The 466,281-nt window shown below is 42.8% G+C and overlaps 9 protein-coding genes across 35 annotated transcripts; 8 read left to right on the forward strand and 1 right to left on the reverse strand.

Moving 5' to 3' along the window:
• Positions 1 to 296: 296 nt before the first annotated feature.
• On the reverse strand, positions 297 to 17,578 carry LOC117251488 (bone morphogenetic protein receptor type-2-like). The gene is made up of 19 exons (XM_033617810.2): positions 17,271 to 17,578; positions 15,795 to 15,967; positions 10,162 to 10,350; positions 9,867 to 10,076; positions 9,522 to 9,629; positions 9,291 to 9,382; positions 8,496 to 8,729; positions 7,247 to 7,361; positions 5,615 to 5,775; positions 5,380 to 5,527; positions 4,995 to 5,131; positions 4,415 to 4,551; positions 4,093 to 4,285; positions 3,904 to 4,003; positions 3,477 to 3,556; positions 3,251 to 3,373; positions 2,455 to 2,652; positions 1,013 to 2,168; positions 297 to 764 (listed from the first exon to the last, which is right to left on the reverse strand). Exons 2-19 carry the CDS (start codon positions 15,847 to 15,849, stop codon positions 442 to 444), a joined length of 3,759 nt encoding a protein of 1,252 aa, XP_033473701.2. The 5' UTR covers positions 15,850 to 15,967; positions 17,271 to 17,578; the 3' UTR covers positions 297 to 441.
• A 4,810-nt stretch (positions 17,579 to 22,388) lies between these two features.
• Positions 22,389 to 100,530, forward strand: mylka (myosin, light chain kinase a). Of its 2 annotated transcripts, XM_033617349.2 has the most exons (36): positions 22,389 to 22,520; positions 32,359 to 32,518; positions 33,284 to 33,491; positions 34,365 to 34,410; positions 35,012 to 35,177; positions 35,266 to 35,431; positions 35,526 to 35,547; positions 38,017 to 38,227; positions 38,346 to 38,422; positions 39,654 to 39,754; positions 40,003 to 40,206; positions 47,572 to 47,691; positions 50,773 to 50,904; positions 52,723 to 52,920; positions 54,896 to 55,103; positions 55,213 to 55,257; positions 57,224 to 57,325; positions 59,628 to 60,535; positions 65,547 to 65,663; positions 68,687 to 68,746; positions 82,265 to 82,312; positions 82,404 to 82,531; positions 83,053 to 83,209; positions 85,849 to 86,039; positions 86,500 to 86,611; positions 89,874 to 89,906; positions 90,000 to 90,090; positions 90,213 to 90,416; positions 92,761 to 92,978; positions 93,623 to 93,746; positions 94,787 to 94,939; positions 95,029 to 95,152; positions 95,287 to 95,377; positions 95,488 to 95,616; positions 95,730 to 95,842; positions 96,377 to 100,530. In XM_033617349.2, the coding sequence occupies exons 2-36, from the start codon at positions 32,360 to 32,362 to the stop codon at positions 96,524 to 96,526; spliced, it is 5,316 nt and encodes a 1,771-aa protein (XP_033473240.2). In that variant the 5' UTR covers positions 22,389 to 22,520; position 32,359; the 3' UTR covers positions 96,527 to 100,530. The 2 variants fall into 2 exon arrangements, with proteins under 2 accessions (XP_033473240.2, XP_033473241.2); XM_033617350.2 differs by lacking the exon at positions 89,874 to 89,906.
• Positions 100,531 to 101,783: 1,253 nt separating this feature from the next.
• Positions 101,784 to 112,326, forward strand: ube2g2 (ubiquitin-conjugating enzyme E2G 2 (UBC7 homolog, yeast)). Its single transcript, XM_033613797.2, has 6 exons — positions 101,784 to 101,928; positions 102,833 to 102,868; positions 103,930 to 103,975; positions 108,787 to 108,905; positions 110,908 to 111,048; positions 111,184 to 112,326. Exons 1-6 carry the CDS (start codon positions 101,886 to 101,888, stop codon positions 111,294 to 111,296), a joined length of 498 nt encoding a protein of 165 aa, XP_033469688.1. The 5' UTR covers positions 101,784 to 101,885; the 3' UTR covers positions 111,297 to 112,326.
• A 7,291-nt stretch (positions 112,327 to 119,617) lies between these two features.
• Positions 119,618 to 141,924, forward strand: LOC117251589 (thrombospondin-type laminin G domain and EAR repeat-containing protein-like). Its single transcript, XM_033618050.2, has 16 exons — positions 119,618 to 120,463; positions 122,943 to 123,169; positions 126,007 to 126,071; positions 126,152 to 126,313; positions 126,401 to 126,633; positions 126,944 to 127,034; positions 127,141 to 127,294; positions 131,039 to 131,170; positions 132,493 to 132,610; positions 132,711 to 132,825; positions 134,640 to 134,820; positions 135,988 to 136,046; positions 136,582 to 136,758; positions 139,139 to 139,317; positions 139,433 to 139,534; positions 139,609 to 141,924. The coding sequence occupies exons 2-16, from the start codon at positions 123,088 to 123,090 to the stop codon at positions 139,760 to 139,762; spliced, it is 2,004 nt and encodes a 667-aa protein (XP_033473941.2). The 5' UTR covers positions 119,618 to 120,463; positions 122,943 to 123,087; the 3' UTR covers positions 139,763 to 141,924.
• A 2,904-nt stretch (positions 141,925 to 144,828) lies between these two features.
• Positions 144,829 to 160,462, forward strand: LOC117250124 (uncharacterized). The gene is made up of 28 exons (XM_078174674.1): positions 144,829 to 144,988; positions 146,252 to 146,422; positions 146,502 to 146,639; positions 146,835 to 146,912; positions 146,997 to 147,067; positions 147,207 to 147,372; positions 147,459 to 147,565; positions 148,702 to 149,082; positions 149,194 to 149,320; positions 149,431 to 149,574; positions 149,667 to 149,815; positions 150,104 to 150,253; positions 150,445 to 150,523; positions 150,861 to 150,938; positions 151,175 to 151,321; positions 151,414 to 151,523; positions 152,324 to 152,465; positions 152,539 to 152,732; positions 153,070 to 153,197; positions 153,446 to 156,687; positions 156,774 to 156,905; positions 156,978 to 157,466; positions 157,561 to 157,644; positions 158,355 to 158,507; positions 159,349 to 159,498; positions 159,579 to 159,635; positions 159,713 to 159,772; positions 159,858 to 160,462. The coding sequence occupies exons 2-28, from the start codon at positions 146,282 to 146,284 to the stop codon at positions 160,086 to 160,088; spliced, it is 7,128 nt and encodes a 2,375-aa protein (XP_078030800.1). The 5' UTR covers positions 144,829 to 144,988; positions 146,252 to 146,281; the 3' UTR covers positions 160,089 to 160,462.
• A 7,654-nt stretch (positions 160,463 to 168,116) lies between these two features.
• On the forward strand, positions 168,117 to 201,638 carry ccdc141 (coiled-coil domain containing 141). The gene is made up of 26 exons (XM_078174701.1): positions 168,117 to 168,405; positions 170,420 to 170,542; positions 171,305 to 171,535; positions 173,577 to 173,673; positions 174,558 to 174,694; positions 174,898 to 175,056; positions 177,279 to 178,540; positions 178,639 to 178,768; positions 178,891 to 179,010; positions 179,770 to 180,102; positions 180,747 to 180,938; positions 181,041 to 181,208; positions 182,172 to 182,294; positions 182,655 to 182,867; positions 182,981 to 183,118; positions 183,284 to 183,433; positions 191,269 to 191,409; positions 192,808 to 192,996; positions 193,081 to 193,264; positions 193,599 to 193,711; positions 194,735 to 194,947; positions 195,056 to 195,195; positions 195,969 to 196,188; positions 196,833 to 197,143; positions 197,361 to 199,325; positions 201,232 to 201,638. The coding sequence occupies exons 1-26, from the start codon at positions 168,250 to 168,252 to the stop codon at positions 201,485 to 201,487; spliced, it is 7,464 nt and encodes a 2,487-aa protein (XP_078030827.1). The 5' UTR covers positions 168,117 to 168,249; the 3' UTR covers positions 201,488 to 201,638.
• Positions 201,639 to 207,674: 6,036 nt separating this feature from the next.
• On the forward strand, positions 207,675 to 456,374 carry ttn.2 (titin, tandem duplicate 2). Of its 26 annotated transcripts, none has more exons than XM_078174675.1 (246): positions 207,675 to 207,908; positions 215,808 to 215,911; positions 216,535 to 216,738; positions 218,984 to 219,271; positions 220,240 to 220,328; positions 221,210 to 221,424; positions 221,582 to 221,660; positions 221,765 to 221,920; positions 227,314 to 227,373; positions 227,490 to 227,748; positions 229,165 to 229,231; positions 229,314 to 229,511; positions 229,831 to 229,973; positions 230,083 to 230,237; positions 230,335 to 230,562; positions 230,944 to 231,185; positions 231,269 to 231,501; positions 231,589 to 231,753; positions 231,890 to 232,058; positions 232,169 to 233,865; positions 233,960 to 234,241; positions 234,331 to 234,597; positions 234,948 to 235,220; positions 235,318 to 235,581; positions 235,661 to 235,921; positions 237,148 to 237,408; positions 237,506 to 237,769; positions 237,923 to 238,183; positions 238,790 to 239,050; positions 244,283 to 244,543; positions 244,669 to 244,813; positions 244,930 to 245,098; positions 245,319 to 245,550; positions 246,358 to 246,642; positions 246,735 to 246,860; positions 247,130 to 247,318; positions 250,951 to 251,007; positions 266,545 to 270,369; positions 271,090 to 271,368; positions 271,685 to 272,248; positions 272,497 to 272,778; positions 272,872 to 273,150; positions 273,243 to 273,524; positions 273,626 to 273,904; positions 274,190 to 274,477; positions 274,583 to 274,861; positions 274,974 to 275,255; positions 275,607 to 275,885; positions 276,562 to 276,840; positions 278,405 to 278,683; positions 278,778 to 279,065; positions 279,192 to 279,470; positions 281,574 to 281,855; positions 283,218 to 283,496; positions 283,590 to 283,868; positions 283,966 to 284,244; positions 284,333 to 284,620; positions 284,710 to 284,988; positions 285,319 to 285,600; positions 287,003 to 287,281; positions 287,392 to 287,673; positions 287,789 to 288,067; positions 290,871 to 291,158; positions 292,324 to 292,602; positions 293,200 to 293,481; positions 294,324 to 294,602; positions 295,019 to 295,306; positions 295,589 to 295,876; positions 295,968 to 296,258; positions 297,810 to 298,097; positions 298,452 to 298,562; positions 298,777 to 299,062; positions 300,017 to 300,200; positions 300,289 to 300,372; positions 300,847 to 301,114; positions 302,183 to 302,443; positions 302,861 to 303,070; positions 303,187 to 303,264; positions 303,360 to 303,386; positions 305,062 to 305,118; positions 305,373 to 305,417; positions 305,670 to 305,729; positions 307,255 to 307,317; positions 307,864 to 307,935; positions 308,226 to 308,294; positions 308,469 to 308,549; positions 308,715 to 308,786; positions 309,095 to 309,475; positions 309,672 to 310,502; positions 329,559 to 329,630; positions 329,910 to 330,023; positions 330,134 to 330,232; positions 330,778 to 330,822; positions 331,383 to 333,026; positions 333,565 to 333,615; positions 333,745 to 334,140; positions 334,256 to 334,534; positions 335,216 to 335,485; positions 335,589 to 335,728; positions 335,846 to 335,972; positions 337,150 to 337,416; positions 337,545 to 337,811; positions 338,091 to 338,354; positions 339,064 to 339,203; positions 339,465 to 339,591; positions 339,947 to 340,213; positions 340,386 to 340,652; positions 340,796 to 341,062; positions 342,702 to 342,841; positions 343,096 to 343,222; positions 347,514 to 347,656; positions 350,672 to 350,795; positions 350,987 to 351,253; positions 353,398 to 353,495; positions 353,588 to 353,756; positions 354,784 to 355,053; positions 355,316 to 355,582; positions 356,904 to 357,182; positions 357,334 to 357,742; positions 357,865 to 357,989; positions 358,092 to 358,358; positions 358,517 to 358,786; positions 358,902 to 359,201; positions 359,562 to 359,864; positions 360,022 to 360,209; positions 361,090 to 361,204; positions 361,334 to 361,621; positions 361,709 to 361,860; positions 361,948 to 362,095; positions 362,275 to 362,574; positions 363,385 to 363,672; positions 363,759 to 364,055; positions 364,250 to 364,436; positions 364,527 to 364,642; positions 364,729 to 365,028; positions 365,179 to 365,478; positions 365,564 to 365,669; positions 366,620 to 366,816; positions 366,896 to 367,201; positions 367,287 to 367,440; positions 367,904 to 368,028; positions 368,114 to 368,232; positions 368,336 to 368,516; positions 368,631 to 368,933; positions 369,194 to 369,667; positions 370,506 to 370,808; positions 372,323 to 372,479; positions 373,617 to 373,759; positions 374,011 to 374,129; positions 374,293 to 374,470; positions 374,615 to 374,899; positions 375,007 to 375,300; positions 375,661 to 375,960; positions 376,532 to 376,834; positions 376,921 to 377,129; positions 377,226 to 377,540; positions 378,643 to 378,757; positions 378,957 to 379,265; positions 379,372 to 379,553; positions 379,978 to 380,107; positions 380,193 to 380,344; positions 380,696 to 380,843; positions 380,944 to 381,164; positions 382,567 to 382,663; positions 382,840 to 383,136; positions 383,293 to 383,592; positions 383,695 to 384,009; positions 384,124 to 384,347; positions 385,869 to 386,019; positions 386,122 to 386,403; positions 386,599 to 386,901; positions 387,052 to 387,357; positions 387,448 to 387,729; positions 388,594 to 388,781; positions 388,925 to 389,036; positions 389,187 to 389,325; positions 390,153 to 390,316; positions 390,402 to 390,553; positions 390,666 to 390,822; positions 390,945 to 391,226; positions 392,152 to 392,451; positions 392,758 to 393,054; positions 393,311 to 395,315; positions 395,449 to 396,136; positions 396,259 to 396,523; positions 396,654 to 396,980; positions 397,085 to 397,369; positions 397,488 to 397,787; positions 397,892 to 398,194; positions 398,322 to 398,597; positions 398,715 to 399,014; positions 399,099 to 399,401; positions 399,629 to 399,928; positions 400,016 to 400,303; positions 400,390 to 400,692; positions 400,826 to 401,128; positions 402,592 to 402,897; positions 403,379 to 403,666; positions 404,162 to 404,452; positions 405,742 to 406,029; positions 407,265 to 407,852; positions 408,051 to 408,155; positions 408,247 to 408,444; positions 408,610 to 408,906; positions 409,077 to 409,664; positions 409,802 to 410,104; positions 410,251 to 427,344; positions 427,442 to 427,738; positions 427,925 to 428,512; positions 428,625 to 428,927; positions 429,029 to 429,325; positions 429,572 to 429,859; positions 429,974 to 430,273; positions 430,476 to 430,627; positions 430,731 to 430,881; positions 430,972 to 431,271; positions 431,538 to 433,304; positions 433,549 to 433,842; positions 433,951 to 434,238; positions 434,337 to 434,636; positions 434,804 to 435,138; positions 435,494 to 437,225; positions 437,365 to 437,667; positions 437,893 to 438,204; positions 438,413 to 438,703; positions 438,842 to 439,141; positions 439,630 to 439,771; positions 439,876 to 440,039; positions 440,220 to 440,522; positions 440,711 to 440,992; positions 441,129 to 441,722; positions 441,841 to 442,131; positions 442,246 to 442,545; positions 442,704 to 443,006; positions 443,094 to 443,396; positions 443,502 to 443,770; positions 443,877 to 444,192; positions 444,387 to 444,692; positions 444,883 to 445,182; positions 445,395 to 445,970; positions 446,137 to 446,442; positions 446,538 to 446,920; positions 447,141 to 447,351; positions 447,499 to 453,375; positions 453,487 to 453,786; positions 455,058 to 456,374. In XM_078174675.1, the coding sequence occupies exons 2-246, from the start codon at positions 215,821 to 215,823 to the stop codon at positions 455,348 to 455,350; spliced, it is 93,495 nt and encodes a 31,164-aa protein (XP_078030801.1). In that variant the 5' UTR covers positions 207,675 to 207,908; positions 215,808 to 215,820; the 3' UTR covers positions 455,351 to 456,374. The 26 variants fall into 26 exon arrangements, with proteins under 26 accessions (XP_078030801.1, XP_078030804.1, XP_078030810.1 ...); XM_078174678.1 differs by having other exon boundaries at positions 302,183 to 302,218; XM_078174684.1 differs by lacking the exon at positions 331,383 to 333,026.
• On the forward strand, positions 222,765 to 227,101 carry LOC117251148 (uncharacterized; the record flags this gene model as incomplete). Its single annotated transcript, XM_078174819.1, has 4 exons — positions 222,765 to 222,884; positions 224,301 to 224,543; positions 224,629 to 224,742; positions 226,782 to 227,101. Coding segments are annotated over 4 exons (771 nt in total), but the record flags the coding sequence as incomplete, so codon positions are not given.
• On the forward strand, positions 310,909 to 323,186 carry LOC144466895 (uncharacterized). Its single transcript, XM_078174820.1, has 5 exons — positions 310,909 to 311,023; positions 311,389 to 311,847; positions 313,280 to 314,653; positions 315,263 to 321,104; positions 323,174 to 323,186. The coding sequence occupies exons 1-5, from the start codon at positions 310,909 to 310,911 to the stop codon at positions 323,184 to 323,186; spliced, it is 7,803 nt and encodes a 2,600-aa protein (XP_078030946.1).
• Positions 456,375 to 466,281: the final 9,907 nt, after the last annotated feature.

Consider the following 466,281-nt stretch of genomic DNA (forward strand, 5'->3'; position numbering starts at 1 on the left):
TAACAACATATATAATTTGGACATCATGGGCATTTGCGCTACACAGGCAGGGTCAAAGTCTGAAGACAGATGGTCACAGGACTGAGCCTCTCAGTCAGCAATTCTTCAAAAAGTGTCCAGCTGAGTCAAGACAATGTAGATGCAACAAGAAATCCAAACACCGATTCGCTGTTAAGAAATTTCATGAACAGTTCTTATATTGTTTTGATGCCACATCCCAGGACTTCTGTCAAAAACCTTAAACAAATCAATGCATCAACCTGGGAGCTTTTTATCATAGTTCATTTCCTGTGCCTCAGACTTTGCATTAGTTTCAGTTCAGTGCTGGGGAGGCTGAACGATGCGGCATACAGTGATCTCCATTTTCCACAACAAAAGAGAAGGAAGACAAAGAAGTGAAAAAAAGAATCCACTCTCCTTTAGGAATACAAAAACAAAACTTTAGAAGCAGGTCATTCCATCAGGCTCGGAGGTTGTGGTCGCTGTGGCTCCGCCTCCGACCCAAAACACAGCCATGCTGGATTTTGACTGATTGATTTTGGGGATGCCAATGCTTCCTGCTCTATGAAGACCAGAAGTGAAATGGGTCTGGTTGCTGCTACTGCCACTGGTGTTGAACTGGAAGTCCGGGTCCAGAGCTGTATCCGTGGAAACAACCCATGAAGCTGGACGCCACTTTTTCAGGGTGTACGGAGTCTTGACACGACGTTTTATTTTCTCACCTGAACTGCTCAGACTGCCGTTTTCTGTCAGAGAAGCATCATCTGAGGAGAAGGACAAAGGGAAAACATTAGAAAACAGACTAGTACATTCATACCTTTTAGAGATTTACAATAACAGGTACACAACACTGTATGAGTGGTATCATGTTGTTTTAGGAGCTTGTGCTGTTTCTGCAGACCTCTACACCGCTGAATCTGAGCTTATTTACTTCTTCTTCTTTTAAACCCTTTGCAGTCAGGCCAGTCAAATGACAATCAGTTCTTACACATTTAGACTAATCTTGACTCACCTGTGGAGATGCAGGATGAGGACAAATCCAGGGAACAAGGACGCTCACGCCTCTTGGCTTTGGCCGGTCCCAGATCTAAGGCTGAACTTTGAAGAGCTGTAGATTGTGGAGTTGGAGCTTCTGCAGGACCTTTGGTTTCTGAATTTTGATTTTCTGGAGCAGGACGCTTTAGGACTGGAGCCTCTGGATCTGAGGCTGGAGCTTTTGGGGCTTGACCTCCTGTGGTAAGAGATAGGGCATTTAAAATTAGGGCTTTTGAAGGTGTGGTTGAGATGACCGGGTCTTGTGCTTGTGAAACTGAGGATCCTGGGACCTCTGAGACTAGCACTGGAGCTTTTGCTGAGCCAAAATCTGTATTTCTGCATCCCGGTACCAGGGCAGTGGCAGCAGAGTGGACCAGATGATCCTCTGGGCTTCTGGTAGAGTCAGAGGTCTGTACTTTCTGAACACATGGGCCTGTATCTGATCCAGTGGGAGGGGCCTGTGGTGTTAGGTCATGGTCAGACAGATCTTGTCTCGCTTGACCAGAAAGTAGAATTTTATTTTTGAGACTTGAAACAGGAGTGGTGGATCCACTCAACTGCTGACTTGCTGGATGTGGCTCAGGTTTAGGAGTGCTGATGCCCCGTCCCTGACTGACCTCTAAACCAATCATCCTTCCAGGTTCATCCTCTAAACCCTGGATCTTAACATCTGATCCCGGCGGTATCCTGTTGTTGTTGTTGTTGGAGTTTGAGCCTCGTCCTGAAATTATGTTTCCGGCTCGGGACTGATGATGAAGATGATGCAGATGTGGAGGCGGTTCACTCTCAGCAGGCGGCTGTTCTCTTCTCAGCAGTGGTTCATGTTCATCAGGACTGGAGTTGAGCAGGTTCATACGGTTGTCTTCTCCTCCCATTATCCCTCCCTCCATCTTCTCCTCCTCTTCCAGCTGGGGCCCTGCTGGATTTGTTCGACCTCCACCTATCATGCCATTCATCACCAGGGTGGGGACACCCGCACTGTAGCCATCAGCAACCACCACTGTCGACTGGACTCGGCCTCCAGCTGCAACGCTGCCTCTTGTGCTGGTGTTGTTAGTCACCGTGGTTACTGCATGGGGCTCTGCAGCTGTGGCGACTGTTACTGTGTTCATCTTAGCGACCCCAGTTTCCACCTGAAACACAAAACACCACTTCCATTACCAACATGCACGCTGATAGTTTTGATGAAGTTGGCCATAAAAGGGTCTGTCTACTCCAGGTGATGTCTGGGATCAAAATATACCCTGAACACCTTTCTTAGAAGACAGGTGCACCTGCATGGCTGAAATACATCCAACATCCCTCAGAACATTTGGTACCACAACCAACCCCTGCAATTGTCTCAGTGATGGTGACGAGGTCAACATAAAGTGACTGTCTGATAATCAGGTGTTGGATGGAGGATCAGTCCAACTGTACCTGTCTGTGGTTTGACTTGAACTTTCCCAGTTTGAGTCGAGAAGAGGCCGAGGAGGTTTTGGGGAGGAGGTGGAGGCTGGTGGGCCTCTGGGGTAGGTTTTGCTGTTTGGGGAGTGCATGGGTTGAGGAGGAGGGAGGGGTATCAACCCCACCAACACCCCCTAGTTCACCCTGAAGAGTCAGCACAGGGTTGTTCACCTGGAGGAAGCACAGCAACAGATCTCTGGTTACGATTCAAGAGCAGCCAGAGAAGCAGTTTAGTGAAGTAACAGTAGTGCTGTAGTCAGGCGGAGTCAGTACTATCTTTAAGGCAAGGTACGCATGTCTTATTTTGTATGTAAATGTGTGTGAAGTTTTCTTTTTAATACGACGCACCATCTGAGGATGACACATCTGCAATTTCCTTATGATTGCATAACGACAATAAAGTTCTTGAATCTTGACCAAAATAACCCAGTACCAAGTAGTACTAAAAGTTTGCCAGTCAAATGACACCCGCATTTAATCTTTTCATAACCAGATCTAGAAAAAAATGACTATTTGTATGATGTTGCTTGCAGCCAATCACTGCAAACATTTTTCGATGTGCTGCAACATTTCATCAGCCCATGACTGCAAAAGCTACAAACCACACAGTGTGTGGTTTGGTGAAGTCAAACTCTGTGTACCTGACAGAGCCGGCAGTTCAGTGTTTTGAGATGGTGTCATTACAGGGTACTGGTACTGTAATTTTTTTAAACTGTACCCAGCCCTAGTTGTAGCATACTCCATCAATGTGTAGTAACAGTAGTAGTACCTCAGCAGTTTGTAGTATCTGATGGTACAGCAGGTTGGAAGTTTGTGGTTCTGTTGAACCGAACTGTTTCTGTGAATGTTCCATCAAGTTTTCATCTGAACTTTCCCTCAAGTTCTTATCAACCTGCAGAGACAAAAGAGACAGACGTTGACACATGTTGATTAATGTTGACAGACTGAACTTGGCTCAGAGAGGGAAAACTACATAAATAAGACAAAGTTCAGACCTCTTTGGGATCCAGTTTGGTGGCCTCCAGGTCTTCTTCAGTGAGCTGTAGGCACACTGGGACACTGGGCACAGCGCCACCTGGAGGACAGCAGGGACATTTACAGCAATCACTGAAGATATAGCCACAATATGACTGACCAACAGCTAACAGCAGTTGGCACAACACATCTGCTGGAAATCAGTGCTAACATTTGCAAGCTAGGCAAACTAGCTCTTACAGAGTGAAAGCTAGTTAGCTTAGCTTGTTAGCTTACGTGTAGTGAGGGCAATAAAAACTCAACCTGCTGACAGTAAACACATGAAGGCTCATTCAAACACTAGATCTTCTTGTCTCAACTGCGATAAGTTCCAGTCAGTTATCAAAAGTTGACAGCTCATCTCCGGGCAATGCTGACTTTGTTGTCAGTCATGTGTGAGATACACACCTGTGTGTGTGGACTCAGAGATGGTGCAGAGGGTGGAGGCAGGTGTCGGGGCGGTGGTAGTCGACACATTGCTGTCAGAGCTGGACAAGCGGGCCTGACTCTGACGGACAGACAAACGGAGAATGACAGAGATAAATAACAGTGACAGAGGCTTCCTGGTTTACAGTGTCTCTCTGGTTGGACTGGTACCTGCGCCTGCTGCCGCTCGTAGTTGATGGAGTTTCTGTTCTTCTCAGCACCGTCTGCTCCACTCATGGTTGTCCTGACAACTGATGATGGGTAGCCGTCTCCCTGGAGATTCTTGACCACGCCCACCTGAAGATCCTCAATGTAGGCAGAGGCGGAGCCAACCTGAGGAGGCCAGCCCCCCTGAGACAGGTTCCTGACAGAGAGAGAGAAAACTGATGTACTCCTTTATTTACTGTGTGTACCTGAGGTTGTGTACTCCAGTGTGTACTTGTGGTTGTGTACCTGAGGTTTTGTACTCCAGTGTGTACTTGTGGTTGTGTACCTGTGGTTGTGTACTCCAGTGTGTGTACCCAGCAGTGTGAGTTCACATAGTCTCTCCTCTGCACACTGAGCGGTGAGTCGAGCTTCAGCGTCCTGATCCCAGCAGTCCTCCATCGTCTCCTTCAGGGAACGCAGCGCCTGAAGTACACAGATAGGAAAAGTATTACTGTCATTACATGTTCAGTACTTTCACACAGTAATTAGGAAGTTTATTTGTTGTGATCAAGGATTTACTGTAAATGAATTATTAAATGTGGAGAACGACCACTTCAAACATCATCAGTACGCTGCTGATTAAGACACTCCTCAGCAGTCAAACCAGATGAGAACCTGAAGTGAAACTTTACTGAAAGGTGAGAATAAGTTGGGACAGGTGAGAACAGGTAAAAGCCGATGAGGACAGACGACACAGTTGAAACAGGTAAGAACAGGTGAGGACAGGTGAAACAGGTAAAAGCAGGTAAGGACGGGTAAAAAATGGTGAGGATGGGCGAAACAGGTATAAACAGGTGAGAACAGGTGATAACAGGTGAGAACAAGTAAGAACAGGTGAAAACAGGTAAAAACAGGTGAGCACTCACCAGACTGTTCTCTTTCCAGGCTTCAGGGAATCTGGGTCTGAATTTCTCTCTGACGACGAGGATCTGCATCTCCTCGAAGGTCGGGTGATTCCCGAGCTCGGTCTGGAACGCCAGCTGGTACTCTGGTACTGCTTCACCTGAACACACACAGCAGGTACATTATACCGTCGTACTTCACTCATCTCAGTGAACAACTCATCAAAGTATTTATAAACCAACTATGTTTTTATAACAGAGATCAAACTGTCTCCACCCGGAGGAGCCACATCAGTAACATGCTGTTCTAACACTGATGATCCACTATTAACCATCCAATAATATCACAGATCAGAGATCGGTCACAGGAGGCATTTTGTGTGTTGTGTTAGTTGTGTTGCAGTGTTACCTGGGAACAGGTGAGAACACCTCCTGAAGGTCTCCCAGTACAGCAGCCCCAGAGCATAAACATCCACCTGCTTCAGCGCAGACTCACAGTCCCGCAGGTTCAGAGCTCCGCCCAGAACCTCTGGAGCCATGTACCGCACCGTCCCCACCTGCTAGCACACACACAGGTAAACACCTCCGCCTAATATCACACCTGTCTTATCATCATCATCATCATCATCATCACATGACCTGACCTCAGATATGGCCATGGTGTCATCGTCTCCGGGGCGACACGGCCGGCTTCCCGTCAGCCTCATGGACAGACCGAAGTCAGCGAGGACGCAGGACAGATCGGCTCGGACCAAAACGTTCCTGCTGGTCACATCTCTGTGGGCCACGGCTGGTTTATACTGGTCTGAGTAGAGACAGAGGACACACCAGTTTGGACCTGTCACATTCACCTGTTCAGAAGTGTGTTAGGATTCTGGAACATGATGAACCTGGTTCCATACAGGACCCAGTGTCCTGGTTTTTATCAGAGGCCTGCAGCTAACATATCCAGACCTCTAACACCAGGATGTGATGTTACATGTGCAACACATCATCAGGAGACTAATGAACATGTTCAATAAAAACAGTTTACATCTATGTCTGAAAACAAATATATATATATATATATATATATGTGTGTGTTTTATTAATTTCAGTTTCAGGATGTTTTTTTGTCAAACAGGAGGAAATAGTTTTTATTGTCAGGGACTATTTTCAGCCGCGGATTAATCCATATTTGTAGTGAGGTGTTAGTGTCAGCAGGACGGTGTGTGTGTAACTACAGAGTGTGTGTTTATGGTGAAACTACTTTTGTTTTATAATGGAAATCTGATTTTAGTCATGCTTTTCAGTGACTTCAGTTCTGTGAGTGTCCAGCTGGAGGAGCAGTGACGTCTGACTGACTGCTGTGATATAATGAACACCAGCAGCTCTGAGAGACGCGCACTAAATTGTCTTTACAAGTGCAGTCAGTCAACCAGTCAACCAGTCAACCTATTAGTCAACCAGTCAGTCAACCAGTGGGTCAACCAGTCAACCAGTGCGTCAACCAGTCAACCTGTCAGTCAACTAGTGGGTCAACCAGTCAACGAGTCAGTCAACGAGTCAGTCAACCAGTGGGTCAACCAGCCAACCAGCCAGTCAACTAGTCAGTCAACCAGTCAGCCAGCCAGTATGTCAGTCAACCAGTCAACTAATCAGGAGGCCAGTCAGTCACCGAAAATGTTTAACATTCAGCAGCATCACTTTCTGCTAATAAGAAGACATGAAAGAGAATAAACACTCCTGACAGTAAAAAGAGGCTGACTACAAAGACACAAACAGATAAACAGTATTTCTCCCGGAAAAAGCAGAATAATAATTATAAAACATTAATATGCTGGGTCCGTACCAAACAAACATGTTCTCATGTCTGGAAGATGATTCATAGGATGGAGCATCTCTGTAGCTCCACAGTGTTTCACTTATAGTGACACATCTTACCTTCATCACATCACAGCTCCTGTGAAATTACGATGTGTCTGTGATGCTGATAATATCTGGATTACAGTGAATGTGTCCACTAACAGCTACTGTGACACATCTGCTTTCACTGCCCGGGGGGGGGGGGGCACTGGGTCCCCCCCCCACACACACACACACACCATCCTGCCACATATGGCTCATGGATTAATCTGCCACTAAAAATAGTCCCCAACAATCAAAACTATTTCCTCTTGTTTGTTTTAAAAAAACTATACTGAAATTAATTAAACATATGGATTTGTTAATTTAAAACTAAACACACAAAGATGCAACAACAACAATATTAACAATAATAATAATAATAATCAAACCTCCTCTGTAGAGTTCAGTGTGCAGGAAGGCGAGTCCTCTGGTCACGCCGTGAGTCATCCTGCAGCAGGTGGACCAGTCCACTGTGTGGACAGACAGGTAGCGAGACAGACAGCCCTGAGACACACAGACAGAGATACAAAGAATTGTTTAAAGCAGTTTTTAAAAAAAATGTTCACTAACACTGAAAGATGCGGGTGTGACACTTTGAACATGTCTGCCTGCCAAATACATGTACGTGTGTGTGTGTGTGGGTGTGTGTGTGTGACAGTTAGCCGCTAATTACTGTCTGGCTGCTTCACAGGAATGCAGCAAACCAACAGACCAGACATCACATTGTTTGTGTCCATACATACTTGTACTACATAGTGAGGACCAAAACAAGTTTTTTAACCAACAGAGTGAGGACATTTTGGCTGTTTTGGGGTTAAGACTTGGTGTGAATGTTCAGGTTTAGGTTAAGGTAAGGTTTGGGGAAAGGCTTTTAGTTGTGATTGTAGGATCAGCGCCGAGGGAATGTAGTCTGTCAATCAGGGTCCTCACTAAGACAGAAGTACAAGAATATATGTGTGTGTAAACAAACAGTGTGTGGTTATAAACAAGAGGCTGTAACTGTTTATGTGTCAGTTTGTGAATGTGAGATAAAGGATAATTTCATTCCGTGTGTGTGTGTGCATGTGTGAGTGTTAGTGGCTCCACACAGAAAGTAAGACTGAAGGCGCCGTCTTCAAGCACAATAACATAATTGTGTTAGACAGTGTGTAACCACACTGACTGTCTGCTATCAGCGCCCCCTACAGGGTGCAGACTCAACTACAGCCACAACATGAACACACAGCGTCCTGATCGCTTATCTCAACATGTACAGGCCGAACTGGATGGGCATTTTTAAAGCCTGAAGCTACTAAAGCATGTTCCCAAAATGTTTCTGCAACTGCAGGGTTATGATTCTTTAAATCCATGATTCAATTAGAATTTTGATTTTAAGGTCAGGATTCGATTGGATTTTTGAATTAAGCTATTTTTTCAGTAATAACGACTGTGGCGTTTTTGGATCATCGAGTGCTGATTGGTAAAGATCGGCAGGTCATTGGTTTTCTTCCCTGACAACAGGAAGCAGCTCACATGGACTCCATATTAGACTCAATAAAGACATAAATCAGAGTACGATGAATTAGTACGATAACTCAAACCGATGCAGTAAAGAAGGAGAACATCAGCCAGCCCTGGTTGGTTGGTGTGCTCACTTACATGGGGGTAGTACTCCATGACGATCAGGAACTCTGGTCGTCCGTCAGTTGTCGTCCTCTCGTCGGCGGTCAGGTAACGGGCGATGTTGTCGTGTTGCTGCAGCAGCGGCAGGCAGTAGATGGAGCGCTCGTTGGTGTAGTTCTGCCTGTTGGCTGAGCTGAACAGTTTGACGGCCACACAGCGCTCATTCAGACAGCCACGAAACACTGTGCCATAATGACCCCGACCAATCAGCTGCCAGGAGGGAAAGACAAGGGTCATTAGAGAGACAGAAAGACAGTGTGGTGTTCCTCAGGGCTCATATTTAGATCCTCTAACATATAAGTTTCATATGTTTAGACTTCAACAGATAAAACTGTCAGTCATCTATATACAGTAGGCTGAGTTTAACCGACGTACGGTGCAGCAACAATATACAAGACAAGGTATAAACATGTAGTGAAATAATATAAAGATGTAAATACAAGTACTGCATACGTAAATATATGTAGTGTAAATACAAATACAGGTAGTGTAAGTATAAATATGGGCTGTGTTGTGTTTATATACATTTAGTTTATACACTCAAACTGATCAAACAATAATTTCAAATATTCATATTAACTGTAATTAACTGTAGTCACTACATATGCTGTCTGTGTGGTTTCATTTCAACTGTCCTGCCTCTTTTTAAAGGGACAGTCCATGTATTTACTACTACATTACTACAGACATATGTCAGTCGATTTACTATTGGATCCTTTTAAAAGTATATTGAACGTGTGTGTGTGTGTATGTGTGTGTGTGTGTGTGTACCTCCAGTATTTTGAGATGATCCAGGTCGACAGAAGCGTCTGTGTTTGCAGCCTCCATCACATCCAGAGCTGACAGACTGTGTTTCTGCTTCCCTGTGAACACAAACAAACAAACACCCACACACACACACACTTAATATTCATTATTACCAATCACATACTGTGTGTCCTCACTGTGTGTGTGTGTGTGTGTGTGTGTGTGTGTGTGTAATCAGAGTGTGTGTGTGAGCACCTTTCATCATACGGTATCCCAGGAACAATGCCACGATGACGATTGCTGCTATGGCGACAGTTACCAGAGCAATGAGCGCTGTCTTCTCCCGCCTCAGGGGCTGGTGATCTGTGGGGTGATGATGTCAGCGTTAACATCACCGTTACATCATGACTCAGAGACAGGAAGGCAGTTCAGTTTGAAAACATGTGATGACATCACAGAAAATGAATAATAATTAGTTTGGTGAATGCAGCACTTTTACTGTAGGACATGAATACTTCTTCCACCCCTGGAATTTTCTGCCCAGCAACAACCCATACAAGGCTCGTGATTGGTCATTGTTCAGTGTGACCACCGGCTCACCTGTCTGTCTGTCATCCCGCCCGTCATTCTTCATCAGCCTCAGGGCGGGGGTGTCGGCAGTGGGCGGGGCTTCTGTGAAGTTGGTGTTGCAGAGGTCTCGGCTGCAGCAGCAGAATCTGTAAGTGCCGTTCTGGATCTGAGACGGTGGCGCTGTCACCATGCAACGGTCGCCACGACACTCCTGCTCGTGGCCAATGTGAGTCCAACAACCTGGAAGACAGGAAGCAGTTTGCATTTGGTTCAAAGTAAGATAACTCTGTGTGTGTGTGTGTGTGTGTGTGTGTGTGTGTGTCACCTTGCTTGACCAGCTGTATTTCCCCGTCGGGTCTTTTTTCCCACAGTCCAAAGCAGCGGGAGCCGTGGACGCAGCGAACCGTGCCATTCTCTCGCACCACTCTTCGCAGCTCATTGGTCGGTCCGTTGTGAAGCTCCTCCCCCGGTACCTGGTCAGTGAAGGCACACTCTCTGTCCTCGGACTGCAGACCTGAACACACACACACACATCTCTTCAGTTTTGGTGTAAATGACCACCAGAACACATCCTGATCACTCAGATCACTCAGACCACTCGACGAGTTGGTCTGAGTGATCTGACCACAAATCTCTGTAGTACACTAACGTGTCCTGATGCGCCCCTGACAGAGACTACTTCAACAGTGCTGGCCATGGTGATCGTTTTGGTGAAGTGATTTAGACCTGAACGATGTCCTGGCATTGTTCCTGAGCAGGAAGTCCATAAACACACACCCAGAGAGAAAGTAGTGTCTCTTCCAGTGGACACACTGATGATAACAGATGATGATGTATTTTGTCATTGTGTGGAGTTGGAGACGAGAGAGGACAACACTAAATCTCTGCCTCAGGCTGCTGTTGTTCTCCTATAAGAGGTCTATTAAACCAATGTCCCATCATCTCGTCTCTATAACCTCTCATGTCTCTCAGGACACTACAGTTTGATTTAAACAACAAAATGTCTGACCACATTGCGGCACTTGACTTTTTTAAAGGTATTAAAATTTGTATTTTTAGAATAGCACCACCTTGAGGTGAAATGCCATGCAATTAGATTCTGTCTCTTAAACAGAAAGTGTCATACAGTAAAGTTACTTGTGTGTTTACATAAATATTTTACTTCCAGAGACTTACAGGGCTAGCCGGTAAGCTAATTGCTAACATGCTAGCACTAGTCAGTCTTTGGCTGGAATGCAGCATGCTAGGCCGGCTAAATAAACACAAAAGTCTGTTTGTGAGTGAGTGATGACGCCAGTGTTGGTGTTTGGCCATTGTTCTTTTGAAATGAACAGAGTGCTCCAGGAGTGAGTCCTACAACCCAGAAATAAGTTGGCATGTTAGCACTTCTTGTTCCCTCGTCTTGATGTCTGAAATAATGTCTGTGGTTAACACAAGCTAAAGAGACTTATACCTTTTGTTCTACAACATTAAATACCCCACTGTGAATTTTGAAGCTGTGTCTTATAAAAGCCGGTTGCAAACAAGTTGCTAAATGAGACTACAGAACGCCATCACGCCAAACACGACTTTACAACCTCTTTGTGTTGGCAACATAAATCATGTGACTGTTGTGTAGTTAATTTATAGCCCAATGTCTGGTGATTGAATTTAGGTTTCAATAATCATAAAAGTGATGTTCATTAGTGAAGATTAACTTGCCGAACAAAATGTTAAGTATCATAAATGTTTGTTTGTCACAGAGCGTATTGTCTGCAATACTCCAAAATCAACCAGGGAACCAGAGCAATGCTGACGTCAGTGTCAGAATACAGAAAAACGTCATACTTGGAACAGTGCGGTGACAGGCTAACAGAGCTGCCCTGTATTTTCTGTAGCCAGTGTAGCATGATAGCATGGCAGCAATAGCAAGCTAGCTAGCTAACTAGCCAGCTACTACAAGAATAAAATTTAACAATTTAATTCTTCATCCACACTCGTTACAGAATGGGAGAGCACACTGCTGTCATCAGATGAGTGACAACCATGTTTGGCTCATTTTCTGTAACCACTGGAAAGTTAGCATGATAGAATGGCGGAATTAGCAAGCTAGCTAACTAGCCAGGGGCTCGGAGAAAAGAGAGGACCATCTCATTAGTTTGTCTGAGCTACAGCTGTGTCTGTACGACACAAGCCGTACATTTATTTTACCATTATTGACTATTTTGTTTAAAATGTTGGAAAAGGTGATGCCACTGACGACAAGATTCTTCTTTTGGTGACTGTTGCTAATACGCTGTTTTACAACTATCGTTATCAGTGGAACTTGTCTCAATTGGTTTTGACTAGGTCTTGTCTCCCTGTAGTGAACAGTTCACTCCTCCTCACATTTAGTTCTCAGGATTTTTATTCATTCAACAAAGAGTTCAGTTAGGGTTAGGGTTAGGTTAGAAAGCATGTTAGCTCAGTTGCTAACTGGGCTATAAATGTCCACAGTGTTCTACCAGCTGTTTCGTGAATGTACTTGTAAATCAAATCTGACGCTCTACACTAAAATGAGAGAGCTGTTGTTCGAAGAAACAGAGCGCTGTATTTCTGCATGAATTAAAGAACTACATGAACTACGATTCATCACACTCCACTTAACACTCTGCTGCTCTGAGAGAGTGGTGTTCGGAATAACCAAAGGGTACATTCAAACAACGCTCTGAATTTACTAACGTCACTCAGAGTGAGTGTTTCTGAACGCACCCTGTGAAGTCCTGTCTGCTCAGTGTATGTAAACCAGTTAATACCAGGTTAATACTGGTTAACAGTATAACGAGCTCTGACACCATGTTGGATGCTGCCACCATCAAACCAGTCAGAACCAGCTCAGCAACACTTTCTGCTCTTTAACCCTTTAAATGTCGAGTTTCTTTTATTTAAATGTCCCCCGGATGTTTTGATGTCTCACGTTACCATGGCAACCACAGCGCCCGCTCAGCCCACAGTTTTTGATGAACTACAACAAAGCAGCTTCACACACACACACACACACACACACACACACACACACATACACACAGACTAATACAGTGTAGTACAACTGCGGTCACGACAGACAAACACTCCGACAGAGATCAGCTGTATCTGCACCTGCTGTTTCTTTCTCTGTTTATCACAGTTAATGTGATTATTAACCCTTTACATTTTAATAACCCTGACACAAAATTTGCTCCAACAATAGGGGTTTATTCCTCCCCAGTGTCCGTAAACACAACACATTAAAACTGTGCTGCATTTGGGGTTTAATGAATATTAATTTAAGGTTGTCTGGTGTATCCATTCTCCATCTTCACTGCTGCTCCACCAATCTACTGTTCTCTGAGCCACGCCCCCTTAGTTACTGTTGCTAACGTGTCCATCTGAACATTCGAAAATGTTCCATAAAGAGTTTAGTTATAAAGGCGGCAGATTCACAGTAATTTATGGAGCATTTCACAGAGAAGTATGCCAAAAAATATTAAAAAGGTCAAAGTATAGTATGGCAAAAATTTTAATGAAAAATGTCACTTAATAATATGTCAAGGAAATGTCATTCAAAATGTGACAGTATAGTGAGCCAAAACATTTCATCAAATACGCAGAAAATTTTCAATGAATCACGTCGTCTCATAGTATGCCCCCTTAAATATTTTATAGTAAAGTATGCCAAAAATGTCATCAAATATTTCATAGCAAAGTATGACAAAACTTTTCATCAATATATTTTGCTCTACTATACCATGACTTTTTTGATGAAAGTTTTTGCCATACTTGATGGAAATGGAAACGTGATGCCAGAGTTCTAACTGATAACAATTGATTTTACAAAATAACAGATTCTATCTGCTGTAGCCAGCTAGCTACGGCCCCGATCATACAGAAAGCATTTTATTTTTCTATTTCATTTTGTCCTGCCAAAGTTAATGCATCGTGCTGTCATTTCAAACTCAACACTGTATCTGTTTAAAAATAAAAGCTCATTATCATTTCAGTTTCAGTTCATTTTCTAAAAAGGCGCTTTAAATATAGCTCTGCCCCCTGTGGTGACACTTTACTACAACAACATTTCAGCTGGCACATGAACAGACACAGTGACTGAAATAATAGTAATAACAATAAAAATAGGACAAGAATAATCCGATGACATCACACACGTCGTGAAAGACGATTGGTGTGGACGATCGTATAGTCTGTCATGTCTGTTGGCCAAGTCACGGCACATTTTTATGACTCCACAATCACCTAATGTGACATAGTGACTGTTGGAACAGACAAAAATGGCGTGTAGTGTGAGCCTGGTATAAGAAATACAAAAAACTGACGTTCAGATAATCAAAAAACTTCCTGCTCTCCAGAAGATGAACCGATGATTGTATATAAAGATGGACGACACATCTAACACTAATCCCCACTGTCGAAAAATGAAGCCAAAATATCTCAGATGTGGACGCCGCCATCTTAACATGGTGAGGTCATTTGGAGCCAGAGTCTGAGCAGTATTGGGTTCGCGCTGTCTGACCAGTCGTGAGCAGTGCCGTTGATCCCGAGTACACCGTCAAGCATGACATCACACCCCTTAAAACCAAACTGATGAGAAAACGAACACACAAACATCAGCGTGATAAGAACTACCTAAAAAAAATTATTCGATGTGTACTTTGAGTTTTAGTTTGGTCCCATCAGCTAACATGGAGGGGGCGGGGCTTAAGACCTTTACTGCAGCCAGGTGGCGCTCCAGATGTTTTGGCTTCACTTTGCAGGAGATTTCAAGTCGTCCATCTTTATACACAGTCTACAGGATGTAAAGAGATGATGATCCGTCAGGACAGACTTGTGTAGTGTCAGCAGGTCTCAGGTCTGTATAAAGTGTCTTTGTCCTGTAAATCCTTCACTGAGGGGTGGGGGGGGGTCGACGTCAGCTCTCAGGAATCTGACTGACCCTCCCCAAACTGAACTGGAGACAAACTCACTGTTTAGTCTGCTGTACACACACACACACACACACACACACACACAATGACAGGAAGGTGGAATGTGTGTGCGTGTGTCTTATCACACGGATCACAACAAAAACACAAGAACTGGCTCAGACTGGCTGACGACTGTGTGTGTGTGTGTGTGTGTGTGTGTGTGTGTGTGTGTTTATATAACACAGTCAGGATGTACGAGAGTGTGCGTGTGTGTGTGTGTACGCAATGAGTTAATTGCAGGAACAAATAATTAAGTGAACCAGCAGGAATGCATGTGTGTTCCCATAACACACTCCACCCTGCTCTCTTAAATGTTCCAGTGAAATGACAGCAGTGCATGATGGGAGCTGGAGTTCTTCAGCTCTGCTTTTATGCTGCGTTCCATTTACCTGGGAATGACGCCACACCTGAGTTTACCACGTTCTAGTACAAGTCAGAAAACCAAGATGCTGCAATAACAGCTCCAGCCAGGTTAGCCACCGTTAGCATACCAGCTGATTAGAACACATTAAGCAGGATTTATATATACTTAATTATTTACTTTAATTTCACAGATAAGAAACAATAAACTGTGCAGACAATAAAGCCTCCACAAAAATAGCATTTTACGTCTTGTGTGTGATTTATCCTGGCTTCATATGAGCAGAGGAAATCTCCGCTAGTCGCTAGGCTAATTTATACAATGTAAAATGCCATAGGCTTGTGCTAATAACGTTAGCATGTTGTATTTATTGGATAAACATGTTTAGTATAAGACAGTTGTTTTGTCAGTGAACCTTGTGAGTTGTAAAGGAGGGTAATTTTGGTTACCTTAGTTAAATGTTGCTGTTGTCCCTGGCTTCACATGAGTAGAGGAAAAGTCTAGGCAAGCTAGGCTAACAGTTTCCCTCCGCTTCCAGTCATTGTGCTAAGCTAGGCTAACTGAGCATGGGCTGTCTTAATGAATGATGTGAAGACGAGACACAGAGAAGTCTGAACTGACCAGAGACGGCAGGCAGCAGCAGGACGCACAGCAGACACACTGTTAATGAAGCCATGTTGGATCCAGCTCACAGGTTCAAGTCCCTGCACACGTCACAGAAACATTGAAACAGCATCACTGATCCTGGGTCAGATTAACCTGAGGGAAACACACCCACAGCATCGCCTCCTCCTCTGAAAGAAAAAATACAGATGGAAAATACATTTTTAATTTTACTTTTTATCTTTAATTTACATGTTACAATCAGAATCATACATGGAATTTTCTTTGGAGTGTTGCTGCACAACATAAATATTTATCTATTAAGAAAAAATTAAATTAACAACAAAAGCAAATTTTTGAAAAAATCCAAGGGACGAGTAGCCTGGAAATCCTGACTAGAAAGAAATCTAGAAAGATGTAGGGTCTGGCTATGAGTAATGCAAATGGCCCAACTCGAGGGGCGGCACCAAGCATGCATTTGTAAATATCACTGCACGCAACTGGATAACACTACGACCAATCAGAGCAATACATGGGGTGACGTATACGCTTAGCTACCAGAGGATCTAACTGGTAGATTAGACTTTTGCCGTATCCTGTCGGCAAAACAGCAAAAACGTCCTTCTTGCAAAGGAAAGACTCGAGCGCTGTCTTCTGTTCCTCTTTTAGAGAAAAAGCCAAGTCTAACTCGTTCACTGTAGCGGCCAACTGGTGTTCATCCGTAGCCATCTTGCAATGTTTACTGACTGATTCCCGGACTTCGTCGTCGCAGCGCTGTTGTCATCTGTTTAGCTCGCCTCTGGCCCGCCTATATCAGATACACCGATGTGATTGGTGCAGCTCGGTTTCATGGGCATAGGTAATGAGCATCATTACTGATTACCAGAGTGACTCGCTGAGCAAATTCAAATTGGGTTAGACCCCAGCCACCCCCCTCCTCTGATAAATAAAGAACAGTCCCTAACTGATCACGTCAGTACCAGTGTTATTATAACAGACTTTATGTGATATTTAAAATAAAACTGTTATGATCTACTAATTCTCCAAAAACACCAACAGTCAGTCAGATGACTCAATATCGACCTTAATGTGTTTTATTACCTTTAATTTTCTCAGAATATCTCAACAGTTAAACAACGTCATTTATTAAACCAATGATCAGTCTGATGACCTCATCAGCTGTGATGTTAATATTTCATCTCTGTGACCTTCATGATTCGTTTTTATAACACACCTGTGATACACCTGCACACACACACACACATATTTACATGATACGTGTGTGTGTGTGTGTGTGTGTGTGTGTGTGTGTGTGACCGATCAGATCACAGATATCATTATCGATCACCTGTGATGTTGGTCTGCAGGTAAATTTAACGGCGCGTTATTAAAGCTGAGAACGGAAGGGAGTGGCTCACACACGCACACACATATACACACGCACGCACACACGTTAACGGTGTGTGTGTGAGAGAGATAAAAAACGGTTCATACCGGGAGGATGACTCCGGCCGGCTCTGCAGGAGGAGATGAAGCAGCCTGTGTGTCTGTCTGTCTGTCTGTCTGTCTGTCCGTCTCCCTCTGTCTGTCTGTATTTCAGGCCTGTTCTGGCCCGGTTCAGTTCGGCTCAGCTCAGCTCGGCGCGGCTCGGCTCGGTTCGGTCTGGACTGTCCTCTTCAGGATGGATCCGGATCCAGCTGCAGGTTCCTCCTCAGCAGGATGAGAAAATCCGCAGAAACGTAGGTGCGCTCGGTTTGTCTGCACCACAGTGTCCGTCAGAGGCACGAGACCACCGCACACTGAACTTCCGGAGGATACTGTCAGAATAAGAGCCCCGGAATCTAGCTATTTTTAACAAAAGATAATTCCGATAGAGTATACAGGGGGTGGTGTACAAAGTCAGTTTGTAAGTGACAATAGATAATGTTATCATAAAACATACAGATATTAAAGAAGGATTTCACTGCTGGTCATTACAAGAGGTCCAAAACCTACAACTACCAGAATGCACTGCGCCACACTGGACCAATAAACACACCTGCTAGTTGGTGATGTAATGCAAGCATGTCTGTTTTGACAGTGGGTGTATAGACCATAGACGGGAGGAGTAGGTTTGAAGCTCAAAGTAGGCGGCTCTGGCCTTCGCCATCTTGGCAGTGCCTGACTCCGCCCAACTCCCGGCCAATCAAAAATGGGCAAAGAGGTGGGCCAAATGAAGCAAGATAAGATAAGGCTAACAAGCTACACTACTTTGGCTAGCCCTGTGGTGTTGACTGCTACCGCTTGGTGCCAGCTCCCTCACGAAACAAATATCCAAAAGGCACAAACACAGCTGAGAGGTCAGGTTCAATGATTTGTGAATTAGCTGAGATGACGCCTAGCAGACAGCCAGCGCCAATAAGCCACCCATGATGGCACCACCTGTTACCCAAAGTGACCATGCCCTTAGCTATGCGCAACTTAAGCCTTAATAAAATTTAAACGGATGAGTTATAAAAAAAAAAAAATCACCCCCCGTACAGTTGTCATGAAAGGGAAAATTAGCTATAGAGACCAAAACCGTTTTTTTGTACCAGGCTGTAAACATGTTTATTTCTGCTGTAAAGTTGAGCATTTTAACATTTAACTGGGCTTTTGGAGCCTGCCTCAAGTTTTTGGCACTTCCGCATTGGCTTCACTCGTCATCCCAGGAGGTTGCTGCTTGGTATAGACCCTTTTACTGTTGGTAAACAGTATGATGTTTTTTGGTGGGCGGGGCTTAGCTGGATGCAAAAAAAATCTCCACAGACATTTGCTAGCGCTAGCTAACAAGTTCTGTTTGCGTGTTCTAGACAATGTTCTGGACAATGGAGGAAGATATGATGAGAGTAGTGCGTTCAGAAATACTCATTCTGAGTGTCGGAGCGCACTCTGACACAAACTGGACTGTTTGTAAATTCAACAGGAAATACTTTTTTAGAATTTTTAAGCACTCTTTCCAGGTCATTTCCTTGTTTGTTTGTTTGTTTGTTTTTTAACTTTATTTCTTGTCTTAAATTTTCTCTTTTTACTAATTTCTTGCTAATTTTTTTGGGTCATTACCTCTTTCATTGTTGATTGCTATTCTTCCAAACATGTATTTAAAAGAAATCCAGCCAATTTGCTCAGATTTAAAGGGTTAATGTTGTAAACGATCTCTGTGTTTGTTAGAAGCTCTGTTTTAAACCCAGTGGAAACAGAGCCCTGGAACAAGGAAATGATTTTACTGACCTATAACAATATACAGGCTCCTCTTTTTTACCTGAGACTCCAGATTTTTGTCCACGGATACTTTTTTCTTCAGTGATCTGATTGGTCAGAGGTCGGGGTGTTGACAGGCTGGGATCTGATACTCTGATCAGTTAAGCTGCTCCAGAGCTGGTTAACTGATCAGCATCAGTTACCACGGTGATTTATCCTGGTAAAAAGAGAACCAGCTTCATAGTACTGAAAACCCAGAGTTAACCCTTAAGTTACCTCACTAACCCCAAATTCTGCTTCATAGTACAGGCCTCAGGATACAGTGTTGGGCCCACTGATGCGGGGCTTCTGCTTCATTGAGTCCATAGAGCAGGCACCCTAGAGACTTCTGCCAGCCGAGCTGCTAACTTCCTGTTAGCGCTCCACTAACTTGAATGGGGATAAAATGATTTAATCTTGTGGCTCTTCCAGACTTTCCAAATGTTATCGGACTAAATGGATCAAATCCTGATAGTGAAACGAGTCATTTTGTGGGGTTTGTAACGCTCAGGCGTTTCTTTCCCGACATAAGTCAATGAGAGAAAGTCTTTGTGGGCCCCATGGCATCACGTGACGGTGTAATTCCACTGTTTGGCCACTATAAAAACAGGCATCAGAGCCTGACACACTTCCTGGGGGCCTGATTTTGACCACTGACTGTATAAAATAAAGGACGTGGTTACCGTGACGTCACCCATCAATTTGTTCCTCACATTCTTAAGCTACAAGCTCGACATTTCAGTCACCATCTTGTTTTTTGGAGTCAATATTAGACTGAATATTATTATCAATAATAATAATAGTTTTATTTTATTTTTACATTGAGTTGTTTGGTCCTTGAATCTGTCCAGGAACTTCCAGGAGTCCTGGTTTGTTTAATTAGTTTTATTAAACGTGTTAATGATACATGATAGTCTCATTAAGGAGGGGGTCTGATCACAGACAGTTAACGATATGATCTCTAATGAAATCAAACTCTGCTCTTTTATTTTGAAGGCACCTGTGCTCCACTTCCTCTCCCCTGTCTAGGAGCCTTGATGACAGCCTTCCTCTCCACCCAGACTGACAGAGACAGTAGCTGAGTACTTTTACTCAAGTATTATACCATTGTACAATTTTAGGGTACTTAAATATTTTTATTTTTTCTTCTCCACTAAATCTCAGAGGTTGCTGCACTTTATTTATCTGACAGCTTTAACTTTACAAATCCAGATTATTGATACAAAATATAATCAATAATAAAAGATGATGTGTTACTATAGATTATAAAGTAATTAAAATGAGCTGCAACATTAAACTGATCAACACATTAATGCATCAATAATATCCTAAAGATTACTCTACTGAATGAGTACTTTTACCTTTGGTACTTCCAGTATATTTTAATGATCAGTAAGATTTTAACTGCAGGACATTAGAGTACTCCTACACTGTAGTATTACTACTTTCACTCTGGTAAAAACTATGTGTTATTGATCCATCAGACATGTTTCACTGAGTCGTCTATCATCTCCATGGAGACAGGGTGCAGACCCAGGATCAAACCAGAGGTTTGACCCGCTGCTGTCCTCCATCCTTCTGTCTGTGTGCACCATCTGCTGGAGACACTGAGCTCATACACCCATCTGTATTTACTCCACCCCTCTGTATTTACGCCTTCCATCTGTCTGCCTGAATCATAACCCAGCAACAAACACATTTGAATTTTTAAACATGTCATTTTCAATATGATCCAAAAGTATTTTTAAATGACCTCCATCAGTAAACAAACTGTAGTATTCCAACTGTCTTCAAAAAGAAGGTTGTTACTTTCAATAAGTGCTCTGATGATGTAAACGCGTTCAGTAAAACCCCAAAAAAAGAGAGATGTTTGCTAACAAGTGGCTAAATGAGACTACAGAACGTCATCACACCAAACACAGCTATACAGCCTCATGGTGGCGAGGATGAAGTCATGTGGCCGTGTAGTTTGTTTATAGCCTCACCTTAGCATTTTAATTCTGGTGATTGAATTTACCCTCCTTCAGAGATCAAAAAGTGGTGTTCATTAGTGAAGATTATCTTGCTGTAAAAATGCTGTCAGTAAATGCACCAAAGAGATGCTAACATCAGGGTCGGACTACAGAAAAACGTCATCCCTGCATTAATAGTCTCTACCTGACACATTAGCTTGCTGGCTAACAAGCAACTATGAGGTACTACAGTTAAGAAATATACCAACTTTTTGTGGTTATTAATGGTCAGATGAGATGGATAGTTTCTGAGCCTGTAAGTAACCACTTCAAGTCACAACTCATGACTTCATAGCATTCCAGGCAAGTTACGCCAAAGCAATAAAACATTACTGACAAAGATAAAACTCTTTGATATATTAAACCCATTATGTCAGCTGTGTGCAGCTAACGGTTGATGCGTAGCTACAAACAGCTAGTGTTATGGTAGCTGATTTTATTTTCTGTAACAAATGTAGCATGATAGAATGGCAGAATTAGAAAGCTAGCTAGCTGCTACATGAATAAAATTTAACAACTTAATTCTTCATCCACACTCTTTTGTGACAGAGTAGGACAGCACATTGCTATCATCTGCTGAGTGATGATGTTGTTTGACTCATTTTCTGTAACTACTGTAAAGTTAGCATTAAAACATGGTGGAATTAGCAAGCTAGCTAGCTAACTAGACAGGGGCGAGGAGGACAGAGAGGACCACCTTATTGGTTTGTCTGAGCTACAGCTGTGTCTGTATGAAAGTTGCATGAAAACATGGTGGAATTAGCTAGAGATGCACAATATTAGATTTTTTGTGGATAATTGATATGCCGATATTTATATCAACTTATTTGGCCAAGAACCCATACCAAATATCTGATGATCCAATATAACTGATAGCATGGTTGGATTAGCAAGCTAGCTAACTAGCTCTGTATTAGCTAGCTAACTAGCTACCTGCCACATTAATAAAATTTAACAACTTAGTTCTTAATTCAAGTGTGATGTCATTACAAGCTAAACACAATGCAACTTAAACCTGGACGCTACAAACTTTTTGGGGTGTGTTGGGCTTCACAGTTCTACTGGACTGAACCGGCACCATCTTGGTGTCAGTATCCTGTTGCTATTATACATCTGTGCTTCAGATGCTAAAATCTGCTCTGCTGGTTACTACCAGGATCAGGGGGTGGTGGGGGGCCTCAGGGGGCCTCAGGGGCCCAGGATTAGTTGGTTCGCCCCTGTCCTCCTCCTGCACCAGCTCGGTGTTTTCACACTGTTTCCACCGAAGCAGCACAAACACACTGAGGAGGAGGAGGAGGAGGAGGAGGAGGAGAGGTTAAACTAGTAACCAGCAGGAGGAAGAGGAGGAGGAGCGTCCCGGTGATGAATGCAGTGATTATTCAGGTGAAGAAAACTCCGCTGTTGGACACAGAACCTCCTCAGTGAGTCCGTGAGGAAGGAGACCCACAGGAGACCCACAGGAGACCCAGAGGAGGTGAGTCTGTCTCCTCAGCTTCATGTTTAAATCTGTTTTATATTCTCGTTTTTAGAAACGCTCCCTTTTCTCGTCTTTTAAAAACAAACGCACCCGAACTCTCAGGTGGGCGGAGTCAGCGCTTTAACGGTGCTGCACGCGGCTCGCGCCGGTTCACCCGCCTCACCGACACAAACAAAACAAACCAACGGCTGATCAGGCTGATCGATCGGTTTGATATCGATCCGTCAATACACGTCATTTATGTTTGATTAAAAAATATTATTCTGATCTTATTAAACCTCAAATATTATTTATTTTAATGTTTGTTTTTTAAAACAATCAGTTAAATCATATTAAATATCAACATGAATTCATCTGATAACTGATCAATACTGATCAATAACTGTGCTCAGACCATCACCTGTGTACCAGACCCTGTGTACCAGGGTCAGTTTACCCAGACTGTGTACTGGGTTAATGCTGGTTGAACTGGGACTGTACTGGATGAACTGAACTGGGACTGTGCTGGTTTAATGAACTGGGGCTGGACTGGGTGAACACTGGTTAAACTGGGACAGTACTGGGGTAATGAATTGGGACTGTACTGGGTTAATTGAACTGGGACTGCACTGGGTGAATGGTGGTTGAACAGGAACTGTACTGGGTTAATGAACTGGGACTGTACTGGGCTAATGGACTGGGACTGTACTGGATTAACTGAACTGGGACTGTACTGGGTTAATGAAAGGACTGTACTGGGTTAATGAAAGGACTGGACTGGGTAAATGAACTGGGACTGGACTGGGTAAATGAACTGGGACTGGACTGGGTGAACATTGATTAAACTGGGACTGTACTGGATGAATTAGGGTCAACTTGGACTGTACTGGATATATGCTGGTTGAACTGGGACTGTACCTGGTGAATGCTGGTTGAACTGGGACTGTACTTGGTGAATGAACTGGGACTGTACCTGGTGAATGCTGGTTGAACTGGGACTGTACTTGGTGAATGAACTGGGACTGTACTGGGTGAGCCGGGACAGTACTGGATATATGTTAGTTGAACTGGGACTGTACTGGGTTAATTAAACTGGGACTGTACTGGGTGAATGCTGGTTGAACTGGGACTGTACTGGATATATGTGGGAAACAGTGAGCAGGGTTTAAAGGATGTTTGTGAAACGGTCGACTGACGAGAAGGAATCTTCTCCTCTGATAAATAGACCTGTACATGAACTCTGGTGCATGCTGGGAACTTAAACACCTTAAATACACCATTTAAAGTTTTACTAATTCAAACTTTCAGCCTCTTGATGTTGGACTTGATCTCCTCTGATCTTTAAAAGTTGCTTCAGTTTATGTTTCAAAACCTTGTTGATCTAATTTCCTTTCCTGTGGGCAGAAAAGTAAAGATTTGAATAAGATATGAAGCCTGTGGGGAGACGTGATGATGGTTTCTGTCTCAGCTTGATGTTCTGTGTTAATACGTTGCAGGACTTTCTTTTCTGGTGAAGAACATGTGCTTAACTGTGATGTTTCTGATCAGTTTTGTATTTGTGATTTAAATTGTAATTATTTTACATTAACTAGAGGCCTTTATTTGTGTTCTTCGTCAAATAAAACGTGAAACTTAATGACAAACTAATCTTGTTTCCACATTCAATTCATTTAAACAGACAGCTCAGTTTCTGAATATATGACATTAGTGGTGTACTCATTATATTCAAATTAGATAATGTCATAAACTGGCAAACAATGTTTTGTTGGATTGAGCTCCTTTAATAATCCTCTGTGTCAGCTCTGCACTGTAGCTGTCAAGCTAACGTAACGTTAGCTTACCCGGAGACTAACAGGAGGAGCTGCTTCACATCAACATCTGTTTGTTGGTATCAGTCAGGATGATGTTGAGACTGTGAATGTGTTTGTGGGATGGGTTTTTCCTTAACTTGAAAGATTGAAACATCAGCTGTACATGATGTTTCAACCAGCTAACGTTAGCTTAAGTAGCTACAGCAGATAAAAACTTTTATTTCAGTGATATCAACAGTAATCGGCTCAAAATGAAAAGCTCCTTTTCTGTACGTTTGCCTGAAACAAACAACTGTTTCATAAATGACTGATTTCTGACTTTAAATCTGCTGCTGTAATCAGTGTATGAGAACAGACTGACAGGTAAGTAACAGAAAATTAAAAAATTCAAATCAAAAATCAACCCAAAAGAGAATGAGGAGTTCAGATTTCCAAGTCAAACTTTTATCATCATTGTCATTGTTTCTAGCTCCGTTGGACATGTCCACACTGGAGTTATAACAGCATGACATTGTTACAGCCTCAGAAAATGTCAGGGTACACAATATAACACGAGTTTAATGTTATTATCAGTTACAGTGACCCTTAACAGAATGAACACAGAAGGGTTTTTTTATGCTTCCGCGCCGGTGATAGCTGTGGCCGGAGGCAATGGGCTTTAGTTTCGCAGACCGGGCGCAGCGGAGGCACAGCGCACCTGCGCTTCGCCAACTGGGTGTGGCCAGGCGGATTTTGTAAGTTTGGCACATTGTGCGTCCTGGTGCAGCTACTCCTCTGTCCCACCTCCGTCCCTCCTACCAGCGCAAGTCGAAAAGAGGGAGGAGAGAAGGCGGGAAGTGGGTTTTACACACATCACATCAATCAAATGAGCCCCTCTCCTCGCTCTTAAATGCGCCGCGCGAAGGCGTAATGAGAGTTTACTCAATTCGCCATGGCAGAAGAGAGCAGCAGCGTCAGACAGCCAAACTCCTCCTCCCAGGAGGAAACTGATGTTTTGGTCTGGGAGGTCCAAGCTCGCAGTGTCCGAATATATGGAACTGCCAGCAGACCTCCACGGGCTGATGATGCAAAGGTAGCCTGGGAGGAGGTCACCACAATTGTAAATCAATGTTGCGTTTCTCTCGTGCGCGTGCGCTCTCTCTTTCTCTCTCGCAGTCTCACTCTGTTTCTTTTCTTTTGGCTTTTCTAAGATGACAGATGCTGAATATATACTCCCTATCTGATGCTGTGGCTGTTTGTGGTTGGCTGAGAGGGATGTGAACTCAGTTTTGTTAATCAAATCAGGTTGGGTTTCCATTACACGTGCCAAACGTGAACGGTGCCAATCCCCTTTGATCTGACATCAGATGTGACGGGACAGTTGATATAGAGATACATTTATGTGCTGATTGCAGATAGTTGCATTGAGTAGTGTTTTTTGTGAGGTATTTATTGCATTGTTAATGTACCTGATATTCTGGAAACCTGCCTGTGAGGTTTTGGTAACGTGTGCGCACTGTCCACTGGTCAGCCAAACTTCGGCTTACACCGGCTGCGCTCCCCCTGCGCTGAAAATAGACCTGGTTTCAGCTGGCGAGCTTTTAGCGCACCTTCGGCGAAGCCTTTTGGCATGAAACTGTCACTGTGCCAAGCTGGATCTGTCGACACCTCCCCCTGCTGCGCCGCCACACCCATCTCGGCGCACCTCGTCTGCCAAACTACCAAACTGAGCGCGCCTTGGGTTGCGCTGCTCGAAACTAGCTCTGCGCGGGTTTCGCCACCCTGCACCACCCTGCGCTGCACCGGGAAACTAGAGCCCATTATGTTTTTGGGTTGTCCATCCATCTGTCCGTCCCATGCTTGTGAACACGATACCTTAAAAACACCTCAAGGGAATTTCTTTAAGTTTGGCACAAATGTCCACTTGGACTCAACAATGAACTGATTGAATTTCAGTGGTCAAAGGTCACTGTGACCTTGCATTAGCATCATTCTTGTGAATGTAACATCTCAAGAACAACTCAAGGGAATTTCTTCAAGTTTGGCACATATGTCCACTTGGACATGGAATGATGAACTGATTACATTATGGTGGTCATAGGTCAAAGGTAAAGGTCACTCTGACCTTGTCTGTCCCATTTTTGTGAATGCGATATCTCAAGAACGCCTTGAGGGAATTTCTTCAAATTTCCACTTGGACATAAAAATGAACTTATTGGACTTCAGTGGTCAAAGGTCAAAGTCAGTGTGACCTTGCGTCTTTCTCATTTTCATGAACATGATATCTCAAGAAGGCCTTAAGGGAATTTCTTTAAATTTGACACAAACATCCACTTGGAATGAAGAATAAACTGATCAGAAGTTTCTGGTCAAAGGTCACTGTGACTTCACAAAACATATTTTTGGCCATAACTCAAGAATTCATACGCTAAGTATGACAAAACTTCACATAAATGTTTAACAGCATATAATGATGAAGTGATGACATTTTATATCCAGAAAGTCAAACATCATCAAACAAAAATACTTTTCTGGGCATTACTCAGTGTCATATCTCAGGAACGGAAGGGGAGACATTTGGTCGGATACTGAATTGGTGACATAATCTTAACACTGTGCTGACTGGATGATGTTGGGTCACATTCAGCATTGACTGGATAACATTGGGTCACAGTCAGCATTGACTGGATTATCTTGGGTCACATTCAGCATTGACTGGATGATGTTGGGTCACATTCAGCATTGACTGGATAACATTGGGTCACAGTCAGCATTGACTGGATAATGTTGGGTCACATTCAGCATTGACTGGATGATGTTGGGTCACATTCAGCATTGACTGGATGATGTTGGGTCACATGCAGCATTGACTGGATAATGTTGGGTCACATTCAGCATTGATTTGATGACGTTGAGTCACAGTTAGCATTGACTGGATAACGTTGGGTCACATTCAGGATTGACTGGATAACGTTGGGTCACATTCAGCATTGACTGGATTATTTTGGGTCACATTCAGCATTGACTGGATAATGCTGGGTCACATTCAGCATTGACTGGATGATGTTGGGTCACATGCAGCATTGACTGGATTATTTTGGGTCACAGTCAGCATTGACTGGATAATGTTGGGTCACATTCAGCATTGACTGGATGATGTTGGGTCACATGCAGCATTGACTGGATAATGTTGGGTCACATTCAGCATTGATTTGATGACGTTGAGTCACAATTAGCATTGACTGGATAACGTTGGGTCACATTCAGGATTGACTGGATAACGTTGGGTCACATTCAGCATTGACTGGATTATTTTGGGTCACATTCAGCATTGACTGGATAATGCTGGGTCACATCCAGCATTGGCTGGATGATGTTGGGTCACTTTCACCATTGACTGGATAACATTGGGTCACAGTCAGCATTGACTGGATAACATTGGGTCACAGTTAGCAATGACTGGATTATGTTGGGTCACATTCAGCATTGACTGGATGATGTTAGGTCACATGCAGTATTGACTGGATGATGTTGGGTCACATGCAGCATTGACTGGATGATGTTAGGTCACATTCAGCATTGACTGGATAACGTTGGGTCACCTTCAGGATTGAATGGATAATGCTGGGTCACATTCAGCATTGACTGGATGATGTTGGGTCACATTTAGCATTGATTGGATAACATTAGGTCACATTCAGCATTGAATGGATGACGTTGGGCCACATTCAGCATTGACTGGATAACATTGGGCCACATTTAACATTGACTGGATAACATTGGGTCACGTTCAGCATTGACTGGATAAAGTTGGGTCACATTTAGCATTAACTGGATAAAGTTGGGTCACATTCAGCATTAACTGGATTATGCTGGGTCAGATTTAGCATTGACTGGATGATGTTGGGTTACATTTAGCATTAATTGGATGATGTTGGGTCACTTTCAGCATTGACTAGATGACGTTTGGTCACATTTAGCATTGACTGGGTAACACTGAATCACATTCAGCAGCAGGAAACAGAAGTTTTCCCTTCTGATAATGAAGTGTGTTAATGAGAAGCACAGATGGGAGACAGAGATTCACTGACCTCTCTCTGAGTCTCTCCTGCTGAGTCCAAATGTGTTTCAGTGGAACAACTGAACTGCTGACTGCAAACATTCACATCTGACTGTGTCACTGCTTTGGGATCTGTTGTTGTTACAAGGTCGCTTGTTATCTGTGTACAAACTGATCTTCTATCAGCTGCTCTGTTTACTTTTTATTCATCAATACAGAACACAGGTTATAGGAGAATTCTGTTTCCTGTTTCCTCGTTCACACACGCAGCTCAAGAGCAAGTATGTTGATCTGTACTGCAGTAAATGTACCACTGTATAGAAATACAGAATATGTTATCTAATCTTTACTGCAGTAAAATCATCATCAAAGTGTACTTCAAATATCAAAAGTAAAGTAATAATGTATATTAATAATCTGAATCTGTGAAGTATCTTAAGTTATCAGACAGTACAGTAAAAAGTACAGTATTTATCTCTGAGATGTTTAAACTGCTCTGGCCTGCCAACTGTTGCTGCTTCCTCTGCAAGCTGCTTTGCAACCTGCCTCCACCCCAGCTCCTCCTTTTCATGCTGTGTCTGACTTATCAATGTCATTTCTGTTTGTCAGTGATGCTGCTCTGTTCTGTTCCTGGGGGGTCTTTGCTGCAGCTCTCCCTGCCTACTGTACACATGACGCATTTTTTTCACACTCAAATTTATTGTTTTCAATGAGGACATGCGGCAGGCGCGCACAAATGCCAGAGCAACACTGTTGCGACATGCACACATTCCCAAGCCCCTATTTTTCAGGGCATGATGGCTGTGTCCTGAGATACACTGCATGTCATGTGACGAGGAACAACCAATCACAGCCAACAGATATCTTTCCCTTCTTCTGTCAATATTCAGTCTGATACGTATGGAAAAGTTGATCATGTTAGTGCAGGGCTACACACCTACCACCTACCAACCTGCTGCTGCGCTCTTGAAAGCTGTCACAAAAAGGCACAAAAGTAGTGCCCAGCACCCGACCTTGTGTTTTCCAGGCGGTTAAAGACATGGCATGTGTACGGCCCCTTAGGCTTTCCATTTAGGCACATGGAAAGGCAGAGAAGTTTGCTCTCTCTACCTTAAGGTCTTCCATATAAGTGTCCAGAAGAGGCTTTCTGCATAGGCTTAGGAAAGGCAGAGAAGCCATCCACCTCCCTTCCCACCCAATACGGACTTTCTCATTCTCTTAATGGAATTGCCGGCGGCTGTCACTACAAAGACAGAAGAGCTCATGTTTGGGAGCAGATCGATCAGCGATCGCTGTATGTTGCTGAGTAGAGTTGTGCTTTAATCACTGCTCCCCTTTGTAAGCTTTTGTAAGATATTGTTGTCATAGAAACAAACCCACGCAGCGCACGTCTGGGATGAAACGCTTCCCAGTGCCTTTCTGCTTAAGAAAAACGCTCTGTGGACGTGCTAATAGGTAAATGTTAGCATGTTAACATGAGATAGTGAACATGATATGTTGCTGTCACATGCTGCCGCTAATAAACCTAATAAAGTTTTAAAAATGACTGGTCAAACCTCCCAGTACAAACTGGTAACAGCATTACCATTATGAGAGGACCACAGCAGGTTTTTGGAGGCGTCTCTGAAACACTTCATGTATTAAATGTTCAGAAAGCTGCGACACGTCAGTTGTTAAATAAAGACAGAAATGTGTCTGGAAATAATCAAACGATCACAGATTACTGACAGAAACACGTCCTGCTGTGGACCTGCGGCTCTGACGAGGACTTAATAGGAAGCATAGGTCGACCTCCAGATAAAAATGTCATTTAGTGTGTTTGGCTGTAGAGCCATGTAAGGCAGCTGTGTGTTAGCAGCATATTTTAACTGTGACAGCAGGAAACCAACATGCTGGTTCTGTTTGGTCTGAAAACAGTCTGATAACACCATCAGGTCCTCCAACCAATGCAGCGTCAACTCACACAGTCTGAGAGGCTGAAATACCTGACGCACTGAGCAACAGAGCTGGGGGGGGGGCATGGATCAGGAGGTCTGTGGGTCCTCAGAAAATTTAGAGCATCAAACACTTAGTTTCCTGAAGTCTGGTGAATGTTTGTGAACCAGTTTGTGAATTTTCTGCATCATTTTATGGTTTCAATGTCTTTAGTTTGGTGAAAACAAAAGTCCTGAGTTACCTTCATGTTTTCACTGGAGGGACAGATGTTCTTAATATTGAGGGGGACGTGTCCCTTGTGTCCCTCCTGAAATCTACATCTATGGCACTGTGCATGCTCAGTGGCCAGGAGCTGTGGGTGGGTCAATTGAAAACTTTTCAATTAATCGCACAAGTGAACAGATGCCAGTCTTGATTTTTGTTTCTAGTTCATACAGCAGATCCAAATTTGACAGGCTGTGGTTCAGAGGCAGAGTGGGTGATAAATACCACTTCTATGTGGCATTTACTGTTGACCTGCTGTCTCCCCCCAAAGATCCAGACCAAAAATGGGTCTACAGTATGTGGGTCTCAGAGGGTTAATTACGTGCTGCTATTTCGTCTCTTCGACAGCACTGTCGCTGATCTTAAAGAAATAAATCTAAAAATCAAGATGATAAAGTAAATTTCTTTGCCTTCATTTGAGTTCTAATCAAAACACTGGTAAGAATTATGTAACCTCGTTAATATGAACTTCAAAGCTGCTGTGAAAGTGCAGTTAATCGTGATTAAAAAAATGAATCCTTTGACAGCCCTACTTGTTATTATCATTATTATTATTAACACTCAACATCACTTCCACTTGTAGGATTGTCATACAAGTTTTGGAACTACAGGTTCCATGATGCTTTAGGAACGCTATCAAGACGTATGATGTTTCCATGGTGTCAGTGAATTAGCTATAAGCTGTAAATTAGATAGAACTTTTTTTATGCCTCCACAGAGGTGTCAGCCGTTAGGCTTTCCATGTAGGCGCATGGAAGGGCAGGGAGGTTTGCTGTCTGTGCCTCAGACTCTCCTCGTATGTTAATATAATAAAATGCTTTTGATACGTAATAACAGTAAATATGAGATACTTTAAGACTGTTGCTCATGTAATATTTTAATAGGTGACTGTAATTTCTACCAGAGTCATTTTCTGGTAAGAAATCTGTATTTTTACACAAGTGTGGTGTTCAGGTACTTCATCCAGCACCACTTGAAACTGTGCTGATTGTATTGATGTTCTGTGTGTGAAGCGTTATGTTTTCACAGACATGGCTGGAACTTGACTGGTGTGCGGAGACAAACAACCGTGAGGCGGTGATTCTAGTTATAGTCCATATTAGTTTCCCCGGATGTATCACTGGTTACTGTGATACCGAAGAAAACAAGATGATTCTTTGATTCATGGACGTTTATTCTGGATAATCAGAGATGATGAGAAGTCACAATGAATGATTTCAACATGTGTTTCATGTCTGTGTGTTCGCAATTCACTGAGTGATGAAGAGGAGGAGGAAGGGTTTAAAGTATCTTAATGAGCTCCACCTGCTGACAAACTTCCTGTTGTTGTTAGAACACCTGCACACACCTGTCACTGTCACCATAGTGTCAGACTTTTAAAGCACCTGGTTCAAGCTGACAAAGAAGTGAAGAAAAAGAAGAAGTGAAGAAGAAGAGGAGCTCAGATGGATGAAAGTCTGATGAGAAGGGAAAGAGTCATCGCAGACAAACTCTCAAACTGAGACAAAAATCTGGAGGATGAAGAACGAAGCTGATCAACAACAGAAACTGAGAACAGACGACAGTAAATCTATTTGTCATGAAGAAGAAGTAAAGTCGGTCTGACAGGAAGTTTCTCCTTATAAGGTCAGACATGTGGAGTGAGTCACATGTTCACTGCTGATCACACACACATGATGTTTTTATCTTCATGTGTTTGATCTGTTCATCCCTCAACACACACACACACACACACACACACACACACCACACACAGTGTGATGTCTTATCCCTCAGATGATTTTGTATTTTCTGTCTCTGACTTCAGGATGAGTGACGTCCGCTTGGGTTCAGTTTCCTCCGCCGTCTCCAAGGTAACAGGCCCGCCACCAGGATGCAGTTCCTGCAGCATCGAGCCTCCGGCCTTCGTCCTTCCTCCTCGCAACGCCCGGGTGGTCCTGGGAGGAGACGCCCGACTGGAGGGGAAGGTGGGACGATGTTTGTTTGTCTCAGGAAACAGGAAGTTTAATAAACGAGTGGGAAGACAGGGTCAGTGACATCACAACAGATTCATCCAATCACTTGAAAGAATAAAGGATGATGTCATTATCAGTTATAGAAAAAAACTACATCAAATGTCTTTATAGAGAAAGACTGAGGTTTTCAAACTGTGAGGGAGAGAGGGGAGGAAACAGGAGAGGGAACAAGAGAGGAAATGAGGGGGAAGAGGAGGGAACAAGAGGAGAGGGGGAATACAACAGAGGAAACAAGGGAGAGAATGAGAGAAGAGGAGGAAACGGAAGGAAACAAGGGGGGGAAGGGAACAAGAGGAAGGGGAATACAACAAAAAAAACAGAAGAATTGAGAGGAAACAAGGAAGGAAACAATAAAGGAAACGATAAAGGAAACAAATTAGAGAACAAGAGGAAATGAGAGGAAATAAGGAAACAAGGAAGGAAAGAAGTGAGGCAGATGTGAGATCAGAGGGATTAACGTCTTCAGTCTTGTGATCGACTTCATCCTGATGTGAAGCAGTCAACCACACACACACACACACACACACACCTGCTGTGTGTGTGTTATACAGGACGTCAGCTGACTTTCAGAGGAGATAAATCATTAGTTTATTATCAGTGTGTGTGTGTGTGTGTGTGTGTAATGATCTCTGCAGCCTGTTGGGGACGTTTGATTTGTTTACAGTCAGGTTGTTTGTGTTGTCGTCAGTTCTGTGTGTGTGTGTGTGTGTGTTTCAGGTGCGAGGTCATCCTGAGCCTCAGGTCACATGGCACAGAGAGGGGAGCCCTGTGATTGGTGGAGAGCGCTGCGTTGTGCAGCAAGGTGGGCGGGGCACCTTCAGCCTGGTCGTGGGCGGAGTCAGAAAGGAAGATGTGGGCCGTTACACCTGCCAGGCAACCAATCAGGCGGGGAGCCGTCAGGTGACTGTGGAGATCCTCCTGGAAGGTTCGAACACCTGCAACACAACTTCTACTGATACTGCTGCACCACACATTCACACCCTGTCAGTGTTTTATAAGCAGCTGCTAACATGTCAGTACAGAGTGCGACCAGCAGAGGGCGCTGACATGTTTAATTTTACAGTAAAATGTCTCTGACGTCCATCTTTAAGATTCAAAACGATATTTAACTCTCAGATATTCATGAAGACTTCAGTCAGCTGTTCTCAGTTCACTTTGATTCAAACAGGAGATCATCAAAGTTTCCAAACATGACCTCACCCATATAAAACCTACTGTGTGTGTGTGTGTGTGTGTGAGAGAGAGGTTTAATTGCGTCGTAAACAGCTCGCCGGCAGCTTCCTGTTTTTTAAACACAACCAGACTCACACTCAGTAAAACTGAACTCAGCTTCAGTAGAGACGCGTTTACTGATCTGGATCACACCATGTGACCGGCGGGGGTTAATTTAGGGTTAACTTCCTGTGTTCAAACATCATCATCATCATCATCCTGAATGTTTTAGGCACCAACCAGAGCTCTAATTAATTCATAACTTAATGACTCATCTACAAAAAGAGACAAGACGTCAAATAATTTAGATGTTAGTTTCATTTTTAAATTAATTTTTGTGTTAAAATCATAAAACTCAGACACCATTAACTTTTTTAGTCTCCTGTTTAATTTTAGCTCATTGTGTTTCTCCTTCATCTCGTCTTTCCTGTTTGGTGTCACTTTGATTTGTGACAGGTGCAGATAAAGTCACCTCCTGTTGAAATAGTTGCAGCTCTGATCTTGTTTTAATGAAGATGGACTAAAATAAAACTCCTTTAAGAAACCAAACTGTTTCTCTCATGTGTTCATGTTTTTCCACCTGCAGAGAATTCTGGGAAGAAATACGGCCTCCCGTCCGCCATGAAAACAGGGTGAGCTCTTCTTCTGTGTCTCTGGATCAGTGTTAGTGTCGTAACTCTTCCTCAGCATGTTGGAGGACGTCCTGGTTCAGAATATGGAAGAGAAATCAGCCGTTTAAAGGACCGATCAGTAAATCTAATGTGCTTTTTTTATGTTGCAGTTTTTACTGACGGCCATAAAACTATTCATGCTGTCATTTTTACATGTTTGTGTTTATACAATAAATCAGAATCAACTGGCAGAGACTCGATGCATCATTATGAAACACACACTGGTTTTAATGGAGTTAAAGTGGTGCAGTCATCTGTGGCTCGTGCCTGGTGGTGCGTTCACCGCACTCCTGTAAACAGAGTCTTCATTGTAAGTTTCCCCTTCTGAAATAAAGGTTTCAATCAATCAGTTTGTCAATCAGAGTGTTACATTCATGAGCTCTAATAATTATCAGACATGTTTATGAAACATATTTGGCTGATGTCTCATTGGATGATCACAACAGGAAGCCCCGCCTACTAATGAATCAACAGACAGTCATCACTGAAGAAGAAACCCTCCACAGTGACACGTAAAGAAGTACTTGATGCTGACAGAACTCCATTTCCCATGATTCCCCAGGTGTCGCTCTGCCGTCCCGTCGGTGGGGAACAGGCCCAGTATCTGGGGGGAGAGTCCGCCCAAGTTTGTCACTAAACCGAGCCGAGTATTCGCCAAGCCAGGACAGACCGGGAAGTTCAGCGCCAAAACAACAGGACGCCCACAACCCCAGGTCACATGGCACAAGGTGGGTGGAGCTTAACTCAGGCCTCAGGTAAAAAGTGCTAACAGTTTAGCTGCCATCTTGTTATTGGCCACTGTCTCCACCTGTTCAGGGGGAGGTGGAGCTTCAGTCTTCTGTGCGGATCAGTATGTACGAGCGCTCTGGGCTGCACTTCCTGGAGATAAAGGAAGTGTGTGTGGAGGATGCAGGAAGTTACACGTGTTTGGTGATCAACAGCGCCGGGACAGCAACGGCCTCCACTACGCTCCACGTCCAGGGTGAGCTGACCACTCAGAGTCCAAGATGTTTGTTTCTGACATCACGTCCTCTGAAAGCTGAAAACAACATGATTGTTTCTGTTTCTCCTCTCAGGTGTTCCTCAAGACTCGTCCAGGTGAGTCCGCACACTCACCTACATCACAGCTTTCTTTTAAGATGTCCTCATCACCTGAGTCTCGTTCTCATCATCGACGTCCCTTCGTCATCAACTAGATCCTGTCGTCATTACCTACATCCTGTCGTCATCACCTACATCCCGTAATCATCTCCTACATCCCATAGTCATTACCTACATTCCATCATCGTACCTATATCCCACTGTTTTTACCTACATCCTGTCATTATTGCCTGCACCCATTGTCAAACCCTACATCCCATCTTCCTCTCCTACGTCCTGTCATCATTACCTACATCCCATTGTCTTTACCTCCATCCAGATGTAATTGCCTACATCCCATCATCGCCTGCATCCTGGCATAATTACCTACATCCTGTTGTTATAATCTACATCCCATCGTCATTACCTACATCCTGTCGTCATTACCTATATTTCATCATCATCTTCTACATCTTGTCATCATTACCTCCATCCCATTGCCTTTACCTACATCCAGATGTAATTGCTTACATCCCATGATCATCACCTGCATCCTAGCATAATTACCTACATCCTGTTGTCATTAGCTGCATCCCGTCATCATCTCCTACATCCCATAGTCATTACCTACATTCTGTCATCTTACCTATATCTCACTGTTTTTACCTACATCCTGTCTTCACTACCTACATCCCATCGTCTTTACCTGGATCCCGTCATCATTACCTACATCCCATCGTCTTTACCTGGATCCCGTCATCATTACCTACATCCCATCGTCTTTACCTGGATCCCGTCATCATTACCTACATCCCATCGTCATTACCTGGATCCCGTCATCATTACCTACATCCCATCGTCATTACCTGGATCCCGTCATCATTACCTACATCCCATCGTCATTACCTGGATCCCGTCATCATTACCTACATCCCATCGTCATTACCTGGATCCCGTCATCATTACCTACATCCCATCGTCATTACCTGGATCCCGTCATCATTACCTACATCCCATCGTCTTTACCTACATCCCGTCATCATTACCTACATCCCATTGTAATTACCTACATCCCATCTTCATTACCTGCATCCTGTCATTATTGCCTGCACCCATTGTCAAACCCTACATCCCATCTTCCTCTCCTTCATCCTGTCTTTACCTCCATCCAGATGTAATTGCCTACATCCCATCATCATCACCTGCATCCTGGCATAATTACCTACAACCTGTTGTAAATACCTACATCCTATTGTCTTAGCTTACATCCCATCATCACCTCCATCCAGATGTAATTACCTACATCCCGTTGTTATAACCTACATTCCATCTTCATCTCCTACTTCCCATCGTCATTACCTACATCCTGTCGTCATTACCTACATCCTGTTATCATTACCTACATCCCGTCATCATCTTCTACATCCTGTCGTCATTACCTATATTTCATCATCATCTTCTACATCTTGTCATCATTACCTTCATCCCATTGCCTTTACCTACATCCAGATGTAATTGCTTACATCCCATCATCATCACCTACATCCTAGCCTAATTACCTACATCCTGTTGTCATTAGCTGCATCCCGTCATCATCGCCTTAATCCTGATGTCATTACCTACATCCTGGCATCATCACCTACATCCCGTCATAATTACCTACATATAGTCGTCATTATTAACATCCCATCGTCATTACCTACATCCCAGCATAAGTACTTAATTCCCTTCCTTACATACAGTCGTCATTGCCTACATCTCTTTGTAATCACCTCTACCCTGTCATCATTAACCACATCCTGTGATCGCCAGCCCCACACAGAATCTGCATCCACTGAATTCTGACGACACGACAACAAATTGCCAGAACTTCCTGTCACTGGTCGTAAAGTTCAAACTATCCGACAAAATGTTTTTACACTAGAACCGAAGAGAACCGTGATTCAGTTTGAGCTGGACCGACACCACCTCTTTACTCGGTATAAGGTGAGGTTTCACACCTGTTCTGTTGGTTCAGATCAGACTGAGAAGTCTGAACGTCTGGACCAAACCAGGACGGTGTGAAGAGCCCTGAATTCATCTTACGTAAAGCACAAAACTCTCTCCAGACATTCAGACTGAACCGCGTGTTATGTTTTATAATATTTTATTGAAGGAGTCTTTAAATCTGTATAAGCTGTGTTTTCAGTGGAAACAAGTAGTGAACACATGATGGTATATTGAGGTCATAAATCACCAGCTCACTGTGAGTGTTGATCTTTTACTTACTAAGAAATACTTCAACAAACCTGGAGCTGTCAAACAAAGTGACACAGATCCAGTCACTGCTTCATCCAACAGAAATGTGGATTCAAAAACACACTTAAACTTACTGGAAATAATCACACAGCAACAGTTCAGAAACTCTCCTGCAACATGTAAATACAACGTTTATTATCTACATTAAAGTGAGCAGGAGTTTGTTGACACTGAAGTCTCCTCCTGCAGCATCGTCACCTCAGCTGAGTCCACACACACCAGCAGCAGTAACCTGACAGCTGCTCCCAGTGGTCCCAGTGCTCCCAGCACCCAGGCAGAGCAGCCCAGGCCCAGGGAGAGGGAGCAGCAGAGCCCCCTGTCTCAAACAGCCTCCTCCTGGAGGAGCAAACCTCCTGTACAGCTCACTCTTGTGGCTGAGAGGAGAACTGCAGCTGCCCAGGTCACAGTCACAATATTACAACTATTATTATTATTTTAATAATAGCAATGACATAAGTGAAGATAGAGATGCTCTGAATTCTGTTTCATCATGTTCATCTGTCTGTCTGTGTCTGCAGGTCCAGTCAGTCTTTAGTCCTGATCCAGGTCAGACCAGTTCAGTCCAGCAGGCAGAGAGCAGCTCAGTCAGCAGCAGGTACAGTTGAACCTGTTACAACACAAAGCTAACATTAGCTAATGCAACAGCTACTGGTACGTTAGCTAACATTACATTAACTTATGTTATATGTTAGCCAACATGTAACTAATATTACTTTGGCTGATGTTACATGTTCGCTTATGTGTAACATTAGCTAACGTTAGCTACCATGTCACATTAGCCAATAATACTTGATGTTAGATGTTAGCTAACGTGTAACGTCAATGTAACATTAGCTAACATGTCATCAGCTAATGCTATATTAGCTAATGTTACATTAACTATTGTACCACTTTAGCTAACATGTAACATTATTTAATGTTACATTAGCTAATATTACTTTGGCTAATGTTACTTGTTAGCTAATGTGTAACATTAACGTAACATTAGCTAACATGCCATCAGCTAATGCTATAATAGCTAATGTTACATTAATGTAACATTTTTTTAAAAATTTTATTTAACCTTTATTTTACCAGGCAGATTGCTTGAGATCAAGTGATCTCTTTTATGAGCAAGGCCTGGCCAAAATGGCAGCAGTTTACAAAAAATAATAAGACACGCAAAGGAAAAGCACAGACATGAGAAAAAGAGAGAAAAGTCCAGAGTCCTATAGAGGGATTATGCCCTACTTAAGCTAACATGTAACATTAACATTATCTAATGTTACATTAGCTAATATTACTTTGGCTAATGTTACATGTTAGCTAATGTGTAACGTTAATGTAACATTAGCTGGCGCTATATTAGAAGAAGTTACGTTACCTAGCGTTACATTGACTAATGATACACGTTAGCTAACATGTAACATTAGCTAATATTAGCTAATATTAGTTTGGCTGAGTGTAAGCTAATGTGTAATATTAATGTACCATTTGCTAGCTAATGGTACACTAGCTAATGTTAATTAATGTTACGTTAACACTATCTTATGTTGCTACCTAACAGATGTTAATTAGCAGTGATGGTCTGATTCTAAACAGCTCTTGATTGATCAAAATAGTTTGTATACGATGAAGCTAAAAGTAGTAGCCTTCCAGCCAATGTTAGTACGACAGTCCCTATTTTTTGTGATATTGGAGCAGCTATCATCCCTGGCAGCCTGCCATTTTGTTTATACAATTTTCATTCTCCTTAACTTCAAAAGTAAAATTGTGTATATTTATTAATATAATTATGTATGAGCCTAAGCTTGAATTAACTGTTGAGTGTTATCTGTGTGTGTCAGGGCTGTGAGGAGGTCGGTGACGGGGTCCAACCTGCGGTTCGAGGCCGTTCCTCTGGACCAGGAGGCCACAGAAGGAGCACAGGTCACATTCACCTGCCAAGGTCATTAAAACCTCTGAGTCTAATTAAAAATGATCATCATAATGTGTAGAGATGAAGTGTAAAGTTGACAGTTATATGGCAGATAGTTATATGAGTGAGTCTGACCGGAGGGTGATGTCATCACCATGAGGAGGTGCAGTGACCTAAGGGTGATGTCATCAACATGAGGAGGTGTAGTGACAGTTTCCAGCCTCCAGGTGTTGCCTGTAGACTAAACTGTGTTGTCCTCACCTCTCACCTTCTCTCAGTCTCCTCTGTGGCCTTTGCCGTGGTGACATGGCTGAAGGACGGGGGTCCAGTGAGGACGGGTCTGCGGCAGAGACAGGATGGGACACGTCTCAGTCTCACCATGGACAGAGTGAGACAGGAGGATGAGGGGACGTACAGGTGTCAGCTGATCACTGCTGGAGGACTCACTGTCCACTCTGCAGAATGGACACTCCGTGTCCTCAGTAAGACCTGTCTCTGTCTGTCTGTCTGTCTGTCCCCTCTCAGATCTGTCTCCTCACTGATACAACTGACATTAGTTTATTATTGACATAAAAACATGAGAATGTATGTAATGTATTTAGGTGATCATGTGATGAGACTCAGTGTGTTGTAGTTAAACGTCCAGCAGGAGGCAGCACACTGTCTCATTACTGTGAGACACTGAGGACACAGAGTCAGAGTTTGACATGTGATCAGACTTACTGATCTGCAGACAGGACGTTAATATGTTCAGCTGTGGAAACATGGTCAAATACCCGAGAAATAAAAAGTCAGAAGATTCATTCATATTTTATGCTTTTTGCAGTCAAAATCTAAAGTCAAGTAAAGTCACAAGCCACGGCTCAGTTCTCCTGGTAACACCTGATGGTTTACCACCTCATAACCATAATGGCAACAACATTTGTCGTGTTTGCAGCAGAAAGCAAAGTCTCATGATGATGTCACTGTGGTATATTACACGTGGTGTGAAATGTGGTGCCAGAGACATCAGTGATTAATCTATCAAAATACCTTTCCATTCTACTGATAAAGTGAGCATATCTCAAAAACTAAATAATTGATGCAATTCAAATAACTTATGGAGTGTCAGGAAATATTGTGTTGGTGTTTCATATCTTAAAAATCTTTTGAATCAAAACGTTTTGTGATTTTATTTTATAAAAGGTGACAAATTTTGTTTTTTGATGACACAATTTCAGTGCGTTTGTCAATTATTAGGATGCATTTACAGAACCTTGTAGCTCAGGTTGTGCACATGTGAAGATACTCCAGGAAATTACATCACAATAAAAAAAAATATCAATGTAGGCACTAGTGGACGAGTTCAAAGGGTTAAAAGAAGTAAAAGAAGCTGACACGACGAGAACATGCAAACTCCACACAGCGTTTCAAACATGTAACAGGGCTCAACAATAAGGATTGCCCGATTGCCCGGGGCAAGTAAAACTCAAGGTCGGGCATGTAAACTAACAACTCACTTGCCCGATCGGGCAAGTTGCTAAAAATAGTAAAAGTTAATAACTAATTGATAAAATAAATGTATTTTAAAACGTGCTCTGATGCAGCGGTCTCTCTGCCTGAAGTCACAGGCACACGTAACAATGTCCTGCCCACAGCCCCCATTGATATTATTTTGCGCGACGGACACTTCATATAATAACATAACAATATACTATTTATGGTGTTATGCCATCGTGTCATTTCTGTCTCTACATGGTCACGCATTAACAATTCTCCTCTGCTCTCTGTATCACGCACGGCGGAGTTCCGCCACACACACAGGTGAGCACGCTAGAGAGGCTCGGGCCGCATTTTCCTGACCAAACCTGACCCCAAGCCTGGTGCAGTTTGTCAGCTGACAAAGTTATTGAAATGGACAGTGTGTAGCCTAAATAACCATCCACGGACTGCTGTTACGCACTGACAAACACGCTGCTCGCACAGCAGCTCAGCGCAGCACTCATGCTGAGCTTGTGTTGCGTTCAGGCGTTGTCACGTAAATAACAACTTCCAGCACTTAAATAGGTCATAGCAAAAAGTTTCACGCATGTGAAAATTATTTTTCATGCGTGTGCTTCACCTCCGCTGCTACAACTCCATCCTAGGGGAAACACTGCTGTGTGCATTTTGTGCAACAGGTGGATGTGGTAGTCTACTGGTAAAGTAGAGAGAGAGCTAAGTAGCGTTGAAGTAGAGTAGACCAGGACAGAGAGATGGAAGCAAAATATATTAAACCCGGTGTTAATACAGTAGAACTGGAGAGAGGGGTGAAAAATAAATAGAGGTGGGCATGGCTCAAGTAGGGTGCAAAATTATAGACGGAGAACGATTGACAAATTTTTCACTTTAAGCCATGACACTGTCATTTTTGTGTAAGAATTAAGCTACAATACATGACATATGTTGTTTTAATTAATAAATACAGTGTAAATAAAGATTACATAACATAAAAATAACTGCAGTCTTTGTTATTTGATAGCCGCTTAAATTAAACAATTTTTATAGGGCAAGTAAAAACTGACTCCGGGCAAGTAGATCTCTGACCAACTTGCCCGACCGGGCAAGTGAAAAAAAACCTTATCGTTGAGCCCTGTGTAAAAAAGAAAAGACATGCACATACACACAAGAAGACAGATGGAAAGAAAGTAATATCCACAAATAATGAAAAGCAGTTGTCAGAGTATAATTAGTTTGATTTACACATTCAAAAAGGAGTGGGAGGAAGTATAAACTTATTAAACCCCACCCCTCCTCCATCGAGTGAAATTAAACAGACAGCTTCCTTATATAGATAAACCTTTATCATAACTTTTTAACTTTGCCTCACAAAAATAACTCATGTATATGTAAATGATGGGAAGTACCAAATGTCTGTCTTACAAAAACCTATGATGGTATATGATATAAATGACCAAATATTATGACTTACAAGTATAAACCAGTCCAAATGTATGATATATATACTACCAACTGCCTTTACCTTACAAAAAAAATAAATATTAATGTAGATTTTACATAAATATCATCATCAACTTGTCCTGCTATCTTTTTATATTTAAATAAGTGAACATATGACTTATACAAAGTATGAATATACATTATTCTATCAATTTATACACCCACATACCCACATATTAATAAATACTTATTTACATATTAATACATTGTTAATTACAGAAAAATAGTTCACTTTAATACCTTCATGTCGCCTGTCTGTGAGCTGCCGGTCGTTACAAACACACACTGAGTGTAAAGGTTGTGAACGACACACAGTTTGAGATCTGAAGTTGCTCCGTCTGAACATTAAGTGTAATATTTACAGATGTGTCATTTGTTTGATTCATTTCTGTTTTTAACTGTACAAAGATCAGATCCACCCTGAGGGGACACAGTGTTAATAAAGTTAGACGTACAAAAAGAGTTAACTTTGCAGAAGAAGAACGAGCTGATCTGAAAAGAGCAGTGAGAGAAAGAGGCCGGCTCTCTCTGGTGTCGCACGAACGTTAAACAAATATGAGAGCTGAAACCATATAAAGACAAAACATGCTGCTGCACTGGACACACACATACACACACACACACACACGCAGCTGAAGCCGACCCAAGAAGGGCATCGACCGGGGAATCCACTGTGTGTGTGTTGGTCACATTGTGGGGACTCCTCTCTTCTGTCTGATCTCAGGACGTTTTACAGGAAATCACTGTGAACAGTCACAACATGAATGCAGGCGTCTGAACTGGAGAAATGAGCCAATATTTATTTTTAGTTTTCACATTAAAATAAAGAAAAACTGAGTAAAATCATGTGAAATAAAATAAAGTATCAAATCTAAAAGTGTTTCCTGCCTGAGGGTCAGAAAAGTTTAATTCTGTGAATAAATAACGAGACTTCCTGTCAGAGGAGACACGTTCATTTGTCAGACTGGAGTTCAGTTTCAACCAAACTTTACAGAAAATCATCAATAATAAAATCAGTCAGTATTTTATAGTATAAACATCAAAGGACTGAGTTTATAAAGTGGTAAAGAACAACAGAGACATTTTGATAAATAACAGTAATTACTGTCACTATCTTTACATGACATTGGAGAACATTGATTTATTGTGTTAGTTCGACTGAAATCAGACTAAACTGAATTTCTCAAAGTCGGACGAACACACCCAGATATGTGATTGGGAGTTGAATTCCTCTTGCATGTATACAGTCAATCAGACCCAAGATAGATCGGTGGTTTGGCATGACGTCTGCAGTGATGCAGGCGCTGTGCCAGACCATTGTGGTGAAGAGGGAGCCGTGCCGGAAGGTGAAGCTTTTGATGTACTGGTCCATCTACATCCCAACCCTCACCTATAGTCATGAGCTCTGGGTAGTGACCAAGAAGGAGATTGTGGATACAAGTGGCCGAAATGAGTTTCCTCTGTGGGTGGCAGGGCTCATCCTTAGAGATGGGGGATGGAGTTTGGACATCCAGAGGGAGCTCGGAGTAGAGCCGCTGCTCCTTCATGTTGAAAGGAGTCAGTTGAGGTGGTTCAGGTATCTGATCTGGATCCTCCTTAGCGCCTCCTGTTAGAGGTGTCCCACTGGTAGGAGGCCCTGGGGCAGACCCAGAACACACTGGAGGGATTACATATCTCACCTGGCCTGGGAACACCTTGGGGTCCCTCAGGAGGAGCTGGAAAGTGTTGCTGGGGAGAGGGACGTCTGGAGTACTTTGCTCAGCCTACTGCCCCTGCGACCGGGCTTGGGATAACCGGTTGAAAATTGATGGATGGATGACATGTTGGCATCATGTTTAACAGCAGCCGAAGGCTCTGCCTCTCTTTAAAGGGCCAGTGTGTAATATTTGGCATGGTTTATTGTCAAATCTGAATCTGAATCTGAATATTCTACCCATTAATATGTTTATATAAGTGTATAATCGCTATAAAATAAAATTCGTTTGGTTTTTGTAGCCTTATAATTATGCTTTTATATATATATAGCAAGGGCCTTGCTTTAGAGAGGTCGCCATCTTGCGCCGCCATGTATGTACGGCAGCCCGAGCGGACAATCCAGCCAGCTAGAGAATGCGTTTCGCGTGTATAAATGAACCAACGAAGACAGCAGAAGGAAGGAAGAAGGAGAAGGAAACAGCAGAGAGTGTTAGTAGTTCGTCGACAGAGAGTAGTGAAAAGTTTTTTTAGTTATAAAGTTTGCGAATGGACCACACTTACCACGCAACAGGAGAGAATGAACCTGAACTGTCATCTGCGAGGAAAAGAAGACGCAACTTCACTCCTTGTGATGCACTCTTTGTGGCGCTTTCCCTCCTGATGATACAGTACAGTAAGTTTGGACACACCTTCTCATTCAATGCGTTTTCTTTATTTTCATGACTATTTACATTGTAGATTCTCACTGAAGGCATCAAAACTATGAATGAACACATGTGGAGTTATGTACTTAACAAAAAAAGGTGAAATAACTGAAAACATGTTTTATATTCTAGTTTCTTCAAAATAGCCACCCTTTGCTCTGATTACTGCTTTGCACACTCTTGGCATTCTCTCCATGAGCTTCAAGAGGTAGTCACCTGAAATGGTTTTCCAACAGTCTTGAAGGAGTTCCCAGAGGTGTTTAGCACTTGTTGGCCCCTTTGCCTTCACTCTGCGGTCCAGCTCACCCCAAACCATCTCGATTGGGTTCAGGTCCGGTGACTGTGGAGGCCAGGTCATCTGCCGCAGCACTCCATCACTCTCCTTCTTGGTCAAATAGCCCTTACACAGCCTGGAGGTGTGTTTGGGGTCATTGTCCTGTTGAAAAATAAATGATCGTCCAACTAAACGCAAACCGGATGGGATGGCATGTCGCTGCAGGATGCTGTGGTAGCCATGCTGGTTCAGTGTGCCTTCAATTTTGAATAAATCCCCAACAGTGTCACCAGCAAAACACCCCCACACCATCACACCTCCTCCTCCATGCTTCACAGTGGGAACCAGGCATGTGGAATCCATCCGTTCACCTTTTCTGCGTCTCACAAAGACACGGCGGTTGGAACCAAAGATCTCAAATTTGGACTCATCAGACCAAAGCACAGATTTCCACTGGTCTAATGTCCATTCCTTGTGTTTCTTGGCCCAAACAAATCTCTTCTGCTTGTTGCCTCTCCTTAGCAGTGGTTTCCTAGCAGCTATTTGACCATAAAGGCCTGATTCGCGCAGTCTCCTCTTAACAGTTGTTCTAGAGATGGGTCTGCTGCTAGAACTCTGTGTGGCATTCATCTGGTCTCTGATCTGAGCTGCTGTTAACTTGCGATTTCTGAGGCTGGTGACTCGGATGAACTTATCCTCAGAAGCAGAGGTGACTCTTGGTCTTCCTTTCCTGGGTCGGTCCTCATGTGTGCCAGTTTCGTTGTAGCGCTTTATGGTTTTTGCGACTCCACTTGGGGACACATTTAAAGTTTTTGCAATTTTCCGGACTGACTGACCTTCATTTCTTAAAGTAATGATGGCCACTCGTTTTTCTTTAGTTAGCTGATTGGTTCTTGCCATAATATGAATTTTAACAGTTGTCCAATAGGGCTGTCGGCTGTGTATTAACCTGACTTCTGCACAACACAACTGATGGTCCCAACCCCATTGATAAAGCAAGATATTCCACTAATTAACCCTGATAAGGCACACCTGTGAAGTGGAAACCATTTCAGGTGACTACCTCTTGAAGCTCATGGAGAGAATGCCAAGAGTGTGCAAAGCAGTAATCAGAGCAAAGGGTGGCTATTTTGAAGAAACTAGAATATAAAACATGTTTTCAGTTATTTCCCCTTTTTTTGTTAAGTACATAACTCCACATGTGTTCATTCATAGTTTTGATGCCTTCAGTGAGAATCTACAATGTAAATAGTCATGAAAATAAAGAAAACGCATTGAATGAGAAGGTGTGTCCAAACTTTTGGCCTGTACTGTATATCTCCCCAGCGATGGCAGCACCAAATCCCATTCTGTGCAGCAAAATGGGAGCGGAGGATTCAGCCTCTGTTCTCGCCCGCTCAGCATCCTCATTCCTCATCTGTATGCCCCGGCTCAAACAGGTATGGCTCTGGGTCTGTGTCCGCTACAAGAAACTCTTCAAAATCACGTTCAAAGTCGTCCATTGCAGCTACTATAGTCCGGAGATATTGCTAGGCTAAATAAACAGCTGAGCTCTGTTTACAGGCTACGCTGTCAGTCAGTGTGCGGGCTGGAGATTGGTGGAGCAGAGAGGGGAGGGGGTACCCGCTTGGTATTGTAAACGAGAATGTGTGTATGGAGTGTGTGTGTTACGCTAGAAGAGTCAGAGTTTGGGACGGAGTCTTTTACCCCCTGGAGTGTTACCGGAGTTTTTGGAGTGCTCAAATAAACTGGCCTTTTTCCCGAACGCTCCTCTGGTCTCCTGCTCGTGAGTGATTCATTACAATATTGTAACATGGTTTAGATTTCTAAATAAACATTCACCTCGTCGCTAGATAGACCTACTCCTGAAAAACTCGTGTCTGCGCAAGGCTTTTTGTCCCTACGAGGCCACCGTCATTTACCTGATGGGAGGGGTGAACGAGTGAGCCCTGCAATATAGAATTTGACCACTGATGTCACTGTTTTCAACGGTTTTCAACCCATTTTACACAGTGGCCCTTTAAAAGAACGTTGGGGTTCCTCAGGGTTCCACACTAGGTCCTTTACTGTTCAGTTTAATATTGCAGTTCTGATACAAATGTATGTGGATGATGCAAATTTATTTGTTTTTAACAACAATAACATGAAGATGAAGATGATGATGATGATGATGAAGTCTCTCCGTTGTCCTTCAGAGAGTCCTGTTCCAGCTGGTACTCATTCCTCATACGTCGAGGGCGTGGCCTCACTGACCATCCACAGCACATCACGGCGTGATGACAGAGCAGAGAGCAGCGCCAGAGTCCAGTTCAAAGGTCAGACTCACATTAATGCACTGTTTACTCTTCTTCCTTAAGTGCACTTACACCTTGCCTTAATACTGAGTGATGATGAAGAGGAGGAAGAGTTCTGATTCAAACTGAAGCCCCTTCATTTGATAACTGACTTGTTGTTTGAACACCTGCACACACCTGTGTCCGCCTCTCCGGGTGCTCAGTTCATCAGCGAGTCATGATTATGGTGATGATGATGGTTTCTGCTCTTTATCACTGTCACCATGCTGCTGATGAAGAGCAGAGACCATCATCATCATCATCAGAACTTTATAAGGAAAATCATTCAGAGGGAAGAAAGTCCTTCTGCAGCAGGAAATCCCCAATTGAACACACACACACACACACACACACACACACACAGAGTATTTCCCACAGTCTGACCCTCTTGACCGTCAGACCAAATGTCCATGTGTGGACAGTAAAGTTTTGTGAGAAGAGTTTGTTTACGTCAGTCTCATTAACGTTCATGTCCATCAGTTTAGATTAACACGACATCACATGAAAGTGTCTCTGCGAGAATATCGAAGTTTGTTTTTAGTTATGTGTGGTTTAACCCGTCACTTGTTTGTCACAACACACGTCTGTATTATTAATATTATTTATTGTTATTATTACTGTATTGATTTCCTCTGTGGAGACAATGCAGGAGCTGGATTTTCAACAGACTATTATTATTATTATTATTATTATTATTATTATTATTATTGTTGTTATTATTATTTTCTGTTTCACTTATATTTCTCCAGGGTTAGTTCACAGTGTGAGCAGGGCAAAAAGAAATGTTTCTCTGGCAGTGATGAAGCTACAGCTATAAAACAACAAACAAACAAACAAATAAAATAAAATATATTAAAATATTAATAATTGTTTTTTTGTCTTGTTGTGATGTTAATGATGTTCAGTGAGGTTTGTTTTGAATGAGGGTTGTTTAGCATACAAGTCCTCCCATTGGCTGGATTGTTGCCTGATGACATCACACACCTCACCTGTGATTGGTTGTGACAGTCGGCAGGAAACGTCCCCACAGAGCGTCAGTAAACTGAGACAGTGGATCCATGAGAGCAAGAAGACAAAAAATGACTGAAAAAAAGAACAGTGAAGGACGTGGACGGAGTGTCCACATACTTCTGTCCACATAGAGGACGGAGGGGTGTGTGTGTGTGTGTGTGTGTGTGTGTGTGTGTGAGATCCTGTCCTCTTCCTCTTTCTCCATATATGGAGTCTGGATTTCCTTTTCTCTCTCCCAACATCTGTGTGTGTGTGTGTGTGTGTGTGTGTGTGTCTGTGTTTGTTAACATGTGTGTGCATGTATATGTGTGTGCACGTGTGAGTGTGAATATACAGTGTGTGTGTGTGTGTGTGTGTGTGTGTGTGTTAACATGTGTGTGCACATATGTGTGCACGTGTGAGTGTGAATATGCAGTGTGTGTGTGTGTGTGTGTGTGTGTGTGTGTGTGTGTGTGTGTGCACGTGTGTAAACAGGCTTTGTTCTGTGTACATATCAGAGATACCAGAGAGGAGACACATAATTAATAATGTACACACTCTGTATTCACATAGAGAGGAAGGAAGAAAGGAAGGAAGGAATAAGGAAGGAAGGAAGGAAGGAAGGAGGGAAGAAAGGAAAGAAGAAGGAACGAAGGAAGGAAGGAAGAAAGATAGGAGGTCAGAGAAGAAAGGAAGAAGAAAAAGGAAAGAATAAAACAAAAAGAAGATGACGGAAGAAAGAAGGAAGAAAGGGGGAGGAAAGGAAGGAAGGCGGGAAGGAAAAAGAAATGTAAAGGAGGAGAATAAGGAAGAACAGGAAGGGAAGAAGGAAGGAAGGAAGAAAGAAGGACAGAGGGAGGGAAGAAGGAGGGGTGAAAGAAAAGAAGAAAGAAAATGGAAAGGGGGAAGAGAGAAAGAAGGCAGAAGAAAAGGAAGAAAGAAAAAGCAAAGAAAGAAAGAAAGAAGGAAGGAAGGAAGAAATGGAAAGGAGGAGAGTACTGAATAAAAGGGAAGAAGGGAGGGAAGGAAGGAAGGGGGGGAGAGAGGACAAGGAAATGAAGAAAGTAAATGGAAAGGAAGGAAGAAAGAAAATGGAAAGGGGGAAGAGAGAAAGAAGGCAGAAGAGAAGGAAGGAAGGAAGGAAGGAAGGAAGGAAGGAAGTGGGAGAAAGACAGGAAGGAAGAAAAGAAAGAAAGAAAATGGAATGGAACGAAGGAAGACAGAAGGGGGAAGAAAGGGAGGGAAGTAAGGAAGGGGGGGAAGAAAGACAGGAAGGGAGCGAGGACAGAAGGAAAGGAAGAAAGTACACAGGAAGGAAGGAAGAAAGAAGAAAGGAATGAAGGAGGGGAAGAAAGGGAGGAAGAACAAAGGAAGGGGGGAAAGACTGGATGGAAGAGAGAAAGGAAAGAAAGGAAGAAAGAAAATGGAAAAGAAGGAAAAGAGAAAGAAGGAAGGGAATGAGGAATGATAGGAAGGAAGTAAAAGCCTAAAAGTGGTAAAAAAAAAAAAAAAAATTGGAGGTGCTTATGGGAAATGGTGTTTGTTAAAGGAGGCTGAAAAACACAACAACATGAGACAGTTTAACTGTGAACATGTGAAATGAGTCACATGACTTCCCGTACAGGAAGTCTCTGTTCAGACGCAGGATGTTTAGTGTCGTTATTAACGTCACTGTGAGTTTAAATAAAGTTTGATTTAAAGAAACACTATGGTCACAAACATGATCCACACGTGTTTGAGAACGCGGATGAAGACGGTGACACAGAGGCACGACCAGGTGAACGAACTCAACCAGCGCTCCTACACACAAATGTTAGTCCTCCAGGGGGTGATGCAGAGCGAATCAGAATGTTTCCATGACGACAGGATGTTTTTATGTCTGTGCGCCAGCCGCAGCCAGAGGCACGATGTTTTCAGTTTGTCTGTCCGTTCAGACATACGGTGAAAACGGTATCTCAAGAACACTTTGGACTCAACGATGAACTGATTAGATTGTGTTGGTCAAAGGTCATGTGACATGTGACATGTGACGTGCCACTGAACAGGTGTGTGTTTCTTCTTCATGTGTTGCAGACAGACGGCAGGGCTGCAGGTCAAAGGTCACAGAGGTCAGAGGAGTGTGTGAGGCTCCTCGATTCATACGCTGCCTCGCCGACCTGAAGGTGATGGACGGCAGCAAAGTTACCATGACGGTGGAGCTGGCTGGTACGACCACGCTGTGTGTGTGTGTGTGTGTGTGTGTGTGTGTGTGTGTGTTTGTTAGCTGTGGTATTTCCTGTCAGATCTCCAGGGAGATGTTAGAGATGAGATGAGGACAGATTTACTCTGGATGAGTCCGGCCTCTTCATTTCCTCTGTGTTAGTGTGTGTATGTTCAGTGTGTGTGTGTATGTTCAGTGTGTGTGTGTTTGTGTTCAGTGTGTGTGTGTGTGTGTGTGTGTGTGTGTGTGTTTATGTTCTGGTTCTTGTTCCACTGATCTGACAGCAGTGTGAGTTATGGGATGATTATCATGTACTATAGAATTGAACAATAGCTAAAGGCTCCATATTATGAACTCAGCCGTGTGTGTGTGTGTGTGTGTGTGTGTGTGTGTGTGTGTTACATAATGATTTTCCACCGAGGCTTTTCTCCATATAAGCTGTGTGAGGATCAGGTCTGCTGCTACCTGAGAGCTGCTGTCAGTCATCACACTGTTTCCTCTCATTTTAAATTTATTACAAAAACAAACTTATTTACGTGTTTATTGTTTTTTTTGTTGTCGATGGCCGAACAGGTTGTTACGTGTCATAAAAACTGAGACGCAACCGACTGCCTCAGTTGTCTCCAACAGCCTGTGGACTGATTTCTATGTGAAGGACTCGGGACAAATTTTTTTGCTGAAAGATGTGACTTCATGAATGTCCATAGTTTCCTGCCTTTCCTCAGCTCTGCGCTAACAGTGTCCAACAAACAAACGTTAGCTAAAATATGGAGTCGGCTAACGTCAACGAACAGCCAGCGCCCACAGAGTCCACACACGCTGTGTTTCTGTCATAGACCCTTTTTAGGGCTGACATCACAATGACGTCATGTTATCACCTGGAGGTGCAGCTGCCTCTCCGCCACAGGGCTGTAGGCTACACAGGAGTCTTAAAATGTGTTTGTCTTGTTGTGTTATTGGGAGCCAGAATAGAAGGAGTCATGGCTCAAAACCAGCCGCCACTGCCCGTCAACAAAAACAAAGACAACTATGGTTAAATGTGATAAGACCAAAGGACTGGACGGAGGCCATCATCAAAAATGCTCACTGTATTAAGGGTTATCATGTCCACCTCATCAGAAACTGGGGAGGGATTAAGAGGAATATTGGATTTCTCTGGAACGCTAACTTTTTAGCACATTAGCTAACGTTAGCTTCCATAGCAAAACAAACAAATGTGGTCCTCCTTTGTAAGATTGGCTTCCTGTGACATCATCCATCCACTGAGTGAGAGCATACGGGTCGGCCAGTCTGGTCCCGTTGGTCAGTGTTTACTTATTCAAGTAACACTGGCGGTCCCGGAGAGTGAGTGACCTGACATGGTGCGTTGGTAAATTCAGTCTGACGCTCTACACTAAAATGAGAGCCCTGTTGGTGGAAGAAATGGAGCGTTATATTTCTACATGAATTAACCAATGGTTAAGTTAATCACACATTCACTGCGCTCTGCGCTCTGCTGCTCTGAGAGTGCAGCGCTCTGGATAACTGAACAGTACATTCATACAGTGCTCAGAATTTATGAACAGTCCAGTTTGCCCCAGAGTGCGCTTTTGCACTTTCTCCATTGTCTAAAACAAACCAGCAGAACTTGTTAGCTAGCGCTAGCTAATGTCTGTAGAGAATTGTTTTGCCTCCAGCTAAGCCCCACCCACCAAAAAACATCATACTGTTTACTAACAGTAAAAGGGTCTATACACGTCTTGCGGCGGCCGCCAGGTAGTGCTGCTGGATGATGGTTTAGTCCAATTATTGATGATTATTGATGAAGTGGTTGTGCTCTTCAGGTAACCCCCCTCCAGAGGTGGTGTGGCTCCATGACGGGCAGGAGGTGACAGAGTCTGAAGACTTCCACCTCCTCAGGGAGGAGAACCGTTGCACTCTGCTGATCCAGGAGGTTTTCCCTGAGGACAATGGGACATACAGCTGCCAGGCCTGGAACCAGTACGGAGAGGACCACACCCAGTGTCAGCTCACTGTGGAGGGTGAGTTCTCAGGAACTGGTTTCAACCTGGTGATTTACCATCAAAATGTCAGAAATGTATCAGCAAGTGAAGACTTAATTTAATGTGTAAATCTGTTGCTAGGAAACATCTGTCACACCGTCCAATCAGGAGCAATTAACTCTGTAAACTATGTTTACATACACACCAATATTCAACTGTTATACTAGATATGACAGTATTCTGGAACTGATTGTTGGACACGTAAAAAGCATATTCTATTAGGATATTCTGAATTAGCGGCACGGTGGTGCAGTGGTTAGCATTGTCACCTCACAGCAAGAGGGTTTCTGGCTCAAACCCAGGGTGGAAGAGCCCTTCTGTGTGGAGTTTGCATGTTCTCCCTGTGTCAGCGTGGGTTTCCTCCAGGTGCTCCAGCTTCCTCCCACAGTCCAAACACATGCAGGTTAATTGGTGACCTCTATGTCTCCATGTATCAGCCCTGTGATAGTCTGGTGACCTGTCCAGGGTGAACCCCACCTCTCGCCCAGTGTCAGCTGGGATAGGCTCCAGCCCCCCCACAACCCCCAAAAGGATAAGTGGTTATGGAAAATGAGTAAATTATTAAACAGTTTATCAGGAATATTGTCTTTTTTGAAATAATGGCAAAAAGCAGAATATTTTCTTATGTAAATACCGTCACTTTAGCATCACAATCTAGCTTAACTTTCAAACATACGGTTTTCAAGGCTCAAAGATAAATCTTTGGTAAATGTAGGTATGAGTTTTATTTGTGGAGAAATCTGTGTGTGTTTTAGAGTTAGTACTTTTCATAAAGTTTTTATTAAGAGGGTTATTTCTGATTACGCTAAGCTTACTGATCTTATTTGTTGTGTTAACCCTTTGAAACCTGGAACAACCTCCTTTTTCTTGTGCTGCTTTCAGACGCCTTTTGCAAGTATTCAAACCTTTGAACCCGAGCAAATTGGTGCGATTTCTTTAATATAAATGGGAAAAAGGCAATGAGCAACTTGGTAGGAAATGCCCAGCAAATTGCAATATATAGAAAATTATTTTTTTTTTAATAGAGAAAAAGAAAAAAGTAAGGGAAAAAACTATGTTTATATTACACATTTTGAAATTGTGTTACAGAATTTTTGGAATTTTTAAGCACTCTTTCCAGGTAGTTTCCTTGTTTGCTTGTTTTTAACATTCTTTCTCTATTTTTTGCTAATTTTCTTGTTTTTTTTATTTTCTCTTTTACTAATTTCTTGTTAATTTTTTGGAGTCATTTCATCTTTCGTTGCTCTTCCTTTGTTTTTACAAGAAATCAAGCCAATTTGCTCTAAAGTTTCAAAGGGTTAAATGTTAATAAAATGTCATAATATTTCATAATTTGAGGTTTGTTGTTATTTTAGTGAAATGTGATTCAAAGTTATTATTTAACAGCTTTTATGACGTTTTAGGTCAGACATGTGGACCGTACTCCATATCACCTTTTTTTCTCTTCTGTTAGTAGCACACTAACGTTAGCTTTGTCATTTCGCTCAGTTAGCTACACAACAATTACACCTACTCGTCAAAAAGACTATCGGATTTTTCCATCTGATTTTGGATTATTGCAGAAAATAATAACATTTTTGATAGTTGCACATTTTGTTGAGCAAGAAAACCTTCACAAATTAACACCATTTTCATGATTATTGACTAGGCTACACTACGGTCACATGACTCAGCGTCACCACCATAATGACCTTCTGTAGTCTCAGTTAGCAACTTGTCAACAACCACCTTTTGCAAGACACATTTTGAATTCACAGTGTGGTATTTACTGACGTTTTTATGTCATAGAACGAAACATAAAAGTCTCCTTAGCTTGTGTTAACCACAGACTTTATTTCAAGACAAGGGAACAGGAAGTGCTAATGTGCTAACATGCTAACTCATTTCAGGGTTTTAGGAATCATTCCTGCACTACCCTGTTGTAGTTCTGATGATGGTTGTGTTTTTGTGGCAGAGCCTCAGGACGGCGTTCAGCCCTGGTTCATCACCAAACCCAAACCGGTGAGCGCCGTTGTGGGTCAGCACGTCCTCCTGTCCTGCGCCATTGCTGGAGATCCATTCCCCCAGTATACCTGGACCAGAGCTGACCTGAGCCAACCTCTGACCTCTGGAGGAGACTACGAACTGCTGCAGAAAGAGGACGTCACCTCACTGCTGATCAGGTCAAACACTTACACTTAATATCAAACAGATCTTTAGATGCTAACAACAGGGATCCAACAAGGATCTAATCAATACTTACAAACCCTACCTCCTCTTCTTCTTCATCAGGAGAGTTAAAAAGCATCATGCTGGAGACTACCTGATCACTCTGAGGTGAGCCAAGCCAGTGACAGCAGTCAGCATATATATTGAGACAACTACAAATACTAGCAGCTGTTTTGTTGAGAGCAACATGCTAAAATAATCCTCTATGATCTACAGTACACAAATGAAGTCAGGATTAAACACCACCCCTCCCCCATCCATAAATCCATCCATAATCTATCCATCAACCTCTTCACATACTGTAGACCCCCCCCCCCCCGCATCATCCCCAATTAATCCCAGTGGTTCCACTTTTTATTTAACTATTTTTTATGAGGTATAAAGGTTCAGATATGCCACAGTAGTTCCAACTTTTAATGGAGCGCCTTTAAATCATATGTATGGTACCAGTCTTCTAAAGAAGGCAATGAAAGTAGGACTGGGTAGAATGTTAAGATTCCTAAAATACCCCCAAACAGACATAGTTCTGTTTATAGCACTCTGACAGGCAGTGCATACGGACAAGCATAAAACTTGGACGTACATAACATGGACTACACAAGCCATGAAGATGTGGAAAGATTCACTTCAGCTTTGGGGGTTCAAGATAACATTGTAAAGATACATTTAATTATTCTGCAAATGCTTTTGTCCAAAGCAACGTACAAATGTGGTGGTTCTGAATAAAGCAGTAGGGTACATCACAGGAAGTACCACACTGCCTAGGTGGAATAATAATAGTATTAGAGAGGGTACGAGCATATTCAGGGAAGGGCTGGAAAACATACAAGGGTACAAAGGCACTAGAAAGTGTATATCAAGGAATACTAGTTAGGCTATGGTGGTGGTGAGGAAGACTCTCCAAAGACTACAAGGCAGGGTACCATGATAGTACAAAGGGTGCGTTGCAGGGTACTGGGGAGGTTATAGGGTCATAAGCATATTTAATATCAATTAATTATTTATTTTTCTCAATCAATCAATTAATTTTACTGCTACTAAAGTACTAGCAGAAGGTTGTAGAGGATTACATACTAGGGCACTTGGTTGGTTACTAGAATAGTAGGATATTTAATAAGTAAGATACAAGGTAGTACATAAGTAATAGGAAGGGTAATATAGTATTAGGGAAGATAGCAAGGTAGTGAGGAGATTAATGGGAAGGGTAAGGAAGAGTGCTGAGAGTAAACTAAATGTGTGTAAGTATTCAACAAATTGTATTAGCTTTAGGGTACTGGGTAGGGAACAGGCAGGGATACTGCAGACGGCGCAAAGGAGGGCGCTGCAAAGAATACTAGGTAGGAAACTTGTGTACAAGGGAGGGCATACTAGGTCGGGTACTAAAGGGAGGGCACTGCAATGAATACTAGGTAGCGAACTAGGCCACCAGGCAGGGTACTTCAGAAATACTAGGTAGTTTTACTGGGTCTGAAGGGAGACACTGCAGAAAATACTAGGTATAGTACTATGGTATCAGGGAGGGCACTGTAAAAAATATTTGGTAGGGTACTAGGGCACTAGGGAGGACATTGTAAGGAAGACATGGTAGCATACTAGGGCACTAAAGATTACTAGGTAGGGTACTTGGGTACAAGAGAGAGCACTGGAAAGAATACAAGACAAGATTTTAGGGCACTGTGGAATGCACGGCGGTGAATACTAGGTAGGGTACTTGGATACCAGGGACGGGACTAGAAAGAATATTTGTTAGAGTGCTGTGGCACTAGGGATAGCACTGTAATGACTTCTAGGTAGGATACTTGGATATAAGGGAAGACACATCAATGAATACTAGGTAGGGTACTTGGTTTAAAGGGCACTCACACTAGAAAGAATGCAAGGTAGGGTACTGGGACACTTTGAGGGGCACTGTAATGACTGCTAGGTAAAATACTTGAATACAAGGGGGGCACTGTAATGACTGCTAGGTAGGGTACTTGGGTACAAGGGAGGACCCTAGAATGAATACAAGGTAGGGTTCTAAGGGGTTCTGCTGTTGATTGAGGCACTGAAGCTCTGCCTGTCTGTGTGTCAGGAACAATGTTGGGGAGTGCAGCGCTTTGGCCTGTCTGTCCGTCACTGGTGGAGAAACGGACAGGACGAGAGGACGAGAAGGAGGAGCAGGAGAGGACGACAGGTGAGACTTCATTCACCTGAATGATCCAGTAGCTTTCTTTATTTGTTCTCTTATTGGGTAACAGAACAATAATGATTCATTATCCTGTCTAAATGATCAGTAACACTTACTAAATCCTGTGACACAGTTTGTTGAGTCAGGTTTTGCTTGTTAACACTAAAATCATGTATGCTAACATTACTTTTTTATGCTAACCTTACTGTTGCAATGCTAATGTTATTTTTAATGCTGACTTAACTATGTTATTGCAAATGTTACTTTTTAATGTGAACATTACTTTGTCAGTGCTAACGTTATATTTTTTTTTTTTTAGCTACCCTTACCTTTTAATGGTAAACTTACTTTTTTTAGTGCTTTCATTACTTTAACTTAGCTTACCTTACTATTTCATGCCAACTTTTTTTTTTTTTGTGCATGTTTACCTTATTTTTTCATGTTAAGATAACGTTTTCAGGCTTAACTTACTTTTGCAATGTTAATGTTACTTTTTTATGTTTCCTTTGTTAATGCTAACACTACTTTTTTTTAGCATGCCTTACTTTTTTAACTTGCTTTGTCAGGACTAATGTTACTTTTTAGCTTACCGCCACATTATGTTTTCATGCTTACATTTGCAATGCTAACATTGCTATTTAGTGCTAATGCTCCTTGTATATGTGAATCTTTAGTTTGTTAGTTCTAACTTTATTTTTTTTGAGTGAAACATATTTTTTACACTGAACTAAAACATAACAAATGAAAACAAACTATGCTAACGTTCTTGCACGTTTGTATGTTGCATGTTTATTTTTGCATGCTAATGTTACCTTTTTATGTTAACCTTACATTTTTAATGCTTACATCACTTTTATTTTTTTTAGCTTTCCTTACTTTTTCATGCTAATTTACCTTGTCAGGGCTAATGTTACAATGTAGCTTAAATTTTATGGTAACGTTGTTTGAATGTTCCACTTTTTCCTTACCACCAACCTCACCCTACTTTATTAATGCTGCTGTTACTTTTTTAGCTTACCTCACTCCTTTATCCTATCGTTTTTTGTATGTTTACCTTATTTTATGCTAAACTTTCTCTTTTGATGTTACTATTTTTGTCCCAGACTTACTTTATTAATGCTAGTGTAACTTTTTCTCGATGCAAACTTTGCTTTTAGCTAAGATGCGAACTTACGTTACTGGTGTAAGGGAGCGTTTCTGTGTTTTTAATCTGTACTTTTTGTTGTTTAGAGACACTCAGTCCAATTTTTAATGACTTGTAGAGCTAACCTTGTTTGGTCTGTGTTAGCGTTATCACTGCTGCTTGCTGTTTTCTGTTACTGGAATATGTGTCATGTTAGCCAGCCAGCACAAACAGATGTCTATCAAAGTGTGGTGTGTGGTTTCAAATGTGAGGACAGATGACAGAAACAAATTTGCCTCAAGGGTGCTTTTACTGGTTTCCAGTTAGTGTCTGAATACTGATAATATCTGCGTTAGCTTTCTTGAAAGTTAGTGTTCTACCCTCTGTTGTTCCTGAACAGGAAAAACGTCTCTTGGAAAAGCATCATCAGTACTATTATTGATAAACAGTATTAAATTTAACCATCAGAGCTGCAGAGACAAAAAACAAAGCTGTTTACCATTTCGTCTTCATTCCCTCCATCATCTTTTCATTCAGTCACTTGGTTTGTTTACATCCCTCCATTTCCACTCTTTCTCCTCATCTATCAGTCTCGCTCTCTCTCTCTCTGTCCTATATCCACAGATTCCCATAAAGCTTCTCTAATCCGTCCATATCATCCAAACCAATCAGAGACAGTATTTCCTCTGTCTCTCTCAGCTGGTCACCACTGTTTACAGTGTGTGTGTGTGTGTGTGTGTATTTGTGTGTGTTAAAAGTGATGAAGAGTTTTTGTTTTCAACGGCAGAAAATAAGCTGCAACATGAGTTGAGATCAGAGACTGTGAAGTGACTCCCAGTCCCACAAAGTAACTGGGTGGACTGGGAATGAAGTGAATTGGGAGGACGGAGAAGAGAGTCCTCAGAGTCCAGTTTCACTTGTGTTTACATCTGTGTGTGTGTGTGTGTGTGTGTGTTCAGATCAGAGTGTATGCCCATATAAAGGCAGTCGAGTCACTTGTGATGTAACATGGACATTTTGAGTTGAGGTCCTCTTCCTCCTCCTCCTTGTCCTCCTCCTCCACCTCCTCCTGCCCACCCCCCAGCTGTAGGGGGCGGAGCCTCTTGTTCCAGGGGGGCTTTAACCCAGCTCTGTTTATTCTCTCCCTCTCCCTCCATCCATCTGTCTCTGTGCTTGTTCATCCAGCCCTGCAGCAGGAGGAAGAGGAGGAGGAGGAGCAGCAGCTGGTGGGACCGCTGTGCTGAGAGGAGGTGCCAGAGAAGGAGGCGTGGAGCAGAGAAGCAGCAGCAGCAGCCGTGGTGTCAGTCGGCAGTGGCAGGAGGCCAACCAGGAGCAGAAGGAGAACCAGCAACTCCTGCACCTGCACAAGGAGGAGAAGAAGAAGAAGGAGGGCAACCAGGACTCTGCCACCGCCACCACCGCCTCTGCCGCCCCCCGAGGCCTCCTCAAGCGCTGTGTGGAAACCAGGGAGCGCGGTGAAGAGGAGCTGCGACAGAGGGAGGCGCAGCAGCTCGACTTCCGCTCGCTTCTGGGACGGCGAGCTCTCAACGCCAAAAACAACCAGGAAGAGGAGCTGAGGGAGGCCGGCCTCGCCGCCGCCGCAGAGCACAGCCACCAGATGGATTTTAAGGCCAACCTCAAAGGTGTCAAAGCCAAGGTGGAGGATGACCGTAAGGGGAACTCCCCGCAGCAGGTCGACTTCCGTAGCGTGCTGGGGAAGAAGGGCGCCGCCAGCAACGGCAACAAACCTGCAGAGATGCCTGCAAAGAACTCTGCTGACTTCCGCTCCGTCCTCGCCAACAAGAAGAAGCCAGGTAGCCCCGAGAAGAACGGGGAGACCGGGAAGGCCGCAGTGAACAACTGCGTTGATGGAGGGATTAACGAGAAGAAGAGTGGAGGTGGAGGAGGAGGAGGAGGAGGAGGGAAGGCGCCGGAGATGGTGGAGAAGCTGAGCGACGTGACAGTGCTGGATGGACAGCGGCTCCGGCTGCAGTGCCGCCTCGCCTCCTCGGACCCTGCAGATGCCACCGTCACCTGGACGCTGGACGGGAAGATCATCAAGCCGTCCAAGTTCATCATCCTCGCCAATGAAGGTCAGAGGTCACAAACACACACACACACACACACACACAGAAACACACTCACAAACACACACCTGCAGTAAAATGTGTGAGCGTGAAGTTTGTGACATCTGCGTGAGTTGGAATAAAGTTATGTGAGCTTGACGGAGAGAGCGGCGTGGAGGCGGAGGTGAAGCAACTGTTGATGCAGCTCAGAGGATTCAGACTCTATTAATAGAACGCAGATCTGAAACAACAGACAGGATGTGATGTGTGACACACTATTGTTGGTATCTCCGACGTTAACACACATATCACTTTACATAGGACACACACACACACACGTTCATCTTACTGTACTTGTGAGGACCAACACTGATTCACTCAGTGCGTCCTCAGGTTACTGTTTGGTATTAATGGTTCCTGTCTGTTAAAAGGACGTTCCACCAGGTTCTGGAGCGAGCTAAGGATCATTTTCACTGTCAATGTTGGTTTATAAAGCTCTATAATCAGGTTATAAGCAGATTTAAGGACATTTTAAGTGTTTATTAATGTCAAGTGTTTGTCAACAATTATATAGAATTTCATTTTTATATGTTATATATTTAATATTATATATTTTGTCTGTCCACAGGATGAGTTGTAGATAACAGATGCTTAGATCTGCTCACAGCTACAAACCAGTTATTACATGTTTATGGACGGACTGGTCAGGAGTAAGAGGAGGATTTAAAACAAAGTATTTTAAACTGTTGGACAAAACAAGACATCACCATGGAAATGTTTAAGGATTCTCTGATGTCTTGTAGAGAAAATAATCAGTTTATGTTTCTGGAAACCTAAATCAATCATGATCTTTATAGGGAAGTTTACCCTTTGAAACCTGAGAGCAAATTGGCTTGATTTGTTTTAAAAACATGTGAAGAAGGCAACGAGCAACGAGGGAAGACATGACCCAAAGAAATTTGTAAAAAGAGAAAATTAAAAGATTAGTATATAAAAAAAGTTAAAAACAAAAAAACAAGGAAATGACCTGAAAAATGCTTAAAAAATAAAATGATTCTGTGCCATAATTTAAATATGTAATGATAATAATTATATTTTTTTGTCTTTTTTTATTTATTTTGTTATTTATTTATTTATTTTCTATCTTTTTGTTTTTTTTTAAATAATTTTCTAAATTTGTGGGACATTTACCAAATGGCTCAATCCGTTTTTTCCCATGTTTTTGAAAGAAATTGCGCCAATTACAGTAGCTCAGGATTCAAAGGTTTAAATACTTGCAAACGTCGTCTGAGAGCAGCACAAGAACAGTGATGTCGCACCAGGTTGTAAAGGGTCAAAGCAAAGTGTTAATGAGTTAACCTTTAAAAAAGACAAAGATGTAGCAAAGCCATTTTTCAAAAGCTTAAATTATTCTCAATTTTTTTGCTAAAAAACATGAACATATCATCAAACTGATACATTTTTGATTGTCTCATCAGTCATCCATCGATTCATAGAAGGGTGCATGTGTAGCTCTGCGTTCACACTGCGAGCGAAACAGCAACAGGCTACAACTCATTTTCAATTGAAGCTGCTGACATGAAGCCACAAACTGATGCCAGACACTTGTCACTGCTGATGGGCGCCACTAACTGATTTTCCAGCGCTCCAATGATGCAGTGAAGCATCAACCAATCATATGTTTTTGTTTTTTGCTGTGGCGCTGTGTTATTGATCTCTGTTAGATGAAGCTATGCGAGGTGTCTCTGCACACAGTGATGCAACTGTGATGTTAAAATGGGGCTGATGAAAAGCAGATTCAAACCTTAGATGATGAGCAGTCGAGGTGTTTGTGGCAGCTAACAGACACATACGTCCATCATGATGTAAATATGCATAATGTGCATCAAGGGAAATGTAGGATCCAGAATAACTAATGATGAGAAAAGGAAAAGAAGACAGCAGATGACTTTATCTGTTCTCACGCAGAACAGCTGGAAACAGCAGCTGAGGCTCATGGGGAGTGTCGTCTTGGAGACAGAACAAAACTAATCAATCAGGTCAACACATTCTCACTCCAATCTTGTCACATATCGACGTTTGATCATAGACTTTCCACGTCAAGAAATGATGTCAAAGGTCCCAAGTGTGACGCCGTGTCAACTTCTTGTTACATGCATTGTCTGTTTTCAAAATACACCTCTGTTTTCACAGGAAATGTACAGTTTGCATACGGTCTCTTTCAGAATAAAAGCACTACGTTGGTTCAACATCTTGGATTGATGTTTTTGACTTCAACAATAAACGCATGTGGTTATGTTTAGAAAAAAGAACAGGGTTTGGCTTCACATTCATACGGGAAGTGACCACTGGGCTCTCGGGTAAAAGTCAGTGGTTGTTGGATCCATCCACCACCCATCTCGATCTGATCCTGGTTCTGTTTGAGTTTTACCAATAAAACGATCACGATCATCAGCTGATCAGAAAACACAGGGTTGATTCTTCAGTAGTTTGACCTGTTGGACTCACCGTAGTTGTGTTTGTCTACAGTTCAGTGAGTCAGTAATCAGAGAGACATGTTGGCGTTAAGTTTGGATCAAAATTTAACCATTGTTTATCTTGTTGTTTTTGCGTTGTTGACCTCAGACTGAAACAATCAGAACAATGGACGGTAACAAATACACGTCCCAACATGTCCTCACAAAAATAGAACAAACCCACACACACACACACACACACACACACACACTGTGAAGACCTGCTGTTTAAATCTGTACATACATGCTGCCTGAGGATTCCCTGCGTGTGTGTCACAGTGTGTGTGTGTCAGACAGCAGTAATCCCCGTCCTGTTATTTCAGTCTGCAGGACAGCCCCTGATCCACCACTGTGTGTGTGTAAGTGCGTGTTTATCCCACATAGTGAGGACTGTGATCCCATGTTAAAGGTTAGAGGTCACAGACGTCCTCAGACAGCTGGAGCGACACACAACAACATTTCACTGTGTGTTTTCATGTCGTCAGGGTGGGGCTGCAATGGTATACCGTGATATTGGAATATCATGGTATACACTCATACACCACTGTTATAGACGGGCGCATGCATACTCTCAATTGTATGTTGCATGGGCAGCAGGGGTCGCGTTAACCGGATGTTCTCGGTCATTGACTGTTTTTTTACAACAATGACTGGAAAATCTGAAGGCCGTCGGTCGTTTTGACTGGTTGGAATTACCACTCCTGTCCACTTGGCGGCGGAGTGCACAGTCAGTGGTTTAAGTGGCTGCCGTTTTCACACTGCAGAGAAAAGGTCATTCATCTGTCGCTCTGATGTAGCGTTGTTGACATAGCGCACTGGACACACCGGACGCAGAACCGAAGCGCAGCGCCCAACAGCGGAGGCAGTTTTCAGTCAGCGCCCATGTTAACCTATCTGACTGTCCACACAGGCCGCTGAGCAGAGCCGAGCGCCCGCGGAGGCAGCACTTCAGTTCGGCATCTGGTCTATTTTTCACGCGAGCCACGAGCACTTCTGTCAAGCTGGATCGAGGGGATCGTACCAAACAGGAAGTCGGACACAGAAAAGACGAGAGAATCCGGCCAATTTTCAAAATAAAATAACAACAGCACGCACTGAGGAACGTGAGGAGAAAATACTGTGTTTATAATTAAAAAAAACACAACAGTGCATAACCGAACACATTTTTCAATACCATAATCACTTCATTACAATTTTAATTTTGTGTCACCGAGCCTACAGGCATAACTACATAACGCCCTGGACACACCGGAAGCGTTAATGCCGTGCGGTGTGTCCAGGGCGAAGCCTAATGGTATAGCCTCATCTTTTCGTTCATGTCCTTATTAATGCACACTTTATAACTTGCTTGTTGGATTTATTAAAAACGAAAACGAAAATTTCTTTGAATATCTTTATTATCATTTAAAAACGAAAATTTAAATGACCGGTAAAAATAGATTATGACCAGATTTTTATGACCCTGTCGGTCAAAATGACCGGCGACAAAAAAGTCTAGCGCAACGTCTGACAGAGATTGCAAAATACATATTTTCGATTGTTGTTGTAATAATAACGTTGGCCTTACATTCACATTTGTTTATTTAATGCAGCCATAGAGACTTTTCTACCAGCTAACGCACTAGCTCGCTAGCTAACGTCTCCTTATCAGCTCCTTAATCATGGATCCATAGAGAATATAGCAACTTCCACCAGAGGACCACTCCAAGGAAGTGTGTCCTTTGTTTAGATTTTCAAACAGATGATGGATCATAGATACGTGTTTCCGGCTGCCAGCGTTAGCTAGCTGAAAACTTGTTTATTTCCACTTTAATTAAAAACGTTGCCATCTGTTGATACTTGGACTTGGATTAGTGCTAAAATGGATGATCTGGAGGAACAACTGGTTCCCCGTGGTGAAAAATATGACAAGCGTCCCCGCTGACCCAGGTTATGATCTGCTCCTGTGCTAGAAGAACCAGAGAGACGGCAGCGGAGTCCCTCCGGACTATGTATTCTAGCATTAACCCTCGACTAGACTTTTCAGCTAACTAAGTTAACTAATGCTAGCAGCCAGAAACAAACAACTATGATTCACTGTTCGTTAACTGTGTTGTAATTTAAACAAAGAACATATTTTATCACAGTGGTCCTTCCAAAATGAGCAGTGGTTGAAGTTATGATCGGAGAGTTGATACACAGACACTAGCTAGTGTTAGCATAGGAAGCTAGTGGAAATGTTGACTACTCCCACTACCGTAAAGTGATTGACTGAAATAATTATATTCATTCATTCATTTGGCCAAATACACACTACAAAACAACATCTGGAAGAAGATCTGCTCTGTACGTAGGCTATGATACGGTGCTGGTTGTGTGTTGTCCAGGCGGCTAAAGACTAAGCATGTGTACGGCCCCTTATAACTCCAGATTCATTACGTGACTGCTGACCCCTCTCTACGCTGCAGTATGCTCAGTAAACATACGGCCCTATCACTGTGTGTTATATGATGTTGTAATGTGGTGTTGTGTTTGTGTTGTAGGCGGCCTGTGCTCTCTGACTATAGACAAAGCTCTCCCAGAGGATGAAGGACAGTATAAATGCAGAGCCGAGAATGCAGGAGGAAAAGCTGAATGTTGCTGTATGGTTCTCGTCGATGGTAAGAACTTCATTCTTCATCATGTTCACAGCTTCATATATATGTGTATCTGAAATTAAATAACTCCATCTGTGTCCACTGAACAATTAAGTTTCTATAACTGTCTGAATAAACATTTACACCAGTTTTCTTTTTTACTCTGAAGAAGTTACAAAACTCCCTTCAAAAATCTGAGAATTTAATTTTCCCTCCTTCATACTGACATTACTTTTTAATACTGACGCACTGTCTTAACTTTTTCATAACTGTTATCTTTTTATTTTTAATTCGGCCATAGTTCCCATCTCTGTTTCAGAGTCTTTCAGTTTGTCTTTACACTTTCAGTTAAATCTGATTTCTTTGATTTTCTGTGTAGAAAAGGAAAAAGATATAACAGGTATTTATTGGGTGAGAGGCAGGGTTCACCCTGGACAGGTCACCAGACTATCACAGGGCTGACACATAGAGACAGACAACCATTCACACTCACATTCACACCTACAGACAATTTAGAGTCACCAATTAACCTGCATGTCTTTGGACTGTGGGAGGAAGCTGTAGTACCTGGAGGAAACCCATGCTGACACAGGGAGAACATGCAATCTCCACATTCAAGGGCTCCCCCACCCTGGTTTCGAACAAGGAACCCTTTTGCTTTGAGACAAAAGGTTTTAAACCCCTTCAGTTTCATGAAAGAAAGTGAAATGAGATATAAAAGGTTCCTGATTTGTTCTTGCTTCGGACATTAGATATTAAATATGAAACTCCATCTTGAATTACTTGTAATGTCATCATTGTCTTTGAATTGTCTGTTACATTTTTATTCCAGAAACATCCATCTTCATATCTCGTTATGTAACCTGCAAACCAAATACAGCTTCTTTAATATCCTGCATCTTTAGTGAACTCTGATTTGTACTCCTGTCATATCAGGAGAAACACTCACAAAGTCAGTTTAAAAATGTGGCACTTTAAGATGATCTTGCTGTGAGTTAAATCATCTATTAAATGTAAAACTTAATTGTAATCTAGTTATAATAGTAATTTAATCTGTAATTCCGCTCATAATCAAGAGGTTGTTTCATTTTATAAACTGAGACAAGTCACAGATTGTTTAAGTGAACACGGCAGAGAAGAAGAAAACAACCTCCTCCTCGTTACTTCCCAGAATACTTCAGCAGTCTTTGTCTGCTCGGAGCTTCCTGTAATTAAAATAAATCGACACAAACAGAGTCGGTCTGTTTTTATCAAACTGCTCTGAATCAGATTCCTGGAAACAACGTGCAGCAAAGCATGATGGGAGTTCAGTCAGAGCTGGTTCTTCCACAGCAGCACGCTGACAGGAGCGAGTCATCAGAGATCAGTTTGTTAATTTGGGGTGAAGTATTTATGGAGGAAACTTTCTGTGTATTCAGACAAGCTGCTGTTCCACACGTGAAGAACCCTCAGAGGATCATGTTCTGTTTAATGTTCCCATCAGTTCACTCAACAGTTTACAGAACAGTTAACTGTGTCGGACGTGTTGAAGTACGTGAAGATATTTAGAGTGTCCCTTGACACAAGAACACATATCTGAACATAGCTGTAGATGTTCAGTTACATTTATTAAAATACTTCAGACTTCTCCCCTCTCCATATGTTCCTGTCATCCTGTTCATTAAGGAGAGTTTGCGTGTTCTCCTCATGTCAGTGTAGGTTTTCTCTGGGTGCTCCAGCTTCCTCCCACAGTCCAAAGACATGCAGGTTAATTGGTGACTCGTGAATGGTTGTCTGTGTCTGTAGCCACATTCCCACCAAACACTTTCAGTATGGTACCTTTGGAACCAAAAGTAACCCTTCAAATATGGTACCTAGACCCTTGGTCCATTTAGTGTTTCCACCGCAAACAGTCCTCTTAAATATGGGCAGGGTTGTTGTCACTCACTGCTCCGTCCAGCACTCACTGTATTTCCTCCTTTATCAGTCTGCACCTGGTTTATCGTCCACAGAACGAGGCTGCACGCCGACATTTTCAGAACAAAATAGAACAGGCTGCAGTGAGAGTCTCTCTCCATGGGATATTTAAAAATAGCAGCTTTGTGCATTTAGTCCTTCTCAGGCAAGCTCAGGGGTTTAGTGTTGCTGTAGCCCACAGGAACGACGCTCCATGACGCTTTTATTTTGAGGATTAGAATATATGCAATTTACATAATCCGGTTGAAACACTTGAAGATTAAGTCATTACTAAAAGTGTCATCCAAGAGAGACAATAAAAACTAGTGATGGTCAAAGTTGTCACAGTGAAATTTAAGGTGTGCTGATGGATTCACGTCATCAACTCATGCACTGAGTAACATTACAAGTTAACGTTCCACCTTAAAAGTCGCCGGCAGTCGACCCAGTGAATGAAGTTATTTTTTCTCAGACTCCAGCTGCTGTGAGAGGCAGCAACACATCCTTTCATTTTATAATTACAGTTTACTAATAAAACTCTCCACAGTATGAACAGTGGTTACATGAGCCTCAAAACCAGACACAACTCAGCCCTGAGCAGAGTGACCGTCCTCTACTGACCAATCAGACTGCAGTGTTCACAGCTCCACCTTTTAGTACCAGATCTGTGTGCTAGGTACCCCAACAGAGGGGGGACCAAACATGGGAACAGTAAGGAACGGTTCCATTGGTACCCTCTAGTGGTGTAAATCACCGGTGTCATCATGATATGATATTCTATCAATTCTTTGGACAACAATACGATATTTGCCAATATTAAGAACTCTGTCACAATTCGATGCGATTCAGGGACCTGCGGTTGATTCTGTAACACACTGTGTTACAGAAGCAGCTGCCACTACTTTCTTTCTTTTTCTTACCCCGCCTCTCGCCCAATGTCAGCTGGGATAGGCTCCAGTGACCCCTGTGACCCCCAACAGGACAAGTGGTTACGAAAAATGAATGAACTGGTTTGAAGAAAGATTTTAACAAAGTGAAGCAGTCTATGTATACGTCTAAAACTCTGTCTGTGTGTCTCTATATGTCTCCGTGTGTCTCTGTGTATCCTACAGATCCGACAGAGAACTCTCCAACTGACAAGAAGTCCAAGAAGGCGACTCCGACCTCAGAGAGTGAGTTTCCAAAATATGCAGCAGCAGCTTCTTTCCTTTTGTCCCAATAAGGAGCTGCAGGCTGGGAGCGCTGGTTCCCACACACACACACACACACACACACACACACACACACACAGAGTTGAATTTGTGAGTGTGTGATTATTATTCAGAGCTCTTCTGCACTTAAAGACCACATTTCCCATCAGCCCCTCTACTTTCTGCACCCCCTCCCATACAACTACTGTAAACATTTTCCATCAGCCTCTCAAGGCTCCTTCATCAGTCCTCTGTCCTCTAACATTCGTGGATGTCTTAGAGTGAATGAACAGTTTGGTCTATTTTAATGTCCCCACTTGTTGTTGTTGTTGTTGTTGCTGTTGCTGTTGTTGTTGTTGTGGCTAACAAGCAATTTCTCATCATGTCCCCTGTGGATTGGGGGACATGTCCTCCTCACTTTGATAGTTTCATATTGACTGTCTGTCTGGAGATGATCTGATTGTTCTGTATGGTATTATTCATGTGGGTTGCTCTTGATGATGTCAGAGGTCAGAGGTGGTTTCTGTGGCATTTCCTGCTGTTTCCTGATTGGCTGGTTTGTAAGGGTCATTTTGTCATGTGACGGCATTCAAATTTTGTTGGAATATATCGGACAGTAAACTCACTACCTCCTTGGTAACCTGGCCATCTACCTAGCAGTAAACCCACCTCATCAGCTACCACTACACCACTGTCTGTATTATCAGCTCCACCTCCTGACAGTAGGAGGAAACACTATGGAGAGAGCTGGCTAATATATCTAACCCAAAACACACTGACTTCAAGATGAGGGAACAGGAAGTGCTAACATGCTAACATGCTAACTCGTTTCCGAGTACTAATTCTTGGGGCACAGTTTAGTTACTGATAATCAGATACACTTATAAAACTACCTGCTTTTAGTAAACAGGAGGTTGCTGTCAGTGTGTGCTGACGTGCCACACATAGCATGATGATCGCCATTCTTCTGTTAATGTTTCTCTGGTAATGGTGGACTGAGTGGACCCAGTAAAACCAGTTCTGTTCTCATCCGGTTCAGCTGAAAATTATACAGTGTGAGACATGTAAAGCGTCAAAGAGTCTAATTCAAGTACATATATATACTTACATATATATATATATATATATATATATATATATATATATATATATATAACTCTGCCCCTTTTTGCAGGGAGTAGAACTATAACACCTACATTAGGTGCACTACAAATTTTACATGATGTACATTACTACTTTCGAATTTCCTGTGCAATATTTTCACAGCAGCAGCAGTCGATGGTAGAGGGGTCCGTCTCTGTCTCTGTGTGCAGCAGCAGCAGTTTGTTTGTCTTCAGCTCTCAGTGGAAAATCTGCTCTTATCTTTATGATCCAACTCTTAATCCTTCCTGTGTGTGTGTGTGTGTGTCTGTGTGTGTGCATACCTCAGTGTTGGTTCAGTGCTGTTGATGGGTGTCTGTGAACATGGACTAAACGTACCGTCCAGTTTCTGAAACCTGAAACCTGAAACAGGACTCAGTGAGAGCTCAAAGTTGCATTCACACACAGACACCCAGATGACGTGTCAGACGGTGAACGTGGTGCAGAACAAATCATTCAAATCAGTCGAATTAATCATAAAAACATTGATCAGACTGCCTCCAGAGTTTCAGTATGTGGTTTGTAAAGGTGGAGTTTAAAGGATGGAGGGGTCTGTTGGAACATTAGCTGACTGATGCTGCGTTCAGGTCATATATGGGATGGATGGTGACGATGGAAAGATTCCCATGTTCAGACGGTTGTACGATGTTAAAAATACTCTGCATGGTCAATAAAACACTTTCATTATATTTAGGTTGAATTACTTTAAATACCAGCACTGTGATTTAAGTCAGATTCTTCTGTGCTTACTATTCTGAGCACATTAATGTGTTTATACTGAGAGGTATGGTACCGTGTAGTTTACTGATTAATCAGTTCAGTCAGGAGAGACTCATTCTCAGAGAAATAAATATTTATTTATGCACATAAGGAATGAAAAATGTGAAAACCCATTGGTGATTAGACCCCATGGAGATGGTTTATGTTTAGGAGGGCAATGAATCTGGTTCCCAACTGGTGGGCTGCAGCCCAAAAGGGGTCCATGGGTCCATCCTGCGCACCAATACAGCCGGACTGAGACCTTCTTGAAGAGGTGGTCTCAGTCTGGTTACGAACGAACTCTGGTGCAGTTGGTTTGTGGTGAGAAGGTGTTCCGACCTGGATGTGAAGCAACTGCAGTCACATGACACATTGTTTGGGTTAAACATGAGCATGTTACAGTCCTGGAGGATTATTAATGTGCACCTCCTCCTGTACTGCCTTAATATGCACATTCAGCACATCCAATGCATCAAAACATTGTTTTCTAGTTGGAGCCGCGCCTCGTTTTCAAACTGTATGGTTTGACTAAAATGAACAATGATAGCAATATAGTCCACGATGAGCAGCGCTAAAATCAACCTGCGTAGTTGTCCCTCCATTGTGACATTAGAAAGTGTCACATTTATCTTGCAAGTGTACTCTTCTTCAACGTTTGCTTTACTTCCTGGATTTTTCCCACATGGAAATTCTGACCAATCAAGAGCAGCTTTCTCACACAAGGCATTTGATCTGGTCCTCTTGTAAATGCTGCTGTGAGAACACGAACCAACTCTAGGCAATTATACAACTTTGGAACAACATGAGTCCCTGATTCAGACCAAAGGAGACGACTCTAGGGCTGACAGCAGCCTAAGGAGAAATCTGGAGGTGGTGAGGATGAGATGAGATGAAGAAGTGCTAATGATCTGAATGAGTAGAGAAATGGGTTTTGGAGAGCTCGTCTTGCACTGCGATAGTTCTGCCTAAAACTACAGACAGCAGCAGAGCAGAGAGCAGATTTAAAGTCAGCTGAGCAGAGGAAGCAGTGGGATAGAGAAAATTCTGAATGAATGTTTTCTTGGTTGAACTTGGGCTGAGCTTCATTACCTGGATGGTTCGACCAACTCACCGCGGTGAACACTGAAGCATTGTACAAATGTGTGTATTCTTCACTACTGCTGTACTGCTGTCTGACAGAATGTTGTTTATTGGCTTTATTCTGTAATAATTTTGTACCACAAATGATGCACACAAATGCTAACGTTACCTTGTTAGCAAGCTAACAGCAGCACATTTAATCAAGTGCTGACAATACATGTTATTGCATGAGTTTTAAATATTCACAGAATGCAGCAGCTATCTTTAACTCAGTAGATCAGCTGGTGATAGAACGAGACGTTGACAGCCACAGACATTCAGAGATACAGAAACATACCATGAATACACTTTTATTTTTGATACAACAAATGAATAAATATAGAAGAAGACAAGTCAGCAAACAAGCAAATATTTTGACAATTATTAGTCAGATGTTTGCGATAATGCTCTGCCCAGTTGCATTTCACAGAGCAGAAGAAGAGCTGTCAGTATATGTCATTTGCTGGAATATTCCAGAGTGTTCAGATTGACAGGTTGGCAACAGTAACTAAGGGAGGCGTGGCTTAGCTAACTGTCAGTGACAGCCTCGGTGTTGATGTGTAGACTGGTCAGACTGCTGGTGGGGAACTGGTTATTATGGTCATTCCACATTTCATAGACAAGGCATTAATGATGAACTGTGCAGCTGATCAATGATGTCGCTCATGGATTACCTGATGACCTGATAACTGGTTGTGAAAACCATGTCATGTCATGTTGTCTCACCATGATATCACAGAGGATTTAACAATTATCATAGCTTAATTTTAAGTGGATTCTCATTCATTTTGACGCTAGCATTTCCCTCTGCTTCCAGCTTTTGTGCTTAAAAATAATTTTGGAGGTTGATTTTGGAGTTTCACTTTTTTACTCTTTTAATGGCACTAAGCTAACATGTTCACCCTGCTTCCAGCCTTTATGCTAAGCTAGGCTAAACACGTCCTGCTGTGACTGATTATTTACAAACAACTAGTATAACATTAGATACACTAACATTTTGTAACTACCTAACATTGACTACCCTTAAACATATTGTTAGCTTAGCTAGCTGTTTGTTGCTACTCTGACTAACGGTTTCCCCTTGCTTCCAGTCTTTGTGCTGAGCTAAGCTAACTCTGTCCCTTACATTAGCTAGCATAACTTCCCCCCATTGTTAATAACCGTATCTGACAACTGGAGCTGAAATTTTTACTCTTTTAATGGCACCAAACCTTTTACAGCTACCTAACATTGTTTACCTATAAACCTACTTCTGTCTTTGCTAATGTTAGCTGTTTGCCACACTGGCGAGCAAATTTCAGACCCTCAGTCTTATCTTAGCTAGGCTAACACCTCCTGGACTTACAACTGTCATTAACACAAAAGCTAATGCTACTTCCTAAGTTAGATATGCTAACATTTTGTAGCTACTTAACATTGTTTATTGATAAAACTACTGTTATCTCTGCTAATGTTAGCTGTTTGTCACACTGGCTTGCAAATTTCAGATATTCAGTCTTTTCTAAGCTAGGCTAACACCTGTCATTTACACAAAAGCTAATGTTACCAACTAAGGTTAGATGTGCTAACTTTTTGTAGCTATCAGCATTGTTTATTGTTAAACCTACTGTTGTCTCTGCTAATGTTAGCTGTTTGCTACACTTTCAGACCTTCAGTCATGTCTAAGCTAGGCTAACACCTCCTGGTATAACACCTGTCATTTACAAAAACGCTAATGTTACTAACTAAGGTAAGATATGCTAACTTTTTGTAACTATTATGAAGTTTAGCAGTTTAGAAACGAGAAGATTTTCTTAAAGTAACAACACAATGAACTACAGCCTCAAAAAGGAATGAAAGAAAGAGATATACTGCATGTACTGTGGAGTTAATCAGAAACACTTTAAGTACTTTAACTTTGCTGATGACATACTTTAACCTGAGTAAGGTTTTGAAAACAGGACATGTACTTGTAGTGGGGTATTTCCACAGTGTGGTATCAGTAGTCTGAGTACTTGTTCCAGTTATGTCTCTGTATGTGAGGCTGATTAATGTGCTGAATGTAACAGTGAGTCCTCTGCAGAGTTGAACCAACAGATCGGAGCTGACAGCGGAGAGAGGGATGACCCGGGGGGAGGATGTTCTGCTATAAAACGGTTCAGAGCTCTTCATGGCTCCTCTCCCACACTTCCATTTAAGGCCTGGTTTCCCCGACTCTCGCTGACTCTGCCTACTCTCTCAGACTTTGTTTTACTTCACTGATTCAAAGTCTCCTTTTAAGAAGCTCCTCGTCTTCACGCTGACTGTCCTCAGGCTGCTTCTCACTCAAATAAACTGTTCCTAAATGTTGGATTGGAGACAGAAAGATATGATTTAATGTTTAGAGTAAAGAACTACAAATATGCTGTATTTGTAGTTCTGGCTTCAGATTGTTGTTGTTATTGTTCTGGAGTTGTCGTTACATCTGTCCACATTCTGCTGTTGTATTGTTAGTTACAGCCCGATCACTTCGTCAGGGACAGATACAGATATGGATATTTAAGAGTTAAATAAAAGTCTGTTTATGTCTTTGCATGTGTTACCTCTCTCAGTGACAGCTTGCTGCCTCTGTACCGTAGTTGGGAACATACTGGCTTGTTAACAGGGATGGCGAGGCGTTCAGGTGCCGTTCACCAACAATGGCTTTATTGCAGTCTCCACCACAAGACAATGAACATGGCCTTCTCATGAGCTTGAACAGGAGTCCTGAGCTTATTTAGACACATTATTCTGCTGACTATCGTCACTCTTTGCCATCTGCCATCTTCACCATGAAGCCCCAAGAGAGTTGCTTCCCTCCATACACACCGAAGCACACATCACAGCCTCACAGGTTACCCACAAAGCCACCGCCCTTATAGGGGAAAAAGGGTGAAGCGGTATCACAACATACATCATATTCTCATAGAACAGTTTGTATGATGTCCCTCGAATTTGCACCCCATGAATGACGTTATGTCCTTAACGTACAGCTACATAATTAAGGGAGCGTTACAGAGGTTAGATTTAGGAAAAGAAATACAGTGAGGATGCATGTTAAAATGACTCAGAGCTTACTCAAAGTCCACATGAATCTGAACCTGCAACTCCAGGGGAAAGTCTTGGATGAAAGTCTGTTTTTTTGTAACCCATCCACCAACCTCCCTCCTTACAAGCACTCGTGCAATGCAGTATAAAGTTTTATAAACAGTAACAATGACATAACATGTCAATAACAGTCATCTACTGTCTCTGTTAAATGACGACTGATCTCGTCCTCTGCTTGGAGGGTAATTAGCTCCTGGACCTCATCGTTTTCACTATTTGCAGATTTTTTTTGGCCTTTGTTCTTCTTCTTTGAGTTAGCTGCTAACTGCTAGCAGCTACTTTTATATCTCACTAACACATCCTCAAAACGTCACACTCGTCCCATTCATGCTGGCTGTCCTGCCTATACAGACATCTATTCAGCGCTGTTACTTCCTCCGCTGGCTCTTAAAGGCGAGACAGTTCTATCCCATCATTCTGTGATCGTGTCTTTTATACAGAAGGGTGAGGCATGACATTCCTGTCTTCAACAGGCAGTGTAAAAGAGGCTAAAAACGACACTACCATGCTAATGTTCAGCAGGTATAATGTTCACCATATTCACCATCTTAGTGTAGCACGTTAGCATGCTAACATTAGCTAATAATCAGTAAACACAGAGTCCAGCTGAGGCTGATGAATGTCATCCATTCGGGGTTTGGTCATAAAACAAAGATCAGTTAGGTTTAGCATGTTCATGTGATGTTCTTAAGGTAAAGATGTTTCTCAGCGTTGACTTTTGGTTTCACTTGGGACATGAACAATGATCTCATGAGTGAAAGTCCTGTTGTTGTTTAACTTGTCCATCCACCCTGACCTCCTCCTTACACCAACTCTGTCACTGTGTCACCTGACCTCCTCTTTAGCTCCCGTCATATGTCCTAGGACAGCCCACAGCTCACATAAGATGAGAGTTCTGATTTCTACGTCTCTGTTGCTGTGTTCGTGTCTGTGGTCTGACTCCACCCAACCCACTGTCCCTCAGGAACAAACACAGAAAGAGATGGGTAGACTGTCACAATCAGAGTCTCTCAGTCTTATCTGTCTGCTGATGTTCTGTATCATGTATGATTAGACCAACATGTTGCTGGGTCTTTTTTCCTGCAGGTTGTTGAATCTGCTCTAGTCTTACTTGTTTTGGAATAATGAACATTTTCCATCAGGGCAGAGGAATATGAACAAACATTTAAGATAGTTGTCCACTCTGTTAGCGTGCAGGTCGCAGTAACGTCAGCCATGAATAACAGCTGGAAGAGATAATACTTAACAAGACGGTTGAGCTGTTACTGACAGTTCTCAGTTGATTTGTAGACTTTTAGACTTTTTCAGTTCGTCTTGGTCGATTTTGAAACTATTTCACTTGACATTTTCAAACATCTTGCGATGCAATCTGTATCTGTCAGCTCTCACATGTGGTCAAAGTGTCCCAGTTTTAGTAGAGATGAACTGCTGAGAGAGTCAGAGTCACAAAACTAAGTTTAGTCTGAGAATAACTAAAAATAATTCATGTTTAAGCAAAATGAATAATGTTGGATAACTATGTCTGAATTTATGGGCTATTTGGGATTGTGGGGGTAAGGCACATAAATATATATACAGTTTATATAGCATTGGGATCAGCCCTTTTTTCCATCCATGTCTTCGGAGCTGTTTTCAGTTTCAGCAGTTTGATTAAACACTGCTTTGTTAGACAAAATAGACTCAGGCTGCTGTCAGCCCTAGCATCGTCTCGTTTGGTCTGAATCAGGGACTCATGTTGTTCCAAAGTTGTATAATTGCCTAGAGTTGGTTCATGTTCTCACGGCAGCATTTACAAGAGGACCAGATCAAATGCCTTGTGTGAGAAAGCTGCTCTTGATTGGTCAGAATTTCCATGTGGGAAAAATCCAGGAAGTAAAGCAAACGTTGAAGAAGAGTACACTTGCAAGATAAATGTGACACTTTCTAATGTCACAATGGAGGGACAACTACGCAGGTTGATTTTAGCGCTGCTCATCGTGGACTATATTGCTGTCATTATTCATTTTAGTCAAACCATACAGTTTGAAAACGAGGCGCGGCTCCAACTAGAAAACAATGTTTTGATGCATTGGATGTGCTGAATGTGCATATTAAGGCAGTACAGGAGGAGGTGCACATTAATAATCCTCCAGGACTGTAACATGCTCATGTTTAACCCAAACAATGTGTCATGTGACTGCAGTTGCTTCACATCCAGGTCGGAACACCTTCTCACCACAAACCAACCGCACCAGAGTTCGTTTGTAACTGGACTGAGACCACCTCTTCAAGAAGGTCTCAGTCCGGTTGTTTTGGTGCGCACCTGAGTGTGATTGCTGTGTTCACACCTGCCCAAACGAACCGCACTGAGTGGGCAAACGAACTTGAATTTGATTGAACCGAACCAAACAGGGCAGGTGTGAAACGTCCCTAGTCATTAGTTCAAGGTCCACACAGTTTAATACATTCAGTGTCATTCTGAAGTCATCGAGCTAGTTTGCTGTCCCTGTTAAGTAGCTGTCCGTTAGTCACTCACTCTACAGCAGAAAACTTCAAAATAAAAGCTCTGTGCTGGAAATTCATTGCACTTCAGAATACAGTGTGTTTATACGTGTGGTCGCCTGAACAACCTGAAGATCACTGGAGATATACAGATAAATATTTCTCATAATTTTGTTTTTACAGTTAATTTGAAGTAAAGCAGCTTAAAATCTGAAAACACAAACAGAGTGTGTGTGTGTGTGTGTGTGTGTGTGTGAGAGAGAGAGAGAGAGGGAGCTGGAAAACTGTGACATGAAGTGACCTCTGTATCAGCTGATGTTGTTGAAGCTCATTCATTTTTTTGAACATTTTCCGTGTAGCTGGAGGAAACAGAAACAGCTGATTGGATTCAGTCTGTGATCGATCTGATAGATGTGATCGATCTGATTGATCTATGTCTGCAGTGATCAGTGTTGTTCTGCATCAGAAGCTTCTTCTTTATTGTTTTCAAGAAACACTAAAAACTGTTTCCTGAGGTGAAATTTGTTCCTGCTGAGCTGAAGCACCAAACTTTGTGACTCTGCTGAGAACTGTGTTTATTTATTGGTTTATTTAACAGGGACGATAATAATCATGTAGTTAACCCCTGAGGCTCCGTTCCCATCAGAGAGCTGTTAACACCAGGCACTCCTCAGGAAACGCCCAGCTGGGAGCGTTTGAGAGCACATTGTAAGCACAGCGATTTTTCAGCTGAGACGCTGTGGTTGCGTTTGGTTGCTATGATATGGAATATGTAAGGAAGTAAACATGTCAGCACTTTTTCTGGACGAGGGGAAGGTTGAAGAACGTAGGGAGAGAGGACAGACAGCTGCTCTGAGTGACAAACAATATATAAACATGTTTCTGCTCCTTTGTTGTTGCTGTTGTTGTTCAGCACTTATACATGTGATGTGTTCTGAATTGCATACTTTTTCATTTTACTTTTAGGATGAACTGCAGCTGCACTTAAAAAGCACATACTGTTGCATGAAGTACTTTGACCCTGGTGTTCATATATCAGTTCCCCAATAAGACAAAACACCATTTGACTCTTAAGTTATATAACTGTGCACATTGTAGATATTTGTTTATTTTTCCAAGATTATTTTTTGGCCTTTTGCCTTTATTGGACAGGACAGCGTGAAACGGGGAGAGAGAGTGGGGGGGTGACATGCAGCAAGCAGTGAGGCAGCACCGATATACATGGGGCCCCGGCACTATCCACTAAGCTACCGACGCCCTGTACATTGTAGATTTTAACATGTTATAATCACCACAGTGAAATTACATCTGCATTTCTCTGTCGCTGTTATTTTCATAGATCTGGTCATCAGTCACTTGAATGTGCTGTCGTCCATCATTGCTGCTTCTGACAGCTGTTAATCAGCTGTCAGGCTATTTGCGGTTCGATGTGACAGAGAGGATTGTGGGTCAGGATAGTCAGAAAAGCACACTGGCTTACAAACTGCAAAATGTGACCAGATGTAGAAGAACATCCTGGTATTTTTGATATACTGCTTTTGACACATTATGAATTGGGACATACTAAATCTTTTTCTGGTGCACTGAGTCGTGTGGTAGTTTGGTAGTTTGGGTATCAGACCTGCTGACCGGTGGATCAAACAGACAGTACAAACAGCCAATCAGAGTGCAGCTCTGACAGTCAGCTGACTCTGCAGGACAGAAGCTGGGTGTCACTGAGTCGACCCGCTGAGACACACAAATAAAATGCTCCTTAAACTGTTAGCACAACCTACTGTGTGTGTGTGTGTGTGTGTGTGTGTGTGTGTGTGTGTGTGTGTGCGCGTGCATGTGTGTGTGTGCTATTACTATCAACAAGTACTCAGATCCTTTACTGAAGTCAGAGTACTACAGTAATACCACACTGATATTTTATTATCATTCATCAGCAGACGACATGAGTGTGTCTGTTACAAAGGAGGAGTTAATACTTAGAGCTACATTATAGTCTGATATTAACCAGTCATTACTGATTATAGATCAGTGATCAGGGGATTTTACTGTCCAGTAGGTGTCAGCTGGTTATATGTTGAAAATATTTAGTCATTAAGAAATTAATGTTAATTTTTAAACTTAAGTTTGAAGAGCTCAACGCTCCAACAAAGGCCAACACTGGGCCTTAGATCATGGCTCTGTACGTCAGCTGCATCTCAGCCTCTGCTGGACAGAGACAGAGGAGCTTCATGCGTGTGTGTCAGGATATAAACTCACCTGTGCAGCTGATCCTCAGGTGTGTTTGAATATTGATTAGAGCACTTGTATCGGTCAAACGGAGCTGTAAGAGTTTTGTTTTTGTGCAGACAGAAGTTTCAGACAAACGGACTGAGGGAACAAACTGTTTGATTCGTCCTGTGAAGAAGTGAAAACAGATTCCTCCTGTCTGAACTGCACTCTGGATATTTTATTAGACTCAGACTGTGGTTAAATGTTGCAGTGATCCTCCGTCTGGAGCTTTTATCTCAGTAAAATGTTCAAAACAGCTCATGTTCAGTAATGTTGGATTTATGAAGGAGACTGATCACGTCTCTTCACGTCAACACACATTTTATTAAAAGTACTCAGGTCCTTTTCTGCAGTAAAAGTACTGTTAGAGTAAATGAAAATGTACTGTGTGTAGTGCAGTATAAAGTGTGTACTTCAGTGCAGTACTGTGTGTGGTGCAGTATAAAGTGTGTACTTCAGTGCAGTACTGTGTGTAGTGCAGTATAAAGTGTGTACTTCAGTGCAGTACTGTGTGTGGTGCAGTATAAAGTGTGTACTTCAGTGCAGTACTGTGTGTAGTGTAGTATAAAGTGTGTACTTCAGTGCAGTACTGTGTGTGGTGCAGTATAAAGTGTGTACTTCAGTGCAGTACTGTGTGTAGTGTAGTATAAAATGTGTACTTCGGTGTGTAACAGTATAGATAGTGTAGTTTCTTCCTCTGCAGCCGTCAGAATAAATAAAACCCTGCAGGAACTATTTCCTGCGTCCTGAGGATCTATTTTTAGATTGTCCATATTTGGTCATCAGAGACGCTCTGTCTCACATTCTTCTTCTTCTTCTCTCTTTTTTTGAACCATAAAGAGGTGGACATACATCCTGATGATTCTGTTACAAGGAACAAGAGGAAAATAATCCACACAGCTGAGACAATAAAAGTTAAATCAATGTTACACCAATATCATAAAACTCCTCTTTAAATGTTCACATATGGAAGAGAAAACAACCACAAGTTTATTTCTCTGAGGGTTTAAACTGATGAGTCATAACTCATATTGAATCTGTCTGAGGAGCTACAGAGCATACCAGGGGAGGTTTCTGCAACTCAACAATAACAACAGTGACAAAAGCTCCTTCGTCTCATGACCGTCCTCACACCTTAACTATGTGCCTAAACTTGACAAATCATTGATGACACTGATGGTGAGCCATCAGTGTCATCAACAGGCTTTACATGACTCTGACTGTGTCATGGAGGAGGTATCATCTGTGCAGACTTTGTGTCGTCACAGGAATAAAATCACATTCATGAAAACTTTTCAAATAAAACACTGAGAAACAGTCTTCTACATGTAGGTAAGATATTCTGTTAATAAACATCAGTGTGTTCCATGAGACAGACGGCCCCTAGGGAAAGACACCTCTCCTGTTTATACATCAGGTCATTTTGTGTCTCTTTGCAGTTCCTCTGCATCTGTGGTCATTTTGTGTCTCTTTGAGGTCATTTTTTGTCTCTTTGTTGTCATCTTGTGTCTCATTGAGGTCATTTTGTGTCTCTTTGAGGTCATTTTTTGTCTCTTTGTTGTCATCTTGTGTCTCATTGAGGTCATTTTGTGTCTCTTTGCGGTCATTTCATGTCTCTTTGCAGTTCCTCTACATCTGTGGTCATTTTGTGTCTCTTTGAGGTCATTTTTTGTCTCTTTGTGGTCATTTTGTGTCTCATTGAGGTCATTTCATGTCTCTTTGTTGTCATCTTGTGTCTCATTGAGGTCATCTTGCATCTCTTTGAGGTCATTTTTTGTCTCTTTGTGGTCATCTTGTGTCTCATTGAGGTCAACTTGTGTCTCTTTGAGATCATTTCATGTCTCTTTGCAGTTCCTCTACATCTGAGGTCATCTTGTGTCTCTTTGAGGTCATTTCATGTCTCTTTGCAGTTCCTCTACATCTATGGTCATTTTGTGTCTCTTTGAGGTCATTTTTTGTCTCTTTGTGGTCATCTTGTGTCTCATTGAGGTCATCTTGCATCTCTTTGAGGTCATTTTGTGTCTCTTTGAGGTTATTCCGTGTCTCTTTGCAGTTCTTCTACATCTACATCTCTTTGCAGTTCCTCTATATCTGTGGTCATTTTGTGTCTCTTTGTGGTCATCTTGTGTCTCTTTGAGGTCATTTTGTGTCTCTTTGAGGTAGTTTCGTGTCTCTTTGCAGTTCCTCTACATCTGTGGTCATTTTGTGTCTCTTTGAGGTCATTTCGTGTCTCTTTGCAGTTCCTCTACATCTGTGGTACTCTTGTGTCTCTTTGAAGTCATTTTGTGTCTCTTTGTGTCTCTTTGAAGTCATCTTGAGTCTCTTTGAGGTCATTTTGTGTCTCTTTTAAGTTATTCTGTGTCTTTTTGTGTCTCTTTGAGGTCATTTCATGTCTCTTTGTGATCATTTTGTCTCCCTGTGGTAATTTCGAGTCTTTTCCTGGTGGGTACATGAGTGACATTTTGCAGATGGAGGCCGGGGGGCTCTGACAGTTTGCGCCTCCCTGTTCAGTAATCATGGTACAACAGTCAGACCAAAAGAAAAAAACATTAAACTGACGTCCAACATGGTGGCATGTCCTCTCCCCTGGTAACCATGGTAACAGGTTTGACTCAGGTATGTTTTGTGTTTCAGGTGAAGCCAGAATAAAGAAACCAACCGCCAAGACTCCGCCCAAACAAGGTGACACACACACACTTATACACACTGTAATAATATCCATGTATATATGATTACTGATAATTGATTATTGATCATTGATGTGTGTGTGCAGCTGCTCCTCCTCAGATCCTGCAGTTCCCAGAGGACATGAAGATCCTGGCGGGAGAGAAGGTGGAGATCCTCTGCAAGTTCTCTGGAGCTCCGCCCATCAACTGCACCTGGCTGAAGTTCAGGAAACCAGTGAGAGAGAGACACACACACACATACACACACACACACACACACACACACACACACACACACACTCTGAGGATGCTGTTATTGATCAGCAGGTGGTTTCATGCTGTGACGGACTGAACAGAAGTTTATAAAATGTGATGATGATGTGTTTCTGAAGGAAGTGATGCATGCTGTGGAGCTGCAGTGCATGCTGGGAGCCTGAGCCTTATTGATCAGCTGCTGTATTTTTATAATATGGGATATTTGTTCTGTAAATCTTTCCGGGTTCATTCCGAAATTGCATGAGCAGTTTGTTTGTTGTGCCAGGCTCCGTTATTAAAACAGCTGATTTTAGCTCTGTGAACGTTTGAGTCAGAATCATCTGATGACATCATACAACAGTCACACTTTGCAGGACATTTAAAGTAACACAGTATTTTTTTCACCCTGTGGTATTTGTACTTTTCCTGCAGTGAAGGATCTGAGTGGTGCTGAAGCCTCATTATGTTGTGCCTCATGTGTTTTATGTGCGTGTGTGTCAGATCCAGGAGGGCTCGTCTGATATCTCCATAGAGAGCACAGACAGCAGCAGTAAACTGACCATCAGCAGCGGTCAGCAGGAACACTGTGGGTGTTACACTATCGAGCTGAGGAACAGCTACGGCCTCCGACAGGCTGCCCTCAACCTCACCATCGTCGGTAACAAACAGCTCTTTGATCTAAGATCTTTAAATATTAATATAATAATATAAATATTTTAGATTTGGGACAGGCCTTTAATTCTTTTCACATATAACTGACCTGCAGATCCAAAACACAACACGCAAAGTCGTGCATTAACAGAAAAAATTAATGCAGATGCCACAATTGTGGTGAGCGTCAACAGATGTTGACAAGTGTTAGCTTTTTGCATGTGTTTTTCTTTTTGTATAAGTATGTTAACTATTTGCACTTGTGTAAGCGTTTGTATTTGATTTATAGCTTTTTGCATGTTTGTGTTTTAGCTCTTTACATTTGTGTGTTAGCTTTATGCTTGCATGTTTTAGCTTTTTGCACATGTTAGCTATTTGCACTCAGCGTCTTAGCATTTGCATTTGATGAATAGCTTTTTGCTGTGTTAGCTTTGTTGCATTTGTGTTGTGACTTTGCATTTTTGTTTTCTGTTACTTAAGGAATATGTAAAGTATTTTGTAGGGATGCACCGAATATTCGGTAACTGAATATATTCGGCCAAATATTGCAAAAACACACACATTTGGTATTCGGTGGAATAAGTTAAAAGCAAGGCCGAATAATAGCGGCGTGTTTTGATAACACAATCAAACAGCGTGCCGTGACGGGCGGATTAAAATGTTGGCAGTGTGGCGATCCTTCCGTCACCGCACTCGCATTTGCGACTAAAAATAGTTTTGAGCGAGCAAATTAGGCTTAAATCATTCAGCACTCTGTGCGAGCAGCCTACAGATTTCAACCAGCAGCAGAAACGAAAGGCGAATCCCACCGATTGTGGGTTGAACGGGGGTCACAGACACAGACAGTAATGTATTCCTGTCAAATACGGTGGCCATCAGCTTACCAGCGACGGAGAAGTCGGCTCCAATAATGTCCTCTTCTTGGTGTCATGACTGCCCAAAAGTACCTGAACAGCCGAGCCAGCTGAACACAGGTATGTGACGTGTCAGAGGAGAAACGAGCCGTTCACGGCCCACAAATCTCACCGCACTTTAGGGACTGTTCTTTACTTATGAAGGGACTGTTCTTTACTTGTCAGGGGAGGAGGGTGGCTGGTTGATTTTTATTTTATTTATTTATTTTATTTTGATCCCCCCTATGTTAATCACTAATTGATGCTGTTTTTGAAGTATGAATAAGTCAATAAGTAATTTATTCCATTGAAATATCATTGATGTATTATAGAAAAGTGATTTATCTTTTCATAAATGACAAAAGGCACATCTGCCTCATTTTAGCTGTGGTACCGTGATACTACTCAGAACCATGATATTTTCATTGGTATCGTACAGTGGGTCCCAAGTTTGGTACCGTGACAACACTAATCTGGAGGGGGTTCATCTGCAGAAACGAATGAAAAACTAAACAACGATATTCGGTATTCGACCAAGCGTTTAATATTATTCGGCTTCGGCCACAAATTTTCATTTCGGTGCATCCCGAGTATTTTAGATACACAGTTCTTTCGAACCTTCTCAGCCACCGAAACATCCACATTAACACAGCAGTAGAATTAACACAAAAGCATCAGATAGAGAAGGAAAACACGGAACAGTTTACAGCTGCATACTTGTACTTTAAGTAAGTTTATTTCATTTTACTTTAAATACTTACATTTCTGCCTCAGTGAACTTTTGAATGCAGAAGTTTTAATTGTAGCAGAGTATCTTCACAGTGTGGTGTTAGTACAGTCACTGCAGTAAACCATCTAAATACTGCTTCCACAGCTGTTTATCTGATCCTGAAACATTTAATAAGATTTACAGACAGACCAGTAAACGTTATTAGATTTGTTTGTTTTGACTGCAGAGACTCGAGGACGGCGCGTTAGGGCCATCGTAAGTAAAAAAGTATACAGAGCCGAGGAGAGGGGTAATATTCTAATGAAAAATATGAATTTTCATCTCATACATTCACAACTTTAACCTTGGAAACTAAGAGGTTTTTATCAGAATATTTCTCTCCTCTCTGGCTCTCTATATATAACTTGCCACATATATGCCATAGCAGAGGCTCTGATGAGTTTTCTTAAAAGAGTAAAGTGAGATACAAGCAGACAGGAGAATAAAGTGGATGATATTTCCATGTTTCCTCCGCAGTCTGTGTCTAATAACAGACACACTGAGTTCAGACACACAGCTGCAGTTTGATGCCTTTTATGGCAGTGTGCTGTGTGTGTGCGTGTTCGTTGTTTATAACTACACACACAGACACACACACACACACACACACACACACACACACAGATGTTCTCTGTCTCCTCAGTGTTAATAGTCAGTGTGACCTCAGGTGACCTCTGATCACATGATCACAGCAGTCCCTCTTGTGTTTCCGTCTTTGAGTCGGTAAAACTTTATTCAGTCAGCTGATATGATCTGTGTGTTTGTCTTGTTTCAGCTGCAACAGACAGCTTCGCTCTGTGCCATCAGGTCATACTGTCACATCTTCATCACTTTAAGTCTTCATCTTCATGTTTCATCTCGTGCAGAGGATGAACCCTTTAATGACCATGTTAGTTCAGACTGTGGCTGTACAGACCACTGCAGCCTCTAGAGGTCAGTGTCGTCCTGCATTTACCTGATTGAACCCTCCCTCCTCTTCCTCAGATAAACCCGACCCCCCAGCGAAAGTCCCCGCAGCCTCAGACATCCGGCGGTCCAGTCTGACTCTGTCATGGTACGGGCCGACCTATGACGGAGGCAGCGCCGTGCAGTCCTATAACCTGGAGATCTGGGACTCTGTGGACAAGCAGTGGAAACACCTGGTGTCCTGCAACAGCACCTCCTACAACATACAGGTGTGTTAGTGATGTCATCAAGCAGCACGTCCCCCTGACCACAGGTGGAGACATCTCAGGCCCTCCTTACATTCACACAGAACAGCTTTTATCACCACCTACTGGCCCTGCAAGCCTTAGGAATCATTTTGTGTTTTAATGGGGGTTGAGATATTTTGTAAAACAAAGGTCATCAATCAATCAATCAATCAATCAATTTTATTTATAAAGCCCAATATCACAAATCACAATTTGCCTCACTCGGCTTTACAGCATAAGACATCCCTCTGTCCTTAGGACCCTCACAGCGGATAAGGAAAAACTCCCCCAAAAAACCCTTTAACGGGGGAAAAAAACCAGAACTTTTAAAACTGAGGGAAAATATGTTTTCAAAAGTATCCACACAGACAGGACCTTAGAAAGGGAACAAACATATCTTCAACATGTATCCAGACTAAATCAAGTGTGTTTGTGCCTCTAGAACCTTCTTCCAGAACGTCAGTATAAATTTCGCATCCGTGCGGAGAACGTCTACGGAGTCGGAGAACCAAGTGCCGAATCTGAACCTGTGACTGTTGGACTAGTGGACGATGGTGAGTAAGCTATAAAAACACTAACTTGACTTCCTTTATCCCCGATCCTGGTCTGTCACAGGTCTGTTCCAGGTCATAGTTGGTATTCCAGGTCATAGTAGGTGTTCTTGGTCATAGTTGGTATTCCAGTTCATAGTAGGTGTTCTTGGTCATAGTTGGTGTTCCAGGTCATAGTTGGTATTCCAGGTCATAGTAGGTGTTCTTGGTCATAGTTGGTGTTCCAGGTCAGAGTTGGTATTCCAGGTCATAGTAGGTGTTCTGGGTCATAATTGGTGTTCCAGGACATAGTTGGTGTTCCAGGTCAGAATTGGTGTTCCAGGACATAGTTGGTGTTCCAGGACATAGTTGGTGTTCCAGGTCAGAATTGGTGTTCCAGGACATAGTTGGTGTTCCAGGACATAGTTGGTGTTCCAGGACATAGTTGGTGTTCCAGGTCAGAATTGGTGTTCCAGGACATAGTTGGTGTTCCAGGTCATAGTAGGTGTTCTTGGTCATAGTTGGTGTTCCAGGTCATAGTAGGTGTTCTTGGTCATAGTTGGTGTTCCAGGTCAGAATTGGTGTTCCAGGACATAGTTGGTGTTCCAGGTCAGAATTGGTGTTCCAGGTCATAGTAGGTGTTCTTGGTCATAGTTGGTGTTCCAGGTCATAGTAGGTGTTCTTGGTCATAGTTGGTGTTCCAGGTCAGAATTGGTGTTCCAGGTCATAGTTGGTATTCCAGGTCATAGTAGGTGTTCTTGGTCATAGTTGGTGTTCCAGGTCAGAATTGGTGTTCCAGGTCATAGTTGGTATTCCAGGTCATAGTAGGTGTTCTTGGTCATAGTTGGTGTTCCAGGTCAAAGTTGGTGTTCCAGGTCATAGTTGGTGTTCCAGGACATAGTTGGTGTTCCAGGTCAGAATTGGTGTTCCAGGTCATAGTTGGTGTTCTAGGTCAGAGTCCAGGTCATAGTTGGTGTTCTAGGTCAGAGTCCAGGTCATAGTTGGTGTTCCAGGTCACAGTTGGTGTTCCAGGTCAAAGTTGGTGTTCTAGGTCATAGTTGGTGTTCCAGGTCATAGTTAGTGTTCTAGGTCAGAGTCCAGGTCATAGTTGGCGTTCCAGGTCACAGTTGGTGTTCCAGGTCAAAGTTGGTGTTCTAGGTCATAGTTGGTGTTCCAGGTCATAGTTGGTGTTCTAGGTCAAAGTTAGGGTTCCAGGTCACAGTTGGTGTTCCAGGTCATAGTTGGTGTTTCAGGTCAAAGTTGTTCCAGATCATAGTTGGTGCTCCAGGTCAGAGTTGGTGTTCCAGGTCAAAGTTGGTGTTCCAGGTCATAGTTGGTGCTCCAGGTCAGAGTTGGTGTTCCAGGTCAAAGTTGGTGTTCCAGGTCATAGTTGGTGTTCCAGGTCAGAGTCCAGGTCATAGTTGGTGCTCTAGGTCAGAGTCCAGGTCATAGTTGGTGTTCCAGGTCATAGTTGGTGTTCTAGGTCAGAGTCCAGGTCATAGTTAGTGTTCCAGGTCAGAGTTAGTGTTCCAGGTCATAGTTGGTGTTCCAGGTCAGAATTGGTGTTCCAGGTCATAGTTGGTGTTCTAGGTCAGAGTCCAGGTCATAGTTGGTGTTCCAGGTCAGAGTTGGTGTTCCAGGTCAAAGTTGGTGTTCCAGGTCATAGTTGGTGTTCCAGGTCATAGTTGGTGTTCCAGGTCAAAGTTGGTGTTCCAGGTCATAGTTGGTGTTGTAGGTCAAAGTTAGGGTTCCAGGTCATAGTTGGTGTTCCAGGTCAAAGTTGTTCCAGGTCATAGTTGGTGCTCCAGGTCAGAGTTGGTGTTCCAGGTCATAGTTGGTGTTCCAGGTCAAAGTTGGTGTTCCAGATCATAGTTGGTGCTCCAGGTCAAAGTTGGTGTTCCAGGTCATAGTTGGTGTTCCAGGTCATAGTTGATGCTCCAGGTCAGAGTTGGTGTTCCAGGTCATAGTTAGGGTTCCAGGTCATAGTTGGTGCTCCAGGTCATAGTTGGTGCTCCAGGTCAGAGTTGGTGTTCCAGGTCAAAATTAGGGTTCCAGGTCATAGTTGGTGCTCCAGGTCAGAGTTGTTTTAGGTCATAGTTGGTGTTCCAGGTCATAGTTGTTGTTCCAGGTCAAAGTTGTTTTAGGTCATAGTTGGTGTTCCAGGTCATAGTTAGGGTTCCAGGTCATAGTTAGGGTTCCAGGACATAGTTGGTGTTCCAGGTCAAAGTTGGTGTTCCAGGCCAGAGTCCAGGTCAGAATTGGCATTCCAGGTCATAGTTAGGGTTCCAGGACATAGTTGGTGTTCCAGGTCATAGTTGGTGTTCTAGGTCATATTTGTTGTTCCAGGTCAAAGTTGGTGTTCTAGGTCATATTTGTTGTTCTAGGTCATAGTTGGTGTTCTAGGTCAGAGTTGGTGTTCCAGGTCATAGTTGGTGTTCCAGGTCAAAGTTGGTGTTCCAGGTCATAGTTGGTGTTCCAGGTCAGACTTGGTGTTCCAGGTCAAAGTTGGTGTTCTAGGTCATATTTGTTGTTCTAGGTCATAGTTGGTGTTCTAGGTCAAAGTTGGTGTTCTAGGTCAGAGTTGGTGTTCCAGGTCATAGTTGGTGTTCTAGGTCAGAGTTGGTGTTCCAGGTCATAGTTGGTGTTCCAGGTCATAGTTGGTGTTCTAGGTCAGAGTTGGTGTTCCAGGTCATAGTTGGTGTTCCAGGTCAGAGTTGGTGTTCCAGGTCATAGTTGGTGTTCTAGGTCAGAGTTGGTGTTCCAGGTCATAGTTGGTGTTCCAGGTCATAGTTGGTGTTCTAGGTCAGAGTTGGTGTTCCAGGTCATAGTTGGTGTTCCAGGTCATAGTTGGTGTTCTAGGTCAGAGTTGGTGTTCCAGGTCATAGTTGGTGTTCCAGGTCAGACTTGGTGTTCCAGGTCAAAGTTGGTGTTCTAGGTCATATTTGTTGTTCTAGGTCATAGTTGGTGTTCTAGGTCAAAGTTGGTGTTCTAGGTCATAGTTGGTGTTCCAGGTCAAAGTTGGTGTTCTAGGTCATATTTGTTGTTCTAGGTAAGAGTTACTGTTCTAGGTCATAGTTGGTGTTCTAGGTCAGAGTTGGTGTTCCAGGTCAAAGTTGGTGTTCTAGGTCATATTTGTTGTTCTAGGTAAGAGTTACTGTTCCAGGTCAGAGTTCGTGTTCCAGGACTATGTCAGCTTCACTAAACCATATTAAACCAAACTGAAGTGAATGTGACTGAACTAAACCGACTAACTAAACTAACTGCTGCTGTTTGGTCCGTCCACCAGAGGAAGAGGCCGAGGTAGAGGAGGAGGATGAAGGTACAATGCTCAGACTTTCTCATAACAGCGTAACATAACAGGACGTGATATCATTGGAGCCCCACCTCTGACCTTTGACCTCTATTTTCTTAGACTCAGAGAAGGAGCCGGACTACAGAGACGTGACTATCAGAACAGACACGAAGGTGAAGGAGCTGTATGACGTCGAGGAGCGGCTGGGGACGTAAGGCTCCGCACACTCACACCTCACCCACAATGCACCTCTGCTTCTCTACACCCATGATGGATCAAAAAAAAAAAGGTCTTTAACCGTGGAGTAAAACCAGTGTTGTGTTTGTGTGACAGGGGGAAGTTCGGTCAGGTCTTCAAACTGGTGGAGAAGGCGACGAAGAAGGTCTGGGCGGGGAAGTTCATCAAGGCGTACTCGGCAAAGGAGAAGGAGAACGTCCGGCAGGAGATCGGCATCATGAACAGCCTGCATCACCCCAAACTGGTCCAGTGTGTTGATGCCTTTGAGGGCAAGTCCGACATCGTCATGGTGCTTGAGATGTACGTCACGTTTACTCTGAACAACAACACTGTGTTTATTTCGTCAGCAGGGATTCCTCTTGACAGGCTGTGTACATTTACTCAAGTACTGTAGGTACAAATTCGAGGTACTTTTAGGGCCGACGTCACGTTATTATCTGGAAGTGGACGAAGAAACGGAGCGTTATATTTCTACATGAATTGACCAACTGTTAAGTTAATCACACATTCACTCTGCTCGGCGCTCTGCTGCTCTTAGAGTGCGGTGCTCTGAATAACTGAATGGTACATTCAGACAGCGCTCCGACACTCTGAATGAATATTTCTGAATGCATCACTCGCATCATCTTCCTCCATTGTCTACAACAGGAAAACAGAACTTGCTAGCTAATGTCTGTGGAGAATTGTTTTGCCTCAAGCTAAGCCCCGCCCAACAAAAAACACTGTAATGTTTACTAGCAGTAAAAGGGTCTATACTTGCACTCCACTACTTCTCAGAGGGACAACAAAGTACCAGCTACTCTAACGCTCACTGATCAACATGTATTTTGTTTGTTTAATCCTCAGTAAACTACAATTTTATTTAACTTTTGTTCACGTTAAACGAGATATAACAGTTTAATTAACAAGCTTTATAGGAGTATTTATCAGTGTCAGACAGAACCCTTCAATATAAAACCCGATCTGGAACTCCATGTACGGAATACTGTTGTGTCTTTGATGAAATGTGAACCTGCAGCTGATCTAGGAGCAGTTTGATGTGGAAACACAGACTAGATGTTTTTGTTTCAGAGAACGTTGGAAAATAATTCTGTGGCCAACTATGAGAGGAATGAGAGCGACTATTTCCTGTCTACTAATTATAGAGCCGTGATGGACAGACTGCTCCAAAAATACACACTCAGAACAAATCATCTGCTGACTGTAAAATATTGAACTCTTAATGTCTGGTGTTTCAGCAGACCTCTTCAGTCTCATCTTGTTTCTTCCGTTACTCGGATAAACAGACAGGAACACATTTACACTGTTTGTTACTCAGATAAACAACTGAAGGAAAAACACTGAATATCTGATAAGGTGATAAAAACTGTTTACATTCAGACTCTTATTTTGGTAGGGCTGTTCCTGTCAGGTCTGATAACGGTCGAATCTGAAGCTTCACGGCTGATACAACAGAGACAGTTTCGCATCAAGAAAAACTTTTGGTTTTGGTTATAAACAGCAGCTTGCAGCATGTTTTGTGTGTGTCATGAAAAAAAATCACTGATAAAGCATCAGTCTTGCTGTAAAAGGTTTGAATGTGAAAAATTGTAAATGAATGTTCTGTATTTTTGTTGTGTTTAGCCGTGGCTAGAGACATTATGTTTTCCGGTTATTCGTCCATCCCTCCCTTACCTGTGAATGCGATATCACAAGAACACCTTGAGGGAATTCCTTCAAATTTGGCACCAACGTACACTTGGACTTAATGATGACATGTCTAGATTTTGGTAGTCAAAGGTCAAAGGATACTGTGACCTTCAGTCCCCCTCATTTTCATTAATGTGATATCGCAAAAAAAACCTGAGTGTTTCCTTAAATTTGACACAAACGTCCACTTGGACTTAAATATCACTGATTTCATTCTCATGAATGTGATATCTCAATAAAACCTTTAGAGAGGTTCCTCAAATTTGTTCAGTTGGATTGAAAGATCAACTGATTCCATTTTGGTAGTCAAAGGTCAAGGTCACTGTGACCTTGCCCCTGTCTTATTCTTGTGAATGTGATATCTCAAAAAGACCTTCATGGAGTTTCCTTGAATTTGGCACAAACGTCCACTTGGACTTCAAGATTAACTGATTAGATTTTGGTGGTCAAAGGTGAGGGTCACTGTGGCCTAGCGTCCATCTCATTCTTGTGAACGTGATATCTTAAGAAAACCTTGAAGTAATTCCTTCAAATTTGGCACAAACTTCCACTTGGACTGAAATATCACTGATTTTATTTTGGTAGTCAAAGGTCAAGGTCACTGTGACCTTGCATCTCTCATTCTCGTAAATGTGATATATCAAAACAACTATTTGAGAGGTTTTTTTTCGCAGATTTGGCATAAACTGCCACTTGGACGGAAAGATCAACTGATTAGATTTTGGTGGTCAAAGGTTAAGGTCACTGTGGTCGAGGGTCTGAAGATCTTGAAGGAAATTCCTCAAATTTGGCACGTTCCATTTTACTCAAAATCAACAGATTACGGACATGCAGTAGCTCACTTGGTAGAGCAGGCAACACATGTACAAAGGCTACATTCTTGCTGCAGGGGTCATGGGTTCAATTATGATCAAATAGCAACCGGGTGTTTTTTTTTTTTGTTGTTGTTGTGCAGGATCTCAGGCGGCGAGCTATTTGAGCGCATCATCGACGAGGACTTTGAGCTGACGGAGAGGGAGGTGATCAAATACATGCTGCAGATCATCGACGGAGTCAGCTTCATCCACAAACAGGGCATCGTCCACCTCGACCTCAAACCTGAGAACATCATGTGTGTCAACAAGACCGGCAGCAAGATCAAACTCATCGACTTCGGCCTTGCCCGCCGACTAGGTGACCAATCACTGTGGGGGGAAGTTTAACGTCTGGAGTTTGTTGCAGAATCTTTGATGTCGCAGGATTTGTTGATCCAGATTGAAAAATCTTTTCACACAGTGATGTTTGGTGACAAATATTCTCAAAACGAATAAATAATGTTAGCTTTAGCTCTACTTTATCACTGACATAGCATGCTAATATTAGCCTTCTTGATCACTAAAATACCAGGTGATACCTTGCTACAACACTTACTGTATGTGACAGTTCCAATGCTTGTCAGCATTTTAGCTAAGCTAACATACCACCATGTAGTGCCACAATCAGTATAAAAACTCATTCAACATTTTACTTGATGACAAATATTAAAAAACTAATTCAGAATCCCTGTTAGCTTTAGCTGTACTTAACCTGATAATGATTTTTAATGCTAACATAGCATGCTAACATCAGCCCTCTATCACTCCTGTTACACTTAAATGTCAGGTCATTACCACAATACCTGGATGCATGTAACCCTGCCAACCCTTGATTGCATTTTAATAAGCTAAACAGTTTGTTAATATTATACCATTAGCACTTGGCTAAGCCTTAAATGTCCTAAAATGGCTACCTCAGTACTCATTGATTATTATCGACATTCTCTTTCTGTCCTTTAACAGAAAACGCAGGAACTCTTAAGGTTTTGTTTGGGACTCCAGAGTTCGTGGCTCCAGAAGTGATCAACTATGAAGCCATCAGTTATCCCACTGACATGTGGAGTATAGGAGTCATCTGTTATATACTGTGAGTCTGTCCAACACAACGTAGCTTCTTATTTAGCTTCTTATTGAATGTCTTATTTACTTATTTAGCTTCTTTTCTGATTCTGGTTTAGCTTCTTTTAGCTTATTATCAGGCTTCTCATTTAACGTATTTACCTTCTTGATTTGTTGTTTTTAGCTCATTATATTGTTTTTCTTTAATTTCACTCAGTTTTCTCTTTTTTCATTTCTGTCTGCATTTCTAAGCATGGGGTATTTGTTTAATTTGATTTTGCTCAGTTCACTTCTGTTTCCTTTAGCTCAGCTTCACTCTGTTTTATCTTATAAATTTCCTCTGTTTTTGCATAGCTCAACTTCATTTGTTTTTTATTTTTATTTTCCCTTTAGTTTCTTTTACCTTAGCCTTTCTTAGTTTAGCTTCTTTTTGTTGTTTTTTGTTTTGGGGTTGTTTTCTTTCTCCTTTTGTGTAGCTTCTTTTTACTTAGCTTGATTTAGCCTAGCTTAATTTTGTTTTTATTTCCTGCCCTTTAATTTAGCTTCTTTTAGGCTAGCTTTCCTTAGCTTATCTTAATTTATCAAGTTCTGTAATTTAGTACTTTAGCCGGCTGATATTTAAGGTTAGCTTAATTTCATTTTATTTTAGTTAAGATTTTTTAAGCTTAGCTTAGCCGTTATTTTGTTTTATTTTATTCCTTTAATCTAGTATTTCAGTTTATCTTTCTTTAACTTAGCTTAAATCACCAGGCTTTGTTTATCCTAATCTAACATTTTATTTCTTTGTTGTAACTTTAGCTATAATATTTATACATAGTTTTAAGGTTAAGTTTTTCTTTATTTTATTCTGTTCAGTATTTCATGTAATTTCCTGTTTAACGTTATTTTCCAATTTAAATATCTAACCTTTGAGTTTAAGCAGTGTATCTACAGTTTTTTCTTCTTCTCAGTGGTTTTCTGTTTCGTGGCCTCTGTATTTTAGTTAAATGTTGCTTAGTGAACTTTATTCTGGTTCAGTTTGGTTCACTTTGGCTCAGTTATGTTCCCCTGTGTTTATCGTCCTCTCAGGCTGAGCGGTTTGTCTCCCTTCATGGGCGACAACGATAACGAGACTCTGTCCAACGTCACCTCGGCCACCTGGGACTTTGAGGACGAGGCCTTCGATGAAATCTCAGATAACGCCAAAGACTTCATCACCAACCTGCTGAAGAAAGACATGAAGTAAGAACACAGTGTGTGGCCGCCATCTTTGATTGGATACCACCAACATGTTTAGATATGAAGCCTCACTCTGCGTGTGTGTGTGTCAGGGCTCGGCTCACCTGTGCTCGGTGTTATGAACACACCTGGCTGAAGCAAGACACCAACACCATGAAGGCCAAGAAGCTCTCCAAGGAGAGGATGAAGAAGTACATCCTGAGGAGGAAATGGCAGGTAAACAACAACAACATGAGGACAGAGACATGATACAGTGTATTTACAACTCCTGGTGAGGAGTGATTAAAAATTGTTAAAAACGGGAACTCAAAATAACCAACTGAAATTAACTGTTTCTTCTTCTGTGGCAGAAAACGGGTCACGCTGTCCGAGCCATCGGCAGACTGTCGTCCATGGCCATGATGGCCGGAGTGAGCGCCAAGAAGGGCTCACCCACCGAAGGTACAGACTGATGGGAATGAACATTGTTGTTCCGTGGTGTTGTTTTTTAAAAATACACAGCTGACTCTATGTGTGTGTGTGTGTGTGTGTGTGTGTCCTCGCGCGTTCAGAGGATAACCAGTTCCTGGAGTGTTTGGAGTACGAGCAGAAGACTGAGTGTAAGCCGACATTCAGCTCAGTCATCAAAGACGTGGAGGTGGTGGAGGGCAGCGCCGCTCGCTTCGACTGCAAGATCGAAGGTACAGCACAACAAATACAACAAATACACAACAAACTTCTGTCAGACTTCACCAAACAGATGGAAACACTGAACAGACTCATTAATAATGAAGATGTGTGTGTGTGTGTGCAGGTTACCCCGACCCAGAGGTGGTGTGGTACAAAGACGAACAGCCGATCAAAGAGACCCGACACTTCCAGATCGACTACGACGAAGAGGGAAACTGTAGTCTGGTCATTTCAGAGGTCAGAGGTCAACTCCATTATTATTCAGTGTGTCTGCAGTGTGTCACTGTGACCTTCAACTTACCCCCAAAACTTTTGTGAACACAATTTCTGAAGAACACCTTGAAGGTTTTTTTTTTTTTTTTTTAAATTTTCAAATTTGGCACAAACGTCCACTTGGACTCAATAGTGAAGTGACTGGACATTGGTGTCACAGGTCACTGTGACCTCATAAAACCAGTTTTTATGCCTCTGCATAGGTGATAGCCATGGCCAGAGGCATTATGCTTTTGCGTAATCCGCACATCTGTGAGATCGGAAATTTCTTCAAATATGGCACAAACATCCACTTTGACTCAAATAAACTGATTAGATTTTGGTGGTCAGAGATCAAAGGTCAAAGTCACTGTGACCTCTACCTATTAGCAGATTTTCAGAGACATTAAACACTAAATCCACTTTTTAAAGTTATAATAACATGTACAGTTCTTTTATGACGCTAAAGACACTTAACTTTCCTCATTAATTCTCATATTTGCTGATGTAAATCTGCAGGTGTCAGGCGATGACGACGCCAAGTACACAGTGAAGGCAGTCAACAGTCTTGGGGAGGCAACGTGCACCGCTGAGCTGCTGGTGGAGGTGATGGCTGGAGAGGAGGAGGAGGAGGAGGAAGAGGAAGAGGAAGAGGAAGAGGAGGAATAAATCAGTGTTGGTCTGGACTCCCACAGGAAGCGTAGGAGGAGGTGGTGCTTTTCTTCAGCTTGTCCGACCTGAGCAGAAAACACCCATAAATAACAGATTGTGATTGGAGGAGCAGGTGGGCGAGGTTTGTATTGAGCGTGTAATGACAGTATTTAAAAAAAGTCTCTAACTCACCAGTCAAACCACACACCGAACAGCGCAACTATAATCTCTTTTAGTGATGGTCAAACTCTGCCCACCTGACACCTGGAGAACAGAAGCCCCGTCCCTTTCAGGTTAGCCTCTATTCATTGGTGGGTCTCCTCTTACATTGTATTTCATTGCTCTTTCTTAAAGATGTATAATTAAAACAGGATACCTGGGTTTTCTGTCCATTTTTAATATAATATTTAATATTGATTCTCACAATTTTAAATAATTTTTAGCATGAGTGGCGCCGTGGAGCAATGTCTTGATTAGCGGATCTCCATTTTGAAAAAAAATAAATAATTGGTAATGAGGAATTAGACTGCTAGCTAGTAAACACTGATCTTAAATATTCCAAAAATCTGTTTTTAACCCAGTGTCATGTTTCAGGTCTTCACCAAAGACCGAAAAAACCTTCCTGAGGAAACTCACTGATGAAGAGTTGCTAGCTGAACACATACTAGTCTTTAACTTCAGTTTGATGCTTATGAAATGTGAAAACGTTTATTCATCATTAACACTGAGCTCCAGCTCCCAGGGCCCCATCATCAAAGACTCATGGGAGCTGTAGTTGTTGTCATTGTTTGCAGGGCGTGGGGCTTTAACTGTCTGTTTAACCAACCCATGAAAACTGTACTGTATGTGAACCAGACCTGCTCCCTGTGGGAGTCCAGGTGAGGAAGAAGAGGGTATGATGGAAGAAGTGAAGAGGAAGAATGATGAAGAGCTTTATATTCACAGAGCTGGGCCACGCCAGAATAAAGTGGCTTACTGTGAAAAAGCTCCAGTGGCTCCAAACATCAAGACAGAACTCCAGAAGTATTTAAGTTGTGTTAGCGTCGCAGCTAACGGTGTGGTGAAGACGAGAGGGATGAAAATTACATTTGTCACCTAAAGATGATCCAGATGTTACTGATGATCCCTTCGAGAGAGTCAGACAGCTAACTAGCGTTAGTTAGCAAACATAACCCCTACTATTGGTAGCCCAATAGCTAATAAACATTAGCTAATTAGCAGCAGAGGGTAGGGCTGTGACAGCTTAATTAAAACAGTTTCAACCACAAGAATAAAATTAGTGCAAACAAAACTCAAATCAGTTATTTAAAGATTACTGAATGGTCTAATTATGTACAGAAATAACTGGATGCAACCCTAAAGCTAACAGGTAACAGCTAACAAGCTAACAGCTAACAGTGCAGGGTATACAGAGGTATACCCACCTCTTTTTTCTGGCAGTTTACAGTATACCAACCTATCAGCCAAAAAGCCAGTGGAATATATAGAAGAGTAAACCCACTTCCTTCCCGATAAAATACCCATCTAATTACTAGTACACCCACCTCTTCGACTACACTAAACCACGGCTAATACTGGTTTGCTAACGTCAGCTAACAAACATTAGCAGCAGACATCTGAGCTGTGAGAAGTGAATTAAAACAACTTTGGTCATATAAATACATTTTATACCAAATATATGACTCAGATTATTTGAAAAACTAATAAATCAGTAACTGCAACAACAAAGCTAACTTAAGAGCACTAAGTAGAATTGGTTTGCTGACGTCAGCCTACAAACATTAGCAGCAGACATCTGAGCTGTTCAACCGATGTTAGCTCGCTAGCTAAGAATAATTATTAACTAAGGTTTCTGCTGAGGGGGGTGAAATAAATAATTTACAGGTAAATAACTAAAGGACCCAAACAGTAGAAAATGGAATGAATGTGTAAGTAATAAACTAGAGGTAACTTTAGATGGAGCTCCTTAACATTTAATGTTAGCCTGACTGTTAACTGTTAGCTGACAACTGTGAACCATGCGAACATGGTTTGTAATGAATAAATAAACAAATTATAAAACTAATACATGTATTAATCAGTTATTAAAGTATTAAACTGGATTCAGCCCTAAAGCGAACATCAAATGAAGAAATATTTGTGGCTATGGTCACTGAGGTTAGCTCACCAGCTAATACAAATTAGCTCATTAGCAGCAGAGCTATAGAGTGTAAGAATTAAAACAAGGGATAGAAAAAGAATAATCAAATAATTAAAGGTTTGGACCGTCAGAATACAATTTGAACACAATGACCAAGAAAAACACAGTTAGCTTGGTAGCTAACGTTGGCATAATCCACTTCCACAGTGATGTTAGCGTAGCTGTCAGACCTGTTTTGATTTGAGCGTTCTCCATGTTAGTCTCAGATTTAGTTTTCATGTTCTACAACTGTTACCTAGACTTTGGTTAAAATAGTAGTTTGCTACAGAAGAACACCAGGAAGTGATAACGTTTACTTCAGCACACAGGGTTTATGGGTAATGAAGTCTTCCAAGTTCAAACAGTTTCGTGGTGTTGCCACTCTGAGCTGCTACAAACCGAATGCCTTAACGCTGACGTGACCTCGCTCTGTGAAAATAAGGCTGAGGGTGAGAGGCGGAATGGTGACAGTGATGATGATAACTTATATAACAATAACCCATTTGTAGTCTATAATCTAGCTGCTCCCTCTTTGCATCCGATATGTTCAGCTGCGAAACGTTGAATGTGTCTGTTTGTTTCTTCTCTTCTGTTTGAGCACTTTTCTCGTTACGTTTGTATTTTTGACTTCGACAGCAGTTTTACCAGCTCACATCACCTCCGCCTTACGTTGTTCGCCTTAAAGCAACAAGGTGACGCTTTTAACGATCGTCTGGGTGATTTAAAACTTTTCTACCACACATTTATCACGTCGTGGAACGAAATAAGTCTTTTTATCTTGAAAAGACGTTCGTTAGCATGTATAGATGATCGTCCAGAATACCCAGAATGTTTTATCAGCTCACTGAGTTTTAAAACTTAGCACACGTTGAAGTTTAGGTTGAAAACACCCGGACATTTTGAGATTTTATGAAAATCGTGATAGTACAAGACGTTTTCTCATAATCGTGACTCGTGATCATGTAATTATAAACACATTTTCACAATGTCTTATTACGAGATACGTATTTCATAATTTCATTATTTCTATTCTGAGTTTGTTGTTATGTAATATTAAACATCATGGTGACACAAAGAAGGAAACACTTTAAGAATCACAGTGATGTCATGTTTGACAGACAAAATGATTTTATATTTTTTTACTGAGCGTTCAGGACGATAGAAATATCGAGGGAATTTTATCGATTTGGCTCAAAGCGAAGTTCGACCAGCAGCTCCAGATGACCTTTGACCCCTTGGTGTGTGTCTGGTAGAAACCGGATGTGATTTAAAGGCGTCTCTGGTGAGCTGACGTATTTGCGTTCACGCTGATGTCGAAGTCGTATCTTTAACTTTTTTTTCTTTTCTTTTTTTTTTTTTTTTGCCACATTCCAGCTGTTTGTGCTTTAAAACATTTATTTAAAGGTTTTCAGGGCTGATTCAGTTTTCAACCAAAAACCAAAGAAACTTCTTTACGAATTCACAGGTGTGTGTTTGTGTGTGATCCATCTAATGTTTAACCCTTTCCTGGGCCTGTGTGTGTGTTTGGTGGTTGTTTGTTTTTCAGAATGTTTTTATTTTTAGACTTATTTAATGCACAGATTCATAATTCTAATATTATCATTTGAGCATCCGTCTTCTTGGAGATCTTCTTCGCCACCACTTAATTTGTCACTGTTCTTACAACTAAACCAAGCAGTGGACTCACTCCTAGACTGGTTTGTTTTTGTATTAGATGTATGTAGATTATATTTCTCTAATTTTTATAAATATATATCAGTTTGATGAACTGCAGATGACATGTATGAGAACACTACGACTGTAGTTACTCACAGATACCAAATAAATTTATCACAAAACCAAATGGCTGCTGTGGTGTCTGATGTTCCAGCTGACATTGTGAACCTGATGTGTTGTAGCTACGTGTTTTTCTCTGTGTATTTCTTGGTGTTGTTTGCTGACTCTCTGGTGGTTTCAGAAAATTGGAAATAAATGGTGTAAAAAAGATAGGCTGCATCAAACTGTTGCATATATAAAATAAATAGTGGATTGCACCTGAGGAGCAAAATGATTTAATTTGTATTGATTAATCAGCCTAATGGCATGCAGGTGAAAACATCAGTAACTCAAATAAGCACTGGTTCCAACCAAGGTGTGCAGAAGAGCATCTCTGAAGCAACAACACCTTGTCCAACCTTGAAGCAGATGGGCTACAGCAGCAGAAGACCACACCAGGTGCCACTCCTGTCAGCTAACAACAGGAAACTGAGGCTACAATTCACACGGGTTTTCTCACCAAAACTGGACAATAGAAGATTGGAAAAACCACATTCAGATGGAAGCATGGATCCATCCTGCCTTGTATCAACGCTTCAGGCTGCTGCTGGTGGTGTAATGGTGTGGGGGAGATTTTCTTAGTACCAACTGAGCATGGTTTAAACACCACAGCCTACCTGAGTATTGTTGCTGAGCGTGTCCATCCCTTTATGACCACAGTGTACCCATCTTCTGATGGCTACTTCCAGCAGGATAACACACCATGTCACAAAGCTCACATCATCTCAAACATGACAATGAGTTCACTGTACTCCAATGGCCTCCACAGTCACCAGATCTCAGTCCAATAGAGCACCTTTGGGATGTGCTGGAACGGGAGATTCTCATCATGGATGTGCAGCCGACAAATCTGCAGCACCTGTGTGATGTCATCATGTCAATATGGACCAAAATCTCTGAGGCATGTTTCCAGCACCTTGTTGAGTCTATGACACCAAGAATTTAAAAAGGGGGTCAAATCCGGTACTAGCAAGGTGTACCTAATAAAGTGACCGGTGAGTGTTTTTTGACCACTTGTTAAATTAAAGTACGCGTTATTCGCGAGGCTATTCACTAGATTTACATCAGTAAGTTTAGCTGATAATACTTTTCAGTGGAATGTAACTTTGAAAATGTAAGAGCATTCTACTGATGATGATGAAGATGACAATACTTTACATTTTAATGTATTGCTGTTACTTGTAACTGAGTATTTTTCAGGTGCACTACAGTAACTGACCTGCAGTTCGTCTTGCGGCTGTAGTACCAGTATTGTACCAGCGGGTGTCGCTGTCGGCTCGCGCTCACACAAACAACCGGAAATGCTCGCTGTATCCACTGCAGCAGCGATAGATCCGTAAAAAGTTAAACTCGGAGCTGATTTTTATTTTCCGTTAAACCAGGATGGCGGGCACGGCGCTCAAGAGACTCATGGCCGAGTATAAACGTGAGTGAACGAGCCGCCTTCAGCCAGCGGGAGAACTTTTAATGTTAGCAAACAGGCTAGGCTAGTGAGCTCCTGTAATCCTCCCGCACCAAACTCCATTTAAAAAACTGTAGATTTTAAGTTCAGTGTTAGTCCTGGCATTGTCGTTCATTTATTTTAAGAAAGCTCGAAACTTATGTTTACATGCAACTTAAATCGGCATCACTGACATACACCCAGTAGCATTAACTGTGTTAAAATAACATCACATAAGTTGATTATGTAGCTGGTGAGCGCTCTCCTGAGATTCCCTCGTAGACTCGAATAATGCAACTTTTAAACCTCATGATTAATTTAACACAAATACAGGGTAGTGAAATCATTTGTTTGCATGCCGAAATAGAGATTATAAGTCATAAACCTGTTATTAAACGTTAAAGGTTCATAGCGACGATATGAAATCATTGTAACGACTGATAATTATAATTTTGGTAGTTTTGTAAATGGAGTTTGGTGCACTTGAAGTACTCGGAGCTAGCTCTGCATGCTGTGTTAGCTGAGAGGATTAGCTTCAGTGTTATGTTGATATTTAGTCCTGTTTTATCAGTTGATTGTTAATATAATGTTAATTAAGATGAGGCTATGATGGTACGTGTTTGTTAGCTTGTCAGTGTTAGCAGCTGTTCCGCCCACCTCTGTAGTTTTAACTGTTAGCATGTTAGCTCAGATGTCATGTTTAAACTCATGTTTCCGGTTTATTTGTCTCATGATGTAAAGCAGAGAGACTCAGAATAAGTGTGTTAGCAGAGTTAACTTCAGTCACAAGATAAATGCTGTTTACATTAGAGGTCAGAGGTCACAGCCTGGGTTTACAGCATGCTAACCCGAAGCTAACCTGGAGCTAATGTGTGTGTTTGTGTTTCAGAGCTGACCCTGAACCCACCTGAGGGGATCGTTGCAGGTGAGACTGTTTGACCTGACCAGCTTATGTGTGTTTTATTAAGTATTTACTTTAATTATCAGTTATTTTGATGATCATTTTCTTCATTAACAGACAAACTGAGGTCCCAGTTGATATTTTAAAGTGTCTGTTTTGTCTAAAACCAAAAATATATTCAGTTTACTTTGACAGAAAACATAAAATCTTCATATTAAGAAGCTGGAGCTGATGACTGAAGCATTTGGTCTGAGAAATGACCTTAAGGTTGAGTTTCACTGAGAGGTGTTTGTGCTTTATCATCAGTTGATCATCATGTTTTATTCATCAGTGATCTGACCTGTCTGCAGTAAACCTCCTTTATATCTGCAGAGTGACTTCATTGTTTCACCGACACTCAGCCGGCCAACAGTTCTACACAGACACAACGAAACAAAAGCTTTTAATGATAATAAATGTAACTGATTCCTAAAGTGAATAAACAGCAGCTGTGGTGGAGAGCACTGAATCTCTATCTACACTTTTTCAATGTTTTATGAACCGTGAATATTTTGGCAGTGCTGGAGGTAGATCTTTAACTTCAGTAAATACTAAAGTGTAAAAATACTCTGTTCCAAGAAACAGTCCTGGGACCAGTTGCAAAAATCTATTTAAGATTTTCCTTTAAATCCGATTTAAGGTTTCATTTTAAAAAAGGAACAGTTCTAGTGCTCCTTTAGGTAGTTCTTACAGTCTTTAGTAAAGTTTTATCAGTCCTTTAGGAGGTTCTAGGGGTCCTTTCAGATACTACAAGTCACAGCGGTAGGGAAGGAAGGAGCAAACTTAAGGTGCTTTGTGCAACCGGCCCCTGGATTCAAAATGTATTCAAGTACAAACGTGAAAATCAGCATGAAAATATAAGAGGAGCAGAAAACTGAAAGACTCAACTAAAATTCTTATGAAGTTGTACTTCAGTGCAATAAAGTAAAAGTAAAATGTTGTTTTCTGTCCATTGACATGATTAGATTCAATTTTAGATATCCTTCATAAATACTCCCCGACGACCTCCTGCACAGACCGTAAACAGTGTGTGTTTGTTTCTGCAGGTCCAGCCAATGAGGAGAACTTCTTTGAGTGGGAGGCTCTCATCATGTGAGTACAGATTGGTGTGAATGAAACAATTTTGCCGCCATGGAAACAAGCATGTGATCAGACAGAACAACATGTAAACAGGATGAATCAGTGAGAGAGTCTTTGTACAGAGAAACTGTTCACAGATCAGATCCAGACTTCACTCACCGAAAAACACTGTTTCCACAGCCGTCCACATGCTTATGTCATCAGGCTGGAGTCAGCCCGCAGACCAGAGTGAAATACTGAGGAAATTTTAGGTTAACTTTTTTAATTTAGATTTTTATTTAGAACAAATTTGGTTATCTGTTTTTCCTTCTTTTTTTTTTTTTTTAAATTAAGTAATAAAGTGGTTAAATACAAATAAATCATTTGTTATATCACTATTCATACATTCAGACAGGTATAATTAATAAAAATAAACTTACTTAAATTAAATTTAGGACATTTCGAGCCAGTATTGGTAACAGTATAAGACAGGAAGAAATAAACAAATTGATTTATTTAAAATAAATTAAAATAAACAAAAACAAACAAACTTGCACACACCTATAAAAATAAAGATAAATAAATGGGTAAATAATTAAAAAATAAAAACAAAGCAGTAATAGTAGACACCACTTTTTCAGTCAAATTATTTCCTCTATTTAGATATATATTCAGGTAAACCAGAAGAGCCCCTTGCTGACCAGCTGCATAATGCAAATACAGATAATAAATAAAGAGCAGTTGGGATGGCGTTCTCGCTGCATTCAGGTGCTCGTAGACAAAAATAACTTATATTATTACAAACTAGGTACATTTAACATTTCAGTAGCTCAACATAAACTTAAGGTGAGTGGTGTTTGTTAACTTTTAAAAATAATGATATCAGTCTGTTGAAGAGAAGTTTAAAAATTAGCTGAATAAAAAGACGAACATGAATCAGGTTTTCTACGTCAGATAAAAGTTGAGAGGAGCTGCCGAGCTCAGCCGACCAGAGACAGTTAACGGAGCAGAAAATAAACCATCACATTGATTTGTATCTCGAGGTGTGATTCTGTATGTGACCAGCAGGTGTCGCTGCTCTCACAGTAATCACACTGTGACACACAGTCCCAGTCACAGTTCTCAGGACCCCTAGAACGTCTGCAAGGACCCTTAGAACCTCTGAAAGGGCTGCTAGAACGTCTTAAGCACCCATAGAATGTCTGGAAGAACCCCTGAAACCTCTGGAAAGACTGCTAGAACGTTTGTAAGAACCCCTGGAACGTCGAAAAGGGCTGCTAGGACGTCCCCAGGACCCCCAAAGAGTCTGTAAGGACCCATAGAGCCACTGTAAGGGCTGCTAGAATGTCTTTAGCACCTCTAGAACCTCTGAAATGACTGCTAGAATGTCCTCAGGACCCCTTAAACATCAGCGACGACCCCTGGAACCTCTGAAAGGACTGCTAGAATGTCGGTAAGGACCACTAGAACTTCTAAAAGGGCTGTTAGAATGTCCTCAGGACCTTTAAACATCTGTGAAGACTCATAGAATTTGTGAAAGGGCCGCTAGAATGTCTGTAAAGACCCATATAACCTCTGAAAGGACTGCTAGAACATTCTCAGGACCCCTAGAACATCTGTAAGGACTTGTAGAACCTCTATAAGGACTGTTAGAGCCTCTAACACCTCTTATTGTTATGATCCTAAGAACACTTACAAAGTCAGCTAGAGCTTTCTAAAGGACCTCTAGAACCTGTTTTACTTTGGTTTCCAGTCTGTCAATCAGTGCTGTACTTGGAGAAGCTGCAGTGAACGTGATGCCAGTGAAGGCAGCAGCTGGGTGCCATCATCATTATCTGTTGTTGTTGTTGTTGTTGTTGTTGATGTTGTCATCGTTGATGATGATGATGTCGTTGCCGTGCCAGCAGCTTCATTCTGCCCTTCAATTTAACCTGCAGCTCATTCACAGTCCAACAGTGTGACATCACCGTCACCACATCCCATAATTACCTGAGACAGGCCTCGGGTGTAACTGTCACACTCTCAGGTGTTCCAGGAGTCTGTGTCTGACCCACACAGTGTCAATAAAGTTGGATCAAATCCAGTCTGAACTGATGATGATGATTTGAGCTGCAACAATGTTGATTAACAGGAAATACATTTTTATAACTGATTAATTCTTGAACACATTTTTAATCAGAAATATCCAGAAACACACACGTGATTATTTTATCTACATGTAAACTGAAGTGTCATAATGATCTCTGATCAGTGAACACATCAATCTGACAGTCCCCTGAAGGCAGCGGTCAGTATGTCAGTTGACTCGGTGCAGCTGCAGATATCCGAGCTGAGACTTCCTCTTCTACTTCAGATAATCTCTATAATCACATATCTGCAGATACATTTGAAATACGCTAATTAAAATTAACTTGTGGTCTGATCATAGCCGATGGCCTCTGAGATTGCACTTCAGCCGATTTCACTTCACACGTACTGTTTACTTCCTGCTCAAACGTGATTGGTCATCATTGTTCAGACTACAAACAGAAACCTCGTCCGGTTCACAGATTTATGAAGAGAGATTTAGAGATGAGACTTTATCAAACAGTGAACTCTGTGTTGTTTTCAGTTTGATAAAACACCTGCCTCAGACGTGCTGATTGGCAGAACACATAGCCAATCAGAGAGTGAGGTCAGTCACCTGTTTAACTGACAGAGGAGGAGTAAAAATAACCTGCAGACAGATGAGGAGACCGATAACTGATGTATTCAGATATTCAAACATCATCTGAAGTCTGATAATCAACACAGAGCTGCGTGACCCTGAACACATCACGATAACAATACACAAATACACACACTGATACTGATACTGCATCCTAAAGAGTACCGGCTGATACTGATCATTGATCACTGATCTGTACCTGACTGTTTCATGTGATGCAGCTCAGTGGTTTTGTTCTTCATGTGAAGATAAACAGGCAAGTGATGAATGAAAACAGAGATCAAGATAAAGTGAGTCAGTAAGGGTTCTCCACCAGAACCAAACCTCACAGTCTGTGGAGAACGCTGTCGAACCTATAACTCCAAAATCTTTCAGATTCAACCACCTTAAGGACTCCAACAATCTATCAAACACCCTCTAACGGTCACTAGAACCCTCTGTAACCACAAGAACTCCCTTAAGGGCTGCTAAAATCCCCCAAAGAATGGCTACAATTCCTTAAACAACTTCTAGAACCTCCCGTGACCTAAATCCCCAAATAACTGCTAGAACTCCTTTAACAGCTACTAGAACCTCCTGCAGGAACTGTAGAATCTCCTAAAGGGCGGCTGAAATCTCCTTACGTACAGCAAGGACCTCCCAAAGGAACCCTTGATCATCCTAACCTAAAGGGCGACTAGAACCTATCTTTGACCACTAAGACCATCAAAAGCACTACTAGAACCACCTCAGTGACCACTAGAATCTCAAAGGACCCCCTAGAACCTCTAAAAGAACTGCTAAAACTTTTCAATGAACTGCTAAAACTTGGTAAAGGACTGTAAGAACTATTTAAAGGACCCATAGAATCTTTTAGAGGAATCCTAGCTTCTCTTAGAAGAACCTGAAATCCTCCTGAAAGACCACTAGAATCTCAACGGACCACTAGAACCTCCTAAAGGGCTGCAAGAATGTTTATAAGGATTGATAAAACCTCTGAAAATACTGCCAAAACTCCTAAATGCACTGCTAAAACTTCCTAAAGGATTGTAAGAATTACTTAATGACCATTAGAACCTTTGAAAGAAACCCTCGGTCCTAGACTGCAAACCCTAAATCTGCCTAAAGGACCACTAGAGCCTCCTAGAGTCCTAAATCACCCCAGAGAACCACTACAACCTCAAATGACTGGAAACTCTGCGAAGTAAGCTAGAACTTCCAGAAGGACTGCTAGAACTACCTCTGTGACTTCTGGAATCTGAAAGGACCCCCAGAACCACTTAAAGGGGTGCTTGAATGTCCATAAAGACTTCTAGAACCTCTGAAAGGACTACTAAATCTTTTCATGAATTGCTTAAACTTTCTTGAAGACTGTAAGAACTACATAAAGGACCACTAGAACCTTTAAAAGGAACCCTATATCCTCTTAGAGGGCCCCTACAACCTCAAAGGACCCCTGGAACCTATGAAAAGTAAGCCAGAACTTCCTAAAGGACTGCTAGAACTACTTCCATGACTTCTAGAATCTGAGAGGACCCCTAGAAACTCCTGAAAGGCTGCTTGAATGTCCATAGACATTCTAGCAACCTCTGAAAGGACTGCTAAAACTTTTAGATAAGACTGTAAGAACCACATAAAGGACCACTAGAGCTTTTTAAAATAACCCTAGAACCTCTCAGAGGACCACTACAACCTCAAAGGACCCTTGGAACCTCCCCAAAGTCAGCTTGAACTTCCTAAAGGACTGTTCAAACCTCTTCTTTAAGCACTAAAATCAACTTAGAGACCGCCAGTACTTCCCAATGGAACACTATGACCTCCGAAAGGGCTGCTCAAATTGTTAGGACCGCTAGAACCTCTGAAACGACTGCTGGAACCGCTAGAATTTTCTAAAGGACTGTAAGAACTACATAAAGGACCATAAGAACCTCCAACAAGAACCCTGCATCCTCTTAAAGGAACTCTAATTCCTCCTATATGGCCACAAAAACATCGAGTGAAGAATCTCTCAAGAGACTGCTAGAACAGATTCTGATCACCCTCTTTGTTCCTGTTGTCTGTCTTGTCTTCAGTTTTTCAGATGTTGTTCTGTACCGTGTTCTGTGATGTGTTCCTGTGGAGATGAAACGTTCTAACCCTGTTGTTCTCTGTGTTTCAGGGGTCCTCAGGATACATGTTTTGAAGGTGGAGTGTTTCCAGCTGTCCTCAGTTTCCCCTCTGATTATCCTCTCAGTCCTCCCAAGATGAGGTTCACCTGCGACATGTTCCACCCCAACAGTGAGTCTGTTCATCGTCAAACATTTTTTCTCATGACGATCTGAGCAGACGAAGCTCAGATATTTAGCTTCTGGACAGAACATCTCCGTAGTAACAACAGAAACCTGCAGAGATTCTGTGTTGGTCTTTAAACCTGTCATTTGGCCTGTCAGGACACGTTGCACTGTTAGCATGCTGTTAGCATATTGTTAGCATGCTGTTATTAGCACTGTGATTAGTGGCCTGCAGCCTGAGCCATGATGTCACAGCAGAGAGACAGTCTGAGCACGCTCCGTACTGATTAGAGGACGAGACGCTCGCTGGTGACCCATCATCATCATCATCATCATCATCATCGCACTGACACACACACACACACACACACACACACACACACACACCAGCATGGCCCTGAGCTGAACTTCCTGCTGTAACTGTATCGTCTGATCCTCCATCAACAAACAGCAGCAGATAAAGATAAAACACGTGAAGAAGGAAACACTGAGCAGGGCTTCGCACACTCTACCTGTCTGAAGGAATCTTCATCATCCTCATCATCATCATCACACAGTTACAGCAGGTTTATTCACGTCAGTCGACACATGAATTATTCTGAAGTTTAATTTTATTTAAAGATAAAAACTTGGAGCTGCAGCAGCGACGGCAGGTTGATGGTTTGATTCCTGCAGCTGTTAAAAGCTGCAGCTTTCAGAGAGCATGAAGTACCTCCATGACAGGAAGCCAACAGGAAACACTGATCACAGCCTGATAACACACCGTCAACACACGTTTGATGGTTGAACCATATTCACTGATAATCTCTGATCTCCTGCCTCACCTGACGTAAACACTCACAGACGCTCAGACTTCTGGATATGTGAAGACTCACTGAGCGACAGACCGAACTCAGTGACTTTACTAAATGTCTCAACCTTTTAAAAGTGAATCAGCTTTATAGAGAAGTCACTCCGAGTGTTCAACAAACTGTCTTCACTTTCAAAAAGGTCTACCAAGTCTCAAACGTTAAACAAACTTTAAACTTTCAACGCAGAAAACTAAAGTCTCAACTCTCAATAAAATATGTTTTAACAAAAAAGCTCAGCTTTTACAAAAAATGTATCAACTATCAACAAAAACATCTGGACTTGATAAAAAAAATCCATTTTCAAAATCTCAACTTTTGAAAGAAAGAGGGGATGACATGCAGCAAAGGGCCACAGGCTGGACTCGAACCCGGGCCTCTGCGGCAACAGACTTGTACATGGGGCGCCTGCTCTATCCACTAAGCCACCCACGCCCCAACAAGTATCTTTCAAGTTTCTATGAAAAAGTTTAACTTTGAACAAAGAGCCAAACTTTTGGCAAAAACATGTTGAAAAAGCTCCTTGACTTAAAACAATAAAATCTTGACTTTAAACAAAAGAATTCGAATTCCAACAAAAAAAAATTTCAACTTCAACAAAAATATCTTGATTTTTAACAAAGAAAAACGAGACTTGACGTAAAATTCTTAAACAAGTTTTAACAAAAAAAAAAAAGTTTAACTGTGAATGAAATAGATTGGCTTTCAACAAAAACAAAAAAATTGTGACTTTTAACTTTTTCTTTTGTTTCTATGAGAAGTCGCCCAACTACTGTAAGAGACTGTCATTTTGGGTATAAAAGGGTATAAAAAAACAAATAAATAAGATTTAAAAAATGCCACAATTTGCCACAAAATCTTGACTTTAAACAAAAATATTTCAGCTTTCAACAACAAAAAAATTCAATATAAAAATCTTGACTCAAAGAAAAAAGTTAAACTGTTGAACAAAAAGTTTGGCGTTCAACAATAAAATCTTGTCTTTTAGCAAAAAATGTCTGAACTTTATATAAAAAGTGTCTCAACTTTCAACTATAAAAAAAAAAAAAAGTCTTGACGTTAAAAATCTTGTGATGATGAAACGTTATCCTCTGATGCTAAGGAGTTCCTCCTGCTCTCTCCTCCTCCTCTTCCTGCTCCTCCTCTCTTCTCCTCCTGCAGTCTATCCAGACGGTCGGGTGTGTATCTCCATCCTCCACGCTCCAGGTGACGATCCGATGGGATATGAGAGCAGTGCAGAGAGGTGGAGTCCAGTCCAGAGTGTGGAGAAGATCCTGCTGTCAGTCGTCAGCATGTTGGCAGGTACGACACCTTCATCACGATTCATCGCACGCTTCAGCACATGGTTTATTACCTGGATGTATAGATTGACTCATACAGGATTTTAAAGACTGATCCTTGTTTCCTCCTTTGTTTCCTTGCCTCCTCTCCTCTCAGAGCCGAATGATGAGAGTGGAGCGAACGTCGACGCCTCTAAGATGTGGCGTGAGGACAGAGAGCAGTTCTACAAACTCGCTCAGAAGATCGTACGTAAGTCGCTAGGCCTTTAGAGATGATGTCATCAGCGTGCGACGTGTTTCAGAAACACTCCTCTTTAACAAAACTGCAGCATCGACTTAATGGAGATCTGAGCATCTTCCCCCGTCACCATGGAAACCAGTAACATACACATACACACAGAAACACACAGAGTGCTGCTGAGACGGACAGATCAATGAACTGATGGACGGACGTTTTGATCAATAAACAATCCAACAAGCTACACAACTTTAAATTTACTAAACAGAAGAAGAAGAAAACCAGTCGACAGGAGTCATGTGATGACATCATCATCATCATCATCATCAACTGTGTGGATGCTTCACACCGACAGCAGCTGAAACAACACCTGCATCAACACACAGGTCACAGATGAACACTGACGACAATCAACAACAGCAATCAATAATTAGGGACATAAAATAATCAATATATACTATATGTATAAAAATGACTAAAATTTAGTAAAGTTAAAAATCCAAAGACAAACTCGATTTCCACCCTGAACATCAAACAAAAAATGGGAATAATTTAAGATTTAAAGTGAAATAAAGCTCAGGTGTGACGTCTTCATCACACCAACAGACCTTTAAATAAAAATGTCTTTATTTTGAAAATCCTGCAGCACTCAGTTAAGTATCAGCTTGGCCTTAAACATTTCACAATAAAGGTTGTTTTTTTTTTTAAACCAAACATTAATAATAATTGATAAAGCAGATAATTGATGGTCGTAGCTGCGGTGATGTTTCCTGCTGCTGTCGGTCTGATGTGTGTCGGTCTGAAGCTCCTTTAGCTTCTCTCAGTTGGACTTTATGCACTTTATCTGAAGGACATTTGTCTCCGTCTGTCTTCGGGACGCCTGGACGTATTCAGAGGACGAGCTCCAGCTGCTTTAAGGGTGTTATTATATTTTTAAGAAATGAAGCTGGATGTTCTTTGTTTGGTTTTAAAGTTACAGACGAGACGATGAGAGTTTCTTTTAATTTGTCTCTTAATTTGAAAAAAATAAATAAATAAATAAACTGAGGGAAGAAAAACAGACTCATGTGTGGTGTTTATTTATTTATTTACTTTTTATTAGATTTTCAGGAACATCAATTATATCTGTATCAATAAAGAAGCAAACACAAGAAGTATGAAATAAAATACATTCAAAATTAAATAATCATAGGGGGGAAAAGTGTGGTATGGAGGAGTTTTTTTACACTTTATTAGATTTCAACAAAAACAATCAACTCGACTCGGTTAGGTTAAACTTTGAACAAAAAGTCTGGTTTTCAACAGTAATTAAAAAAAGTCAAGCTTTGAATGAAATCAATTAGCTTTTAACAAAAACAAAAAAAGTTAACTTTTGACCTTCAACCTAATATTTTAACTTGCATTAAAAACATTGACTTTCAATGAAAAAAAGTTAAACTTTGAGCAAAAATTTTGGTTTTCAACAATGAAATCTCATCTTTTGGCAAAAAAAAAATCACAACTCAACAAAAAATCTTGACTTTAAATAAAAAAATCTGAACTTTACATGAAAACGCGTCTTGACTTTTGACTTTCAACAAAAACGATCTTCATTATGTATTAAAAAGTCTCATGATAGAACCTGTATCAATATACAAACATACACAAGATACATAATAAAAGACATAAAAAATAAAGATAGTGTAGAAAGTAAAAAGTAGTGTCGTGGTATTGGTTGTTTTCTTAAACTTAATTAGATTTTCAAGAAACAAACAATAACTCTATCAATATACAAACAAACAAATGAAAAATAAATTATATACTGTAGATAAATAAAAATACATTTTTTGTAAATAAAATGTATTTCCTACAGCTTGTGTTTTGGAGGTTGTCACAAATCTAAATGTATTATTTGGGATTTAAACCGTCAACCCTCCTGCTGCTTCAGTTTCTGCCTCGTCAGCTGGACTCAGACACAGATTACAGACTGTTGGTTAAACGCTCAGGTATTTACCTCTGTCAGAGTGAGCAGAAACACAACAGGAAGATCTGATTATCAGTTATTGATCTGTTGTTATAACCTGTAAAATAATCCTGGTCTCAGATAATTAAAGTATTATAAGGCAGCAGCCGAGGCTGATGGGTAATGTAGTGCTCAGAGACATAAACAGAGGAGCAGCTGAAACATTTCACTGTATAGAAATATGTCAGAATATAAAGAGGTGTTGGATGACAGCGGAGAGCGGAGAGGCGTACCTGAGTCCTGTCTCGACCTGCCTCCAACAATAACACACCATCAAAGAAGAAACCGCACCATCAGTTACTGACAGAGTGTGTTCACACACACATGCTGTCATTACCTGAGTGTGTGTGTGTTTAAAACACATTAGCTGCTGTATTAAAGTCGGGGGGCGTGGCCTCTGTGTCATTTCAGGAACATGTTGTTGATAAAGATTCAGGACAGTTTTACTCCAAACTGAATCTGAAACTTTAAGATTTGTCAGTGCGGGTGTTTTGTTTCCTGCAGCTGGTTCTATTTCTGTGAATGCCAATAAAAAACAAGCCAACCAATAAAATACTAACTTCTGTGTAGCATCATAATTCTGTCAGCACTGCTGATGGCGTTATCATCGTTAGCTACCAGCTTAGCCACCTCCATGAGCCCCATCCATCCATTTTCAACTGCTTTTTTGGGCCCGTGTTGCAGAGGCAGCTGGCTGAGCAATGCTTCCCAGCTCCTCCTGGAGGACCCCATGGTGTTCCCTGGACAGATGAGATATGTAATCCCTCCAGTGTGCTCTGGGTCTGACCGGGGCCTCCTACCAGTGGGACGTACCTGGAACACCTCCAACAGGAGGGGCCCCGGAGGATCCTAGTCAGATGCCCGAACCACCTCAACTGACCCCTTTTGACGCAAAGGAGCAGCGGCTCTACTCTGAGCTCCCTCCGGATGTCCAAGCTCCTCACACTATCTCTAAGGCTGAGCCCAGACACCCCACAGAGGAAACTTATTTCGGCCACTTGTATCAGTGACTTCATTCTTTCAGTCACTACCCAGAGCTCATGACCATAGATGAGGGTTGGGACGTGGGTGGACCAGTAAATTGAAAGCTTCGCCTTCCAGCTCCTTCTTCACCATGATGGTCTGGCACAGGGCCCGCATCACTGCAGACGCTGTGCCAAACCGCAGATCCATCTCACACTTCATTCTACCCTCACTCGTAAACGAGACCCCGAGATACTTGAACTCCTTCGCTTGGGGTAGAAACTCACTCCTAACCCAAGGGGGGTTCTGGCAGAGAAACATGGCCTTAGACTTGGAGGTTCTGACTCTCATCCTGACCCTGCAAACGCCCCAGTGCATGCTGGAGGTCACGGTGTGATGAAGCCAACACTACCACATCACCTGAAAAAAGCAGAGACACAATTCTGAGGTTCCCAAACTGGACCCCTTCCTCCCCTCAGCTGCATCTTGAGATCCTGTTCATGAATATCACAAACAAAATCAGTGACAAGGGGCAACCCTGGCGGAGGCCAACACCCACTAGAAACATGTTTGACTTTATGATGAGTATGTGGGCGCATCTCTCACTTCGGTTATACAAAGGCCAGATGCCTTGTAGCAGTGACTCCAGTAACGCACACATGACTCCCTGAGGGATGCGCTCATAAGCCATTCTCCAAGTCCACAAACACAGGATGACACTGGATGGACAAACTCCCCCGACCCCTCCAGCAGCCCTGTTAGGGTAAAGAGCTGGTCCACTGCTCTACAGTGAGGATGGAATCCACTTTGCTCCTCCTGAATCTGAGGTTAGACAATCTGTCAGAGCCTCCTGTCCAGCACCCTGGACTAAACTTTCCCAGGGAGGCTGAGCAGTGTGATACCCTGATAGTTGTAGCACACTCACCAGTCCCCTTTTTTAAAAAATGGGAACCACCACCATAGTCTGCCACACTGTACCCGACCTCCACGTGACACTGACAAAGGTGTGTCAGCCAAGACAGCCCAACAATGTCCAGAGCCTTCAGCATCTCAGGACAAATCTCATCCACACCTGGAGCCTTGCTACTGAGGAGCTTTTTGTCTACTTCAGCAACCTCTGACAAGGATATGGATGAGAGTTTCATTTCATTAGCCTCCCTGAATTCCCTCCACCTCCATGAGTTGTTTTTACAGAGACGTTGCTCGCTTCCCGATGGTATGTTGTCACAAAAAGCGGTTGTATTTCACAGAGACATTGGTGCATTTGCTGCCATGAAGGTGCCGAAAAAGTAACTTTTAGCCAAAACGTGATCTTTTTCTAACTTAGTGGTCTTTGTACCTAAACCTAACCACACATTAACCTTGGTGTTGTTGAAATGAAAAGGTTGCACATATCTGCTACACAATAACGTACAAATGTAACTGTGGTTTGCAGAAACATACAAAGTCGCCAACATTTATCTGGTGATTGGGTTTTGTTTTTATATATTTTGTACATGAATAGAAAAAGTTTTTTTTTTTTACTTAGCATAATTAAACAGGCTCTTTTTAATTCTGTAAAGTCCCTTAGTTCTCATCATTCTGTGTTGTTGGAGTGATTACCCTTCATCTGTCTCTCAAACTATGCTGCATTGGATCCTTGAATTTGAGGGACCTGGGCCTTGAAAGTCCCTTAAAAGTCCTTGAATTTGATGTTTAACAAGTTTGATGTTTAAAACCATCAATGGAAAACTTTAAATGTAAAAGATAAAACAAAAGTAATGTAAAGACTGAAGGCGTCATCAGTCAGTGTCGGGACTGTTCATCATGTCCTCAGACATGAAACGATGGATCGACTCTGATGTGTCTGAATCCAGCTAAAGCCCAAATAATCCAGGTTTAAATCTGAACCTGGATCAGATCCAGCAGGCAGAGACACGAGTGAAACCACAGACTTAATGATCTGTTACTGAGAAACTCCTCACATATGTTACAGGCACATTTAATCTGTTATTATTTAACGGCTCCCGACATTGAAGATATAATATTTATAATGACTCAGCGCTCTGTGGACATTTTCAGTTTCTGAGAAGGAAAGTTTCACTTTAGTTTTCTGTCAATACACTAACTGATTATTGGACTAATGGTTTCAGCTGGACTTTATAAACTGTTTAGAACTAAACATCAGATTTTAAAAACTCTTCATATGTTTCAATCTGTGCGATAACTAAAAAGTGAAATACAAGTACCTGGAACATGGACTGAGGTACAGCACTGACAGAGTAAATGTACTTCGTTACTTTCCATCGCTGCACTAAAATCACTCAAACAGTTCAGATCATTAAAATGAAAGAATCACAGCAGCACAGGTGCGATGTGTGTGTTTGTGTGTGTATGGGCGGGTCAGACAGGTAGGAGGCGGAGCTTCAGCTCACCTGGGGAATTCCTGTGCAGTGATGGTGAACACACCTGAGGGAGCGAGGCAGAGATGCAGAGATCAGTCACTTCTTCTTCTCTTTATCTCTTCCATCTCTTTTCATCTCATCGTCTTCTTCTTCTGTTTCATCTCGGCTCAGATGTTCTTCTGACGCTTCGTCTGTGTCATCACATAAATCAACAGATTCAACAGACAGAATGAGTTCAGTGTCGATAAAGTTTTTATTAATGTGTCAAAACACTGTCTGCATGGAGATGAACAGAAATCAACATGTGCTAGATATTTTGTGAGAAATTTGACAAATACTAATTTGATAATAAGATAATAATCATAAAATCCTAATCATCACAAAATAGAAATTATATAATATAGAATTTAATGTCAACATTAATAATAATGTCAGAATCGAGGCTTTTAACAACCTTCAGGATATATCTGGGTTTTTGTCTCTTAAATTAGAATAACTTGTTCATCATAAAATCTTTTCCTCTTTTGTATATTTTAATCCGACAGCCTGAACATGTAGAAATACACAAGGTGTGACTGTAATTTACACATACAAAATGTCTTCAGTCTTAAAATCTGATTTTAATAGATTTCACATCAGAAATGATTCATGCAGATATAAAACACATTGACTTCAGAGAGAGACAGGTACGACTGTGCTTCTGAAACATTGAGTATTTCCATTTTCTGTTACTTGTTCTATTTCCTGCACTATATTTATTTAATAACTTTAATTATATAAGACAAGAAATAAATGATTGTTGATTAAACTCCCCAGCAGTATATAGAGTCATTAAAATGAGCTGCAACATTAAACTGATCAACACATGAACTCATCAATAATTATGATCCAGTAATATCATACACATTATTCTGCACAATCAATACTTTACTTTTGGTACTTTAAGTATATTTTGATGCAGATGAATGAGTGAATGGCTTAATTTCAAGCAAAGCCAAAAAATAAAAACAAACAAAACATCAGACATGCTCGAAAAGGAGCAGTAACAAGTGAACACTTGTGTAATCCTGCCCCCTCCTCAGTAGCTCAGTATTCATTTCTCATTGAAAAGGAAATTGTCAACAACTGTCCCAAATTTATTAATTAAACTATTAATATAAACTAAGCACAAAAAGTAGATTTTCTCTTTGTTGTAACAATGCTTCTTGGCAATAAATCTTATACCGTTGGAAAGCCTGTTTATTTTCCTTTTAAATGGAGCCACATTTGTAAGGAACATGCATTTGTGGGATGAGCAGCAGAGCTCTGGCCCAATGACAGCTGGGAATGAATGATTACATATTAAATTATATTCATTTATATATCGAAAGGTGTTTGTAAATTCTGTTCTGTTTGTTGTTTGTTTTTCTATAATGATAATAAACTTTATTTATATAGCCTTTTTCGAAAAAAAAAGTTACAAAGTGCTTCATGAGACAAATTAAAAATGGCAGACGAATGATGATAAAAAAATTAAACGTAAAATTCATAAAACAATGTAGTTAAAATAAGCAATAAAATAAAAGTTAAGAGAATTCCTTTTTATGTAAATGTTTTTAAAGGGAAATTTCGGTTTATTTCAACCTGTCTCCTATCGTCCTAAATTTGTTTCAAGTGACTAGTGACATAAAAATAATAGTTAGCATGTTAGCCATTAGCCTAGATACAGCCGGGGCGCATAGTAGTGTCAGACCTGTTAAAACGTAAGTGAACGGGCAACCTTCAAGTGCAAAGTTAGTCCACTAAACAAGCTTTTTTTCCACAAAGACCACCTCATATCGTTAGGATAAATGTCAGAGATCATATAGAAAACGACATGTAAACGTGTTGTCTTACCTTACCGGTGTGCTGCCATGTTTGTTTACCATTTAGCTCTGCTTTCCAAAGGGCGGCTGAAATATTGCGTGAACAAGCAGTGATCTAATACCGTGCCTGAAATCTCGCGAGAACAAGCAGCAGCAGCTGGAAGGCAGAACCGGACAGTAGCCTGAAAAGTTCATTCATTTATTTTATGAAAGATTTATAGAATAATGGCTGACTTTTTGCCAGACTTCGACTTTGTGGAGGAGGAATTTGATTTTGCAGAGTTTGATGGCCGCCCTTATTTATTTGAGCCAGAATACACTGACGAAGAGCTTCGTGAAACTGAAGAACAGAGGAGGAGAGAGAGAGGCGCAACAGGTAGAGGACGAGAGAGGAGGAATGGCTGCTGCAAGGCTGCGTAGCTCTGGAGATTGGTGGTGTACCTGTGAATGCTGTGCCCCAGTGCCCACAGAAGAGGAATGCCTCTGTTGCAAGGAATGGGACCGGTTGCAGCCTTATTTTCAAGGTCTGGATGTGACCGAGGACGAGACACCTCCACCTGGAGTGGTATCCAGCTGGGCTTTATCTAGAGCTCGCGAGATATATTTCGGCCGCGCTTTCGAAAGCAGAGCTAAATGGTAAACAAACATGGCAGCACACCGGTAAGGTAAGACAACACGTTTACATGTGGTTTTCTATATGTTCTCTGACATTTATCCTAACGATATGAGGCGGTCTTTGTGGAAAAAAAGCTTGTTTAGTGGACTAACTTTGCACTTGAAGGTTGCCCGTTCACTTACGTTTTAACAGGTCTGACGCTACTATGCACCCCGGCTGTATCTAGGCTAACGGCTAACATGCTAACTATTATTTTTATGTCACTAGTCATTTGAAACAAATTTAGGACGATAGGAGACAGGTTGAAATAAATGGAAATTTCCCTTTAAGTGAATAAATGAGTAAATTTAGAAAGCATTTCCTTGAATCATGTTTGACTCTGTTCATCTTCAGAGTTAAAGAGGCTGCCCCCCCTCCCTCTCTCTCTCTTCAGCTCCTCCCAGTCTTTTATATGTAAATGTGGGGCGAGCGAGGCTGCCTCACCTGCAGGTAAACTGTCTCACCTGAACCTGAACATCACTTCAGTCAGTCTGAGTGCTCTGAGCTGAAGGGAACAAACTTCTGAGGCTCCTTCGGCTCTTTGAAGTTTCTCATCTGAAGAGCTTTTACAAACAGAGTCGTGTTCAGAGGTGAAGAACTGAGACGACCTGTGGACTGTGTGTCCTCAGAGACAAAGACACGTCTTCAGGAGGGTTTAATAAGATTTAAAGAAAAGTAGAAGTCTGAAGGAAGGTTTAAAAAGACTTAAAAAGAATGACAGGTGGACGTCTGCATCTTTAGGACATCTGACAGAAAACACTAAAGAAAGATGGACCACTGTGATGAACTTTTTAAGATGCTGTAAGTATTAAAAAAAGGAACAAAGTTAAGGTTTGAAATGTGAAGACAGGTGGACACGTCCTGTTTTTTTTCTGTCTGCATGTTTTTAAAGACCAAAGATTGAATATTTGAAGAAGACGACAATCAAGACAACTTCTCTGTGATCTTTTTATTTTGGTTTTTAAAGAACAGATAGTTAAAAAAAATGTTTTGAGGGAGTTAAGAAATTCGATTTTTTATTTACTGGATCATTTGAAGAGAAGGACACCGGGAAGAAATTTCTGAAGAAGACGGGACATCAAATGTCCTAAAGTTAAGACCTGAGGAGGACAGAAGGACGGACTTCTCAGAGATTATTTTGGGTTTTGTTCCTGCAACAGACGATCTTTAGAACATTTATTTAGGACTGTTTCAGAGACGACAAAGTTTGAGCGAAGGACATCTCCTTCAAGACGTCTCGGAGAGGTTTCAGGACAAGAGGAAATAAAGTGTCTTCATGTCAGTGTTGGACCATGAACTGATCCAGGATCAGGACTCAGCAGGCTGGATTAACCTCTGACCTCTGACTCAGGTTTGATTTTACATGATTTATTTGAAAAACTTTATTAATACATAAACTTCAAATCATGTTAGGTGTTGACAATGAACCGAAGTCGATTAAAACCCTAAAAACAAACAGTAGTCAGTGTGGTGATGACAAACGTGGAGTTCTCCTGGTTTACAGCAGCTGTGTTTTCTTGTAGTTTGGGTCTGTTGAGTGATTTCTGATTTACACCTGTAAATAAAGAACTTAAACTGGTCGAGTCCTGGAGACATTTTACAGATGATGAGAACAGGAGTGAGGCTGGGATAAAAATATATACCTGAAGCACCAAGACATGATTACTTATATAATTATATATTTAATATGTTATTTTAAAGGTTAGGGTGTTTTTAACTGAAGTAGAGAGACAAAGGTCCAGGTTTGGACTTGAACAGAGATGTTGTGGTTCAAGGTCGGCACCTTAAACCTCAAAGTGTTTAAAGGATCCAGATTATATTTAGTTAAACAATTGAAGACGTCACACCTGAACCTGGGTCAGATTTAAGGCTGTAGGGGATCAGGGCTTCGCTGTTAGGACTCTGTATTGACCTGCCTCACCAAATCATTATACAGCATACCCACAGTCATGGAAAACCTGCAAAAGTTGTTTCACAATTTAGTTTTCTGGGCCTGGGAAAGTCATGGAATGAGAAAAACCCTTGAAAGTTTTGGAAAAGTCAAACTGTAACCTCATGTGTAATGCAACATAACAGCAAATTTAGGATGCTTTCACACCTACCTGTTTGGTTTGGTTCAGTCCGACTCAAGTTCGTTTGCCTCCTAAGTGCTGTTCGTTTGGGTAGAGTAGATGTATATGTCTTGCTTCATGTTAACTGAAATTACATTTGAAGAGTTAAAGGCTGATATGTTGAATGTTTAAATATATTGTGGCAGAGTGATTAAACTAATTGAACTAATTTTGACCCACTAAAATTTTTAAATTGTGTGAAAAGTTTGATGTTGTGAATGGAAATGTATTATGGGTCCTTTAAAAGTCCTGGAAAGGTTTTTAAATCTTTACATGAAAATCTATGGGAACCCTCATTATCTTCTTAGTCTATCAGTCATCCTCGTGTTTTTCATTCTTTATATCTTGTAAAGTTTTATCCGCTGCACATTTTAGATTGTATCTGACGTCTGAGTCACTGGTTTCACTGGTTTTATTCCTTGTATCTGATAAACTTTATCATTATAATTAGGAAGATATTAAAGTTGCCTGTAGAAAAATCTCCTCTGTATCTGTAGAGGTGTGATGTCCTCACAAACCTGTGTATGAACAGGGTCCCCTGATCGTCTAGCTGGCAAACATGTTGATACACTCGTCTGAGTTTCCTTCAGTTGTTACTGTCAGATCACAGAGGTCAGGTTTACTGATAACAGTGAAGCAGGATTTATACTTGTACATCAGCTCTATACAGAGCCAAAGCTGTTGTGATTATTCATACTGCTGCAGTGGAGTGTCTGTGTCACTGTGAAGTGCTGTAAAGTTTAGTTGATTCAAAACACACATTAAACATGGCTTAATAGAGACAATTTCAAACACAAGTATCAGCTTCACTATAACTCGCAGCATTCACAGACAAACACTTGTCTTTATCTGGACACATTTTCCCCACAAATCCAACATGTTAACGTTATTAGCACAAGCCTATGGCATTTTACATTGTATAAATTAACCTAGCAGCTAGCAGACTTTTCCTCTACTCATATGAAGCCAGGGACAACAGCAACATTTAATAAAGGTAGTGTTACAAAATTTGGCTCCATTACAACTCACAAGGTTCACTGACAAAACAACTGTCTTATACTAAACACGTTTTCCAAACAAATACAACATGCTAACATTACTAGCACAAGCCTATGGCATTTTACATTGTATAAATTAGCGTAGTGACGAGCAGAGATTTCCTCTGCTCATATGAAGCCAGGATAAATCACACACAAGACTTAAAATGTTATTTTTGTGGAGGATTTATTGTCTTCACAATGTATTGTTTCTTATCTGTGAAATTAAAGTAAATAAAAGCTTTGTTTCCATTGAGGGAAATGGTTTCAGCTTACAGCTCGGGTTACTGTCAAGTTAATACTTAGTCTTCTATCCCTTGATACCACGTCAAACCTCGCCACAACTCTGACGTGATTTTTGTTGCTTTGAATTTTACTTTATTTTTCTTCAGGTGAAGTTAATGTGTCTGACATTCAGTGAGCTGATGAAGGAGGTTTGAAGGTGATATGTCTGGATTGTTTTCATTTCAATATGTAGTGTGGTTTTAATGAAGAAACTGGAGAAGGAAGAAAATCTTCCAATTCATTTCAAGGTTTGATTTTCAAAGTTTTGATGTGTTGATGTTAAAAATTGGTTTTAATTTGAAAGTCAGGAATGACAATGTGCATTAAATCCTAATTCACGTTGCTGTAACAGCTGATTATTTTATTTTGGTGATGTTTTATTCTGTTTTCGACACAGACGTCTGAACGCTGCAGAGAAGAAGAAGAGAATCTGATTGGATGCCTTCCTGGTGCAGGTCGTCTGTCAGCCTGAAAATGACAGTGAGCGACGCAGGTCAAGAAGCAGACCGGTGAGGGGAAATCAAACCCACGTCGTTGGCGTTATGTTGGTGTGTCACTCCCTGCTGCTCACTGTGGTGCTGCTCGCCGCCAGAGTCTGGAGCCAGAGCTGGAGACCCTGCACAGGTATGAGGACACAGGTGTGACTCGTGACGTGTTAAAGGTCCCAACAAGTCTGTTGGATCTGTTGTTAGCATTAAAGGAGCAGTCTATCATCATGTCCCCCTGTTAGCCTAGCTTAGCACACAGAATTAGAAGAAGGGGGAAACTGTTAGCCTAGCTTAACACAAAGACTAGAAGCTGAGGAAAACTGTTAGCCTAGCTTAGCACAAAGACTAGAAGCAGAGGGAAACTGTTAGCCTAGCTTAGCACAAAGACTAGAAGCAGGGGGAAACTGTTAGCCTAGCTTAGCTCAAAGAATGTAAGCAGGGGGAAACTGTTAGCGTAGCTTAGTTCAAAGACCGTAAACAGGAGGGCATTGTTAGCCTAGCTTAGCACAAAGACTGGAAGCAGAGGGAAACTGTTAGCTTAGCTTAATACAAAGACTAGAATCAGAGGAAAACTGTTAGCGTAGCTTAGCACAAAAACTAGAAGCAGAGGGAAACTGTTAGCCTAGCTTAGCACAAAGACTAGAATCAGAGGGAAACTGTTAGCCTAGCTTAGCACAAAGACTAGAAGCAGAGGGAAACTGTTAGCGTAGCTTAGCACAAAGACTAGAAGCAGAGGGAAACAGTTAGCCTAGCTTAGCACAAAGACTAGAAGCAGAGGGAAACAGTTAGCCTAGCTTAGCACAAAGACTAGAAGCAGAGGGAAACTGTTAGCGTAGCTTAGCACAAAGACTAGAAGCAGAGGGAAACAGTTAGCCTAGCTTAGCACAAAGACTAGAAGCAGAGGGAAACAGTTAGCCTAGCTGACCAACAACTGCTAAAAACAGCGAACGAAACCCTAAAATGTCTTTAAAATCCTTAACAGACCAACAACTGTATTAAAGTGACAGACTTTTTCCTCTGGTAATGAATGAATGAAAGAATGAATGTATTGCAGTGATTAGCCAACTTTAGTATCAGGATATTCACTGTATCTGTGGCCTCTTTGACCCGGCTGCTGTGTTTCATGTGTTTCAGATGTTTCTCTGCTGCTTTGTGCTTCGTTATTGTTTCGTGTCTTTGAAATGTGAGATCTATTTCTGTACATGTCGTCCCCTCCCTCCATTCATCCTCCATTCATCCTTCATTCATCCTTCATTGATCCCACTGCAGCAACAAAACACACAGACGGCCTCAGAGGAGCTTAAAGGGGAATTCCAGATAAAAACTAACAGAGACAAAGATTTAAACTCCCTGTGCGTCTCTTCTTTCATCTCATATCTGTCACCTGTCATATCCTTATCTGACTCTGTCCTGGATGCTGAAGGCCGTGTTCAGTCCTGCAACAGGACCGAGCATCCTGCTGCTGCTATATGCAATGGTACAATCTGGTCATCACAGGATTCAACATACATTTAACCAATCCTTAAAAAAATCCCAATTTTTCCCCATTCATTGCAACAATAATTCACATTTACTTGTTTCTCCAACACTTATTATGACTCTGTATTTTTTCATGATTCTGTACATTACTCCATGACTCTGTATGGTCCTCCCTACAATACTCAAACTAACTGATCTGTAACATTATGAACTGTGTGGTGGGCTGAATTCAGGCTGTTTCTATTCTGACTGTTACAGATCAACTTATCAAAAACACACAAAAAAAACTGTTCAATGTAGACCATTTCTCTTGGTGAAAAACAAAACATGGCATCATTATTAGATGAACCCCAGCCTCCAGCAGCAGATATCTCTACCTGGACACACCTTTGGTTCTATTTTTAGATCAGCACTGAAGCCACAGGTGGAGGAATCAAACGCACCCTGAGGTGACGATGTGATGAAAATAAACTCTGCATAGCTGAAGAGTGAATCAGATATCTGATACAGATTAATATCCAGCTGACCACATGACAGACACACTTATCAATCACAGGAAGAGGAAAATGTCCTGTTAGAAAGACATCTGATAGAATAAAAATAGACAGCTGTTGTGTAACATCAGCTGTGACTCTGTCAGACTGAAATTCATTTTTTACTGATTTCACTTCAGCTGTGATGAGTTTGGTGAAGTTCTCAGAAATGATGGAGGCCATGAACGTTAAGATTTTTTAAAATACTTTATAATATTTCTGAGGAAAAATTTTGATATTCTGAAGGACCTCATATTTGTTCACTGACATTATGCCTTTGCATTTCCTGCATTACATGAGCCACTCGCTAGCTTGCTAAATTGTTTAGTTTTTCTGGCTTCTAGGCGCAGGCAGCAGCGTCCGTGTTTTTGTGAACTAGCAGCGTTGCTCTCATGACTTTATCATTTGAACACCAAGCATATCCTGTACACCGCTTCCCGTGCTATAACCGCAAGTTCACGAGTTCCATTGAAAGGCATGACTTACCACAAAGACTTAAAGCAGGAGGAAACTGTTAGCCTAGCTTAGCACAAAGAACATAAGCGGGGGAAACTGTTAGCCCAGCTTAGTTCAAAGACCGTAAACAGGAGGGCATTGTTAGCCTAGCTTAGCACAAAGACTGGAAGCAGGGAGGAAAACTGTTAGCCTAGCTTAGCTCAAAGAACGTAAGCAGGGGGAAACTGTTAGCCTAGCTTAGCTCAAAGAACGTAAGCAGGGGGAAACTGTTAGCCTAGCTTAGCTATAAGAACGTAAGCAGGGGGAAACTGTTAGCCTAGCTTAGTTCAAAGACCGTAAACACGAGGGCATTGTTAGCTTAGCTTAGCACAAAGACTCAACCTTTCTTTGTGAGTCTGATGTATCTGACTCTCATAACAACATAGAAAAAAATAGATTTCTCTCTTTTTAATAAATGTAAAAATGTTGTTTCTGATGCAGTTTGTACTTTCTGTTTCTTCCACAGACCTGCTGCCTCTTGACCTGCTGGCCAGAGTCCTTCCACACCCAGAACAAGCCCCGCCCCCACAGGTAGGACAGGTGAACACATGAAGAGTTAATGACTGCAGACCAGATGGTGTTAACACATGATCAAACAAATGACCAATCAGGTGCAGATGGTTCAGTCCAAAGGATCCAGAGGTCTCCGACTGGCCGGAGCCACGGCGACAGCGCTGAGTTTTCCCGCCTCCCAAATCTTCAGCAACTGTGACTACTTCCCGGCTGAGTTCTCATTGGTTACCACCATCAAGATACCGAGACTAAGACAGAAGGTGAGCCAGTAGAATGGATGATAACCTCACAGAACCTGATCCAGTCTGATCCGGTCTGATCTAACCTGTTCTTCTCTCTTTTTCCAGAGGAACGAATACATCTTCTCTGTGGTGGACGAGAGATCGGATTCCCTGTTGCTAGGGTTACGTGTCTCAGAGAACCGCCTGCACCTCCTGGTTACACCCCCCGGTGTTGGTGGACGAAGCCGGCTGAGCTTTAAGGATATTGGACTGGATGATAACCGCTGGCACACTGTGGTGCTCGCCATCACCGGACCGTACGCCACGCTGAGCGTCGACTGTGGACTTCCTCTGGAGCTGTGAGTAACTGTCAGACCAGTCCAGACTGGTTCAGACCAGTTCAGATTGGTTTCCGATTAGATCAACTAGACAAGTTCAGACTGCTTCAGACCAGTTCAGGCGGGTTCAGACCATTTCATACCAGTTAATTCTAGTTCAGACCAGTTTAGATCTGTTCAGACCAGTTCAGACTGGTTCATACCAGTTTAAACCAGTTCAGACCAGTTTAAACTGGTGTCTGACCAGTTCATCATCAGGTTCAGTCCACAGTGAGGTCAGTTTGAAGCCCAGAGGCCAGATTGTTACATTAACTGGTTTCCTGTTTCCCAGTAAACAGGTCCGGTCATTCCCCAGCACTCTGAGCACCAGAGGCTCCAGGTTCTTCATTGGCAGCAGGAGGAGGATGAGGGGACGCTTCTCTGTGAGTCTGGGATCAGGACTGTGGACAGCCCTCCAGGGTCCTGGTGTCATATCTAAAAACAGAAGCTTTAATGTGAAAAAGCTTAGAACTTCCTGTCTGTGTTCAGGGTTTACTGCGGCAGCTGGTTCTGCTTCCTGGTTCAGACGCCACGCCCAGACTGTGTCCGACCTCTGACCCCAGCCTTGCTGAGCTATCCATCCCCCAGGTCCTAAAGTCCACCCCTCTGCAGCCCGACCAGTATGGACCAGTTTACCCATACGGTGAGGAGAGGAGGGGCTGGGATCAGATCTAAGAGGCCGTACACAGGCTGTGTCTTTAACCCCCAGGAAAACAGAAAATTAATCAGCAGTTATTTTATTAGTCAATTAATGGTTAAAGTCCGTGAGGTTGTGCTCTCCCTCTGACATGACAGTAACTTTAATGTTTTTGGATTAATAAATGTTTGTTGGACAAAACAAGACATTTAATGAAGTCACTTCAGGCTCTGATGTTTTTAGACCAAACCTTTAATTGATAAATAATCTAGAGAGTAATCTGAATTTAATCTTTAACGGCAGCCCTCGTCCACAAACTTTTGGCAACGTAGAGAGACCCTGATATAAACAGGTGTATCAGGTGGACATGAGGGTCAGTGAGGACTCTCAGCTCAGTGTTGGTGCTTCAGCTTGTGATGGTATCAGAGATTCAGTAACCTGAGACACAACATGACTGACAGGGCAGAACTTCCTCTGTGTGTGTGTGTGTGTGTGTGTGTGTGTGTGTGTGGTTTGATTGACTGTCGGGTTTCTGTTCTGTGTGTTTCCATGACAACAGTGACTGACAGGTGATGATGTTCAGTTATAAAAACAACAACATGGTGCAGGTGTGTTCTCTCCCCCATGAAACAGTCAGGGGCTTTCAGTGATATTCAGGAACTGTTAGCCTAGCTTAGTACAAAGACTGGAAGCAGAGGGAAACTGTTAGCCTAGCTTAGCACAAAGACTGGAAGAGAGGGAAACTGTTAGCCTAGCTTAGTACAAAGACTGGAAGCAGAGGGAAACTGTTAGCCTAGCTTAGTACAAAGGCTGGAAGCAGAGGGGAAACTGTTAGCCTAGCTTAGCACAAAGACTGGAAGAGAGGGAAACTGTTAGCCTAGCTTAGTACAAAGACTGGAAGCAGAGGGAAACTGTTAGCCTAGCTTAGTACAAAGGCTGGAAGCAGAGGGGAAACTGTTAGCCTAGCTTAGCACAAAGACTGGAAGAGAGGGAAACTGTTAGCCTAGCTTAGTACAAAGACTGGAAGCAGAGGGAAGCTGTTAGCCTAGCTTAGTACAAAGGCTGGAAGCAGAGGGGAAACTGTTAGCCTATCTTAGTATAAAGACTGGAAGAGAGGGAAACTGTTAGCCTAGTTTAGTACAAAGACTGGAAGCAGAGGAAAACTGTTAGCTTAGCTTAGCACAAAAACTGGAAGCAAGAGGAAACTGTTAGCCTAGCTTAGCACAAAGACTGGAAGTAAGAGGAAACTATTATCTTAGCTTAGCACAAAGACTGGAAGCAAGATGAAACTGTTAGCCTAGCTTAGCACAAAAACTGGAAGCAAGAAGAAACTGTTAGCCTAGCTTAGCACAAAAACTGGAAGCAAGAAGAAACTGTTAGCCTAGCTTAGCACAAAGACTGGAAGTAAGAGGAAACTATTAGCCTAGCCTAGCACAAAGACTAGAAGCAGAGGGAAATTGTTAGCCTAGCTATGTAGTCTCTGACGCTGACCCAGCAGGTCTTACAGTATTATGTGATTGTTGTGGTTATAAATGACTAAACATGCTGTAGGGTTTGTCCTGGACTCAGAGATGAAGCTGATATGAATCTGAAACATCTGAAGCAGACTGAGAGGATTTCCTTGAAGCAGCCTGAGGCTCACAGAGTTAATAAAGTTCAGCAGACTGAACTCTGATGGATATCTGACGCTTTATGACTCACAGTTTATATAAACTTCAATCAGGTGAAACATCTGAGGTGTGTTTGATTTACGTTCCTACACACTGCTCACAACAAAGTCGACTTATCGTCAGACTTGACCTGATGTTTCAGTGTTTGTGTTTGCTGGAACATGAGTCTGGATGATGAGATGTGAGACTCACTTACTGTTATTAATGAAGTTGAAAGACAACCTTGTCAGAGGTGACGTTATCATGACCTGTGACACCTCTTACCTCCTCAGACTTTCATTTGAATATCTAAAGAGGCAAAAACAGCTCCAGTATGACTATAGGGGAAGAACAGTCTTCCTAAACAACCAGGTCTCACTATGAACTTATAAGATCCGGTTATTGGGCGATGTCAGACACTGACGAAAAAAGAAACTGAGATCTGTGTGGGTACATGAGACCCTAAAAAAGAGGGTGGATCACGAGGAGTTCCACCAGTTGGTCCAGAAGCGTCTCCTCCATGGTGCTGTTTCCTGGCATATTTTAGGATGACTCAGGGGCAGTTTGACAACCTCCTGTCTATCGTTGGGCTGTATAGCTCTGGGTATCCAGCAACTGCTACCACGAGCTTCTCTTCCACTGTTTACCAACTGTAAACTTGTAAAAAAAGATGACGAAAAAAGAGATGATGTGGGGTGTTTTTCCGCTCTGAGTTGAAGTTTTTCAGTTCAGAGCACCGGCAGAAACAGCAGGCGCCTAGAGCACAGAAACTGCAGGCGTGTCGCAACGCAAAAACGGCAAGCAAAAAGTTTCACTCTTGTTAAGAGTCATGAAAAGGTGCCTCAAGCCGCTGAAACACTTTTTGTGTGATCAGGCCTAATGTTGGCATGATACATGACTGGTCTTGTCCCACACTGGACTATGTGGCCAGTGATAAGAACAAAAGTTAAGACGCCAAACGTCCAAGTGGGGCAGGTGAGAGGGGTGGTGGATGGGTCCAACAAACACGGACTTTCACTCAGGGGAGCAGTGTTTTCATCACCTAAGATTATAAAGCCAAACCCTGTTCTTTTATCCTAAACCTAACCACGTGTTTTTGTTGCCTAAACTCAACCACGTGTTTTTGTTGCCTAAACTCAACCATGTGTTTTTGTTGCCTAAACTCAGGGTACCCAGGGTACCTTGCACGTCGTATCTGGACGCTGAAAGTCCAAGACCAAACTTCTATATGTGATGAGGTCAAAGTGAAAAAGTGTTGGTGGCTAGGCATTGAAGCTAAAGCTAACAGGCTAATCATATCTGCAGAACCTGCCTGAGAACCTTCATGTTTTTAAGTTTTCCTTAGTCTGACAGTAATCCAGTGATAGGTGTGTGTACATCCACAGTGTAACCAGGAGCTGCTCACAGATCATTCAGCTCCCTGTGAACGCTGCTAACAGGAAATATACAGTGACATCATGTCTGTCAGGTTCAGTGCTGTAAATCAGTGGTGTTTCTTTCCTCAGGTTGAATCTCATTAGCAGCCCGTGTGTCTGTCGTCTCTCTGACTGATGTGTAATGATATGAGAGTCATCTCCCTCTGTCTGCTCATAATGAAGACGTGTGGTTTGAAGGAGTGACGAAAACCTTCATTACCTTCAGCTCATTAACACTGAGCTGTCAGATACAGTTACTGTCTGAGGCCAGACGCTGAAAAGACAAATAATAAATGGTTTCTAGTTCCTGTTGTTCCAAACAGAAGGGGCTTTCCTTCATCACGCTTCACCTCCACACTGTCTGCACTGTGTGCTCTACTATCATAAATCTGTGAGGTACCGTCAAGAAGTAATTTTACTTTTTGGAAGCTAAACTCGTATAAATAACTCAAGGTGTCAGATAAATGAAATGCAGTAAAAAGTACAATATGTCCCTCTGAGATGTAGCCAAGTGAAAATAAAGTAGCATAAAGTGGAAATACTATAATTTATATAGATAGTAAAGTGCCTGTAATTTTACAGTACTTGAGTAAATGTTTACAGCAGTTTTATTTCGTGTTCGACCCTAACCCTCACACTGTGAAACTTCTTGAAGAGGTGTTGTTGGTTTTGTTGTTGTATTTCAGAGGCGGAGGCCAGAGTGACTCTGGGGAATCCTCCGACATGTTCAGGACCGGAGCAGGGCCAGCTGTGGTTCAACATTCAGAGAAAAGGCCTGTTCATCTGTGACGGACTCACCTGGAGGACTCTGCTGCACAGTGAGTCTGAATATGTTCACAGTGCAGTCAGAAAATAATATAAAGAAACAGACGCACGTCACATGTTGTGTTGTCCTGACATATGTTAGTAGGATGTCAAAAAATATGGGCAAAATGTGCAAAACAGAAATTTACAAAAAAAATGAAAAAAGAAGTCAAATGTCAGATGTCAAAAATGTCCCAAAAACTATAAATAAATGTTAAAATGTTAAAAAAACATACAAAAAATTACAAAAATAATCAATATATGTATGAAACTATTAGTAAAATGTATGAAATAATTCTGAAAATTATCAGTAAAATATCAGAAAAATATTGCAAAATGTTTGATTTTTTTAAATGTACTAATAATATATTCAAAATGTAAAAAAAAGAAAATTAAATAAATGAATAATGTGTGAACGTTTTCTGAAAATGATTAGTAAAATGTTTAAGAAATATTAATAAATCCATGTAAAGGATTTCAAAAAATATTAAAAAAAATGTACCAGAAAATTGCCTTCAAAATTAGTGAAATGTAAAAAAAAAAAATACAAAAATTATTCATAAATGTATAAAAATCTCATGAAATTGTAAAATATCGATTTTTTGGGAGGGGTATAAATAAAATTAAAAATATAAAAAACTCTCCCAAATAATTGGTAAAATGTACAAGAAATATTAATAGATATGTGGTGGGGGGGGGGGGGGGGGGGGGGACAAAAAAATACTACTAAAATATACAAAAAAATATTAATGTACAGTTTGCCAACTTTAGAGGAAAGAATCATTGTAAGATAAAGTCCTCATGTTTAAGAACACGTCTGTGAGAAAATTATTTTTCATTATATTACTAGAATTTAATTTATATTTTGGGAAAAAGTGAAAAAGAAAATAGTCATTATGAGACAAAAATGCTGTTTGGGAGAAAGTCAGAATTTAATAATAGTATATGACGTTTCAGTGTAATCATTTTAAAAGTTAAGTGAAGGAGATAAATCAGTAATTTAATAATAAAGTGATGCTGTGTCAAAAATAATCTTAAAGAATAAGATGATACATTCTTCTAACAGTGAAAACATTATTTTTTGTTAAACATAGTCAGAATTATTATATAATTATTAGTATGTATGTCGCATATGAAGATTTTTAATAAAGGTAATTGAAAAGAGAAATTAGGACATTGTTTGTCAACACTGTAATGTTTTGGCTGTGATGACAACTGAGTCCTGTAGAGAGGTAAGGTGACTTTGATTTAAAACATGCCTAAAATATATAACATAAAACTAAGTGGCCCCTGTACTTCATGTGTCTCTTGCACATGTCTCTTGTGTCCTCTGCAGATCCGGAGCGTTTGGACTACGTGGAGGACTACCAGGATCTGTACACCAGCTCAGAAACCTTTGACGTTGAGGTCTTCTCCATCCCGTCTGAGGGCCTGTTCATGGCTGCAGCCAACAGGTACTAAAACACTTAGAACAACACCACCAGCTCTGAGGGACATAAAGGACTAACTGTGTCCTCTGCGTCTCCATGGTAACTCTCATGTCTCATCCTGCAGGGACTCTCGACCCGGTTCAGGTATTTACAGATGGAAGAATGGGTCGTTCCATCTCCACCAGAACATCAGCACTCAGGAGGCTCGAGCCTGGAAACATTTCACCATCGACAGTCAGGTGAGAGCTGCTCCACCTTCAAACCTTCATCACTCCATGTTATTAACGCCCAACTAAACTGTGAGACATAAAACTCACCGGTCATTTTATGAGGTACACCTTGCTTGCAGCGGGTTGGCCCCTTTTTAATTCTTGGTGTCATAGATTCAACAAGGTGCTGGAAACATTCCTCAGAGATGTTGGTCCATATTGACATGATGACATCACACAGTTGCTGCAGATTTGTCGGCTGCACATCCACGATGAGAATCTCCCGTTCCACCACATCCCAGTACAGTGTACAGTGAACTCATTGTCATGTTTGAGATGATGTGAGCTTTGTGACATGGTGCGTTATCCTGCTGGAAGTAGCCATCAGAAGATGGGTACACTGTGGTCATAAAGGGATGGACACGCTCAGCAACAATACTCAGGTAGGCTGTGGTGTTTAAACCATGCTCAGTTGGTACTAAGAAAATCTCCCCCACACCATTACACCACCAGCAGCAGCCTGAAGCGTTGATACAAGGCAGGATGGATCCATGCTTCCATCTGAATGTGGTTTTTCCAATCTTCTATTGTCCAGTTTTGGTGAGAAAACCCGTGTGAATTGTAGCCTCAGTTTCCTGTTGTTAGCTGACAGGAGTGGCACCTGGTGTGGTCTTCTGCTGCTGTAGCCCATCTGCTTCAAGGTTGGACAAGGTGTTGTTGCTTCAGAGATGGTCTTCTGCACACCTTGGTTGGAACCAGTGCTTATTTGACTTCCTGTTGCCTTTCTATCATCTTGAACCAGTCTGGCCATTCTCCTCTGACCTCTGGCATCAACAAGGCATTTTGGCTCACTGGATATTTTCTCTTTTTGGGACCATCCTCTGTAAACCCTAGAGATGGTTGTGCTGAAAATCCCAGTAAATACTCAGACCAGCCTGTCTGGCACCAACAACCATGCCACGTTCAAAGTCACTTAAATCACCTTTCTTCATCATTCTGATGCTCAGTTTGAACTTCAGCAGGTCGTCTTCACCATGTCTACATGACTAAATGCATTGAGCTGCTGTCAAACGTGGACTTTGTTGACTTCAATTCATCAGGAATGTTTTTGGATTCTTCGTTCACTGTGAGAGAAAAGTTTTCTTGAGAAACTCAACCTAACACAGGCTCAGTAACTGATATATAAACGGTCGTTTTGTGGGTGCAGGATTCCTTTAATACAAATTCCCTGGACGATGTCTTCCTTTAAGTGTTCTTGCTGTGTTTGACGACCAGTTGACCTCTGACCATGTGACCTTCAGCCTGCGGTTAACTTTGAACCTTTGAGGCTTTTATGTGCTGAGGATGAAACAGCGTCTGTGAGAGGTCAGAGACAAAGAGACGAGCTGTTTCTGTTTGAACTCTCCTGTTCACTTTGTGATGGCTGTTTGTACAGTGTACATGCACACGCACACACACACACACACACACACTGGCTGTTACAGAGAAATCCTCACATGCATTTAAAACAGTCCGACTGTTCCAGTTCATCCTGAAGGTGCTGGTGGGCCAGAACTCTGGACCAGTCCAGTTCCCCCACACCAAACTGGGAAGTCTGTTTCTTCATGGAGCTGGTTTTGTGTCACGTTGAAAGAGACAAACCTGGAGGAAACTATGATCATGTGATGGAGCATTAAAATCTCTCCTCACTGGAATTAATGAAGACAAAATCATTTGAACACAGACTAAAGACGTGTCCACTTACTTTTGGCCACATACTGGTCTCGTGAAGTCTGACAGAATACTGGATGTTATAAATACCGTGATGTCACAGCAGATGAATTTCGTGTTTTTGTCCTCGTCAGATGTTCCTGGTGGTGGCGAACTCCAAGGAGGCGGAGCCTGAGCTGTCAGTCATTTACAGGTGGAATCAGCGACGGCGGCGTTTCCTCCGTCACCAAACTCTGGAGACTCACGCCGCTCTGGACTGGGAGGCGTTCAGCATCCACAACCAGAGCTTCCTGGTGGTGGCCAATCACAGACGAGGTAAACAAACAGCGACAGAAACATGAGTGACCTGTAGACACACGGAAACATCAAAATCAAATCACACCAAGTCAAACTTTATTTGTAAAGCACATTAAAAAACAACTGCAGCCGACTGAAGTGTGAACAGGATCATCGTCCGTCCGTCCGTCCGTCTGTGTGTTGTGTCCTCCTGTCAGAGTTTTATTGAACCATTAACATCAAACACACCTCCAACTTCTGATTACACATTCATGTGGTGTGTGTGTGTGTGTGTGTGTGTGAAGATAAAACACACTCAGAGATCTGAGCTGAAAAGAAGCAGATTGTTTATGATCCAACCATCTGAAAGAAAAATACTGAAAGAGAGAAAGAAAAAAGTCAGTTGATGATGCAGGTGTACTGTGGTTAGATCACACACACGCACACACACACACACACACACACACATACACATTTAAAGGAACAGTCCAACATGTCGTCTCAGTTCATGTCTCGATCAATAGAGCTTTTGATGTCACCTCAGGCCTTCAAAATAAAAGCAGGAAATAAAAGAGAATTACAAAACTCTGAAAAGTTAATGTTAGTGTGTTACTAATACATGTTAAGTTGTTTACCTGTAAACAAATAAACAACAGACTGTAGAGAAAGCAGATTCTCAAGATGTTCTCAAAAACTACAAAACAAGTTCAGTAACAAAGAAGTAGAGCGGTGAATATGTATCCTACATTATTAATCAGAAATCAGAAATAATTTATTGATCCCCGTGGGAAAATTGTGATTTTATTTTATTATTTTATTTTTTTTGTCTGATGTGTTTCGCATCATTAATCAAAAACCTTTAAATGGCAATTAAAGAAAACAGTTTATTTACTCCACATTTTTGGTCCGATACTGAATAATAATAACAATTATTAATAACATTGATCATAGTTAATATAATATTGAAAAAAAATTATAGTAAGATTGGTGATAATAATAATAATGATACTAATTATTAACATTAATTTACTATAAGAATAGTTAATAACATTGATATATAACATTGATAATTATTAATAGTTAAAAAAAAAACAAATAACATTAAAAACAGTCAATAATAAAGTTTGTAATTATCAATAATCACATTGATTGGCTGCTGACGTGTCTCTCGGGTAGTTTAATTAAGACATGTCTTTGTGTCCTCAGCCAGAGACTCCAACCACAACATCCACAGTTTCATCTACAGGTGGAACCCAAACACACAGGTAACTGTCTTCATAAGACACACTGTCCTCACAAACACTGTCCTCACAAACACTGTCCTCACAAACACTGTTCTCACAAACACTGTTCTCACAAACACGCCGCTGTCCTCATAAGACACACTGTCCTCACAAACACTGTTCTCACAAACACACCGCTGTCTTCATAAACACACTGTCCTCACGAGCTGTCCTTGCAAAGATGCTTTCCTCTTAAACTGTCCACACAAACGGGCTGTCCTCTTGAACAATCTGTCGTTATAAACACGCTGTCCTCTCCTCTTTCATCCTCTCCTGTCTTGTCCTGTAATGGCTGTGGCCAGGAGGTAAAGTGGGTTGCCCACTAATCAGAAGATTGGTGGTTGATCCTCAGCTCCTCCTGTCTGCATGTCGAAGTAGTGTGTGGAAATGTGTGAACATGACTCTGTAGAACAAAAGTGCTTTTAGTGGTCAGAGAGACTAGAAAGGCGCCATTAAGGTGTAGGTCCATTTACCATTCATCTGACCCTCCTCTCTTGTCTTCATTCTCGTCCTTTAGCTGTTTGAGGTGAATCAGACTCTGTCCACATCCGGAGCATATGACTGGGAGTTCTTCTCTGTCGGACCGTACCACTTCCTGGTGGTCGCCAACACCTTCAACGGTCAGACCACCATCATCAGCTCTGTGGTTTACGTCTGGGTTAACGGATGTTTCCAGACCTTCCAGAGCATCCCGGTTAGTGTCTGTTATTGTCTTTGTGTTGTAGATCTGATGGCAGCAGGTTCAGGGTCTGCTTCCAGAACTTTGTCTCTGATATCCAAAAACTTTCCTGCTACTTTTTAATCCAACCACTTGGTTAAAGTCACTTTAGATCAGATTTGATGCCCTCCAGTGGGGGCTTCAGAAAAGACACTGTGATAAAAATAACTTGAGAAGAAGCAGAAGAAGTATATTCACCAAAGATTACAGTTAAGTTAGTCTCTACCTGTAGACGGGAGTCTCTACCTGTAGACGGGAGTCTCTACCTGTACAAGTAAGTTTATCTGTACAGGTGAGTCTCTAACTGTCGAGGAGCCTCTACCTGTAGAGGAGAGTCTCTTCCTACTTGTGCAGGTGAGTCTACCTGTAGAATAAACCTTACCTGTGCAGGTAAATCTCTACCTCTACAGGTGAATCTACCTGTACTTGTTCTGTCGGTTATGTCAGCCAGCACCTTCACCCTCTTCTTCTTTTTCTTCTTGGTTAAATCTACCTGTAAAGGAGAGTCTCTACCTGCACAGGTGAGTTTCTGACTATAGAGGAGTCTCTACAGGTAGAGGAGAGTCTCTTCCTACTTGTACAGGTGAGTCTTCCTGTAGAGGAATCCTTACCTGTGCAGGTAAGTCTCTAGGTCTACAGGTGGGTCTACCTGTAGAGGAATCCTCACCTGTACAGGTAAGTCTCTAGGTCTACAGGTGGGTCTACCTGTAGAGGAATCCTCACCTGTACAGGTAAGTCTCTAGGTCTACAGGTGGGTCTACCTGTAGAGGAATCTTTACCTGTACAGGTGAGTTTTTACCTCTACTGGTGAGTCTATCTGTAGAGGAGAGTCTCTACCTACTCGCACAGGTGAGTCTACCTCTAGAGGAATCCTTACCTGTGCAGGTAGGTCTCTTCCAGTACCAGTTAGTCTCTACTTGTAGAGGTGAGTTTCTACTTGTACAGGTGATCTACCTGCAGAGGAATCCTTACCTGTGCGGGTTAGTCTCTACCTGTAGACGAGAGTCTCTACCTGTACAGGTAAGTCAACCTGCACAGGTGAGTCTCTACCTCTACAGGTGACTCTACCTGTCCAGGTGAGTGTGGTGAGGTGCTCCTAGCTGGCTGACAGCAGAGAGCAGACAGACATGATGAAGAGGATTATCTCAGTGATCACAGTGAATCAGACTCTAACAGCCGCTGACTCACGGCTGAGTTATTTAAGTCTTACTGCTGATTGAAGACGTGTCTCTCTGGATTACAGGGACATTTACAGTCTTTTAGGACCTCATTGTTCTTTCTCTTGGTTGGGAGAGTATATGCTGATGTCACAGGAAGTAAACAAACACCCAGTTTAACTTCACTATCGTGCCCAGTGATTCCAGTCAGACCCTGTAAAATAGAAGTGTCTACAAAAGAGTTCAGTCTCTCCACTGATGACTTTTTCTCTTCATGAGACAAAAGACGAGCTGGAGAAAGTGGAGTACAGGAGATTAGTAGATGACAAAATAATCTTAATATAACATAGCTGTAACTTTGCATTGATGAAATAAGATCATATACACACACAGGTGACCTGCAGCTTATAGGCTGAGTGTTTCCTGCTCCTTCACTCACACCTGTAATAACTCTGCAGGCAGGATGTCCTGCAGTAAAAAGGTCAAACAGTCATAAAGCTGTAGATATGATGAGAGACGCTCACATGAAAGCAACTCTTTAAAATCACTTTCAGATTTATGAAAATGTCTTTTTACTTCTTCAGCTCGGTTAGTTCATGACGCTCTGATTAAAAAGGAAATGAGAGCCTCCAATTAAAACAGGAAACCAGAGCAGTGTAATTAATGTGTGTGTGTGTGTGTGTGTGTGTGTGTGTGTGTGTGCGTGCGCGCGCGTGTGTGAGGGGGTTTCCAGCGGCAGACTGTTTGGACTCGTCCGTCAGGGCGGATCATCTCACTGAGACTTTTATTTGATTTTAAAACCACAAAAAACATGTTAAAGCTTCATGAAACCAGCTGAACCTTTAATTCAACTTCTGACAGAAACTGTCGCAGCCAGAACACATTAAACTCTGCTTACACCTCCTCTAATAGATCTACAAATAGATCTCACTTCACAGGCTGAGATACAGACTCTGCCGGCGTCCTCTACAGGCTGCAGGAGTCATTACACCCACAATTAAAAACACACTGACGACTCCTCAGTTCTGTGTCTGTGTTTGTGCTTATTGTGACCGAAGCTGGCTCGGCACCTTTATCTGGGCAGCTGTACTCCCTCCGCCTAAAGCATAGCTATCATCCCTTTCCTTTACTGACCAAGGCTAAAGGTTGTAACACAACAAAACTCCTTCACAACCATTGGTTTGTTCCTCTCCCTGTAGACGGTGGGAGCGACAGACTGGGAGACGTTTCAGATCGACGGCAGGTTCTTTCTCGCCGTCGCCAACAGTCAGAAGGTTTCAGAACGCGGCCCAAGTCTCTACAGCATCAACTCCACCGTGTACGAGCTCAACATGCTCACACAGACGTTCATCCCTTTCCAGGACATCCTCACGCACAGGTGAATCTCCAGGTGGAGTCTCTGAGAGTAATGTCGTGTTTCAAAGATTGAGAACAGAAGAACATAGAACAGTGGAACTGCCCTTTAAAGAGACTTTATATGTTGCTGTGTTCAGTGCTGTGGACTGGGAGTTCTTCACCATCGGAGATGAGAAGTTCTTGGTGGTGGCCAACTCTCATGACGGCAGCTCGTACTCTCTGAACAGTATCGTCTACAGGTGAGTACTTCCTGTCACATGTCACTGCAGACTGTATCTGTAGGGTACTATCTCTGTGTGTTTTGTGTTTTCAGGTGGCAGGGTTACGAGGGCTTCGTCCCGGTTCACAGTCTGCCGACGTTCGGCTGCAGAGACTGGGAATACTTCAGGACCGACGAGGGCTCCTTCCTCGTCTACTCCAGCGCCACCTCCAGGCTCAGCAAGGTCTTCAAACTCAGGACCTACTGAATGAGACTCCGTCCTGCAGCTGCTCGCACTCTGCTGCAACCTCTGCTTCAGAAACATCAGAAGAAAGTTTGACTTTTAAAAACTGCTGAGACATTGATGGTCATTAACTCAGACCCCCAAAAACTTATAATTTACCATCGTTTTACACCTGTGTGTTTTGAAGTCTTTAGAGTTAAATCCTGAGACACTTCACACCCTCAGCCTGCGGAGGAGGAGTCAGATCCTGCTGATGTAATGTTTAAGCTGCGTCCTCTTCAGGATTTTAGAATAATAATGACTTAAATTTATATATGTAGCACTTTCTTATACAGTTATTTAAAAGAGTTAGGTCATGTTAAGCTCTACTGAGAGAGGGCGGAGTGCTCAGGTGGGCAAAGATAAACTTTCGAATATAAAAAAAGGGCTCATTTACAACAAGGTCCAGGTTTAAAGATCCAGATGATGGTGTACTCGCTCATCCCTAATATTCAGAGGACTCTGAAAACTTAAGTCAAAAATGTTGCTGCTCATCTGATAGCTGTCAACATGCTAACATACACTCACGGGCCACTTTATTAGGTACACCTTGCTCGTACAGGGTTGGACCCCCTTTTTAATTCTTGGTGTCATAGATTCAGTGAGGTGCTGGAAACATTCCTCAGAGGTTTTGGTCCATATTGACATGATGACATCACACAGTTGATCCATGATGAGAATCTCCTGTTCCAGCACATCCCAAAGGTGCTCTATTGGACTCTTCTGCTGCTGTAGCCCATCTGCTTCAAGGTTGGACAAGCTGTTGTTGCTTCAGAGATGGTCTTCTGCAGACCTTGGTTGGAACCAGTGCTTATTTGACTTCCTTTTGCCTGTTCGTGAACATATGACATCAGAGAACATGAAAGCCATCAGGAGAGGAAGACCCTTAAAAGCTCCTCAGATGTCTTGTTGTAATTTCAGCTACTGGTCAGTACTGCTGTTGTCTTTACAGGCGTGTTTCTTTAATCTATATTAGTTTCCATGTAGTCAAAGTCAGCTGAATGGATTTCATTTCACTGAGTGATGATGATGAAGAGGAGGAGGGAGAGTTTTCAGCCAATATCTTTGCCTCCCCTTTAACTCTGTTGCGTGATTTTGTTAAAGCGACGTCATCTTCAGGGCTCCATAACCTCATATGCTAACAATAGTAATCAGGACTTTTCTTACACAGACCCGAAATCTAAGCAGGTGGTGAAGAGACACTGAACACTTGGGGTGGAGCAGGTCTCACTTTCAGCCCTGCAGTGTAACGGTGCAGAGCGAACGACCCACTGCATCAGGAAAAGGTCACTCAGGAGGAAAAACAACACACAGCTACGATAAAAACGCTCAACTGATAAAATACCATAGATTATAAAAATGAGTAAATAATTTAACCTGAAGGAAATCAAGACAAATATACTTTAGTCTGTGTCTGACTCTGCTGTGGCGACAAAATAACCTTAAACATACAAACAGAAGTAAAACTAAAGCAACACAGCAAAGTTCATCGTGACGTTATTTTAAAAGTTGCTCTGCAAAGCAAAAGTGACTAATTTATTTGACACTGTAAACTGGAAGAAATTAAATAAACTTTATAACTTATTATAAATTAATTGGCTGTTCAGCTCTAATGAAAGGCTTCAGATGTTTCTGATATATTAAAGCAGAATATATTGTTCTTGTGTGATGTAGCATTGTTGTGTAAAACCAAAGAAAAGCTTTGTTAAAAATCTTTTGTACTTATTTTCTACAATGTTTCTGTTTAAAACTGAATATTATCCTAATATTACTGTAAGCTGAGATCTGTGCTGTGCACTTGTAATTATGAAATATAGGTTTGTATCTTGATATTTGTTATAAAATACATTTATCACAGTGTGTCTGTTTTGTCACAGTAAATACAGTCACACCACTGCAGACAATAACAGACCCACAGGTGCTTTTTAAATATTATTGTATAGCCAAACAGTAATTTATTATATTTGTGTTGTGTTTGCTTATAAATCCTAAATAACTGTAGTACTAAATATGTGACATGGAGTGATAATATATTATTGTTCATGATAAACAATTCATTATCTGAAGCAGAATTTATAATTCAGAATGTAACAGTTTTATCCATGTTTGAATCTTCATCCTTAATAAATTCTCCTCATTATCTCTGACATTGTGATTTCCTGCTCCAGTTTGGTTTTATTTTTGTGTCCAGTTTCAGTTGTATATGATTTCATTTCTATTTATAAACCATAACATTAATATATACTGTAGATTCTCACATTATATCACATCTATTTTTTTTACTGACGACTAATTCTTGCACACTAAGCATTCTTTTTATTATTAATATTTGAACATCCCCTGGAATGTATTTTTACACATACCTGTCGAGTACTTTAATTTTAAACAGTTGAACTATATATATTTTTAAATTAATTTATTAATTTTGAATTTTTAAGATTCTTGTAATTGCACCAAAATACCAAAGCAAAGTCCATGTATGTGTAAAACTACCTGGCAATAAACCAGAGTCTGATTCTGATAATTGCTGCTGGAGATATTAAAGATTTTACACAATTAAATTAGTTAAAATTGATATAAATACTTTTTCTTCTTGTTTAAACTACTTTTAGTCAATCTAGATATTTTTTTAAATTTAGTTTTGTATTTTATTGATTATTTTTTCTCTTTAAATTATTTTTTAATGTAATTTATTTATTTGTCTTCAACATATACATTTAAACTTGATATAAATACATTTTCTATTTATGTTTTAAATATTTAAGATAACGTCAAAATATACAATTGAAGTCAATCTATTTTTTTTAAAATTTATGTTTATATATATATATACAGTACAGGCCAAAAGTTTGGACACACGTTCTCATTCAATGCGTTTTCTTTATTTTCATGACTATTTACATTGTAGATTCTCACTGAAGGCATCAAAACTATGAATGAACACATGTGGAGTTATGTACTTAACAAAAAAAGGTGAAATAACTGAAAACATGTTTTATATTCTAGTTTCTTCAAAATAGCCACCCTTTGCTCTGATTACTGCTTTGCACACTCTTGGCATTCTCTCCATGAGCTTCAAGAGGTAGTCACCTGAAATGGTTTTCCAACAGTCTTGAAGGAGTTCCCAGAGGTGTTTAGCACTTGTTGGCCCCTTTGCCTTCACTCTGCGGTCCAGCTCACTCCAAACCATCTCGATTGGGTTCAGGTCCAGTGACTGTGGAGGCCAGGTCATCTGCCGCAGCACTCCATCACTCTCCTTCTTGGTCAAATAGCCCTTACACAGCCTGGAGGTGTGTTTGGGGTCATTGTCCTGTTGAAAAATAAATGATCATCCAACTAAACGCAAACCGGATGGGATGGCATGTCGCTGCAGGATGCTGTGGTAGCCATGCTTGTTCAGTGTGCCTTCAATTTTGAATAAATCCCCAACAGTGTCACCAGCAAAACACCCCCACACCATCACACCTCCTCCTCCATGCTTCACAGAGGGAACCAGGCATGTGGAATCCATCCGTTCACCTTTTCTGCGTCTCACAAAGACACAGCGGTTGGAACCAAAGATCTCAAATTTGGACTCATCAGACCAAAGCACAGATTTCCACTGGTCTAATGTCCATTCCTTGTGTTTCTTGGCCCAAACAAATCTCTTCTGCTTGTTGCCTCTCCTTAGCAGTGGTTTCCTAGCAGCTATTTGACCATGAAGGCCTGATTGGCGCAGTCTCCTCTTAACAGTTGTTCTAGAGATGGGTCTGCTGCTAGAACTCTGTGTGGCTTTCATCTGGTCTCTGATCTGAGCTGCTGTTAACTTGCGATTTCTGAGGCTGGTGACTCGGATGAACTTATCCTCAGAAGCAGAGGTGACTCTTGGTCTTCCTTTCCTGGGTCCGTCCTCATGTGTGCCAGTTTCGTTGTAGCGCTTGATGGTTTTTGCGACTCCACTTGGGGACACATTTCCAGACTGACTGACCTTCATTTCTTAAAGTAATGATGGCCACTCGTTTTTCTTTAGTTAGCTGATTGGTTCTTGCCATAATATGAATTTTAACAGTTGTCCAATAGGGCTGTCGGCTGTGTATTAACCTGACTTCTGCACAACACAACTGATGGTCCCAACCCCATTGATAAAGCAAGAAATTCCACTAATTAACCCTGATAAGGCACACCTGTGAAGTGGAAACCATTTCAGGTGACTACCTCTTGAAGCTCATTGAGAGAATGCCAAGAGTGTGCAAAGCAGTAATCAGAGCAAAGGGTGGCTATTTTGAAGAAACTAGAATATAAAACATGTTTTCAGTTATTTCACCTTTTTTTGTTAAGTACATAACTCCACATGTGTTCATTCATAGTTTTGATGCCTTCAGTGAGAATCTACAATGTAAATAGTCATGAAAATAAAGAAAACGCATTGAATGAGAAGGTGTGTCCAAACTTTTGGCCTGTACTGTATATATATATTTTTAATTAATTTTAATGTGAGCTATTTTATTTAGTATTCATAATATACAGCTGAAGTCAATATAAATACTTTACAATATTTTACCTTTTTAATTTCAAAATATACATTTGAAGTTCATCAAAAATATTTTCTAATTGTTTTTGTATTTTTATTTTTTCTAACTATATATATATATATATATATATATATATATTTTTTTTAATTTAATTTGTCTCCAAAATATACAGTTGAAGTCAGTTGAAGTTTCTTATTTGTCTTATTTTGTTTAAAATATCTTTTTTTTTTCAAAATCAAGAGCTGAGGTCAATACTTTTTTGAATATTTTTTTTATATAACTTATTTTGTTTTGTTTTCAGTTGAAGATGATATAAATACTTCTGCTTTTTAATTTAATGTATTTCTATTATTACTTTTCCTTTACAAAATATACATTTTTTTCACTATAAATTAACGTCACACCTAAAACAAATCATCATAAATATCTATTTAGTGTATTTCAGTATTGTATTTATTTTATTCTGACACATAATGGTCGGCTGGTGTCGCTGTTTGTATTCAGCAGCGTTGTCTCCAGTCACGTGACCTCTACGTCACCGGGGTGAAGGGTTATGTTTCCCGGTTTGAATATGCTAACAACAACAGGTAGTGTTAGCCTGTTAGCGGAATGAATGACGCAGATATGTATTTTTATTAAGTGTCCAATTGTTTTTTACAGTTTGTGAGTGAAGCTCGTTCAGCAGCTTCCGGTTCAGCAGGTACGAACTTTAATTCACTTTATTTATTGTTTGTTTTGCTGATGCTAACTGCATGCTAACATGCTAACTGCAGTTAGGAGTTAACGTTAGTTCCTCTAATAACTGTTAATTTCATCTCCAGCCGTTACGTCTCTGTGTCCGGTTTAACAGCCGTTAGTTAAGATGACTAAACCGGTGCTGACCGGAATGTGAAAACGTTTGTTGGTATTTTAACAGGTTTAATATCTATTCTGCTGCCTCTGCTGTTTAACAGATTAACACTCAACACAAGCTGATTATACACTGACACACAGGAACAACCTAACGGTATACTGCCACTACTGCTATTACTACTGCTACTGGTGCAATATACTACAGCTACTACAATATAACATGCTGATTATACACTGACACACAGGAACTACCAGACAACACACTGCTACTGCTACTACTACTTAAATTGTTCAGTGTAAAAGAAGTATTTAGATTCTTTACTCTAACGTTACAGTACCAGTGCTAATACCACCCTGTGAAAATACTCCACTACAAGGTAAAATCCTGCCTTCAAAACCTGACTGATTAAAAGAAAAAGAATTGTCAGCTGAATGTAGTTACAGTAGTTGCACTGAAGTGTTTTCCTGTCTGTTGGTTTTGGATTCATGTAAATTAACATTAATACTTAATGTAAATGATGTATTTATATTTAAGCATTTAGTTGACTGTGTGGTTTTTATGGCAACTGTGTTTCTGTTATTTCGTCCACCTGTCCATCATATACGTAGTCAGCAGAAACCTGGAGAGGCTGTCGTCATAGCAACAAGTCCCTACACGCAACCATACATACAATTCACCCCAAATCAAAAATTCATATTGTTGCTCTGACCTGTGGTATTATTGGTCTACATAGTTTTGGTGTGAGTGTTGGAGATCACGGCTACAGGGATGTCGGCCTTCTCTCCTATATAATGAAACTAGACCCTCTAAAAAATACTTTACTTCAACAGCAGCGTCTCCTTCCACAAAGTATGATCCTCTTACTCAAGATAATACACACACCTTGTATTTTCTTTCTACACCGACAACTGTATCACTACGCAGAAGGAAGAGTGCATCTACTGCTAGCTCACCTAGCACCACTGAGCCAGCTAACGTTACAGCTCAGTAGAGTTTACATCACACGCTGTCATGAGCATGTGTCTCTCGTCCATGAGTAGATGCACTCTTCCTTCTGCACAGTGATAAGGTTGGCAGGTGTATCTCAGACGTGTCTGTGTCTCCGTCCAGGTTCACTGACGGCGAGGTCGACCTGTCAGCATGCAGTCGGAGCTGCTCATTGGTTTGCAGCAGGAGAAGGCGGAGCTCAAACAGGAGGTGTGTCGTCTGCAGGAGGAGCTGGCAGAGAGCCGAGCAGAGAGGGAGGAGCTGGAGTCCAGGAGCAGAGCTCTGAATGAGAGGGTGAGAAGGTGTGAGGAGGAGGAGGAGGTCATGTGATCAGCAGGGTGAATGTTAACATTACACCTGTCTCTCTCCTCAGCTGTGTCAGTCAGTGTCCCCCCCGCTCGCCCTGTCTCTGCGGCTGGAGGCAGAGCAGAGGGACGTAAGGAGGAGGGTGAGGGAGGGGAGGGAGAGGGAGGCCAGACAGGCTCTGCTCATCCACCGACTGCAGAACAAGGTGAGTTAATATTCAGTTATATGAACGATTAATATGGTCTGTTACTGTCTGCAGGAGTACACAGATCAGAGTATCAGCTGTAGTTTCAGCTGTGTGTTGGAGTACTGACAGTATTGTGTGCGTGCAGGTGTTGTTGTACTGACAGTATTGTGTGTGTGCAGGTGTTGTTGTACTGACAGTATTGTGTGTGTGCAGGTGTTGGAGTACAGAGATCGATGTCAGCGTTTGGAGCTTCAGCTGCAGGATGAACACACACAGCTGATCAACACTGAGGTCAGACTAATACTACTGTGTATTGTTGTGTGACGTCAGTGGTCCAGATGTTGTGAACTGTAGTTGTGTGTGTTTGTGTTGTAGCGGAGGATCAGAGATGAACACAGTGACTCTCTGGAGAGCGCCCTCATCAGGCTGGAGGAGGAACAACAGAGGTGTGTATCAGCCCTGTGTGTGTGTCAGCCTCACCTGTGTGTCTCACCTGTGTATATATATATATATTGTTTGTGTGTGTCTCATCTGTGTGTCTCACCTGTATGTTTGTGTGTGTCTCATCTGTGTGTGTTTCCTCAGGTCAGTCGGTTTAGCTGACACCAACGCTCTCCTCCGGGAGCAGCTCAGCCAATCAGAGCAGGCCAACCAGGCCCTGAGGGAGGACCTCCAGAAGCTGACATCTGATTGGAGCAGAGCGGTCGAGGAGGCGGGGCAGAGAGAGGATGATTGGCAGAGAGAGAGGGAGGTGTGTACTTTTGAGAGTCTCTTTGCATTGACTTTGTGTGAAATCTCGTCGCGCCAAATTAGACTGAAGTGTGTGTGTGTGTCCAGTGTCACGCAGGTCATGTGGGTCAGCAGCAGGCTCGACTGCTGTCAGTCTGGAGGTCTGTGGTCGCTCTGAGACGACAGTGTCACAGCGTGAAGACCGCCGCCGACAGGTACGTCTCCATACTTGTGAGACCTATTTAGTTGATCAACCTGATGTAAGTTGACCAACCTGATGTAAGTTGACCGACCTGTTGTAAGTTGACCAACCTGATGTAAGTTGACCGACCTGTTGTCAGTTGACTGACCAGATGTAAGTTGACCGACCTGTTGTAAGTTGACCGACCGGTTGTAAGTTGACCGACCTGTTGTAAGTTGACCAACCTGTTGTAAGTTGACCAACCTGATGTGAGTTGACCAACCTGATGTGAGTTGACCAACCTGATGTGAGTTGACCAACCTGATAGAATTTGACCGACCGGACAGAAGTTGACCGACCTGTTATAAGTTGACCGATATGTTTTAAGTTGACCGATCTGTTTTAAGTTGACCAACCTGATTTAAGTTGACTGACCTGTTGTAAGTTGACCGACCTGATAGAAGTTGACTAATCTAAGTTGACCAACCTGATGGAAGTTGACCGACCTGATGTAAGTTGACCAACCTTTTGTAAGTTGACCAACCTTATCTAAGTTGACCGACTTGATGTAAGTTGACCAACCTGATGTAAGCTGACCGACCTGTTGTAAGTTGACCAACCTGATAGAAGTTGACCGACCAGACAGAAGTTGACCGACCTGTTATAAGTTGACCGATCTGTTTTAAGTTGACCAACCTGATGTAAGCTGACCGACCTGTTGTAAGTTGACCAACCTTATGTAAGTTGACTGACTTGATGTAAGTTGATCAACCTTATCTAAGTTGACCGACTTGATGTAAGTTGACCAACCTGATGTAAGTTGACCAACCTTATCTAAGTTGACCGACTTGATGTAAGTTGACCAACCTGATGTAAGTTGACCAACCTGATGTAAGCTGACCGACCTGTTGTAAGTTCACTAACCTGATAGAAGTTGACCGACCAGACAGAAGTTGACCGACCTGTTATAAGTTGACCGATCTGTTTTAAGTTGACCAACCTGATGTAAGCTGACCGACCTGTTGTAAGTTGACCAACCTGATGTAAGTTGACCAACCTTATGTAAGTTGACTGACTTGATGTAAGTTGATCAATCTGATGTAAGTTGACTGACTTGATGTAAGTTGACCAACCCGATGTAGGTTGACCAACCTGTCTCTCTGTCTTTAGGGATCTGTGGGAGTTGAGGGCCGAGTTTTCTCGTCTCTCCTCCTCTCTCTTGTCCAGCTGTGACTCCGTCTCCTCCTCCCTGAGGCTCAGCGCTCCTCCCATCAAACCCTTCTCTTCTGTGCCTCCCCATCTTGTCCCCTCTGACCTCCCCCCGCCGTCCTCCTCTCCTCCTCTGTCCTCCACCCTGGTCCTCCATCCTGCAGACTCCTCACCATCTCCCCCTCCTCACATCTCCTCCTCCATCCTGGGAACCTTCTCATTAGGAGAACTGGAGCACAAAGAGGAGGAGGAGAAGGAGCAGGACAGATGGGAGGAGAAGGAGCGAGAGATCTCAGAGTTAACGCATCTTCATGAGACAGAAGTCTTGCAGCTGACAGAACGGTGAGTCCATGTCCTGCTGTTCAGTCAGACACTGAGACAACTGGATCCATAAACATCTGTCTTATCTTTAAAATCAATGTATGTCTGTCTGTCTGTCTGTCTGTCTGTCAGGATTGCAGAGCTGTCTCACTCTCTGCAGATTGAGGACAGTCAGAGGGAGGACAGAGACAGAGAGTTAGAGAGACACAGAGACACAGAGAGAAGTCTTCAGTCTGTCAGTCAGGCTGTGGTCAAACTGGTGAGTCTGTTACAACTACACACACATATACACACAGGCTGTGGACCTACAGAGGTCAAAGGTCACAGAGGTCAAAGGTCACAGATGTCAGTGTGTTCTTATGTCTCCAGTCCAGAGTCCTGTCCGCCACCACTAGCAGCAGCAGTTCTATGTGTGTATCCTCAGACAGCGTCCTCAGTCTGGACCTGTCCTCCCTGCTGTCTGTCCTGTCCCACGCTGAGAGCGCCCTGCAGTGGAGACACGAGGAACTGCAGGTCAGTCACACACACAGCGGGAAACACTCTCGGCTGCAGCCCAGAGGTCAGGGAGGGGTTAATGACTCTGATCTGTGTGTGTTGTTTATCAGGGGGCGGAGCTTTCTCTGCGGCGGCTCGGCGAGGAGAAGACATCTGTGCAGCTGCGACTGAAACAGCTGGAGGACGACAACCAGCTGCTGAAAAAACACACTCAGCACACACAGCTGGAGCTCACACACACTCTGGACCTGCTGAACAGGTACACACACACATTCTTGTTCTTGTAACTTTGTGAGGACCCTCACTGACATAATGCATTCCCTCGCCCTTTTACAAACCTCAAAGCTGCTGATTAAAGTTTGGCTAATTCAGCGATAAACATTTCATTTCCTGTAGATGCTTCACAATAAAAGCCCCCGTTTTTGAGTTTATCTTTGAACACATCTGCAGACTTCAGTGTTCACACACACCTGAAACCTCTGCAGATTGATCCAACAGTGACCTCTGTGTGTGTGTGTGTGTGTGTGTGTGTGGGTGTGTGTCACAGTGAGCGTGAGGCGTCGTCGTCGCTGCGTCTGCAGGTGGATGAGGTGCAGAGGAGAGAGGAGGAGGTGAAGACAGAGAGAGACAGACTGAGGAAGGACAGAGACAGACAGGAGGAGAGGAGCAGACAGCTGGAGACTCAAACACTCAGAAGGTAAAGAAATGTTTTAAAGGTGATCACAGGTGAATGATCTTATTTATGATGCTGATATTTCTTTATTCAGTGTCCAGATATCTGCAGCGTCTGTTGTAAAACAAGAACATTTCTTTGTCTTGTTGATGAACAGATGTTTGAGTGGTGTTGCTGTTTATAATGTGTCGGATGTTGCCCTGGTTTTGTTTCAGAGTGGAGACGGAGCTGTTGGAGAACGTCCAGCTGACTGAGAGAGAAATTTTGCACCGCATGGAGATCCACACTCTGAAGGTGATCAGGTTTAGTTTCTAGGGGTGTAACGGTTCACTTAAGTCTGGTTTGGGGGTGGGAGGGACATACAGCATGTGCCGTCCTGTGGGCTGGTACGCTGAGAACATTTTATTAAACACAATTTAAGCTGTAGATTTATTTTCCAAATCAACAGGGTGGGTTAACATATCACTCGGTTCATAATGCGTATCGAAACGAAAGCCTTCTACTGAATGATTAATACAAATACCTGTATTGTTACACCGCTGTTTGATAATTATCATTCAGGGACAGAAAGATAAATCGAGACAGACAGACCCGATAACTTGTTTCCCTCCGTCCTCCTGTTGTCCTGCAGGGGGCGCTGGAGAGACAGCAGCTGGACAGACAGAGAGCAGAAGAAGAAGCTGCTGATGCCAGAGACGCTTTGCAGAAGGTACGTTTATTATTTAATGAAACAACAATGTCCTTTTTTGAGATCAGAAACTGTAGGCCTGCACTTTAATGTTTCTCCCCCTCTGTGTCCCTTCCTCTGTGTCTCCCCCTCTGTGTCCCTTCCTCTGTCTCCCCCTCTGTGTCCCTTCCTCTGTCTCCCCCTCTGTGTCCCTTCCTCTGTGTCCCTTCCTCTGTGTCTCCTCCTCTATGTCTCCTCCTCTGTGTCTCCACCTTCAGTCAAGGGAGACTGTGCTGAGTCTCTCGTCCTCTGAGTGTGTGTTGAAGCGGGAGGTGGAGGAGGCACGCGATGCTCTGGACAAAATGGCCGCCCTGAACTCGTCCCTGGCATCAGATAAGAGAGATCTGAACAAACAGCTGCTGCAGGTACGGCTGCTCTCCTGACCTGTCTTGTCAGTCAGTGATGCTGCCTGCCTCAAAGGATTCTGGGAAGGAAACCGGTGTTTGTGTGTTTGCAGCTGGAGTGTGAGCTGTCAGACAGCCAATCGCAGATGCAGGCAGTGAGGTCAGAGGTCAGCTCTCTACAGAGGGAGGTCAAAACACTTAACATGGACTGCAGCCAGCTCAGGTGAGTCTGGTTTCCACAACAATGTTTGTACCTGAATCCTTAATCAACATTTAATCCAGATTACAAGTATTTATTCCTGAATGTAAACATTTAATCCTGAGCATAAACATATAATCCTGAATATAAACATTTAACCCTGATGACAACCATTCAATCCTGATAGTAAACATTTAATCCTGAATAAAAAATATTTAATCCAGAGTATAAACATTTAATCCCGAATGTAAACATTTAATCCTGATTAAAAACATTAAATCCTGAATGTAAACATGAATTCTGATTGTTAGCATTTAATCCTGAGTGTAAACACTTAATCCTTAATATAAATATTTAATCATGAAAATACACAGTGAATCCTGATTGTTAGCATTTGAGCCAGAGTATTAATATTTAATGCTGAATATAAACATTTAATCCAGAATTCAAATATTTAATCCTTATTGTAAACACTGAATCCTGATTACAAATATTTTATTCCGATTATAAACATTGAATTTTGATTGTCAACATTGAATCCTGATTACAAATATTTTATGCTGACTGTAAACATTGAGTGCTGATTGTAAACATTAAATTCTGATTATAAACATTGAATCCTGATTGAATACATTGAATCCTGATTATAAACATTGAATCCTGATTGAATACATTGAATCCTGATTATAAACATTGAATCCTGATTGAAAACATTGAATCCTGATTATAAACATTGAATCCTGATTGAAAACATTGAATCCTGATCGCTAACATTGAATCCTAATTCTGAACATTGAATGGCAGTAATGTTTTGTGTTGTCCAGAGTGCAGAGGGAGGGGGAGGCCGACATCATCCGTCAGCTGAAAGGCAGAGAGGAGGAGATGGAGATGATGATGGAGGAGAAGGAGAGACAGCTGGTCTCCCTGATGGAGGAGAGAGGGAGGGATGGAGGTCAGCTGGAGGAGGTAAGGAGGAGGAGGTGACAGTCATGTGACAGTGTTACACCTCTGTGATATGTGATGTGTCTATGCTCCTCAGCTGTCCTCCCAGCATGCCTCGGTGTGCGCGGAGCTGAAGGAGGCGCAGGAGCAGCTGCGGCAGGCGGCGGAGGAGGCGAGGAGGAGAGACAGGCAGCTGGAGGAGCAGCAGAGGGAGAGCAGGAGGCTGCAGGAGGAGCAGGACAGACTGCAGAGACACAGGGAGCAGCTGGAGGAGGAGCTGCAGGAGCTGAGGTAGGAACAAATATGTGGACTAGTTCGTCTGCGTCTTCTTGAGACAGGATGGACAGTCTGTCACTCAAAGAGGCCATGCCTTTCATTATGTTAACTTTAAGCCTTAATAAATGTAAACAGGTGATTTATATAAAAATTCAGCTCCTGTACAGTTGTCGTAAATGTTGAATTTAGCTTCAGGCTGTAAACATGTTTATTTCTACATTATAACGTGCGTCTGTGGGGACGGACTCAAGTGGCCATTAGAGGAGCTGCAATTGGTGGCTTCATCTTTCAGACCAGGATGTCATCACTTTCTGAACACTCCCACCCTCTCTCTCTTTCTCCTCGTCTGCAGGTCTCTGTCGGTGTCTGTCCACCAGCAGCTCAGTCAGCAGCAGAAGCAGCTGTCCCAGTCAGAGGTGGACAGATGTCAGCTGATGACACACATTCACACTCTGCAGCAGGCCAAACAGACTCTGCAGGGTCAGTGTGAGACGTCTGAAAACATCTGTCAGCAAAGTATAAAGAACAGGAAGTGACACTGCTCTCAGACTGAGGGGGCGCTGTGTTTACAGAAGCACTGCAAAGAGTATCAGTAGTGTTAACAGCAGCAGAAGAAGTCCTGTTGCAGTAGTGCTATTACTAGTAATATAAATGGCGGAAGTTGTTTTTGTGTTTAATTAATATTATCTTTAATTAATAATATTTTTAACTGTGCTTTTATTGTGAAGGGGAGATCGAGTGTCTGAGAGCAGAGCTGGAGAGAGTGACAGCCGGAAGAGAAGACGAGAGGAAGAGGAGAGAAAAGGATGAAGAGGAGAGGGAGGCGCAGAAGGAGGAGATGGAGAGACTGACGGAGGAGGTGGAGGAGCTGAGAAGGAGGAGGAAGGAAGAGGAAGAGGAGAGGAAGGCCTGGCAGAGTGAGAGGGAGGCGCTGAGCGAGGAGCTGGGGACGAGGGACGGAGAGGTGGAGGCGCTGAGGAGGCGTGTAGAGGGACTGATGGAGGAGGAGGGGGAGAGACAGAAGGAGGTGGAGAAGTTGAGGGAGGAGGTGACAGAGAGGGAGCTGCGTCTCGGCCACATGTTGGAGAGGATACAGCAGGCGGAGGGAGAGAAGGAGAGACTGGAAGAGGAGGTGAAGAGGATGGAGGACAGCTCGAGAGAAGAGGAGGTGAAAAGGGAGGAGGAGGCTCTCTGTGACAGGATTGAGAAATTGGAAAGAGAGAAGGAGGAGAGGGAGGAGGAGATGGGGCAGCTGAGGAGTGAAGCAGAGAAGGCGGAAAGATGGAGGAGGACGTTGGAGGATGAGATTGATAGACTGAGAAAAGAAACCTCTGAGCTACAAGAGGAGAGGAGAGAGAAGGAGAGACTGCGAGTTGAAGAGCAGAGGAAAAGGAGGAGAAAGGAGGAGGAGGAAGTGGAGCGACTCACTGGTGAAGTGAGGAGAGCAGAAGAGGAGGTGGGGAGGTTGATGGAGAAGGTGGGGGAGGTGGAGCTGCTGAGGGTGAGGTTGAACGTGGCAAAGGAGGAGTGCGAAGAGATGAAGGAGGAGGTGGAGCGGAGGGACCGCAGCCTGGAGCGACAGATGAGCGCCGTGAGGGAGAGGGAGGAGGAGGTGGAGATGCTGAAGGAGAGGCTGAGGCTAGCAGTGGAGCAGAGGGAGGAGGGAGAAAGGGAGCGTCAGGAGGCAAACGACAAACTGAAGCAGAAAGAGGTGAAGGAGGAGCAGCTGGAGGCGCTGCTGAAAGAAACCCATGCGCTCCTGGAGAAAGAGAGGAGGGAGGGAGGAGAAAAAGATGTCAGGGTCTCCTCCCAGGCCAAGGAGCTGCAGGAGGCCAGGGCTGAGAGTGAGGGAGCTAGAAGGAGGGCCAGAGAGGGGGAGGAGGCCTGCAATAGGCTGGAGGAGGAGGTGAAGGAGTGGAGGGAGAGAGCTGACCAGAGCACACGGGAGGTGGTGAAGCTCAACCATATGCTGAAGGAGCTAGACGAGGAGGTGCAGCAGCTGAGAGCCACACTGCAGGACAGGGAGGAGAGGGAGGAGGAGGATGGGAGGGTGAGGGAGGCTCTGAGGAGAATGGAGGTGGAAAGGAGAAAGAGGCTGGAAGACAAGCTGACAGAGGTGGAGGAGGAGAAGAGGGGGTTGGAGGAGAAAATGAGAGAAGTGGAGGATGAGTTGGAGGAAGAGAGGGAGGCACTGAGGAGAGCCAGGGAGGAGAGGAGGAGGTTGGAGGACAGATGGGAAGAGATGGAGAAGGAGGTGCAGGAGCTAAGAGAGGAGCTGAGGAGGAAAGAGGACAAGCTGAAGGAGACAGAGGAGAAGAGGAAGGGAGAGGAGGAGGTGCTTGGAAGGGTGAAGGAGGAGAAAAGTAGGCTGGAGGATGAGCTGAGGGAGGTGAATGAGGAACGAGGGAGACTGGTGGAGGCTGAGAGGGGTCAGCACCTCCTGGTGGAGGAGAGAGCCAGGTCCAGAGTCAGAGAGCTGGAGGAGGAGAAGGCAGGACTGTCTGGGGAGCTGAGGCGGAGGGAGAGGGAGGTGACAGCTCTGAGAGAGGAGGTGCAGAGAGAGAGGGATAAGGCACAGGAGGAGCTGAGGAGGAGGAGAGAGGCGGTTTCTGTCCTTAGAGAGGAGGTGAAAAGGGAACAAAGGGAAAAGGAGGAAGTACAGGAGAAACGGAGGAAGACTGAGAAGGAGGGGACAGCTCTCAGAGAGGAGGTGAAAAGGGAACAAAGGGAGAAGAAGGTGGCCCAGGAGGAGATAATAGCCCTTAAGGAGGAGGTGCAAAAGGAGCTAAGGAGGAGGGAGGGACTACAGCAGGAACTAAAGAAGACTGAGAAGGAGGTGACAGCTCTCAGAGAGGAGGTGAAAAAAGAACAAAGGGAGAAAAAGGAGTCTCAGGAGGAGTGGAGGCAGAGAGAGGAGTTACAGGAGGAGCTGAGGAGGAACAAGAATGAGGGGGAGGTGTCTGCACTGAGGGAGGAGCTACAGAGAGAACAAAGGGAGAAGAAAGAGGCACTGGAGGAGCTGATGAATAAAAGAGAAGTTGTGACATCTCTTAGAGAGGAGGTGCAGAGGGAGTGGAGGCAGAGGGAGGAGATACAGGAGGAGCTGAGGAGGACCAAGAGTGAGTTGAGGGTCATCACAGAGGAGGTGCAGAAGGAGCAGAAGGAGAAGAACCAGGTTCAAGAGATGTTAATGAGGACAAAGAAGGGGGTGACAGCTGTTGGGGAGGAGGTGCAGAAGGAGCAGAGGATGAGGGAGGAGGTGCAGGAGGAGCTGAGGAGAACCAAGAATGAGCTGATGCACATCAAGGGGGAGGTGCAGAAGGAGAAGGAGCAGGCACAAGAGAAGATAATGAGGACCGAGAAGGAGGCAACAGCTGTCAGGGACGAGGTGCAGCGGAGGAGGGAGGAGGCCCAAGAGGAGCTCAGGAGGACCAAGAATGAGTTGACAGTCATCACAGAGGAGGTGCAGAGGGAGAAGGAGCAGATACAAGGGAAGTTAATGAGGACAGAGAAGGAGATGATGGCTGTCAGAGAGGAGATGCAGAAGGAGCAGAGGAGGAGGGAGGAGGCCCAAGAGGAGCTGAGGAGAACCAAGAGTGAGTTGACGGTCGTGTCAGAGGAGGTGCAGAGGGAGAAGGAGCAGATACAAGAGAAGTTAATGAGGACAGAGAATGAGTTGATGGCTTTTAGAGAGAAAATGCAGAAGGAGCAGAACAGGAGGAAGGAGGCGCAAGAGGAGCTGAGGAGAACCAAGAATGATTTGAGGGTCATCACAGAGGAGGTGCAAAAGGAGCAGAAGGAGAAGGAGCAGATACAAGAGAAGTTAATGAGGAAGGAGAAGCAGGTGATGGCTGTCAGAGAGGAGGTGCAGATGGAGCAGAGGAGGAGGGAGGAGGCCCAGGAGGAGCTGAGAGGAGTGCAGCAGAGCATGGAGGTGATGATGGTGAACCTCAGCTCCCTGCAGACTCAGGTACAGTCACACTACACTATATTAACATGTTGACATTTAGCATTAGCATCACGTTAGCATGCTAACTCTGTGTGTGTGTACTTCAGGTGTGTGATCTGAGTGGGAGCAGGGAGCGAGCTAAGCAGGAGGTGAAGGAGAAGGAGGAGGAGAAGCAGCAGATGAAGGAGGGCCTGAGACTCGCTCTGGAGGAGATGACCAATCTCCAACTCCTCCTGCAGGTACAGTTACAGCGCCTCCTGCTGGTGTGGTTGAAACTGAAAACACTAAACTGTTAAACACTCCTTGTTTAGGAGAGCCACACAGAGGGGGAGCGCCTGAGGAGCACTCTGAGGGAGAAGAAGGAGGAGACTGAACGGCTCAGAGAGGAGAACATAGAAACGGAGAGAGGAGAGATGGAGGAGCTAAGAGCCAGAGCCAAGGCCCTGGAGAGAAGGAGGAGAGAGATGATGGAGGAGCTGGAGGAGGCTCGACATGCAAAGGAGGAGGCTGAGAAGCAGAGGAGGGAGGCTGAGGAGAGGTGGAGGAGCAGAGTGGAAGAGGTGAAGGAGGAGCAGGAGGTGAAGCTGAAAGCCCTGTTGAGCGAAATCCAGACTCTGAAGGAGAAAGAGGAGGAGTGGAAGTCCATGGTGGAGGAGGCAAGGAGGGAGGCGCAGGAATGTCAAGGCGAACTGAGCCAGGTCAGATCCACAGTGGGGGACATAGAGGAGATGGATGGACAGAGGAGGAGAAGGAGGAGAGACAAGGAGGTGGACAACAAGGAGAAAGGAGGAGGAGGAGAGGTGAGCAGGAGGAGGTGTTTTTTCCTTTACTGTGATGGAAACAGAATGATTCATCACATTAATAAAAGTTTGTTTATCATGTCCTGTGGAGCAGCAGGAGGAGAAGGAGGAGGAGCAGATCTCTGTGCTGCAGGAGAAAGAGGAGCTGAGGAGGCTCCTGATGCAGAGAGAAGCCGAGGTAAACAACTTCATCAGTTTCGTCCGAACTAACTGAAGGTCAGTTTGTTATCTGGAGGTGCAGCTGCCTCTCCCCCACAGGGCTGTAGGCTACACAGGAGTGTTAAAATGTGTTTGTCTTGTTGTGTTATTGGGAGCCAGAATAGAAGGAGTCATGGCTCAAAACCAGCCGCCACTGCCCGTCAACAAAAACAAAGACAACTATGGTTAAATGTGATGCGATGTTATTCAAGTAACACTGGCGGTCCCAGAGAGTGAGTGACCTGACATGGTGCGTTGGTAAATTCACGCTCTACACTAAAATGAGAGCCCTGTTGGTCAAAGAAACAGAGCGTTATATTTCTACATGAATTAACAAATGGTTAGTTAATCACACGTTCACTCCAGTGCGCTCTGCGGTACATTCAGACAGCGCTACGAATTTACAAACGGTCCAGTTTGTGTCAGAGTGTGCTCCGACACTCAGAATGAGTATTTCTGAACGCACCACTCACATCGTCTTCCTCCGTTGTCTAAAACAAGCCAACAGAACTCGCTAGCTAGCGTTAGCTAATGTCTGTGGAGAACTGTTTGCCTCCAGCTAAGCCCCGCCCACCAAAAAACATCATCCTGTTTACTAACAGTAAAAGGGTCTATATGTCACATAGTGTTACTAATCAACCTAATATTTCTGTAGCTGATATTGTTTGTTGTTTGTTTGTTGTTGTGAAGGTGTACACTCTGACTCAAAGGACAGAGGAGCTGGAGAAAGACAGAGATCGTGTCCGATCTGCTCTGGAGCGAACTGAGGCTGCTCTGATTGGCTACAGGGAGAGAGCCCACCAACTGGAGCAGAGCCCGGGGGCGGGGCCTAACACAGATGAGGTCAGTGTGTGTCTCTGATTGGTCAGTTAGTTTCTTAGCATTCTCGAAACCCATCGGCTGTATTCGGCGTCTGACTTCCGGCGATACAGCCTCTGGGGGCAGACCCCTGATTTTTTTGGCATTCCGGTTTGATTTGGGCGGAATTTCCGTTTCCGACTTCCGTTTACATTTAAGTAAATATGCTGAACCATTGCGATGGATTCAGAGTTTGCAGTGACGCCAATTATGTTCCGCCCCATTAGTTTATCGCACGGACCGTTTAACCTGGAAACAACTGCAGCCGGCTCAAACGTGATTGGTCAATATCATGCGGACTACAAACAGCCTACAACCGCTCTTCTTCCAGAGGCAAGATCTCCGTGGGTTTGTCTACAGACTCTACATTCACTGAATGTAGAGTCTGTATGTAGAGACTAGTTTCTTAGTTACTTCTTGTCTGTGTCCAGACCTTTAAATCCACCAACTCCACTGAGAGACTGATTCGTCTGAAACTGTGACATCAAATCTCTAAAATAAAAACCAACCAATCAGCAGGCGGGACTGTCACTAATGGGCGAGTTAATACCAACTATGACAAGCACTGTGGACAAGATAGACAGAGCTACAGAGGCTGTTCTAAATCAACATGTCTCCACAGTAACACTAAACATCATAGTTTGTTTTTACTTCGCCTGGCAAAACACATAAGTTGCCATGGCAACACATCAGCCTACTGGACGCCAAGATGGCACCAGTTTAGTCCAGTGGAGCTGCAGAAAGTCAGACTGAAGATAGAAACAGTCTCTCTCTCTCTCCCTCTCCCTCTCTCTCTCTCTCTCTCTCTCTCTCTGTGTGTGGTCAGGCTGTGGGGGACAGACTGGAGGTCCTGCAGCGTCTCGTGGCTGAACTGGAGCTGGAACAGAAACGACTGAACAAGAAAAACTCTCATCTGGAAAATCAGAAGGACAAACTGAAGAGAGACAGAGACACACTGAGGGACACACTGAGACAGGTACACACACTCTGAGACAGGTACACACACTCTGAGACACACTGAGACAGGTACACACACTGTGTGTTTGTGTGTTTCAGGTGGAGACGGAGCGTTCGAAGTTCAGACAGCAGCTGACTGACAGCAACAGAACTCAGGTGAGACACACTAACACACAGGTACATCAGTGTGTGTGTGTGTGTGTGTGTGTAATGCTGTTGTGTGTGTTCACCAGTCTGCAGACACCACAGAAGAAGAGCGCCTGCTGAGCAGAGTGAGGGAGCTGGAGGAGCAGGTGAGAGCACCACAGAAGAAGAGTCTCAGGTGTTTTGGTCAGGTCAGGTGGATGCTGATGATGTCACTGTGTCTCCTCCCTTCAGGTGAGTCAGCTCCGTCTCTTATTGGCTGTGGACCAGCAGCAGAGGGCGGAGTTTATCCAGCAGTCCTCCAGAAACAGTCAGTGGCTGATCTCTCTGAGACACGACCTCACCGACTCGCTGGACGCCGTCACGCGCCGTCCAATCCCATCCGTCCTGGAGTCTGAGACACAGCGATTGGACCGCAGCCTGAGGGAGGAGGAGCTTAGGCTGTCCCTCAGCCAATCAAAATAAAAACTCTACAAACTGAAGCTTTTGACCAAAGAGGGGATCAGCTGTGTGCTGTCGCCATGGAAACAGCTTGATAGTTAAGTGTATAGTAGTAGAAGATGGTTCAAACACATCACATTGAATACAAAGCAGGCTGCGTTCAGGGACCATCGGGACAGTCTGTATTGAGTTATGAGTCAGTCTGAAGGTAAAACTTCATCAGATGTTTACTGAGTTATTTATTGTTTGTATTTATATTCTGATCTCTGTCAGAGCCCCGAGCCACGACACTACATCTCCCATGATCCTCGAGAGAGCTGTGAGTCTGGCTCATGTGAAGGTCAGAGGTCAGCTGTGTGTTTTGTGTAAAGTTCAATAAAAACCAAAGTTTTGATAATCTGGAGGTCATCGTTTTCACTTCTAACAAACACCATGGTCTCCTCCACACACTCTGCAGCTGCTGTAATGACCTGTGCAGCCTGTAGGAGGCGCCAACTGCTCTTTTACTGTCGGTCTGATGCTGCGTTCACACTGCGAGTGAGACAGCAACAGGCTACGAGTCATTCTCAATGGAAGCTCAGTGACTGGTGCCAGACACTTGTTACCATGAACAACCCAGCTTTTCTTAGCGCTCCAATGACACGGTGAAGCTTCAACCAATCAGATGTTAGCTATTCTAGCTTTACATGTATCGTGGTGCACACAGCAATGCAATGGGGCACTGAAATGTGACGTTAAAATGGCGCTCAGACATTGATCAAATGCACTGATGTTTTGTGACCAAATACAAATGTTGGATGACTGTAGAAGCTTTTTGCTCGCTGTTTTGCCTCGCATTTCTTCGCTCTAGGTGCCTGGCGTTTTTGCAGGTTCACTCTGAACTCCTTGAGCTGAAAAAACTTAGAGCAGAAAGCATCCAACATCATCTCCACATTTTTCCCATTGTCCAATCACATGATTTGAGAGGTGGGCCTTCTGTGGTGGTCACGACAACAAGTTTACAGTTGGTAAACAATGGAGGAGAAACTGGTGGTAGTGGTTGCTGGATAAGTGCAGTACTTGAAACGTCCATGATGGAGGAGAAGCTCCTGGACCAATTGGTGGTACTCCCTATGACCCAACCTCTTTTTTAGGGTCTCATGTACCCACACAGATCTCTGTTTATCTGCTGACAGCCTCTCACCCTCAACCAGAGCTACAGACAAAAACTCGGACAACACCCAAAAACAAGTTGATAGATATTTAAATGTTCACCGTATAACTGCGCCTTTATTCTGACTGACAGGTCACCGTGGTAGCGACATGTACAGTACAGGCCAAAAGTTTGGACACACCTTCTCATTCAATGCGTTTTCTTTATTTTCATGACTATTTACATTGTAGATTCTCACTGAAGGCATCAAAACTATGAATGAACACATGTGGAGTTATGTACTTAACAAAAAAAGGTGAAATAACTGAAAACATGTTTTATATTCTAGTTTCTTCAAAATAGCCACCCTTTGCTCTGATTACTGCTTTGCACGCTCTTGGCATTCTCTCCATGAGCTTCAAGAGGTAGTCACCTGAAATGGTTTTCCAACAGTCTTGAAGGAGTTCCCAGAGGTGTTTAGCACTTGTTGGCCCCTTTGCCTTCACTCTGCGGTCCAGCTCACCCCAAACCATCTCGATTGGGTTCAGGTCCGGTGACTGTGGAGGCCAGGTCATCTGCCGCAGCACTCCATCACTCTCCTTCTTGGTCAAATAGCCCTTACACAGCCTGGAGGTGTGTTTGGGGTCATTGTCCTGTTGAAAAATAAATGATCGTCCAACTAAACGCAAACCGGATGGGATGGCATGTCGCTGCAGGATGCTGTGGTAGCCATGCTGGTTCAGTGTGCCTTCAATTTTGAATAAATCCCCAACAGTGTCACCAGCAAAACACCCCCACACCATCACACCTCCTCCTCCATGCTTCACAGTGGGAACCAGGCATGTGGAATCCATCCGTTCACCTTTTCTGCGTCTCACAAAGACACGGCGGTTGGAACCAAAGATCTGAAATTTGGACTCATCAGACCAAAGCACAGATTTCCACTGGTCTAATGTCCATTCCTTGTGTTTCTTGGCCCAAACAAATCTCTTCTGCTTGTTGCCTCTCCTTAGCAGTGGTTTCCTAGCAGCTATTTGACCATGAAGGCCTGATTGGCACAGTCTCCTCTTAACAGTTGTTCTAGAGATGGGTCTGCTGCTAGAACTCTGTGTGGCATTCATCTGGTCTCTGATCTGAGCTGCTGTTAACTTGCGATTTCTGAGGCTGGTGACTCGGATGAACTTATCCTCAGAAGCAGAGGTGACTCTTGGTCTTCCTTTCCTGGGTCGGTCCTCATGTGTGCCAGTTTCGTTGTAGCGCTTGATGGTTTTTGCGACTCCACTTGGGGACACATTTAAAGTTTTTGCAATTTTCCAGACTGACTGACCTTCATTTCTTAAAGTAATGATGGCCACTGGTTTTTCTTTAGTTAGCTGATTGGTTCTTGCCATAATATGAATTTTAACAGTTGTCCAATAGGGCTGTCGGCTGTGTATTAACCTGACTTCTGCACAACACAACTGATGGTCCCAACCCCATTGATAAAGCAAGAAATTCCACTAATTAACCCTGATAAGGCACACCTGTGAAGTGGAAACCATTTCAGGTGACTACCTCTTGAAGCTCATGGAGAGAATGCCAAGAGTGTGCAAAGCAGTAATCAGAGCAAAGGGTGGCTATTTTGAAGAAACTAGAATATAAAACATGTTTTCAGTTATTTCACCTTTTTTGTTAAGTACATAACTCCACATGTGTTCATTCATAGTTTTGATGCCTTCAGTGAGAATCTACAATGTAAATAGTCATGAAAATAAAGAAAACGCATTGAATGAGAAGGTGTGTCCAAACTTTTGGCCTGTACTGTAAATCACACCATAAGGCATCCCCTGCTTTATGGTCTATGTTACTGGGACTATCATTTACTGAGTTATCTTCTCACTGTATTAAAGACTTGAAATGAGAGACTGAGATCATAAAGTCATCAGGAAAATATTTACTGAGGTTGTAAAGCGCAGAGGTCGATTCAATCGCCCCCTGCTGGGAGAAATTTTCCTTGAGGGTTTTCTACCAGAAAGATTCTCCTGGTTAAGGTTAGAAAAAAAGTTTTGGTTTGGCAGCAGTGTATATTTAAAGTACCTAAAGTAAAAGTACTCACATGCAGAATGACCCAATTTAGAATAATATTTATGATATTATTGGTGTATTAATGTGTTCATTATTTTTAACGTTACAGCTCATTTTAAAGACTTTATAAACTCGTGGGTAGCTCGTGAATTTGTCCTCCAGGGCCAATACATTTGATCTTAATTTATAATATTACAACATAATTTATTTGTTAATTCTATTTTGTATAATTATGAAGTTATTGATTAAATGTAGAAGAGTCTAAAGTGTTGTCCTGAATGTAGTGGAGTGAAAGAGGAAAGCAGCATCAAGCTGAAATACCCGAAGCACAAGTATCTCATTTACTTGAAAAAACATACAATTATAGAATTAACCATAATTACTGTTTGTGATAGTTAATAAATGAGGAGCTGTGTTTTTATTGTGTTATTAAAGTTTATGTTCTGCTGATATATTTACACTGAGTGTGTCACTGAAGCAGAGGGAGAGGAGTGTTTGTTTATGGAGGGCAGATGTCTCTGTGTCATTCAGCACTGTGATAATCTCACTGAAAACCACACAACTATTTTTACCTCCTCACCCCGACAGCTCCCTCCCTCCCTGTGTCCGTCCCCCCGTCCTTCTGTGTCCCTGTGCGTCTCTCCTTCAGCCCTCAGTGTTTCTGAGGCTCCGCAGTGTCCACAGCATGTAAATGCCCTGATCTCCATGAACGCTCCTCAGGTACTGTGTTTAAACTTTATATCTGTTGTTCATCACAAACTTTAAAGAGCAGTGAATCTGTTTAAGGTGCTGAGACATGAAAGAGTCAGTCATTAATCATGGAGGGAATTCAGATGAAAATAATCCATCACTGCTTTGTGTTACTCTGTGAAACCAGGTTTTTTATTTATTATTTATAATGAACTAAATATTTAAAGATTAACTTGGTGAATAAATTTATAATATCAAACCAGGTGAGCTGAAGATTGTAGATGAAGATGTTTAACACTTTCTGCTCATTTATCATTTTATAATGTTGTGTATGAGGATCATAGAAATTATAAATGATCATTAATACAGACGGGCTTTGACTGATTATTACATAAAATATTTTCATTATTAATTGTGAATAATATTGAATATTGAAAAATTCAAATTTTATTATTTATTCATTTATTTATTGTATAAACAAAAGAATATTTGATTAATATTGACAACTATTTTAATAAGTCTTGAAATAGTAAACATAATTTACAACCAAATATAAATAGTTTACTAACACTAGTAAACCATGAGTAATGTTGTGTTCGTATCAAATTTGATGCAAATTTTTGTGTCACGTTACTTGTAAGAGTCTGAATGCTAGAAAATTTTGTGTTGACTCGCTTCATATGCCTGTGAAATCGCTGAATTGATGAATGAACCTCTGCCGGCCAACATCCTTAGCGTCACACTTCCCTGGAAGATCGGTGCCCATCGCGCCGCGTGGCAAGAATTTGCATCTAATCGCATCTTTACATTTACTTTACATATACTTCTTTTCTGCGTCACATTACTCGCACAAGTTTGAATGCTAGAGTATTTTGTGTTGACACGCTTCATACGCACAAATAACTTGCATTATCAGTGCATGAAATCGCTGAATCGATGAATGAATTTCTGCCTGAACGTCCTCAGCATCGTACGTCTCCATGATCAACACTGATTAGGTACTGCCGCGCAAATCGGTCGCTGAACTTCTTTATCTTTTTGCAACTAAGCGTATGACACAAAATCACACTACTCGCTCCATGTGCACCGCTTAATTTGTATATTTTGTGTCATTCGCGTCGTTTCCATCACGATGCCCGGCGGAAACCCGCGTCTAATTGCATCTTTACATTGACTTTACATGTAATTCACTTGTGTGAATTGTTTTATTCACGCCCAAATGTGATGCGAATTTTCATGTCGCATTACTTGTGCAAGTATAAACACTAGAATATTTTGTGTTGACTGGCTTCCCAAGTGCGAATAACTTGCGTCATACACATGTAAAATTGCTGAATCAATGAATGAACTTCCACTGATACGTCCTCGATGTCAAACGTCCCCAGAGGATCTCAATGCAGATTGGCTATCTCGGCGCAAATTGGTCGCTGAAGTTTAAACTTTTCAACTCTCACAAATAAGCTTATAATGGGAAATCGCACTACTCACTTCATTCACGCCACTTAATTCGAATTTTTCGTGTCTTTCGCACCACCCAGCGGGAATTAGCATCTAATCACGTCTTTGGATTGACTTTACATGTAATTCACTTTGAATTGTTTTATTGACACCCGCCCAACATTACGTTGTGTTCACACCAAATCCGATTTGAATTTTTGCATTGAGCTACTTGCGAGTTTGAACGCTAGAATTGGTGTTTACATGCTTTATACGCATGTATAACTTGCATCATACATGCGTAAAATAGCTGAATCGATGAATGAACTTTCGCTGGTGCGTCCTCACCTTCATACGTCCCTGGTTGATCTCAATGCTGATTGGCTATCGTGGTGCGAATCAATCGCTGAAGTTCAGATTTTTTAATGAATAAGCATATGACACAAAATCATGCTACTAGCTTAATTTGCGCCACTTAATTTGCGTCTTTTGCATCATTCGCTCTGCGTCCATTGCATCCATCGCACCACTCGATGGGAATCCGTGTCTAATTGCATCTTTACATCTATTTCACTTGCCTGAAATGTTTTATTTGCGCCCGCTGAATAGAAGGTTTTGGTAAAAAACAGCTCATTTGATAGTTATGGTTGTTGACCCCTGTGCCATTTGACTGGTGGACAGAAAATTTTGCACCCTGAATCTGACCTCAACACAGCATCTTACCCAACATTCTATTAAGAAGAGTAAAAAGCAGAAAGTTCAGCATCACCGCTGACCGGATGACAAGATGTTTGGATTCTCTGGGAGAGGGTCAGTCGTACTTTTCTCTGGACGATAAACAAAACAGACACCGGCTTATTGCCTCATGATAGACGTACTGGTAAAACAAATTCACTCTCAATGACACAAAGAAAATAATTTGGATTTTTTAATTAATGACAAAACATCATGGAAGAAGAAAAAGGTTGTGAAAATAATAAAGGTTTAACCATCACTGACAAATACTGATCAGTATGTTTACTTCAAGTGAACTAGTGTAGAGCTGCAACGATTAATCAATAAATAAATAAATTAGTCAGTCTACAAGAAATTAATTGGCACCTATTCTGATACTATATATTTCTGCTTAGCTAAGGGATTTGCACAGAATCCCTTAAAAGGTTTCCTTCGTTAAGGACATTTTTTTTTTTTAGCTTATTTACTGCATTGAAAGAGATTTTACAGATGTACAGTTTCCATGAAGATTGTTTGTTTGTTTGGACAGAGGAAGAAAAGATTAAACTTCTGGATGAAAACAATCATAGAAAGCACAAACTACAAAGTAAATTTGGTCCCCAAATACCAGAAAACAGGAAATGACTGTAGGAAGAAGCAACAAAAACTAATTCAGTCAAATCTAAAGTGTATCCGTCAGGTTCTCCTGGTCACAGAACAGTCTTCGTGGGGTGTGTTAGTTTTTTCATTTATCACCATAAACTCAGTCATGCTGAAGTTAAGACAGAGTCAGAGGTACCTTTTACCCTGCTTTGGTTGCTAAGGTCTTTTGTGCAAAGGTCAAGGGATTCCTTAAGTATAAGACCAAGACAAGGAGAAACCTTAAATACTTAAGTAACCGTTTTCAGGAAACCTTAAAGAGAGGACCGAAGGGTGTTTGTGCAACTGACTGTATCATGAGGAAACCTTAACTAGGACTTTAAAGAAAATCTTAAGTTAAGGTGTTTTGTGAAACTGGCCCCTGAAGCTTTTCTTTGTCATACCTGATGATGAAGTGAACACCATCTGAAGACGTCACCTCGGACTCTGGGAAGTTACACAGCAGGAAAGGACGGCAGAGGAGACGCCCTCACACCAAAACAGGACAGCCACTAAAAAGGTTCACAGGCTGAGATCAATTTAAAAAACAAACAATTTTTTCAGTATTTCAATTAAAACAAAAATATATTTGTAATAAAAAAATAAAATAAAATTGTATTTTCTCTATTTTATTTGTTATTTTATGTTTAATTTTATTTATTTTTGTATTTATTCTGTGTATAGCTGTGTTTTTTGTACATTTGTATATGTTTTGTACAGTGAACAAGCAGATTCATCTATAATAACACTAAATTGTCGGCTGCAGCCCTGCTGTTGTTACCGTTCATCGATAATGACCTTGATAAAGTTATTTATTGATCGATCCGGTCATTAGCTCTGAATGTGTCTTTATATTTAGTGAGCGCTGCTGTGTGGTTTCCATGTGAGGCCAAATTGCTGTAAAGAGATCAGATATCATCTAAATCTGTTGGAGCTCCCCGTCGGCACTTTAGCTGCTGAGCTAATGTTAGCTAACATTAGCATTTCATACACCGGCTGAGCAAACAGACCTGAGACCAGCGGCAGACGCAGAATCACCACAGAGCAGCTCACACGTGTCATGTAGCGATGAAACAGTCGCCATCACACTCTGACTCAGAGTCTGAGCAGGTACAGTGTTGATCTGAACCTGGTGTCTGAATGGTACTGTTTTTATCTTTGTTACCAGAGAAGAAGAAGAACATCAGTATAACAGCCGATTCTGAACAGTTCTGTTTGTGGAACTATATTCATGTTCTCTATGTTCTGCAGGAGACCCGACTGCCAAAGTCCAGCAGCTGATGATCCAGAGTGACTCCGGCTGGTTCAGTGTCAGTTTGTGGAACGTTACATGTTCACTGTGAAGCTGCAACAGAAGGAGGAGAGGAGATAAAGAAGAAGAACAAAGCCGTCAGAACGATGAGAGAACTCGTTCATGTTCTGTCCAGAGAAAATCACTTTAATTTGAAGTGAGACGACAAACACTGGGATTCTTCAAATCTGACAGGATTCTGGATTTAATCTTTGTTCATGACGACCGGAGAGACTGAGGAGACATGTGGAGGACAGCAGGAGGCAGGAAGAAGAGAAGAAGGAGGGAACATGAAGGTGTCTCGCTCTTTCACTACTCTGAGCACCATCGCCATCCAGGCCGGCCAATCACTGCTGGTCATCTCTGTCCTCAAGGTACGTCTGACAGTAGGTTAACACACAAGGGAACACTTAAAGGTCACAGTCTAACAGGAAGTCAGTCAAACGTCAGCGATATCAATGTGTTCATTTATGAAGCACAAGTGATTGTGAATCAGTTTCAGCTGCTTTGGTGCAAATCAAAGTGACAACAGGTGCAATGGAGAGGCAAAAGCAAGACAACACCCAAAAAGGGAATGGTTTTACATGTGGTGTCCACAGACAGCTGCTCTCTCCTTATCCTTCCTGACTGATTCTTCTCTAGTTTGGTCTTCTGCTAGTGTCCTTGTCACTACTGGTAGCATGAGGTGGTACCTGCAGCCCAGTCAGGTCGCACAGGTAGTCCAGCTCCTCCAGGATGACACATCGATTCGTAAAGGTTTGCTGTGTCTCAAGAGCGTGGTGGAGATACTAGGAGACCAGTCGTTACACCAGGAGAGCTGGACAGGGCCGTAGAAGGGCATCAACCCAGCAGCAGGACCGGTATCTGTTCCTTTGTATGAGGAGGAACAGGAGGAGCACTGCCAGAGCCCTACAAAATGACCTCCAGCAGGCTGCTGGTGTGCATGTTTCTGACCACACTGTCAGAAACAGACTCCACGAGGGAGGCATGAGGGCCCCACGTCCTCTAGTGGGACCTGTGCTCACAGCTCAGCACCATGCAGCTCAACTGGCATCACCAGAAGTGGCAGGTCCACCATTGGCGCCCCGTGCTCTTCTCAGATGAGAGCAGGTTCACACTGAGCACACTGACAGGCGTGTAAGAGTCTGGAGACGCCGTGGTGAATGTTATGCTGTCCGTGACATCATCCAGCATGACCGGTTTGGTGGTGGGTCAGTGATGGTCTGGGGAGGCAGATCCTTCCTTGGAGGGTCACACAAGGATCACCTCCTGGTGCAGCGGGCCCTGGGTTCCTCCTGGTGCAGTGGGTCCTGGGTTCCTCCTGGTGCAGGACCTGGTGTGGTCAGAGTGTGTAGGCAGTTCCTGGATGATGAAGGCACTGATGCCATTGACTGGTCCTCTCTTTCCTCTGATCTAAATCCAACTGAGCACCTATGACGTTATGTATCGGTGCATCTGATGCTGCCAAGTACCACCACAGACTGTCCAGGAGCTCACTGATGCCCTGATCCAGGTCTGGGAGGAGATCCCCCAGGACACCATCTGCCGACAGAGAGCATACTGGCACGTGGGGGCTTATAGACAGCTAGCTTTGACTTAATGTTGATAAAAATCAGAATACTTACCTTAAATTTACTGAGTTTAGAGACACTGACACTCGACTTGAACGAGTTCTGAGACTTTGAAGTTTCTCTGGAGGCTTCGGGAGATACGAGTTTTCCAGTCACATGTGCTGTTTCCTGTTATAGAACAAACTATTTACTGATACTGCTTAAAGGGGACTGAGCTGTGTGTGTGTGTGTGTGTGTGTGTATAACAGCTGATGCCTCTCACTGTTTTGAAGGTGTGTGTGTGTGTTTTTGAAATATGTGTGTATGCCGGAAAGTAGGGCTATTGCCATTGTTTTTGAAGTGTGTGTGTGTGTGTGAGGTTATATGTGTTTGTGTGTGTGATTTAGTGCGTGTGTGTGTTTGTGTGTGTGTGTTTGTGTGGTCATGCGTCACGTTGTGTCTTTTTTGGTCGACATGCCAGAGATACTGTATCATCCTGAGGAATGCAACACACACACAAACACGCACTCAAACACACACGTGCACAGAGACACATGCAGCTCTGTCCGACCTGCTGCAGACAACATGACAAAATATTATGAATAAAACTTTATCAGCAGTTTAATGTAACAACAAACTGGTGAACTGAGTCTAACCAACTTCATCAGTAGTTATCATTACAGCTGGTGGAAAGTAACTAAGTACAACAATACTCAAGTACTGTACTGGAGTACAGTTTAGAGGTACTTTTTCATCACTCAGTGACAGAACAGACTGTTTTTAATACTGACTGTGTGTGTGTGTGTGTGTGTGTGTGTGTGTGTGTGTGTGTGTTCAGAGTGGGTATCTGGTCCACGTCCAGCTGGTCCAGGTCCATCCAGGTCTCTGTGAGATCGGATCAAACCAGGAGGAGAATCAGACCCTGATCCAGGAACAGCAGCACCTGATGGAGAAACTCAAGGTACACACACACCCAGCCCGGTCACCAGAAGAAAACATTTGCATCGTACGTTTATGAAAACCACAAAGACGTCACATTTGTACGTTTCACACTTAAACAGTACCTTTCTAGTCTTCCGACCACTCAAAGTGCTTTTCCACTATGTCACATTCACCCATTCACACACACTGATGGCCGAGGCTACCGTACATGGTGCCACCTGCGGCTCAGTAACCACTTACACACTCTCACACACTGATGGAACAGCCATCGGGAACAATCTGGGGTTCAATATCTTGGCCAAGGATACTTCAACCAGGAGCCAGGGATCGAACAGCGGACCTTCTAGTTCATGGACGACCTGCTCTACCTCTGAGCCACATCGACTAGAGGAATAAACGATGCCAGCGTCACTCGTCGGCAAACTTGTTAAAATGTATCAGGCCTGTTTGGATCGACATGCGAAGCCCAGTTCAGATCAAAGATTCACGATGAGACAAAACCATTTTAGAATGTTGCAGAAGAGCTCATCTCAAGCCGGCTGATGGTGTCACCTGCAACTCAGCTGGTCAAATCGCCGGTGGCTGGTTCTCTCTTAAATACACAGCAAATAATATTAACTTTTTAACAAGTGAGTTATTGTCATGTTTTTGTAGAATAACCTGTAATGTTTGTAATACCAGGTTGGCTATGCTAATGAGTGAACTTGTTCATTTTATTGGTGTCAGGACTGTGAGGAGATTTGTTCTGCATGAACCCTTTTTTTACCATCTGTTGTTTCAGAAACACGAGGCGGAAGTTCTTTCTGTGGTGGAGAGGAACCAACAGAATGAGCAGAGGAAGAGGACGAGGATGAAGAGTGAAGAGACAATGAACACGAACAAGGACAAGGAGGAAGTGCATGAGGCCATGGAGGCGTCTCTGAACGAGGGATGGTCTCTGCTCCTCTGTCTGCTACAGAGACGACAGGAAGTCCTGACGCTGGCTGCAGAGTTTTACCGCCGAGCTCTGGAGGTACCGTTGAAGAATGACCTCCACAAGGATTCAGTACACTGAGCTGGTCACAGGATTAATATAAAATTAATGTATTGAAATGTCAGAAATTAATAAGCCAATAAATAAATAAATACAAACATAAGTAAATTAAAAATGTAGAAATAAAAAAAAATAATAATACAAAAATAAATATGTTTGGGGAAATTAGCAGGGAAAATTCAATGGGCAAATAATAAACCAGTAAATGAATACAGAAATAAATAAATAGATACAAACATGTGTAAACTGAAAATGAATAAATAATTAAAGGGGAAAGTGTAATAAGTTAATAAATATAAATACAAAAAGAAGCACATTTACAGAGAATGTTAATTTATGTCACATTTTATCACTCAATTTATCAATGTATTCATGCCTACATTTATTTGTAATATTTTTGGTACGTTTATTGACATATTAATGTATTAATTGAATCATTTATTTATATATTTTTTTATTTTGGCAGTGTCAGCCCTCCATAGCTGATTTCCTGGTTAGGAAGGGATTTTAAAATCCCATCAAATTAGCATTATTATTTGGACCTTACTCATTTTTAAAAAACATTTTCACAAAGTTGCACACCTAAAAACAAAGCGCTGTGAGGAGGAACAGGAGAACACTGGCTCACACTTCCTGATTTAACTTTAGTCTCTGAGACGACCTGGTTATCTGTGTTTTTGTCCTTTAAATATGAAGGAGAGTATTTACTGTCCTGTGTTGAACCCTGAACATGCACTCTGTGTTGATGTAATACGACTCTCACATGTTCATCTACTGTGAAGCTGTTTGTGACCTTTGACCTCCTCCCTGTCAACAGTAAAAGGACGCGGTCCGTCCTCTGAGGACGTGATTTATCCCTGTCTCGTGTCTCCGTGAAGGACGTTTGTTTCAGCCTCACATTCCTCAGGCTGTGCTGTGGATTTGCCGGATCTGTGGTGTGCCGCTGTGAGCCGTGCTCATTGGACGGCTGCCATTTTATTAGCAGCACCTGCTGTCTGAGGACGCTCACCTGCTGCAGCCTTCGCCCAAACAGTCCAACAATGAGATTCTTTTTTCATCCTCTCTGAACAAACATCAGGTTTAGATGTGCTAGCAGCTCTTTGGATGATAATGCCAAGTGTGTCGGTCACTGATCCACCACTTTGGTCCAGATTATAACAGATGAAAGAGCTTTTGAATGGATTTCCATTAAATTATTGTTTAGACATTCAAATTCCCCAGAGGATGAATCCCTCTGACTTCAGTGATCCTCTGACTTTTGCTCGAGCAACACTAAGAGGTTGAGTTTTGTGATTCTGACCGAAACATTTCAACGTCTTTTGGATGAACTTTGATGAAATGCGGTCCATCGTTCGTGATCCCCACAGGATGAACTGTAATAACTTTAATGATTCTCTGACTTTCTAACGCCATCATCAGGTCAACATTTTAGTGTGTTAAATACTTACTCAATATGTGACGAGGTTGGAGTGAGAATATGTTGTCACTAGCGATCTCCTGGATGTGGTGGTTTCTACATTCTGGTATCACTTGCCGTCGCATCATCTCATCACTTCAGTTCATTGTCTTGAGAAGTTGTCTGGTGTCTCTAGTTCAGATCTTCAGTGGTTAAAATCCCAAACTGCCCACAGAACATCATCAACACTTTGTTTTCTACTTAATTTTAGTAATGATTTTATTTGTGGTGTGCCACAAGGCGCCATGTTAGGTCCATACACATTCTTATTTATACATGCTCCCCTATATCCTGCAAAATCACACCTGTCCAGGTGAGATCTTTCATAACATTACAATGTACAACTACAATAAAAACCTTCATCACCATATGAACCAGTACAACCTGATGATACTGGAAGTTTCAAAATCTGCTTTAACAGCATTAATCTGGGACGTCAGCTTGATGAATGCTTCCAGTCCAAACAGACTGCATCTCAGTTTTACCTTCATGCTCGACTTTAAACACACCTGACACTAACATCTATCTGTCTGTTAACACCTGTATCTGTCTGTCTGTCTGCAGTTTGCCGTCAGTGTGGACAGATTTGAGGATCTACAGATCAGATCGGACAACGTCACACTGACTGAGGTGCAGCTCAGATATGACTCCATGAGGAAAGGTACCAGTGATAATATTAGTTTTAGTATCAGCAGTATTTATAGAATTAAACACAGCTGCAGCACAAATTTAATTTATTGCCTTAAACTGCCTGAAGGCATGAATGACTGGTCTGAACCCTCCTGAATGCAGATACAGATATTTTAAAATAACTCATGCCAGTATAAACTGCATGTGAACTGGTTTGTTGTAGGTTGAGTTACAGGAGGTTAAAAACTATTTAAACAGGTTTTATACTGGTGTAAAACTATAGTGCACTGGTTTAATCCATAGAAAACTGATTTAAACCCATTCAGACTGGTTTACAATTTAGATAAACTGGTTTACACTCGTTAAGACCACATTAAATTAATGTTATAAACTAGTTTGAAAGGGGAAAAAACAGTTTTAAATTATACATAAAGTGATTTGAACTGGTAACAATGGTTTTAAATGATGTATAAAATTGTTTACACCACATTAAATTAATGATATAAACAAGTTTAAATGGGTAAAAATGGTTTTAATTGATATATATACTGGTTTAAACCAGTAAAATGGTTGTCAAGGATGCATAAACTGGGTTAACCTTTGATTTAACTGGTTTAAACCACACTAAATTAATGATATAAACTAATTTAAATGGGTAAAAATTGTTTTAAATTATGTATAAACTGGTTTAACTTTAGAGAATCTGGTTTAAATTACATTAAATGATGTATAAACTTTGAAGAAACTGTTATAAATCCTGGATAAACTGGTTTTCAGTGGAATAAATGATGATTAAACTGGTTTAAACTGGTTTGTTGCAGGTTGCTGGTTGTGCCTGACAGAGTTGTGTTATGAATCACTGCAACATGAAATAAAATCTCTCTGATCGTTGATGTCTTTGTGTTTTGATTTCAGATCTTCTGGGAAAATCTCTGCAGGTTTTAAGCAGCAGCAGCGTCCTGCTGCAGAAACTGAGACAGCTGCAGAGGACCGAGGCCCTCCAGAGGAGAGGAGGAGTACTGCAGGACCAGGAGGAAGAGGAGGAGGAGGAGGTGAAAGTGTTTCAGCTGCACATCTGACAACTGTAGAACAGATTTACTGAAAAAATGTGGTATTTGTATTGACTTTACAGCTTTAGTCTTCATGTATTCACTGCTGTGACATTGCTGTGGGGCGTGGCTACAGGTGCACCAGAGGACTCTTGCACTCTTTGTCGAACATGTAGGTTGATGCTGATGCTGCGTCCTCTCTCCAGAGCTCCCGGTGCAGCAGAGGGGTGGTGCTGAGGGTGGAGGAGCTGGTGGAGACGCTGCAGGATCGGAGGAGGAGGGCTGACCAGGCCTTCAGGCTGCAGCTCCAACAGGTGGAGAACAACATCAAGAAGGAAGAAGAGACCACAGAGGCTGAGTCTGAAGTAAGAGACAAACACAGCAGAGAGCAGACTCACAGCCTCATCATCACACACTGATTTAATTTATACAATTTATTTTGATAAGATATGAGATACACCTTTATTAGTCCCACAGCACCATACATACATCTATATCTATTCATATCTATGTCCATCTATATCTATATCCATCTATAGGTAGATAGACATTGATATAGATGTATATATATATTCCATGTGAAATACAGTGTAGTAATGTATGAGAGAATTACGGATGTGACAGCAGAGTGATTGAAGTGGCAGCAGTGAGAGTCATCAGTCTGATCTGTCGGCGTCCATCTAGAGTTCAGTTATAAATATCAGTCCTGTCTGCAGTCTCAGTCTTCGCTCTCACATGACCTCCCATTTAGAAAATAACCCTCAGATATTACACAGTGTTTCATTCTGACATTAGAACATCACGTTAAACATGCAGACGTTAATTTAAGAGTTGATTTGTCTGATTTCCAAGCAGCGATCCAAAACCTGCAGTTCCTCTGACGTCCACACACAAAACTTAAAATGCTAATGTGTCAAGGCTTCACAGTTTACTGTTTCTTGTCTGTAAAATGAAATAAAATCAAAGCTCTGTTTCTGCTGAGGGAAATGTTTTTGACTTTACTAAAATAAACAGGAGGTTGACTTGACTTTGGACAATGTTAACGTAAGTATTTACAGGCAATTGTACAGGGGCTGAACCTTTTATATAGCTCTGCTGTTTATATTTTATTAAAGCAGCTGTGCGGAACTTTTTACCATTTATAAAACTGCAGCGGGCATTGCTGAACACATAACAGTTTTACCAGATGTGTCTATAAGGACTTGGTTGTACTTTCGATGTCATGGCGGATAAAGAAGGAGCACCATCTAAAAGAAAAAGAACAGAAGAACAGAAGAAGGCTAAACGGGACAGTGATAAACACGTGTAAACCTTGGTCGGGCATTCACCAAGTGGAGAGAGCTGAGAGATTTGAAAGGTTTTAAAACTGATCCCGAGTTGGCCCTTTTCCTAATCGACAGGTATGTAATTTTTGTTTTTATTTAGAGAATAAACCGCAACTTGTTAGACGTTGTTTCACTTCAATATACGACGACATGGAGGTTATAAGCAAGCTAAATGTAACGTTAGCTGATGTGAACCGCTTTTGTCTAGTAACGTTACAACAAACGCCACAAAATGATCTGTGACTGTGACCATGAACACAAATATACAGCAGGCAGTTGTCCTCAGTTTATAAGAAATTCAGAGCTACACCAGAACATTTATGATTTTCCTCTCGCTCTCCAAAACAAATGCATGTGGTAACTGCCGGTTGCAGTCGAGATTTTACGAATGAAGCCGAATGCCGGCTGCAGTCGGAATTTTACGACACCAGGCTGTGGGTGTCATACCGCTTCGACCAAAAGGGGGCGCTATAATCAACGGAAATGGAAAGTTCCGCACAGCTGCTTTAAGGCTTAAAGTTAAGGGCGGGGCCTCTTTGAGTGACAGACTGTCTGCAAGGTCCTGCTACAGTCCATGAGTCAGATCCACCCCTTGCTCCTCTACAGCTCCACCCTCTCACCCAAATATGGTCACTTCTGGCTCCAAAAAAACAACATGGCGACAGTCTAAATGCCGAACTGAAGGCTAAGAAACAGGAGTCCACAAACCAGTGGGTGAAGTCATGATAGCTACGTCAGTTAATTTATACAGTCTATGGTGTAAACCTTGACTTAGACCACGCTCTTTAGCAGAGGTGGAACCTGAATCAAGACACGGCTAAAGGGGGAATCCAAACATTTGGACTTCCGTGGACCTGCAGACTTTACTGTTGTGTACTGGTGACGGTCTGTCAAGACTCTGTTAGATTTTTTCATCAAGTCCACAAAACCACTGCATTCTCCAGAAACTCCACCAGACTTTGTCCAGGTTACCCATAGATAAATTCACCAGGTCATGTTCATGTAGTGATGTCTATCATTGCCCTTTTGCCCAAATATGGTCACTCCTGGCTCATAGAAAACAAGATGGTGACGAAATCGGGGCTTTAAAAACGGGAGTCCACAAATCAGTGGGTGACGTCATGGTAGCTGCGTCAATTATTTCAACAGTCAGTGTTGATCTTTCACTGTACAACAATAGTGTTTAACATTAACAGGAAGTTCATGAAGAAGAGTCAGACGTGCAGTATTTATACTGACACATCCCTCTGTCTCCACTGCAGGACTGGAGTCTCACAATTCATGAGATCCTGGACCAGGACCTGCAGAGCACAGACCTGAGGTCAGATTCAACAACAGCAACAGGAACCACAGACCTGCAACCAGGATCCAAGTCAGACCTCAAGTCAGAATCGAAATCAGATTACACTGCAGACCTTAACCCCGCAGCCAGTTCAGACCAGACACCAGGACTGAACTCATATCTGAAGCCAGAATCCAGATCAGAGGACACCAAAGACCTGCAACCCAGATCAGAGTTGAAGCCTGGATCTAAATCAGACCTGTTTAAAAACCAGTCTGGATTCACATTAAACCTGATGGCTCGTTCTAGATCTGACCCCAAGTCAGATTCTAAACCAGAGGAGAGCCAAATCCTGCAGCCCGGATCTAGTTCAGACCAGACGTCAGGACTGAGATCATATCTGAAGCCAGAATCCAGATCAGAGAAGACCCAAGACCTGCAGCCTAGAACTGGATCAGCCTCACAATCTGGATCCAGATCAGAGGAGTCAGGATTAAAGTCCAACCTGCAGCCAGGATCCAGGTCAGACCTCAAGTCAGAATTTAAATCAGACGAGACTGAAGTCCTTCAGCTCAAATCAAAGTCTGGATCTAAACCAGACCTGATCAAAAACCTGCAGTCTGGATTCACATTAAACCTGATGGCTCATTCTAGATCTGACCTCAAGTCAGATTCTAAACCAGAGGAGACCAAAGACCTGCAGCTCGGATCTAGTTCAGACCAGACGCCAGGACTGAGATCAAATCTGAAGCCTGAATCCAAATCAGAGCTGCAGCTTAAATCCAGATCAGAAGAGACCAAAGACCTACAGCCTGGATCTGGATCAGCTTCACAGTCTGGATCCAAATTAGAAGAGTCAGGATTAAAGTCCAACCTGCAGCCAGGATCCAGGTCAGACCTTGAGTCAGATTCTAAACCAGATGAAACCAGAGACCTTCAACTTGGATCAGAGATGAAGCCTGGATCTAAACCAGACCTGATCAAAAACCTGCAGTCTGGATTCACATTAAACCTGATGGCTCGTGCCAGAACTGACCTCAAGTCAGATTCTAAACCAGAGGAGAGCCAAGACCTGCAGCCCGGATCTAGTTCAGACCAGACGCCAGGATTGAGGTCATATCTGAAGCCAGAATCCAGATCAGAGCTGCACCCTGAATCTAGATCAGAGAAGACCAAAGACCTGCAGCCAAGACCTAGATCAGCCTCAGAGTCTGGATCCAGATCAGAGGAGTCAGGATCCAGGTCAGATGAATCTGTGTGACGGAGCTGTGATCTGTTCAGATTTCTAACATTTGTAAAACATGAAATCTGCAATCTGCATTTCTTCTTCTGTGGTGCAGTGAACAGGTGGCAGGGCTGCAGAGCATGCTGGGAAAAGAGACTCCAAGTGAAGAAAGCCACGCCCACCAAACCCTCCTGACCAATCAGAGGCTCCAGCTGCTGTCGTCATGTGAACGCCTCATCGACAAGGTTTGGTTTTTCCTTCTTTACAGCAGCTTCATGTTGCTGTTTGAGATAGAGGTACTTTAGTGTGTGTGTGTGTGTGTGTGTGTGTGTGTGTGTGCGTGTGCGTGTGTGTGTGTGTGTTGCAGGTGTGTACCTGGGTGCAGCAGGGCAGCAGTGTGTTGTCTAACAGCTGTGAAGCCGGACAGAAGCTCTCTGAGGCCGAAGACACTCTGAACACACACCTACAGCTGCAGACACAAGCTGAGGTATATATACACACACACACAGACACACACACACACACACACACACACACACTTACATACATGCACACACTATTTATTATGCCTCCACACCGACGATGGCCGTGGCCAGAGGCATTTTGTTTTCGGGTTGTCTATCCATATGTACTTCCCTCCCATGCTTGTGAACATGATATCTCAAGAACAGCTTGAGGGAATTTCAAATTCAAATTTGGCACCAACATCCATTTGGACAGAGGAATAAACTGAATAGAATTTTGTGGTTGAAGGTCAAAGGTCAGTGCCACTTCACAAAATATGTTTTTGACCATAACTCAAGGATTCATAAGCTGAAAACACACCAGCGCTGCCGCAGGACAGCGCATCATGTGACATGTGTTAAGTGCCGCCCCAGCACACACTGTACGCATCAGGCTGCAGCTCGTCAACAGATGACCATACAAAGTTATTATTAACAACCACGGGGTGATAATTCTAGTTTTTATTTTAACTTTAATCCCTTATAAAACACTGGAGCTTTGGAAAAAAAAAAAAAAACAGTCCCACCCATTAGCCCCGTTTTGGATCCATTGTCACATTATATAACAGTCATGTCTGTGAAGTGATTTGAAATCTGTCACTTATAAAAACAGTCATCAGATGTTGTTAAAATAAAGTTAATAATCAAAATCAAACCTGAAACTGAACCCACTCTCAGATCCTGGATCAGTTTTGGGTAAATCCATTTTTTCACCTGAACGTTGGTTCTGTGTTTGTCTCCAGTCCACAGGCCTCGACGCAGAGAACATGAAGCAGATCCTGGATCAGATCAGAGCTCAGCACACCAGTAGAACCAGTCCGCAGCCTCCCCCTGATCCCAGTAGACAGCTGTCCCCTCTGAGGGCTCTGACAGAGCAGCTGAAGAGACGCTGTGCAGGAGGACAGACCAGAACCAGCTCTGCTCCTCCTGCTGCAGACCTGACGACCTCACTGAGTCCTGAACTCACTAGTCGAGTGGATCAGGTCCTGAAGGAGCTGCAGAGTCTGAAGATGAAGATCGACTCAAACCTGCAACTGCTGCGACCCTACGTCTCTTTCCTCAGGACAGCCCAGCAGGTCAGATTGTCCTGTGGTGTCCATGAAGACAGTCCACTGGGTCTGTGTCCATCTAAACGACCTGATGTCTCTGTAGCTCTTTTATCCACTTCCTTACACACTAAACATCGCCGGGTCCTTTAATGAATACCTATGGATAATAGGGTTATTTATTGTGTCACTGCTGGGTTATTTAAAAAAAAATTAAACCATTGAATCAGACTGAATATGTCAGCTTGAAAAGCCTTAGTTTATAAAAAGCTAAAGTGAAAACAGTTCACAGTATATTCTACTTTAGTTAACAACCCAATGTTAATGAAATGTATCATGTATCAGATCTACTTGGGTGGGAGCAGCTCCTCTTTCTGATGCATGAAATTAACTGTATAAAAATACTTAAATTGATATTTAGTGATGCAAAGTGTGATGAAGCGTAGATCAGTTCTGAGAGTTCTGCATTAAAATGTTACTAAAAGTACAGAAGGATCAACAGATATGTGTACCACAAGTATCCACAGTAAAAGTACTTCAGAATGTGTGCTGCTGTTTGTTCTGTGTGAGCTGTAATGTAGAGTGCAGCCTCTGGGGGGCGCTGGCAGAGAAATATGGTCAGTCACCAGGTGAAGCTAACTGGGCTGTCAGCTGATGGTGCTCCTTTCTTCCAGGTGGAGGAGGAGCTGGGAGACCTGGGGGAGCTCTACAGAAGGAGACCAGAGGAGGAGAAGGAAGGTGGTGGCTCCAGGTCATCAGTGAAGAAGAAGAAGAAGAAGCAGGTTGACAGCTGCTGGCAGGAAACGCAACAGAGGCTTCTCACCTGTCAGGACCTGGGAAACAACTTCCTCCATACTGTTACCATGGTAACCAGACTGTCGTGAATCCAAACAAAGGGGACGATTCAAATGTGACATCCTGTGAACCACGACGAAGAATTTAGAGTGATATTTTTATGTTTGTGTCAGGTATGTGGATCAACGTTGAACCTGCAGTCTGTGGTGTTGGCGGTGCAGCAGACGCTGAAGCAACTCAGCAGAACCAAACAGGAAGTGAATGAGCTGCGGAGTCAGCGGGAAATGCAGATCCAAGAGCAGCAGGAGAACTACAGGAAGTACTCAGAGAGACTATACAAGGTACTCACTACTGCACCACAGGGTACTCACTACTACACCACAAGGTACTCACTACTACACTACAAGGTACTCACTACTGAACCACAGGGTACGCCCTACTACACCACAATGTACTCACAACTACACCACAAGGTACTCACTACCACACCACACCACAGGGTACTCACTACTACACCCCAGGGTACTCATTACTACACTACAAGGTACTCACTACTGAAACACAAGGCACTCACTACTACACCACAGGGTACTCACTACTACACCACAGGGTACTCATTACTACACTACAAGGCACTCACTACTGAAACACAAGGCACTCACTACTACACCACAGGGTACTCCCTACTACACCACAGGGTACTCACTACTACACCACAGGGTACTCCCTACTACACCACAGGGTACTCCCTACTACACCACAGGGTACTCACTACTACACCACAGGGTACTCACTACTACACCACATGGTACTCACTACTACACCACATGGTACTCCCTACTACACCACAAGGCACTCCCTACTACACCACAGGGTACTCCCTACTACACCACAGGGTACTCACTACTACACCACATGGTACTCACTACTACACCACAAGGCACTCCCTACTACACCACAGGGTACTCCCTACTACACCACAGGGTACTCACTACTACACCACAGGGTACTCACTACTGAAACACAAGGCACTCCCTACTACACCACAGGGTACTCATTACTACTACACCAAAGTGTACTCACTATTACACCACAGGGTACTCATTACTACACCAAAGTGTACTCACTATTACACCACAGGGTACTCATTATTACACCAAAGGGTACTCACTATTACACCACAGGGTACTCATTACTACTACACCAAAGTGTACTCACTATTACACCACAGGGTACTCATTACTACACCAAAGGGTACTCACTATTACACCACAGGGTACTCATTACTACTACTGTGTTTTCAGACTGTGCAGGACTTGACGAGTGTCTCTGAGATGTTGGACTCGTGCACTCTGATGGATCTGGGTTCAGACCTGCAGACCTCCAGACTGCTGCAGCGCTTTGCTCAGGCCAAACCACATTTTACTGTAAGTCCTCTGATTTTACTCTCCTGGGACTTTTGAAACCACTGGGACCTTTGAACAGTTTGGACTTTGGGTACCTTTGGACTGCAGGGACAGATGGCAGTGTAATCACAGCTGTCCCAGGAGTCCTTGTGGTCCATCACCAATAGACCTCCTGGGACAGCTGTGATTGTTGGGCGATGGTTACTGGTAGATATCGTTCCGAACAACAGGGACTTTTGACCTTGTAGGACTCTTTGGGACCACTGGGTCTCGCTGAAGTCTGTGGACAACTTGTAGGTGAAACTTTGGATAAAGTTTGGACCACAGGGAGGACTTGACCTTCGGTGTTACAGCATAGACTCTGTCTCTTCCTCTCTGCAGCAGCTGGACGCTGAGGTGGAGTTCTTGGTGAAGAACTGGGAGACTGTGAGAGGAGTCCAGGACAGGCTGGAGGTGGAGGAGCTGAAGGGAGGAGCAGTGAAGGAGGAGGAACTGTCAGAGCTGCTGGAGCTTCAGGAGAGAATGAAGAACAAGATCAACGAGAGCGAGTCGATCCTGATGCTCAGCGAACGCTTCCACCTCACAGCCAGACAGGTCAGAGGAGGGCGGAGCTTATTTTACAAAGTTTAATTGGCTCCACATGATCAGAGATAAAATCTGTAAACCTCCAACCAGCTAATTGGAGTGTGTGTTGTGTGTGTGTCCAGCTGGAGGCGCTGCTCCAGTCAGAGCCTTTAACTGGTTCTACTGGATCCAGTGAGGCCGAGCAGAGTCAGCAGATCCAGAGTCTGTATAAAACGGCGTCAAAACTGAAGACAGACATCTCCTCCGCCCTCAAACACTCTGTGAGTACTTTACTCAAGTACTGCCACAATTTAGAGGTATTTCATACAGATTCAGATTTAATTTGTGTGTTGGATCCAGAACTCAAACCACATGCAGATGAGAATACTTGGGTACTGTACGACTACTTGAGTACAGGTGGTGAGTACTTTGTGTACCTGTGTCAGGATTGGACAGGTTTCAGAGTGGAGCAGCTGGAGACTCGTCTTCACTCTCTGGACTCACTTCATGTCTCGTGGCTGAACGAAGCAGCTCAACGGGAAGAGAAGCTCCGCAGACAGCTGCTGACCTGCCTCCTCAACGATGACATCGCCCAGGTGAGGTCACAGGTCACAGGTGCTCCTGAAAAAGACTCCTTTCACCTGGAGTCAGGTTTGGTACCTGGGCAGGTAACACCTGACTCAGGATGTAGCACATTTAAAACCCACCGCAGTCGACCAAAGTGCTGTACAAATTAACGGAATGACACACAGATATATAGCAATATAACATGTCTTGAGTTAAACCCTTTTGCTCTTTGGAGAGCATAGGTCATTCATGAACTTCCTCCAGCTAGTTCGGTGTTGGGCGATCTTCTCTGCTTCCTTCCAGGATGTTCTTGTGTCCTTGAGTTCCGCCTCGACAGACCTTTTCCAGCTCTTTCTTGGTCTTCCTGGCTTTCTTTTCCCTTGTGGGTTCCAGGTTGTATATATATATATATATATATATATATATATATAACATGTACACAAATATTAAACAGAATAAAACTGTTGAGAACAATACCATATGTAAAAAAGATTATGAAATACTAAAATATTATCATTTGATTGACAGCGGGAGGCTATTCCAGAGTTTTGGAGCAGCTACTGCAAAGGCATAATCTCCCTTACCCACCAGTCTAGATCGTGGGACAGTTAAAAGACAATGTTATGAGGATCTCAGAGGTTGGGAGTTGGAGTAGGGGCAGAGAGGTTCAGCAATATACTGGGGTGCCTGCCAATGTACGGCTTTAAAAACAAATAAAATAACCTTAAAATCAGCCCTGTATTTGAGAGGTGGCCAGTGCAGGGATGTTAGCACTGGTGTAATGCTGTCTCTTTTTCTGGCACCAATGAGTCTCACTGCAGCGTTGTGCACCAGCTGCAGGTGAGACAAAGACGACTGGCCGATACCCAAGCACAGAGAGTTGCAATAGTTGAGCCTTGAAGAGATTAATGCAGTGGTTACAGTCTTCAAGCCAGTGTAGAATGATGTTGTTCACTAGTTTGTCCAGCAGAGGGAGCTGCTGCCTCCTGTCTGTTTGTCTGTTTGTCTGTTTGTCTGACTGAACCAGCAGCAGGACTCAGTCTGTATCAGAGTCAGATCAGTTAGAGAACCAAATTATGTTTTATTTTACTGCTCTGTTATTCCCAAATTAATTAATCTGGTGTTTCCTGTAAAGACGTAAGGAAAAACAGAAATCTCCTCAAAGGAAAAACTTATTTATATTCTAAAGTTATTTATAACTGAAAACTTTGAAGTGTATCAAAATATGGTATTTCTTTACAGGAAACTAACAGGAAAAATATCATGAAAAGAGTTACTGGATTGTTTAAATCTCTAAAGTTTCAGACTATAAATAAGTTTCACTTACACTGTAGGTTTTTGTAAACTCGAAGTTAAACTGATATATTTCATATTTTGGAGTTAAATCAACCCTTCATAGCTAATTTTAATCAATTTATCTGAAGAAACACCTGAAATTCAAATCATTTAATACTTTTCTAAGGGAACTTTTCCACCAGCCTCCACATGGACGTCTCCGCTGTAAAGCAGCCGCTGGCTCAGTTTAATCAGAGTCTAAATATAACTGAAGTCAGCAGGACACTTTTAGATTTTAATGCGGTCCATAAAGTCTCTCAGCTCACTGAGGGAGTCTCTGTATCAAAAACTGGACCTGATGGGTCTCTGTCTTGCAGCAGTTTGTAGGAGAAGCAGAGCTGTAGTCAGTTAGTGAACAAAAAAGTTCCCTCATATTTCTGGATTGAACGCAGGCACTCAGGAAATGTGCCGGGCTTTGAAGCCAATTTTTATCGTGGCTAAACAGTGAAATTAAACTGCCAGGTCTGACACATAATGCTGTTGGGCACAAAAAGACTTTTTCCCGTAGACTTACACGGGGAAAGAGACGTCTGTGAACCAGTGGATACATTTTTTTGAGCACCAAAACCCCAAAATCAATTGTTTCACTATCAGAATTTGTTGGGCCATCACAAGTAGTGCGAATCATCCAGGTAATTTTATATGCGGCAGCTAAACATTTTTATGCTTCATGCACCGCTGAGCAAGTTTCATAGTAATGATCAGGGCCCCGCCCCCCAACGCTGTATCCAGGTCTCTTTACACATCCATGATTGAAACATGTTCAGCTGCAGTTCCTCTAATGTCCACCAGGTGCTGCTTCAAATAAACTGTATTGAAGTGAATGGACAACCCCCAACTTCTCTCTGTGAAAACAAATTAGATGAAGTTAATTACTCAGAAGATTTAACATGTTCTGTTTCCATTTTAACAAAATCAGTCGATGTGCCAGCAATATCACACAGCGTACCATGTTATATTGGATATTTGACATCTCTGTCATAACTGCTTTCACTCCAAAAACTGCGAGAACTGGGTGGGTTCAGGAGATTTCTGTAAAACCTCAGACAGAGTTTGAAATATTTTAGTCCAGTGATTAATAATCCTGGCGGCATGGTGGTGCAGTGGTTAACATTGTCGCCTCACATCAAGAGGTAGGGGAGCCCTTCTGTGCAGAGTTTGCATGTTCTCTCCATGTCAGTGTGGGTTTTCTTCGGGTGCTCCGGTTTCCTCCCACAGTCCAAAGACATGTAGGTGAATTGGTGACTCTAAATTGTTAATAGGTGTGAATGTGTGTAATATTTTGAATTGCAGCAATCCATGTCCAGTACAGAAGAGGACTGGACGTGTTCTGTGGCCTTTCTCCACGGAAGTACGTTAATTTCCACCCCTAGGTCATCCTACTGGACCTCTCTGTGGTCCAGTGTGGTCATACAATCTGTTTGTGTTAGTGGGCCTTCAATTTTGGGTATGGCTCTTTTGGTTGAAGGATTAGATGAAAACTATGCATCCATTGTAGAATCAGATGGCTCACTGGGAGAGGATGGGAATGATCTTTTAACAAAAAAAAATCAGTGTTTTTTCCTGATTTTGTAGAAGATTTTGTCAGTGAATAAGGGGCCGTACACATGCCACGCCTTTAACCGCCTGGAAAACGCAAGGTCAGGCACTGGGCTCCACTCTTGTGTCTTTTGTGTGCCAGCTTTCAAGAGTGTGGTGTCAGGTTGCATCTGTGGTTACTAAGCAACCTCAAGAAACACTGTATCATAGCCTATTTACCTGAAATCCTGAGTGCAGAGCTGATCTTCTTCCAGGAGCTGTTTGAGTGCAGGCTTATTGTCTGTGGAAGAGATGTAAAGCTCTGGGTAGCCCTACACTAAAATGATCAAATTCTTCACCATATTTATCACGGAATGGTATTTACAGAAGGTGGGAAAGATAGCTGATGATGATCCCAATGAATTTCGGGCGCAAAAAAATGTGCCATGTGTACAGCCCCTAGGTCTAGTATTAATTGTACGCCTTTATGGTACCATTGGTGAAATGTCGGGTCAGAGAGAGGTGGAGTGAATTGTCTGTCAGTGGAGCTAATACTGAACATTTCCTCAAGGCAAATTTTTAGTGTCACATTCAAGTTTGGTGAAATGCCAAATTCACTGATTAAATGCTGAGTCCAAACTGAGTCGTAGCCTGTTAGCTTTGTGTTTAACATCCTATTGGAGGATGAACTGCTCCAGAAATGATAAATGGACTGACTCTTCACACAGCAATAAGACTGAGTGGTACAAATATGTCCGTGGGATAAACACACTCTGCCTGTGACTTATTTAGCAAGCTCGTCAGCTAGTTTAGATAACTTATGTGATGGACTGGTGACAGGAGCATGTTCCAGGTTGGCTATCATGCTAGCTGTTAGCTCACAGGCCGTCGTAGTTTGTTTCTGGTCTGTGTTTGTGTTGACTGACTTCACATGATGCTGAAATTATTTTCTGGCTCCAGTAAAATTAAATCATAGAATGTAAAAACTTTACTGGTGCTACTGGTTCAATCTGCTGTGTCACTGAGCAGCAGCTGCTAAAGGCATGGGCAGGGGGGTGGGGGTCAGATCAGAAATACAGGCCGAGTCAGCCACTGGGTATTTCCCATCATGCACCTGGTGCTGCGTATCAGGAGCACAGTGAAACCTGCAGGAGCAGCTGGACTTCAGACTCACTCAGTACGTTTACATGCACAGTTAAGTTGAGCTACATTTAAAGCTCCACTAAGCCATTTCATTATGGATTACCCACCACTGAATTCACCAGGTCATGTAGTGAGTTCTCTTGTTTCAAAAAGATTGCTAATGTGATTCATGATGAGAAACATTCAGTAGAACACTCAGATCAGTTACAGCATCAAGAGCTCAAGATTGGTAGTACCTATGGCAATGACTGAGCACCTCTGAAGACTTGGTGTGACTGTAGTATGCACTTACGGCTGCTGACTGAAAGTGCATACTACCACCACACCAAGACTGTTTTTCTTGAACCTTTCTCAAAGTGTGACAGTATCAGCGGGGAACCATTTCCAGTTGGAGGGCTTAACTGTTCACAAAGTGAAGCTGAGAAGTTCTGTAATGGGACACCACAACTAACTCCACCATCAACACTCAGTCGGAGGGATGAAGGGTGACCTCGGGGGTAAAGAGAAGAAGTGACTTGTTTGTGTGCACATCGCTGAATCACCTGAAGGGGATCTACACCCATCTGTGTTTGGATGAGGTGTTATTAAAAACAAACTTGTTGTTGAGGACTGGTTCTATTTTTGTTTCTTGGTGGGTTGGTTATTCTCACTGCAGACATTTAGAGTGTTTCTGGTTGTCATTAACAATCATCAGAGGATCACTTCATCACAGAGTCCGCCAGCTGAACTCTGAAAGATATCTGAATTAGATTTGTGTACCAAGAGTTCACCGTGGGTACAGCTGCGAGGGTCCTAAGGACGGAGGGAGGGATACTTTTACTGGTACTTCATGTTATTCTTGGTAGTTTATTGTACTTTTGTTTTCTGAGATATTTTACAGTACTTTTGGGGTATTTACATAATCATTTGGGGGGGGAGGGGTCATCATATTCTGGTGAACTTCATAATACATCAGGATACTTCATGATAGTTTGTGGCATTTTTTTGTACTTTGCAATAAATCTCTATGGGGTACTTGATGGTCCTTAGATGTAGTCCATTGCCCTGTATAGTAGTCTGGGATACTTTTGTAGGTAGTTCATGGTACACTGTTGCAGTTTGCAGTACTTTTGGGTATACATGGTCTACTAGCGTACTTCATGGCTTTGTAGTAGTTCTTGGTACTGTATGATAATCTCTTTTGGGGTCCCTTGGTCCTCTGGGGTAGTTCAATGTACTTCATGATCTCCTGGGGTCCTTAATAGTTACTTCATTGTACTTTGGGACAGTTTGTTGTCCTTTGAGGTAATGATTTTTTTATGACCTTCTGGTTTACTTCATGATTCTCTGGTATACTTCATATTACTTTGTGATACTTTCTCGTACTCTTCTGTAATCTCTTTGGAGTTCTTTGTGGTCCTTAGGTGTAGTTCATTGCCCCGTTTCATCTTCTGGGATACTTTAATAGGTACTTTATGGTACTTTGTTCTTGGTGCTGTATGGGTATCTCTTTTGGAGTCTCTTGGTCCTTTGGGTTAGGTCAGTGTGCTTTATGTTCTTCTGAGATACTTAATGATACTTTGGAGTATTTTACAGTACTTTGTAGTACTCTTTTGGGGTACTACATGCTCTTCTGAGGTCCTTAGTAGTTATTTATGGTACTAGGACAGTTTGTGGTATTTTAATGTAATTGTATAAGTGTAAGAAATGAAACTTCCTGATAGTCTGGGGTACTTTGTTACTTTGTAGTACTTAATGGTAATTTCTGAAGTACCTCATGATTCTCATCATGGTAAACTCATTGGATCTTCCTCCTGGTAGTTTTTGGGTTACCTTCCATGTAACCTTTGTTATTTCAGTGCTCCTCACAGTTGCTCAATCCAGGGTTTCCCCAGACGACTTTTGAACCTTACTCCACCTCGATGTTAGAAAAACAGTCCAACCTCCTCAGCCTCTGATTTCAATGTCTTCATCTGTTTGACCAATAGACCACAGTGTCTCTGACTGCTTCAGTCTCTCTCAGCTGTCCTCAGCTGACAGATCAGCCATCTGACACCGCTGTTCCTCCTGTTAGAGGCAGAAATGTCTCTCTGGATTTAAACCCTCCTGCTCTAAAAATAATCTCATCAAAGCTCCATCGACTTACAGTTACATCAACACCAAGCTGAGTAGAGTGCATATACAACATCTCTGACAGAAGATAAAGGCTGTATACAGCAAAATGTAATGTGGAAAACTATTTTAGTCATGCTAGCAGCATTGTTGTAATGGTAGCAGTGTTTCAAATAACACATCGACAATCTGGCGGATTGCCATACTTTTTTTTTTTTACAGACATTCATGATCCCCAGAAGATGATTATTACTGAATTCTGCAATCCCCTGAATTCATCTCTAGTGCCACCATGAGGTTCACATTTCAGTTTTTAGCAAAATGTCTCAAACCTTTTGGATGAACTGTCATGAAACTGAACATTCCTGTTCCCCAGAGGATGAATCCTACTGTCTGGGATTCTGTCACTTTAGCTCTAGCGCCACCAGCAGGTTAATATTTTGGCTTTCAGGGAAATATGTTAACGACTCTGGTTCCCAGATGATGTACCATAGTAGCTTCTCAACTAGCACCACCATGAGGTTGACGTTTTATGTTTTTAATTTGGATGTGAATGTCTTTTTTGCGGGAAATGTTGACCTCATGATGGCACTAGATGAAGTGTCAGAGGATCACAAGTTATTAAAGTTCATCCTAAGGGAATATGAACAGTAAACCACATTTCATCATAATCCATCTGACAGATGTTGAGACATTTGCCTCAAAACAAAAAACATTATCTTCATGATGACACTAGAGGAGAATTCAGGGGATCACCAAAGTCAGTAAGATTCATCCTCTTGGGAACATGACCGTGTGTACAAAATGGCAATCCATCCGATATTTTTCAATGATATATTTCAGGCCAACCACCTGACAGTACTATACACACATAAAGAATCCAACGACTCAACACAGTAAGGTCCTGATCACACAGAAAGTGTTTTAGCAGCTGGAGGCGCCTTTTTGTAATTTTTTTATTGTGAATGAAGCTTTTTGCTCACTGTTTTTGTGTTGTGACGTGCCTTACGTTTCTGCACTCTGAATGACTGCCGTTTTTGCCAGTGCTCTGAACGCCTCCATCTGAAAAAACTTCAACTTAAAGTGGAAAAGCGCCCACGTCATCTCTTTTTTCCTCGTTGTTTTTCCCATTATCCAATCAGGTGATTTGAGAGGCCGGCCTTCTGCGGTGTCACGACAGCAAGTTTACAGTTGGTAAACAATGGAGGAGAAACTGGTGGTAGTGGTTGCTGGATACCCAGAGCTATACGGCTTGACGATAGACAGCAGGTTGTCAAACTGCCCTAGAGTCATCCTAAAATATGCCTGGAAACGTCCATGATGGAGCAGAAGCTCCTGGACCAACTGGTGGTACTCCCCATGATCCAGCCTCTTTTTTAGGGTCTCATGTACCCACACAGATCTCTGTTTATCTGCTGACAGCCTCTCACCCTCAACCAGAGCTACAGACAGTACCCTCTGCCTCAACATGTCAGGAACTAGATACTAACTAATGAATAATGATTACACGGGAAGGTTAGGGTAAGGAGGTGACTGGGTGGTTGCCTGGCAACAATAAAAAGGCGCAGCAGACATTTTTTTCACTCGTGGCATTCCATTTTTTAAAAAAGCAGTGCGCTTCATGTTTTGCAACCTGCAAAACGCTTTCTGTGTGATCGGGACCTAAAGTATTTGCTTGCTGCACAACAGATCTGTCTACCTAACTAGCCATTTAAATTAAATTGAAATTGAAATTCCTTTTGTCAACCTGACGGATTTTCTGCTATTTAATTTTCAGCTTCGTGACTCCTTTAAGGAGCTGAAGAAGCGTTTCAGCAACCTGAGGTTTAACTACCTGAAGAGAAACGACAGGATGAGGAACATGAAGGCCGTCAGGAACCAGCTGCAGCAGGTGGAGCTGTACGAGGAGAAGCTGCAGGTGAGGTTTGGGGGATCGCCGGTTAAGGTGCATGCCACATCCCAGCGTTTTATTCCATACTCCTCTCTTTGTCTGTTTCCTGTGTAACTCGCTGCTATTATCCATCCAATAAAAGCAAAATGACAAAAAAAAAAACCTTTCAAAACCCCAAATTTCATGTAACATTTTGTGTAACGAAGTCTTCAGCATCAGATTTAAAGATTTCTATGATGCAGGAGAAGATGCACTGTTTATCAATTGTTATGGTGCCAAACAACATACATTTTACCTGCCACTTTCTTAGATGTGCCTGTTCAAAATAGCTAATCAGCCAATCATAGACATGGTGAAGACGACCTGCCGAAGTTCAAACCGAGCATCAGAATGAGGAAGAAAGGTGATTTAAGGGACTCTGAACGTGGCATGGTTGTTGGTGCCAGACGGGCTGGTTTGAGTATTTACTGGGATTTTCAGCACAACCATCTCTAGGATTCACAGAGGATGGTCCCAAAAAGAGAAAATATCCAGTGAGCCAAAATGCCTTGTTGATGCCAGAGGTCAGAGGAGAATGGCCAGACTGGTTCAAGATGATAGAAAGGCAACAGGAAGTCAAATAAGTACTGGTTCCAACCAAGGTGTGCAGAAGAGCATCTCTGAAGCAACAACACCTTGTCCAACCTTGAAGCAGATGGGCTACAGCAGCAGAAGACCACACCAGGTGCCACTCCTGTCAGCTAACAACAGGAAACTGAGGCTACAATTCACACGGGTTTTCTCACCAAAACTGGACAATAGAAGATTGGAAAAACCACATTCAGATGGAAGCATGGATCCATCCTGCCTTGTATCAACGCTTCAGGCTACTGCTGGTGGTGTAATGGTGTGGGGGAGATTTTCTTAGTACCAACTGAGCATGGTTTAAACACCACAGCCTACCTGAGTATTGTTGCTGAGCGTGTCCATCCCTTTATGACCACAGTGTACCCATCTTCTGATGGCTACTTCCAGCAGGATAACGCACCATGTCACAAAGCTCACATCATCTCAAACATGACAATGAGTTCACTGTACTCCAATGGCCTCCACAGTCACCAGATCTCAGTCCAATAGAGCACCTTTGGGATGTGCTGGAACGGGAGATTCTCATCATGGATGTGCAGCCGACAAATCTGCAGCAACTGTGTGATGTCATCATGTGAGGAATGTTTCCAGCTCCTTGTTGAGTCTATGACACCAAGAATTAAGGCAGTTCTGAAGGCAAAAGGGGTCCAACCCAGGGTTAGGTTTGTTTTGCACAAATATTATAAGGTTACATAAAAACAGATGGGTGACAAAATACCTGACTCTGTGACCTTACATGTGACTTTCATGTAATAAATGACATGAAGAACTTACATGCAACTCTTCCTGACTCTGCAGGCGCTCAGGAAACGTCTGCAGGGAGTGACAGCCCGGCTGGGGTCAGAGGTCAAGGATGGGGGTGTGGCCAGGGAGGCGGAGGACACCATCAATGAACTGCAGAGACAGATGGGAGAGTTTGAGCGAAGTGTCAGCGAACACCAAAAAACACTGGAGATGACCTGCAGGCTGCAACAGGCCATGGAGGAGGTGATTCAATCATTATTTGTTGAGCGGCTGTTTTTGTTTGTAATTATGAGCTGCATGTTGTTAACATGTTGTTTATATCTACAGTATCAGTTCTGGTGTGAGGACGCCAGTGCGACCATCGCTCGCGTCGGGAAGTTTTCCTTAGAGTGTCGCAGCACAGAGGCCGTCTCTGTTCTCTACCGACAGTTTGAGAAGTTTGTGTGGCCGACGGTTCCTCAGCAGGAGGAGAGGATCAGTCAGATCACTGAGCTGGCTGTCAGGCTGCACGGTGAGGACAAAGGAAGAGATGCTTTTATTCTGAAATGGCAGATAAACCTGGAAGCTGTGTGATCGAGTTGTTACTACACTGTTTTTAGCAGATGTACCTCCTGAGTCCTGTCAGATGAACGTCTGTCATGTTCCCACTGTGTACACTTCAGCTGGACGTTAATTAACACTATTAAAGTGTTAAGCGTTAGAGTGTAGTTCATACAATCAGTTTTTAGATTGGTTTGGTCAATTTAGTAACCGTGCTATTGAATCTTTTATCAAAATGATTAATTTACCATTTCAACCACTGATCCAGCACATTTACCTCATTATTTAAACTGTGTGTGTTATAGGGGTGGAGGAAGGGCGGAGGTACATAGAGAAGACGGTCGGTAAACACTCAGAGATGGTGGAGTCCATCAGAGAACTGAGTGACGGACTGATGAAACTGGAGGCCAAACTGAAGGTAACTGAACACTGTACACACTCATTTTATATTTGGGAGTAATTCAGATCACTTTGTTTTCATTTTGATGTTAAAGATTATTTTTCTTTTGCCACATTAAAAGGGTAGTTTAGATCTTTTGAAGTGGGTCTGTATGAGGTGCGGATCCAGAGTCGGTGTTTTACCTACAGTAGATGTCAGTCAGCATACCTTCCAGTTTGGAGAAGCAGACAGAAGTACTACTACACAGAAGCTGATCAATGTACAGCTGTGGACAGGTCAGCAATTAAATGTATTTTAGCCAATGAAAAAATCAATATCAGCTTAAATGTAAGCTATATCGCGAGTATTTTCACTGCTTTACCTTGCTGTCAGACAGCTCATCAAAGCCACGAGACTCCATTAAGAAAACAGTAATTCAATGTAGCTGAACACAGGAGCTGCTGGCCTACTGCTGCTTTGATCAGTTGGTTTGTTTGTGTAATTGTGTGACTTGAGTGAATCTGAACTAACCCTTTAAAACACCAGAGTCACACAATAACACTAACTAACTAAATAATCGAAGCAGCAGCACACTTGCAGATCCTGTGTTCAGCACTGTTAAATCACTGTTTTTCTCAGTGGAGTCTGGCTTTGTAGAAAGTGCTTCAGCTTCAGTTTGCCATCAGAAATCACTGTCTGACAGAAAGGTAAAGCATTGGAAATATTCAAAATACAGCGTACACTTGAACTGATATTGATATCTTCAGGTGTCTAAAATACATTTTGCTGCTGATGCCATCCACAGCAGTACACTGAATAGCTTCTGTGTCCGTACTCCTGTCTGCTTCTCCAAACTGTAGGCGTGCCGACTGACCTCTACTACTCTGGATCAGTACCTCAAACAACCCCATTTCAAAAGATCCAAACTATTCTTTTAAATCTACGTTGATTTAATGTTGTAAGGCAAAAAATCATAAAAACATTCTGTAGATACTGATAAAAATAACAAGATCAGCATATTATTCATTTTAATGAGTGTTTAAATGTGCACTGATGTCACAGCTGGAGAGTCTCAAACAGCAGCAGGATGACAAGGAGAAAGAGATAAAGGAAGAGAAAGATGAAGATGAAGATGAAGACGAAGGTGAAGACGAAGAGGAAGATGAAGAGGAAGATGAAGAGAAAGATGAGGAAAAAGAGAAGTTAAATGAAAAAGGGAAGACAAAGCAGAAGGAGCAGACAGATAACCGCAGCACACAGGAAGCGCCTGACATGGTAAAAATCATTTAAACATTTACAATAAGACCTGCAATAAAGAGGTTATAAAAAATGTGAAAGATATATCTGATAATCAGCTCATCTGACTCTGTTCTGTGCTGTCAGTATGAGCTGAAGGAAACAGGTCACACCCCTGAACTGACCACTGAGCATGATGGGAAGGAGGTTCACGTGAAGAGGGAGACCACAGCCAGTAGGAAGCCTCCATCACAGAAGATCCGCAGTCAGGAGGCTGCTGAGAACAGGTACACTGAGTGAAGGATCACCAAAGTCATTATGATTCATCCTCTGGGGAACATAAACAATGAACACATTTTATCACAATACAAAAGTCAGAGAACCGTTAAAGTTATTATGGTTCATCCTCTGGGACACATGAATATTTATACCAAACTGTGCCAATTCAATTCGGGTTGGGAGAGAGTTACTGCCCCAACCGAGGGAGTTCAAGTATCTTGGGGTCTTGTCCATGAGTGAGGGCAGAATGGAGCATGAGATGGATTGGTGGTTTGGCGCAGCATCTGAAGTGATGCGGGCACTGCACAAAGCTTTCGATTTACTGGTCCAACTACGTCCCAACCCTCACCTATGGTCATGAGCTCTGGGTAGTGACTGAAAGAATGAGGTCTTGGATACAAGTGGCTGAAATGAGTTTCCTCTGTGGGATGTCTGGGCTCAGCCTTAGAGATAGGGTGAGGAGCTTGGACATCCAGAGGGAGCTCAGAGTAGAGCTGCTGCTCCTTCACATTGAAAGGGTTCAGTTGAGGGGGTTCGGGCATCTGATCAGAGTGCATCCTGAGCACCTCCTGCTGGACATGTTCTGGACATGTCCCACTGGTAGGAGGCCCTGGGGCAGTCCCAGAACACACTCGAGGGATCATAAATCTCATCTGGCCTGGGAACACCTCAGAGTCCCCCAAAATCGAAGTTGTAATCATTTTATTTGTTCATAGAACAACAACATTGTACAAAACCCTGAACTGTACAAGTAATTTTCATCGTGTTGTCTCTCCTTCAGACAATACTCTGCCTCTTCCTACTGCTCCACCCATACCTTCAGCCTCTCCTGCTCCCCAGCAGAGGCCAACCGATGGGTCCACGCCATACACAGCCAATCACAGCCTGCCACCATTGAGGCCACGCCCCCTCCATGTGTGATTGGCCCATCATTCTCAGACATCCAGAGGGAATTTCAGAGGAAGGAGGCGCACCATGCTTCAAACATGACACCGCTTCAGGTTAATCATCAAAGAGTTCATTTTCATGTGGCGTCCCCCAGGGCTCGGTTTTAGATCCTCTTTGATTTCCATTTACATCCTGCTACCAGGCCACATGTTTCAAATATACTGATTTAATTTTAGTGTTTGTGCAGAGGATACACGATTGTATGTTCCCATTAATCCTGGTGACTGTAAAATGTTGCCCAACTCTTTAGCTAAGAGCTCCTGTAACTAAATTAATCAAAGCTTGAACTTCTTTTGTTTGTCCCGCCTTTTCACTTGGTTGTTTTCCCTGCAATATAGAGAAGTCTGAGTTATATTTAAGGTATTTTGTCGCCCGTCTATTTTTAAGGTTCCAGCATGGTAAAATGATACTTCCTTTAGCTAAGAAAAATGGCTAAAATTAAATTATGAGAAAGTAGTCCATGCCCTTGATTTTTTTTTAACCCATTTTGGGTTTATTTTCTACTATGCTCCAAATTATTGTACTGTTGTACTGTAATGTTCTGGTTGTCTTGTTGTTTTAGCATTTTGTTTTACTTGATGTTGAATCAGATATAGTATGGACAAAAAAATGTAACAAAGTCTGCAAAAATCCCTGTTCCTGTTGAAGTGAGTGTTAAAATATCAGCAGCAGTTAATACTTGACCCTTTTTTCCCAGGATGCATCAGCAGGAGGCCTATTGGAGGCAGAGCTTCAGCAACAGGAAGCCATGACTGAGGATTCTCTTTCTAATGATGAATACGATTGTGTGTCACCTGATGACATTTCCCTGCCGCCACTGGCAGAGACGCCAGAGTCCTTCATGGTTCAGTCAGACATTGAGGAAGGCTTCTGTTTCAGCTCCCACAGCGTCCACATCAACCAGTACAGCCACCAGCCAGAGCACACTGGCACTGGTGCAGTCCGACAACGGAGAGAGTCCAGCCAGAGTTGTCCAACTCCTCCAACCAGCCGTCACAGCAGTACCAGGTCTGTACCATGAAAAATCTCAGAACAAAACAAGATTCATTTGTGTGTTTCTATAATTCTGGGAACATTTTGTCAAAAAGTATAGAGGTTCAGTACAGATCCCCCTTAATGGGTAATCTAATAGTGGCGTAGGACAAGAGGCAGGAAAAGGAAAATTTGGACATGCAACAAAGACCACTTTTAAACTCAACGTTTGTTCCTGCTGTGTGTGTTACAGGTTCAGATCAGAGTCCAGTTCATTTGCCCAGAGTCCACTGACAGTACCTCCTAACATGATCACCAGCACTCTGTGCAGCATTTTGAAGACTGGAAAGACCATCGACCCCAAACCAAGCTTCCCCTCTGGATCTAACCCAGCCCACAAGAGCAACACTCCTCAGAGTTGTTCCAACAAAGACAGAGATGTCCCTGAGAAGAAGAGCCCCCCACAAACTGATCCCTTATTAAAGGAGCACAACATCCAGGACAACCAGCCTCAGAGGAGTGCAGGTACTCAGGGTAAGATCACCCAAAATGGTGATGAGACCATTCCACAGACTGGTCCCATTCACCAGCTTGCAAAGATCAATCACAGCACCACCCTGCCCCAGTCCACCTTTTGTCCTCAGCACTCTAATGGTCCAGACCCCGATCTCCGCAAGGACAAGAACCCTTCACAAGACACTAGGTCCCTCAAATTTGGCACTTCCATTTGTCAGGAGAGTGACCTAAATCAGGACACGAATTCCTTCCAAACTAGGAAGGAAACATCCCCAGCTTCCAAACCCCAAAGTGTCAGTCCCACCAACACCAGCACCAGTACAGTTGCCCAGCAGCCCATTTACTTCCAGTCCTCCCATTCAGACAGTCATCACAACTTTCCAAAGATTGATCCAGTCCCTAATGCTAAAGAATTTGCTCAGAGCCTCACAGACACTATTTTTTGCAAAGACAAGAGTCAGGAGACTGGGCTCCTCAAATCCCGTGCAACTTCCATCCAACCCACCACAACCCTCTCTCAAGACACCAATCTTTCACAGTCTTACCCAAATTCTAGGAGTGGCCTTGATCAGGATGGACCTTCCTCCCAAACCAGCAAAGAAACATCCTCCATTTTTCCCCAAAACAGCAGCCTCATCACAGCCACTTCTGTCACTAAACAAACTATTTCCTGCCAACCCTCCCCTCTAGATAGCCATTGCACATTGCCAAAGGGAAGCAGCAGCCCCTTATCCCAGTGTAAGATCTTGCCACAGATTGATCGAGTCCCCCAAGTCAAAGGGTTTGCTCAGAGCCTCACAGACTCTTTTCTCCACAAAGACAAGGCTCGGGACACCGGACTCCTCAAATCCTCTGCAACTTGCGTCCAAACCACCACAAGCCTCCCTCAAGATCTTTTACTGTCTTACCCAGATTCCAAGAGTGGCCTTGATCAGGATGGACCTTCCTCACAAACCAGCAAAGAAACATCCTCAGTTTTCATGCCCCAAAGCAGCAGCCTTGCCACAGCTACTACAGTCACCCAACAAAGCGTTTATTCTCAGTCCTCCCCTCCAGACAGTCATTGCACCTGGCCACAGGCTAGCAGCAATCTCAGGTCCCAGCATTTAAGCCCCTTCTCCCAGGATAGTGGGGGTCTACCTGAGGTCCATGCTCCCATTCCCCCAGAGCCAAACAGTGTCAGCAATATCAGCAAATCCAGCAGCACCATCACCAACAGTGATATATTCAGGAGCAAGCAGAGCCACCAGACAGCCTACTCCTTCCAAGAGTCCTTGACCTCCACCTGTACCCAGCAGTGTGTGCATGACTCTGGCATGACTCCCAGCAGCACCGCCATGCCTGCTGCTCCTCCTCTGCCCAAACCACAGACCCAAGCTTTGGCTCAGCAGGCTAATCTGCATGTCACACCCCTTTCCTCTCCATCCCATCTACTAACTCCAGAGCAAGATCCAAACATTTGTCAGCCCGTGGCCATCCGTGAGGAAATCAGACTTACTCCTCAGATCCAATGGCCTCCCCTTCCTGCTCCTCCTCCTCCTCCTCTTCCCCAGGGACAGGCAGAGTCTCTTCCCCAGGGAAAAGCCTCTAAACCTGGACCTCCCTGGTTCACCAGGCCCCTGTCTAGAGCTACCGTCATGGAGGGCTCTCCAGTGACGCTAGAGGTGGAGGTGACGACACATCCAGAGCCCACGCTCACCTGGTGGGTAGCATATAATCAGCTCCACAATAATACACAAGATTAATTAAATTATTAACTACACAACTAACCTTGAGGCACCCTTTACACCTGCAGTAACATGACCCTGATCTTTGGGGATTGTACCCAGCTTCTTCTTTTGTGTCTGCATTAAACTGAAATACATAGTTCACTAACAGTCTCTGCAGAGCTTGCAAACGAGCTGTATTTTCCTGTCACTTTCCTGCTATCTGCTGTGCATTAGTGATGTAAACCTGCACTACAAGTACTCTCCACATGGTGGTTTGTACTCCACTTTGAGGACAGCCTTATAAGTGATGAAGTGGTGAAGAAATCAACCAGGACTCATGCTAATGCAGGCGTAAGGGATTGAAACATTTGTCCTGTACTCATCCACATAGTAATAATACTTAAAGGTTCTGTATCCAACTTCCAGAAAATGATTGTTATTAAGCTGCTTTCACATCTCTGCGCAGTAAGCGCCCTGACAGCCGCCTATCTGCAAGAGCATTCGCCCAATAGACAAATATTGGATTTCTCCGTAACATTATCTTTTTAGCACATTAGCTAACGTTAGCTTCGATAGCAAAACAAACTGGAGGAAAGTGTTCAAAAGTCATCCTCCTTTGTAAGATTGGCTTCCTGTGACATCATCCATCCACTGAGTGAGAGCATACGGGTCGGCCAGTCTGGTCCCGTTGGTCAGTGTTTACTTATTCAAGTAACACTGGCGGTCCCGGAGAGTGAGTGACCTGACATGGTGCGTTGGTAAATTCAGTCTGATGCTTTACACTAAAATGAGAGCCCTGTTGGTGGAAGAAACAGAGCGTTATATTTCTACATGAATCAATGAACAGTTAAGTTAATCACACATTCACTCCGCTCGACGCTCTGCTGCTCCATCTCCCAAGACAGAGTGTCAAGCCAACACTCTGACACTCTGAGAATGCAGCGCTCTGGATAACTGAACGGCACATTCTGACAGCGTTACAAATTTACGAACTGTCCATTTTGTGCACACCGGCACTCGAAATGGGTATTTCTGAATGCACCACTCACGTCATCTTCCTCCACTGTCTCGAACAAGCCAAAAAAATTGGTAGTGCTAGCTAATGTCTACAGAGAATTTTTTTGCCTCCAGTTAAGCCCCGCCCACCAAAAAACATTATACTGTTTACTAACAGTAAAAGAGTCTGTTACTGCTTAAACCAAACAATAGAACAATATCTAAACAGACGCTCATAAAAAAAGATGTTAACATGCTTACAGGCTTTAGAGCCATGCTTTTAAGAGGAAGTCGCGCTAACATTAGCTAGGAGGTACTAACTGATGTTAGCTTGTTTGCCACACACAATTTGTATTCCAGTGGTTCGAAGTTTTCATTCATTGTTTTTGGCTCCAAATCTCAAACAAGCTGATTGGTTGATCCAACTATTTAATTCAAAATGTTACATCACCTAAACTTAGTTTGTCTCTGACCTTCGTACAAGATCATTGACGTCCAGATGTCACCATCAGTTTATAATTTAAATGTAGTTTTGGAGATGAAGTGACATTTTAAAGTGTGTGTTCATGTTTTATTGCAGTTTGCTAACTATCATTGTTTTAAGTCACTGTTTGACTTTCTGACTTTCACTTAATTACTATTATTAACCAATAAGTTTGTGAGTTAACAGTGTGTTCTGTGATTCCTTTAATAGTTTTATTTTGTTTGTGACAGTAGTGAAACACTGAAATACAAACAGCTGCACATCACTATATCAGTTCTCCACAGAAGTAATACCCACAATTCTTTAGTCTGGCTGTCTGGTGATGCAGGCAGGTTTCCTGTAACACAACAAGACTAATACTGTGACAACAAGGCGTCTCATCATGTGCCCCAGCTGTCTGACTTCCTGTCATCATTCAGGTGTAAAGACGAAGAGGTGTCAGCCACGGGCCCGGGCCGAGCGCTGCTCTCCTGCGAGGACGAGAAACACTTCCTGTTTAACCCCGAGGCGTTGGACTCCTATGGTGGGCTGTACGAGGCCCGGGCTGCTGAACGTAAAGACAACAGTGATAAATGGCTAGTGGCGGAAGTGTTTGACATCATCAGTGAGGACTGGCAGAGCTGGTTCGGTACGCTGTGTGTTCTGCTGTGGCTGCTCTACCTGGTTCTACTCTGATGACTCTTTTCTACTGTGGGAACTGAACCACCTGAAACCTGGAGCTTTACCAGAACCTGAACCAATGAGTCTCTGGTTCTGTGGAAGGTTCTGTCCTGTGTGTTTGGAGGGTGAGAGTAACTGTGGGACAGAACACAAATTGTTTTTCCTCTACATTTACACATCATGACGTTCAAACCTCAGCATCACTTCAGCGAAGGAGACTGACTCCAGACCAGCTGACCAGAACTCATGATGTGAAGTTACAGGTTGTTTATTGACCCTTTTAGGATTGACGTCACAATAACATCATTTCATTATCTGGAGGTGCAGCTGCCTCTCCCCCACAGGGCTGTAGGCTACACAGGAGTCTTAAAATGTGTTTGTCTTGTTGTGTTATTGGGAGCCAGAATAGAAGGAGTCATGGCTCAAAACCAGCCGCCACTGCCCGTCAACAAAAACAAAGACAACTATGGTTAAATGTGATAAGACCAAAGGACTGGACGGAGGCCATCGTCAAAAATGCTCACATGTGCAGCGCACACTTCATATCAGGTTAGGGAAAAAGTATTTCCTGTTGTAGGGATGAATAACGTTATGTGTAAACAAACAAGTGTGGTCCTCCTTTGTAAGATTGGCTTCCTGTGACATCATCCATCCACTGAGTGAGAGCATACGGGTCGGCCAGTCTGGTCCCGTTGGTCAGTGTTTACTTATTCAAGTAACACTGGCGGTCCCGGAGAGTGAGTGACCTGACATGGTGCGTTGGTAAATTCAGTCTGACGCTCTACACTAAAATGAGAGCCCTGTTGGTGGAAGAAACAGGGCGTTATATTTCTACATGAATGAACCAACGGTTAAGTTAATCACACATTCACTCTGCCTGGCATTCTGCTGCTCTGAGAGTGCGGTGCTCTGGATAACTGAACGGTACATTCACACAGTTACGAATTTACAAACGGTCCAGTGTGTGTCAGAGTGCACTCCGACACTCAGAATCAGTAGCCTATTTCTGAACGCACCACTCACATCATCTTCCTACATTGTCTAAAACAAGCCAACAGAACTTGCTAGCTGACGCTAGCTAATGTCTGTGGAGAATTTTTTTGCCTCCAGCTAAGCCCCGCCCACCAAAAAAACCCCGCCATGTTGTTTACCAACAGTAAAAGGTTCTATGTCCCGCAGTGGAAAATGCTGATCTGTTGTCTCTCCGTAGAATATAACTGTTAAATCATAATGACGTGTTTGAGCTGTGAATCATTTAACCTTAACAGGTGTAAGTTTTCCCTTAAATCCCAGTTTAAGACAGATTAATTCTTACTCAAAATGTCTCAGCCTCAGTCCAGTAATTTAGGGATTTCCTGATGGTTTTTGTGCATTTTTAATATTATATTAATATTAATATTAATGTCAGTGTTAGTAGATTAGATACTAAGCAAGGGTTTTGGGGGATTCATTAGGTTTTAATGCAGGTTTCAATCTTCCTCAACACTAGGCTATATTACAGAAAATTAAGCTGTCAAAGATTAAGTAATTGTTTAAGGTGGTCTCCAGAGATAATGTCCAATTTATGTGCTCTCCACCAGTTAACTAATTGTACGTATTTATGTAGAGAATAATTGAAATATAAGACAATTAAAACGTGCAAAGGTTTTTTTTCAGGTCTCATCCTGTTTGGACTGATTTACTTTTTGTTTGTTCTTCTTTAAAATAAAGAAATGAATCATTCGTGTGTCCGCTGTCCTGTTTGTATTTAATCATATATATCCAGTTCAGTTTTGTTCAAAAGAACCTTTTGATTTCAAAATAAACTGTTCACAGAGTCATCAGCTGCAGTCGGTGTGGTGGCAGTTTGGGAGCTTTAATCATCATCAACCAACCAGAGGTACGTGTAAACACTGTAGCTGAAGTCAGTCATACAGCAGAAATTACAGTTTGATTCAAAATTATATTTACAAACAGTCAGCTGTTACACCTGAATACCACGTGATAAATAAGAGCTATAACTGCTCGCTAAAATTGGTACAATTATGTTCACAAACATTAATGACATTAATATTGGGCATTTCCCCAAATTCTCACAAATTGTAGCATCTATGCAGATTAATTGTTGTTTATATTATTTGTAATAATTTCCTCGGTTATTTCTTTGAACAAGTGAGCAGAAAAATCTCAATGAGCCAGAATGTAGAGGATAAACTGAAAAAAATGCTAGCTGTACAATTCTACATTGAACAGAGTGTGAATGTACAAACCGTTACACCATTTATGTCATTTATTACATTGTATTTAATATGCACTAGAACTTATTTTTCCATGGTGGTGCAGTGGTTAGCATTGTCACCTCACAGGGTTCCTGGTTTGAACCCTGGAGGTTGAGAGTTCAAACCCCAGGGTGGAGGAGCCCTTGTGTGCTGAGTTTGCATGTTCTCCCTGTGTCAGCGTGGGTTTCCTCCAGGTGCTCCGGCTTCCTCCCACAGTCCAAAGACATGCAGGTTAATTGGTGACACTAAATTGTCTGTAGGTGTGAATGTGAGTGTGAATGGTTGTCTGTCTCTATGTGTCAGCCCTGTGATAGTCTGGTGACCTGTCCAGGGTGAACCCTGCCTCTCACCCAGTGTCAGCTGGGATAGGCTCCAGCCCCCCTCAGCGACCCCCAACAGGATAAGTGGTTATGGGAACTGAATGAAAGAATGAACATATATATTATACATTTAATTGAATCAGGCTCAATGCATACAGTTATCTTAACTAAAGCTAGTTATACAATTGGAAAAGAAAACCAGAAACAAAAAAGGACAAAGCAACAACAAAAAGACCAAAAACATGTATACTTAGGGGTATCTATGTATACAAAGCTTTACAAATTTCAATTGTTTTCATTGCTTTACTTTCTTCAACCCCTGTAATGTTTCAATAGTGTGTAATTACTATTTTCAGTTGTGTGTGGCAAAAAATAAAGATAAAATTTAAATAAAGAGGATATAAAGATCTAAAATAGAGATTCAAAATAAACTGTTTTTGCAATCAATATCATCATCATTTTAAAAAAAATATATGTCTCATCAACTTGAACTATGTGACGTCACCACGCCTTACGTCACTCCTTCGTTCACATAGCATTTCCCTCGTAAATCGCAAAATGGCGGAAAAGTTAAACTCTAATTTAAGACCTGTCATACAGCAGCAGTTTACACATTTTTTTGTGTGTGTATTTTTGTATTCTACAGATGTCTGTTTTCTGTCTGGATTAATATAAAGTTTGTCAGAAACATAAACAATGTTTAAATTTAATATTTGTCCGGACTGCACCGCTCCTCTCCTCCCCTCCTGTCTGCCGCGCTAACGTTAGCTAGCGCCGCCTGCAGGAAACTCAGCTAGCTAACCGTTAGCTTCGGCCAGACCAACATTTGATCATTTCGGGTGGACAGAAGACACCTGTGACATCACTGCAACACATCTTATCACCCTGCTGCTTAACAGGTAGAGAAGCTATTTTAAACTTGTCCCTTAAAGTGAGTTTTTTCCTAAAGTACACCAAAGGAGCTAGCTTGAAGAGCTAAAGCTAATGTTAGCTTGATGGCTAATGTGTGCCGACAGACAGCAGGAGTTCAGACCCACTGACAGGTGAGAACATCTGTATCATCAGCAGCAGCTTATTAATGACAGTCCATCCTGAGGAGTCAATACTGCTGTTAGAATCAGTGTTTTAATTTACCTTCTGTCTATATTTAAATACAGCTCATGTTCAGTTTGTTAAAGTTTGTTCATTAAGTGTTATTCATGCTAGTTTGAGTATTTATCATTGTCTCTGAGAAGTGCTTTACAAACTGTTGAAAAATGTACATGTACTTAAAGTAGTAAAAGTACACAGGTATTTCCAGCTTCATGTAGTTAAAGTAAAACGTTTCTAAATATAAAAGGTACCTGTAATCAGTAGTTAAAGGTGTCAGATTTCAGACTATTTTGCTTCAGTATCATGTCTTATAACAGACTAGTGAAAAGAAAACAACTAAAATACACATTTAGGCTTATTTTAGTTGAGATATCTGTTCTGGAAATTTATGCAAATCAGAGCATATTTAATTAGATGATGCCTCATTTGTATATATATATATATATATATATATATATACATATTAACATAACATTTCTGATAACTAACCAGAGGCCTGTACTATGAAGCAGGATTTGGAGTTAGTGAGGTAACTTCAGGGTTAACTCTCTTTTCTTTTTACTGGGATAAATCACCATGGTAACTGATGCTGAACAGTTAACCTGCTCTGGATCAGGTTAACTTCAGAGTATCAGATCACAGCCTGTCAACAGCCCGACCTCTGACCAATCAGATCACTGAAGAAAAAAGTGTCCATGGACAAAAGTCTGGAGTGACAGGTAAAAAAGAGGACCCTGTATGTTAAAGCTTCTAACAAACAGATTATTTACACATTAAACACATGATTTTAACTTATGCAAAGATTATTTTATTTTGCAGTGATAGTGTTGTTACTTTACACTCTGATTCATCACTGCAGTTCAACATAACATGAGACACCTGTGTGAGGACAACTCCTGATGAGGCTTATTATAAATGCAACATTTCGGTCAGATAGACATAATTAGTCATTAACTGCTCTTTACTTCAGCAGCAGAAACAGACTGGTGTTACTTACTTACTTTAAAGTGTTTATGTGACATATTCAGAGGAGTTTCATCATTGTCCAACTAAACAGCAGAAAATACTCTGTACTAATGTCGTGTAGACTCAGTGATACCTGCATGTTGTTTAAGTCCAGGCCTCTGAGGCCTGTACTACGGAGCAGGATTTGGGGTTAGCGAGGTAACATCAGGGTTAACTCTGGGTTTTCAGTACTATGAAGTCAGTTCTCTTTTTACCGGGACAAATCACCATTGCACCGATTATCCAGACGGACAATGTGACGGGTTAGTCACACCAGATAACAAGGAGATATCCTGGGTAAGTTGAACTGGCTTCAGGTGTCTGGCTTGACTAACCTGTCACATTGTCTGTCTGGATAACCGGTGCTACAAAGCTGGTTATCAACTAGAAGAGGGATCCCTCCTCAGTTGCTCTTCCTGAGGTTTCTACCGTTTTTTTCCCCGTTAAAGGGTTTTTTTTTGGGAGTTTTTCCTTATCCGCTGTGAGGGTCATAAGGACAGAGGGATGTCGTATGCTGTAAAGCCCTGTGAGGCAAATTGTGATTTGTGATATTGGGCTTTATAAATAAAATTGATCGATTGATTGATTGATTGATTGATAGTTCAGTCAACTCTGGGTTTTCCTATCCAGCCAGGAGCGTGTTTATGTGAAAGAAGCAGGGGTGTTAATGACGAGTGACATCATCAGAACCATGAATGAAGGAGGCTGCTTTGTAGCGCATGAGATGAGACAGTATTGAAAGTGTCTGTGACTACGAGACAGTAAAAGAGTAAAAAAAAGTATAGAATATATTTTGCTGTTTAGTTGGATGATGATGTCACTACTCTGAATATGTCACACAAAACACTTTAAAGTAACACCAGACTGTTTCTGCTGCTGAAGTAAAGAGGAGTTAATGACTCATGACGTCTGTCGGACTGAGATGTTGCATTTATGATAACAGGACCTGATTAACAGTGTGTGGATTCTTTTACTAATAAAATATAATCTTCTTCTCCCAGTTCTCATCACACAGGTGTCTCATGTTATTTTGAGCTGCAGTGATGAATCAGGGCGTAAAATATCAACACTGTCACTGCGGACTAAAATAAACTTTGCACAAGTTAAATCCAGTACATATTTAAGGCACTTACTTGTTTCTTAACTACTTTTATTATATGTTACTTTTCCCTTGTCGTCCATCTCAGAGGGAAATATTGTACTTTTTACTGCTCTGCATTTATCTGACAGCATGGGACACTTTAATGTACTATACATACTTTACTTTAACTACTTTAAGTACTTTTACTGCAGTAAAGTTCTGAGTACAGGATTTTAACTTTGACGCTGTGGTATGAGTACCATTACTCCAGTAAAGTATCTTCTCTGCATCTCTCTCAGTGTTGAGCAGTAAAGCGACTGACAGGTGTGACGAGTTGCATAAAATGTCTCCTCTGCTCTCCCATGATTCCCTGCAGGCTGACCAATGGCAGGCCGGCCCCGTGTGATGTCAGAGCGGTATAAAGCCCCCCGCTGCCCTGCTGCCAGCTCTGAGCAGAGTCAGCGTTCCCGGCCTGGACGCCTCGGCTGGAGGAACTGCTGTCAGGAGGAAAAAACAAAACTACAGCTCTCACTGTAGTTTTGTTTTTTTGAGTTTGGGGTTCCTTCGAGGCTCAACGTTTCTCCTTCTGGATTCTGTGACTAAACTTTCTGGATAAAGAGATTTTTGATTTCCTGACGACAGCCCTCCCCTGGGCAGCCCAGGCATCCTTGTGCACACAAGTAAGTGTCTTTAAAGTTCTCGGACGTGTTGTGACTGACAGGTGGCAGCTGACCACACACACTGACCAAACTCAATGCAGTTTTTAGGGACTTTTGGAAGTGTTGGGGGCTTTTTGCTGTGTTGAAGGTTATAATGGGACGTCTCCCAGAATAGCCCTGATAGCATCAGACTGGACTCTCAGCTGGACGCCTGATGGCTTTTTAAGGGAATCAGCAGCGGGGCTATCAGTTGCTCCTCCAGCTATGTGCCACATGGTGACTGTCAGTCAAACTGAGGTGTGGTGGAGGAGGTGGAGGTGGAGGAGGGGGTGTTATTTTTAGTGTGTGTCGTTACATTACACAGAGCTCTGCGGGGAGGAAGCGTCTCACTGAGGGACACTTCTCTGAGGCTTTTATTTTGGAGGAGAGTGAACAGCTGTTGGTCTGTCGTTAAGGTTTATTTTAGGTGTGAGTGGAGGAGCTCCAGCTCATCTGCAAATATATAAATTAATTTGTGTCACAAGTTTGATCCTGAAGCTTTGACTTTAGTTTGTGTTGCAGGTTTTCACTTCCACCATCATCGTCCTGCTCCCTCCTCACTGTGATCACTGTCTTCTCATCTGGAATAAAGGATTTGATTTTTCAGTGTTTTAGAAACCTGAGCCACAAAATCTGAATATTTTTACATTTCAGTGATCTTTCCTTTCAAAAGTCTGCTGAAATCAGAGCTGAGAGAGAAAAATAAATATAAAAAGTCTGTTGTTTCTCCAGAATAAACTCTCAAACTGTGAGAAACTCTGAATCATGTTCATGATGAGATGTTGACTCTGGTTTGCCAGTTTGAGACGATGATTAAAAGTTGAGTGCTAACAGGAGGTTTGAATGATGATTTGAGCTGTTGACATTAATGGGACAGTCCTGTTCATATGAGTCCTACAATTGTTTTTTATTTTTATTTTTTCAACTGAAATGCCTCTGTTGGGTTTTTGTTACATCATAAAACCTCCTTCTTTCTTATTAAACATTGTACACAAATATTTTTGTCCTTTGAGAGAGGAAGATAATTTCAGGCTAAATTTAAAATAGAAAAAAAATCTATGTAAATGGAAAAATAAATAAAAAGGAAGTATCTATTGTAAAAGATAATTCAATGTTACATCAGATAATTGTTGGAAAAGAAAACTAAATACAGGAAATAAGTTCAGAACACAGATGAAATAAATAAAAAACATAAAACTAAAAAAAAAACAGTCAGAGTGGATGATTAAAAAGGTTATAGTAATAAAAAATCAGATCCTTTACTAAGTTGTTAATAATAATATTAATTAATAATAATATTAGAAGTGTAAAAACACTTCATTACAATGTAAAAGTTAATTGTGCTTAAGTAGAATTTCAGAGGTATTATGAGAAAAGTAAAGGAACAATTAATTTAAGTACTCAGAGTGCAACATTATTATACTGTGTGTATGATTATTATTGGATTGCTGAGCTCCTGCAAACTACAGTTCATCATATTCAATAAGACAATCGTATGATTTGGATGTAGGTGTATCGAGTTCAGAGTAACAGAAAATGGAAATACTTAAGGTGTAAATACCTCACATGAGTGCTTTAGTAAACATATTTCCCCTGACGTTCGGTCACTTTTAGCTCACGTTTGAAACTTGTCGGCTCACGTTTTAATGACTTGATGATTTAAAATAATCTGCTGAGATGATGTTCAGTGATGATGAAGATGCAGTGGTGGAGTCATTATCACGTTAAGATTAACTGTAACCAGATCTGTTTTGACGAGGCGTTCAGGGACTCTCGGATTAATTCTACACTGAAACATGTAGCCAACACGTGGATTCTTAATTTATCAAAGGCTTTAAAGTTACACAGAGAAAATAGATTAAATCAAACCAAATGTGGTGGCGATCACAGCTGTGTCTGAAAAAAATAAAGTTGTTTAAATGTTTTCTGCTGTTTAACGCTGAGGTTGTTTGTTTGTTTGTTTGTTTGTAGTTTCTGTCACCATGAAGCATCTTAAAATCCCTTAAAATGCCCTTAATTAAATCACACACACAAACATCTTAATCTAAAACAAAGTTATTGTTTTTTAGGGGGTTGAATGTAAAAAAAACTCTTAAAATCATCCTCATTTAAAAAAAAAAAACCCTTAACAAATTAACGGGTTTTGAGGATATTTGACCTTCCGCTTAATTTACCCACTAATGTGGAATATTTGACAGATCCTCTGATGATCAGTTAAATGTTAGGAATGTTTTCAGTTGTAAAAATAATTTTTTTAAGGGATTCTAAATAAGTGCAATGTCATATTTAAGGTTTTGTAAAGGGCTTTTTGATTTGTAGAGAAAACAGCTTTAAATTTACAAAATGCAAATTAAGGCATTCACCTGATATTTGTTGATATTTTTTAATAGATAAGTGAATAATTAATTATAATGTTTTTAATGGTTTTGAAGGGGTAAAAACAAACTTAAGATTTACAACCCAACATTTCAAGTTGCCCTTATTTTGTCCATTTAATTAACTCCCAAAATGTTTCAATAAGATTGAAATGTTTGCATTTGCCTGAAATTTGTTTTTTTTTTTTACTGGATGAATGAACAGATCATCATATATTACTTTTATCTCCACTGTTTAAGGGTTTTTTTAAGGGGAAAAAAATCCTTAAAATGTACCAAGGTGTGAGAGAGCCATCCTTGAAAATGCACATTTAGTTTTTAAATTTCCAAATTAAGTAAAAAAAGAAAAATCAAAATTAAGTGTTTAAACTGCTCATATAATCCATTAAAACACCTCAATAGAATATAGAAATTTTCAGTAATTTATCTTCGAGTATTTTCATTACATTATAATTCGTGGGTAAACTGATCTTTTTCTATATCATAAAGTAATCTATTGGTCTAAAAAAAAGTCTGAAAATATTTTCAAAATTGCAAATTTTCTTAAGTTCAAGCTGACGTATTCAGGTCTCATTTTAACGAACTTAACATTCAAAACCCAAATGTATCTCAGTCATATCGATATCAGACAAACAGGAACCAGAGAATGTTTTTCATTTTGGCTTCAAAAATGACTTAAAACAATCAATCGGTTTATTGGATAATAAACACTACCAAACATAGACGGCTGAAACCGTGAAAATAAACACTTCAAAAAAGACAAACATTAGAAATATTTTAAACATAAAACAGTTTTTACAAACAATATATGGGTCTTAAATTTGTCTTAAAGTTAAAAATCAGCCTTTAGTCTGTATTTGTGTGAATTCAGCGTCTCAGTGAGTCTCTGCACAACGTTCAGACCAGTCAGAGGTGTTTTTATATTCCGTAATAAACAGGATGTGACGCTCAGTCAGGAAGCTAACGGGCCAATCAGAGACAGTCGAGGCCAAATGGGTCCAAGTAGGTCGAAGCAGGTTCAACCAGACCAACACAAGTTCATGAAGGATCAGTAAACTCCAACACATTAGAGCAGGAAAACACCCTGATGTCACTTCGTCATATTTAATACTGACATCGTCACACTTCAGTTTGACCATAACTTTCAAACTTCTTAATGTTTTCTTTATTGAAACTTAACCTATAGAACAAAGGAAAACAAAATGTGATCAGTTTTTGTTGAATAATAAACATCAACAATTGTTGGTTCCAGTCTGTCAAATATTTGTATCTGCCTTTTTATCTTTTTTGGCTGTAAACGGAAAATCAAAACAAAAACAAACAAACATTTGAGATCTTGGATGTCTTTAATTCACTTTTTTTAACCAAACAATTAATAAATTAGGAAAATAATCAGCAGGTCTGTAAATAATAAAACTGATAGTTATGTGCAGCCTCACAGTTGGAGCTTTAACACAAACAGATGTTTTTAACCACTTTTTAAGTTCAAACTTCAGTTTCCATCATTCTAATTATATAATAAAATAGTCAGAATTTACCATATTATATTTTATGTTTATTTGACACAGTGATTTTTGCATCATTAATTGCACCACTGTCACTGTCATTCTTATGTTAGAGTTATAACTATGGGTATAATTATCAATAAAGGTTTACCTTACCTTACCTTACCTCGCCTTACCTCACTTCACCACATCTAATCTTATTGTATCTTACCTTATCTTGTCTTTTCTGAGCTTATCGTAATTTAAGTTATCTTGCCTTACCTCACCACGTCTTATCTACCTTACCTTACCAAATCTTATCTATCTATGTATCTATGCATTTTCTACATTTCCTGTCTGTCTACGCTGTCACAAATGACACGCTGCTAAACTCTCTGTATGACACAGCAGTGAAGTGGGTTGGTGTTATTGAAGTGAAGTATTTGTGTGTGAAGTGTCTTTACAAAGATTTCTATTATCATTTTTATTGAAACTAAACCTTTTGTCTAAGAAGCTTGTATATTCACTGAAACGTATTAAAATCGTAAAAAAATTAAAAACAAAATTCAAACAAAATACAAAATAAAATAGAATTTATTAGTTTATGTTCTTAAATATTAACATAAATTAATGTATTTTCAATTTTGTAATGTATTGTCTGTTACTGCTCTTTTTAAAAACTGTAATATTTCTATAATTATTTTATTTAATTTTTTTGCAAAGACTTGTTTTTGTTAACAGATACTCCAACTACAGTGCAGTTCCAAAAATGTGTCAGGTTTCCATTCCTGCAGTTGAAAATATCATTTTAAAAAGAAGTCATATTTTTTTTGATAAAAACTTACTCTTGAGCTAACTTATAATATCCCATAGTTATTTTAGTATTAAAATAGTGCAAACAAACCTGCAGTAAAACTGGAAAAACATCAATCTTGAATAAAATATAAACAAAGTAAAAGTAAAGTGGCCGTGCACCTTGAAGACGACCTGAAACTGAACCGGATTGTAAATCTGACACCGGCCCTCCCCAGGGGTTCAACAGGTGTTTAAATCTGTTCTCAGATCAGCTGGGGGTTCATCAGTCAGACCCTGTAACAGGTGTTCTAATCTGCTCTGAGATCAGCCGGTGGTTCATCAGTCAGACGCTGCGGAGCCTGGACGACCTCCAGGAACAGACCTCCTAAAAATAACAACCCTCCATCTTTATCATGTAGAGTTAAAGTGTCTCTGTCAGCAGGTCGACTGTCTGTCACTGACACCACTTCTGTCCCTCCACTGTCAGGCTTCATACATGTGTTTTATACATGTTTTAAATGTGATAATAGATATTATATATAGTCAATAACTGATGTGGAGATGTGAGAGTTAAACACATTCTGATCTGCAGCGTTTGTGACTGATTTTACAGTGTAAAACTTGTGACTGCTGTTTCTGATTTTAAATTATGTCAAACATGTTTTCTATATTTGCTGTTACTGATCGGCTGTAAAATACCAACATAATCAGTGATCAGCTTTTTTAATCATTTACCAGAAGACGTTTTGTGAATGTTAAAAATCATCTGAACACGACGAATTTGTGTAATTTCGAAGGACTAAAAGTGGCGCTTATGATTTAAATCAGTTGCTCTGAAGAGTTTGATCTGAGCTTTTTGATAATCTGACACTTTTTCATTCATGCACCAGATAATTATTGAGGTTTGATATCCAGCTTTATTTACAACAAATATTTCAATACTTTCCATTCCAACAAAATTTTACAAACAAAACATTTTAGCAACACGTCCAACCTGAACAAGAGATCAGATTGTCAGTTCTTTCCTAACTGACACATATAAACATTTTTGATCTCCTTCGTCAGTTTAGATCAAATATAATTATTTGGTTGAGGTTCAGAAAAGATCCCGGCAGAGTGAAGTTGCTGTATCTGGTTTCAAAGACGGGTGCTTTGGAGATTTCTTTTGCTGTGCTGAATGAACGTCACACAACTTCTTGTTTTGTTGTTAAACATCAAAACGTTTCTTGTTGAGCTGTTTGAGGATCATCCTGCTTCCAGATTGTACTAATCTCTTTCTGACAGACATTGCTTTCAGATTATTTTCTCTTTCTTTTGTTCATATGTTTGGTTTTCTAGTTCTGACGTTATTATTATATTATTATTATTAGGGTTTCAAGCCCAAAGGGCCCAAAGCACATAATTCCACAATGTTTGGGCTAATCATCACGAACCTTGCAAGCAACGTCTTCACACATACCAGGAACATATCCTCAAAGTTTAATTTAAATTGACAACCAGGGGGCACGACACATCCAAAAAATGGGCAAGGGATAACATAAATCAGACTAGAAATCAGAAATTGATTGTCCTATCATTACAGAACTTGCAGGGTATGTTAAATAATAACGATGAGCCATGTGTGTTATTTCAAAACCGGTCAATAGGGGGCACCACCAGTTCCAAATAAGTGCAACGGCCTTTCACAAAATTTGGCCATAATCAATGAGAGTTTGTTCAAACATCAACAAACTCAGTGGACTTTTTAAATCAAGCCATTAAAGCATGTCCCCAAAATGTTTTTGCAGTTTACCAAAAGGAAGCGACAGTGTTTTCAAAGAAGAGCGTGGCCCTGTAGAGATTTAAATGTAAATGAATGAGCATATGTCTGATTGTTAAAAAAAACTGTTGTTGATCTTTAATACAGGCGTCGTAAACTGTCAAAGGTCTTGATTCTACCCAGCTTTCAACTTTTAAGGATCCATGCTGGCTTAAACCCCGACTATATTTATTATTATTATTATTATTATTATTATTAGCAGGGACGTGATTTGAAGAAGTCCCTCTCGTTCTGTCTCTGACAGTGTCTCATATGTTGGAGTTTCATAAATATAATCAAATGTTGTCAGTAAACCTAAAATTCGAGGCTTTTTGTTTCCACAAAAGGCTTTTTTTGTTATTAAACAAGTGAAGGTGTCAAATTTCAAAAAACACAAGCAGCTGTGCAAGAAGTTTTTTTTAAATAGAAATATTCATAAAATACGACTGCATATGTAAAAACACTAGTATGAAGCCTTTAGTGTCACAGAGGCAGAAAGCCTTGGTAGTTAAGTTGCATTGTGGGTACTGTCGATGCCAGGTTTTGATACAGAAGATTTATTTATTTATTTATTTATTTTGAAAGGACACATTTTTTAAAGAATTTTTATAAGGAAGAACTTTTCAAATGAAAAAGAAGATATCTCTCATTCTGCTGAGTCAAGTTTGATCTTTATTTGATGATAAATCTGTGGATGACTCAGGAACCATGTGATCATCATGAATCTGATCAGACATTTGGTGGCACCTTTCTTCTCTTGACAGTTTTACAGTTTTCTGTAGACACATTTCAGGTGATACCAGAACTTATTACCAGAACTTATTTAGATGAGATACTCAGACATAAATTACAGAAACTGGAAATTCAAACATCTATTTTTTGTAAAAGTGATATCATTGTGTGATGATGCAGTTGAGAGCAGTGACTGTTTACTGGACTGAAAAACTGACATTGTGACTTTATAAAAATGTGGTGATTTCCCTCAGAGCGGCTGGTCGTCTTTGGTGAAATGAAAACTGGTCGTTGAGTCGATAAAACAGAATTATAATATTTCCTTACTAATAATAATATTTCCTCTTCTTCTGTCCCGTATGACAAAATACAGAGAAAATGTTAAATGTTTATTTCCCAGCATGCTCTGGTGTCCAGTCAGCAGTATGTAGTGTTGAAGTGGCTCCTCTGGTGTTTGTTTAGGTTACTGCAACAAAGATGTTCATAAAAATTTTAATTTCAGTGTATCACTTTATTATAATTTCTCACTAAGATAATTATATTAGTGTGGTTTTTGCTTATGTCTGTTTGATAACTGTGTATAAATAAAGAAATTACCACATATTATTATTAGAATGAGTGAACTGTAGAGGCTTCAAATCTTTTAAGTTTCCCATGTTCCTGTTAATTGTTCCTGTCTTTGTTTGTTTATGTTCAGGGTGCCGACCAACATGTCAACACAGGCGCCGACGTTCACGCAGCCGCTGCAGAGCGTCGTGGCATTAGAGGGTAGTGCCGCGACGTTCGAGGCTCAAGTTAGTGGTAAGAAACATTTCTGACTCAACTGATGCTTCAAATCTCAGATTTTATGATGTGAAACAAACATTTTATGTTATTACTGAAAGTCTGATAGATATGCTGAAACTAGGATTAACTTAGAAGCTAAATAAAATGTTGTATTTAGTCACTGTGGAGGGTTTTTATTTGTTTAAATCCTTAGAGTAAAATGAAAAGATGGCTATCACAAAGACTGGAAGAAGGGGGAAACTGTTAGCCTAGCTTAGCACAGATACTGGAAGCAGGGGGAAATTGTTAGTCTAGCTTAGCACAGAGACTGAAGGCAGGGGGAAACTGTAAGCCTAGCATAGCATAAAGACTGGAAGCAGGGGGAAACTGTTAGCCTAGCATAGCATAAAGACTGGAAGCAGGGGGAAACTGTTAACCTAGCTTAGCACAGACACTGGAACCAGATGGAAACTGCTTCCAGTCTTTGTGCTAAGCTTGGTTAAATGGGTCTTTCCTGTACTAGACACTCAGAGATGAAACAGATACCATCCTCTGACTCTGAGGAAGAAGAGCTTCCAGATAAATGTTGAAGCATCCCGTTAATGAGGTTCTTTGGGTACTCTGACAGCAGTCCCATCTGTTTTTTCTCTCCTCCGCAGGTTCTCCAGTTCCTGAGGTGAGCTGGTTCCGTGATGGCCAGGTTCTTTCCGCCGCCGCTTTGCCCGGCGTTCAGATCTCGTTCAGCGACGGCCGCGCTGTTCTGAGGATCCCCGCTGTGACTGCCGCACACAGCGGAAGATTTTCTGTCAGGGCCACCAACGGCGCTGGACAAGCCACGAGCACCGCCGAACTCCTTGTTACAGGTGAGAGTCACAAAACAACCACAAAGAGACACAAAATAACCACAAAGAGACACATAATGACCACAAAGAGACACAAAATAACCACAAAGAGACACATTATGACCACAAAGCGACACAAAATGACCTCAAAGAGACACATAACAACCACAAAGAGAGACAAAACAACCACAAAGAGATATATAATGACCATAAAGAGACACAAAGAGACACATAATGACCACAAAGAGACACATAACGACCACAGAGACAAAATGACCACAGACACATAACGACCACAAAGAGACACATAACGACCACAAAGAGACATGAAACGACCACAGAGAGACATGAAATGACCACAAAGTGACACATAACGACCACAAAGAGACACGAAACGACCACAAAGTCACATGAAATGAACCCAAAGTGACACATAACGACCACAAAGAGACACAAAATGACCACAGAGAGATACAAAATGACCACAAAGTGACATGAAATGACCACAAAGTGACACATAATGACCACAAAGAGACACATAACGACCACAAAGAGACAGTAAATGACCACAAAGAGATAGAAAATGACCACAAAGAGACATATCACAACTACAAAGTGACACAAAATGACCACAAAGGGACACATAGTGACCACAAAGAGACAGTAAATGACCACAAAAAGATACATAATGACCACAAAGAGACACAAAATGACCACAAAGAGACAGTAAATGACCACAAAGAGACACAAAATGACCACAAAGAGACACATTATGACCACAAAGAGACACAAATGACCTCAAAGAGATACATAACAACCACAAAGAGACGCAAAACAACCACAAAGAGACATATAATGACCATAAAGAGACACAAAGAGACACATAATGACCACAAAGAGACACATAACGACCACAATGAGACACAAAATGACCACAGACACATAACGACTACAAAGAAACACATAATGACCACAAAGGGACATGGAATGACCACAAAGTGACACATAACGACCACAAAGAGACACAAAATGACCACAGAGAGACACAAAATGACCACAAAGTGACATGAAATGACCACAAAGTGACACATAACAACCACAAAGAGATACATAACAACCACAAAAAGATAGTGAATGACCACAAAGAGATACATAACAACCACAAAAAGATAGTGAATGACCACAAAGAGATACAAAATGACCATAGAGACACATAACGACCACAAAGAGACAGTAAATGACCACAAAGAGATAGAAAATGACCACAAAAAGACAGTAAATGACCACAAAGAGACACAAATTGACCACAAAGAGATAGAAAATGACCACAAAGAGACACATCACAACCACAAAGTGACACAAAATGACCACAAAGGGACACATAATGACCACAAAGAGACAGTAAATGACTACAAAAAGATACATATTGCCCACAAAGAAACACAAAATGACCACAAAGAGACAGTAAATGACCACAAAGAGACACATAACAACCACAAAGAGACAGTAAATGACCACAAAGAGACAGTTAATGACCACAACATGATGCAAATTGACTTCAAAGAGTCACAAAATGGCCGCAAAGACATAAAACAACCACAGAGAGACACAAAATGACCACTAAGAGACATCTAACGACTACAAAAACACAGAAAGTGTGACCAAAGTTAAGTGTTACCAAAAAGCTGTGACCATGGAATGTTTATTTATGTCAGATTCATGTTAATCTTAATATTATAGAAGCTTCATTCGTCGCTCCTGAGAGGAGTAAACGTGAAATATTGTGTTTCTGAGTCTAAATTTGTCTCTCAGCTGGGGGGCGGGGCCTGTCACTTAATCCAGTGATAAAACCGATATAGATGCAGCTGTTGCAGCATAACTTTCCATAAGAGGAATCTAAACTTTATTAAGTGATTAACAAGTTGAACTTGAACCTGTGGGGATTACATGTCTGAGTCTACCGTTACAAAAAACTCCACATGTCAACAAAAACCAGCTCGATAATGTTAAAGAGAGCTCAGGGGTCAGAGTTGATCTTTACTCATGTGTTCAGCTTTACATCACACTGGTCTGTCTCTCTGTCCTGGACTCTGGCTGCTGTCTTAGACCTCATCTAATCCTTGTGTCTGAAATGGATGTCTGTTTAATTTCCCACCTGGATTTACCTGCTGCAACCATTTTATTTTCCTGCAACGATCATAATATTAGAATAAACATGTCCTCATAAAAAACAGCCTCATGAGACGTATGTTTTGTGTCCCTGCAGCTGAGACGGCGCCTCCAAACTTCCTACAGAGGCTGCAGAGCTCCTCAGTGAGACAGGGCAGCCAGGTGAGGCTGGACGTCAGAGTCTCAGGTATCCCAACACCTGTGGTGAAGTTCTACAGAGAGGGAGCCGAGATCCAGAGCTCAGCTGACTTCAGGATACTCCAGGAGGGAGACCTGTACAGTCTGCTGATTGCTGAGGCCTTCCCAGAGGATTCTGGGACATATTCTGTGACCGCCACCAACAGCAGCGGACGAGCCACCTCCACTGCTGAGCTGTTGGTTCAGGGTGAGACATGTTTTTCTATCAAGACCCCCTCAGTATTTTTAAACATGTAAATTCAAACCACTGTACATGACATCATCAGAATGAAACATGTTTTATAATTGAGCCTTTAACAGCATCAGAACACATGATTCATTTGGATTTAGTTGTTGTTTAATAGGACTGCACAATATATTGCTTTTTTAAAATGGTTATCATGATATCAACATTACACTCAGGGATCTTTTGAGTATTTTATTTTGATCCTTGTTAACAGTTTTTCAAAAAGAATGCACATAATAAAGATTAAACAACAACAAGGCATTTAAATGAAAAGAAAACAAAAACTGTAGGCTGAAGGTTGAACTTATACTTGCCCTTTTTACTGAACATATTGTCATAAATAACTCATTATTAGGTTTAGATTATACAAAAAAGCAAAACAAAACAGATACGACAAAAACAGAAATAATATCAAAATTCTAAACCATTTCATACACTATATTAGTCATACGAGTTTTACGTTTTTTTACCACCTTATTTTTATTTTGTATTTTATTAATTTGCAAATTGAACTATGCTTTTTTATAATTCATTGTCACACCAGATCAACAGGTTAACTCCTCTGACTCCTCTTCTTCTTCTTTTTTTTTAACACCCATTACCCAGAATTCATACTGGCTCTCTCTAATTTCAAACCACCTCTGAATACACTCGGGAAGCAAGTTACTTTTTGTGCTTTATACATAATCTGTGCAGTTTTAAGATACACTAGATACACTACAACAGTTTAAAGCATCTAATTAATAAATCAAGTGTTTGTTGATTTATAATAATAATGTGATCGAATTACAGTTCTCTTTGCTCTCTTCTCTAGCATTAAAATTGGGTCAGTGTTGGTTTTGTATGTGGTTTTTATTTTCCTCACATCCTGCAGCTCCATTGTTTAGTATCTGGATCAGCCTAAACCCACATGGTTATTTGTGCTACAGGTGAAGAAGCTGTACCTACTAAGAAAACTAAGACGATTGTGTCCACATCCCAGATGGCTGGGTTGGCTTCCCAAACCAGAGTTCAGAGGGTGAGACTCACTGAAAAAACACAACCAGGGTCCATCTGAGAAGAAAATTTAGTTATCTGTTGAAATTTCATGAATTAAAACTGGAACCATCAAAACCCTGCACTCAGAGTGATGGGAAATGAACTGTTGTCTCGATAACTCAGTAAACCTCAATAATTCTTGTCTGTGGTGTTCCACAAGGTTCAATCCTGGGGCCCCTGTTATTCTTCATATACAGTATATTAATGACCTTCCTGATGTCTAAATTTTTGTCTAAAATTAAATTTTAAGACGACACAAGTCTCTTTCTACTTCCTCAAAAGGGTGGATTTCTTCACATTCTTGCACATAACATATTTTATCTTTTATGTTTTTTCTGATTTGTAAATAGAAATAAAAAATGTGATTCTCATATAAAGCAAAGTTACTACACAAATGTCAAAACCTGGAGATGTTCAGTCTTTTGTCTTCTCCATCATGGATTTGTTTTGTAGTTCTGTAATTTAGGATTTTTATGAAAAATATTTGTAAATCTTTGTAAAAACTGAAAAAAGTTATGTTGTCCTGTGAAATTAATGCACATTTGTGGAGGTTTTGGCCCTGTGTCATTTCACATATTGTAATATTGTGGCTGTAAGTTGTGCTGAAATTTTGTGAATATCAGTGTGAAGGTCTTGCGGTGTTTGTAAGGGAGAAACCTTGTAAATTAAATTTAAAATGAAATTATATGAAAATGATATAACAATAAATATAGTCTGAAAATAATATAAATTAATAACTTATATAAAAACTTATAAATTGAAAATTCTTTCTTTTAGTCATAAAACACAAGCTCTTATTTTGAGTATTTATTAAAACTTAATTTAAGACACATCCCTCAATATGTGTTTTTTTCCCTTCAGAAGGTGGAGTCCAGTTTCCAAGCCACCACCATGATGGAGATGCAGGTCGAAGGAGGAATGATGACTCAGCAGTTGGCTCACAAAACCCCTCCCCGGGTTCCCCCAAAGCCGACCTCCAAGTCCCCACCGTCCTTCATCACCAAGGTGACAGGAGGACGCCAGCAGTCACCTTCACCTGTCAGACACGTGAAGGGGCCGACGCCCGCACCTGTTAGGTACGACCTCTGGCACAGAATCAGTCCTGCAGGATACTGATCCATAACCATTGTCAAAAGAATCAAGAAGCAAGATTCTAAAAAACATGATACAGAAATAAATGGATAAACTCTGTGATGTCACTGTGTTGTAACCTACATCATGTGTTGTCTGCAGACCCGTCTCCCCCACCACCAGACTGTCCTCTATCTCTCCCATCAGACCGGTCAAATCTCCCATCATGTCCAGGAAACAGGTCAGAACCTTTATCAAGAGTTAAACGTCCAGCAGACACTTCCATCATCTGTGACACGTCCACTGAAGTAAAGACAACCTTTCTTTCTTTCCGTCCTCTCACAGGTGTCCGCCTCTCCAGAGGTCCTGCCGCCCTGGAAGCAGGGCGACTACATGGCTGAAGCCAGCTACACCACTATGACCAGCATGACCAGTGTGAGCAGCGCTGCCCAGCTTCATATGGAGAAGCACTGGGAGCAGCAGGTCACCGGCAGCAGAGAGGTGAGGACACCGGAGTTCTCTGTGATGTGATGCTGCATGCAGGCTTGTTAAAATATCAGTTAGTACATCTGTTCAGAGGAAGAATGAAACTACAGAGTGATGGTGAACTGGTCTGCTGTGGGATAAATATAATTTCAAAGCTAAAAAAACTAAATGTTTGACAACTGGAAATCTAATAAAAAAAATAATTTTCTGAATAGTTTTGTGTTGTAAAAATAAGCAACACAAGTGCAAATCTACATCTGCAAATTTTCAACATTAAGATTTGCTCTTTTGAAAGTCAGGGTTTCAAAACTTTTTTCCCCCAACACATGCACATCAGTTTTCAGACATTTACAACATTTAAAAACTGGAAAACAAACTAAATACATCAGGAGGAAACTGACGAATGTGAAACTCTGAACACGTGTTTGAGAAACACTGTAAAAAGGCCGCTGCAGTTGTGACGAAGGATAGCTCAAATACAGAACTGGGTTTTAGGAGAATTTTTTTCAGCCTTCAAAACTTAGTTTCAATCCAGCAAAAGCTTTTTTATTAGATTTCATGCTTTCAAACGTCAGTGAGTTTCAATCTTTTGAATTTAGTTTTTTCAGTTTAAAAATACAACATTATATTTATCCCACAGTCTTATGGCAAATGAGTGTGACTGTGTTTTCGAGCTTGACTTGTTCCTGCAGATTGGATAAAGGGAAATTCCACTGTTCAGAATAATGGAATTCTCCTTTAGATGTGAATAAACTGATTGTCAGTGAATGCATCGTGAGTAATGTGAATGAAATGACTCAGTGGCTCAGCTCTGCCTGTGTGTTGGATGAACATGTGTTAATGTGTTGATGTGCTGTGAACGCGTCAGGACGAGCATGTTTACCAGGACGATAAGAGCGTCGCCGTGGCGACTGTGGTGGCTGCTGTGGATCAGGCTCGCAGCCGAGGGCCGTCTGAGGCCGCTGTGTCGGGAGAGCAGGTAGACCACCACCACCACCACCACCACCACCACCAGTCTGCTGCCTCCATCACCTCCACCTGCTGCTCAAACCACCACTTCATTCCTCTTTCTTCACTCTTTCTTGATTATTTTAATTTCTTCATGTCTCAGAAGCTGATGTTGATTTTACTGAGCACCTGATGAACCTCTGTCCCTTTAACAGTCCATTCACCTGTCCTCTCCTTAGGACCACAACACATGTTCAGCTCCGCTTGTGTCAAAACAGCAAATCAAAAACTCCCACATTACAGTATTATTACAATACTTAAGTCATGATACGATATCATGATACATAAATCGTGATATGATATCATGATATTTAAATCACAATATGATATTATCACAATACCTTGGTATTGATAGTTTTGTCACGATACAATATCATGATGCACAAGTTGTGATATATTGTCACAATACTTAAGTCATGATATGATATTATCAAGGTACTAAAGTCACAATGATATTATCCTGATACTTAAGTCATGATACGATATCACAATACTTAAGTCACAATATGACATCATTGAGATAACTTAGTCACGATACGATATTATCACGAAACTTAAATCACAATATAATATTATCATAATACTTAAGTCACGATACAATATTATCAAGATACTTAAGTCATGATATGATATATTATGATACCTAAGTCACAGTGAGTGGTGTAGTGGAGGGTATACTGGGTATACCCACCTCTTTTTCTGGCAGTTTACCCACCTATCAGCCAAATAGCCACTAAAGTATATAAGAGAATATACTCACTTCTTCCTTAGTAACCCATTCAGTAGTCCACCCACCTCTTCAACTACCACCATCAACTGCCACTAGATCACTGGTCATGATACATTATTATTACTCCAGTAAATTCAGTAAATGCCAAAATTCAGATGTTTTTTTCCATTGCTGATCTTTAGGAAATTTGGTTCAACTCTGCGGTAATTTAGACGGAAAACTTGATTATTGTGGTGGAGTTTGTTTCTGTACTCAGACAGCTTTACAATCTGTGCAGCATACAACACTGTCTCTCCACAGATTAAAGATTCATAAACCTCTGTAAATTAACCTTTACGATGTGTGAATGTCTCTGACCTGCATCATGAGTATCTCCTCTTCTTCTTCTTCTTCTTCTTCTTCTTCTTCTTCTTCTTCACTGCTGTTTGTAATGAAACCACAGGAAAGAGTCAAATCTTCTCTTTGCATCACGAGCTGCATGTTTCACTCTTAATGTTGCATGATGTGTGGCATCATGGGTTCACTGATGATAATTGTTTCCTGTATGAATATTACTGAAGCGTGGTTTCAGTTTTGGGGGCTTTCAGTCGGGTATCTCCCTCCTGACTTTCTGCAGTGGAGGTCCTGAGCTTTGTGTGCTGGTGTTTGTGTCTCCAGGCTGAGGGAGTGGGTAAAGCCGGGGCGGTGGCCACAGTGGTGGCCGCCGTTGACCTTGCTCGTGTCCGTCAGCCCGTGCATGTGGAGGGCGGCGGAGCTGAAGAGGAGGAGGCTGTCGAGGTGGAGATAAGACAGCAGGCGGAAACAGCTGAAGAGAAACACATTGAAACGAAAACACTTCCTGTTGAACCTCCAGCTGCCGTCGCTGTGACGTCAGAGCAGCGCAGAGTCCAGGTGTCACAGGTCGGAGGAGTTTCACATCAGATGTTATCTCTGACAATAACAAGTCTCAGTTTTCTTAAACTCTGAACTCTGTTGGTCACTCCAGATTCAGACAACCACAGAGCTCTCTACCCACGTGGACACTGGTCTCGCTCCGTCTCCAGTTCCACATTTCACAGTTTCTAAAGTTTCAGTTCCTAAACATGAATCGAGCCACGAGGTAAGAGAGGAGCTGCAGGTAGCCGCTGCCGCCATCACCCAGAATCCTCCATCTCATCTTTAACACACGCATATCTTAACATGCAGTCTCCACCGTTTGGTTATGTGCTGTGTTTCACTTTGACTTCCTCCTCACAGTATCATCCTAAAATATCACATCACTTTTCCTCTTAGGCATCCACAGCATCACAGCCATCTGATGTTCAGACATGAGCTCAAACGTTCCTAAGAATTTCTAGTTTTAATTTGGCTTCAGGTTTTTGGTTTCAGTTAAGATAGTCTGGATCCAGATATGACGAGATAATGTGGGAACAGTAAATATTAACTCCAGGCTCCACAGGTCTGAATGACTTGAGAAAGAAAAACTACACGAGTAAAATGAGATAAAATGATGTTTGTTGTTAAGACAGACGGGGTCTTTTTTAAATCAGTAAGTCAGTAAAAACTAGACTTGGACAGTTTTGGGTCAATACAACATAATTTAAATACAATCACATCTAGACTTGTTCTGATACCAGTATTAGAAAAGCCTCTGATACTGCCTAAATGGTTGATGGGGTATCAGCAAGTATGGAGTCTATGGGCAGAATGATAAGAAATTTCACAGACACGGTAGTCAGATTTCCTGTCATGTTGTGTTCATGAAAATGAGGGATCAGTCCTGATCTGTTGGTGATCTGCACTGACAGCTCCTCTGTAGATGGGTGTCATGCTGTGGTAACCTTGTCATGATGTTTGACTTTTTCTTTCGAGGAACTGTCGGGCTCAGAGCTGCAGCATTGAAGACATTGAGCTTGGGGTGTCTGAACTCTGGGTCAGGCTCAGATTGTTATTCAAGTGTGCATTCACACCTGCCCTGTTTGGTTAGTTTGCCCCCTCAGTGCGGTTCGTTTGTGCAGGTGTGAACACAGCAATCACACTCAGGTGTGCACCAAAACAACCGGACTGAGACCTTCTTGAAGAGGTGGTCTCAGTCTGGTTACAAACGAACTCTGGTGCGGTTGGTTTGTGGTGAGAAGGTGTTCCGACCTGGATGTGAAGCAACTGCAGTCACATGACACATTTTTTGGGTTAAACATGAGCATGTTACAGTCCTGGAGGATTATTAATGTGCACCTCCTCCTGTACTGCCTTAATATGCACATTCAGCACATCCAATGCATCAAAACATTGTTTTCTAGTTGGAGCCGCACCTCGTTTTCAAACTGTATGGTTTGACTAAAATGAACAATGACAGCAATATAGTCCACGATGAGCAGCGCTAAAATCAACCTGCGTAGTTGTCCCTCCATTGTGACATTAGAAAGTGTCACATTTATCTTGCAAGTGTACTCTTCTTCAACGTTTGCTTTACTTCCTGGATTTTTCCCACATGGAAATTCTGACCAATCAAGAGCAGCTTTCTCACACAAGGCATTTGATCTGGTCCGCTTGTAAATGCTGCCGTGAGAACACGAACCAACTCTAGGCAATTATACAATTTTGGAACAACATGAGTCCCTGATTCAGACCAAAGGAGACGACTCTAGGGCTGAAAGCAGCCTTAGTGTCTGACAACAATATAAAAAGGATCCCTGCAGAGAAATGAAATGTTTTACTTTACCTTTTTCTTGATCCAGTCTGTTTTGTGTCCAAGTCACGTTTCCAGAACCTTGCAGACTTTTTCATATTGACAAAATCAGCTAAATATTCAGCCATGACATAATAACAATCTGAGCCTGTCAGAAGCAAAAACAAGCACTTTTAGTAGACATGCATTGACGGTGTGAACGTGATCCGAGTGGTTACATTACAGCGTGTTTCACTGCTGCAGCTCTCTGTCTCAGTACTGGACCAGTCTCAATAATTGCTGTCTCTGTTAGTCACTCAGATAACAAAAGAACATGGAAAACAGGCTGAAAAATACTGACCGCACCCTTTAATCTTAACCTTAGTGTTTGGAGACGTCTGCTGCAGTGCTCGGACTCACTGCATAAGATTTGTTCCTATTCAGCTGGAGTTATTTCAGACGGTTAACGTTGTTCTCGTTGGCTCGGTCAGGTGTCCATCGCTGGCTCTGCTATCGCCACTCTGCACAAAGAGTTGTCTTCCCCCTCCGCTCCCAGAAAGGTCATCAAGCCCGTCAAGTCTCCCAGTCCGTCTCGCAGAGCGGTGGCGGTGGAGGTGCGCGTGACGCCGGAGCCCCTCCCCCCACCGTTTAGAGACGTCAGATATCAGTTTGAGTCGCAGCTGGTCGGAGCTCAGGCTGTGAGTGAGGAGGAGTTTGAGGACTGGGAGCCTCAGGTTGGTCTGACCCCCCTCGCTGTCATCCTCCCTTCACCTCCCCCAGTTTAACCCCGTGTGGATTGTTAGCACTTCACCGTAACGCAGCAGCCAATCATACGCTGCCCTTCATCTGCCTCATGAGGAACCCTCCTCTTCCTGTCTTCACCTCTTGACCGCCGTCCCGCTGTCTTTTCTGCAGGGTTTTATCTGTTCTAACCTGGCTACACCCCTCCATCCTCACAGACTCCACCGCTGAAAAACAATGTGTTGTTTTCTGTCTTTGACTCCTGTTGTTGTTTGTCCTCAGGAGGCGGCTGCAGTTCCCACCAGAGCACAGGAGGCTGTTGTTCCTCCCACTCTGATCGCTGTGAGTACTTCCCGTTTCTGTCCGTCAAAACAAGTCATTACTATAAAAACATGTTGCTAAGTAAATGTTTGAGTATGTGGAAGGTGTCTGATGTTGCCACTTGTGTCTCCGTTCAGGGCCTCAAGAATGTGACAGTGACGGAGGGCGAGTCAGTGACACTGGAGTGTCAGATCAGCGGTCACCCCGCTCCCACCATCATGTGGTTCAGAGAGGACTACAAAATCGAGAGCTCCATTGACTTCCAGATCACCTACGTGAGCGGATTTGCCCGGCTGGTGATCCGCGAGGCGTTCGCCGAAGACAGCGGGCGCTTCACCTGCACCGCCACCAGCGAGGCGGGCACTGTCAGCACCTCCTGCTACCTGCTCGTCAAAGGTAACGGTGTAGTAGGGTGATGGACAAAAGACTTGTCAGTTTGACTAAGAAAAGATATGAAGTGTAAATTAAGAGAAACAGTTAGAAAATTAGATTTTATCAAACTTTATTAATTTAAGCACTTGAATTATATACAATACAATTTTTCAAAGTTGCGTGAGTCAGCAGATTTTAACAAATGTGGTCAAAGAATTTTATGTTGCTAATTTGTGAGAGCAGTGCTGCTCCAACAGCTCTTTAGGAAAGTCAAATGGAAAATGTAAAGACTTTAAAATATAAGAGATCAGCTGGGTTTTCTCCAGGTGCTCCGGTTTCTTCCCACAGTCCAAAGACATGCAGGTTAATTGGTGACTCTAAATTGGCCATAGGTGTGAATGGTTGTCTGTCTCTATGTGTCAGTCTTGTGATAGTCTGGCAACCTGTCCAGGTCATACCCACCTCTCGCCCAGTGTCAGTTGGGATAGGCTCCAGCCCCTCCATGACCCCTAACAGGTTACAGAGAATGAATGAATGAATTTAAACCACGACAGAAAAGTATTACAACCCTTAGAGTTTCTAATTCACTCAATTTTATATACCTATTAGGAATGTCAGTAATTAACCACTAATCGCTTATCTGCATGTTGGTCTGTAGGTTAACTCTGCTGCTCTTCAGTTTACTGAACTATGCACCACCTGGGCCTGGGAGGAGACGCAACGCTGGCTGGCTATGTTAACGTGAAAACATGCGCAGCAGCCAGGTCAGGCGGGAGCTAGCTAGAGGCGCCGCTAATTCAGTGATTAATTCTAGTAGCGTTGTCCTGACCTAACAGCATTGCTGTGGAAACATCGTGGCCACCTTCGGTCTCCCCCCCAGGTCACCAAGTGTTGCTAACCCCTTTAGCATTGCTCAACCACACATCAGGACTACCAATGTCAACTCACCACCGGGATGGCGTAATAATTGCGAATGAGCGTTGCTAGCTCTCGCCTGACCCAGCTAGTGTGTAGTGCAGAGCAGCCATGGCTAATGTTAGCTAACCAGTGGACTGTTTCCACATTTTACCACAGCTAGCTGAATTTCTGTCAGCAAAGCCCACAGAAAATAAAATAAAGGCAAAATGTTTCTATTACAAAACATTAAAATTCACCACTTCTAAACTGATAGAGCTTTGAAATGTGGCAGTATGAAATGTTGCACGTATAGACATTTTCAAATCAGTCTTCATGTACAGCTATGTTAGCACACAGCAGTGAGGAAGATGTCATGTTGACTGTGATAGTCCCCAAATTGATTCATAAGTTAATTTCAGAGATAAATTGAAACTTGTGACTGTCTTTTTAGCCTGATATCAACCATACAACTGTAGATGTGATTTAAAAAATGCAGATTTTCAGATTTAGTGAAGCTGATCGATCTTGTACTCTCTGTTGTAGTGTCAGAAGAGATCGAGAGCAGAGAGGAAACGACTGTCACTGAAATTGGAATCACTCAAGAGAAAACGTGAGTTGTCTGATATGTTGTTGTTCAGTAGCCCTAATGAGCCACAAGTTTCCGTGTTGATGGAGCTGTTGGTTTCCTTCAGTATTGCCATGGAGACAAAGGAAAGGGTGGTGGCGGAGGTGAGTACAGGAGAGTCTGCCGCCCCCTTCTTCATCAAGAAACCGACCGTCCAGAAGCTGGTGGAGGGAGGAGGTGTCGTGTTCGAATGCCAGGTCGGAGGAAATCCCAAACCTCATGTCATCTGGAAGAAGAGTGGTGTGCCGCTCACTACTGGATACAGGTACCAGATTCTGTTCACACCTGTTTACCATTGTCAAAAATTTTTGACTGGTTCCAGATGGTAAAGGTTCTGTCTGTAACCTTTATATATTAATCTTTTTTTTTATACATAATAGGTGAACAGGTTGTCATGTAACTTAAAAGCTATGACCTTCCCAGAGCTACTCAGTTTTCTACAACAGACATTTACTCTGAGCTCTAATTTTAAAACTTCAACTTGTTACTTTTTTTTCGTGTTTGCTTTAGATGTGTTAGAAACTCAGCTTCCTCTTTCTGATGGTGACACAACAGGTAACTTTTGCTTCGTTTTTTGCCATTAGATACAAAGTTGCCTACAACAGGGAGACTGGAGCATGCAAACTGGAGATCTCCATGACCTTTGCTGATGATGCTGGAGAATACTCCATCTTTTTGAAGAATCCACATGGAGAAGCCTCAGCCTCTGCTGGCCTGCTGGAGGAAGGTACTGCCATCCTTTTGTTTCTCTCTTTAAAAAACAAAACAAAAACCACTTGAATGAATTGAGGGAGGCAGTGTTACACCAGTGTCTCATGGTGTTTCTGCTTCTACAGAGGAATATGAAGCCTACATGAAGCAACATGACGTGACATACAAAACTGAAGTGACAACAACAACCACAGTGGTTCAGGAGCCCTCTGTGGTCATGACTGAATATGAGATGGAACACAGGAGAGTAACCACCCCGATGAGCTATGTCTCAGAAACGGTATTTTCTTTCTTAACCAATCACAGAGTTCAGTGATATTGATGTCATCATATTTAATGTTAAACATTACTGAGTTTTACTTTTTTTTTTTTTGCAGGAATTTCTAATTTCAGCCTTTGAAGAGAGGATCATCCATGAGATCGAGCTGCGTATCATGATGATTACCTACATACAGCTGGTGACAGAGGATGGCGAGGTGGCGGTGACTGTAGCAGAAGAGGAGGCAGTTCAGCCGACCTTTGATACGCCAGTCAAAAACTACAGGATTATGGACGGAATGGGCGTCACTTTCCACTGCAAGATGGGTGGAAACCCACTGCCAAAGGTACAGGGTGGAAAACCTTATCATATCATGTACATGTAAAAGGCTAGTCTAAAATCTAAGCAACTTTCTTTGATCCACATCAAAGTTGGGTATATGGCTGATAGATAGTGCCTAGGTTTTTGTAATTTAATCAACAGGATCAGGTTATTGGCCTTTGTGGCTCCTGTTGTAATGTTTCAAAGTTGTGGTTCGTTAACAAATTTTGATGTGACTCTGATTAATATGAAAACAAGAAATTTCCAAGAAAACAACATGAACATGCACTGTATAGTGATAGTAGAAATTTGGCCCTAAAGATAAGTGATTTTGGGGTCTTAAATGCTAGGACTTGATGCTGAGAAGTTATATCAGTGTATAAAATGATCTTCTCTCTTCTGCCAGATTGCTTGGTACAAAGATGGCCAGCGCATCAGGCCTGGTGGCCGTTACCAGATGGAGGTCCTTCAGGATGGACGAGCCAGCCTTCGTGTGCCTGTGGTTCAACCAGAGGATGAGGGCGTGTACACTGCCTTCGCTACCAACATGAAGGGAAATGCCGTCAGCTCTGGAAAGCTCTATGTAGAGCCGTCCGGAACTGTAACACCTCAGAGATACACACCACAGCCAGCGATGCAGAGGATCAGGTAAGGTCTAAAAGGACTAAGAAGTATTTCTGAATTGTATAACTGTGAACACCTGGGCATCAATGACTCTGCTCCCTCTTCAGGTCCACATCTCCTCGTTCTCTGAGCCGCTCACCCGGACGTTCTCCCAGCCGTTCTCCAGGACGCTCTCCGGCCCGCCGCCTTGACGAGACAGATGAGGCTCAGCTGGAAAGACTCTATAAGCCTGTCTTTGTCATGAAACCTTCCTCTATAAAATGCTCCGAGGGGCAAACCGCCAGATTCGACTTAAAGGTTGTTGGCAGACCAATGCCCGACACATACTGGTTCCACAATGGTAAGAGAAAGGCTCAACTAATTCTAGAAATGCACCTTTATCTATTGCTTCAGCCACAAAAAAACAATTTTATCCTTCTTTTCCCAGGACAACAAGTGGTCAATGACTACACCCACAAGATAGTGGTTAAAGAGGACGGTGTCCAGTCCCTGATCATTGTCCCAGCCATGCCAAAAGACACTGGAGAGTGGACAGTCGTCGCTCAGAACAGAGCTGGACGGACATCTGTCTCTGTAACTCTTAATGTTGATGGTAAGTCTGTGCCAGATACAGCCTAAAATGTATACCTGGTGGGATGATTAGTATGTCAGTGCGGCACCCAGTCTTTGGAGCTCCTAGTCTTTATATTTTATTAAATGCCATTGCTGTTATATTTCCCTATCCACAGCTCGAGAAAGCCTGGCGCGCCCTCAGTTTGTTGAGAAGTTGAAGAACATCACTGTGAAGCAGGGCACACTGGTTGAGTTGGCTGTCAAAGCCATTGGAAACCCCCTGCCTGACATCGTCTGGCTGAAAAACAGTGACATTATCACCCCACAGAAGCACCCACATATTAAGTGCGTATCATTAAGTTTTGCTGTGTGTGTTTTCCTGATCATTTGACAAAGGTATGTAGAAGTTAAGTAGCTTGTGTTGATCATTGTGTTGAAATGGCTCTGTATTTCAGGATTGAAGGAACTAAAGGAGAGGCCAAATTCCAGATCCCATCTCCTTCAGGCTCAGACAGTGCCTGGTACACAGCTACAGCCATCAACAAGGCTGGCAGAGACACCACTCGCTGCAGAGTCAATGTTGAGGTGGACTTTGCTGCTCCTCAAGCTGAGAGGAAGCTCATTATTACCAAAGGAACATACAAGGCGAAGGAGATTGCTGCTCCTGAGTTGGAGCCCCTTCATCTCCGCTATGGTCAAGAGCAGTGGGAGGAGGGTGACCTTTACGACAAAGAGAAGCAGCAGAAACCACAGTTCAAGAAGAAGCTGACCTCTATCAGAATGAAGCGCTTTGGTCCAGCTCATTTTGAGTGCAGACTGACCCCTATTGGTGACCCCAACATGGTAGTGGAGTGGCTCCATGACGGCAAACCTCTGGAGGCTGCTAATAGGTTGCGCATGGTCAATGAATTTGGCTACTGCAGTCTTGACTATGAAGTTGCTTACGCCAGGGACAGCGGCGTCATCACCTGCAGAGCCGTTAACAAATTTGGAGTCGACCAGACCTCGGCCACCCTGATCGTTAAGGATGAGAAAGGCCTTGTTGAAGAAACACAGCTTCCTGAAGGCAGGAAGGGACTGCACAGAATGGATGAGATCGAGCGCATAGCACATGAAGGAGGACCTACAGGAGTCACCGCTGATGAAGAATATGAGAAGACCAAACCTGAGATTGTCCTTCTTCCTGAGCCAGCAAGAGTGCTGGAAGGCGACATTGCACGATTCCGCTGTAGAGTGACCGGCTATCCAGCACCCAAGGTTAACTGGTACCTCAATGGGCAACTCATTCGCAAAAGCAAGAGATATAGACTTCGTTATGATGGTATTTACTACTTGGAGATTGTTGACATCAAGTCCTATGACTCAGGAGAGGTCAGGATTGTCGCAGACAATCCTCTGGGCACAACTGAGCACACTGTGAAGCTGGAGATCCAACAGAAAGAGGACTTTAGATCTGTCCTTCGCCGTGCTCCAGAGCCGAAGGCTGCAGAGGCTCCACATGACCCCGGCAGAATGGGATTTGACGTTGTGAAGGCCGACCGACCTGCAGAGGCCGCACAGGACAGGGAAGTTGTTAAGCTGCGTAAGGCACAGAGAATTGTTCATGAGAAAACCTCAGAGGAGTCAGATGAACTGAAGAGCAAGTTCAAGCGCAGGACAGAGGAAGGTTTCTATGAGTCCATCTCTGCTGTGGAGTTCAAGTCTCGTAAGAGAGATGACTCCTATGAGGATCTACTGAGGAAGACTAAGGAGGAGCTGCTTCATCACTTGAAAGAGAAAGAAGAAGCTGAAAGGAAGAGGATAGAGGAACAAGGCCAAATCACCATCCCCACTATCAAACCTGAGAGGATCCAGCTGTCCCCCAGCATGGAAGCACCCAAAATCCTGGAACGCATCACAAGCAAGACAGTTGCTCCAATGGACGAGGTTCGTTTCCGACTCAGAGTTGTGGGCAGACCCGAACCTGAATGCCAGTGGTTCAAGAACGGTATTCTGGTGGAAAAGTCTGACCGTATTTACTGGTACTGGCCTGAGGATCATGTGTGTGAACTGGTGATCAGAGATGTCACAGCAGAGGACTCTGCCAGCATCATGGTTAAAGCCATGAATATCGCTGGAGAGGCCTCAAGCCATGCCTTCCTGCTTGTGCAAGGTAATGCTATTTTATACCAAATCTCTCCAGCGAAATGCTAATTGTCTATGTCCTTATTTTTGTCAAAGTCTCACTTCATATGTTTTCATTGCAGCCAAGGCAGCAATCAGCTTTACTCAAAACCTGGAGGATGTCAATGCAAATGAGAAAGACACCATGGTGACTTTTGAGTGCGAAACCAACGAACCTTTCGTCAAAGTCAAATGGCTCAAGAACGACATGGAGATCTTCTCTGGAGAGAAATACAGAATGCACTCAGACAGAAAGGTCCACTTCCTGTCTGTGCTGATGATTGAAATGAGGGACGATGCCGAATACACTTGTATGGTTGTGGATGATGAGAGCATCAAGACGAGTGCAAGGCTTTACGTAGAAGGTAATCTCCCCACCCAGAAACTTTCAATCCACTGTTTTCTTTGGCCTTACTTGGGTGGATAACTGTTCTTGATATTGTTCTGTACCTAGGTGCAGCCCTGGAGCTCGTAAAGCACATGGAGAACATAGAGGTGCCAGAGACCTACGCTGGAGAGTTTGAGGTTGAACTGTCTCGTGAGGACGCTGAGGGCATCTGGTACTTTGGAGACAAGGAGCTCTCTCCCAGTAGTAAATACATTATGTCCTCTCGCCGAGGAAGACAAACCCTGACAGTCAAGGATATCAGAAAAGGAGACCAAGGGAAATATACCTTTGTGTGTGGAGATCTGATGACCAGCGCCTCACTGAAGATGAAATGTAAGCAACTTGAGAGAGCAGTGAAGTATTAGGAGCCACATATGTATTCTCTTGAAAGGGATTCTTTCTTTATCAACAGGATACTTCTTTGAGTGATTCTATGAGTTATAGCCTATTTCTGCTGTTTAATCAAATTTGTTAAATGTGTTCAAGAATGAATGGTTTGAAAATATTCTCTGATTGAGGGTGTCTTGTCTTGGTGCTTTCTGGGACTCGTGAATGACTTGTAGTCCTCAAAAAAGAGAACATTTATTAAGTAAATGAGCAGTTCTCATACAGTTTGCATATTGTGACTCATTCTCTGCTTACTGTAGTTTAAAGCGATAATACTGGGTTCTTTCTACCTTCAGTGCGCCCGGTTACCTTGGTTCAACCCTTGACTGACCTCACAGTGTGTGAGGGTGACATCGCTCAGCTGGAGGTCAGGTTCTCCCAGGAGAATGTTGAGGGAACCTGGATGAAGAATGGACAGGCCATCTCCGCCTCGGACCGTGTCCACATCGTTATCGACAAACAGGTTCACAAGCTGTTGGTGGAGAATGTCAGCAGAGAAGATGCTGCTTCCTACTCTTTTGTTGTTCCCACCCAAGACATCTCCACCTCGGGAAAACTCAGTGTTCAAAGTAAGAGTCAGAACAAGTAGCGGATCTTAGTAATACCCAACACTAAACACAATCAACCCTTACATCCACGATTATCATTAATTGTCTTTTCTTATAGCAATTGACATCGTGGTCCCACTGAAGGACGTGTCCTCCATCGAAGGCACCAAGGCTGTTCTGGAGGCCAAGATCTCCGCTCAGGATGTCAGTTCAGTCAAATGGTATCACAACGACAAACTGGTGATGCCCAGTGACCGAGTCCAGATTTTGGCGAAGGGAGCCAAGCAGCGTATGGTCTTCACCAGGACTTACGCCTCTGATGAAGGACGTTACAAACTAGTGGTTGGCAAGGTCGACACTAGCTGCAGCCTGTCTGTCGAAAGTAAGATTCATTTTCTCATGATCCTGTTTTTAGGCCCCAATTCCAGTTCAGTGTTCTAACCATGTTGTTGTTTTTACAGAGGTACACATTGTGAAGCACATGGAAGACAAAGTGTGCTCAGAGTCCCAGAATGTAACCTTTAATGTCGAGGTTTCTCACTCGGGTATCGACCCGGCCTGGACTTTCAAGAACCAGCAGCTCAAACCTGGACCCAAATACAAGATGGAGTCCAAGGGCAAGGCTCACTCTCTGACGGTCATCGACACCATGAAGGATGAGGAGGGCCAGTACATGTTTTATGCCGGTGAAAAGACATCCAGCGCCAAGCTCACTGTGTCCGGTAAGGCTTAGTAACATTCCAGTGAACAAACTCACACTCACATCAGAATTCTATGGCAGGGCCACACAGTGTTTACAGATACTGTCCTGTCCTAACAAAAGGCCTTAAGTTGGATTTCGACAGCAGCTTTTTTGTTCGTCATGGTCAGGAAATCAAGAAATTGTCTTTGAGCGAGACGCTGAACCTCTACAAACGCACCCAACAATAAACCTTTAATTACATGCAGTGATGGTTCTTTATTGTCATGAATAAGTATATAAAATACTTTGCTGTTCTTACTGACCTCAATTTAGATGCTGTTACAGACTTTTTATGCCTTTGTGGCAGTGACAGCAGTGGATGGACGCATTATGTTTTCGGGTTGTATTTCCGTCTCATTCTCTTGAACATGACACAGTTTGACACAAATGTCCACTGGACCTAACGATGAACTGACTAGTTTTGTTGGTCAAAGGTCAAAGGACACTGTGACCTAGCATCTGTCTCATTCTCATGAAAGCTGTATCTCGAGAACGCCTTGAGGGAATGTCCTAAAGTTGAGCACAAATGTCCATGTGCACACAACAATAAAGTGTTTCGATTTTGTTGGTCGAGGGTCAAGGTCACTGGGACGTTGTGTCTGTCCCTTTCTTGTGAATGCCATATCTCAAGAACACCTTGTAGGAATTTCCTCAAATTTGGCACAAACGTTCACTTGGACTAAACCATGAATTGATCGGATATCGGTGGTCAATGTCACTGTGACCTTGTGTCTGTCCCATTCTTGTGGACACGGTATCTCAAAAACGCCTTGAGGGAATTCCCTCCAATTTGGTACAAACGTCCACGTGCACACAACAATAAACTGATTAGATTTCGTTGGCCAAAGGTCGAAGGTCACTGTGACTTTGTGTCTCACTTTTGTGAATGCAGTATCTCACCAGTATCTCTTTTGGTGACACTAATCTTGGGTGTCCACCTTGAATCTGTGCTGATTGTTCAGATCTTCTTTGTGTGAATCCTCCATGGTTTAGAATATGTAGTGACTTTGTAGCAACATCCACATTTGAAGCACTGTCTGCTGTCATGGCTTCATATAAGTCTGGACAGACATGAATGTAAACTGTAACAGTAACGTGACTGGTACGCTGAGGTGTATAACCGTGAGGCAGTAATTATAGCTCACTCTGACGGTGCTCTGTTGCCCCAGAATCTTAAAACAAACTGTTCCCTTCTGTTGCCACCAGGTGGAGCCATCACACGTCCCCTGCATGACTTGACGGTGGCAGAGTCTCAGACAGCTGTGCTTGAGTGTGAAGTCGCCAATGCCGAAGCTGAGGGCAAATGGATGAAGGATGGTCATCATGTGAACTTCAGTGACAACGTGGTGAGCGAGATGGACGGGGCCGTCAGACGCCTCGTCATTGTCATCACGAGACCACAGGATGTCGGGGAGTACACCTACCAGGTGGCCAACTCCAAGACCACCGCCAACCTCAGGGTGGAGGGTAAGTACCGGCCGCTCAACACAGTTACTGTGAATCATCATTATATTGTTTCTTATAGACTAGGTGTGAGAACTGAGTCATCTGTTTCCCCCTGCAGCGGTGAAGATCAAGAAAACTCTAAAGAACCAGACTGTGACAGAGACCCAGGAGGCGGTGTTCACGCTGGAGCTCACACACCCCGATGTGAAAGGATCCCAGTGGGTCAAGAGTGGCGTGGAGCTGCAGAACAGTGACAAATACGAGATCACCACCAACGGCATGGTGCACACACTGAGGGTCAAGAACTGCAACACACAGGACGAGGCTGTTTATTCCTTCAAACTTGGAAAACTGTCTGCCAACGCCAGACTCAATGTTGAGAGTAAGTATCACTGATTTACTGTAAATCTTGTCATAATTAATGAGCCTTAAATCAATGATCAAACAATATCCAATACAAACATCTAGGAGCTAAACTTTTAGCATTTCAGTATTTTAAATTTTGATCCTTTTTACCTGCCGTTTGTTTCTGCAGCAATCAAAATTGTGAAGAAGATAAAGGACGTGAAATCACTGCTGGAAGGCACCGCCTCCTTTGAGTTGAGCCTGTCACATGACAATATCCCCGTCAGGTGGATGTTTAAAGGCGTAGAGCTGAAGCCGAGCGACAAGTGCAAGATTCTGTCTGAGCGGAAAGCTCACAAACTGATCCTGCAGCATGTTGACAGCAGCAATGCAGGAGAGTACACCGCCATGGTCGGACACCTGCAGTGCAGCGCCTCGCTCTCTGTGGAGGGTATGTAACATTTTAATGATAATTCTAACAATAAAACTGCTCATGAAAAGAAGATAGGAAAGTAAATACATCTGAATCTTTAAGAAAGCACAAATGAAAACTGAAATCCAGTTTTTACATTTTTCTCTAATGTTTTTTAAACGTTCTAAAAACACATCAGTTGGTTTATCTTGTAAATTTTTGTAAAAAAAATGAAGTTTAGAAGTTGTGTAATTTATATTGATTTGTAAATTGTGATTATTTTATTTTAAATGAAAATATAGGGTTTTTTTTCAATTTGTAGTTATACAATTTCAAAATAAAAAAATAGTAAAATGTTTATTGTTTAATTTTTTTTAAATATTATGTCAAAAGGAGAAAAATAAACTGTGTTCATTATAGTTATTTTTAATTTGTATGTATTTTATGTAGTAAAATGTGTTACAGTTTTCCAAATTGAAATTTCCAAATTAGAAAGTTATTTTTTCTAGTATGTTTTTAGGAATTCTACTTTTTTTAATTAAAATGAATATAAGTTGTTTAGAATGTAAAGAATAATACGTTAAGATTTTTGATCTTAACGTATTTTGATATTTTGTCTGACTCTCATTATGTTTTCTCCTGCAGCCCTGCGAGTCACCAAACCGCTGAAGAGCATTGAGGTCCCAGAGACCCAGATGGCCACGTTTGAGTGTGAGGTTTCTCACTTCAATGTGCCTTCCACCTGGCTGAAAGACGGCGTGGAGATTGAGATGAGCGAGAAGTTCAGGATCGTGGTTCAGGGAAAACTGCACCAGCTGAAGATCATGAACACCAGCAGGGACGACTCGGCAGAGTACACCTTCGTCTGCGGGAACGACCGAGTCTCTGCAACGCTCACCGTTAGCCGTAAGATCACGTTTAAAGTCAAACCCAGAAGTCAATTAACAACAAAATAAAATGTCTCTGAGTGAGACTGATAACTCCCAAGTGTCTAACAGTGTCGATGTTTCAAACGTCCTGAAATCTTGTGGTTATAACTGTTCGTGGAGTTTCTGTGTGTTTCCCATGTGGTCACTCCCTTCAGGTTAAAGACTTAACAAATATTAACAATACACTTTTAAAGTATGGCAAATCAGACATAAAGATGATCAGCAGAAAAATATATGAGGTGGAGTAAAGAATTACATACAATTTGTAAAAATGTGTGTAGGGGTGTACCCGACCTAGAATGATCAGTCAGTCGAATCAGTTTCAGCTGTTCAATATGAATTTTTTTTCTGTATTCCATCTAGAATTTGAAAGTTTAAACAGAACTCAATGGGACGTTTGTAATATAGTAAACAAGCTAACAGCGCTAAAGACGGATCAGAAATGTGCAATAACATTTTTTGCCGACAGTAGATATCAAACAAAAGCGAGAGACTGGGTCGTATAAGATGCTGCGAGCTGTAAATTCACCTTTTCTAAGCATAGGAGAGAAGATAATATTATTTCGGAGCCTTACGGGGCAAAGCATCTCTTCTTCTGGGCAGCTGCCTCTGTGTTTGCAGCTGCCTGTGTCTGCAGCTGTCTGTACTGCGAGAGCAGTGTGAAACAAGGAGAGCTCGCGTTGCAGCAAAATCTAGGTACCAAAATGTCCCCAGAAGGACACTACACACTGAGTGAAAAACAAAACGAAGAGGTGTCTCAGACTGAAGATTCAAATCTCCAGCTTTCAGGGGGCAGCCCTAGATTTGTCTAATGTAAAAACAAATGCAGGAGACAAACCAAAATTTACTTTTAAAGACATGACAAATACAGGGGGGAAAAGGATTCGCAAAAAATGCATTAAGTTTAATTTGTATGTGTTGTGCTTTGCTATATCATTTAGATTTTTTTGTTTTCTATTATGTAATTAATTTCAAATTATTACATGATATTGTTATCAATATTGTCATTATTTTTAATATGTAGTTGGAAGTAGTAGTAGTGGTTATATATATACATAAAGACTGAACAAAAATTTAAATGCCACACTTTTATTTTTGCTCCCATTTTTCACAGGTTGAAGTTAAAGATCTGAGACTTGTTTTTATGTTCTCAACTGATGTACGTCTCTCAAATTTTGTCAGTAAAAATCTGTGCTAGTAAGGTCTTCTTTTCCATGCTAATCCATCCACCTGACAGGTATGGCTGATTGAACAGCATCATTACTACACAGGTGTGTTTTGGGATGATCACAACAACACAGTGACACAGATGGAGTGTGTTTGTAACATGCTAACTGCAGGGATTTCCACCAGAGCTGCTGACTGTCAACTCAGTGTTCATTTTATTACCTTTTCACGTCTCCAATGTTGTTTTCCTGAATTTGGCAGTACATCCAACCGACCTCACAACCACACAAATCGGTAACAATGACAAATTGCTGTCAGGTCAAGACCTTTATGAGGACAACGAGCATGCAGCAGTTCAGGCGGCTGCTCTCAGGCAAAGACGCTGGATGTGGTGGTTACATGTGGTCTGTGGTTGTGAGATCGGTTGGATGTACTACCAAATTCAGGAAAACAACACTGGAGATGTGTTATGGTAATAAAATGAACACTGAGTTGATAGTCAGCAGCTGTGGTGGATGTTCCTGCAGTCAGCATGTTAACAACACGCTCCATCTGTGTCACCTGTGCAGTAATGATGCTGTTCAATCAGCCACACCTGTCAGGTGGATGGATTATCATGGAAAAGAAGAGCTCACTAACACAGATTTTGCGACCAAAATTTGAGATACATAGCACAGACCATCAAACAAGTCTCAGATTTTTAACGTCAACCTGTGAAAAATGGGTGCAGAAACAAAAGCGTTTAAATTTTGTTGTGTTTGTGACAGCTGGTGGTAAACATGAAACTGACCACAGAACATTTCATGAACATATGGTCATGCTGAACAGGACTTGTTAATGTGAATTCACAGACTTGCGTAAAACAAAAACGCTGAAGTCAGATTGTTAAAGATAATTTTTTATCCTGATTCTTTAACTGTCAGGGTTTAAACAGAGTCACTGATGTCAACAAAAGATAAGGGAGGTCTGGTTTACCTAAAACTTTAGTAGTGGGCGGCCCAGCTCAGAGGGGTGAATAGTGCGTAGACGGGTTTCTATTGAACAAATTCCTCACTAGAAACATCACCAGCTACCCTTCCATTCTTAGTTGGAAAACAACAAAAATGAATAATACATGGGAAAAAATGGTCTAAGGTCTAAACTTGAGTCCAAAAGATCTGAATGGAGCCATGCCCATAGAGGGAAATTCTGTGTGTCATAATGCTTTAAAATATGGGCTGAATACAGCCAACCATGGGAACATGTTTAAATCTTTTTCACAACTCCAAGACAAGTGTGCCTCAAAAAGAAAATACAGACTGGAATAAAAAAAAAGAACCAACCAGTACTGAAACCACAGACTGTATAAAAGAAGTGACGTCACCCACTGGTTTGTGGACTCCAGTTCTGAAACCTCCAGTTTGGCATTTTGGAGCCAGAAGTGACCATGTTTGGACGAGGGGGTGGAGCTGTGGAGGATACGCCTCTATCCTGATTGACAGGTCGCCGTGGTAGCGACTTGTCAATCACAAGGTAGTGACACGATAAAGCATCCTCTGCTTTATGGTGTGTTTGACTCCATCATTTACAAAATGTTCATCATGATGTATTGAAGATCACTTGAAAACTACTCCTCGTTTGATTTATTTCTGAGGTCGTAAATCAAACCAGAAGTAGGACCAGTTTCTCATTGACTTCTATGCAGTCAGACTGGAGTCGCCACCTGCTGGACATTAGACAGAATGCAGGTTAGAGGGACTTCACCACTGGCTCCACTTTTCAGACCCAGAGGCTACGTCCACTTCTTAATACAGTCTGTAATAGAAACTAATTTTCTACATCTGTTTGAACACCTGCTGCATCAAAAAAAAACAACAACCCATATGTACAAAAAGCTAACGCTAATACTTCCGATTAGACTTAAAATGTTAAAGGATGATAGAAACTGGGTCTGAAAACAACAGTGGACGCCTGAGAAAATGTTCTAGATGTCACAGGGGGTTGGAGGCCAGCTAAAGAATTTGATTTGAAGCTTAAAATGAGGTTCTTTAGGACCCCGCTGTGTCTTTAAAAACTGTCCTACCAACAACACTGGGGTGTGGTCGATGACCTTTACTCATTTATTTTTGGACTGCCCAAAAATACTTTGGAAATACTTCACAGAAGAGGAAAGGGACATCCTCCTGGACCTGCCACCTGTCTGAGCACCTGTTTACCACAGACCAGTGTTACTATACTGCACAATCTGTTCATGGTTGGAAGACAAAATAATTACTGTTAATTGGATGAAGCCGAGTCCTCCCACAGTGTTCAGTGGTTTTAAAAAGTCATAATAACTTCCTGTGTTTGTACAAGGAGATCGACTTCAGTTATTGACGACCTTTAGTGGAGAATCTTGTACTTTTTTGTTTTGATGTGTAATTTTTGTAGGTATGTACTGTATATTAATGGATGTTTGTGTGTGTGTTCTGTCCCTTTTATTTTTTAAACCCAGCTGTCAGAAAAATGTTGGCATTGTACTTTTCTGTGAACAACAGAGATGATACATTTGTACATTATAATACAGCAGATATGTTGAAACTTTAAGTTTAAACAACAATGTGATTAAGATGGTTTGGATTGGGCACAAAAACCTCTTGGTTATGGTTAGAAAAAGATCATGTTCAGCTTAAAATACCCAGTTTTGGAGGCACAATATTGGCAGGAAGCACAGTAACATCTCCGTATAAAACAAGCACTTTTTGTGGCACTATCCCAGCAGGAAGCACAGTGATGTCCCTGTAAAAATAACCTCTTTTCTTGGCACTATTCCGGCAGGAAACACAGGAATGTCTTTGTGTTTGTGTGGCACTATACTGGCAGGAAATGCGGCTACATTTATGTAAACAACAACCACTTTCCATGGCACTATACTGGCAGGAAACATAGCAATGCCTCGCTTGTAAAGAACCAATTTTTGCGGCACTGTCCCGGAAGGAAGTGTAGCGACATCTCTGTAAAAAAACAACTGCTTTTTGTGGCACTATACAGTACAGAGATGTCTCTGTATTAAACAGCTACTTTTGTGGCAGTATGCTGGTATGAAGCGCAGCTACATTTCTGTAAAAACACAACCTCTTCTTGTGGCACTATACCGGCAGGAAATGCAGTGATGTCTCTGTAAAAAACAAAGCAAACGTGGCACATCCTGGCAGGAAATGCAGAAATGTCTCGCAACAAAACAACCGCGTTTTGTGGCACTATTTCGGCAGGAAGTGCAGCAGCGCCTCGCTAAAAAGAACTTCTTTTCATGGCTCCTCCTGGCAGGAAACGCAGCAACATCTTTGTAAAAACCAACTGCTTTTTGTGGCACTATACTGAAAAGAAGGGCAGCGACATGTCGACAGAAAATTATCACTTCTCGTAACGTTATCCTTGGTGAAAACACCTCGTTTGGTACCTAAACAGCTGCTTGAGTCAAAGCCACGACTCCCAGAATGACTGGTTTTGTGTGTTGGTGTTGAACAATGGTCTGTAGCTCGGTAGGCGTCTCTTCGAGGTGACACACCATTACCATCCCCTCCACCTCCTGGTGACAAAGTCAGCTCATTTACTAGGTCACTTTAGAAACGTTGATATGATGCATATGAAACAAATGTAATGTGATGGTTTGTAGAAACGTACAATGCCAGCAGTTTTGTCTGATGCCTGGGTTGTATTTCATCTGTATGTGCATGTGTCTAGTGAAGCCCGAACTCAAGATGATTTTATTTTGTAATGTTAATTGCCTGTTAAGGTGTGTCAGTAACAATTAAGTTAAAAAACATAGTTAACTAAGAGTATAATGTAACTGAGATAGAGTGGATTGTTGGATTAGACCTCTTCGACCTTAAACTAGATTTTTTTTTAATAAAATACAAAGAGTAAAACCAGAATCCTCTAAAACTTTATTAATCTAAATTGAAGAGTTACTAACAAAAGTATTTTAAATCTTAGTTTTCAGTTGTCGTCTGTCTTTGTGTCTCTAAAAGCCGTTGACTAAATGTTATGTATATTTTAACCCATACTGTCGTCTCCTCTGTAGCCGTGCTGATCACGTCCATGCTGAAGGACCTGAACGCTCAGGAGCGAGACACCATCACCTTCGAGGTCACCGTCAACTACGAGGGCATCACCTACAAGTGGCTGAAGAACGGTGTGGAGGTGAAGTCGTCGGACAGATGTCAGGTCCGCAGCCGGCAGCTCACGCACTCCCTTTCCATTCGGAATGTTCACTTCGGGGATGGAGGAGAGTACCAGTTCGTGGCAGGGTCTGCTGCCACCGCCGCCAACCTGTTCGTTGAAGGTAATGGGATGGTTTTTGTGTTAGTTAGAGTTTGTTGAACCAAAGATATTTAGTTGATTCAACATAGTTTGTAGGAAAAATCTTCAAACTGCAGATTCATATACCTGTTTATTTTGTCGAATCAGCCCGTGTGATTGAATTCACCAAGAAAATCAAGGACATTAAGATCACAGAGAAGAAGAAGGCGATTTTTGAGTGTGAGGTTTCTGAGCCGAACATTCAGGTGATGTGGATGAAGAATGGTCAGGAGCTGGACTTGTCTGAGGAGAGGTACGACTCCAAGTTTATTAAACATGAATCATTCTGTTTTAACAGTTAGATCAGCAGAAGGATGTTTAAAGGTCGAATACGAGCTGAGAGTTGTGGTATCGCTGTGTTGTGTTTAGGTACACTGTGACAGCAGAGAAGTTTGTTCATCGTCTGATGGTCCAGACAGTTCGTATGTCTGATGCCGGAGAGTATTCGGTGGTTGCCGGATCAAGCATCTCCAAGGCTCAGCTGATCGTGGAGGGCCGCGACATTCGCATCTCCGAACCTGCAGAGCGGGAAATCACGGTGAGGTGGACGCTTATTTAAACCAAAATGATCTCATAAACTGTGAAAGGTTTCAAAATGACAAACCGAAAGTAGCTACTTCCTGTCATGTGATCATTGTCAGATTCAGTTTACAAAGAAAAGAGATGTGTTTTCAAAGTGTTGAACTCCTCCTTTAAATAACAATAAACTTCATATGTTCATTTCTGATTTATCTGACGACACGTTTCGTCTCTTGCAGGTTCTGGAGAGACACCGAGCAACCTTTGAGTTCGAGGTGAACGAGGACGACGTGGAGGGTCGCTGGCTGAGGAACGGGGTGGAAATCCAGTTCTCTGTGGAGGAGAGGTTCAACTACGTGACCATCAGGAAGATACACCGCCTCACCATCTCTGAGACCTACAGGAGCGACGCCGGCGAGTACACCTTCATCGCCGGCAAGAACAGGAGCACCATGCACCTCCGAGTCAACCGTGAGTTTGTCTCCACACGCCGATCATAATAATAATAATTAAAGGTTTATTCTGATGTTTCTTCTGTTTCAGTCAGTGCAGCACGTCACGCCAACTCTTTCATTTTCTTTGATGCCTATTTTTAACATTTACATCTTAAAACAACAAAAGTAGTTGTCAGTGTCGATTCTAATTTTCTCTGTTGACAATTTTTATGCCTCCACGCTGGAGATAGCCCTGGCCGGAGGCATTATGTTTTTGGGTTGTCTGTACGTTTGGAATTTCTTCAAATTTGGCACAAATTTCCACTTGGACTTGAGGATAAACTGATTAGATTTTGGTGGTCAAGGGTCAAAGTCAAGGTCACTGTGACCTCTTCTGTCTCATTCTCATAAACACATTGAGGGAATGGTATTTTTTAAAGTTGTCACAGAAGTCCACATTAAGTCAAGGTTGAGCTGATTACATTTTGATTGTCAAAGGTCAAAGTTGCAGGGACCTTGCATCTGTCTCATTCTTTGAACGTGATATCACAAGAACACCTTGAGGGAATTTCTTCAAATTGATCAAACGTTTACTGGACTTGAGGAAGTAGAGTAGAATTTGGTAGTAGAACGTCAAAGGTCAAGGTCACTGTGACCTCTTCTGTCTCATTCTCGTAGAAGGAGGCAGAATCTCAAGAACACTGTAAGGGAATGTTTTTTGTTTAAATTTGGCACAAACGTCCACTTACAAACCTCGACTTTAATATTAAAATCAACAACCTTGAAACATGTGATAAATGTTCTCTTGTGTCTTTGCTCACGAAAATTTTTACTTCCGCTTCAGTCCCGGAGCCTCCTCAGATCCTCCGCCACATGGAGCCCCAGTCGGTGGAGGCCGGTAAACCTGCTCGCTTCTCTGTGGAGGTGAGCGGCGTTCCCCAGCCTCAGGTCTTCTGGTACAAAAACTCCCAGGCTCTGTCCCCTGGCTTCAAGTGTAAGTTCCTCCACGACGGCAACGAGCACTCACTGCTGCTGATCGAAGTGTTCCCCGAGGATGCCGCCGTCTACAACTGCGAAGCCAAGAACGACTACGGCACTGCCACAAGTACCGCATCGCTCAACGTGGAAGGTAAGACGAGACATTAGTTGAACAAAGACCAACATGAGCACCAGGACATGTGTAAATACAGCTGTGTGTGTGTGTGTGTGTGTGTGTTGCAGTGTCTGAGGTGGTGTCTCCAGACTCAGCTGCACCTGTCGCACCTCCTGTCGTCATCTCACCCATCACCAGCACCTCCACCCGTGAGGGACAACCAGCTCGCTTTCAGTGCAGAGTCCGCGGAGACGGTAAGGAAACTAAACTCTTACTTCATGCAGGTAAAGTCAGTATTTCTGTAGTTTGAAACAGCAGTGTGTGTTTGGTGTCTCTGTTACAACCATCAACCATCCGATCCTCGTCTTTACTGAGCATCACACTGAGTTTCAGCTCAGAGTTTCTGTGTCCGATAAACAGAGAGAATACTGGACTATATTGAATATTGGATGCCATCACAGCGTTCATCATGAAGCTCAGCCTGCCACCACACAAACACTTTTGTCCCCTATCGTCTGTCCAGATGTGAAGATCAGGTGGTACCACGGAGAGAAGGAGATCAAGCAGTCGGTCTTCTTCAGGATGTCTCAGTTTGACGACAGCTGTCAGCTGGAGATCTCCAGGGTTTACCCCGAGGACGAGGGCGAGTACACCTGCGTGGCCACGAACAACGCTGGACAGGTGTCCTGCTCTGCCACTCTCTCAATTGACGGTAAGTTTGTCACCAGCAAACCCTTAAAAAGAGACACTGTAAAGGTAAATAACAGGAACGAGCAGCAGCCATGGTACCAAACATTTTTATCTCCAGAGGACTAAACTGTTGTTATCTGGAGATAAAAGACAGTGCTCATATCTTGTTTTTTAAGACTGTTACTCTGAAATTAGGATTCAACAAACAGATTATCTCAACAGAAATTTGTTGTGTCTTTATTTTTCATTTCATATTTCAGTATATCGTAACATTTCCTCAGAGGTTTGGAAGCTGTATATACTTAATATGACCCGACATATTGAATAACCTTACCACACTGATGCAAAAATCATTCAGAAATCCAGTAACGGTCTTGTTAAACGTACATATGAGCAGCGTCCCTGACTGCTGTGAGCTCCACGCTGATGCCTGTCATAATGTTAAATACAGACGGGTGACACAGATGTTTCTGTCCACGCTCAGCTGTACGATGTTAATATGAGACTGTCAGTGAAACACAAACTGATTAAATATCCTGACTGTGGTTTTTCCCTTGATAAGATGTTTTGTTTCAGTGCAGTATGACGCCATATCACGGCGCTGTTCTTCTTTTCTTCACTGAAACGTATAAACACGTCCCAGTGAGCACTGGTTCAGTGGTTTGAAGGTGAAAAGATGCAAAGAAGCTGAACTTGGTTTTGATGAAAAGTTCTCACAACTAAACGACAAAATCAGGAGTAGGTTTAGAAACTGAAGCCCCCTTTCCACAACACGCTTTTGGTATGGTACCTTTGGAACCAAAAGTAACCCTTCAGATATGGTACCTAGACCCTAGTGTTTCCACCGCAAACAGTCCTCTTAAATGTGGGCGGGGTTGTCGTCACTCACTGCTCCGTCTAGCACTCACTGTATTTCCTCCTTTATCAGTCTGCACCTCATTTATCATCCACAGAACGAGGCTGCACGCTGACATTTTCAGAACAAAATAGAACAGGCTGCAGTGAGAGTCTCTCTCCATGGGATATGGGATATTTAAGTTCACAGCTCCACCTTTTAGTACCAGATCTGTGTGCTAGGTACCCCAACAGAAGGGGGACCAAACATGGGGATGGTACAGAACGGTTCTATTGGTACCATCCACAACTTTCCACAGTGGAAACAGAAAAAAAAGCTTAACTGAACTGAAACATATTGTACTGCTTGGTGGAAATGGGGTTAAAGTCACTCTACTTCCTCCTTTGCCATTATCCACACGACCAAAGAGGCAGAAAAAGTAAAAAAATAAACAAACCACAATCGAATAAACAACTGATGGTGAGATGTTTCTCATGAGGACAGTTTCAGACCACCCAAACTGTGCTGACTGGGATGGATTTAGATTTAAAGCAAAGCTCATGATATCACTGACCATGCTTCCTTTCAGGGGAAATACAAACCGTGGACAGTCGTGCTGAGTCTCAGTGGCATGTCTCCACCAGCCTCACCAGTATAAAGAAACCTTCCATTGGCCAAAAGCCAGTTTTCATCCAGCCAATCACAAGCTGCACGGTGCCACACGGCGAGGTGGCACGCTTTCATGCATGTGTGTCCGGCATACCAAAGCCGGAGATAAGCTGGTTCCACAACCGGCAACCGGTTCAGCCTACCAAGAACGTGGTGTTTCACTTCGATGAGGTGACCAGCACCGCCATGCTCATCATAGTCGATGCTTTCTCTGAGCACGCAGGGCAGTACACCTGCAGGGCTGCCAATAACGCTGGAGAGGCCGCATGCTCGGCCACCCTCACCGTAACCAGAGAAGAAGAAGGTAACCCCTGGATCCATTGGCTGCAGCCAGATTCTGAAATAAACCTGTTTTTCTTTCTGCAAGATTAATTCACCCTCTTTGAATTCCTTCTTATTGTTTCCACACAAATCACTTCAGGGATGTCCCGAACCACGCTGCACAATTAGCCTCCGCACTGGTGATTGCTGTGGCCATAGGCATCATGATTTCGGGTTGTCCGTCCGTCCGTCCCATTCACGTGAACACACTATATCAAGAACATCTTGAGGGAATTTCTTCAAATTTGGCACAAACATTCCACTTGGACTCAACAATTAACTGATTCAATTTTGGTGGTCAAAGGTCACTGTGACCTCTTCTTTCTCATTCTTGTAACGCATATCTCGAGAACACCTTGAGGGATTTTTTCTTAATTTGGCAGAAATATCCCCTTTAAGTCTAGCATGAACTGATTTGATTTTGGTGGTCAAACGTCAAGGTCACTTCTATTGTCTCATTCTCATAAACATGATATCTCAAAAACACCTTGAGGGATTTTTTATTTTTTATTTAAATTTGGCAGAAGTGTCCATTTGGACTCAACAATGAACTGATTGGGGTCAAAGGTCAAGGTCACAGTGATCTCTTCTCTCTTATTCTTGTGAACGCCCTATCTCAAGATCACCTTGAGGCACAAATGTCCACTTTAAGTCAAGGATGAACTGACTAGACTTTGATGACCTTTAGTGACACCATGAATACCTTGAGGGAATCTCTTCAAATTTGGCACAAATGTCTACTTGGACCCAAAGATGAATTCATTTGGTGATAGAAAGTCAAAGGTCAAGGTCACTGTGACCTCGTAAAGCATATTTTTGGCCATGATTCAAGAATTCATACACAGACTATAACAGAATGTCCTTCGTAGCTCCTCGGTATCTTGTGTAAATTGCAGTTGCTCTGGTGGATAAATTGTAAAAAAAAAAAAAAAAAGAATTGCAACATTGCGTCCGTATATTTCGGGACATCCCTCCTTCAGACTTGACTAACCTCACAGTTCCAGAAAGATGCACCCATTTGCTTGAAAGCCTTGGATTATCACCTCTTTTCTCTGCTCCGCCTTTGTTACCACTCCCCACAGGATCAAACTCACCTCTCCACCCTCCTTCACCCTCCTCTCCTCTCCCACACAGGAAAACTGTGGAACATGCATGAAACTCACTTGTGTAACCTCCGCCCTCCAGGAAACTCCTTATTTGTCTGATTCCTATGTTAATGTCTGTTTCTTCTTTTGTCGCCGTGTTTCACCTTGTTTCTTATGTTTGTGTTGTTTGATTTCTCACTTCAAAATCTATTTTCTCAAAAAATGCTGATTAAAGCGCAGTATGAGCCACAGATCTCTGGGACTTAAATCTATTTGCTTTGTGCATTTGGCTTCAGCCATTTTGGTACATCAACTCGTTGCACTAAAGGACTAAAAACCTGTAGTACAAACCAGCTATCTAGCCTTAGCTACACTTACTGGTGATTACACACATCTGAATTTTGGGGAGATACGCAGCTGCCAATTTAATGGGGTGTAATGGAAAATAATATAATGAGTAGTGTAACAACTTACTGTTGGCAGGGGATAATAAGTAAAGTAATTTTATTACTTTTGAAATGAGTAACAAGTAATGTATTACATTTTAGAGTGACAAGCCCAACACTAGAAGGGGCCCAAACACAAAAGGTGAATAGATTTGTGTCCAGAAACACTGAGGTGTTAATCCGTTCCTGTTCATGGGAATGACTGTGTTAATTGGAAAGGAGTTGAAGACCCTCACTGGATCAATCCTGTACGCAAACTGTGCACTCAGTGAATTAATGTCATCTCTTTCCTTCACAGTACCTGTGACTCACGTGAGAGAGCATATCGAAGCCAAGATTGAGGAAGAAGTCAAAGGTAAAATCACGTCAGATTTCCGACCATCACCCATCAAACACACCAGATTATTGTCACACATGAGAAATTTGCAAAGTGGAAAAGGGACAGTTTCACCAGCCATCTGTTTTACTTGATTTTACTCTTACATGTTTGACTTTGTAAGTAGTCTGTCAGCAGGAAACTCTGATCCAAGCTTTGACTCACTGAAGGCAGATTTTAAGTGCAGAAGCTGTTGAGAAAGTGAAGAATAAAAACAGACGTGTGGGTGCATGATTTATGGATTATTTGGATTATAGTTGACCTGTGTCCACAGACTGCTTTTAGAGTTTAAAAATATGTAAATATGTCATCATGGTGAACTGTCCCTTTCAGTGATGTTTGAATTTCCACAGCAGCATGTTCATCTTTATCTGTCTTGATATAAAATTCCTGTGGTCCTATTATTCTACCTGCTCTTCCTCTGATAATATTCCATGGTTCCCCCCAGGCGAGCACTGATAGAACTTGCTTGTACCAGTTTTTGACACTTGCGGTTTGCATCCAAAAGTTCATTTATGTTTTGGCATGAAGGTTCTTCTGATCTTTTCCCAGAAAAGGCGCAGGATTCGTATCTTTTAAAGCTTCCAGATTTGAAATGCCCTTTAAAAGATATGGAAGTTCACTGCATCCGGAACTGACACCTTCCTCCTGCAAAATATTTCTTAGCCTGGCTTGCAGATAGTGGGATGTGACTCCTGTGGTTTGCACTAAATAACACCAGTAAACTATATTAGTTCGAATAAACGCCTTCTCACCCAATTTTACAGCTTCATTTGCTTAAGCTTTGGAATATAAGATATGTTTTTGAGAGCTTTGCCTCTCATTGATACTTGTGCATCATTTATTTCCTCTTAAGTTTAAGGATTAGAAAGGGCGTTTATTCTCCTGTCTGCAAGTCAGGTAAGGAATATTCTAGTATAAACCCAAAGCAATTATAAAAAAATAAAACAAGTGAATGTTAGCAGCCCATCTTGGAAACATTATGCATTTTTAATGATAATAAAATAATTTATGTTTTGAAGAAATTTCCACAGACGAAGGATCAAAACTTCCTGCAGGTTTCTAATAAAAAGAATCAAGTCTTGCGTTTATTCGAACAAATATGGTGAGTGAAATTATTTCTTATGGCATTGTGACTCCCTGCATGCATTTAATATTTCCATTAATTATTCATTCAAATCCTTTTCTCTCTATTTATCCCTGGAGGCTGTGTTGTTCTGACAGTTGTCTGCTTCTGTTTGCAGAGCTGTTTTATCACGAAAGCAAAGAAGGAACGCCGCACATCAGCACCGAACTCACCGCCACTCGACAGCTCAGAGGAGCCTTCTCTGACACTGAGGACTTCCCAGATCACGGCCTGGTGTCGGCCAATCGGTGCTCCAGCAGGACTTCTTCCATCAGCTCGTGGACAGAGAACATCAAACCTTCGTTCACCAAGAAGCTCAAGTTCCAGTCAGTCCTGGAAGGAGAGCCTGTGGAGTTGAAGTGTAAATTGGTTGCATGTCCTTCACCAACTATCCTTTGGTTTCATAACAATAAATCTATTCCTAAAGAGCGTAGAAGAAGGATTTGTACTGACAGCAGAATGCACATGCACACTACCAGTCTGGTTATTGAGAGTATCAAAGAGAAGGACTCGGGCAGTTATAAGGTAATGGCGATAAACACGGAGGGTTCTGCTGAGTCCACAGCATCACTTTTGGTGTCACTGGGGGAAGAGCAGTCTGCTAACTACCTGGGCTTTGTTAGACGCTCTGCCAAAGCCCATGAAAGCGTAGACACCATGGCAGAGCAGAGGAGAGAAAGGAAGATTAGGGTCGAGCTCAGGTGCGTAGGTTCTCCGTTCGACAAGATGTCCAAAGTCCATCAGGGAAGATCTCGATCAAAGACCTCTCTGGTGCGTACCGTGTACTTCAGGTCTGGTTCCCGTGCAAAAGAGAAAGAGACAGAGAAAGAGTCCAAACGTTTGGAGACTGCCTCTGAGCGTGCCCCATCTCCACCTCCCATGTTTGACAGGTCTGAGCGCTTTAACGACAGATACAGTGATATCTACTGTGACCGGCGCACCGGCGGCAGGTTCAGTGACAAGTTTAGCGACAGGTGCAGTGACAGATACAGCGAGAGGTTCAGTGACACTGAGAGCCTTCACAACGAGGTAAGAACAAAACTTACCACACTCCAAAAAGCTGTCAAACAGAGGAAGAGGTTTTCTATCTCGACCATGTCCTCCTCTGAGTTTGAGTCAGAGTCAGTTGCCAGCGAGTCGAGCTATGCAGATTATGTAGAGAGGCTCAGGGTCAAGCCTGCCTCACTGCCTGATGTTCAGCATTTCAATCGACCCTTCGATTTGGGGGAGAGTCACAGGGAGTCTCAAGGTAAAAGCTCACAGCACAGGGAGCCCTCTCAGCCTCATATGAGGCATTCGTTTGAGCCTCAGTCCAGAACCAGGGCCATTCAGATCATGAGAGGTGAGTTGGTTGATACACTGGTGCCAGACACAGAAAGGAAACCAAGTCAAACATATTCAGAGACAGTTGAGGATAAAAAAGTTGAGAGCTATGTTGAATCTCAGGCAGATGGTAGATTCAAGCAAATGGTAAGTGAATGTCACAGTGCGGTTGCTGGTCAAAAGGTGGAGGCTACAAAGGTTGAGGTTGAGCTACGTCACCCTGAAGTCCCATACTCTAAATCATTAGCATACCCTGAAACTACAACTTACACTGAAAGCAGGGAATCTGTCAGAACTTCGCCTGCTCAAGAGAAGAAATCACTTCTGGCGTCACCCAGGGCTAAGCCAGTCGCATCTATCAGGGAGAAGTTCCTGAGCGATGCAGTAAGACCAGATGACATAGCAACAACAGAAACTGTTGATCCATATGGAGAGGAGCGTGCAGGGGAGTGTTTGAGGGCTCAGTATGAGAAGAGCCTCGAAGAAGAACGGATGCAGTGTGAAGAAAAACTGCTGGCCTTGCGGATCAGGAAATGGCAACAAGGTAGTAGGATGTCAGAAGAGGAGACATTTCACTCTGAAACTGATCTGCCCATGCCAGCGGAGATGCAGTACATGGAGCCCGCAGGGCACATTTACCCTCAGCAGGAGGTGATGGAGAAAAGAGCAGCTGTAGAAACTGAGGCCATGCCCTCCTCTTTCAATAAATCACTCAGGATGACGGCAAGTTTGGTAGATCCTGAAGCTGCAACTGTGTCAGCACCCAGACCAGCTAAAGTAAAAGCCAGAGAAGAAGAATTGGACACATCCATCTCTGTGCTCACAAAGTCAGCCACAGTGGAGGCCAAATCAGAAGAAATGAAAGTTGGGGCACCACTCATGTCCATACAAAAATCCCCCAGAATAAAATCCAGAACTGCACAAGTGGAGGCAGAATTGATGCCAAGAACAAAAACCATGGCAGAGGACAGACTAAGAGAGTCACCCAGGTTTAGGCAACCCATATCTACCAAAGAGAGGTTCATCAGTGAAGCTGTAACACCAGAAAGAGTTGAGCAATATGGAGAGGAGCGGGGAGGGGAATCTTTGAGGGCTCAGTATGAGAAGAGCCTTGAACAAGAACGGATGCAGTGTGAGGAAAAACTCCTGGCCCTGCGGACCAGGAAATGTCAGCAAGGGAGTAGGATGTCAGAGGAGGAGACATTTCACCCTGAAACTGATCTGCCCATGCCTGCAGAGATGCGGTACATGGAGCCTGCAGAGCACATTTACCCTCAGCAGCAGGTGATGGAGAAAAGAGCAGCTGTAGAAACTGAGGCCATGCCCTCTGATTTTCATAAATCACCCAGCATGACGGCAAGTTTGGTAGATCCTGAAGCTGCAACTGTATCAGCACCCAGGTTGACTAAAATTAAAGCTGGAGGAGAAGTAGAAACATCTGCCTCCTTGCACACACAATCAGCTACAATAGACGCCAGATCAGAAGAAATGGAAGTAGGGGTACCACCCATGCCGACACAAAGAGTAAAAGCCAGAGCTGCTGAGGTGGAGGTGGAGTTTTTGCCAAGAGCAAAAGCCAGGGCAGAGGACAGACTCAGAGAGTCACCCAGGTTAAGACAAGACACATCTACCAAAGAGAGGTTCCTTAGTGAAGCTGTAACACCAGAAAGAGTTGAGCAATATGGAGAGGAGCATGAAGGGGAGTCCTTGAGGGCTCAGTATGAGAAGAGCCTAGAAGAAGAACGGATGCAGTGTGAGGAAAAACTCCTGGCCCTGCGGATCAGGAAATGGCAGCAAGGTATGCGAATGTCAGAAGAGGAAGAATCCCACCCTGAAACTGATTTGCCAGTGCTGACAGAAACCCGGTATGTAGAGCCTGAGGAGCACATTTACACCCAGCACAAGGCGGTGGAGAAAAGTACAGGTGTAGACCATGCTACCATGTCAATGCAAAAGTCACCTAAAGTAAAAGGTAGAGAAGAACAGGACGAAACCTCTGCCCTCTTGCCTAAACCCAGAATGAAAACCAGACCAAGGGCATTGGAAACTGATGCATCAGTAATGCTGGCACAAAAATCACCCAGACTACAAAGTAGAGCAGCAGATGTGGAGGCTGAGTCATCGCCTAGAACAAAAGCCAGAGGAGAGAAGATGTTGTTTGAGAAGACAAAAGAGGAGCGTCAGCTCCAGCTGTCAAGGGAGAATATCTCTGAGCTTAAGAATGAAAGTGAGAAGTTTGCCAGTGAAGAGGAAGCCTTGACTCAGCGAATAATGGAATGGCAACAGAATGTTCAGCTGGAACAAGACCAGGCTATGAAGCCAGAGTCTGATTGGGTAGAGGGTTACTCAAAGATCCAGGCAGAGAGAATTTCTGAGGTCGGAAGAAATGTTGCAGGGGTGTCTGCTGCAGAATCGCAACCTGAAGTGGTCCACAGCAGGAAGACTTCCCTGGGAAAAAATGCTAAAGAGAAGTTCCTTTTGAGTGAGTCAGTTCCTGCTGGTTTCCAAGATCAGCAGGGTGATAGCTTGCAGTGGCCGCCTGCTGGTGAGCTGCAAACTGAGGGCCGTGAGACCAGGTTGCAGAGAGACAGTGAGTACTTCGTAAGCGAGGAGGAAGCACTGGCTCAGCGCATCCTGAAATGGCAACAAGATGTCGTTGAACAAGAGGAAGTAGCTGAACTGGAATCTGAGTGGGCTTTGGACAACCAAGGCAAACAACCTGGCTCTGGGTTGCTGTTTGAGTCTTGTGTCTTACCATCTGACAGCGGACCCCACCATGGAGGCATTTCTCACGACACCCACCCGAGTGACGTTCCACCTCAACAAAAATCTCTTGTTGGTGGAGGCTTACCAACAAAAAAACCCTCACCTCTTCCACATGCAGCTAGGTACGAGCCACCTCCACATAGTGAGTCTTCTTCTGTAACAAGGCATTCTCCAACACATGATGGTCTACCACACCATGTTGGTGTACCTACTGATAGCTCTTTCGATTTTAAACCTATTCCTGTAAAGGACAGAACGGGTCCAGAAGTCTCACCAGTTCGGAGATACTCTCCCACCCAACTTAGTAATGTACCTTTTGAAGGGTATGGACTTGCTTCTGGGCGGGATGAGAGCCCTCTTAAGCCTTCTGGAGTGTTTCCCTCAGTCAGAAGACGCTCCCCATTACGTGGTCCACAGGAGGATGTGGGAAGGGAGGCAGAGAGAAAACAGAGCAGTGAGGAATACTCAGTGACTGTAGATAAATCCAGCAACCAACTCTTCCAGTCGGAGGTAAGAGAGGAGAGAGGAATGAGGGAGGAGATGGGAACTACCAGAGAAAGCAGTGAATGGAGACAACAAAAGGATTTTGCAGGTGTCAGGAGAGAAGAAAGAAACAGAGAGTCAGTAAGGTCAAAAAAGAGTGGTGAAGTGAGTGCAGAAAGCCTTGAACTTGGAGCTATAAAGAAGGAGGAGAGAAGAGTCCAAGAGAAATCCACTTTGGAGGGAGTGTACCAAACTCCAGAGTCAAAGAGGATGAAAGAAGGGGATACAAGTGCCGAAGGGTCCCGTCCAGTATTTGTGAAAGAAATATCTTCACTCAAAGTAAAAGTTGGTGAGATGTCAGAGTTTACTTGCCAATTCCAGGGTGACCCTCTGCCTGCGGTCACCTGGCTCAAAGATGGCCACCCGTTAGACCACAACCCTGACTACAATATCATGATCAAATCTAACAAATCAAAGCTCACTGTCTTCTACCCAACAACAGACCATGAGGGGACATATGACTGTGTCATAACCAATAAACGTGGCAAATCCATCTGCAGTGGCACTCTCGAGATCTCTGACAAAAAGGTGGTGAGAAAGTCAGGGGCTGCACAGAAGGTGGTAGTTTCAGAGGAGCGAGAAAAGGGTGAAGAAACCCAGGACAGCGCCATAGAAGAGGAACTTAAGACCTACATGGATGCAGGAAAGGCAACGTTACAGGTGCCTCAGGCGGTGATCCACAGACGCGGCTGCTCAGATGAATCGTTAAACTCCTCACCAGTAGAAATCAGAATTACAGCTGCTACTCCTCTCCCTGAGATGAGAGAGGAAATCAGTGAGGACAAACCTCAGACTTTTATGGAGGAAACTTCAGAAGTGCCAAGCGATGAGGGAGCCTCTCAGACCGTCAAACACAAATTTACTTTCTCCTTTGATGTGGCTGGTGAAGCTCCCCACGTGATCAGTGAATTAGAGAATATCGCCTGTTCCGAGGGCAGCACTGCTGTGTTAGAGTGTGTAATCACAGGTGAACCCACCCCAGAGGTCTCATGGTATTGTGATGATGTTTGCCTCAAAATCAAGGCAGGAAAGTACAGAGCTGAGGTAGATGATAAAGTGTACAGGCTGTATATCAACAGTTTCACATACACTGATGCTGGAGTGTACAAATGTGTTGCTAGAAATAAGATGGGAGAGGTTACAAGCATCTCCGATGTATCGCTTCAAGTTGCAGAGCCTGTGCAGTTTTCAGAGGGTGGCGGTTTTACTCCGTCTGAGATAGTGAGGAAGTCTGTTGTTGGCTTAACTGAGGATGTCAAGAAACCTACGGCAACCCACAAAGCTACCATCTCTCACACTGAGGACAGTGCTTTTGTAAGTTCAAAAGCTCCGTCAGAGCTGACCAAAGCCCCAAAATCCAGACCTGGTGTCTCGAGAGAGCCTCCGACTGTATCTGGCTGTGGTCTTACTGGTTCTGCTGCCGTGATTAAAGTTTCTCAGATTAAACAAGCTTTTGAGTCAGACTCACCAGTTGCATTACGGACGCCCCCTTCTCCTGAGGAGCAGAGCAAAGAAACACTTTTTCCTAAGGAGTTCATACCTGCGGTGGCTATTTCCTTTGATCAGCAGGAACAAGGAATCAAACCTGAAATCCTGTATGCAGAAGGTGGTGATAGACTTGTTCCTGCTATGACAGGAAATCCAGGTTCTCCCAAAGCTGTTTCAGCTGGAGCAGAACCAGGTTTGACTGAAACTATTCCTGTTTCAGGAAAGCCACTTTCCCCTGAAACTCCTGTAGCACCCAAACCTGTCCCTTCCAAGGCTTCCCAGCCCACCTCCTCTCTGGAGGAAGACCGTGAGATCCCAGTGATATCTGGTGATGTTGAAGAGGGAGCAGTTTTAGCAGAAAGTCATGGTGTAGTTAGGCAGTTTGTAGAGGAAGTACAGGAGTCTCCAGACCTCGTCAGGCCTAAGGCACAGAAACTTGCTCAAGCTCCTGAACCAATGGAGACATGTGAAGTGGGGTTGGTAAAGGAAGACACTTTGTGTACTTTTGACAGAACTAGCAGCTTTATTCCTTTCCAGTCGGAAAGAGTCCCTACAGTAAAACGCACTGTCAGAACCTCATCTCCAGCCGAAGAAGTCGTTAAACCTAAAAGAATTTCTGAATCTCTCAAACCTGAAAGGCCAAGTCCAGCTGCAGGGTCTTCCTGTATTCCCAGTGAGGCTGAAGGTGTCAGTATGGTGCTTGAAGGTGGGGAGCTGATTTCAATTCCAGAGCTGTCTATGGACAGTGGTGTCTTCCTTAGTATGCCAGAGTCCCAGGCCGATGTGACAGAGGTAGCTGAGGAAATGGCTGGTGATGTAGTTGAACCTCATACACATATCAAAGGTGAAGATGAGACGATTGATGTCCACATGGAGCCAGAACCTGAACCACTTATTGTCAAGACTAAAGTAGACAGCAGAGTTGAACCACTTGGTCTTCCTGAGGATGCTGCTACTGCTGCTGCTGCTGCTGCTGAGGAACCTCGAAGCCGGATTGCATCTTTACACGAAAGAGATAGTTTTGACAAGGCTTCAGCAGCTGAAGCTGGGGGAGCAGCAGCGGCAGCAGCTGGTTCCATGGAGGAAGAGGAGGTCACTTTTGGTGCTGTGTATGACTACTACAACCCTCCAACAGACTGGGGAAGACCACTGTCCCCTGAGTCTGAGATGTCCATAGAGATTGGTAGCACTGTTAGTGAAGAGATAGCCGAGGTAGCCGAGAGGTTCTACACCCCAGGCTCATCCACTGAGGTCTCTCAGCCAATTGCAGAGTCCTTCCACACTCCCAAGTCTCACACGACCTTCCAAACGCCAAGTTCTGATACACCTGGAGGATTTATGACGCCTCAGGAATTTCCCTTCTCTTCTCTAGAACATAAGCGACCCTCAACAGGAGACTCAAGCGAGAGGTTTTTTTCACCAGTTCAATTCCTGACATCTCCTGCTGATGAGGGAATTGAAACAACGCCGCCTGCAATAAGCCTTGACGAGAGTCGATACCTCACCAAGGGAATGGGGTCTTTAGGCCTATCAACCCTTCAGGAAAAAGTGCAGGGAATCCCTCCTGCCTTCCTCAAACCTCTCATTAAGAAAAGAGTGTTTGAAAATGACTCGCTAACATTTTACGCTGAGGTGTTTGGCCTACCTTCCCCTGAGGTGAAGTGGTTCTGCAACAAAACCCAATTGGTAGCAGATGACAGAGTAAAAATGGAAAGAGATGGCGACAGCATCTCACTAACAATTCACAATGTCACAAAAGCTGACCAGGGGGAGTATATCTGCGAGGCTGTGAACTATGTCGGGGAGGCGAGAAGTGTTGCTTTAGTGGTAGTTGTATCGCAGGAAGTAAAGTTCATGCCCCCTCCACCTGCTGTCACCCATCAGCATGTGATGGAGTTTGATGTGGAGGAAGACGACTCATCTCGTTCTCCTTCCCCTCAAGAGATATTGCTTGAAGTAGAATTGGATGAAAATGAGGTAAAAGAATTTGAGAAACAGGTTAAGATCATCACCATTCCTGAGTACACAGCCGACAACAAGAGCATGATCATATCTTTGGATGTGTTACCGAGTATTTATGAGGAGGGCGCTGTGGACTTTGTCACCCAGGAGCATGATGATTTGAAAATTGCTTTTGAGGTCACCGAGATGCCTCCAAGATTTATCAACCCCATCTGTGACATGGAAACCCCAGAGGGTACCACTGTCATGTTTGAGTGCTCACTGATGGGAATTCCATCTCCCATCATTTCTTGGTTCAAAGGTGACAAAAAAATTCCTCACAATAACAAAAAATTTTTGCACTCATCTGATGGAGACAACCACTTCCTGAAGATCTGTAAGGTCACAACACAGGATACAGGAATATATACCTGCAGGGCTATTAACGTTGTCGGGGAGACTCTGTGCAGGGCCTCTCTGGTGGTGTTAAATGCCAAAGCTTTCTCAGGAAAGACCAGAGGCAGGGAGTTGACCGCTGTGTCTCTGGGAAGTGCCAAAGTCCAGCCACAGAAGTTTGATATGATGGTTGGCAACACGTCGTTTGACAGCGAGCAGGTGTCAGAAATTGAGCTTGAGTTTGAGTTTGAACAGGAGGCAGATGAATCTCAGCGGGCGGTCAGGCTGGTGGCCAAGACTGACAACGAAATGAGTGAACAAGGAGAGAAATACGTCAGCGTTAACTTTGACGTTTTTGCCGAACCAGCAAAAGATGACAAGATAGAGTTCAAAGGGAAGTCCTCTGACATGTGCAGCTTCCAGTTCCAGGTGACTGAGACGCCCCCTAAATGTGTCATCCCATTGACCAATGTTACAGCGGCGGTAGGGACACCAGTTATCCTCCAGTGTCTGGTTAGCGGCAAGCCAAACCCAACTGCCGAGTGGTACAAAGATGGAGACTGTGTTACAGACAGCAGGTGTATAATCCAGGAGAAAACTGCAGGACATTTCAATCTGCTTATAACTAACGTGACCCAGAGTGATGCTGGCGAGTATAAGTGCATAATCCAAAACACAGCTGGTTGCATTGAAACTGCTGCGCTGCTAAAGGTGTTTTAGAGGCTGAAGGGTGTCGCGCTGGTTGCACAAAGATAAATTAACAAATTCTTTTGTTTATTTTGTTTTTTGTCAGATTTTTTCCTCAGTACAGCTGAAGACAGACAGGAATTATGGGAAAGAAAGGGGGGATGACACAAGGCATAGGGCCGCAGGTTGGAATAGGATAGATGGTCACTCCTACCGCCAAATTCTTGATGCTAATTCTTGATGCTAATTCTTTAATGTTGTTTCCATCGTGTACTAAGATTAAGAAATTTAGAAATAAAACATGGCTGACCAATAAAACTCTTCTAGTTGCTTTTCTGAGAAACAAATGATGAGTGATGAAATAAATTATTTCAGGAGCCCTCTAGTGTTCTCTTCCCTTTGCTGGCTTAACACTGTTTACAAAATGCAAGAACATTGAAAGTACTTGTCAATGCTGGGGTTGCAGTGATATACTGGTTCCAGGTTATACCATGATATAAAAGTTGACAGTTATAATACTGCCATTTGCTTATCTACGATATTGAAAAAACAAATGCAACTGGACGTTGAATCTCCCCTTTATTTTAGTTATTTTCTATGAGGAGACTTTTTACACGAACTTCCATTGCACAAAATGGTTTCAAGTTTCAATTTTAGTAATGAAATGTTGTTCAGCCAACAATAACCCTTCTGTTTTCATTCCTTTAAGGGTCATTCTGACTGATCATAATAAAAATTCTGGAATACCATGATACTGTAAAACCACGATATTTTCTGATATAGTTATTGTACTGTTAAAATCTCATACCGTTGCAGCCCTAGTCAGAGCACAAAGCTAAGACTGACTGAACACAGTAGAAAAGTTTAACAAATCTTTGGGCAACCAGCTCGTAGTCATAAAAAACAAATGTGTGTAAATGTTTGTCAAAGTGTGTCCATGATGAAAAATGTAAACATGGAAAAAAAAGTGGTCTATTAATCTAAGCAAATCAGTCTGCTTTTTTTCTTTATTTATTGTAAGTTGTGTAAAGAGTTGTTTTAATTTTTTGGTAGAAAAAAATCTGGGTTTATGTTTGCTTTTGTTATCTGGTAACACTAAAACTGGGCTGCTTTGAATTTGAAATTCAGTAATGACGTTATGAAGGAATGTCTTCATGATGCCGCACGTCTGTTTAAAGTCAAGCAGCTCAAAGAAAAATGTTACCGGTCTGTTTTAACATCGTGCTGTTCACATCAGTTTGCACTTTACAAGATAATGACAACTAGGAGTATTAGGTGTGTGTGTGTGTGTGAACAACCCTGTCTCAGAGAAATTATGTTTGTAAATTTGTAATCTGTTTTCATAATTATGTTGAGGATGTAATCACATCACAAAACATTTATGTACCGCGCTGGATTCGCAGGAGGTGTTCCAGGTTAATGGCGGATACACAGATTGTAGGTCTGTGACATAAGAATTTTAGACCCGCATCCTAACTTTGATTAAGGTTAAGAAAAGATCATGATTTGGGTTAAACATTAATGAAAAGGGGTGGGTGCAGTGGTTAGCATTGTCGCTTCACAGAAAGAGGGTTTGAACCCCGAGTTGTGGGAACCCTTCTGTGTGGAGTTTACATGTTCTCCCTGTGTCAGAGTGGGTTTCCTCCAGGTGCTTCAGCTTCCTCCCACAGTCCAAAGACATGCAGGTTAATTGGTGACTCTAAATTGTCCATAGGTGTGAATGTGAGTGTGAATGGTTGTCTGTCTCTATGTGTCAGCCCTGTGATAGTCTGGTGACCTGTCCAGGGTTACCCTGCCTCTCACCCAGTGTCAGCTGGGATAGGCTCTAGCCCCCCCCCCCCCTCTGGTGGTTACAGAATATGAATGAATGAATGAATGAATGAATGAAAAAGGTAGAAATAAAAAAAGAATGCTGTAGTTAAAAAAAGGAAGGAGTGGATAGTGTGTGGCGAGATTGCCTATTTTGGTGGAAAACAAAAGAAGTATGTTGTCAGTTGTTTTGCTGATAGGTTCAGCATGAACATTTTTGTGTCTTGCCTGGTACGTTCATAAGCAACATTTCCTCATTATGTTAATAGAAAACCTGATTCGCTTGGCGTTACATTTCTCTCAAAGTTTTATTTGCTTTTTCTAATTAGTTGAATATGAACATAATTTCTAGGAGACGGGGCTGGTGTGATGAAAGCATCTCATTTACACAAAACCCTCACAGAAATACATATCATTGACATTTTTAGATATTTCTTTTTGTGAAATTAGCGATAAGTGTTTGTGAGAAACTACAAAGCTAAAATAAATAGGTAGATTTTTCAGTACATGGAAATGAAATATGAGAATTCAATATAATTCATGTACCACCTGTACTTATCAGGGTGAGGAATGGCATCAATAAATCAGGACAAAACTCAAAATGTTATTTATGTTTTTTACAGTTCAGCATGGTGACATTCCTTCATAGTTTTGTTTGACTAGAAAGCAGTAGTTATTGTGAGCTAAAATTCCTAATAACAAAAATTCAGTATTAATAACTATCTGCCACATAGACACTGTTGTAAAAAAGAATGTTGATATAACTCAAGAATTAAGATTAAATGAGAAACCAAACTTTGATATCTTGCTAAAGAAAAGAATAAAAATCAAAACTGTATAAGTAATGCCACCTGGGAACTGCAAAAAGTTTCAGATAAATCACTGCAGTGTTAGAATGATAAAAATGAGTCAGATACAATAGCAGTAATTAATTTTATTTTCTTAATAAATAAAAAATGATCTCAGCAAAAGTCAATCTGGAAACTGTCAAGAATATATTTTCATAATGCTTACTTGAACTGATTTTTTTTGCTTGTGTGATTTGAAAGTTTGTTGCAGTATTTTTGGGGGGATTTAAAGTTTTTTTTTCTGAGTGTGATTGATATTTTTAGTATTTTAAAGCGAGCTGGTAATTCATAATAGAGCAGTAAAATTTTAAAAATGGATAATACTGTGAAACTTTTTTAAAATTTTAAATACAAGTTTTGATGTCTTGTAAATATGTGTAATTTTAGGAGTGTATGAGTAGTATTCACCAGTAAAATAAGTACATTAAAAATCTGGCATTGGGATTGAAATTCATGGTTTATTTGTACAGACGTCATGTTGGTTTGTCTCAGAGTTTATATAAATAAAAATATTTAAAGATTTAAACTTGGAGTCTGAGTTTGCTCTTTTAAAAATCAGCTTACATGGGTGTATCTCAGTGTTCACATGGTCCATGGTAAAATTTACAGACAAAATGCAGGTGTCAAAAACTACCTATTATGTGTAGGGCCTAATAATTTTTTTTGTTACGAGTGCCAATACATCACCTGATTTTTGGATTTTTGGTAATTACGCTAATTATAGTTGATATTTAATGAGTAGGCAAACCCACAAGAGTAGTAAAAAATATCTATTTTGGGGCTATAGATGAACAGCATCCACTATTAGGTTAAAGGAGCTATATGTAAGAAATATAAAGCAAATAGTCATAAAATCCTCCTAATATGTCACAGAGACTAAGGAATAATGTTCATATAACATACTGATCTCACCGACAACAATAGTACGGCCAGAATATTCACATTTAAAAAAAAAATTTATCGTCTGCAAATCATGTTTATGTTTTGAATTTGTGTTTTGGCCTGTTGCGCCACCCACCGCCGTCTACCAGTCACACAGTCAGTAGAGTCTCAGCATCAGTTACAGTTACGACTGAACTACATCAGCATGGCAAGCAGCATTAGCAGTGTCCTAGTACATAGCATTAGCGGTCTCCTCAGCTGTATCCCGGCAGCAGTGTTAGCAGCAGAGAAACCAGACTTGCTCGAACGGTCCGTTGGAAAACCAAAGATCAAGGACGCGGCGACGCGGCCCTGCCACAGCAGCCGCCCATGGGCAAACAAATCAGTCTCCAGCGTGCCGCTGTCCAGCAACCTCGAATCTGTAGGGGAGTGGTGGCGGACACGCCTCGCAGCAGTATTTTGAATTTGAGTGCAGTAACTGTTTTGGCCACATTCTTACATACAGCGCCTTTAATTACCAGAAACTGATATATAACCATATAGTTATATATTCTGTTTAACTTTTATGATACTGATAATAATAATAATAATAATAATAATGATAACATTGAATGGATTGATAATTTTTAAAGTTAGAAGCAAAACAATTGAATTAAATTCTGATATATAACCAACTTTCTTTAGCAGAGAAAAGGTCAAAGAATAATCTTTTTGGGGAAAATCTTGCATCAAGTGTTTATATTGCTAAAGCATTTCATCTAGCTTTCTTACATATTTTAAGTCATATACATAGTGCTGTCCTCTCTTGATCACCTGGTCAACTAATAGGTAATTAGGGTCTTTTTAAACAGATTTTATACTAGTCTTTTTTTTTTTTTTTTCGTAATATCCTCCTGAGACCCAAACTTTTGTTTGGTATGCATTTTTGAAGTCTCCGAGCTATGTGGGATCAATAGGACCCCAGAAGTATAAAAAATAGACATTGTCAATGATAATTAAGTCCCAATGTCCTTAAACGAGACGACCAGAAAGTTAGTACTCAAATGTGTACTTTTAATTAACAGTGTCTTAATTTGTTGCTGTTGCTAAAATTGGTCAATTTTGTTGCCATATCAAACTACAAATGTTGTTAATCATAACTAAATAAGTTTAATCCATAAAATGTGATCAGGTTTTAAACCCTTTCCATTTTTGTTTTGGTATCAGCCGTAGACTGTCTTGGCAAAGATTGCTGCCATCTTGTTTTTACATGGAATAGTATATGGTGCTCTCACTACCACTAGATGGCACAAAAAAGTGTCCACAAATGAGAGCAAGGTCTAAGTTAAGTAGAATGAAGTATAAGGTCCAGTAAACCAAAAATGTCATGTCCTCATGTGAGGACACAGGGTCGCAGGAGGATATAGTTTAGGAATTGGCTGGTTGTCAATTGTAAAGCCTGCAAAATGAAACCTCTGAATCAATATTCACAAATATATATTGATTTTCTTTTAAATAAACACCAGATTTCAAGAGGTTTTTCAACTCCATAGGGAGAATACTGCTCTAAGTCAATTTATTGATTGGAAATAAATCATATGACTATTAGTTGACTAAGAATTTCGAGTCAAGGACAGTCTTAATATTTGCCTTTGTCAGTTGACTGTTAATCTGATAACTTTTGTGTTGTGGATATTGTTATCAGTCTTGCTCAATATTTCCTGACAGAACGTTCTAGCACCACCATCACCACTGTGGAGGAACAAGAGGAAACCTACTACACTGGTGTCCAGTTACCACAGAAAACAAAAACACTTGAACTCAAGCCAGAGTCCAAACGCTACTCTTCCACTTTAGAGAAGAAAAAAGAAAAGCCAGTTTTCCTCAGCCAGCTCGCCCCAGCAGCTGTAACCACTGGGGAGACAGCCAGGTTTACCGTCAGGGTGTCCGGCCTTCCAAAGCCAACTGTTCAATGGTCTCACAACGGAAGAGTGATTAAGAGCTCCTCTGTATACAAACTGATAGAGGAGAAGGAGGAGTACACGTTAGTGATCACCCGGGTCACCTCTGAGTATGAGGGAGAGTACTCTTGCACTGCCTCCAACAGATTTGGCCAGACAACATGCACCACATATCTCGAAGTGAAAAAGCCTGATGTTAGCCAGGCAGAGAAATGGGTTGAGAAGATGTTTAAGATCACAGGTCAACCTCCTACATTCACAGTTCAGATCCAACCTGCGAGGTGCTCAGAGGGAGGAGAGGTTTCTTTTAATTACAAAGCCAGTGGTGATCCATTCCCTGATGTGAAGTGGTTCAAAGGGGCTTTCCAGATCCAGCCCAGTAGAAACTGTATCATTATAGCCAACAGAGATGGATCTGGTGTCATCAATATTAAGAATGTCAAACAGGAAGACAGTGGCCTGTACACATGTAAGGCCTCCAACCAGTTTGGGGAGGCGTCTTGTAGCGCTGAGCTTGTTGTGTTCAAGGAATCAGTCTCTGTTTCTCAAAAACAGGAGCAGGTGACAATGGTTCAGAAGAAAGGCTATAAGGTTTCAGTGACTGAACAGGCAACTGAGTCTCGGTTGTACCAGGTCAGCCTTCCAGGACAGGACAGATCGAGGTCAGATCAGATGGTTTACACCATCGGAACTGAAGACAGGCAGATTATTCCAAGTGAGCAAGTGGGCTCCATTAGAGAACTAGATATCTCTGCTGCAACGATTCACCGTGAGCAGGTGACCCACCAGGCAGCAGTGCTTCAGTCTCATGAGATAGAGGAGAGGGTGTCTGTGGTTCCTACCCACCCGCCTCGGGTTTCGGCTGTTCCTGGGAAACAGCTTCACATGGCAGCTTTTACATCATCTGTCGAAGAGAGTCAGGACTTTACAGAGCAGCACTGTGATCGCATTCAAAGCCCTGAGGTCATTGAACTTCAGGCAGCTAAAGAAAAGAGATCAATGACAATGTCAGCTGTTGCTGAGGAGCTCACCCCAATTTCTACTGTTAGCACAGAGCCTCTGGCTGACAGGAAATCTGCTAAAATCAAGCCCAAGTCAGAACCTAAACATCTAGTCAGTGGGCATCAGGTCGAGTCACAATATCCCATCCTAAAAGAGCAGTCTCAGGATATCCCCAAAGCAGAGGAGGAGAAGGGTTATAAGGTCAAGGAGGGGGTTAAGATTTTATACTCAGCCCAGTCTACAGAGAAGCGGGTGCTTGCAGAGGGCCACACAACTGAACTGGCAACCGCAGATTCAGCTTTGAAATCTTCTGTTGGAAAAGAGCAGCACCGACCTGTCCTGGCATCGGTCAGTGAGACTAAACACACTCTTTCCAAGGAGACCAAGTTCTCCATGCACAGGCCCTCTGAGGAGACGGCCCATCTCTGTAAGGATAAAGTAATGAAGGCAGCTCTAACTGCTGAGGAGAAGCGAATGCTGCAGGCTGAGCCCACTGAGCAGCTGCCAAGTCTGGACAGCGCCATGTCCATTCAGTCACAAGTAGAAGGAGAGCAGTTGTTGCACCTGCAGGTTATCACAGACCAGGACCTCCTTCCATCTGAGAAGAGCTTCAGCTGTGAGAAACCAGCACCAGAGCAGGCAGGATCCAGGAAGAGTCCCACTCTACTGCACTCTGTCAGCCAGGACGAGCAGAGGACAGTCGTTTGTGAGGACACATCAGAGTTTGAGGCCAAGGCTAGCACCATGACCATCCAGCCCCAGAAAGTGTCCCCTAATCTGCTGCATCTCCAGTCAACCCAACCTGTGGAGGCACTGCTCAAAGAGGATATCCTCATAATTGAGAAGCCTGACCAGCAGGTGGCGGCACAGAAACAAGAAAAGACGAGGAGTCATGCAGCCACCTCAGAGGAGAGAAGGGAGCTCACAGCAGATTATCACACAGAACTGGATTTGTCCGTGACTGGCGTTCAGTCTCAGCTTCGAACTGAGCCCAGGCCTCAGAACATCCTCCAGCTCTCCTTCCAGCCCATGCAGCTGCCAAAGGAGACGCCGGTTACCACTGACGTCAAGCAGCAGCGAGCTTTGGTGCAGAAGGAGGATCGCTTGAACGTGATGCATGTCACTAGTGTGACAGACAGTCGGGCCTTAGAAGAGGGTCACACTGAGAGTCTGACAGCCGTGGACAAATTCACCTGCCAGATGGCTGTGGAGCCAAAACTTCCCACCGAGCCAATCCAGGTTGAGGAGAAGGAAATCTCCACTGAGAGTAGTGTCCTTCTAGAGGCAGCAGAGCAGGACTTTGCTGTCCAGATCCAGGAAGGCCAGTCAGTCAGGCAGTCCATAGTGATGGACGAGAAGCGAGTGATGATGGGTGAACTCTCTCAGGAGATCACCAAATCTGAGTCCACTAAAGTTGTTGCCACCACACAGCCGAAACTGGCTCTTATGGCATCAGAATCCAAAGAGAGTACGACTCTACCCAAAGAGATGACTTTTGTGATTCAGATCCCGAAACCATTCAGTCTGAATATACGGCGTCAGCTCAGGGACGCTCTTCAGTCTGCTGTGGCCAGTGACCAGCCAGTGTTACTGGCTGATGTTGTTGGAAAGTTACATGCTGTAGATGTACAGGAAGTCAAGGTTCAAAGAGAGCCCAAGCGGTCCATGTTTACATACCTGGTCACGACGACAGGTGCCCCCATGGAGATCACTCTGGCTTTTGAGGGTAAATACCCTCAGACAGCTGACCTCAGGACTGAACTCCGGTCAGCTTTCCACTCCATAGTGTACCAAGAGGCTCATGTTCTTACTTCAGAACAGCCAGGCACTATGCAGCTCGACAAACCTCAGAGGGCGCAGGTCACCTCGGCCCGCTCTAAGCAAATGCTGTCGTCCATGGTAGAGACTGTGAATGTGGCAGAGAGTGCAGTGGATTTCACTGCCGCTAAATCTCAGGCTGCTAAGCTCAAAACTGAGTCTAGAATGGCTGTTGAATGTGCTGGAGCAGAGCAAAAGATTGTGGTGCAGGAGACCAAGGAAGCAAAGATGGAACAGTCCATCTCATCCCAGATCAAAATGTCCACAGAGTCTCACATGGCTTTTGAGCAGTCGGTGCAGGTGTCCAGGCAGGAGGTGAAGTCAGTAACACTGAAAAGCAGAGAGAGAGATGTAGGGGCGGCTATTGTTACCGCTGCACTGCCTCCAACCACCGTCCCCACTGAACAGGTGGTAGACGTCAGCATCCAGAGGGAACACAGGGAGGAGATCTTTAAAGAGGAGATCACAGTATCCAGGCCAGAGCAAAGAGAATACCCAGTAATAGTCACCTCCCTCGAAGACTTATCCATTGATGAAGATAGTAAAGTAACCTTTAGCACCACCATTAAGTACGTCACAAAGGTAAACTGGTTTTTCAATGGGCAATTGGTGAAATCTGGCAAAGAGTTCAAGTGTTGCAAAGACCAGGACACATACACATTGGTTATCAACAAAGTTGTCAAGGAGAGGCACCAAGGAGAATATGTTTGTGAGGCTGAGAATGAAGCCGGCAGGACTACAACATCTTCAAGACTTACTGTGGTCTCAAGAGGTTTGATAATAGGAAAAATAAATGTATCATTCATTCATTCATTCATCCACTTCCTCTGAGAACGACTAATCATTCACATAAACTGGTTCATTCAAGACTTTTGTCTTCATAAAATGATGCATTTTTCATTTTGGTCTCTATATTCATTCCATAGCTCGGCATGAGCACCCTTAGTAGGGCACTGGATGGTACTAACTCATCATGTCTTGTTTGTTCCACGTCATTGTATGGTCAGTAAGTGCCTGAAGACCAGAACTGTCACAGCCATGCAAGTTCAGCTTAAGGCAATAAGCATCTTGTTAAAGTGGTTGTCATGATGCTGGTTTTCAGGCAACTTTCATGGTCTTCCCATGGTCACTTTGGCATGTCAGCAGCGTCCTTTGTTTTCAATCCATGGTCTGTCACATTCCTTCAGGTCCATTCTCCACATCTTCAGTGTCTGCATGCTGTCAGGGCTTCAACTTGACCCTGCTTCATCTTTCACAAACTTTGTTTCTCTTCCATTCAGCCTGAACACTAGCCCCATCAAAAAACAATGAAAGCAGCTTTTTGTGAAACCATGGGGCTAATGTTCTTGCTATTTTTCTCCTCCACAGTCACTCCCGAATTCACCATTCTTGTACATTCCACCATTCCTGTTCCTGTCAGTTTATTTTTACAAGGGTTTAGTAGATTCCATGACTAACATTTATCTTTTCAATTTGTCTGCGTGTGCCTCAGTGCCACCTGTCTTCAGGCAAAGAATCACACCTTTGGAGATCAATGTCGGCGGCCATGCCAAGTTCGAGTGTGAAATCGAAGATGCTCCGAGTGTGACCTTCAAATGGTACAAGTCTGGCATTGAGATCAAGCAGAGTGAGAAGTACAGGATCCTCAGTCGCCACACCAGCTCCTCCCTGGAGCTCCTGAACCCGGTCAAAGCCGACAGCAGTGAATACACCTGCAAGGCTTCAAACCAGCATGGCACTGACAGCTGCACCGCCTCACTCGTCGTCACCGGTAAGACCCCAGAGGGACCTTTTTCTAAATGAATGCTTTACATCTGTGTTTGTTTGAGAGAGAGAGAATTATATATTTGCAATGTATTTTTCACTGAATCATTACGTTGCAATGTGGAACTGTTTAAATGTTTTTAAGTTGGATCTGGTGTCATGTTTGGGAAGATGTAATTATGTCGAGGACCACATGTTTTCTGATGTTTAAACCTACATGGATCACCAAGTTGAGATTGCACAGGTTGTTTTTAATGTTGGTGTATTTTTCCAGCTTTTGAAATTTGTTTTACATTTTTGTATGTTCTACCTGCTCTCCATAGAAATGTACCCGCCGGTATTTGTATCAAAACCAGACCCAATGACTTTATATGTGGGAAAACAAGCTGTGTTCCAGTGCTCACTCACTGGATCCTCGCCCATGGAAGTTGTCTGGCACAAGGACAACATAGCCATCTCCTCCGAAGGAAACTATGTCATGAAATGTGAAAAGAACAAGTATTCGCTTTACATTAAAAGTCTTGATGTGACTGACCATGGAGTGTACCTGTGCAAGGCCTCCAACAGTGTTGGCACTGCTACATTTACTACAGAGCTCAAGGTTATCAACAAGCCCAGCTTTGTTAAGACCATTGAGCCAGCGTCAGTTGCTGTCAATGACCCTCTGAGGCTGGAGTGCCAGGTGGACGAGGACACTGGTGTGACCGTCACCTGGACCAGAGATGGCAAAAAAGTCCACCAGAGCATGGATTGTAAAGTGTCCTTTGAGGACAAGGTGGCTGTTGTTGAGGTTCCCAAGTCCAAACTGAAGGACTCTGGGAAATATGTGTGCACAGCCACGAATGAGGCTGGGAGCTCATCCTGTGAGGCTGTGGTAACAGTTCAAGGTAAGATCTTAGAGACGATCTTTCCGTTAGCTCTGATGAAAACGTAAATCTCTGACATAAGCTATTGGATTATTGCTGACAACCGTTTTCAGCCAAATGCAAGCTGACGCTAACACTATGCACTGCTATCTTCTTGTCTTTTCTTTCGCATTTCTTTTTCGCACTTTTCTGTCTTGGTTAATTTGTATATTGTCTGTTTCTCTCTTTGACAATGATCTTGGTGTTTTTGAACTAAACACTCCTTTCAGAGCCCCCTACCTTTGTTAAGAAAATGGAGCCTAAGATTACATGGAAACAAGGCATAGCTGCACGCTTACAGTGTTCGGTTAAAGGATCGCCTGAACTTCATATCCACTGGTTCTGGAATGAGAGAGAGCTTAGTGATGGAGAGAAATATAAAATCTCTTTCAAGAGTGGAGTTGCTTCTTTGGAGATAATGAACCTCGTGGTCACAGACAGTGGCAGTTACACCTGTGAGGTGTCAAATAACGCTGGCAGCGAGAGCTGCAACACCCTTATCGCTGTTAAAGGTTTGTCAAATCTTGCATTTACTTAACACTTAGTGCTCAGTTCAGAGATCCTTTGGTATTAACTCAACTCTTTACCTACCCTTTGACTCCCAGAGCCACCATCCATTAGAAAAGAGCTGCAGACAATAGAGGCGGTAAAGGGAACAGCAACTCAGCTGGAGTGTGAGATCATGGGAACAGCTCCTTTTGAAATTAGCTGGTTAAAGAATAAGAAAGCCATCTCCAGTGATCAGAAATATAAAATAATCTCTGAAGATTCCTTGTCAAGGCTGGAGATCAAGACGTTTGACAGTACAGATGTTGGAGATTATCAGTGCGTCATATCCAATGATGTGGGGAAAGTCACCACTAAGGCCTTGGCTAAACTTAAAGGTTCGTAAACCTGAGTTTAACAAAACTGTTATTGACTGAGGCTTAATCTCATTCTTCAAACTCAATATTTAACTCTTAAACTGTCTTTGTAGAGCCACCAACTTTCACAAAGAGGGTTGAGAGTGCGACAGCAGTGCTGGGAAATACGGTAAAACTGCAGGGGACCATTAAGGGCTCAGCTCCCATCACTGTTAAATGGATGAAAGACTCTGAAATAATGAGAGATGACGATTCAAATATCAAGATGGTGTTTGAGAACAATGTTGCTAGCTTGACGATATCAACAGTGGCCATCAGCCACGGTGGCAAGTATTCGTGCCAAGCTGAGAACGAGGCTGGCCAACAAAAATGTGAAGCTACCTTGACCGTGCAAGGTCAGTTGACACCTTTGATGCAGAGATGCTTGTATTTTAGTTCTAGGTTGTTGTGCCTAAACCCTTATATCTTAATGACTAATGGGTCTGTCTTATCTCAGAACCTGCCAGAATCGTAGAACCTGCAGAGTCCATTAGTGTGACTGCAGGTGATTCAGCCACATTGGAGTGCACAATTTCGGGAAGCCCAGAGCTTAAAGTGAAGTGGTTTAAAGACGGGAAGGAGATGATCAGTGGCCGGAAATATAAGATGACTCTGAAGGACAATGTTGCCACCATGAAGATTCTTACAGCAGAGAGAGGAGACACTTCAGAGTACAAGATGGAGGTGTCGAATAAAGTTGGGAAAGCCGAGTGCACGTGCTCAGTCACGGTCTTAGGTTAGCTCCTGGTTTCTGCTTCTTTAACATTTGATAACCCTTATGCTGTTTTACAATTTATAAACGTATGACAATCTAATCCATAGTTGTTAATCTTGTTTCTAACTAAAAGGTTACGCAGTTTGACACGGCTCTTTTTACATGTTTTGGGATGTACAGTTAGCTAAAGTCTTATAATTGAAACGTTGCAATGGACTTTATTATAAGTAAAGACAGTGTGCGGAGTGTCTGTTGTTTTTAGGTAAACTGTTTTAATGCATGAGATGTTTTTTCTTCAACAACCAGATCGGATAATGCCCCCAACTTTCACCAAGTCCCTGAAAAGAGTTGATGGTAACATTGGTAATGACATCTCCATGGAGTGTAAACTGTCTGGGTCCCAACCCATGACCATAGCTTGGTTCAAAGACGACCAGGAGGTCACGCCTGGATCCAAATTCCAGCCTGAATTCAAAGATAACTCTGCTACAATGAGAATTGTTCGGCTGGAGAAGGCTGACTCTGGAGTTTACAAATGCAGAGCCACCAATTCAGCCGGCTTTAAGGAAACCAGCGGCACACTCTATGTCAAAGGTTAAGAACGCCTGGCTTATGTTGTGCCTCTGTTTGTTGTGTGCGATCCTTGAATGATTTCATGCTAACATGAAATGCAATCTTTGTTTTGTTTATGGCCTCCAGAGCCCCCAGCATTCACAGTTAAACCAGACAACCAGGATGTTATACCAGGAACCACAGTTTCCTTCAGAACCGCCTTCACTGGAACAGCTCCTTTAGCTGTAAAGTGGTTCAGAGAGGAAAAAGAGATTGTAACTGGAGACTCATATTTCATAAAGAAAGATGCCTCTTCCAGCTCTTTGGAGCTTCACTCAGTAAAACCCAGTGACTCCTCAAAATACACATGCCAAGTATCCAATGATGCTGGGAAGGTGGACTGCACTGCAGTCCTCTTTGTGAAAGGTGCTCATCTTCAGTATTTTGTGCAGCTGCATGAAAATGTCTTGATATCAATATCTTTTGATACTAACGTGATGCCTTCTGTCTGGTAATAAATGTTAACCTCTTCTCTTAGAACCTCCTGTGTTTGTGAGGAAGCTTGAGGCGACCAAGCTCATCACCAGCGGCGACTCTGCCAAGCTGGAGTGCAAAGTGACGGGCAGCCCCGTCATCAGTTTTACTTGGTTCAAGGATGCGATGGAGATCAGCTCCAGTCCTAAATATAAAATGACCGCAATTGACTTAGTGGCATCTCTGGAAATAGTCAACTGTACGGTAGAGGATAGTGGAGATTATGTCTGTGTGGCGTCCAGCGAGGCTGGTAGTGACCGCTGCAGCAGCACAGTTACAGTCAAAGGTTGGTTTCAGGGATTTATTTTCACTCTCAATAAAGTAAATGAAGACTTTTATTGTGACGTTGAAGACAGTTTGCTTTTCCTCTGTTCAAATGTGAGATCATTTATCCTGTTGAGATGCCATGCCCTCTGGTGGACAAGGACATAACTGAGAACCACTGGTGAGACTGTGGCTAAAATAGGTTGTGGCTTCTTCATAGGGTAAACACTGAGGATGTCTCACCCATCATTAGAGTTGAAGAAGTCATTCAGAAAAAGCATCTTCAACTTCACAACAAAATTCTTTTCATTTGGACTTTTTATAGTTGTGTAATTGAGTGTGATGTGCTGACAAGACCGCTGTTTTCTTCTAGAGCCACCATTGTTTGTGCGTAGTTTGGAGCCCAAAGATGTGGTGAAAGGTTCTGAGATGATGCTGGAGGGCCAAGTCTCTGGCTCCGCCCCTTTCACTGTGTCATTTTATAAAAACACAAAGCCGATTAGGAATGACAAGAGACACAGGATCACGGTTAAAGATGACCTGATAGCTCTGCAGGTGCTGGCAGTAGAGGCAGCAGACGTTGGTTTGTACCAATGTACTGTTGAGAATGAAGTTGGTGGGGCTTCCTGTGATTGTCAAGTAACACTCAAAGGTTGGTTTAGATTCTGTGGACTTATTTTTAAATTAACTTTTCTGCTACCATTTTAAAAAACCTACATTATACATCTGCTTCATATCTGTATTTGGACAGCCTCGCAAAGCTTCAGTCTGACCTGGCAACACTCAGTGCGCATTTACTTAAGCCAGTAAAAACACAGAGCACCATCCATAGACTCTTGATTCAGATCAAAACAAATCTTTAATAAAAAAAAAATGGCTTTAGGAAAAGGAACAAAGTCGAGGGATCCCTCTTTTGGGAAGCACAGACTTGAAGTAAATGTCGGTATAAATACAGGGTAGACAGCAGACACCTGATTGAACGAATATGCTTAATCTCTGGGTGGTCATTAGTCAAAGGTTAGTAGATTTCTCCAAAACTTGAACAAGATCATTTTTCCTTGATAATCTTGGCAGAAATACATCTGCTCAGTCGGGTTTCTTTTCACAAACAGTATACTGTGCATTATTTAAAATGATCCCTTGGGTCAGGAGTTCGGAGATGCGGCCATCGACCACTCACAAAAGCTCAAAATGTGTCGGGCTCAGCTGATCCTCAGGTGTTTTTTTTGTTTTTTTTGAAGACTGAGCTTGCGGGTTTATGTCTGACTTTGCGAGGCTAATATACAGTAGAGAAGACAATAATATTCATATAAATTTTTCCCTTGTAGAACCACCATCATTTGTGAGAAAGTTGGAGAACCTCAGTTCCTTGGTTGGCAGCGAAGTTACTCTGCAGTGCGTTGTGAAGGGCTCAGAGCCCATGACTGTGTCCTGGATGAAAGACAACCATGAGCTTAAAGAGGCTGAAAACATTCAGATTACATATGAGAACAACAAGGCTGTGGTGCACTTTACCAACTTACATAGCAAACATGGCGGCAAATACTCTTGCCAGGCGCACAATCAGGCCGGGAGCCAGACGTGCTCTGCTGTGTTGACAGTCAAAGGTTGGTTAAGATTCCTGAGAATTCTAATTTGAAACAGAATTCTTTCCGATGGTGCGTTTAGGCAATCCTTATCAACTTGGAAGGTCGGACATTTATCTAAGTTTACTCGCAGGAAGTTACCATCCAGTGGCAAATTACCAAAGCAATGGCAAGACTTTCCAAGTCCTGCCCCTTTTCACTCATTGCTCCAATAACAGTCGAACAAGCTTGGACTTGGCAGAATCATGGCTTACACTTTCTTGTTCTATTCGGGCCCCCAGGAGGTGCAATTTTTGTAGTGGCCAAACCGTGGAATTACATTGGTCAGGTGATGCCATGTGGCCCAAAAACACTTCTCCCACATATTTACATAGCAAAAGAGACATCTGTAAAGCAGAGGACATGTTTTTTTTTAGCGTCACAACCCCCTCAAAATGATTCTTTTCACCATCAGAATTTGATCCGATAACATTTTACAACATTTAGAAAGTCCGACTGAATCATTTTCTCCCCATTCAAGCTGACAGAGCGCTAAACCAGAGGTAGCTTGTTCAGCAGGTCCAAGTCTGTTGTGTGCCTGCTTTATTGCCCGCACCACATGGAAGCAGTGTTGATCATCAGGGTAATTTTATACGTTGCAGTTGAACTGTTTTGGCTTCATGCACCATTGATCAGCTTTTATAGGAATGAATTGGGCCCTGCTTCCAATGCTGTATCCAGGTCTCTCTATACACCCATGGTTATACTTTGATACACTATGTGCGCAACTCATCTATGTTGAAAAGAAAACCAAATTTTTAAGATGGTTAAAAGATGTGGCTGAGGGACTGTCAGTCTTCATGGACACATTACATTGTATAAAGTCTCATCTTCAGTTAGCTCATGTTAGCAAATGCCAGCTAACTAGCTAGCTAATGTATAGCTACACTAAGAGGAGTTAGCCTAATGTCAGATCAACATCAGCCAGGTTTGCTTTCTCCTTATTTCTGTGATAATGTTAGAGAGACTTGGAAAAGGACAGATAGTTTGGTTGCTAACGTGTTTTTTGTTGTTTTTTTTTTTTTTTTAAATTATTGACAGCCAGAGAAGATCAAGACCAGCGTCCCTTTGTTTAGATTATCTCTGTTAGGCAGAGGTGGGACAAAGTCATTGTTTTACAAATTACAAGTATGTCTCAAGTCTAACACCTACTGAGCAAAATCGGCATCGCCATGTTTTGTTGTGTCAAGCTTGTCCAACTTAGAAACAGTAATGAAGGGGACGTGACTTTTGAATCGGCCAATTGCGCCATTGAACAGAAAAAAACTCTCCATCTGACTTAATTTAATAAAGGCTACATGTATAGATTTGTCCAGACTGCTAACAAGAGCAAATGATGGACTTTATGTTCAGCCTTCATTGTTTACTTAACCAAATTTTCCATTGGTGATGGATTCACCATCGACCCGAAACCTTAGGAGTTGATAAGGACTAAATGCATCTCTAGTATCTTAAGTCTGTTATTGGCTTCAGTTCTTGGTCTGTCACTTTGTTGTGGTAAATCAGATTTGAGATTGTTTGCTGACATTTTTGTTTGACGTCTCAGAACCAGCGAAGGTCACGGAGGAGACAAAGTCTATCAGTGTGACTCAGGGTGATCCAGCTACACTAGAGGCCAGGTTCTCAGGCACAAAACCACTGAAGGCCAGATGGCTGAAGGCTGGCAAGGAGCTGACCTCAGGCCTGAGGCACAAAATACAGAACACAGACACCAGCTCTGTGCTGAAGATTAATAAAACTGAGAAAAGTGACAGTGGTGACTACACCTTTGAGGTTTCAAATGATGTCGGACAGAGTTCTTGCGATGCCACGCTCACCATTCTCGGTCAGTGCCTAACGCTAGAACTTAACGTGAGTTGTGTTTAATAACAACTTACTTTGAACTTTGCTGCTCACCTCTTTTTTTCCATCTATGTCAGATCAAATTATTCCACCATCTTTTACAAGAAAACTGAAGCAGACGGAAGGTATCAAAGGATCATTCGCTCATCTGGAGTGTCTTGTTTCCGGCTCCCTGCCGATAACCATACAATGGTACAAAGATGAGAAAGAGATCCAGACTGACGAAAAACACAAATGCACATTCTTTGAGAATGTTGCTTTCCTGGAAATCTCTAATCTTGACAGTAAAGACAGTGGCAGCTATACCTGCATTGCTAGAAACAAGGCAGGAACCGTCCAATGCTCTGGGATCTTATTTGTCAAAGGTTTGAGCAAAATTTGAGTTTTGTGGTATTTAACAGTCGATTGATGTATCTAATTAAAGTATAGCTACACAACTAAAAGGATCTTTGTGCAGCTTTAACAAGCATTGATTCGTTTTTCTCTTCCAGAACCACCGTGCATTCTCGAAAAGCCTGAATCCATGAATGTTTTGCCTGGCTCAAAGGTCCAGTTTAACGTACTGTTCTCTGGCACGCCGCCACTGACCACCAAATGGTTTAAAAACAAGAAAGAGATTTTATCCAGTGCCGACTGTAATGTGATCAAAGACAACACCTCAAGCTCACTGGAACTCTTCTTTGCCAAAACTTCAGATTCTGGAGAATATGTCTGTGAAATACAGAATGATGTCGGCTCCACATCATGCCAGGCAACACTCTTTGTCAAAGGTTATCATTCTTTATTTGAAACTGAGCCAGTAAATATGTCTCCATCCATCTGTTCTTTTGGACATTTAAACCTTTGTCATGTCAGCAAAACCCTAAATTGATACACTTTAGGTCATGGACCCTCATTTGATAAAATTTCACTTTAGAGACCTCTGTCTGACAAGATTTTGGTTGTTAAATATGTTTCAGACCATAATTCTATTGTTATCAACCACAGTTGAGGAGATAACCGTCCAAGAAGTGAAACCTGTGATCAGGACAGTCAGTGGCTGCGGTTACATGATGGCTTCTCATTCAGAATGGAATAAATCAGAATGAAATCATTCGGAATTAAAGTCTTTCCAGATAGTTTACATGAGAAATATTCATTCAGAATTAGGGTTTACATGGGAGATCAGTTTATTAATCGCCTTTATTCGGGTCTGCGCAAGGTTTGGGGCAGGGAAGGTTTCTGATTGGATAGGGGGCAGGGCGGATGTTATGTGTTTACGTTTACCCGAAGAAAACACTGTAGTCCTCGCTCCGGATAACAAGATGCTTGACGCCGCCATTCTTAGTGCCTTTTTCGGGCTTGTTTTGCTTATATTCTCAAAGCAGCAGTATGACAACAACCTTGTTCTGCTAATGCTTCGTCTGTTGAGGAGGAGAAGGGAGGTAGAAGGTCGAAGAAGGGAGATAGAAGGCCGTGCTTTGGCATATGGAAACAGGTGAGTGCAACGAGTCTGACTGCTCTATCTCAGCCCGTTGATATGTGCGCTAAATATGCCATCATGCCAAAAGGGCAAGGAAACGAGCATGCGCAGAAAGGCCGGAATGAATTTAAAGAGGAATGAGCATTTACATGCACACAAAATTCTTTCATTCAGAATGACAAACGGAATAAACCACCCCCTTTAATGGGATTTAATTTGCAATCGGAATGACCATTTTTCAATCGGAATGACCGTTTATATGACCACTTTTAATCGGAATGGCCTTTCATTTTAAATGAAAGTGGAATTAAACTGTCCATGTAAATGTACTGACTGTTATGACTCTTACCCACCTTGGACTTTCTTCTATAGTGAAATAAATAGTGAAAATAAACTATTTCCTATTTTTCTGGGGACCCCTGGACAACACATTCTCACTTCGACCTTGTCACGTATCGATGTTTGGTTATGGACTTTCCACATTGAGATACGATGTGCAAGTACCCTGGATGCCCTGGTTGTTGAGGTTCTGGGATGCCGTGTCAGCCTGTTACATGCAATTGTCTGTTTTTAAAGTTCACTTCTGTTTTCACAGGAATTTTACAGTTTCTTTCAAAATAAATGCACTACATTGGTAGAAAACTGTGATTTTTTCCTTCAACAACAAATGTACGTGGTTAGGTTTAGCCAACACAAAAACGTTGTTGGGTTTAAGAATAAACAACAGGGTTTGGCTTCAATCTTATGGGAAACAGAGGCCTCCCTGGTGACAGTTGGTGGTTATTGGACCCATCCACCACCCCTCCCACTCTGCTCGGACTTGCACCACCTTAATTTTCGTTGTTGTCCCGCCGTATTTCCCCCTGACGCCACCAGCCATGTATCATGCTGACGTGAAAGGACAGCTTTTTTTGTCGTATCAGACACTGGAAGTCATTGACCAAGCACCAGATTTTGACTTCAGAATGAGACGAGGTTGTCCTGGAACTCCCTCAAGGTCCCCGGAGAGTGCCCAAACCTCTGGTTTAGAACCACTGTGACAGAGTATTGATTGGGATCTGCCCTTTAATGAAACAAGACGAAGAAAAAGAGGTCATCCATACTGCACTGTATATATGACCCTTTGTAGCTCTGTTTTTGGAGAATCTCTCCATACTTATAACAGCTCCAACATGACAACAAGGAATTCCACAAAGGTTCCAAAATGCTTTGCTGAACTGTAAAAGTCAGTCAAAGAGAAACTCCTGTTATCCTCTTCAGGGTATTCACACAAAAACAACTGATAGAAACACTTTGCTTAAAATGTCAACATTTGGATGGAAACATATACATTGTCAACTTTACAGAGATCAGAGTATTCCCCTGGTTGTCTGGCTCATCGTGACATCTAACTTTTTATTTTGTTTCTTAGAACCCCCTAAGTTCACACGAACACCAGCTCGTATGTCTGTGGTCCGTCCTGGTCAGAGTAAAGTGTTTGAGTGCCAGGTGACTGGCACACCTGAGATAGACATCTACTGGTTCAGGGAAGGTTCTGAGATCAGCCCCAGTGACCGATACAAGATGGTCTTTGTTAACTCTGTGGCCACTCTGGAAATCTGTGGGCCTGATACCAAAGACAGCGGGGTTTACTACTGTGAGGCTCGCAATGAGGCCGGCAGTGAGAGCTGCAGCATGGAGCTCAAGGTCAAAGGTTAGTTGTGTCGAAAGACATGGTGTGTGCTGTGCAAGTGTTTTAAGGATATAGGAATCGGATGCAAGTTTCCCAAACATCATGGAGGCCTTCTCAGATTATCTGCAGAACAGAACTGTATCTCACTGATTTCAGTTCCAAGTTTAAAAAGATTTTTTTAAAATTGAAAATCACTATTTAAAAAAATGGGGGCATCCTTTATAAGGACTAACTGGCCCAGCAGATTGCTTAATGGACCTTAAAGGACCAGTGTGCAGGATGTAGTGGCATCTAGCCGTGAGCTTGCAGACTGCAACCAGCTGAATATCCCATCCCTCACCACATGTGTAGTAGAACCTACGTTGGCCTGCAGGTAACACGAAAAGGATGAAAAGGATGGATGGATGGATGGATGGATGGATGGATAGATATGGTTTGTCTGTTCTGGGCTACTGTAGAAACATGGCAGTGCAACATGGTGATTTCCATAGACAAGGACCTGCTCCCGATGTAGATTTAAATGTCTCATTCTAACAAAAACACAATGATTCTTATTTTCAGCTGATTATATACTAAAGAAAACAGACTAATTATATTATATTTCATGTCCGACAATACATCCCCCTAAATCCTACACACTGGACCTTTAAAAAGTTCCAATTCTGTGCCAAACCGGCTAGAAATATTTCTATGGGAAACTTTGCTTCCAAAAGTACCGTAAAACTTCATTTAAAAGCCTAGTCCCATTTACCTGCCTTGCAAGGCTACACATTTTGACAAGTAAAGGCCTGTCTCAATTAGAGGCCTGGTCTGGGTGCCAAGCAGTTAATTTTTATAGAAGTTCTGTGGATGTATAAAACCGGGTTGTTGGCTACTTTAAATTATGTGTCCATTTCTCATTTACGCTGTAAGTTATTCATTCTCCTTTAGTCTGCAAGGGTCCTCTGATCGAAAAAATCAAAAGGGTTTTTCATAAAAATGTATCCAAGTTGTGAGTATTGTTTTAACAGGATTTGTGTCACTATACCGGGTGTTGTAATCCTCAAGTTTTGTAACGCTCTCTCTGATGTGCTGTCTGTTGGAGCTACGTCAAATTAATGATTCATAATTGTTATATTATCTGAGGCCTCATTTTATACAAGTATTCATACTTAATATTCAAAGTGGTTTAAATAAACAATTTGATTGTTTTCCTGATCTTCACACATCTTCACACTTTTGTGTGAAAGATTTTAAAGGCCTGTCCCAAATATAAGCCTGCTGGGTTCAGTGATTTAAGCAAATAATTGAAGTTTCACGGTACGTAAACTACTGATGGAGTCTATCTGTGGCGTAAAATGTTTTGACAAAAGGTAGGTGACATTTTGTTTCCTCTCACCTCAGAACCGCCATCATTTATTAGAGAGCTGGCTCCAGCTGATGTTGTGAAGGGCTCCAGCGCCTGTTTTGAGTGTCAGGTCGCTGGGACTGGTCCTTTTGAGATTACGTGGCACAAAGATGCAAAGGAGATCAAACCCAGTGCTAAACATGGCTTCTCCCAGATGAATGAAATTGTGGGTCTAGAGGTGCACAAATGTGATGCTGTAGATGTCGGTGAATACCAGTGTACTGTTGCTAACGAGGTGGGAAGCTGTACTTGTAAGACTACACTAAAGCTCAAAGGTTTGTCTCATCATAAATTACAAATCCACATTTTGATTGTAAGAGGTGATAACTGACTGTTTATTTTAACATGCTATTGGTTTTGTCTGATAGAACCACCAACATTTACCAAGAGGATTGAGAACACTGCCACTGTTCTGGGTAAAAAGGCAGAGTTTCAGTGTGTTGTGAAGGGTTCTCCTACTCTCTCTGTACAATGGCAAAAAGATGAGAACTGGATTTTGGAGGATCCAAAGATTGAGAGAACATTTGAGAGCAATGTGGCAACTCTCAGGATTCCTGCCTGTGAGGCAACGCACAGCGGGAAATACACCTGCCAGGTGGTAAACGAGGCAGGGCAGGATAAGTGCTTTGCCACCCTAACGGTGCAAGGTATACCTGTGCTTAACCAATCATGGTTTTCATATCTTTCTATGGTCCTAACTTTGTTAGAAACGTTATGAATGTTTGACTTTGCTTTGCATTGTAGAACCTCCTCAGATCACAGAGAAACCTGAAGTGATAAAGGTTACAGTTGGAGATCCAGTCAGTCTGGACTGTAAGGTAACAGGTTCCCCTGAGCTTAAAGTGAAATGGATGAAAGGTGGCAGGGAGCTTCAGTCCATCAGGCAGTACAAGCTGACCTTTGAGAACAACATCAGCAGCCTAAAGATTCAGTCTGCTCAGAAAGAGGACGAAGGAGAGTATCTCTTCGAGGTGGCAAACCACATCAGTAGCTGCACCTGCAAAGTCAAAGTGATCGTACTAGGTTGGTTTGAAAAACATAAAACTGCTGTGGTACATAGTGACATGTTGAATAAAGTCTAACTGCTTTCTTATTATTCTTTTGGTAACAGAACAAGTAATTGCACCAAGCTTCATCAAACCCCTCGTAGACATGCAAGAGATTTTGGGCTCCTTTGTTCATATATGTTGCAAAATATCTGGTTCCCACCCCATCACTGTGGAATGGCAGAAGGAGGGGGCCAAAATCTCTAGTGGTGTAAAACACAAACTCATTCAGCAGGACAATTCTGTGTCAGTTGAAATCGAACAGCTAGAGAGATCTGACGCAGGATCCTACTCTTGCAAACTGACCAATGCAGCAGGAAGTTGTCAGTGCAGCGGATCCCTCATGGTTAAAGGTTAGACTATGCATTCCATTGTGATTGGTCATGCAGTCCTTAATCAAAGGTGAGTACCTCTTTAACATGGTCTGTCTTGTTCTCTTCAGAACCTCCCAGCTTTGTGACATTGCCTGAGCCCCAGGCGGCTCTACCCAACAGCACTGTACGCTTCAAAGGCACATTTAAGGGAACCCCTCCCTTCACGGTCAAATGGTTCAAGGAGGACACAGAGCTCATGACCGGGCCCACTTGTTTCACAGGGCTGGAGGGGCTGTCTTGCTTTTTAGAGCTCTATTCAGTGGGTGTCACCCAGAGTGGAGTTTACTCTTGCCAAGTCAGTAACGATGCTGGCTCTGTACGCTGTAGTGCAGACTTGAAAGTCAAAGGTTTGACTTACATCTTTTCAATCAACTCTTGTGTGGCTGTGTTCATCTACATCTGCATTGCTGGCTGAAACTCGTGATTCTCTGTCACATTTTCCCAGCTTTTGAAGCCTTTCAGTGTTACCATTTGAAGCTTTTTCACTGTTGCAACTTCTCATCAAGAACTGTTTGTTGCCTTTCTGATACACCTGCATTTTCCACAATCATCGCATCTCTGTTGCTAACCCATCATTGTCAGCTCATCTCATCTCCTCACCACCTGCCTGCTCTAACAACAACCGTAAGTTTCCCTACACACCTCAGAAGCTAATATGTCTCATTTCGGCTTTGCAGAACCACCCGAGTTTGTGCTGAAACTCCCTGCCACTAAGTTTGTGAAGCAGGGTGAGTCACTCCGCCTGGAGTGCAAAGTCAGTGGCACAGCCCCTCTGAAAGTGACCTGGTACAAACATGACACCAAGGTCACGGATGGGGGCAACTACAGGACATCATTTGTTGACTCAGTGGCAGTCCTGGAACTGCTCTCCACCAACTTTGATGATGATGGAGTTTATACCTGCGAAGCTCAGAATGATGCTGGCAGTGTCAGCTGCAGCACCACACTTACTGTGAAAGGTCAGCCTCTCACTGACTTCCTCTTCATCATTCATTATTCATGGTCTGACTTATGCACTGGCTGTTCAGTGTGTTGGAGTCGTAGTCAAAGTTTTGTTGTATTGCTTAAAGCTGAAATGCGTAACATCTTTAGAAGTCCTTTAAATCGGGATGGTATGATATGGTGCGCTGGCCGGCAATCGGGTCCATCATCTTGTTGGATTGCCCATGCTTGAACATTTTCAGTCAAATAAACAGCTCAATATAAAATCCTCCAAAATAATTTAGCTGTAGTCCCAACAACATTTCACATTTAATCCAAAGTCTTTGTTGTAGTCCCAGCAAATTTCCACATATCGGCTATCTTAGCTAAAGTTTCATCATCTTTCCACAACAGCTTTATGTTCGGTTCAATTCCACAACTCCATCTGGACTGTAGCTTTAACATCCATCTTTACCCAAAAAATCCACCATGTTAGCTGTAGTACCACCAAACAATCACAAGTCTGCTAACAGGAAGGTAGTTCTAAACAATTCCACATCAATTCTGCTATCTTAGCTGTAGTTTCAAGAAATTTTTACAACTCAGCAGCCTTGACTGTACCTTTCAAGAGCGTGGCAGCAGCTTGCATCTGAGGTTACTAAGCAACCTCAACAAGCACCGTATGATAGTCTATTTACCTGAAATCCTGAGTGCAGAGCTAATCTTCTTCCAGGCACTGTTTATTAAGTGTGTAGGGCTATTGTCTGTGGGAGAGATGAAAAGCTGTGGCAGTCCTGCACCGAAATGATCAACCTTTCTGTATTTGTCACAGACTGATATTTATGGAAGAAGGGAAAAATATCTGTGACTGGTTATTCCTCGTCACATGACATGCGGTGCAGGCTGCTGCATTCCAAAGGTTGAACTCCGTTTATCTCAGAGTGCAGCCGTCACACCCTAAAAACGTCTACATTGAAAACGATGAATTTGAGGGCACAAATAACGCGACATGTGTACGACTCCTTAGTTGTTTTAGTTGTTACATGATCCTTCTACAACAACTCCACCATCTCAGCCTAACTGGACCTCCAACAACTTCCCAAAACAACGTCGCTAGGTTAGCTATAGTTCCATCAAATATTCCCAAGTCCGCCATCTGGACTATAGATGGATGAATTCACTGCTATCGGAGTTGTACTTTACATAAATATTTACAACGCAGCAGCCTTGACTGTAGTTCCAACCACCTCCCCTCAGCAACACGCCATCTTAGCTGTAGTTCCAGCAAACTTCCTTAACAACGCCACCATCTTAGCCTTGGGCCTTTTGCCACTTCCAAGTGTGACAGGACATGACATGTTACGGATTTCAGCTTCAAGATTTCGCCATGGATTCTTTTCCAGTGTATGCCTCTTTAACAGTTTCCTGATCTTTTTGTAGACCCACCATCTTTTGTCAAAGTACCTCAGCCCATTGAAGGGCTTAAGGGTAAGGACGTGAGTCTGTACTGTGAGATGAGTGGTACAGCTCCGTTCCAGATCACCTGGTTCAAAGACAGGAAACCTCTGATGGAAAGCAGGAAGTATAAGATGGTGAGTGAGGGCAGCTCGGCTACGCTGCATGTCATTGGGATAGAGCCCACGGATGCCGGCGAATACGAGTGCAAAGTGTCAAACAGTGTAGGAAGTGACACCTGCCAGACGTCAGTTAAACTCAGAGGTCAGTAGAAACTGCGATGGTCTCAAATGGAAATCATAAGCATTCCATTTTCAGGTTATTTTGTCACCTTGCTGACTTTGCCTTCTGCGCTGTTTTTCTCCTCTTCTCAGAGCCACCGTCGTTTGTGAAGAAACTGTCAAACATGACAGTGAATATGGGAGAGGAGGTGACCCTTGTGGCCACTGTTAAAGGCTCTGAACCCATTACTGTGTCCTGGGTTCAGGACAAGGATCACATTCTCAGGGACGGTGACAACAGGAAAATCACCTTTGAGAACAACCAGGTCGCTCTTAAAGTGTTTAAGGCTGATGCAACCACGGCAGGCAAATACACCTGCCAACTCAGAAACGATGCTGGGAATGTGGAGTGTTTCGCTAACTTGACTGTTCTAGGTTCGTAATCATATAATTCTCTCTTTCTCTGTTCCCTGTCAGTTTTTTTTTTTCAACCTTCTCTCCTACAGGTTTGATTAAGAACATGTTCTGCTTCCTCTCTGTTGATTTCCAGAACCCGCTATGATTGTGGACAAGCCTGACACTCTGAGTGTGACGGCGGGCGATATTGCCGCCCTTGAGGTCAAAGTGCGTGGAACCCCAGAGCTCACACCAAAATGGTTCAAGGATGGTGTCGAGCTGGCCTCTGGGAGGAAATACAAAATCTCATTTTCTCAGATGATTTCCAGCCTAAATGTTCTCTCTGCTGAGAAAATGGACTCTGGAGAATATACGTTTGAGGTTATGAACCAGGTCGGGAAGGACCTGAGTAAAATTAATCTCACTGTCTTAGGTTAGTGTCTTCCTCATACTTGGACTTCAATTACTAGGGATTTAGTTACAATACCAAAATTACTGTAGATATTTTCTCATTGTTGGTTTTATAACTAACTTTAAGAAACATAGATTTCTACAAACAGTGGCAGATCTAGAGCATTTCAAATGGTGGGGTAGGCAGGGGCCACGTGGTTTTAGGGATTCCAAATATATCAAGCACAACTGTTACATACAACCACCACCCCCACTGGTTCTGGTTCTCCAAAAGACCAACGATACAACAATAAACTGATTTTATTTATTACTTGCTATAAATAATCACAGTCTCCTACCTCTGGAGATAAATGTACGGAAATATTTGCCACAGTTGGGGGGCAAAGGGACACTGCCCCTCCCTTAACCTCCCTTAGATCTGCCATTGTCTACAAACCTTTTTAAAGTTTAACAGAAGCAAAGCTCTCAAATGTTAAAACATCCTTAAACACAAACAGCCATACAAGAAGCGTAAACACCACCCAGTCTAAAAGTCACTAAACTCATTAAAAAACTCTTCACCTGCAAGATGACCATTTGTATTGTATCGGTTACTCACTGGGTGTTACTTAAATCTTCTTTTTTGCCTCCATTGTGAACAGAGAAATCAAAAAAGATGAACATTCATCATGAAACAGAGACCATGTTTGACAACAGCAAAACTATATTACTATATTACTGAAACTATAACCTCTGTTTACAGAGTAGTGGTGTAAGGTACTCATGATGGGCTCGACTACACGCTATTATGACCGGCCCTGGTGCTATTGTGGACTATCATCTCGTCACATGATCAGAGACTTGACATTGAATAACATCAACATACGTAATACCCAGCAATAATCATTGCATATCTCTACATGACAAAAAATACCAAAGAAAATAAGAAATTAATTCAATTTAACAATGTTAATTATTTGGAATAATCATATAATTTTGTCATAGATGCTACCAATTATTTACAAAAAATTTAAAAAAACATGACACAGATGGGTTTACCTTTTTCAAGGGCATATATAGCAAATGACACTGTTTTAATTTAATAAGAGATCTTTGAACACAGGCACATTTTCAAGTCAGCAGTCACTCATGAGGGGCTGCTCTCTCCATGGGCCCCACCACCTCACTGGCCCAGTGCAACTGCACTGCATACACTGTCTATATTTACGCCACTGTTACAGACTCAGACAACTCATGCAGTATAATCCAAGTCTCATTTATCCAGTCATATAATTAATACTTTATAAACGCATTTATTTTCACTTAAACACTGCAGTATAATGCTGCATTCATGCTCCTTGGATGGTCCCATTTCCTGAGTTGGGAAATACTTCTATAGATGTGGAGATGACATGGGTGCAACAGAGAAGATGTATTTTACTGGTTAGAGCATTTAAACATCATGTTAACAGTTTAAAGCGTTTTATTACAAAGTGATTTTTGTCCCAGACTGGTAGCTGCACCAGTTCATCCACTAAAACCACTAAAATATTGCTTTACCTGACAAATGCTATTAAATAACTTTTCCAACTAATATGGGTCACTCTATATAGACAGCAACTAATGGCTATAATCTAATAGCAAATCACATGAGAAAAAAGTTGACATGCGATATTTTACTCAATAAAAAGTTACCATCAACCCAACATTTTCCATGGTCCACCATGTTTGTTCATATATGACCTCAGCTCGGCAACTCCAAAGTTTTCGTCCACTTTCAAATGGTTGTTCGGACTTGAGGGAGTATTCACGTGAATTTTCCCAGTCAGGAACTAATTTGTCTGATTATTCTGACACTACATGAATGCAGGGTAAAACACTTCTGCCCACTTGTAGCACACCCTCAGCGTGCCTGAGCATGTGTACGTAAAAAACAGAGTTCAAACACACGCTTGTTTAATATTTTACAATCATTTCTGTTTTTTCACAGTTTCAGGCTACAAAACATGGTGTAATTTTGCAATTTAAATGCCAAAATGACATCACCATTATTTGGAAAGCAATTGCCAAAATTCGGAAGATAAAACACCAAAATTTGGAGGGCAATTGCCAACCAAACATTTTCTCTGGTCCACCACGTTTCTTCATATATGACCTCAACTCAGTAACTTGTGTTCCAAAATTTAGTCCACTTTCAAATGGTTGTTCCGACTTGAGTGTTCATGTGAATTTTCCCAGATGGGAACTCGTTTTTCTGACTGGTTAAATGAGACTTGGATTATGCTGTCCGAGTTGCTTGAGAATTTGTAAACAGATGTTTTGATATAGCTTTACTGTTATAATAGTAATAAACTCCATTTATATGGCACTTCATATGAGAAATGCAACACAGGGTGCTTTACAATAAGGGCAGTATAGCCACTGAGTGCTTCACATAGAAATAGACATAATGGATATAAAACTATAAATCATAAAATCAAAAGAGTTTCAGCAGCATGAAGTTTAAAAAGAAAAGTGTACTGTTGTTAAACGTGGACCCTGTTTACTTCAGTCCATCAAGAGTGTTTACCTCTTTTGGATTCTTTGTTCACTGAGAGAAAAACAAAGTTTTCTTTATGAATATAATGCAACATGAGGTGAGTAAGTGGTCTAAAAATTGGCATTTTGGTTGTGAAGTATTCCTTTAGTCTCACCAGACATTCAGGTCAGCTTTAAGCACTTGACAGTTTTCAGTAGTTTGTACCAAAAAGCACAGAGGTTTTATCTCCAGCCCATAATGACAGCACATTTACACTTGTGTTTGTTTGTTGCGATGCAGCATTAACCCCTCGTTTCCTTCCCAACAGATAAGATCATCCCTCCAAGCTTCTCAAGGAAGTTGAAGGATTGTCAAACAGTGGTAGGAACAGCCGGAGAGTTGGAGTGCAAAGTGTCGGGCTCCCCACCTTTTACCATCTTCTGGTACCATGATGGGGAGGAGATTCAGAGCGGACCAAACTATGAGATTTCATTCAGCAGCAACAGCTGCTCACTCAGAGTGGCCACACTGAAGCTGTCCGACTCTGGAGTTTATAAATGTAAAGCTGTCAACAAGGCCGGATCCAGTGAGACCACGGCCTCACTGGTGGTTAAAGGTCAGAAACTACTGCTGGGTAGTTTAATCCACATCAACACATCAGATTCTGTAAGATCATATGTTTGTCCTGTGAGAACCATGTGTCTCTAAAAAGTCAGAAAAACAGCCTGTTTTCAGCTTTGTGACGACGACTTTTACAGCTGATCCAAGAGGGTTTAAAGAGTTGATATATCAACAGATAACAGGTCTGACAGTTATTCACAAATGTCCTGCATAAAGACATCTAGAAATCCATGCTTTTTACTGGACAGGAGGGAACTAAAGCTGTTGGACAAATGAAGTGCAGTAAAAAGTCCAATATGTAACTCTTAGATGTAGAATGAAATGAAAATACTTTAGTAAAATACAAGTACCTCAAATGTTACTACAGTACTTGTACTACATGATGTGTCTAAGGCTTGTTGGAATTTGGGAAAAACCAACAATAATTTCTGTCTTTGCAGTGTCAGGCTACGAAAAATGGTGTAATTTTTACAATTTAATGCCAAAATTACATTGCCAAAATTTGGAAGGCAAATTGGCAAAATTTGGAAGGCATGTTTCCCTTTAGAAAATGCCAGAAATGAAATTGGTAGAATTTTGAAAATACACAAATTTGGAAGTTAAAGGCAGAGTTAGGAAGACATGTTTTCTTTAAAAATCAAAAATTACATCACCTAAATTAGGAAAATACCCAAATGTGCGAGGCGAAGTTGTAAAATTTTGAAGGCTTGTTTTGTTTAAAAATGCCCAAATGTGGAAAATTGCCAAAATTTGGAAGGCGAAATGCCAAAATATTCTTTTTAGAATGTCAAAATTACATAGCTAAAATTTGGAAAATTGCTGAAATTTGGGAAGCAGTTTCCCTTCCCAAATTTTTAAAAGTGTCAAAATTACATTGTCAATATTTGGAAAAAAAACTGGAACATAAAAGCTTCAAAATGTACAGTGGGGTGTTTACTTATGAATTTTATGTCGTAGAACAATATTGTGAAAAGTCTCTTCATCTTGTGTTACAGACTACTACCGACACATTTAAAAAAACCCACTGACTTCAAGAGAAGGGAACAGGAAGTGCTAACATGCTAACTCATTTCCGGGTTTTAGGACTCATTCCTGCACCACTCTGTCGTTTAACACTCAGATTCCACCATGTTTGATCTGTTACTGTCGCTTTTATCCAGAACCTCCATCGTTCGTGGTGCCGCCACAGCCGGTGGAAGCCAAGCCCGGCTCTAATGTGACGTTCTCAGCCATGGTGAAAGGCAGCGCGCCGCTTAAACTGAAGTGGTTCAGAGGAACGAAGGAGATCATGCCTGGACAGGGCTGTGATTTCTTCCTGAAGGATAACCAAGTTATTCTGGAGCTCTTCAAAGTGGACAGATCTCACGCTGGAGAGTACACCTGTCAGATCATTAATGATGCAGGAAAGGAGAGCTGTCCAGTTAATCTCACCATCAAAGGTCAGTCTGACACTGACGTCATATTTCTCCTCTATAATCCCAAAATCTGTTAGTGAAGTGTGACTGTTTTTGCACCATTACGTGGATCCAGACTTTTGGTAGCTTAGTCAAGGGAGCATGTAGTGATACTGAACAACATACCAGTCACTTCACACAGCACTTGATTCCTGCTACAGGTGTAAAAGTTCAGTATCTACAGCAAAATAAACTGCAAGTAGCAAAAAGTAGTTAGTATGAGGCAGGATGTTTTCTGGTGTTGTTATTTTATTACATATTACATTACTGTATTAAAGTTTGTGATGCAGGGAAGCTCATTTAAAATTCGTTATATACTGCTGGGTAGTTGAACTGTAACACTAGGCCCAACTACTACTAGGTACTAACAAAATAAGAACAAATGGATATGAAAATTTGTTGGTACATTGTTCCTGCACGAGGCCCAGTGACTCGGCTGGTTCCACCTCTAGTTACAGTCAAAAAATGTTCCTTTCAACATTGACGTTAATCAGTATTCTTCTAACACTCTAATTCTCTCTGTTTGTCGTCTCATAACATCCTCTTTCTGAATTAAACTCTGTGTTTGGTTGTGTCACTCAGAGCCGGCAGCCTTTTCTAAGAAGCTGAAGGACGTGTCAGTGGAGAAAGGCAAACCGTTAACGTTGGAGTGTAAGTACACTGGAACTCCTAAAATCACAGTGAACTGGTACAAAGATGGCCAGCAGATCTTCGCTTCCTACAAATACAACATCACCACGACTGAGAGCTCCTGCATCCTTGAGTGTCTGAGCACTGACGACAAGGAGGCCGCCGGAAGATACTCCTGCGAAGTGTCCAATGACGCCGGGAAGGACATGTGTGACGCAGCCGTGTCCATCCTCGGTCAGTTTAACTTGTAATAATCTGTCTGCTGTTGTTGTTTCACAGATTTTACTGTTTCTGTGTGTCTCTGTGGAAACTTCAAGCACTGATTCTGTGATGATCCACCAAGACACGTCCTTTTGACAAACTAAAGACAGAACGGTCACGCCGGAATTCCACTGGGTGCGTGTCCGTTGCGGAACGGCTGCGCTGGTTATCCGCTGCGTGCTTCACCGTTCGTCAACACCCACCAGCTGCATTTGCTGTGCAGCTCTACCGGACATCGGAAGTCACGAGGACCCACGAGATCTCGTGAATTCATGCATAATCACGTGATATAACAAGATGTAGTTTCTATAAACAGAACCACAAAACCAGAGGAGTAGTGATTAATATCTCCTCGTCCATGGTGTTAACGGGGTGAAATGACATCTGAAAACCTCTGACCTGTTGACTTCAGGCCTGCCTCCGCCCATTATGATGTTTTCAAGGTGTAGTGCAGGGAAATATGATCCGCTGTGAACACTTTGTATTTTATTTTGAAAATTAACCGGATGTCTTATTTTGTTTCTGTGCACGACTTTCTGCCCCGCATGATCTGCTCCTAGCTGAATTGCTGCACTGTGCTTCGGCATCCGGCAAACATACAAGTCCTGCGTATCAGCCGCTGCCGGTGGAAACACACACATTGACTAGAATTGAAACGTATCGGCTCTGCTGCCGTTCTGGAGCGCAGACGCAACCAGCACGCATCTGGTGGAATTTGAGGGTCACAGATTGTCCTCAGTTAGTCTCTGCAGTACCTGTAAAGTCCAGCAGGTGTCAGCTTTCACTCACATGTTCTCTGCCGTTTGTTCCCACAGAGCCACCGTACTTCGTGGAGTCCCTGGAGCCCATGGAGGTGACCTCAGGTGACAGTGTGTGTCTGAAGTGTCAAGTGGCCGGCACACCTGAGATCAAGGTGTCATGGTTCAAGGCCGATGGAAAGGTGCGGTCCAGCCCCACCTGCAAGCTAGAGTACTCCAAGGGCGTGGCCTGTCTGAAGCTCAGCAAAGCCACCAAGGCTGACATCGGAGAGTATACCTGCAAGGCAGAGAACAAGATAGGCTCCGCCTCCTCCACCTGCAAACTCAATGTGCTCGGTAAACACCTGATTCTAATGTCCACTCTAAAGTTGTGTCATTTAACAGGTTTGACTTAAAAATAAACACGACTAAAGTGAGAATCATATTTCTGAAAATAACATGAAATAACACAAACTGTTTCTAGAGCAGGGTTTTTTTATTCTTTTGTGAATATATTAATTTATAATATAAAATCACAAAGTGATAAAAAGACAAAAACGGATATGATTTAGTAAAAATGGAGGTAAAAAAATAATTAAAACAAAGCAGGTGTATCACCAGGTGAGTCTGGAGCTTCTTTTTAAAGATCTCTGACCGACAGGAAGTACAAAATCTGATTATTCAAAAAAAGGGGGGGGGGGGGGGGGCACAAAAAGTTTGAATAAAATGTACTTTCCTGTAAATAACCTTTCCTCCATCTTTTTCGTCTCCAGAGGCAAAAACGCCACCATCCTTCCCGAAGAAGATCACCAGCCTGCAGCAGACAAAGGGTCAGCCAGTCCGCTTTGAGTGCCGCGTCGCCGGCTCGTCACCCATCGAGGTGTCTTGGCTGAAAGACGGCGAGCCTCTGAGATACGGAGGCGAGTTCTCCATGCTGTATGATGACAACACGGCCGTGTTGGAGATCAGCAGCAGCGAGATGAGGCACTCCGGAGAGTACTCCTGTGTGGCCACCAACAGCGTGGGCACCGCCTCCTGCAGAGCCAAGCTCACGCTGCAAGGTCTGTGCTACGTCTCCATACTGCACGGGGTTAATGGAGGTTAACACATCAGTCTGATGTTTCACCTATGACCTCGTTTTTAAATCCTCAAATCAACTTCAGCTCACTTTCTGACTGGAGTTGGTTTCCTGTACAGCATGAAAACCAGGCAAAGTGTCGTACTCGTCACATAGACGACATGTTTGTTTAAGAAAATATTTTCAGCTTAAAGGAATCACACGTGTCTCTGTTTCTCTCTGTCTGTCTGATATTAATATTTCCGCTTTTCCACCGTCTCTCCAGAACCCAGATACCCGCCAGTCTTTGACAGGAAGTTGGCACCACAGGAGGTGACGGTTGGCGACAGCATTGAGCTTGAGTGCCACATGACTGGCTCCACCCCCATTAAGGTCACATGGTCCAAAGACCATAAAGATATCCGCTCCGGGGGGAACTATAAGATCAGCTGTGTGGAGAACACGCCCCACCTGACCATCCTGAAGGCAGATAAAGGTGACACAGGGAGGTACTTCTGTCACGCCTCCAACGACATGGGCAAGGACTCCTGCTCCTCTGACATCACTGTCAAAGGTATTTATCAACCACCACCTCCACCCTCTCTTCATTTACACAGAACGCACTTCCTGTCCTCACCATCACTTCCTCCTTCCTCCTCTCTCAGAGCGTAAAAACCCTCCGGTGTTCACCAAGAAGCCGTCAGAGAACATCGAAGACATGGAGGGCAAACTGGTGAAGATCGAGGGCAGAGTGTCCGGCTCGCAGCCCATGTCCATCAGCTGGTTCAAAGACAACACGGAGATCTACAGCTCCGACAAATATGACATTAGCTTCAAGAGCAACGTGGCCGTGCTGTGCATCAAGAGCAGCCAGGTGACGGACAGCGGCAGGTACTCCTGTCAGGCCTCCAACGAGGCTGGAAGAATTTCCTGTGACGTTGTCGTGGGAATCTCAGGTGGGTTCACACTCAGTGCAGCTGGAAGCTGGTATACAGCTGTTACCACTCTCCTCGCTCCAAACCATAGTTGGGAACACGCTGGCTTATTAACCTTTAATTTTAGCTTGGGTTGTTATTAGGTGGGAACTAGCTTCTAGTGGTCCAGACCACTCTGCAGAAGGAAGGATGGCGAGGCGTTCAGGTGCCGTTCACCAACATGGCTTTAATACAGTCTTCAACACAAAACAATAAACCCTAACTCCTAACCCTTCTCAGACACTTAATTCTGCTGACTATCATCACCACTCTATGCTGCCCGCCGTCTTCACCATGACACACCCAAAGAGCTTCCTTCCACATATACTATAAAGCACAAGTCACACCCTCACAGGTTTCCCACAAGGCCCTCGCCCTTAAAGGGGAAAAAGGGTGATCTGGTAACACAGTGAATATACACTGTAGTGCTGAAACAGTGACTTGATTTGAGTTAATTATCTCCAGTCTCTTTGACTGTCTGTGTTTTCGTATCTCAGTGAACTGAATATCTTTAGATCAGTGGTTCCTAGCCTGCGGGTCCCGACACCCAGTAGGGGTCACCAAATCTCCACAGGGGGTCACGTGGCCTTCTTGATTTTAAGGGGTGTATGTAAACTCTTTAAATATATACAGTAGGGTTAAATCTCAGGATTTCATTCATTAAACTAAAGCTAAACAGCTTCACCCTAAAGTTTGAATGTCTCAGGAGTAGGGAGAAAAAAAAACACTCAATTTGACAAAATCAGAAGTCTATTAGGTATGTATTGTCGTGAAAAATATAAATGAATAAATAAGTAAATACATAATAAAGACAGGGAATTGTATAAAAAGCTCCAAAAGATGTCAGGAAAACTTAAGATTACCATGACTTGGACGACTGAGACTCTCCACCGAAATTGTTGAAAAAGTTTTAAATATTAAATCCCAGAAACGACACGAGCAGAACAACTGTAAGCTAACTTTGTTCATCAAACGAATCGCAGTTGTTCCAACATAAGCAACTTTTTCTCATCTTCATGCACCGTGTTGTTAGGTATGTTTGTTTGCCTCACCTCGCTGGCGACAAAATCAAAGTGTCCCCCAGCTGTTCAGTGTGTTTTTCACTCTGGGACGGAGCACAATATGTGCTTTTGGTTTAGAAGTTCATGCCTGGGGGCTCAGTGACTGTCACCGTGTAATATGACATATTCTGGTTTCAATATTTGGAGTACAAAAACGAAAGCTCAGAAGAGTATACAACTGAAAATATGTTTCAGGGTGAAATGACGGAGCAAGTCACAAAAGTTGCAAATATTTGTAGTTTTTAAAGACATAAATACAAGATATGGACTCCATAATAATGAGATAGTGTTCTAATATCTTCATCTCTGTAAGAAAACATAAACATGGTAGAACTGGTTTATTTTGTTGTATCTGCTGTTTCACAGTTCTGTTAGATCAGAGTGGATCAGGTGTTGTAGATGTTTAGATATTTGTTAGAGTGCTGACTCCAGATCAGCCCGCTGAAATAAAACCACCGTGTCTCTCCTGCAGAAGCCAAGAAGCCTCCGGTGTTCGACGTCCCTCTGAAGCCACTGACTGTGGACGAGGGCGAGAGGTTGAGTCTCAGGTGTCACGTCTGCGGATCTCCACCTCTGAAGATCCAGTGGATGAAGGACAGGAAGGACCTGATGTCCGCTGGCAGCACCAGGATCAGCTTCTCCGACGGCACGGCCTGTCTGGAGATCAGCCAGGCCTCCCGACATGACGCCGGAGATTATCTCTGCAAGGCCACCAATGATGCCGGCACCGAGTTCTGCAAGGCTAGAGTCACCATCAAAGGTACGAGTAAAGAACATGTCATGATTGGTTGTGTCTCTGTCTGTTAAGATTAGAGCACCTGATCCCCCAATACTTCACCTGCACAATGACCATTTGTTAATCCATTACTCGTCCCGTGTTTCTTTTTTTCTCTTATGCCTCCATGATAAACAAAGAATCCCAAACCTGAGAAAATTCTTGATGAATTGATGTGCATGGTTTCACATTTAAGTTCAGTAAAACTACATCAAACCATCTGTTAACAAACTTTCACACAGCTGCTGCAGAATAATCAGTCTCATTTAAGGGTTTGTTCAGATCCATTGAGGCAGCAACAGTTGTAATGTTCCATCTTGTTGTTGTTGTTGTTTACAGAGAAACCAGGAGCAGCTCCGCCTCCTGCTGAAGCTCCAGCAGCCGCTCCAACCAAGAAACTGGAGAACCTGTTCTTCATCCAGGAACCCAAAACTGCGCACGTCACCGAGAGTGAGACACACAGCGCACAACCTATACACACAACTACACACCACTTGTTTCCTGTTGATGTTTTGTCTTGTCTGTGTTTTGTTTATTCTGTATTTTTGTCATTAAAATAAAATCTTTTTTTCTTGATGAAGATTTTTCACCAGTTTCAGTTAACTTGTCATAAAGACCAGGCTCTTGTAGTTCTCCTCCTCACTGTCCTCCCATCACTCCTCAGAGGGCACCGCCACCTTCATCGCCAAAGTGGGTGGCGACCCGATCCCCAGTGTGAAGTGGATGAAGGGGAAGTGGAGGCAGATCACTCACGGTGGCCGGATCTCCATCGAGCAGAAGGGCCAGGAGTCTAAGCTGGAGATCAGAGAGGTGACCAAGTCGGACTCGGGTCAGTACAGGTGCGTCGCCTCCAACAAACATGGAGAGATCGAGTGCAGTGCTGACATGCACGTAGACGAGAAGAAGGAGGCGGTACAGCTGGAGGGAGACCTGCGAGCCAAACTGAAGAAGTGAGTTCAGCTGAGTCTGTCTGGGACAGAATTTCAAAATGAATATTGTACCTTTTAATAACAATATTATTTTCATTTAAAAAAGCAACACAAGATCCTACAACATGTTTAAGTTGAATGTCCAGGATCGCAAAGGGTCAGGAAATTTCTGGACATTTTCTAAGGGAAATTAAGATCAGAAATTTGGTATTTTTTAATTTTTTGCTTTCTTTATTTATTTTTTGGCACAGAGTCAATTCAGAAATTGTACCATTTCATAGTGAACTTATATGTGAGGGAATATACACACAAAAAAGCGACACTAGGTCTTACAGCTTGTTTTGGTTCAAAGTTTAGGATTGCAAATTGTCAGGAAATTTCCAGGGAAATTTTCGTAGGTTACCTGAGGGAAATTGAGATCAGAAATTTGGTAACTTGTTTTGGAGGAAAAAAACTCATAAAATCTGACACGGAGGAAGTAGGAGGCTTGGTGGTTGGAGGTTGAGAGGATGCTTCCCATTGTTACACTGGTCAGAATAAAGTCCCTGGCTCCACAGTGTGAGAACATACAGCCTCGGGCAGAAATGGAAGTTTCAATTTGTCATTTTTAACAGGCATGCATAAGACCTCATGAAAATGAATAAATAAAATATGTAAACATACAAAAATATTTTCAGAAGAGAAATCTTTTATTTCGGAGGGGAGTCATCAGAAAAGGTTTTCTTTACTGTTGTTAAAAGAAAGTTCAATTTTGGTTTCTATCAAAAGAGTTCACAATGATGTCTGCTTATGATGGTAAAAGGTTTGTTTCTATCCACAGAACATGATAAATACAACCCTGTTAACATTGTTTTCCATTTAATTTTCATTTAAAGTTTCCTAATCCATCTGCGTCTTTGTATTTTGTTTGAATTTCTGGTCATTTTTAAGCTCTACACTGTCCCTGACCCTCCTGTTTCTCTGTCTTGTTCTCAGGACACCATCAAAGCAGAAGAGTCCACAGGAGGAGAAGGACATCGACATTGTCGAGCTGTTGAGGAACGTGGACCCCAAAGAGTACGAGAAATACGCCCGAATGTACGGCATCACCGACTACCGGGGCCTGCTGCAGGCCATCGAGCAGCTGAAGAAGGAGAAGGCTGAAGAAAGTGGAAGACCGGTAACCGTCTGCACGCTCAGGAGACCTGATGTGTTTGTGTCTGCAGACGTCCTGATGAGTAATCTGTTGTTGTTGTTGTTGTTGACAGGAAGTGGAACGTGCAGACAGAGAGTCTGATGAGGACATGGCCCGACTGGTGGCCGACCTGCAGAAGAGGATGGAGCGCACAGAGGTCAGGACACGTTCACAGAGATTTAATGTTACAAACACCTTAAACCACTAGCAGAATTCACCTTTCTATCAGACTGATGATCTTTGATGAGTTCGTAGATAACAGACACTTGATCCATGAAAGTTCTGAGACATTTTCTTATCGGACTTTATTTAGTATTTGGACGTGTGGGACAACTGTTTCTTCATAAAATATGATAAAATATATGGAAAGGAAAAGGTAGTCCCGTCATGTGCCCAAACACTAGATATAGCATGAGAAGAAAAAGACACTTTTTGGCCAAACTGCTCGACCAATTATAAAAATTTCAAATAGGCGAGTTCAGAGGACACTTTCAGCAAAGTTCAAAATATAAGGTGGGTTGGAAAGGTTTCTCTTGAGTCGAGGTTTCATGTCAATATTAAGCCAAACTACCAGAGACGATCGACCTATCCTGACCTCAGAGAGTTATTGATCGTCTTGTTGCTCCTGCAGCCCGTCACTGTGCTGAGGGACATCTCCGATCAGTCCGTCTTCATTAACAAGGAGGCGGTGTTTGAGTGCGAGATCAAGATCAACTACCCAGAGATCACCCTGTCCTGGTACAAGGGCACCCAGAAACTGGACACTAGTGACAAGTATGACATCAGCATCAGCGGTGACCGCCACCTGCTCAAGATCAAGAGGTGCCAGTCGACCGACCAAGGCAACTACCGGGTGGTCTGTGGGCCTCACATCTCCAGCGCCAAGCTCACTGTCAAGGGTCAGTACTTACACTGTGATATGATATTCATATATATATTATTCATATAAAGCTGGATTACATCGGACGTCAGCGATGAGATTTAAGCAGGATTTATACTTGTGCATCAGCTCTATAGAGCCTACGCCGTAGCCTACACCATTGTGAGCATTTATACTTGTGTGGTGGTGTCACTCTGCAGTTACACCTCCAAAACAGTTGACAGCGGTGTTTCTGTGAAGTTCTGTAAAGCAGAGTTGATTCAAAATACACATTAAACACACATTAAACATGGCTTAACAGAGACAGTTTGAAACACAAGTATCAGCTTCACTATAACTCGCAGCATTCACAGACAAACACTTGTCTTTATCTGGACACATTTTCCCTACAAGTACAACATGGTAATGTTTTTAGCACAAGCCTATGGCATTTTACATTGTATAAATTAGCCTAGCGACCAGCAAACTTTTCCTCTACTTATATGAAGCCAGGGACAAGAGCAACATTTAACAGAGGTAACATTATAAGACTCAGCTCCATTACAACTCACAAGGTTCACTGACAAAACAACTGTCTTATACTAAACATGTTTTCCAAACAAATACAACATGCTAACGTTATTAGCACAAGCCTGTGGCATTTTACACTGTATAAATTAGCCTAGCAATGAGCGGAGATTTCCTCTGTTCGTATGAAGCCAGGATAAATCACACACAAGACTTTAAATGTTATTTTTGTGGAGGCTTTACTGTCTTCACAGTTTATTGTTTCTTATCCGTGAAATTAGAGTAAATAAAAGCTTCGTTTCCACAGAGGGAAATGGTTTCAGCTTACAGAAACAGACAGGAGGTCTGCGTCACCACAACATGTAGTTACATTTCTGGGGAGGTGCACATCAAGCTATGGTGTATGGTAAAGCTCAGGCTCTATGCCGATCCAGAGCCTTTGCAGTAGGCACGGCGTTGATTGGATGCAGAAGTATAAATCCCACTTCTTGAAACCAGGCAGTCGTTTTTTCTTTTGTGATGCTCAGTGATCTCTAAACCCTCTTAACAGATTCTGCATGTTCCCCTTTGTGTCTTTCAGAGGTGGAGGTTGAGAAGCACCTGCAGGACACATCGGGTAAGGAAGGCCAGTCATGCACTCTGTCTTGTCAGTTATCCATCCCTAACGTAGAGGCTCAGTGGTATAAAAATGGAAAGCAGTTAGAGATGAAGGGCAGGTACACGTCGGAGGTGAAACACAAGATTCAGAAGCTTCTGATCAGAGACCTGAAAACTGAAGACCAGGGCAGATACACCTGCAAGTACCAGCACCTGGAGTCATCCGCCGACCTCTGGGTGGAAGGTTTGTACCTGGAAACCATTCTGCAACCTTCTAGACGTGGTGGATGTTCTGCCCGTTTACTAACCTCTTTCGACTCATCAAAGTCTGAGACTAATGTTAGGCGTTTTGGATTTTACCCTCTTTTTTTCCTCTCTTTCTTCTGGGATCTGTGTTAACACTCTTCACGCCTCTCCTCTCCTGGATTATCTTGCCAAAACATTCCGTCATCATCTCATTAGTTGTCTTCTTACATCCATCTTGACTCAAATCCATCTCTCACCCCCAACAACCAGCCATCATAACTGTCCCATAAACACTGATCATCATTTCTAACCGTGTGGATGTTGTGTCGATGAAAAACTACCATTCAAATATTGTCATACATTCCCAGTTGTGATGCCAAGCACGCTTACCCATTCACGTCTTTATCTGTTTTAGCTGAACAAATTCATTTCACCAAACGCATCCACAACATCGAAGTCAACGAGCGCCAGTCGGCCACCTTTGAGTGTGAGGTGTCCTTCGACAATGCTATCGTTTCGTGGTACAAAGACACCTGGGAACTGAGAGAGAGCCCTAAGTACAACTTCACAAGCGAGGGCCGAAGACATTTCATGGTCATCCGAAACGTGACCATCGAAGACGAAGGTGTGTAGAGCACCATCGAGCCCCAGAGGCCCATCACAAAGCCCTACAGATGTTTTTTTTTCCTCATTGTTTTGATGACTTGAGTGCTAAACGTCTTCATTAATAATCCCGTGTAGGCGTGTACTCAGTGATTGTGAGGTTGGAGCCCAGAGGAGAGGCTAAGAGCACGGCTGAGCTTTATTTGTCTGGCAAAGGTACAGTTCCTAGTCAGACGCCACCTTTTGTTTCTGTTCAGCTTCTGTCTGTTTCAGTGTTTAACACGTTCTTCACTCTTCCTCCTTTTCCACAGAAATTGAATTAGCAATGGTTCCCTTAGGTAAGTATTTTATTTTCTAGACAATTTGAATCTATCGGGAACATTTTAGGAAAATCCTCTTGTTCGGTCTTCACCAGTCTTAACTTTTATCTCAGTAGACACCTTTAGCCTAGTTTTGCACAAAGACTGGGAGCAGAGGGAAACTGCTAGCCAGTGCTCTTACAAACAGCTAGCATAATCAATGTTATTTGTACTTGAATGTTATAGAGACAATGTTGCATCATCTGGTTGAGTGTTTTTGTTTTGTTATGAACATGAAACTGTTTGCTTCGTGATACAAGACAAATTTCAGATAAATAAGTGAGTTGAACATCAAAATTTAAATATCAATCATTGTGCTAACTGTTAGCTATGGACACTACAAACAATGCAATTTGTAATTGGCTGAAGTTATAGAGGATATAACGTGTTAACAACTATTCCATGTTTTGGAAGATACAAACAGTTAACATACCCACATTATGCTAGCAGTGTGTAGCTGACTTATTGACTAAACAGTTATCCACATAGCATAGTCTTGAACTGCGTCCAAGGCACTCTGGTTGTCCTTTTTTGTGGTTAGCATTATTGTTATTTGTGAGTACATTAAGATATGTTGTCTCCTTGTATGTTAAACTATTCGCCTCATGATACAAGACAAAGTCCAGATAAATAAGTGAATATACCTCCAAGAATATATAAATACCCAACATTGTGCACAGATGGTACAAACAAATAGCTTAGTCCAGGGTTCCCATTCATGAAATTCCTGGAAAAGTTCTTAATTCAGTAAAACTGTTTTCCAGGCCTGGAATTGATTTGGAATTAACATAATGTTTTGGTTAAGTTTCGAGTCTACATTGTTTTGGCAGCTGCTTAATGTTGCATGAAATATGTTTGTAGTTTCAATAGTTTAGAATCCAGTGCTAACCGTTGAAATGTCACTAGTATCACGCGATACACAGAGACCAGTTTGTTTGGTGGCTAATCCACTTGGTCCACGCTCAGTTTCAGGCAACATTACAAAACAGTTATTAGACATGTGTATAAAACAAATGTTTGTTTAACACGGGTCAAACTGCATTGATATCAACAGGATCTTCGGTTTGCTAGCCCCTGAAAAGGGGCGTGGCCTTGATATTTTGTGCAGCTAGTTGGCAGTGGTAATGTCTAATAAGTGAGTAAAGTTGGCAGCAGCAGTGTGCTTATCTGAAAATGTTGTCTCCTAAAATATAATATTTATTGTGTGGTTAAATGGTTTTCTTTTGATACGTGAAACTGTTCACTTTGTGATACAAGACAAAGTTCAGATAAATACGTGAGTCATACATCCCAAAATATTAATATCCAGCGTTATGCTAGCTATAGACGGTTCAAAGAGTAACATATCCAACATTATGCTTTATAATTAGCTTGTTTTTTGATGTTAAGCATGTTTAGCTTAGCTTAGCTTAGCAGAAAGACCAGAACCAGGGGAAACTACTGGCCAGTAGAGCCACGTACTGCTGATACTATCTGCAATAAGTTCCAACAACTCTGGTAAACACTGGGGAGCAAGAGGATTTTCCAAAATGTCAGACTGTTCATTTAGTTAAAGAACAGTTATCATCAATGTTAATATTGTACATGTAGTCATTTTTTCTCTAAAGATTCTTTAAATAAAGTTTTGGTATGAATCATATTCCATATTCTGTAGATGTCCCAGACTCCTCAGTTCAGAGGCCTGAAGTGCCTTCATCAGTGGCAATTCAAGGTAAGACGATCAGGAGCAGGGTGCAGTTCACTTTCAAATACATTTATCAGGAAGACGAATCAGAAACAAGTTTTGTATCAGAAGTAAATTTTTTATTTGCACCTAAAGCTTGTGTTTCCATGATGTTTCAAGGAATATGTGAATCTTTATTAACCTCTGGCTAAATTCTTGAATTTAAAGCATTTTATGGCAAATAAAATTAACATTTTGCCCCAAATTTAACATAATGAAACCATGTTTTTTGTCTTTTAAAGAATCTGCTGAATACTATCATTATGAAGAAGAGCTTGAACATAGAGGTATTTACTGTTTATATACTTCATCTGCTTACAACCTCCATCCTGATATAGAAATAAATTAAAATTAAGCTGATTATATCTGTCATAGACATAAGTTAATGATTAACATTATGGTGTAAAAACACAATTAACTTTTATACTGCTGCAATCCCTCACTGACAGTCGAACTAACCTCTCATCATAAATTGAAAACTCTTCAGTCTTCGTTTTAAATAACGGAAACAAAAAAAACCCTGCTTTTGTTTCCTTAAGAATCAGCTGAATATTCGTATCACTATGAAGAAGAGGTGGAGATGGAGGTGGAGCAGAGAGGTATAACAAATGGTTTTTCTTCTTTTTCACCCATCATCTCCATCATCCATCAAACCATCTGAGCAGATCTGGGAAAAACACAATAAAATAATTTAATCAAGGACAGACCAATCAATACTGAACATTCAAAACATTTAATCAAAATTAAGTATACACCAAATATATATGTTTAAACAGGAACTATTCGAATTTTTTTTTAGAAATCTTTTTCAGGTTAATTTCAGCTCATTTGAAAGTGTCTCAGAATGTGAATTTACCCAAATCTGCCTCTTATCTTCATCATAACATCATCATCATTGTGTCATGTGACTGATCTCTGCAGATATAATATGAAAGTCTTTGTGTGTCCTTGTTTGTTTTGTTTGTTTGTGTCCAACCTTTGAGGATGCATTCTTCTTTGTTCACTCTTTTAACTTTCATCCTATCTTCCATCTCCATCAAACACACTAACTTTCAGTGGAGTTACCATTTCACAGTCAAAGTCTTTTGTCTCGTTGATCTGGAAAATTAAAGTCAGCTGAGCATCATCAGGAAATTTAACTCATCAAAACAGTTTAGAACTGTCCAGGGTAAAATTTAGATCTGTGTTTGGGGTTTTGTTTGCTTCCTGATTTTGTCGAAGCTCCTAAATGTGAAATATGTTTGACTTTCGATCTAAGTGGATAATATGTGTTGGTGCTCAAACAAAATCATGCCCCTGGGCACAGACACAAAACAACTGTTATTGTTTGTGCTCATTTGTTGTCATTTTGTGTCTCTGTAGCCATTCTGTGTCTCTAGGTAGCCATTTTGTGTCTCTAAGTAGCCATTTTGTCTCTAAGTGGCCATTTTGTGTCTCTGTAGCCATTCTGTGTCTCTAGGTAGCCATTTTGTGTCTCCTTGTAGCCATTTTATGGCTCATTTAAGCTATTTTGTGTCTTTTTGTCGCCATTTTGTTTATTTGAAACCATTTTGTGTCCCTGCGTAGCCATTTTGTCTCTTTGCAGCCATTTTGTGTCTCTAGGTAGCCATTTTGTATCTCTGTGTGGCCATTTTATGTCTCTTTCTAGCCATTCTGTCACTTTGTAGTCATTTTGTGTTCTCTTTCAATAGTTTTGTGTCTCTAGGTAGCCATTTTGTATCTCCTTGTTGCTGTTTTGTGTCTGTTTAGCCATTTTGCATCTTTGTGGTTGTTTTGCATCTCTTTGTTGCCACCTCGTGTGTCTTTGTTGTTGTTGGATTTTCCAATAAGAAAAGCTAACTGTCACCTCAAACAGAGTCTCTGACTCAGGGTCCCCTTGACCCTTTGGCCCCCAGACCTTTGCCCATTGGGCCAGTTCTGAAACCATCCATGAAATCAGGAAGTCTGTTTTTAAAATTTAAATTTTAGAATTTATCCAGTTGTTTCAGCCTCATCTCATTAATGAGAGAACTTAACAACAAGATGGAGACTTTGTTAAACTGTGAAATGACTACCTGAGTTTTCAAGCACAACCTGCCTCACGTTTGTTGTCTTCTATCACTTTTGTGGTCCTCACACCTTCAGTGGAGTTTGAGAGCTGGACAGAAGAGACAGTAAAACCACAGGTGTCCGAAACCAAAGCCAAAGGTATATCATCACAGTTACACACAGGACGGACGTCATCTGTCTCTTAATACCTGTGTGTTTTTGAGCCGATGTTAACCATGGCTCGCTCTTAGCGTTTGTCTTTATGTCTCATACTAACCTCTTTTACTTCCTTTGTCTCATAATCATTCGTCTGTTTTTACTTTATTCAAAATAACCTCTCTTCATTAACTGCAGTCTGAGGTCATTTTTTGGCTTCTGCTTACCTCCTAAAACTCAGTTTCTTACTCCAAATGCATGGGCATATCAGTAATCAATAATTATTTTGCTTTGCATTTAATTTAACTTATAATCAGTCTACTGGTTACCATTTTAAGTTTGGAGATTTAAGTTTATATATGATTCTTCTTGTGTTAATCCACAACACATTTATGGTTTCTGTTCGTAACATAACACATATAATTTTTCACCTAAATGCTGGAGATAACAACTCTTTTTCCATTGACTTCATGTCACCATTGAGTCATCTTTTAACAGTTCTGTTTTCTGACAGTGATGATGATTCTGGATGTGTTTCTGTGTTTTTAGCTGCCAGAGTTGCCATTGAGGAGACAGTGGAGACCAAGAAAGTTGAAATGCGGGAGGAACTCCCAACAAAAGGTACCACAGACCTGAACATCTTCCTGCTGCAGCTCAGCGCTGTGTCCTGCAAAACACGCAAACTTACTTGTCCATTCTCTGCTACTAAAATCTTTGACTGTCTTGTCCCGCTTTGTGTTTTTATTCCTTTCCTTTCTTGCTCAATCTTTTATTTTTGCTTCAGACAGAGTCATTACATTTTCTACTGTAGTTGCCTTTTCTGTCTTATTATCTTCTGCTTCGCTTCTTGGCTTCGCCTGCAAATCCACAGCATCTCTGTTGTGTTTCTAACACAATCGGTGTCTTTTAAGTTCCCAAAGCTGAGAAAAAGCCTGAAGAGAAGCCAAGAGCAGCCATTAAGGAGCCTTCACCGCCCAAAGGTACCAGCATACCTTCCTGATGATGAATGTATCTGTAAATGGTACATTCATCTATGGCTTTCTATGTTTTTTACACTTTAAAAATTGTTTTATGCAATTGTGTCAGTGTGATTTTTCACTCCGTTAATGTTTTTATGTTGTGAAAATTCACTTAATTTTACTGACATTTTGAAGTACCGGAGGCCAGAAAGCCAGTGGAGGAAAAGATTCCTGTAGTTTCAGTCCCAGAGAAGAAGGAACGTCCTACTCCAAAAGGTAGAGATGTCTGATTTCTACCATCTCTCTACTGAATATCTTCATCTTTGCTGATGACACTGTCCTTATGTTTGACTATTCTGTTACGATGTGGTTCAGATTCAGTGCTGTTCCTTTCGTTGTCTTCTTTTCTGGTTGATCATGTGTTTGAATGTATCTTAAAAGAACCAGAGGAGGTTAAGAAGCCTGCTGCTCCTCCCTTGCTGCCTGCCGAGAAGCCAGGAGTGCCAAAGAAAGGTACTTCACTTTGTTATTTCTATTGTTTTACATCTTATCAAGTTCCCTCAGTAGCAGCATACTTGTGCTCAGCGCTACGTAGCTTCTTACCTCTTATTGTCTGTCTTGTCTTTATTCTATTCAGCCTCAAATCTTCCTCTTTGCGCTCTGTTATTGTTTTTCACTATCAGCTGTTTCTAGTTTCACTTTTCATTGGTTTGTCTTTATGTTGAGTGCCATCTCGCTCTTTCAAACGCCTCTTGCTAGCTCTTAGATGCTACCATGACTTCATGCTAATATAAGATAATGTCTGTGTCACCTACTCAAAGATGAGCCCAAGCCTCAGGTACCAGCTGAGCCCAAAAAAGTGGCACCTGCAGCTAAGCCTGAGCCTGAGGCCAAGCCGAAACCGAAAGCTGAGCCTGAGCCAAAGCCTAAGCCCACACCGGCTCCTAAAGCAGAACCTGAGCCAAAGCCCAAGCCCACACCGGCTCCTAAAGCAGAACCTGAGCCAAAGCCCAAGCCCACACCGGCTCCCAAAGCAGAACCTGAGCCAAAGCCCAAGCCCACACCGGCTCCCAAAGCAGAGCCTGAGCCAAAGCCTAAGCCTACACCGGCTCCGACAATACCTGAAGCCAAACCAGTGTTGAAGGTCGAGCCTGAAGCTGAGCCAGTGCGAGTAGAGAAGCCAGTGACACTTCCATCCAAAGGTATTTCCTGCTGTGTTTGGATGTGTTGTGATTTAAAGACTTTTATGACTGTTGAGTCTAACTGTGTGTACGTTCCTCTGTGTTGAGTATTAAGATGTCTGAACTGTGTTTGTTTAGCTTCAAGTTTGGAAGCGAATCTTTAACTTACTGTTTCTTGAATGTCTTTACTTGAATCTAAAATAAATGTTGCTTTAAGCCCCTGAAGAGGCTGCAAAACCAGAGCTGGCAAAGATCAAGCCTGAACCAGCAGTAAAAAAGCCAGAGCCAGAGGCTCGAAAAGCGAAACCAGAACCAGAAAAACCAAAACCAGAAGTCCGTAAACCAGAGCCTGTTGTAACGAAGCCAGAACCTGCTGTTGCTAAGCCAGAACCTCCAGTTCCAAAACCAGAACCTGCAGTGGTCCCCAAACCTGAACCGGCAGAGGTTCCCAAACCAAAACCTGCAGAGGTCCCTAAACCAGAACCTGTGGAGGTCCCCAAACCCAAACTAAAACCTGTGGAGGTCTCCAAACCAGAACCAGTGGAGGTCCCCAAAACCAAACTAAAACCTGTGGAGGTCTCCAAACCAGAACCAGTGGAGGTCCCCAAACCCAAACTAAAACCTGTGGAGGTCTCCAAACCAGAACCAGTGGAGGTCCCCAAACCCAAATTAAAACCTGTGGAGGTCTCCAAACCAGAACCCGTGGAGGTCCCTAGACCCAAACTAAAACCTGTGGAGGTCTCCAAACCAGAACCAGTGGAGGTCCCCAAACCCAAATTAAAACCTGTGGAGGTCTCCAAACCAGAACCCGAGGAGGTCCGCAAACCCAAACTAAAACCTGTGGAGGTCTCCAAACCAGAACCAGTGGAGGTCCCCAAACCAAAACTAAAACCTGTGGAGGTCCCCAAACCAGAACCTGTGGAGGTCCCGAAACCAAAACCTGAGCCAGCAGTGAAAAAACCTGAACCTGAGGTGAAAGTGCCAAAACCTGAACCTCCAAAGATCAAACCAGAACCAACACCTGCACCAAAGGAACCTCTGAAGAAAGGTATACAACGGCTTTGATTGAGATGCAGCTCTGGAGTTTTTCTTAATCTTCTTAACTCCATCATCCAGCTTTAACTCATCTCGAGTGATTTTCCATGACTGCTCACTGATCGCTTTTGTGACTAGTTTAGTTTGTGCAAGCCAACTCTTCATCATTCATCTTCATCATAACCTATCACACTAAAACCAAAACTCTTACATCCATCTTAAACTCTCTTTGGCTTCTGCGGTTTGTTTTTGTCTAATGTCTAACTCCAGTTACTGTGATGTGTCTGTGATGTTATGATGGGGCTGCACGTTGTCAGTTTTGGGTTTCCTTGTCTTGCACTCGATAGAGTGTTTGGGTTTGTCCATCTTTAACAACACTCTTCAGCTTGAATTCGTTGAAAGGCTTCTGATCTTTTTGAATGGTACTCTTTAAAGTTCCTGTGGAGGAAAAAATACCCGAGGCTCCAAAACCAGCCAAGAAACCTGAAGTTGCTGTTGTTCCTCCCAAAGAAGAGCCGACGAAGAAGGAGAAAGGTACTTCAGTGCTCTTGATCCTCAGACACAGGCCCAGGTTTTGTTTTGTATGTTGTCCTTTGAAGTCTCTTTTACATAAGTGGGATTATGTTACCCAAATTACCAAAATGTGTTTAAATGATGTTATTAATATAGATAAATCAGGATTAGTACATCTGGCAACAGAGTTTTTATGGTCCCCATAAGACCATGATCTTCCTCTGGTGCTGTCCTAAGGACAAGCTTTAGGACATTCTGCTTAAAGATGGAAAATTCTAGTGAAGTGACTCCCTGCTGTGTTTATTGCATCTTTATTTGTGCGCCAGCACATTTTTGAATTCTTTATAGTCATGTCTTGTGCATGTTTTTGTGTCAAACCCTTAAAGCTTTGAAGCCCAAACCTAAACTGGTACCTGAAGAGGTGCCTGAACCTCGAAAGGTGTTTGAACATGTAGTTGTGTCGGAGACTGAACCTGAGAAAATACCTGAGAGACAGGAAGTCCATGTGAAGGAAAAGACCCCTGAGAGGGTCCCAGAAAAGGTGCTCGCACCTGAGAGAAAAGCCGAGGAAATTCCAAAGATGGTGCCAGAAAAAGTACCTGAGAGGGTTCCTGAAAAACCACCTGAGAAAAAGATGCCGGAGAAAGCTCCTCCTGAGAGGAAGCCAGTAAAAGTTCCCCAGAAGGTGGCTGAAGAAGAGAAAATTCCTGAGAAGAAGCCACCTGAGGAAGTAAAACCTGAAAGGGTGCCTAAGAAACAAACAGAGAGGATCTCTGTAGAAAAAACACCTGAGAAGGTGCCCGAAGCTAAACCTAAACGAGAGGTGGAAGAAATTCTTCCTAAAGGTACAGCTGAGGCAGACCTCAACTCTTTATATCTTTCTTTATGTCTTCTTCAAGCATATGAACCATTGGCAACAGTCCACTTACAGCACTCCTTCATCTGCCATGTGGTAACACATCTCAACACACACTCAAAAAAATTAAATGTTAGTTTTAGTTCAATGTGCAAAATGCAAATAATGTTGACCATTAAAGGCAAATTAATGAAATTCACTGATGATGTGGACAAATGACTTAAACTGGAGCAAGACCATCATTTAAATATATCAACTTTGTCATTCTAAGCATGTATTATTCTTAAATGTTAAATTCATTGTGTGTACAAGTAGTGAATGCTGTACTTTGGCCCCGTTCAGTGGTCAGAGCAAGAAGGACATATATATATATATTTCTTACATATAATCTGGGTTGAACCTTCTTTTTTGTGCCTCCATGCCGGTGATAGCTGTGGCTGGAGGCATTATATTTTTGGGTTGTCAGGATTAGATTTTGGTGGTCGTAGTTTAAAGGTAAAGGTCACCGTGACCTCACCTGACTTCTCACGAACGCGATATCTTAAGAACACCTTTAGGGATTTTTTTTCAAATTTGGCACAAACGTCTACTTGAACTTACAATGAACTGATTAGATTTTGGTGTTCAAAGCTTAAGGTCACTGTGACCTTGCATTTTTGTCATTCTTTTGAACATGGTATCTCAAGAAAACTTTGAGGGAATTTCTTCAAACTGGCACAAACATTCACTTGGACTTGAGGATGAAGTGATTTGAATTTGGTGGCAAAGGTCGAGGTCACTGTTTTTATCACAATGTTTTATATCTTCTTATTTATGTAAAATTTAAAAAACTAATAAACTTAAAAATTTATTGCACTGAACAATAACAAACTATTTAATTTCTTTGAGTCAAAAGCAGATGTGACATTATTCATACTGTAACTGAACCGTTGCCTCTTCTTCTTCTTACACCCCTCTTTGATGTCTTATTTCTTGCTGTGTTTCCTCTTATTTAATGTTTGCTGGTTATTTCTGTTTGTTTGTTTGTTTGTTTGTTGAATGTCTTAATTTTCTTCTTTGAAAATGATCTTCCACGATCTCACACAACGTCTTGGATTAAAAACTGATTCATTCTTTAAAAGAAATAGAAACTAAGAAGACTGAAAAGATTCTGCCTCCAGTGGTTGAACAAGAGAAAAAAGTCTCTCCTCCAGAAAAAGGTACCACCATTTGAAAACACCATGGAGCACTTTAACCATATCTTAATCTTTAACTCTTGATGATAATACACAACAGGTGGATTATCACCTCAAGCATTAGCCATGTGATTAATCTCTGAGTTGTCTCTTTCTAACACCAATGCTTGTTTTTGTGTTTTGTCATCACCTCTTGGCGCCGCCGCATGACGCCTCTTCTTCAACACCTCTTAAAACTTCCAGTAGCTACCAGTCTTGTCAAGATTGAACGAAGGAAAGGAGCTGAGAAGATACAGGAAGTTTATTACGTGACGGAGAAAGTGTCACCCACAGAGGAGGTGTGGGAACACGAAGAGGTGGTGGAAGAACATGCTGAAGTGTTGTATGAGGATGAAGTGGCTCGTCTGGGCGAGAAAATAGTGTCGTTATCAGAAGTAGACATCTTAAGTACGACAGAAAAGGCGAGAGATAAAAAGTCTGAGCTGAGAGGTGAGATATCTGTTACTGACTCTTCAAAGAGAAAAGAAACCAGGGTGACTAAACACAGAGTCCCAAAAACAGAAGAAACCATTGTTGTAGTTCAGGAACCTGAATCTGACAGAGATAGGGAGGTCATAACGTTGAAGGGTAAACCTACAAAGATAGAAGAGGAGTATTTTATCAAGACAATCGAGTCACCAAAAGAGGAGATTGCAGATGAAAGAAAAGACAGCCTATCAGTCAGACAGCGGCCAGATGAGAGGGACATATCTAAACAAGAAACTACTGTCACAGTCAAAAAGGGACGAGAGATAACCATTACAACAGAGAGCAAAGAGAGGCAAGTGAGACCGCAAACTTATACAGTCAAAGAAACAGAGTCAGTACAAGAAAAGATCACATCAGTGACAGACACAGATAAAACTAAACCAGTTATTATCAGCACAGAGGCAAGAAAACTAACCAAAAAGCTGGACATCGAAGAAAAGCCTTTTAGAGAAGTCACTTACGAGGAATTGGTCGATCGTGATGTTGAGATAATAGCAGATATTCCAGAGGAAGAATACAGTAGAAGTGAAGAAATTACAGAAATTAGAATCCAGCAGAGAGATGTCCCAGTTAAAGACAAACGAACAAAAGTTATCCCCACTGAAGTGAAAGTGGTGGATGAGAAAACAAGTAGAAAAGAGGAACCTAGAATTAAACCAGCAGTCATTACTGACTCCAAAAAAGATGAAACTGTTGCTCCTGGAAAAGTGCCCGCAAAGAAACAAGAGATAGCTGAGCAGAAACAAGAGAAAAAGTTAAAGCCCGATGAGATAATCGACACAAAGGAGAAAGTTACGGAAAAAACAAAACTTAAAGAAGAGGTGACCCCCAAGGTAAAACCAAAAGAGTCAGTAACAGATATCGAGCCTAAGAAGCCAAAAGTGACTGAGCAGGAGATTGAGTTTGAGCCAGTTGCTGCAAGAACTGAAGCAGATTACAAGAAGAAAGAGGAGCCCAAAGATGTTCGTCCTCAGAGAGTCGAGAAGACAAAAGAAGAACCAAGTCTTTTAATCAAGGATACGGTTGAGACAAAACCTTCAGTCCCTTCAAAACCAGAGAAGAAAAGGATTTCCCCAGTAACAGCTTCCAGAGGTACAAAGAGCAAATTTAACATCATGATCATTTTCATCTTTAACTTTTTTATGTGACTCCATATTTGGGTGCAATCTTTCTTCTCTTTTTTTTTTATTTTTTATCTAAAATCTTGGGCCACCACCAGGGGTCATCATTTCAGCCTCATTTCACCTCATTTGTAAACGTCTCTTCATCCACCACTGTCATGTTCATTGTGTTCTCCATTGTCTTCATGTTATGTTACTCTTCTTTTTTTGTAGTATTTTAAAGGGGTTCTTTTTTATCCCTTTGTGGTTGAAATCTTTCTTTCTTCTCTTGAATATTAATATCTTGCGTTAAACAAAACCTGATTATTTTTCAAAGAACAAGAAGTCGAGGCCAAGAAGATTCCCAAGACGATTCCTGCTGCTTTGCCTCCTGAAACACAAGTCGAGATAAAAGAAAAAAGAGCAGAGAGAGGTACAGCGACAGCACATTTTCCTGTCAGTGCCTTCTTCTTTCGTATTATCTTCATGTTTGTCTTGTTTAACCCTAAATGTTTGTGTTTGTGTTTTTGTTCTTTCTAATCTCTTGGCACCGCTTCATGGTGCTTTTTCTTCACACCTCTTAAAATCGTCCATCCTCAAGCAGCCACAAAGGGCCTTTTAAAGGCTGAGAAAAGAGCAGCAGCTCAAACGGATTACATAACAGAAAAGGCAGAAAAGGTTTTTGAAAGAGAAGAGGTTGCAGCAAAACCTCAAATATATCAGAACATCATCAAGGATGAAGAAGAAGTTGTGGGCGAAAGTTCTAAATCTTTGCTGCAAGAAGGGATTTTAAGTAAGATGGAAGAACCTGAGGAAGGATCTGAAATTAGTGATGATTTATCTGTTACTGATGGTTTAAAGACACGTGGTCTAAAAACAAGAGTCATCCCAAAAACTAAAGAAAAGGTCATCATGACAGGAAGTAAATCTAGGAGAGAAAAAGTTGGGGCAGTTCAAGGTGAACCCGCCAACCGAAAATTGTTGTCTGTTCAAAAAGCTGATTCTCCGACAGTGAGTGTAGAAATAAAAGATAATGAAGAATATAAAGAAGCTTTTCAAAGCAGAGAGAAAAAATCTGAGAGTCCAGAAATTTCAGTTAAAGCTGTTTCTGATCAAAAACAGGTGATAGAACCCCAACAGGTGAGTTCTGAAGCGGACGCTGAAGAGAAGGAAGGTCTTATCACACAGGGACTAAAAGATATACGTAAAATACCAGTTAGAAAATTTGAGTCATCACAAAGGACAGACGGACAGCCTTTAGAACAAGCCACTCTCCAGAAGAAATCAAAGCAAACTGACCAAGAAGAAAAACCTTTAGAGGCTGAAAATTTTGAAACAATCTCAAAGACACAAAAAACTGATTCTTCAGGGCCTTTGAAACCAATAGAAAAGGAATCCTCCAAACCTAGAATAGTTGAATCTGAGGAAGCAGAGGAAAAGTCTGCTGGACAGAAAAGATTAGCAAAGACACCAGGCAGGGTAGAAAGAGATTCACAATCCAAAGAACGTGAATTAGCTGAAACAAATATTGAAGAAATTCAAACTGCAGTGTCTAAAGATATTCAAAAGAAAGAAATGCAGAAAGGCAAAGCTGATTCATTGAAAAAGAAAACACTCAAGAAACCTGAAATACAGGAACTAACTAAAGATGTCACAGATACAGAATTACTGGAGGAAGACACTCCTGAAAAATGTATTATAACTGATGAAGACATTGCAGAAGGTGAAGGACCAACCAACAAATTACAGAGACCAGAGGAGGTTTCCAAAAAGAAATTGCGGCTATCTAAACAAAAAGGACCAGCTGTAGTAAAAACAGGAGACGTAGAACTTGATTTGAGAGCAGTTACAGAAGTAGACCAAGACATGAAACAGGAAGGAAAGGAATTAACCAAAGAAAAGTCAACCAGGGAGCTTGTGCCTGAGTCCATTTTGTCCAAAGTAGTTAAAGTCAAAGACAAATTGGTCAAAGTCAGTCCAATGGAGGGAACAACTGAGGTGAGACCCAACATAGAGACCTCAGTTTCTTCTGAGATAGAAGTCAAACATCCAGAATCACTGTCAGAGAAAGAAACCATAACTGAAAATGCCCTTAAAAAACCTGAAATCTTACCAAAGAGCAAGACCCTGAAGAAAGATGTCAGTCAGAAAGTGAGACGGCAGACAGCAGTTGAAGATGAGGACCAGTTTAAAACACCTGTTGTCCAGGTTAGTCCAAAAGAAAAGACAAAACCAAGTCAAGAGCAAGCTGAAAAACAGTTGGAGCCAGACAGAGTACCAAAACAAACAGTAGAATGTCATACCCCAGAACAAGATACCACTGAAGCAGAACACATCATTTATCCAACTGAAAAGATAAAAACAAGACAGGAAGAAACTAAAAGAAAAGCATCAGCTGCTCCTGTTGTTGAGAAAATGTTCATAAAATCAGTGACAGAACAAGACGCCCCTGAGAGGAAAGTTCCTGCAAAGGACAAAGAATCACTGTTCCCCCAAACTGAAGAGACTGCCGTTGAAGATCAGTTAAAACCTGACATGAATAAAGTTAAAACACTTCAAACTGAGAAAGGAAAAGATGCAGTTTTGTTAGAAACATCTCAGATAGACGAAGTTCCACTGAACTCTGATGATATTGAAGATGTTCAGTCAGAGGTCAGAGAAGATCAAATAGACAAAGTTACTGACAAATTTATTCCCACCGAAGAGCAGGAAACAAAGATGAAGAAAGTTTTAAGAAAACCTTTGACTGAGGAGAAAGAAAAGCCAGAGGCCATTCCTCAAAAACAGAGACAGCAGAAGCCAATCAGGGATAAAGCAGACAATGTCCAGGCAAAGATCGTCAGATTTAAAGATGTAACTAAAGCAGAGGAAGTAACAGAACAAGAACTAATTGCAAAAATGCCCTTGGTCACTCCTGTGATCGAACTAAAACACAAAGAAGAAACAATAGCTCCAGAAAAATGTTCCAAAACAGCAGTTGTAAAAGACACTGTCAGAAAGGAGGAAATTAAGTTAAGGGTAATCCCTGCAAAAGTAAAGCCCACAGAAAGACCTCAGAAAGTCCAGTTAGAAACAGATGAAGCCACAGATGATCTCATGAAACAGATGAAACCAGCAAGAAAGGAAGTTGGAAGAAAAGGTTTGGATACAGCTGTGATTGACAAGACAATTGAAATTAATTCAACAGGGAGCAAGTCAGTATCTCCACTAGAACCACAACAGAAACCTCAAGCGATCGTAGTTGAACAGGACCAGCTAAAGGTCAGCACAGTGAAAGATAAAACCTTTAAAATCAGTCCTCTTAAAGAGACGAAAACAACAGATGAAGAGATTGAAAGAAAGGTTTTAGTTACACCTTCAATGGAGGAAACTTCTAAACCTGCTCCTGAATTTACAGCAGGTGATGAAGAAATGAATTCCTTTGGAGAAATACCTTGTGAAACATTAATATACCCCAAAGAGAAAGGACAAAAACTAGCTAAAACTAAAGAGGTTGAGAACAAACAAATTCCATCAAAATCCATTAAGAAATTTGAAAAACTGACTTCCGTCAAAGATGGTACACCTGAAAAACAAGCAGAAACCAAAGAATTTGTCACGGAGCACGCGTTTGATGGGGAAACTGATACAACAGAGAGTGAGTCGGTATCTCCGCAAGCACCACAACAGAAACCTCAGGAGATTATAGTAGAACAGGACCAGCCAAAGGTCAGTACAGTTAAAGATAAAACCTTTAAAGTGACTCCTCTTAAAGAGGCAAAAATAACAGATGAAGAGATTGAAAGAAAGGTTATAGTTACACCTTTAATGGAGGAAACTTCTAAAGAACTGGAAGTTGAAGCTGCTCCTGAAAAACTTGGAGAAATCAGAAAAACTGAATTTGAAGCAGATGTTGAGGAAATTGATAACTTTGGAATAATACCCTCAGAAACATCAGTGTCAATGAAGGAGAAAAGACCAAAGCTAGCCAAAACTAAAGAGGTTGCTGACAAACAAATCCCATCAAAATCCATCAAAGTTAAGGATAAACCTCAAAAGGTGACTCCCATTAAAGATAGTACACCTGAAAAACATACAAAAATTAAAGAAGCAGTCATGGAGCATGCAATGTCTGATGAGGAAACTGATATAACAGAGGGCAAGCCAGTTTCTCCACAAGAGCCACAACAGAAACTTCAAGAGATTTTAGTTGAACAGAACCAGCTGAAAGTTAGCACAGTTAAGCATAAAACCTTTAAAGTTTCTCCTCCTAAAGAGAAAAAAACAACACATGAACATATTGAAAGAAAGGTTTCAGTTACACCTTTAATAGAGGGAACTTCAAAAGAACTAGAAGTTGAAGCTGCTCCTGAAAAACTTGCAGCAGTATGTGAGGAAATTCATGAGGCAGATAGTATTCCTTCAGAGGAATCAATTTCCCTGAAGGAAAAACGACAAAAGTTAACCAAGATTAAAGATGTTGCAGACGAACAAATCCCATCAAAATCTGTCACAGTTACGGATAAAACTGAAAAAGTGATTTCCATTAAAGATGGTACACCTGACAAACAGACAAAAACCAAAGTAAAAGTCACAGAGTGTGTGTTTGATGAGGGCATTGATTTGACAGAAAGAGTGTCAGTATCTCCACAAGAACCACAACAGAAACCTACCAAACCTCAAGAAATAATAGTTGAACAAAACCAGCTAAAGGTCAGTACAGTTAAACATAAAACCTTTAAAGTTTCTCCTTTTAAAGAGCGAAAAACAACAGATGAAGAGATTGAAAGAAAGGCTTTCGTTACACCTTTAATAGAAGAAACTTTTAGAGAGCCAAAAGTTGAAGCTGCTCCTGAAAAACTTGGAGAAATCAGAGAAATTGAATTTGCAGTAGTTGATGAAGAAATAGATTCCTTTGGAAAAATACCTTCTGAAATATCAGTGTCAATGAAAAAGAGAGAACAAAAGTTAGTCAAAACTAAAGAGGTTGCTGACAAACAAATCCCATCAAAATCCATCAAAGGTAAAGATAAACCTCAACAAGTGATTCCCATTAAAGCTGGTATACCTGAAAAATATACAAAAACAGAGGGTATTGTCATGGAACGTGCAATGTCTGATGAGGAAACTGATACAACAGAGAGTGAGTCAGTTTCTCCACTACAACCACAACAGAAACCTCAAAAGATTATAGTTGGACAGGACCAGCTAAAGGTCATTACCATTAAACATAAAACCTTTAAAGTTTCTCCTCTTAAAGAGGCAAAAACAACAGATGAAGAGATTGAAAGAAAGGGTTTAGTTTCACCAATGATGGAGGAAACTTCGAAAGACATCGAAGCTGAAGCTGCTCCTGAAAAGCTTGCAGATATCAGAGAAACTGAACTTACAGCAGTTGATAAGGAAATTCATGTGGCGGATGGTATTCCTCCAGAGGAATCAATATCCCAGAAGGAGAGACGACAAAAATTAGCTAAAACTAAAGAGGTTGAAGACAAACAAATACCATCAGAATTTGTCACAGTAAAAGATAAACTTAAAAAAGTGACTCCCATTGAAAATGATACACCTGAAAAACATACAAAAACCAAAGAAAAAGTCACAGAGCGTGTGTTTGATGAGGAAACTGATACAACAGAGTGCGAGTCAGTATTTCCACAAGAACCACAAAGGAAAGCTCAAAAGACTTTAGTTGAACAGGACCAACTAAAGCTCAGCACAGTTAAACATAAAACCTTTAAAGTTACTCCTTTAAAAGGGGCAAAAACAACAGATGAACAGATTGAACGAAAGGCTGCAGTTACACCTTTAATAGAGGAAGCTTTGAAAGAACTAGAAGTTGAAACTTCTCCTGAAAAACTTGCAGATATCAGAGAAACTGAATTTGCAGCAGTAGATGAAGAAATTCATGTGGCAGATGGTATTCCTTCAAAGGAATCAACGTCCCCGAAGGACAAGCGACAAAAGTTAGTCAAAACTAAAGAGGCTGGAGACAAACAAATACCATCAGAATTTGTCTCAGTTAAAGATAAACTTCAAAAAGTGACTCCCATTAAAGATGGTATACCTGAAAAACATACAAAAACTAAAGAAAAAGTCACAGAGCTTGTGTTTGATGAGGAAATTGATATAACAGAGAACAAGTTAGCATTTAAACAAACACCACATCAGAAACCTCAAGAGGATACAGTTGAACAGGACCAGCTGAAGGTCAGAACAGTTAAAGATAAAACCTTTAAAGTTACTCCTTCAAAAGAGGCGAAACCAAGACATGAACAGATTGAAAGAAAGGTTTCAGTTACACCAATGATGGAGGAAACTTTGAAAGACATCGAAGCTGAAGCTGCTCCTGAAAAACTTGCAGATATCAGAGAAACTGAACTTACAGCAGTTGATAAGGAAATTCATGTGGCAGATGGTATTCCTCCAGAGGAATCAATGTCCCAGAAGGAGAGACGACAAAAGTTAGCCAAAACTAAAGAGGTTGAAGACAAACAAATACCATCAGAATTTGTCACAGTAAAAGATAAACTTAAAAAAGTGACTCCCATTGAAAATGATACACCTGAAAAACATACAAAAACCAAAGAAAAAGTCACAGAGCGTGTGTTTGATGAGGAAACTGATACAACAGAGTGTGAGTCAGTATTTCCACAAGAACCACAAAGGAAAGCTCAAAAGACTTTAGTTGAACACGACCAGCTGAAGCTTAGTAGAGTTAAACATAAAACCTTTAAAGTTACTCCTTTAAAAGGGGCAAAAACAACAGATGAACAGATTGAAAGAAAGGCTTCAGTTACACCTTCAATAGATGAAGCTTTGAAAGAACTAGAAGTTGAAACTGCTCCTGAAAAACTTGCAGATATCAGAGAAACTGAATTTGCAGCAGTAGATGAAGAAATTCATGTGGCAGATGGTATTCCTTCAAAGGAATCAACGTCCCCGAAGGACAAGCGACAAAAGTTAGTCAAAACTAAAGAGGCTGGAGACAAACAAATACCATCAGAATTTGTCTCAGTTAAAGATAAACTTCAAAAAGTGACTCCCATTAAAGATGGTATACCTGAAAAACATACAAAAACTAAAGAAAAAGTCACAGAGCTTGTGTTTGATGAGGAAATTGATATAACAGAGAACAAGTTAGCATTTAAACAAAAGCCACATCAGAAACCTCAAGAGGTTACAGTTGAACAGGACCAGCTGAAGGTCAGAACAGTTAAAGATAAAACCTTTAAAGTTACTCCTTCAAAAGAGGCGAAACCAAGACATGAACAGATTGAAAGAAAGGTTTCAGTTACACCAATGATGGAGGAAACTTTGAAAGACATCGAAGCTGAAGCTGCTCCTGAAAAACTTGCAGATATCAGAGAAACTGAACTTACAGCAGTTGATAAGGAAATTCATGTGGCAAATGGTATTCCTCCAGAGGAATCAATGTCCCAGAAGGAGAGACGGCAAAAGTTAGTCAAAACTAAAGAGGCTGGAGACAAACAAATACCATCAGAATTTGTCACAGTAAAAGATAAACTTAAAAAAGTGACTCCCATTGAAAATGATACACCTGAAAAACATACAAAAACCAAAGAAAAAGTCACAGAGCGTGTGTTTGATGAGGAAACTGATACAACAGAGTGTGAGTCAGTATTTCCACAAGAACCACAAAGGAAAGCTCAAAAGACTTTAGTTGAACAGGACCAGCTGAAGGTCAGTACAGTTAAACATAAAACCTTTAAAGTTACTCCTTTAAAAGAGGCGAAACCAACACATGAACAAATTGAACGAAAGGTTTCAGTTACACCAATGATGGAGGAAGCTTTGAAAGAACTAGAAGTTGAAACTGCCCCTGAAAAACTTGCAGAAATCAGAGAAACTGAATTTGCAGCAGTTGATGAGGAAATTCATGTGGCAGATGATATTCCTCCAGAGGAATCAACGTCCCCGAAGGACAAACGACAAAAGTTAGCTAAAACTAAAGAGGTTGCAGTCCAACAAATCCCTTCAAAATCTGTCACAGTCAAGGATAAACCTCAGAAAGTGACTCCCATTAAAGATGGTACACCTGAAAAACATACAAAAATGAAAGAAGTCATTGAGCGTGCAGAGTTTGATGAGGGCATTGATATGGCAGAGAGCGAGTCATTATCTCCACAAGAACCACAACAGAAACCTCAAACAATTATAGTTGAACAGGACCGGCTACAGGTCAGCACAATTAAAGATAAAACTTTTAAAGTTACTCCTCTTAAAGAGACAAAAACAACAGATGAAGAGATGAAAGGAAAGGTTTCAGTTACAGGCATGATGGAGGAAACTTCTAAAGAACTAATAGTTGAGGCTGCTCCTGACAAACTTGCAGATATCAGAGTAACTGAATTTGCAGCACATGATGAAGAAATTGATTCATTTGGAAAAATTATGTCCCCAAAGGAGAAAGAACAGAAGTTACCCAAAACTAAAGAGATTGCTGACAAACAAATCCCATCGAGATCCATCAAAATTAAGGATAAACCTCAACATGTGCCTCTCATTAAAGATGGTACACCTGAAAAACATAGAAGAATTAAAGAATTCTTCACAGAGCATGCAATGTTAGATGAGGAAATTGATACGACAGAGAGTGAATCAGTATCTCCACAAGAACAACAACACAAACTTACCAAACCTCAGGAGATAATAGTTGAACAAGACCAGCTGAAGGTCAGTACAGTTAAACATAAAACCTTTAAAGTCAGTCCTGTTAAAGAGACGAAAACAGTAGATGAAGAGATTGAAAGAAAGGTTTTCGTTACAGCTCTAAAAGAAGAAGGTTTTAGAGAACCAAAAGTTGAAGCTGCTCCTGAAAAACTTGGAGAAATCAGAGAAACTGAATTTGCAGCAGTTGTTGAGGAAATTCATGTGGCAGACGGTATTCCTCCAGAGGAATCAACGTCCCCGAAGGACAAACTACAAAAGTTAGCCAAAACTAAAGAGGTTGCAGACCAACAGATACCACCAAAATTAATCACAGTTAAGGGTAAAATTGTAAAAGTGACTTCCATTGAAGAAGAGACACCAGATGACGAATTCCGGTCAGTTGTCATCCGGGTTAAAGCTAAAAAAGGTCAAACACCTGAGACTGAAGAAAAGAAAACACAGCAGGAGCCGGAGCAATTTCAGAGGATAGATGCTGCCAAAGAAACTGGGCCTGAAGTAACAGTCAAAAGTGATACTTCAGCGCCTGTTTCTCATAAAAAGGATGAACCTCAGAAAGATAAAAGGACAAAGTCCACCAAATCTAAAACGGTCCAGGCTAGGACAGTTGCAGTTGGAGATGAATATGGTGGTGTTACACCTTTTGAAACAACAAAAATCAAAGAGGAACAAGCCAAACGACTGACTATAGTGGTACCTGTGGTGAAAGAGGCATCTGAAAAACCTTTAACAATAAAAGATAAAGATGTTAAAACACACATTGCACAGCAGGTCTCTTCTGATGATACAGTCAAAGACATTCATTTTAGAAAAGAAAAAAAAATGACAGTAGAAGGAATTCAGCCAATAGGAGATACAAAGACAGACAGAAAAGTTGTTTCTCTTGAAGAGAAGACAACAAAGCAGAAACCAACAGTAACAAAGGCAGAAGTTATACCTGAGTTTGACGTAAAAGACAAGACAATAGATGGCATTCCTCAAGAAAAAGACCAGAAAGTTAAAGTAATGAAGGTTGAAACTGGAGAAGTCCTCCCAACTTTAAAGACAAAACCAATATGCCAAGAAGAAATCAAAAGCTCGGATACAACTACAGCTCTGCAAGAAAAATCTAAACACAGAACCCCTGAAGAGATCCAGTCCAAGACAGTTACAGTTAAAGATGAATATGGTAGTGTTACGCCATTGGAAGTAACAGAAACAAAACAAGAACAAGTTAAAACAAAGTTTTCAGTGGCACCTGCGATGGAGGTTGCACCTGAAAAATCTCAGATAGTAAAAGATGCTATATCGGAAACTTCCAAACATATCACAGCTAAACAAGCCAAAACCAAGGAAGACATGGCTAAAGATAAATCAGAGAAAACTGAAGTCATTAGAAAGGATTCAGGTTCAACTAAACCAGATGTAACAAAAGAACTCACCATGGTAGATAAACTTCCAGTAATAGAAAAAAACATCACAGTTCTTCCAGTTGAAGAGATGAAAACCAGGCAGATCCAAACGGAAACAAAGAAAGCATCTGCTTCTGTAATGGATGTAGCAGACATACCAATGAAAAAAGATGCCCTCAAGAAAACAGATGAGTCAGAACGTATTTCACAAAAGAAAGATGCAACCAAAACAGAAGAGCAGGTGTTTGACAAAATGTCAGAGATTATAAATGAAGATGCACAGAGAAAGAAATCCCTGAAAGAGAAAAGTACAAGAACTTTTGTAGAAGCGCAGTCCAAAACAGTCATAGTAAAAGATGAATATGGTAGTGTTACTCCATTTGAAGTCCCTAAAACAAAAGAGGAACAAGTTGAAAGAAGGTTCTCATTGGCACCTGTGATGGAGTTTGCATTTGAAAGATCTCTGATAGTCAGAGAAGGAGATGTTAAGTTAGACACTGTCCAGCGGTATATCAAACCTGATGAGGTAGTAGATATTACCTCAAGAAGAGAGAGCATTTGCAAGTTGGATGACAAGACAAAGGAGTCTTTAAGGGACATGAAACAAGTCACAGTTGAACAAGTCACCTCACAAGTAGAGCTACTTCAAGATCAAACAGAGAAGGTTACTCCCATTAGAGAGGAATTACCTGAAGGAAAGGAACAAATTGAAAGAAAGGCCTCTGTTGTACCCAGACTAGAAGTAACATATCAAAAGTCTTTGGTGGAGCAAGAAGCTCCAGAAAAACTTAACGTTATGGATAAAACCCATTCAGTTCTACCGACGGAAGAGGTAAAAACCAGACAAAAGCCAACTGAAACAAAGACAGATGTTACTCTTGTAAGACAGGAAACTGACACAGAGATTAAAGACATCCAGTCAAAGAAATCAAGTTCCCTTAAGGAGAAAGGACAGAGGTTGGACAAAGTTACAAAACTTTCCCTAGAAGAAGTGCAGTCCAAGGCAGTTACAGTTAAAGATGAATATGGTAGTGTTATTCCATGTGAAGTCACAGAAACAAAACAAGAACAAGTTGAAAAAAGGTCCTCTTTGGCACCTGTGATGGAGGTTGCATCTGCAAGATCTCGGATAGTGAGAGAAGGAGATGTAAAGTCAGACACCCTCCAGCGGTATTTCACACCTGATGAGCTAGTGAAAGATATTACGTCAAGAAAAGAGAGCATTTATAAGTCAGATGACATTCCTCTAAAGACAGACAAGGATTCTAGGGACACAAAAGACATTACACTTGAACAGTTAACATCAAAAGTAGACCTTGTTCAAGATCAAACAGAGAAGGTTTCTCTAATTGTAAAGGAATTACCTGAAAGACAAGGGCAAGCAGGAAGAAAGGCCTCAGTTTCACCCAAGCCAGGAGTAACATATCAACAGTCTTTGGTGGAGCAAGAGGCTCCAGAAAAACTTACAGTAGTAGATAAAACCACCTCGGTTCTTCCAGCTGAAGAGGTAAAAACCAGACAAAAGACAACTGAAACAAAGACAGATGTTACTCCTGTAACAAAAGTGACCGATGTAGAGATTAAAGACATTCAGCCAAAGAGATCAAAATCCCTCAAAGAGAAAGAACAGAGGTTGAACAAAGGTACAAAACTTCCCCTAGAAGAAGTGCAGTCCAAGACAGTTACAGTTAGAGATGAATATGGTAGTGTTATACCACGTGAAGTCCAAGAAACCAAACAGGAACAAGTGGAACGAACATCCTCATTGGCACCTGTGATGGAAGTTGCATCTGCAAGATCTCGGTTAGTGAGAGAGGGAGATGTAAAATCAGACACCCTCCAGTGGTATATCACACCTGATGAGCTAGTGAAAGATATTATGTCAAGAAAAGAGAGCATTTATGAGTCAGATGACATTTCTCTAAAGACAAAGGAGTCCGTAAGGGGTACGCAAGATATTACAGTTGAACAAATAACATCAAAAGTAGACCTAGTTCAAGATCAAACAGAGGTTACTCCCATCGTAGAGGAATTACCTGAAAGAAAGGAACAAATTCAAAGAAGGGCCTTAGTTGCACCCCAACCAGAAGTAACATATCAACAGTCTTTGGTGGAGCAAGAAGCTCCAGAAAAACTTACAGTAATAGATAAAACCACCTCAGTTCTTCCATCTGAAGAGGTAAAAACTAAACACAAGCAAACAAAGACAGATGTTACTCCTGTAACAAAAGTGACCGATGCAGAGGTTAAAGACATTCAGCCAAAGAGATCAAAATCCCCCAAAGAGAAAGAACAGAGGTTAGACAGAGGTGCAAAAATTACCCATGAAGGAATGCAGGCCAAGACAGTTAGAGTTAGAGATGAATACAGTGGTGTTATTCCATTTGAAGTCACTGAAACAAAACAGGAACAAGTGGAAAGAACACTTTTAATTGCACCTGTGATGGACACTGCAGCTGAAAAACACCTAATAGTTAAAGATGGAGACATTAAATCAGACACCCTTCAAAGATTCATTATACCTGACAAGCTTGTAAAAGACAGTGCATCAAGGGAAGAGGACATTTACGAATCCAGTGAGGTATCTCTTAGAAGATATTCACAAAGTCCAGAGTCCGCCAAGGAAGATCTGGAAGTTTTAGCTGCAAAACAAGAGGTTACAGATGAAGATACTCAGCTTAAAGAAGTCACAAGTCAATTCAAAAGTGATGATGATTCAATAACAACAAAACATACCCAAACTCAACAAAAGGCAGAACTGACTGCTATTACTCACCAAAAGACTCAAGATACATTAGTAGGAGAAGATGCTAAAGCGGACGTAGACTCTCTAAAAGACCGAGGTCAGGTAACATTTGAAGGCATCCAGTTTAAAACAGACACAGTTAAAGACGTTTGTCTTAGTGTTGCTCCGGATATAGAAACAAAGAAGGAGCAAATAGAAAGAAAAGCTTCAAGGACACCTGTAATGGATGTAGCATATGAAAAAACATTGATTGGGAAAGAAAAATATATTAAATTAGATACTCCACAAATGCTTATTTCCCCTGACGATCTGTTAAAAGACAAAACATCAAGAAAAGAGGATTTAAAGAAAGACCAATCCACTATCGATAACGGACAGAAGTTGGATCAAACGGAAGTGATCAGAATGCAGGAAATAAAGTCAAAGGTTGAAATGCTTGGGGACAAAACTAGCCAAGTTATTCCAGTCGAAACAACCAGAGCGGAGTCCATCACTGCAGGATTACCACAAGGCCAAGATACTTCAAATAAGTACACCAGACTTGGAGAAGTTGTTAGAGATACTCTAACAGAATTTCCAATACAGACTTCGCGTGAAAGTGATCAATCTGAGGTTAAATTAGAAGAAATCCAGCCAAAGATAGTCACAGCTAAAGATAAACTAGCTACAGTTAGTCCTACTGAAGGAAGAAAACTGAAAATGGAACACATTGATAGAAAAGCTGCAGCACCACTGGCAACTGAAGTGATGTCTAAAGAATTGCTCATAGAAGATGACAGACCAGAAGAAGAAACTAAAGGAGAAACTCTTAAAGACAGAATTACAATCAAAGATAAAATTAAAACAGTGTCAGCTGAACAAGACTTTAAGGTTAAAGACAAATGGCCAAAAACTGCCTATGATACTTCTGTAGAAAGAATAAAAGTAGAACAGGAACAAGTTGGAGAACAGCCCACAGTTACATCACTGTTGGAGGCAACATCAAAAGAGTCATTAATTGAGCAGGAAGGACAACTGAAATTAGCTAAACCCAAGGAACTGAAGATAGAGACAATGATAGGGAAAGACAAAGTCATCGAAGAAGAAAAAGTAGAGATAAAAGCCATTGGACAAGAACAAATCAAAGGAGTTCAGTTAGTTAGACCCACGAAAAGGGGCGAGGAAATGTATCAGTCCCAAGAGACTTCTGATAAACACAAACCTGCAACATCAGAACCAAAAGCTGATAAGGATGTGATGCCTTTGCATAAGCCCACAGTCAGAGAACCCTCAGTAACAGATAAAACCAAACCAAAGATGGCTGAGTACAAAACAGACGCTCCACAATACGGGGAAGGTGCCACCAGGAAATGGGAATCAGAAGTCAAGCAGACACGTCTGAAAGCAGACGTCCAATACATCCCTCCCCAGGAAGTTGAAACCATGAGCAGAAAAGAGGGAGAAGCTCAAGAGCCTCTGTCCATCACAGAAACCAGGGTTTTGTCTTTGGAACCAGAAGGGAAAGAACAAGTCGCCCTTCGAGAATCTTCTAGAGGTATAAGGGGAAAAATGTTATGTGTCACCGAGCACGTGTTTATTTATTTATTTTTTTTTAAATATCTGAGCACCAAACATCGTTGAGCACCTCCTCGTTATCACCCTCTTTAGGATTTATAAGATCCATACCTCTTTGTCGTCATCATTTCAAGAGGATATCATGTCAAATCACTCATTTTGTTTGGGCACATTCTTGCTCATTGTGAAGAACCGTCATGCTGTCGACTGAGACAGTCTCTTTTGGTTTCTTATCACCTGATATCTAAACCACCACAGTTTCATGTTGGGTTTTTCTCATCGTTTTTTCCTAATTCTGTGTTTGTTTTGTCTGTTCTGTTTCACTGCACCTGTGTGAATCAAGAGAAAATGTTTTGCATAGACGAGGTGAAGATGTATTGTGGAAATTTCTTGGAAATTTCTTCCATCATCAACTCAGTCTTCAGGCTGTTTGTTTCCAGAATGGATCTTCTTTGTGTTATTTGTCTTTGCATGGTTCAGTGCTCACCCCATCAGTCTTAGTGAGGTTCTGATTCTCATATAATTCCATTTCCAAGTTCCTGTGAAGGAGAAGGAGTCTCCACCACAAGTCACAGAACCACTGATAAAGCCAGCTGCTCCTCAAGAAGGTATCAACTTTTCTTTTTAATGTGTTTTTGGTGTTTGTCTGTCTCTGTATGAAAGTTTTCTAAAGGCATTCATGAAAGAATGTCACTCTTGAGCAAACATGAATCTTTGAGACTTCTTTTGCTGATGTGCTATGGAAAGAAAAAAAGTATCAAACAAGGTGGATATAAAGAGGGAATACCAATATTAACTTTGTATTTTTGGTAGTCAACTCTCAGATCTAGAATGCAGTGTTTGTGGGGAGCTTTCTGTTGAATTCCTTGTATACCTTGTACTTGAAGAGAGAAAACCTCAGGCTGCTGTAAAGGTTGAAGAAACTGTCCAAAGGCCTGAGATCACTGACACAACCAAGAAGTTGGAGAAGAAGATTACTCCACAAGAAGAACCAAAGCCAGGTATCCAGATAATAACTCTTAAAGAATTCATACAGAGACCTCGTGTGTTCTAGAGGGGCAGTATGTTTCCTTTAAAATACTTCAATTCATTCTTTTTTTTATACTTGAAGTGACCAAGCCAAAGCCTGTCATAAAGGCCGAAGAACCAACCAAGAAGGTTGCAGAAGAAGAAAAGCCAGTCGTAGTAGAACAGATAGTTCCTGAGACAGGTATCTGAAGGACTGAGATTGAAACACCGTCTTTGTTGGACTTTTTTAAGTCCTATCCATCTTTTTCACATCTTGTTTCATCACTTCAAATGCTGATGATATAACACCCCCCCCCCCACCCACCCACCCACCCACCCACCACCACCACACTTATGTGATTCCTCTTCCTGTTGTTTTTGATTGGGTTGTCAGTCAGTCTTCTTCGGGTCGGTATGGCCTTTTCATGTTGTGTGTTCTGTTTTTTTGTTTCATTCATTTGTTGACCCTGAATCCAACACAAGCATGACACATTTTCCCTTGGAAATTTCACCTCAGCTCTTTGTCTGTACATATGACATAATTTTTTATATCATCCATCTAAATCATGTGATGTTGGACTACTTTGCATCTCATTCACAACTTGATCAAATCTCTTAAGCATTCAGTAAAAGAATATTTTTCATTTCTGAATGTGTTTGGTGAGGTCTTCCCATTTTTTGGGATTTGCTGTTCATGACTGATTAAATGGCCTAATTAATGACTTCTGAACTATACTTCTGTATTAGATGAAACCAAGGGACCCGTCCAAGCACCGGGAGGAGTCAAGAAAGGTAGGAGCACCAGTTACCACTCGCTGCACTTCCTCAGTACATACAGTACACATCAGTCAGCAGCTATAACGGTTCAACATGTTGGCTGAACATACCAGTCTTAGTCCAGAGTAGCTAAAACCATTCATTTGAGAGAAATAAGAACTTCAATTTTAATTTCCAATTTCAACTTTTAACTCACAGTTCCAGTAGGTTTGTGGTTGTGTTTCGAAATGAAGGGGGCAAAAAAGGCATGGAGTTCAACACTGATCAGCACTGATTGGCTTATTATGCACAATATTCAAAACAAATTAAATTACTTATTTAAATGTTTATATGTATCGTATATGTTGTTCTGTTACATCCTGTTGATGGTCTTTTCTTGTGTCAGTCTTCTTTCATGTGTGTTTTATTTCAGTTATTGTTTTTTTTAAATTGGCTTTGCATGAAATAATTGAGAATATGTTTTTTTTTAATATTTCTAGATTTTCTATATTTATATTTTGATTTGTATGTGTTTGTACAAATGGTGGTGTCAGTTATGTGTCAGTGTAAGTAATGTCAAACCTTTGCCACCTCAGAACTTCTTCTGCACAAAAAAGGTAAAATTCAGATGGAAGAGGAAGGGACATTTGAGATTCCCACTTTAAGGAAGACAACCAGAGTCATAAAAGAAGTGGAGGAGGAGCAGGAAATTATCAAACTGAAGAAGGTTCCATCAGTTCCACCTAAAGAGGCAGAAGAAGAGAAGAAACCTCAGAAGGTCACCAAGACCACAATCTTTCATGCTGAGGAGATTGTCCACAGAGAAGAGGATGTTGAGCTGTCAGTTGCCACCAGGAGACCTGCTGAGGAGAGGAAACCTCGAGACAAAGCAGATGTGGTGAAAAAGCCAGAAGTTGTGACACCTAAAGAAAAGGAAGAGAAAGAAGCTCCTAAAGATGCATGGACCCGCCAGAAACCCACTCCAAAAGAAGAAAAACCAGAGGATAAGATTTCTCTGAAGAAAACTCCTAAGACACCAAAGGAAGAGGAACCTGCCCCACCAAGTGCAGCCTTGAAGAAAGTAAAAAAGTTGCCTACAGAGGAAGTGGAACCAGAAGCAGTCAAACTAAAACCATTTGAAAAGCCTGTTAAACCAGCTGAGGAGCCAGAGAAAGACCTGAAGGAGAGGCCAGACAGGGACACTGTGCCTTTTCAGAAGCTCGAGAGGACCCCCAGAGAGGTGGAAGCTAAAGAACCTCCCAAGAAACCTGAAAAAGCTCCAGCAGAGGTCACAGAGCCACCAGCCAAGGTGCCAAAGCCAGTAGATAAAAAGAAAACTCCAGAGAAAGAGCCTGAGGAGGTCAAAGCACCCACCAAGGTGAAGAAAATACCAACACAGGAACAAGAGATAGAAAGTGTTAAGCTGAAGCCATTTGCAAGGCCTGCGAAAGAGGCTGAAGAGCCAGAGAAGAAACCTGCAGAGGAGAAAGAGAGGAAGCCAATTGATGATCTACACCGCCGTCGCACAGTTCCAGATGAAAAACCAAAAGAACGAGAGCCAGAAGCTAGACCAAAGAAACCTGAGATTCCAGAAGCTCCAGAGAAGAAGCCAGAGAAGCCGAAGGTGGTAGAGGCAGTTCCAGCCGAGAAGATAGTCTCTCCTGTGCCAGCTCCTGTTAAGAAACCTGAAAAGGTTCCTGAGGAGCCCAAACCTCTGCAGCTGAAGAAGGGAGTCATTCCCAAGCCGAAAGAGGAGAAAGAGGAAGTGGCTCTCAAGCCTGTGGAGCAGCTCAAGAAGGTTGAGCTGAAAAAGACACCATCTCCTAAAGTTGAGAAGCTTAAAGAAGAGGAGGTGGTCCCTGTTGAGAAGAAGCCAAGTGTTGATAAACTCAAAAAGATTCCTAAAGAGGTTTCACCGAAAGAGTCTATTGAAGCTGTGACTCTCAAAAAGATCCCAAAGAAGCCATCGCCAGAGGAGGAGAAGGTTGCAGAACCAGCAAAGCCCGCTAAAGGGAAGATTCCTTTGGTGAAGGAGATCTCTCCAGGAGCTGTGCAGATGAGAAAGGTTGCCACCCAGCCAGAAGAGGAGGTATTTGAAGAGGAACCTGAGGAAGAGGTGGAGCAGGAGGAAGAAGAGGCCTGGGGCTGGGAGCTGGTTCCCAGGGAGAGTTATGGCTCTGAAGAGTGGGAGGGTGAAGCAGAGGAAGGTGCACTGGAGGTTCCAGGGGTGGCCAGGAGAGGTGAGATGGTGGCAGCCCCAATTCGTTGGGTGATGGCCAAAAGAAACCTTCCTTCATGCCCTGAATAATCTTCCCATTTTCACGATCATGCCTCCATCTAAATCGTCTTTTCATATCTTAAGTATGACGCGATTTACACCATCTCTTCCTTGTAGTTTTGTCAATCATCATTCTGTTTGTCAAACTGTTCATATTCATTGCTTTTTGTCATTTCAGTCATGTCATTCGTTTGTCTGCCATTTCAACATCATGTCATTCCCATTAGTCCAACGTGTTCTCATACCATCTTTACATTTCTGTTTGTTATTCCATCTCTTCATTGTGTAAACACTACATCACTGTAAAGTTGTTAATATACATTATTCACCATTGTTTGTTTTGTCTGTCCTCATCGTGATTTCATATATTTACCATCACTATCGCTTTATATTCCCCTATCCATTCAAGTGGACATTACATATCTCCCACCACTGGCATGTTTATGAAGACATACGATTACATTGTGTGCCAAAAATTCATTTGAATTGTTTCTGAACAGAGGGACAACCAGCAGAAGAAGCAGGAAGAGGTAGAGGTAGAGGCCTGAGACGTAAGTCTATTCTCTTAATATACCTATAATGTCTCAGCAAGAAAACCCTGTTATGTTCTACATCTGGTATGATGATACCACAGAATCCTTCTTGAAATTCAAATACAAACTGACTGTCCTCAATTTCAGCCAAGCAGACCCCGTCACCTGGAGAGGGCAGGGGCCGCGGCCTGAGGCCTGGTGGAAAGGGACCATCACCACCAGAGGAACCCTTCGGAGGATTCAAGCTCAAAGCCGTCCCCCTGAAGTTCATCAAGAAGCTTCAGGACATTGTGTTGCAGGAGGCAGAGTCTATAGGCTCGTCTGCTGTGTTTGAGTGCGAGGTATCGCCTTCCACTGCTGTCACATCTTGGATGAAAGATGGCAACAACCTCCGTGAGGACCCAAAGCACAAATTCATATCTGACGGCAAAGATCGCAAGATGAACATTATTGATGTCCAGCTCTCTGACACCGGTGAATATACCTGTATAGCCAAGAATGCTGGCAAGGAAATATCGTGCACAGCCAAGCTTATTGTTGAAGGTATTTATATCTTTCTTTACCATTAAAAATAACACTAAAGATACCAAAAATATTATTTGTCATGATCCTATCTAACCTTTTGTCACTGTCAAATTGCCTTTTAATCTCCTTACAGAGCTGCCAGTGAAATGGATCAAAGAGCTGGAGGAGGAGACCTCAGCTCTGAAGGGTCAGCCTGTGTATATGACCTGTGAGTTGAACAAAGAGAGAGATGTGGTATGGAAGAAGGATGGCGAAGTCCTGAAGCCAAAGGCCAACAAGATTCAGATCAATATCATTGGCTTGCAGCATGCTGTGACCATCCAGAACTCCGCTGAGGACGACGCTGGGGCCTACTCATGTGAAGTGGCCAACCAGGAGGCTGTCAAGACTGCAACAAATGTCAAAGTCACTGGTAAGCAAAATAGGACATTGAACATATCCCTAAACCCAGTAACATACGTCAGTACTGTAGAGAATGTATACTGGTATAGATTGAGGAAGCAATGATATTCACAGTATCTGGGGGCACCATGTTTGGCCAATTCTTATTTTAAAATTACATATCAACACAATGTGTAATTCACATACATTAAAGTACTTTGTAAGCTGCTGACATACAGCAATGTATTTAAACTGTTCTGAACATTATACATCTTGGCAGGGTTCACCCTGGACAGGTCACCAGACTATCACAGGGCTGACACATAGGAACAGACAACCATTCACACTCACATTCACACCTACGGCCAATTTAGAGTCACCAATCAACCTTCCTTTGAACCAGGAATCCTCTGGCTGTAAGGTGACAATGCCCACCACTGCACCACTGTGCTACTTCAAAACTAGATATTACAAATGCCCTGTAGCTTTGGTACAGCAGAGGAAGAACCCTGGAGTTGTCTCTCAAAACAACACTTGAAGCTGCAGATATCTTTGAAAATCATCCAAAATTAGATAAACTAAGTTAAGACCAAGTCTGTTGTAGCTCCTCTGCCCTGGCTTACATTTTAGTAATATTTAGTATATTCGTGGTTTACATTGTTGTCTCTAATGGTATGATGGGCACTGATTCAATAATGTCCAACTCCAACAGAAATAATCAAGGATTGGATTGTGAAACCACTGAGAGACCAGCATGTGAAACCAAAGGCTGCTGCTATATTTAAATGTGAGCTCTTCAAGGACACTCCCAACTGGAAGTGGCTCAAAGGAGAGAACGAGATCACTCCTTCTGACAAGATCGAGATCAAGAAGGATGGGAAGGAGCTGACGCTCACTATCAAGAACTGTCAGCCAGATGATGTAGCAGAATATGCCATGGAGGTGGAGGGACGCGTCTACACTGCCAAGCTAACACTAGGAGGTTTATCTATCTTCCTGCTTACCTTTCTTTTCCCTCAGATACTTTCCCTATGTTTCTATTATTTAATCTGAGTTTATAAGTACTAATACGACCTCTTCCTCAGAGCGGGAAGCTGAGATCCTGAAGCCCCTGGCCAGCGTTGAAGTGACTGAGAAGGAAGATGCCATGTTTGAGACGGAGATCTCTGAGGATGACGTTCCAGGAGAATGGAAGCTCAAAGGAGAGGTTTTGACCAGATCTCCGGTATGACTGGATGGCATTGTTTCGTCTTCGTCATGAGTCTTAATGCCGGCATTTCTGCTTTTGCATTGTCATATTCACGACTTTTAATATGTAAATGCACTGTGTTGTATTCACCAGATGTGCGACATCCAAATGGAGGGTGGGGTGCGTAAACTCACTCTGAAAAATTGCCAGTTGGATCAGGCGGGAGAAGTGTCCTACCAGGCTCTTAACGCCATTACCAGCGCAATGCTCAACGTCAAAGGTAAGAAGTACTCCTGGTATCCGACATGGGAATTACAGTGTACCATGATTTTGGGATATTAGCTGTAAAAATAAAGGTGTAAGGTCCGTGAGCAATAAATAAAGCTTTATGGCACCTGAATGCGGACCTTAGATCTTTATTTAATAGGGCTGACGAGTCAAATTCATTATCCATACCCATGTTTGAGACTCCACGCAGCCTGGGAAGACAAGAAGGGATTTTGACGTCGGATCTATTTCTGGTCATCGAAATGGTGTCCTGTGTTTGTTGTTCTACTTGTTGTTTGTTCAGATTAAATGTGAACCTGTCTTGTGTTTTGTCAGATTCAACATTCTGTGAATTTGTGTGCAGTGATGTCACTCTATAGTCTTCTATATTTGTATGTGAATCATATCATCGTATGTACCGTCTGTGATTAAATGTTCTATGTTGAATCTATGCACAGTGGCCAGTTTATCAGTTACACCAAAGTTCATGAATGGGTCACTTCACCAGACATGAAATCACATTGCCTTAGATTTAGCAAAGATAGTGGAGTTCAGTAACTCTTTGGTTTAATACAAGAACAGCAGAAGATAGTCACATACAGGAGCCAACTGGTGAAGAAAGAAGAATGACCTGAAGAATGAAGATTCTTGTCACCTCCTGATAGAATTGAAGTCAGAATTTAGTGCCAAATGGAAAAATAATAGACTGGGCCCTCCTCATGAGGGCACATTTGGTGAATGTTCCATTAAGAGCCCTCATTACCAGCAGGACTGCATTCCTTGATGACAGCACTTCAGCCTTCCTCTCATGGAGTCCTTCAGCACCACACTTCAAAGCAGACCTGATTTTTTAACAATCCTGGGAGTTCAAAGTGACTTAATTTTTGCTTATGTGACCTGCTTAGCCTGAAGATGTCTCCAATAGGTTTTCAGTAAGATAAGATGAGATTAGCTGTGTATACCATCGATGAGCTACAATCTATTCTGCAACAAGAATGGCAGTTTTTTCACTGATACCCTTGACATCCCTGTGGTATGATCCCATAAACTTCTGGAGCCACAGTCTGGTACAACCCAGTCCTGCATACATGGTGTACACAGTAAACTGGCTGCTGACTGTAGACTGTTGTGCTGTTGTTGTGTTTTGTTAGGTTGTTGATGTACTGTACCTGTGTCACTTTTTAAACCAGAAATCGAAATGGACTTTGTAGTCCCGCTGAAGGACGTTTCAGTGCCTGAAAAGAAACAGGCCAAGTTTGAATGCACCATCACGAAGGATGTCTCTAAGGTCATGTGGTACAGGGGGGATGACATTATCACCCCAGACCAAAAGTATGACATCATCGATGATGGAAAGAAGCATATGCTGATCATAAACTGCTGTGAGTTTGAGGACGAAGATGAATATACGATTGCGGTTTTGGGCAAAACTTCAACAGCTAGACTCACAGTGGAGGGTAAGTGCTGGATCGCTATTACAGGACATAATTAGCAGAGCCTTTATTATTACAACTCCATTCATTGAGTTAGTTGCCCTCTCTTTCAAACTAACTCATATGAATATGCTTTACTAATACAACTATAGGTATCAGGCTCAAATTTATCTCGCCAATAAAGGACCAAACAGTGAAGGAGGGCGAAACGGCTCGCTTCGAGCTGGGGCTCTCTCATGAGAACATCCCTGTCACCTGGTACAAGAACGATGTTAAAATTCATCCGAGCAGAACAGCGGTCACTCATGTGGATGGAAAGAAACATGTGCTAGAGATGAAGGAAGTGACTCTTGATGATACTTGCCAAATTAAGGCTGAGGCCAAAGGAATTCCTTCCATGGCCAACCTGACGGTCATAGGTAAACCACGAATGTCCTCTTTCTGTCCTCTTCCAGTGTGTCTTCTTCCTTTGTCAACAGCTTTTGTACAATTTGTCCATGTTTGTCTGTTCAGGTCGACAAAACGACCCGTAAGTCATTGTTTTCTGTTTTCTGTGTAGTAAGAAATTGCTTCTTTATGTCATGTATTTGTGTTCCTTGTCTTGTTTGACTGTCTTGTCCTTTGTTGGCCTTGGACCATATGTATGTGTTGTATATGTGTTATATATGGAGAGTCACCCAAACATTTCCCCATTCCAGAGGGAGATGCGTACTTCACAGTTAAGCTGCAGGACTTTACTGCAGTGGAAAAAGACGATGTGATTCTTGATTGCGAGCTCAACAAAGATGTCGAAGTCATGTGGTACCACAATGAGGCCGAGATCAAGCCCTCTAAGATGGTGGCTATTAAGGCTGAGGGCAAACGCAGAGCCCTCGTTATCAAGAAAGTTGGAGACAAAGACAAAGGACAATACGTATGTGATTGTGGAACAGACAAGACGACGGCAAAGCTTCACATTGAAGGTAAAAACACAGAGTTTGTTAATTGAGACGCCTTCCCCCTTCTTGACGCACCTCTTTAGCTCCGCCTCTGTCATCACTCTGCCATTCTGAAAGTGGTAGAAAGACACTACAAGAGTTTTTAGAGAAAGACTTTCATGTAGACTCTGATGTGTTCAGCCTTGATTATCACCCTAATTTGGGGATATCAGTCTTGTAGTGTTCTTCACCTGTGACTTGTGTCCTTTGTTCAGTTTAAGATGCGTCTGCCGAGCGTCTTCACAGAACTGCCCCTCTTTGAAGAAATAAACCCCTTTATTGTTCTTCAGTGCATTTTGAAGAACTGTGGCACCTCAATAATCTAATAGGTCCATATAGAACCAAATGGCTCCTGAGAAGTTTCTTTATGGTGCTGGCTTGTCCTAATGAATGGACTTAGTGATGTGGCTGTCTCAGTTCAGCACCAACACCTCTGCTGCTGGCCCCTAGACAATCGCCGCAAAGTATTTTTACCACAACTGTTGGAGTCAATACTGAAAGCCCTTTGGTTGTTTATGGTCCAATTAAAAGGTTGCACAATAAAGGTGGTTGATATCTTTCAACTGAGGTGTCTGTTTAGTGTCTCTGCCTGTCTGTTGTCTGAGTATTTGTATATGTACTGTGTTGGTGTAATTATGTGTTTAAATGTCTGAACGTCCTCAGTAAGAATTTTGTCCCCTCTCTTAAACGTCAGCTCGCCACATCAAGGTGATTCGGCCAATGTATGGCGCTGAGGTGTTTGAAGGAGAGACCGCTCGATTTGAGGTCGAGCTCAGTGAGGACGACATTCATGGCCAGTGGAAACTGAACGGAGAAGTCCTCAGTCCATCCGCCGTATGTCTCACTCAAACATAGATATTCTCTTACTGGTGGTTCAGTTCACTTTCATTTTGATTAAAACCCAGGTGTGGATTTCATTTAGAATCCTACATATTAAAACCTTCCACACCTCCACACCCTCAGGGTTGAGATGTGAAGAACGAGAGGGTTGGGTCTCTCGTTTAGCTAACAAATGAAAGTGAATTGACCACTGATCGCTTTTCTTTGAATTCTCATGTTTTCACTGAAATGCTGAAGTTTGTTGGTCGTCTGCAGGATGTAGAGATCGTGGAGGACGGCCCAAAACACACTCTGGTCTTGTACAACTGCAAAGTGCCTCTAACAGGCGAGGTGTTGTTCACTGCCGCCAACGCAAAGTGTTCTGCTAACCTGAAAGTAAAGGGTGAGCTTTCACTTCCCTCACTCTATCTTCCTGTACGAAGTCTTAACAAGCACTGCACTGTGCTCAGTTCTTTGAAAGTGGGTTCAGATCTTATCGTTCTTCAGTTTTATTGCAAGTTGTCCTCCAGGAAATGATGAGGATAAATTAAACGTAATAGTGATTCTATGACTAGTGTAGTAAATGCTACTACATTGTGATAGAGGAACGTCCTTTTGTCTTACATGGAATTTCCTTTTTGGACCCTTTTTGTCAGTGTGGCAAATCACCGACTTTCATTAATGTACCCAAACACAACTTTTAATCCTGAGCACTCCACCTGCGCCTTGATATTAATCACATCTGTCTGAATCAACAGAGATCCCAGTCTCATTCATTACACCACTGACGGACGTGCATGTGTACGAAAAGGATGAGGCAAAGTTTGAACTGGAAATTTCTAGAGAGCCCAAAAACTTCCGCTGGCTGAAGGGAACTCAGGAGTTGTCGACTGATGATAAGTTTGAGCTCCAGGTGGAAGGAAAGAGACACACTCTTATTATAAAATCTGCCAGATACGAAGATGAAGCCAAATACATGTTTGAGGCTGAAGATAAAAGGACTTCTGGAAAGTTGTTTATCAAAGGTAAATGGAGTCGGACCGTTTCAGTTTGGTTTGATGGGAGTGATGTGATGAGTGCCTCATCTGTGGCACCTTTTTGAACACATCATCACCGTTATTATCTGTTGATATCTACCAACTGTGTCTCAACTTTGGACTGAATTCCCTGTATATGTATACAATTTCTGTTTGTCAGGTATTCGCCTTGAATTTATCAGGCCGATTAAAGATGTGACTGTGAAGGAACGTGAAACTGCAGAGTTCAGCGTCGAACTCTCTCACGAAAATATCCCGGTGGTCTGGTACAAAAATGACGTCCGTCTGCACCCTAGCAAGGTGGTGCACATGTCAGAGGACAGAAAAGTCCACACACTGGCCTTCAAGGAGGTCACCATCGACGACACCTCCATGATCAAGGTGGAGGCCATGGGCAAGACCTCAGAGGCCATGCTCACTGTGCTCGGTTAGTATTTAGAGGTCTGAATTCCCCGAAATGATACCGAAGACGTGACCTCAGTGTGACAACTATTTAGCCCCATTCAGTTACTTCCCATGCTTTTATACTTGAACTGGTTGTTACTGGTGTTGTTATATGTCTTCCTGCAGAGGGTGATCTCTACTTCACAGTGAAGCTCCAGAACTACACCGCCGTCGAGAAAGATAAGGTGATGTTGTCCTGTGAGCTGAGCAAGGCCGCCGGCGAGGTCCGGTGGTTCAAGGACGGTAACGAAATATTTCCCTCCAAGAACATTCTCATCCAATCAGACGGCAAGAAGCGCATGCTGGTGATCAAGAGGACGGCAAAGAGCAGCAAGGGAGAGTACACCTGCGACTGTGGCACCGACAAAACCACAGCCGACCTGAACATCGAAGGTAATACCTGCGGCGATCCAGCCCCTCCTCCAAACCCTGGTCAGGACTGCAGAATCAGACCCCGCCCACCGCCGTTCGCCGAAACTCCACCTTTCTCTGCCATTTTCCCTCCATCACTGTGTTCTGTATTCTCATACTCATTGTTTGTAATGTTTGTGACGTGATATCATAATCCAACGTGAAACATCTTCATTATAACTGTATACAGAAACACTTTATGAACTCTGAGGAAACAACGGAGACACAATCTGTCATGTTAATGTCTCCTCACTCAGATGCCCATAATAGTGTTCATATACATGTTATAATCACTTATTTTTGTGTGTGTTTATTCATTAGGAATGTTTACATTTTACAAGAGATTTCAGGATGCACATTAACAGTCAAATTTTGAAATATTTTTTGGGGAAAGATTTCCATTATCCTGTAAGGGAAAGTGAAAATTTGCACCAAATTTAAAGCAAAAAACGTATAGGTGAGCACAGGATTAGGGGCTCACTATCTGCAAAATGTTTTGGAAAATTACAATTTTTTTAATGCTTTAAATCAAAGTAGTAAAAATTAAGGCTTGTGTAGACTATTTGTTTGTCAGGATGTTGATAATATAAATGCATTTATAAAGTTAGCCATGACTGTGTAGTTGATTTATGTAAACTTTTTTAATATGTCATGTTTAATTTTTTTAATCCAGTTTATTAATTTGGTTTTCAGTACACAGTATCAGTAATAAAGTAATTAACATATTCCTGTTTGCAAAAAGAGAAAAGTAAAAATAAATACATTGATAAATAAAAACAGTATTTCAAAACAATAAAAAAAATACAGAAGAGATTAATTTCAGTTAATCTTATTTAATTAATTTAATGTAATTAATTTAGTTTCATTTAATTTTAATTTAAAAATTAAATTCAAAATAATAAAAATAATTACCCAAGAAATTATTTTAATTTATCTGGTTTTCAAAACACAGTATCAGTAATAAAGTTAGCACCATCCTCCCTTTTTTAAAAAATAAAAAAGAGAAATAAATAAAATTAATGAATAAACAAAAAAAATACATTCAAAATAATAAAAAAAAATACACAGAGGAAATTAATTTAATTTGATTTATTGTAAACAATTAACAATTTATTTATTTGATTTTCAGTACCCACTATCAGTAATAAAGTAATCATCATACTCCTGTTTGCAAAAAGAGAATAAAAAAAAAATAAATTAGTAAAATAAAAAATAAATTCAAAATAATATTTCTAATATTAATTTTAGTTTCACTGTTTTGTTCATTTTAATACTTCATCAGTGTCCTCATTAACATCAATAATTCAGTTAAAATGCTTTATGAGACGTTTATAGAGTATGTGTTGACAGTGAGATGTTTTATAGGGTTGGATTATTATATTTATTCGACTTTCCTGCTTTTGCACATCCTGTAAGTCGCTCTGAATAAGAGCGACAGCTGCTTGCCATGTCTCCACTGTATGTCCTCCACTGATCATCAGACACCAAGCTGTTCTTTTAACTGTGTACGACGATGTGAAACTATTGTTATAACTGGATTGTTCACTGGTTCCTCTGAGAGATATCAGTTAGCTTCACCTTCTGTTTGGCTTTTATCTAACGTCTTTTCAAACCTCCGCAGAGCGCGACATCAAGGTTGTCCGCCCACTGTACAGTGTGGAGGTCACTGAGACAGAGACCGCCAAGTTTGAGACAGAGATCTCAGAGGAGGACCTTCACGGCACCTGGAAACTGAAGGAAGAGACACTCCACCCGTCTGCTGTAAGATTAAACACCAATAAAGATGGTGCCATTTTGATTTAATCCAGAGAAAAAGCCAGTGGGATAAAAATGATTTCCTTTCGCTTTGGGGATGCTCAGTTTAACTCTGTTCAGTTAAATCAATTTAACTTTAATCTTCATATATTATAAGTAAAAATGTTTTGTATAAGCACCTTTTCTTGTGACCTTGCCTCAAAATTGAGATTAAGAGATTGTTGTGAAAGTTTGTTTGAACTGTAGATTTTTGTTTGCAGGATGTGGAGGTCAAGATGGAGGCAACCAGACACACGCTGATCCTCTACAACTGCAAAATGGACATGGCCGGAACTGTAGACTTCGCGGCAGCGAATGCCAAATCTTCAGCTCAGCTCAGGGTCAAAGGTGACAGAAACAATAGGGACATTTACCACAGACACTTTGTGAAAACATTTTTTGGTAGGCAGCTTAAAATCCCTGGAAGTCCTCCTCTTGACCGATGACACTCTGGTTTCGGTTCGGATCCGAGTACACGCAGACTGTTAATTAACTCACCAGAATTTGGTAACAGTTTCATGACAAAATTTACATGTTGTTGTGAGAGGCATAGGACACAATTTGCAGACAGAAATACATTTACTGTTTTCCTGATGAAGGTCAAGTTACCAAAACATTGCAGTAATTTTATTTCTTTTGCAAGTGAGCCGTTTTCGTCTGCAAATTTTGCCCAACTCGTCCCTTTCCTGCACACTTGATTTGAAATGTGAGATGTTCTTTTGTTGTGGGAAACATGAAACGTAAAATCTCCTTTATCCTCATTGGTTGGTTGAGAAAGGAAAGTGTTTGACGCCACCTGGTAATTTGGTGCTTTTCACAAAAAGTTTAATTTTAATCAGCTTTTAGAAGCTCTCTGGCTGACTGGAAAAATAGTGGGTTAAGTATCTTTTTGAAGGGAGCTTCAATCAGAAGATGCTTACTGCTGATATGCAAGTAAAACTGACATTGAGAGTAAAGAGTATAGTCCAGAATATCTGTGAGAGTTGTGTTGGCAAAGAAAGATAATGAAAAAACATTTTCCTGCAAAAATGTTTGTTAAAAAAGTTGAAAAAGTAATTGAAAGCATGAGAGAGTTTTTCTGAGTAAAATACTCATTAAAAGGAGTGGCACAGTCTCTACCTAATGGTAAGTAAGACTAGCTGTCTTTATGCTAAACTAAGCTAACCAGCTGGAGGCTGTAGCTTTCCCAGGTGCAGACCTTTGAATCTGTTCGCTCAACCAAGTTTGAGCTGTTAAGAAATGGAGCGTAATGAGTTGGTGATTCTGTCTGATATCAGGCAAGACTGTAGCTTTATATTTAACTAACTTAGATTAAACCCATCACTAAAGATTATTTATATGTTAATCATCAATTAAAAAATGAAATACATTCATGGTGAATTCGACATTTTAGAGCCGCCGCCTGCTCCAACAAAAACAAAGCTAAAGTGTAAAGATAAAGTGAGAAAAGCTTCTGGTGAATATGGGGACAACAAAGATTTAATCATTTTATAAAACAAATATAAATTCCCTTCGTTTAGAAATTTACAGCAAATCAGAGAGTCATCTGGTACAACAAGAAATTCTTCTCTTCCAACCAACGCAACATAAACAAACTGTTAACCAATGTTACCTGCAGAGAAAAAATTCTGCTGTGCCCGGTGTCATCAGTAAGTCATATAACACGACCTGAATATGTTCTACACTGCAACAAAACCTCCATCATTTATTCTTTCATCGTTATTCAGTGACTTGTTTTTTATGCAACTATAACAAAATCCACTCAATTATGGTGACATTATCCCACTTTGAAAGAGGTGATTTAATCTCAAATGCTGATTGAAGAGGGTAGAGTCCAGTGTGTCTGATTTTGGGGGATATATTAGCAGAAATATAATGTTTTCTTTAATGTTTAATTACCTGACAATAAAAATCATTGTGTTTTTGTTACCTTACATTGTGTCCAAACAGCAAGCCACTGTCTGCATCATACCACCGTCTCCACTTTGTAAAACGAGCTAGCTTGATGGCAGCATCTGCTGAGCGTCCCACACAGTAATACTTTAAGAGATGTTCACCTCCCTGGAGATCTCCCTCCAAACAGACCCCAGCTTATTCAGGTTTTTATAGTGAAATGAGAAGGTGTCATTTAAGCCACGTTTCCACCAAACACTTACGGTACAGTACCTTTGGAACCAAATGTAACCCTTCAGACGTGGTACCTATACCCTCAGTGTGTTTGGTGTTTCCACCTCAAACAGTACTCTTAAATGTGGGTGGGGATGTTGTCATTGTTGACACAGATGGATGTCTGCACCTGGTTTATCGTCCACAGAACGAGGCTGCACACCGACATTTTCAGAACAAAATAGAACAGGCTGCAGTGAGAGTCTCTCTCCATGGGATATTTAAAAATAGCAGCTTTGTGCTTTTAGTCCTTCTCAGGCAAGCTCAGGGGTTTAGTGTTGCTGTAGCCCACAGGAACGACGCCCTGCGACGCTTTTTTTTCTCCAAGTGAGGATAAGAATATATGCAGTTCATATAACCCAGGCGAATTTAATATATATTTTTTAATGCCTGAAGATCCACTCATTACTAAAACTTTCTATCATCCAAGAGAGACAATAAAAACTGATGGAACAGTTAAAGTTGTCACAGTGAAATTTAAGGTGTGCTGATGGATTCACGTCATCAACTCTTGCATTGAGTAACAAGTTAACATTCCACCTTAAAAGTCGCCGGCAGTCAGCCCAGTGAATGAAGTTATTTTTTGTCAGACTCCAGCTGCTGTGAGAGGCAGCAACACATCCTTTCATTTTATAGTTACAGTTTACTAATAAAACTCTCCATAGTATGAACAGTGGTTACATGAGCCTCAAAACCAGACACAACTCAGCCCTGAGCAGAGTGACCGTCCTCTACTGACCAATCAGACTGCAGTGTTCACAGCTCCACCTTTTAGTACCAGATCTGTGTGCTAGGTACCCCAACAGAGGGGGGACCAAACATGGGGACGGTACAGAACGGTTCCATTGGTACCATCCACAACTTTTCACAGTGGAAACAGGAAAAAAGCGCACCAAACTGAACTGTACTGGGCTGCTTGGTGGAAACGGGGCTTTAGGTAACTCCTCATTTCAACCATGTGAAACCAAGTTTCATTCAAAATGGCGTGCCACATTACGCTGTATTGCACTGCGTCTCTCGCGGGCTGTCAGGACAGTCCAATAGTAAACATTCAGTTAAACTGATTGAGTCTCGATGTTAGAATGAGCTGTTTATATCTACATAGGGAGCAGGTCCTCGTCCACTGAGATTGCCATGTTTCTACAGTAGCCCAGAATAGACAAACCAGACACTGGCTCTAGATAGGGATATTTGTGTTTTCGTAGTCAGTAGCACCTCTGCAAGGAGCAGTATCAGACACACACAGGTTTGCTACATGTTAAACTTCTTCTTTAGATCAGCTGGTCTGTATGTTTTGGAGAGGAGGAGACCTCTGAGGATAATTCAGCTCCTTAAGAATAAACACTGAAGGAATTCTAACCAGGAGAAGTTTCAGCTGGTTGTAATCTGTAATCCTTGCTGATAGACGCCACCAAATCCCCCTAAATCTGACACACTGGACATTTAAAACTTTTTTTTTTTAACAGGTTTCTTGCTTTAGGACAAGCAACTAAAATCAGTAGAGAACAGAGACTTAGATTTTGTTTTAAAGAATGATCTTCAAACATCAACAGTTACTTTCTTAATTTCTCATGTAATGCTGTAACAGGTGGAGAGTTGAGACTGTGAAGCTTCACAGCTGAGGCGTCACTAACTGTAATTTAGACCTCAGAGTAAATCACGACGCTGTCACAGACTCTCTGCAGTGTGGACGACTTTAAACACTGAACTCTCAGAGGGTGAAATCACTGGTTCAGATAGAGGTTTTTCTGCAGTGTGTGAAACGTTATGATTGTTGATATGTTCCTGAGCAGATATGTCGTGTCCCTCTCAGTGTGATGAAGACTGTAAACTCCTCAGACTGACAGCTGGCTGTCACCGACACTGTCAGTCCTTAACTAGCTGTTAAGAGGCTTTAATTCAGGCATGTGAAGAAGCCTGTTGTAAATATTTGATGCAGCTTGTTAATCTGACATCCTGGATCTCAGTTTTCCAAAACACCAGTTACACCACAGCGTTATGACACGCGCGGCGGCCCGACAGTTGGGTAACTCGTGCGAGGAGCTCTACATTCTCCTTTTCCAGGAAAATTGCAGGCTGCTGATTGACAGGAGCAGATTGGCCTCTGCTGATGGGTTTGGCAGAGGTGGGCTCTCAGCCAATCAGGACCTCCGGTTATTTTAGAAGCCACATGCCTTATCTAGAGTAGGTTTGCAGTGATTGGCAGGGGGGAGGACGCGACCCCGTCCCTCACTGGTTTCTGCCGGCCATATACATCTGATGGCAGGTCGTATGCTAATGAGCTAGGCCCCCCAATGCCAAGTCCCACGGTGGCGGTGTTCAGTTGTCCTGAGGGCTTCCAGCGGCCTGTCTTCAGCTCAACACCACCATGAGGATAAGCCACTGAGGATCAGCCGTTTCTCTGCGGGGACTTTTTGGATCTATTGACTTGTTTCAGGGGGGGGACTAATCATGTCTTCTCCCCAATCCAAAGCCCGAGTGATCGGCCTGGAGCGGCCCCTGAAGGATGTCACTGTGACTGCCGGGGAGACCGCAACCTTCGAGTGCGAGCTGTCCTATGAAGGCATCGCTGTCGAGTGGTTCCTGGGGGGTACAAAGCTGGAACCAAGCGACAGAGTAAGTCCCAGCACACCTGAGTCCTCACAACAAACACATCCACTTCCTGTAACCTTCCTGACACACACCACACACTGACAGTTAATGAAGCCACCACAGATCCTCCAGGAGTTCAGGCAGGTCCTTCAGGCCTTGTGGTGGTTCAGGTCCAGAGCCAGGCTTTTGTTTCCCGTTCTATTTGTACACAATGTTCAGTGTTGTCTGCAGCAGCCTCGGCCTGTCTTCATATAAGGGCCTGCTGGTGAAGGTTCAGGATTCCTGCTGAGCATTCGATCCTGGTTTTGAGATAACGCAGGCAGGGAGACTTTTCTGCCCTGCAAGCGTTTCTGCAGGGTTATTTTTAACAGCTGCAGGAGGTTGAGACGCAGGGCAGGTGGCAACAGGAGCTATTTAACAGCTTCAGTTTTGAAACGTGCTGTAGATGTTTTTCTGCTGTTTTCAGGCTGAAAAAAAAAGCTGAAAAGAGAGCTGGCCATGAGTCTGGCCTTGAAACGATGTCCTGTCATAACGCAGGATTAGTTTGATTATCGGATGTAACATGAGAAGTGTGAGGTTTGCAAAGACACGTGATCTCTCTGTGGGTTGTGCAAGTGTGATTTACTGCATGTCACATGGTCAAAACACCACATCAACAGTTTCATCAAATCACAAACTAAAACTGTTCGACAGCTTCGCCTGTTTTCTTTAAATGTAAAATGAGTAAATTAAGTTGTTGTTTTAAAGTCTTTAATTGTGATGCTACTGCAGACAGAAACTCTTCCTGAGATCTCAGAGCTGTTTAGTTGTTTAGTCGGTAAATGTCTCCTGTTTACATAAAAGATTTATGTGCTGGTTTTCTTTCGTAACAAAGTAAAGTCAAGGTTGTATCAGCAGGGACGGATTTAATTTGAAGATTAGTGTTCAAAAGCAAAGATAAATTTCAATGTAACCAGCGTGAAATACATTATTACTCTCAGAAAAACTAGATCAGCAACTAAACTAAAACTAAAACAGGAAAACAAAGCAGATTAATGTGAAAATGACTGAGCTGAGTTTATTGAACCTCCTTGCCCGTCAGTTTAAAGAGTTTAAACTGGAGTTTAAAAGTTAAAACAACAAAACTGATAAACATTCAGGTTTAGAAACATTAAAGTGACATATAAAGCTGTGTTACGAAACAAAGAAGTTTATTGAGCCACATATTTAGTTTCACTGAGGAGAACTTAACAAAACTTTTGGTGTATTTTTGTGTGTTAATTTTTTGGTGATATTTACAACATTAAAATAAGCAGTTAACAGACCTCAAAGAGACTCACAAAACAATAAAACAGCTCAACCTGTCCATCCCCCGACACCCACACTAACAACCAAACTGTTACGAAACTCTGACGGGAAGCAACATCACAGCTGATCTGAGATTAACTTTAAACTGAATAAAAAAAGGGATATTCAATCGAAAACAGCTAAAATCAAATAATTTCTGTCTGCAGAGCGAAGAGACTTTATTGCTTTTAATTCCTTAATTTCTTCACTCAGCGTAAAAACATTAAATCGTCTGTAGCTGGTTAGGAATGGACAAAACAACAAACGTTTTAACTTGACTGTTCACCTAAATGTGTTAAAGGTCTATTCTTAATTCCAAAGTGGAGATCAGGAACCAGTCTGTGACTTCTAACAGACATCTTCTGAAACAGACTTTTAACTCATCAGCATTTTAAAATATTGAAAAAGTTGAAAGTACTTCACATTCTTTTTCCTCTTAAACCAAAAAATTATCCCAGAAAAACAATAAAAAGGTCATATAACGATAAACATGTGCAGCAGAAATGTTTTTTAATTCTTACAATTGAAAAATAAAGGTAAGTGTAATCATGCTTATTTTTTTATTCTTTAAAAAGAAGCAGTGAACAGGAAATATGTTTAATTCCTCATCGGTGAGTTATGTGTCTCTGTTATGTGTGTGGGTGTGTGTTAAAATCAGCCATCAGGTGTCAAAGGTTGTGCAGTTTAAATCGGGGGAAGGAAAGCAGCTGCCTGGATATGTTTCAACTGTCAGGCCTCAGCTGACTGACCCCCAGACCTGTGACTTCCAGTTCAACTCTGTTTCTTGTGATTCTCACAGACAATGTTTAAAGATGATAAAACCCACATTATATGTGTATATTTAAGTGTATGCTGTTCACCTGACAGTTGCTGTTCTGGGAAAAATCCATACATACATGCATACAATCTCTGATTCTGTGTCTCCTGAACCTTACAATGTTCAGGGATGATAATACACTGTCAGTGTCGCTCTTAGTATTTACTGTGGACCTGACAGACAGAGTTCAGGGTAAACCCTGACAGTCAATGACTCTGTCCTTTTAACCTTACAGTCAGTGCTCATGGATGATAAAACCCATAATCTGAAAAAATCCAAATACTCCACTGTATGACTTTGTAAACCTGACAGGCATATTTTAGGGAACATTACACCTCTTGACTAACTGACAGTGTTGAACCTGACAGGGGGAGTTCAGGGAAGGTTAAGCCCCACTGACTTATGGGCTCCGTTGGACCTACAGGCAGTACTCAGGGCACATTAAACACTTACACTTCCTGACTCTATTGAACCATTTGATGGTGTTCAGGGCAGGTTACTCTTTTACTCTGTTGAACCTGACAGACAGTGTTGAGGGCATGTTAATGGCTGTGGCTCTGTTGAATCCACAGACAGTGTTCTGAGCTTACAGGCAGTGTGTTGAGCCTGACAGACAGTGTTCAGGGCAAGTTAAATGTGGCTCTGCTGAATCCTGACAGACAGTGTTGAGGGCAGGCGAAACGCTGTGTCACTTTTGGGCAGGTGGTGTTGAAGGTGGATGCTAAAGTCCACAGTCACAGTCTGTTTAACCTGACAAACAATGTTCAGGGATGGTTACACCCTCTCAATTATTTGAACCTGACAGACAGTGTTGAGGGCAGGTGAAATATAGTGACTCTGTTGAACCTGACAGACAGCGTTGAGGGCAGGTTAAACTCTGTGTTTGTATTGGACAGGTGGTGTTGAAGGCGGAGGCTAAAGTCCACAGTATGACTCTGAGGGACGTCAAACTACATGAAGCCGGACAAGTTAAACTCGTCGCCAAAGACTTCCAGACAGAGGCCAACCTGATCGTCGGAGGTAAGATCAGCTGACTCACCATGCCGCAGTGATGTAGACATATACTCAAGGGTGTGTCAGTACACTGTGACATCATTACTGGGCAGGGCTTCAGGTGCAACACCTCTGACTGGCAGATTTCCAAAGGAAGTTCTGATTGAGTTTTACGTAAACAAAGGAAACATGTGTTGTGTTTTTCTGTGCGTGTTCAGAGCCACCGGTGGAGTTCACTAAGCCTCTGGAGGACCAGACGGTGGAGGAGGAAGCCACCGCCACACTTGAGTGTGAAGTTTCCAGAGAAAATGCAGAGGTGCGATGGTTCAGGGATGGACAGGAGATCAGAAAGACCAAAAAGTACGAGATGATCGTCGAGAGCCGCAAGAGGGCGCTGCTCATCCACGACTGCACTATGGACGACTCGAGAACGTACACTTGTGACGCCAAAGACTTCAAAACCTCCTGCTTCCTCAACGTTGAACGTGAGTACAGCTGAGAACTAGCACAAGTTTACAGAAGTTATGAGGCGTTAAGGGACCCTTAATAAGATTTAAGGAACCATAGAAACCCTTTATAAGACTATAGAAAGTCCTCATCAGGGATAAGGGGCCCCCTTAAAAAAACAGAAGGAACCCCTTGTTAAAGGAGACCTCAAAGAAGTCAGTAACCTTAACAAACTCTTAATAAGAGTTTAGGAACCCTTAATAACACACAAAAAAGTTAAAGAATAACTTCAGTTAAGGAGTCCCCTCTGTAAAAGCTGAGGGACCTTAATAAAAGCAAGAGGATCTTCTAAAAGCATTAAGGAAGCCTTAATAAAACCTAACCTTAAAGATAAGGAACCACTTGTGAGAGATAAGGGACCCTCTATTAGAGTAAATGGATATCTAGTGTTAAGGAACCCTCTATAAAAGATAAAGGAACCCTCTAAGGGTCCAAGAACCCTTTGTAAGACTTCAAGAAGCCCCTCAAAAAAGTTAAGGAATCCTTTATTTGAGCTGAGGAACCCTCTGTAAGAGATTAAGAACCTCCCTTTACAGAAAGGGAATCCCATAAAAGTGAAAGGACCCTCTTAAAGTCGAGAAACTCTTTAAAAGACTCAAGGACCACCCCCCCCCCCCCCCTCAGTAAGATTTTAGAAACCACTCAAAAAAGATAAGTGAGCTCTCCAAACAGCCAAGGAACACCCCTTAAGATTTGAGGTATACTGCATACAAGTTAAGGCCCCCACATAAAAGCTGAAGAGCCCTCTATTAAAGTTAAAGAGAGGGGCTAAGAGGTAAGGAGCCCTCTATAAGAGTAAATAGATCTTCCATTAGTGTTAAGGGACCCCCATTAAAAGCTAAAAGAGAAAGTGATTAGTAACTTTTATAAGACCTAAGGAACCCTTCAAAACATGTAAACAATCCCTTGTCAGAGTTAAAGATCTCTCAAAATGTTTAAGGAACCCCTTACAAAAGTTAAGGGACCACCATGAACGCTCAATAGCCCTCTATAAAAGTTAAGAATTCTAAAGGCTAAGGAACTACTTGTTAGAGCTAAGGAACCCTAACCCTAAATGGATCTCCTTAAGTGTCCATGAATTCTCTTTAAAAGCTAAAGGACCTTTCTAAGTGTTAAAGATCCCATCAAAAATGTAAAGATATCCAATGTCAAAGTGAAAGATCCCTCAAAAAATTTAAGGAACTCTTTATATGAGTTAAAGAACTCATCAAAAAGGTTAAAGAATCGCTATTTTGAGCTAAGGAACCTTCTGTAGGAGTTAAGACGGTTTTTATGGCAGAGGAAAGAGCAACCCTTTTTAAGACTTAAGGAATCTCTCAGGAAAGTCAAATAATTCCTTTTTAGAGGTAAAGTTGATCTCCCAGCCCCTCAAAACCCTTAATTAGAGTGAAGGGACCCCTAAAAACAGATGAGAAATACCTCAGTTGAGCTAACAAACCTTCTGTAGGACTTCTCATGGAAGTAGAAAGGTCTCTAACAAAAAGGAAACCTTTTTAAGACTTTTGGAATCCCTCAAGAAAGTCAAAGTATCCCTTTTTAGAGTTAAAATTCTTTCAACCTCTTAATTAGAGTGAAGGAACCCCTAAAAACAGATTAGAAATCCCTCAGTTGAGCTATTGAATTTAGGGACTCAGCAGCTAAGGGATCCCTAACAAAAAGGAAACCTTTTGTGAGACTTTAAAAATCCTTCAGAGTTAAAAGTTGAACTCCTACCCCCTCAAAACCCCTTAATTTGAGTTAAGGAACCTCTAAAAATAGAACAGAAACCTAAAAATAGAACAGAAACCCCTCAATTGAATTAAGGAACACCCATAAAAAACAAAAGACCTTTAAAGTACTAATTAAATTACTCAGAGGTAAGGGAGTAAAGATTCAATTGTTTCAGTTGAGGAACCTTTTGTATTTGGAGTTAAGGGACCCTGAAAAAACATTGCCTCATTAGAGGAGTCATTTGTAAGACTTAATAAAGTTTAAGGAGAAGTTAGAGTAAAAGAACCCCTCATTACATTTAAGAAATCTCTTGGAGGTTGGAGGTTGAGATTAAGGAAGTATGAATTCTCATTAAGGAACATGTAAGAGATCCTGAAGACTTAAGGTAAAGAGGTTTTCTGTATGTCCACAGCTCCACATGTCGAGTTCTCGAAGCCACTCCATGATGTCGAGGTCAAAGAGAAGGAATCTGCCAGGTTTGAGTGTGAAGTTTCCAGAGACAACGTCAAAGTGAGCTCAGCTTCTTTTTCTCTGTTTGTCCAGATTATAAAGTCTGAAAAAGATTCTTCACTCTTTAACGTCTCTGAAATCTCGTCTCGCAGGTCCGCTGGTTCAAAGATGGAAGTGAAATCAGAAAGGGGAAGAAGTATGAAATTATTGCTGAAGGCCGCAAACACATCCTCATCGTCCACAAGTCGGTGTTTGACGACGAGGCTGAATATGAATGTGACGCAAAGACCTCCAAATCCTCCGGCATGCTTACTGTCGTCGGTAAGAATAAACAAACATATGAACTGAGTTTAGAACCTGGTTTTCTTATACAAGTACGAACTTGTTTGGATCATCCAGTTCTACAAATCTGCAGCTGCGAATGTTCAGCTAATTTACATTTAACTGGATTATTTTGGAGTGAACATCGTATATGAGCTCATTTTCAGACACAAAAGACATCTTTTTCCAAAAGTTGTGATGAAAAAATATCAATATGATGAATTTTGATGAGAACATACACATGTTGATCTTGTTATCATTATTTGAATGTAATAAAATGACTAAAATAGCGACTTTAATCATTGCACTTAAAAAATTGCATCTCCAGATTTAGTTTGTGATAAGAAAATAAATAAAATACATCAGTTAAATATCCAATTAAAAGGTTAAAACAAATTGGACCTGAGCACATTCATTCAGCTCTTTTATTGAGGGGTGTAAATATTAATGTTTCTGTTGTGAGAAGTTAACGGAGATACTCGTCCAGGTACGTTATACAGGTACATATGTTTCATTGTAACAGCATTGTTTACATACGACACATACTTTGTCTGTTGACCCGTATTTTCCGAAATCCAAAATATTTCCACGCTACTGATTTATTTCCAAGTAAATAACATCATCTGCCTGATGCTGTTTGACGGTGACACAGACTTTCAAAATAAAAGCATATCCTAAAGATGACGATATGGATTGACGTTTTTACTTTGCATCAGTGACATAGGATCATTGATCTTTTAACCGATACATCAGTCCAGATCGATGGATTGTTACACCACTACTTTTATGTGGGGATTTGTCATTGAATTGTTATTTAACATGTTTTAATTATTTTTAAATTCATCTAAAATTCATCTTGATAAATAAACAGATGAAGATTTATTTATTACATATTGCAGTCATCATCCAGATGTTGAGACATTTTAAAACAATGTACAACAGAAGTTCACAGAAGCCAGAAAAGTCTCTTTGCTCTCAGTAATTTAAACTTCAATGACATCTGCTGTTTGTCTTCCTCTCCTTGCAGAGGAGGAGGCAAGGTTCACCAAGAACCTTTCCAACGTGGAGGGAACAGAGACGGACAGCGTGAAGCTGATCTGCGAGGTGTCCAAACCCAGCGCTGACGTCATCTGGTACAAAGGAGACGAGGAGCTGCCGGAGGGCGGCCGCCACGACCAGATCGCGGACGGGAAGAGGAGGATCCTCCTCATCCAGGACCTAAAGATGGCCGACGCAGGAGAGTACAACTGCAGGCTGAGTCCTAGCATCAGGACATCCGCAAACCTCAAGATTAACGGTAAAGAAAAAACATGTCAGAGCATTTGTGAATGTGATCTGAAGCCTCTGATCATAAATTTATCTAATAAAAATCACACCCATAATAATATTTTATAGCTGTTTGAAGAAAGATAAACAGCTGCAGACGCTGCTTTTCATCAAACACAAATAAATTTATAAAAACGTAACATGTCGAACAAAAACGAACTGTAGCGTGAAAGCAGGTTTTACTTTTCTGTTTTTCTGTCATGTGATCGGTACGTGATCTTCCCGTGTTTCAGAACTGGCTGCTGAGTTCATCTCCAGGCCTCAGAGCCAGGAGGTGGTGGAGGGCGAGAAGGCAGAGTTCACTTGCTCTGTCTCCAAGGAAACCTATGAGGTCAAATGGCTGAAGGACGACAGGGAGCTGGAGGCCGGAGACAAATACCAGATGGTCAGCGACGGCAAGAGGCGAACGCTGGTCATCAAGAACAGTGAGCTCAGAGACGAGGGCGGATACGTGGTGATGATCGGAACCACCAGAGCCAGCGCCGACCTCACTGTGCTCGGTAAGCCCCGCCCACTCACTCTCAGTCTGTGTCGAGTGATAAAAATACCTTAACCTGCATCTAACTGTTAACTGGTGATATTTCTGTGTTGTGTCCATTTAGTTTTTGTATCTTACCAATATTGTTTATGGTTTATACTTTGTTTCATTTGCACTCTTTAATATTATGTACTGCAGCTGCTGAGAAACGACTCCCCTCAGGATCAATAAAGTTTGATATTATCAAGAAAAAAAACTTTAGATCAGTTTAATTATTAGAGACAGATTTTTTTCACATTAAAAGAAGTGAAACTCTGTTTTAAACCCTAAATTTAAATAAAGTGAACACAACTTTACAAAATATTTTGTTGATGTAATTTTAAATCCTATAATGTCCTGCTCGCTTTACCATAATAAACATGAATCAGGAGTTGTGAGGAGAATTATATGGAAATTCATTCCTGTCCAAAAAATAAATAAATACACTGTCAGGAAATTTAAATATTATTAAACATAATATAATAAAAAGTCAAATATGAGGAACTTAAAAATTGGAATTAAAAAGTCAAAATTCTTAGTGGCAGAAAAAAGTTTTCATACATTTGAGATTTATGAGGCTGTTGTAAAAGAAATTAATGTATGTTAACACATTTATCATTATTTTTTATTCATTTTATTTTGTTTTGTTGGATTTTATATTCCTTTTTTAGGTTTAACTTTGAAATTCTTCAACTTTGAGTTCGTCCCCAAAGCTGAACATGGTCGGATTTAAAGAGAAATCAAATTACTAATAGTTCTTTTTATTTATCAGTTAGTGCATGTTCTAGCTTAAGTTTAGGTTTTTCTTTCTTGCTCACTCATTTTTAATTTAAAGTTTTCAACAACAAAAAATCACCTTCAACAAAAACAACAAAAATCAGATTCTCAAGAAAGCTCTTTAATTTGTTTTGTTTTCTTTTTCTTTTTTTAATTAAAGGTTAATTGATTTCAACTTTCAACAACTTTTTTTATATATTAAGTTTTGCATAGTTTTTTTTTTTACCGCCACAGGACAAAACAAAATTTAGTTAAGGGAAGAAAATTAATTTTCTCAATCACTTTATTTTGAAGTAATCATTTAGTTTACATTCCTACATATGTTTGTCATTTTTATTCAAATGTTTTTTTAACTAAATGTCAACTTAATCACCTAAGAAATTAAAATGACAACATGACTTTAATTGCTTCGTGTTCTTTAGTTTTAAGTAAATTAAATGCAGTTTGATTTCTCCGGCAGTAATAACAGTGATATAGAGGGTTTCTTACTCATCGGCGTGTCCGACGGTTTGTTTTGTTTCCTGCAGAGAAACTGAAGATCATCACGCCGCTGAAGGACACGGAGGCCAGAGAAGGACAGGAAGTGGTCCTGAACTGTGAGGTGAACACAGAGGGAGCGAAGGCCAAGTGGCTCAAGAAGGACGAGACGATATTCGAGACCAGCAAGTACATGATGGTCCAGAGGGACAACGTCTTCTCCCTTAGGATCAGAGACGCCCAGAAGGGAGACGAGTCCAACTACAGCATCAACCTGACCAATCACAGAGGAGAGCACGCCAAGAGCTCCTGCGACCTCACCGTCAAAGGTCAGACATGTTTAACAGAGTTCATAAACAGAGCTGGACTGCAGCTCTGTGTTTTAGTCTCTTTTTGTTTGAGTTGAAAGTCGTTCCGCAGCACTGAGCTCAATTTCTGTTCGAGCTGACGATGTGTATTTTGGTGTTTTGTGTTGTTCAGAGGAGAGTCTGAGGATTGTGGTTCCATTGGAGGACATCGACACTCAGGAGAAGAAGACCGTCAGCTTCTCCTGCAAGGTCAACAGGCCCAACGCCACTCTGAAGTGGATGAAGGGCGGCCAGGAGATCACTTTCAACAAACACATTGTCTACAGAGTAGACAAAGAGAAGCACACGCTGACCATCAAGGACTGCACGCTGGCGGATGAGGGCGAGTACACTGCCGTAGCCGCAGACAACAAGTCCACCGCAGAGCTGATCATCAGCGAGGCACCTACAGACTTTGACATGCACCTGAAGGACCAGACCATCACCGAGTTCGAGGACGCGGAGTTCACATGCAAGCTGACCAAAGAGAAAGCCGACGCCAAGTGGTACAGAAACGGACGTGAGATCAGAGAAGGACCGAGGTATGTCATCTATAAACTCTTATTATTTTAGTTTCATAGCCAGACATGCTAACGTTAGCAGCTCATATTAAATCTTAACTTATGGTTTATTATCGACTCAAGTAAGCTGTTTGTTTTCCCAGATATACATTTGAAAAAGATGGAAAGTTGTGCACCTTGCGTATCAAGGAGTGCAGACCGGACGATGAGTGTGAGTACGCCTGTGGTGTGGACGATAAGAAATCCAGAGCCAGGCTCTTTGTTGAAGGTGAGGTTCTTCAGATTCCACTCACTGCTTTTACTTCAACAACCTCCTGTTCTGTTCCTGCTCTGGTTGATCTGTCATGAATATCTGGTATCTGTCCTGCAGAGACGCCGGTGGAGATCGTCAGACCGCCACAGGACATGTTCGAACCTCCAGGCTCGGATGTCGTGTTCGAGGTGGAGCTCAACAAAGACAGACAGGAAGTGAAGTGGTTGAGGAACAATATGACGGTTGTCCAGGGAGACAAATACCAGATGATGAGCGAGGGTAAAATCCACAGACTGCAGGTCTGTGAGATCAGACCTCGAGATCAGGGAGAGTACAGAGTCATCGTCAAGGACAAAGACGCCAAGGCCAAGCTGGAGCTGGCAGGTAAGAGCTCAAAACAGGACTCTTAAAAATCCGAAGATCAGTTGTTTAAAGAAACAGAGAGATTAAAGGTCAAGATGAACCTGAAGCTGATAAACTTTGGTTTCCAGTGTTGTTGTCTCTGTGACAGCGTCTCCCTCTTCCTCCTCTTCCTCCTCCAGCTGTGCCTCAGATAAAGACCACAGACCAGACCTACGTCACAGACGCCAGGAAGCCCATCGTCATGGCCGTCCCCTACAGCGCCTACCCACAGGCCGAGGCTGACTGGCTGTATAACAACCTGAGTCTGCCCAAAGACAACATCTACACATCCGCCGACCGCACAGAGTACCGCCTGAAGGACCCCATGAAGGCTGATGAGGGCCGCTACAAGGTCATCATCAAGAACAAACACGGAGAGGGAGAAGCCTTCATCAACCTGGAGGTCATTGGTGAGTTCCAAGCTAAATCCATTGTCATGTGGACTTTACTGAACTTTACTTTCTATACAAACTTTGTTCCTCACTTTTCTGACAATAAATGTGACTTTGTCCTCAATTTTTCTAGATGTCCCTGGACCCGTGAGGAACCTGCAGGTGATCGACACAGCCGATGGTGAGGTCAGCCTGGCGTGGGAGGAGCCTGAAAATGATGGCGGCGCCAAGGTCATTGGCTACGTGGTGGAGAGACGTGATGTGAAGCGTAAGACCTGGACGCTGGCCACTGACCAGGCTGACAGTCCAGAGTACACAGTGACCGGCCTCCAGAAAGACTCCATGTACCTGTTTAGAGTGTGTGCCAGAAACCGGGTCGGCAGCGGACCCAACGTTGAGACCGACAAACCCGTACAGGCCAAGAACAAGTTTGGTAAGAATTACTTTTATTTATATTGATATTTGAAGATAAATTTCTGGGTTAACATCGGTACATTACCCGTTATACCCAATGTAGACTGAGCTGGAAAATCAAATTACATTAATTTCAAATCTGTCTTCATAGTTAGTTAATTCTTCTGTCCAAGTGGTAAAATAGGAGAAAACAGAGGTTAAGAGAACAGAAATGGTCCAAGAATTGATCCCTGAGGTACACCAAATATGATTTGAACAGCTGATGGGATAAAAACATTAACCAACACAAGATATACGACTAAACTTGGTGAAATAATTCCCAGAACACCAGAGCGTGGCTCTCAGTTTACTGACTTGTTTTGTGTATTGTTATTTTTAGATGTTCCTGAGGCTCCTCTGAATGTGATCGTTGGAAACGTCAGCAAGTTTGGCTGCACCGTTGCCTGGGAACCTCCTGAGTCGGACGGAGGCTCTCCCATCACCTCTTATGTCATCGAGCTGCGAGACAGGACGTCTGTGAAGTGGATGCCTGTCCAGGTGACCAAAGCTGACGAGCTCAGTGCCGTCATCAATGACGTCATCGAGAACAAGGAGTACATCTTCAGAGTCAGAGCTCAGAACAAAGCTGGCGACGGCAAGCCAAGCGCTGCCTCGCGGCCCGTCAAGATCATGGATCCCATTGGTAAGCTAGGATTCATCGCTCTTTTTCTTTCAGTAAGAAACTTTAACAAGAACTTACTTTAAATGGTTATCCTAATCCTTCTAAACAGCTGAAATACAATTAAGTAAATTCATTCTTTCTGTTATTTTAGTTAATTTTTTGTGTCCGTGTTTTGCAGAGCCTCCCAGTCCCCCTCTGAATCTGGTCTGGGGGGACCAGAACAAGACTTCGGTGAATCTCACTTGGGAGACTCCTCTGAGGAATGGAGGCAGCATGATCACCGGATACATAATTGAACGTAACGAGGAAGGCAACGACAAGTGGCTCCGCTGTAACGCCCGCCTCTGCCCAGACCTCTTCTACAAGGTACAGATTCAGATAAATCATCGCTTCCAGTTTGTCAGATAGTGACCTCATCTCACAAAACAAGTGCGAAACTTTCACAGGGGGGTTCTGTTAGCATTTGAGGCTACATGAGACACTTTAATGTATGTTGTTCAACCAGTATAAAACCATCCACCTGCTACAGAGTACCATCCTCTAGATGTCTCTTTGTCAAAGTCCCCACAGTAAATGTCTTCACAGGTAAAGCTCCCTACTTCCTGCGAGGCACGCCCTCCAGCTGCTCCTTCACATTAAAAGTATTCAGCATTTCCTTCACATTTAAAGTTTCCTAGCTGCTACTTCAAATTAAAAGCCTTCTAGTAGCTCCTTCAAAGTAAATGTCTTCCAGCGGCTGCTTCACATTAAAAGTCCTCTAGCAGCTGCTTCACAGTTAAAAACCCTCCAGTTGCTCCTTCACATTAAAAGTCTTATTCCAGTTGCTTCACAGTATAAGCTCTTCAGCTGCTCCTTCACATTAAAAGTTTTCTAGTGGCTGCTTTACAGTAAAAGTCCTCCAGCTAAGTCAACCAGCTGTTCCTTAAAAGTCTTCTAGTGGCTTCTTCACATTAAAACTCTCCTAGTGGCTGCTTCGCAGTATAAGCCCTTCAGCTGCTCCTTCACATTAAAAGTATCCTAGTAGCTGCTTCACAATTAAAAGTCCTCGAGGTACTCCTTCACATTGAAAGTCTTCTAGCAGCTCCTTCACATTAAAAGTCATCTAGTAGTTGTATCAAAGTAAAAGTCTCAAAGTGGCCCCTCCTCAATAAAAGCCCTACAGTGGCTCCTTCACAGTAAAACTGTGTCCTGGTTCAAGTTTTACTTCATTTTATTTTAACACTGTACCTTTAAATTTTGTCTTCAGGTGTCTGGCCTGAAATATGGAAACAAGTACAACTACAGAGTGTTTGCTGAAAACGCCGCTGGAGTCTCAGAGCCGTCAAACATTGTCGGCCCTCTGCTGGCTGACGACCCACATGGTGAGACAGACAGAGTGTCTTCAATCACTTTGTAATGTTGAACTATTAAACTAATCAATCCCCACAGAAATGTAGTTAAAGCACATTTAACGTTTAATTTCCCACCATGCCTCTCTGTTTCCTCTCCAGTCGGTCCAACCTTTGACCTGAGTGCTTTTAAAGATGGCCTGGAGGTGATTGTCCCTCAGCCTCTCACCATCAGAGTCCCCATCACCGGATACCCGATCCCTGTCGCCAAGTGGACCTTAGGAGACAAGCAGCTGAGCACCGATGACGAGCGTGTCACCATGACGACCAAGGCCACATTCACAGAGCTGATCATCACACCAAGCGTCCGCCCCGACAGAGGCACTTACACTCTGCAGCTGGAGAATGACGTCACGTCTGTCACTGGAGACATCGATGTCAACGTCATCGGTACACCGTCAGAAACTGTTTTCAGTTGATTGGAAGGTTTGTTGTTTGTGTGGTTGGTATCACTGTGTATCTGTTTGTGTCCTCCAGCGGCGCCCAGCGCTCCAAAGGACTTCAAAGTCCTGGAGGTGACCAGGCAACATGTCCACCTGAGCTGGGAGGCTCCGGAGCACGATGGAGGAAGTCCTCTGACCGGCTACCAGGTGGAGAAACGGGATGTGGCCCGCAAGACCTGGGTCAAGGTGGGTGTCTTTAGATGAAAACACGTGGAAGTCTTTGACCAGACGCCTGATGATGATTTCACACTGCCGCTGTGTTCTTCCTCTCAGGTGGCCCAAGGTATCCAGGATACGGAGTTCACAGTCACTGACGTGATTGAAGGAAAGGAGTATCTGTTCAGAGTCACTGCCTGCAACAAGTGTGGACCAGGAGAGCCGGCGTACATCGACGATCCCGTCAATGTCTCGTCTCCTGCCAGTGAGTCCGACCTGAGATTAAAATAAGCAGTTCCTGGTAATGTTGTGATTCTGGCCATTATGTCGTTACGTTAAGTCGATGGTTTCCATGGCTCATTTTTACCACAAACATCAAGTTAGTTTAACTTTTAAACTGCGTTCAAAGGAACTTTCTAACCTCTCTGTCTCATTTCTCTTCAGCCATCCCTGACCCTCCAGAGAACCTGAGGTGGAGAGACAAGTCCGCCAGTGGCATCTTCCTCACCTGGGAGCCGCCAAAATACGATGGCGGCAGCGGCATCCGAGGCTACAATGTGGAGCGCTGCATGAGAGGAACAGATAAGTGGGAGCCCTGCGGGGACATGGTGCAGGAGCTGAAGTGCCAGGTAACAGGTCTGATTGAGGGCCAGTGGTACGCCTACAGAGTCCGAGCCCTGAACAAGCTGGGAGCCAGCCGACCCTGCAAGGCCACCGATGAGATCCAGGCAGTTGATCCCAAAGGTACCCACAATGTCTTCCTGTTAGAGACCTGGAAACAGTGTTTCATTGTGCTTGAATCAAGGACTAAACAAATTTAGATAGATATACAGATATACTTGAGCTCATTCAACATATTCATGAAGTGGAAGAGCTCCAGAAAAACACAAAATTGAGACTTCAAATGTACCTACTGATTTACTCCTTTAGATAGTCAAGAACATAATGAAGAGAACGTCAGTTAAAGCCCTAATTTGTTTGTCATTTGCTTGATTTTAACGTGTGCAAATAAACAAACCTCATATTTGATTACCACCAGTGAACACTTGGGGGAGCTCTACACCACACTCTTACCTCTTTTCCACCAACATGGAACTAGTTTCATTCACGCAACTAGTTTTGAACCATTCAAAAGCATTTCAACCCAGAAAGTTGGTTCCCCAGCTGGAACCAAAAGTAGCAGGTTTGCCTTGACCTTAAGTTCAATTCGTGATGACTTCAGTACTCAGGTTATCAACTTGATCTGCCATCTTTCTACTACTGTTTACTTCCATTGTGAATTGTCCTCCACTGATGACACTGTTTACAATGGTTTTGCTCAAAATCAATTGAAACTTAGGCTGGTTCATTAGATAGCACCAAGGTTCCAATAAACCTGAACGGAACTGGTTCAAGAACCAAAGCTAATTTGGTGGAAAAGGGGTAACTGTTGATCTGTTGATAGTCATGTTTTGTAGTAATTAACAAAATCAGTCCCGTAGCACAGCAGATAAAGTTAAAAGTTGAAATTTCCTCAAACTTCTGACTGACCCCTCACCCTTATCGTCCATGCAGAACCTCCAGAGATCCAGCTGGACGTCAAGCTGCTGGCTGGTTTGACTGCCAAGGGCGGCAGCAAGATTGAGCTCCCTGCAGAGGTGAAGGGTAAGCCTGAACCCCGCGTGAAATGGACGAAAGCTGACCTGGTCCTCCAACCAGACGACAGGGTTTCCATCGACACCAAGCCGGGACACTCCACCGTTACCATCGCCAAGACCAAGAGAGATGACAGCTCCACCTACATCATCGAGGCCACCAACAGCAGCGGCCGTGCCACTGCCACTGTTGAGGTCAACATCCTCGGTAAGGTCACCTGACAACAGAGAATGAAGGTTTCCATAATGACTTTGTTAGTTTCTGGTTAATAAAACTAAAATTCCCTCCCACAGATAAGCCCGGTCCTCCAGCTGCCTTCGATATCTCTGAAATCACTAATGAATCCTGCTTTATGGCCTGGAACCCTCCACGTGATGACGGCGGCTCCAGAATTACCAATTACATTGTCGAGCGCCGAGCCACAGATAGCGAGATCTGGCACCGGCTGTCCTCAACCGTGAAACTGACTACCTACAGAGCTGTGGGCCTGGTCAAGTTCAAGGAGTACATCTTCAGAGTCTTCGCAGAGAACCAGTTTGGTGTTGGCCCAGCGGCTGAGCACCCATCCATCATTGCCAGATACCCCTTCGGTAGGTCACCTGATCAGAGGATGTCTGTTTTTACCAGGCTTTGGTCTGATAGTTGTTTGCTAGGCTTTTCCTGTAATGGTTCAGTCAGATCAGGTTCAGGTAGATCAATCCCTTCGTGGTAAGGTACAATATTTTGCATCAGTCCGCCTCCAGGTCAGCTGGGACTAATCTCATCCCTCCTGTCTTCTCCTCAGACACTCCTGGAGCTCCTTACAAGCTGGAGGCTTCAGACATTGCCAAGGACTCCCTGACCCTGAACTGGTACGAGCCTGATGAGGATGGAGGCAGCCCCATCACCGGATACTGGGTGGAGAGATATGAACCCGAACATGACAGGTGGATGAGATGCAACAAGGTGCCCATCAAAGACACAAACTATAGGTGAGTCTGCCTGCTCTGCTGTCTGAAAGGAGTTTTACACTTTGAGTCTTTAGTTTTCAGTCTGTTGATGTGATGCCTTTTCCTCTGCAGAGTCAAAGGTCTTCCCACTAGGAAGAAGTACAAGTTCAGAGTTCTGGCTCAGAATCTGGCTGGAACTGGAAAACCCAGCAAGGAGACAGACCCGATCCTTGTCAAAGATCCATTTGGTACAAAAAATATTGTCACCTTAGTCGTTTATGAGCATCTAAAATCATTTCAGAGCATTAAAAACATCATGTTCTCACTGTTCCAGATCCTCCATGGCCTCCTGGTAAACCCACGGTGAAGGACGTAGCTAAGACTTCCTGCTTCGTCATGTGGACCAAACCAGAGCACGACGGCGGAGCAAAGATCGAAGGCTACATTATTGAGATGCTGAAGAGCGGTACCACAGACTGGATCCGCACGGCAGAGAACATCACCACCCTGGAATACTTCCTGAAGGGCCTGATGGAGAAGCAGGAGTACACGTTCAGGGTGCGAGCCGTTAACGCAGCTGGAGAAAGCGAACCCAGCGAGCCCAGCGACCCTGTGCTCTGCAAAGAGAGACTCAGTAAGAACAAATGAATCAAAATGAAACAAACATGTTAAACTAACAATATTTAAACTCATTGTCCAGAATATCGACTAACTTACGAATTCATCACATGACAGTAAATCTCTGAGAGCTGACATCAAAACGTCTTTGTCTCCATCTCCTCAGACCCTCCATCGGCTCCTCGCTGGCTGGATGTCGTCAGCATCTGCAGAAACAGCGCTGACTTGAAGTGGGCTGCGCCAGAACGCGACGGAGGCTCGCGCATCACCAACTACATAGTGGAGAAGCGTGACGCCAAGCGTAAAGGCTGGCAGGCCGTTGACACCACAGTCAAGGAGCTGAAGTACACCGTGACGCCACTCAATGAAGGTTCTCTCTACGTGTTCCGTATTGCCGCTGAGAACGCTGTTGGTGTGGGACCGTTCTGCGAGCTGGAGGACTCTGTGTTGGCTAAAGACACCTTCAGTAAGTCAGAGAGCAGTTTGAGTCATGTGGTGATGAATTATTTTAATCAGGAGGGTGGATATAATAAAATTTGTTTTTGTTGCAGCTACTCCTGGGGCGCCGTATGCCCTCACTGTCAATGCTGTGACCAAGAGATACGTGGACCTGATGTGGGAGGAGCCTAAAAATGATGGTGGCAGACCCATCCTCAAGTAGGTGTTTCTTACATTTTTGCCTCTGCACAGGTGATAGCCAGAGGCAATACATTAATTGTCTCATTCTTGTGAATGCGATATCTCAAAAACACCTTGAGGGAATTTCTTTAAATTTGGCACAAACGTCCCCTTGGACTCAAGGATGAAGTGACTAAATTTTAGTGGTCAAAGGACAAAGATCAAGGTCACTGTGACCTCTCGTTTGTCCCATTCTCTTGAACGTGATATCTCAAAAATGCCTTTAGGGAATTCCTTAAAATTTAGCACAAATATCCATTTTGACTCAACAATGAGCTGATAGGATTGGTGTTCATAGTTCAAGGTCACTGTGACCTTGTGTCTGTCTTGTTCTCATGAACACAATATGTCAAGAAGGTCTAGAGGAACTTTCTTCAACATAAATTGTAGTTTCATCTAAATCTTTATCGGCAAGACATTTTCAACACTAAAGCAACACTTACCTTTCTGGAAATGTTAGGCTTTTCTTTGTTTGGATTAAAATGCTATTAATAAGCCGATGGTAAGTGAATTCCACCAGAGATAAAAACTCATAATTATACCATTCTCATATGGTTCTATGAAAATTCCGACCAATCATTGCATTCGGACGGAATGCAATGATTGGTCGAGGGTCCTGTCTGTCTTCCCCACGTGGAGGCCTCCAACTGACGTAACCACTCGCGTCCTGTGAAGGGTGCGTTACCTTCCCCCAAAACCGGGTAATAGTGCTGCTAACAGTATTTGAACCAAATATCAGAGAGCTTCCAAAGATAAAGAACATAAAACTCATCAGGAGCTCATGTCCTGGTATTTGTTGGACACTTTATGCTAGTTTCATTTATAACATTATTGCACATGTCAGAACATCAGAGAGTAAATGGTGCACGCTGCAGCGGTGGCATTCCAGTGTGAAGGTGTGTTTATCTTTTGCTGACTCCGCCCTCCAGGTATTCCATTGAGAAGAAGGAGAGGCTTGGAACCCGCTGGGTGAAATGCGGGAAGACTTCTGGTCCAGACTGTAAGTACAGAGTGACGGATGTCATTGAGGGAACTGAGGTTCAGTTCCAGGTCTGCGCTGAGAACGAGGCTGGCGTCGGCCATCCAAGCGAACCCACAGAGCTCCTTGCTATCGAGGATCCAACAGGTTGGTCCAGTAATGATCAACAGCTCATTAAAAGCATCATAGGAAAAGAGTCTAAATGTGTTTGTCCTGTCTCCTCCAGGAGCCCCATCACCACCTATCGAGCTGCATGTCACAGGAGCCAGCAGGGACTTCCTGTCCATTGCCTGGAAACCTCCTCAGAGAGATGGCGGCTGCCCCATCACTGGCTACCACATCGAGATGTGTGAGGCCGGGACGGAGAAGTGGATGAGGGTTAACTCCCGTCCAGTGAAGGAGCTGAAGTACCGCGTGGAGGAAGGCGTGGTCCCCGAGAAGGAGTACATCCTGAGAGTGAGGGCCATTAACTCTGTCGGAGTTGGCGAGCCCTCCGACATCTCCGAGAACGTCTTCGCCAGAGAGTCTGAGTGTAAGAGCATCTGCTAGTTTTTAACTGTCTGTGGAGAGTTCTTGTGCAGGGTTATGTAAATCAACTAATACGAGTATGTTTCCAGGCAACCCGACGCTGGAGTTCCAGACTCTGGACCTGGTTGTTGTGGAAACAGAGAAGCTGCACATCCCAGTTCCCTTCAGAGCCGTCCCGTCACCCAGGATCACCTGGCACAAAGACGGCAAGGAGCTGAAGGCCGATGATCGCGTTGGTTTCAGGTCAGTGCCACGGCTCATCTGTTTAAGCTTTTAAATGTCCAAAAACGACTTTGAAGAACAAAGACTGTTGAGATTGTGACTTGGATAGACAGCTTGTTTATCTGTTCTGAATCTTTGCTGATCACACACAAAAACTCCTTTAATTATCGATTGATTTGCAGATGTTCTTAATTAAAAGACAAGTCAGCTTATGAGAGTTGGAGGTGGCATCTTTAAATGTCTTGTTTGGTCTGACCTGAAGTCCAAAACTCATAGATATTCAGTTATCATGATATAAAACAAAGAAGAAACATTAAATCGTTACATCGAGGAAGCTGAAACCAGATTATATTTGGATTTTTTGCGTAGAAAACAATCAGCTAATTGATCATTTCGACTGCCCCCCTGGATCTGGTTCAGGGTGATCTCATGTTCTTGGTCTGTGTGAGCAGCAGTGGCTGATGGGATTGTTTGTGTCCAACAGGAAGGACTACACTTCCTGTCACCTGGAGATCGACAGCAGCCTTCATGCTGACGCAGGACAGTACAAAGTCACCCTGGAGAACAATCTGGGAGCCGCCAGCGGCACCATCAACGTCAAAGTCATCGGTACTCCATCATTCATCCAGTTTTTAGATAATCACAGAGACGTCCTGGAGTACTGATTAACACGTCCCTCTGTCTCTGTCTTCAGGTCTTCCTGGTCCATGTAAGGAGATTTTGGCATCTGAGATCACAAAGAGCTCCTGCAAAGTGACCTGGGATCCTCCAGACTACGACGGCGGCACCCCGATCATACACTACGTCCTGCAGGTCAGAGTCAGCAGCATGTTTTTGTTTCTAAGCTGCGATGATGGTTTTAAATCAAATGTCAGGTCCTGAAAGATTTAAACTGATGTTTGTTTTGTTTGTGCAGCGTCGTGAGGCTGGCAGGAGGACGTATGTCAACATTATGTCCGGAGAGAACAAGGTGAGCTGGAACGTCAAAGACCTCATCCCCAACGGAGAGTTCTACTTCAGAGTCCAGGCTGTCAACAAGGTCGGAGGAGGAGAGTTCATTGAGCTCCGCAACCCGGTTATCGCAGAGGACCAGAAACGTGAGAAAAAAACATTTCCTGTTGGATATGATTCATGAACTTAGAGTTTGTATCAACAAACTTTCACATTTGGAAGTTATGAGAAAAGTAACTGAAATCCGTCTCTGGTTCCAGACGTCCCTGACCCGCCGGTGGACGTGGAGACACACAACCCCACATCCAGCACTGTCACTCTGACCTGGAAGCCTCCCATGTACGATGGCGGCTCCAAGATCATGGGCTACATCCTGGAGAAGCAGATGAAGGGTGAGGACAAGTGGGAGAGGTGCAACGACTTCCTGGTGCCCGTCCTGTCTTACACCGTCAAAGGGCTGAAGGAGGGCAAGATGTACACATTCAGAGTCAAAGCCGAGAATGCTGCTGGGCTCAGCGAGCCGTCACGCAACACGCCGTTTGTCAAGGCTTCGGAGGCCATCGGTAAGGATGACATCATCAGTGTTATAGTCTAATCGTAAAAAAAAATGTATTTCAGTATCCAAACACGAGGACCTTTCAACAAATTTTTGAGGAAATTTTAAGGTAATACATTTATTGAGATATTCAGAGTAACATCACTTTCATGTCTGTTTCGGTTTCAGCAGATGTTTCATAGATCTACAGCCTTCTTCTTTAATAATGATGCTGCTGTTGGGTTTTAATCTGAACTTTACGTTAATGTGACTTGCGTCCTCTCTCAGATCCTCCGAAGGTCTTCCTGAGCGGCAGCCTGCAGTCCGGCCTCAGCTTGAGGCGCGGCTGTGACATCTGCCTGGACGCCAACATCTCTGGCGCACCGTACCCTGAGATCACCTGGTACTGGAACAACAAGGTGATCCGCCCAGAGCCGCTCCGCAAGAGGCCCGAGAGACCCCTGAAGAAGAAGGTGGAAAAGAAGGAGGAGAAGAAAGAGGAGGTAGAGGCCGAGAAGAAGGAGGGAGAGGAGAAGAAGGAGGAGGAGAAGAAGGAGGAGAAGAAAGAGGAGGTGGCAGAGCCTGAGGTGGAGGAGATCGACTATCCGACCATTAATGAACGTCTGACCATCAACAACAGCCGCAGGGGCGTGTCCTCTGTCATCATCAAGGACTCGTACCGCCCTGACCACGGCGTCTACATGGTGAAGGTGGAGAACGACCACGGCATAGCCTCAGCAACCTGCGAGGTCAACGTGCTCGGTAAGAAGCCTCTCATAAAATAATTGAATCATTAAATCATAAAGTCATTGAATTATAAAATTATTAGATTGCAAAATAAGTGAATGATAAAATTACAAATTTATAAAAGTATTAAATCGTAAAATTATTAAATCATTAAATATTAAAATGATTAATTGGTAAAATATTAAAATAATTTGATTGTAAAATAATTAAATAAAGTCATTATATGATCTAATGATTATACATAATCATTAGATCACAAAATAATTAAATAATGAAATCATTAATTTGTTAAATTATTAAGTTGCAACATAATTAAATCATAAAATGAAATTATTAATTTGTAAAATAATGAAATAATTACAGTGTTAAATGATTATTATTAGCATTAAATCTTAAATCTAAAATCATCAAATAATAAACAAGGCAATAACAACAGTGTCTTAAAATGTTGTATTTTTAACAAATCAGTGTGCTTCCCAATTTAGACACACAAAAGGAGGAGATTAGAGATACATAGCTTGATCTGAAATTAACTTTTTGACAGTCAGTTAATTTATCAAGACATTTTTCCAACAAAATGCTGAACATTGTCCAGCTGCACTGTTTCAGCCTCTCGAGTGCGTCGATCAAATCAGTCTGAGAAGACTTTGGCATATAATGACCGATGGTTATTTCTTTTCACTTATTAGAGAAGAAAAACACATTGAATTCTTTGTTTGACAGAATGTGAAAATGACAAATGAACAATGCATTTTACTGAATAGAATATTAATTTGTTGTGAATGTTTGACTGGCTGTAGTTTTTAGACATTTGACAAATAAAAACGTTGTTGTTTCGTCTGTCCACCTGCAGATACACCCGGGCCTCCGGTGAACTTCAAATTTGAGGAGCCGAGGAAGAACTCTGTGATCTGTAAGTGGGATCCTCCTCTGGACGACGGTGGCAGCGAGATCCTCAACTACACCCTGGAGCAGAAAGACAACTCCAAGCTGGAGATCGGCTGGAGCTGCGTCACCTCCATGCTGACAGGATGCTGCTTCCTGGTGCCCAAACTCATCGAGAAGAAGGAGTACTTATTCAGGGTCACCGCGGAGAACAGGTTCGGCGCGGGCCCGTACTGCGTCTCCAAACCACTTATCGCCAAGAATCCATTCGGTATGATGTTCTTTGTTATTACTCCTGTTCCCACTACAAGTGAAGCTCCTTTGGTTTTTAGTTTTAACATTTAACATAAATATCACTGAAAAAAATGCAACTAAGAGGACCTTAGGGGGCGCTGTATTCATTTTAATTTGTAACTTGAGACTTTTATTATTTAGTCGTTACAAATCGGTAAATATATGTCTTTACATGCTGAATATTTTAAAACCCTTTCATTTAATCATAAATAACAGGATTTATGAGCCGAATCAATTTACATTAACTGCTACGTTTAGACTTTATAAACAGATATGATTACTTTTTTTTGGGCCGTTCTTACTCTTTGTTTGTTTTATTTACATTTTCTCAAAGAGCAGATGTACAAATCATAATGTCCCAAGACTGGTCCATAAAAAGCAACAACTCTGTATTTACATAACAGTTGAAGTGAAATGATAATTGAACCATTATCCAATGTCCCCAATTCAGACAGTTTTTATCCAGTTTAGCCCAGCTTGTGTTTAAGTCCCAGATATTCCAAAGGTATCTTCTAGTCCTCCATTTTCATTGTGGTTACTTTTAAAGTGTGTTTTACTCATTTTACATACACTTACATAAATACATTCTAAACTGGTTATGAATATAATGATGCTGCAATGTTTCAGTTATTGGACCTTCATCAGGCAAACAGTTTTGTAACAAATCCTAAGAAGGAGTGGCTCTGAGTTTGCGATTAGTCATATTACCCACATGCAGTGGAAAGGCTAAATACCAAATATCAAATAGTGTAACAATCAACATTATACATAGAAATAGAGGAATAAAAAGTAAAATTAAAAACTGCTTAGTGATAATCTGAAACATACCCCAAAAAAAGTTTACATTAGATAGGTATGTTCTTGAGAACACATGCTTAAGTCCTTTTTGTTAAGTTACATTTTCTAAAATGCAATGTCTTTTCTACAAGTTTCTGGTCCTTCTCCTATGCACCTGTTTGGAAATAGATGTGTATATATCAAACCTTACTTTCTCAGGAAGCTTGAGACTGTATAGGAGGGCTGGACTGGACTCTAATGCACTGCACTTTAAGAATGTGTTTTTTACACTTGTTTTTATATTGTAGTTATTTATGTCTTGTGTGTTTTTTCTCTGAACTACTCAGTGAGCTGTTCTTAAATTGCCCCTCAGTTATGTGAATTGAATTGAATAGTATTCCTTTGGTTATGAATAATGGTTATGAATAAAATGCTTCTTTTAATTACCTTATAATGTTAGGTTCCTTCATTTTCCATTTTTGTTGGCTGTTGTTGCCGACCAAAAACCATTACAAACTATTAACTTCTAATAATTTTGAGAGTATACACTATATGGACACTATACAGATGATAAAAACAGTAGGAATGTTAAAGTTTTGTTAAAAGTTCAGAGTGCTAATTACATGACAAGAACTTTAAATGTAACATTTTGATGTTTGTAATTTTTTCTCACTCTCACTTGGTTTCTTTCTGCCATCCCTTTCTCGTCCTCAGACCCTCCTGAGGCCCCTGATAAGCCAGAGGTTAATGACATCACAGCCGAAACCATGCTGGTCACCTGGACCCCACCAAACGACAATGGCAGCCCCATCATTGGCTACTGGGTGGAGCGCCGTGAGATCAATAGCTCACGCTGGACACGTGCCAACAAGTGAGTAAACAAAATCTTTTTATGTCACTGTGCTGGCGATAGCTTAGACCAGAGCCATTATTTTTCCAGGTTGTCCCTTCTTTCCATTCTTGTGTATGCAATAGATCAAGAGTGCCTTGTGGGAATTTCTTCAAATTTGGCACAAACATCCATTCGATTAGATTTTAGTGGTTATGGATCAAAGGTCAAGGTCACTGTGACCTTGCATCCACCTCAATCTCATGAACTGATTATTTCAAGAACACCTTGAAAGTTTTTCCTTAAACATGGCATCAACATTCTCTTGATTAGATTTTAGTGGTAATGGACAAAAGGTCAAGGTCACTGTGGCCTTGGATCCACCTCAATCTCGTGAACTAAATATCTCAAAAAAGCCTCGAGGGAATTCATTCAAATTTGGCACAAACCCCCTTTTTCAGACTGCCAGCCAAAATTTAATTTTTAGCCAATCTAGAAACCAGATGGCTCTTATGAAGTCTGAACAGTCATAAATGACATGAAATCTGATTTTTGCAAACCAGATCGAAACCACCTTTGGGAGGTAGTTTCAAATCGCATTTGGACAGATGTGTCTGAGTCTGAACAACTCCTTATATGACATTACACAATAAACGCTAGATGACGCCTCCGCTCCGATGTCGTTGCCACAGCAACCTGTCAGATGGGTCAATAATGTGGCCCAGTCTGAACAGAGCCAAATCCGATTTGGACACTTGCTAAAAACAGTGTGGACAGTCAGCAGTCAAAAATCGGATTTGAGAAGGAATCAGATTTGAATCAGATTCGCCTGCAGTCTGAACACAGCCTTAGTTGGACTCAGTTATCAGCTGGTTAGAATTTGGTGATCAAAGGTCAAGGTCACTGTGACCTTGCATCGGTCTCATTCTTGTGAATGTGACATCTCAAGAACACCTTGAAAGACTTTCCTTCAATTTGGCACAAACGTCCACTTGGACTCAGTGATGAACTGATGAAAGTTTCTAACCAGTATCATCCTAGTTTCTGTCTAAATTTCTACTAAGACTAAAAAATTGGATGTTAGCTGCTGTGTGGGAAAATGTCGAAACACATTGATACCATTTTACCAGAAATGTTGTTGCTGGTTATCTGAAAGCTTCCTTCTGCTCTTGTCTTCAGGAACATTGTCCCAACCACTGAGCTGAACGTTGGAGGTCTAATGGAGGGGCTGACTTACATCTTCAGGGTGGCAGCTGAAAACCAGGCCGGCCCCGGAAAGTTCAGCATCCCCACCGAACCCAAGATGGCCCAGGCTCGCATCCGTACGTACACTTTTTTAAACCCTGTGTTCAGTTCAGCTCTCATCTGCATCTCCATATCTGTTGAACTGGAGGAAAATAATTGTTTGTATCCCCCTGTGGTCTCCCTTTTGTCAGACTACATATTTGAAAATACTTGTCAAAAATACTGCTTTAGATGGTATTCAGAAAACTAGAATAATGATGAAGTATCGCAAGAATCATGAACAAGCTACTTTCACAGTTAACATCTGTGTTTATTTGTGACACTATAGTGCCTCCTGGACCACCTATTGCTCGAGTGGCCACGACCACCGACCACTCCATTGAAGTAGAGTGGGACCCACCTGTTGACAACGGCGGAGGAGAGATCATTGGCTACCATGTGGAAAAGGTTTGATCAAGTCACCGCTGAAGCTTTTTCAGCTTTGCTCACATCTGGTTTTTAGCGTCTTGCCTTGCTGTAGCTGTAGGTTCATTATCAGATTTCATCAACGCAAGACCTTAAATTGATTTTAGTTCAGACTCATGTATCTTTGATCTATGGTGTTCTTCAGTCTCTGGCTGGTTCCAAGGAATGGTCCAGAGCTTCAGAGCATATGACGAGGGCCCGGAATTTCACTGTCTACGGAGTCCGTGAGAAAGCCAAGTACATGGTCAGAGTCATTGCCTGCAACGCTGCCGGAGAGGGAACGCCAGGATTCACAGAGGCTGCGATTGTCATGAATCCAGCAGGTCAGATGGAAAGAAAAACCCAACGCAGAGCAAAAAAAATACAGAGACCGAAATTATGATTTAATTTGGTTAAAAGTTCTACAGGGTTGGTGGAATCTAACAAATGTTATGTTTTTGGCTTCTTTCTTTGGTTGCCTTCCACAGAGATGCCAGTGATTGAAATGGACCTGGCCGTCAAGAGCGGCATGATTGTCAGAGCCGGAACGACACTCCTTATACCTGCTAAAGTCACAGGTAAACCCTACCCATTCATTTCCTGGACCAAGGACGACGCCAAACTTGACAAAGACCGTGTGGAGGTCCTCACTGAGGGCGAAAACAGCATCATTTCAGTCCAGAATTGCCAGAGGAAGGACTGTGGCAAATATACAATTTCTGCTTGCAACCCCAGTGGCATCAAGAATGTTTCGGCTCGAGTGGAAGTAGTGGGTGAGTGGAAGTCAACAAAGTCAGTAGTTGATGATAAAACTTGAAAGTTAATTAAGTGATGCTGTTAAATAAGAATACACAGAAGGATGATATTGTTGTATCTTCAGATACTCCTGGACCTGTAACGGATCTGAAGCCTGTTGTCGTCACTCGCAAGATGATCTTCCTTAACTGGGATGACCCAGTGGATGACGGCGGCAGTGAATTGACCGGCTTCCTCGTGGAAAGAAAAGAAGGCAAGATGCACACATGGAGGCAACCTGTTGAAACCATTTCATCCAAGTGCGAGTGCTCGGGCATCGTGGAGGGAAAGGAGTACATATTCCGTGTCTTTGCCAAGAACAAGTATGGCTTGGGAGTGCCCGTAGAGCTGGAGCCCATTCTTGCTGTTGACGCACAGGGTGAGTCCTAAAATCTCTTGATTTTAATTCAGAAACGAATGTCTAAAATTCACTCTTGTGAGCAGATCAAGGCTATTTTATATTGGTTGAAAAGTGGATTTTGTAGTTAAAGGTGTACGTTGCTGATTTTCAACCAGCTCTGCATCACTACAGTCTGTGGAGATAAACGTTGTTAAGGCACCCCCCTTGCTGCCAGCTAAAAATCTGCTGAATGATGCAAAACGGGCAGGGGATTTCCGGCTGTTGCCGAGACAGGGGAAGCCAAATACTGTTTATCTGCACATACCGTCCACACTGCAGTGCCACAGATCTGGTTGAAAATCACCTGTAAATCTAAATGTGGCTTTGATGGTTCTGCAGCCCCTCCATCAAACCCTGAGAAGTTCAACTACACCGAGCGCACCAAAGATTCCATCACGCTGACCTGGAAGCCACCTCGTAATGATGGCGGCAGCCCTGTCCTTGGCTACATTGTTGAGAAGAAGAGGCAAGACCAGCAGGTCTTCGAGCCATGCAACAAGGAGCTCTGCACTGACTTGACCATGACTGTGGGGGGCCTGGAGGATGCCTGGCCATATGAGTTCAGGATCAAGTGTGTCAACGCATTGGGAGAGAGTGAGCCAACCATCCCGTTGACAGTGATCATCCAAGATGATGAAGGTAAGGCTGAATGCTTGGAATGGTCTTAAAAAACCCTAACCCTACTTTTACATTCAAGAGAGGGACCAAGGCAGATTTTTATGCCTTTGTGCTGTCGGGTTGCCCATCTATCCGTCCTATTCTTGTGTGGCATTTTTTTTTTAAATGTGGCACAGACATTCACTTGGACTCAAGGATTAACTGATTAGAATTTGGTGGTCAAAGTTTACTGTGGCCTTGTCCGTCTGCTTCTCATGTACGCAATATCTCAAGAACACCTCGAGGGAATTTCTTGAAATTTGGCAAAAAATCCACTTGGACCCAACAATGAACTGGTTAGAATTTGGCGGTTGAAGGTCAAAGTTCAAGTACACTGTGACCTTGCACCTGTCTTATTCATGTGAACGCAATATCTCAAGAACACCTCGAGGGAATTTCTTGAAATTTGGCAAAAAAATCCACTTGGACCCAACAATGAACTAATTAAAATTTGGTCACAGTTTAAAGAAACATTCTATGTCTCAATATCATGAACTGGCATGCACTGTTTTTTTCTTTGTGTGCTGATTTGTTTTGTTCTGGTCCCTGTCAGTTCCTCCCGAGGTTCACATGCTGACAAAGGGCGAGTCCATTACTGTAAAGAAGGGTGAGCTCATTGAGATCCCTGCTGATATCATCGGCCTCCCCATCCCGAAGGTTGAGTGGGACAAAGATGATGTGGTGATCGCTAAGCCCACTGATGCTCTGCTGATTGACACGGTGGTGACCGGCAGGCTGAACGCAAAGACCAAACTGTCCATCCCAGAAGCCAACAGGAAGGACTGCGGCAGCTTCACTGTAACTGCCTCAAACAGTATGGGCTCAGCCAAGCACACCATCTATGTTACGGTTTTGGGTGAGTTGAAACATGCCATAGACTCAATAAGGGGCAGGAAACACAGGATGTGGCGAGTGTACTAACTGTCTTTGCTCTTCTCTCAGACCGACCAACTCCACCCAGGAATGTGACGGTGTCCAGCATCAAGGCAGAGTGTTGCTACCTCAGCTGGGATGCACCAGTGGATAATGGTGGCAGCGACCTGACCAATTACATTGTTGAGAAGAAGGAAGTGGTGACAGGGGAGCCGGAGCAGGAAGGTGAACCTCAGTGGGAGTTAGTTACCAACAGCATCATTGAGAAGAAATACGGGGTATGTACCAATAATAACAGCAATGACAACAGGGTTGTCATAGGTCTTTAAAGCTCTATGGAACTCTAACAGAGACACCACCTCTCTTCCTTGCAGGTGTGGAACCTGGAGAACAACAAGTCCTACATGTTCCGGGTCAGAGCTGAGAATCGCTACGGTAAATCTGACCCCTGCGGATCGAAGGAGGTCCAGATCATAGACCCATTCGGCCTTCCTGGCCCACCAGAGAAACCAACCATCGCAGAGTACTCGAGGACCACCATGACCCTAACATGGGAGCCTCCCAGAGACACCGGCGGCTCTAAGATTATCGGCTATTGGCTGGAGAAGAGGGAGAAAGGCACTGCCTACTGGGCCAAAGTCAACAAGACGCCCATCACCAAGAGGGGCATGAAAGGCTGGGAGTACCAGGTGAGCTGCTTTTCACTTTGAATATAAATGATTGTCTCCTTGCTTGCAGCTCGGGCTGCTGTTGTTGTATAATATTATCATGCACAGTCCTTGGAGGCTCACAACTTTTTCACCAGTGACTAAACAATCTAACACGGTTTGGATAAAGCGTTAGATCCTTTTTGTTTTCCTACAAACAACCCCACCATCGCCATCGCTAAACCCAACAGACTCCATTTGCATCATCATCAGTGACTGTTAAAGTAGTGGCTGTTTGTGGTCAAACTAAAAGGATCTTACTCTTTAACACAAAGTTCTATTTCTGTGGGGATCCATTCCATAATGTTGATGGATTTTTAAATTCATGTGATGTGCAGAAAGCCACACAACAACATGTCAGCATGGTAGCAAATGCTTTGTATTCATTCTTGGCATAAAAGGATGTGACATTTTGTGGGCATTCCCATAAATTCCAACTTTATCTGTCTTTACCTGTCTGTCTCAGGATCTGTCTTTGAACCAAATATTTCCAAACCTCCTACATACCAAAATAGAACCTCAAAGTACACTCAGACAGACCTGTAGACCTGTCTGATTGTCAGTTCAGCTCAGCGCACGAAAAGAGAAACGGAAATGAGAAATGTAGAAAAAGAGCCAAAGTCAAGAGGGAGTGAGGTCGAAACAAACCTGTTAAGAGGAATGATTGTTTTCTTCAGTAAATGAGTTCTTTAGCAGAAACATTTCGTGATGGTTTATGTTGTTGTTCACTGGTGCATGGCAAAAATGCTCTGTTCATTGGATTGTGTTATTAATGTGCTAACTGGCTAATTAGTGTCAACAGTCTTGTGATTTCCCTTTTTGGAATGAGGTTTACAGATGACCGCCATCTGTTGGTGTGGAGTGGTATGTCTTCTCACACAGGTGCACAACACATGCACTTGTTGGTCAGAGGTTTGGTGTATTCATGTGCAACTTTTTGGCTGAGACACAATGACAAGTGGCGACGCAGCAAAAGGCTCTGGTCGCAGCTAGTTCTCCGATGTCGGTTTGGTGTGTCCAGGCCTTTAGGAAGGTCTGCTATTCACAGGAGTTTTTTGAATCCACTTCTTTGTCTGTTTCCCAGACAAATCGTCTTATGGAAGGAACAGAGTATGAGTTCAGAGTTGCTGCCACCAATTCTGCAGGAACTGGACCATTCAGCGGACCATCTGACTCTGCCTTTGCTGTTGATCCAATCAGTGAGTAAAAAACAACAGGCTTCCTTTGAAAGTGTTGGATAATTAATAGGTGCTACATATCAAAATAATCTGAAATAACTAAAACACTGCAATAAATTGAATTCTTTGTGCAGTTTAGTAATCTTAGACAGACTAGTTCCTTTGTTTTGGAAATCCCAAATTGGATGCTACTTTTACAAACCACTGCTCTCCACTCCAGCTCCTCCAAGCATGCCCGCCGCTCCTGTGGTGGCTGATAAGACAAACCACAATGTCACACTGTCCTGGAAGCCACCAGAGAGTGATGGAGGAAGCCCGATCAAAGGCTACATCATCCAGATCCAGGATGAGGGCAAATCAGACTGGGCGAGGGTGAATGACCTTGACAGCCTCAACCCCACCACTGAGTTCACCGTACCCAGCCTACGGCCGCTAAAACGTTACCGCTTCAGGATCATCGCCGTCAACGCCATTGGGGAGTCTGACCCCAGCCCCCGCACCACTGAGGTTCTGATTGAAGATGTCCAGCGTAAGTCCCACTCTTAAGTCTCACTGCAATAAATAAATAATGACTTTTATAACTATCCAGAGTTTGTTCTCTGCAAGTCTCTTCACTGATGTCTCTTACTCGACAGTTGCACCTGCCATCTCCATCGACATATTGATGGAGGACCTGCTGTGCATCCCTGCTGGAGATCCAATCAGGATCCCGGCCACCATCAAAGGCCGCCCTGCTCCCAGGGTAACCTGGGACTTTGATGGCAAAGCCCCGACGCACAAGATCAACAAGCTGCACACATTGCCAGTCGACTCCCAGGTGAGACCAGCAACACAGTGCTTTACTCACCACATCACCATAAAACAATGTATCTGTACTGTTTAGTCTTATTTACTGAAAAGAGCCAATACAAAGAGGATTTTTGTTACAGTATTGCTGTTTTTATGCCTCTGTGCTGGCGACAGTTGTGGCAGGAGGCATCATGTTTGTTGGTCTATCCCATCTTGCGAATGTGATATCTTTAAAATGCTTTGTGGGATTTTCTACGGATCTGGCACAAGGTTACGGTCACTGTGATCTTGCGCCCGTCTCTGTCTTGAGAACGCAATATCTCAAGAAGGCTGTGAGGGAATTCTAGCGTATTTGTAAATACCACATTTTATGGAACACTGTCTTCTATAGAGGTTGGTCGTGTTCATGTTTTCTGGGTTTTAGTCTGATTTAAAAAAAACTGTGTATTCAGGTTGAATCTACAGACACAACGTCCGTTGTAAACATCCCTGTCAGTCTGAGGAGCCACTCTGGACGCTACACCATCACCGCCAAGAACAAGTCCGGACAGAAACATGTTAACGTCAGAGTCATCGTCCTCGGTATGTCTATCTGTCGAGTTGATATGTTTGAGTCACTGTTTAGTTGTTCTTGGTAACTCTGACTGTAAATTTTTTCTGGCTGCAGACGTCCCCGGACCTGTAAAGGAGCTGAGGGTCACTGACATCACCAGGTCAACCGCCAGGCTGATCTGGAAACTCCCTGACAGCGATGGAGGAGAGAGAATCAAGAGCTACTTTCTTGAGAAGAAGAGTCTCGCTGACAAGGCCTGGACAACGGTAAACATCACTCTGTCCATTTATCTGTCTGTCCACATTGTTTTAATTCCTGGTTTTCAAATAAGATTTGAAAGTTGTTTTTGTCTCTGAGTCCAACTGAATGAAAGCACAGTTTCAGCAGTTTGTTTGGTTAGCCATTGAGCAAACCACCTCTACGTCAGCAGTAATGACAAACTGTTATTATCGTTCCATACATGGAATGATCTGCTTTAGCAGATTTAAACTGATGTCACAAAGTTAGATGGACTTACAGTCAGAATGGACACAATCTAATTTAATCTATCCATTAAATTCAAGATATTAAATTCTTCAGTTTGCAATTAATTGATCGATTGGTTTATTTGTCATCAGGTGAATGCAGCCTGTGCCAGCCAGGCCTTCGTGGTGCCAGGCCTACTGGAAGGTCAGAACTACCACTTCAGGGTCCGAGCTGAAAACAGACTTGGATTCGGTCCATTCACCATCACCACTGATCCCATCCTGGCCAGAGACCCCATCTGTGAGGACACACCTGCTATGACCACCACAGAGATACAACACAACTTTTCTGGAACTGTTTTAATACTTATCGTCCTCTTCTTCCTCCTCCTCTTCCTCAGTCCCCCCTGACCCTCCCACCAAGCTGAAGATCAACCTGGTGACAAAGACCACCGTCACTCTGAGCTGGGAGCCTCCCAAAAACAACGGTGGTTCTCCAGTGAAGCATTACATCATCGAGCGTTTGAGCTGGGACACCAGCGGCAAAGAGAAGGAGACGTGGAAGCAGTGCAACAAGAGAGACGTGGAGGACCTCACCTTCGTGGTGGAGGATCTGAAGGAGGTCGGGCTACGTTCTTCAAAGGATACTCTTACTTTACTACTTCCTATCTTCATTAATGATCAGTAACACTCTTAAGCAAAGTGGGTTTGTATGTGATGACCAATTTTATATTAATTCTACATTAGAGCTCAGTTTTCTGAAGGATTTCTTCCCCTCCAGGCTGTTGGTAGTTTCATTTGATTTCTAGAAAAATCTACATAAAAGAGGAGTGTTTTTCTGCAGGTGTTTTTTAAGAGTAACTTAATACTAAATCCACTTTTTTTGAGATGGTAAATAATGTGTAGATCCTGGTCCCATTCTGTTGTGTGTACTTCAAAAGAAGTTGTTTTACTTTTTCCAGAGAAAATGTAGTAATTCTGTCTTGTACTAGAGTTGTACCGATACCAGTATTGGAAATGCCTCCGATACTGCCTAAAATGCAGTATTGGTGAGTACAGCCTATGACCAATCCCATACCACGTAATGCCTCACGTCATTACGCATACGCACGCTACAGGCAAACGAAACATTCTTTGGCATTCATTCTACTATTATGTATTTATTTCTTAATATTTTGCATAGAGTTTTAGGAGTTGAGACACACAACAATTCATATCCCATCCATTTTTATTTTACATGCTGGTATCGGATCGGAACTCAGTATCGGCAGATACCTAAGGTTCAGGGATCGGAATCGGTATCGGGAAGGAAAAAGTGGTATCGGTACATATGTATTTTAGACCCCACAAAAATCTGACGTTTTCTCATAACATCACCTTCACTGCCATGTTTAGGTCATCTGTGGTGCTTTGTCCGTCAAGGTAAAAAAAAAAAAAAAAAGGCTCTATAGAAGTCCATTAAACATTTGGGTTGTCTGAGGGAAATGTGAGCTGTCAGTGGACAGTAAAGATGTTAAAAGTTCTAATATTTCTGGATGAAAAATATGTAAAGGCATTGAAACGGCTGAATTTGGTTGAAACGTGGTGGTGTGAGTCAGGGGGCAAGCATATATATAGTTTTTTAATTTGGAAAGTGTCCAAGCACAACATGTTGTTAAAGTTGCTCTCAGTAAAAACATTTTTAACTTTTATCTTTTATCTATCTTTTTTCTTTTTTTTTTTCTAAAAATCGGTACTCCAATAAACTGTATTATTCCTTGTTAGTGTCACAAACAAATTGAAAACAAAGTAGGCCCTAAATTGAATCCTGAGGAACTCCAAAAGTGGACGATTTAGATTTGCCTGCCTGAGAAATACCAGTGAAACCAGTGAAGAGGTGAAGCTGAGACTCCAGCCCACTATTCCTCTCTACTGTCACAGATGTTGTGATCTTTGGAATGTGCCAACTTTTACTTAATGTAACTACTGTGTGATAAAGATGATGATGTAGACTCTCTGATGACTGTGTTGTTGTTGATCTGCAGGGAGGAGAATATGAGTTCAGAGTAAAAGCCGTGAATGCCGCTGGACCAGGCCGACCCTCCGCCACCGTTGGACCCCTGATCATCAAGGATCAGACATGTGAGTAACAGACTCTTCAGCCAGTCATGGGCTCCTCATTAACACAATGTCTTAGACCTCTGTGGACAGAACATGTTAGGTAAAAAAAATCAGGATGTCACATTAGACTCTCATCTGTTGGTTAGTTTTGTCGTGCTCTGCAGGCCTTTCATAAAGCATCTCATTTGTCTCTGCAGTTGCTCCCACCATTGAGCTGCGTGAGGCCATGGAAGGCGAGGAGGGCTGTGATGTCAGTGTTGTGGCGAAGGTGGCCGGCTGTCCGTTCCCCACGCTCACCTGGCATAAAGCCAGTGTGGCGAAACCCGAGGAGAAGGCTCCCATCCAGTATGACCAGCATATGAACAAACTCGTGACCCACGATAAGTGCACGCTGCTGATCCAGCAGGCCAGCAGACACGACACCGCCCTCTACAGCCTGACGGCCTCCAACAGCCTAGGCAGCATCACCAAGACGATCAAGGTCTCCGTTTACGGTGAGTAACACTTAAAATGTTGTCACATCAGGTTGTAATGACGTTAATCGTATGATTATTTTCTAACACAAAGATTAACCACAGACCTGTATCTTTGCATACTGATGCTACAAAATTTCTAAAACAAACATTACCTGTCCCTCCTCCCACCCACAGGACCTCCCAGTGCACCTATTGGACCCATCAAGTTCACTGAAGTGTTTGCGGAGAGGATCGGCCTGGCCTGGAACCCTCCCACAGATGACGGAGGATCTAAGATTACCAACTATGTGATTGAGAAACGTGAGGACAACAGGAAGTCCTGGGTCCATGTCTCCAACGACCCCAAGGAGTGTGCCTATGTGGTGACCCGACTGACGGAGAACCACGAGTATGAGTTCAGAGTCATGGCCCAGAACAAATTTGGAGTCGGTCCTCCTCTGGTCAGCGAGCCGGAGAAGGCCAGAAACCTCTTCAGTGAGTACACATCGACAACCTGCCGGCTTCAGTTTCAACAGCCTCTTTCTAACTCCCACAGCTGATGTATTGATTACTGATCCCTGTCTTGTCCTCTTGCAGCCGTCCCCGGTCAGTGTGAGAAGCCGACTGTAGATGACGTCAGTCTGGAGTCGATGACCGTCCACTGGGATGAGCCCAAGTACGATGGCGGCTCCCCCATCACGGGCTACTTTGTGGAGAAGAAAGAGACCACCGCCAAGCGCTGGATCCGCGTCAGCCGCGACCCAATCCGAGCCCTCCCTCTGGGCAACAGCTGGTTTGTCACAGGCCTGCAGGAGGGCGCCATGTACCAGTTCAGGGTCATTGCTGTCAATGCCGCCGGCTGCGGTCTGCCCAGCATGCCCTCTGATCCAACACTCTGCAGAGACCCCATCAGTAAGAAGGACACGTTTTCATTGACTTTTATTTATGTCAGTAAATATAAATGAATCATTTTAGTTTATATGATAATTATCACATTAATATGAGTATCTGTGTGTGTGTGTGCAGAGCCTCCCGGACCGCCCACTCCTAAGGTGACGGACTGGACAAAGTCGACGGTGGAGCTGGAGTGGATCCCTCCTCTGGTGGATGGAGGGTCAAAGGTCACAGGCTACATCGCAGAGTTCAAGGAGGTGAACAAGGAGGAGGAGGAGAAGAAAGCTCAGAGGAAGCTGCTGTTGAGTGGCGCTGAGGAGGAGAAGGAGCCAGAGACCGACGAGGGCTGGGCAAAGGTAAAAAAATACACCGCCAAAGGCTCCATGAGTGAAAACAAACATGTTGATTTAAAGTTGAGATGAAATGATGAATTTAGATCAAATATTTAACAGTACATGAGAAAAAATACAAAGAAATCAATTTCTCAATCAATTTTTTCTTATATCAAAATCCAGTCGTGTTTTCTCCAACTTTTGGCCGCATAGAGCTGGTTTGCTAGCAACAACATGCTATGTCTGTGTCTTCCTTTCCCCTACATACTGTGATAACTGGGCCGCTGACTGAAGTAGTGAGGAGGGCGTGGCGTTTAGTACTGAGCTTTTACATGAAACGTACTGTCTTCACCTCCCTGACAGATACTGTCTCGTCTGCGTGACACTGTTGGGGCCTCACTGGTTCGCCCACTTTTCAATAATCAAATCAAACTCCTCCCAATGTTACATCCCACCTGCCAATCCTGTGTCACTCAGACATGTGTCCTTGAGCTACATGCTCTCGAAATGCGATTTCATGCAAAGACAAGATTGTAACATGACAGTACAGTATATAAGTATATAGAAATAAAAACAGAAAATCAACTATTTACATAGAACAGAGGGAGATTATGTTGCCAGCCAGGTCGGATCATGGACAAGAAGTAATAGAACAACATAAAATGAATTAAAGTCTAAAGGACCATAGGCTCAGATAAAGTCAGCTCTGATAGGGGTTATATATGCGATCCATGCCACAAACATCTTATGCTAGTTTCGACTTTTCCTCCTCCACTGAGAAACATGTTTCCTTTTGTTCCTTCAATGTAATGTTTGAGCTTCACAGAGTTTGTAATCTGCTAGTCTCGCTCACCAGACCTTTTTCAAGAAAAGAAAGGTCTGGCTGCGCCGACTCTCACTTTAAGATTGGAGAAAAAAACGCCCCGGCTGCTTGTATTTCTTTCAACCAATCACAATCGTTCTGGGCGGTGCCACAGCAACGGTGCACTTGCAAAAATATTGCCGGGGGAAAACAGGTTTTGGTGTAACACGCCCACAAAAATGTCGCCTACAGGACGCGAACCATGGCAGAAAAATGGCTACATCCCCGCAAGATCAAACACTGCAAAAGTTAGTAAAGGACGTGTTGAAAACGGTTTAAAACTGCTACACAACCGGAGGTGGTAGGGCGGGACTTCAGCGGGTGGCTCGTTCCGCCCAATGAGAGGCTGATCTATGCAGCGAACTTCCGCCCACTCAGACTAGTAATCTGCTGAAGGAGGAAAGTTTCTCTGAGCTCACCTTAAACCTCAGTTTAACACCTGGTAAAAAATAACTAACAGTGCAAAGAATCTATGGTTGAACAAAGGCAGGACACACCCTAAAGTTGTTAATGTGTTTTGTCCAGAGACGTTCCTCAGAGCGTCGTATTTTAAAAGAATATGAAGCTACCTAACAAGGTTTGCTTCACCTGCTTTGGAGTTATCATCTTCCTGTTTTAGACATTGAGACTCTGTTATTGAGTTTACATCAGCTCTGGTTTTCATCTCCTCATCGTCTCTCCAGGCGAAGGACACAGAGGTCAGAGGAACCAAATACATGGTGACCGGTCTGAAGGAAGGTGGTCTGTACCGCTTCAGAGTCCGAGCTGTGAATGCTGCAGGAGTTGGAGAACCAGGATATGTGTCTGAGATGATCGAGGTCAAAGACAGAACAAGTAAGACTCTGATCCACCTGATGTTTTTTTGTGCCAACTGTTTCTGATGATAAAACCTCAGCAACATTTTATTAAATGCAAATCATCGTCTCCCTCATCCAGTTCCTCCTGAGATGGACCTGGACGCCTCAGTGAAGGAGAGGATTGTGGTCCATGCCGGCGGCACCATCCGCATCATTGCCTATGTGTCCGGTAAGCCCGCCCCGCAGATCACCTGGTGCCGTGATGACGCAGAGGTGCCCAAAGAGGCTGTGGTGGAGAAGACGGGCATCTCCAATTCACTGGTCATAAAGAACTGCAAACGCCAACACCAGGGCATCTACACGCTGAGCGCCAAGAATGAGGGAGGAGAGAGGAGGAAGGCCATTGTCGTGGAGGTCCTTGGTGAGTCGGGGGGACCAGAGTGAGGAGATGAAGAGTTATTTAAAATGAGTTTATGTTAAAAACAACTCAAAATAATTGGCTTAAGATGCCTTCACCATCTGAACTTACATATATGTGTAAATATCCCAAACGTTTTCACCTCTTAACCACATAATTGATGGCTCTGACTTTATGTCCCCTCCATCCTCCCTCCAGACGTTCCCGGACCCGTCGGTCTTCCCTTCGCTGGCGAGAATCTGACCAATGACTCCTGCAAGCTGACCTGGTCCTCCCCCGAGGACAATGGCGGCTCGGCCATCACCAACTACATCATTGAGAAGAGGGAGTCAGACCGCATGGGCTGGACCTCAGTGTCCTACACGGTGACGAGGAACAATGCCGTGGTGCAGGGACTCCTCGACGGCAAGGGCTACTTCTTTAGAATCGCAGCCGAGAACATCATCGGCATGGGACCTTTCATCGAGACCGACAAGATGGTTCTCATCAAGGACCCCATCTGTGAGTCGGACATACAACAACCTTCCGTCAATTGTGTTATTTTGAAATCAGTCCCTAATTTGATTCTGAGTGGTTTAAAAAAGTTTTTGACTTTCCTTAAGCTATCATGACCTTGTTTGATACCTCTCATCACATTTGTGTCTCCTTCAGCGGTCCCGGAGCGTCCAGAGGACCTGATCATCACGGCCGTCACCAAGGACTCCATCTCCATCGCCTGGAGACCACCCAAGTATGATGGCGGTGCCGAGGTGACCGAGTACATCCTGGAGACCCGCATGGTCGGCCGGGACAGCTTCACACGAGTAGGTGGAGACACTAAGCTGATGGACAGGAAGTTCACCCTGACAGGGCTGAAGGAGGGCTCGACCCACGAGTTCAGAGTTTCTGCCGTCAACCAGGTCGGAAAGGGTAAATCCTCCTTCGCCACCAAACCTGTCCAGTGCAAGGATGAGCTTGGTGAGTAATGCAGCGCCATGGTTATTTATCTGATGCTAAACTATAGATGCTCTGAATTTCAGGCTCAGTAACAATTATGTCCCTTCTCAGAACCGCCCACTCTGGACCTGGACTTCAGGGACAAGATGATGGTGAAAGTGGGAGACACCTGCACACTTTCAGGACGCTACGGCGGCAAACCAGCGCCAACAATCACCTGGAAGAAGAACGACGAGGAGCTGAAGGCGGATGACGAGATCAGTCTGCACAGCACTGCCCGCCACCTGAGCCTCACCATCAGCAAGACCAAGAGGGATCACAGTGGGCACTACGGTGTCAGCCTGGAGAATGCTGCCGGAACTCGCACAGGAATCTGCACCATCATTGTGGTCGGTGAGTCGCTGCTCCACTAAAAACTCTGATTCACTGCAAAGATGTTTTAAATTCCTACACAGGTTTCAGTGTTTTAGAAGATTTTATTATTTTTATTTCATTTAAACCATTTTTAACCAGGTCAGTCTCATCAAAGGGTAACCTGGCCAAGACAGCAGCATACCAAACAGTTACCGCCAAGCAACACAATAAAAGAGTTTGATCAGCATTTACAACCAGCTTTAGCTGCGGAAGCTGAATCTGGATACATAAAAGACAGACTGCAATTTGGCCTCAGCCTCTGTAATGGATGAGGTGGCACAATGTATCACTGTGTCATCAGCATACAAATGAAAATTGGAGCCATCCACGTTTTGACCAAGGCTATTAATATAAATCGAAAATAACAGCAGACCTTACACAGAACCCTGGGGTATACCAGGGTGTTGCATCAGGAAGAGGTGAAGGTGAAGACACTGAGACCTGTCTGAGAGGTAATTTACAAACCAGCCCACTGCCTGATCAGATATACCAATACTAGTCAACAAAGGTTTTTAAAATGATATATACGACACGTCCTTTCAAATCTGCGGCAGTATTTCTGTGTCACAGCTCAGTAAAATGTAGCATTTAGAGAGAAAAGTACAGGGTTGTGAAATTCTGGCTTTGGTGGGAAACAAAGAACTGCAAGAAACAGGAACTGCAAAGCGTGGAATGGATCCAATAACAAGACTAGAAATTAAGGATATGACAAGAAGTACAAAGCAGAGAGGGACAGAAAGCGAAACTGTGGGAGAAAAAACAGCATCAGATTTTAAAACCTAATAAAAAGTTTATTGAATAAAAACCTGTAGAGTGACCTGTATGTATTCTTCCTCCCGTCAGACCGTCCACAACCTCCAGAGGGCCCTGTCATATTCAACGAGATCTACAGGAACTGCATGGTGATCTCCTGGAACCCTCCGCTGGATGACGGAGGCTGTGCCGTCTCCAACTACATCATTGAGAAGAGAGACACCAACAGAGACCTGTGGATGCCAATCACTGCCTCCTGCACCAGGACCACCTGCAGGGTGGGCAGATACTCAATACGTTTCACCAACTTTCAACACTTGATTCTTTTTGATCAAATCTCAGTCTCTGATGAAAGAATACCAAGGTCTTTAGTACAAAGACAAAAACAAAACAGTAACGCCTCCTGCTCTCTATTGATCAGGTGCCAAAGCTGATCGAAGGTCGTGATTACATCATCAGGATCATGGCTCAGAACATCTACGGCATCAGTGAGCCCCTGCTGTCCGCAGAAACCAAGGCCAGAGACATCTTCAGTAAGTCCTCTCAAACACTGAAAACATTCAGAGATGTTCAACGAGATGGAAACATAACTTGCTGATGAATCCTTTGTGAAAGTCTTGGGTAGTAAAAATGAAACATCTCGCAGTGTCTGATCAGTCTGTGTCTGTTTGTGTCCATCACAGGGGTGCCCGACGCTCCTAAACAGCCCACAGTGAAGGAGGTCTATCATGACTCTGCCCTCATCAGCTGGGAGCCACCTGCTGATGGAGGAAAGCCAATCACAGGCTACATTGTGGAGAGGAAGGAGACCATGGCCAAGAGGTACACAAACACAAAACACCAAAAACTTCTGTAGTTTGGAGGATGATGCCTCCAGTTTGAGTCTCAGATGGGAACATCAAGCTGACAGAAGCTGGAAAACTGCCTTTTAAGGTTCTTCAAATTCCACTTTACTTATTTTTAGAAACAAACATTGAGGCCACAAACACTGCAATTTTGAAACATCTAAGAGTTTGGGATCTGATCACTAATCTGTATCTACACTATGGTTGCAATTAAAGAGTGTTTTTATTATTCATCTAGATGTTAGATTAGTTGAGTCATCTTTCAAAAAAAGCTCAAGGTAACATCTCTAAATGTTCCCCTAAAACTTCTTAAGGCTGATTTATTCTCCTTTTACGTATGAAATTAGATCCATCTAAAGCAAATGTTGTAAATGTCACTGCCTCATACTTCTATGCGTCCTTTATGATGTCATGTGTACAGCCAATAGAGGCACTAGAGGGCAGAGTCAAAAGTTTCACAAAAATACAAACAAGGCGATGTTGGAGGAGGTTGTAATTTTGTACCCTTTAATGGAGGCAGTGTTGTAGACGGCGGTTGTCTCTGTCGTCAATATATACATCCTGAAATGTCGATGAAGAATTCTTTTCACTGTATTATTGATGCGTTGTGTACCGCCATTTTTAAAATTTCTTCGTAGTCTCCTCCTCGTTTGAACGCTACACTATAAGCTTTCAGAAAACAAGCACAAATATGGATGAAATGAACACAGAGTATGGACAGAAGGCTCCTCCCGCCTCTGCATTTAACGTTTAAGCATGTTTCTTTGTGGCTCATAGATAAAGTGTTAATGTCTCTGTCTCCAGGTGGGTTCGCTGCAACACAGACAGAATCTTTCCGAAGGTAGAGTACTGGGTGACAGAGCTGCTGCAGGGCTGTGAGTACGAGTTCAGAGTCAGCGCTGAGAATGTGGTGGGAGCCGGAGACCCGAGCCCACCGTCCAAACCTGTCTTCTCCAAAGATCCCATCGGTAAGTTCACCACTTACAGCAGCACTTTGTTTCTTCATTATCAGTGTGTCCACTCACCACAAGTACCCCCTGTCCTGTCTCACAGTGAAACCAAGTCCACCGCTGAACCTTGAGGCCATTGACTTCACCAAGGAGTCAGTGACTGTGTCCTGGGAGCCGCCTGCTGACACTGGCAGAGGAAAGATCTTCGGATACCTGGTGGAGTACCAGAAGGCTGGAGAGGAGGAGTGGCTGCAGGTCAGAGGACTTCCCCATTTGATGTTAATGACCCCATGACCTTTGCACTGCATTTTCTTTATCCCTGTAAACCTGAAGTGGTATTGAACTTTTGTCCTGCTGCTGTCCTTAGGGGAACCAGACTCCAGACTCCTGCCAGGAGACCAAGTTTAAAATGGTCGGCCTGGCTGACGGAGCTCTGTACCGCTTCAGAGTCATGGCCGTCAACGCTGCTGGAGTGTCTGATCCGGCTAACTTGAAGGAGCCAATCAGAGTGCAGGACAGACTTGGTAAGTTGTCATTGTGACATATTATCTAACCAACGTCTGCTTTATGAAATGCTTTGTAAATCAAATGTGATATTACTATGTTAATGAGCAGTGCTTCTTCTACTCTCCTGTCACCCCCTCAGAGCCCCCAGAGCTCATTCTGGATGCTTCAATGACCCGCGAGGTGAAGGCCAGGGCCGGCACTCACATCACTCTGATGGCCGCCATCAAGGGTGTCCCATTCCCTACCGTCACCTGGAAGAAGAACGATGCCGAGGTGCCCACCAGGGCTGACATTGACACCAACACGGCAGGCACAAAGCTGGAGATGAGGTTCTGTCACCGCGGTGACTGTGGAGATTACACGCTTACCGTGGAGAACCCGGCCGGATCCAAGACCGCCACCTGCACCGTGCTGGTTCTTGGTAAGGAGTTGCTAGTTTTTGTTCATTTTGTTTTTTGATAGCCCAACACCCACTATTATTTTTAAGAGGAAAAAAATGCAAAATTCTGTAAAATCTAAGAGGCCTTTCATTTTGGTGCAGCGCTCCTTTGACTCAGTGAGCTTTAGCACCACATTTCACAGTCCTATTAATTTAGAGGTGGTGACATTTTCAGGGTTTGTGATGTAAGTGTTTTGCCTTTTATTTTACTTTCTTGCCCATGCTAACATGCTTACACATAGTGCCCGCTGCCAACCCTCTGGTCTCCACTTGTTAGCCTTGGCCACTCCACACAGCGCACCAAATGGGTTGGGTGGAAGCTAGCTAACTGCGCCACTCATTCAGCAATTTACTGATGGTAATCATTAGCTGCGGAAATATGGTGGCCACTCTCCAACTCCCCCCAGGTATGCCTGGTGAGTAAGTAGCTTCAGTTTGAGCCAAAGCCATTGTTGCATTGCTAACCAATGAATGTTAGCACCAAAAGCTGTGCTGACAAAGCTAAGGGTGCTAACAGAGCTAACAGTTATAGCAATGCTAAAGGGGGTTTGCGATTCAAAAGTGAACAGCTTACTCAACAGGCTGACCTGGTGGGAGGTTGGAGGATGGCCACCATATTTTCACAGCAACACTGTTGGGTTGGACAGCGTTACTTGCAGTAAACGCCTAATGAGTGACGCCACTAGCTAACTCCCACCAGACCCATTATGTGTGCACTGCACTAATTTGAAAAGCAGCAAAATTAACCTGTAGACCAGCATGGATAACCAGTCAAAAATATTCTCCACAGTATACGGTTGACATCCGTAGTAAGAATTGATACATTTAATTAATTCCATTTTGTATCTGTCATCAATGAAAAGCCAGGCTCAACAGATCAGTGACATTCTTCCTGTGTTTTCTCCAGACAAACCTGGTCCCATCCAGCACCTCCGGGTGTCTGATGTCAGGAGCGACTCTGCCTACCTCTCCTGGAAGGACCCAGAGGACAACGGTGGTACTCGCATCACTAACTTTGTGGTGGAGAAGAAAGACACGGCGTCCACTCAGTGGGTCCCCGTCTGCTCCACATCCAAGAAACGCAGCATGACGCTGAAGCACCTGATGGAGGGCACATCCTACACATTCAGAGTTGCTGCTGAGAACATATACGGCCGGAGCGAATATGTCCAGACGCCAAAGGCCATCAAGGCCATGAACCCACTCTGTGAGTAACAGCACAGTGATCAGCAGATTCATATGTATTATATTGTGCTGAGAGTAGATCCCAAAGTGTGTTTACACACAATGAAAATAAACGCAAACAAAATACTCAAAGGCAAAAGTAAAAGTGTTTTCAAATTTCCACCATTTCGCTGACATTTTCAAAGGATTATCCTTCAAGGAAGCATTTGTTACTCAAAAAAACCCCAAACCCATCAGTCTCTTAAAGGATAAAGGAAGGTGGAGTCTATGTTATAAATGCTCAAACTCACCGATTCAAACCTAAATGTGTTTTTTTCCTTCCCTCCAGTCCCTCCTGGTCCTCCCAAAGACCTGCACCACACCGACGTGGACAAGACTGAGGTGTGGTTGGTCTGGAACTGGCCCGATCGCAATGGTGGAAGTGAGATCACAGGCTTCCTGGTGGAGTATCAGGAAGAGGGAGAGAAGGAGTGGTACGAGTGGAAGACTGTGAGCATCCCTGAGAGTCATGTGAATGAAGGCTTGGAGGAGGGAAAGACCTACCGCTTCAGAGTGAGGGCTGAGAACGCCATTGGCCTCAGCAGACCTGACACCACTGTGCCTATCCTCTGCCAGGAGAAACTGAGTAAGATACAGGACAAAACCCCAGCACTCCATATGATCTCCATTGGAGAAATTTTATGCTGGATCATATATAATTCATTTTTATTTTTATTTTCAGTCGAAATTAGAGGTTCACCAATATTTTCTGTATCATCAGTGTTGGTGCAGGTGTAGCTCTTTTTGAAGTCCACATCAGCAAACTAATGTGCCTTGAATTATTATTGGAACATAGTGACTCTAGTAGCTTGAGATAACCTCCTCTGTCTTCATGTCCACAGTTCCTCCAATTCTCGAGGTGGACGTTAAGTTTACTGAGGGTATCATCGTAAAGGCTGGCACCACCATCAGGCTGCCAGCAATCATGAGAGGAATGCCTGTTCCCAGCGCCAAGTGGTCCATCGAAGGAGAGGAGATCAAAAGCCAGGGTAACACCAAGATCGACACGGACAACTTCTCCACTGTGCTCAGCATTAATGAGTGCACCAGGAACCACACCGGCACCTACCTGCTCACTGTGTCCAACCCAGCTGGAACCAAGACGGCGGCCTTGAACGTCACTGTCCTGGATGTTCCCGCTGCTCCCATTGGACCTCTCAACATCCTGGAGGTCACTCCGGACTCCATGATGATTGAATGGCGTCCTCCCAAAGACGATGGCGGCAGCCCTGTCACCAACTACATTGTGGAGAAGAGAGAGTCCAACAAGGGGACCTGGGGAGGTGTGAGCTCTGGCAGCCTTGCCACCAAGATGAACATCACCCGCCTCCAGAGGGGAGTCGAATATGTGCTTCGCATTCGTGCTGAGAACAAAATGGGCATCGGTGCTCCTCTGGAGAGCAAGCCCACTGTCGCTGAGCACTCCTTCATGCCACCCAGCCCGCCTGGCAAGCCACAGCCCTCTGATATTTCAGAGGATTCTGTTACACTCGGCTGGACCATGCCCCTGTCTGACGGAGGCAGCCAGATCTTTGGCTACATCATTGAGCGCAGACACAAGGGAGGAAAATGGATCCGTGTAAACAGAATACCCTGCAGGGACCTGAGGTACACAGTTCTGGGTCTGTTTGAGGGTAATGAATATGAGTTTAGAGTATTTGCTGAGAATGTTGCCGGCTACAGTGGCCCCTCTCCTATCTCCGACCCCTGCAAGCCCTGCAGGCCCATCACCGTCCCCAGCCCCCCTGTAAACCCCAAACTTAAAGATTGCAGCAAGTCCACTGCTGACCTGGTTTGGACCAAACCCAACAAAGATGGAGGCAGCCCTATCCTGGGCTACAGTGTGGAAATGAAGAAGGCAGATACTGAAGAATGGAAAAAGGTGAACCTGGAGGACTTCATCAAGCAGTGTGCCTATACGGTGAAGGGTCTGGAGGAGGGTGTGACTTACAGATTCAGAGTCTTCGCCTCAAACATGATCGGAGACGGAGAGCCCAGAGAAATCCCAGAGTCCGTCACTGCTCAGGATATCCTGATCCCTCCGGAGATTGAGATGGATGCCAGCTGCCGCGAGCGTGTCACTGTGCGTGTCGGACACAACATCAACATCACTGGCTACATCAAGGCTCGCCCCGACCCAGAAGTGCTTTGGTCAAAGGAGCAGACAGTTCTGGAGAAAAGCAAACGTGTCTTTATCATGCAGAACCTCCCTCTGGTCCATCTGAGGATCAAGGAAGCCACAAGAGATGATCATGGAAAATATATCCTGAAGGCTTCAAATGAGGGTGGCGAGGCATCTTGCACAATCACAGTCAATGTTCTAGACAGACCCACCCACTGCCAGAACCTGCATACCACCTATGCCACTAGGGACTCATGCATGATCAACTGGGAGGCCCCCAAGGATAATGGTGGATCCGAGATCACCAACTACATAGTGGAGTGCCGCGAGCCCAGCATTAGCATGTGGTCTATGATTACCTCCAACTGCACCAATCGCAAGATCAAGGCCAAGCTGATGGAGGGCCATGAGTACTTGTTCCGTGTCTGTGCTGTGAACAAGATAGGCCCGGGACCCAGTGTGGAAACCAAGACCCCTCTGCTGGCAATTGACCCCATTGAGAAGCCTGGTGAGCCTGAGAACTTCAGAGTCACTGACATTGGTAAGAACTACGTCTATCTGAGGTGGAGGAAGCCTGACTATGACGGTGGCAGCCTCTACCTTTCCTACAACCTAGAATGCAAAACCAAAGATGCTGAAGAGTGGGAGAAACTCAACACCGGCACTCTCACTAACACATTCTTCTTGGCTGACAAGTGTGTAGAGAACCAGACATACACCTTCAGGTAGGTTACTGCATTCTCACTTAAAAAGTTCATACCAGTTGTTTTGCAGGGTCTGTCGTGGTTCAGAAACTGTATTCTTTAAGTAGTGCTTTATTTAATTTAAATGACTTAATAATTATCATTTGTTATCCAGGGTCCAGACTGTCAATGAAGGAGGTGAAAGTGCTTGGGTAAAACTTGCTGATATTCTGGTGAAGGAGGAGTTGCAGAAGCCTGTCCTGGATCTGAAGCTGGCTGGAGCTTTGACAGTGAAGGCAGGAGAGTCAGTCAGGATGGAGGCTGGCCTGAGAGGAAAGCCTCAGCCTGAGGTCAAATGGACGAAAGACAAGGCTGTCGGAGACAACCCAAGAATCAGCGTGGAAACTGGCCCTGACTACTCCAAGTTCCTTATGACCAAGTCCAGACGCACCGACAGTGGAAAGTATATCATCACTGCCACTAATTCGCTGGGCACCTTCACGGCATATGCCACCGTTAATGTCCTGGACGTCCCCGGCCCAGTGAGGGACCTCAGGGTTACTGGCATCGGGTCCGACAAGTGCAGAGTGGTTTGGGATCCTCCAGAGGATGATGGAGGTTGTGAGGTGGACAGCTACATCCTGGAGAAATGTGAGACCAGGAGGATGGTCTGGTCCACATACTCAGACTCTGTGGTCACACCGTACTGCAATGTTACTCGTCTAGTGGAGAACAACGAGTACATCTTCAGAGTGAGGGCTGAGAACAAGATGGGAACCGGCCCCGCCATGGAGAGCAAGCCCGTCACTGTCAAGACTCAGTTGAACAGACCTGGACCCCCAGATGCCCCTGAGGTCACCAAGGTAAGTAAAAGAATTCCTGTTTTATAGATTTTCCTAAAATTGGCTTATGGGAAAAACATTTTTGCCTTGTTGCTACAACAAGCTGCTTGTTTACTTACACTGTTAAAACTTTTTTGATGCAGGTCAGTAAAGATGAGATGACTGTTGTTTGGGCTCCTCCTGAGAATGATGGAGGAAAGTCTATTACTGGCTACATCCTGGAGAGGAAAGAGAAGAGGGCAGTGCGCTGGGTGCCATGCACCAAGAGCCCCATCTCTGAGAGACGCATGAAAGTTGCCAACCTGATCCCCAATCATGAGTACCAGTTCAGGGTGAAGGCTGAAAATGAAGTAGGCCTGGGAGAGCCCAGCAAACCCTGCAGACCAGTTGCAGCCAAAGATCCCATTGGTGAGTTTGTGGTTGCAGTCACAGTTCAGTTTTGTCTTAAAAATATTCTAGTGCTCAGGCCGTGAATATACAAGCCTCAGATGTCAGAGTGTCATTTTGTTGACTTTTGTTTCACTGTCTCTACCTGCAGAGCCCCCTGGCCCTCCTGCAGGCCTGAAGGTGGGCGACAGCACCAAGACGTCTATCACCCTGTCCTGGTCTAAACCAGTGTATGACGGCGGTGCACCCATCATCGGCTACAGCCTGGACATGAGGCTGAAGAGCGAGGCAGACCCTGAGAAGCCCACTGAGGGCTGGAAGAGAATTGACACCCGTGGCCCATTGGTGCTCACAGAGTTCACCATCGGCCAGCTGGATGAGAAGCAGGAGTATGAATTCAAGGTGTCCGCCAAAAACCAAGTGGGCTGGGGACGTCATGCCTACTTGAAGGAGGCCGTCTCCCCCAAGGAGATCCTGGGTAAGAATGAATGGTTATGAAAGTCAACTTTGCTGCAGTTAATCTTACACAACATGGTAAATGTCAACAACTCTAATGATCTCAATGTGTTTCTATGGCAACAGAGGCTCCAGAGATTGACCTGGACGCCAGTCTGAGGAAAGGTCTGTCCGTTAGGGCTGGATGTCCAATCAGGCTTTTTGCTGTGATCAGAGGAAGACCCGCCCCCAAGGTTACCTGGAAGCGCTTGGGTGTGGACAACGTGATACGCCGAGGTCATGTGGACCAGGTTGACACCATGTCCTTCCTGGTCATCCCTGAGAGCACCAGAGAGGATTCTGGGAGATACTCGCTGACTCTGTCGAACTCAGCCGGAGAGAAAGCCGTGTTTGTCCGTGTCAAAGTCCTTGGTGAGAAACAGAATGACAAACTACATTTTTACAGCTCTTGCCTTTAACAAAAAATGTTTCATTTTCACTGGTAAGGAAACAGTATGATCAAAGTGATTCTTATATTCATCCTCTGCAGATACTCCTGGTCCCGTTGGTGGCCTGGAGGCAACCAATGTTACCAAGACGACAGCTCAGCTGTCCTGGTTGCCACCAGAAAATGATGGTGGCAGCCCCATCCTCAACTACATTGTGGAGAAACGGGAGGTGGACCGGAAGACCTGGAACAAGTGTACAGAAGACCTGAAGAAGACTAGCTTTAAGGTGACCAACATGACTCCTGGCATCGAGTACTACTTCAGAGTCACAGCCTGCAACAAGTACGGCATCGGAGTTCCTCAGGACTCACCCAAATCCTATCTGGCTGTTGACCCCATCAGTGAGTGCCACCACAGACTGTGCTATCAGACCCTTGTGTTCGTTGGCCTCTGTTGTTCTTTGCTTTTTACATTTTTCCTAACACCTGCTGTGTGTTGCATTCAGGTGAGCCAGACCCTCCGAAGAAGATGGATGTGTTGGAGATCACCAAGAATAGCGCCACACTGGGCTGGCTGAAGCCACTCAGGGACGGAGGAGCCAAGATCAATGGTTATGTGGTGGACTACCAGGAGGAGGGAGCGCCTGAGGACAAGTGGACACCTTATTCTGTGGTCAGGGACCTGACCATCGTGGTGGTTGGTCTGAAAGAGGGAAAGAAGTACAAGTTCAGAGTGGCAGCCAGGAACTCAGTGGGAGTCAGCCTGGCCCGAGAGGCAGAGGGAGTGTTTGAGGTCAAGGAGCAGCTCAGTGAGTAGACCGCCCTTAAAATGTACCTCACAATGTACTGATGGATACTGGTGTTCAGCTTTGGAGCCAGAAAACTTAAAACATTCCCTGATGAATCTCTAAATTAACTTTTGCTTCTTCCTCTCAGTGGCTCCTAAGATCATCATGCCAGACATCATGACGTTCAGAGCTGGATCCAAGATGGTGGTTGAGGCCATTGTGGCAGGTAAACCCCCTCCCCTCTGCAAGTGGAAGCAAGGCAACGAGGATGTGCTGACCTCTGACCGGCTGTCCGTTGTAAAGACGCTGACATCCTGCACGCTTATCATCAAGAATGTGACGAGAAAGGACAGCGGCTACTACAGCCTGTCAGCCGAAAACAGCACCGGCAAGGTCAACCAGATCCTCAGAGTCACCATCATGGGTCAGTTTGAACAACAGACACCGTTAAGGCTGAAATATACAGATAATACTTACAGTGTGAATGATCAATGTCAGGTCGTACACCTACATGGATGACTCATCCTTCTTGTCCCTGCAGACATCCCTGGACCCCCTGAAGCTCCTCTAGAGATCACTGAACAGGACATTGATGCCTGCACGCTGCTCTGGAACTCCCCACCGGAGGATGGCGGCAGCAACATCACCAACTATATTGTTGAGAAGTGTGACATCAGCCAGGGTGACTGGATCACCATGTCCCCATCCTGCACCAAAACCAGCTTCAGAGTTACCAAACTGACACCTGGCAAAGAGTATGGCTTCAGAGTCCGTGCTGAGAACAGGTTCGGCATCGGTGCACCCATCTACTCTGAGAGGATGATTGCAAAATATCCATTTGGTGAGTCTGTGCCAAAACTTTTTTTTAGCTCTGTTACTGTCATACTATGATACTGTGTACTAACTGTTATTTTTTTCTCTAAAGATCCTCCCAGCGAGCCCAGAAACCTGCAGATCAACAAGGTCTTCAAGGACTTCGTCATCCTGTCATGGGAGCGTCCCAGCAATGACGGTGGAACCCCCATCACTGGATACTGCATCGAGAAGAAGGAGAGGAACAGCATCCTGTGGGTGAAGGCCAACGAGTCCGTGGTCAAAGCCACCCAGTACACCTGCAGTGGCCTGATGGAGGGCCTGGAGTACACCTTCAGGGTGTCGGCACACAACTTGGCTGGACAGGGCAAACCCTGCAAGCAGACCGACTTCATCACCGCCAGGACTGCAGTTGGTACGATAATGACATAAATTATTTCAACATGATATATTTGATTTGTTAAAGAAAGGTAAATACAAATAGGATGACGTCAAACAATTGAGGTTGGATCCCCATTGCTTCAGGTGAAATTTACTTTTCAGGCCAGTGATACAAACCAGGTTCTTGTTCACTCATCCTTAACTCAAACCTTCCTCCTTGTTCATTAGTGATTCTACAACCCTTTGTTTCTATCCATCCAGACCCACCAGGTAAGCCCGAGCCCATGGATGTGACCAAGAACTCTGTCTTGCTTGTCTGGGGCCGTCCCAAGCATGACGGTGGCAGCAAGCTGATTGGCTACTTCATGGAGTACATGAAGCCTCCAGAGGAAAAGTGGGTACGCTGCAATGCCAACTGCATGAACATCCAGACGGAAAGCTACGTGGTGAGTGGCCTGGAGGAAGGTCAGCGGTACCAGTTCAGAGTCATTGCCAAGACGGCCATCAATACCAGCCTGCCATCAGAGCTGTCCGACCCCATTGCCATCATTGCAGAGAACGGTACAGCCCCACACAGCATGGAAAACTAAGTCTCACAAATACCATTACTGATTAATGATGATCATTCTCTCTTCTCCTTGTGTGCAGTTCCTCCTCGTGTGGAGCTTGGTGTCAATATGAAGAACCTGATTGTGGTTAAAGCTGGAGAGAACATCTCCCTGGATGCTGAGGTGTTTGGCAAGCCACTACCCAAGGTTAGCTGGAAGAGAGACGGCGTGCCTCTGGTTCTCGCCGAAGGAATGAAGATGAGCCAGAAGAAACATGTCCACCTGCTGGACCTGTTTTGTGTCACCAGGAGGGAATCTGGAGACTACACCATCACTGCTGAGAATGCCCATGGCTCCAAGTACGCCACCATCAAGGTCAAGGTGCTTGGTAAGTCAGATTTAATACTGGTTTATTCTAGTGAAGCTTTTTATGTGTACAGATAAACAAAGAATATCACACTGTTTATCCTGCAGATAAACCAGGGCCCCCGGCCTCAATCAAAATCAGTAAGGTGTTTGCTGACCGCGTTAAGCTGCGATGGGAGCCCCCACTCGCAGATGGCGGCTCTGAGATCACCAACTACATCATCGAGAAACGTGAGACCAGCAGAGCCAACTGGGCGCTGGTCACCTCCAACATCCATGGACATATCACAGACACCTCAGTGGAGAAACTCATTGAAGGACATGAGTATCAGTTCAGAGTCAGCGCTGAGAACCAGTATGGTGTGGGAGATGTCATCATGACAGACCCTGTCATGGTCAAGAACCCGTACGGTATGTTCACAACTCTATAGCTGAAGAGAACTATGCTACTGGATGAGGTCTGTGAGACAGCACTTTTTGTTGTTGAGGTACGATAAACTCAAACACTGATGGTAGATCGTCATGCTGTTATCTCTTCCCTCAGATGTTCCCGGTCCATGCGAGCCACCCGTCATCACCAACATCACTAAGGACTCCATGACAGTGAGCTGGAAGGCTCCAGCCAACGATGGCAAATCCCCCATCCTGGGCTACATGGTGGAGAAACGTGAAGCCACTGAGCTGACCTGGGCTAAGGTCAACCGCCGGCCGGTCATCGACAGGACCATCAAGGCCGCTCAACTGACAGAGGGCTCTGAGTATGAGTTCAGAGTCATTGCCATTAACAAGGCCGGTCTGGGCAAACCCAGTGATGCATCTAACGCTGCACTGGCTGTTGATCCAGTCTGTAAGTATCTGTTAACCCATGAAAAACAGATGCTCCACTGGAGATTGTCATTTGAATAATCCTCTCTATATTGATCTAACATAAAAACCACAATAACTAGAGCCTTCATTCTTTTTGTAGCACATAGCTAAGGCTTTCGTCTTCCCTGTCATCACGCCATTAAATGTGATGCAAACGTAGTATGTCGCCACAATTCTGCTGGTATAGTCCTGTATTGGCTGCAGCTGATTGTTGTTTGCATAGTCCTGTATATATTAGGGCTGTCAAAATTGCTCAAAAATGACATTCGAATATTCCTTCTAAAAATAACTCATAGGTTCGAACCATTTGAATTTTTTTTTTCGCATTATGTCCACAAGAGGGCAAACTAATACAAGGAAACATACTTGTATATGTATTAATACAAGGAAACATAACTACTTGTAGGTATTTTTATTTCAACATAAACGTCTTTGAAAACATTTACATACCTACACATTAAAACACATAAAACAATTATCTATAACATTACGTTAGAAACGCCCTGCCTCTCTGACCCGTCAGGCCACACCGCTCACGGAAGCGCTACGAAGAGCCTTGAAGCGCTGCGCAGCTCCGTGGCCGGCTCTGGTCTATTTTCTGCGCGAGCCGCGAGCGGATGTGTCAAGCCGGGTGACGGAGACAGCAGCTGGGAGCAGAACCGCTTGTCCAGTGCTTTCAGTGCAGCGGCCCAGGCCAACACCTACTCGCAAAGAGGACAGTTGCGGTGGTGTTTTTTTTTTCTCTCCACAATCAAATATCAATTTTCACATTCGAAGGTCCAATTTTTTTTCAAATTCAAATTTAAATTCGAATTTAGAATATTTGTTGACAGCCCTAGTATATATATCGATTTAAGATAAAAACCATAATAGGTGGAGCATTCATTGTTTTTGCAGCTTAAAGCGAAGGCTCCTGTCTTCCATGGCATCCTGTTGTACATGCGAAATGACGTCATTACATTGCGTTGCATGGGTTGCAAAATTGCACAAAAACGCATAGTTGCACCAGAGTAGTGAATGATGAATCTATCAAGACACCTTTGCACTATGCAAATTATGTACATAATTAAAAATAATTATAGAGTGTTAAGAAATGTTTCGTTAATGTTTCTACATATAGAAATATTTTGGATCAAAATAAGTTTTGTGTGTTTATTTTGTAAAATCTGATAAAAAATATGTCTGATTTTTGTTTTTTTTAATGACACAATTTCAATACACTGATGAGTTATTATGGTTTAATGACTTACATAAGCTTTTAGCTCTCAGATTTTAGGGATATGAGGCATTTGGAGATACTCCAAGAAATGACATCACAATAAGGAAAAATACCAATGTAGGCACTGGCGGACCGTTTCTGTTGCAGAGTATAAAGGGTTAAAAACAGGGCTGCCACTAACAATTATCTTCAACTCAACACATATTATCACTATAATTCTCCAGATCCTCCTGGCCCACCTGCCTTCCCCAAGGTGGTGGACTCCACCAAGAGCTCCATCAGCCTCAGCTGGACCAAACCAGCGTACGACGGTGGCTGCGAGATCATCGGCTATCTGGTGGAGTGCAAGAGAGTTGACGCAGAGCACTGGAATAAGTGCAACATCCCGAAAAAGCTCCAGGCCACCAAGTTCCTGGTGACAGGCCTGATGGACAACACTGAGTACCAGTTCAGAGTTAAAGCCGTCAACAAGATCGGTATCAGCGAGCCCAGTGAAGTCCCTGGAAACCACATGCCCAAGGACATCCTGAGTACGTCAGATGATTTTTATACTGTGTTTTGATAAATAATCTCTGAGTAAGAAGAGGCAATTCACTGTAAGAAAACAAGAAAACACAGATGACCCATTTTATAGCAGGACTGTAGAGTTGTTTTTATTTATTTAGCTAACCATGAAAACACACTTCCTCTGAGGTGAATTGGTACAAGAAAACAAATCTACAAACTACATTTAGCACCACAAAACTCTTCTACCTCAGTGGGTGTTTTCTTAAATCAGAATGTTTCATTTTGCATCATCACCCAATTCAGCCAGGTAATTAGTTTTTGCACAAAAAAAAATGTATTCTCAGTAACGAGCAACATTCTTGGTGAACGTAATTAGCTTATGCTAACTGTGCACAAGCTAAGGCTGCCAGGAAACAGCTTACACGACAAAGTGAGACTGATAAATGAATGAAGGGACTAACACTAAAGCTGTGATTAACAAACAACCTTCTGTCTGTCCTCCAGTTGCTCCTGAAGCTGAGCTGGACGCTGACCTAAGAAAGGCTTTGGTTCTTCGAGCCGGAGTTACCATGAGGCTCTACGTCCCATTGAGAGGACGCCCGGCGCCGAAAGTGACGTGGACAAAGGTGGACGCTAACCTAAAGGATAGGCAGGGTGTGCTGATTAAGACATCAGAATGGGACACCCTGTTGATGATCGAGGACATTAACAGATACGATGCTGGCAAATATGTCCTGTCGCTGGAGAACAGCAGCGGCGCCAAGAGCTACACCATTGTGGTCAAGGTCCTCGGTAAGAATGTCTCTCAAAGGAAACATTATGTGGGGGATAAAATGGAGCACACACACTCCAGTGAGCGTGTTTTTTGTCATGTTACAGGTGACAACAAAAATGCAGCTAAATTTGATGGTTTCAAAGTTTTTTCCATGAGTATACTTCAGTGCAGGTCAGGGTCATTTATAATCCTGCAACAAACTAAAATACCGTCACAATAGTTATATATATATTTAAGTACGTAAAAAGTAGAATTAGAATATTTTTGAGGAATAGCTAAAGATAGTAATATTGTTGTGAAAAAGAATACAGTTTTCCAGAAAGCTATAAAAAAATTGTGGAACCTAAGAATCTGAAACTTTTTCACCCACAAGAATTTATACAAAATATTTCTTTCCCAGAACATTGATAAAATATTTTTACTCCCATCGTGTATATCTATGGCCTTAATTGTATTTTTGGTTCAGTTAACAAAAGCTCTGAGCCAGGACTGTTGCGTCTCCTCCATCTCAGATTCTCCCGGACCACCCCAGAACCTGACTGTGAAGGAGACCTCCAGGAGCCACGCCTTCATCACCTGGGACGCCCCGCTGATTGACGGTGGCAGCCCAGTCAAGAGCTACATCGTAGAGAAGCGCCTGGCTGAAAGAAAGGCCTGGACCTGTGTGGCGCCAAACTGCCACAAGATCTCCTACAGGATCACAAACCTGGAGGCGGGACAGGCCTACTGCTTCAGAGTGCTGGCTGAAAACGCCTACGGCATCGGAGAGGGCTGCGAGACTGCCGGCAGCGTCCGAGCCTCAGGTAGCTACAAGTCGTTGAATATTTTTATACAGTACAGTGCAGCAGATGACAGTAAAGTATATGAGAAAGGATCATTTTAAGTTAATTCAACTCAACTAGGTCAGATTAGTAAACTTGCTTTCATTCAACTCTTCAAATGTTATTGGGAAAATAGAGTTGCCAATTTTATTATTAAATTCAGCAAAATTAAACAAAAGTATTAGTGGACTCAACTCAGACAAAGACCATAATTAGGACTGTAGAAATGTCCTCTCCCCACCGCCAGGAATAAAATTCTGGTAGAGAAATACTTTTAAATATGGTTTGACACTACTGGAATCATCAAAATGAATAACCACTATACGTACGGTTTTATGCCTCCGCACCAGCGATAGTTGTGACTGGAGGCATCATGTTTTCAGGTTGTACATCCTTCCCTCTGTCCGTCCCATTCTCCTGAACACAATATCTCAAGAATGCCTTTTGGGTATTTCTTTGGTACAAACGTCCAGGTCACAAAAGTCAAGGGTGAACTGATTAGAAATTGTTGATCTAAGGTCAAGGTCACTCTGATGTTGCGTCCTTCTGATTTCTGAGAACATAATATCTCAAGAAGGCCTTTAGGATATTTCTTCAAATTTGGCAAAAATGTCTATCTGGACCCATGAAATAACTGATCAGTATTTGGTGGTCGAAGGTCAAAGATCAAGGTCACTGTGACCTTACAAAACAAGAATTCATATGTTAATTATGACAAATTCCTTACAAATGTCTAACAGGATAAAATGATGAAGTGATGACATTTTATATCCAAAAGTCAAAGGTCATCGTCACTGTGACATCATGATGTTCTGCATAAAACACTTGTCTGTCCATTACTCAGCATCATATCTCAGGAACAGAAGCGGAGACTTTTGGTCAGATACTGAATTGGTGACTCTAATTTTGAAACTGTGATCATTGTACAAACCTTCTGTGTGTGAAGCATCCATGTTTTTACAGACATGGACGGAAACTGTAAGTGAAAGTTGACTTATTCTTGGAGGCATACAACCACAAGGTGGTAATTGTAGTTAATCACAGTAAGTTAACTTCCAATTTCCCCCCTTAGAATACAGATGACCTGAGCTTAGTGTCCTTAGTAGTAGCTGTTGTCCTGACAACAAGTGGAAAAACAACACAGTCAGAACTCGATCTAAGAGATCAGTGGCCAAGACCAAGATGCATCAAATTGCATCAGTTACATTAAACACATCTCATTTAACGCAAACCACATGTTGAGTCTGAACCCATCTGTCCTCCTCCTTCAGAGCAACCTGGTCCAGTGATGGATTTCAAAGCCAAGAAGACCACCAAGAACTCGATTGTCCTGGCCTGGAAGAAGCCCATCAGCGATGGAGGAAGCTACGTTTCTGCTTATATCCTGGAGCAGAGCGAAGGCGAGGAGAAGTGGAAACAAATCATGAAGGGAAAGAACACCACACACACCATCAGCGAGCTGACTGAGGGCAAGGAGTACTTGTTCAGAGTCAAGGCACTCAATGAGTCCGGAGAGGGACCACCCACTGAGCTTGCTGTCGTCGCCAAGGACCAGTTTGGTAAGAAATCAGCCCGACTCTGTCATCATGCCAGATATTAGGTGTTGTTGGACCATACAGTTCTGGGGACTCCCTGAGAGGAACTGTCCACTGGGGAGTTCCTCTGAGAGCTACATACCATCAAGGGTTTTTTTTCTGTTTGCATTCGCACCACTAATAGGAACCCTTACAGGAATACTCCGACGATTTGGGAGTTAGGCCCTTTCTCTATCATTTTCATATTGAGACAACATGATCGATATCTTTTTTGTGTCTGTACGTCCAGTGGCTGGGTCTCAGCAGTTAGCATTGCGGCTTAGCTTAGCAAATACAATTGAAGTCTATAGGGGGTCAGTAACCCACTCGGTAAAAGTGAACAAATAAATGTTACAGAAACCCTGAAGCTGGTATTTCAATTTTCAATTTCAATCAATCAATTTTATTTATAAAGCCCAATATCACAAATCACAATTTGCCTCACAGGGCTTTACAGCATACGCATTTATTTCTACACGTGCATTTAAAATAAACACGTTTAAACATTAATTCGAAAACAAGAGTCCTTTTTAGCCATTTTAGAAGAAGTTTGTTACACTGCGGAAATGCCAGCTTCAGGGTTTCTGTAACGTTTATTTGTTCACTTTTACTGTAGGCTGCTGACCCACTATAGACTTCAATTGTATTTGCTAAGCTAAGCCGCAATGCTAACCGCTGAGACCTAGCCACCCTACATAGAGACACAAAAAAGATATTGATCATGTTGTCTCACTATGAAAATGATAGAAAAAGGGCATAACTCCCAAATCGTCGGAGTATTCTTTTAAGTGACATACTGTAAGCTGACCAGCAGTTGGTATAGCAATGTCACTTTTGTTTTTTAAGAGTCAGAATTGTGTTTTTTGTGTTGTCTGTTTTTTTACATGGCTTTCGGGTTTTTTAAAATGGTGGTTACCCGTGCTGCATCGGTTGTGTTGGATCCAATAACCATACATTTACATCACTCATGGTTCCTCTTGTGCTGGGAGAGTATCTACACTGAATTAGAAGCTAAAAGTGTCTCTCAAAACAATGTTCCAAGAACTATGTTTGTTGCTAGTACTTGCGGTGCGGACACAACAAAAAAGGGGGGTTCTTAGAACTATGAAAGAGTTTCTCCAGTCCCAAAACACCTATTGTTTTAGTTTAGTATATATTTTTGTGAGACCATAAAATTCTTTATAAATATTTTCTGTTAAGCAAACTCCTTTGGATTTCAGTGCTGCCTGACTGCAACTTGAGTAATCTACATGACGGTTGCTACGTGGTGAAGGAGGGTAGCACCACGCGCATCAACATCCCCCTTATTGGAATACCTCTCCCCACTGCTACCTGGAAGAGGGGCGACGTGGGGCTTGGCGACACTGGCCGAATGTGCGTGGAGGCATCCCATGGTGTCACCACTCTGCTGATCAGAGACTGCCAGAGAGGAGATGCTGAGACCTACACCATCAATGTCAAGAACAGCGCTGGCTCCAAGGACTGCAAGTTCCAGCTGAAGGTGGTTGGTAAGCCTGGCATCTGTACTGGACCCATTAAGTTTGACGAGATCACTGCCGATGCCATGACCCTGGAGTGGGGACCGCCTGCAGATGATGGTGGTGCAGAAGTGTCCAACTACATTGTGGAGAAGAGGAGGACAACAGACAACAAGTGGGCCACAGTGGCTTCAGCTATTCAGAAGACCACCATGAGGGTGATCAGGCTCCATGAGGGAATAGAGTACATCTTTAGAGTGTTTGCTGAGAACAAGTATGGAGTTGGAGAGTATCTGAGGTCTGACCCAGTCATTGCCCAGCATCCATTTGGTGAGTATCACGCCTCTAATTAATGCTAGTTAAATGGTTTATTACAATTTAACATGTCACATTTCTTTTAAAGCCTTTCTGTTACTAATTACTGTGTTTTACTTCTAAAGAAGTCAACCCCATCTCACACAAGCTTTGTAAGTTTAATTTCTCCTCTCTTAACCTTTCCACTCCTGTCTCTTTCTCTGCTTCCTCCAGATGTGCCTGGGGCACCTGCTCCTCCAGAAATAGCGAGCATCCGCAATGAGTCAGCCATCTTGACTTGGGCTGATCCAAAGGACAGCGGTGGCTCCCCAGTTACTGGTAACAGACTGTGAACTAAACCTATCAGTTTTTAGTTAATTGTAAGCTCATAGCAAACAGCATGACCAACAGATTTTTGTATTCTCTGTAGGATATCATGTGGAGTTCAAGGAGAGGAACAGTCTGATGTGGAAGCGGGCCACTAAGACTCCTCTGAGACTGAAGGAGTGCAGAGTTACTGGCCTGATCGAGGGACTAGAGTATGAGTTCAGGGTGATGGCCATGAACATGGCCGGCTTAGGAAAGCCAAGCAGGGTTACTGAGGCTGTGGTTGCCCTTGATCCTATTGGTGAGTTTACTGCTTTCACAGATTGTTTTTCCCTAATGTGAAAACTAAATTCTGCTTTGGCAACGCTCCAGTTTTTATTGCAATAGTATGAATACTTGAATGGAAAGTATGTTTTTAAAGCATGTCTTATGTTTTCTGTAACACATTGACTTTGTGTCCTGTTAGATCCTCCTGGCAAGCCTGAAGTGATTAATGTCACCAGGACCACAGTCACTCTGATATGGACTGCTCCCAAATATGATGGTGGCCACAAGCTGACTGGCTACATGGTGGAGAAGCTGGAGGCTGGCGGCAAGACCTGGATGAAGGCCAATCATGTTAACATCCAGATTTGTGCCTTCACTGTCAGTGACCTGACAGACGGAGCTCAGTATCAGTTCAGGATAAGGGCCAAGAATTCTGCCGGATCTATCAGTCCTCCCTCAGAGGTTACTGAGCTTCTGACCTGCAAGGATGAGTATGGTAAGCTAAGTGGGGTAGTTCAGCAGTTAAAACATTTGTGAATGCAGGTCCTTCAAATCATTTTATTTTACTTTTACAGATATCAGGTCTTGAAATTCATATTGTCATTAAGTTGACTTTATGAGTTCTGTAGACAGTTATAATGCAACTTTCTTCCATCCTCTTTGCAGAGCCACCGACCATCACCATTGACCCAGACATGAAGGACGGTGTATCAGTCAAGGCAGGAGACACCATTGTGATCTCAGCCTCCAAGATTGTGGGCAAACCTCCACCCACTGCTGTCTGGTCGAAGGGAGGCCGTGAGTTCAAGACCTCTGACGTTGTCACCATCACTAGCACCCCAACCTCCTCCACTCTTGCTATCAAGTACGCAAGCCGGAAGAACACAGGAGAATACACCATCACTGCCAGCAATCCCTTTGGCATTAAGGAAGAACATGTAAAGGTGAAGGTCCTTGATGTGCCTGGAGCTCCAGGCCCCATCGAAGCCAGTAACATTTCAGCTGAGAAGTGTACTCTGACCTGGCTTCCACCAGAGGAGGATGGAGGCTCCGCTATCAAGTCCTACACCCTTGAAAAGAGAGAGACCAGCCGCCTGCAGTGGACCAAGTTAGCTGAAAACATTGTGGACTGCAGACATGTAGCCCACAAACTGATCAAGGGCAATGAGTACATCTTCAGGGTGTTTGCTGTGAACCAGTATGGCATCGGAGACTCAAGCCAGTCTGGTCCAATCAAAATGGTTGACAGTTTCAGTAAGTTTTTTTGTTGTTCATAAATGATTGTAATTTTATAGTATTTCCAGACCACCTTAAGATTGTAAAAATCCTTTAAGCTGGAGAATTTAATAGTTCAAGGCATAACTGACCAAAATGTTGCTTTGTTTCCCCAGGCCCACCAGGCCCACCCTCAGTCCCAGAGATTGATAACGTCAGTAGGAACGCGGTCACCATTTCATGGAAGAGACCAGTACAGGATGGAGGAAGTGACATTAGAGGATATTGTGTCGAGAGGAAAGAGAGGAAAGGAATGCGATGGGTGAGAGCCTCTAAGAGGACAATCCCTGACCTTCGCTTTAAGGTGCAGGGCCTAACTGAGGGAGTAGAGTATGAGTTTAGAGTCACTGCTGAGAACAAGGCTGGATTTGGGGAGCCAAGTGAGCCCACACACCCTGTGATGACCAAGGACATTGTGTGTAAGTAAAACTGGACTTCTCAGTTACATTTGTAAACAGGAGAGTTGCAAATGCAAAGAAGTCAAAAAATAAACATCATGCATCTTTGTAAAGAGGTGCCCACTAACTTTTTTAAACTCCTGTTTTGTTTTTTTTTTGCTCATTAGATCCACCTGGTCCTCCATCCAACGCCAGAATTACAGACACCACAAGAACCACAGCTACCTTCGCCTGGGGCAAACCCCACTATGATGGTGGTCTTGATGTAGAGGGATATATTGTTGAGTACAAAAAGGAGGGACATGATGACTGGGAAGTGGAGACACAGTATCCAGTAAAAAATACTGAATATGTTATTGGTAAACTTCAAAAAGGAGGCAAATACCATTTCAGGGTCAGCGCTATAAACTCAGAGGGCGTTGGCGAACCTGCAGAGATTGAGAAAGTGACTGAACTGGTGGACCAGGAGTCTTTGCCAGACTTTGAGCTGGATGCTGAATTAAGGAGAACCCTGGTGGTCAGGTGCCGTGCTTCAATCCGTATGTTTGTTCCCATCAAGGGTCGTCCTGTTCCTGAAGTAACCTGGAGCAAAGATGATACCAACCTGAAAACACGTGCACATATTGACACCACAGAGTCCTACACTCTACTGGTTATTCCTGACTGCACTCGATACGATGCTGGAAAATACAACCTGTGTCTGGAGAATGTTGCTGGAAAGAAAACCGGCTTTGTTAATGTGAGAGTTTTGGACACTCCAGGACCACCAGTCAACGTCAAGCCGAGAGAGATCACCAAGAACAGCATCACCCTCCAGTGGGAAATCCCTATAATCGATGGTGGTTCTAAGATTAAGAACTATGTTATTGAAAAGAGAGAGGCTACCAAGAAAGCCTACACAGTGCTTAGCACTACATGGCAGAAGTGTTCCTTCAAGTTTACAGACCTTGAGGAGGGAGCTTACTACTATTTCCGTATCTCTGCTGAAAATGACCTGGGTGTAGGCGAGCCCGCTGAATCCCCTGAGCCAATCAGGGTGTCCCAGGCCCCATCTCCACCAGAAAACTTGTACGTCACAGATGTGACAGCTGACAGTGCCAGCCTGGCATGGACCAAGCCCTTGCATGATGGTGGCAGCTTGATCACTGGATACGTCATTGAGGCCCAGAAGAAGGATACTGACCAGTGGGTCCATGTGGCCACCATAAAGGCTCTGGACTACATTGTAACAGATCTGATTGAGGGTGCAGAATATACCTTCCGCATAATGGCTGTCAATGCATCAGGCAGGAGCGACCCACGTGAAAGCAGGCCTGCTATTATCAAAGAGCAGACTTCTCCTCCTTCATTTGACTTGCGTGGAGTCTATCAGAAGACGGTTATTGTCAAGGCAGGGGACCGTGTCAAGGTGGAGATTCCAGTGCTGGGCAAACCCAGACCTGTGGTTTCCTGGAAGAAGGGAGACATAGCACTCAGGGAGACACAGAGAATCAACACTGAAGTCACACCAACATCGACTATCCTCAACATTAATGAGATCAAGAGGACTGATGCAGGCCAGTATTCTATGACTGGAAAGAACATGCTGGGTACAGTGACTGAGACGATCACAGTCCTGGTCCATGACATTCCAGGTCCTCCCACTGGTCCCATCAAGCTGGAAGAGGTCTCCTGTGATTATGCTCTCATATCCTGGGAGGCACCAGAAAGTGATGGCGGTGTTCCCATCAACAACTATATTGTTGAGATGCGGGAGACTACTGGTACTTCCTGGGTGGAGTTGGCAGCTACAGTAATCCGCACCACATTTAAAGCAGCCAGGCTCAATACTGGAACTCAATATCAGTTCCGTGTCAAGGCCCAGAACAGATATGGCATTGGACCAAGCATTATCTCTGAGCCAGTGGTTGCTGCCTATCCATTTGATGTGCCAGGCCAGCCAGGCATTCCTGTGGTCACATCTTTTAACAAGGATGCTATGACTCTGAGCTGGAATGAGCCTTCCTCTGATGGAGGCAGTCCCATCCTTGGCTATCATGTGGACAGAAAAGAGAAAAACAGCATTCTATGGCAGAGGATCAGCAAAGCTCTTGTTATCGGAAATATCTTCAAATCAACAGGCCTTGTTGATGGAATTGCATATGAACACCGTGTTACTGCTGAAAACATGGCCGGTCTCAGCAAACCAAGCAAACCCTCTGAGCCTATGTATGCTTTGGACCCAGTTGACGCACCAGGCAGGCCTGTGGCATTGAATATTACCAGACATGAGGTGACAGTGTCATGGACCAAACCAGAGGGAGATGGTGGATTTTCCATCACTGGATACACAATAGAGAGGAGAGAGATGCCCAATGGACGCTGGCTCAAAGCCAACTTCAACAACATCCTAGAAACCATCTACACAGTCAGTGGTCTGACCGAAGATGCAACTTATGAATTCCGTGTGTTTGCTAGAAATTCAGCTGGTGCTGTTAGTGCTCCATCCCAGCCATCAGAGGCAATCACATGCAGAGATGACCTTGAAGAGCCCAGGCTTGATGTTGACGCATTGTATAGCAGCAATGTTATTGTCATGGCAGGAGAGGTATTCAAGCTGGAGGCCAGTGTGACTGGCAGGCCCCTCCCATCTCTGGTATGGACCAAGGAAGGAAAGGAGCTTGAGGATACAGCCAAGATAGAGATAAAGACAACAGACTTCCACACAACTCTGGTAAACAAAGATTCCCTGAGAAGAGATGGAGGTGCTTATACTCTGACTGCCAGCAATCCCGGTGGCTTTGCAAAGTTCACCTTTAATGTCAAGGTGCTCGACAGACCTGGACCACCAGACTCCCTCACTGTTACTGACGTCACTGCTGAGAAATGCGTCCTTAACTGGCTGCATCCAACACATGATGGTGGTGCCAAGATCGAATACTTTATCATTCAGAGGCGTGAGACCAGTAGGTTGGCATGGACAAATGTGGCCACAGACCTTCAGGCAAACAGGTTCAAGGTCACCAAGCTTCTGAAGGGCAATGAGTACATCTTTAGAGTCATGGCTGTTAACAAGTATGGTGTAGGTGAACCCCGGGAGTCTGAACCTATCATTTGTACCAACCCCTATGTCCCCAGTGACCCACCACAGCAGCCTGAAGTTACCACCATTACCAAGGACTCCATGGTTGTCTGCTGGGAGCGCCCTGAACACGATGGAGGCAGCAGTATAAACACCTACATAATTGAGAGAAGGGATAAGACTGGCCTGCGCTGGGTAAAGTGCAACAAGAGGACTGTAACTGACCTGCGATTCAAGGCCTCTGGCCTCACACCTGGACATGAGTATGAATTCAGAGTTTTTGCACAGAATAATGCTGGTCTAAGCCAGCCTAGTCCTTCGAGTCCATTCTACAAAGCTGAGGACACCATCTTCCAGCCTGGACCTCCAGGGAATCCCAGAGTTCTTGACACAACCAAGTCTTCCATTACCCTTGCCTGGAACAAACCTGTCTATGATGGCGGTTCAGAAATCACTGGTTACATAGTGGAGACCTGCCTTCCTGAGGAGGATGAGTGGACTATTCACACTCCCAAAAAGGGATGGGTAGCCACTTCCTTTACCATCACCAACTTGAAAGAAAACCAGGAGTACAAAATCAACATCTGTGCCACTAATTGTGAGGGAGTGGGAGAGCCTGCTGCTGTTCCTGGAACCCCTAAGGCTGAAGACAGATTGCTTCCTCCAGAAATTGAACTTGGAGCAGAGCTGCGTAAGGTGGTCTGCATCCGAGCCTGTAGCACACTCAGACTCTTTGTTCCCATTAAGGGTAGACCAGTACCTGAAGTTAAATGGTCAAGAGAGCATGGAGAATCTCTGGACCGAGCTAACATTGAAATCACTTCATCATTCACCACCCTTCAGATAGACAATGTTGACAGATTTGATGCAGGTAAATACATAGTGACTGTGGAGAATGCCTCGGGAAGTAAATCAGCCTTTGTTAATGTCAGGGTGCTAGACACTCCCGGAGCACCACAGAACCTGATTGTCAAGGAGGTCACCAAAGATTCAGTTTCCCTTGTTTGGGATGCACCTCTCATTGATGGTGGCTCCAGGGTCCGCAGCTACATTGTTGAGAAGCGTGAGTCAACCAGAAAGGCCTACTCAACAGTCTGTGCCAGCTGCCCTAAGTCTAGTTGGAAGGTTGGTAACTTGGAGGAAGGAAAGATGTACTCTTTCAGAGTCCTGGCTGAGAATGAATTTGGCATTGGCCTCCCAGTAGAGACTGTTGAACCAATTAAAGTGTCTGAGAAACCTCTACCACCAGGCAAAGTGTCCGTTCGTGAAGTTACCAGCTCCAGCGTCACACTAACTTGGGAAAAGCCTGACCATGATGGTGGCAGCAGAATCACAGGGTACATTGTTGAAATGCAGGGTAAAGGCAGTGAGAAATGGACCCAGGTCATGGTGGTAAAGACCAATGAGGCTGTTGTAACTGGCCTTACACGGGGAGAGGAGTACATGTTCCGTATCTCAGCCGCCAATGAAAAGGGAGTTAGTGACCCACGTCCACTCAATGTGCCTGTTGTGGCTAAAGACCTAGTCATCTCACCAACCTTCAAACTTCTTTTCAGCACATTTAGTGTGCTAGCAGGAGATGATCTGAAGATAGATGTACCATATGTTGCCTGTCCCAAGGCTACAGCAACTTGGCTCAAAGATGGTGTTGCTCTCAAGGAGACAACAAGAGTTAATGCTGAAGCCACTGACAAAAACCTTCTCCTGGTTATTAGGGATGCTTGCAGAGATGATGTGGGCACATATACTGTCAAACTGAACAATATAGCTGGAGAAGCATCAACAGACATCAGTGTTGTTGTTCTAGATAAGCCTGGACCCCCAACTGGCCCAATTAAGTTGGATGAAGTCACTGCTGACAGTGTGGTCCTTTCCTGGAATCCACCAGAGTATGACGGTGGTTGTGCTATCAACAATTACATTGTTGAAAAGAGAGACACATCTACCACTAACTGGCAGATTGTCTCAGCTACTGTGGCCAGAACCACTATCAAGGCAGCCCGTCTTAAGACTGGAGTTGAGTACCAGTTTAGAATTGCTGCAGAGAATAGATATGGCAAGTCCTCAGTGCTGGTTTCTGATACCATTGTTGCTCAGTATCCATTTGAAGTACCTAGCTCACCACGTTCTGTTGTGGTCCAGTCAGTCACCAAGGAGAGTATGGTGGTTGTATGGGAGAAACCTAGCAATGATGGTGGAAGCAAAATTCTGGGCTACCACTTGGAGCTTAAAGAGAGAAACAGTATACTGTGGGTGAAACAGAATAAACAACTTATCCCAGAGACCAGATTTAAGGCTGTTGGCCTTGAGGAGGGTATCGATTATGAGTTCAGAGTCTATGCTGAGAACATTGTTGGTGTCAGCAAAGCCAGCAAAGTGAGTGAAATGCAAGTGGCCAGAGATCCTTGTAACAGACCAGGAAAACCAGAAGCTGTGATTGTCACAAGAAACCAAGTGACACTCAGATGGACTAAACCTGAATACGATGCAGGCATCAAGATCACAGGCTATGTGGTTGAGAAAAAGGAAGGAGCTGGCCGATGGATGAAGGCCAGTTTCACCAACATCTTAGATACAGAATTTGTTGTCACAGGACTTACTGAGGATCAGATTTATGAGTTCCGTGTCATCGCCAGAAATGCAGCAGGTGTCTTCAGCCAGCCATCTGATTCTACTGGAGCCATCACTGCCAAGGATGAGGTGGATCCACCCAGGATTGACTTAGATACTAAGTACTCCCAGGCTGTGGTGGTAAACGCTGGAGAGACATTTAGGCTTGAGGCTGCTATCTATGGTAAGCCTGTGCCCACAGTACACTGGCTGAAGGAGGGCCAAGAAATTACTGAAGCAGCTCGCTTAGAGCTCAAGAACACAGACTTTACAGCTTGTCTAGTTGTTAAAGAAGCTATCCGTGTTGATGGAGGTCAGTACACTTTACTCATAAAGAATGTTGGAGGAGAGAAATCTATTAACATTAATGTAAAGGTCCTGGACAGACCAGGTCCCCCTGAAGGCCCTGTCTCCATCTATGGGGTCACCAGTGAGAAATGCTCCATTGCCTGGAAACCTCCCTTGCAAGATGGAGGTAGCGATGTTTCCCATTACATTGTTGAGAGAAGGGAAACCAGCCGACTAGTATGGACAGTAGTTGAACCAAAAGTTCAGACACTAAACCTGAAGATCACAAAACTTCTTCCTGGTAATGAGTACATCTTTAGAGTGATTCCTGTCAACAAATATGGAGTTGGTGAGCCTCTGGAATCTGAGTCAATGGTTGCCAAAAATCCATTTGTCACTCCCAGCCCACCAACAGAGGTAGAAGTCTCCACAATCACCAAAGACTCCATGGTAGTGACCTGGGAGAGACCAACTAATGATGGTGGCAGTCCTATCCAGGGATACATTGTTGAGAAACGTGACAAGGACGGTGTGAGATGGACTAGATGCAATAAGCGCACAGTGAGTGAGCTGCGCTTCAGAGTAACAGGCCTCCTAGAAAACCACAGCTATGAATTCAGAGTTGCTGCTGAAAATGCTGCAGGTGTTGGCACACCTAGTGCACCAACAGTGTACTACAAAGCATTGGATCCTATCTTCAAAGCAGGTCCACCAAACAACCCCAAGGTGGTGGACACATCTAGGTCCACTGTTTCCCTGACATGGGGCAAACCTATCTATGATGGTGGTTGTGAGATTCAGGGTTACATTGTTGAGGCCTGCAATACAGTAACTGATGAGTGGTTTATGTGCACTCCTCCAACTGGCATCAAGGACACTAAGTTTACAGTTAAAAAGCTTCTTGAGAAGCACGAGTACCAATTCAGAGTGTGTGCCATCAACAAAGTTGGTGTTGGAGAGCATGCTGATGTTCCAGGAAAAATTCTACTGGAGGAGAAGCTTGAGGCTCCCGATCTTGACCTGGATGCTGATATGAGAAAGATGATCAACATAAAAGCAGCAAGTACTCTCAGGTTGTTTGTTCCTGTGAGAGGTCGCCCAGCTCCTGAGGTGAAATGGGGCAAGGCTGAGGGCGAGATTAAGGAGACTGCTCAGATTGACTGTACGGGCAACTATGCTTCACTTGTCATTGAGAATGTTGACATATTTGACACTGGCAAGTACACCCTGACTGCAGAGAATGCCAGCGGAGTGAAGTCAGTCTTTATCAGTGTCAGAGTCCAGGACGCACCTAGTTCACCAACTAACTTGTTGGTGAAAGAGATTACAAAGAATTCTGTCAGTCTCACATGGGAGCCTCCACTTCTGGATGGTGGCTCAAAGATAAAGCATTATATCGTTGAAAAGCGTGAGAGCACTAGGAAAGTTTATTCTCCAGTTACCACCTGTAACAGGATGTCATGGAAAGTTGAGCCTCTTCCAGAGGGTGGAATCTTCTTTTTCAGAGTCCTTGCTGAAAATGAATATGGTGTGGGTCTCCCCATTAAAACTACAGAACCAATTAAGATATCTGAAAAGCCTCAGCCACCTGGTAAAGTCAGTGTTGTTGACGTCACTCGTAACTCTGTAACTCTAAGCTGGGAGAAGCCTGAGCATGATGGCGGCAGTAGGATCAGTTACTATGAAATTGAACTGGCACCTAAGGACAGTGAAACTTGGTCTGTGTGCGCTAGTGGGAAGGCACTGGAAGCTGTAGTGACAAATCTACTTAAGGGAGAGGAGTATCAGTTCAGAGTTATTGCTGTAAATGACAAAGGTAAAAGTGACCCCAGACAACTGGTTCAAACAGTTGTAGCAAGGGACCTTGTGATTGAGCCTGCTGTTAGACCCAAAATGAGCACCTACCATGTCCAGGTGGGGTATGATCTCAAGATAGAGGTCCCAGTTGCTGGTCATCCAAAACCAACCATCACTTGGACCAAGGATGGAGCAGCTCTCAAGCAAACCACCAGAGTCAATGTCACTGACTCACCACGTCTCACCACTCTCACCATAAAGGACGCTACCAAGGAGGATGGAGGCATGTACAGCATCAATGTTACCAATGCCCTGGGTTCCAAGGATGCTACAATTGAAGTGATCACCCTGGACAAACCAGGTCCACCAACAGGCCCTGTCAAATTGGAGGACATCAGTGCTGAGAGTATTACTCTTAGCTGGGATTCTCCTACATATACAGGTGGCTGCCCAATCTCCAATTACGTGGTTGAGAAGAGAGATACAACCACAACCAACTGGGTGGTTGTATCTGCCACTGTGGCCAGAACCACACTAAAAGTGACCAATCTGAAGACAGGCAGTGAATACCAGTTCAGAATCTATGCTGAGAATAGATATGGAAGGAGTTATGCAATTGATTCAGAGCCTGTTGTGGCACAGTACCCATTCCAGGAGCCTGGCCCACCAGGAACACCATTTGTAGCTTCATATGCTAAAGACTATATGGTGGTTGAGTGGCACAAACCCCCATCTGATGGAGGCAGTGCCATTTTAGGCTATCATCTGGAGAGGAAAGAGAAGAACAGTATCCTCTGGACCAAGATCAACAAAATGCTCATCCAAGATTGCAGGTTCAAATCTACTCCTCTTGAGGAAGGCATTGAGTATGAGTACAGAGTTTATGCAGAGAATATTGTTGGCATTGGAAAATGCAGCAAAGTCTCTGAAGTGTATGTAGCCCGCGACCCATGTTATCCTCCTGGCCGTCCTGATGCTGTGATTGTGACCAGGCACTCAGTGAAGCTGAGATGGACCCCTCCAGAGTATGATGGTGGAAGCTTGGTTACTGGCTATGTAGTGGAGAAACGTGACCTTCCTGAAGGAAAGTGGATGAAGGCCAGCTTTGCAAACGTCATTGAACATGAATTCACAGTTACTGGCCTGGCAGAAGACAGTAAATATGATTTCAGAGTAATTGCAAGGAATGCAGCCGGTGCTGTCAGCAAGCCCTCAGAAAGCACAGGATCCATCACAGCCAAGGATGAAGTTGACCCACCTAAGTGTGAGACAGATCCTATGTACAACCAGACCATTGTTATCAATGCTGGAGAGACTTTCAGTCTGGAGGCCAGTGTGGAAGGAAAGCCCATCCCCACAGCTCAGTGGTTCAAGGGAAATGTTGAAGTTGAAAACTCAGCAAGAGCTGAGATCAAAAATACAGATTTCAAGGCTTTGCTGGTTGTGAAGGATGCCATCAGAGTGGATGGTGGACAGTACACGCTGGTTCTAACTAATGTGGCTGGAACTAAGACTGTTCCATTCAGTGTAAAGGTCCTGGATAGACCAGGCCCCTCAGAGGGACCTATTACTGTCAGCAATGTCACTGAGGAGAAGTGTTCACTGTCATGGCTGCCTCCCAGGCACGATGGAGGAGCTAGCATTTCTCACTACATCATTCAGAAGAGAGAAACCAGTCGCTTGGCATGGACTGTGGTCTCCAGTGATTGTGGAGCTACCATGATTAAGGTTACCAAACTGTTGAAGGGCAATGAGTACATCTTCAGAGTCATGGCTGTTAACAAATATGGTGTGGGCGAGCCTCTTGAGTCAGCAGCAGTTATCATGAGAAATCCGTTTGTTCCTCCTGGCTCACCTCAGGAGTTGGAGATCACCAACATTACTAGGGACTCCATGACTGTCTGCTGGAACCGCCCTCAGACCACTGGAGGCAGTGAGATTGTTGGTTATATTGTTGAGAAGAGAGACAGAGCTGGAGTGAGATGGACCAAGTGCAACAAACGCAGAGTGACAGACTTGCGTTTCAGAGTAACAGGACTGACTGAGGACCATGAGTATGAATTCAGGGTATCTGCTGAGAATGCTGCTGGAGTGGGTCAACCAAGCCCACCTACACCATACCTCAAAGCCTGTGACCCCAGCTTTGAACCTGGTTGTCCTTCCAATGTCCATGTGGTCGACACAGCCAAAGACACCATCACTGTAGCCTGGCACCGGCCTATCTATGATGGTGGTTGTGAGATTCAAGGATATGCAGTGGAAATTACCAAGGCTGATGAGGAGGAGTGGACCATATGCACCCCACCCATGGGAGTTAATGCAACGAAGTTTACCATCAAAAAGTTGATAGAGCACCAGGAATACAAGGTGCGCATATGTGCCATCAATAAGCTTGGTGTTGGTGAGCCCACTGAGCTCGAGGGAGTTGTGAAACCTTTGGATAAGATTGATCCTCCAGAGATGATTTTAGATTCAGAGCTCAGGAAGGGAATAGTTGTCCGTGCAGGAGGCTCAATGAGAATCTGCATTCCATTCAAGGGCCGTCCTACTCCTGAGATCACCTGGGCCAAGGAGGATGGAGAACTGCCCACTAAAGTTCAGATAGAGAGTGGTGAAGAATATACACAGCTCTCCATCGACATCTGTGACAAATATGATGCTGGAAAATACATCCTCAAATTGGAAAATAGTGCTGGCACCAAATCAGCCTTTGTCTCAGTTAGAGTTCTTGACACTCCAGGGGCTCCTCTGAATCTAACAGTTAAAGATATTAAGAGAGAAAGTGTCACTCTGACCTGGGAGCCTCCTCTTATTGATGGTGGTGCAAGAATCAAGAATTACTTGGTTGAAAAGCGCGAGTCTACCAGAACAGTTTACTCTAATGTGGACAACAAGTGCACAAAGACAAGCTACCGTGTCACTGGCCTCACTGAGGGAACTATCTACTATTTCAGAGTCTTAGCGGAGAATGAGTTTGGTGTGGGACAGGCAGCTGAGACAGAGGACTCAGTTAAGACCTCTGAGCCTCCTCTGTCAGTGGGTAAGGTCACTTTGACTGAAGTGACCAAAAAATCTGCCTCACTCTCTTGGGAGAAGCCAGACCATGATGGAGGCAGCAGGATCATGGGCTACTACATTGAGATGCAGCCTGTGGGTTCAGAGGAATGGGTGGTGGCCGCCACAACCAAAACTTGCGACGGCACTGTTACAGGCCTTAGCCCAGGCCATGAGTATCTGTTTAGAGTGTCAGCTTTCAATGAGAAGGGCAAGAGTGACCCCAGGCCTCTGGCTGCCCCAGTCACAGCTAAAGACGTAACTATTGAGCCCAGATTCAAGATGACATTCAACACTTACAGTATACAGAATGGTGAGGATCTGAAGATTGAGATTCCAGTGATTGGACGCCCTGTTCCCAAAGTTGAATGGAAGAAGGATGGGCAGGCTATTAAGGAGACAACCAGACTAAATGTATCCAGTACACCATCATCTACTAAGCTGGCCATCAAGGATGCAAATAGGGAAGACTCTGGTAAATACACCATCACCGCCACCAGCAGTGTTGGAACAGCAACAGAGGAGATCACTGTCATCATTCTTGATAAGCCTGGCCCACCCACAGGCCCTGTGAAGATTGAGGAGGTGAGCTCTAATTTTGTCACTTTCTCCTGGGAGCCACCAGAGTATACTGGAGGCTGTCAGATCAACAACTACATTGTGGAGAAGAGAGACACCACCACGACTGCATGGCAGATTGTGTCTGCTACTATTGCCAGGTCAACTATCAAAGTCACTAACTTGAAGACTGGCACTGAGTATCAATTCAGAGTGTCTGCTGAGAATAGATATGGAAAGAGTTCTGCCATTGTCTCTCCCACTGTTATTGCTCAGTATCCATTCAGTGAGCCTGCGGCCCCAGGAACACCAGTTGTTTCTGCTGCAACCAAGGATAACATGGTTGTTGAGTGGAAACCTCCCACCAACAATGGAGGCAGCCCCATCATAGGCTATCACCTTGAGAGAAAAGAAAAGAACAGCCTTTTGTGGACCAAACTCAATAAGCTTTTAATCCCAGAAACACGTTTCAAGACTACAGAGCTAGAAGAAGGTATTGAGTATGAATTCAGAGTTTATGCTGAGAACATTGCTGGACTTAGCCCAGCTAGCAAGGTCTCTGAGAGCACAGTAGCCAGGGACCCCTGTGACCCACCAGGCACTCCTGAGGCTATTAATATCACCAGAAATCTTGTAACACTTCAGTGGACTAGGCCTCAGTATGATGGAGGCAGTGCAATCACTGGCTATTTGATCGAGAGGAGGAAGCACCCAGATACCCGCTGGATGAAGGCCAGCTTCACCAACATCATTGATACGCAGTACACACTCACTGGCCTGACTGAGGACTGTGTTTATGAATTCAGAGTCATTGCCAGGAACGCTGCTGGCATTTCCAGCCGTCCCTCTCAGAGCACAGGAGAAATCACAGCCAAAGATGAAATTGTGGCTCCGGAGGCCACTTTGGATTCTAAATTCAAGGATACGACTGTTGTTAATGCTGGTGAGACTTTTGTCATTGATGCTGACTACACTGGCAAGCCTCTACCTGAAGTCATTTGGTTAAAGGACGGAAAGGAGATTGACAAAACCACACCAAGAATGGAGGTCAAGACCACACTTACACGTACCATCCTAACAGTCAAGGATTGCATCAGAGTGGATGGTGGTCATTTCACTCTCAAACTTGTCAATGTGGGAGGAGTCAAAATGATCCCAGTTAATGTTAAAGTTCTGGATAGACCCGGACCTCCTGATGGCCCACTAGAAGTCAAGGGGGTCACAGCCGAGAAATGTTATCTGCACTGGAGCCATCCCTCACACGATGGTGGAGCTGCTATCTCTCACTACATTATTGAGAAGAGAGAGACCAGTCGTTTGTCATGGACCATGGTTGAGCCCAAGATCCAGGCCATCAGCTACAAAATCACAAAACTGTTGCCTGGCAATGAATACATCTTCAGAGTCACAGCTGTAAATAAATATGGTGTTGGTGAGCCTTTGGAATCTGAGCCTGTTATTGCTCGTAACCCCTTCACCACTCCCAGTGCCCCCTCCACCCCAGAGCCCAGCGCTATCACAAGGGACTCTATAGTGCTTACATGGGAGAGACCAGAGAATAATGGAGGAGCTGAGATTGAAGGATATGTCCTTGAAAAACGTGATAAGGATGGCATCAGATGGACCAAGTGCAACAAGAAGAGGCTGAGTGACCTAAGATTTAGATGCGCTGGCCTCACAGAAGGCCACTCTTATGAATTCAGGGTCTCGGCTGAAAATGCTGCTGGTGTGGGAAAGCCTAGCGCACCATCCGAATACATCAAGGCCTGTGATGCCATTTATCCACCAGGTCCTCCAAATAACCCCAAAGTCACTGACCATTCGAGCACCACAGTCTCTCTGTCCTGGTCCAGGCCTATCTACGATGGCGGAGCACAGATCAGTGGATATGTTGTTGAAAGGAAGGAGGCAGGAGATGATGAGTGGATATCTTGCACATCACCCACTGGTGTTCAGACCACTCACTACACAGTAAAGACATTGAAGGAGAATGCAGAGTACAACTTCCGCATCTTTGCTGTTAACTCAGAGGGAGCAGGAGAGCATGTGGACCTACCTGGTTCTGTGATTGCTGCAGAAAAGCTGGAGGCTCCTGAAATTGAACTAGATGCTGACTTAAGAAAGATGGTTAATATTCGCGCCACTGCCACTTTGCGTCTGTTTGTAACAATCAGAGGAAAGCCTGAGCCTGAGGTCAGATGGTCAAAGGCTGATGGCACTTTGAATGAGCGTGCCCAGATTGAGGTCACAAGCTCTTACACAATGCTTGTGATTGAGAATGTTGATAGATTTGACACTGGCAAATATGTTCTGAACCTTGAGAACCTCAGTGGCTCTAAATCAGCCTTCATCAATGTCAGAGTTCTGGATTCCCCAAGCGCTCCTACCAACCTGGTAGTTAAGGATGTGAAGAGAAATTCTGTCGCTATCTCCTGGGAGCCCCCTGTGATCGATGGTGGGGCTAAGATATCACACTATATTGTGGAGAAGAGAGAGCAAAAGAGAATGGCTTTCACCAGTGTTTGCACCAACTGTGTGAGGAACTCGTACATTATTTCTGACCTGCAGGAGGGAGGTCGATTCTATTTCCGTGTGCTGGCTGTGAATGAGCTGGGAGTAGGTCTGCCTGCCTTCACAGATCAAGTCAAGGTGGCTGAGGCTCCTTTGCCTCCTGGGAAGGTTGTCCTGGTTGACGTGACCCGACATACTGTCACTCTTTCATGGGAGAAACCTGATCATGATGGAGGCAGCAAGATTACAAAATTTATTGTGGAGATGCAGCCTAAGGGAGATGACAAATGGAACGTGTGCAGTGAAGTAAAAGCACTTGAAGCTACTATTGGTGGACTTGCAACTGGAGAGGAATACTCCTTTAGAGTTACTGCTGTAAATGATAAGGGCAAGAGTGATGCCAAGCCTCTTGCTACCCCTGTGGTGGTGAGGGACATCACGGTCCAGCCCATCATCAACCTGTTGTATGACACATACAGTGTAAAAGCAGGAGATGACCTTAAGATTGACGTTCCTTTCAAAGGCAGACCTCAACCTGACGTGTCTTGGAAGAAGGACGGCCAGGTACTTAAGCAGACAACCAGGGTCAATGTTCTTAATTCCAAGACATCATCCAAGATTGTTATTAAGGATGCAACCAAAGAGGATGTAGGAAAGTATGAGATTACTTTGACAAACTCAGTTGGGACCAAGACAGCTGAAATATTTGTTATAGTCCTGGACAAACCTGGCCCACCCAGCAACATTAAGATGGATGAAGTGAGTGCTGATTTCATCTCTCTGTCTTGGGATCCACCAACTTATGATGGTGGATGCCAAATCAACAACTATGTGGTGGAGAAGAGAGACACAACTACAACTGCATGGCAGATTGTCTCAGCCACAGTAGCCAGGACATCTATCAAAGTGACACGTCTCACCCAGGGAACAGAGTATCAGTTCCGTATTGCAGCTGAGAACCGCTATGGCAAGAGTTCTGCTATTGACTCTGCTCCTGTTATTGCTCAGTATCCCTTTGAGCCTCCTGGCCCTCCTACCAACGTCCATGTTTCCCATGCCACCAAGTATGGCATGCTTGTGGTATGGGGCAGACCTGCCAGTGATGGTGGCAGCCCTGTAATTGGTTATCACATTGAATGCAAAGAACAAAGCAGCATCCTGTGGACCAAGTTCAACAGAGGTCTGCTGACTGAGAACCAGTTTAAGATGACAGGCACTGAAGAGGGCTTGTTGTATCAGTTCAGAATCTATGCTGAAAATATTGCTGGAATTGGTCCATGCACTAAACCCAGTGAGCCTGTGGCAGCCAGGGATCCATGTGAATCTCCACATAATCTTAGAGTCACCAACATCACCAGGAACTCAGTTTCCCTCTTTTGGGAGAAGCCAGAGTATGATGGTGGAGTAAAGATAACAGGCTACATTGTGGAGCGTAGAGAACTTCCCAATGGCCGTTGGCTTAAGTGCAACTTCACCAACCTGCAAGACACCTACTTCGATGTCACAGGCCTCACAGAGGATGTCCAGTATGACTTCCATGTCATTGCTAAGAATTCTGCTGAGCTGTTGAGTGCTCCCTCAGAGAGCACTGGTCCTATCACAGTCAAGGATGATGTAGACCCTCCCACTATTATCCTGGAAGATAGGCTCAGACAGCCTGTTGTCATTAAGGCTGGAGAGATAATTCGAATTGATGCTGAAATCACAGGCCGTCCACTCCCAGTTGTCTCATGGTCTAAAGATGGAAAAGAGATTGAGGCCAAGGCTAGGTGTGAAATCACCTCTACCAACTTCACAACCACACTTATTGTCAGGGATGCTATCAGGAGGGACTCTGGCCAGTATGTCCTTACCCTGCACAATGTGGCAGGAACCAGGTCTGTGGCTGTCAACTGTAAGGTTCTTGACAGACCTGGGCCTGCCTCAGGACCATTGGCAGTGTCTGGCCTCACAGCAGAGAAATGCACCATAACATGGGGCCCCCCTCAGGAGAATGGTGGTGCTGAAATCATGCACTACATTGTTGAGAAACGTGAGACCAGTCGCCTCGCCTGGACCCTTGTCTATGGTGACATGAAGGCAACCACCTGTAAAGTGACCAAGCTGCTCAAAGGAAATGAGTACATCTTCAGAGTCAGGGGAGTCAACAAATATGGGGATGGTGAGGCCCTGGAGAGTCAGCCAGCAAAGGCAATGGATCCATTCACTGTGCCTGCAGCTCCCACTAATGTTGAGGTCACCTCAGTTACTAGTGAGGCAATGACCATATGTTGGGAAAGACCAGTTTCTGACGGTGGCAGCAGTATCTCTGGCTATGTCATTGAAAAGCGAGAGAAGACTGGGCTTCGCTGGTGTCGTGTCAATAAGAAACCTGTTTACGACCTCAGAGTCAAAGCCTCACACCTTCGTGAGGGCTGTGAGTATGAGTACAGAGTGTTTGCAGAGAACTCTGCTGGCCTTAGTGCTCCCAGCATCCCTTGCGCACTTGTCAAGGCTGAAGACCCACAATTCCTGCCTTCACCTCCTGCTAAGCCTAAAATCATTGACTCTACAAAGACCACAGTCACCCTGTCATGGAATAAGCCACTATTTGATGGTGGAGCACCTGTGACTGGTTACAGAGTCAGATACAGGAAGACTTTAGATGATGAATGGTTTGTTGGAGTCCGGAATACCACGAACACAGAGTTTACAGTGGTTGGACTGACACCTGGAGCTGAATATGTGTTTGTTGTCGAGTCTATTAACAAGATTGGAATCAGCGAGCCCAGTCCTGAGTCAGACAAACAGGTTGCCAAAGAAAAGGAGGAGGAGCCAGTCTTTGACATCAGCAATGAGATGAGGAAGACTCTTATTGTGAAGGATGGGAGCTCATTCACCATGACAGTGCCATTTAGAGGCAAACCAATCCCCAGTGTAACCTGGACAAAGCCTGATGTTGACCTTAGAGTTCGTGCTGTCATTGACACAACAGACACCTTCACCTCCATCACCTTAGAGAAAGCAACTCGCAATGACTCCGGCAAATACACTGTGACCTTGTCCAGTGTATCAGGGACTGCCTCCTTGACACTCAGTGTCAGAGTCTTAGATTCCCCTGGACCTCCTGCCAGTATAGAGGTCAAGGATGTAACCAAGACCTCCGCTACTGTAACCTGGGATACTCCCGAGAATGAAGGAGGAGGACCAGTCAAGAACTACCTTATTGATATCCGTGAGGCCAGCAAGAAAGGTTGGACAAGGTTGACTGACACATGCCACAGACTGACATACAAGGTGACAGACCTGCAAGAGGGAGGAGTCTACTTCTTCAGAGTGACAGGCGAGAATGAGTATGGTGTTGGTGTTTCTGCTGAGACCAAAGAAGGAACCAAGATTACAGGTACTAAATTTTGAGTCAGTAACGTTATAGATCTGTATTGTTGTAAAGATAAATACCTGATCATTTGAATAACACACATCATGTCCTCTTTCTCCAGAAAAACCAAGCCCACCACCAAAGCTTGGTGTGACTGATGTGACCAAGGAGAGTGTGTCCATAGCCTGGGCCAAACCAGAACAAGACGGAGGCAGCAGAGTCACTGGGTTCCTGGTGGAAGCTCTGGAGAAAGGCCAGGAGAAGTGGTTTAAGTGTGGTGTAACCAAGTTCACACACTTTACAGTGTCTGGTCTGAGAGAGAATGCTGAGTACTTCTTCAGAGTCAGAGCAGAGAACCTTGCTGGCTTCAGTGATTATAAGGAAATGGTTACCCCTGTTGTGGTCAAAGACCAGCTTGGTGAGTAACAGATTTATTAGATTAAACAATGTGATTAGTGAGGACTAAGAAAAATAAGCAATAGAATAAGCCATCACCCAGTACTTGTGGTTATTGCATATAACCAGAAAATAACTAAGTGAAATGGCACAATATTGCACCCACTTTCCCATGCAATAACTCCCATTGTCACTTTTTTTGCTCCAGAATCTCCTGAGATCAACATGAAGGACTTCCCCCACAACACAGTGTATGTCAGAGCTGGCTCCACCCTTAAATGTGAGATCCCACTGACAGGCCGGCCTTTGCCTAAAGTCTCCCTGTCCAAGGATAATGTGCTGCTCAAGTCAACAATGAGGTTCAACGCTGAAGTTACCCCTGACAGCATCAAGATCACATTGCGTGAGAGCAATGCTGGAGACTCAGGACGCTACGATATCACTGCCTCCAATTCTAGTGGAACCACTAAATCCTTTATAAATATTATCGTTTTGGACCGCCCCAGTGCCCCTGTTGGACCTGTGGAGCTGTTTGATGTTACAGAAGACAGCGTTAGCCTTACGTGGCTCCCACCGGCATATGAAGGTGGTAGTCCCATCACAAATTACATCATCCAGAAGAGAGAGACAACCACAGCCAACTGGATGGATGTATCTTCTGCTGTGGCCCGCTGCACCATGAAGATCATGAAGCTGACCACAGGCCTGGAGTACCAGTTCAGAATCAGAGCTGAGAACAGATATGGAATTAGCGAGCACCTCGACTCACCAACTGTTGCTGTCAACCTTCCTTACAGTGAGTGGTCTTTGTTGTGCTTCCCTCTTTAAACTTAGCATTATTGTTTTTTCCAACTCTGTTTGTCACAATGAACATGTTAACACTCTTCAACTCTTACTCTTATCTTCAGCTATTCCTGAAGCTCCATCAACTCCAGAGATTACTGCTGTAACCAGGGAGAGCATCACTGTAGCCTGGAAGGAGCCTAAGTCAGATGGTGGCAGCCATGTGTTTGGTTACCATCTCCAGATGAAAGACAAGAACAGCATACTTTGGCAGAGAGTCAACAAAATGGTGATCCGTGCTACACACTTCAAGGTCACCAGCATCAGTCCTGGACTTATTTATGAGTTCAAGGTTGCAGCAGAGAACGCTGCTGGAATCAGTGCCTTTAGCAAAGTTTCTGATGCAGTGCTGGCTATTGATGCCTGTGGTGAGTGGAATGTCAAAACCTTTTATGAAAGTTGGGGAAATCTGATTTTACCTCTTAGCAACAGCTGTTTTATAATGAGTTCCCACTGTGTGTTTCTGCAGAGCCACCGGTCAATTTGCGCATTAGCGACATCACCAAGAACTCCATAAGTCTGGCCTGGGAAAAGCCTATCTATGACGGAGGATCCCCAATCACTGGTTACATCATTGAGAAGAGAGAGGGTGTTAGTGCTAAGTGGTCCAAGGCTAACATCACCAATGTCACAGACACCCGCTTTGCTGTGACTGGCCTAATCCAGGACGAGTCATATGAGTTTAGAGTCATGGCCAAAAATGCTGTTGGCTCAGTGAGCAACCCATCTATGACTGCTGGGCCAGCCAGATGCGTGGACACCTACGGTAGGTCTCTTTTTTTTTTCTTTTTTTTTCCCAAACTGTTGTTTCCCATAAAATTGAGCACATTCACACTCCTCAGAGAATTGACATTACATTTTGGACAGTCCATGGCATTATTGTGAAACTGGAAATCACATTTTGGAAATATACTTTCCCACACCAATTTTGTAAATCATGTTTTATCATGTGTGATGCATACATCTATCAGAGTTTGAATTCACCTGCCTGTTTTTTTGCTTTATCATCCAGGTGCCCCAGAGATTGACATACCTCAAGAGTACTTCAGCGAGGTCAAGTACTTGGCTGAGTCTAATGTGGAGCTCAAGTTCAATATCAAAGCCAAACCTGCTCCTACAATTGAGTGGTTTAAGGATGGCAGAGAGCTTGAGCCTACTGCCCAGCTCACTTTCAAACACACATTCGAGTCCACCAGTTTGTTCCTGAGGGAAACCACTCGTCTGAACTCTGGAACATATGAGGTCAAGGTGAAGAACTCCCTGGGATCTGCATGTGCCGTTGTCAGGCTGCTCATTCAAGGTATTCAGATATTATTTAGCATCTGTATTTATGGCAGTATTTTGCCTTGCATGAAATTGATATTATATATTGTGTAGACTCTGATGTACATCAATATGTCCTCCCCTTATCCAGACAAGCCAGGCCCTCCTGCTGGAGAGATTCAGTTTAAGAAGGTCACAGCCAGCAACATCACTATCATGTGGTCCCCGCCTGCTGATGAGGGTGGTGCCATGGTAACGCATTATATTGTGGAAAAGAGGGAGACCAGCAGGGTCATGTGGTCCGTTGTCTCAGAGAAAATGGTCGACTGCATTGTTAACGTACCCAGACTCATCCAGGGCAATGAGTACATCTTCAGAGTTCGTGGAGTCAACAAGTATGGCATCGGAGACCCACTGGAGTCTGAACCCATAATTGCAAAGAACGCATTCGGTAAGCAAACACAGTAAACCTACCATCTTACCAGCAACTACCATTCAATCCAGAGCTAATTATTTCTTTTGAAAAGTCACTACACTTCAGTGTGTTATTTAATATAATTTACATGTGGATGGCTCAATGGATTTTTTTTTTTCAAACAATGGAAAATTAGTTCTTTTCATCTAACCGGATTTTTTTTTTTTTTTTTTTACAGTTCCTCCTAGTGAGCCATCCAAGCCTAAAGTGACCATGATCACCAAGTCCACTATGACAGTGATCTGGGAAAGACCAGCACTGGATGGAGGCAGTGACATTGATGGCTACTACCTAGAGAAGAGGGAGAAGAAGAGTCTGCAGTGGTTCAAGGTTTGTTTGTGACCAGTCTTTACAGATTTTATGCTCAAGTGTAAAAGATGCCAAACTAATGACTAGCATGCGTGAGTAATTATAATGTCCATTTTATGACCAGGTGGTGAAGGGCACCATCAGAGACACAAGGCAGAAAGTCACCAACCTGGTGGAGAACAATGAGTACCAATACAGAGTTTGTGCTGTTAACAAGGCTGGAGCAGGAAAGTACTCTGAGGCCTCTGATCTCTACAAGGCCTACGACCCCATCGGTAAGCTTTTACAATCACTTAGGATTTCTTAATTATTGAGGTCTTTACATGGAACCGCTGATTACATTCATGCCCTTTTGTCTTCTCCAGATCTGCCTGGAGAGCCATCCAAGCTGCGTGTAGTCGACTCTACAAAGACCTCCATTACCCTTGGCTGGGAAAAGCCTGTCTATGATGGTGGCAGTGAAATCACACACTACATTTTAGACCAGATGAATGTAGAGGACAAAGAATGGGTGACCATCAACCCACAGGTCACAACCTGTGAGTATGTGGTGTCTCACCTCAAACCTGGAACCTACTACTTCTTCAGAGTCTCTGCTGTCAACTGCAAGGGCAAAGGAGAAGACATCAAGATGTATCAGCCTGTGCAAGCCAAGGATATCTTGGGTTTGTATTCATACAGATCCCTCTATGGTTTTGACACAGGACATGGGTCTTTTGTATTTGTCTTATAATCAAGATAAAAACATACTGATAATAAGCATGACTGGAGTTCACTGAAGCATTAAAAAACTATTTTCTATCATTTTTACAGCTTCTAATTATTGCCATTGATTGCTATACTGTGTAAATTGTATTATTTTCTTTTGATGCATATTTTTGTCATTATTAATTACTGCTCTTTCCCGTTTGTGTATACCTCTCTCCAACAGAGGAGGCCGATTTGGACTTGGATGTTCCCATGACAACACAGTACACAGCCAGGGCCGGCCGTGATGTAGAAGTGTTTATTCCCCTGAAGGGACGCCCCACCCCCAATGTCACCTGGCGCCGTGGTGACCGCAACATTGCTGGTGACAACCGCTACACCATCACTAGCACTGAGCGAGCCACCACACTCCTCATCCCGAAGGTCACCCGCGATGACCGCGGCAAGTACCTGCTGGAGATTGAGAATGGCGTGGGAGAGCCCAAGATAATTATCGTTTCCCTAAAGGTTCTGGACAGTCCAGCCATCTGCCAGAAACTGATGGTCAAGAACGTGACAAGGGGGAAGTTGACTCTCAGCTGGGAGGCTCCTCTCATCGAAGGCGGTTCCTCTGTCACCAATTACATTGTTGAGAAGAAGGCTTCCACCATGAAGGCTTACCAGGTGATCACTGCCGAGTGTCCTAACACAACTTACAAGGTGACGGGCCTGGAGGAGGATGTGGCTTACTTCTTCCGTGTATCTGCTGAAAATGAGTACGGTGTGGGCGACACCTGCGAAACTGCTGAGCCTGTAAGAGCCACTGAAACTCCTGGAGCAGTTAAAAACCTGGTGATGGCGGACTCTACAAAGAACTCTGTTACCTTGCAGTGGACTAGACCTGACCATGATGGTGGCAGCTACATCACTGAATACATCATTGAGAAGAGAACCGAAGAAGATCCCACCTGGACTTTGGGAGCAACATGCAAGCGTTTAAGCTGCGAGGTGACAGGACTCAAGGAGAACGCTATCATGGACTTCAGAGTAATGGCCAAGAATGAGAAGGGCAACAGTGACTATTCCCAGATTGGACCGATTGTAGTGAAGGACTTTATCATTCCACCCGAGGCCAACCTCAGTGACTACCCCAATGGAGAGCTTGCTGTTCGTATTGGTCAGAATATCCACATTGAGTTGCCCTTCAAGGGTAAACCAAGACCTGCCATCAGCTGGCTAAAGGATAACATACCTCTGAAGGAAAGTGATAAGATTCGCTTCAGGACCACTGACAACAAGACTGCGATCACAGTCAGAGGAGTTAAGAAGGAGCATGCTGGCCAGTACACCTTGGTTCTGGATAACAGAGTCATCAAGAACTTCTTTGATATTAATGTGATCACTCTGGGACCCCCCTCAGTGCCTGTTGGTCCCGTACGCTATGATGAGATTAAAGCCCAAAGTATCATCATATCCTGGGATGAGCCGAAGGAGGATGGAGGTGGTGAGATCACCTGCTACAGCGTGGAGAAACGTGAGGCTTCCCAGGCCGTATGGAAGATGGTCTGCTCCAGTGTTGTCAGGACCACATTCAAGATTCCCAACCTTGTCAAGGAAACTCACTACCAGTTCAGAGTCCGTGCAGAGAACAAGTATGGAGTCAGTGAACCCCTCATCTCCTCAGACGTTGTTGCCCAGCACCAGTACAAACCACCAGGGCCTCCTGGAAAACCAGTAGCCTTCAACGTCACCAGTGATGGCATGACCATCAAGTGGGAGGCCCCCGGCTTTGACGGAGGATCACCCATTATGGGCTATCATATTGAAAAGAAGGACAGGAATAGCCTCCTGTGGGAGAAAGTGAACTCCACCATCATCTCCAACAGAGAGTACAGGATAATTAGTCTCTTGGAGGGTCTGGAGTACTCCTTCAGAGTCTATGCTGAGAACAACGCCGGACTCAGCCCTGTCAGTGAACAGAGCAAACATGCACTCGCTATCTCCCCTGTTGGTAGGTATACGTTAAAGACTACATTCATCTATGTTGAGGAATAACTTTGTACTTAAAGAAGCGGTCCAACATTTGGGCAGTGTGCTTTATTTGCGGTTTTGCCCATTGTCATATAAGATAAATATCAATTTAATTTGTGTTTAGCCTTGCAAACGCTGGAAGAAAAGGTTGATGTAGATCTTGTTTGTTCCTGTTTTACTTCAGGACTTCACACCAAGCACTGCTTCTCTCTCTTTTCAATTAGATCCACCTGGCAACCCTGTCTGCATCGACACAACAAGAGACTCAGTCACCCTGCAATGGGACATTCCCAAGAAGGATGGTGGCAGCAAAATTGTGGCCTACAGTGTGGAGAGGCGCCAAGGTAGAGGCAAATGGCTGCGATGCAACTTCACTGATATCTCTGACACCCAGTTCACCGTAACCGGTCTGGCTCCTGGAGACCGATTCGAGTTTAGAGTCATTGCCAGGAATGCCGTAGGCACGGTCAGTCCACCATCCAACTCCTCTGGATACATTATGACCAAGGATGAGAGCAGTAAGTATTTACAAATTGAAGAAAAGACAAATTATCATAATGAGTAGATTTCTTACATCTCTTTGATTGTGCTGATTCCTCATTTGCTCATTCTCTTTGCATCTCCAGTTCCTCCGGATGTCATATGGTCTCCAGACCAGGTGCTCACCCTGAGGGCTGGTGAGAACATTAAGCTCAACTGCAGCATCACTGGACGTCCCGTCCCCCAGATTATCTGGTACAAGGATGGCAAAGAGATTGACAAAAGGACCATGTTTGACATCGAGATCACCACCGGCATTGGCACCAGCAGTGTATTTGTTCGTGATGCTGACAGAAACCACCGTGGAATCTACACCATAGAGGCCAAGAACAGCTCTGGTACCAGGAAGGCTGAAGTCAACGTCAGAGTACAAGGTTGGTAAACACACAGTTATGTTTTAATGTCTAACATTATAAACACTTTCAAACCTTTTTATGACCATTTTCAATGTAACTCCTTCCTTTCCCTTCAGATACCCCTGGACCTGTTGAGGGTCCCATCCGTTTCACGGGTATCACAGCTGATAAGTGCACCGTTTGGTGGAACCCGCCAGAGAACGATGGCTGTGCTGCCATTACCCACTATGTGGTGGAGAAGAGGGAGACATCCAGGATCACCTGGGCCTTGGTCACCTCCAAATGCGAGGCCTGTTCTTACAATGCCACCAACCTCATCAAAGGGAATGAATACCAGTTCAGAATCTCTGCTGTCAACAAGTTTGGTGTTGGCAAACCACTGGACTCTGATCCCTTCATTGCACAGATGCAGTACAGTAAGTAAAGTCACTCAGGAGTATTTACCGTTTGACATACTGACCAAAAGTTAAAGATGTAACCCAATTGATTGCACTTGAATATTGACAGAAAACAAATGACAAATGGCCTTTTCATTCACAACTTGACTTTCATAACATGCCATGTTTTCTGCTTTTCCCCTTAGCTGTGCCTGATGCCCCAGGTACCCCAGATGCCACCCATGTAACTGGAAACAGCATCACCGTGTGTTGGACCAGACCACGGTCAGATGGAGGCAATGAGATCAAACACTACATTCTGGAGAGGAGAGAGAAGAAGAGCCTGGTTTGGGTGAAGGTTTCCTCCAAGAGACCCATCACAGAGCTAAGACACCGTGTCACCAACCTCACTGAGGGCAATGAGTATGAGTTCCGCGTAATGGCTGAAAATGGCGCTGGCATCGGACCGGCCAGCAGTACCTCCAGGCTCTTCAAATGTAGAGAACCAACCAGTGCTCCCAGTAACCCCACATTAGTCAAGGTAGGATTTCAGTGACACTGCATGGATTTCAAAGAGAAGAAACATTCATCCAAATGTGTTCAGGTCAATTGTCAAATTCTTGTCCATTTTTTCCTTGGTTTCCTTTCACAGTAAACACAAAGCTGAACTGAGTGCCAAATACACATATATTGTCAGATTTATTAGTTAATGGAAAGCTGTTTTGAATTATCAGTACGGATACTGAAAATCAGCAAATGGAATTTGGCACTATTATAGAACAGAAAAAAGTAACAAATAACTTTGAAGTAGGAAACCAGAATATAGAGAAAAGGGAACAAAGGAAATCATAATGTAGAAATCTCACATTAAACTATGCTCTTTTCTTGTTATCCAGGTCACTGACTCCACCAAGACCTCTGTCAGCCTGACATGGACCAAGCCAGTCTTCGATGGCGGTCTGGAAATAATTGGCTACAATATCGATATGTGTAAGGCCAGTCTGGAGGAGTGGCACAGAGTAAACAGCCAGATTTGCATCCACACCAGCTACACCGTGAAGGGCTTGGTTCCTGGAGAGTTCTACAAGTTCAGGGTCAGTGCTGTGAATGGATGCGGAGAGAGCGAACCTTCAGTGATGCCCAGTGCTGTTCAAGCTCTGGACAGACTTACACTACCTGAGATCGACATTGCTCCCAAATTCAAGCAGACTCACATCGTAAAGAATGGTGGAACAGTTGTCCTCCATATTGCCTTCCGCGGCAAGCCAGCTCCTGTTGCCACCTGGTCTAAGGTGGATGGTGAGCTGCCTGTCATGGCTGATGTTAACACCACTGATTCCTCCTCTACACTAACCATTGAGGGCTGCACTAGGTATGAAGCTGGCAAATACACCCTTTCCCTGGAGAACAACAGCGGACAAAAGTCCATCACATTCACTGTCAAAGTGCTGGACACTCCCGGGCCTCCAGGAGCTATCACCTTCAAAGATGTTACCCGTGGAGCCTTGACAGTTATGTGGGATGCCCCCACTAATGATGGTGGATCCCGAATCCACCACTACATTGTGGACAAGCGCGAAGCCAGCCGCCTGGCCTGGCAGGAGGTCAGCAGCAAGTCCTCTCGCCAGACACTCAGGGTCACTGGTCTGGAGATTGGTGTGCCATATCTGTTTAGGGTGACTGCTGTTAACCAGTATGGCCAGGGAGAACCACACGAGATGACAGAGCCCGTCATTGCCACAGAAGAACCCGCACCACCCAAGAGACTGGATGTTGTCGACACCACAAACTCCTCTGCCTCCCTGGTGTGGCTGAAGCCCGAGCATGATGGAGGCAGCCGCATCAGAGGCTACATTGTTGAATTCAGAGCTAAAGGCACTGACCGTTGGGTTATTGGTGGAGAGACCAAATCCCAGAAGATGCTATTGGAGGGTCTGATTGAGAACACAGAGTATGACTTCAGAGTCAAGGCCAAGAATGACGCTGGAATCAGCGAACCTCAGGGCACATTCAGCTCTGTGGTCATTAAGGAGCCTCGCATCGAGCCAACTGCTGACCTCAGCAGCATCACCAACCAGCTCATCATCTGCAAGCTCTCCAACACCTTTACAATCAACATCCCCATCAGTGGCAGGCCTGCACCCAAGATCACCTGGAAGCTGGAGGAAATGAAGCTAAAGGAGTCTGACAGAGTTGTCATCAGATCCACAAAAGAGGAAACCACTTTGATGGTGAGAGATAGCAAGAGAAGCGACAGCGGCAAGTACTACCTGATCCTGGAGAATACTGCTGGTGTGAAGACATTCACAGTGACAGTGGTTGTTGTTGGCAGACCAAGTCCACCCACAGGCCCTGTGGAGATTTCTGGAGTCTCCTCAGAGTCCTGCTCTCTGTCCTGGTCCGAGCCAGCTGATGATGGTGGCTCTGAAATTACGAACTACATCGTGGAAAAACGAGAGTCTGGCTCTGCCTCTTGGCAAGTAGTAAACTCCAGTGTGAAGAGAACCACCATCAAAGTGACTCACCTTACCAAGTATATGGAGTACACCTTCAGAGTGTGCGCTGAGAACAAATTCGGAGTCAGCAAGTCCATTGAGTCTGCTGCTGTTGTCATTGAGCATCCATATGGTGAGTTTTGACCAACAATTATACAAAAGTAAACACACATCTTGTTTTATACACATGAAGGTTTAACATATTTTGTACATGCATTTAGGTCCAGGTCAAATAAAGAATCCCTTTTCTCACCTGCACTTTATTTCCACAGTTCCTCCGAGTCCTCCAACTCGCCCAGATGTGGTGTCTGTATCTGCTAATGCCATCAACATCAAATGGGACCTGCCATATGCCGACGGTGGCAGCAAGGTGACAGGCTACTGGATTGAGAAGAAGGAGAGAAACACCATCCTGTGGGTGAGGGAGAACAAACTGCCCTGCCTGGATTGCCAGTACAAGGTGTCCAACCTGATTGAGGGCCTGGAGTACCAGTTCAGGGTCTACGCCATGAACATTGCCGGACTCAGCAAGGCCAGCGAGGCTTCCAGACCTGTGGTGGCACTCAATCCTGTTGGTGAGGGGAACTTCAATGACTTAACCACATAAAGCAATGACATGTTCATCAGCTCACAAATAATCAACAAAAACTTTTGGTCGATCAAGACCCTAATTAGTTAATCTGATTACACCCATATAGCACCTTTTCTTGTTCACTTTGTTCAGCTAAAACAGTTGGTTCAGAAAAGCCTGCGTGGTTAAAGCTGCATTACAATTTAATAATAAACTTTTCCCTTTACAGATCCTCCTGGTAAACCCGAGGTGACCGACATCACCCGCTCCTCTGTGTCGTTGTGCTGGACCGTGCCATTCAACGATGGCGGCAGCAAGATTGTTGGTTATGTGGTGGAGAGAAAAGTCTACAGTACAGATGAGTGGGATGACAATCGCTGGCTCAAGTGCAACTACACAACTATCAGCGAGAACTACTTCACCGTCAGCAACCTGGGAGAGGGAGAGACCTACGAATACCGTGTCATTGCCAAGAATGCTGCCGGTGTCCACAGTGCACCCTCTGAGGTCACTGGACCGGTCACATGCAAGGATGAATACTGTAAGTCATTACAATTAGGATTTGCATTTTTATTTCAAATTTAGGAGGTTGTAGGTAACCATGAGCTTTGAATCTAAAAGTTGTCATCATTTAGGCTTCTGATCATTTCCTCCTCTATAAAGCATATAATATTATTTATAGATGGAAAACTGGGAAAAACTGAATTGAGAATGAGAGATGAGATCTAATCATCTCTTTTTCACTGCAGCTCCTCCAAAAGCTGAGCTGGACAGCAAGCTGGTGGGCGAGACCGTCACCGTCATGGCTGGCTCCGACCTGGTCCTGGATGGCACTGTGGGCGGCAAACCAGAGCCTACAGTATACTGGTCAAAGGGCGACAAGATTTTGGAGCTTGGAGAGAAGTACTCACTGACCTACACTGCCACCAGAGCCATGGCTGTTATCAAGAACTGTGACAGATACGACACAGGCAGATACATCCTGACCGTCAAGAACGCCAGTGGAACCAAAACTGCTGCTGTCAGCGTCAAAGTTCTGGGTGAGCAGCCAAAAAATCACATAAATTAAGCTCTCACCACATCATTTTAAACACTGCTGCATGATAACAGAGCAGCAGTAGATGTATGTGCCACTGGACTGTATGAACTGCCTGTAACTCTCGCTTTCTGTCTTCCAGACACTCCTGGAGCCCCGGCTGATAAGCTTGTGATCAGCAGAGTGACAGAGGAGAAGTGTACAGTGTCCTGGAAGATCCCTCTGGAGGACGGTGGAGACAGCGTCACCCATTATATCGTGGAGCGTCGCGAGACCAGCCGCCTCAACTGGGTTGCTATGGAGACCGAGTGCAAGACACTGTCGTGCGTCAGCACCAGGCTAATCAAGAACAATGAATATATCTTCAGAGTTAGAGGAGTCAACAAGTACGGGCCTGGAGTTCCTCTGGAATCCGAGCCTGTCATTGCCAGGAACGCCTACAGTAAGCGGCAAAATTTACCTTTTCTTCCAAACTAAATTTTCCTGATGATGGTGCCATAGCAACCGTCTAATGTTAATTAAAATCAGAAAAAGTGCAGACAGTCATTTAAAATTATGTAAAATGGAGTTTAGAAATAAGTTTGCAGTCATTACAGGGTGGAATATGCACGAATAAAGGAACCGTTTTAGCTTTGACTCAGAAGTGTTCAGAGTCAGGGCTGTCTAATATCATCTGGGAGGTTATTCCTGGTTTGTGCTACTTCACCATGTTTTATCCTAACTCTTGGAAAAGGTCAGTCGGCAAACCACAGATGTCCTCAGTGCCATAGAAGTTTCATAGGCCACAAGCATGTCAGAGATGTATTTGAGTGCTGAGCCAAAGAGTGATTTATACACAATTAGCAAGATTTTGAAATCAATTCTCTGATTAGGCATCATGTAACAGAGCAAAAACTTATTTCCGTGACCTGTTCTGCCCTTCTTCCTCAGCCATCACATCCCAGCCGGGCACTCCAGAGGCTACAGCAGTCGGCAAGGAGCATGTCATCATTGAGTGGCTGAAGCCCGAGAGTGACGGAGGTAGCGAGATCAAAACCTACTTAGTAGACAAACGAGAGAAAAGCAGTACCAGGTGGGACCAACTTCTGAAGAACCGAAAGGACAGATTTTAGTTTACACTTTCTGAAATATTGATTCTCATAATCTCTTTCTACTTTCATTTCTCTTTTGGACCAGGTGGACTCGGGTGAATAAGAATTACACCATCTATGACACCCGTCTGAAGATCTCCGGCCTGCTGGAGGGAAGCGAGTACCAGTTCAGAGTGACAGCTGTCAACGCTGCCGGAGACAGCCATCCAAGTGATGCCTCGGCATACATCCTCTGCAAAGACCCCACATGTAAGAGATTTTACTTAAAAACCTTAACTGATGCAAAAGGTGACCATCTTAGAGCTGAAATTTTATTTTAAATTCTCGTTTTGATTCCAAAATTTTCTCAAGAAATTGATTATTTTCCATTTGATGGAATGATGTTTGGACAAGTAGAAATACAACATATTTATGTCTGTGTACTCCCAGATACCCCAGCTCCTCCATCAGTACCTCGTATCACTGACACAACCAAGCACAGCATCAGCATGACCTGGACCAGGCCCATGTACGACGGCGGCTCAGACGTCACCGGCTACTTTGTGGAGATCCTAGAGGAGGGCTCTGAGCAGTGGTACCGTGCCAACGCCAAAGCCATCAAGAACACAGAGTATGTGGCCGCCGGCCTGGCAGCCAATAAGAAGTACAGATTCAGAGTAGCTGCTGTCAACGACAAAGGCACTGGCGAGTTCAGTGAACCTAGTGCCGAGGTTGAGCCTCTGGAGAAAGTTGGTGAGTCACAACAGCTAATTCTTGAATTTGGATTATGACAGAAAGTAAATGTTTTGTCAGCATTGTGTTTTCCAAGCAAACTTCTTGCTTATTCCAGTGACAAATCTTTATCAGTGCCATATTCCAGCTTGTTACATGGCAGTTGCAGCATCATCAGACTCTCCTTTTACTCTGTTCGACCCTCTCAGAAATGCCAGACCTGGAGCTGCACGATGACCTGAAGAAAACGGTGTGTTTGCGCGCTGGAGGAACCCTGCGTTTGATTGTATTTGTCTCTGGCCGGCCGTTACCAGTAGTTGCTTGGAGGAAGACAGGCGTGGAGCTGCAGAGCCGCGGCTACATTGAGACCACCGACAGCTACACCTCACTGATGGTGGAGAAGGTCAACCGCTACGACTCTGGAAAATACGTTGTGGAGGCAGAGAACCCATCCGGCAAGAAAACTGCCACCATCCTGGTTAAGGTCTACGGTAGGTCATCCCAAGTCTTAACAGATGCCAAATATTCCAGGCTGAATCTTTATAAAAAGGTACACGTAAAGACACACTAAAAGACACAAAAAACACACTAATATCTTCTCTTCCTCAACTCGTCTCTCTCCTGCAGACACTCCTGGTCCTCCAAGTTCTGTGAACGTGAAGGACTACACCAAGGAGTCTGTCGTGATCACCTGGGACGTCCCAAGCATTGATGGTGGTGCTCATGTCAGCAACTACATCATAGAGAAGCGTGAAGCCAACATGAAGTCATACAAGACCGTCACCACTGAGTGTAGGAAGACCCTGTTCAGGATCTCTGGTCTGGAGGAGGGAGTGCACTACTTCTTCAGAGTCCTGCCAGAGAACATATATGGTGTTGGCGAGCCCTGTGAGACATCCGAGGCTGTGCTGGTGTGCGATGTGCCGTCAGTGCCTCAGAACCTCCAGATCATTGATGTCACCAAGTCCTCAGTCACTCTGCACTGGGAGAAGTCACTATACGATGGTGGCAGCAGGCTGTCAGGATATATCATCGAGGCATGCAAGGCAGGCTCGGACAGGTGGAGTACCGTCGCAACAGTCAAAGCCTCAGTGACCCAGCACACCATCCAGTCTCTGACGGAGAACGACCAGTACCTTTTCAGACTGCGAGCCACCAACAGCAGGGGAGCCAGCGAGCCCATGGACACTGTCACCCCGGTCACCATCCAGGATATCAAGGGTAAGACACACAGCCACAAATCATCACACAACCACTTTTACCTTCACTGAAACTTCACAGAATTCACAGAAATCAATCAAATATATTAAACACGTCATTTCTGCCCTGTGTTTTCCAGTGATGCCCAAGATCGACATGACCAGCATTCCTCAGAAGATCGTCCATGTGCACCGTGGCAAACCCATTGACCTCAACATCCCCATAAGGGCCAAACCACAGCCAGTCTGCTCCTGGTTCTTTGGTGGTGTCAAACTGAAGGACACCCTGGACCGCATCAAGATTGACAGCAACGGAAAATACACTCACCTCGTCATCCGTGAGACCACCATCAACGACACAGGAGACTACACGCTTGAGGTGAAGAATGCCATTGGCATGGCAACCGAGGTCATCAAGGTCATCATTCTGGGTAAGGACAAATGAAGATTATACATGAATAAGTTGTGTCTCTTACAGTGCAATTATTGCATACATGCAAAAAAAATTACTAGATTCTAACCCGCGACTTCTTGTGCCCATCCAGACAAACCTGGCATCCCAGTTGGTCCAGTGAAGATCGAGGAGAATGACGGCGTATCGGTCACAATCAGCTGGGAACCCCCAGAGAAGGACGGTGGTGCCAACGTCAGCGGCTATGTGGTGGAACAGCGCGATGCCCACCGCCCAGGCTGGGTCACCATCTCAGAGTCTGTGACCCGACCCTGCTTCAAGTTCACCAGACTCACTGAGGGAACCGAGTACGTGTTCCGTGTTGCAGCCATGAATCGCTTTGGTGTTGGTGGCTTCCTGCAGTCAGAGGTGGTAGAGTGCAAGAGCGAAAAGAGTGAGTTCTCTTCCTATCATAAGTATAGTCTTTCTGTTCTTCTGTATGTTATTTCATTTGTATGTGTACTTCACGTGAATCTCTTTTATTTACGTGTGAACAGTTATTTTTGGCCCTGCAGTATTTCAATTGATCTGTTAATTTGATTTCATGTGTAGCCATCCCTGGACCTCCCAGCAAGCCAGAGGTGCTTGATGTCACTCACGAGGGCATGACCCTGACCTGGCAACCACCCGTGGACAATGGTGGCTCCACCATTGCTGGCTATATCATTGAGCGTAAGGAGGCCCGTTCTGACAGGTGGCTGAAGATCAACAAGAACCTTGTCACCATGACCAGGTACCGCTCCTCTGGCCTGATTGAGGGCCTGGAGTATGAACATCGTATCACTGCCGTCAACTCCAGAGGAGCCGGCAAACCCAGCGAGAGCTCTGCCATCACTGTTGCCATGGATCCCATTGGTAGGTGTTGCAAAACTCACGATTTTAGATGAATCTTCCCAGTGTGGAGTCAGAATATTAACCAAAGGTCTCTGTGTTTTGTAACAGAGCCTCCAGGTCCTCCAGTTCAGCCCAGAGTCACCGACACCACCAGGTCTTCAGTATCTCTGGCCTGGCTGCCACCCGAAGAGGAGGGTGGTTCTATTGTTACTGGGTACTTTATCGAGATGCAGAAGGTGGACCAGGTGGAATGGACGCTGTGCAACACCACGCCCACAAAGATGTGCGAGTACACCCTCACTCACATGCCCCAGGGTGCTGAGTACAAGTTCAGGATCATTGCCTGCAATGCTGGTGGTTCTGGGGAGTCCGCTGAGATTCCTGGAGTGGTTAAAGTCCAGGAGATGCTTGGTAAAATACCGTCATTTATAGTTTGATTTTACAGTCAAATAAACATTATTTTACTGACTTAACCTGTAATTTAAATGACACAAATTTAATCTCTGTCTTCTTCAGATTATCCCGACTACGTGCTTGATCGTAAATACGAGGAGGGCTATGTGGTGCGGCAGGGCGGAGTCGTTCGTCTGTCTGTGCCCATCAAGGGTAAACCTATCCCTACATGCAAGTGGACCAAGGACGGTCGTGACATCTCTCATCGGGCCATGATCGCCACCCATGATGACATCACCGAGCTGGTCATCAAAGAGGCACACAAAGACGACACTGGTACCTATGACCTGGTGCTGGAGAACAAATGCGGCAGGAAGGCCGTGTACATCAAGGTGAGCGAGTCATCCAGCAGATACTTCATGATCAGAAGTAAAACAATAAAAATACATACGCTTGGAATAGTTTGAACTAAACTTTTTGTGTATCTCTTGCCTCCAGGTGAAGGTGATTGGTCGCCCTGATGCCCCAGAGGGCCCTCTGGAGTTTGATGACATTCAGGTCAGATCAGTGCGGGTCAGCTGGAGGCCACCATCCGATGATGGCGGCTCCGACATCCTGGGATACATTGTGGAAAGAAGGGAGGTACCCAAGGCTGCCTGGTACACAGTCGACTCCAGGGTAACTGAGAGTTCTCTGGTGGTGAAGGGTCTGAAGGAGAATGTGCAGTACCACTTCAGGGTTTCTGCCGAAAACCAGTTTGGCATTAGCAGATCTCTCAAGTCTGATGAGGCTGTCACACCAAAAACGCCACTTTGTGAGTATTTTTTCTGTGATTGTTTACATTTGTAGTCTCAACTGATGTTTGTCAAAAGTTGCATTGTCTACATGTTGGTCAAATAATTTACTTAACAGACACATTTCCATATATCCGTAATTCTGATGTCAGTATGTGTGTTTACAAGTGTAGTTGTAAACACTGATTTCCCTAACAACTTGCTTTACCTCCAGGCGCACCAGAACCTCCCGGCAACCCACCAGAGATTATGGACGTGACCAAGACCACGGTGTCTCTGTCCTGGGCCCGGCCCCGGGATGATGGAGGCTCCCGCGTCACGGGATACTATGTGGAGAGGAGAGAGGTTTCGACAGAGAAGTGGGTCCGACACAACAAGACCCACATCACCACCACTATGTACAATGTCACCGGTCTCATCCCTGATGCTGAGTACATGTTCAGAGTGGTGGCTCAGAATGACATCGGGCAGAGCGAGCCTGGTCCTGCCTCAGAGTCTGTGGTCTGCAAAGATCCATTTGGTGAGTTTATATCACGATACTAATTTCCGCATGAATAAATTGTTGAGTAATAAAGTGAATTTGAAGGACATTTTGTCTTAGCTTATGATAATTTTAGTTAATTTGTGGGACCGTGTAGAACTGGTTTCAACACTCTTTCTCTTACACTTTCTGTAAGAGTATTAATCTGCTCTTGTCTCTCTCCTTCAAGACAAACCCAGCCAACCAGGGGAGATCGACATCATCTCCATCACCAAGGACTCCATCACCATCCACTGGCTCAGGCCAGAGCATGACGGCGGCAAGGAGATTCTGGGCTACTGGATTGAGTTCAGGCAGGCTGGAGAAAGTGCCTGGAAAAAATGTAACAAAGAGCGCTCCAAGGATCGTCAGTTCACCATGGGCGGGTTGATGGAGGCCACCGAGTACGAGTTCAGAATCTTTGCTGAGAATGAGACTGGACTGAGCCGACCTCGCCGCACACCCATGGGCATCAAGACCAAACTGAGCGGTGAGCTGCTGCAGAATTTAGAAATAAATCTCACTAACTTTGTAATGTGACATTGGTCCTTACAAAGTTAAACACTAGATCATGTGAAGTTGAATTTCATGTTACTAAATCAAGATGTTTGCATGTCAGCAGACCTTATGTACAGTACACACAGAGGTAGGAAAAAGCATAAAAAACTCAGATTAAATCAAGCTTTGCATTTGCTTTTGCAGTTGGTGAGGCTCCAGCTTTGAAGGAAGAGATCCAAGATGTAACCACCAAGCTTGGCGAGTCCGGCACCCTCACCTGTGGCATCATTGGAAGACCTCTGCCTGAGATCAAGTGGTACCGCTACGGTAAAGAGCTGATCCAGAGCCGTAAGTACAAGATGAGCTCAGATGGCCGCAACCACTCCCTGAGCATCCTGACAGACGAGCAGGAAGATGAGGGCCTGTACACCTGCAGGGCCATCAACGAAGCCGGAGAGATCGAGACCAGTGGCAAACTGCGTCTGCAGGCGCCGCCGCAGTTCCACCCTGGCTTCCCTCTGAAGGAGAAGTACTACGCTGGAGCTGGCACCAGCCTCCGTCTCCATGTTGTCTACATTGGACGTCCCATCCCCCAGATCATGTGGTTCTATGGCAAGAAGCCTCTGAACGCATCCGAGAATGTAATTATTGAAAACACCGAAAGCTACACCCACCTGGTGGTGAGGAACGCCCAGAGGAAGACCAACGCTGGTCGCTACAAGGTGCAGCTCAGCAATGTATTTGGAACCATCGACACTGTGCTCCGTGTTGAAATCCAAGGTAATACTAGACAACTGACAACAGGTTTAAATATCAAATAATATGATCCTACAGTGAAGACATCTATATTATCTACATATATTATCATCATTACTACATGTATGTATTTGAATAAAACACAAGAGCTGTTACTTATTCCTTTTTTTTGTTTTGTTTTTTTCCCCAGATAAACCATGCGCTCCTGAGGGCCCTGTTATTGTTGAGGCTCTGCTGAAGAGCTCGGTTGTCATCAGCTGGAAGACACCCAAGGACGATGGAGGCTCCATGATTACCAACTACATTGTGGAGAAACGCGAGGCCAAAGAAGGCGAGCAGTGGCACCTGGTGTCCTCCTCCGTTTCTGGCACCACATGCCGTGTCCCCAACCTGACTGAGAATGCCGGCTACTACTTCAGAGTCTCTGCCCAGAACCAATATGGAGTCAGTGAGTCCCTGGAGATCCCATCGGTGGTCATCATCAAGAGTCCATTTGGTAAGTAGTTTTTCCTCTATAATGTCATTGCAGAGAGGCAGGACGAACTTCAGATATGTAGACCACTACAGTAACATTCCCTGTTTATCTCTTAGAAAAACCTGGCATCCCACAACAGCCCTTCATCATCAGCTCCTCCAAGGACTCCTGTGTCGTCTGCTGGAAACCTCCAACCAGCGACGGTGGAGCTAAAATCACCGGCTACTACCTGGAGAAACGTGAGAAGAAGCAGAACAAGTGGATGTCAGTAACCAGTAAGAAGATTGCCGAGACCAGCTTTGAGGTCAAAGCCTTGATCGAGGGCTTTGAGTATGAGTTCCGCGTCAAGTGTGAGAACATGGGCGGTGAGAGCGACTGGAGTGAGATTTCAGCACCTGTCATCCCCAAGTCTGACCAGGCTCCTCGTGCTCCCGCGTTCAGGGAGGAGATCAGGGACATGACCATCAAATACCACAACAATGCCACCTTTGTCACCAAGGTAGTTTATTTCAGCTACATTGCATTTTCGCAAATTTCGCAAATTCACATGCTGTGTCTATGTTCATGAAGGTCTAGAAGTGACAAAACTACAAGTGATTGTCGTGTAAGTGTTGAAGGGATACCAAGAACCCATTGAGAAGATTGACATCAGTTTCATTCAGTCACTCAATTCCATCACCACAAGCATTATTTAACTTGGTTATTTTTCCTGTTACAAGGTGATGGGACATCCAAAACCTTTGGTGAAATGGTACCGCAATGGAAAGGAGATCCAGGCAGATGGAGCCAAGATCAAAGCCTTGGAGTTCAAGGGAGGCTACTACCAGCTGATCATCACTGCCGCTGATGAGAATGATGCCGCAGTTTACCAAGTCAGAGCAACCAACCCCTCAGGGTCCATCTCTACAACGGCCAACCTTGAGGTTGAAGGTAATGATATAATTTTGATAGTGTAAATTAATGATCGCTCATTTTTTCCAGTATCCACTGAGTGATGTCCTCTCCAGCTGCTGTTCCTTAAAAAGAAAAATAATCTCAAAGAAATCAAACTAATGCTTTTTGTCATTTGAATTCCAGTTCCTGCTAGGATCCACCTGCCTGAGGAGCTTCAGGGAATGGGAGCAGTCCATGCTGTCTGTGGTGAGCGCATCACCATCAAGATCCCCATCTCTGGCAAGCCTGAGCCAGCAGTCGTTTGGCAGAAGGGTCAGGAGATCCTCTCCAACTCTCCTCGTTACCAGGTCATCACCACCAGATCTTTCACCTCTCTGGTGTTCATGAAGGGAATGGAGAGGAAGGATACTGGCTACTACATCATTACAGCAAAGAACAGGTTTGGTACAGACAAGCAAACCATTGAGGTGAACGTTGCTGACATACCTGATGCTCCAAAGGGACTGGTTGTCAGTGACATTGCTCGGGACTCCATCACCTTGACCTGGGAACCCCCTGCCAGTGATGGTGGAAGTGACATCATTAGCTACATTGTGGAGAAGTGTCCCACCACTGCTGACAGGTGGATCCGAGCTGGACAGACCACTGACTGCAGCATCACCATCATCAACATATTTGGAAAGACCAAGTACCAGTTCCGCGTCATTGCCGAAAACCAGTTTGGCCTGAGCCATCCTTCTGAGCCAACTGAGCCCATCACCACAAAGGAGGACAAGTCTGTGATTAGGAATTATGATGAGGAAGTGGACGAAGCCAGAGAGGTCACCAAGGAGGAGGCTCTGTTCTACAAGGTGAAGGAGCTGTCCTCCAAGTACATCATCTCTGAGGAACTCTCTCGCTGCCAGTTTGGAGTGGTCCACCGCTGCACGGAGATTGCCACAAAGAAGACCTTCATGGCCAAGTTCATCAAGGTCAGAGGAACCGACCGTGAGTTGGTTCTCAGAGAAATTGAGGCCCTTAACATAGCAAGGCACAAGAATATCATCTATCTACATGAATACTTTGAAAGCATGGAGGAGATTATCCTCATCTTTGAATTCATTTCTGGAGTTGACATCTTTGAGCGCCTTGGCACGAGCAACTTCGAGCTGACAGAGCAGGAGATTGTCCGGTACCTGAGACAAGTCTGCTCTGCCCTCAAGTTCTTGCATAGCCACAACTTCGGCCACTTTGATATCCGCCCAGACAACATTGTCTACACCACCAGGAAAAGCACCACCATAAAGATTATTGAGATGGGCCAGGCTAGGCTGCTGGTGCCAGGAGAAAACATCAGAATGCTGTTCTCAGCTCCCGAGTACTGTGGCCCTGAGGTCCACCGTCATGACCTGGTCACAACAGCCACTGATATGTGGTCTGTTGGCGTAATGGCCTACGTTTTGCTTAGTGGCCTTAATCCATTTGCGGCAGAGTCCACTACAAAGATGATTGAGAACATCTCCAACTGTGAGTACATCTTTGACAGTGAAGCATTCAAGGACATCAGCTTGGAAGCTATGGACTTTATAGACAGACTTTTAGTCAAGGACATGAAGCTCCGTATGACAGCCCACGAGGCTCTGGAGCACCCATGGCTCAAGATGAAGATTGAGCATGTCAGCAACAAGATCATTAGGACACTGAGACACAGAAGGTACTACCAGACTCTGGTAAAGAGGGTAGATACTATTGTATCATCAGCTCGTGTGGCCTACGGTGGCGCCTTCAAGAACCAGAGAGGATTGGCTGTGGGTAGAGTGAAGATTGGAACTGAGTACCATGGCCTTCGCAGTGGTCCAGTCATGCATGGTTCAGCTGAAGAAGGTGGCCATGTCAGATTTACTTGTAGCATCACCAACTTTGACAAGAGTACACAGGTGACATGGTATCACGGTACCCGTCAGCTACATGCAAGCGCCAAGTATGAAATCACTTACAGCAATGGTTTTGCCAGCATCTATGTAAAGGACATTGAAGAGAGTGATGATGGTGTGTACAGGTGCAAGGTGGTGAGTGACGATGGAGAGGACAGTGCTTATGGAGAGCTCTTTGTTGAGACAGTGAGGAGCATCAGAGAGTACTACCTTAGTCGCACCATCAAGAAACTGAGGAAGAGAGTCGACAAGACGAAACTCCTGCAGAGACCACCAGAGTTCACTTTGCCTCTCTACAATCGCTCTGCCTACATCGGTGAAGATGTGCGCTTTGGTGTCACCATTACCGTGCACCCGGAGCCTCATGTCACATGGCTCAAGAATGGAGAGAAAATCAAGCCAGGTGAAGATGACACCAAGTACACGTTCACCAGCGATAAGGGTCTTTACCAGCTGATGATCCACAACCTGGACTTAAGTGATGATGCAGAATACACCGTCATGGCTCACAACAAGTTTGGAGAAGACAGCTGCACAGCCCGTCTCACTGTGACACCTCATCCTGTAATGGAGGAAACTATGAGGCCCATGTTCAAACGCCTGCTGGCTAATGTTGACTGTGTTGAGGGACATAGTGTCCACTTCGAGCTCAGAGTCTCAGGAGTCCCCACTCCCACTCTGAAATGGGAGAAGGACAGTCATCCACTTCAGTTTGGTCCAAAGGTCGTTGTCATACAGGAGGACGTTGACCACTATGTCCTGTACATCAGAGATACTCTGCTCGAGGACTCTGGTGTGTACAAGGTGACAGCAACCAACTCTGCTGGCTCTGCAAGCTGCCAGGCTACACTGCAGGTGGACCGCCTCACCTACACCAGGAGAGAGTACAAGAGCGAGGAGGAGAAATACCTACACGTACAGAAACAAATTGAAAAGACCAACAAGATGGCTCAGCATATTGTTGCCACTAAGGAGCTTGTACCTCTAAACCCCACAGCTCAGGAGGCACTTAACTTTGCTGCAGAGATGTACAAGCCTGCAGTGAGCACCAAGAACGTTGAGGGTGAGTTCGACATCACAGTTGAGAAGACTGAGACTAAGAGGCTGGAGGAGGAGAGGAGGATCTTTATGCCATATGAGATCCCTGAGCCTGTGGTTCATGATCCTAGAGCCCTGGATGAGGACAAAACTATCAAACAGTTTGTGGCTCTGTCCGACATGAAGTGGTATAGAAAACTGAGAGACCAGTATGAGATTCCAGAGAGGATGGAGAGGATTGTGCAGAAGAGGCAGAGACGTATTCGTCTGTCCAGGTGGGAGCAGTTCTACGTCATGCCCCTCCCGAGAATCACTGACCAGTACAGGCCAAGGTGGCGTATTCCAAAACTCACTCTGGATGACTTGGAGACTGTTAGGCCTGCTCGCCGTTCACCTTCTCCTGAATCTGAGATCTCTTACAGATCCAGAAGGAGATCATTGGGAGATCTTAGTGACGAGGAGCTGCTGATGCCTGTGGATGACTATCTTTCCATGAGGAGAACAGAGGAAGAGAAAATGATGCTGGAGGATGAACTGGAGCTTGGCTTTTCTGCCTCTCCTACAGGCAGCCCTGTTCGCGTTGAGCGGCGTGCCGTGGAACGTGAAGAGAGAAGGCAGGAGGTCAGACATGAGGCTGCTGAGGTTACTGAGACAAAGAAGAAACGCACTATTTCTCAGTACACGAGGAGGCGAAGGTCACTGTCTCCCACATACATTGAGCTCATGCGTCCAGTCTCAGAGCTGATCAGACCATCACGGGCCATGCCTGTGGAAGTAGAGGGAGAGGTTGTTGCAAGAAGGTCTCCCACCCCTGAGAGGACCCGTCCCCGCTCTCCCAGCCCCATCAGGTCTGTTGAAAGGTCATCCCGCTCCTCCTCCAGGTTTGAGCGGTCTGCCCGCTTCGACATCATGTCCCGCTATGAGGCCAGAAAGGCTGCTATAAAGGCTGAGAGGAAATACCAGGTGGTTACCCAGACACCTTTCAGTCTGGATCACGCTCCCCGTGTGACTGTTAGGATGCGCTCTCATCGTGTACCAATTGGCCAAGACACGAAATTCACCCTGAACATCCAGAGCAAACCAGAGGCCGAGGTCAAGTGGTTCCACAATGGAACAGAAATCTCTGAAAGCAGTGAGAAATATGTCTTCACCAACATGAGTGGTGTTTTGTCCATCACTATTCTGGACTGCCATGAGGAGGACAGTGGCACATACCGCTGTGAATGCACCAACTCTAGGGGAGAAGCTTCCGACTATGCCACCCTTGATGTGGCAGGTGGCGGCTACACCACCTTCTCCTCTCGCCGCAGGGATGAGGATGTTCTCAAAGGATATGTCCCTGAAGTCACTCGAACTGATCACTATCACACCACCCACTTCAAAACTGGCTATGCTACTCAGACCCATTTTGAGGTTGAAGAGAGCAAGACTAAGCTAACTGAGACACGTGAGGTTTCCACACGTGAGAGATACGCTGCCTCCTCTGAGAGGTACTCCTCTGCTGAGAGGTACTCCTCTGCTGAGAGGTACTCCTCTGCTGAGAGGCTTGATTCATCTGTCAAGTATGCATCTGCCGAATACCTATCATCTGATTCCTCATACTCATCTGAAAAGTTTTCTCTGACTGGGAAACACACCACAACTGAAGCTAAACTGAAGTCGACTTCTGCTGCTGTTGCTGAGGAAGTTGCTGTGCTTAAGGTGAAGCCTTCTCTTCCTGCCAGAATCCTCACCAAGCCCCAGTCTGTGACAGTTGCAGAGGGAGAGACAGCCAGATTCTCCTGTGATATCGATGGGGAGCCTGCACCTACTGTAATATGGATGTACGAGGGCAGAACCATTGTCTCAACTCACCGCATCCAGGTCACCACCACTCAGTACAAGTCCAGCATGGAGATCTCCTCTGTGATGGCCTCCGATGAGGGCAGTTACACGGTGGTGGTAGAGAACTCAGCAGGCAGGCAAGAGGCTCACTTCACCTTGACCATCCGCAGACCAGCTCCCAAAGAGGAGGTCAAGGCTGTCAAATCCCCTGAGCCATCTGTAAAGTCACCCACTCCCAGTGTGAAGTCACCAGAGCCTTCAGTCAAATCGCCTACTCCTTCCGTAACCTCCCCTGTCCCAAGCGTCAAGTCACCTGAGCCTTCAGTTAAATCACCAGCTCCAAGTGTGAAGTCTCCTGAACCAACGTCTCCTGCTCCCGGTGTGAAGTCACCGACACCAGGTGTGAAGTCACCCACACCAAGTGTGAAATCTCCTGAACCAGAGGGAATTAAGTCTCCAAGGAGCATTAAGTCTCCTGAGCCAGCCGCACCCTCTCCAGCACCCGGTGTCAAATCACCAGCTCCAGGTGTCAAATCACCAGCTCCAGGTGTCAAATCACCAGCTCCAGGTGTCAGATCTCCCGAACCTGAGGGAGTGAAGTCACCACGGGGTATAAAATCTCCAGAACCCAGACTCAAGTCACCTCCACCACCACTCAAGTCTCCAGAGAGTGTGAAGTCACCGGAGCCCGAGGAAGTAAAATCACCTCGTGGTGTCAAATCTCCGGAACCTGCAGGACTCAAAACACCAAAAGGTATCAAATCTCCAGAACCTGCGGGAATCAAAACACCAAAAGGTATCAAGTCCCCAGAACCTGCAGGCATCAAATCACCAAGGGCCTTAAAGTCCCCTGAGCCCGAGGGGATCAAATCACCTCCTAGGATGAAGTCCCCTCCTCCTAGCTTGTCCCCCAAGAGGGTTGTGTCTCCACCCACCGTCAAATCCCCAACCCCGAAACCTCCCAGGGTCCTGAGTCAGCTAACAGCCGAGGCCAGTGAGGGTTCGGTGAGGATGTCCTGCGTCTGTGAGAGCAGCGTCAGGGAGGTGGTGTGGTACATCAACGGGAGGAGGCTTTCACAGAGCAGTCGCTTTGAGATGCACTACTCTGAGGGCTCCTGCAGCCTCCTGATCCATGATTTGGCAGACAGTGATCAGGGAGAGTACATCTGTGAGATGACATCAGAGGGAGGAGTATCCAAATCCTCCTTCTCATTCACCGGACAGGTGTTCCAGTCCATACGCATGAAGGTCAAAGCCTACCGTGAACAGCAAGTGGCACTTAAAGGTGAGTACCTGCCTCTTAAAATCGATGCAGATTAAATCCTATGCTAATTAGAATAAATCCTTAACTGTGAACTAATTTACGTATTTACCTGTCTGTCTCCACCCACATCAGGATCAATGGTGATGAGTCACAAAGAGTCTTCATCAGCAGTGAGCTCAGCCATGATGATGAAGAAAGAAATGCACACGAAGGAGGAGTCAACGTCTTTCTCTTCCTCGTCTTCTGCCCAGCAGGCGATGATGTCATCCATGATGGAATCAAGCTCCATCAGCAGCATGGCAGCTGAGATGAAGTTTGAGACCATGTCCATGTCCAGCATGTCCTCCATGACATCAGAGACATACGCCATGAGCTCCAGCAGTCTGACTGAGATGTCCTCACACATGGAGGGATCCTCGTTCAGAGCGATCGGTAAGACTGGTGATGAGAGTGAGTTTGTGACTTTTTAAAAGTAGCTTTGCTTTTGATTCGTTGCTTCCACATTTAGATTCAGAGGCGACTGAAAGGCTTTTATTTTGAAATCAATAACTATGAGTCATAATCGGGGTGTAAAGTAAACAAAGACATTGATTTAGCAGTTGTTATGCCTCTGTGCTAGCTGTGGACAGAGACATTATGTTTTGGGTTGTCTGTCCATCAAATCCTTTTTTGTAAACACAATAATTCAGGAACGCTTTGAGGGAAATTCAAATTCAACACAAACGTCCACTTAAACTTGTCAATGAACTGATAAGAACTTGGTGGTCAAAGGTCAATGTGATCTTGTCCATCTCATTCTTGTAAACACGTTATCTCAAAAACACCCTAGGGAAATTCTTCAGATTTGGCACAAATGTCCAATCAGACTCAGTGATTAACTGATTAGAATTTGTTAGTCAGTGATCTTATCTGTCTTATTCTCATGAATGCAATATCTCAAGAACACCTCAAATTTGGCACAAACGTCCACTTTGGCTTAACTTTGACCTGGTTTTAAATTGGCGGTCAAAGGTACAGTCACTGGGATTTTGTAATGAATGAGACATTCTCGTGAACGTAATATCTCAAGAACACTCTGAGAGAATTTCTTCAAATTTGGCACAACGTCCAGTCAAGAATGAACTGATTAGAATTTGGTGGTCAAAGGTCACTGTGACCTTGCATTCATCTCATTCTTGTGAACATGATATCTGAATAAGGCCTTGAGGGAATTCCCCTCCAATTTGGCACAAATGTCCACTTGAACTCAGTGATGGACTGATTAGAATTTGGTGGTCAAATGTCAAAGGTCACCATGACCTCACAAAACATGTTTTTGGCCATAACTTAAGAATTCTTACACTGATAATGACAAAATTTCAGACAGGATAATATAATGAAATGATGACAGTTTATATCTAAAAGGTCAAAGGTCAACTTCACTGTGACATCATAATGTTTTGTATAAAGAAAGGTCATTATTCAGCATCATATCTCAGGAACAGAAGGAGAGACTTTTGGTCAGACACTGAATTGGTGACTCTAATCTTGAAACTGTAACAAACTTGACTCATGCATGAAGGCAAACAAGCACAAGGTGATAGTTCTAGTTTGTACCTGATTTTGAAAATCAAAACTTCCCTCTGTTGTGAAATGATGTGGCCACTAACATTTTGTCTTTAAAATCTCTGTGTGCACTGATGTATATGTGCTGTGGTTTCCAGGTTCTGCTCCCAGGATCGAGGCTCTGCCGGAGGACATCAGCATTGAACCAGGCAAAGTCCTCACAGTCACCTGCGCCTTTTCCGGCGAAGCCAAACACATCGAGTGGTCCCGCAGCGGCAGAAAGATTGAGGTGACTGCCGGCGGACGCTTCCACATTGACACCACGGAAGACCTGACCACTCTCATCATCACCGGGGTGAAGGAGGAAGACGCTGGAACCTACACCCTGAAGCTATCTAATGAGCTCGGATCTGACACAGCGACTGTTCACATCAGCATTCGATCAGCATAAAAGAAAAAGAAAAAAAAATCTAATCTTCCTATCTTCCCCTTTTCCCTACTTCCATGCCTTTTTATTTATTCATTAAGCAAAATAATCGACTTGATTACGATCTGGATTTCTGTTCTTGTAAATATGAACTATTTTTGTACCAATCTTGACATTAATTTATGCCAAACTAGACTAAAGTCTAAAGGTGTTATAAAATGTGCCATATTGGATGACTTAGGATTTTTGATCCATTTTTCTGTGACATGTACATAATGTATATAGCCGAATTTAACGGTTATGGGAAATGTATGCAATGTTATTTATGACAATAATATTAACTGAAACAAAATGAAACTAAATGTGGTTTAACAGGAGAAAGTTCCGCTTGGAACGAATACCCTGTTAAACTGAGAAACTAAACTCTGTGCCTCAACGATAAGTTGAAGTCTAAGATTGCCTCAACAGGTAGAGAGGCTCCCTGTTGATGTTAACTCAATCAGAGACAAAACTAGAAATGCACTGCGGTGCTGTTGCATTGTAACTAAAGCGTGAGATCCTGAGTGCTGTTTGCAGTTACCCTCATGTAAGCAGGACGACTGGACCTCACGCTCTGACTGATTATGTCATACTGCCATTTCGATGACATGCTCACAGTGCGAGCGGCCTGCACTCCCTGAGCACAAGTGTTTCTTTTTGTTTTGTGCTCTGCTTCTGGCAAATGACCACTCGCTCGGGCTCTTCAGTCGTACCATCAACCTGGCCAATCACATGAAAGTAGAGTCCCCCCTGTGCTTGTTTGCAGAGGCAGAGCTGTCTCTTGGAGGTCTGCAGTGTGTTTGTGTGTTAGTTTTTAGGCCTGTCAGTCAAGCTGGGCGCCACCAGGCAGCCGAAACCAACCGCCACTGCCTTCAACGAGGACGAGAAGAAGTGTGGTTGCCCTGCACTTTGTTTTGATTGAAGTTAGAGTTGTAGCATTGATTATTTTCGCAGCCTCCTTGAGTTTTTCTCCAATTATTGATTTAATAAAGCATGATTATCAGCACTACAGGATGTCTCTGCAGTGTTTATTTTTTGTGCTTCTACTTTGAATTGGAAGAATACAATAATTTGTAAGTTATAGTATATGCTATACAAATATGAAAAAAGTGATGGTATAGAATGTTGTAAAAGATTGTAGCCAAAACCATCAAAGTAAAGTATGTTTTAAAAATTGTTACGGAAAAAACAACAGTATGGTATGTTGTAAATATTGTGACCAAATCAAGTCATAGTATAGTATGTCATAAAAAAACAGGTATGCCTTTCAAAAATCACAAACAAATGGCATAGTATAGTATGTCATCAAGAGTCAGGAAAAAATGTCAGAGTATAGTATGTCTTCAAAAATCACCAAAAAACGTCATAGTATAGTATGTCGTCAAAAATCATGAAAAAATGCCATAGTACAATATGTCGTCAAGAATCATGAAAAAAAGTCATATTACAGTATGTCGTCAAAAATCATGAAAAAATGCCATTGTACAGTATGTTGTCAAGAATCATGAAAAAAAGTCATAGTATAGTATGTCGTCAAAAATCATAAAAAATGCCATAGTATAGTATGTCGTCAAGAATAATGAAAAAAAGTCATAGTATAGTATGTCGTCAAGAATCATGAAAAAAAGTCATAGTATAGTATGTCATCAAGAATCATGAAAAAAAGTCATAGTATAGCATGTCGTCAAAAACCATGAAAAAAAGTCATAGTATGTCGTCCAAAACCATGAAAAAAAGTCATAGTATAGTATGCCGTCAAGAATCATGAAAAAAAGTCAGCATAGTATGCCGTCAAGAATCATGAAAAAATGTCAAAGTATAGTATGTCGTCCAAAACCATGAAAAAAAGTCATAGTATGTCGTCCAAAACCATGAAAAAAAGTCATAGTATAGTATGTCATCAAGAATCATGAAAAAAAAGTCATAGTATAGTATGTCGTCAAGAATCATGAAAAAAAAGTCATAGTATAGCATGTCATCAAGAATCATGAAAAAAGTCATAGTATAGCATGTCATCAAGAATCATGAAAAAAGTCATAGTATAGTATGTCGTCCAAAACCATGAAAAAATGTCATAGTATAGTTTGTCTTCAAATATCACAAAAAAACCTGTATTCAAAAAGTGCGTAAAATTTAATAGTATAATATGTTGTCAAAATGCTCTAAAAAATGTACTGATATAGTATGTTGTCAAAAATCACAAAAAAACAAAATCATGAAAAAACTTTATAGTATAGTATGTCATCAGGAATCATGAAAAAATGTCATAGTATAGTACGTCGTCAAAAATCACGAAAAAGAAAACAAGAAACGTCATAGTATAGTATGTTGTCAAACTGCTCTAAAAATGTAGTAGTATGTTAAAAATCATAAATAAACGTCATTGTATAGTGTGTTGTTAAAAATCATCAAAAAACTTCATAGTATAGTATATCGTCAAAAATCATGAAAAACGTCATAGTATAGCATGTCATCAAGGATCATGAAAAAAAAGTCATAGTATAGCATGTCATCAAAAATTATGAAAAAATGTCATAGTATAGTATGTCGTCAAGAATCATGAAAAAAAGTCATAGTATAGTATGTCGTCCAAAACCATGAAAAAATGTCATAGTATAGTATGTTGTCAAGAATCACGAAAAAAAGTCATCGTATAGCATGTCGTCCAAAACCATGAAAAAAAGTCATAGTATAGTATGTCATCAAAAATCACGAAAAACGTCATAGTATAGTATGTCGTCAAGAATCATAAAAAAAAGTCATAGTATAGTATGTCATCAAAAATCACGAAAAACGTCATAGTATAGTATCTTGAAAAAAATTATGAAAAAACGTAATAGTACAGCATGCCGTCAAGAATCATGAAAAAACGTCATGGTATAGTGTGTCTTCAAAAATCACAAAAAACAAAACAAAAAACGTCATAGTATAGTATGTCGTCAAACTGCTCTAAAAATGTAGTAGTATAGTATGTTGTTAAAAATCATAAATAAACGTCATTGTATAGTGTGTTGTTAAAAATCATCAAAAAACTTCATAGTATAGTATATCATCAAAAATCATGAAATACGTCATGGTATGGTATGTACTGAAAAAAATCACGAAAAACGTCATAGTATAGTATGTCGTCAAAAATCAAGAAAAAACTTCATAGTAAAGTATGTCATCAAAAATCTACTCAAAATAAAATAGTATCGTATGTCGTCAAGAATCATGATAAAACATCATGGTATAGTGTGTCTTCAAAAATCACAAAAAACATCATAGTATAGAATGTCGTCAAATTGCTCTAAAAAACGTACTAGTATAGTATGTTGTCAAAAATCACAAATAAACGTCATAGTATATAGTACGTCGTCAAAGTCATAGTCGTAGTATATCATCAAAAATCATGATAAAACATCATAGCATAGTATGTCATCAAGAATCATGGAAAAACTTAATAATATAGTATGTCGTCAAATATCACCAAAAAACGTCATAGTATAATATATTGTCAAAAATCACCAAAAAACGTCATGGTATAGTATGTAATCAAAAATCACCAAAAAAGTAATAGTATAGTAATTAATCAAGTATTACAAAAAACGCAATAATGAAGAATGTCCTCGAAAATAACAACAAAGTCATAGCATAGTATGTCACCGAAAAATCACGAAAAACGTCATAGTATAGTATGTCGTCAAAAATCATCAAAAAATGTCATAGTATAGTATGAGTCAAGAATCATGAAAAAACTTCATAGTATAGTATGTCGTCAAAAATCATGAAAAACGTCATGGTATGTCTTGAAAAAAATCACGAAAAACGTCATAGTATATAGTACGTCATCAAAAATCAAGAAAAAACTTAGTATAGTATGTCGTCAAGAATCATGATAAAACGTCATGGTAAAGTGTGTCTTCAAAAATCACGACAAAAAGTCATAGTATAGTGTGTCGTCAAAAATCAAGAAAAAACTTCATAGTAAAGTATGTCATCAGGAATCATGAAAAAATGTCATCGTATAGTTTGTTGTCAAAAATCACGAAAAATGTCATAGTATAGTATGTCATCAAGAATCATGGAAAAACTTAATAATATAGTATGTCGTCAAATATCACCAAAAAACGTCATAGTATAATATATTGTCAAAAATCACCAAAAAACGTCATGGTATAGTATGTAATCAAAAATCACCAAAAAAGTAATAGTATAGTAATTAATCAAGTATTACAAAAAACGCAATAATGAAGAATGTCCTCGAAAATAACAACAAAGTCATAGCATAGTATGTCACCGAAAAATCATAAAAAATCGTCATAGTAATGTCGTCAAGAATCATGAAAAAACTTCATAGTATAGTATGTCGTCAAAAATCATGAAAAACGTCATGGTATGTCTTGAAAAAAATCACGAAAAACGTCATAGTATATAGTACGTCATCAAAAATCAAGAAAAAACTTAGTATAGTATGTCGTCAAGAATCATGATAAAACGTCATGGTAAAGTGTGTCTTCAAAAATCACGACAAAAAGTCATAGTATAGTGTGTCGTCAAAAATCAAGAAAAAACTTCATAGTAAAGTATGTCATCAGGAATCATGAAAAAATGTCATCGTATAGTTTGTTGTCAAAAATCACGAAAAATGTCATAGTATAGTATGTCATCAAAATGTTCTGAAAAACGTCCTGGTATAGTATGTCGTCAAAAAGTGCGTAAAATGTCATAGCATATAACTTCTCCTATGAGGAAATAATTTGTTATTATCACAACATGGTTTTACTTTAATGTCTTCATTGTTGTGAGTTTCATAAGTGATGGGACAGCTTTTAATTATGAATAAAACCATGATTCTGTAATTTTCTTATTGTCAACAGATCCTTTAAAAATACTAAAAACACCAATGAACTGATCCAACTAGAGCCAATGCATGATAACATGCAGTTTGTACAGCCGGCCACATGGTGTCAGTGTAACCATGGTGTAAAACTGCCGCCTCTCAGCAGAGAACACAGCAAGCAAGAGCTGGTTTCCTTCACTCTGCTCCATTCTGTCAACATCCGACTTCATTAATTATACTACTGTTTAAAAGTCAATCTGCGTGTTTATGAGATGGCTTTGTGTCTCTTGTACCTTCCCATCATTTTGTGATTGTATGAAATTCATTTCAGATACTTCAGATGCCGCTTTGAAGTCATTTTGCATCTTTTTATGGTCTTTTAAATCCTGTTTGTGGCCGTCTCTCCTGCCTTTTGGTTTCTTTGTGGTAATTTTACTTATATTTCTGGTCGTTTTACATCTTACTGTCATTGTTATACATCACTTTGTGTGTATTTCTTGTCATTTTATGGTTGTTTTGTGTTTGTTCTGCATCACTTCAAGATAATTTTTGTTGTTTGCATATTTTATGTGGTTATTCCATTGTCCTGGACCCTCTCAGAATTAGAAAAAACAAAACAAAATGTAATTGTACAGCTTGCGAACATAAAATCACATAAATAACGTTTCCTGAATTAAACTCCAAAGATGACCTACAGATATATACGTGTATGTGTATATTTTTCTAATCAAATTAAGGATGTTGTGGTTATGTGGCATTTGCTGTAACAATTTGACCACTGAAGTGATCCTACCAATGACTTTTGCTTTGACAGCTGACAATGCAGATTCAGCTAATATGTATTCTCATGTATAGATTAAGAGGAGACAATACTGTTATTATTTTCAACTCTTTGATTTAAAAGTATTTTTCTTAAGATGACAGGGTGGCACAGTGGTTAAGTGGTTAGCATTGTCACCTCACAGCAAGAGAGTTCCTGGTTCAAACCCCGGGGTGGGGGAAGCCCCTCCATGCAGAGTTACCATGTTCTCCCTGTGTCAACGTGGGTTTCCTCCAGGTGCTCCAGCTTCCTCCCACAGTCACTCCCACCCCTAACTGGATAAGTGATTATGGAAAATGAATGAATGAACAAATTAACAATCCTTAGGCTCGGCCAACAGGATAAGGAGTTACAGAAAATGGAAGGATGATAGATGACATCTTGCTTTTCCTCTACTTTTCACATCTGCAGTGTAAAGAAAAGTCAGATATCCACAAAACACAAAAGCAAACATGTATGAATGAAGTAATAAAATGAGGGGATGCTTCACAAACTGAGAAGCTACAACCAAAGCATCGGCTCTAGAAGTCGAGGCTATGTGAAGCTCCAGGTCATGGGTGGTTAAGTTCTGTGCTGTCAGATCTCTGATCTGTTAGAGAAACCTGTGACTCCACGTCGAGGCGGACCGCTGCTTCCCACCACTTCAAACACTGACCAGGCAGAGGTTGCTAAGCAACTGTTGTGCAGCATTTTGTTATTCTGTTGTCTTTCTACAATGAACGTGACCTGATCACTGAGCTACTCAACATACCAGGCCACTGTACTGTATGCATTTTTTTACTTAAAAAAATAGAAATGCTGTCACAGTAAACCTCTGTCGTACTGATGCATTAAGCCACCTTAAAATTCCCATGACCTCAGATCTCATACTTTATAATGTTGCATTTGCATCTTTAAAATAAGATCACTTTCCTTCTACTGATGTTTAATCTTAGCATCTCTTAGGAGAATATCAACTATAAATAAAACCACTCTGACTCCTAGAAATTATGTTTGTATATATTAAATTTCCAACCACAAATACCTTTTGAAAGGAACATAAAGAGGGGACTGATGTTACTGTGATGAATCAGTGAACAGTGTTGGTATGCATTTCATTTGTTTCCTGCCAATATATCACATCTTGCAGTACAATATCCTTCTATACAGCCTGGTCTCACTACAGGGAGTCAATAGACCCTTTAGGGCCGACGTCACAATGATGTGATTTTATCACCTGGAGGTGCAGCTGCCTCTCCCCCCACAGGGCTGTAGGCTACACAGGAGCCTTAAAATGTGTTTGTCTTGTTGTTTTATTGGGAGCCAGACGAGAAGGAGTCATGGCTCAAAACCAGCCGCCACTGCGGCTGCTCTGGATAACTGAACAGTATATTCAGACAGCGCTCCAAACTTATGAACAATCCAGTTTGTGCCAGAGTGAGCTCCAACACTAAGAATGAGTATTTCTGAACGCACCATTTGCATCATCTTCCTCCACTGTCTAAAACAAGTCAACAGACCTCGCTAGCTAGCGTTAACTAATGCCCTTTGAAGAATTGTTTTGCCTCCAGCTAAGCCCCGCCCACCAAATAATGTCATACTGTTTACTAACAGTAAAAGGGTCTATAAATGCTGCCTGGTCAATGGCCCTCAGTGTCAGATAAGGACGCATAATGCACCCTTTAGTGTCTGAATGAGACGCACCGGGCTTTGAGCCAACTCCAATGTAAACCCATCTACTTCATTGGACGTTAAGTCTTTAAGGCTAGTTGGTGAGTCATGGGAGACGTGGGTAAATACTTGGGTGAAGTTAGGAAGTAAGTAGGAGAAGTGGGGCTAGGGATAGGTACCGAAAACTGGTCTTAAACGGGCCGGAGGTTGAATTATTAAAGATCATAGTATTGATAATCTCTGATGTTAACAGCTCTGCTATCGGTATTGGAGAACAGGATTTAAAATACTTAAAAGTTGCAATGAAGGAAATGCATTCAACACGTGTTAGACCTTGAGCATACCCACAATACATGTAAACATAACTTTTGTTTGTTACAAGAAAACTCCACCTCCTCTACCCCTGTTGAATGAACACAAGCTCAGATATTTTTTATAGAAGTTGGTGGAGACCAAACCAGAGCTTAAAGGACAGTGAGGTTCAGACTGACTCAAATACCAGAAACACTCATGTTACAACATGCGGAGCAGTACCAGAGTACTGGAGTAAAAGTACTTTCCCACAATAGGCTACCTTTGTTATTCAAAATCCCAGCAGCACCGTCTCTCAGTACGATACTGTAACATATTTTAGACGCACCATTTGATGTCGTCATTTACACACGGCTGTCAGCCACAAGCGGCGCCACAATAGTCTACATACGATTTCACACAAGAGATTTCTCACAGTAATGGCTGCCAGGTGTAATGACAAGCAGGCGCCGATGACGAGACGTGACAGCGGCGGGGGATATGAAGGAACGTCTCGACACCGACGCTGACAAAGAAAACACAAAGAGCCGAGGCTAATTAATGCCGCTGTCAACAGGCTTCATTAGAGATGGAGCACGGCTAATGGAGGGCTGCTCCCTCTGCCTGCTCACAATGCTGCTGCTGCTCCACACATTATTTATAGACCAGCAATACACACACACACACACACACACACACTCTCAGGATGTGGAGCAAGTGATTTTTTTGGCCAGGAAGCAAGTTGGCTGCCGAGCTATTTTTTTTCCGTCTTCTTTGAAAATAGGATGATTAAAAAAATTACAACGAACCAAAACATCTGCCACGAGAAAACGTCCCAGCTGGCAGGTGCTGCTTCAGTTTGTGTCTCTGATTCATGCCAAGGCTGTATTCAGTGCTATAGTGAACCTGACTGGAGATGAAATAGGTCATCTTTCAGTGGTGGAATGTAACTCAGCACCAAACCAAACAACCCCAGAGTAATGGAGAAAATAATCAGCAGAATAATCCAGAATGAAAATAATCTTTAGTTAATAGTTCAAAATTAGCTCCACCTCAGGCTGTTCTCATTCACTGTTTGTACATATGCCTACAGAAATTAATGCACCAGGATTCGTATATAACCCATGTAATGGGAAAGACTGCAATCACCTGACCGATGCACTGATGGTAAAGTAAAGACGCTAGAAATATAAAGAGCTAAAGTCTGCATGAGAAGGCAGATTGGGTCAAACAAATAAAAGACTTTCCTGCGGGAGACCAGTGAAGGTGTCCCGTGTGAGAAGAAGTTTTAGTTATTTAAAGTACATCGATGCCACGTTTTATTTTCTACACCTAACCTTTGGAATTTTACTTTTTTAAATCTAATCTTTGTAACTTTACATTGAGTACGTAACTTTACATTAAGTACATATTGTGACGACACCCAACCACGTTTCTTTTGCTAATCTTAACCTACGTGACTTTACTGTCCTAAACCTAAACTACGCAACTTTACGTTGAGGACGTAACTTTACATTAAGTACATATTGTGACAACGCCCAACCACGTTTCTTTTACTAATCTTAACTTACGTGACTTTACTGTCCTAAACCTAAACTACGCAACTTGATTACATAACTTTACATTAAGTACATATTGTGACGACGCCCAACCACGTTTCTTTTACTAATCTTAACTTACGTGACTTTACTGTCCTAAACCTAAACTACGCAACTTGATTACGTAACTTCACATTAAGTACATATTGTGACGACGCCCAACCACGTTTCTTTTATTAACCTTAACCTACGTGACTTTACTGTCCTAAACCTAAACTACACAACTTTACATTGAGTATGTAACTTTACATTAAGTACATATTGTGACGATGCCCAACCACGTTTCTTTTGCTAATCTTAACCTACGTGACTTTACTGTCCTAAACCTACACTACGCAACTTTACGTTGAGTACGTAACTTTACATTAAGTACATATTGTGACGATGCCCAACCACGTTTCTTTTGCTAATCTTAACCTACGTGACTTTACTGTCCTAAACCTAAACTACGCAACTTTACGTTGAGTACATAACTTTACATTAAGTACATATTGTGACGACACCCAACCACGTTTCTTTTACTAATCTTAACTTACGTGACTTTACTGTCCTAAACCTAAACTACGCAACTTGATTACGTAACTTTACATTAAGTACATATTGTGACGACGCCCAACCACGTTTCTTTTATTAACCTTAACCTACGTGACTTTACTGTCCTAAACCTAAACTACACAACTTTACGTTGAGTACGTAACTTTACATTAAGTACATATTGTGACGATGCCCAACCACGTTTCTTTTGCTAATCTTAACCTACGTGACTTTACTGTCCGAAACCTAAACTACGCAACTTTACGTTGAGTACATAACTTTACATTAAGTACATATTGTGACGATGCCCAACCACGTTTCTTTTGCTAATCTTAACCTACGTGACTTTACTGTCCGAAACCTAAACTACGCAACTTTACGTTGAGTACATAACTTTACATTAAGTACATATTGTGACGACACCGAACCACGTTTCTTTTACTAATCTTAACTTACGTGACTTTACTGTCCTAAACCTAAACTACGCAACTTGATTACGTAACTTTACATTAAGTACATATTGTGACGACGCCCAACCACGTTTCTTTTACTAATCTTAACTTACGTGACTTTACTGTCCTAAACCTAAACTACGCAACTTGATTACGTAACTTTACATTAAGTACATATTGTGACGACGCCCAACCACGTTTCTTTTATTAACCTTAACCTACGTGACTTTACTGTCCTAAACCTAAACTACACAACTTTACGTTGAGTACGTAACTTTACATTAAGTACATATTGTGACGACGCCCAACCACGTTTCTTTTGCTAATCTTAACCTACATGACTTTACTGTCCTAAACCTAAACTACGAAACTTTACGTTGAGTACGTAACTTTACATTAAGTACATATTGTGACGACACCCAACCACGTTTCTTTTGCTAATCTTAACCTACGTGACTTTACTGTCCTAAACCTAAACTACGCAACTTTACATTGAGTACGTAACTTTACATTAAGTTCATATTGTGACGACACCCAACCATGTTTCTTTTTCTAATCTTAACCTACGTGACTTTACTGTCCGAAACCTAAACTACGCAACTTGATTACGTAACTTTACATTAAGTACATATTGTGACGACGCCCAACCACGTTTCTTTTACTAACCTTAACCTACGTGACTTTACTGTCCTAAACCTAAACTACGCAACTTGATTACATAACTTTACATTAAGTACATATTGTGACGA

Source organism: Epinephelus lanceolatus, chromosome 14 (genome assembly GCF_041903045.1).
Source record: "Epinephelus lanceolatus isolate andai-2023 chromosome 14, ASM4190304v1, whole genome shotgun sequence".
NCBI lineage: Eukaryota > Metazoa > Chordata > Actinopteri > Perciformes > Serranidae > Epinephelus > Epinephelus lanceolatus.

Coding starts and splice junctions, on each gene's coding strand:
- ttn.2 (XM_078174675.1), top strand. CDS start 215,821: ATGTCAACACAGGCGCCGACGTTCACGCAGCCGCTGCAGAGCGTCGTG. Junction 275,886..276,561: donor TTGTCAAGTAACACTCAAAG/GTTGGTTTAGAT, acceptor TTTCCCTTGTAG/AACCACCATCATTTGTGAGA. Junction 389,326..390,152: donor AAGGAGACCATGGCCAAGAG/GTACACAAACAC, acceptor CTCTGTCTCCAG/GTGGGTTCGCTGCAACACAG.
- ccdc141 (XM_078174701.1), top strand. CDS start 168,250: ATGACGACCGGAGAGACTGAGGAGACATGTGGAGGACAGCAGGAGGCA. Junction 195,196..195,968: donor CAGGAGGCTGCTGAGAACAG/GTACACTGAGTG, acceptor TCTCTCCTTCAG/ACAATACTCTGCCTCTTCCT. Junction 196,189..196,832: donor CAAACATGACACCGCTTCAG/GTTAATCATCAA, acceptor CTTTTTTCCCAG/GATGCATCAGCAGGAGGCCT.
- ube2g2 (XM_033613797.2), top strand. CDS start 101,886: ATGGCGGGCACGGCGCTCAAGAGACTCATGGCCGAGTATAAAC. Junction 103,976..108,786: donor GAGTGGGAGGCTCTCATCAT/GTGAGTACAGAT, acceptor TCTGTGTTTCAG/GGGTCCTCAGGATACATGTT. Junction 108,906..110,907: donor CGACATGTTCCACCCCAACA/GTGAGTCTGTTC, acceptor CTCCTCCTGCAG/TCTATCCAGACGGTCGGGTG.
- LOC117250124 (XM_078174674.1), top strand. CDS start 146,282: ATGCAGTCGGAGCTGCTCATTGGTTTGCAGCAGGAGAAGGCGGAGCTC. Junction 156,688..156,773: donor TCAGCTCCCTGCAGACTCAG/GTACAGTCACAC, acceptor TGTGTACTTCAG/GTGTGTGATCTGAGTGGGAG. Junction 157,467..157,560: donor AGAAAGGAGGAGGAGGAGAG/GTGAGCAGGAGG, acceptor CCTGTGGAGCAG/CAGGAGGAGAAGGAGGAGGA.
- mylka (XM_033617349.2), top strand. CDS start 32,360: ATGAGTGACGTCCGCTTGGGTTCAGTTTCCTCCGCCGTCTCCAAGGTA. Junction 50,905..52,722: donor CATGACGGTGGAGCTGGCTG/GTACGACCACGC, acceptor TGTGCTCTTCAG/GTAACCCCCCTCCAGAGGTG. Junction 55,258..57,223: donor GACTACCTGATCACTCTGAG/GTGAGCCAAGCC, acceptor TCTGTGTGTCAG/GAACAATGTTGGGGAGTGCA.
- LOC117251589 (XM_033618050.2), top strand. CDS start 123,088: ATGTTGGTGTGTCACTCCCTGCTGCTCACTGTGGTGCTGCTCGCCGCC. Junction 127,295..131,038: donor TGGACCAGTTTACCCATACG/GTGAGGAGAGGA, acceptor GTTGTATTTCAG/AGGCGGAGGCCAGAGTGACT. Junction 131,171..132,492: donor CTGGAGGACTCTGCTGCACA/GTGAGTCTGAAT, acceptor TGTCCTCTGCAG/ATCCGGAGCGTTTGGACTAC.
- LOC117251488 (XM_033617810.2), bottom strand. CDS start 15,849: ATGGCTTCATTAACAGTGTGTCTGCTGTGCGTCCTGCTGCTGCCTGCC. Junction 8,730..9,290: donor ATCATCTCAAAATACTGGAG/GTACACACACAC, acceptor CCCTCCTGGCAG/CTGATTGGTCGGGGTCATTA. Junction 765..1,012: donor CTCATCCTGCATCTCCACAG/GTGAGTCAAGAT, acceptor CCTTCTCCTCAG/ATGATGCTTCTCTGACAGAA.
- LOC144466895 (XM_078174820.1), top strand. CDS start 310,909: ATGGTACTCTTTAAAGTTCCTGTGGAGGAAAAAATACCCGAGGCTCCA. Junction 311,024..311,388: donor GCCGACGAAGAAGGAGAAAG/GTACTTCAGTGC, acceptor AAACCCTTAAAG/CTTTGAAGCCCAAACCTAAA. Junction 311,848..313,279: donor GGAAGAAATTCTTCCTAAAG/GTACAGCTGAGG, acceptor AACTTCCAGTAG/CTACCAGTCTTGTCAAGATT.